General features: G+C 46.1%; 4 protein-coding genes and 1 long non-coding RNA gene across 36 annotated transcripts; 3 read left to right on the top strand and 2 right to left on the bottom strand.

The window, feature by feature from the left end:
* The first annotated feature begins 965 nt into the window (after positions 1 to 965).
* RAP1A (RAP1A, member of RAS oncogene family) lies at positions 966 to 78,449 on the top strand. 29 transcript variants are annotated; one of them, XM_069600245.1, is made up of 11 exons: positions 1,040 to 1,179; positions 7,192 to 7,330; positions 8,348 to 8,439; positions 41,861 to 41,928; positions 60,622 to 60,705; positions 62,318 to 62,386; positions 64,386 to 64,442; positions 67,118 to 67,258; positions 69,149 to 69,292; positions 74,611 to 74,726; positions 77,759 to 78,449. In XM_069600245.1, exons 5-10 carry the CDS (start codon positions 60,649 to 60,651, stop codon positions 74,695 to 74,697), a joined length of 555 nt encoding a protein of 184 aa, XP_069456346.1. In that variant the 5' UTR covers positions 1,040 to 1,179; positions 7,192 to 7,330; positions 8,348 to 8,439; positions 41,861 to 41,928; positions 60,622 to 60,648; the 3' UTR covers positions 74,698 to 74,726; positions 77,759 to 78,449. The 29 variants fall into 29 exon arrangements, with proteins under 29 accessions (XP_069456315.1, XP_069456326.1, XP_069456335.1 ...); XM_069600325.1 differs by having other exon boundaries at positions 1,063 to 1,179; positions 8,348 to 8,435; XM_069600255.1 differs by having other exon boundaries at positions 1,174 to 1,269.
* A 13,523-nt stretch (positions 78,450 to 91,972) lies between these two features.
* On the bottom strand, positions 91,973 to 104,559 carry INKA2 (inka box actin regulator 2). Of its 2 annotated transcripts, XM_069600448.1 has the most exons (3): positions 104,324 to 104,542; positions 96,037 to 97,223; positions 91,973 to 93,342 (listed from the first exon to the last, which is right to left on the bottom strand). In XM_069600448.1, exon 3 carries the CDS (start codon positions 93,340 to 93,342, stop codon positions 92,494 to 92,496), a length of 849 nt encoding a protein of 282 aa, XP_069456549.1. In that variant the 5' UTR covers positions 96,037 to 97,223; positions 104,324 to 104,542; the 3' UTR covers positions 91,973 to 92,493. The 2 variants fall into 2 exon arrangements, with proteins under 2 accessions (XP_069456549.1, XP_069456538.1); XM_069600437.1 differs by lacking the exon at positions 96,037 to 97,223 and having other exon boundaries at positions 104,324 to 104,559.
* Positions 104,560 to 118,617: 14,058 nt separating this feature from the next.
* Positions 118,618 to 138,007, top strand: DDX20 (DEAD-box helicase 20). Of its 2 annotated transcripts, none has more exons than XM_069573787.1 (12): positions 118,618 to 118,705; positions 118,883 to 119,231; positions 119,877 to 119,971; positions 120,634 to 120,802; positions 121,405 to 121,519; positions 121,642 to 121,784; positions 121,925 to 122,063; positions 122,162 to 122,220; positions 123,606 to 123,688; positions 124,013 to 124,118; positions 124,240 to 124,341; positions 128,073 to 129,603. In XM_069573787.1, exons 2-12 carry the CDS (start codon positions 118,931 to 118,933, stop codon positions 129,236 to 129,238), a joined length of 2,478 nt encoding a protein of 825 aa, XP_069429888.1. In that variant the 5' UTR covers positions 118,618 to 118,705; positions 118,883 to 118,930; the 3' UTR covers positions 129,239 to 129,603. The 2 variants fall into 2 exon arrangements, with proteins under 2 accessions (XP_069429888.1, XP_069429892.1); XM_069573791.2 differs by lacking the exon at positions 128,073 to 129,603 and adding an exon at positions 136,946 to 138,007 and having other exon boundaries at positions 118,629 to 118,705.
* Positions 133,166 to 357,482, bottom strand: KCND3 (potassium voltage-gated channel subfamily D member 3). 2 transcript variants are annotated; one of them, XM_069573806.1, is made up of 9 exons: positions 357,070 to 357,482; positions 354,081 to 354,263; positions 348,998 to 350,175; positions 150,655 to 150,817; positions 143,175 to 143,276; positions 142,753 to 142,842; positions 141,199 to 141,255; positions 139,560 to 139,807; positions 133,166 to 138,634 (listed from the first exon to the last, which is right to left on the bottom strand). In XM_069573806.1, the coding sequence occupies exons 3-9, from the start codon at positions 350,101 to 350,103 to the stop codon at positions 138,433 to 138,435; spliced, it is 1,968 nt and encodes a 655-aa protein (XP_069429907.1). In that variant the 5' UTR covers positions 350,104 to 350,175; positions 354,081 to 354,263; positions 357,070 to 357,482; the 3' UTR covers positions 133,166 to 138,432. The 2 variants fall into 2 exon arrangements, with proteins under 2 accessions (XP_069429907.1, XP_069429902.1); XM_069573801.1 differs by lacking the exon at positions 354,081 to 354,263 and having other exon boundaries at positions 357,070 to 357,325.
* Positions 162,723 to 174,313, top strand: LOC138429467 (uncharacterized). The gene is made up of 4 exons (XR_011252811.1): positions 162,723 to 164,981; positions 172,264 to 172,477; positions 173,537 to 173,675; positions 174,214 to 174,313. It is a non-coding gene; the product is annotated as an uncharacterized lncRNA (long non-coding RNA).
* Positions 357,483 to 576,716: the final 219,234 nt, after the last annotated feature.

The raw sequence follows: 576,716 nt of genomic DNA on the forward strand, positions 1-576,716 counted from the left end.
GTGCTTATAGGGCTCCTCTGAGGGGCAACACTTGGCCATCTATGAAGTCATCCTATTCCTGGTTTTATTTTTCTTCACTTATCACTTTCTGAAATTTTTATCTGTTTGTTGTCTCTTCTCAACCATTAGAATGCAAGCTCCATAAAGGCCTTTCAGTTCAGTTCAGTTCAGTCGCTCAGTCGTGTCCAACTCTTTGCGACTCCATGAATCGCAGAACGCCCGGCCTCCCTGTCCATCACCAACTCCTCAAGTTCACTCAGACTCACGTTCATTGAGTCAGTGATGGCATCCAGCCATCTCATCCTCTGTCGTCCCCTTCTCCTCCTGCCCCCAATCCCTCCCAGCATCAGAGTCTTTTGTCAACTCTTGGCATGAGTTGGCCAAAGTACTGGAGTTTCAGCTTTAGCATCATTCCTTCCAAAGAAATCCCAGGGCTGATCTCCTTCAGAATGGACTGGTTGGATCTCCTTGCAGTCCAAGGGACTCTCAAGAGTCTTCTCCAACACCACAGTTCAAATGCATCAATTCTTCGGCGGTCAGCTTTCTTCACAGTCCAACTCTCATATCCATACATGACCACTGGAAAAACCATAGCCTTGACTAGACGGACCTTTGTTGGCAAAGTAATGTCTCTGCTTTTCAAGATGCTATCTAGGTTGGTCATAACTTTTCTTCCAAGATGTAAGCTTCTTTTAATTTACTTCCATTTTTCTCTGCGCCTAGGACACTGCCTGGCACCTACTAGATACTCAACTAGTACTTGTCAAATGGTCGTATTCCCTCCAAAATTCTTCTCCTCCTGAATCTTCGAACCATCTCTCATTTCATTTCCGGCCTCCCCACTCCGTCGCCCAGCCCAAGCTAAAAGCCGAATCTCCCCACTCCTCCCCCGCGGCGTTCTTAGCTCTTCCACCTCCTTCCTGCGCGGCCCCTTTAAGCGGACTCCGGAAAGCCGCGGGGAAGGCGGGGCCGAAATCTTGCCGACGCTGACTCGAAGGGGCGGGGCGGAACTTGGGGGCGGGGCCTGCGTGCTGCGTGCGTGCGCGCTCTGGAGGCTCCGCCGCCGCTGCTCTCGAGGCCGCTACCGCCGCCGTCGCCGCGTAGAGCCGGAGCAGGAGCCACGGCCGAGAGGAGGGAGGAGGAGGAGGAGGAGGTGGAGGAGGTGCCGGACCCGGGGGGGTGAGTGAGGGGCGGGGAGCCGGAGCCGGCCCCAGAGGGAGCGAGGGGCGCGGGTCGGACGAGTCCGGGCCGAGGCGGCTCCTGTCGCCGGTCAGTCCCCTGGCTCCCCCTTCCTCCTCCGTGTTCCCTCGGTGTCCGGGGCGGCGGCCCGGGGGCCTGGCCGGCGGGAGGGGCCAGGACTCGGGGAGGCCCGGCCGCCGCCACCGGGCCGGAGCCAACCACGCCCGCGGACCGAGCCGGTCGACTGTGGCTGGGCCTGCGGGAGAGGGACGGGAGGGGCCCGGGCCGGGTGTGGGAGAGAAAGAGGACATTGTGTCCCCCACCCTCCAACTCCCCGAGGTGTCATGGCACAAGCCCATTTCCCTCGCCATCTCCCCGGACACAGTGCCCTCTCCCCTAGCTGCCTGAGAGAGGTACTAGATTGGACATCGCTTCGTTTTTCTTCTTGCTTGTACCCTGCCTAGGGTCAGCTCTTCTTTCAAACCCAGTTCACCCTTTGAGGGGCACGCAAAGAAGAGAGTTGGAGGGTTGGGTGAATTTTCTGACCTCCCTTGACTGCTGGAGAAGTGTGGGTAGACGGGAGCGGTGCCCTTTCTGTGTTCACTTGTCAGGGTTCGGGATCTCGCATTTCTTCATTCCCCTAGTGCACAGAGCTGACATCTTTACACCCCACTCCACCTCTCAGCCCCTTTCCCGCCCTCTGTCCCCCACGTCTTCCGTAACATGCCATGTGTTCGCCTTTTCGGCGTTGCCTTTCTTGGGTCTCTGCTTCTTCCCTGAATTTTGTTAGGGAAGAGGTCACCGTGTGATTTTTGTCTTCTTCAGGCTGAGACTGGTAGGAGTGTCTTTTTGCCCCCTTGTTCAGGAAGTTAAGGACGGTGTCCTCAGCTGAATTGTGTAATTTACTGCTATGGGGAAAAGACGAGGGGAAGACATCAACTCACAGGGCTAAGAAGCAGAGTTTAGGGGACCTTTCGACCTCTTGGAAAAAGAACTAGCGTTCTGGAGTCATTCCGTTTGGGGGGAGAAGACCATTCTGTCACTGCTTTGAAGGAAGTGGGGTATAAAAAGAAAGGGAATAACAGGGCAGGAGGTTAACGGGTCACAGCCGTACAGGTGGCCACAGTTTTCTGTTTCCTGGGTTTGAGATGATTCTTTTTGTTTTTATCACAGTAAGAGTAAAGTATCAGCCCTAGGTTTTAACGTGAAGCTCCTACCTTCAAAAGAATGCTGAAGGGCAGTCTCAGAAGGGATGCTGCTGGAAACAGGATTTGGAAACTTTATTTTGGTTTCCTGTCACAGTGTGTGGGGGTGGGCACACGTGTGTGTAGTTTTTCTTCTCTTTTGATGTAACTGATATCTGTGGATATTTTGACATAATAAGCACTAAATCAGGCCCTGAGCTCCTTTCTGTCTGTATTATGATTTTCTGTACCACTTTCTGTTTGAAATTATATTTGTGTTCGCTGGATTTCTTTTTAGTCTGGTGTTTCAGTGAATCTTGTTTCCTATGTATTTTGAATTATGTACTACAAAATACAGTTAAGTGTAAGGTGTGCTCAAAATCACACCATGCCCGGCACATGGTAGGCACTTGGTATTTCTTGAATGAAATGTGTTATTGCAAAGATGTGTCTGGTTTTATATATTTTCTATCCTTTGAGAGGTAGCTCAAATTAGATTTCACTTCACTTCCAACATACAAAATACTGATTATTAACCTTTTCTGGGCCACTGACACCTTTGAGAATATAATGAAATGCACATATAGACTCTCTCCTCAGGAAAGAAGTAATAGACATTTAGGTACAGAATTTTACATCTTCAGGGACTCTCTGAAGCCAACCATGTGTGTTTGTCTTAAATGTAAACTCTGAGTATTATTCAGTTCTATATTAAAACTGTTCAGAAGGCTTTGTTCACCTTCTGTGTGACCTCAAGCATGTGTGTCTACCCTCACAGACTTATTTGGGTCTTTGGGAACAAAGATTTTAAGACTGATGTTATTAACAGTTTTATGGGAAAAGTTCTCATATTTCTAAACAGATGGCTTTGAGGGAGATAAGATTGTCATAGTCACTACTGACAGCTTAAAATCATAATCACAACTGACTTACATTTTTTGTTGTTTAACTCCTTAGCAATATGATCAGCACTTAAAAGTGTTCACAGATCATTTTTCCTATTCTCTTGCAAGTTTGTTTATATGCATGTTTTTTTGTGTAGTTAATAATTATTGTATCAGTATTCAGTATCTGTTTAACAAGTGCTTTTTAAATGCCTATTATGTGAATAAAACAAAGTCCTTGCTATCATGGAGTTCATACACTAAACAGGAGAGATGGGCCATAACCATATAAATACAGAATAAGTCAGATGGTAAGAAATACGCAGAGAGTAAAGTGGGGTTAGAGGATACAGAGAGTGGCAAGGAAGGGTAGCTAGGGAAGACATGATGCTGGAGTAGAGACCTGAAGAAAGTGAGGAATTCATGCTCTCTAGGGGAAGAAGATAACAGGCAGAGACCACTCAGTGTACTTGGCCTTTTGGAGAAGGCCAGTAAGCAGGAGGGAAAATGAGAGAACTTGAGATTAGAGAAGTGGCCGAGGCCACTGTAAAGCGTGTAGGCAATGGTCAGAACTTTGAATTTTACTTTGAATGAAATGGGAAACCACTGGAGGGTTTTGGGTAGAAGAGAGAACTCTTCTGACTAAAGTCTGTGGGAACTGTTCTGGCTGCTATGTGGAAGTTAACTTGGGGAAGGCAGCAGGGAGTGGCAGCAGGAAGACCAATTAGGAGGTTAATGTTCATTTTAAACCTTTTTGCATGGTTGCAAATTAGTCTGTCTACCTGCCCTTGGGCATATAGATACTTTCCTTTTCCCCTTATTGAAAATAACAATGAAATGAACACTTTTGTATGTTCAACAATTTTCTTTCTTTTTGAATATTTCCTTGGAATTTATTTCCAGAAGGACTACTAAATCAAAGTATATAAATATACTTGTCTTCTTGGTGTATCTATTAATTCCTTCAGAGAGTAGTTTGTGCTAAAGTGACAGCCACAGTTGTTGATCTGAAGTTTCATGCAGTGTCACTTGAGTGAATATTATTTAATACTTGAACAATTTGAATTATAAAAAGAGACCTTTTAGGTCATTAGGTTGAATTTTCCAGTAGCTAGCTCACATGAGTTCATAATGTTTGTTCAACTTTCTCTTTAACATTTTAATAACAGGGTGCTAATTGTTGGGGATAACAGTTGAATTAGACAGGGTCTCTGCCCTCAGGAAGTTTTATATTATGTAATAATTTGTGATCTCATAGTTAAATAACTTAAAATCTTGCCAGTGTTTACTGTTACTCAAGAACTTTGTTAGTATATGGTTGGTGATCTTTTATAAAGAATAGATATCCCAGTCAAGCACCTAATTTTTCATATTAATTCTTTTTTCTTATAAAAGGACTTTTCAATGGTATCAGCGATTAGTTTAATTTCTGTTTTGTATGTTTTTAGAATCTTAAATCTTTGATAGCCTCATGTTCGGAGAAGGAAATGGCAACCCACTCCAGTGTTCTTGCCTGGAGAATCCCAGGGACGGGGGAGCCTGGTGGGCTGCCGTCTCTGGGGTCGCACAGAGTCGGACACGACTGAAGCGACTTAGCAGCAGCAGCAGCCTCCTGTTTTGTTCTTTGCAGTAAATTATGCAACTAGCACTTAGTTGAGGACTCTCATAGTTGAATTTTTAAATTGTTGTAATTCTTTATAAGTTATTCAAAACACAGAGACTATTGTTTCTGTTAAGTCAATATTGCCTCTTTGAAATTTTATTTAGATTATGAGGAAGGATGATATCAGTCTGTTTTAATAGAATTATACCACTGTGATGGCATTGCTAAGCAATTCAGAAGTCTAAAAGGCTTGATTTGACATGAGCAGAAACTCCAGCATCTGTAAAGTGAGTGGGCTGAGCCAGTGGAGTTTACCTGCAAGCACCGAGCACTGTGTCTCACACATGCTAGGGACCTAGCAAATGTCCACGGAACCTCATATAACCTCTAAGCTCCCAGTTCTAAAATTCTCATTTTAGAAGGTCAATAAGAATATCTTGTATAAAGCATTTATATCTTAATGTTGTGGTGAGTTTAAAATTGTGAACATAAACTTACTTCCTCCTAATGTTCCTTCAAATTGAACTCATCAATTTTAAAAAGAGTTATGGCATATTGTCAAGTATTTTCTGCTCGTTCTGATGTCATATACTGCTATATGACTTAATGCCAAATTCGTATATTATGGAAATGATTACTGCTTAAAATAAAGATACTTAAACTTTCTTATGTTACTGAGACAGATGAAGGGTCCATTTTTTTCCCTTTTGTGTGTGTCTGAAATTTGGAGATTACAAATGGTAGTTTTTGTGCTTTTCACTTTCATACACAGAGAAAGTATTGGCCATTTTACATGTTGAATTTTTGTAATAGTGGCTATGAGTATGCAATGAAGGTTCACACATGCTCTCTCCAATCCCGTTTGCATTCAGTTTTGAGATGACTGATTAAGAGAGCAGTTTGTTTCAAAGTTAAAAGATCCAGATTAGTATTGAGCCTATAAACTTAGTTTGTCATAATGTCTGACCCATTAAGCAGTTCAGCAGAGAACTGTGCCTTGTTCTCATTTCCACTTGAAAATGGGCCTTGTAGAGGTAAAAGGTGCAGAGGAAATTGTGTATGATGGTTAAGGTGGAGTTGAGATAGTGTACTTTTGTTAAGCGGTCTAAAAACCATCCTTTTATTATAATTTTCAGAAGTACATGATATACACATGGAGGATTGAATATAGTCTATGAAATTATTTTCAATTGTTAGACTAATGGCTTTTTTTAAAGTTCTAATGACTTATTTAGGCTGTATAAATTTAGATTAGATAAATCTGGAAAAGAAGATTTCTTTGCATATCCAGTTTTTCCAGGGATAGAGATAGTTTCCTATCTCCACCCTATTTATTTAGTTCACATTGATAGAGAGTGGTTCAAAGTGTGGAATGGTAAAATTAACCAAATTTAGGATTAAATGCATAATTCTATGTCTGGTTTCAGAATATATTTAAATTAGGCTATACCTCATAAGGTTAGGAATGTACTAAACTACACATAACTGATAAAACACACTGTTGGATTAATTAAAACTTGAGATGACTTACTTTGAATTCACAAATACATACCTGTGCCTGTAACATGCATGGTTGTTTGCAGTGCTATGTTACACTCACTCAGAACTGTAGCTAGGTTATCAGTGACAAAAGTATATACTCACTCAGAACTGTAGCTTAGTTATCAGTGACAAAAGTATAAAGTTGAAGAGACACAAAGAACTGGGTACAACTGTTTCTTTGGACAAAGCCCAGATGCCACTTATATAGGATTCTAAGTTAGTAATAGTAGGAATTCTTATTGCAGACTGAACATTTCAGATCTGTCAAATGTGTGATCCAGAGAGTAAATTCATTCACTATTTTTCATGGTATTTTTAAATTCATAGGATCATTCTGTTCTAGACAAGTATTGTATAGAATATTAAGCAAGCAACCTTAACTTAATTATTTTAGCAGCTGACATTTAACACTAATCTTTGGGTTTTATGTAGTTTTCAGTGTCTATCCCAAATCATTGATGTCTTTTAAGCTACCTTTTAGATTTCATTGTGTAGTTGTGGAAATATTGCATAATTTCATTAATAGATTTCAGATTCAGTCATTGAACAGATGTTTCAGTGACCCAGTATTAAGCTGTTTGATGGAAACTGAGACATGGGGCTGTAGTTTCTACTCTAGTATTATAGTCTAGTAATGTATTTTGTTTGCCAGAACCTGACATATGTTTTATAAATAAATGTTGTGTTTTCATGATTGATTAAAAATAGAACAATACTCATTTTCTAAGTAAAATCTTTGTGATATTTTAATTCTCTTTCAGTTGTTAACAACTATTTCTGTGGTCTTATTTTCTAACAGCTTTTTAGTATTTGAGCAAACCAGTCTCCCATCGGTTAAACTATACAGTAAAATAAGAATTGCTTGTTCAACTGCCTATTTTACTTCTGTTGGTCTTTTTTTTCCCAAGTTGCTTTTCTGCATATATCCTACATTGTAGGTAAGTTTTTTCCTGGTTCAGCTAAGTTTTAATTCTAATGTTTAATGTGAGACGTTTGGGAGGTTTTTTTTTTTGTTTTTTGGAAGGACAGCTTAATATTTTTTCTACAATGATTAAAATCATCCTGTGCCACTGAAGTGAACTATCCACTAAAAGATAGTAGTCAAATGCATCAGTGTGCATTTTTAGTGATGTTGTTGGTAGTTTGCCAGATTTATTTTCAAGTTCCTCCCAGACCTAACTGTGATGTGCTTATAAGGCAACAACAGTATATTTAGTTAATTTGTGAAATGAGAATAGTTTTTCTGGTTTTTCCATTTTGCATGTTTTGAGTTAGGATTAATTGGACATTTATTATCCTCAATAGGCATACAATAAAACAGTTCATTTAACTGTGGTCTTTCTGCTGGAGTATTGGCTGACTTTTAGATAGCCTTGTGTGATTTCATGAGTACTACTGAGTTTTGGATGACATTCTTTACACAGTCTAAAAGTACAAGTAAGCCTAATAAAAGCTGGAAAGAAAACGAGTTTGATGCTTTCTTTGCAGTAGGAAGTGTAGTTTCTAGTCCAAGCAATATGCCCTTGTTTGTTTCAGGGGCATATTTCAGGGGTTATAACTGCTTAAACCTTTTTTTCTTGTTTAAGCTAATTCATGTTCATTGTGGTGGCAAATTTTGACAAGAGCGTAAATGTAAAGAAGAAATTGAAGATTACTCATTAACCTGTTGCCCAGAGATAATTTCTACAAACATTTCAATTTGGTTTTTTTGGTTCTTCTCCTTTCTTACTTCTTTTCAATTTTTAAAAAAAAAAAAAAAACCCTGAAATTATACTTCTGTAAATGTGGTTTTGATCCTGCTTTTATCTCTGAACAGGTTATTGTTCTCCTAGTGTGGGACTCTCAGGTTGATCCTTATAATACTACTATTTTAAATAACACTGAGATACACATTTTTGTACATTTATACTTGATTGCATCTCTCTCTCTCTCTTTTTTTTTTAATTTTCCTTTAGGGTAGATTCCCAGAAGTGGAATAACTGGATCAAAGGGTGGTTACCCTGTGTATGAATGTGTGTCTCACTGCACCTTCAATGGCATTGAGTAGGTCAGTTTTTACAACCTTTGCCAATTTGTTAGATACCAATTACAGTTCTTGGGGGGTGATCACAAAATCCTCATATTATTAATAATCTGTAAAAACATCAAAGGGTATGATTATTAATTTGCAGTCATCTTTGAAAAAGTTGCTTAGAATGAATTTCTTTGAAAATATTTTAGTAAAAGTAATCTTTGTGACAAAAAAGATGTTTCTTGACATTACAATTTCAGTATTGTTCTTCTCTTGAAAAGAAATAGTATTTAATCTTCTCCCTTTACTAAAATAACAAACATGAGAAGGCTTATTTTATAGTAAGTAGAAATATGTAAAACTAAATTATTTTAGATAGAGAGGGATAGTCACATGATTCAGACTTTAAAAAACCCTCAAACTACGCAACTTAGTGTTTAGAGCAATAGCTGTAGAGTTAAGCAGCCTGTATTGAAATCCTTGCTTTGCCACTTATTCAGTGTATGATTTGAGGCAACTTACTGAGTATACAGTTTGAGGATATCTACTAAATATATAGTTTGATGGTTTTGAGCTTTGGGTTTCTCATCTGTAAAAGGAGAATAATAATACCTACTTTATAGGATTGTTGAGAGGATTAGAAATACTGTTTAAGACTGCTGAGCGCATAGTAGGCATTTAATAAAAGCTGCCAGTTGTTGGGTTTGAAAATTTGGCAGGGTGGGCAGGAGGAGAAGGGGACGACAGAGAATGAGATGGCTGGATGGCATCACTGACTTGATGGACGTGAATCTGAGTGAACTCCGAGAGTTGGTGATGGACAGGGAGGCCTGGTGTGCTGCGATTCATGGGGTTGTAAAGAGTCGGACACGACTGAGCGACTGAACTGAACTGAACTTGCTGGATGGGGCAGAACATATCTTTTGTATGTCCTTATTTACATAAATGAATGCAGAGATGCGAAGGGGCCTTGAGCAGTGGCAGCTGAGAGGGAGTGCAGGGCATTCTTTGTGCGGTAGGAATGACATGAGCCAAGATAGAAGGTTCAGGGCAAGTTGGAGGACAGAAGATTGATTTGACAGAAGCCTGGGCCTGTGTAATTAGAAAATAATGGCAGTAAGGGCATAAAGATTGATCAGGACTATGGAAGTCATTGAGTGCTAGGTTGAGAAGTATAGGCTTTATGCGGGAGCACAGGAAGTTTTGATATGAGGAATAAGATCCTATCAGAGCATTCATCTTTTGAAAATGAATCTAGATGCAGAGTACAGAATGAATTGAGGAAGAAAGAGACTGAAGACAGGGAGACTGGTTTAAACACACAGGAGCATTTAATCTCCTTTTACTAAAATAAACATGAGAGGTAAGCCAAGATCTTGAGAGTTTAACAGAAAACAAGAGGAAAGGTTAGGGGGGCGTTGCTGGGAATCAACCATTGTGAAGATCTCTAGATCTTCAGAGATACCCAGTTTAGAGATGAAATTCAAAAGAAAGAATCTGAGTCTAATGAATAGGCTACATAGAGTTAGGTGTGTAACCTTTGAGAGAAAATAGGACTCTTTGGTTGTACACTGTGTTTGTTGCTGAGTTTTTAATTAGTTTGATTGGTTTGATTGGTAAAAGATTCCTGTTTTTTATCAGTAAAAAGCGTATGTTTATGCTATTTCTTTGACAAATATATAGTCTACAGAAATTTACTTATCTAGCATTTTGAGTTCGTAGCTAACAGAGAATCCTCACTTTTAGACATATTTCTGGAGAAGGCGATGGCACCCCACTCCAGTACTCTTACCTGGAAAATCCCATGGACGGAGGAGCCTGGTGGGCTGTAGTCCAGAGGGTCGCGAAGAGTCGGACATGACTGAGCGACTTCACTTTCACTTTTCACTTTCATGCATTGCAGAAGGAAATGGCAAGCCACTCCAGTGTTCTTGCCTGGAGAATCCCAGGGTCGGGGGAGCCTGGTGGGCTACCGTCTATGGGGTCGCACAGAGTCGGACACAGCTGATGCGACTTAGCAGCAGCAGCAGCAGCTGGAGGTATTATCTTAAAATAGGGCTTCCATGGTGGCTCAGATGATAAAGAGTCTGCCTGCAGTGTGGGAAATCCGGGTTTGATTCCTGGGTTGGGAAGATCCTCTGGAGAAGGAAATGGCAACCCACTCCAGTATTATTATTGCCTGGAGAATTCCATGGACAGAGGAGCCTGGCAGGTTACATACAGTCTGTAGGGTTGCAAAGAGTATGACACAATTAAGCAGCTTGACTTTCTTTCTATCTTAAAATACTTAACTGTAAGGTAAAATTCTCCTATATGTGGTTTTCCAGCTTTCATGAATGTAAATGGACTTTAGAAACATCAGTTTTGAGAGCAGAAGTGATGAAAAGTGAAGTATAGCTTCTTAAGCAGCTTATAATGTTGAAGACAGTGAAATATGGAACAGCAAAAAATAGGAAATTAAGTACATGATCTTTAGAAAAAATAACGCTTTCAGTACTTCTTAATTTCTTAATTAAAAAAAAAAAGAGCAAATGCTGTTCTTAGTCATTCTGGTACCTGCTTCTAGCTCTGTGCTAGCTGTGCTTTCCACTTGGTTGAATACTATGTAAGCAAGTTAGCCTAAAGATTGATATTAATATTTCTTTTTGACTGAGAGGTAAACTCACATGAGCTGTGAATTATCTGCTTATTGTCTCCTTTTATATTACCTTTTATATAAAAGAAGCAACCTCCAATTTTAAAAAAGTAAATACAGGCTTGTGTTACATTCAGGGTGTTTGCATTTTTTAAACCATTGAATTTTATACCTTTTCATAATGTTTCTTTTAGTTTCCAAATATTTTCTAAACTCAGAAATAAAGTCGTTATTATTTTTATTCACATCTCTCCACTTTACAAGTATCCTTGAAAATATTTTTAAATTAATAAGCAAATGTAGCATATAGTATTGGGGATTTTATGTTTGCTTGTTTGTTTGTTTTCCACAAACACTTTTTTTTCTCATATAAGCCCAGATCTGGTGAACTGTGTGATTATTTCTTTTACTAGAGACCTCAGATAGTCAAAGCAGGGATTTAATGTCTCAAGCTATAAGATTCCAGTTGATTCTGTTTTGAGTTGATTTGAAGATATTCATGTTTGTCAACCAAAATCAGAACTACAGTGATTTTCCTCGGACTGATCACTCCTTTCCTTCCTTCCTTCTCTCCTGTCATAGCTAAGAACAGGATCTTCCCTGATTTGGGCCATGCTGACGCTGTCACTGTGATGTCAGCTATGGCTTCCCAGTCTGTACTTCTTACATTCTTAGAAGCATTCTTGTTTCTTGGCAGGAAAAATGTTATTATATTGAGTGGCTAGCAGCTCATGGTATATTATTATAAGAAAAGTCAGTTTTAAATGTCAGACTGCAATAAAGCTAAAATTAAAAAAAGAAAATTTACTCAGTTTTTGCATGAGGTGACCTATGAGGTTTGTGAAACATGAATAGATTTGCATATTTTTCTATCCCAAAGGATTGTCATAAAAGAAAATAAAGCCCACTGGTTGAATAGCTTATTGCGTATATTTCTTAACTCTTTTTTTAAATCAAAAGAACATTATTTCTTATTCCTTTTGAATAAGTTTTAAATGCTAAATAAGTTCTTAACAAAGAAATCATAGACCTTCCCCAGAATAATCTTAAACACTTTGGCTGGTTAGCCAACAAATATTTATTGAGTGATTATTGGTTACCTGGTACTGTTTTAGGAACTGGAGATAGGGCAATGAGTAGACTGCTTTTGTGGAATTCTTTATACCAGTGGCGTTTGGTGGTTTTGGAGAGAAACAGTAAATAAATAAGTGAACAGATAATTTAAGAGGTCACAGATGCTATGAAGAAGCCATAACAAGAAGAAATGATAGTGATGGAAGGGTTTAGATTGAGTGCTGAGGAAAAAATTCCCTGATGATATTTATTCTGACACCTCAGTCGCAAAAAGCCAGACATGTTATGATCTGCAAGAAAAGTTAACCAGACAAGAGGGCCAGTTGGTATAAAAGCCCTAAAGTAGGAAGCAGCTAGTCATGGCTGAGAAGTGGTAAGCTGAGGGGAGACGGCTAGCTGAAGTTGGCAAGGGGCAGATCACATAAGGCTTTGGTGAAGCGTTTGGATTTTGCTTTTATGAAAGCAACGGAAGTACACAGGATAGCACTACCTACCTTTATAGATAAATATGTACAACTTTTGATGTTGAAGATAGTGTTACTAATGAATCTGGCTTGAAACAAATCTGCAGGGTAACCAGTATTTTTCCAGATGTAGAAAATCACTAACTTATACATAAATTGTGTTTTCCCCAGGGGTCTGCAGAAATAGGAATGGATTCTTTTTAATGCTGCAAAAAGCCTAGTATTTGCTCTCAATAGACTTACACAGGTGCAATACTATGTATCTTTGGCCAGTAATTATATTAACTCAAATCTTTGGGACTAATTGCCACACTATCCTTACCATGCATTGTGGTGATTTGCAGGCTGTTAATGAAATGAAACATTGTGCTTATGCCTCAGGAACCCAGCACTGAGTTTCATTACTTTTTATGTCTTTGACAGTTTGAGAGTTCTTGTTAGCCATTATATATCTGGTTAATAAAATATCAGTGCATTTGATAGACAAAACTCTTTGAAGACCTGGAATCTGTGGAGAATAAAAGATTTTTCATAGTTAGTTAGGTTGAGAGCTACTGTTAAATGTCCCAATTTCTAGAGAGACTTAGAAGGAAAAGGGAACTTTTTTTTTTGAAGGTAAAGCCCTTAATCCCATTTCATCTGTATATCAAATCTGTGAAATAAATATTGTTCATTTTTTGAGGATGATGAAACCCAAAGTAATTATATATATGAAAATGTACAAACTCTGTTTAAAATTTTTATTTATTTGTCTTTGGCTGCACTGGGTCTTCATTGCTGCATGCTGGCTTTCTCCAGTTGCGGCAAGTGGGAGCTACTCTCCTTTGGGGTGCTCAGGCTTCTCGTTGGGGTGGCTTCTCTTGTTGCAGAGCACGGGCTCTAGGTGTTCAGGCTTCAGTTGTGGCATGCAGGCTCAGTATCTGTGGCTTGTCGGCTCTAGAGTGTGGGCTCAGTAGTTGTGCATGGGCTTAGTTGCTCCACAGCACGTGGAATCTTCCCAGACCAGAGATCGCACCCATGTCCCATGCACTTGAAGGTGGATTCTTATCCACTGTGCCACCACAGAAGTCCCACAGACTCTTAATTGTAGAGGTTAATGTTGACAGCAAACTTTGAGAAGAAAGGATTACAGCAGTACAAAGCACAAAATGAGAGGCCAGTAAATATTTGTGTCTTTCATGCACATGTGAATCAATGAGTAGGCGAACGACAGAAGACTGCCTCTCCCTCTAATCTTCAGCGCAGCACACTCTTTCTTCTAGATGAGTCTAGAAAACTCTTCAAAAATAACTGAATTCACCTATGTTTTTCCTCTGCAAAACTCACTTCCCCATGAGGCTTAAATTACTTAAAATAAATCACACATTAAAAATTCTGAGAGAAATAAAGACCAGAAACCCAGAAAGTGTAATTTTCACTAAGATTCTTACTACTTGAGTAGTCCCTAATGTTTTCAGCTTAAAGGAAATTTGCTCAAATTTTTCCATTCGTATTCAGGATATCATCTTCTTTTGGTTCTGTTTGCATCACTTAAATTTTAACTGTTTAAAAGTTTAGCTTTTTGAAATGAACAACAGTAATCAAACTGTTTATGCAGCCAACATGTGTTGTCCATCTAATCTCTGTTTCATTGTGGGGGAAGTATGTGTGTATTTCTGTCTTCTACTAGTATATCATTGGAGAAGGAAATGGCAACCCACTCTAGTGTTCTTGCCTGGAAAATCCCATGGACAGAGGAGCCTGGTGGGCTACAGTCCATGGGGTCTGAAAGAGTCGGACACGACTGAGCGACTAAACCACCACCACCACTAGTATATCATAGTGTGTGATTTGTTCAAAAATATGATCCAGTATTTTGGGGGCATTTATGGTTAGTAGGGTTAAAAAAATTACATAATGGGACTTTTTTCTCCAACTGATATTAATACTCAGGCAGAACAGCAGTATGAGATCTAACCTTTCAAATAAATTAATATCGTATTAATTAAGTGTAGAGTACCTTTAAATGATCTCACACGCTAGTAAAGTAATGCTCAAAATTCTCGAAGCCAGGCTTCAACAGTACGTGAACCATGAACTTCCAGATGTTCCAGCTAGATTTAGAAAAGGCAGAAGAACCAGAGTTCAAATTGCCAAAATGCATTGGATCATTGAAAAAGCAAGAGAGTTCCAGAAAGACATCTACGTCTGCTTTATTGACTATGCCAAAGCCTTTGACTGTGTGGATCACAACAAACTGGAAAATTCTCGAGAGATGGGAATACCAGACCACCTGACCTGCCTCTTGAGAAAGCTGTATGCAGGGCAGGAAACAACAGTTAGAACTGGACATGGAACCACAGAGTTCCAAATCAAAAAAGGAGTACATCAAGGCTGTATATTGTCACCCTGCTTATTTAACTTCTATGCAGAGTACATCATGAGAAACACTGGGATGGGTGAAGCACAAGCTGGAATCAAGATTGCTGGGAGAAATATCAATAACCTCAGATATGCAGATGACACCACCCTTGTGGCAGAAAGCGAAGAAGAACTAAAGAGCCTCTTAATGAAAGTAAAAGAGGAGAGTGAAAAAGTTGGCGTAAAACTCAACATTCAGAACACTAAGATCATGGCACCTGGTCCCATCACTTCATGGCAAATAGATGGGGAAACAATGAAAACAGTGAGAGACTTTATTTTCTTGGGCTCCAAATCACTGCAGATGGTGACTATAACCATGAAATTCAAAGACACTTGCTTCTTGGAAGAAAAGTTATCTCGACAGCATATTAAAAAGCAGAGACATTACTTTGCTAGCAGAGGTCCATCTAATCAAAGCTATGGTTTTTCCTGTGGTCATGTATGGATGTGAGAGTTGGACTAGAAAGAAAGCTGAGCACCAAAGAATTGATGCTTTTGAACTGTGGTGTTGGAGAAGACTCTTGAGAGTCCCTTGGACAGCAAGGAGATCCAACCAGTCCATCCTATCCTAAAGGAAATCAGTCCTGAATATTCATTGGAAGGACTGATGCAGAGGCTGAAGCTCCAATACTTTGGCCACCTGATGTGAAGAACTGACTCATTGGCAAAGACCCTGATGCTGGGAAGGATTGAAGGCGGGAGGAGAAGGGGATGACAGAGGATGAGATGGTTGGATGGCATCACCGACTCAATGGACATGAGTTTGAGTAAACACCGGGAGTTGGTGATGGACAGGGACGCCTGGCGTGCTGCAGTCCGTAGGGTCACAAAGAGTCAGACACACCTGAGCGACTAAACTGAGCTAAAGTGAACATTTAAATGAGTTCTTAATTGGAATGGATACTTAAGAGATGAAAATAGTTGCTGCTAATTGAGAGTTTGAAAGAAACTATTTTAGTGGAGGGTTGCGAAAGGGAAAGAATTCTAATACAGGATTTTCTGTAAGGGAATGGATAACACATGGAAGTTGTTTTGCTGGACTGTGGAAAAGAAATTTATTTTCACCTAAAGAGAAAAGAAAGGAAATTGATGAAATGAGGGCTGTTCGGAGATAAATTAACATTGAAGGGTAGAAAGAACACTTCAGGTTAGATATGGTGGCCTAGAGGGACCTTCTGAGAGGTTATGACGAATCTCACCATTTGTGGCAGTATCACTACTTTGTGCAGGATGGGATCTGTCTTGTTGGTTTGGGTCTGAAGTACAATAAACCTGGACAGAGTGAAGAGCCTTGTTTTTGTGAAGAATGGGACATATTTTTAAATTTGTTTCTAGTAGTTTGAGACTAAGGTTATAATATGACAGGTCTATAAAAGATAACTTTATGTGATATTTTGGTTCTTGGTGTCCTCAGAGTGCTCTTTTTGTTTTTTAGGGGTTTGGGGGCTAGATTTCTGTATAAGTTTTCAGCTGCTCTACTGTTACATTCTGCTGCTCTTTATTTTAATCATATAATCAAGTTTAGTAATGACATGGGTAACCCCTTGGCCTGAAATTTTCACGCTTCAGAAAATTGTTTTGCATATAAAGTACAAGCAACAATTTGCCCTGTTGATGTGTATATCTAAAAGTTGGTATACTTGAAACTTTTATATATTGCTTAAGAATATTAGATTATTTAAGAAAAACCATGGACAAGTGAGCTTGAGGGTGAATCTTATGTCTCAGACTCCCCTTTATTTGTTAAGATCTTCAGATACTAGGTTATTTCGATGATGTTTCTTTTATATCCATATGACAGATCTGGAACTTAAGTAACTCGTAACTGGAGAAATACTTCAGTTCAGTTCAGTCGCTCAGTCATGCCCGACTCTTTACGATCCCATGAATCACAGCACGCCAGGCCTCCCTGTCTATCACCAACTCCCGGAGTTCACTCAGACTCACGTCCATCGAGTCAGTGATGCCATCCAGCCATCTCATCCTCTGTCGTCCCCTTCTCCTCCTGCCCCCAGTCCCTCCCAGCATCAGAGTCTTTTCCAAGGAGTCAACTCTTCACATGAGGTGGCCAAAGTATTGGACATCAGTATCTTCAACATCAGTCTTTCCAATATATACTCTTTAAAAGAAAAGTTCCCGTGCCTTTTGAATATGGAGTTTCACACCTGGGATGAACTTTGTGAAACATTCTTTTGAATTTTAAATAAATGGTAACTTCTTACTGCTATTTAAATATCATGGTTTTTACGTGGAAAAAGTGACAGCCTTATAGTTTAAGTACCAACCAAAATCTGCAGTTGAAGCCATTGCTAGGAGGGTGTTAGGTGATGAAGTCATCTGTCATTCCTGCTTTGCTTTAGACTTGCACTGCTGTCATCGGGAGGACAAGCTTGCGAGTGTGCCACCAGTAGTGCCGTCTGCTTGTGTTGCCTGTAAGCAGTAGGCCGTAAGCATCGGATGTAAAGAATCATTGCTTTGTGGTGTTCCAGGCTGGCTCTGTTTAGGTTCAGCTGGACTGGGCTGAGCTTGTGCCTACATGGGTTGTCACATTTTTGATCTTTGGCAACCATAACATTTCCATAACTATGTGTGGAATACATAATATATGTATGTATTAATGCCTTCTGTGTGTTGGTGTGCTGAAGATGGACAAGTGAGGTTTTTTAGTAATGCAGAGGGTGCCTATTTAATGAGTAAAAATTTTTAAATGATTGTTTTTTTGAAGTATTCAAGTACTTGAAAAAGAGAGATGACTCTATATGAAGGACCAACTGTCCCCCCTCCACCTTGTGGTTAATTTTCACAATATAAGAAACTTTTTTTTTTTCAATCCTATAAGCCAGTGTTTTATAGAAAGTCAGTCATATAATGTGCTTCCCAGGTGGTCTGGTGGTAAAGAATCTGCCGATGCAGGAGACGTGGGTTCAGTCTCTCAGTCAGGAAGATCCCCTGGAGTAGGAAATGGCAACCCATTCCAGTATTCTTGCCTGGAAAATTCCATAGACAGAGGAGCCTGGCAGGCTACAGTCCATGGGCTGGGAGAGTCAGATGCTCCTGAACGCCCATGTACATGCACACACACAGAGTCACATAGCATTTGTCCACACCATTTAAAAAAAGACACTTTTGTTAAGAGAGAAAAAGTTGATTAACAGTGTTTATATAGTACGATTTCAGTTCTTATGTTTACAGGTTCCTATTGATATGTAGAATGTAGGTGAAAAGGAAACCTCAAAAGGACCAAAGTTATGAAGTTGGAATTATAGGTGATTTTTATTTTTCTTTTTAATTTTTAATTTTATTTCCTGAATTTTATACACTGTTCATATATTTTATAATTGGGTTCTAAGGTGAGTTCATTATAGAATATGAAATTGAATTTAATAAAGCTTTTAAAAATGAAGGTTCTTTGGGGATAAAATGAGTTAAAGGCTTTACAAATGAATTAAACAAATGTATTCCTGAGATGGAATTATGCGTAATGATAAAGTTTGTACTTTAAGGCAAATTTAAGTTCATTTTCTTGGTGTAGTGAGTGAGAAAAGAGGGAAAAGTACTGTACTATTGTATAACTTGGGAAAACTTTTGATGCTTCTCACTCAGGTTTACCTTAGTTACATTCATTTGTATACCGTTTTATAGATGATTGTTAATCACAAGGTATAAGCTTATTTATATAAATGATATGCCACCTCTCACTTTGAATATTTGGTCATTTGATACTGCATTTGTGGTTAGGAGGCAAACAGTCCATGGAAGTTTATATGTTAGTATCTACTAGCTGTTACTTCATTTCTTTATTTCTCGGTTGTTTTCATCTGTAGAATGGAAAAAGAGCAGTACCTATTTCTTAGACATGTTTAAAGGTTAAATAAGTATGCCTGGCATACAGAAAGCTCTTAAATATTGCTGCCGTCATTATTACTACCACCAAAAGTTGGCATTGATGTCTGTAAGAAATTGGAGACAGTTGCTAGGGAATGAAGTAGTATCTTAATCCTTTTGTGCCTATTTTGACTAACCAGTATATTCTTCTTTAGTTAAGTGGGACTATTGCCTGTACAGTTAGGTGAAGTGAAGTGAAGTCGCTCAGTTGTGTCCAACTCTTTGCGACCCCATAGACTGTAGCCTATCAGGCTCCACCGTCCATGGGATTTTCCAGGTAAGAGTGCTGGAGTGAGTTGCCATTTCCTTCTCCAGGGAATCTTCCCAACCCAGGAATCGAACCCGAGTCTCCCGCATTGTGGGCAGATGCTTTACCGTCTGAGCCACCAGGGAATACATTATTTATATACACAGTAAATCTTGGCATATGTGGTTTCACATTTTAAACCCAGAGTATCTAGCGGGAGATTTTTAATTTGGGGTAGGCAAAATTTTGAATTCTGTATATTTCAAGGCTGACATGCCAAACACAATATTAACTAAAGAGAATTGAGTGTAGCTGACAGCATCCTAGTTATTATTACCCAGCAGTGATTTTTCTTTTCTACCTGTTTACTAAACTTGTGTTTCTTTGTGAATGATACTGCCCTGCCTGAGAAGGCCAGTAGTTAATGCTGGGTTTTGCAGATTTTGCAGTCCACAGGTTGCAAAGAGTTGGGCACGACTGAGTGACTTCACTTTGCAGATTTAACTGAAATGACTATTTCAGTAGCAAAATTTATGAATTTTGCTTATTTTTTTTTAATATTCCTCACAATGCCTTGTACCCAGTGGAGATAATGGATAATAGGATATATGTCTGTCTGGATTTCATATTTCCATAGAGTGGTATGATGATAGAATTGTGCTTCATTTAATAAAAGCTACTAGCCTCATCCCTAGAAATGTTGATTTTATTATCATATCTGCAGTATGGTCAAGGAACCTTGTGATCCCAGATGATTCTGATGCAATACTCTTTCAATTTCTTTTTCTCTTATAATTTCTTTTTTTAGGTCTAGCTTTTAAAAGAGTTAATTATCCTTGATTTCACTGATTTTTCATTGCTGCGCGTGGGTTTTCTCTAGTAGTTACAGCAAGCAGAAGCTACTCTCTGCTGTTGTGGCTCAGGCGTCTCGTTCCAGTGGCTTCTCTTGTTGCTGAGCACCGGCTCTCGGGTGCTCAGGCTTCAGGGGTTGCGGCTCCCAGGCTCTCGAGCACAGGCTCAATAGTTGTGGCCTAAGGGCTTAGTCGGTGGCTCGGATGGTAAAGAATCTGCCTGCGATACAGAAGACTGGTTCAGTCCCTGGGTGGAGAAGATCCTCTGGAGAAGGGCATTGGCTACCCACTTCAGTATTCTTCCCTGGAGAATTCCATAGACAGAGGAACCTGGCAGGTACAGTCCATGGGATTGCAAAGTGGAAAAAAGTGAAAGTTGCTCAGTCCTGTTCGACTCTTTACCACCATGTGGACTGTAGGTCCATGGAATTCTCCAGGCCAGAATACTGGACTGGGTAGCCTTTCCCTTCTCCAGGGGATCTTCCCCACCTAGGAATTGAACTGGGGTCTCCTGTGTTACAGGCGGATTCTTTACCAGCAGAGTTTTCATGGGGTTGCAGAGAGTCCCACACAGCTGAGCAGCTAACACTTCCACTTCCACTTTCTTTCACGGGCTTTAGTTGCTCTGCCACATGTGGCACCTTCCCAGAGCAGGAATCAAACCCATGTCTCCTGCACTGGCAGGCGGATTCTTAACCACTGGACCACTAAGGAAGTCCCTCTGTGTTTTTATTTTAACATTGTGTGTTTAGAACTCTGTACTGTATTTTTGAAACTTTAAGACTATAGGAATAAACTTTATATTTACTAACAAAACTTAATGTTAACTTTTCATAGTATGTTCCTTTTCAGTAGTTCAGTCAGTGTACATATATTACTTATTCAGACTCAAGTAATACCTAGTTCATTGTAGAAAAAAGTGAGCGTACCGATGAGATAGTTTCTTAGCCTTTCTTATCATTATCACTTGCTTCCCTCAGTCTAGTCTTTATATGTTTTTTCCTAATTGTTCCCCTCATGAAATTTTAATACCATGGGTATTCTGTATATTTGTTTATTTACTGTATGTTAATCTTTTTCTTTATACACTAAAAGGTAAAGATTTTTTTACTCCCTTTAGGAGTGATATTGCCCTTGTTGGAATGAGTGCAATAAGCTAAAAGGAAAATCACCCTTCATTTACCTCCCACCCTGTTAATGTTTACTAACATCTTGCCCAGTGGTTTTCAGTACATAACCTTTTTTCCTTCAGAAAATGAAATCAGATGCATAATAGTTCATGCTCCTTTTAAAAAGTATATTGTGACATTTTTGTCAAGATGAATATATTTTAGTATTTATTGGATAAATAATAACAATAGATAGTAAATACTCTGTTATGTGAATTTGCCATCATTTAAAAATCTTATTCCCTATAGCTTTCAATATTTTATAATAAAAACTTTTTTGAATATCATTGTAGTTGAATTTCTCCAGGCATTCTTACTTATTTCCCTAGGATGAATTCCAAGAAATAGAATTATTTTATTCTGTATATCTTAATATTTTTGATATGTATAACTTAATGAAAGTTCCTTTCTCTAAGGACAACCACTAGTAATATGAATATTTATCCAGCTTTTTCCTGTATATATTCTAACATAAATAGTTTATAAACTTGTATCTATGTATCTTTTGAAAAAGATTAATAGGCTGAACTTTAACTGTGGCAAGTTGCTTTTTCTTTTTTGTCCAAGGCATTTTGGTCATCTTTTCAGATGACTCTTGTAATTTATCTCATTTCTTTTTGGAGTATTTACTGAATTACTGTACACATTTATCCATTCTTCTGTTGAAGGGCCTTTTGTTTCCTGTTTTTTGTGTGTGTGATTGTTTCTGGCATACGTATTTGTTTGCTTGTGTTTTTCTGTTTCATAAATTCCCATTTATGGTGGAATTGCTGGGTCATTTAAGAATTGAAATGGCATTATATGCTTGAGTCTCTCTAGGCTTTCTCTTTTTCATCTTTTATTTACCTACTCTGATGTTGGCACTAGATTTTCAGTACTACACTTTATAGTGTTGTGCTCTCATGTCTGGAAATCCTAAAGGTTTCTTTAATAGGCAGATGTGCTTTTGTATATTTTTCAGATTCTGAGTTACTGTTTTAAGTTTGGCTAAGTTTTCCTTTTTTTTTTTTTTTTAAGAAGACAAGTAAATGTATTTTAACTAGAATAATACAAATTTTTGAGGACTCACATATTTAGGCTTGAGAACTTTCAGTGCCTGGCAATAATTCAGAATTCTGAAAGCACCTCTGAGTTGCACAGTGGACGAACAGGTTGTCATGCTGTGAGCTCTGTGGAAATACTTGGAACCACAGCATTCCTGTCCAGCATTTATTTTAATCTTTGGTTTATTGATTGAAATATCTTGGATATGTACTCTCTTTGTTATCTAACTTTTATTCCTTTTAAAAGGACATATAATATCTCTCTTTCTACATTTTTGGTAATGCCCTTATTTTAAGTATCTCATAATATATGCTGTTTCTGCTTACATTTTTTCAGAAGTTTAGTTTCCTAAAGTTCAAAATACATGAGAATAGATCCATTAAACATTGTGAAAGAATTACACTTTGGTTTTCAAAGTAGAAATGTTTTTAGGCTTTTAAGACATTTTTTTCTGAGATAGTTTCTCATTTAAATTTAACTGCTCACACCATTACCCAAATCTTTAAATGTTGTTTCTGACCCTACTTACTGACTGTAACCTAACTTTTTTCTTAAGACGTACTTTTGTTTTTTTCTTTTTTTTCCCCGCTCTGGGCGTACCACATGGCTTGTGAACTCCATGCCCAGGGAACTCATGCCCTCAGCAGTGAAAGTGTGGGGTTCTAACCACTGGACTGCCAGGGAACTCCCTAAGACATTTTTGAGCGAGGCTTTAAAACACTCTTAATGTTCTGGAAGACTTAGTTTACCTCTGTCAAGAAGAATCTCTTCTGAGAGTACCATGTTCACCACTAGATTAAAAGTGAATGATAATGAATAGAATACATGATATTCAGTATTGGCCCCCTGATGTGAAGAGTTGGCTTTTTGGAAAAGACCCTGATGCTGGGAAAGATTGAGGACAGGAGGAGAAGGGGACGGCAGAGGATGAGATGGTTGGATGGCATCACTGACTCGATGGACATGAGTTTGAGCAAACTCTGGGAGATAATGAAGGACAGGGAAGCCTGACGTACTGCAGCCGATGGGATCACGAAGAGTCGGACATGACTGAGCAACTGAACAACAAATGATATTCGGTACCTAGGCGATTCAGAGAGGACTGTTTTCTAAGAGTTGGAGTTAAGTTCTTACCACAGCTAGCTTAAGCTCATTACAAAGGCCTTGCTTTGGGTCATGGTTCTAGCCAAATGAAAACCAACCATGTTCTTTCATGGTCTGGTTTTTCTTGCCAGTTATGTTTCAGTGGTTCTAGCCAAATGAAAACCAACCATGTTCCTTCATGGTCTGGTTTTTCTTGCCAGTTATGTTTCAGTGTGTGTGCGTGCTGAGTCGCTTCAGTTGTGTCCAACTCTTTGCTACCCCGTGGACTGTAGTCCACCAGGCTCCTCTGTCCATGAGATTCTCCAGGCAAGAATGCTGGAGTAAGTTGCTGTGCCTTCCTCCAGGGGATCTTCCCGACCCAGGGATGGAACCCACGTCACTTACGTCTACCTGCATTGGCAAGCAGATTCTTTACCAATAGACATCTCAGATGTGGTTTTATCTGTTGAGGCTTACTTAGCATTTAACCAGGTTTGAGGTTTTATTCTTTAGTGTAAACTTAAACACTGTGTGAATGTACATGAAGCTGGGTCTTTTACTGAGAATCACAGTAGCAAACAAATGACAAGATGTGCTTGAACATTAACTCACTATGACTTTAGACCTTTGGCCAAGCCTGTGTGATTGCTTGGATGTTGTCTTACTACCCGTATTGCCTACTTTGTTTCTGAAGCCATATTACAAACTTGAGATTCATTTAAATGAATAGTGCATTTAAAGGGGAGATTTGATTTTAACTGTAATGTGAGATCATTATAAATGATTATAAAAATTAGAATGTGTAATAGATATTTGTGTTTGTAAAACGCTGAAGCATTTCCATTTTACTGTTGCTTTTTGCAGTTCTGTTTCTGTGTTGCCTTTTGCTGTGCTGGGTCTCTGTTGCGCATGGGCTTTTCTCCAGTGTGGTGAGCAGGGGCTGCTCCCTAGTTGCGGAGCGCAGGCTTCTCACTGTGGTGGCTTCTCCAGGTGCGGAGCAACGGGCTTCAGTAGCTGCGGCACGTGGGCTCTGTATTTGCAGCCACCAGGCTCTAGAGCACAGGCTCAGTAGTTTTGGTGCACAGGCTGGTTGCTCCAAGACACGTAGGGTCTGTGGGAGCAGAGATTGAACCTTTGTCTCCTGCATTGGCAGGCAGATTCTTTACCACTGAGTCACCAGGGAAGCCCTTATTATTTTTTATTATTTAAAATATTTTCCCCTCACTAGGTACTGTGATAAATTAGTACCAGTAAGACTTTAGTTAGTTAATAGTCATCTGGTGGAAAAGATTCTTTAATAGATTTGTTAGAATATACATCTCTGCTGCACATAGAAGTTGGGGAGACCACTGACAAGAAGTAGACTGCTTTCCAGGAGGGTACCAAGTAACTTTTACTGGCTCTTTATGTAGTTATTTTCATATTCAAAGTATAATTAAAGTAATCCTTGAACATCCTTTTTTTAGTTACACTTTAAAAATTATTTTTAATTAATCAAGTAAAACATTATAAAAAGAAATACAAGTTGACAAAAAACACAGATCAAGTAAAAAATATAGATAAGGCAAAAATAATGGTTATCTGTTTGCTGTGTATCTTATAGAAATTTCTGTATATACATGCATATATAAAAACATTTAGTTTTATTTTCATACCTACTTATTTTTGGCTTATTTTAAGTTTTTAGATGTAGTTGATACACGAAGACTTAGAAATGCACTTTGCTGGGATGCTATGGTACTGAATGAAAGCTCCATTCTGGGAAGATAAGTTTTGTCCGTTTTCCCCATCTCTGCTTTTGCCCCTCCCCTCACTGGTACTCTTTTCTTTCGATCACCGCTCTTCTCCTTGAAAGGAGAGAAATGTAGTGTGGCAGGTCTCAACCCTGTGAGACTGTGTATTAGAATTAACTAAGAAGTTTTAAGAAATATCAGCATCACGGCTCCACCGTCCAGATTCTTATTTAATTGGTCCTGATGAGGCAAGACGTGTGGGAGGAGAACATGCTTTATCTTGGCCTCCATATAGAAGCTTGCCTGAGCTTTTGACTTCAAGTATAGTTTGGGGAAGGCAGTGATTAAATCCAGGGGGGCATCTTCCTGAGTTTCCTGTCTTCAAGAAAGAAGACAGGCACAGGTGGCGGTCGTCCCTCAAGTTCTCTAATAAATATACAGCCACAAACATTTTCATTTATTCCAGTGTTGGTTCAGTTACATAGTTTGTAGTACTTTAGTTTTAAGGAAAATCAGCATCATTAGTACTGTGCAGATTAGACAGACAGGAAGATGAGTGATAAAGCAGTATGATGTGGTTAACCGCGTGGATGCTAACGCCAAGCAGCCTGGGTTGTAGTCCTTGTTCTGTAATTTATGTCTGTTGAGCTAGGCAGGTTTGTTTTAGCCTCTCTGCCTCATCTATAAAATCAGGGTCATGGTCTCCACCTCAGAAGACTGTTGTAAGTATTAAAAATATTAATATATGTAAAGTGCTGCAAACAGTATTTTGTGCATGATAAGGTTTCAAAACAATATACCTACAATTAATTTATTCCTTTTCTTATATCCTCTTTTCTAACATTTCCTGCCCTTTTCTTGCCCATTCCTCCTAAAGATAGGCTGTGGTTTTTCTGAGAAACTAGATTGGGGATCAGCAGAGATTTTTCAGTAAAGAGACAGAATATTTTAGGCTTTTAGGATCACACTGACTCTGTTGGCAGTACTCAGTTCTGCTGTTACAGGCAAAGCAGCCATAGACCATACATAAACAGACGTGCATAGCCATGTCCACTTTATTTATGAACACTGAAATTTGAATTTCATGTAGTTTCCACTTGTCACAAAATACTGTTTTTCTTTTTATTAAAACAAAAAAATTTTTTTAATGTGGAAACTATTCTTAGTTTATAGGCCACACAAAAACAGGTAGTAGACTGAACTAGTGTAAAGGAGCCTGAACATTCTAACAGCTGTTTTAGACACCCTTTTTTTCTTAAGTATGCCTTCATTTTTTAGTTTCTCTGTACTTTGGAGGAGTCTAGAAAATGAGTTTTATTGCCATTAGGTTTAGAATTTAACACATGTATACCTGTGGCGGATACATGTTGATGTATGGCAAAACCAATACAATATTGTACAGTCATTAACCTCCAATTAAAATAAATAAATTTATATTTTAAAAAAATAAAATAAAATTTCTGCCTACAACTTTGATCTTAAACTATTAGCATGTGGTTGAACAGTGAGATCTTTGTGGACTCTCCTTCTCAAGTGGTGACATATATAACTGTACTTGGAGTTCTTTGGTTGCAAGCAACAGAAACAGACTTTATCTTGTTCTCAGCATCAGTAAACAGCAGATATTTATATTAGTCAGGGTTCTCCAGAGAAACAGACCAGTAGGATACATGTGCACACACACATTAGACATATACACATACGCATTTTGTCTCTCTGTGTGTATAAAAATTAAAAAATTATTTCAAGGAATTGGCTTATATGATTTTGGGGATAGGCAAGTCCAAAATCTATAGGGCATACCAGCTGGAAACTTAGGCATAAATTCTTGGCAACAGAATTTCTTTAGTGAAACATCATTTTTGTCCCTTGAGGGCTTTCAGTTGATTAGGTGAGGCCTCCTCACATTATTAATAATCTCCTTTACGTGATGGTTAGCAACATTCACATAACACCTTCACAGCAACACCTAGATTAGTATTTATTTGAATAACTGATTGCTGTAGCCTAACTGGGCTTTCCTGGTGGCACTAGCGGTAAAGAACCCGCCTGCCAATGCGGAAGACACAAGAGACACAAGTTTGATCCCTGGGTCAAGAAGATTCCCCTGGAGGGGGAAATGAAAGCCCACTCCAGTATTCTTGCCTGGGGAATCCCATGGACAGAGGAGCCTGGTGGGCTACAGTCCATGGGGTCGCAAAGAGTCAGACATGACTGAAGTGACTTAGCGTGTGCACACACACACAACCTAACCTAGACACATACATCTAACCATCAGTTCAGTTCAGTCACTCAGTCATGTCTGACTCTCTGCGACCCCATGGACTGTAGCACTCCAGGCTTCCCTGTCCATCACCAACTCCTGGAGTCCACCCAAACTCATGTCCATCAAGTCAGTGATGACACCCAACCATCTCATCCTCTGTCGTCCCTTTCTCCCACCGTCAGTCTTTCCCAGCATCAGGGTCTTTTCCAGTGAGTCAGTTCTTCACATCAGGTGGCCAAACTGTGGAGTTTCAGCTTCAGCATCAGTCCTTGAGATGAATATTCAGGATATTCAAGGCAAAGAATAACTCAGACAAAAATGGTGATGATGATAAAGAACAAACACTTCTAGAGCCCTTCCTCTATAGTAGGCATATTTATAAGTTTGCTTTAAAGATACTAACACATTTACTCAAAATAACCCTGTGATGTAGGTACTGTTTGCCCCATGATGATACTAAGGCACAGACAGGTCAAGACATTGCTGAGGTTACAGAGCAAGTGTCAGAGCTGGACTTCACAACGCAGGAAGTTAGGTCCAATGTCTGTGCTTAGCTACTATTAAGCTGCACTGATGATCACTCTTGGAGTCCAGGTTTAGGAGGGAAGGAAAGGAGATGATTGTGAGATGACGAAGGGATGACAGTATCAGAAGTTTCAGTGAGGTGGAAAATCTGTGCTGTGGAGCTTTTTACAGAACACACCCACACACAGGTATGTTTATACCAGGCCAAGTATTGAAAAAAGATACTAATTTAGACGGTCACCAGTAATTCTTAGTGTTGTGCAGTCGCTTAGTCGTATCCAACTCTACAACCCCGTGGACTGCAGCATGCCAGGCTTCCCTGTCCTTCACCATCTCCTGGACTTTGCTCAAACTCATATCCATCGAGTCAGTGATGTCATCCAACCATCTCTTCCTCTGTTGTCCCCTTCTCCTTCTGCCTTCAATCTTTCCCAGCATCAGGGTCTTTTCTGATGAGTTGGCTTTTTGCGTCTGTGGCCAGAGTATTGGAGCTGCAGCTTCAGCATCAGTCCTTCCAGTGAATATTTGAGTCATATCTGGACTGCACAATACTTTTTATTCCATTTTTGTGTGCTAATAGTAAGCGTCTGTTTCCTTTTTTATGCTCCACCACTGACCAGATCCTTTCCTATTCTTCCTCTTTCCTCTCATAACGTAACATTAATTTGGCAGATTTTTTCATTTTTACCTGTTTGTATCCACTAGTATACTTCTGTCAATTTAGTAGGGGAGCTCTGCGAGTTAGAGCTGGAGATGTTTTTTTTTTTTCTGATTTGTAAAGACAGCATGTGTCTGTCTGTCTTTTAAGTTCTCCATCTGATTTCCTTTTCTATTATTTTTTTCACTTGGCGCCCAATTTGTAAATAAATGTCAGCAAATGCAAACTAAGAGAATTAAAAAATGGTTGCATCCCTCAAAGTGGAGCACCTTCTCAACACAGAACCAGTTTGCTTTTCTGAAAAGTATTTGGCTTTTTCTAGCAATTTTTGTTATCTACAGTCTATATAATTGGTAAGTTGATCAAACCAACACTTTGAAAAATGGGATTATAGTATATTTTTGTTGTTAAATTTGGGTAACTGGTTTTATCTTCCTTTGTCTCTCAGTGTCTCATTTATAATAGATAAACATAATAGATATTTGTGGCACTGGGGACCATTGTTTTATTGTGTTTTTTTTTTTTCTGTATTAATCTAGATAGCAAGGTATGGTTGATGTTTGCTTTGTTTGGTATGCCTTACAGATTGATTCAGGCTAATGTTTCAATTATTCGCTTCTAGCCAGTGAAAAGGCATTGTTAGAAACGGCTTGTATGGCAAAACCACTACAATATTGTAAAGTAATTAGCCTCCAATTAAAATAAATAAATTTATATTAAAAAAGAAAGAAACAAGGCTTTAGATCTAAGATTGTAACTTCTAGAAAATTTAATTGTAGATGTCTAATTGTAGGTGTAGTGTCTCTCTTTGAACCCTATGCCCCAAGACTTTAATAATACTTAAGGTGGGCTTCCCTGGTGGCTCAGTGGAAAAGAATCTGCCTGCCAATGTAGGAGACCTTGGTTTGATCCCTGGGTTGGGAAGATCCCACAGAGAATGAAATGGCAAACCACTCCAGTATTCTTGGCTTGGGAAATCCCATGGACATCACCCTATTTTGTTACATGGTCTTCTGGTCATTAACTACTTTTTTTTTTTTAATCAGCTTTGTAGTACTCAGATATGGAGAGAAAAAGAATTGAAGCACACTTTTGGAAATGTTGCCTTTTTCTTAGATTTTGGTTTTGGTTAGCTTGCTAACCAAATGTTAGCTTTGGTTGCTAACCAGATGAAATGTGATAAACACAGTTTATCTGAATTCTAATCCCTGCTATGCAGATTACTGTGAGCTTTGGTAAGATATTTTTCTTAGCCTCACTTTTTAGCTGTAATATGAATAATAATAGTACCCCTTCCTTATGTTCATAAAAATCAAATGGTATGGTCTGTATAAAGGTACTTAGCATAGAATATTAGATATTTATATTATTCCTTCTTTTCTGTTGATCAAAACTTTACTGCTGATTCTGGCTTTGTCTTTGAAGTTACTGTTTGGTTCCCATGAATTTTTAGCAGACAGTTTAGTGTTCAAAGGAATATTTAGTATATTATTCCTTTTAGCTAGAGTAAAGTAAAGATGCCATAGAATGAATGTTGTCTTAGATTTCTAAGACCCGGGGAACTGGTCTGAATGTTTTTATGCACTTGGTTAACCTTTTTGAGACTCAGAATGTAACACCAGTTTGTTCTGATTTCCATTCCTCTTTTAGAAAGATTAAAAAAAAAAAAGAATCACCATAGAGTATGTTGATGTCATGCAGACCGTTAGGAAAAATACTTGTTATAACTCTAAAGACCCAGAGAACTCTTGTTTATACTTATTTTAATAGTGAAATCTTGGTTTTGGCTTAGAATTCTTCTAACAATAAATGAATCATATTATTTGTAGCACTTTTTATAAAATTTTATAAACTTTGTGTCATTTTATCTTCACAGTTTTGTGGGAAAGGTAGGACGGATGAAATCACTTCTGCTATTAAAGATGAGAAATCTGGACTTGGAAGAAGTTCAGTGACTTCCAGAGATAAATAACTAGCTGTCTGCTCCCTGATACATTAGTTTTCATTCTTTGTCCAGGAGTTTCTATGTAGAATTAATTCCTTCTTTGTGATCAACCTATAATTTCCAGAATGTAAAACTCAAACTGTTGAAATTATTGGGTTTTCACATTTGCCAAAGTATGTATATATATATATGTATATATATATATATGTATATATATATATATACCTTTTTTTATGGCTAGTAAGTTAGAGGAACAAATAACAAGTTCTGCCATAGTATATTACTATAATTCTAATCTTATTTGTAGTTTTAGGATAACTAGTATGCTTTATTTATATTGTGTAAATACCTGTGGGAAGATATTTTTTTAATTGGGGATATTCTTTGTGCAAAAAGGTCAGTTCAAGTATTTTTAAAACCTCTGGTTTTGTACTTGCAGACTCTGCAGATCAGAGTCAGGTAGTCAGGTATGGATGTGAGAGCTGGACCATGGAGAAGGCTGAGCACCGAAGAATCGATGCTGTTGAACTGTGGTGTTGGAGAAGACTCTTGAGAGTCTCTTGGACAGTAAGGAGATCAACCAGTCAATCCTAAAGGAAATCCGTCCTCCAAATTCTTTGGAGGGACTGATGCTAAAGCTGAAGCTCCAATACTTTGGCCACCTGATGAGGAGAACTGACTCATTTGCAAAGACCCTGATACTGGGAAAGATTGAGGGCAGGAGGAAAAGGGGACGACAGAAGATGAGATGGTTGGATGGCATCACCAACTTGATACACATGAGTTTGAGCAAGCTCTGGGAGTTAGTGGACAGGGAAGCCTGGCGCGCTGCAGTCCATGGGGTCGCAAAGAGTCGGACGCCACTGAGTGACTGAACTGTGCAGATCACTGTGAAGGAATATAAAATAGTCTGGTCTTTGCTTTCAACAAAATTGACATTGATAGGAAAGGCCAGGCTAATTATGAAACAGTCTGAGTAAAGGTTGCCAGACTATAGTCCGAGGCTCATCTTTGTATGGTCCTCAAGCTAAGCATGGCTTTTGCTTTTGTTGTTTGAAAAACAAACAAAAAAACCAAGGAGAATATGGAGCATAGACCATATGTAGCCCTCAAAGCATGAAACATTTACTGTCTGGCCCTTTATAGGAAAAGCTTGCTGACTATAAATTAGAGGAAATATATCACATAAAGAATAACCAGAGACGTTAGGAAATGCAAATCAAAACCACAATAAGATACCATTTCACACTCACTAGGATATCTGTAATCAAAAAAATGAGCAGTAACAACTGTTGACAAGGATGTGGTGAGAATATAAAATGATATAGCCACTGTGGGAAACACTTTGGCAGTTCCTCAATAAGTTAAACTTAGAGTTACCATATGATCCAGCAATTCTCTTCTAGGTATATACCCAAGAGAATTGTAAGCAGGTTCACATAAAAACTTGTACATTGTGTTCATGACATTATTGGTCATAATAGCCAAAAAGTGGAAGCAACTCACCATTGAATGTATAAACAAAATGTGGTGTAGCCATACAGTGGAAAATTCAGCCGTAGAAAGAAATGGGGTACTGATGCATGCTACAACAGGGATGAACTGCGAAAAACATTAAGAAGCCAGACACAAAAGGTCACATACTTCTGTTGTTTCATGACTCCAAGAATAGTCAAATCCATAGAGACAGAAAGTAGATTGATGGTTCCAGAAGCTAGGGGAAGGGGATGGGGTAGAAAGTAAATAATGGACATGGGGTTTTTTTTTTTTAGAGTGGTGAAAATGTTCTGAAATTAGATAGTGGTGAATCATTGTACAACCTTGTGAATGTAATTTAAACTATTTTACGGTATGAGAGTTCCATCTCAACGATAGAAAACATAACTGAAGACTTAAGTAGTTTTTGTAAAAGAAGTAATAAGAGGTTAGATAAAGAAGACTATAGGCATGAGTTACTGGATATAACTTTGAAGTTGGGACTTGAAATGCACCCCACAGGGCTTGGAGGATTTGGATAGAAAAAAGGAAGTGGGTAGGTATGGTATAACACCACGAGGGATATAAGCTATGTCTGTTGCACAGAAGAGGAAGCAGTGGCAAGACTAAGGGAGAAAGACAAACTGAGTCTCTTGTTTTCATGGAGCTTCTAAACGTGCATATTTAACTGATTTGGGATCATGCTTTATGTTGTCATACACTGAGAATTAAAATCCTTATGGTAACCTGTTAAAAGTACCATTGAGATAGCCCTTAGGCTCCAGCTATCTGGCTGGAAAAAGTCTGTCTCAGGCTAGAAGAATATACCTTTTATATTTGGAAAGCATTTTAACCTCACTAGTTAATCGAAGAAATTTAAACTGAAAGCAGCATAATACATCTTTGATGATGCAGCTGACAAATAAGAACATTTAAATTGTAATGAGCAAATTTAAGTTGAAACTTTTAGGGAAGATTATTAGGGGGAAATAGGACTTTTTTTCCTTTTTCTGGCCATGTAGAGGCCTAGGGGATCTCAGTTCCCTGACCAGGAATCAACACCATACCCCCTGCAGTGGAAGCTCAGAGTCCAAACCGCTGGACCACCAGGGAATTCCCAAGACCCACGTATTCTTGATATGGGAATATAAGTTGATAAAACTATTAATCTCCATGAAGAACCTTCAGAAAGCTCCTAACCTTAAAACTAATAATGATCCATCTGAAAATGTTACCCCAAGAAAAAATGGTAACTCTGGATAAAAATGTATGCACAGATTCATTGCAGTGTTATCTATTGTAACAGAATGTTTGGACATACAGAACAAAAAAGATCGTTAAATTTTTGTACATTTATTGCAGTATTATTTGATAAAGAGTTTTACTAAAAAAAAGTTAATGACCTTGGAAAAATAAGATAGCATACTTTTGGGAGGTGGAGGGAAGCAAGATTCAGAATTGCAGCCCTGTACCCTCTAGTGTCAAGCAAAAACCTGGTCTTGAGAATGGTTCATTCTGGACAAACATTACTAAGTAGTTCTTAAGTGTGTGACGTACTGAACTTCTACGTACTGTAAAAATAGAACAAATAAAACCCCTTCTGAACCCAAATCCTCTTTCCATCGTCATAGTGGCCACCCCATTTCTCTGTTCTTTAAGCAAACGCCTCAGAAAAAGTCATCTAATGTTTCCAGTTTGCCATCTCCCAGTCTTGAATCTAGTCCGGCCTTGGGCCCTAGGTTATTTCACTGAAATGGTTCATCAAGTCTCCAGTGACCTCCAGTGGTCAGTTCTCAATCCTTGTCTTACTTGACTTGTCAACAGCATTTAACAGCCGATCAGTTCCTTTTCTTTCAAATAGTTTCTTCTCTTTGTTCCAAGAAACCACATGTTTGGCTTTCCCCTTACTTTAATGGCTGTTGCATCTGGTCTTTCTTTACTGGCACCTCTACCTTTGATTTATTTTAACTTAGTATGGTGAATAACATTATTTTTAAATTGTGATAGAATACACATAACGTAAAATTTACCACTGTAACCATTTTTAAGTGTATAGTTTAGTGGCACTAAGTATATCTACATCTTTGTGAAATTATTCGTCCATCTCCAGAACTTATTTTCATCTTCCCAAACTGAAACTCCATATCTGTTATCTTCCTACCTCTGGCAACCACCATTCTACTTTTTGTCTTTAAATTTGATTATTAACTATTATAGATACTTCATACATGTGGAGTCATGCAGTATTTGTCCTTTTGTGACTGGCTTATTTCACTTACTGTAGCCTCAAAATTGATCCATGTTGTAGCAGGTATCACAGTTTCCTTTTAAAGCTGAATAATAGCCCATTGTATGTACATACAATTGTTTGTTGTTGTTTAGTTGCTAAGCCGTGTTCGACTTTTGTGACTCCATGGACTGTAGCCCACTAGGCTCCTCTGTCCATGGAATTTCCCAAGCAAGAGTGGGTTGCTTGGGAGTGGGTTGCCATTTCTTTCTCCAGGGGAGGGGATCTTCCTGAACCAGGGATCCAACCGGGGTCTCCTGCATACGCAGGCAGATTCTTTACCTCTGAGCCACCAGGGAATCCCCATGAACATACTACATTTTGTTTATCCATTCATCTATTGATGGACACTTGGGTAGTTTGCACTTTTGTCCTATTGTGAATAGTACTGCTGTAAACATGAGTATACTACGAATATGTGGTTGAATCCCTGCTTTCAGGTCTCTTAGGTATATACCCAGAAGTGGAATTGCTGGATTATATGGTAATTGTATTTTTAACTTTTTTGAGGAATTACCGTACCTTTTTCCACATTCCCACCAGCAGTGCACAAAGATTGTGATTTCTCCACATCCTCACGAAGACTTGTTTTCTGGTTTCTTCATTTGTTTTGTTTTCGTAATAGCCATCCTAGTGAATATAAAGCAGTATTTCATTATGGTTTTGATTTACCTTTCCATGAACTAAAGAGCCTCTTGATGAAAGTGAAAGAGGAGAGTGAAAAAGTTGACTTAAAACTCAACATTCAGAAAACTAAGATCATGGCATCTAGTCCCATCACTTCATGGCAAATTGGCGGGGAAACAGTGACAGACTTTATTTTCTTGGGCTCCAAAATCACTGCAGATAGTGACTGCAGCCATGAAATGAAAAGATGCTAATTTTGGAAGAAAAGTTATGACCAACCTACACAGCTTATTAAAAAGCAGAGATATCACTTTGCCAACAGAGGTCAATCTAGTCAGAGTTATGGTTTTTCCATTAGTCATGTATGGATGTGAGAGTTGGACTATAAAGAAGGCTGAGCACTGAAGAATTGATGCTTTTGAACTGTGGTGTTGGAGAAGACTCTTGAGAGTCCCTTGGACTGCAAGGAGATTCACCTAGTCCATCCTAAAGGAGCTCAGTCCTGGGTGTTCATTGGAAGGACTGATGCTGAAGCTCCAATAGTTCGGCCACCTCATGTGAAGAGTTGACTCATTGGAAAAGACCTTGATGCTGGGAGGGATTGGGGGCAGGAGGAGAAGGGGATGACAGAGGAGGAGATGGCTGGATGGCATCACCAACTTGATGGACGTGAGTCTGAGGAGTGAACTCTGGGAGTTGGTGATGGACAGGGAGGCCTGGCGTGCTGCAGTCCATGGGGTCGCAGAGAGTCAGACATGACTGAGCAACTGAACTGAATTAGTGATGTTGAGTATCTTTACATGTATATATTATCCATCCGTGTATCATCTTTGGAGGAGTGTCTATTCAAATCCTTTCCCCATTTTGTTTGGGCTTTTTTTGTTGTTGTTCAGTTTTAGCAGTTTTTATTCTGAATATTAACCCCTTATCAGATATATGATTTGCAAGTACTTTCTTCCGTGTAGCCATTTTACAGTGTTGGTTGTGTCTCTTGTGCACAGAAGTTTTAAATTTTGATGTAGTCCAATTCATCAGTTTTTGCTTTTGTTGCCTGTACTTTTAATGTCATATCCAAAAAATCATTGCCAAATCCAGTGTCATGAAACTTCCCCTTTATTTTCTTCTAAGAGTTTTATAGTTTAGCTTTTACCTCTAGGTCTTTGATCTGTTTTGATTTAATTTTCATATTTAGTGTAAGGCCAGAGTCCAATTAACTATTTTGCATGTGAATATCTAGTTTTCCCAATACATATGTTGAAAAGACTGCCTTTTCCTCATTCAGTTCAGTTCAGTCGCTCAGTCGTGTCCGACTCTTTGCGACCCCATGAATCGCAGCACGCCAGGCCTCCCTGTCCATCACCATCTCCCGGAGTTCACTCAGACTCACATCCATCGAGTCTGTGATGCCATCCAGCCATCTCATCCTCGGTCGTCCCCTTCTCCTCCTGCCCCCAATCCCTCCCAGCATCAGAGTCTTTTCCAATGAGTCAACTCTTTGCATGAGGTGGCCAAAGTACTGGAGCTTCAGCTTTAGCATCATTCCTTCCAAAGAAATCCCAGGGTTGATCTCCTTCAGAATGGATTGGTTGGATCTCCTTGCAGTCCAGGGGACTCTCAAGAGTCTTCTCCAACACCACAGTTCAAAAGCATCAGTTCTTCGGCGCTCAGCCTTCTTCACCGTCCAACTCTTGGATGGTATTAATACCTTTGTCAAAATTCATTTGATCATTTATATAAGGGTTTATTTCTGGGCTATAAATTTTGATATATTTATTTTCATTTGTTTAGTGTTTTCATTCTGTTCTAATTTCCCTTTTGATTTTCTTGAATCAAGAATTATTTAGAGGTATGTTATAATTTTCAGATATTTGGGGGTTTTCTTAATGTCTTTCTATTATTGATTCCACTCTGGTCAGAAAAAATACTTTGTGTGATTTAAATTTCTTTTAATTTATTGAGACTTACTTATAGTTTAGATTATGGGGTCTATCTTTCCCCCGCCCCCCTACTAGCACATGAGATCCTGGTTCCTCTGACCAGGGATCAAACCCACGCTGACCCTCTGCGTTGCAAGTGCCGAGTCTTAACCACTAGATCACCAGGGAAGTCCCACATGGTCTATTTAAATGTTCTGTATGCCCTTATAAATAATATATGTTTTGTTGTTCATGAGGTGTTGTAATGTTATCAATCAGGTCCAGCTGATGGGCAGTGTTGGTCAGCTCAGCAGTGTTGGTCAGCTCAGCCGTGTCCTCACTGTTTTCTGCTGCTGTATCTGCCAATTACTAATAAAGGGGTGTTAGCCTCTCTGGCTATAATGGTAGATTCATCTGTTTTCCTTGTTCTTTGGTCCGTTTTTGCTTCATGTATTTTGACACTGTTGTTGGGCACATACACATTCATTCATGAAAGCCGCTCAGTTGTGTCTGACTCTTTATGACCCCCATGGGCTATACAGTCCTTGTAATTCTCCAGGCTGGAATACTGGAGTGGGTAGCCTTTCCCTTCTCCAGGGGATCTTCCCAACCCAGTGATCAAACCCAGGTCTCCCACATTGCACGCGGGTTCTTTACCAGCTGAGCCACAAGGGAAGCCCTTAAGGACTGTTATGTCTTCTTGTAGAAGTGACCCCTTTATCATTATGCATACTTATATACATTATACATTCCTCTCTCTATCCCTGATAATTTTCCTTGCTCGTGAGTCAGCTTTCTCTGAACTTAATATGGCTATTCCAGCTTTCTTTTGATTACTATTAGCATAGTATATCTTCCTCCACCCCTTTATTTTTAATCTGTGTCTTTACATTCAAAGTGGATTTCTTGATCTACTCTGACACCTCTTTCTTTTAATTGGTGTATTTAGACTTTTGATTTGACTAATGATTTTAATGTAGCTGGATTAATAGCTACCATAGGTATGACGGTTTTCTGTTCATTGCCCTTGTTTCTTTTTTGTCTTCTACTCTTTCTCTGCTACCTTCTGGTTTTAATTGAGCACTTTTTATTTCTCTTCTTTTACCATATCAGTTACACATTTTTTTAGTGATTGCCCATGAATTTGAAATATACATTTATAACTAATCCAAGTCCAGTTTCCTGTAACACTATACTACCTCACAGATAATACAGGAACTTTATAACAGAGTTATTTCCAGTTCCTAAAATCCCTTATAACATTGCTGTCATTCACTTATCCATCAGCGGGAATCATCTAATTCATTACTGCTGTTATTTCAAGTTGTTGTCTGTTAGATCACTTAAGAACAAGAAAAATAAAAGATTTTATTTTACCTTCATATATTCTTATTTGGTTTCAAGTTTCTGGCTTAAATTATTTCTCTTCAAGAACTTCTTTTCAAGAACTTTCAAGAACAGAGCAGATATATAAAACAACAGATTCCCCTGAAATTTTGTTTGAGAAAGTCTGTATTTCTGTGTCGTTTGAAGGATAATTTTGCTGGATTTGCAGAATTGTAGCTTTGTGGCGATTTTCTTTTTCAATGCTTAAACATTTCACTTCATTCTTTTATTTTTGTGTAATTTCTGAAGAGACATCTCATGTAATTCTCATCCTTGCTCCTCTAGAAGTTGTGTTTTCCCCCCTCTGGCTTCTTCAACATTTTCTTTGTCTTTGATTTTCTGCAGTTTGAATATATTCCTAGGTGTAGATTTTTTGGTGTTTATCCTGCTTGATGTTCTCTGTTTGGTGTCTGTCTTCTGTTAATTGTTTAGTAGCCTTTTTTCTCCTTCACTCTTCACTCCTTTTAGGTCCTCTGTTCAAATGTATCTGGAAGATAACTGATTCTTGCCACTTCCGCTGGTCCATGTTGCCATCTTCTGGGTTTCGTTGCCTTCAGATAGTTCTCCTTGCTTCTGCGCTTGGTCTCCTCCTTCCTTTCACCACACAACAGAGCAGAGAAGTCTGCCTAAAATTTCAGCGGGAACTTGTCGTCCTTTGATCAGAACTGTCCTGTGACTTCCCTTGTTGTACCAGGTAAAAGCCACTGTCCTTACTATAGCCTGAAAGCCCATATTTAGCTGTTCCATCTCTTACCTTACCTCCTACGAATCCTCTCATCATTGCCCTCCAATTACGGTGCCCTCCTTTCCCTAGAAGTCACCAGGCATCTCAAGACTTCCCGTTTGCATTTCGTTCAGATGTCCACATGACTCTGTTCTTCACCATTGCGTTTAGGTCTTTACTCCAATATCACTTTTTTCATATTACAAATCTTCATGCCCTATGAACTCCCTGTACCCCCTTTCATGCTTTATTTTTCTCCAGAACAGTTTACCAGCTGACCAATGTCTGTCAGGAGAGAGCATGGCACAGTGGAGAAAAAGGTATAAAGCCAGTTAGGCTGGAGCGTGTAGAGCAAAGAGGGAGCACGTTGTGAGAATGCTAGTGTGGGAATTAGTGACCAAACTGCAGACTCTTGCAGGCCGTGCCAACATATTTTGGCTTTATCCTTAAGCGTGGTGGCAGATCACTAAAGTATCTTAACTGGAGGGATTTGGGAGAAGGGTCGCTAACATGATGAAATATGTCTTTTTAATAGAGATCATTCTATCTTCACTGTGGGAGAAAGATTGGAGAGGGGAAAATTGGATGTGAAGGGATCACTGTTGCAGTGATCTAGGTATAAACCTATGGTAGCTTAATCTATTAGAGTTTTCATGGCCATAAGAAAAAGAATGTTTGGAACTGATTCTTATCATGAATTCCATTTATAAACCTAAGTGGTTCAGCAGTTCATAACTCTAAATTGCTAAATTAGGATCTCCCATTTATAGAATCCCCATTTGGTTCCATTACAAGAAAATGAAATCTCTCACCCAGTGTTACTCTTCAATATAAAAATCCTAGAAACTAAAAATCAATAGTTATCTATTTTTTGTGTATTTCTTAGCATTAGTCACAAAACACAATATCCCCTGATTAAGTTTAGTTCTTATTTATTGGTCCGTTTTTAGACCTGATCAAATTGATTTGTCTCATGAAAGCAAGCTTTAAATAATTTCCTTATTATATTCTTCTGAACTCCTCTTATCTCAAATATAAAGAAGTTGGTTAGGACTAAGACTGTACAGGAAATTTTAAAGACAAAGGTGTCTATGCCTATGTTATTTCTTGTCACAGAGCCAATGCTCTGGCCACAGGAACCTTCAGAGTTTCTGCGAATCAGAAATTCATGACAACCTGGCCATGCTAAGATAGATTTGAAGTTCTTAAAGCAAACAGACTAGTAAACTAGAATCCAAGCAATGGTTTTCTAATGTGGCAGTGTTTTCATCAAACCAAAATGCTGATCCTGTGTTTTTACTTTAGGAGGGGAAAGCATTTAACTTCTCCCATGTTTTAAGCATTTTGTACCTACTTAAAATACGTTATTTTGTTTAATTATCAGGAACCAGTATCTTAATCCAGCTATGCTTCCCTGATAAGGAAATCGTATATTAACAAAGAACTTTACCAGGCTCACACAGGGATCCAGATATGCCAGGGGTTTCTTTTGATCAGGGGTTCTTAGTTTGGGTTCCTTTGTCTCCACTTCTCTCTGTGTGCTAACAGTTTTCAGAGCACTGATGACCCTTCAATTCAGTAAAGTTCAGAATCAATAAATTTTATTATGCTGCCTCCTGATTTGGGGTTCCTAATCTGACAGTGCTGTATACTCTTGTGTTACATTACCTTTCCACAATTCTTTTCCAAATACCAGTAACTCTAATTACAGTGGTAAAGCAGTAATAGTAGTAGTAGTAGTTGTTGTTTTTTAGCCAGGCACTGTGCTAAGTGCTATATATGATTTATCTGACTTGGTGTTCACAACAGTGTTGCTGAACTGTGTCCCCTCACTTGAAGGCTAACCCTCTCTGTGTCTCAAATTCCAGCGCCATTCTTTGTTTTCCTGACTAGACTCCCTGCTCCAATTTCTCAGTCCTTTGTTCCTACCTACACTCTTCTCAGAGAAGTTAGGAGCTTTTTTTTTATAATCTAGTTTTTCCCTCGAATTATCTGTTGAAAAACCTTAAGTGACTTTCTTCCTCTGATAGGGAAATTTCAGGTCTTTTATCTCACAGGGTCTTTGGTAGCTTGCTAGCCTAATCACTATTTAAATCACATGTTACTATCATGTGAATTGAATCGCCAGTCTATGTCTGACGCAGGATGCAGCATGCTTAGGGCTGGTGCAAGGGGATGACCCAGAAAGTTGTTATGGGGAGGGAGGTGGGAGGGGGGTTCATGTTTGGGAATGTGTGTAAGAATTAAAGATTTTAAAATTTAAAAAATAAAAAACTAAAATTAAAAAAATAAATAAATAAATAAATCACATCTGTACTCATTCTTTCCCCCTAGCTTTCTCACAACTGTTCATTGTAAATGCTCAAACCACCTGGACTCATTTAAAATAATTTTTTTATTAGGCTTTTCATTATCTTGAATCAACACCTTTTTAACCATGAAATTCCATGTCTGTAGTGAATTCCTACCCCAACCCCTTCCTCTTTGTTGCCTTCAGAAAGGTATGTAAGGCATATAGTAAAAATCTTTCCTTGTCCCCTAATTGCTCAGTTTCCTTTCAGAGGTATTCTGTGTGTTTACAAGTTTCTATGCACATATAAGAATAGAGGTGATTTAGCGTTTTAGAGTGTGAACTCGGGATCCAGGCTGCCAAAGTTTGAAGTGTGGATTCTCTTACTAGATGTGTGGTTTGGGCAAATTATAGTACCTACCTCATTAAGACTTTTGTGAGGATTTTTCATGGTAGTGCCTGGCATGTGGTAAGTTCTCAGTAAATATATGCTGTTTATATTGTTTTGTTGTTGTTATGTGACAAAGCAGAATACATTGAAAAGAGAATGGCATTTACTATCAGGATAGGTTTGAATAGAGCTTCCTGGTTACTTTGCACGTAAGTCATTAACTCAAGTTAAACCTTAGATGGTTTCCTTATCTTTATAACGGGGGAAATCATATACAGTTTTGATATGGTAAACTAAAACGTATAAAGGAAAGAGCTTTGTACATGATAAAATGCTCTATAGAGATTATTGGTCACATCATTTTACTTTCCCTTCTAGGAAAGATCACAACATTTCCGTTGGTTATAAGAAGTGAAGTCTCTAAAGATTTCAGAAATTTGTGACAGGTATGCCGTTTTGCTCTAGAAATTATTTTAAATTCATGTGCATGCATGCTAAGTCACTTTAGTCATGTCCAATTCTTTGCAGCCCTATGGACTGTAGCTCACCAGGCTCCTCTGTCCATGGGATTCTCCAGACAAGATACTGGAATGGGTTGCCATGCCCTGCTCCAGGGGATCTTCCTGACCCATGAATCAAACCCAGGTTTCTTATGTCTCCTGCATTGACAGGCAGATTCTTTACCACTAGCACCACCTGGGAAGCCCCTTTAAATTCATGCTTTTTTAAAAAAATTTTGCTATGACTTGCTTTAGTGTTAGTCTTAAATTTTCAGATTATGTTTATGTTATTTATATGGAAATACCCTTAAGGGAATAACATTAGGGTAAATATCTCTATTTATGGAAATGTCAAGATTCTGACATCAGGATTCTATAATTGATATACTTAGCATAGATTCAGTTCAGTTCAGTCGCTCAGTCATGTCCCACTCTTTGCGACCCCATGAATCACAGCACACCAGGCCTCCGTGTCCATCACCAACTCCTGGAGTTCGCTCAGACTCACGTCCATCGAGTCCGTGATGCCATCCAGCCATCTCATCCTCTGTCGTCCTCTTCTCCTCCTGCCCCCAATCCCTCCCAGCATCAAAGTCTTTTCCAATGAGTCAACTCCTCGCATGAGGTGGCCAAAGTACTGGAGTTTCAGCTTTAGCATCATTCCTTCCAAAGAAATCCCAAATAGCATAGATTAGTAAAGTTAATTTAGTAAGACTTAACTTTTAAGGAAAAAACTTTTGGGGGCAACATAGAAAGTATTAGTCACTGCCTATAAAATTTTCTTCATGGTTTACAAATGTTTTATTTGTCTGTAATGATAACAGTTGCTGAAGAATATTCATCTAAGTAGATTATACTACATATAAAAAGCAGTCCACTCTGATGTACTTTATGATGATTTACTCTGTTGTTAGAAGATAGGCATTCACTCTTTTTTTGAGGGGAATATTTTTGGATAGAGTGATAGTCTCCCATATTCTATTTAATAGTGTCATTCCCAGATTCTTAGTAGTCAGTGTTCTAGTCAGAGTTTAGTAAATAGTAGAGCAGGATTCTAGTCAGGCAGTATGGATCCTAAGTTCAGACTTCTGAACATTTCACCATAATGCTGTGAGAAGGAGAATGACTATGAACAATTACCAATGGCCTTGACAAAAAAATGAATAAAAGAACTTTTGGAAATGAAAAATACAAATACAAAATTTAAATTCAATAGATAGGTTTAACAATAGATTAGGGAATGTGTGAGCTGGAAGATGACCTGAAAAATAAACAAAATGCAGAGACACAGATGGACCATATGTAAGAGAAGAAAAGAGAATTTGAAAATTGGGGCAGAGATTGCTAAATTCCCTTGATTTCTTTTTCCATCTGAGTAATCACTATTAGTCGGAAGCTTTGCTCTCCAGCTATAGCTTCCATCTCAATGTCTTTCTGGTAGGAGACTCCCAGGGATGGGGGAGCCTGGTGGGCTGCTGTCCCTGGGGTCGCACAGGGTCGGGCACGACTGAAGCGACGCAGCAGCAGCGGCTGATAGTGAGGCTTGACTGTGTGTTGGGTTCAGCAGTTTGGATACAAGTGGAAGTTATTTGTGCATAGGTTTTAGCTTTATGGTTTATGCCTACAAGAAGAAAGATACGCCATCTCCTTCCTTCTTCCTTCCCATAGACTGGAATGTGGGCATGGTGGGGGACTATTTTTAGCTGTGTGGCACAGGGCAGTACTCTAAGGATGACAGAGCAACAAGATACAAGAGCTTAGCTGAGCTGCCAAACCAGTCCTGAACTATCCCTTTCTACCATCGTGTGAGAGAGGAAAAAACCTTGAATTTTGTTTAAGCCATAGTAGAATCTCTTACTGTATCAGCCCAGTCTCGTATTAACCTTAACCAATACAAGAAAAGCATAAGAAGATCTAACAGTTATCAAAGCAGAATGCAGATGTGAAGAAAAGTCAAGTAGAAATAATATTTGAAGAGTTTATAATTGAGAATTTCTAAAATTGCAAAAAGGCATAAATTCAAGAACTGTATCCTAAACAGGAGAGGAAAAAACAATACCTAAACATGTCATGGTTAAATTTGCACATAATGAGGAATCTTAAAAATAGTCTGAAGAAGACAGATTACCTTCAAAAGATCTACTATTAGACTAATTTATTAAAAGGAAAAATTGAAACTGAAACCAAAAGAAAAGAATAACTATGGTGTGCTGAGAATAAATAACTATTAAAGCTAAAATATCTTTTAAGAGTGTAGGTACATAAAGTTTTCAGAAAAATTAAAACGTTTTACCACCAGTAGAATATCATTAAGAGAAATTCTAAAAGATACACTTTAGGTAGAAGAAACAGATCCCTGATGGAGGCTCTGAGACACTCATTGGAAAAGAAGAAAGGCTGAAAATGAAAGAGCCAGGCATTCAATCTAAATTAGAAAAAGGACAGAATAAAGAAAAGAAGGAAATAATAGACATAAAAGTAAATATTAAAGAAATGTAAAAGAAGCCAACAGTGAAGGGTCAGCAGAGCCAAAGTTGATTTTTAGAAAAAGACTAATAGAATTAACAGATCTACTAGGATGGATCAGAAAAGAGACCATAATAAAAGAGATGAAACTACAGGTGCTACAAAGTTTATTATAAATGAAACATGTATACTTACTAACACATTTTTTAAGGAATAACTTCAAATGGTAGATTATCGAATTTGTTGCATACTAGTATTAAACCTTTCAAGACCACTGGTCAAATTTGCCAGAAATTTTGCTCCTGAAAAAGTAATATGGTTGGATTAAACATTTTAATCCTTTACCTGAATTTGTAGAGAATATCAAGGGTACAACGAATGGAATAATTGTCTCAGTCATAATTTATTAAAAGTTATAGTAAAAACTTGTTTGGGGATAATTGATGGATGAGTTTCTTTTAGAATGGTAGTATTTGTGATCCTTTTTAATATATGAAAAAGGAAGTGTCATTTAGTAAAGAAATGTACTGTGCCAAGTCGCTTCAGTCATGTCCGACTCTTTGTGACCCTGTGAGCTGTAGCCACCAGACCCCTCTGTCCATGGACTCTTCAGGCAAGAATACTGGAGTGGATTGGCATGCCCTCCTCCAGGGGGTCTTCCTGACCCAGGGATTGAACCCATGTCTCTTATGTCTCCTGTATTGGCAGGCAAATTCTTTACCACTAGCACCACCTGGGAAGCCCTCAAAGAAATGTAAGAACCTGAGAAGCAGTGGAGACATTGTGCTTTTAAAAGTTTTTCTACTTTTAAGTTCTCGATGCTGGTTCGAAAAAGTGATGGCACAGTACTGAAAATGGTCTATAATTTAGTGTTTTCTTTCTTTCTCTTTAAAAAAACATTGTCACCAGCCCTGTAGTTCATATTCACACTGTTCGGTTGATTTAGATAGTGTACTTAAAGAAGATGCTGACTTACAGGGACAAATTCCTTATTTTCTGGCGGAGCAGTAGAAATAGCAGTGGTCAGGGAGCTCACCTTAGTGCTCTGTGATGACCTAGAAGGGGTAGGAGACTCAGGAGGGAGGGAATATATGTTAGCATATAGCTGATTCTCATTGTTCTACAGCAGAAACCAACATAGCATTGTAAGGCAAGTATACTCCAATTTAAAAAATATATACATATATATATATATTTATATATATACATGTAAACACACACAGATAATTTGAGTTTAATTCCCAGCTTAAAGCAAACTGGAAGCTTTCCCAAATGTTAGAATTCTAGCTTCTCTTGAAAATTTGTGAGATATGGTAATATTGGGACTGCATTCCTTTGTGGTGTTGGGGAAAATAAAATCATAGACAAAAGAAAAGAATTAGTAGTGGTAACCTCTGTAGATAGGCACTTTGAAGCACACCAACACATAAAGTCCTAGATTGCTAGACATCTGCAGGCCTAGAGAGCAGCTGGTACAGATTACAGCAAGCTCCAGGAAGGATTTTGATGGGAGCAGGGGAGAGAAGGGTATGATATTGATAGATTATCTGGCAAGTTTGAGTAGAAAATGTTGGTAGACAATTCCAGAATAAACACACATTATATGAAAAAGGAAATGTAATCTTAGTATATTATTTTGCTGTGTGTTAAGAGAGCTAGAATTCTCACCTACCATAGTAGCAATATCTAAAACTAAAGATCAAGAGATAGGAGTATAAATATCTTATTCACAAGTATGGAGAACACTCAGAGAAAGAACTAGAAGTTGGAAGTAGGTTAAGGGTTAGGGCTTTCCTGATGGCTCAGATGGTAAAGAGTCTGCCTGCAATGTGAGAGACCCAGGTTCAATCCCTGGGTCAGGAAGATCTCCTGGAGAAGGAAATGGCAACCCACTCCAGTATTCTTGCCTGGAAAATTACATGGACAAAGGAGCCTGGCAGGCTCTAGTCTGTGGGATCACAAAGAGTTCGACATGACTAAATGACTAACACACACACACACACACACTCTCTCTCTCTCAAGGAGATACAGTGACTGCTGTTTTTATTATAAGCCTTTTCATAATGCCTGCTAATAGTACTAATTAGCATATATTACCTTTAAGAGAGTGTAAGACCTAAAACCAGGAGAAATATCAATAACCTCAGATATGCAGATGACACCACCCTTATGGCAGAAAGTGAAGAGGAACTATAAAAGCCTATTGATAAAAGTGAAAGAGGAGAGTGAAAAAGCTGGCTTGAAGCTCAACATTCAGAAAACTAACATGGCATCTGGTCCCATCACTTCGTGGGAAATAGATGGGGGAAACAGTGGAAACAGTGTCAGACTTTATTTTTTGGGGCTCCAAAATCACTGCAGATGGTGATTGCAGCCATGAAATTAAAAGACGCTTACTCCTTGGAAGGAAAGTTATGACCAACCTAGACAGCATATTGAAAAGCAGAGACATTACTTTGCCAACAAAGGTCCGTCTAGTCAAGGCTGTGGTTTTTCCAGTGGTCACGTATGGATGTGAGAGTTGGACTGTGAAGAAAGCTGAGCGCCGCAGACTTGATGCTTTTGAACTGTGGTGTTGGAGAAGACTCTTGCGAGTCCCTTGGACTGCAAGGAGATTCAACCAGTCCATCCTAAAGGATGTTCATTGGAAGGACTGATGCTGAAGCTGAAGCTCCAGTAGTTCGGCCACCTCATGTGAAGAGTTGACTCATTGGAAAAGACCTTGATGCTGGGAGGGATTGGGGCAGGAGGAGAAGGGGATGACAGAGGATGAGATGGCTGGATGGCATCACCAACTTGATGGACGTGAGTCTGAGGAGTGAACTCCCGGAGTTGGTGATGGACAGGGAGGCCTGGCGTGCTGCGATTCATGGGGTCTCAAAGAGTCCGACACAACTGAGCAACTGAACTGAACTGAAGAACCTAAAATTTTTGCAGAGGAAACAGAATGAATACAGAATTTGAAACTTATCATTTGAAAAAGGAAATAGAACTGCTTATTGCAAAAGAGCTTATTGTTGGGGAAATAGCTGTCCTCAAATATTTGAAGGAGTAGCCTGGGAGAGGAGTTCTCTTTATTCTGTTTAGCATCAGAGGCAGGGACCCAACAAGTAGCCACTACAGAGAAACAGCAATGTAAAATTATCCAGAAATGGAATGTACTCTATTTAGTGAGTATAGAGTTCAAAGGAGTAGATGACCATATCTAGGGATGTTTTTAGAGTGAATTGCCACAAAAGAAACGCTTACTGTAGTTCAGGCATTCTGTTGTTAAATACTGAATTCAGTATTTAAAACAAGAAAAGACAAAGCCAGCTAGTAATATAGCATGTTAGAAGATTTGCTACATGCAAGATAAGTGTATTGTTTTCTAAGTTTGTCATCGTAATCTTCATAGAATAAACTTCTGTCGTTTGTGATTTGCAGAATTAGGATTTAGGAGGATTTCTTTTTATTGGGATTACTGATCTATTTTGTCTTATTCCTATACTCTTTTCTTTACCTTTCTTTTGTGTTCAGTTTTCATTTTGTGACTCTGGCACTGGTCAAGCTTTCTGTGCTTGTTTTTCCTCTAGTGATTTTTAAGTTATATGTGATTTAGTTGTTGACATTATATTTTTCATGCTTTGATTTATATTTTTTCAGTATATGGAAAAAGAGAGGTTCAGTATCTTTATGCTCTTCCCAAGAAGAGAAAGACTTTTAACATACCTTCCTTTCTATCTTCTCCCAAACTAAAAGGTTGAGATAATCACAGTTTTATTTTCAGATTTTTGTACTTACTTTACAGTGATAATCAAATACTTAGTTATAATTTTTGCTGATATATATTTTTATTATCATTCAGCTCTGATCCTTTACTTTCCATCTTCATTTCTTCTTTGACCCATATATTATTTAGGATTGTGTTAACTTAAAAACATTTTGAGATTATATAATTATATTTTTGTATTGGTTCCTAATTTAATTGCATTATAGTCAGAATGTACACTTTGTATGATTTCAGTCCTTTGAAATTTGTTTAAACCTGACTTATGGCCCAGCATTGTCTGTTCTAATAAATGACCCATATGCAATTTAGAAAAATGTGTAATTTGCAGTTGCTGGGTGTGGGGTGTGGTGTTTTATATATGTCATCTGAGTTAAGTTGATTCATTATTTGGTCAAATCCTTAATACATCCTTACTGACTTTGTCTTCCTTTTCTCTCAGTTACTGAGTTTGTTAAAATCTAATCCTGATTTTGTGTTTGACTAGTTTTCCCTTTGGTTCTGTCAACTTTCACTATATGTATGTTTTGTCTTGCATTTTAATTTTCATTTTTCCTATTGAATATGTACTCATGTAATTAGGGATATTTAGGTTATCCATTATTTTCAGTTTGTCCATCTGTTCTTTGTTCTTTTGTTTTTTCCTTTCTACCTTCTGTTTTTAGTAGTCAAACCATTCACATTGTTGTGGCTTAAGACAGTAACCAGGCTTCCTGGATAGCTCAGTTGGTCACGAATGCGCCTGCAGTGTAGGAGACCCTGGTTTGATTCCTTTATCGGGAAGACCCGCTGGAGAAGGGACAGACTGCCCACTCCAGTATGCAATGGCCTTCCCTGTGGCTCAGCCAATAAAGAATCTCCCTGCAATGCGGGACACCTGGGTTTGATTCCTGGCTTGGGAGGATCCCCTGGAGAAGGGAAAGGCTCCCCACTCCAATATTCAGGCCTAGAGAATTCTAGTCCACGGGATCACAAAGAGACATGATGGAGCAGCTTTCACTTCAAGACAATAACCATGTATTATTGTCCATAGTTTCTTGAGTATGGAATTAGGGAATGACTCATCTAGGAAGATCTGGCCCCAGGTCTCTCCTCTGAGTGTTGCAGTCAAATGGTGGCTGTCTGGAATTATCTTCTTTATTGATAGGTCTCGCAGCTGGGGCTCCTCTGGCAGCTCTGTCAATCTCTGTGGTTATTCCAAAGTGGCCACTTCAGGGCAGCCTTTTAGCTCTGGGCCCAAAGGCATGACTTCAAATAGAGATCCAGGAGGAATTTCTGGCACCCTTTCTAGCTTCAGAAGTCATACAACACCACTAATGCATTATTTAATTTTTAATTTTTTTTTTTACAATTTATTTATTTACTTTTTGGCTACACTGGGTCTTCATTGCTTTGCATGGGCTTTCTCTGTTTGCGGCAAGCAGGGGTGCTTCTCATTGTTACGGAGCACGTGCTGTAGGAGTGTGAGCTTCAGTGGTTTTGGCCTGAGGGCTGTGGAGCGCACATTCAGTAGTTTTGTCTGGGCTTAGTTGCTCAAGGCACGTGGGATCATCCCAGACCTGGGATCAAACACTTGTGCCCTGCATTGGTGGGCGGATTCTGAACCACTGGACTGCCAGGCAAGTCTCTCCAGGGTCTTTTATGTAGATTTAATAGCTTCACAGTTTTTCAAGGACATTACATTTATTTTACAGTGTTTTATAGATCCTCTTAATTCTGTTTTCTTTGGCTTTTGTTCTGCTGCTTGTTGGATTTATTGCCTTTTGTCAGATTTTACTCAAATCAGTGACTAATTGTCTGCTCTTTTTGAGAGTCCCGGCTTGGCTCTTCTGTTTCCAGGAGCTTATCTTCTTTCATTTGGTAAGGGATAGGAAAGTACTGTTGAGCTGAGTTACCTGGTTTTAGAATGTAAAGACTAATTTATAAACTTCATTTGTAAGTGTATTATGTCTGATTATTTTATCCCCATATATATCCTCCCCCCAAAGTACTAGTCTTGAGAAAAACAAGAGGAGAAAGTATCAAGGAAGATACTCTCTCAGTGGGATAGTACTGTGACTTCACGTTACAGAAACGATTGACTTTCCATTATGATGTACTATGAGGAACGTTGTTCTTTATTTTAGAAAGTTAAGTCTTACCATCATTTCCATATTACTTACCACCATCCCCACCCATACCCAGTATTTTGTGGTCAGTTGTCAGATTTAAAATATTCACAGCTTCTGTAAATATTTAAATATAACCAACAGTATAACTGCTTGTTAAGAAGTTTCAGTGTTCCCTAATGTAAAACATTTTTTATCCAAAATTTCTTGTCACAACTAAATTTCCTTTAATGAATTTTGTTTCATAGGTTCAGTTGTACAGGAGAAATCATTTCATCTTGTAATTAGTTTAAATATTTAAAAACAGAAAGCAGGTCTATTTGTATCACAGGGAAAATTGTTATGTTATTTTGTGAAATTTAGAAGTAGTTTTACTGAAGTTTGAAGCATGAAAAAGTTGTTATATTATAACTTGGGCCATAGTGTTAGGGATTCAAGATTGACTTAAAATGTAAACATAGTGTAATGTTTATTCTTCTCCTCCTTATTTGTCAGGGAATCTTAACCAGAGTGAGAAATTTTCTGGTGCTGTGTTGGGAGTGCAGGGCACAGGAGATTTCCATAAAAAGGCATGGGATTTGCTTGGAAGAACGTAGTGGTTTTCTAACTTGGCAGTAATAAGTTAGAACTAACCCCCTCTAAAAAGAAAATATTCATCTACATTATTCCTCATTGGTATTTGTATGTGATTCCTTATCTAAGCTATATTATTATTGTATTTGCATGTGTGCATATGTGTATACATTTATAATCCATGGTACTTGTTTGGTGTAAAAAAATGATTTTCTGTGCTTACAAAACATGTGAAAAATAACTCTGTAAGTTGACTGTCTTGCTCCTCAAGTTGAGGAACAGGGGCCAAATATTTTGTTGTTATAGAATACCCAAAATAATTTGGCCATGTCTGAGTGTGTTTCCCCAAATGCTGTTGCCCTAGGAGGCAATTTGGGAAGCATAAATGAGCCTTGCTATATTAGGATTCCCTCTCAAAAGATACATATTTTTGGATAAGAGAGATGATGAATTTACCTCTTATTAAAATGACAGTAATCCCCAGACTGAGAATCACTGGGAGCCTGGAAAAGGGGGTTAGGGATATGGGGATCTGTCTCTTGTGTTTAATAGTCAGCTTTTTTGCACCCCATAGAAATGAAAGGATTACTTGGTACAGATAAGAGTTAATAGGATTACTAGTATCCAGCACAGACATCTCCCACCTCATTTATTCCTCAGGTTCCTGTTCATCTAGATAGTAAAATGTGGTTGTTTCTCAGAGTTCAGTTCTTAGCTTTCTTCTGTTTTCACTGAATTAATAAATTCTCCTTGTTTGATCTCATCTGCTGTGGTTTCAACTACTACCATCTTCTTGTAACACCCACTCCTAAGTCCTTATTGGTTTCTGCTGAGCTTCCAGACTTGGTCTATCAGTTGTTTACCTACTTTTCCTGTAGGCATCTCAAACTTAATTTTTGGCAGAAAGATTTAACTTTCTTTTTAAATCTTCTTTCATATTTCCTATGTTAATTGGAGGAGGTGTGCCACCAGCCCCCTAAATTGCCCAAGATAGATACCTGAGAATTATCCTGACTGTTCTTCAATCCTCTTAATAAAAGCCTCAGTAATAACCTTTAATCAGCTATGGAGGCATGTCAGTTTTACCTTCAGAAAACCACTGCCCGCCTTCAGCTGTAGAGCTACTATACAGGCCTGTGTCATTTCCCACCTGAGCTATTACAGTAGCTTCCTGCGATTCTGTCTCTGATCTCTCTTTTCCTTTGATCTCCCTTATATACTGTATCAGTTTTCTATATTATAATTATATATTTGTGTATACATTACTTTAAAAAAAAAATCATTGTTTTTTCCTCATTGCTTACTAGATAAAAAGTACTCTTTAACGTGGCAAATGCTTTTGTAAGCATAACCCAGTCTCCATACCTGGCTTCAATTTCCATACCTGATTTTTAAACCCTGTGTTTTACTCATGCTGAGCTATGCCGTATTCCCTGAATCTTCTGTATCTAACAGTTTGTAGTATTTGTTCATGCTGTTTCTTCTGCTTAGAATGCCTTTCACTACATACCTATAACATTCCTCTTCAGCTTTTCACTTAGCTTTTATGTAACCTCTATTTAAAAACTATCCTGGGCTCTTTGTTCCTCCATCCTTCCCCAACCCTTTAATCTTGTCTCTATAATAACTTTGTTTGCAACTATATTGTAGTTTTTTTTTCCTCTGTGAGCTCCTTGAGGAAGGAAACAGATACTTTTTTTTTTTTTTTGTCCCTGGTATCTAGTATATATTAACAGACCTGTTACCTGGGAGATATTTTAAAAATATTTGATTCAGAACAACAGCTATTCTTGCTGTCATGTCTGTTGCATAGTCTACTAATTTATCCTTACTGTGTTACTTAGTTCTGGCCACTATAACAAGTTATCATAACCTGGGTGGCTTAAACAACAGATTTATTTCTCACTGTTCTAGAGGCTGAGAAGTCCAAGATCAATGCCCTAGCAGATTAGGTGTTTGGTGAGGACCCACTTCCTGGCTTGTATTTGGTTGTCTTGTATCCTCACATGGCAGAGGGCAGAGAAAAGCAAGCTCTCAGCCTCCTACAAAGGCATAATCCCATACATGAGGGCTCTCTGCCCTTATGACCTCATATAATCCTAATTATCTCCCAAAGGTCCCACCTCTTAATACCATCATATTGTGGGGAGAGCTTCACCGTAAGAATTTTCAGGGGGCATATTCGGTTTCTAACAGTATGTATATATATAACTGTTTTGGGGCTTCCTTGGTGACTCAGTAAAGAATCTGCCTGCAGTCCAGGAGACCCAGGTTTAATACATGGGTTGGGATTATTCCCTGGAGAAGAGAATGGCAACCCACTCCAGTATTCTTGCATGGAGAATTCCATGGACAGAGGAGCCTGGTGGGCTACAGTCCATGGGGTTGCAAAGAGTCAGACACAACTAGTGCTTTGACTTTCACATATACCTGTTAGTCTGAGAAATTTCCTCCCTCTTTCCCGTTGAATTTCCTAAATTAATTCTATTGAGCTATAATTTATATGTAATAAAATGCACCTATTTTAAATGTACAGTTCAGTAAGTTTCGATAAATCTGTATACCCATGTAACTACCATCATGATCAAGATAGAGCTCACTTCCTTCATGGTGAAAAGTTCCCTTTTGCTCCTTTGTAGTCTTCCCTCCTGCCCTGTCAGCACTGGCCCCACGTGGCTTTCTGGCACTGTAACTGAGATTTGTATTTGGAATTTTATGTGAGTGGAATCATACAATATTCAGTGTCTCGTGTTTGGCTGATTTTACTGAGCGTGTTTTTCAGATTCCTCTGTGTTACTGCATCTGTCAGAAGTTTCTTTATATTAATAGTGTTCCATTGACTGGATATACCACCATTTGCCCATTCACCTCTTGAGGTATACTTGTATTGTTTCTGGATTTTGGCTAGTTTGAGCACCAAGAGCTGAAGTTCTTTTTTTTTTTTTCCCCCAGCTTGACTTGTTGAAAATACTTTTACATACTGAATTTCTTTAGCCCCTGTATTAATGATCTATTCTTGTGTAACAGATGAACCCAAACCTTACTGTCTTAGAACAACAGTAATTATTTGTTGTCCCTCACTTTCTAAGGATTAGAGATTTGGGAGTGGCTTGACTGGAAGAGTCTGTCTCATGGTCTCTTGAGGCTACAATTATCTGAATTAAAGCTTGACTATAAGACAGGCTTCAAAGGTGGCTGGCTCACATAATTGACAAATGGGTCAGAGGCCTCTTAGAATGGTTGATTGTCCTCATGACATGGTGGTGGTTTCCCTCAAAGGGAGTGATCCCAGAGACCATGGTCCAAGCAGTGCCTTTTAGATGATAATCTTGGAAGTCAGATATTGTCTGCCATTTTCTGTTGGTCACATAACCAATCTTGAGTAAGCATGGGAAGAAACTACACAAGGATATGAATACGAGATGGAACAACACAAGTTAGGACTACCAAGAGGCCAGGATCCTTGGGGGGCATCTGAGAGGATGGGTACCACAGTCCCTTTTGTCAAAAATGAATGGAACATATATCTATGGTTTTAATTCTGGACTTCATTTGATTCTACTGATCTGTGTTTGTCCTTAGTCTAATACAACACTGTCTTTGTTATTGTAGTTTTATAGTATGTCTTGAAATCAGGTAGTATAAGATGTTTTCTTTTTTTCCCAAAACTATGGTGGCTATTCTTTTTTGTATTTTCATATAAATGAAGTCGTCTTATCAGTTTCTACACAAAGATTGTGATTGTGATCACATTGAATCTGTATATCAATTTGAGGAGTCTTGATATCTTAACAATGATATGGACATATCTTATGGCATATCTCTATAATCATTAAGCCCTTAACCAGACACATTTTGTAGTTTTAATACAGAAGTCTTGCACACATTTTGTTACACTTATCTAAGTATTTCTTATTGGATACTATTATAAATGGTATTTTTAAAATTTCATTTCCGGTTCTTTTCCAGTATGTGAAAATATAATTGCCTTTTTTTGTATCAACCTTTTATCCTGAAGCCTTGCTAAATTCACTTCTTAGTCTGGTACCTTTTTTTTTTTTTTTGGCTTATTCCTTTTAGGATATTCTACATATAGAATCGTGTCGGTCTGTGAAAAAAGTTTCATTGCTTCCTTTTGCATAGGCTTTTAGGCTTAAAACCTACCATGGACTTCACAGGTAGCACAGTGGTAAAGAATCCACCTGCCAGTCAGGAGACTCAAGAGATGCAGTTTGATCCCTGGATCAGGAAGATCCCGTGGAGGAGGGCATGGTAACCTGCTCCAGAATTCTTGCCTTGAAAAATGCCACGGACAGAGGAGCTTGGCAGGCAGCAGTCCATGAGGATGCAGAGTCAGACACAGCTGAGCACACACACAGACCCTACTATATATAGCCTAGTAGTGTTGAACGGAAGTGGTGAGTGTGAACATATTGGTAGAAGAAGAAGAAAACACAATACCAATAGATGCAGGAAAAGATTAGGAAAAAATCTAGCATCCATTCCTGAGAACCCATATAAAAAAGAGTATAGCAAATAGTATAAAGAAATCTGAAACCAAAATGTTTGAGAACACTGACTAGAGTAACCTAAAATGCTAACTGGTTAGAACAGGTAGGGAGTCATAATCTAGAGTCCCTAGCACTTGTACAGAAAAAAAGATACATCTTTATTTTTTACTAACCTCTAAATGTTAGTCAGGTTAGTAAATCAACCCTGAATAATCGTTGGAAGGACTGATGCTGAAGCTCCAGTACTTTGGCCACCTGATGTGAAGAGCCAACTCATTGGAAAAGACCCTGATGCTGGGAAAGATCGAGGACAGGAGGAAAAGGGGGCAACAGAAGATGAGGTGATTGGATGGCGTCATTGACTCAGTGGACATGAGTTTGAGCAAACTCCAGGAGATGGCGAAGGATGGGGAATTGTGGCGTGCTGGAGAAGGCCATGGCACCCCACTCCAGTACTCTTGCTTGGCAAATCCCATGGACGGAGGAGCCTGGTAGGCTGCAGTCCATGGGGTCGCAAAGAGTCGGACATGACTGAGCGATTTCACTTTCACTTTTCACTTTCATGCATTAGAGAAGGAAATGGCAACCCACTCCAGTGTTCTTGCCTGGAGAATCCCAGGGATGGGCGAGCCTGGTGGGCTGCCATCTGTGGGGTCGCTAAGAGTCGGACACGATTGAAGTGACTCAGCAGCAGCAGCAGCAGCAGTCTGTGCAGTTGCAAAGAGTCAGAGGGCTTAACAGTAACAATAACAGCAACCTCTAAATGAAATTTAGTGCTTGTTTCTATTTTGGATGCAGGCAACAAACCACAGTGGTAATGTTAGCATCAACTGTGACTTTGTCACTAGTAAATGTTACTTTCAACTTTTCTTATATTTGTTTGTTTCTTGAGGATAACATATAACTAGGTCTTGCTTTCTTTTTTTATCTTGCCTTTGAATTTGAATGTTGGAATATTAGAATAGATGATTTACATTTAATATAATGATGTGGTTGCCTTTTAATTCTATCCTGTTTTGTATTTCTCCCATCTCCTCTGTACTTTTTTGTTTGCTTGTATTTTTCCCGCTGTTTCGTGGGTGAATTGTGTTGTTCAGTATTGCATTTTATCTCAGCTCTCAGCTTATTAACCAACCCCTTTCTCCCCTGCCCTTCTACCCCTGTTGCTCTAGTATGTACAGTATGCATCGTTAATATATAACTGAAAGCAAAAGTGAAAGTTACTCAGCCATATCCGACCCCATGGAGATTCTCCATACAGTCCATGAAATTCTCCAGGCCAGAATACTCGCGTGGGTAGCCGTTCCCTTCTCCAGGGGATCGTCCCAACCCAGGGATTGAACACAGGTCTCCTGCATTGCAGGCAGATTCTTTTGCCAGCTGACCACCAGGAAGGCCTGATACATAATTATCTACCTTCAGATAATACAGACATAACGTAAGAACCTTGAGCATTATTCTTCCTGTTCCCTTCCTTTCCTATGGTATATTAAGTACATGCTAGTGAACATTTTTCCTCTCCTCAGTTTTTCTTTTCTTTTTTGGGGATCTGAGGATTTTTTATTTCACTTTCGTTTTTGAGGGCTATATTCATTGTATTTAGCATTCTAGGTTGACCATATTTTTCTTGAAGCATTTTTGAAAGATGTATTTTCTTTTGTCTTGCCTAGCTTCTTGAGAAAATCTATATATTTTCCTAACTTAGTTCTTCTATATCTAAACTTTTTCCTTGGGCTTCTTATGATTTTCTCTTTTTGACAACTTTCAGGAATTTTATTATTGTGCATTGTTCTTTTCTTTGTATTTATACTAGGGAGAGGACTCATTGAATTTCTTGGATCTGTGGATTTATAATTTATCAAATTTTGAAAGTATTTTATTATCTATTTTATTTTTCAAATCCCTCCCCGCGCCCCATTCCAGTTACAAACATATTAGCCTACCTAATAGCTGGATATTGTCCTGTGGTTTTCTTCTTCTTTCTTCTTTTATTTCCCTTCTTCCTTTTCTTTTCTCCCTCCTTCCCCCTCTGTCTCTCCAGCTTTACCCTCCTTAAGGTGTCATCACTCAGTCGTGTCTTTGTGACCCCATGGACTGTAGCCTACCAGGCTCCTCCGTCCATGGGGTTTTCTAAGCAAGAGTACCGGAGTGGGGTGCCATTTCCTTCTCCAGGGGATTCTTATTGCAAGCAGATGCTTTACCCTCTAAGCCACCAGGAAAGCCCTTATCATCAACTTTTTTCTATCTTTATCTCAGTTCCTTTGAAATTTCCTTCTGCAGTGTTTAAGATAAGCGCATCTGGTTATAATTCCATTTCAGATGTTATTTTTGAACATTAAAAGTTCATTTTGGTTGTTTTTTATGTCAACCATTTCTCTCCTCATTATATTTTCCTTTAAATCCTTGAACATATTTATCATATCAGTTTTAGAGTTCTTACTGATTAATTCCATTTTCTCAGTTCTGGGACTGTTTCAGTTGACTCATACCACCCTAATTTCAGGTCATATTTTCTTTGTCATCTATATTAATTTCTTTGGATGCTGTGGACATTGTAAATTTTATATTATTGAATGGTGGAATTTTTTTTCTTCTTTAAAAATATTTTGGACTTGTCCTGACAGGCAGTTTTTTCTATGGATTGACTCAGTCCTTTGAGGCTTGTTTTTAAGCTTTTTTTGGAAGCATGTAGAGTATTTTTTTCTTGAAGAGATCTCTAGTCTTTCCCATTCTATTGTTTTCCTCTATTTCTTTGCATTGATTGCTGAGGAAGGCTTTCTTATCTCCTTGCTGTTCTTTGGAACTCTGCATTCAGATGGGTATATCTTTCCTTTTCTCCTTTGCTTTTTGCTTCTCTTCTTTTCACAGCTATTTGTAAGGCCTCTTCAGACAGCCATTTTGCTTTTTTGCATTTGCTTTTTCTTGGGGATGGTCTTGATTCCTGTCTCCTGTACAAACATTTCATGCAAAGATGGGCTCAATAAAGGACAGAAATGGTAGGGACCTAACAGAAGCAGAAGATATTAAGAAGAAAATACACAGAAGAACTGTACAGAAAAGATCCTCATGACCCAGATAATCATGATGGTGTGATCACTCACCTAGAGCCAGACATCCTGAAATGTGAAGTCAAGTGGGCCTTAGAAAGCATCACTATGAACAAAGCTAGTGGAGGTGATGGAATTCCAGTTGAGCTATTTCAAATTCTGAAAGATGATGCTGTGAAAGTGCTGCACTCTATATATCAGCAAATTTGGAAAACTCATCAGTGGCCACAGGACTGGAATAGGTCAGTTTTCATTCCAGTTCCAAAGAAAGGCAACGCCAGAGAATGCGCAAACTACCGCAGAATTGTACTCATCCCACATGCTAGTATAGTAATGCTCAAAATTCTTCAAGCCAGGCTTCAGCAATACATGAACTGTGAACTTTCAGATGTTCAAGCTGGTTTTAGAAAAGGCAAAGCAACCAGAGATCAAATTGCCAGCATCTGCTGGATCATTGAAAAAGCAACAGGGTTCCAGAAAAACATCTATTTCTGCTTTATTGACTATGCTAAAGCCTTTGACTGTGTGGATCACAATAAACTGTGGAAAATTCTGAAAGAGATGGGAATACCAGACCACTTGACCTGCCTCTTGAGAAACCTGTATGCAGGTCAGGAAGCAACAGTTAGAACTGGACATGGAACAACAGACTGGTTCCAAATAGGAGAAGGAGTACTTCAAGGCTGTATATTGTCACCCTGCTTATTTAACTTCTATGCAGAGTACATCATGAGAAACGCTGGGCTGGAAGAAGCACAAGCTGGAATCAAGATTGCCAGGAGAAATATCAGTAACCTTAGATATGCAGATGACACCACCCTTATGGCAGAAAGTGAAGAAGAACTAAAGAGCCTCTTGATGAAAGTGAAAGAGAAGAGTGAAAAAGTTGGCTTAAAGCTCAACATTCAGAAAACGAAGATCATGGCATCTAGTCCCATCGCTTCATGGGAAATAGATGGGGAAACAGTGGAAACAGTGGCTGACTTTAATTTTCTGGGCTCCAAAATCACTGCAGATGGTGATTACAGCTGTGAAATTAAAAGACACTTACTCCTTGGAAAGAAAGTTATGACCAACCTAGACAGCATATTAAAAAGCATAGACATCACTTTGTCAACAAAGCTCTGTCTAGTCAAGGCTATGGTTTTTCCAGTAGTCATGTGTGGATGTGAGAGTTGGACTATAAAGAAAGCTGAGCAGCGGAAAATTGATGCTTTTGAACTGTGGTGTTGGAGAAGACTCTTGAGAGGTCCTTGGACTGCAAGGAGATCCAGCCAGTCCATCCTAAAGGAGATCAGTCCTGGGTGTTCATTGGAAGAACTAATGTTGAAGCTGAAATTCCAGTACTTCGGCCGCCTCACTGGCAAAGACCCTGATGCTGGGAGGGATTGAGGGCAGGAGGAGAAGGGGACCACAGAGGGTGAGATGGTTGGATGGCATCACCAACTCAATGGACATGGGTTTGGGTGCATTCCGGGAGTTGGTGATGGACAGGGAGGCCTGGCGTGCTGCAGTTCATGGGGTTGCAAAGAGTCGTACACGACTGAGCGACTGAACAGAACTGAGAGGATTTTTTTTTTACTCTAGGGTTTGTTTAGTGAAGTGAAAGTTGTGTCCAACTCTGTGCAACCCCATGGACTAAGCAGTCCATGGAATTATCCAGGCTAGAATACTGGAGTGGGTAGCCTTTCCCTTCTTCAGGGGACCTTCCCAACCCAGGAATCAGCCCAGGTCTCCCTCATTGTAGGTGGATTCTTTACCAGCTGAGTCACCAGGGAAGCCCTGGTTTGCTTACTTCTGTACCAAAGTATGAACGGGAGAGCCCTGGTGGCTCAGCGGTAAAGAATCTACCTGCCAGCGCAGGAGGCATGGGTTCAGTCTCTGGGAAATCACATGGATAAAGGAACCTGGCAGGCTAGATCCATGGGGCCACAAAAGAGTCAGACACAACTTAGCGACTAAACAACAAAACAAAAAGATAGGAGGATTCTGGAATTTCAAATGAATTACCTTTTTCCAACAAAGAAGACCGCTGGTCAGAACTTTGGATAGTTTTCAGGAAAAACAAACCAACAAAAATGAAAAATCTCATTTTATGTAATAGTTGTATGTTCTTAGGCTATTCTTAGCATGTTTATTAATCTTTGATTTTTTTTGTCTTTCAGATTGTCAGTATTTAAACAGACCACATCATGCGTGAGTACAAGCTAGTGGTCCTTGGTTCAGGAGGCGTGGGGAAGTCTGCTCTGGTAAGTTAGCCAGCTAACTATAATGAATTAATATAATACAAAAAAGATGTTCATATTTTCTTGCCGTACAATTTTTAGTCACTAAAGAGAAAAAGTGGCAGTGTTTTTATATGCCTAGTATCTGGCTCACCAGGGGACCCAGACTCATTGAATAACCATGAATGTGTATTTTTATAATGGTGGCTCTTCCTTTTTCATTTACCAAATATTTGTTAACTATCTATAATATGTCAAACATTAGTATTTGTGGTTTAAAAGAAAGAAATTATTCTCATTTCTAAGGAATTTACATTCTAATGGGGACGACTGATCATTAAAGGTACCAGTGGAATAATTCCTATCCTATCCCACCCCAGGCTTATATAGCATAAAGGTCATTTTTTGTACACATGCTGTATTTATTTATTATTTATTGAGCTTCTACAACATCAGACTCTAAAGTTACAACTGTGAACAAAATAGTGACAGTCTTCTTCATAGAGATAAGAAGGGAAGTTGGAGATACTGCAAAAGAACAGACTATTTCTGCAAGGTTCAGTAAGTTACAAATAAGCATATCAGTCACTTCCTTGGGAATAGAATTGGAAAAAGTGGTAAGAAATAGGTTTTGTTATCATTACATATGCTTTTGTGTCTTTTTCATTTTTTCCTATGTCCATGAATTACCATTTTAAAATAAATTAATTAATTAAAAATAGAAATCCATAGGAATTAATGAGGTTGTCTAGGGAGGGACTAGAGAGAAAAAAGTCAGGACAGTGCTCTGAGTACCTCTCAACCTTGAAAGAGTGGGTAGGATTGAAGGATCCAGGATGGAACAATGTGTCTTTGTACTTGGATATAAAGAGTACCTTTACATGACTGCAGAAGTCATAACACAGAGGTAGCTGGTTGTGATCAAAGCAGCTTCAGTAAGGTGATGAAGTCATAACCATCCTGGCTGGATTGAAGAGTAAATGAGAGCTGAGGAGATGGAACCACTATTATAGATAGTTGAAGCTGACCATATTCAAGTTGACCTATTTAGTTCAAGCTAAAATAGTGTATAATACATTTCTCTGGCTAATTGAAGTGTGAATGACTTTTGAATCTCAACTGGCAGATAAGAAAAATATCTACTACTGGGGTGAATATGAAATGTGACTGTGCTTATAAATTTAATACACTCAATAAATTTTAATTCCCTCTTTTTTTCCCCTCCACAATTAGAAAGCCTGTTTCAGAACTTTTTAAAATTTATAACTTTTGCCTCTATCCTTTGAGGGCATGAGATAAAAATTGCTATAGATATATAAAGGTGGGTAATAGGAAACACTGATAAATTTTCACGTTTTAGTGAATGAGAATCCATGTCCTTATGTGTATCCTGGTTGTATTTTAAAACTTAATATAGTAATATTTAACAGTGTAATGTCATCTGACCATTTTTAACATGACGACCTCCTTTCATAAATATACTCTTAATTATGAATGTGTCCTTACATGGAAAAACAATGATACTTTATATTTACATGTTCACCCGGAGTTTTCACATAATTTCACTTAAATGACCTATAAGAGGGGCAGGTTTTTCTTCTAAGTCCTTAACTTTTATCTGCTTTTTTTTCCCCAGACAGTTCAATTTGTTCAGGGAATTTTCGTTGAAAAATATGACCCAACGATAGAAGATTCCTACAGAAAGGTAAACGTGAAACTTGTATACACATGCTTACAAGTATCCATGGAATAGCTTTTTTGAAAATAGTTTTGAGAAATGATACAGATACTCTATCTATTTTAAAAAGTTTCACCAAGACAGACTATTGCTTAACTATAGAGAGCTCTGTGTTCATACTGATTGTTAATCTTTCTTTAATGTATGCATTTAATGATGGGAATTTTCTTAATGAAAAAAAGTTGCATATAAATAAGTATATTTTTTAGGTATATTTTAAATTCTTTTTATGGACTAAAATTAAGATCACTTTATGCTTAAGGTTATACTGTGACTGAAAGTTATGTTTATTTAGTTAAATAACTTCAAAAATATTTCATCTTTAGACTTAAAAAATTCTATGTTTGGATTCTGTGTAATTCTATAAGGGTGGATGCATGGCACTGTACATTTTTATCCCAGCCTATAGAGAGCACAACGCCAAGAGTAAAACTGCTAACCATGGACTCTGCATGATGCTGTGTTGATGTAGATAGGTTCATTGGCCCTCCCACATGTGCCACTCCGATGTGAGTCGGGTGCTGATACGGAGGGAGGCTAGCAAGGAGCAGGGAAGGGATATATGGGAGCTCTGTACTTTCTGCTCAGTTTTGCTGTGAACCAAAAACTACTTTTTGAAAAATAACACTTATTTAAAAGGAAAATAAATGTTAATAGTTGGTCTTGACAAAAAGTACTGTTTTACTTAATTATAAGACTAGCTAGAATTGTGGAGAACTTTCATGATTTTATTTCCCGAGTATGTTATGGGGTAGAAAAGACAATGCCATAAGAAAGCCTGGTAGGCGCCCCCATCCAAAAGATTAAACCTGCCTTTCAACAAATAAGAAAGGGCTGTGTTGTCAGATGTTCTAGAATTTACCTTAAATAGTACTGTAACTCTTGCTGAATTAAGTTCATTAAGCCTACCAGCAGAGCAGTTTCATTATCTGCAAATTGGAAACAAAATTGTGATATATTGAGAAACCACAGACCTAATTCGTTATTCATTGAACATGCCCCCTCACAGATTGTGCAGATTATTATCACATGAGTCCCATAAGTGGTGGAGTATGAGTTTGTAGAATGGCCCATGGTCCTCTTCATCAATCCTTTATTTGACACAGAAGCAGTTTTAAATAGTCCTTAGGTTAACAGGTTTATTTTTAGAAGGCAGTGTTGCATTACTGAAATTTCCCCCAAATAAGTTGCTGGTTAAAGCTTCAACTATAAACAGAGATCTGTACCTTGAGTGCTGAAGCACTTTTCTTAATCTCATATTTATTAAAAATTTTCCAAACCATTAATAGTTGGTACTTCTTTTGGCCAGCCTTCTCTTCTTCTGTAAAGCCCTGGGAAAACAGAATTTAGTACATGAAATTTCACCTTATGCACACAGCTTTTCCAAAGAAGTACCTTTTTGTTAAGGTCTTGAGAACTGTATGAGTTCCGTGTTATTGTGTTCCCTTTATCTCTTCAATTTAAATTTTACTCTGTATTAAATTTGGGGCACATTTTAGTAAAACTTTGACAACTTGAATGTGAAAAGTGGTCAGTTTTCTTTACTCCCAAATCTTGGCTATATTTTGAGCTACTTGGTACTTTTGTGCCTTGTTTTGAAGACAATATAAATATACACACTTTATGCTGGTTTTTTTTTCCTTTTAGAACTATACCTGTTTATTGCTGTTTTTCTTAAATTGCAGAATATAACCACTGCCTTCTAATAATAACAGAAATCAATGCTCATATTTCAGGGTGGTCAGAAAAATATCTAAACTGAGCATTAACAGTCCTGGTAGAATGTGTTTGAGACCTCCTATTCTTTATTATACTACCAAGTTAGGTCTCCACCAATATAGCAAACTGCTGGAGAAAGGCTTCCAGTTGTTAATAGGAACTTTGAGTGAAGAGGTGAGAGGAAAACAGACTGACATTTTGATGTTACTTTTTTATTCTCCTCCACCCCCAACCCTGACCCCAACAGCAAGTTGAAGTAGACTGCCAACAGTGTATGCTCGAAATCCTGGATACAGCAGGAACAGTAAGGATGTTTCTTTCTCTCTCTCTTCCTTTTTCTTGTTAGATTTTAATTTGTAAACAGGTTTTTGTCACCTGATTGATTCCTCTGAGTAAAAACTATTGTTCTGATTAAGAACTTAAGTCTCTAAATGTAAAACTTCTTAAATTTTCTTACGTGCATTAAATGTACTTAATGCCCACATATCACTATTAAATTGTATGTTGAGTTCACCTACAGAATCTGTGTGTTGAGTTTCTTTTTTCCTGTATTGAGGTGAGGGTTATGCTATTACTGCTCTTTAAAAAAAAAAAAAGATATTTAAGGTATTTTAAATCCAGAATTTTAGTTAAAATAGATATTTCTCTGGGCTTAAATAATACTGTCTCTTGATACCATGGTAATTCATTTATTTTAAAAATTGTTTTTGCTTTTTATTAACATTATAACATCTCAAGGGACTAGTGATATAGAAGTGTTTTCTGACAAAAATCTTTAGGATTATTTCGAGCCTCATTTTTCATATCTTTAAATGAGTATAATGATGATAGTACATTATAGGGTGCTTGTAATGATCAAATGGGGCTTCCCTGGTGACTCAGTGGTATAGAATGCACCTGCCAGTGCAGGAGACTCGGGTTTAGTTCCTGGGTCAGGAAGATCCCCTGAAGAACTAAACGGCAACCCACTCCAGTATTCTTGGCTGGGAAATCCTATGGACAGAGGAGCCTGGTGGGCTGCAGTCCGTGGGGTTGCAGAAGAGTTGGACGTGACTTAGCAGCTAAACAACAACATTGATCAAATGAGATGGTGACTATAAATCATTTGGCACAAAATACCTATAATATAGTTAATGAACTCTATGTATTTGCTTTTATTTTCATTATCTTCACTTGTCATTACCTTTTTAAGTTTTTTTATTGATTAATGATGTTTTATTCTGCCGCAAAAAAATGCACACATTAAATGATTTTCTTTTTTTTTCTCCATATGTATAGACTTTTCCTATTAGGCAGTGCTCTAAAATGAATGGCATTCTTAAATGTTTTAAGTTGTTTTAAAATTCACAAATATCCCCCATTATAATTTTATAAATGGTGAGAAAGTTTCAGATCAAAAAACATGAGAAGACTGGAGCAATTAGAGTACAAATTATACCATATTTTTGTATCCTTTTGTGGGAAAATGGATCTTAATTCCAACAGTAGCCTTGTATCAGCTGAATTGAGGTCGCTCCCTCTTTCCACTTTCCCCAGCCCCCAATTTTCCTAGCTTCTGAATCAGCAATAATTCTCCTTTGTTTCCAAAGACCCCAACAGTTAAAAAACTTAAAAAAAAAAAAAAACAAAAAACTTTTTACTTCTTCCTTTCATACTTCCACAACTGTGAGGACATTCTTCTTCCTCATGTCCAAATTAAAGAAGTTTTCCTCCACTGCAGAGATCCTCCCTTATTTTCTCAAATATCTTGTATTTCTCCCATCCTAGCAGTCAGCATGCTGTTATAATTTTCTGTATATTTGTCTATCCCCAGTGCCTTGCATAAAGGTTGGAAAGTAGTTGATGCTCATTAGTCTTATTCTAGATCAATTCTTTCTCCTTTAGGGTTGCTCACTTTCTCCAACACTGCTTTAGTCCAAAGTGTTGGTGATTTTGGTATCCAAATAGAATCTTTATGGGTAATATAGATGATTTAGTAGCTTGGCTTGTCAGTTTCTTGACCTCCACTCTGCTTCATTCATTCATTCCCATGTCTTTACTCTAGACTGTATGATAACCAATAACGTAATACCATCCTAAATTTCATTTTCAAGTGTCTTACTCTTCACTCACCATCTTGTTTCTCCAGCTCACTTCCTTTCAAACCCTTCAACTTCTCTGGGACCTGCAGTCTGTTTATTCTAACATCTTTGATTATCCCTCATATCTTCAAGCCCCTCTTTTCGTAGCTCCAAGCACATGATCTGTCATTCAGGATACATCCCTCACATGTATCCTCAGTTCCCTTGACTTTTTCAGCAAGCTTTGATTCAGTAGTCCATTATCCTCCTCTGTGAAAATTTTATTCATGTGACTTCCAGGAAACAATGCTTGCCTGGTTTTCTCCTTGTATCATTCATTGTTTCTAAGTCCTGTCCTGATTTGGCTTCATCTCCCCAACCTGTTAATGTTGGAGGGCATCAGGGTTTACTCCTTGAACTTTTCTGAAAACACTACCTTGGAGATCATCTTTTGTAGCACCAAAATAATTTAATTAAAATCTAGATATATAAAAGAATTATATACAGTTTTTCTAAATCACACAAAGCCAAATTAAAGTGAGGACTTCCCTGGTGGTCCAGTGGCTAAGACTCCACCCTCCTGCTGCAGGGAGCATGGGTTTAATCCCTGGTCAGGGAACTAAGACCTGCATGCTACAGTAGCCCAGCCAAAAAAAAAAAGAAAAGTGGTTAATATTTCCCTTGTAATTCTTACAGTTTGTTGTTTTTAGTCAGGTAAATAGGAGACAGGAACATGCATCTCAGATTTTCCAGAAGCTGTGTATCATGTCTTTAGGTTTCCTGTCACTATAACATGTAATAAAGAATTCAGTAGCTAACTTGTTATTATTCTGTTTTAAATTTTTTCCATTTTAATGTTTCAATTCAGTACATTTAAGGAGGAGTCATATTTATAATTTATTGCATGTTTTGATTATAGGAGCAATTTACAGCAATGAGGGATTTGTATATGAAGAATGGCCAAGGGTTTGCACTAGTATATTCTATTACCGCTCAGTCCACGTTTAATGACTTACAAGACCTGAGGGAACAGATTTTGCGAGTTAAGGACACAGAAGATGTAAGTATTTCTCTCTATATATAGCGTATTGCCATGTCTCTGTGGCCAAATATAAAATATCCATTTTCTCTATCAATAGGAACTCGGAGGGTATCTACCTTGTGCCTAAAAGAGGCCTGGTAACCAAAAACAATTTTAAGCTTTCTAAATTTACCCACAGATAATATACTGAGAGGACATCCCAGGTGGCTCAGTGGTAAAGAGTCCACTTGCCAAGCAGGAGACACGGGCTCAGTCCCTGGGTCAGGAAGAGCCCCTGGAGAAGGAAATGGCAAACCACTCCAGTATTCTTGCCTAGAAAATTGCATGGACAGAGGAGCCTGGCAGGCAACAGTCCATGGAGTTGTAAAAGAGTGAGACACGACGTAGCAACTAAACAACAGATATGCCAATGAGATGGTTAGAAATGAAGCCCATGACATGAAGGACATGTATGTAAAGTTCTTCTTTCTCTGCTGCACTTAGGACCCACCATGTGCTACATGGGTCACAAGTGTAGTGAAAAAAGAGTCAAAGAATATTTGGTAGCAGAAGGGGGACTCAGGTTTTGCTTGGAAAGGTGGTAGTTAGTTAGTGTCAAAAACAGTGTTCAAAGAACATTATCAAGAACCATAATGCTATGTTCCCATTTCTAAAATTCTCTCTGTACAGTTTTTACTTAGCTATTTCCTTTGAATTATGTTAAATATTTTACTTAACTGAGTTTTTATAATTATTTTTGTTTTAGATTTTTTTAATGTTAATTTTTTATTGTGGTAAAATATACTGTTTTAGAATTCTTATTTGATGAATAACATTGTGCCTTTTTGCAAAGATGAAATCTGTGTTTTACATGTTTGTCTCAGTTTTGAGTTACAAAGTTCCTTTTCAAAAGTTGTATAAGTTAGGGTATCAAATTTCATGTGTACCTTCTCTTCTGTTTCTGTGTGTTCTCACTCATTATTAATGGGACACAGGCACCTGCTCAGCACCATAACTGGGTAATGTTGTAGGCAGGAGGGATTTGCACCGTATGACTCATGACCAGCCATAACCTAATGAATAGTTCTCTTTCTTCCCATGACTGATTCATCTACGAGAGTTCTTTTTTCGTAGGCAGTTACATGCAAATCACTGAACTCTGATAATGTTAATCTCTTTATCCCATGTAATAAACTGAAGATCGAATCATAGATGAAGACGTAGCTGCTCAGTGGCTTTATGTTTAGTCTTATTCTCCCTTCATGTCTCACCTAAGCTAGTGTTCAGACCTAGAAGTAAAACTTACTGCTGTGTTGGTTGGGCCGTGTTTTTGACGTTTGTTGGTCCTGTGAGTTGAGGCACTTAAGACACACCCAGACCATTGAGTATGTTCTTCTCTGTATTGCAGGCGTTTCCTTTTCCTTCATATTTTTCTACTTGGAATTCAGCCATTAGCATGAGTCCACATGAGAATTTGGGGATTATATTCTTAAAGTGATTTTAGCAGATCAGTGTGGTAGAATCTTGTCCATTTTTTCCTGTCTCTTCCACTTTCGTCTTTTCCCCAACACACATACATACACCTTTTTTAAGGCACTTGGTGAAGCTTATGGGCTTCCCTGGTGGCTCAGACGATAAGGAATCTGCCCGAAATGTGGAAGACCTGGGTCGTGAAGATCCCCTAGAGAAGGGAATGGCTCCCACTCCAGTATTCTGGCCTGGAAAATCCCATGGACAGAGGAGCCTGGCAGGCTACAGTCATGGAGTCGCAAAGAGTCTGACATGACTGAGTGACTTTCACTTTTCACTTTTCTTTGGTGAAACTAATAATCCTAACACATTTTAGTTGGTGGAGGGTAGTTGCTTGCTTATAAGAAGCTGAGTAATAAGTATGTTAGTTGCTTATTATATATTTTTTCCTTTCCACAGGTTCCAATGATTTTGGTTGGCAATAAATGTGACCTGGAAGACGAGCGAGTAGTTGGCAAAGAACAGGGTCAGAATTTAGCAAGACAGTGGTGTAACTGTGCCTTTTTAGAATCTTCTGCAAAGTCAAAGATCAACGTTAATGAGGTAACCAGCAGCTGTGAGGCAGCACAAATAAATGCCTTTTTAGCTTCCCTTCTTTCAAGCTAACAGTCAAAAACAACTTTTTAAAAAGAAAAAGCAGTGCCCTTTTAAGCAATCTTCATTAGTTTATGGAAAACACTAAGTAATTCCTAGAAACTATATTCCTTCTCTGTATAAAGTCACTTTGATGGCTATAATGAGAACACATATACTTACCTTGTTGGCAAAGGGGAAGTTTAAGTTAAAGAAAGTGTCTTTTAAAGTCCTGCTAAGCCTCTCAACGATATACCAGAAAGTGGTATGTGAAAATTGGCACATCACCCTTGTCTTACAACAATTAACTATGCAGATGTGTGTAAATAGGTTGTAAAATTCAGTAGAAAAATACAGAAATCAAGGTAGTTACTATAATGAACTTATGTTGTACAGAAAGACGTCATGTAATTTGAGTTCTGCTTCCCTTTGGTGTATGACTCAAAAGGAAGAATCTGTGTGAGTGGATGGATACAGAGCTATAATTCACCCTGTCTCTTAGGCCTGTTCGAGCAGGTGTACAAGGCTTTTTCTGTCCATGACTTAAGCATTCCGCTATCCTGAGAACACAGCTGGGGACAGGAATGCGTAACAAGTGAGCTTGTCTGCCTGAGTGTAAAGGGCCAATAGTTTACTGGATCCCTAAAAGATGAGTGCAGTTCCCCATTGCCACCACCACATCCAAGCAAAATATTAAGAGATTCTCTTGCTTTTGTTAATTTTAACATCAGACTTTAAAACAAACAAAAAAATGAAATAGACTTCTTTCCTTTCCTAGTAGAGCAAATGTTCTCATTTGCCAGTGTGCTTGCCATTTATTTTTAGGACTTCCCCGGTGGCTCAGATGGTAAAGCATCTGCCTACAAGGCGGCAGACCTGGGTTTGATCCCTGGGTCGGGAAGATCCCCTGGAGAAGGAAATGGCACCCCACTCCAGTACTCTTGCCTGGAAAATCCCACGGGCGGAGGAGCCTGGTAGGCTACAGTCCGTGGGGGTCACAAAGAGTTGGCCATGACTGAGCCACTTCACTTTCACTTTCTTTCTTTTGCCATTTATAGGATCACAGGCAGTCAGTCAGAATTCAGCACACCACACAGGTGAAAGTTAAGACTGGGTTAGGTTGTCAGAGTCTTCTGTGTGTTTTTGCTTGCCACTCCTCTCCAGCCTTTGGTCCTTTCGGTCTCTTTTTCTTGACTGAGATTATGGTTATAGACAATGACCATATTATTTTAAACATGTGGCGTGAACAAAATTTAAGCTTGATACACATCCTCTGTTTTACAAAAATAAAGAATGTCAAAGCTTACCTCTTAGGTAAAACCAGCTAAAATAAATACATATAAATAAGAAATTCACAGATTTTATTTATTCAGTGAGTATTCATCATGTCCCTGTGTGCCTGGCCCTGTGTTAGGCATCAGTAACACTCTTCTGGACAGACACTGGTCGTGCCCTAAAGAAGTTTACATACCAATGGGGGAAAAGTTCTGCTGTGATCTTCAGCAACACTCACTTCTAATTCACTGCCAAGTAATGAAAGGAAGTGTGAAATGCTTCCTGTTTCAGCTTTCCCTGCTGTAGAATTACAATTTCATAGATGTTATCTTGAAAAAATGGCTAATCATAATTTTAATTTTTGGTTTAGTCTTACTTTTTGAGAATTATCTCAAAGAGATAACTGAGATAATACACATTAAGATTGATAGATGAGCTTGGCTAAGGAAATAGTAGTGCCAGGTCACCATCTGCAGCATGACTGGATCTGGTTCCCTAGAGATCTAGTTCCTGCATCCTTGTGGTCTCCCTCACTGGTACCCACCCACAGATTCGATAGGGCCTGGCTAGAGCTGAGTTGGGCCTGGGTCCAGGGACCAGAGGGGGCAGGAGGCATTTCTTGCCTTTCAAGCATTACCTGTTTGTGGGAACTTGCGTGCTGCTAAGCCTTCCTCTGGGATGGCCTCCCTCCCTCAGAGGCCTGCTGCATTGGAAACCAGTAGCCTCACTGAAGTCGACTGTTGACATGAATGTTTTTTAAAGAAAAATAGGAAAATGATACAACAAAATGAAATACATTCGGTGTTTAAGGCTCTTTATTCTTTTGGAAAACATACAAATGTCATGCTAAAAATTCTTGAGAGTATAATAACTTGTTTCTTTTAATATTTCTGTCTTGATAGCCTGATAATGCAACTGTAGTTTTATGGGTGGTTAATAGTTTCTCAGACAGCTAATACCTTATGTGATTTCTGAGTGCCTGAAGATAGAGGGATCCTACTTTAACACAATTCAGCTCTTGGGCTCAAGTTTGAGATCATACAGGGACATCCTGCTTAACTAAATTGCCCTCTTTAATTCTCTACTGTCTATATCGTAGAATATATAATATATAATTTTTTAAAACTTGTTCACATTTTGTGAACAAGTTGTGTTCTGAAAGTAGTACATAGCTGTATCAGAATTACATCAGTCTTAATCAGGAGTTAATTGTTCTTTGCTGATGCTAGAATAATAATTGGAATCAAGACATCCCAATTGAGGAGTGACAGAGGGATTAAGAAATTATTCTGTGTTCCTTTTAGATTTTTCTGTAGTTCAGAAAGATGAGGAAGAATCTAGGCTGAGGACTTTCAGCATATCTAACCAAATAACCATAGTTTGAACTTGCCCTCATCACTGAACCAGCTGCTACTGTGAGGTAGGCCCCATTTGCCAAAGAAATCCTTGAGGATAATACAACAAAACCAGTTATCATTTTGTTTAGTACCAGAAACCCAGACTGGCTAGCATGAAGAAATGTGCTGTTTTGATCAATTTACTATTTTAGTTTATCCTTTTGTTATTTTTCACTTTATAGCTTATGTATTAAAGCTGAGGAACTAATGAGATTTTGTTGGTGGCTCTGCATATTAAGCATAATAATAAGTATGGTCTTCCCTTGTGGCTCAGCTGATAAAGAATCTGCCTGTGATGCGGGAGACCTGGCTTCTATTCCTGGGTTGGGAAGATCCCCTGGAGAAGGGAAAGGCTACCCACTCCAGTATTCTGGCCTGGAGAATTCCATGGGCTGTATAGTCCATGGAGTCTCAAAGAGTGGGACACGACTGAGCGACTTTCACTATACATATTAAGTTCTTGGAGGGTTTTGGAGTTGTGAAACAGAAACTACCCTTTTGTTAATAAATTCTTATGTTTTCAGCTTTCTTAGAAATAAGATAATAGAATTAAATGGTTTGAAGAAAATAGAACTGAGTAGGATGGACCAGAAGGAAAAGAATATAAATGAAGTACTTTTATAGCTTTGAATAAATTGTTTGGTAGTGGTATCCCCCTTAACAAATAATTTAGGCTTGTGATCTTGGGACCATCCATTTTTTTTAAATTTATAGTATAGTTGTTGTATGGCCTTCTTTGGTGGCTCAGACAGTAAAATATCTGCCTGCAGTGCAGGAGACATGGAGGGAATGGCAGTCCACTCCAGTACTCTTGCCTGGAGAATTCCATGGACAGAGGAGCCTGGTGAGCGACAGTCCATGAGGTTGCAGAGTTGGACACGACTGAGCAACTAACACTTTAACTTCCACCTAGTTGCTATACAATATTGGGCTTCCCAGATAGAGGCGTACTAAAGAATCCACCTGCCAGTGCAGGGGACACAAGAATGTGGGTTCAATCTCTAGGTCAGGAAGATCCCTGGAATAGGAAATAGCAACCCAGTCCAGTGTTCTTGCCTGGAAAATCCCATGGAGAGAGAAGCCTGGTGAGCTGGTTCATGGAATCACAAAGAGTCAGACATGACAGCGACTGAGCATGCTCGCTGTACAATCTTATATTTTATAGGTATACAGTGTAGTGATTCATAATTTTTAAAGGTTATACTCCATTATAGTTATAAAATATTGGCTATATTCTCTGTATTGTATAATAAATCCTTATAGCTTATACCTAATAGTTTGTGCCTCTTAATCCCCTACCCTTATATTGCCCCTCCCAGCTTCTTTTCTTCATAGATAACAACTAGTTTGTTCTCTGCATCTGAGTCTGCTGTTTTTTTGTTATATTCACTAGCTGTATTTTTTAAATTCCTCATATAAGTGATATTACACAATATTTGTCTTCTCTGTCTGACTTACTTCATTTAGCCTAATACCCTCTAAATCCATACATATTGTTGTAAATGGCAAAATTTAATTATTCTTTATGATGACTAGTGGGCTTCCCTGGTGGCTCAGAAGGTAAAAGAATCTGCCTGCAGTGTGGGAGACCCAGGTTTGATCCCTGGGTTGGGAAGATCCCCTGGAGGAGGGCATGACAACCCACTCCAGTACTGTTGCCTGGAGAATCCCCATGGACAAAGGAGCCTGGCGGGCTGCAGTCTATGGGCTCACAAAGAGTCGGACACGACTGAGCACATAAGCCCATGATGAGTAGTATTCCATTGTGTATGTACACTACATCTTCTTTATCCATCCATCTGTTGGCAGACACTTCCATATCTTGCCCTTGTAAATAGTGCTGCTATGAACATTGGTGAGCATGTATCGTTTCAAATTAGTGTTTTTCATTTTGGATATGTGCCCAGGAATGGAATTCCTGGGTCATATGATAATTCTGTTTTTAGTTTTTTATGAAACCTCTATACTGTTTTCCAGAGTGCTGCACCAATTTACATTCCAACCAACAATATATGAGAGTTCCCTTTTCTTTACATCCTCACCAACATTTGTTACTTGTATTCCTTTTGATGCTTGCCATTCTGACAGATGTGAGGTGGTGTCTTGTTGCCATTTTGATTTGCATTTCCCTGTGTTTAGCAATGTTGCGCATCTTTTTATGTGCCTGTTGGCCATCTGCATTTCCTCTTTGGAAAAATAAACACTTGCAGAATGTTACTAATTGGTGGATATGGGTGAAGAAATTACTTAAGTTCTTGGTACTAGTCTTCTACCTTTTCTATAAGTTTGAAATTTTTAAAAAATAAAGCAAGTATAATTAGGTTTTTGAAGCATAGAAGATTCTGTGAAGAATGTGATTTCTCTTATTTCTTCACTACTAATTATTTTTATTAACTTGTTATTGAGTATCTAAGAGCAAATGTATTTCTCTCATTGTAAATAGATAAGTCCTGCTTTACCCTGACTGAAAATCAGCTGGAGTGTCTGAGACCTGCTGATAAAGCAGCAAAATACAGACCCAAGAGCAGAATAATATTTAACAGAATCAATTGTTTTGTGGAAAAAGGTCTCAAATACTGGATGAATAAGTACTACTTTTTTCTTGCTTTTATTTAGATATTTTATGACCTGGTCAGACAGATAAATAGAAAAACACCAGTGGAAAAGAAGAAGCCTAAAAAGAAATCGTGTCTGCTGCTTTAGACCCACAGTAAGCAGCAGCTCTGAGCCAGGTAAGGTGCTAAACGCAGAACAAATGCCTTTCTCAGCCTCTTAGGTTGGGCTTTCCCCAACGTTAACCACTTCCCACTTCACCTATTGGGGTATTTCCAGGCTTCTGTAATTTGTAAATGTGAATGTGTTATATAATTTGTAGATATGTTCATCTGTTGGAAAATATGTCTTTTTCTTAGTGAGGGTCTAGGCTGTCTGAGGGAGGGTAAGAATCATATCTGTTTTGCTCCAAAGCATCCCCAGTACCTAGTATAGAATGGGTATTCAAAAAATAGTGGTTGAATAGATAGAAAGCCTTCCAGAGTCACACCCAAATTCATACTGAATTGAAGTGGAACAGTGGTTCATCTGGGAGAAGTCAGTTTTGCCTGTCTTTGAATTAAGCAGGAACAAAAGCATGTAATGCGCTGTTTTATGTCTGGCTTGTTCCACTCAAAAATGTTTCTAAGACTAATCCTTGTTGCATATAGCAGTAGTTTATTTTTGTTGTGTGACTACACTGGCAATATATTTATGTATTCTGCTGTTGATGGACGTTTGAGTTCTTTTCAGGAACGAGTATGATTCCTGTGCACTTGTCTTGTACAAGTCTTTATGTACATATATGTATATGCGCATGCATTTCTGTATGTAGGAATTGAGTGACCAGACAGTACACTGTGTATGTGGTTAGCTTTAGTGGAAACTGTTAAGACGTCTTTCAAAGTAGTTGTACCAGGTTACACACATACTAGCGGTTTACGAATTCCACATCCTTCCCAAATTTAGTATTGCCAGTTTTTGTAACTTGAGCAGTTCTGCTGGGTGTGCTGGCATGTCAGTGTAGTTTTAGTAGTCATTTCCTCTCAGGTATGGGTTGACTTCTTTCACATGTTTCTTCTGTAGGTCTCTTAAGTAGTAGTTGACTTCAAGTAACACTTAAGTTTTCATTAAGTGAACCCATTGGAGAGAAATTAGTGGCAACATTGAAGCTGCCTTTCAAGTGAGAAACCAGGCTGTGTGGGGCCATTTGTTTGTTTTTCTTTAATTATATACTTAAATCCCCTGAACAGTTTCTGCTTATGTTCATCAACTCTGTAAACATTCAGTTCAGTTCAGTCACTCAGTCGTATCTGACTCTTTGCAACCCCATGGACTGCAGCACACCAGGCCTCCCTGTCTATCACCAACTCCTGGAGTTTACTCAAACTCATGTCCATACCATGAAACAATATGTTCATGAAGTGGGGTTATGGTGTAATTTGATGCTAATTATGGGACTGTTACTAAGCTTGGTCCACTTAGTGGAAAGTCAGTTGTTCCCCACTTGAGACTTGGTTGTGCTAACTCTTGTAAGTCCCTTGGGTCCATTTAGTAGATTACCTCTTCCAGAGCACCAGATTAACTAATATGTGCTTCCTTAGAGATATGAACAAATCTCTCTTAGGGAAAACAACTGAGTAATTATGCCCCCTTTTGAAATAAAGTAGAGGGAAAGCAGAAAAATTCATAGGTTGCCTCTGGTAGTCAGACTTTGGAAAAACAGCTTCTGGCCACATGGTTGCTTTAGGCTTTTAGTGAAATCTTAAGTCTATAACTATGAATCATCAGCTCTCTGAAGAAGATTATTGATAAAATTGCTGCTATTTGCATTTCTTTAGGGAAGGGTACAAAGGTAAAAAGAAAAGAGAACTCCAGTTCCTGTTCTGAAATGTATTTAACTCTTTTATAATTAGTTGACTGACTCATTTTTATCATTATCTGAGCCGACTCACTGAATTTCCAGGTCTCTGAAAACGTCCTTTTAGCTTATGTTTAAAGGAAGAGGTGCCATCTTCTGGCCTATTGTGAACATTCATTCATACACACACTGCAGTGTGTTACTCTGAGTTTTACCTTAGAGGAAAGAAATCTGGACTTCAGTCTAGAAATAAGACTTTCATCCTGGTTGCATAAATTCTTAAGACTCTGATAGATAATTCAGCCTTCAATATATTTAATGTTACCCAGGACCTCTGTGCCTATTTGATAATACCAAATAGTAGGTCACTTAGTAATCAGAATACTTTGCAGAGCTATTTGCTGTGATTATAGGCTTGAAGTGCCATGTTGATCCCATTTAAAAGGTACTGAGATACAGAATAAATTTAAATAGCAACTCTTAAGTGTTTTTAGAAAGAGTATGTGAACCTTAAGGGCAGCTTATCTAGCCTTAGCCGTTAGGCAAAATCATATTGAAACATGTTAGTCTCTTTCTAATATGTCCTACTTTTGAAAACGGAGGAAAGAAATTCATCTTCAGGAAATTACTCCTTTAACCTGATTCTTTTCTGCTGAATAGTAATCCTTACTTTGAATTTTCTGCCCTTGAAAATAGGCATCAGCTATTTCTGTATCTATTTTTGACCTAGCCTAAATTGGAAGAGGTAACCCTAATATGGAGTTCCCTGGTACCTCAGATGGTAAAGAATCTGCCTGCAACGCAGGATACCTAGGTTCAATCCTTGGATTGGGAAGATTCCCTGGAGAAGAGAATAGCTATACACTCCATACCCACTCCAGTATTCTTGCCTAGAGAATTCCATGGACAGAGGAACCTGACGGGCTACTGTCCATGGGGTCTCAAAGAGATGGACATGACTGAATGGCTAACACTTAGTAATACTTACAGCCCTAATATAATAACCATAAAATGGTTGAATTAAAGAATTTTCCAAGGAAAGTTGATGCAGCCATGAATTGTTTTCTTAGTAGAAAAGGAACTTTTAAAAATAAGGTGATAATGAGGTAGAAATCATCACTGTTTTCCTCTGTACAGACAGGACTGCCGGATATATTGTGAAACACTGAATACAATAAAACTATTTTTAAAAAACATTTTTAGAGAGAGTTTAAAATAACCTTGTTACTATATCTGTTTAATATATTTAGTTATCTAATGATCAGCTAAAATCATTTCTTTCTATAATATTACTATCATGTCTGACATTAAGAGGTTAAACATACATACAAATACATATATATATATATCTGTATCTATTCAATGTTCTAGATTACAGGAATGAAGAACTGTTGCCTAATTGGAAAGTGCCAGCATTCCAGACTTCAAAAAATAAATCTGAAGAGGCTTCTCCTGTTTTATATATTATGTGAAGAATTTAGATCTTATATTGGTTTGCACAAGTTCCCTGGAGAAAAGAATTGCTCTGTGTATATCTCTTGGAAAATAAGACAATAGTATTTCTCCTTTGCAATAGCAGTTATAACAGATGTGAAAATAAATATACTTGACTCTAATATGATTATACAAAAGAGCATGGATGCATTTCAAATGTTAGATATTGCTACTATAATCAAATGATTTCATATTGACCTTTTTATCATGTTTCCTCCCTGTCAAGCACTAAAAGTTGAACCATTATACTTTATCTGTAATGGTATAGATTATGAAAAAATTTCCCCTCAAACTCATTGCAGCAGATAACTTTTTTGAGTCATTGACTTCATTTTATATTTAAAAAATTATGAAATATCATTCTGTCATTATATTCTAATTAAAATTGTTTGTGCATAATGCTTTGGAAAAATGGATCTTTTATAGGGAAAAAACTGGGATACTGATTTCTATGGCTTTCAAAGCTAAAATATATAATATACTAAACCAACTCTAATATTGCTTCTTGTGTTTTACTGTCAGATTAAATTACAGCTTTTATGGATGATTAAATTTTAGTACATTTTCATTTGGTTTGTGTGTTTTTGTTATTGTTTATAGATTTAAGGCCTTTATTTTATAATGATCACATTGTTTTAAACGCAGCAGTAGCTCCTTTCTGACTGGTACCTGCAGAGCACTTGGCTTTAAACCCCTAAGTAAATGGTGATTTCTCTATGAGCAGACCTCGCACTTTCTGTTCTATATATATTTATTCCTATTATACAGTAAAATACAGCATACTACATACAATAGTTTTGTATATTCTCTCTTGATCTTAAAGATTGTATCTTATTGAATAAAATATCCCACTGTGTATTATTTTTATATGTAAAAAGATAAGTTTAACACTGTATCAGGGTTTAACTTTTACTATTTCCAGTCTTCCCTAGCTTGTAATTTCATCAAGGAAATCCTTTTGCCATTGTTAATTTGTTGAGTATAAGTCCACCATGAAATGTTATGTAAAATTTTTCAGATTTGCTTTATAGTATTGTAGATTGAAGTATCTAAGAGAAGTGGGTGAAAGTGAAAAAGCATATAAAGGGTGTGTCAGTTGCTTTTTCTTCAACTGTATAAGAAGTAGTATAGTGGTGGTCATATGGAAAAGGTTGCTAAGTTAAAAATTTTAGCTGGCTATATAGTGGTGCTTTTCTTTTCCTTCCCAGTTTTTTTCCATTTTTTTACAGAAGTTGGGGCTTAAGTAGATCATGGACCTAGAGGGATATGACTTATGTATGCCATGAAGTCGAGCCAAACAGCTCATTAGCCACTTAAGTACTGGAGAAGGAAAGAAGCTTGGGAAACCCTGTGCCTTGTTACTGAATATCAAGGAGACCAGTCCTAGAAAGTCTAAATCATTGCTCAGGGATCTAGACGCTGTCTCATTGCAACTGGGCGTGAAGTAGTGTTCACGCCTTGCAGAGACTTTCCAGGAGTGTGGTCAGCCCCATCAGTTACTAAATTGACATTTAAAGATCAGATTTCAAATGTAAGTTCTGACCAACCTGAGAAAATGTTAAAATATTGTAAAAAAATTTTTTGGAAATTGTATTCTTTTAAGTTTCTAATAAACTTAGTTACCTAATACTTACCTTCTGCTGATCCAGTTATACATGTCTGGGAGTGAGGGGCCAAAATCTCCTTAATGCAATAAATTTGAAAAATAAGCATTAGGGCCAGTCTGTCCAGGTCAGTGTAGCATATTTTAAGGTCCTCTAAAGTCATTCTGTTTTAAAACACACCTCTCAAACATTCCTTTGGACTTAAAATCATAGACAAACATCTCATAAGCGAGCAAACATTTCTAGATACTACCTGTTACACAGATGGTGTAGTTATTTGCCAGTTTAAGAATTAAGAATAACTCCCAAGTTCCAGTCTGCTTAAGGAGTAGCGTGAACTCCATGTCCTCTGTTTTAGAACATGACAGGTACTGGATTTGTTACATCTTAAACAGTCCACTTGGGATAAAGGTAGAATTGTGAAGAAGAATGCCCTTCTGGCACACAGTAGTGTGCAGAGCAGGACCAGCTAAAATCAGAGATATGCATCGCTATCTGAAAGAAATCTGCCACTGCTGAGCAAGAGGGAAAGCTATCCCGTCAGAAAGTGAGATGGGTGTGCTTTTATAATGTCTCTATGTGAAGTCCTTAGTCTTGGTTCCATAGGAAGGGTACCTGAAAATAGTGGTGTATTTTTATAGCATAAAAATTTAGAAGTCCTCAAGGAGATTATATGAGTCTCATATGGTAAATATTCAAGAACTGATACCATGTTAGTATTTATGACTATTTAAAGTATAATAACTTTGGTTATATGAGTAATATTATGATTTAAAGGAGACTTGATATCATAGGTGATTGTTTACTCTTTCCCACTTTTGAATACAGACAACGTGAATGGCTTAGTAGTGCCCCCAAACAATCTTAGTTTTAAAAACTTAACAGTAAATGTGTAATCTGTAATTTTACCCTCCACCAGGGGGAGCTTCAGTATCAGTTAACGCTTCTGCCAGCATTGAATTAAAAGTATATATTAAAGCCATCTATTCTATAAACACTGTGTGCCTCACCAAGAGGCAATAAAAGGCCTTCCCTCATGAGTTTTTAATTGGACAGAGAAGATATAAGAAATTCATCTGAGATATGAATAGTAATTCACCAGTGTGGCCACAGGGTAAATTCTTTTAGAAATGTTTCGAGATGGATATTGGTGTTACTCTCTTCCCCTGCAACTTTGAACGGATCTCTGGCACCTTGATTTGCCATCATAACTGATGCCTTTTATTCCTTGGTGAAACAGTATGCTTCTTAGAAGTTAGAATATACTCGGAAAAAGTTAACTCCTTGGGAATATGCTAATCTTTATTACCAACTTTATTAGAATGAGATACTTGGCCTGGGACTGTTTTTCTCCACATATGAACATTCTTCATTTTCTGGACCTCCCAATTGCAAATATTTTGCCTCATTATCCTCATAGGTACATATGTCTTGGCCTGGGACTGTTTTTCTCCACATATGAACATGCTTCATTTTCTGGACCTCCCAATTTCAAATTTTGCCTCATTATCCTCATAGGTACATATGTCTTTGTTAGCTCATGATCCAATTTTTGTTTTCAGGACTGAGGGACAGAAAGATATAAAGATTACCTTAGTATTTTCCTTTGTAAGCAATCAGTAGAATGTTAGAGGGTGTAAAATACACTCATAAATATGTGTGTTGTGAAACCAAAGTGTGAAGAATTGGTCAGGTATTTGGAGGAAGGAAACAAAACCTTTGTTTTATTTGGGTCTTGTACTTAAGGTGCTACTTAAATGTGTGTGAAAATATAATAGCCCCTCTTGACTCAGCTCCAAACTTGAAAGGGAAGAGTGGTTTGGTTGCTTGTTCAGGGTCTGGAAAGAGCCCATCTTGCCAGGAAGGAAATGAATGTGAGCTTTGAGGCAGTCTGGCCACCCAATTTTTAGCATTTCTATTCTCCAAAAATGTAAAAAATGCAAATTATTTTTGAAAATGTAGTATCGACATTGCCTTCAAAGTGGATTTTTCTTACTACAGCTTCGTCTTGGGTTTGTTGAATATATAGTCCATTCATCTAATGCCATATCTTGCTTAAATATTCTTGTTGAGAACAGCTGGAGACTTCGAACTGGGTGCCTAGTTCTGTTTTCTGGGAGGCAGCATGAATTCTATTTTGCAGACATCAACAAGAGCTTGTTAAGTTTCCTGTGATTCTGGGCCCAAGATGTGATACACATTTCCTGCTGATCGCTTCTCTTAAGAAGCATGGGCTTGGCTGTTCCTATTGAGGAAAAATCTTAATAAAACTTCCCATTTTAAGCAGTGATGTGACTCTTATTTTGAGGTGTTGTTTTCAGTGCACTTTTAAAAGCTTAACCAAATGCAAGTTCCTGTGCCTACTTTCAACCATGTAAAAATTCTTGCAGGGTTTACAAAGCAGAACAAGGTATGACCCTTACAGGCTTATCAGCAAATATTCACTATGCCTCTTCGGTTTGCCAGCTGCTGACCTGCTTGTTGGGAGTGCATCAGAGAATAATACAAACCAAAATCCCTTCCCTTGTGGAGTTTCTGGCAGGTGGCAAAAGGGTGTGTGTGTGTGTGTGTGTGTGTGTGTGTAGCACTATGGAGAAGAGAAGCAGAGTAAAGGGGCAGCAGTTTGGGGCAGAGGGAATGTGGTAGTGGTCACAGGTTTAGGTTTAACTGAAGTTACTCTTGCATAAATATTTGAAATGTGCAACCCATATACCTGCCTGGGGGAAAATGGTCTTCCATGCAGTGGGAAGTATCTGCAGATGCCTGATGTGTTGGAGGACCAGCAAGGAGCCCAGTGTGGCTGGAGCAGAGGGAGCAAGGGGGAGAGTAATAGGAAATAACAGAGGTGGTGGGATTGGGTGGGGGCAGATTTCCTCCAGCTTTTACTGAGCAGAATCCATGGAAGGGATTTTGGCAGAGGATATAAGATGCTCTGAGTCAGCCTGCCTTCAGGATGACTCTGGCAATTGATTTGAGAATAACCTATAGAGGGCCCAGGATGGAAGCAGAGAGGCCAATTAGGAGACTGAGTAATCAAGTCTGGAAGTGGAGCCAGCGGAAGTGCTGACACACGTAGAATGTGTGTGAGAGAGACAGGAGTCAAAGATGGCTCCAAGATTTTTGGCTGATAAGGTTGTGAAGGTTATGACAGGAACAGGTGTGGGAGGGGAACAGGAGCTCCATTTTGAACATATCACGTGTTTAAGACTGCGTCAGATTCTAGAGTTGTACAATAGGTGGTTAGATACAAGTCTGGCATTCAGAGAAGGAGGTCTGGACAGGACATTTACATTAATATTTAAGAACATGAAGCTGAGTAGGATCACTAAGATAGCTTACTGTCAGAAGAGACCCACAGACCCCATCATGAGGTTGGGAGATGAAAAATGAGCAAAGAAGAACACAGAGGTCACTGGTGACCTTGATGGGCCATCAGTAGAGTGGTGGGGGACAGTATCTGGAACGTATATAAGAGAAAATGGAAGGAAAGACAGTGGAGATGTCAAGCATGGATTACTCCTAAGCTGGGTGAATCTGCACGCGTGTGTGCTAATAGTAGCATGGGCAGCTATAGTGGCAGAAGGGAAACAGCATGTGGTGTGGAAACTGGTAGGTCACAAAGAACTAATAAAAGTACCATAAAGCAGAGTAGCATGAGAGAGCTGCTTTCTGTTCTGGGAGATGTGAAATGCTTCAAGAGAAGGCTTTAAAGGGTGGAATCTTCAACAGGTGAGATGGGGTGGGAATGTTACATACAGGCTGATTTCAGGAAAAAGCAAATGCAGAAAAGGAACCAGGAGTGATACAGTTTCAGCTGGTGTTAATGTAAGAGAGGCTGGAGCCACATGGTGACAGTCATTGAAACAAGAAGTCAGCAGCTAGTAGGTTGAGCTAGGCAGATAGCAAGCACATAGCATCATATGGGTGAGTCCTGCAGAGGGCAGGCATATGGAGATTTCCAGAATGGAGAGGATGGCAGTTGCAGGGTGGTACGGCTTACTCTCTAGGGATTCTAGTCATCTTCCCAGCCTTCATTTCTCCCTTCATTTTCCCTCTTTCTCTAATGACGATGATCTCAGGCATATGGTTATGATCGTTCCCAAACAAAACTCTGTTTAGAAGGGAACCAGCATTAACACTTTAAGACTTAAAGACTTTAGAGAGGACTGAAGAGTAAAGTCTCTTGTTTTGCTTTGTATTCCTCTGTTTCACCTGACATAAGTCTGCTCCCCTCAAAACCTTTGGTACCTGGTGGGCATGAAGTGAATATTAGTTCACACCGTCACACGCTCCCAAGCTCTCCTTCTTTACTGTTATTTCACAGCAGGAAACAGCAACCCCTCTGGCCCTTCCTTTCTCTGGGGATCTACCATTCGAGTGAGAAGGCTCTTTTCCCCGATCCCATCATCCAGACCTTCCCTTGTGGGTAAAAAGCAAAGCCACAAGCCACAGCTTTGTAGCCCCTGTTTACCTTGCCTTTTGCATCACTAGTGTCTTTCCAGTTGGATGGGTTGGGAAATTTGAAGGAGCCACCAGGATTAAGGGGGTCATAAGTATGCAGTACATCATGAGAAACACTGGGCTGGAAGAAACACAAGCTGGAATCAAGATTGCCAGGAGAAATATCAATCACCTCAGATATGCAGATGACACCACCCTTACGGCAGAAAGTGAAGAGGAACTAAAAAGCCTCTTGATGAAAGTGAAAGTGGAGAGTGAAAAAGTTGGCTTAAAGCTCAACATTCAGAAAACGAAGATCATGGCATCTGGTCCCATCACTTCATGGGAAATAGATGGGGAAACAGTGGAAACAGTGTCAGACTTTATTTTTGGGGGCTCCAAAATCACTGCAGATGGTGACTGCAGCCATGAAATTAAAGGACACTTACTCCTTGGAAGAAAAGTTATGACCAACCTAGATAGCATATTCAAAAGCAGAGACATTACTTTGCCGACTAAGGTCCGTCTAGTCATGGCTATGGTTTTTCCTGTGGTCACGTATAGATGTGAGAGTTGGACTATGAAGAAGGCTGAGCGCCAAAGAATTGATGCTTTTGAACTATGGTATTGGAGAAGACTCTTGAGAGTCCCTTGGACTGCAAGGAGATCCAGCCAGTCCATTCTGAAGGAGATCAGCCCTGGGATTTCTTTGAAAGGAATCATGCTAAAGCTGAAACTCCAGTAGTTTGGCCACCGCATGTGAAGAGTTGACTCATTGGAAAAGACTGATGCTGGGAAGGATTGGGGGCAGGAGGAGAAGGGGACGACAGAGGATGAGATGGCTGGATGGCATCACTGACTCGATGGACGTGAGTCTGAGTGAACTCCGGGAGTTGGTGATGGACAGGGAGGCCTGGCATGCTGCGATTCATGGGGTCACAAAGAGTCGGACACGACTTAACAACTGAACTGAACAGTCCTCCTATTCTGGAGAGTGGGACTTGGAATTGTGGAACTAGGTTGGCAAATTGTGGGACTCGGTAGGCACTGGGCCCTGCCTGCCTTCCTGGAAGAGGATGCATTTAATGGAGAAGTTTAAAGAAGATATTTGATCCCTGTATTCCTGGTAGGGTCCTGAAACCAAGACCAGGAGCTTTGGAATTCTTTGGCCCCTTGAAATCATGGATGCAGTTGTACCTGACCCCTTGTTTTCTGGAAGATAAATTGATATACTTGGACTGCAAATCAGGGGTTCTGACAGGAGCAGGATTCCCTAGGTCAGTCCTGGCGCAGTGCACATGGAAGGCTTCAAGTGACTAGTTGGGGGCATCAGGGACGGAATTACCAGCTTTGGCACGTCTGCTCAGGGAGCAGAGTCTATGCAGGGATTTCGTTACTGTCCTCACACCATTTGGAGGAATCTGTTGCTTCTTGCTTTTAAAAAAAAGTCTGTGCCTGATACCCTCCCCTTTCCCACCACATCTCCACAAACAGTTTGCATGCTGCCTTGCTGGCAGCTCAGCCCCTGGGAGACAATGTCTGGAGGGTGGCCAGTAGTAGGACTGGAGGTAGGGAAGGCGCTCAACACCCACCTCTCAGCTTCCTTCCCCCTTGCCCCACCCTGACCCTCCACAGTCACAATGGGGGAAGGAGAATCAGGCAGACTTGATGTCCCCAGGAGGGGTGGGGACCCCTGGCAAAGCAGATTAAGAGAAATTCCCAGGGTACACAAGACTGGGGTCAGATGTTGCCAAAAGGGACAAGGAGATGAGCCAGGTCAGGAAGACCTGTGGAGACAGAGCAAGTAGAAAAGGAGAGAACTTGGAGGCTGGGATGACATCCTCCATGTCATCCAGGATGGAGCAGGCGTGGGAGAGAAGTGACTGCGCTCACCTGCAGGGCCTGAGCCCTGGGTCCCCGTGACAGCAAGCTAGGGGCAGGGCGCTGGCAGGGAGGGGGGCCAGGGCTCCCCAGACGGTCAGTGTTACAATAGAACTGGCCTGAGAAGCCAGTATGGAGATGCCAAAGGAACAGGCCAGGGACCCAGGGCACCGCACAGCAGCTTGGGAGGGGGTTTGTGATGAGGAGTGTGCTCTCATGGAGGTGACATGGGCCCAGCTCCCCTCTCCTGGGGAGTGAACTGAGGAGTGAGATTTGGGCCTGGGTAAGCAACTGAGAGGCTGTGATTGCTGATCTTTTCTAAAGCAAGAGATGCGGGAGCTGGGCTCAGCCCACTCCGGGGGCTCCCTCTGAGGGGTGGAGGTCATGTGGAGAGGAATGGGGAAGAGGAGTTGCTGCCCTGGAGGTATTCACAGTCTGGGCTGACTTACAAAATAAGTCCCATGTTTGGGTGCAGGCACAGATACGGCCTCCAGGGAGGGGTTCGCACAGGAGATGCCCTTGAAACTGTAGCTTGAAAGACAGTAACAAGTCAGCCGGTCTGAGGCAGTGGGCAAGGTAACAACAGGTCAAAGACCTAAGGCATAAGAAAGCCCAAGCTTGGAACAAAGTGCTCACCTCCCTAGAGCGTTAAGTGGGGGGATGAGAAGTGCCCAGAAACAAGGCTAAGCAAGTCCGTTGGGGCCTGTTGGGCAGGGCTGGGCCTGTGGACGACCACGGGAGACAGGACAAGTGAGGATGAAGTCACAGGATCCTGAAGATGCTTCCTTCAGATCCCAGGCAGCGTTTCCTCCCAGCTGCGTGCTCCAGCACCCCCGCCCCGCCCCACCCCACCCCCAACACACACACCCCCGCCCCCGGCCGCCTTCAGCAGCAGGAGGTAAGGAAGGGGGCTGAGGGAGGCACAGGAGGAAGGGGAGAGCAGTAGGGGAGTGACATGTGCAAAGCGGAGGAAGCAAGAAAACAAAACCTGATTCTTCCCTTGGATGGGGACACCCGCCCCCACAAACCAGGTGCCATCTGCTGTGCCCAAACGCCCTCTCCCTGGCCAGAGGGAGGAACTCGAGGGCAGGACCAAGGGCCTGGGTGGTGGTTGGGAGAAAGGCAGAGGTGCACAGCATGCAGGAGGTCGTTGTGGGCAATGATTTCTGTGTCCCTGGAACAGGGTGGTTGTCTTGATTGGCGGGCCAAAGAACGGGCAGATGGGGAATGGAGTCTGTGGAGAGGAAGCCAGGGAGTGTGGCCACTGAGGCCTGAGACCTGTGGTTAGAGATCCTGCCCCCTCCTCGGCCCCGGGCCCAGTCTGGCCGACAGGAAGGCCAAGTGGGAGGTGCAGTCATGGCCCCTTGTCTGATTATTCTGGCCCCAAGCACTGTGTGGAGGAATAGGTGCCCAGGAGAGGCTCCCTCCCCCTTTGTTCCTTGGAGACCTCTCTCTGACCAGTAACAAAGATGCTTTCAGAGAGTGATGGGGGCAGAGTGTAGGGTAGGGACACTTAGAGGGCCAGGAAGAAAGAGGAGGGCTCCAGTGGGGGACAAGAATGTGGACTCTGTTTTAGGGACATTGGAGAGACTGACTGAATTGGGATGCCCTTGTGTGCATGTATGTGTGCGTGCCCTGGGCTTTGGGGGTGTATTGAATACATCTGGGGCTTGGTGGTGGTGGGTGGAGGGAAGTGCCAGAACTGATTGAAGGGCACAGGGAGAGGGGCTTGGAAATAGGTCTTCTGTCAACCTCAGAGGGAATCTGGGAACGAGGTTTCACCATCCTGTTTGTTAAGTGTTGGGAAGGGGAGTCAGGGCTTCCCTGGTGGCTCAGGGGTAAAGGATCTACCTGCCAATGTAGGAGACTCAGGTTTGATCCGTGGATCAGGAAGATCCATCCCCTGGAGAAGGAAATTGCAACCCACTTCAGTATTCTTGCCTGGGAAATCCCATGGACAGAGGAGGCTGGAGGGCTACAGTCCTTGGGGTCACAAAAGAGTCAGACATGACTTAGCAGCTAACAACAACGAGGGGAGTCGGGCATCCTGATAATAGTAGGAAGAGGGGACTGCAGTCTGGGGTCCTGGGCCCCTGCTTTGTACTCTAGAAGGGTCTGCCAGGCCCTTCTAGGCCAGCACCCTTCCCCTGGCGGCACCAGCCTGAGCTTCTCATGAGGGGTAGGACTCTCGGAAGCCTCCCTCTCACCCTGTCAGAGGTAGTGGAGTCTCGGAAGGCAGCCACAGCCAGGACTGTGAAACCCTCAGGACTGCTGCGGCGTGGGGGTCGGGGGGAAGGAGAGCTGTGGGGCCAGGCAGGGACTCCGGCAACTAAGGCCTTAAAGAGCACACAGATGGGGGCCTGACTTCTTCAAACCATCAGAACTTGGCGCATTCACCTCTCTAGTCCTTGCCAGGAATGCGAGGGCCCTGAGGGCTTACTGTGAGGGAGAGCTGGGGTGTGGAGGGGAGGAGAGTGTGCCCTCCAGCACATCCTCAGGCAGTGGGGGGTTTTCAAGCACCATTTCTGAGCTCAGCCTGTGCTGGGTACCCCTCCATGCCCAGCCTCCCCACCCCATCCCAACACACACACACACACACACACACACACATACACACACACACATATCCTTCCATGGACAAGTGTAAATTGTTTGCCGTTTGGCCAACAGCCCAACTGGGTAACATTTTTACAATGTACAACATGTTTGCACTTACTGTCTTCTCTAATCCTTGCTATAATCCCGTGGGGTAATAGCTGGGGATCAGACAAGGCTGTTTCCTACCTTTCAGCTTTTTTGCCCTGGATCACACAGTCAGTGCGTGAAGTGAAGGTCGGTCATCCGATATGTACTGAGCTGCTCTGCTCAGGGTTCTAGACCTGGAGGTCCCTCAAGCCGTCACATCTCCCAGCAGCCCTGCATGATCTCTGTTTCACACTGAGGACAACGAGGCTCAGGGAGGTCAGGCAACCCCGTCGAGCTTACCCAGTGATGGGCAGACGGTCTCCTAGCCCTGCTCCCCAGAGAGACAGGCTGTGCTTCTGTCTCATGGAGACGCTGTAGGAAATGTTGCTGTGACTTGGCAAAGATGGAGGGTCCCCCTTTCTCAGGGATGTGTGGTGGGGACAGAGCTGAACCAGGCCTCTAGTCCTCAGGGCAAGTTTGAGTTCAGATCTCACCCTGAGGGGTGGTGCAGGGCAAGTGCTGGAGGGAGACGGACCTTCTGGGAAAGAAGGGTCCCAGGCCTAAAGAGATGGGAAGACGAAGGAGACCAGTCAGCCCTCCGGCCATACCAGCAGGGCCTCTTTTAGCTCCTACTTGTGCTCAGGGATAACCTATAGACACACTCTGGTCCCAGGGCCACAGAGTGGCCCTGTGGGGCCCCGAGCAGATGCCTGAGTCAGTCAGGGGACCCCTACACCTGCCCAGGGAAGTGGGCCAGGGGTGAGGTAGGCCCCATGCCAGGGAGGGTATTAAATGAGTGTCCAGCTAATTTGCATGTCCTAATCTGCCATAAAATGAGCCCCAGGGGCAGCATTAAGCTGTCAGCTTCTCTCTACTTCCTCCCGCTACGTCCCCTTGCGCACACGGCCCCCCACATTCCTGTATCGCTTAGGCTCCACGCGTTCCCGTTTACCTGTCCCCTCAGTGTCAGTAAAATACAGTCTCCATCATTTCCCCAGCAGGAGCCCAGAAGGGGAGAGAGAAAGAAAAATAATGGAGCAGCAGGGGGACACAAATTAATTGACCCTAGTCTTTCAGCAGCCAAGCACGGGATGGGGTGCTAGCTACATGAGCCCTGTCAAGACCCAGGCAAAATTCCGCCACCGCCACAGGCAGCCAGCATTCCATCTATTCTCCATGCGTGGATAATGCGGGGAGGACGGGTTTTGTTGTTGTTCCTCTTGACTTGGCTTTGGAGTAAATATGGGCAGTTTGTGGGGTTGTGTGAAAGCTCTAGCCTGCAAGTGAGTTGGAACTGTTTCAATCCCAGCTCTGGCACCTGGGCCCTGGGCAAGTTGCTCACCTTCTCTGAGCCTTCTCCATGTAGTCAAGAGTGACAGCAGCCACTTCCTGAATGTGGTCAGAAGGAAATAAGAGCATGAAGATGACAATGCCCAGCACCTGTGAATTTGTGGCAGCAAATGTCACTAGTTGCTTTGTCCTGGTCCAAGTTACAGTGAGTTTTCATTCCCTCGGATCCTTTCTGGCTCACTGATGGGTTACGAGTTGCTTCTTCCTGCTGGATCCCTTGAGTCAGGAATACTGGGTCCTTGTCATTGGTCTGTTGTTAGTTCCGACCGCAGTACCTGGCATGGGGAGCTGTTGAGAAGGTTTTGTTCAGTTGGTCTGCACTGCAGTGACTGGTCTACAAAGCAGATGAATGGCCAAGAGGTGACTTGGTTTCCTGTAGGATCATAGCTGAATCAGAGCTGGTGCCTTCTTGAGTAACTGCTGGGTAGCTTCCGCCCCAGGCTTTCCTGATAGCTCAGACGGTAAAGATAGCTCTGCCTTTAGTGTGGGAGACCTGGGTTCGATACCTGGGGTGGGAAGATCCTCTGGAGAAAGGAAATGGCTCCCCACTCCAGTATTCTTGCCTGGAGAATTTCAAGGACAGAGGAGCCTGGTGAACTATACAGTCTATGGACACGAGTTGGACACGACTGAGCAACTAAGCACACAGCAGTTTCTCCTTCACCTAGCAGCCCATGTCTCCCTATCTCAGGACTTAACAAATCAGTAGGTGGAATCTCTACACACACACCACCCTCCACTGCCCAAAGCAGCCACGGCCAATGAGCCTTCACCTAGGTTGGATTTTGGATCTCTGTGGAGACAGAAAGGATGGGTGGGGGCTTGCTCCTTCAGAAGGGGCTAGCTTGGCTGGCAAACTCCAAGGATAAAAGAGGAGAGGACAGGGGTTTTGGATCCAGTCAGCCCTGGATCAAATCCTGGTTCTTTCATTTGCTAATAATCTGATACGGGCAGCTTACATGACTCCTGAGAGCCTCCATTGAATGACCAGGTATTAACAATACCTTCTAGGTATTGTTTGAAGTTTGAAGACACGTGTATCACTGCCTGGCAAATAGCCAGCTCTAAAAAAAAGGGGAGGAAGGAGAGGGAGAAGCACCTTTCCTCTTGTAGCTTCCACCAGCCAGAACTATACATCTACCATGTGATTGCATGGGAATTTGAGGATGACCCTAACCACCTCCCAACTAGAGCTGTGGGGCTGCTCACGCTAAGCCCCCTCCCTCCATCTCTCCCCTGGGGGTCCAGGATTCAGGAAGAGCCTTTTTTTCCTCCACAGTTTGCTATTAAATGCTCTGAGGGCAGGAAGGCAGCTTGCCTCTAATTGCAGCTGTCACCCCCCACCCGCATCAGGCAGAGTTCAGCCAGGAGAAGGCGAAGGAGGAGGAAGGGAGTGCCCTCCTGGGCAGGCTCGGCCCAAACAGGGACCCACATTGTCTTTGCCCAGCCCGTGGGTGTTCCCCACCCAAGTGGGCGGGCCCTGGATCTGGCAGCAGGCTCTCCGGGCCACATGCCCAGCAAGGCTATAGGTGCAGCCTTGGTGCCGGAGCGGAGCCACTGTCCCCCCACCGCAGATTGTTCTGGATGAGGGGAAGATGAAGCCTGAGTGTGCATTTCTTCTTGGCTCACCCTCACCTTGCTGGTGAATTTACAGGTTCTGGTGCCCAGGGTGGGGGTTGTGCCCCAGGAACAGGGTGCTGCGGAAGGAGTATGTGGAGCTCTAGAGCCCAGCATCTGCTCTTTAGTCAGCCACTGCCTGCAGCCCTTCCTTGGATGGGACAGCATATCCAGGCTTGCTTCCTCATCTGGAAATTGGGAATATTACCTGCCTTTCTTGCCCATTTACAAGGGAAATCATGGATATGAAAAGGATTCCAAACATTTAGCATGCTATACAAATACTGGCTTTCTTTCCTGTGCTTGTGGAAAGGCGTGGGCTTCCCCATGCACTCCTTACACACACACTCCTTATTCAGCTGTGGCCCAGGGTCTGGGGATGGGCTGAAATCTCAAAGGCAACAGAAGGCAGTGGGGTGGGAATTTGCTGCTCTGCTCCCACTCCCAGGAGGGCTGGGCTTTAATACCTGTGCCTGGAGCAGTGCTTTGCCAAGGAAGCACACGAGCCTGGGGACACGAGAAACAAGGTCTTTATTGGCGGCACCTCTGGGGAACCTGAGGCCCCAATGCCAGATTCATGCAGAATGTTCAAGTGAGGTCTTTGGGGGCAGTGAAGGAATGTCAGATGGATTTCCTGGTCTCCTCCCTCAGGCCCTCCCCCTGCTGTTACCTCCAGCCCGGTAGAAACACACACACACACACACACACACACTACACACCACACACACACACACACACACACACACACACACCACACACACACACACACAGACACACAGACACACACCACACACACACACACACACAGTGTCTCTCTCCCTCCCTCCCTCTCTCTCTCTGTCCAGGAGCTCTGCCCTCCCCCGCCAGCCAGCGCCTGCCGCCTCTCCCAACTACAGGCCTGTCAACCCAGCTCCAGACCCTCTTGCTTCCTCTTCGTCCTGTCTTGGGGGAAGGGACCCCGCCTGGCCTCTTTCCCAGGGGCCCAGCACTGGGACCTGGCCCTTTGGGGTTCAGTCACATTTCTGTCTCTGGGATTCAGACCCAAACAGCTGTGTTAATATCAAAGCCAGAGGGTGAGGATTCCAGGGCCTTGGGGCACCCGGTGGAAGCATTCTCCCCTCTTCTGGGCTCCGAGGCACCTGGGAAGGGGCAATGTCCAGAGCCCTTGGAATGGCTCCGCTTCTTGACCTTCTGGGAGCGTCCAGCTCGGGGCTCAGAGGCCGTGGGTGTCACCCAGCCTGGTTTCTCCTTCAGCAGCCGGTCGCGGTCAGGCCTCACGCTACGCAAGAACTTCCTGAAGATGTTTGCTGTCAGGGCGAATCTGCGGCCCAGCTCCCGAGGCTGGCCCCTCCCTCCTTTGGGCTCTCCCGCCTCCTCTGTCTCACCCTTCTCGCCACCCTTCTCCAGTTCTGGCAAGTCCAGCCAGTTGCCCACCAAGTCCGCAAAAACGTTGTCCCCTAACACCAGAGGCTGTCGATTCCGGCCCCGGGACATCAATGTGGAGGTCCAGTCATCAGGTTCTGCCACCTCTGGCCCCTGCTGGGCACAGGTCTGGGGCTCTGGCAGCGGTGTCCTGGGCGGGGTGGCCAGCTCCCTCCCACACACACTCCTATGTGACGGAAACTTGGCGCTGCTGGTGCTGCCAAGAGAAGCTTGGTTGGAGGGGGAGCAGGCCCCAGGTCTGACAGGACCTCTGCCGCCCTCCCACTGAGGGGGCTTGAGCTGTGTCCGGGGGCTTTCGGGAGAACCTGGGGCAGGACCCCCTCCAGAGATCTCCAGCTGCTCCAGGGCCGTCTGCACCTGCAGGAGCTTCAGTTCTTGCAGCGCCCCCATCATACAGTTCATCTGATCCTGCAAGCCATCACCCACTTCCTTCATGGACATCTGCAGGGGAGAGAGCACAGGGCCCGTGAGCCAGAGGAAGGGTTGCTCCCCAAATATACACCTCCAGGGTCACTCCAGCCTGCCGCTGACCTCGCCTCTGTATGGCCTAGATAGTGCAGATCAGGACCGGGAGAGGAGGAGTTTTAACACAGATATGGCTGGATTAAGGAAATAATATTAATGGCAGCTGACTTGCTAAGGCAGGCACTGTCCTAAGCTACATATAGGTATACACATATGCATATGTATAAATTAATCGAAATTTAATCTCTCCAACTACTCCATGAAAAGTGTTTGTTGCTCAGTCATGTCCGACTCTTTGCGACCCCATGGACTGTAGTCTGCCAGGATCCTCTGTCCATGTGATTCTCTGGGCAAGAATACTGGAGTGGGTTGCCATTTCCTTCTCCAGGGGATCTTCCCAACCCAGGGATCAAACCCAGGTCTCCTGCACTGCAGGCAGATTCTTTATTGTCTGAGCCACCAGGAAGCCCACTCTATGTGAAAGTGAAATCGTTCAGTCGTGTCCGACTCTTTGCGACCCCATGGACTGTAGCCCACCAGGCTCCTCCGTCCATGGGATTTTTCCAAGCAAGAATACTGGAGTGGGTTGACATTTCCTTCTCCAGGGGATTTTCCCAACCCAGGGATCAAACTTGGGTCTCCTGCATTGCAGGCAGACACTTTACCGTCTGAGCCAGTAGTGACTAATACTGTTCCTATTTTACAGATGAGGAAACTGAGGCACATAAGTAACTTGCTCAAGATGACATAGATAGTAAGAGGTGGGGCCGAGATCAGTGTGAGGGTACAAAACCTTCTGTGTCCATCTGTGTCCTCTGTGTCTCTGCCTACTTCTCTTTAGCCTCCACGAGACAAGGATGACGATGACAATAACAGTTTGTGAGCAGTTACTGTGAACAGGACTTGAGCTAAGTATTTTGTGCACACCATCTTGTTTCATCTTTATATAAGCCCTAGGAAGTTGGTATTATAATTCTCATGTTAACAGATGCATTAACCACAACGCAGTCTGAAGTAACTTGCCTAAGGTCATCCAGCTCATGTTGCTGGGATTCAAACCCAGGACATCTTACTCCCAATGCTAGCACCACCTCGGGAGGGCTGGGCAGTGGAAGAGGGTTGAGAGGAACGTTAGGGGAAGCGGAGGAGCTCAGAGAGTAGGCCTGGGGTTTCATTTCACTGCTGTTCACATTTGGCTGGTCAGGAGAGAGCCCTCTGCCCAGCTCTGGGGCTTCCCAAGTGGCACAGTGGTAAAGAAACTGCCTGCTAATGCAGGAGACAAGGGTTCAATCCCTGGGTCGGGAAGATCCCTGGAGAAGGGATGGCACCCCACTCCCTTGCTTGGAAAATTCCATGGGCAGAGGAGCCTGGTAGGCTGCAGGACATGGGGTCACAAAGGGCTGGACACGACCGAGCAACTGAGCACGCACGCACTCTGCTCAGCTCTGCCCAGCCCTTCTCGCCCTCCAAACACCTGTCCTCTCTCAGCTGCTCTGACTTGGCTCCAGCGCTCTTCCTGTCTTCTTGGCCCAATTGGTTACACTGCCCTCGCCAAGAGTGGGGACAGGGTCCCCAGCCCGGTTGTGAGTGTCTAAGGCCCGAGCCCCAGGTGCCAGCTGGAAGGGGCTGAGAGACTGACTTGGGTGAGGGCCCAGTTTGGAGGCTGGGCAGGGGATGTTGCGTCTGATAACATTCACAAGGTTCCCGTCCCCAGGGCCCAAGCTGCCTTGGTCCTGCCTGCTCCCTCTCCAGATCTGCTCAAGTTACAACAGCAAACCTCATGTGAGGGGACCATCTGTTTCTTAAGCCCCCTGGAGACCTGCAGGGATCATTTTACCTCCCAGCTTTGTCCTAAGGCACAGAGCTCAGCCCATGGGGTGCAGGGCTGGAGGGGCTCAGAGGGGAGCACAGAGGCTCTGCAGCACTGTGCTGGCAGCTGACCCTCTGGTGCTTTGGGGTCAGACCCGCCCCTGCCAACTTTGGCTTTGGTAGGGGTTAGGGGCCCTGGCCAGGCTTCCCTGGTGGCCAGGCTCTCCAGAGCCAGCGGTGCTAACCGACCGTGCAGGACTGACCATCCCTGAAGCCAAGGAGGCCTTGGCTGAGTAAAGAACTGCCCACACTCAGCACCTCGCCCAAGAAAGAGCAAGAAGTGGTGGTCAGGCCTGAGAGCCCGGGGTCTGCCAGGCTGCTGGGAAGCATGCTCCGTCTGAGCGGTGGCTCAGCAGCTGGAGACACAGGCTGTGGTGTGGCCTGCATGTGCAGGCAGCCTCGTGCTGTCTCCTGTGCCTGCCACCTTCCTGACTCCTTCCTTTGGGGGGCAGCTTGGCCACAGCTGGAGACCCAGAGCAGAGTCAGGAGACTCTACGCCCTGAACCAAACTCCTTAGGGTCCCTTCCCAGCAGACCGCTGCTCTGACTCTCCTATTTTTGCCCCCTCCCTTGTACACTCACCCCAGCCTGGAGCCTTGGGGTCAAGTTTGGCTTCTCCTCCCCGGCTCCTGGCCCCGGACGCCGCACATCTGTCCTTCTACTCCCTGCAGTGCAGCAGGGGCCTCCTCGCCGGCCTTCTGGCCACCAAACCCCAGACCGCCAACCCTCAGAAGCATAATCTGCTCCCTTATACGCCCCAAGCTCTCATCAGAACCTCTTCCGTGACACTTGAAATGCTCACCCCTCTCAGAACCGCCCCGGCTCTTCTCTGCGTATGAGTGCTGCGTTGTTCATGAAACACTCATTGAGCATCTACTTTTTGGGGGCAGAGACTGAGGTCTGCACACCAGTGTGTTACCCCAGAACCCAGCCAGCACCTCTGAACCATGGAGTACCCCCGAGTCACCCCTCCTGGATTGCTTGCTGTCCTCAGACATCAGTCACTACCCAGGGAGAAAGAGTCAGGGATGTTTCTCAAGGTTTCATTTCACCAAGAGGCACGGAGTCGGAGCTCGCAGGCTTCCTTCCAGAAGGCTGAACACAGTCCAGATCAGAGGCGGTGGGAGGAATGAAATGACCCCATTCAATTTCTTCCAGTATGGAAAAATCCTTAAGAAATAACTCTGACATTTTGTACCTTTTTTTCCAGTGAGAATGAATGTGTGGGTAAAGTATGAACTCAGGGCTGCCCATTAAAAAGAGGCCCCATTTAAGTAAGAGCTGAAGTTACAGCCCTATGGAAAATGATAGTGTTCTGGTTAAGATCTTGGGTACTGGAGACAGACGGAACAGGGTTCAAATCCCAGCTCTGCCATGTAATCTGGTCAGGCTATTTAAAGTCTGTCTTTTAATTTCTGAGCTCCTTCCTGGTCCAGCTTTGAACAGATGGCATGATGTAATGTGTGTTTATGTGTGGCTGTTTTCTTAGTTTAAGACTTCCTAAGAACTTCCGCCCTTTTCTTCCTCAGTGAACCTTAACACAGAGTAGTAACAGTGGCCCGATCTAACTGGCCCGATCAAGGAGAAACGTCTTGTCCAGTCCCTTCTCCCACCCTGGCCCCACACAGAGGAAGGAGGGGGGAAGGAAAGGGAAGCCTCAGCAGCCCCCTGCCCACTCTCCAGCCGGACTCAGTCAGCTGGCCATGGAGCGCTGACATTGGAGGGCAAGAGGCAGCTGTCGGGGCTGAGAATGGAAGAAGGAAGGCAGAGTCTGGGAAACAAGGAGGCCAGGGGGCGTCGGGGAGGTCAGAGCATCCGCTGGGGCCTGACTGGGAGGCGAGCTGCTGTTCCCAGCAGCCCCAGGGGAGTGATGTCACCCAAGGAGAAAGAGCCAGAGGGCAGGCTGCTGTCTTCCTCAGAGCGTGGGACGTGATCGGATCCCAGGGTGTCTCTTGCCGAAGGGCGGCAAGAGAGAGCGGTGCTGGGTGGCTGTAAAAGAAAGGGGCCGAGTCTGAGAGAATCCTGAGCTAGCAATGAACAGCCAGTCCCCATCTCCAGGCTGCAGGTGCTGAGCTCCTCTCTGGCCTCCCGCTGCCGAATCACACCCGACTTCCCCCAGGGCTCAGGCAGAGAAGTCACATGCGTGTGTGTAGCCAGTCGTGTCCGACTCTTTGTGAACCCTTGAACTGTAGCCCGCCAGGCTCCTCTGTCCATGGGATTCTCCAGGCAACAGTACTGGAGTGGGTTGCCATTTCCTCCTCTAAGGGATGTTCCTGACCCAGGGATCAAACCTGGGTCGCTTGCATTTCTGGCATTGGCAGGCGGATTCTTTACCACTGAGCCACCCTGGGAAGCCCTGGAAAAGTTGCAAGACGGTCAGCTCACACACACTCATACATGCCTGTACACACGGGTATGCACACATGCACAGAGGGAGCCTGCTCCCCCACTCAGCACAGTACCCACGACAAGTGTATCCTGTGTGAATCCTTTTGGAGAAAGGTCTCACCGCCTCCTCGCATCCACACCACCCCCACAGTCCATCTCCCACCCCCAGCACTTCCCCTAAAAATTTCTTTCTTGTCAAACTTTAGTCTGTCCCGCTGCAGTCTAAACCGGCCCTGGCTTCCTCCCTGGGTCAGAGCTGGATGCCTGCAGGGCACCCCAGTGTGTGCAAGGAGCCCCATGCAGTCCTGTGGGGACCTGGGTGCTCCAGCTGACTGACTCGGCCACTCAACATGACACGGACTCACCAACCTTTTGTACTTTGGTCTGAGTGTAAAAGGATAACCCCTTGCGTGCGTGCAGCACTTGCTCTGTCTTCTACGTGACCGTGACCACAATTACTAGGAGGCTGTCAAGGCAGGTGGAGTTATCCCCACCTAACGGATTAGGAAACTTGGGATCTGGGAGGTTTGTTTTCTCCCTCAGTGTTTGCCCGAACACAATCCCCTAGACTTTCCATCATGATTTCATCATATCTATAAATGACCTAGGCTCCTATTTAATACTTTCATCTGTTCATGTGAATAAATGTTTTTATATGGAAATTTATATGAAACGTATATCACTTTCCATAAATAGATGGTAACACTTTCTTTCTCTATTTAAAACTAAGTTTTCAGCTGAGCATCTCCTGATATCTTGAGCACCTCCAGTGGAAACACTGATCCATAGAATGAGGTTCCAAGGTGGATTAGGGGGAGGACTGGATGCCACGCCTGGCCGGAGCTTTCCATGTCATCATAATCCCTGAGTTCGCAGCCTCGTGGGATTGTTGGGAGAAGAAACCAGCACTATCAGTGCAATGTGTAAGGGCAATTTTATCATCACACAGGGAGGAAGAGGACGGAGTCTTGGAGGAACTCCAAGACCCAATTCAGTTCATTTTCACGGAAGGCATCTCTTTACTGACTCATCTAAAAGAGGAAAAGAGGAACTGCTTGCCTGGGGCTGAAGGGGAAGATGCTGCTGGGAGGCCAAACCCCACCATCCCAGCCCTCCAGCCCTGAGCGCTCAATGTGTAGTGTGGTGTCAGCTGTCCGTGGACAGCTCCCCCCACTCCTTGGCACTTGCTGGGCCTTTTGTGGTGTGGGAGGAGTCAGGATGGGAAAATGTAACACCAGCATCCTCGGCAACCTTCCCAAGCCCTCTCCTAGGCCCCTGACTGATCCCACAGCTGTGCCCTGCATCTATCCATCTCACGCCCTCTCCCAGCTCAGCCAGAATCCTTTGACACAGGCTCCAGCTTTGCCCATAGACCTGGCACTGTGCCCTGCTTCGCTCCCCCCACCGCCATTACTCACAAGATCCCCACACAGTTCCTTTCAACCCCTCTGGAAGCTAGAAGGGGGTTCAGGGCCGGAAACGGGAAAAGCCCCACTTTTGCCAAGTGGCCCATTCTGCAGCTCAGTGAATAGGGACCTTCACAACCCGCTGATCTTGGCTGGAACTCTCAACAGGAAGGTAAAGCAGAAACTGTGCCAAGAGCTGGAGGAGGGACGGGTGTGAAATGCATGAGCCCACTTTCCAAATGAACAATCTACTGGGGGGCCATGTGCCTGGGCAAGAGGCAGACAGACTGAGAGAGGAGCCCAGTCTTGCCCCTGTAGGGAGCTCAGCTCCCAGCCTTACTTTCCCTGTCCAGCTTTAGCCCCTCTCCACTGCAGCCAATCAACCCAATTCCTTAGGCATCCAAGGAAACCCAAAAAGCTATCTTCCTTTTCTCCTTTCTGGTTTGGGTCTTCATACTCCACTGCATGGACTCTTGTAGTAACCTTCTAACTCATCTTCCTGCCTCAATTTCCTCCCTCTCCTGCCATTTCCACCCCCTACCACCTGCTAGATCCCAAGGTACATCTCTAATTACTCTAATCATGCTGCTCTGATCTTTTCACATAGGGAAAAGATCAGACTCTTTAGCATGGCATTCAACCCCCTGACCCCCACCACCACTACAGTAGTCTGCTCTCAACAGCTCTTTCAGCCCTGTTGCCATTATTTCTCTACATATACCCTATTTTCTAGCCAAACTCACGTGAGTCTTCAAACCTCCCCTCTAGACAGTCTTCAAACACCCCTATGCTTTCCATCTCTGCATCTTTTGGTCACATCACTTCATCCTCTGCCTGAAATGCTGTTTTTCTCCTGTTCCTGTCCCTATTTATCCCTCAAGGTCTGATTCAAATGTCACCTCTTGCATGAAGCCTTCCCTGATCTGCTAGCTGGAGGGACTCTCTCTCTCTCTCAGAGCACTGAATGCATGCCTCTCATCAAGCACGTATCCTCTATTTCTGTGCAAGAGACCTGCGTGCATATGCTAGCTCTGAGTGTGAGATCTGCAGTTAGACTGGCTGGGTTTGAATCCTAGCTCTGCCACCTATCAGCCCTATACTGCGGCCAAGTCACTTCACCTCTCCATGTCTCATTTATCAAATGGGAACAACAGAACTACAACTTCTCAGGGCTGCTCTGGCAACTGACATAATACATGAGCTATCTGGCATATCATATCAAAACTTGTGAACTGATATTAACAGTTAATAATTATATTAACACTAATATGTTATTATTATCACTCCTATTAAACTGTAAGTTCTCAGAAGGCAAGATCAGTGTCTGTTTATATTTGTAGCCACAGTACTAGTGCCTGGCAAAGTGCTTTAAACATAGTAGGAACTCAGTAAGTGTGTTCTGAGAATGAAAGACACACGCATACCAGTCTGATTAGTTCATCACGGTGAGGGTACCAAGTGCCTACAGCACATCAGGTACTGTGTCATATGCTAGGGACACACAGCGGGGGAGGCATGTGACATAATCTTCACAGTAGCTCTATACAGTAAGTATACTGTTTTTATTTTTATTATTATCTTCATTTCTTGGGATCTTAATTCCCTGACCAGAGATTGACTACACACCCACTGCAGTGGAAGCACACAGTCTTAACCCCTGGACCACAGAGAAGTCCCTAAAGTAGGTCTTTTTTAAAAAAAGACATTTTACAGATGAGAAAGCCAAGGCACAGAGATGCCAAGTAATCTTCTAGGGTCACACAGAGCCAGGATTTGAGTTCAGTTGGACCTGGAGACCCCAAACCCTGTGCTCCACGCTCTTCCCACTGAGTACACCACCCCACATAGTCTAGTCCAAAGTCATCTCACCCTAGATCTAACCATCAAGGGCGATCACACTATGAGATCCTTTGCAGAAGCGGTTTTCTGCCTCAGGAAGTTTGCTCTTTTGCCCCAAGGGCTGGAGGCTGTTCTTAAATGTATCTGCTCTATCACCTTCTTATCTCCTCCTTATTCTGCCTTTATGCTCCGGTCCTCCTCCATGTACCAGAACCTCCTAAACTTGTGGCCACTAGTGGCCAGACAACTGCCTTCTAGGAATAAGTTTTCCTAGAAGGACCTTCCTGGCCTGAGAGAAGTCTCCCTGCTGCTTCACCATGCCTTAGCTAGGACTGACATTCCAGAAGCTGACTTTATCAACTTCCTCCTCCTCCAGGAAGCCTTCCCGGCCTGACTATACTTGACTCACCCATTATGCACTCTATTTACTCTTCTACACTGATCTGAACTCATGAGCGACACCCTGTGAGCATCTTGTATCTGCTTCCTCTGTGTGCCTGTGTCTACCCCATTTGTTGGGTGCCCTCAAGGGAGCAGCATATAAGGAACAGCTGGTTCCAAGGCCCGTGTTCAGGCAGGGCCCCTCTTTGGCTGCTGGAGTGAGGAGAGATATATTCCCTACTGAATAGCTACAGCCTGACCCTCTCACCCTAATGAAGACGTGTGTCAGCTGCTGCTACTCTCCTGCTGCATTTCAGCCCTGAAACCAGATCCCCATCCTCTTCTGAACAGGGGAAAAGGGCTAGTCCTATAGACATCAACCTAACTAAGCCAGAATCCCCCAGTCCTCAGCCTCCCTCCAGAGCTCACTTGTTACAATGCAAATTTTCTGCCTCAGAAAATTGGGAAATTCTGCTACTTTGGTTTTGCAGGAACACACTCTTCTTGTCTAGATCTTCTGGGCCAAGGGCAGGTCCAGGATGCAAGAGAGGAGCTCAGAACACCCTCGACAAAGATAATTTCACAATTTATTCTTCATGTTTCCTTTTCCAGCAGCTTTAACCCAGAGTCTTCAGGACATATGTTTCTTAAAGGGGATTTAATGGCATAAATGAACGTAGAACTTGACTAGTATTAGGTGAGTGCCATTCTTGGGCACACACTAAGTTAAGGCAAAGCCAAGCAACACACAGTCCCTCCTGGGTGGGAGAGGAAGATTCTGCCTGAGATGAACACACTCACTCACACACACACACACACACAATTTAAGCTCATCACACATACTAAATATAAGCCTTTCCCGCGCCATCACAGACCTTCCTAACCTAGCCACGACCAAGCTGCATTGAATTCGAACCCCAAAATCCTTAGAGGAGCCAAAAGGCTGAGCCTGAGCTAATAGCTCCACTTTCTCCTTCACTCCCATTGGGAAAACAGAGGAACTGCGATTTGGCTCTGTTACCTAAGCCCTGGGCTGAGGCGTCAGGGAGTGAACAAGACTCTGATAGCTCTGCCTGTCACTCTACTTGGTCTCCTTTCTGGGCAAACTGGCACTGGGGAGGGGGCGGAACACCACGGGTGGAGGAGGGTGCAGAGCTCTCCCATCTGAGTGTCATTCTGGGCCCCAGGCCAGGCATTTGGCTCCCTTTCCAAGAGAGGCAAAGGCTGAAGCTGCTCAGACAAAGGGCCAAATGAAAGCTAATGGGGAGTTGGGTGACTTCAGCCTCTCCCCTTCCTCCTCCCGGAGACTGGGGCTCAAGTCCTTGGCAGGAGAGGGTGCAAATCAAGACCTGGAGCTCAGCTCTGTTCAGATTCCTGTTGCCTCTTTTATTCTCCTGGCATCCACAAGCTGTCTTCCTCCCCTCACCACCTCCCACCTAGGGTGCTCTAAAAAATGCAAATCAGTGGGATTTTAAAATTCAAGCCCATGCCAGGAACACCCACAAACCCTCTATTAAGGCAGATCCTGAGGTGGGTGGTGTGGTCCCAGATTCCAAGCAAAAAAAAGAGGATTCTGTTAGATTCTTTTCTTGACTTGAGTCTTGGACTTCAGACATCCTCTTGGTGACCTTGACTTTTCTCTCCGGTATTGGACAAATGAATGGGAAAAGTCAGAATTGTGTATGTGTGGGCTGGGACCAGCCATCCCAAACTGACATGGAAAGCATGAGAAAATGAATATGGGAAGGGACATGATGGAGACTCTTCTGTCCCTCATCTAAGAAGCAGTTCCTCTGCGTAAGGTTCCCATCTGAGTGTGTCACCACAAAAAGGGCTTCAGGAGGAAGTCCCAGAGAAATGGAGTGGGACAGACAGGAAGAGTGCCTGGGCCACTTGACCAAGAAGAATCAAAAGGGACACTGCTGCTGTAAGCTCCCCCTCCTCCCCAAGCTGGCCCCTGACACAACTGCCAAGCTCCCTCCTCAGTGTGGAGAGCGGGAGAGGCTGTCCGGGACTCTGGAGAGCACGGGCTGACACTTTCTGGATCCAGGTCTGTTGTCGTGAGCCTGGATGCCCCTGGCTCTGAAGAGTAAGAAGAAAAGGGACGGGAGAAAAGTGAGACCGAAAAAAGGTCGACTCCAAGAGAAACAGACTAAAGGGGACAGAAAGAGACGAAGGCAAAGCCCCAGGAGAGCCTGCTTGACAGGGATGGGCCTGGGGGCCCAGGTGCGGGGACGTCCGTAATACCTATCTGAATTCTGGTGGTGGAAAGAACGAGAGAGGTGGCAGGTGTGAGGGGGTGGGATAGAAAGTCGGTGAGAAGCAACGTACCGCCCCACAACGGAGTTTCAGCGGGGCGCCCCTCTCCCCGCTTGCGCGATTTCCATCCTCGCTCCCCACTCCCCCAGATGGTGCCACTTCTAGCCCCCGCAGCCAGTCCTCCGCACGCTCGCTCCGCACTCCCCAAGCCCAGACCTGACATCTGGCTGGGCCTCCGCTCTCCCGCTCGCGAGCTGCCAGGCGGCGCCCCTCCTCCCGCGCCGGGCCCTCCCCCGCGGGTCCAGCTGCCAGCCCCCTCCCCGCTGGCAGGCAAGCCCAGGCAGACAGCCGGCCGGGCCTGCCCCCGCAGCCGCGCCAGCCCTGCCAAGCCCGGCCGCCAGGGCTGGGGGGTGGGGGTGGGGGCGGCGGTGCCAGCTCCCCTCGAGCAAGCAGTCCCCGGCAGACCTCCTGCCCCGGACAGGGTTGGGGCCGCGCACCCTCCTCCCGGCTCCCCGCGGCCCCGTGCGGCTCCCGCGGCCCGGCATCCGCGTCCCGGGTGCGCCCTCTTTGCTTCCTCGGGATCTCAGGACGCACTTCGGTCGGGACTGGCTTGGCTCTCGGTCCCTCTCACTGGCTCCTGACTGCCTCCCTCTCACACAAGTTTGCTCGCGTCCCTTTTCCCTCAGGACAGGTCCCGTGCTCCGCCTGCTAGCAGCGTCCCCTCCTCTCCTCTCCGGACCTCCTCCGCCCCGGCCAGGTAGGTACCCGTCGGGGCGGAGCAGCCTTCCCGCAACCCGGCGCCTGCTCCGCTCTTACCAGCTCCTGTTTGAGGCGGCGTAAATAGCAGTCCATTTCCCTGCTCTTCTACCTTACGCGCCCATTGGCCGGGCTCGGCTCCACGAGAAAGTCCCGAGGTGGGATCACTGATCCCACTGAACCCGCGCTCCAAACACCCTGCGCTCCGCGCCTCTCGCAGCGCTGAGCGGAGGCTCTGCTCCCAGGTCTGGACTTGGAGCCGCTTCCCCTCCGCTAGCTGCGCGCGGTCCGTGCTGGGGGCGGAGGGAAAAGTGGGACAGCCTATGAGAACTCAGGGGGACGCCTTCAGCCAATGAGGAGAGCGCACAGGGGGCGCGGGCTGGGCGACCGTGGGTGGACCCTGGGGCGGGTGTGTGTGCACTAGGCGGAGACCTCCGCTCCTGGGGGCCTAAGCTAGCACAGGCGACGCCTACCTGGCCCCTGGCCTGCGCAGCGGAGGGGGGTATCTTCACGCCAGACTGTACCGACGTCCCCCAACGAATTACGTGACCCCCCCCCCCCCACAGAGAGCGTCCAGTCTTAGGGATGGGCATTGGGTACCAGTCTCGGAAGAAGCTGAGTGCCTCAGTGTCAACCCAGTTTCCCAAACTCTGATCAGAAAAGGAACACCCTCCACCCCAAATGACACTCGGCAGCTCTTTTGAATTCTGAACTGTTCAAAAAAATGGACTTGGGAAGTGTGGGCTTACCTGACCTCCTAGTGTAGGGTCCTCCCGGTCCACTCCTCACCCCGGGAGCTGAGGAGCCGATGCTCGGTCCATTCACGTATTTAACCCGAAGCAAAGTAGGCTCTACTTAGTACTCCGGAGAGGGTTGGAGGTGTCCGTGCGGATACTGAATAAGACGCGCAAGCTCTCTAGCCTTAAGAACAAACATGGGGCGGCGGGACGGAATGGAATAAGACAAACAGGTTTAAAAAAAAAGGCACTGTGATTTCAGGTAATGATTCTTTATGAAAACATAAAATAGGGTCATGAAATAGGGGCTGTTTTCAATAGTGTGGGCGGGGGTGGAGGTCCGTGTGCTCTCTCCCAGTTATCCTAATTCTTGCTCTGGCCACTTGCGAAGCTCTCTGTTAAGTCGGAAAAGGCAGAGGAAACTCAAAGATGCCACGATTCTATTCAACAGACGCGGCCCAAGCACCGGAGCTGTGCGAGCTCCAGCCAGGCCCTGGGCGGTGGAGGTGCCGCAGATGAATCTGAGAAGGGCCCGTAGGCCGACCCGGGCGCTCCTCCCAGCCGAACCCTGTACCCCCAACACCAGGCTCCGTGCGTGTTGGGGCTGCAGTTCCTACCTTGTGCCCAGGCACCGTGCCACCCGGCCTGGCCCGGGTTGCGGGGGTGAGGGGTGGGGGGGCTTGTTGTAGGGCACGAGAGTAATTAGCTCTATTAGACTTGTTGTTTCAAGGTAATTAACGCTGAAAGTTTGCCCCAGGCAGAATTTAGGAGGGTCCGAGTGAGACAACCGTGTAAAGACGCGAGAAACGGAGCAAAGAGAGAAGGCACAAGCTTCGGCCATTCCGATCCTTGCCAACAAAGAGCGCCACCTCTGCTTACTATGGAGAGGTGAGAGAGAAAGAGGAGGGAGGTTAGCCAGGAACATCCTTAGAAGTGAAGACTGCGGAGTCCAATGGGATGGCCTCCACCTAACCCCGGGTTCTCAGCTACAGTGGACCTTATCTAGGTTTTTCGGCCTAACCCCAAGTGCCCTCTTTGGATGAAGCTGGGCAGCGGTAGCTGCTGGCTAGAGAAAAGGAAGAAGAGGCACAGGCGGGTGAAAACCCGGTCCGAACCCTGTGTTTCGGTGACATTTCCAAGCTCAGATGCCCGCGCTCCCTTCACGGTCGCTCCCCAGGATCCCGCGTGGGTCTGAGAAGCCGACCGCCGCGGGATGGAGCTGAGAGTCTGCTGCCACGTTTCCAACGCCGACCAGCAGAGTCCCGACAATACATACATTTCCTTCCGCTCTCCCACGTCGGCCACAGCCAGCGGCCAGAATGGCCCCGCTGGTCCACTCAGCTTCTCAGCGCCCGCTCCGGCTTCCCTGCAGTTGTGAGTCGAGATACCCCAAGGGCCCCTTTGGAAAAGACCCGAGGAGAATTCAGAGTGGGAGCCACCTCCAAGGACAGAGCTGAGTACTCCAGCCCAGCTGAACTAGTTCTGAAGTTGAATCCTCTGGGACTGCCCATTAACATTTAGTCTAAGGGGGAAGCTTTATGCGGGGGAGGGTGGAAAGGGGGGAGAAAACACCACAAAATGGTTCTCCAACCCAGAGGGGTGTGCTTTGCTTTGCAGCACCCAGCACAGCGGCAACTATAGGAAGCATGGAGTTTGTGCTAGTGGTTGAAATAGTCTTGGGAATCAAGTTTCAGGTCTGATTTTTTTCCATGCCTGTGACCTCATGGATTGAAATCCTCTTGGAAGTTAGTAGGAGTATGGCTATGGTTAAAACTCCAAGAGATGCAGGCTGATCTTTTGGCAAGAATTCAGGACTGGGTAATCAGGCCTTCTAGACTATGGACATGAACTTGGGCAGACTTCTGGAGTTGGTGAGGGACAGGGAGGCCTGGCGCTACAGTCCATGGGGTTGCAAAGAATCAGAGGCGACTGGGCGGACTGAACAACAACAACAAACTGTTGACAACACAGTATGATCTCGAACAAATGCTTTCCTTTGACTGGCCTTAGTTTCCCTTCTGCTGCTGCTGCTAAGTCACTGCAGTCTTGTCCGAATCTGTGCGACCCCAGAGACGGCAGCCCACCAGGCTCCGCCATCCCTGGGATTCTCCAGACAAGAACACTGGAGTGGGTTGCCATTTCTTCTCCATAGTTTCCCTTACTTATAGTTTAAACGTGTGAATTTACATTCATTACAAAACTCTATTTTGATAATCTGTGAAGTGGTCATGGCAAGAGGAATCCATCCTTGAGATGAAGAATATATTGTTAGCAAAGCCAAAGATTGCACACCACCCACTTTTAAGGTCGAAGCTATGGCAAGACAAAAAAAAAAAAAAGACCATAATCTCACTGCAGTGCTCAGAAGAGGATTTGCAGACAAGTCAGAAATGCTAGTACTGTGGTTCCCACAGGATTCTGGAGGACAATCACTGTCAAGCTCTGGAGTGCTTTTATGATCCTGGTACATTGCAGCTTTCTTGCTCTCCTGTCCCTGAGAAGAACAGCGTTACACCAGAGTGCAGGGCTATCTCTGTCTTACCTGATTTCTAAAATGATAGATCTGTCACCTGAGCAGAGCAGGAGACAGGAGTAGGAAAATGCACTGCCCTCCACTTTTTCTTTTTCCTCCTGAGTAGTAGAGAATAAAGCCTGTTGCCATGGTTGTGTAAACAGAGATAAATATTCCTGGGCTGAGGCTGGGGGGTGGGTGATAGGGGACATGATTCATTTTTGTTGAAGAGGAATCAAATGGTTCAGCCTCCTCCCTCCTGCCCCCTAAAACTCAGCCTGGGGGGAAGGTGAGATTACCTCATTTGAAAATAAATAATAAATCAAAGGTGTTGAGATTGGATGTGAAGGTACTTTCTCAAAGCCTCCAGAGGTGGGGTGGAACCCTCAGAAGGTATCTCAGCTTTGCCCCCTGCTGGTGGGGATAAGTACTTTTCTTGAGGGAGCCAGTTGCAGCTCCTGGAGACAGTTCCTAACGGTGTAAAAACTGTGGTTTGCCCAGCCTCTCAGGGAAGGGGGTCCCCTCTGCCCCACTGCCAGAGCCTGAAGGTCCTGGCACTGATGACTGAACTCAAAGGGTTAGGCAGAACCTGTTGTGTCCCAACAGAGCTCAGATCCTAAACTAAACAATGGAAACAGTGCCATTCTTCTGGCTCCAGATCCTATGGTCCCCACCTGGACGTCTCCATCCACCAAGTCCTAGCCTGCTCTGGATGAGGCACTGCTGAGTGAGGCTGTGCCTATCTCATCTTCACTGCCAACAGAAGAGCTAGGGAGCTCATCCTTATGTGAGGAAAGAGATATGTGGCCACACGCAGTCTAGAAACCTCATTATGACATCACCCTCCCAAGGGTGGGGTCCGTGTCCCCACTGCGTTCATGCCTCCACCCCTTGCGGCTGCCAACACCAGTATCCCAATCCCTCTCCCCGCTCCCCCCATGCCTCCTGAGCATCAACAGGAAAGGCTGACCCTAGAGATAAACATGTGCTGTTGGAATGTGTTCAGATATCGCTGCGGAACTGTTTCTGTCCACGCAGAGGACCTCTCCTGGCAGGCAGGCCCAGAGGTGCTGAGCAGAGACTGTGTGTCTGGTGTGAATGCTCAGATGGTGGGGGAGGAACTGGACAGAAGCCTAACTCTTCTTAAAATGAACCTCTCAGTTTTCATGACATCTTCCTCTGTCCACCTTAGACAGAAGCCTCTTCAATTCCAACACCAGGGGAAACAGCAGAGAGACGAAGTGGCCTGTATGTTGGGAGCTCTCTAGGTTCCAAAAGAAAGATTCACTTTGGGATTTAAGTAAAAACTCTTTTGACTAGGTGGCAGAATCAAAGACTCTAGTCATAAGGAGCTCCTGAGCGTTTAGTGTCTTCAAATATAGAGCATCATTCTCCCTGCCTACAGAGCAACTGAGGCCCAAAGAGATTCATCTTTATGGTGATATAATAAAGTCTCCCTGTTTCCAAGGTAACCTTTTCCTACTGCCCTCCTCTGCAGAAAGCAGGAGACAAGGGGATTACTGGGATGATGAGCCACTGAAGGAGTGAGTCCTAGTACTTCCCCTTCTGCAGAAAAGCCATCACTCTTACACAGAGTGCTAACTTAGATGCCACTCCCACGATCATCACTTCTTTACAAATTCCCTGGGCTCTGAGACCAGGCTCTCAGTTTTACAGGCACTGAAATTTTGAGGGAGGAACACAGGAAGGTGTTGGAGGAAGCAGTAGTGGGATAGTAGTTTGAGAAAACTCCCATGAATGAATGGACTATGTCACCTGAACAATTCAGAAGGAATCATAAGTGCCAAATTAGACTAGTCTGAATACTGAGCAGTTAGTCAATGGACTGCTCCCCACCTCTATTCGGAACTATTTGCAGTTATGGGCCTGTGCTTATGGTGCCTAAGTGATGGTCTCATTTCTGCAGGGAAGTAAACATTTCCATTTTGCAAACATTGGCTGGAAAAGCAAATATTTTTCAACTGCAAAGAACACCTGAAGAATGTCAGGGCAGAGCGAAGGGAAGTACTTATGGAATTTGTGCAAACTAATGCTGGTTGATGCAAACTGGGAAGGAAAGTGGCCAGCTCCCTGCACTCTCTGGGGAATATGCTGACATGTCTGACTCCCTAGAGGCCCAGCGCTGACTTCCCTATAATTTCATATGACCTGCAACTCAGGGCGAAAGCTAGTTTTATTACACACGACTTGGCCCTCTCCACCAGTTTCTGGAAGCTGTAAGCAAGGACAGGGCATTGGCCCCTTGCCAGGGGGAGATTTGTCAGCAAGAGAGGAAGAAGTCTACCGGCTTCTCCCCCTGAGGCCATGGGGTGAGGAGAAGAAGAGGTCACGTTTCAGGTTTGGTTTACTGCGCATCTGCTTCCATCAGGCTGGCTCCTAAGCCTCTCCTTGGTCTTTTGCAGGCGCTGGAGAACTGTCTTCACCCTGACCAGACATCAGCCTGGGGGTCCAGTTGAAATTTCAGCCTTGAGATCCTGAGGGGAACCAGTGCCAAAGGTTACAGTTACTTCTGTGAGGGGTTCTGCTTGGCCAGAAAGGCTGGGCCATCTCCTAGGGGGTTCATGGGGAAGCGGGTGGGGTGGGCAGGGACTCAATCTGTACCGAGACAGCCTCTAGTTCCCTGAGCGGAAAGGCAACGAGGCCAAGAAACACTGCCATCACTTAAATGAAGACGCAAATGGAAGAATAGGAGCTGAACATGCAAAGGAGTTTGGGTTTTTTTTTTATTGCCCTCCCTCCTTCCTGCATTTGGACAGGTTTTCTTTGCTGTGATTATTCCTCGTGAATCATCATCCATAGAAAGTGACTGAGGCAATGGAGAATGAATAATGAATCCCCTAAATGGTCTTTTGTGTCCGCCTGGAGGGTTTTGGAAATAACTTGCATGTTAATCTCTCTGACTTAGAATCATAGAATTGGGAAGCTGAAAAGGATCTTATAGATAATCAGAGAATTGTGACCTTGTGCAAAGACCCGAAATCAAGCTCTATGGGTCCGAACCTCCAGTCTATCACTAAAAATAGAGCCAGCTACCATTTGTTAGAGGCTTTCCTTGTGTCAGGCACTCATCTGTTCTTCCCAAGCCCTCTGAAGCAGGACTCCTATTGCTCCATTCTGCAAGTGAGGAAGGGGATGGGGAGCCAGAACTCCCCTCAGGTCATGCAGAGGCTCTGGCTTCAGTTCAGAACGCATGCTCTCTTGTCACTCCACTGCCTCACTGTGCAGCCTCAGACAAGTAATTTAACCTCTTTGGGTCTCAGTTTTCTCCTCTGTGACCTCTAAAGTTTGAGAGTCTGCATTTCCCACACAAGCATATGGTTTTACACACAGGGGAGCGCAGCACAGAAATGTTGAGTAATTTGCCCTAGGTCACCCAGCTTGCTGATAGCAAAAATCAGCATAGGAACCCAGGTCCTGTGATCTTCCCTCTTCTTCCCCTCCTCTTCCCACCTCACCCAAGACCTCTTTTCCTTCCATCACACTTTGGCAGGTATTTCTAGAGGAATCCAACTCCTTGCCTTGGAGATCTATGATTTCCGATGGATAGGCTGGAGGTGTTGGATTTGGATGTGGCCAGTTACAATACCAGTGATGAACTCAGGAGGCTGGTGATAATTTGTTGGAGTACCATTGACCTATCTGCCCACCTGCTCTTTGCTATCTTTTTCAGGTCAAGAGTAGTGATGAAAATCATGTGAAAACCATGAGGGAAGAGCACAGTGAGGCCATATCTGGTGTGGCCCATACACACTCTCCCCTAGTGGGTACTATTTCCTGTTGTCTATCCTCATCAAGTAAATGGTACGATCCTGTGCCCTCTCTCTCCTCCAGTTTCCTTTATGGTGGCAGTGGTTGAAAGTCTGCTCCCCTCTCCCCTTCCCTCTGTTCTTTGTTCTCCCTGTCCCAGGTTCTAATCATTAACTGGTGTGTGATGAGCCTGCTTTGGAGGAGGTAGGGATCCACGGCATCTATGGTAATCACTATGCACCATCTTTGCCAGCATCCCCATCCCAGTGTCTTCCCCACCAAAAATAGATTGGAGAGGGGCGCAGGTGTCAATAAACAAATCATTAGGGTGCATCGGAAGTGAGAACAGGGACATCCTGGCTGAGGCATTACTTGGTTCGCAATGGCACTGGGTACCCATGCGTGTATGTGAGTGTGTGTGTGGCTCACACACTCTGAAATGAGCTCTCACCCACTGGTGAGTGGAAAATTAGCTTTGGCAGGTGAGGAACTGGGTGACAGTTGAGGAAGCCAGCAGGGTATCAGTGTTATCCATCTCCTATTGCTGTGTGCTAGTGTTGCTAACATTATACTTCCCACTCCCCACCCCACAACTTGTAATTAAGGTGGAATGGAAATGACTCAGAAGGGCTTGGGCTGGTGGGAGAGTGATATGAGCACCTTAGGATGGCCTGGTGACCTTTGAAAGCCAGCTGTGTGCTTTGCATGTGGGCTGCACCAAGCCAGATGGGGACTGGCCTTTTCCTGACGGCCCATGAAGCAAGCTGTGTGGTTTACGTTTCTCTGGTGGGTGGGGAAAGAGCTGGTGGTCCAGGGACTGAGTCCTGGGAAATTCTGCCATATGGCATATGTTGGGGCCGCGAGGGCTGGGATGGGCAGGTGGGAGACCTGGGGTCCCTGGACTGGCTCTGCTGCCTGTCTCTGCCTACTAGTTGGCTCTGTAATCCCTCTCAACCACAGTTTCTCTGGCTACAAAGTGAGGAAAATAATCTCACTCTGTCTGCTTGTTGTGCAGATAAAGTGGGTAGAGGCCCTTTGAAATGTCAAGAACACTGTTCCAAATGTGAGGCCTGACTGCCAAGGGAATTCGCGGAGCCTCCTGGGAGGCAGCAGTCTGCCGGTGCGTCACTTTCGCAGCTTGTGCTCAGACAGGTACTTCAGCCTCTCACATCCATAAATCTCGTCTCCTATCTATAGTCAGCAAATAAGGGAAAGGACAGGCCTTGCTCTGCCACCATCTGATGTTCTTCCCGGCCCGGCCTCCCCTGCCCCCACCCGAGGCGATGATTCCCCTGCCCTCCCTCATCTGCTCCCGACCTGTCAGTTTAATTTAATGACGTTGCAGGAGAGGTTTGATTTAATCAAACCAGTTGCTGAATCCATTCTGCTCAGAGGTCCCTCAGTGTCACCACTGAGGCTCAGATTAGACGGTGACAATTACTCCTTCTTCCCTGCTTATGGCCTCCCCCTCCCTTTCTCTCCCTGGGGAGAACAAGGAGGCAGATCAGTCTCCTGGGACCTAAGAATAGATGCGGGAAGATCAAAGGAGGGAAGCGGACTGGCCTCAGAGAGCCCCTCTCGTGCCTTACATGGCCTTGTTTAAGGCTGAGCAACAGCCCGAGGGATGGGGGGAGCAGAGAATGTTAGCAGAGCTGCTTAGAAAGGCTCAGGGCTGCCTGAGGACAGAGCTGAGCCATCCTCGGTGCCATCAAGGGTGGCCTCGGAGATAAAAAGCAAGCTCCCTTGTTGTCAGGGAACTGGATGGAGGGTGGGCCAAAGAGGTAAGGTACGCCCTGCACACTCCAGACCACGAGAATTTCTTTCCAGTTTCTCAGCTGGGATTCTGGGGTCTCCAGAGCTGGGAAACAACAATAAAAAAGGTGAGGCGCCATCCATCTGAGTTTTTGTGACTCTGTCCTTGGCACGAAAGCAGCAGTGACGGGAGGAGGCTGTGTGGACGTGGGGTACCTCTGGTGTGTGGGAGTGTGTTGTGTACCTGAGTGTCTGTGGCTGCGGAGTCAGGCAGGGGGCCCTGGTGCAAATAGTTCAGGTTTAGGGAGTTTAGAATTCCGGAACAAATCTCTCTTGCCACCTAACTCTTGCCTTTCCCTCCTTCTTCAGCAAGTGGGTGCTCGGCACCTCTTGCTCTCTTGAGCAGCTCATTGAAGAGAAACAAAGGCGTCTCGAAGGGGACCTCTCTTGGGGGTGATGAAAATCTTTTTTCCTTCTGCTCATTTGTGTCACATTCTTCCATCGGGCCGGGCGACTGACAGGTGCACCCTTCCCTAGGCCCCTTTCGGAGTCCCCTCCCTGCCGTTTGTGTCTCACCCAGATATCCAGCAGACGCCACCTTTACAGGAGCTAAATATGATTAGTAGAAACCCTTCCTGACAGCTCCAAAGAGAAGCCCTCAAATGCATATTCTATTGAGTGCATCTCATTGCTGCTGACAGTTGCTTTATCAATTAAATTCCACCTTCCTAGTCTTCAGAGACGCCACCAACCTCCCTACCTAATAAATCACAGACCCCAGTTATTGCTAAATGTCCCATCAGTCTCTAATAAACCCCTTGCCAACAGGGGCAGGTTATTTATTATGCTGCCTGGACAAGAATGAATTGGGCCCCGTTCTCAGAAGAGCAAACGTGACGCCTTTCTCCCTAAAGACTGAGGCTGTGGTATTAAATGGGGCAATTCATCAATGTGGGCCCTGAGCAGAGGGGAGTCTGGTCGAGAGAGAGAGAGAGAGAGAGAGAGAGAGAGAGAGAGAGAGAGAGAGAGAGAGGACGGCCTGGGGTCCTTTACTGAAAGCCAGGGAGGCAGGCCCCCATGGTGGGAGGTGGCCGTGAATGAGAGTGGGAACCTGGGCCTTTGCTGCTTCTCCCCTGCTCCTCATACCTGTCTGAAAACACTAAGGATTTGGTCACCCCACAGACCAAGGGGCACATGTGAAAATAGTTATCCTTCACGTCAAAAGTTCACTACATAGGCTCCAACAGGGTCATGAAACAAAAATTCTGTCCAGAAGGCCAGATACTGTTACTTAATAAACTTGACATAACTAAAGTTATGGATGGTACTAGTCCACTGAGAAGATGAACTGAAGAACACAGGAGGAAGTGTTCCCTTGGCCCGGAAGAGAGAACCGGAAAACACGTGCTCAGCCACTGTTTGTGGGCTAAGCAGCACATAGGTAAGCGCTGACACTCAGAAAGGGGCGTTTGACACCTAAAAGACCCTGTCAGATGTGAGAAACAGCGCGTAAAGTGGGCCTTGTAGTTACTGCCTCATATTAGATCCCAAACTGAGAGGATGCTCGATGGTCTGCAAGTAACAATCCAAACTCCTCAGCTTTGTCATCTATCAAGCCCTAGCCTTTATTTCCAATTGCATTTCTCTCAGTTGTGACCTAACACTATCCCACTTTGGGCAAGCATAACACAGTAATTTGATATTCCTTGTGGTGGCAGGCAAGGCCCTCCACACTACGGGACCAATACATCTCTGCAACCTTATTTCCTGGTAATTGCTGCCATACTTGCCTCTGTTCACGCTGAAGCTCATACCTTCCCTAACTGCTGTGGTTTCTCATGCTTCCACGCCTTTGCACAAACTGTTCCTTCTGCCCAGAATATCTTTCTACGTTGTCTGCCCGGTGAGTTTCTTTCCACCCCCACTGCCTGATTGAATTCCTTACCTATCTTCCAGGATCAGCTCAGAAAGTCAGCCCCCAGAGCTTCAAGGGACTAGGACTTTGTCTCCTGGTGCTGCTGTCATGGCAGAAGGGCTCGACTCCAGGGAGTAGGAAAAGTGATCTGGGCATGGAGGTTTTCTTCTAGTTCTATGCACGCTTTAAACCACTTTGATTTGAGGTGGGGAAAGAAGGGCATAGAGAAAAAAGCTGTTGGTCTCTGAATACCAAAAGCTGTTTTTCTCCATTTCTCAGAAGTTCTCACTGTCTCCCACATGACAGCCACACTTTGAGCAGCTAAGGCTCTGAAAAATGTCAGTGCTGCATATAATTGTACAGCACCTTGTGCTCCTTGTGTATTTCCTCCTTGGTCACTGCTGTCTGTTTGCACGTATCTTTCTGCTTGAGGGCAAGTGCTCTGTTTATTTTGTCCCATCTTTGTATCTCCAGCATTTGGCTGATTTACAAATCAGCCTTTAGATTTAGGCCTTTAGATTTCTGTTGCAAGAATGAATAGAGATGTTTGCAGATTGAATGCAAATAATAAGGTTGCCTTCCCTTTGTTGCTCTGAGGATCAAATGAGAAAAAGTGGCTATAAAAATCTCAGTTCTTGAAATATATACATTACTGTGTGTAAAATAGTTAGTGGGAAGTTGCTGTGTAACAAGGGAGCTCAGCCCAGTGCTCTGTGATGGCCTAGAGGGATGGAATGGGGTAGAGGGGTGGGAGGGAGGTTCAAGAGGGAGGGGATATCTGTATGCTTCTGGCTGATTCACACTGTTGTATGGCAGAAGCCAACACAACATTGTAAAGCAATTATCCTCCAATTAAAAATAAATCTAAGGACTTCCCTGGTGGTACAGTAAAGAGGACTCTGCCTACCAATGCAGGTGACGTGGATTCAATCTTGAACATTCCACATGCTGTGGAGCAACTAAGCCCTTGTGCCACAACTATTGAGCCTGTGCCCTACAGTTGCTACTACTGATCCCCTGTGCTGCCAGTACTGTGCGCCCTAGAGCCCGTGCTCTGCAACGAGAGAAGCCACGGCAGCGAGAAACCTGTGCACTGCAACTAGAGAGACCCCCTCGCGCAAAGAACCAATGGAATAAAAAATAATAAATGCTATTAAAAAAAAACTTAGTTCATTCCTTTTTCCCCCACATATTCCCATGGATCCTCACACCCAGGTGGGCCACCTTACGCTCCTGTCTTTTTTTACATTATTTACCTTTCCTCTGGGTGCAGAAACTCCCACTGTGAAATGATTGTCTGGGACTGTTTGAACCTGAAAATCCATTCTGAGTCGGTATCTTACTCTCACTTCTTCAGTTCACAGGAATCTATCCCGCCCCTAGCTTCCAGGTATATAACATAAGGAAAGACTTTCCAGGTAGACAAAACAGCATAAAAGGAGGCTGGGGTCCCACTGTGATTTTATCCTGGGAGAGGCCAGGAGGTAGACAACAGTCCAAATTTTTCTGTGTATGTTACTCTCATACCTCCTGATTATTAAATGGTCTCTTATCTTTGTGTTTTATTTTTATGGTACTAAACATTATGAACAACAGCATTATTCCATTTTTTTTAACTATTGAAGAAAAAAATGTATTGATTTGTTTTTAGCTATAGCAATATAATTTATGTCTAATAACATAACTGCAATATTTGTGTCCATAAGACTTTGTAAACAACAAATGTAGACAGAATGCCTTTAAAACTATGAATGTTCTTTTCTGGAAAAATAGTCTTTGTATTTCTTTTGGGATGAGAGCTAAGTTCTTCATTGGTGATTGGTGTGAGTTCTACACAGCTGCTGCTGAGCATGAAAATTCAGCTTAGATTTTTGAGCAGGAAAATGTCTGTCATTCAATGTTTATTAGGTCCACTAAGGGCCTGGTGCTGGACTGGACAGCCTAGGGTAAGAAAATCTCCATCCTTGAGAAACTCATAGTTTATTTAGTGTGAAGGACAGATATGTAAACAAGTAAACAGAACAAGGTAAGAGCTAGACTGGAATCACTTATAGTGAGAAGTGGGACCCTGGGATGGGAAATAAAAAAAGGTGGTCAAAAGGAATCAGAAGCTGGACCCAAACAACCTAAGATATCTACTTAAGAAAGGTCACTCCAGTGCCTGTGGGGTAGGTGGCTAGGAGAGAGAAGAAACTCTGAGCAAGGGCACCATTCAGGAGGCTGTTGAAGTAGTTAGGATGATAAAGGAACCTAAAATAGGACAGATGCTATGGAGACTGGAGAAGAGATATGGATGAGATATTCAGGGGCAAAATTACCTGCCCTTGTAACTGTTAGAAAGGAGAGGGACTTCCCTGGCAGTCCAGGGGTTAGGATTCGCCACTTTCTCTGCTGGCCTAGTATTCAAGGGGTTCACTCCCTGGTTGATCCCGCATGTTGCACCATGAGGTCAAGAAAAAAAATAGGGGAGGTACAGTGCAGGCTGGAGTCAAGAATCATTCTGAGGTTTGGGATTCAAGGATTAGGTGAATGAAAGAGGTAGGGTACTAGGAGGAAGTCTGAAATCTTTACTGCTCACTCCCAACAGGCCCCCTTCTTTCACAGGAACATTTGATAATTAGCGTTTTATAAATTTCTAAGAAAAATGCATCTGAGGACCCCTTCCCAATGAGATTACCAAGCCAAACTCCTCCTACCTCTTTTGGAATCTGAATCATCATTGTGTGTGTGTGAGAGGGAAAGAGAGACAGAGAAAGAGAGAGGGGAAGTGTAAACTGGTGAGAGATAATGACCAGAATTATGATATCAGGATAAAGGCAAAAGTTGGGGTTAGATGCAGAATTATCTTTAGATTTGGAATTGTAAGATTAGGTTCCAGAAACATTAACATTGGGAGTTATGATTCAGACTTTGTTATAGGAACTCATTTGTTCAATAAATATTGAGCACTTACTCTGGGTCAGATTGCTTTTTTCCAACAAGGGATATTGAAGAGAACAAGAGAGAATAGATCTCTGTCCTCAGAGAGTGGGGAGGACAGACAATAAACACGATTTCAGCTAGTGATAAGTACCATGAAAAAAAATAAACCAGACCATGGGAATAGAGTGATGAGAAAAGCTGGGGAGCTGCAGGATGAGGGAGCTATCTCGGGGTGTTCAGGAAAGTCTTCTTTGAAAAGGTGATGTTTGAGCTGAGACCTAAAGTTGTTCTTGAGATGGTGGTGGGGAGGGACAGGAGCAACACACAGAAAACGTTAAATTTGACGTTAGACATCGAAGTGGAGGTGTTGAGACAGGAGATGGAGGTACAAGTGTGGAGCTCAGAGGTCGGAGGTGGAGATACGAATGTGGGAGCTGTCAGTGCAGTTGCTGGTTCTTATCCGATTTCTTTTATCAGGGCTAACCGTGTGCCAGGCACGGTGCTAGGGGTTGGGGACACAAAGAGGAAACCACACAGACATATATACTATGCAACGCGCTCAACCGTCTCGCTGTATTCCGGGCGCTCTCTGAGAGCGCAGAACAAGGCAGCGAGTTGGGGCGAGACAGGGTGGGGACAGGGAGGGGGCCACCGCGGAGCCCTGGCCCGGAGGCGAGGAGCTTGACGCACAGAACGCGTCACAAAGACAGCGTTGTGAGGCAGCCAACTCTGGGCGCTGGGCGGGGCGGACCCGCCCACAGAGGGCCTTGGGGCGGGGCGGTGCTCCCGTTGCTAGCGCGCGGCGCCCTCTACAGGTCGCAGGCGGAGATACGCCGGTAGCCTTTGCTTTCCTCTCCTCCCTTTTCCCGCCAGCCTCTGGTCACATTTTTGTTGTTGTTGTAGCTGTTTCCGAGTGTTTCTAAGCCTTCAACTTCCCCTCCATTTCGAGGCCTGGCGTGTCAGTGTCTTCGCGGGAAGACTGCCAATAAAGTTTTTCCTCTTCTCGCTCTCAGGCTCCCAGCCTCGCCCCAAGTACCGCGAGATCCGGCGGCGCGGCTACCATGGCGGCTGCGTTTGAAGCTCCGGCCGCCGTAGCGACCGTGGAGACCGCTATGCCGGCGGAGCGTGTGGCCACGCAGTTCTCGTCCCCGGAGCCAGCCACCCGGCCGGTGCGGAGCCTGCGGACGGCTCACGACATCAGCGGCCCGCGGACCCGCACTGGGGACGTGCTGCTGGCGGAGCCGGCAGACTTCGAGTCGCTGCTGCTGTCGCGCCCGGTGCTGGAGGGCCTGCGGGCGGTTGGCTTCGAGCGGCCGTCGCCCGTGCAGCTGAAGGCCATCCCGCTGGGGCGATGTGGACTCGGTGAGGGAGGGGACACTGAAGGGCCAGGAGGGCCGAAAGTGGGGGACGCGGGGGCTGGGGGTGTCGAGCCATGGCGAGGGCCGGAAAGGGCCCAGGGCGGCTGCCTGCAGGGGCACGACACCGCATTCCGCGAGCCTCTATTTCCTACACTGTCAAACCGAGGCGCAATACTGAATTTGGAGATACTTAAGGTCCATTCCACTCTGACAAGTAGGTCTATGTTTGAGAAAAGTAAACAGTAGTAAGGATCTCGGATGAGATCATCCTGGATTAGGGTAGGCCCTAAATCCAGTGATTAAAGCCAGAGATTGGAGTTACACAGCTTCGCGCCAAAAAATGTCTGAGCCATCAGAAGCTGGAAGAGACAGGGAAGAATTGTATTGATAACCATAGAGCCTTTGGAGGGAATGTGACCCTACTGATACTTTGATTTCATACTTCCAACTTCTGGTTCTTAAGCATAAAGAAGAAAAGAAACGGTAGGGGTTCAGGGAGGAGGCCTGTTTCTGGACATGGCTTCATGCTTTTTTAAGAGTTAAGGGTAAAAACCAAAGTGCCAACGATGTGATCTCTCTGGAGACCCTTCTAGTTCTGGGATTGGTACCTAAGTTTCTTCAGTCCTAGCTAACTTTTTTTTCTTCTCAGATTTAATTGTTCAGGCTAAGTCTGGAACTGGGAAAACCTGTGTCTTCTCCACCATTGCTTTGGACTCTCTTGTTCTTGAGAACCTAAGTACCCAGGTGAGTTTAGCTCAGATGACCCAAAGGAAGGTGTGTTATGTGCATTTTACTACACGTCAGATGAAATACCAGTGGCTCCTCAGAGATAGAAGTGAATATACTTGTCATATGCCTCAGTGATCCCCTTGAGGCATATGACAAGTATACGGGGAAAGTAGACACTGAGGCTATTGAGTGGTGGTGGTATGGATGGGATAGTGACCAAATAGAAGTTTAGAGATTTCTGTTATTACTACATGTTAAATTAAACAAGTCTGCCATGTGTGTCAGTTTTGTCATTTCTTGAGAATACAGATAGGGATTTTTTAATGCTTTTATTTGCTTACCAGATTATGGTGAGAGTTAGCATTTTGCCTGATTTGTGGTAATGAGGTGCTTGGCTGTTGTTGGTAACTAGGTGGTTCTTACAGTGAATGTATTATACTGATCTCCCATTTTCTAGATTCCCTCAGAGTATGTCTAAGATGGCTTTACCCAAATTAACAGGAGATTTGGGTTTGGGGATCATTTCTTCGACAAAGATTTGTTAAAGATAACATGATTTGCCCATGTTATCTATAAACAGTTATGCCAGGCATTGGGGCTATCTTTTTGAGTCCTACCTTCTGTATTTATTCTGCTGACTTGTTAAAGTTATATTTTATGTTTTGTTTTGTTTTTAGATTTTGATCTTGGCTCCTACAAGAGAAATTGCCGTACAGATACATTCTGTTATCACAGCTATTGGAATAAAAATGGAAGGGTTAGAGTGTCATGTGTTTATTGGAGGGACTCCATTATCACAAGACAAAACCAGACTTAAAAAGTGTCATATTGCTGTTGGTTCTCCTGGTAAGATATCAGTACCTGTTAATTACTGGGCTTTTAAGTAACTGAGCACTTTTATATAACAGTAAGAATATGGCAGTCTTTGATAACTATGGTAATTATTTTGAGTATTAAAGATGAAGAACATTAGATTAGTGAGATATAAACACATGACTGGATTACCAACAGAATTTATAAAATCTCCATTCCTAAGGATGTTTAAGAATAAGTATGGGATAGGCTTTTGAAAAGAAGAGTATTGAGATGACTTTCAGGAAGCCCTTCTAAGCCATGGATTGGGATTATTTTTTGCTTCCATATTGTCTTTCAGTAATGAATCACTCAGAATCACAATCTAGCATTCAGTGCCTTACAGCTCTTAACAGGAATAGTGTTTATTTTCCATACATATTGGTGATGAAATGTGAGGGAAAAATAACGGATTTAGGTAAGATCAGAACTCAAGGTTTGTAATTTGTGGTTTAGTGTGTAAATAGAGAATAGTGAGGGTTGGCTCAGATCAGCAGTTCCACTTGTTAAGTAGAGTAACAGAATTGGCTGAAATTTCCACAAATTGGTGCATTATGAATATTTGAATATGTTTTGTTTTGTTTTCTGGAATTTAGGCAGAATTAAACAACTGATAGAACTTGACTACTTGAATCCAGGCAGTATACGTCTCTTTATTCTTGATGAAGCAGATAAGCTTTTAGAAGAAGGCAGCTTCCAGGAGCAAATAAAGTAAGGAAAATAAGTAACTTAACTATTAAAATAGTGCTCCAAAGTATCTGTCTCTGGCTTTTCTAAGTGGTGATTACCATCTGAATAGTGTTCAGAGTGTGTGTTTTTCTTTTATTTTGCAGTTGGATTTATTCTTCCTTGCCTGCAAGTAAACAGATGTTGGCAGTGTCAGCTACTTACCCTGAATTTTTGGCTAATGCTTTGACAAAGTACATGAGGGAGCCCACTTTTGTAAGACTAAATTCCAGTGATCCAAGTCTAATAGGTGTGTATAGATTTTGGATTTGTTACTTACTGGGTTTGTTCATGATATTCTGGAGCTTTCTTTCGTTTAGTTGTCTATTGCTTTCATATTTGCTCTATTTAGCAAATAGGTTTGTTTTAACAGAAGACTCTTCTTTATAGGTTTGAAGCAGTATTATAAGATTGTCAATTCATACCCTTTGGCCCATAAGATTTTTGAGGAAAAGACTCAACATTTACAGGAACTGTTCAGCAAAATTCCATTTAATCAAGCCTTAGTCTTTTCTAACTTACACAGCAGGTACTGTACCTTAAAAGTTATCTGGGGAACTTAAAAAATACAAAGATAGGTGTGGGCAATATTTGTAAAATTATAACCCTCTGTGTTATTTTTCATAGAGCACAACACTTGGCTGATATCCTTTCTTCTAAAGGCTTTCCTGCCGAGTACATTTCAGGTAACTTCACCTCTTAACTTTAATCTTTGTTGAGTATCCTGACTTGAAGCTTCTCCAAAATCAGGAGAGATACCACTTCATGAGTTGACTTGTTAATGTGGGATTATACTGAGTCTTTAGAGTGAAAGGAATTTCAGGGGTTTTTTTTCTTTTTTTTTTTTAATTTTTATTTTTACTTTATTTTACTTTATTTTCAGGTTTATTTTTCACTGAGATTTGGTTATACCAATATCCTTGTTTTTTAAAGAAGTAACATGGTTTATAATATAATATTAGAAAACTTGAGTTATATCCACAAGTAACTAATTTTATAAAAACAAAGTCTTTTTTTTGTCTTAAGATAATCATTTTAAAATTGCTAAGAATTGCTGACTAAATTGACTTTTATGGTCTCTTGGAAGGCAAATCCGATTGATTTTCATTTATTTATTTATGACTGGTGGGTCTTCATTGCTGTGAAGGCTTTTTCTCTGGTTTCAGTGATTGGGCTTTCCATTGCAGTGGCTTCTCTCGTTGTGGAGCGTGGGCTCTAGGCTCGCAGGCTGCAGTAGTCACAGCTCCTGGGCTCACGGGTTCAGTAGCTGGTGCTGCGTGGGCTTAGTTGCTCCGAACGAAGCGTGAGGGATCTTTCCAAACCAGGGACTGAATCCATATCTCCTACATTGGCAGGCAGATTCTTTTTCACTGAGCTGCTACCAAGGAAGGCTCAGAACTGATTGATTTTTGACACAAAACTGAATTATTACTGCTGACCTAGGAATGGAAGGAATGGAAGATTGAAAGGAATTTTTGATCAACGAGTGCCTTTTTAGAGTTTTGGTTGCTATCTCAGCTTAGTTTTTAACCTGTTAGCATAGGCTTTTTTGGTGATGATATATCCCATGGACCAATTTTGGACTGTAGATCACATTTCAATACCAAATTGATAAGCAGCTGATTAAAGCAATCTTATTTTGCTAAGAATTGCTAAACCTTATATGTAACTTTTAGATATAATGTTAAATCTGCAGGCATAGTCTAATTCATCATTTAAAACTGAGTTTTTTGGGACTTCCCTGGTGGTCCGGTGGTCAAGACTCTGTTCCCACTGCGGGGAGGCATGAGTTTAATCTCTGGTTGGAGAACTAAGATCCCCACATACTGCAGCTTGGCCAAAAAATAAAAATAAGAAAAAAATTAAAATTGAATTTTGACTTGATTGCCTAACTATATTTTAAAAGATTCTGACTTTAGGTCTTTACCCAGATTTCTATATAATGACAGAATTAACTTTGGTTGTTATATTTTTAAACTGTTAAGACTGAATATTACTATTTCTGCTTTTTGTGGATTTGATAAATGTATATTAGCTTGTTTTATGTGACTTTATTTCTGGATCTTTTTAGGCAACATGAATCAGAATCAGCGTCTTGATGCTATGGCTAAACTGAAGCAGTTTCATTGCAGAGTCCTCATTTCCACAGATTTGGTAAATTTCCTGTTCAGTTTGGGTGACTAATCCATCTGGACATATGTTCTGTTATCAAATGTACAGATTTCAACTATTATTTTAGGTGGGTGTATCTGACAGGAATACCAGAAGATAATCATATTTCCAGTGCTGGAGAATATGTTTTCCTAAAAATGTCTTTTGTGTTTTTAATCTTTATTCTTGAAGTCAGTTATTCATTAGAAACAAATTTTCCTTTGCTCCTAAATATCCTCCTGGTCTTAATTTGGCTCTTGGTTACACTAGAATAATAGTGTGTCCATGCACATGTGAACAAGCAATTGTTCTTTTCTTCAATTCAAGACTTCCCGTGGAATTGATGCTGAGAAGGTGAACCTAGTTGTAAACCTGGATGTACCATTGGATTGGGAGACATATATGCATCGGATTGGCAGAGCTGGCCGTTTTGGTAAAAAGAACAAAGTTGGGATGCTTTCTTTAAGGGGAGGAAGCTGTACTGTGGCAAGTGGACTTGGAGCGTCATTTATATGAAAACTGACTTACTGCTTAACATTGCTTCGGTGCTTTAGGTACTTTGGGACTGACAGTGACCTACTGCTGCAGGGGAGAAGAAGAAAACATGATGATGAAAATTGCCCAGAAATGTACTATCAATCTTCTGCCTTTACCAGGTATATTTTATCTGTTTCATTTGCTGTTGAAATAATAATGGCAATGATCATAGGCCTAATGAAAATAATAGCAAACACAGAGTATTTATGATGTGTAATGTTCTAAGTATTTATAAGTATGTATGTTAACTCATTTAATGCTCACCACAATCCTTTGAGTTACGTGCTGTTATCTACCTTTTGTAGAAGAGGATATTGAGACAGAGAGAGGTTAACTGTTTGCCTAAGGTCTTACAGTTAATAAGTAGCAGGGAGAAAATTGTAAGCTAACAATATATTTTTCACATGAAAAGTGAAAAATATATTTCTGTTGTATTAACTTAACTCCATATTTTATTTATAGCCTTCAAATTTGATTTTATTCTTTTATATCAAGGATGTATCTTACCTTTTATGTTGTGGTGAAGATAATTCTTGTCATGTTCTCCTTTGTTATTATGAGGAAGTATCTTTAATTTGAATACTGTTCTGAAAATGTTTAAGTATTTTCTTTTGATTTTAATGAATCATTTATCGAGCTGCTTTTTAAAAGTGCCATCTTGAAAACAATGCATGTTTTGAAACTATTAATGATTTCTTGAAAACTTTTTTAAAAACCCTAAACTCTTGTGTCGAAATATGATTTATATGCTGTATAAATAACATGACCCTTGAATAACATGGGAGTTAAATGTGCCGAGTCTCCACGCAGCATAAGTCCCTGTATAACTCAGAGTCAGCCCTCCATATCTGTGTTTCCACATTCACTGATTCGTCCAACAACAGACTGTGCAGTGCTGTCATACATACTGGAAGAAGTGTGTATGACTGGACCTTCAGACCCTCAGTTCAAACCTGTGTTATTCAGAGGTCAGCTGTATATGTTAATGTATGCATGTTAGTGTGTTCAGTTCAGTTCAGTCACTCAGTCATGTCCAACTCTTTGTGACCCCATGGACTGCAGCACGCCAGGCCTCCCTGTCCATCACCAGCTCCTGGAGTTTACACAAACTCATGTCCATCGAGTCGGTGAAGTCATCCAGCCAGCTCATCCTGTCATCCCCTTCTCCTCCCAACTTCAATCCTTCCCAGCATCAGGGTCTTCAAATGAATCAGTTCTTTGCATCAGGTAGCCAAAGTATTGGAGTTTCAGCTTCAAGATCAATCCTTCAAATGAATATTCAGGACTGATTTCCTTTAGGATGGACTGGTTGAATCTTCTTGCAGTCCAAGGGACTGTCAAAAGTCTTCTCCAACATCACAGTTCAAAAGCCTCAATTCTTTGGCTCTCAGCCTTCTTTATAGTCCCAACTCTCACATCCATACATGACCACTGGAAAAACCATAGCCTTGACTAGACGGACCTTTCGTGGCAAAGTAATGCCACTTCTTTTTAATATGCTGTCTAGGTTGGTTATAGCTTTTCTTCCAAGGAGCAAGCATCTTTTCATTTCATGGCTGTAGTCACCATCTGCAGTGATTTTGGAGCCCCAAAAAATAAAGTCAGCCACTGTTGCCACTGTTTCCCCCATCTATTTCCCATGAAGTGATGGGACCAGATGCCATGATCTTCGTTTTCTGAATGTTGAGCTTTAAGCCAACTATTTCGCTCTCCTCTTTCACTTTCATCAGAGACTCTTCAGTTCCTCTTCACTTTCTGCCATAAGGGTGGTGTCATCTGCATATCTGAGGTTATTGATATTTCTCCTGGCAGTCTTGATTCCAGCTTGTGCTTCATCCAGCCCAGTGTTTCTCATGATGTACTCTGCATAGAAGTTAAATAAGCAGGGTGACAATATACAGCCTTGACGTACTCCTTTTCCTATTTGGAAACAGTCTGTTGTTCCATGTCCAGTTCTAACTGTTGCTTCCTGACCTGCATACAGATTTCCCACGAGACAGGTCAATGTAAAGGCAGGTGTGTGTAAATATATGCTGCTGCTAAAAGTCGCTTCAGTCGTGTCTGACTCTGTGCAACCTCATAGACAGCAGCCCACCAGGCTCCCCCGTCCCTGGGATTCTCTAGGCAAGAACACTGGAGTGGGTTGCCATTTCCTTCTCCAACGCATGAAAGTGAAAAGTGAAAGTGAAGTCGCTCAGTCTTGTCCGACTCTTAGTGACCCCATGGATTGCAGCATGCCAGGCTTCCCTGTCCATCACCAAATCTGGGAGCCTACTCAAACTCATGTCCAGTGCGTCAGTGATGCCATCCAACCATCTCATCCTCTATCGTCCCCTTCTCCTCCATACGTTATATAGATACATATCTATATACATATATAGATATTGTATAGTTATATAAACATACATGATCTTCTAGAAAATGGGATATGTTATTGAATAAATATGGCAGTGAATATTTACCAATATATTTCACTCCTTTAGTGATTTTTACAAAGCTAGATTAAGCACAGGTCTAGGAGTACTGTGAATTTTAGTAATTCTGGCTTTGTGATAACTCATTTTATGATCTTTTTACAGATTTTTTAAATTACTCTAAGTTTATGTCCTGGTTTACAAAGTATTTGTTTTTAGAGTAGATGTTCTTTAGGTTCTCTGAGACTGTATTTTGTGAATTCTCTCTATGTGTAAGTGTTGATAATCTTTATAAATACAGAAAAAAAATTAAAGTTGACATATGAGGGCTAGGCCTTGTGGTAGGATTTAGTATCATAACATCTAGTGATAAAAAAAAGTTGTCTTTGGTTATTGGAAAATGACATGTATTTGGATCTTTATGAAGTGTTAACAAAGCCCTGAAATTGTGAGAAAATGATACTCATGGTGTTAGATCTGTATTGGACTAAGCACTTGTGTGACCACAGACTGTTCAGGTGAGTATCCTGGAGCAAGATTAGGTCGGAAATTGACCTGAATGATAGATCTCTGCAAGCAAGGGATATCATCTTAGTAGGAATCTGAGTTTAGTTAGAGTTTCTGTTCAGTGAAGAATCAGGAGCCTCAGCTGAAGAATCCAGATCTGCGGGAATGAGTAGTGGGTATAGTTGAAACAGCACCAGCAGTGACAGGTGAGAGCTTTGCAAAGCTGAGGCTCTGTGTACTTGGTCTAAGATGAAAATTGGTCACACTCTGGAAAGACCTGAGTGCAGGTAGAAGCAAATTGTCATACCTGGCTGGAAGAGGAAATTCAGAGGGTTGGAGCCAGTAAATTTTTTTAGATTTACAAGTGCCATTGATATCACAGATCTTTCCACAGTCATCGATCTGACTTTTCTCCCCTGTGGAGGCTTTTCCCCTCCACCATTGAAGGCATTGATTTTTCCCTGGTAGAATATAATATAGGGTGGCAGATTTACTTGGGTGCAGAGTTGTGGTTGTAATATTTCCCAGTTGGTAAGCTTTAGGGAGCATGATCCGTTTTCTCATACCTTTGTTTTGCCGCTGTGAGTAGTGAGATCACAGGGAGGAGCTGGTGAGAGGGGGATGATGAGGGGTAGGAGAGCTGCTACAGAGGCACACCTTACTCCTAGAATCAGCTCTTTTCACTGAGAGGTTAGAGGGTGATATTGCTAATGGGTATGGGATGGGTCTTGTATATTTATCAGCAAAATTCTTTCCTGTGAGGATTACTCAAGTCTTTTAAAATACTAATATATTAAGCTTCTTAGTATATTGTTAGTGTATTTTGTTTCTTAACCCTTTTGACCATGGAAAGCTTAATTAAACCGTTCAGAAAATGCTGGTCTAAAGCAACTTGAGAATTTAATACTTTTTAAATTCCTTTTATGTAGATCCTATTCCTCCTGGTCTGATGGAAGAATGTTTGGATTGGGATGTGGAGGTTGAAGCTGCCGTGCATACATATGGTTTAGCAAGTGTACCTCCCCAGCCTCTAAAAAAGCACGTTCAAAAAATAGAGAGAACCTTTCAAACTCAGAAAGCTCATGGTAAACACATGGCTTCATCTAGAAATACTTCTACATCTGCAGTATCAGTGAAATCAAAAAATAATACCAAACAAAAACTTCCTGTGAAAAGCCATTCAGAGTGTGGAATCATAGAAAAAGCCGTATCACCAAAAGAACTGGGCTGTGCAGTACAACTGGAAGAGCAAATGAAGAATTCTGTCCAGACCTCTGTTGAAAACCCTACTAACAGTCAGCACCAAGTCAAAGAAGCTTCTGTGTCACTCCCCAAAATTCCTTGTCTGTCTTCCTTTAAATCCCATTTGCCGTGTATTTTGACTTTTGCAGAATTGGTGGAGGATTATGAACACTATATTAAAGAGGGTTTAGAGAAACCTGTGGAAATCATCAGACACTACACAGGTCCTGGGGATCAGTCTGTGAATCCTCAAAATGGTTTTGTGAAAAATAGAATTACTGAAGAGAGAGTGCAGATATTGGCAAGTAGCAGCCAATCTGGAGATTCCGAGAGTGACAGTGATTCTTATAGCTCAAGGACTTCTTCCCAGAGCAAAGGAAATAAGTCATACTTGGAAGTTTCTTCTGATACTCAGCTGAAAGACTCAGAATCTATTCCTGTGGATGGCCATATCTCTTTGGAACAGCCTCTGAATGGAAATGACACCCCTAGCCTAGTAGAGTATCAAGAACCAACTGAAATCCAAGTAAAGACAAGGCATAAGGAGGGAGCTAACCATAACCAGAGAGCTAAGCAGAGCCGGAGAAACCTTCCCAGGCGATCTTCCTATCGATTGCAGACAGAACCCCAGGAAGATGGTTGGTATGACTGCCAGAGGGAAACACATCCAAGTTTTTCTGATACGTATCAGGACTATGAGGAGTACTGGAGAGCTTACTACAGGGCATGGCAGGAATATTACGCTGCTGCTTCTCAGTCGTATTATTGGAATGCTCAGAGGCATCCAAGTTGGATGGCAGCCTATCAGATGAATACCGTTTATCTACAAGAAATGATGCACAGCAACCAGTGACAGTAGGCTGTCCCTCATACCATCTGGGCATATCAAGTGATTGCCATCCTCCTTGACCTATAGTGGAGTGGCGTATAGTGGCATTTTTTGAGGAACTGGAGAAGTCTTGAGGCTTTCTGCTGGGGCATATCTTTTTCACATTGTTTTGACCTAAATCAACCTGATGTAGGTCAAGTGTATTATCTTTTTAAAGATCTTTTTAAATAAGCTCCCTGGATTAGATTCTTGAAAGAAAATTTGGGGGACGTAAAGCTAAAGGTCCCAGGGTGCCATTTTCTATAAGCCGTTATGAAAAAAAACGCTGAAAAAGACTAATACCGCTGCTTACTTTAAAAGAAATAAAAACCTTGAGATTTGAAAGGTAATGCTAGTTTATGTTGTGGAGTTCTTTCCAAAAGTCTTGGGCTGCATTTCCATAGAGGTGTGTTCTTAAAGAAATTTGTAGCATGGTAGATCAGAAAACTGCTTCTCCTTTTGGGAATAAACATTGATTCAGACTTTCCCAAGGTCCTTGATTTGATGCTATTTGCTTCCAGTAAAAAAAGAAACTCAGCCAAGTGTGGTGACATGTTTATTGTTCATCTTTTGATGATGATGTCTTGTTTTTAAGATTATGGAAGCTGTGTGTTTGATATGCATTAAATAGCTAAGGATCAGTGGCTGTCTTTTGTTTCTCAGGAATAGGAGCAGGTCTTCATCTTTGTTGATTTTTGGATCCTTTTATGAATCTGATGAAAGCTATAGATTTGTCCCAGAAAATTTCTCATTGTATAAACAAGAATTTGTTTTCAAAGGGTTCATAGACCCTTTGAAGCCCATTTCTGAGACCCAAATTAATAGCTGCCCTACTCTGCTAGTTAGTAGGCTAAGCGAAGTTTCTAGCATTTTTCTGAAATTCTGTGTCTATAAATTATGATTTGGAAAAATGTTATTGGAAGTTACATTTAATTTCTTTATAGCATCCCTTTTATGAATTCATGTTTGGTTCCACATCCTTTCTGTGAAAGGGATTTGTAGTGAGAGAACCACCTATGAATAGAGATACGTATTTACTTTTTAAAAGGGAAGCTCTCCTTTCCTATGTACATACTTGTCTAGGCAGTATAAACATTTTCCCCCAGGGCAGTCAGCAAATATCTGCAGCCATTGTCATTAACTGTCCAGTACTCACATAACACAGCCCTAATGGTTTAACTTAGATTCCTGTCATTTGGATTGGGCAGTGATAGGCTTTACATATACATACCAGTACTGTACATGCATTACCAAGTTTGAGTGAATTAACACTGTAAATAGCAAATCCATAATGAGGTCCAGCATGTCATTAAGATGACTTTAATTACACGTTTAAGATCCTGTCATTGTTACATAATTGAGCTTAGCTCTTTTTTTTTTTTTCCCCCTACCCTTTTTCCCCACAGTACAGCCAAGTTCACAGTTTATCATTGCTAGGGGATTTTAATTAGGATACTTCTGTATCTTAATTAGAAATTAGGATACCCATTAGTCTTGAAATTAATTGGGTTCTCTTTTAGGGTTGCCTTTTTTTTTTTTTAATAGGAAAATAAGCTGGAGGTAAGCATATACCATAACACATGAAGATACTAATTTCATTTTTTCATAAGCATTTTCCTTGGAACATTTCAGCAGTTACCTTCCCAAATAAGGGGTGTAATTATTGTGCTGGCTGTGGAAGGAATCTGCTGAAATTGTCATCCTCCTAATCTGTTAGGAACTGTAGGTAGGTTTTAGGCAGATTTACTTGAGAATGTTTTGTGGTATAGTGGAAGAAGTGTTTGTCTTAGTTGACTCTCTGCTACCTACTTTTTTACCTTGTACTAGTCATTTAACCTCTCAAAGTCCAATAGTCTCACCAGTAAAAGGAGGCAGTTAGACCAAAAGATTTTTAGGGTCCCTTCCAGCTCTAAGATTTAACTGATGCATGGCTAATAAGAGTTTCTAGAGAAAAGGAAAATCTTTTTATGAGTATAGAGAGCCTTTATACATTTACATAAATGACTACTATGAATTGGTTTAATGTCTGACTTCTAGAATATTAATACATCTATATAGCTGTTCAAGTTAGACAAGTTAGGATAGCAGCATTAACATGTAGAGAAATGTTTGGGAAACCTGTTGCTTTGGATGATTCTGACTTAAAGAATATAAGTAACTTTGGGTAATTAAAAGTAATCTTTAAAAGTAGTGTAAATATTGCAATAATAATTGCTAACCTTTTAAACCTAAAGCCGTCTATAGGGTCGCACAGAGTCGGACACGACTGAAGCGACTTAGCCGCAGTAGCAGCAGCAACCTTAAAAAGGGCCTTCTTGGTGGCTCAGGCCATAAAGACTCCCTGCACTGTGGGAGACCTGGGTTCGATCCATGGGTCGGGAAGATCCCTTGGAGAAGGGAATGGCAACCCATTCTAGTATTCTTGTCTTGAGAATTCCATGGACATAGGAGGCTAGTGGGCTGCAGTTCGTGGGGTCACGAAGAGTTGGACATGACTAAGCTACTAACACGATCACTAACCTTAAAAAAATGGTTTAAAGGTAAGAAGAGCCCTTGAACACTAGAAATAATTGAACAGAGATTATGATACTTAATGAGTCAAGGGAGTAGTTTAAAGCCTTAGGTTTCTTTCCCCTCCCTCAAATATAAATAACCCTATCTTAATCTTAAAAAATAAAATTTATTTTTGATAGTTATAACTGACATTGTAACTGCATTACCAGGTTGTTCTCTCATTTTGACAGAATGTTTATTGTTTTGTGTCTCTGTGAACAAGCATGTATACCCCAGTTAACATTTAGTGCTTTTTTCATGAAAAAGCACATATTGCTCACCATGCATTTGATTTCATTACTCTGCTCCAGATTATTTGAACTGTGGATCTGAAAAAGCACATATTGCTCACCATGCATTTGATTTCATTACTTTGCTCCAGATTATTTGAACTGTGGATCTGTAGTGACACCTAGTGGATGATAAAGCTATGAACATTAGTGATAGAAATGAATTTCACAGCCAACTCAGGGCCTTCTGGCATCACACATTTGGTTTAACCTTGCATTTCTTACATTTGCTTTACATTTATACACAGCAAACCTTATATTTGCTTTAACTTTACAATTTTCATTGATGGCTGTTGTGGGGAAATCAAAAGAACTCCCATTGTTCTTGCCACATTATGGTGAAATGTGAAAATGCCAGTTGTTTTCACTACCTAGGAACAGATCTTCAAGATATCTAACCCAATCCCCTCATTTTTAAGATGAGGAAACAAAGTGAAGCCAAGATAGAAGAGACTGGGAGCTTCCCTGGAAGTCTAGTGGTTAAAGCCACCTGTGCTTCCACTGCGAGGACCAAGGGTGCAGTCCCTGGTCAGGGAACTAAGAAATCCCGCAAGTTGCGGGGTGTGACCACATGCACACACACAAAAACTGATGTGAAGTCATATAAATAATAGAACCTGAACATGTGCTCTGTCCTCTCAAATCCGAGCTTTTTGCTATACTCAATATAGCATTTAATTTTGAGTTTTCCTTTTAGTTTGAGACGTTGGTTTAGATGGTAGATGTTCAGTGTATTCTCAGCAGAACCAATACGGATACATAAAAGCCTATTTTTCTTTCAGTAATGCAGGGCTGAGTCTCAAAATAGAGCTGTTGACAAACGCAATCAAATGCTTTCCCTGTTAGTGAACACCCATGACTAAAGTATACAAGCAGGCAAGAACCATCTCAGATGTCATAAAGGAGTTGCTCCCATTGAGGGAGGATGGGAAAGGGAAGATGAGACTAGAGCTTAAGCACCCTTCTGAGATTCTGTGACTTTTTCTGGCGAGGGAAAAAGTCTCTGTTCAAATTACCCTTATTTTCTAATGTATAGCGGGAGAATACAGGTATTAAACAATCGTAGTCATTTTGTGGCACATTGTTTAATCCGGATTGGATACATCGGGTACAGCAGTGGCACATGACTCAATACTGTAAATGATATACATTTTAACATATGCACTACAGTTTCAAAAGAAGACAACAGGAAACTCAAGAGTTGGTTTTTTTGTTTGTTTCCATAGAAAGATTTCACATGTTTATCTTTCTGCAGTTTTGTACAGTATTTCTTCTTTGCCATTGTGATGTTGGTAAGCAAAGCCCATTTATTATATGAAAATAGAAAAGAACACACATGATTTTCACGATAACATTAATGGGGGAGGGTGACCTCTAAGGAAAACATTACATTGGAATGTCTGATTATCAAAAATATACCATCCCTCCCACTACCCAGGTTTGTAAAATAGTCTATTGGTCCAAGGAGCCCCCCCAGGACTTGGGTCAGTGCCCTACACTGGTTAGTGTGACATCATCCAGTGTAGTTGAGAAACCTGCTAAGAGAAATTCATTCCCACACTTGATGAGAAAAACATAGAACATTCTGAATTGAAAACAAGACTCAAAAGGAACCCCTTTAAAGCTGTTTCTTTTTCTGATCCATTTTCTCTTAGTTCTAATGATGCTCATCATGATGCTGTTTGGGCTCCAAGGGTGACAGGTCATAACACTTTTCCTTCACTCATTTTAAAGCTTTGCAAAGATTTCATAAGGGAATCAGAAAGGGAAAGTAGTCTTTTGGGTTCCTGTTATGGTTACCATGCCAACTAGATGAGAAGGGAAACTAATATTGCCTTAGATTAACAGCGTTAGGATGTTTATGCCTTGTAGTTCTCTGGTAATTGAAGTGAGGGAGCCTGGATCACTAGAATTCATTAATGGACTGAACATCTAGGTTTAGATCCATTCTAAAAAGTGACATGATCCTGAACTGCAGGAATCATCGTTTGAAAATTGGGTCAAGTCCTCAAGCATATCCATAAATTGATGCTTGTTAATTGTGAATCAGCATTAACTGGCCATTTTAATTTCTGTTCACATTTTTTATTTTTCTTTCACTTTTCTACTTGCTGACTTTTTATCCTCCTGTATGATTGTAGACTCACATGTTCAGCTATCACTGAGAATATCTATTCTTTTGAACAGGATTCTATGCAATTAGTCTTGAGCTTGACACTGGTAATGGAAAGAGGGGATGAAGGAGGAATAGTGCAGTGTGTGCTTCTGGAGGTCCTGGCTCAGGATGGTTCTGAAAATCCAAGTATTAAACATATAAGCAAGCCTCAGAGTAATACAACATAATGTCAAGGGGAAAATCCCAGGGCAAGATGTCTAAGCTCTGGATTGCAGTCTTAGTTCTGCCACTAACTTGCCATGTGAATTTGAATGTCCCTCAGCTTCTTTCTGTTTTCCCCTCTGTGAATTAAAGAGTTGGTTCTTGACGTACTACCACCAGAGGTTGTGGAAAGGATTAAAGACTACATAAAGTATGCTTTAAAATGTCCTAGCCCTCTCCTCATTAAGGGCTTTGGAAAGACAGCATTGGACTGAAAAAATCTGACTGTACACTTACTCACCTGCTTTTGACAGAATTGATAGTCCTTAGCTGATTCTATCTAGTGGATGGTGGTTTCCAAGGTATGGTTTATACTGGTACAGTCAGGTGGTTTCAAAGGGGTTGTGTCCAAGTAATAACTGGCATTCACACATGACTATGTCTCTAGTTATAGCAAGTAATCTCTGATGAGTCTTCTCTGAGCACTGTTGCTGAAAGGCAATGTGTGTAATGGAAAAAGCATTAGACTAATATTCAAGGGATTTGGGTTCTGATCCCAGCCCTGTCATTAAATGACCTCATGACCTTGAGCAGGTCACTTAATTTGTCTGGGCATCAGCCTATACTGTAAAATGACTTAGATAGATAGTCTCTAATCTCTTCTAGTTTGATATACTCTTAATTCCGTGTTTTCTAAGTTTCCATTCATTTGAATGTAGCCTATTGGTTTGTTTTTAACCCTCCCTAATGTTGAGTAGGATTGAATGGGTAGTTTTGTGAATCTTCAATTATGCTGAAGTGGTTCATGAAAGAACTATGAAAGCTCAAGGCATTTCCCCAGAAAGCCACTGTCCCCTGGAAACCCTGATAATATCCCATTTCTTCTGTCACCGGCCATTGAGTTAGACGTTAAACTGATGTGGCACGTTTGGCCTTTTTGTTTACTTACAAATACCCTTTAGCGGTACTGGCCCTTCTGGCTGTATTCCGTTGTGTAGAAAAGCCATTTTCTTGAGTGAAGTGGATTTCTCATCTTTGGCTAAGGCTACATTGAAGGATGGAGCTGAAGGGGTTAGTCTAATGGCCATTTGAAATCCAGGTGAAATCCTTCCAGGAGCAAATCCACCCCACCGAGACAACCCAAGCTTTCTATCAGCTGTGAAGTGAAGTGAAGTTGCTCAGTCGTGTCCACATCTTTGCGACCCCATGGACTGTAGCCTACCAGGCTCCTCCGTCCATGGAATTTTCCAGACAAGAGTACTGGAGTGGGTTGCCGTTTCCTTCTCCAGGGGATCTTCCTGACCCAGGGATTGAACCCGGGTCTCCCGCACTGCAGGCAGATGCCTTACCGTCTGAGCCACCAGGGAAGCCCCAGTGGTCGTTTAGGACCTGGTATAATGTGAGATTTGAAAATGAAGTCTAAGGAATACAAAACATTTAGTTCATTAGGGTCAAAAAACAACAGGAAATTATTTGGGACATGGTTTTTAAAATTTCTTCATTAATTTTTATGGGAACCACTAAACGCTCCCTCAATACACTACCAAACAGGTCCTAGGTTGGAGCAGTCATTATTCTAACCCTGTGATGATCTGTTCTTAAACACAGTTCATTCGTATGTATATGTAACCATGCTCCTATTTACCTCTTTATCCTTTACCCCATTCAGTTCTCATGATACATACTTAGAAACTTTAGACCTTCCTAACTTTGCTCCATTATCCATTCTTTCAAGAGAAAAGTTCCTTTTCTAGTCCTTGGCTTTCCATTTAAATAGAGTCCAGCCCAGTCCTCTGCCTTCCCTAATGAGACATATGTATGACACAAATGGGTTGAAGAACTTATTCCCGAGCGTGTTTAGGTTGTTGTGTGTTTGTGTATACACACGAATTCCTCTGTAGTTGTAAAGCCTTTCTGCCTACTTCTGCCATGAGCTCAGAGGGCCAGAACCACCCCATTCTCAGGTTAGGGGGAAATCCTTGAGGTCAGACCCAGAGAAAGGACCCAGTCAGTGACCAGTGAGGACAGCGTGAAGTAGAAGGCTCCCTCTCCTCTGCCCTTCTGCTCACCTTCTGGCTAGGTGCCACCTCACAACCCTTTGACTTTCTCCTTCTGCAGGGTCAATAGAGCTGGGGTCATAGGGAAGCCAGTGAAGGTAAGTTTTAGGTTCCGGGCTAGTGAAACTCATCTGGATGCCTCTGGTGGGCAGAAAAATTCTTGGCCCATGATTAAACAGCTAATCACTAAGTTGCTGAATGGATAAAGAGTTCTTGAGGAACTCCTGTATCTCAGAATCCAGGCTAGAGAGACTGTAATAGGCTAGCTAGGGTTTGGGAAGGGTGGTAAGGGCTTTGTCACTAACCCCAAGGCCCACCTTCTCTACTAAAAGCAGTGAAAACTGACTGGATTCCAGAAATAGTGTTCCTAGCCCCACATGGCTACCAACCACTTGCACAGAAATGTGTCTGGGTTCTCTGGAAATAATTACTTCCTCACTTCCAGAGAGGTGATCAGGCTTCTCCCCCATTTCAGTTATCTTCAGGGACAGCTGGCCTAAAGACTCTTCAGACCCCAAGGCATCATTCAGACCTGGTAAGTATCATCTATGATCTCTTACTTGGTTTCACTCTGGAGAATCCTTCATGAGGCACACAGGCTTAACTTTCTGCAGCCTCTGTGGGAGTTGCCTCAGGTATGAGATAAGTCAGAGCTTGGTCCCCATAGCACTGCCTTCTCGGCGGTTAACTGCTCATGAAGCCTTTTGGCAGAGCTCTGGATGGGCTTTATGGTGGGTCCTGAGAGAAGCGTGCAAAGCAAGGTGCCACAGGGGCCGGCTGCCGCTGGGAGCCCTGGGTTCTTCTGTTCTCTCTCCACTGGCACACGCCGAAATTTCCTGTGCCTCTCCAGTGCTGGCTGTTTCCTTTTTCAAGATCCCAATGTGATAAATCTGGTCATTCCCTTTCTTCCCCAGAATTGCAAACTTCAAACACCAGTGGTTCCAACCACAAGGGAAGCACTCTGCTCTTTAAGGTAGATGTCCCTCATCCCTAAATGCCCATTTTTGCTCTGTTCTGTTCTCTTCCACCACTGCGTTCGCATAAATAGAACTCCCGGGCATGAGTCTGTAGGTTCTTGGCAGTGGAGAAGGCCTTCTTTAACATGTCTCAGGATCACCGGGGTCCACGTCGAGACAGATGGCTAGACACAGAGAAAAACACCCAGGGTGGGAAGCAGAGAGGCACAGAGACAAAGCAGACGGGGACAGACAGAGGGTGAGTGTTGCTGTGTGGCCACTTGGCAGCTCTGTGCAGGTCAGCTGGGCAGTGGGGCCCAGACTCATTTGACCTCATCTACCTGGGGGAACGAAGAGAGAACTCAGCAGTAACTGACCTCTTAGCCTAAAAGCTTTTGCTATAAAAGGAGAGAGAGAAAAAAAACAAAAACAATAACCCTCACAAAATGCATTGTTTTGGTTCAAAGGTATTGGGTCCATGGAGAAAAACATTTCACAAAACTCCGTTGGTGTTTTTGTTTTCCACCTTTTCCCATGAATAAATATTATCCATTAAGAGCCTTGAAAAAGGTGCTTAAATACACAGTGTTATATTTTCTTCCTGTTTTGCATGTGACAACTCGGCCTCTGTGCTGCTCTTGGTCGTGTATTTTCCTCACTGGGGTCTCCAGAATCATCTGTTATTTGGTCTGAGGCTCCCCCTCTCCGGGCCCTGTCCTGGCTCCCAGCCTGTACCCCCCACATCCCACCCCTACCCCCACCCGTTCTCCCTTCCTCTGGCCCCAGCGAGATGCAGTGGCTCAGGGCTGCGTCCACGCCAGCAGCAGTGAACCTCACGTGCCCCTTCGCTGCCTCCTTCTCTTCCAGGCACAAGTTTCAGCGCTAGGGGTGCAACGGGGTGGGCAGGAATAGTGGGGAAGGGGGAGGGAGTGGTCCCAGTGGCCACCCACCAACATGCCAGCCCCCTTCACTCCCACTACCTGCACTGGCCCTCTGTCCAGTGGTTTTACAAGGCAGAGACCTTGACAACATTGCTGGCTATGGAAGGAATGTTCGTGTTGGGGCCCGGGCTGGCAGGGGGTGGCCGACTTTCGCCTTCTGGGGTTAGTGCTGGGGGAGTGGGGATGCTGATGATGGCTGTGGTGATCTGGGATGTTTTGCAGTTTGGTCTCAGTCCGTCATCTGCTTTCAAATTAAGGCTGGAACGACTGGGATAAAAAAAAGAGTGAGTTGATGATGGTTCATCTTGCTAGTGTCCCAAAGCTTCTGTGACCCTCTACATGTCTAGCTTATAGTAACTAGGAGGTGGTTTGGGTGTCCCTCCACCTCTGCTTTTGGTATTTGGCCTGTAATTATACATTCTGATGATTATTCCTCAACTACCCCAAATTGCAAAAGTCATGCATATTGGGCTTTGGAATTCAGCGTATACATTTTCCCCTCCAGTGTACTATTTTCCTATCATTTGTGTCACTTGATTTTACTTCCCCTGACTTCCTTGCAGTTCATTGGAGGTAGTGGGAAATGGCCTAAATATAAGCAGAGTCACTTTGTGATGCAAAATCAGCCTGGGATAAGCCATGTCTAATACCATTGTGAAAATTGCTTTCTTGAGAAAACAGCCCATTCTCTGCAGCAGGGAGGTCATTTTTGGATTTCTGTTGTTACTTGTTTCTCATAACTAACCCCGCCCCCCGCCCCCCGCCCCCCACCCCCCACCCCTGTCCACTGGGCCTAAACATGCCATAGTATCCTAAGCATAGGAGGGGCTTTTGGGCTAACTTGCAAGTATGAGAAGGAAGGTGGGGGAGGCCCTTGCATTAGATATGGGGGAGGGAGGGCCAAAGACCCCAGGGTTCTCCTAACGTGGAGATGGCATCACTCTCTGAGAGTGAAAGTGAAAGTCACTCAGTCGTGTCCGACTCCTTGTGACCCCACGGACTATACAGTTCATGGATTTCTCCAGGCCAGAATACTGGAGTGTGTAGCCTTTTCCTTCTCCAGGGGATCTTCCCAACCCAGGGATCAAACCCAGGTCTCCCGCATTGCAGGCAGATTCTTTATCAGCTGAGCCACAGGGAAGCCCAGGGAGTGCCTAAAAGCTTCAGGGAGCGATGGATGGGAGCCACCCACCTGGTAGTGAGGGAGGGCTGCTCACTGCCCTGGATGTGGATCGTGCTGAGCTCTTGCATGCTGCGCAGGCGGGTGGCCGGCAAGTTGGAATTGGGCAGGTGTGTGGTTTTCTTACTACGACGGGAGCAGCAGGTGGTCGTGAGGCCTGGGTGGCTGGACAACGAAGGACTCCGTGTGGACGGGTAGTTCTGCATTGAACTCTCCATGCAGTTCTGCTCAAACATCTGCTCGTCTATGAACTCGTGGTTCTGTGGGAAGCAGAGGGAGAACAGGTAAGAGACAGAGATAGGAAGTGGGGGCGGGAGCGGGATGAGCTCCAGCACTCTGCCTGGCTCTGTTCTGGGCCTTGAGAGGAGGGTGCCCAGCTGCCTGGAGCACCAAGAAGCATTCCGGACCTGGGGGTGTCCCATAGGCATCGAAGGAAGGAAGAGATTCCCATGGGCAGCCCTGGTCATCAGACTGAAGGGCGGAGACTGCAGTCATGAAATCACAATGTTTCCTGTACTTCATCTACGGCTTTGGCTGAAGGGATATAGAGAGATGTGGAGGGATTTTGTGGCATCCTCAGAGCTGAAGCAAAGACTTGCTGGACTTTGTAGGCTTTGACAGGATTCCCCCCAAGTGGCAGCAGGCAAGGAGTCCCTGACTATGAGTAGTGGGTGTGCTAGGTTGTCTTTTTCTGGCTTTACTGGGTGAGATCCTTATGAATCCCGGGTAAGCATGAGACACAAGATTTTAAAGGCATTGAATTATTCACAGAATTGGGAGAGCTTTGCTCTTGAAGGCCAATGGGGTCACAATGTCAGAGTTATCGTTTCTTTTGATGATTGATTTTTTCCCACCTGGTTATGGGTTGAAGTGAAAGTTGCTTAGTCGTGTCCGACTCTTTGTGACCCCATGGACTGTAGCCTGCCACGTCCATGGGATTCTCCAGGCAAGAATACTGAAGTGGGTTGCCATTCCCTTCTCCAGAGGATCTTTCCAACCCAGGGTTCGAACCTGGATCTCCTACGTTGAAGGCAGACTCTTTACTGACTGAGCTGCCCGGGAAGCTGGTTATGGAGTATGGCTCTTTAATACACCTAAAGGCACAGGATTCCCTAGGTCAAGTGTCAGCACGGGGAGGGGATGCTAACAGACTCCCAACGGAGGCCATCCCAGGATAGGGTGGAGCGCAACCCAGGATGACTATAATATGGTTGTTTGGCCAAGGTGACTAAACATCTATGGCATGAACAGTCTGGACAAAGCTGCCAGAGTGAGGAGAAAGTCTAAAGAGAAACAGCATGAGAACAGAGTTCAGAGAGAGACCAGCCCCAACATTCGATACCAGGAGTTCCCGTGGAGTTGGGGGGTGGGGGCATAGACAGACGTGGCACATGGACACTCACCGGATACCAACACTGGTTCCATGTCCCACCACCCCTCCAACCCCTGGGGAGGTCCAAAAAGGGAATCAGAAAGGCACAAGAAAACTGGAAGCCTGAGCTGGTACTGGGTGTGTCAGCAGAGGTGGGATAAGCCCCAGAAGAATCAACAGCGCATGCAGAGAACCAGACCAGGGGGTAAAAAGAGGAGACTCCACAGACCCAGAGGAATCAGAGAGAGAAACATCAATCAAAGTTTTAAAAAGTTATACCTTGATGGTGGAGGTTCGTACAGATAACAGGGGATCATCCACAAGATAGGACAACCCCTACAGGACAACATGCCAACAGAAGATAAAAACACCATTGATTGTACATTCCAGCATTCCCAAGCTCAGTTCTGACATTCAGTCTCTCAATCCCAGCATTCCACCCTTGCTCCCCGCATTCTTCCTCCTTGTCCCAGCATTCCACCCCTGGAGTCCAACATTCCTCCCCTAAAACCCAGCATTCCATCTTTTAATCCCAATATCCCCCACCCCCAATCCGACATTCTTTCCCCCAAATTTGGCATTCCACCCCTTCAATGCCAGCATTCCATCCCTCAATTCCAAGATCTCATTTCTTCAATGCCAACATTCCATCCCCTCAAACCCAATATTAAATTTCACCCATATCCTTTCAACTTACACATTCCACCCAGCACATGCAACTTGGAAAGGGCAGTTGGGTCCAGGCCTATTTCTTTGGCAAGCTCTGAATCTTTGAGAAAAATTCTAGATATGCATATACAGTTCTTGACTCTATGAAATATCTGATAAATCCTGGAAACTAGGGTTTTCAGAGTCCCTTCCCACCTTGGAAGTCCTCACTGGGTTCAACTGCCATCCAGTGTCTCCCTTTGTCTCATCTAAGAGTCATCTAATATCTGTTCCCCCCACATCTGGGAGGCCAGGATATGGAATATTGAGAGTTAGAAAGTTCCCTCCTTAGTATGCTGAGCCCTGACTTTGGGCTTTTGGGGGAGGGAGATCCTAGAAAGAAACAGCAAAGTTTCCCTTTGTCCCTCTTTGGTTGTCCAGCCTGACTTCTCCTCCCTCCCTATTTCTAACACTTTTTGCCAAGGGTCCAGGGTTGGCCCCACTGCCCTTCCTTTCAGCCTGTTGGTGAGGCACAAGCATCATTCCACATTCCAGCTGGGGCACTCTAAGCCATAACTCTATTTTAACAATAAGCCTTTCAGAATTTGAATTCCCTGAGAATCGCAGGGTGGTACTGCGATGGGGTGGTACTGGTAAAATCCCTGGCTAGAGCAATATAGGCACTGCCTCTTTCATTCACTGTCTCCTGTTTCAAGTGGAGTGGAGGGAGCAGAGGGACCCACAAATTCCATCCATCTAGCCCCAGGGTTGGGACAGAAGTTGACGTTCTTCTCTGCTGTCCTGTAGCAATCTATTATAAATTCAGCCCTACTTTTGAAGAGTGATGCCCATCAGAACTGAGAAACTGATAGACATAGGCCTTCGGCCTCAGTAACTAAGAAATGGGCCATGGGGATGGAGATAGAGGGGTTGTGTGGAAAGTCCAGGGGAATGGCCTCCTCTGTGCCACTGCAGGGCAGAGCTTCTGAGTCAGAAGGGTCTTCCTTCTGAGGGTTGATAGAGACCTCATTGCTACTCTTTTGATCTAAGGGGACAGACTTTGACTTCTGAAGCTTGACCCAGGGTGAGGATGTGGGCACAGAGTTCACACTCAGTAAGTTCTGACCGTAGAGAAGGGTCAGGGGTCGGGGATGAGAAAGGAGGTGGCACTGGGCTGGGACTCACAGTGGTTTTTTCCAGGCAGTGCAGCAGGTGATGGTGCTGGCTCTCGATGAGTGAGGTTGTCTTGCCCATGTGCTCCTCTTCTGGGGTGCCCTAGGAAGAAAAGAAGAGAGACTGAATGTAAAGCGGGTGGCTCTCCTTCTCTCCATCTCCTTCATTTGTCCACAGAAGGGAGTACGGACCAGAAAAATCTGGAGGAACCAAATTTTAGGGTCACCCTAGAACAAGTTAGCCTTTGGCTAGGAGCACCTAAGCTAAAAGCTGGCTTAGGGATATAATGATAACCCTATGGAAGAGGTATGTGGAGAGGGCTGCTACCGGGGGAAAGTTTGGGGCTTTGGGGCAGAAGTGCTGGTGCCCCCAGGAGAGAAACCAAGTTCATCCTCCCTATCCACCTCCCGGCCCCAGGTCCTCTGGGCACCTACCATCAGCTCCAGCGCTTCGTTGAGAAGTCCGTTGCGCTTGCTGTGCAGGTAAGCGTTGGAGCTGCCAGTTTTGGCCACACGGATCCTGGCAAGGCGGGCCTTCTGTGATTGACAGAAATGATGAAAGAGTGAGAGGGACTATTACTCATCAAAGTCCTCCCTCCTTCCCCCAAATTTCATGACCTTTATCCACTCAGTATTGCATCAGGGTATTTCTCATCTCCAGACTGCAGGCTCTTGCAAGGAGCAGAGCTCCCTGATTCTCTCCTAGGGTCCAGTGCTTCTGCTTGTATTCAGCAGGTGCCCAAATACCAGTTAATTGGGAGAAAATCAGGAAGTGTGTACATGTGGCCCTCAACTCCTCCCCGTCTTTCATTTTTCCCTTAGCATCATCACTAAGGTAGTATATGTTGTATATAGCTTGTTACTGTCTCTCTCCCCGACCAGAATGTAAAGCTCCTCAAGGTCTGGCGATACATGTGGAATCTAGAAAAATGGTACAGATAAACCTATTTGCAAAGCAGAAATAAAGACACAGACGTAGAGAACAAACGTATGGACCTCACGCAGAGAAACAGGGGGTGGGATGAATTGGGAGATTTAGGAGTGACATGTGCACACTGCTGTGCCTGGAATGGATAACTAGTAAGAGCCTGTGGGGGCTTCCCAGATGGTGCTAGTAGGAAAGAACCCGCCTTCCAATAGAGGCAACATAGAGGGTTCTATCCCTGGGTCAGGGAGAGCCCCTGGAGGAGGGTATGGCAACCCATTCTGATAGTCTCGCCTGGAGAATCCCATGGACAGAGGAGCCTGGTGGGCTACAGTCCATAGGGTCGCAAAGAGTCAGACATGACCGAAGCGACTTAGCATGCATGGACACAAGATCCTATGGTATAGAGCGGGGAACTCTACTCAATGCAATGTGGTGACCTAGATGGGAGGGGCGTTCAGAAGGGAGAGGAAATGTGTATACAATTGGGTGATTCACTTCACTCTACAGCAGAAACTAGTTACAATGCTGTAAAGCAAATATACCCCAATAAATAAAAAAACAAAGTCCTCGAAGGTAGCAGTTTTTGTTTTGTTCTCTGATATCTCTCCAGTGCCTTCTGTGGCTGCTGCTGATAAGTCGCTTCAGGTGTCCGACTCTGTGCGACCCCAGAGACAGCAGCCCACCAGGCTCCCCCATCCCTGGGATTCTCCAGGCAAGAATACTGGAGTGGGTTTCCATTTCCTTCTCCAGTGCCTAGCAAGTTGTAAATCAATAGATAAATTTACAATTTCATGTCTGTCTCTATAGGCCTGTTTTGTTGTGCATGTCTATGGGAACAAATGTAGATGCGTGTATGTGTGACCAGGGGCCCAAAGTGGGTGAGAGAGGGGAAGATGGAACATATTTCCATACACTGCCCTGGCTTGAGCTATGTTAGTTGCTCAGTCGTGTATGACTCTTTGCGACCCCATGGACTATAGCCTGCTGGGCTCCTCTGTCCCCAGAATTCTCCAGGCAAGAATACTGTAGTGGGTAGCCATTCCCTTCTCCAAAAGATCTTCCTGACCCAGGAATCAAACCTGGGTCTCCCCCACTGCAGACAGATTCTTTCCTGTCTGAGCCGCCAGGGAAACCCCGGCCTTAGCTATGGCACCAGAAGTCTCCCCAGCTCCATCCTGGGAGGCCTGTAGCAGTATCCCACAGGAAGACTGCATGGGACCTCAGCCATGCATGCTCCTCTCTCCTGCTCGCAGAGGCCGTGGGAGAGGCGGGACATGCCGCATAGGCTGGCTTCTCTTCTCCTCCCCAATAAACATAATCGGTGTCACCATGACAGCAGCACAGTCGCAGAGTGAGGCCTAAAAGGAAAGAGGCTTCAGGAGGGAGAAGGGACGGGTAGAGGGCTTCCTGCTGGTTTAAAAACATGCAGCTTCACGTTTGGGCTCTTGTGGATCTAGACCCAGCTCCAGGAAGCCGAGGAGCTCACGTGGACTAACAGCCCTCTTCTAGGCTGGAGGGGTCCTTCTCCTGCCTCGGGGAAAATCCACACTTAACTTCAGCATAGACTCTGAACTGAGGCGCCCTTGAAAGATTGTGGTGATTTTCATTTCTTGTCACCTTCTCCCCAGGGTGGGCAAGTGTCCTCTCAAGTGTCCTGCTGGCCTGGCTCATCCACTAAAAGGAGGCCAGGGACTTGGCTTCTGGCTCTCAACAGAAGTGCAGAGAACACATGATACCTATCGTGTTCTGGGAAGCCCCCTTGTGGCCAGTATGTCCTTGCAGGGACAAGTCAACGACCTTCCCTGGTTTCTAAATATGGGGAAGAGGTCAGCACTTGAGCCTGGAAGATCTGCCTGCAAATCTAAGAAAGAACTCTCCTCTAGATCGAGAATGAAAAGAGGAAGCTGGGAGAGAAAGGGCAGTAAGCAAGCCCCTCATTCCTCTTTTCTCTGAGCAAAGAACATACATTCAAGCTGCAGGACAGTTCTCCCAGGGATGCAGCTCCACCTCTCCCCTCGGTTCCATGTCTGCATTCTCGCAAGTCCTCCATCATTTGAGGATGTGCTGTTATTGTTTTGGGTGAGTGCTGGGTGTTGAGAGCCGCGTATGGAAATCCAATTGTGTCAAGCTCATTATAGCCTTATATAATTTGATTGCACCACTTAGAGCCAGACCTTTCTTGTATCTGGGCTCTGTCTTCATTACTTTCTTGAGATGAAAGATTCTCCTGCTCTCCTCTGTGGCACTTCTTTTAATCTTATCTTACCCTGGGCTCTATTAAAGCAACAGATTGTCATATCAAATGCACTATATCGTTTAATCATTTCCCACACAGGATAAAGAGGTCTGCAATGTATTTACAGAACCCTACCCAGCACATGTAATTTGGTGAGGACTTTTGGCTTGACTTTGAGCTCCTGAGGGCCAGAGTCTGTGATTTATGCATATTTTTATCTTAAGCACCTAGCACAGAGCTTTGCACTGAGTATTTGCTCAAGTGAGGCTTGTGATGGCCCAGGAAGATGATCCTACACAGTTGGCCAGAAATCCACGCTGAAAAAGCCGCTGTGATGGACTCAGTCCTTGTGTGGGCTGGTCAGCTTCCCTCTCTTGTATGGCCAGAAGTACAGTGTGAGAGTTAAAAGAATGTGGAGATCATCTAGGCTGTTTTAAAGACAAAGAAATGGGGGGGGGGCTGGTGGCGGGGAAAAGGCAAGGAAATGGAGGATGTGAAGGGAAGGGACTTTTTCAGGGCAAGACTTCAGCTCAGATCTTCCAACCTTCAGGCCATTGCTGTTTCCATAACATCCCTCTTCTTCCCTACATTTCAGCTCCATTCAGGTAGATTTTAACCTGATGAACAAAGCCCCAGACTTGCATTTTCCACAGCTGTAGAGATTCCAGGTTTGGAGGAAAGGTCAAGATGGAGGATCCTGCCACCCTGGGGATAGTTCCTGGTACAGGCTAATAAGCTCAAGAATTCTGTGGGCCCCTAGAAGCCTTTCACAATGAAACACTTCCTAGCTGTCTGGCTGCCAGGTGTCCTTGGAGCATGAGTATCGACATCTCTGCCCTGGGAGAGGCAGAAGAAGGAAAAAGAGAGAGGACTGGAAAAGCCGAAAGAGACCATGGGCAATTGCACTCTTAAACATTTATCTCAGAGAAAAGTTTTATTCCCACACAAACCTGCAAGTGGCTGTTAACAGCAGCTTTACTTATAATAACTCAATGTCCCTCAGCATGCAAATTGTTAATCATAACTGGGATGAACCCGTACCAGGGAATACTACTCAGCAAGGAAAAGGAACAGACTACTGATTCACCTGACTTGGGTGAATCTTGAGGAAATTACAACAAAATGGGGAAAGCCAGTCTCCAAAGGTTACCTACTATATAAGCCCATTGATATACCATTTAAAAAATGAAAACATTTTATAAAGGGAGGACAGATAAATGGCTGCCAGGGTTAAGAGACAGGGTGGAGGGGTGTTGGGGGGAGTGGTTGTAAGAGATACAATGGAAGGGATCCTTATGGTGTTGAAACTGTGTGGTATCTTGACTGAGGTGGGGGATGTGTGATCTTGCACAGGTGATAAAACCATATAAAACGTCACACAGAGGCACACATGGGTGTAAGCAAAACTGGGAAAGTCTGAATAGGCTTGGTGGGTTGTAGCTATGTCAATGCCCATGCATTGGATAAGACAATTTTATAGCTACATGTGTATCTATAATTATTTCAATAAAAATCCCCACTCAGATGTTCCCTTCTCTGTCCACTGCCTCCTCACTTGATCTCCGGCTCACCTGGCTTAGAGGAGCCAGTCTCTGTAGCAAAGAGTCATGGAGTCATTTCAGCAATAAGTAAGTGTTAATCACTCAGTCGTGCCTGACTCTTTGTGACCCCATGAACTGCAGCCCACCAGGCTCCGCTGTACATGAGATTTTCCAGGCCAAGGATACTGGAGTGGGTTGCCATCTCCTTCTCCAGGGGATCTTCCCAACCCAAGGATTGAACCTGGGTCTTCTGCACTGCAGGCAGATTCTTTACCAACTGAGCTACAAGGGAAGCCCTGCTGCTGCTGCTGCTGCTAAGTCACTTCAGTGTGTCCAACTCTGCGCGACCCCATAGACAGCAGCCCAACAGGCTCCCCCGTCCCTGGGATTCTGCAGGCAAGAACTCTGGAGTGGGTTGCCATTTCCTTCTCCAATGCATGAAAGTGAAAAGTGAAAGTGAAGTCGCTCAGTTGTGTCCGACTCTTTGCAACCCCATGGACTGCAGCCTATCAGGCTCCTCCGTCCATGGGATTTGCCAGGCAAGAGTACTGGAGTGGGGTGCCATCGCCTTCTCCGAGGGAAGCCCTAATCCCAAGCAAATCAGTCATGATGGGAAAGGATGACAACTTTTTGGTCCTTTCTTTTCCATCTGAGGCACACGGGCTAGTGCTTACCCTCATGACTCCTGAGTATGTGGTCTGAGCTGAGACCTGTTATCAGCAATCCTGACCTCCTTCCTGACCCATCTCTCCACTCCCCACTGAGTCCCCTGACCTGCCTGCCTTGCCTCACTACTGTGATAGACCTGGGGCTGGAAGCAAGCAGTATTCTTGTGTTGTCTTTTTCCCCTTCTCACAAGAAGCCCAAGGTGAAAGAGACAGAGCTGAGTGGACCATGAGGAGGGACAGTATCCAGGCAACATGAAAATACTATGAATATTTACTTTGATTTACTCCCTCTTGGAGGGAGAGCAAAGAGGGAGCAGGAGGAAGGAAGAAGAGGGAGGGACTCTCGTCCTGAGGGGCTAGAAGGAAGAAGACGCCCAAGCTGATTCCTCGTGTATCTTAATCACATGGGATGAACTCTGTAAAGTCGTGTGGAGAAATGGCCCCCACAGCATTCTTTGCGGAGGGCAAAATGACAGCGGACATGATACTCTAAGAAGCAGGTAAGGGCATGAGTACAGAAGGGAAGGGAGTGCAGAGGCGGCTGAAGCCCTGCGTGAGTGGGGCTGCTGTGGGCTGGTGTGAGAGCTGAGGATTCCAGGAACCTTTACTGCTCTTCAAAAACCCTGTGTCAGCCCTGGTGGGTGCGGTGGGCAGTGAGGGATGGGGTTGCCATTGCTATAGGACCCCTGGCCCTTCAGGGCTTTAGGCTCCCTGATTTGGAAAGGAGATCCCAGTTTCTTCCTGCCCCCTTTTTAAGGACAGCATAATAAATGTAGATATTGTTCACACTTGCCAGCTGACTTCAATGGGGAAAGAGATAAGACTTCTATTTTGGGGCTGGCTCGCAGGGGATGGGGGTGGGGAAGACCTGACCTTGGGTGAAGAGGTAGAAACTGGTGCTGGAGGGGATAGAGAGGACTGCAGATCAACCCAAGGCAGGCTGACAACATCACAGACCCCAGTCAGGATAATTCAAAGTATGTCACTGCACAGGCAGAGTGAGACCGTAGGGCAAGGAGGTGACCACAGGGGCACACAAAAGGGGAGATGTTGGAAGTGGGGACCAGCTGGATTTATTATATAACTATGTGATATATGTTATTAAGTATGGTGGTGGTTTAGTTTCTAAGTTGTGTCTAACACTTGCTATCTCATGGACTATAGCCTGCCAGACCCCTCTGCCCATGGGATTTCCCAGGCAAGAATACTGGAGTGGGTTGCCTGGATTGTCATCTCCTTCTCCAGTGGATCTTCCTGACCCAGAGGTCAAACCTGGGTCTCCTGCATTACATGTAGATTCTTGACCAGTGAGACACCAGGGAAACCCCCATTAAGTATTGTTACATGCAAATCATTACACATTTCAGAGCTAACTTTCATGAACTTTGAGACTTTGTTTCAGTCAGCATACACAGATGTGTTCTGAAATTCTGGATCCCTCTGATATGTCAAGGAAGCCCTGCCACTGGGGGGTTATCTCTGCAAAAGCAAGGCCAGGAGAGAGGCTCACATGGTGAGGAAGTAACCCAGCTGCACACACAGGGCCTGGCACAGAGTAGGTGCTCAGTAAACATGTGTGGAATGAATAAATGAAGAAAGAATACAATAAGGACATGACGTTTCAGGCCTCCCTAAGCGACAATTTCAGGTCCCCCCACTCCACTGTACCCAGAAAGGCTTTGATGGTACCCACCCCCCACCCCCCCACCCCACCTCCCCCACCCCTCGCCCCCGGAGGTTGAGACACTGCTGAAGGGGGAGTATTTCAGCCTAGATCAGAAGAGAAAGGAAAAACTGCTCCCTGGGTCCAAGAACCTTCACCAGCCAGATGTGCAAAAAATGCAGGTGAACTGGCTCAGAGGGTGAGGTGGAGGCCGGTCAGGAAAGGAGGCTTCTCTCTGGGCACCAAAACCTTCAGGCATCTTTCCTCATCCTGTTGATCCTGCCCAGCCTCTCTAAGGTGTACTCACTGGACATCACTGGAAACCTTTCCAGGACCCACGCTTAGTCTCCCAACTGTCAAGGGCAGTTCTATGCCCTATCCTATGATACCCTGAGGTGACTAAAGCCCGCCGTGCAATTTGTCCGTGAACTCAATGGCCTCAGAATGTTCTCCTTTCAGAGTATTCATTTTTCTTTTTAGCAAATTTATTTTTGTCACTCTGTTTGGTATAGGCTATCACAGGGTACTGAAAAGCGATTATGCTCCCCAGCAAGCTCTTGGCTGTGGAAGGGAGGAGTCCAGGCACTGCCCAGTGTTAGTAGCTATGGTCTAGGAGGGGTGGCCAGGGCCCAAGGAAACTGCACAGAATATCCACAAGGAGAACATTGGCTTGTGGGTAATTGAGAGTTTGTGGCCTTGCGCAGCTGACTGTGGTTGGCGTGCAGGACACTGGTAGGTGGGAAGGCACCTACTGCTGCTTACCTTCCAAAGCCAGAGGCCGTTTGTGCAGGGATTCTCCCAGGAGCTCTGTGTGGCAAAGGGAAAAGGCCAAGGGCACCCTCTCGGTGTGGCCTACCCGCTTCCGGGTCTGAGGCTTACCTTCTGTGCCCTGCGTTTATCCGCTCTCTGATTCTGGTGGTAAATCCGGCTGAAGTTGGAAACGATCACAGGGACCGGCAGGGCAATGACGAGGACACCGCTCAGTGAGCAGATGGAACCGAAGATCTTTCCTGCAATCGTCTTGGGCACCATGTCTCCATATCTGAAAGATGAAGACAAGCAGGTATAAGGAAGAGGGGTCATTTGGGAAACAATCAGGCTCCCCTGCTAATCATTCACCCAGTCATTCATTCATTCATCTGACAGTTCTTTAGGTGCCTGCTATGTGTCACGTACTATGATATGCTCCGCGAGTGAACAAAACAGACAAGGTAGGTCCTTACGTTCACAGAGCCAGCATCCTTCCAGGGGAAGACTGTAACACTTAAGTGAATATATAAAAATATTGCAACTTCTGGCTCTTTCCAGGGAGAGAATAGAGATAGTGCAGTTCAGGGTTGAGGGAGAGTGGTCAGAAAGGCCTCCCTGAGGAGGTAACATTTAAGCTAAGACCTGAAGGTAAAGAATCCAGCCATGCCACACACGTGGGGCAGAGCGTACCAGGCAGAGGGAACAGACAGGATGGAGGCCCTGAGGTAGGAAGGGGCTTGGCCTGTCTAGGAGCAGTGAAAGGGCCATCAGGACTGGCACACAGGGCAGGTGGGGAGTTCTACAAAAGGAGACTGAGGCAGCAGGTGGGGGCCAGGCAGGGCCAACCACGCAGGGTCCAGGGGCCCCCGACGAGGAGCACGGGTTCCATCCCAAGTGCAAAGAGGAGCCATGGACAAGTTTCAAGCAGAACAACACGATTTCTCTTATGGTAATAAAAATAACGAAGAATAAACCACCTTCTATTTATGTGAAAGCTTATAATTTACAAAGCACGTTTACACATTTGACTCACAGAAGCTCCACAAACCCTGTGAACTTGGAACCTTGATCATCACTGGACAGACGCAGGAATCGAGGCTCAGAGGCATGAAGTAGATTGCTCATGTTTGGGTACAGCTGGGAGCAAAACCCACACCTCCTGCTTTCTCCTCTTTTCACCTCATCCCACTGTCTTAAAGGGGTCTATGAGTTCCAAAACTCAGCCCCTTAAGCTGTGAAGCCACTTTGGGACAGTGCCAGCCCGTCTCAGAGCTCAGAGAAACTCTCCTAAGTACTTCACACCCTGGCAGCCACCCCCTGGGACCGGCTTGGCCTGGCTCCTGCTCAGCCCCAGGCAAACAGGCCAGAGCCTTCTCCTCTAATCAATAAGATATGCTCAGCTGCAGTTAAGTGTTTAGCCTCTTCTTTACCGAGATCATTTAAAGGCCACGTTAAGTAAAGACCTGTGATGACTCCTTTGGCCAAAGCCAGAACCCCCACCTCTCCCCACCTCTGTGCCCTCTGGGTGTCCTGAGCAGAAACAGCCTTAGGGTGACCTGGAATTGTTGCTGCTGAAATTGTGAGGCTCCAAGTCACTTGTCCTGAAGGACCCAGGTGTCCTGGGGTCCAGAAAGACTGTGGAAGGTGATGCAGCCATTGCAGAACTGTGAAGTCCTCACCCCTAACCCTAAGGGCTTGGTCAGAGGTGTGCCATGGTTGACACATACTTGGACGAATGGCCCCATTTAAGCTTCTCCACACCCTTCTTCCTTCTTCTTCAGTGTCGAGGCCCTTTGTTCTGCCTCAAGCTGTCTCGGTCACACTACTGACAGCTCCTTTGGGAGCACTGATACTAGGTTTGCCTTCTCTGCCATGATGCTCAGGAGTGGCTTCCAGTGAAGTGGTCCAGATCCTGGCTCTGATAAGACTCCCCTAGCTCCACCTGACGGAGAAGGCAATGGCACCCCGCTCCAGTACTCCTGCCTGGAAAATCCCATGGACGGAGGAGCCTGGTGGGCTGCAGCCCATGGGGTCGCTAAAAGTTTGACACGACTGAGCGACTTCATTTTCACTTTTCACTTTCATGCATTGGAGAAGGAAATGGCAACCCACTCCAGTGTTCTTGCCTGGAGAGTCCCATTGACAGTGGAGCCTGGTGGGCTGCCGTCTATGGGGTCGCACAGAGTGGGACACGACTGAAGCGACTTAGCAGCAGCAGCAGCAGCAGCTCCACCTGAAATTACAGTGTGACCTTAGGAGAATGTGACTACGGGCCTCAGTTTCCTTGTCTCAAAAATGAAGATAATGAGTAACCTAGGTCATAATTCTATTGTGACATAACTCTATTGTATTTGTATTGTTGTTTAGTTGCTGAGTCATGCCTGACTCTTTTGTGACCCCATGGACTCTAGCCTGGCAGGCTCCTCTGTCCATAGCATTTCCCAAGCCAGAATATTGGAGTAGGTTGCCAGTTCCTTCTCCAGGAGGTTTTCCTGACTCAGAGACAGAACACGTCTCCTGTGTGGTAGGCAGATTCCTAACCACTGAGCCACCTGGGAAGCCACGCTGTGACGTGTACAGCTCTACAAACAATAAATACATTTACTTTCACTTAGGCATTCTGAAGGAGAAGGCGATGGCACCCCACTCCAGTACTCTTGCCTGGCAAATCCCATGGACAGAGGAGCTGGTGGGCTGCAGTCCATGGGGTCGCGAAGAGTCGGACACGACTGACCGACTTCACTTTCACTTTTCACTTTCATGCATTGGAGAAGGAAATGGCAACCCACTCCAGTGCTCTTGCCTGGAGAGTCCCATTGACAGTGGAGCCTGGTGGGCTGCCGTCTATGGGGTCGCACAGAGTCGGACATGACTGAAGTGTCTTAGCAGCAGCAGCAGCAGACATTCTGAAAACCATGGTCTCTGTTGCTGATGAGCTGATTCTAACCATCTGAGTGATGAAGAAATTTTTAGATAACTTGATTGAAAGGTGGACATTGGGTACATGACCATGGGTGAAAATGAGGCATGGTGGGAGTTTGTAACAACCGTGTCAGGAAGGCTACATTTCAGTGACTGAGGTTGTGAAAAGTGCTAAGAACAACAGGGAGGTTGTTTTCGCCACTGGAAGGAAAGTTACTCATCTGCTGGGCAGATGGTCTGCTGGAAACAGACGATAGAGAAAGCTGACCAATGCAACTCCCATGCACTTTCTGCCTTCTCCACAAAGAAGAACCTGCTTTATCTTGGGAAGGCAGGGACAAATGTGGAAAAAAGTATCCAGAGCTTGAAGCAGGGGAGTGGAGAGCAGGCAAGTGGCCAGCTGTCTTCAGTGGATTCCCATCACAGGCCCACCTAGATCCTACCCTAGGAGACGGGAGGAATGTGCAGATGGTGTTATAGAACCACTGCTCACGATGGCTGAGAAATCATGATGTCGCAGAGAAATACCAGGAGGCTAAAGTATCAGTATCTTTAAAGAAGGGGAAAGGAGATCTAAGGAGCCACAGACCAGCAGGCTTGGTATCCGCTGATTCTGTCCGCCAATTGCTGGCAGAATTTGAGAGTGGATTATTAAGCGGACAGCTTGCGAGCACTTGGAAAATAGGCTGCATTGGTTCACTAAGCACACATCTTGCCAGATGACCCTTATTTCCTGTTTTGAGAGGGTTAACCGGCTACAGACGTACTGCATCGTGACTGCAGCAAGGTGTGTTCCTGCCCAGTTCCCTATATGCTGGGCGAGCTGGAGGAATGGGGAGGGGACAGCAGCGTGGCTAGCAGGCACTGAGCAACCATCTCGAGTCTTCCGACCCTTTTCAAAGATGCCCAGCAATGGTCCCAGGACAGCAAAGGAAGTTCCTGGTTTTCATGTTAGAAGGGTGTCCTTCAGTGAGAGAGTAATAAGCAAATGAAATGAAGATGGGATCTAAATTCAGGTCTCCTCTGGTGCATTCCAGAATTTTTTACCAACTCATTTCAGGCCAGAAGGAGGCAGTGTGGCCTAATGATTGAGAGAGGAGACTGGCTTCAGATCTGGGGTTGAACTAGAGCCAAATGTTACTTACCAAATAGTTAAATGTCCTTGGGGAAGTTACGTAACATGAGCCTCTACCAATATAAATGGGTTTTATAAACCTAACTTACAAGGTTGTTGTGATAATTAATGAGATAATTCAGAAGAAGCCCTCGATGCTTTATTTGGGTAAACGTAAATTCTCTATGAGTAGCCAGTGCGGAGGGCATCCAATATTTTGCCTGCTAATATCTTACTCATTCCTAGGAACTGAAGCCCTCCTCTCCCCATTATGACATAAACTCTGTCCAGAAGAGCAGGGTTTCAGAGGAGCTGCTATATTATTACAAGCCTTCCCCAATATCCCTGCTCCCACTGGGGAGCATTTTAGAGCATTTTCAATACCCCTAATAGAAACTTAGTACTCATCCTGCAGTGATCATTCCACACTCCACCCTTCAGCCCTGGGCAACCACTAATCTACTTTTTGCCTCCATGGATTTCCTTATTTTGGACATGTGGTTACTATGTTTAGCAGTTGGAGGAATTGTACCATTTTACATGCCCACTACCAATAAATCAGTGTTCCAATTTCTCCATATCTTCACCAATACTTGTTACCCTTTGTCTTTTGATTCTAGCTGCCCTAGTAGGTGTGATGTGGTATCTCATGGTTTTTTCCTTTTTTTACCCATTTTTAAAAATGGTAAAGTTAATTTACAGTGAGGTATATTTAAGGTTGGGCTTCCCTAGTGGCTCAGACAGTAAAGCATCTGTCTGCAATGCAGGAGGCCCGAGTTTGATCCCTGGGCTGGGAAGATCCCCTGGAGAAGGAAATGGCAGCCCACTCCAGTATTCTTGCCTGGAAAATCCCATGGACCATAGAGCCTGGTAGGCTACCGTCCATGGGGTCACAAAGAGTCAGACACGACTAAGTGACTTCACTTCACTCACACAGTTGCTGCTGCTAAGTCGCTTCAGTCGTGTCCGACTCTGTGCGACCCCATAGATAACAGCCCACTAGGCACTGCTGTCCCTGGGATTCTCCAGGCAAGAACACTAGAGTAGGTTGCCATTTCCTTCTCCAATGCATGAAAGTGAAAAGTGAAAGCAAAGTCATTCAGTCATGCCCGACTCTTAGCGACCAAATGGACTGCAGCCTACCAGGCTCCTTCGTCCATGGGATTGTCCAGGCAAGAGTACTGGAGTGGGTTGCATTGCCTTCTCCTCACTCACATAGTTAAGGTATAGTTAATTTACAATGTTGTATTAGTTTCAGATGTATAGCAAAGTGATTCAATTATATGTGTGTGTGTGTGTATATATATATATATATAATGTACATATTTCTTTTCATTCTCTTATAGGATATTACAAGGTATTGAATGTAGTTCCCTGTGTTATGCAGTAGGTCCTTGTTTTTTAGTCTATTTTATGCGTAGTAGTATGTATATGTTAATCCCAAACTCCTAATTTGTCTTTTCATCTTCACCCTCCACTATCTCCTCTATTAAACATAAGTTTGCTTTCCATGTCTGTGAGTCTATTTCTGTTTTATTAATAAATTCTTTTGTATCATTTTTTAGATTCCACATATAGGTGGTATTATATGATATTTGTCTTTCTCTGTTTGACTTACTTCACTTACTATGTTAATCTCTAGGTCCCTCTGTGTTGCTGCCGGTGACATTATTTAGTCATTTTTATGACTGAGTAATATTCACTGAGCGACTTCACCTTCACCTTCAATATTCCATTTTATATATATATATATATATATATATATGTACACCACATCTTCTTTACCCATTCGTCTATCAATGGACATTTAGGTTGCTTCTGTACCTTGGCTATTGTGAATAGTTCTGCTGTGAACACTGGAGTGTGGTCATCTTTTTGAATTAGCGTTTTCTCCAGATATCTGCCCAGGAGTGAAACTGTAGGATTACACAGTCGCCCTCATTTTAGTCTCTCACCGTGAGTCTGATTTGCCTTTATACTGTTGGCTGATGGTGTTGGTCAACTTTTTCCCTCCCCTGGATTTTTACCCTTGAGACCAGATCAATCTCTTTCAAAGAAGTTGAAACTCAGCTTAAAAAGCTCCGGAGTTCCTGGCTGCCGTGCTTTCTGCCAGGCGGAAAAGCCAGACTGTAGTTAGAAATGAAGCAGGCTGGCAGTTGAAAGAGATGCGAGATGACAAGGGAGACCTGGTGGAGGTCTGAGTTCCTGTTCTACTCTTTGGAGAGGATCAGCTGTACTTTTGCCTTTCCTGTGGTTAAGTTGTGCAGGCCTTCTTTTGACTCTGCACATCAGCAAATTATTGCTTTTGCTTAACCTTCTTCCATTTGGATCCTGAGACCATGACAATGATGATGATGCTGGTGATGATGTGGCTGTGAAAGTGAAAGTGAAAAGTCACCCAGTCGGGTTCGACTCTTTGTGACCTCATGGACTGTACAGTCCACGGGATTCTCCAGGCCAGAAAATTGGAGTGGGTGAGCTGGTCCCTTCTCCAGGGGATTTTCCCAACCCAGGGATCTAACCCAGGTCTCCTGCATTGCAGGAGAATTCTTTACCAGCTGAGCCACTAGGGAAGCCCAAGAACACTGGAGTGGGTAGCTGATCTCTTCTCCAGCGAATCTTCCTGACCCAGGAATTGAACCAGGGTCTCCTGCATTGCAGGTGGACTCTTTACCAGCTGAGCTACCAGGGTTGATTATTTTTAATCAAGCTCTTCGAATTTCTAAATGACAGCACTACTATGAATTGAGGTCCTTAGGAGTCAAAAGGATTTTTAGCAGATTGTAATCATGGGTGAAATCAACCAGATTAATTTCAACAAAGATAAATGACAACACCAGACTTTTGGTTCAAATAATCAATGACTTGTATAGCTGATGAGAGAGAGTAGCTTAAAAGCCATCCAAGTTAAAAATCACTGAGGGAATTGACTTTAACACAGCCACCAGTGTAACCACAGCAGCTAAAGACCTAATGCTGCCTTGAGTTGGACTGAAGGGAATACATTGGCCAGAAAACAGGAGTGGGTGCTCAGATTCTGCTCCTTGGTGCAGACTGCTTCTCGGCTGCTGTGTGGAGTTCTGGGCAGTACGTATTCTATAGGGCAATGATTAACTGGGTCATGTCCAGAAAGGAGAGGGAGAGATGATGAATTTTCTGGAATTCATAGAGGAAACAATCAAAGGAACGGGCTCATTTGGCTTAAAGAAGTAGGGATGGAGAATGGAAAGATGAGAGGGAACAGTGTACTGGGGCATATGTTAGGAACTTTGGCATCACTGGATCACATGAAAGCCCCACCAAGTAAGTTTAACCCTCCTTAGAGATGAGAGGACAGTGAATTGTTCAAGGTCCTCAGGTAGTCAGAGGCAAGACTGCCTGGGTTAAAACCCAGGTTGGTCTGTTTACATTGTCCTGCTCTGTCCGTCAGATCCTGCTTCTCCAGAGGAGTGGATGAGGCTGTTGCGAGGGATAGGGTGGTGGCGGGAGAAGCTCTGAGGAGGCAGCTGGAGCCTGCCCCCTTTTCAGCTATCTCTGCTCCTTCAGAGGTAGCGGCATAGCATGGTGGTTAAAAGTGTGGACTCTGAGCAGCAGCCTATCTGGGGCAAGTCCTGGTTCTATCACTTGTGAGCTGGGTGAATTTTGTGCAAATTACTTTATCTTGTTTCCTGGGACTGGTAATATAATAGTACCTACTTCACAGGGCTGTTGCGAGGGATTAGATGAGTTACCATTTGTAAAAGGCTCGATTCTGGCACATATTAAGAACTTTATAAACGTTTATTAAATAAGCCCTGGGTCCAGGCCACTGTGGTTTCTAGACTGAACTTCTGTGAAAGCCCCTTAACCAGACACCTCACTTAAGCTTTGTTCTCCTTTAATTCACAAAGAACCATGGTCTTAAAATGCAGATCTAACTGTGTCCTTTCCTTGCTCAAATCACTTCAATAAATGTTGATCGAATGTGTGAGTTAATGAAGAAAACATTCCTTGCAATATGGTTGCAAAGATGAAATTCCTGTTACATAGTAAACACTCATTAGGTAATAGCTATTAGGACTGTAATAATCGTGATGGGCAGCACCCTTTGTCCTGCCTGCAGACCCTACTGGGGCCCCCTGGGCAGGAACACTGAGGTGCTGGAGCTGATAGTGATTCTCTAAGTCCTTATGGCCATGATGGCCTATTTTCTCTGTGGAATTTCGAGGAAGGAAAGGGTGAAGACAGAAAAAAACAAAATGTCATGGCCTAGAAAAAATTTTTCTAAGCCATAGCCTTATTTTCTTTCTGTCTTTCAGGCAAATAAGGACTCCCCTCCTCCACCCCCCACCCTGGCTCTGAGGGTGGAGAAAAATAAGGGACAAGAAAAGCCTCTCCTGGAGGGGACACACCAGATACAGGGGGGCTGTGGTGCTCACCCCAGACTTAGGACCCTCACACAGCCCTCAGCTGGGGCCAAGGTGGAGCCAGCAGTCTGCCACTGACCTGGTGGGGCTATGGGCTTGCTGCTTCCCCACCAGCACATCCTCGGTAATCTGCAGTGATGTCTGGGCTGTGGCAAGAGCAGGGAAGCTTACCCTCCTAATATGGAAGGCTAATTAATTTGTATTAGGGCTTAGGGATAATTAAACTTTTTATCTGAACTTAAGCTGCGCAAACCACCCGCCTTGTACAATTAATTGCTGCCTTCATTTCCTCCTCCAGGAGCCGAGAGATAAGTGCAAGCCAAGCTCCCCTGTCTGATTTTGCCTTCCTCCCAGGTAGGGGCAAGGCTGCCCATCTTGTGGGGAGTCTGCTCTTTCCTTGAGGCCAGGCCCCTGCCCATCCCGGCCACTGGGAGCTCAGTCAAGGAGGCACATCCTTGATGAGCTTCTGTCGGGAGGAATTCTCTACCTCACAGCGAAACCCACTGATACACCTACCTTCTCCACTGGGATGACCCTGAACTTGGCTTCTGCCTCTGTTCACCTGTGCTGGGTGCAGATGGGGGATGACAGCTGTCCTGGGGGCTGGAGTCGGGCTGAGGACAGGGGATAGAGCAGGGTGGGCTCCAGTGTGAGTTCCAGGCACTCATACCCCTGGGGCTGCCTCCCTGTCCGGAGGGGAAGGACACTGGCAGGCCACGCTGGAAGACACTGATGACACAGCCTGGCTGATAAGCTCTCCCGGTGACAAACATCTGGTCAGCCTCTTTTCAAGTCCAAATCCCTGCCTGTGGAGCAGCACAGCTGTAACTTTTTTATTTGGCTCTTAAATCATGTCAGGTCCTGCAAATCCATGATCTCATTTGTTCCTCCCAGCAGCCCTAAGCAATAGATGCAACGATCACTCTCATTTTATAGATGAGGAAACCGAGGCACAGAGTGATGAAGTAATATGCTGGTAGTCATTTAGCCAGGGGCTTCCCAGGTGGTGCTAGTGATAAAGAATCTGCCTGCCAGTGCAGAAGACCTAAGAGGTGCGGGTTGATCCCTAGGTTGGGAAGATTGTTATGAAGATTGAATGGCACATATTGATGCTAAGTAAAATTACTGAATTCCGCTGCTCCAAGCCTGAGCTCTCCTCTCTGCATCCACACCCCCACCCCACCCCACTTCCCCTTCCTTCCTCTGGAGGAAGACACAGCAACCCACTCCAGTATTCTTTTTTTTTTCCAGTATTCTTGCCTAGAGAATCCCCTGGACAGAGGAGCCTTGTGGGCTAGTCCTTAGGGTTGCAGAGTCAGACACGACTGAAGCAACATAAAACACACAGTGGTAAAGAGCCTGCCTGCCAATGCAAGAGACTTAAGACGCCTGGGTACCAGCCCTGGGTTGGGAGGATCCCCTGGAGGAGGGCATGGAAACCCCACTCCAGTATTCTTGCCTGGAGAGTCCCATGGACTGAGGAGCCTGGGGGGATACAGTCCATGGGGTCGAGGAGTTGGACATGACTGAAGCAACTTAGCATGCGCCTACGCATTTAGCTAGCCGGTTGCAGAACCGGGACATGGATCAAGTCTCTAAGATTTCAAAGTCCCCCTCCCATCATTCCCCCACCCCACCACTACAAGTTACTACAGCCCAAAGTCGCAGTCCCTGAGGAGTTAACATGGCAGGCAGCAGTCCAGCTGGGGAGTAAGGGCGGGACTTTAGAGGTGACCAGATCCAGGGCAGCTGCCTAACCATTCCATGCCCTGTGCCACCAATTCTCAAGAAGGGGGACTTGGGAAATAAAATGAAAGCCCCCTATTACTCCTTCCTACCCCATGTCCCTCCTCCCCCAGAATAAAACCACCACCTCTTTGATTATGACCCTACAGCTCAGCACTCTCCTGGGCTCACCTGCCAAGTGAGCCCCAGTAGCAAGCCCAGAGCCAAAAGGATGGGCTGGCATTTTGGAACTTTGAGGTTCCTCTGAAGACCTCGGGGAAGTGGGGTGGGGGTGTGGATGCAGAGAGGAGAGCTCAGGCTTGGAGCAGCGGAATTCAGTAATTTTACTTAGCATCAATATGTGCCATTCAATCTTCATAACAACCTTATGAGGTATAATTAGACTCCTTTTTGCGATGAGGAAACCGGAGCTCAGAGAGATTAAGTTAACATGCTGAGAGGATCTTCAGCCAATCCAAGCCAGTATTCCAAAAGGATGCAGAGCACCCTTTTCCTTGCTATGCCTATTGCAGGAGAGGAGAGAGAAGTCAAAGGACTTGGCTAGTCCACATGAGAAAATAACTTCAAGAAAATGGAGACACTTCCAAGGTGATGTGAGCCTAAAACCCTGCTGGAACACTCTCAGGTGCTGAGGGAGGTGTTTCTGGGTTCTGCCAGCAAAGAATCCCAGGGAAGGGGGCTGTGTGACCTCTCTAGGCCTTGCTGTGTTTGGTCTGCCCTGCAGGCTCCTGACCACTGGGGAGGCTGTGCTGATAACCTCCTTGTCTTACCACGTTAACAGCAATTTCGCTGGGGTGACAAAGTTGTTCTTCTAAGTCAGCCTTCTCAAACTTCAGTGTGCATTGGAATTGCCTACAAGGCTTGTTAAAACATAGACCGCTAGGCCCCAACCTCACACTTCTGATTCTGTAGATGTAGAATAAGACCTGAGAATCTATATTCTAAGCAAGCTCCTAAGTGTCACTCATGCTGGTGATCCAGGACCAAGCTTAGAGAACCGCTGCTCTAAACCAGCCTCTCTCCAGAGATCACAGACCTGTCAGAACTAGAAAGTGGTGGCAGAACCAGACTCAGACCAGTCACTGCACCTTTACGCCTTCCTTAATAAACCTCTCAAGATGGCTGCTTTTGCCATTGGCATAAGTGTCCTCTGAGCACATCTCTCTCTGCATCCCTGGTGCCTGGCATGTTGTGTGATGCACAGTAGGGACTCAACACATAAGAGTGAATAAGAGATAAAACAACCCCTCTGGTGTGTATTCCACGGACTGTCGGGGACTCCCGGACTTACTCCTTCTGGAATCAGATTGCAAGCTCCAGGAAGGTGCAGGCTGCTCCCTCAGTACCTGTAAGTATGCCCAGCACATGGTGAGCACTCAGATATTTATTGAATGGGTGGATGGGCTATGAACAGATTAGTAATGGAACCACTGACCTTGTCAGACCAGACCAAAATCTCTAAATCCTGGGTAAAATACACTTCTGATGCATTGCTGAGTCCATCTGAAGCAGGGGAAATGTATTTCACCCCCAGTAGAAAGGACCAAAACGAAAGGGAAAATCACAGCTGGGAGGAGGGCGCAGTAGCAGAGGGAGGAGCTCTGATGCTCTGAGGACGTGTGCCAATAAGACCCGGTGATCAGTGACCCGCCACGGGGAACCTGAACCTTGGGCCAGTGACAGAAAGGAACTCAGAGCGTTCGGGTGGACCCAGCCCTGCACGTGGGCTGAAGTGCTTCCAAAATGGTAGTACGAGCTGGCTTATGGGCAAACCAGATTTAAATCCTGTCCTGAGGAAAGCTTCTTTAATCCAGGCCTTTAGGATTACTGCAGATTAAGATCATGTAAATATGAGTTTGCTTTAAAAAAATAATAAGGAAGCAAACAACCATGAGTGAGAGTCAAAGGAGGAAAAAACTCCCATAGATTTAGCCCGCTCTCTCCCACCCCCAAAACTTCAGATACTGGAATTGATAAATGCAGAAGTTACGCATGGAAATGACTTTTTTTTTTTTTTCAAAATAAAGGATGGAATCACAAAGATGAACTACAATAGAACACTATCAGAAATGACAGATACAAAAAAGAACCAAATGGAGCTTCGAGAAGTGAAAAAGTGAAATGCTAAAATTAACTATGTCTGAACACAGTGCCTTAATCCAGCTGGTTGTCCCCGACGGGCTCAGCTTCCGGAGCAGACCTCCTCTCCTCAAGCTTACCCTTGAAGACCTTCATGCTGTCACTTGGTCAAAAGGCCCTCGTACCGGGTCTATTCCTGTCATGACTGGTAGGAGGACAGTAAAGACCAAGGAGAGGCTGGCAGCAGCCTCGTCACCAAAAGAGGCGATCGCTGTGGTCCAGCATGGTGCTGAGTGAGGCTTGGTTCCTGTAGAGACACAATCCCTTTTGCTCACACAGCTCCCAGGAAAGACGCACTAACTCAGATGAGAATACACAGATGAGCAGATAGCAAACCAGTATTATCGCCAGATGGGAATGGTGCCAGCCACCTTTGCATGAAAACCAGGGAAGGAGACATAATCACAATCACTCCAGGTCTCCTGTCAATGGGAAAATATTCAGATGAAAATTGGAATTTGGTCATTTCTTGTGGCATTTCCTAAATCCCCAGTCAGCGGTTCCCGGAGCTGTGAGTGGGCTTGCTCTGAGCATGCGCTGCAAGGGCATTTATTCTTTGGAAGGAAGGAGCTGAGGGCTGAGGCCCCACGCCACCCTGCCTGGACCCAGGCCGGGGACGAGCCTTGTCAGACTTAGACGGGGCCCATGCCCTGACTCGGGGTGCCTGTGGGCCAGGAATCATGTTGGCATGGCCAAAGTTCCAGTCCCAATCTTGACAGGCACGTTCTCCTGGAAATGAGGCCTTGCTCATCCATCCTCCCTGGTCTCAGCGCCCCAGAGACTTGTCCCCGTTTACCCCCTCTGCACCCTTGGGAGCAGAGGTTGATAAGAAAGAGCAGCACGTGCATCTGGTCAAACCCCGGTGCTCCCACAGAGACCCTGTCCCGCAGGCTCATGCCATCTGCTTCTCTTCCTCCACATGGCCATCCAACAGCCTTTCTCCCTGGGGCAGTTTCTCAGCCTTCTGCCACCCTGGATTGGCAAGCGGTTCTCCCCAACAAAGGGGAGCCCTAGCACAATAAACCTTTGGTTGGCACCAGGGTGGGCTAGTATGGCAGAAAGTTGGGCTGACCTTGGGAGAAAGCGGGGTAACAAAGAGCACAGGAGAGGTGGGGGTGTGCCTAAGTCAGACTCCAGCTGGCCCTCCTAAAGAGGGTAAGCGCTCAGGTCAAAGTCCACAGAGGTGACGACACGCCAGGATACAGAAGCTGTGGTGGGTACGTGGTGAAGCAGATAAATTCTTTTTTGGGGGATGCACCAGGCAGTAGGTGGGAATCTGAGTTCCCCGACCACTGTGCGTCCTGCAGTGGAAGCGTGGAGTCCTAACCACCGAACCGCCGGGGAAGTCCCAAAGCAGACAAATGCTCGAGCATAGAGTATCTACGGTTGTGCAGAACTTCTCTGAAGGTCCAGTCTTTTTTGGTTTGTTTTTTGTTTTATTGGCCATACGGGACAGCATATGGGATCTTGTTTTCCCCGACCAGGGATGGAACCTGCGTCCCCTGCAGTGGAAACACAAACTTAACTACTGGACTAGGGAAGTCCCTGAAGGCCCAGTCTCGTCTCTGCCAGCACACCTCTGATTCTTCCCCCTATAGCTCCATCTGGCATGGTGGCAGGGGTAGTGACCAGGGAGGAGTGGGGGCTGCAGGACTGAGGGAAATTTAAGCCCCAGGCCAGGTCAGATGGAGTGAGGTGCTGAGTCATTTAGCCACTTGCCCCTGTATAACCAGCACCTGGCTTCCCTATGCATCACAGCACTCTACCCTCCGTGACCCACTGGGTAAACCCATTCTATTTCGACTGCCCTTCCCAAGTCTTTTCTGGCCCTCCTCCCCACTACCCTGTACGGTCTAATGGCAGCTTCTTTCATCTTGGGTGTTCTTCCTTCACCTTTTCACCCATTCCCACCCTCTGAAGACCAGGGGACATTCTCTCCCATTAAGCCTCATCTGAACCACACGTCTTTCTGCTCGTTAGGTGGGAAACTCCATGAGAGTGGCCTGGCAGCATCTGGATGCACACAGCTGGTGTCTCACCAACCTGACATCACCATCTCCAAGATTGGGCTGTCCTTCTGTGTTAGCACGGTACTTCTGCCTAGTGGACACATGGCGGACTGTTCAAAGGTACTTGTGGGGGTCGTGGACTAAATTCAGTCATCATTTCTAGGGCAACTTACCTTGAACCTGTGTGTGTGTGTGTGTGTGTGTGTGTGTGTGTGTGTGTGTGTTAGTCGCTCAGTCATGTCCGACTTTTTGCGACCCCATGGACAGTAGCCCTCCAGGCTCCCCTGTCCACCACGGGATTCTCCAGACAAGAATACTGGAGTGGGTAGCCATTTCCTCCTCCAGGGGATCTTCGTGACCCAGAGACTGAATGCAGGTCTCCTTCATTGCAGGCAGATTCTCTACCATCTGAGTCAAATTCAGTCATCATTTCTAAGGCAACTTTCCCCTTGAGCCTGTACCAGGACTAAATTCTTGGGTCCTCAAGACACCTCATCTGAGGTGCTTGAAATCCTGCTCCATGGCTTGAGGCTAATTTACATTTCCACTGAGCTATAGAAAACCCAGAAACATTCTTCCTCATCTTACATACTGCCAGCTCCAGGCTCAGAGGTTCTGGGTTTGGTTCACTTCAGTGCATTCTCTGAGCCTTGATCACCCACCTTGAAGTATATGTTTTGCTTTGGAAGGTGGAAATGAGCCACAGGCTGGACTCGCCTCATCTGATGGCATCCGCTCAGCCCCCTGCCACCCCAGAAACCTGACTGGGGAAGGGAATGGTGAGGAGGCGGCCCGCACGGCCCTCAGCAAGTGCTTGGCCTGTGACACCTGCCTGGAGGGGATCCTGGCCCCTCTGGACTCAATCTCTGGTCTCTGGGTCTCTGAGCCTTTGCCTCTCTCTCTGTCTGTCTTACCCTCATGTCTATAAGAGGCTTCTGGCGGGTGACACCCTTAAACAGCATCCCCACGGTGCACCCTGGCCCATTTGCTCTCTGCTCCTAACCCCAATATCCCCATAAAAGCCGGTGACAGCAGAGGCTTCACGGGCCTGGGTCATCTCTGCTCCTTCAGTGTAGAGTGAGCACAGTGGCTGCCAGGGAGTAGGGTTCCTGACACATTTCATGAAGAAATGGCTGTTTAGCTGATTCTCTTTCAGTCTCTGCCTCTTTTGGATCCTCGTGTCCAAGCAGTTCCAAACCAGCCTTTTCCGGGCTGAGATCTGCTAGCATCAGTCACGATAGTTTTGAAATGATTAGAGGTGGTACTCAGGGCAGCTGGTGGGGTGTGTGTGTGAAACAGCATTTCCCACATACAACCAGACCCCAAATAGACATATCACTTCCACCTCGCCCCTTCAGAGAACTATTCTGACATTCGCCAGCGCACATACACTCACACCAGGTCAGAGATGGAGGAAACCTTAAAAACCATCTGTTTCATGCATACTGAAATATTTATGGGTGAAATGACACATATCTGGAAAGTGCTTTAAAATACTCCAGGAAAAAAGACCGAGTGAGGAGAAGCAAGATAGAGCCAGGTAGGTAGTGGCATGAAGTTTCATTTAGCATGCTCTCCTTTGTGTAAATGCTTCAAATTATCCATAATAAAAAGCTGGGGAGGGGGACAAATAATTTAAAAGAAGAACCGTCTACTCCAAACCCCTCATTTTCAGAGTTATCGGAAGCCACTGCTTATTTTTCACCTATGACAACCAGTCCTGCAAAATCCCTTGTTGTTTATTTAATTTTGTTTCTTTCGTGTGAGGCTCCTGCTGCCAACCAGATTCTTGTTCCTTGAGGGCAGGGCTATTTTGCTATTTTATATCCTCCTATGGAGCTTCCCTGATGACTCAGTTGGTAAGGAATCTGCCTGCAATGCAGGAGACCAGGGTTTGATCCCTAGGATGGGAAGATGCCCTGGAGAAGGAAATGGCAACCCACTCCAGTAATCTTGCCTGGAGAATCCCATGGACAGAGGAGGCTGGTGAGCTACAGTCCATGGGATTGCAAAGAGTCAGACACGACTAAGCAACTAAATCACCACCCCCATGGAACTTAGGGGCTGGAGCATATGGGAAAGCATTCAATAAATACTCTTTGGAGGGAGCTTCCTGGCCCTTGACTGTGGACCAAGACCTTCTTTCCCATCCCCATGTCCATGGCATTTCACTCCTTCTCCACTCTCGCCCATCCCAGCTACCCTCTCATTTTTGACAAGGTTATAGGTGATGCTCTGGTCAAGGGCGCCCCCATTTCCTAGTTAATCAGAGCCTTCCTTCAGCACTGGCAGCCCTATCTTCTTGTCACTATCTAATTCAGTTAAATCTGAACAGAGGAAGCCCCCAAGGTGGGCTTGGGGTTGCTACAGGACCTGTCTCCCAGGCTCCTCCCAAATTCCCACATGACCACACGCATTACACTGTAATGGCGCCCTTGTACTCTGGACCTTTCTTTATAACATTTATAGCATTTCTGCCCTCTCTCCTTCAATTAACCTCCAGAGCTGTGAGCTCCCTGTTGCTGCAGCATGCTGGGAAGGGAACACGTCAGGTCAGGCCCACAGCCCCATATGGCCTCCACGACACTGTCAGCCCCCAAGGGAGACACAACGGCTGCTCCAAGGGAAGGTGATGTAATGCAACTCGCTCTAATGTGTGGACGCTTAGCGTGTGCCAGGCACTGGTCCAAGTAATTTTCAAGTCTTTGTTTATTTAATTCTCCCAACGACCTCAGGAGACAGGGTCTATGGTTATCCCCATTTTGCAGATTAGGAAACTAAGGCTCAGAGAGGTTGAGAAATAATCCCCAAATCACACAGGTAATAATCAGTAGAGCTAGTGTTTGAGCCCAGGCCGTCTGCCTCCAGAGCGTGTACTCTTGACCACGACCTCTCAGCGAGGGGGGAAGGCTGGGCCCAGAAGTTCAGGCTCAGGTGTTCAGGCTTCTCGGCTACCTCCCTGTGCTCCTTCCCCAGCCTTGGTCCCTCCAGGGCCCTGTGCACTGCTGCTGGCGGGTAAGCTTGCTGCAGAGGACGGTGTATCCAACTGAGGGCAGAGGGCTTCTTGGTTACAAAGCAGAACCGGTGGCATGAGGAGAGGGTGGCCTAAGCTGTCAGGCAGGGCTTATTGATGTGCTTTTTCTTCATCAAAGGGTTCCTTTAAAAATGACTCAATCGACTATTAATCTTGGTGAAACATCAACCCCAACAGGGAGAAAAACAGTTAGAAAATCTGCCAGAGGAGAAAGCTTGCATTTCAGCTTCAGTCCCTGGTGAGGTGGGGACACTGCAGGAGCATGTCTTCCAGAGCCATGACCTGGGCGTGCACCCAGCACCAGCTCGGTTCCCCCCACCCCTTCCCAGCCCACCCTCACTGGCTCCCAGCTGGTGGGACCCCACTGAGCCCCGTCACAGCCCGAGGACACACACCTGTGTGTGTTCATGAGCCTCCTGTGTGGATGGCATGAAAATAAAATTTAGAAATATTGCCAAGTGCAAAAAGAAAGTCCTGGAGGGGCATAAATCTCTCCCCTCTCACCCCCAGCCTGGTTTGGCAGAGACCCTAAACTTTAGGGAAGAAGCAGACTTGACTTGAAAGCAAGGTCAGAGTTAGGAGGGCAGGGATGTGGAGGGCTCGAGCCTGCTCTTGGCTTGGCTTGGGGAAAGTGACTGCAGAAAATTCCCTTGTGCTGCAGAGAGGCAGCAACTGGCTTGTGGGGGAGGGAAAATAATTACAGAATGTGTTTATGTTCTCATAAACTCAGAGATCCCGAACCAAGGTGTTCTAAAGAGGCTGCTGGGTGACTTCCTGGTGGCAGGAAGAGGACAAGGAGGGCAGGACAAGAAGAGAGAGGAATGGGAGTTAGCAAGTGCTGTGTAGGTCCCATCAGGTCAGGTGGAGTCTGAGAGCCCTGGGCTGGCTAGCTCCCAGGTCCTTCCACGAGCGGCAGTCTCGGGGATCATCTGCTTCAACGAGGGCCCAGCTGCCAGGACACTCACCTGCTCTCGGTACATTCCAGCTCCAGTGGGGAGCATCTGTGTCCCCTGGACCAGGGCCACTCGAGGGAGCACATCTGTCTCAACAGGGACTCCCGCTCCAGCAGAGGGCACCTGCTCAGCCCGGCTCGCCCTTTCCATCTGAGGACTTTAAAACATTTTTTTATTTATGTATTTTTTTGGCTGTGCTGGGTCTTTGTTGCTGTGCACAGGCTTTCTCTAGTTGTGGCGAGTGGGGGATACTCATTGCGGTGGCTCATTGCAGTGCGTGGACTCTAGAGCGCAGAGTCAGTAGTTGCGGTACATGGGCTTAATTGCCTCAAGGCAAGTGGGATCTTCCCTGACCTGGTGTGTCCCCTGCACTAACAGGCAGATTCTTAACCTCTGGACCACCAGGGAAGTCCTGAGAGTTTTTCTTTTGACACTGAAGGCCTGCTTTGCAGATCCCTCTGCTTATGATACTCACTGCACAGCTCTCCCGGTTTCCTCTGACTTCTTGCATGTGCCTTTCGTGGACACTTCAAATAGCTTTCCTGCTCCTCTTCCCATTCCTAAGCATGGTAGGGTGGGAAAACTATGGGCTCTGGACTTGGGACAGTCTTGATTCAACCCTCGCATCCTCCACTTGGGGACCATTGGTTTGGGCAAAGTTTCTAACCCTCATTTTCTCATCTATAAAATGGGAATATTCATATCTACTCACCTCACTGAATCATTGTAAGGACAAATGAGATAAGGATATCTACTTGCAGTAATGGAAAGCTAATTGATTTGAATAAACCCTTCTGCTGAGGACAAATAAAAAGCTGGATGAAATGCAACAAACAATGTCTTAGGATCAACAAAGAGGTAACAATGTGATGAGGAATCACCGGGCCACAGTCTCTGATGAAGTGAGAGTTCAGACAGGTATAGTCCAGCACACCCTTGCTTTTGAAAAATAAATTAATCTAGAAGCAACAGTGACACAAAGGAGCTCCAGTTTTTGCAGTCCCCACCCCATCCCCAATGTGGGAGGCATGAATAAATACTCTCTACCTCTCTCAGAGGTGGGGTCCTGAGGGGGCTTCACTCTTAAGGTAAAAATGAATTGGAAGTAAACATTCTTTCTCATGGATGTGCAGCCTTGAGTTTGGGCTAAAGAATTCAGAGGAAGGTGGTCCTGGACTGGTAGCATTCCCGGGTCTCTGGCAGAAGCCTGAGATAACCCCTGCATGTCTGCCTTTCATGGGAGCAACAGGGAGAGAGATGCCTTGAATAAACCCACCCTCATCTGACCTACCTCAGACTCCTGGCCTCAAGGATATAAGCTCACCGGGGCCGGTGGCCTGTCTCCTCCTCAACAGGTTTTGGCATAAGGAAGCAGGACTGGAAAGGCTCTGGGAGAGGAAGAGAAGACAGAGCTTTGGGGACTTGGCTGTGTTGGGTCTGAGGGAGGCTGGTGCAGGAGCCACGCAGGGGCCTGGTGTGGGAGGCCTGGGAAGTGCCTTGGGTAGGTGCTGAGGAGAAATGTGCTTTGATTAGTAAAGAGCCCAAGGGGAGTGCAGCATCCAATGCCCTGGCCTCACTCTTCTGTTTCAACATTAGAAAATTATTTTCCTAGAGTTGGAAAACACTGTGTTGCACTTCCCCTGGTGTGTGTGTGGTTTGCATCTGCATGCACTGACCTACTCATTTGCTCAAGGGTTCTCCACAAATAAGGGCCCATGTCAGTTAAAGCAATATTGCTACAGTAATCCAGACAGAATGGTACCGGCACAAAAACAGAAATATAGATCAATGGGATGGGGTGGAAAGCCCAGAGACAAATCCATGCACGTGGCCCCCTAAAAACATACCATGGAGAAAAGACAGGCTCTTCAATAGGTGGTGCTGGGAAAACTGCTACGAGTCAAAGAATGAAATTAGAATACTCCCTAACACCATACACAAAAATAAACTCAAAATAAAGACCTAAATGTAAGACTGGACACTATAAAACTTATAGAGGAAAACATAATCAGAACACTCTTTGACATAAATCACAGCAAGATCTTTTTTGATCCACCTCCCAGAGTGATGAAAATAAAAACAAAAATAAACAAATGGGACCTAATTAAATTTAAAAGCTTTTGCACAGCAAAGGAAACCGTAAACAAGATGAAAAGACAACCCTCAGAATAGGAGAAAATATTTGCAAAGGAGGCAACTGACAAGGGATTAATCTCCAAAATATACAAACAGCTCAATATCAAAAAAACAAACAACCCAATCAAAAAATGGGCAGAAGACCTAAACGGATATTTCTCCAAGGAAGACATACAGATGACCAAGAGGGACATGAAAGATGTTCAACATCATTAATTATTATTGAGAAATGCAAATCAAAACTATAATGAGGGAGGGATCACTTCACACTGGTCAGATGGCTATGATCAAAAAATCCACAAACAATAAATGCTGAAGAGAGTGTGGAGAAAGGGAACCTTCCTAAACTGTTGATCAGAATATGAATTGGTCCAGCCACTATGGAGAATAGTATGGAGGTTCTTTAAAAAACTAAAAATAGAACTACCATATGACCCAGCAATCCCACTAGAAAATCATATTCTCCCAAAAAAGACACTAGACCCCAGTGTTTATTGCAACACTATTTACAATAGCCAGGACACAGAAGAAAACTCAATGTCCATCAATGAATGGATAAAGAAGATATGATACATACCACACAATGGAGTATTACTCAGCCACTAAAAGGAATGAAATTGGGTCATTTGTAGAGATGTAATGGACTTAGAGATGTAATTGACTTACTTCTCTGAAGTAAGTCAGAGAAAAACAAATATCATATATTAACATATATATGTGGAATTAGAAAAAAATGATACAGATGAACCTACTTGCAAAGCAGAAATAGAAACGCAGACATAGAGATCAAACGTATGGACACCAAAACAGGAAAGGGGAAGTGGGATGAATTGGGAGATTGGGATTACATGCATACACTGCTGTGCATGGAACAGATAACTAGTGAGAGCCTGCTGTATAGTGCGGGGAACTCCACTCGGTGCTCCATGGTGACCTAGATGCAAAATTCCATCTAGGGAGAGGTTATATGTATACATATGGCTGATTTGCTTCATTGTACAGCAGAAACTAGCACAATGTTGTGAAGCAACTATCCCCCAATAAACAAAAACCCCCCAAAACAATGATGATCAATGGTCTTTGTGTATCAGGCACTGGGCTGAGTGCTGGGAATACAAAGATGATCATGACAAAGCCCCCACCCTGCACTTGGGTTGTTCATGGGCTCTAGGGAGATGCAGGCTCTCGGTGCGCTGCTGTGTGCGGCCTGCTTTCAGGGTCTCTGTATTCACTGATTGGTATCTGGTCTAGCCAAAATGCTCTCCCGAGCCCCTCCTAGGTTCCAAAGGCAGCACCGGAAATTTCAAGCAAGAAGCCACTTCCTGGTCCAGCATTACCCAGTGTGGACAGGATATTACTGAAGTCGAGGATGGATGAGCTGCTCTGGTTCTTGTCTGCCTTTCTGCCCCTGATGTTGGAGCAGAAGATAACTGGGAGGTCAGCACGGGAGGGGCCTCCTGAATTGATCTGTGGCTCTGTCTTGAATAAACCGGGTGAGTGGTATGTCTTTTGTTTCCCCCTCTAGCTTTTATTTCCCTTCTCTGATTCAGGGCTGGGTTGGGTGCCTGGACTCAGTGACTGTCTCTTCCTGTTCTCCGTCCAGAATGGACTTCACCTTGCTGGGGGAGAGCAGGCCCCTCATGTTGAGACCAAACACCTTGAAAGGAAGCAGTTCCCGTTGCCCTGAGACCCGTGGGGCAGAGAAAGGAACTGTGCTCTGGGGCTCCATCCACCCACTTTGCCCGAAGGCTGTATCCAACCATCCATACCAGGCACAGGCTGACACACCCTGAATTTCTCTCGCAGCATCTTTCCTGGCTGGAGAGAAGGCAGGTGTCTGAGAACTGTCCCTTCTCTTCTCCGTAATGATCTATAGCCAATTAGCTGTACCCTGAAGGTGGAGAATGCCTCTTTCCATCCCCAGAGCTAACAGCAAATCCAATGTTTCCTGCAGACATTTCTGTGAAGGGCGAGGGTGGGGAAACCCCCCAGGACCCCGTGAGCTGGTTTGCAGCTGTCAGCCCAAGGCTTTAATAACAGAAAAGACAAAGGAACACTCCACTGAGTAACTTAAAATAAGAGTAAAACTTGGCCATATCTTTTCCAGACAGTGTCTGGGTTGTGTGTGTGTGTGTGTGTGTGTGTGTGTGTGTGTGTGTGTGTGAGTGTATGTGTATGTGTACAAAGAACAGGGGCTCTCCCTGGGGTATAACAAATTGGGGACTTTACTGCGAAGGGCTGTGGCAGCTGTAAGAGCAGGCAAGCTAATGACGGGGCTAAAATAATTGGTCTCAGTCTGTGCTCTCCCTTCAGCCTGCACCTACGTGGGCCTCAGGCAGGCTGATGCACACCTTCCCAACACCACAATCAATAGTCAATTTAAACAGATTTTATCTGTATAAACTGTCGAGTAAGGGGAGAGGGCATCTGGACAGCACGATTCATGAGGGAGGGGTCCTGGCTTTCACTGCTCTGTGAATTTCAGCAATCTGTGCTTTACGTTTCCCCCTTTGCTCAGTAAGTTTGGTGACCCGTGTGCTATTCATACACAGGAGAAAAAGAGGATTCCTGCTCGTGGAGTGGGACAACAGTGTGCTGCATTCCAGCCCGTGCGTTTTATATACATTGTTCCATTGGCAGCGTTATGGTGAGGGTCAAAAGGAGATGTCAAGGAACTTGGACAAAACCCAGGTAACACTATACAAATACAGAAGCCAATGTATTTTTGGCTGCCTTGACCCAGACAGCTCTGACTATACCTGGGATATAGAAGGTGCTCAGGAAACAGGCTAAAGAACCCTGGGTTATCTGGGTGGTGTCTGTCTGTCCTTATCTGGGTACTGGGCTCAGCCAAGGCAGAATGGATGAGTGATGAGAGATGGAAGGGTGAGCAGATCCACAGGGTTTGGGCATGTATTTCTGGGTTCCTGGGTAAAGACCATCATGGAACTCCCAAGTCAAATGCACTCTTAGGACCATCCCCTTTGGGGATGGGTGTTCTGTGCCTCTGTCCACTCCATTAGCTCCAAGCAGTCAGTTTTGGCTGCAAAGGACTAAGGCTTGATTGTTTTCAGAAATCATTCGGCTCCATTAAGGTATGACTAAAGTTTCTATTTGAGATGTTAATCACCGGGAAGAGGTGAGTAACTGACATTTTTCCTTGAGTCTGGGGTCTAGAGAATTTAGACTTGGACATCTCTTTACCTTTTTCCCACCTACCTGTTCCCAGGCCCAGCACAGAGTGATTCCAAGGGACCAAGAGGCAGCTGGTGCAGTGTGGGGATTAAGAACAGGCAGGAACCGCTCTGGCTGCTACCTGCGGCGTCACGTGGGCCAGTCTCTCTGAGGTTTGGTCTTCTCATCTGACAACTGGGGACAATGTTAATTCCTGGGCAGGGTGATACTCCTGCAGTGCTGACGCCCACTACATGCTCCCTGAGCAGTAGCTGTCCTGGCCAAGGGAGGGCAGGGTGGGAAGAGGATGTCGGGACTGGCTCCCTGGCTCTGCTGGTATTACTAGGGGAGCCGGTTTTCACGCCGCAGGGTCAGCTACTAAGTTGGTTTTGTCCCTATGCCACACTCTGCAATAGGCATTCTGGAAAATACAGACATGCCAGTGGGGTCCCTGGGCACCCACAACTGTCCACATGGAGCAGTCAGGGCTTAAGTGCTGAGGGTCCGGGTTAAGGAGCTTTCCGCCAGGGTGAGCTGGGATAGGATCCCTGCGTGAAATAGGCAAGCTATTAAAAATAAGGGCAGTACTTGCTAGTACTTGAGTGCTTACTGTAAGCTAGCACTGTGGCAGCACTTTCTTCTCTTGGACCTTTTACATTTTAATCTGCCCGAGGGCTCAGTGAAGTAGGTTCTCTTATTCCCACTTCACAGGTGGTGACACCAGGACTCATTTGTTTAACAGCTTCACTGAAGTCACCCAGTTCATAAGCAGTAGACCTGGGCCCCACACCCAGTTCTGCTTCACACCAGTATCTGAACCAAAGCCCCACACACCAGCTGCTGGGTGCAGGCTGGCAGGAGGCGAGCCTCATACCCTGCGGAACACACACCTGCACTCCCACCCTTTGGATTTCTTTTGCTCGGCCCCTGGGGCATTCAGACAGGTATTCTCCCAGTATCCTCTGCCCTCAGCCCCCACCAGGAGACGGCCTGCTGCTTAGAACCAGGGAAGCAGGAACAGCTGGTTCAGCTTCCCAGGTGAAGAAGCAGGGAGGAGGGGGCACCTCCAGGTGGGTGAATAACCTCAGGCTCCTGGGAATCTGGCTAGAGAAGAGCAGGGGGTGCAGCGGAAGACCCACCATGTGGGAGTGCCCTCTGCATGGAGTAGGTATGGGGGAGAGGTCACGCAGGGCCCCAGGGTGCCCCCAGATCACTCTCTGAACCCTAGCGAGGATGAGAAGCCAGCAGTTTCAGTGCCAGCATTATCAGACCACAGTTCCTCAAATTAATGCACAATCCAATTTATTTTCCCTCTAGGAAATTACGTATTTTTAAAAAATACATGAAGAGTCAGAAAGGAGCCATGGCAACGAGGAGGCTGAGCATCAGAGATGAGGCCATGCCTTTTCTCCTGCAGCTGAGGCACCTGATCTTCCAGGTCAGTACCTCTGCCTATGCCGTCTTCACATCATGGCATAATGCACAGCGCGAATATTTGTCCAGGTCCCTGGGGTTAGCAGGGGCTCTTGCCTGTAGCCAGGGTGAGCATCCCGAGGCTCCAGTGAGGGCAGAGGGGCCCATGTCTTGCACACCTGTGCCAGGTGAGGGGGCTCTGCTCTGGGCATCTCCCCTAGCCAAGTGTTACTCTGTAGCTGAGTCAAAGGGTGCAGATGGGTTCAGCAGACACAGACGAGTACTTGCTAGGATTCACCCACAAGAATCCTGTGGCAACTGGGATTTCTCTCCCATTTTACAGATGAGGAAACTGAGGCCTAGAAGCATTTGGTGACTTGCTCAAGGTAACAATAACCATATTGAGTGAGTGCATATGCTTCTGTCACGCTCCGTGCTGAATGCGTCGCACATATCATCTCCCTCTGTTGAGGGCCCCTACTCTACCTGCATGCTGTGAGCTGTCTGAGTGTTTACAGAATTTGCTGAATACACCAGTCTCTCATCAGATGAGGAGCACTGATGATGTACTGGGCCCAGGGGTAGATCTCCAGTAGAGAGGTAAACAAAGAAGTGGGCCTGCCCTTGGGGAGCCCACTATCTGAGATAGATCTGTAGCACCTGACGTGAATAGGCTTCATTCACATATGTCTCATGCCAGGCATTGTCTGGACACTGGGCAGAGAAAGATGTAGCAGTGTCATTGTGCCAATCCTAGGGATGTGCCAACTAGTGGACGAGCCCAAATATCACCTGATCGATTACACTGCAGCAGGGTAAGCTTCATAATAGAGGCCCCACAGACCAAACTGGGGCCTGGAGGAGATGACCCCTACATTTTCTGGGGAAACCTGCGAGATCATTGCAGATTCCACAGTGATAAGAGAAAACAACATTTATTGGGCCTCCACTATGTGAACATCCATGGGAGTAAGACATGGGTGTGTCTTAAGGACAAGAACAGGGTCTGCCAATGGAGCCTGAGTTCTGCATGCCGTGGGTGCTGCGTGAGGGATTAGCGAATGATGAGCAATTGAGGTGCTTCTGTCATCTTCTTATTTTCTTATCTCTCACTAATCTGGCTTTACCAAATGCTCAGAGAAGAGAACTTATTACTAGAGAAACCCCTATTGCTGGGATAAAGATCTGCTTTGGGAGCTGGGGAGAACGGATGCTAACATTCAGGTCCTGTTTCTTCCAATGTTCTGCTGGTGGAGGGGACCCAGGCCCAGCTGCCAAGATGCTGGCTGAATTTCACCTCATAGTTATCTACCTCTGTAGCTCTTGGCTTTGCTGTCTAAGCCATGTACATATTTATCTTCTCTGCATAAGTCCCTAGGATGTGTCTGCTTAGGCATACGAGGAAGGCCCAATGCCCTAGTATTTGATCAAATAGTGGAAGACCTGACTATATTTGTACCCTGACTCATGTGGTGGTGCCTTTATTCCCAAGAACACAAAGCAGTGGACAGGCTTTTGGTCAGTTTAGCTTCCTCCTGCTTCTGAGAGGAGCCGTCAATTCTCTCTCTGGCAGAAGGGACAGCTTAGGCCCAAGGATGCATCTGGACCCTTAAGGCCTCGGTGGCAGAACAGGGCCACAGTCTGAGGGGATCGGGGGTGGGGTTCCAGACTGCATTCGGGGAAATGATCCTGCCTATGGCTCCAGCTCTCTGTGCGCCAAGCTGCCCTTCAGACCAGCCCCTTGGCCCCTTGGCCAATTTCAGGAATCTGATAGCACAGTGATGCTCCCTCTCTTTCCTCCTTTGCCCTCTTCTTCCCTCCCTTTCCTTTCTCTTCTCTTTGGTCTGTCATTTTGACCAGTTCATAAGCCCCACTCTTCAGAGATGTCAGGCAGAAGGTGAGAAGAAATTTCTGGGCTCTCCTGGATATTCACACACAGAAAAGTCTTCCTCCTTGGAATCCTACCCAGCCCCTCATCTACTGCCAGCAGCCCCTCCCAGGACCCAGGGAGAAAATGAGGGAAAACAAGGCAGGCTGGGATTACAATGGGAATAAAAGCAGCTCACCTTTCTGAGCTTTTCATGAATGATCTCCCTTAATCCTCATGACAGTCTAGGAGGCAGGTGTTATCAGACTCCCATTCTACAGATGAGGAAGTTGAGGCAGAGAGAGTTTAAATGACTTGCCTCAGCCCCATAGCTCAATACAATGAGGCCAAGATGTGAACCCCAGAGCCTGTACTTGGCCATTACCGCCTCCTTGGGAAGGGGGCAAGTCCTGAGAATACCTTCTGATGACATCTCCAGCTGTCGGCTGGCCATGCTGACTCTGGGGAGGGTTTCCCACATGCCCTCCTGCTAGCGGCCTCTCCCCTCTCTCGTGGGCATACGTGTCTCATTCATGAAACACGTCAGGTTGAAAAGGGCCACCCCAAGACCTGCCCTGCCCTCAAGAACTTGAGGGAGGTAAGGATGATTAGCGTGGAATTAACTCAGATCCTATTGTTTCTTCCAACAAAGCCCTGTGTGTGCTTATATAGGGGTTCATCCATTCATTCCACACAGACATTTTCAGAGCTTGAAGAGTGGCTTGGCTTTTTGCTAGGGACTGCAGGACAGAGAAGAGGCTGCCCTGATTCTATGGGATGTTGTCACCTCATGGGTCTCCACCAGCATCCAAACATACCCACCTTTACACCCAAACCTGAGATAAACAAGGGGAACTCCGGGTAGGAGGGCCTCTGCTGTACCTTCGTTGGTTCATGTACTAGTCTCCATAGTTCTATGTCATAAGTATTATTAGCCCCATGTTACAGGTGAGAAAACAAAGACTTAAAGCAAAAGGCCAAGTAACTGGTCCCAACTCATACAATTGCCCACTTGGTGACACTGAACTGCAGCCTGAAAGATTCCAAAGCTTACAAAAGCTCTTCCAGAGCTTTTCACCTCCCTGTCGCCCACAGAAGGTGAAAATAACCACACATCACAACCACATGCAGTCACACCTACAAACATACAAATGGAAGCATCTGGTCTCAGAGATGCTTGTACAGCCTGCAAATTCACACACACACACACACACACACACACACACACACATAGCAGGTTCCTCATGTCCACACACACAGTTCATGCACAAGTAAACATTTTCCCCCCTAACTTTTGAACTGTGAACGCTCCAACTAGTCAATAAGCACATGGATAAGAATCCAGCTGCATTATACACTAAAAAATGTGAATTAAGGCAGCAAGGAAATACTATTACTTTAGCTCATCGAATCAGCAAAAATTAGGAAAAAAATGAGAAAATAGTCCCAATGAAGATGCATTGACATGGGCACTTTCATATACTGCCCATTGGTACATCTCTTTTGGAAAGTGACTTGGCAGTATCCATCAAGAGGTGTGAAAGTGACCAGGACCATTGGTCCAGTAATTTCATCTGAGTGCCATTCAGAAGTAAATGCAGAAAAATGTTCAACTCTGCTTTGTTCATAATAGCACAAACTTGATACTGGCTTACGCTAAGGGATTGGCCTTGAGCTAGGCAAAGGGAACAATGGAAGCTATACATAAAAATACAGAAATGTTAAGCGTGGTTGGGGTTGAGCGACCAGAAGTCACAGTCACTTTTTTCCTCCTACCTTATCACCTTCTTTCTTCTAAGGCAGAGAGAGGTGGAGGGTCTCCAGCAGCTGAAAGGCTGAGGGAGAAACAACCCAGTGTTTGAGCAGGGAGGGGTTTTCACCCTTTTGGGGCCTCTTCTGTTTTTCTACTAATTTATCAAATATGCAACGGCCAGGCTTGCATGTCCCTTAGAGACTGGGCTAAAACCCAAGGGGAATAAGACTGCCAATCTCCAAATTTTCTGGATGCAGGTGAGAATGTGCATTGTCCCCCTAAGCTTGCCTTCTGGCTCCAGGCCCCAGGCTGGTTGTTCTGAGCAGCCTCCTTTACCCTCCCCTGGGTCTGCAGGGCAGATCTGGGCCTCGTTCAGCCTTCCAGGCTCACATGGGCAGGTGCACAGGCCTCGGGCTCTGTCCCATTTTGAGGAGATCCCAGGGCAGGGCCCTGGATGCTGGGCCCAGGGGAGGCCCAGGCCCACACCTCAGCTACCTCTAAGAAGACCCTCGGAAAGATAGAAGGCCCTGCCTCACTTTTCCTCTCATCTCTGAGAGGCCCAGCTCAAGAGGAGAAGCAATTTGGGGTTCTCATTTGAACGTGGACAGGCCTTCTTTGATTGCAGGGGAGCTCACGCATCCCCATGTGGGGCCACACATAAGCACACACCGTCTTTCACTGGCACACACACACGTGCACGCACGGGCACACACACATTGCCCCTCCGCCTTCGTGTGCTTAGATTCTGCCTGGATGGTGGCTGTGAAAAGGGTCTCACACGTCTCACCTCTGAGGAGCCAGGAGGAAAAAAGGTAAAGCACAGCTAGAATTCAGCTTAGAGATAGGAAACAAACAAAAAAATCCCCCAAGCCCAACAGGGATAAAAAGCTCATTAATGTCTCTGTTCCCCTACTCATTAAGCAAGAGCGCACTCATAAATATTCACAGAATTCTAAAGTAAGACCGAGGTGAAAGTTAAGTTAATGTGCAGCAATTAAGCCTGCTCACAGCTCTTGAGCAGCCTGACTGGGCTCTGGCCTCCCTCAAACTGCCAGTCTCCCAGCGGGGAGGAGAAAAGCAGGGCAGGGGGCAGCTGCTGAGTGATGAGCCCTCCCCACTCCCACCTCCATGTACCCTCTTGCTAAGACAGTAAAACTCAAATGTTCTCGCTAAACAAGAAAAGATGAAGGCCCTGCTGGTGTCTACTTGTTAATAGATGAGAGCACTCCTGTGGTGGGAGGGTCTCAAAGATCACCAAGTGTCCATCACTGGTCACCCTGTTTTGTCTTGTTTTGTTTTTTAATTTCAGTGTTATTGAGGTATAATTGACAAGTAAAACATTTATCTTTTCTTTTTGTGAGAACATTTGAGTTTTACTCTCTCAGCAGGGCCTTTTCATGAGCTGCTTCCACAAATGAATTTTACAAATAAAATTGCAAGATATTTTAAGTGTAGATCATGATGACTTGATACACGTATATACTTCTGAAAAGATGCCCCTCATCTAGTTAATTAGCATATCCATCACCTCATATATTTACCTCTTCTTTTTCAGTGGGCATATTTGAGTTCTACTTTCTTAGAGAATTTCAGTTATACAATACAGCATTATGAACTACAGTCACCATGTTTTATATTAGCTCCTCTGAAAGTCTGTACCCTTTTATTAACCTCTCCCTATTTCCCCTACCCTGCAACCTGGCAACCTCCATTCAACTCTCTGTTTCTTGGTTGTTTCATTTATTTTATTTTATTTTTTTTAGGTTCCACATATAAGTGGTGCCGTGCATGACTTATCTTTCTCTGGCTTATTTAACTGGGCCACCACTAGCAATGGGGTAACCAGTGTGTGAGCTGTCCAAGCGGCCACACCAAGTGACTGAGCGCCAGAGCACATCCTCCAGTCACCTTCAGCCTTCAGCCAGGACCAGGAACGCTGTCTCCTCCTGCAGGGATCTCCTCCAGGTTCGGCCCTGATCACCGCCTGCTCCAGGGCTTTCTGATTCTGCTCACTGCAGCCAGATTAATTTCCTTAAATGCAGGTTTAATTGCCTTCCTCCTTCCAAAAAACGTTCATGGGCTCCCCATTGACTATGAATTAAGCGCAAACTCCTCCTGTTCTGTGGTCCAAATGCTCCTTTACAATCTTAATTACCATTACTCGTCACTCATTTCCCAAGTTCCAGCCAAATGGAACTCGAAGCTCTTCTTCAAACACGCTTTACACTTTCCTGCTTCCAAGCCTTGTTTGTGGAGCTCCTACATCTTGGGTTTCCTTCCCCTGCAGCTTTGACCTGGCAAAATCCTAGCCATCTTTCCCAGGCTTACTTCATATCATGTCTTCTATTAAACTACTCCTATTTCCCACACTCTGATCTAGTCTCCCTCCTGGGTATTTTGCTATGTTCCAGTTGTGTGTATGTGTGAAGTTGCCTCAGTCGTATCCGACTCTTTTGTGACCCTTTGGACTGTAGCCTGCCAAGCTCCTCTGTCCACGGGATTCTCCAGGCAAGAATAATGGAGACTCTGTATTGGACTGGATTCTATACTGGATTGTCATGCCTTCCTCCAGGGGATCTTCCTGACCCAGGAATCCAACCTGCATCTCCTTGTCTCCTACATTGGCAGGTGGGTTCTTCACCACTAGCGCCACCTGGGGAGCTCTATGCTCCAGTTATGTCTGTGCAGTTCGGCTAAAAATAATAATGATAATAATAGTTATAACAGTATTAGTTCTGAGTGCCTACTGTGTGCTAGTTGCCTTGCACATATTATACCCTGCAAAGTAAACACTGTTACCCCATTTCACAGGTGGGAACACTGAGGCTCTGAAAGGGTAAGAAGACCAACTCTGACTGGCTCTATAAAGTTTTTTCTGTTTCTTTTTTGCTCCATTATTTCATTCTTACTGTTGGAAGCTCCTTGGGTTGAACTGTGTCTTGTTACAAACATATATATAGAAGTCCTAACCCCTGGAACCTGTGGATGTGCCCTGATCAGGAAGAGGGTCTTTGTGGATGTAATCAAGTTAAGATGGGGCCATACTGCATTAGAGCGGCCTTTAACCCAACGACTGGTGTCCTTATAAGAGGGAGATGTGAACACGCACAGAGGGCAGATGGCCATGTAAGGACGGAGGCAGAGACTGCAGTAATGCACGTACAAGTCAAGAACGGTGGGCAGCCAGACAAGCCAGCAGAGAGGCAGAGGGCATGTTCTTCCTCAGAGCTGCTGAAAAGGAACCAGCCCACCGGCATCTTGGTTTCTGACTTCCAGCTTCCAGAACTGCAAGGGAATACATCTTTTTCACCCTAAGCTGGGAGCTGGTGATACTTTGTTACAGCAGCCCTAGGAAACAGATTTCTTCCTGTTGCTGTTCAGTCGCTAAGTTGTGTCCGACTCTGCGACCTCATGGACTGCAGTGCGCCAGGCTTCCCTCTCCTTCACTATCTTCCGGGGTTTGCTCAAATTCATGTCCACTGAGGTGCGGTACTATAAATATAATACCTCCCTCCAAGGGCAGGATCTGTTTATCCCCATTGTCCTTTCAGGTGCCTAGGGAGGCCTGCGGAGAGGAACGGAGATCTCCCTTCCCTGTCTGCAGAGGTTCCAGGGCTGGGAACAGATCCAGCTTTAGAGGTCTGGAGAGGCCAGTTACCTTACAGCTAGTTGGTAGTGGAGTTGTCCAGGACGGGAGCCCATGGCCTTGGCATCTGGGCAACGGGGCGCCTGGTGTGGACCTGTCTATACGTGTGAGTTCAGCCCTGCTCGGAGCCTGAAAGTACATTTGGGTTTCTTTGGAGCCCTCATCTGTGCCTTTTAAAATGTCCTGAGTCTCTGGTGGTGCTGGAAAGAGGACTTGGGGAGGTCTGCTACCTGTCTGCTCAGGAAGCTGAGGGTAGCCCGCTCCAGGGTCCACCTGGGCCTTAGGATCACTCTGGGATTCTGGGTTTCCAGGGGGCAGCCTGAAGGCTGTGGGACCTGGATGCAGCCAGTGATGAGCTGCAAGTCCCTTCCATTCCTCCACACGAGCTGGAGGTCCAGCCAGCATCCTCTCCTCCTGTAGCACTAGCAGCCGGGTACCCCAGGTGCCCCCTCACCCTGGGCTCCTATGCCCTCTGTCAGCAGACAGTGGGCTCCTGGATGGGGGGCCAGGAGCAGTCACTGGGCCAAGGAGCATGGTACAGCCCCACTGCTGTGGGACATGGTGAGCACAGCTGACTCTGAGGGGTGTGTGTGTGCTGATGTCCTGGAATCAGGAAGAAGGGTTCATCTCCTCGTTTATCCCACCTTCTGGGACTGTGAGTGGTGGGGCTTCAGATTCTTTTCAGGAATTATAAGCTACACTCTGAGATTTTCCCTACTAAGACCTGGTTTATGTCCTTGACAGTGTGCCCTGGTGAATTGTATTTCTGCTCTCTGTGTGTCTTCTTTCATTTTTTTGATGTTAAAAATTATATTCTCTTTATTCTAAGATGTACATGACTTTTACATGTTAATATTTCTGAAATAGTGTCATGATCTAAAATTAAGGTATACCTTTTTGTTGTTAGCTTTCCTTGTGGCTCAACTGGTAAAGAATCCGCCAGCAATGTGGAGCCCTGGGTTCGATCCCTGTGTTGGGAAGATCCCCTGGTGAAGGGAAAGGCTACCCTCACCAGTATTCTGGCCCTGAGAATTCCATGGACTGTATAGTCCATGGGGTCACAAAGAGTCGGACACAACTGAGCAACTTTCACTTTCTTTTTGTTGTTATGTAAGCAATTGATTACTGGGGTTAAATGTAACTAACATAAAATTCACCATTTTGACCATTTTTAGGTGTGTCTAGTTCAGTGGCATTAAATGCATTAACACTTTATAACTATCACACCAATTACCTCCAGAACTTTCTAGTCTTCCCAAACTTAAACTGTGCCTATTAAACACTAATTCCCCATTCCCCCCTCCCCATAGTCCCTGGCAGCCACCATTCAGCTTTCTGTCGCTATGAATCCGATTACTCTAAGTACCTCATATGAGTGGACTCATACAATATCTGTCTTTTTTTGTGTCTGGCTTAATCACTTGGCATAGCATCCTCAAGGTCCATTTCACTGTAGCATGGGACAACATTTCCTTCCTTTTTAAGGCTGAATAATATTCCATTGTGTGCACCACACTTTGTCTACCCGTTCACCTGTGGGTGGATATTTGGGTTGCTTCTACCTTTTGGCTGTTGTGAATAATGCTACCATGAGTGCTGCTCCTGCTAAGTCGCTTTAGTTGTGTCCAACTCTGCATGACCCCATAGACGGCACCCCACCAGGCTCCTCCGTCCCCCTGGATTCTCCAGGCAAGAACACTGGAGTGGGTTGCTACTATAAGTATGGATGTACAAACATCTGTTTGAGTCTCTGCTTCTAATTCTTTTGAGTATATACCCAGAAGTGGAATTGCTGGATCATTTGGGAGTTTATGTTAATTTTTTTTGTAGGAGCAATTTCCTCTGTATAATCAGAAATAGGGATATGAGAAGTGGAGAAGGGGAAAAGAACTAATATCTTGTGAACGCACTTTGTGCTGAGAATTTCATGTCATCTTTTCTAAACTTCACAACAAGCCTTTGCATGAGATACCATTTCTACTTTATAGATGGGAAAGCCAAGACACAGGCCCCTGCAGCAGGTCGTATGGTTTACAAGTGTGGAGCAGCCGTCTGCACTCAGACAGATGGTGGTGGGGCCCAGCCTGGGGGCTGAGCTGTGTGGGTGGAATCACAGGAGTCGGGGGTCTTACTACTCCATGGTCTCTCTCCTTCTTTCCCAGTACCACCAAGTAGGCTGCTGGGGAGATGGGAACTTTCTTCAGAGGTCCCAAAGAGCGTCCTGGGGGCTGGGCAGGGTAGTCTGTGAGGTTGTCGGGAGAATCCCTATCCTAAGCAAGCAGTGGCACGTGTGCCACCCTTCCATCTTCTTATCCAAATCTCCCCGCTCCTTTAAATGGGGTCTCACATTTCACAGTGGCCAAAGTCTCCACTGTCCCACTGTTCCTCCTCCGTTGAAGCTACTCTGGTCCCCTGCACAGCATGGCCTTCGCGTCACAGCCCAGCCCGCAGATCAGGCCTGATGCTTCTAAGGCATCCAGAGATTGAGCTCATTTAAAGACTGATCCACTCTTTCTCTTTGTTCCCATTTTGAGCTTTGGTTCTTTTTAATGGTGCTGGTTTTACGCTTTCCAATCTGAAGAACATTTTCCTTGATGGGAAAAGCAAAAGAAAAATAGGAGCTGCATAACGCATTTCATTGTGGGGCGCTTTTGCCCTGCAAAGCACTTCGTGACTAGCAGCTCATCTGGTCCTCCTGTGCGACCCTCACAGTGAAGCAGGGCGGGGTTATGAGCCAGTCAGTGAGGCTGACTGACTCACGCAAGGTCCCTCAGCTAGTTAGCAGCCCAGGCAAGACCAGGAGGTACCAACCCACGGCCCGAGATCTTAGGGGAAATTGATTATACAAGCACAAATAATCCCAATCAGGAGGCATCTAAAGCCACTAATGTAGCCACGCTGGGGACTCTCTGTACAAATTCACATTTGAAAACTGAAAACAAAAGGAAAAAGGCTGCTTTAGTTGTGAATAGACAAAGCCCAGCACTGGGGAGCAGCATGGCCCCCAGAGAAGGATGTGGAAGATGCTGGCTTCCTATGAAAAGTGCAGAGGCGCACTAAAATCATTTTCAGTTGTGCTGCTAGCATGATCCCATGCCCTACCCAACTCAAAGGAAAAGTAGAGTCCAACAACAAACATAACCAAACCAAACGAGAGATGACGATCACAGCAAAGAACGAGACAGGGTACATCTGCTGCTTAGAGGAAAGTGAAGAGACATGCTGACCTAGAGGAGACAGCTCTGCAGAAGGCAGGGGAGCGCTGGGCGGGGGCTCCTAGCTGATGGGGGGTTGGGGGGAGGTGTCCAGTCTTCGGCAGCCGTCGGCCAGCTGGGTGACTCACAGCCAGCCACCCCGCTTTCCTGCCCCCTCATGTTCCAGATGCCCAAGTGTTTACCACACTCCACTCCTCCTTCTCCGGCCCTGGCTGTTCTGCTCTGTCCACACACCACCTGCATTATTAAATGCCAGCCAGATGCTGTTGCCTGCTGAAGGTACAGAACTTGCAGCTTGCACATGCTTTGTTAGGAAGAGAGATTCATAGCAACGCTCATCTAACAAGATTAATCTAAGTCATCAAACAAAGGCTTTCTCCTTGGTATGATTGGAAAGATGGACAGAAAATTGAAAAAAAAAAAAAGAGGTTAAAAAAATAATTCTGTATCCATGTACCACCAAAATGGCCTCAAGCTTCATTTAGAGTCATTTTGAGGGGAGCCAGTGGTCCAGGCACCACACAATGGGAAACAGTAGACTACACTGGGGGTCACTAATGCCCCAAAACTCATGGTTTTTTGACCTATGAGTCTGTAGTCCAGGATCCTCCTCCTTTTCTAGAAAACAGCCTGCTGTGGGAACTAGATCCCACATGTTGCAATTAAGGGTTTGAATGTTGTAACTGAAGATCCTACGGGTTGCAGTGCAGTCAAATAAATAAATATTTTTGAAAACATCATTCTATATGGTTGCATTTCAATTACTTCTAAGTTTTGCTTGTACAAATAACACTATTAATAACTATTAATACCACTATTAATAACTTCTGAATTAGCACTATTTCCACAGGATAGATCTAAGAAGTGACTATCCCACCTGCAATGTTTGAATGGGACTATTTGCTGCACACTTACCAGATTTGGATACTCATTTAAAAAACTAGAAACGTTTGCAAATTTGCAAGGCAAAAGTAGCTATCTTGTTTGAATTTTCATTTTGATTACAAGTAAGATTAAAGAATTTTCATCTTTTGGAAAGCTGGCTTTATTTCTTCTTTAGTGAATTGTTTATCTCATCCTTGGCTCATTTTCCCATTGTGCTTTAGGGATTTTATTATTGATATGTGTGAACTCTTTATATTAAGATATTAACCATTTATCCAATATTTGCTGCAACTGTATTTTTCCCAGTTGGACTTTTAAAACTCCAGGTTCATTAGAGGTTTCTCATGTAGCCACACTGATTTTTTTTAGATGCCTTATTTTCTTCCTAGTTAGAATTACATGTGATTTTTATTGTTATAATTCTATTCTTAGAATCTCTCATTCCTTGTGAGATATGTTTTCTTCTAGCGGCTATGGGACCATAATAACGTTCGTCCTGACTTTCCAGGTCTAGGATATGTGTTTGCTGTGAGCCGGCATGCTTGCCCATTGCGTGCACTGCCCCCAACTTGATCCCTCGTTAGGGACACAGAGATGTTTGGGTCTCAGGCCCTCAGGTGTGATGTAGTGTTTTTACTCTTTCTGTTGTTAATGTTTGTTTGAATCAGAAGGTTGCTCACAGGTGGGTTATTTTGTTCATGAATCCGTAGTTTCTGAAAGGTTCCTAAAGCTGAATAATTCATTCAGGGTTTTCATAGGACGTGGCAAAGTCCTTACTCATGGGAGATATGGATTTCCTATAATAGTAAGAATGACAGCTCACACTGAAGATGTTTTAGTTGCTCAGTCATGTCTGACTCTTAGGGACCCCATGGAATGTAGCCCGCCAGGCTCGTTTGTCCATGGAAATCTCCAGGCAAGAATACTGGAGTGGGTTGCCATTCCCTTCTCCAGGGGACCTTCCCGACCCAGGGATGGAATCCAGGTCTCCCATATTGCAGGCAGATTCTTTACCGTCTGAGCCACCAGGGAAGCCCATCACTGAATGATCACTTCAAATAGGTCACTCGTTCTAAGCACTTCACATGAATTATCTGGTTTAATCTCCAACAAGCCTACGAGGCTGGCACTATTATTATTGCCAGATTTCAGATGAGAAAACTAAGGCACAGATTGAGTAACTTGCCCGAATGCGGAGCAGAATGGGGAGACGCGCGCACATAGTGTGAGCTCCTAGGAGAGCAGATGTGCATGGCGATAGCAGCGGGAATTTCCCTGAGTGGAGTGGGTGAGATGTGAGGAAACAGGAAGTGCCCAGCGGGGAGAGAAGGCAACAGGGGCTGAGAGGACCAAGTGAGCATCCCGTGTATCCTGCGACCCCTGCTGCGCTCCTTGCCGCTCTTGTGGTCACAGTGCAGGAATCCTATTTGAATAGGAATCTCAGCACTCCCCAGGGGCCCCAGGACACTGAGCAGGCAGAATTTCATACCTGCTGACTTTGCAAGTCAAGTACTGGGGTTCCTAAGCCCAGTGAGGGCCCAGAAGCGCTAACTGCAGCGATTACAATGGCTAGCTCACTTGAAGTGAGCACTTGGTGCATGCCGAGCACTGAGCTAACAGCGACCTGTGCATCAGCTCACGCACTCCTGACACCAATCCTACGAGGCGGGTGCTATTAATATTACTGTGCCCATTGTTTATGTGTTTATTTTGGCCGTGCTGGGTCTTTGTGGCTGTGCAGGCTGCTCTCTAGCTGGAGTGCACGGGCTTCCCCCTGCAGCGGCTTCTCTTGTTGCGGAGCATGGGCTCCAGGCCCGCAGCTTTCAGTACTTGCAGCAGGCAGGCTTAGTAGTTGCGGTGCAAGGACTTAAGGTGCTCTGCGCCATGGCACGTGGAATTCTTCCCGGACCAGGGATCACACTCATGTCCCCTGCATTGGCAGGTGGGTTCTTATCTAACTGTACCACCAGGGAAGTCCATTATACCCACTTTGTATTTGAGGAAACAGACTCAGAGAGATTACAAAGCTTTAGTTAGAAGAGCCTGCATGACTCCAAAGTCTAGATATTGTCCCACTCCCCTCTGACACCCCTTGCCCCAGGTGGGTGGTGTTGGTCTCATCTAGCTCCTTCCTCCCTCCTGCTCCAGACACGCTGATGATCAGCCAGGGCTGAGGAGAGGAAGAAGAAATGGAGCGTCACTGGTCCAGCAGGAGACCCTGCCATTCTTTCTCTAGAGCCCTGGGATAGAGAGCGAGTAAGAAAGGTTTGCAGCTTCCGGGTTGCTTATTCCATCTCCTTCCTCTTCTGCTCAGGGGCTTCTCCAAAGGGGCGATGTGGAGCCTGAGGCTCGTCCCTCTGCTCCTCCACTGCGAGAAGCGTGGCCTGATGGGGCACACCTGGGCATGGGAAGCCCAGTGACCTGGGTGCCAGCCACTTTTGCTGGGTTCAGGGCTGTGTTCAGTGCTGGCATCAAGATCAGACAAAGGCTTTTTCCTTCCCTCACAGAGCCTGACGTTCACACAATGCTCCGGGACTCTGTGAACAAAGCTGGGACCCAGCCTTTCCTTCCATCTACCTGTGGCTGTCTCGTGATAACTGTCTCACTTTACGGGCTTCCATTTTGGCTTTTAGCTTGTTACTGGTCTTATTCGAAGAGACAAAGAAGAGTGTGTGTATACTCTTCAGCTCCATCTCCTGTTGGTCACAAGGTGAACCCTCTCTCCTGGTTAAGCCTGCTCTCTCCCTGTCTCCTCAAGCAACATGCCCTCTGTGGGCCTCAGGTGCTGCCAGCTGCTGCCTTGACAAGCCCTCTGGTTGGAAGGCGCGGAGGTATTTATTTAGGTCCCCGAGAAGGCTCGGTAGTCCCTAGTTCGCAGGCCTGTTTAGGGAGGATGGATTTTCACTGTTACTTCTCGGGGAGCCCTGGGATCTGTTAGGTGCCGCAAGCCTGGTAGGCTGGGGTTTGGAGGGAGCCCACCCGGAAACTCCGCTCAGCTTTCTATCCTCTTATTTGGACACTCGGCTTTGCCCTTTGCTGTTCCCTCTTCGCCTCTGCTTCCCCCACCCCTCAACCCGCCTTCGCCACACCAGTCACTGCCGGGGTCTTTCTCTGAACAAATGAGGTGCCCAGAACCAAGGGACCACCTCCCAGCTGCCTTTCAGCTTTGTGATGCTCACAGCCCTCTGCAGCCTTGCTCACACCCCAAGCAGCGCTCCCTTTGGCCCTGATGCTGGGTCTGCGGGCCTCTTCCCCAGCCCTGGTGCTTGGCAGTCTTTCTTCCCCAGTAAACTCATTAGGTTGAGGTCTCAGCACTCATTCAGGAATCACCCTAGACACCAAGGTGAAAAAGACAAATCAACATATTTCCCACTTCCACTTTAGTCAGGGGAAAGTCACGGGAACCAATAGGTGCACCACTGAGTGACGAGTGCTGGAACGCAGTCGGCGAGGAAACTAAGGGCGAAGACGACCAACCATGTCTGATGGTGTGTTTTTGTGTGTGGTCAGAGATGGAGTGGGTGGGAAGACCTAAAATGAAAGTGGGTGCTTGAGCAGTTCTCTAGGTGGACAAGCTTCTGCTGAGTGTAGCAGGGGGCAATGAAACTGGGCTTTCCAGACAGAGCAGAGCGGACGAGTAAGGCAGCAGTTTGGGAATGCCGTGGGTAATGGGGTGTACAGAGTAAGAGAGGGTGAGTTGGACAAACCATGAAGCCATGGTAGGTGAGGGCTGAGCAAGGGGGAGCTCCCAAGGTCAGCAGCATCATTAACAAGACAGAGAACAGTCTTCAGGAGTGGGGAGACGACATGTCTGCCTTAAGATGTGAAATTCAAGACAGGTGCGAGAACAGGTAGACATGAAGTGTCCCTCGGCTGTCGTCTCTCCTGACTTTGAGCACTGTCCCTGTGTGACATTATCCGCTCACCACCAGAATAAGTGACAGCTCTTACATCTCAGTCCTTGCCGAGTCCTCCATTCTGAGATCAGACTCATATAATCCAACAGCTCACTCGACATCTGCACCTGAATGAACCCCCTCTTTGGCACTCCAGTCTCAGCATGCTGTGAACTGAGCTGCTGACCCAAAGCCAAATGCTACTCCTCACGGATGTGCCATCTCAGGGGCAGTGCCCCCTGACTGCCTGAGTTAGCATGCAGGCCAGCATCCTAGACTCCCCACCATAGGAACATGGCTTAGCATGTCTTTAATGCAAGCCTGCTCATTTACGCTCCCTCCCCTAATCTCTACCGCTGTTCCCCTGGTCCCCATCATCTCTTCCCTGGACTATTATTACAACTGTCTGCACTCTCCTCCCCTTAGTCCAATTCTCTACCAGTCCATCCTCTATTGCCAGCAGGGTGGATCTCAGTCTATATTATTTTCTGCTTCCCCACTAGAATATAAGTTTCATGAAGGCAGAAACCTTCTCTGTTCATGGTTCCCAGTGCCTGGCATATAATAGGAGCTCAATAAATATCAGTTGAACAAATGACTAAATGAATCTTAACATTCAAGTCTGATCCCTTCACTCACTCTTGTGTGGCTCCGTAGAGGGCTAAAGACACAAGCCCATTTCTTAGTGTATCATGTATTATTTCTCAGGTCTGGCCCCAGTTTAGTTCTTAAGCCTCTTGGACTTACTCATGACTCTGTATCTGCTCACATTCCAACTATGATCACTTCCTTGCAGTTCCTGGAGCATCTCTGAAGCCAGCAGTTTTCAAATTACAATCTGCAGAGTCCTGTGGGTTGGGTCTTGAGACTCAGAGAGTCAGTGACTATATGGGTAAAGGTCCATTCGGAGTGCAAGAATGAACAACAGATCTTAGTTGTAAACATGGTATGAAAAGTACATTGTATGGTTCAGATTCCACAATGCAACTAACCCGCTACCTTTCAGGTGGTGTAATGGTAAAGAATCTGCTAATGCAGGAGACGCACGTGACGCGGGTTTGATTCCTGGGTGGGGGAGATCCCCTGGAGGAGGAAATGGCAGCCCACTCCAGTGTTCGTGCCTGGGAAATTTCTTGGGCAGAGGCGCCTAGCGGGCTGCAGTCAGTGGGGCTGCAAAGAGTCAGATACGACTTGGTGACTGAGCGCGACCACATGCACAAGAAGTAACGTCCGTTGCCTGACAGGGCTGCAGAAGCACCTCCTGCCTCCCCGACTCCCTGCCTGTGCGGCAGGGCTGGGACTCGCGTGAGGTTCCTGAAGCTCCCAGAACGCCAAGTTTAAGGAGGCCCACACTCTACGGGCCGACCCTGTGCTGGCATGACCTTGGATGAGGGGACCTACTTAAATCTTCTGTCCTAGCTGCCTTGCTTGTCCCGACCCCAGTCCTGGCATTGCTGTGTGGGTCTGGGTTTTCTTCAGATACCTCAGCTAAAACCACGTAGGACAACAGATTGAAAGCAGAGATAGATGCGAGAATCCAGCTATTTTCTATTAAGGCAGGCCTTAAAGAGATTTGCAGCAATGTAAAATAATGCCACTCTTCTCACTGGTTTTATTTTGCAAAATACAGCTATTTTCATAAGATCATGTTAACATGCAATGGAATTATTATTTTTAAATAAATTAATGAATGGATATTTTAAATACTCAAAAAATTCCAGTTTTAATTTCCAACACCATAAACATCCCACAAAAATAAAGCGCTTTGGGATCCTCAATAATTTTTCTGAGATCAGAAAGGTTGAGAACTGCTCTATTAAACTAGAAGATGTGGGGAATCACTCTTTTTATGTAAAGGTAAACATGGTTTGCATGAATTTTATAATTAAACAGAACTTCAGACAAATTGAGGTAGCTCAATTCAGGCAGCACTCCTCCTGGCCTCAAGATCTGTAATCCCTTTTTCTTTTAATGTGAAAAAAAAAAAAAAAGTGAAAGCGTTAGTTGCTCAGTTGTGTCCAACTCTCTGTGGCCCCATGGACTGTAGCCATGAGGCTTTGAACTCTGAGACTAGCCTGGGATGCTGAGTGACAGAACAGATCTGATTTGGCAATTCTTTTTCTGGGTTTGTTTTTTTCCTTTCTGGAGACTTTCTAATTTCCTGAAAAATTTCTAGGGAGGGTTTGGCCAATCAAAGGTATCTTTAATAAACATTAATGCAATTCTCCAATTATCTCTTCTATAATTTTATATCTCTTCCTTCTCTAAACCATTTTCATCTTTTCTGAAAATATCTCCTAAAGGTTAGGGCAGCTTGAATTATTTTCAAGACCAGTGCAGGGAAAGGTGAACTTGGAGGGGGTCCCCAGGTCCTGCTTGACTTAGACTCACAACGCCTTCATCTGGAAGTTCAATTTTCAGTTCAGATCGAGTTTCTCTCTGTGTGTCTCCCCCAGATCCCCTTCTCCTGCCCCATCAATGTTGTGGCAGAGTGACAGATGTGATACTGGAGATAACTAGGGAAGAGTAGTTCTAATGAATAAATACATCTTTGGTAAACCTTCCCACCAACATGCCTTCATAACTAAAAACAGCCACTCTGTTCCCCATGGTTGCTGTGAAAGTCGACAGGCTTTTATATGTCTATGGGAGCCATCTCTCTTCCCTCACCAGCAAACAGACATTATACCAGGTCCAGGAAATAATTAAAGTTTCAGGGGCAGGTGGGAGGCAAGAGGGGAGAGAGCCAGGAAAGCAGTAGGATCAAACATTGGCAGTGTTACCAAGCTGGCCTTGGTCCCTGGTTCCTGGTGACAGCCGAGCTTCCGCATTCACTCATTTTCATGGAGATAGGGAAGAAATGGAGGCTTTGCTTTTTGCCAGTTTTGAACCTCTCTGCTTTGCACATTAGCAGGCTCACCATTTGACACCATGTCTGATCCATCCACTGCTCTGCAGAGGTGTCAAGCAAACTTGCTGGAGACACTAAAGCCCAATTATGGCACCCAGTTTACACTTGGATCTTGACAGATGCTGGAAACCTTTTAGACTCTGGGATGATTAGTGCAGACCTTTCTCTTGCTTGCAAGCAGCCTGCAACACTTGCACCTGGTTTGTCGGCACCCAGCGCATCCTTAATGAGTGGCCTTCCCCAGCATGGCCCATAGGGGCAGTCAAAGGCTCAGTGACAAGGAGCCCGAGGCCCAGAGAGGAAAGGTGACTTGCCTGAAATTATACACCAAGCCTGTAACAAGTCCTCAGCTCCTTAGGAATCACGCTCTAAATGAGAAATTCAGACAGGTCGAAGCAAGAGCATCAAGCCAGCCAGAATTTGTTGGATGAGGAAGAGAATGAATTAAGGGTACTGCTGTCCAAATATTGATGGTGTTGATTTCTGGAATAATTACTCTGCCTTCTGCTGCCCATACACAAAGGCCAGGAGTCTCAGACGGAGTCTCTCAATGTCACTTTCTTTATCAATTTCTTAATCCAGGGGGACATCTCCCTAAATATAGAACTGATAAATGGTACATACACAGATGTTCAGGGAAGGTGGTTGTGGGCAGTTGTAGCTAAAAACCTTTAAGAACAAACTAATCTGACTAAAGCTGAAAAAGAAAGAGTGAAGAAAACCCAATAAGAAGTGGGACTGCCCAGGGTTTATTTCAGGAGGAAAATGGACTGTCCAGGGTATGGGTGAAGGGCCCAAACACACAGGCTAAGAGTGGGAAGAAGGCTGGTTTCCCACAGTTGAGAATACATCCTTGACAACATGGGAAGTATGGCTCTGAGTTATCTGAGATGGCCACTTGAGTGAGCCTCGCTCCAGTCATGCCATTTCACATGGGACCAGACCCAGGAGTTAAGCCACGGAGAGGCTTAAGTATGCTCAGCCAGCTCTCTTCCTGATTCTGGGACCACCTGAGATTCAGAGGAGGAAAATGCCTGGGAACAGAAGTAGCCTCTGATGCCCACTAGAACTGGCAGACACTCCTATGAGGGGCAGGTGTCTCTAAACACTGCAACAGAAATGAGTTCTAATCCTCTTGCCCAGACTCAGATTTACTGCTCCTTCTATTAAACAGAGCTTGAAACACAAAACCCAAGAGCTTAAAACCGGAACTTGAGTCTCACCAACCTTAAAAGGTATTTTTCCCAGCTTAACATACTCGTCTCAGTCCTCTCTGGCTTGCTTTGACTTGCAGGTTGTTATGATCCTCAGTTTCTACTCTCCCCACTGACTGAGAATGTGATCTGAAGCTTGGAAAGGAATTTAGATCACCTCATCTGATCTTTTATCCAAAATAGAACCTCTCAACAGCAAGCTTGATGGGAGGCCATCCAGGCTTTGAACTCTGGTCACAGTGAAGAACTTGATTACTTTTCCATGCAATTGGATTACCAGAGACACCAACCATGAGAGAGTCTTCCTCAAGATGAAGCCAAAATATGCTTCCCTTTAACTTGTATGAAAAAGTGAAAGTGATAGTTGCTCAGTCGTGTCTGACTCTTGATGACTCCATTGACTGTAGCCCGCCAGGCTCCTCTGTCCATGGAATTCTCCAGGGAAGAATACTGGAGTGGGTTGCCATTCCCTTCTCCAGGGGATCTTCCCAACCCAGGGATGGAACCTGGGTCTCCTGCATTGCAGGCAGATTCTTTTACTGTCTGAGCCACCAGGGATGCCCCTAACTAGCGTGTGTGCAGGCTCTGTCGCTTCAGTCATGTATGACTCTTTGCGACTCTATGGACTACAGCCTAGCAGGCTCTTCTGTCCATGGAATTCTCTAGGCAAGAATACCAGAGTGGGTTGCCACGCCCTCCTCCAGGGCATCTTCCCGACCCTGGGACTGAATCCACGTCTCCTGCATCTCCCACATTGCCAGTGGATTCTTTACCGCTGAGCCACTGGGGAAGCTCCTAACTAGGATACCTGGGTCCTAATTCTGCTTTCTGAGGATGCATGAAGCAAGTTTCTTATTTTTTTTTTTTATATGACAGCTCTGCAGGTATTTGAAGACAACCAGCAGATCCCTCTGCATCTTCCTTCAATTTTCCTAGCAGGTCATGGCTCAGGCCCCCACTGGCCAGATTGCTCGACTGTGGACATGCTTTAGTCTGTCAATATCTTTCTTCAAATGTGGGGACTTGTTCTGAGTACAGATAATTCAACTCATCTGCATCCAGTGAGTTTGAACCACCCTGGAGAGACAGACAGCAACCTGGCTCCCAGTGACTTGGAGGGCTCTCCGTCATCTAAGAGTTAAGCTAGCTCTGTTTTTTGGAGAAACTCCAGGCTGATTATCCTCCAAAGCAACCTGCAGAGGTGGAGGCAGTCCTGGCAGGAGGTCTGGAAGGGAAGCAGCCAAGCCTAATGCAGGGGGGTGGGGGGGGGGGTGTTTAACTCTTGACCTTTGGACACTCTGCATTGGCATCTTCTGCTTGGCCCCTGCTGGGAGCTGTGCTTCTTGGCAGTGGTTGGGTGGGGAACTGTGTGTCTGGGTGATCCATTTTAGTTGTTGATTTTATAAAAAATATTCAGAAAATCAGTGTCTGTGTCATTTTATGTAAATCCAGATCCATCTGTCATTGTCTATTGTACCTCCAGGCACTGTAGAAAAATTTTTTAATACATTGTTGTTTTTCTCCAAAGGCATGTGGTAATATCTTTAGAAATCTCTCGTGTAAGGAGATTTTTTTGGTATAATGCATGGCTTCATACCCTGAAAGGTGTTGAAATTCACATGGGTGGATTCAGGACAAGCCTCCTGGTCATCTGAGATATGTGGCAAGTCGACAGGAATCCCAAGGGACCAAATCACTTGCATTCCTTTTGCTGTGTCCTTGTCTGGGCACTGCCAGCTTGGGCCTCTTGCTTTCTCTCTCTCTTTTTCTCCTAAAGCATAATTACTGCTGGGTAGTTCTGCAGAGACTTCATGTCTCTCTCATCCATCCAATTCTCTTTCCCAGTAATCTGACACCCTTTGGGCTCCAGCTTTACCCAGAACCTTCTTGACAATTAAGAGCTCCACAAAAAGTGGTTCTAATCGATGAGCATTCTCAGTCTGCCCTCCAGTGATGTGGATTCCATTGTCATTCTCTCTCCAGTTTTCCCCCATGAGAATGGCTCTTCCCCCTCTGAACCCCTAGAGCCACCAAGGGCAGCCACCATTTCACCTGAGAGGCCCTATGGATGGGGTGCTCAGAATACCAGCACTTCCCCAGCCCTGCTAGAGGGGCAGAAGAGCAGTCACTGCTGGCTAAATGCGGACTGTGTGTTGGCCCAGTCATGCACGTGATCCCACAGAAACCCTGTGAGGTTCATACGATGATCTCTATTTTATACAAGAGGACACTGAGGTTCACAGAAATTGGGTAAATTTCCAAAGCTTGTGTATTCTCTCCGAGCTAACCAGGCTCCTCTCTCTATGGGGATTCTCCAGGCAAGAACACTGGAGTGGGTTGCCATTCCCTACTCCAGGGGATCTTCCCAACCCAGGGATCGAATCCTGCATTGCAGGCAGGTGGATTCTTTACTGTCTGAGCCACCAGGGGAGCCCAAGAATCCTGGAGTGGGTAGCCTAACCCTTCTCCAGGGGATCTGCCTGCCTAGAAATCGAACTGGGGTCTCCTACATTGCAGGAGGATTCTTTACCAGCTGAGCTACCAGGGAAGCCTGAACAAGCACAAGAGGAAATATACAAATGTCTAGGTATCAATGTAGCTTAATAAAAAACACATGCTTATCAACAACTGGAGAAGGAAATGGCAACCCACTCCAGTATTTCTGCCTGGAGAATCCCATGGATGGAGGAGCTTGATGGGCTACAGTCCACGGATCGCAAAGAGTCGGACACGACTGAGCGACTTCACTTTCACTTTCACTTAACAACAGTTGCTTTTTTTCCAGTGCACTTCCATATTTATTAATTGATTTATCCTCTCAGTCTCCTTGCAAAATTGACCAAAAGATGCCCTTATCAATATCCTGAGGATAAGGAAGCAAAAATCCAGACAGGCTTAAGGACATACTTAGGGCTTCAATAAATGAATGACAAAGATTGTCACTTCTTCCTGGTGGCCTTTTCTCTGAATTGAAGCAATAACTCTCAGGCCCAGTCTTTTCTCCAAGGTAAATCTTGAGTTCCCTGTGACTCCCCTAGCTGTTCTCTGAGATGCTGTAGACCCCTTTGAAATAAGGATCTGAAATAGGTAAGGCGCTCACAGTGCTCACAGCAGACCCTTTGCCCACAAAGATCCACTTCCTGAGCAGTTATCATGGACCAGGGGTTAGCGCCACCCAATGGCTCTATCAGGTTATTACCATTAATTGCTCATTTTGCAGATGAGGAAACAAATGGAGAGGTTAAATGACTTTACGAGGTTCCTACAGCTAGTATGTGGCAGAGCCTGGGCTTGAACCCAGGAAATCTGGGCTCCAAGCTGAGACTCCTCTTGTGGTCTGAGCAGAGGAGTCCTGCCAGGCTGCCTGATCTGGACTCTGAGATGATAGAGCAGCGCAGGATCACTCTTCCTTTCACAATCACATTGCCCAGAGCCATGTATTGAGATCCGGTCCTTCAAAAGCCAGAGATGTCTTTCCCCAAAGCTGTATTTAATTTGGATGCCCCCCAAGACACACACTTACATAATAAGTCACTTTTATGCTAAATGTAGGAGTTTATACTCTTACCCATTATATTTTTTAATCTTACTCATTATATTTTTTAAATAAACAAATTTTTGGAATAATTGTAGATTTGCAGAAAAATGGTGAAATTAGTACACACAGAGACCCAGTTTCCTCTGTTATTAGCATCTTACATGTTAATATGGTAGATTTTCCCACAATGAATGAATATTATTGATATATTATTATCTGAAGACCACACCGTATTCAGATTTCCATACTTTTTACTTAGGATCCCATCTAGAATATCACATTACGTTTAGTTGTTAGGTCTCGCTAGGCTCCTCTGGACCATGAAAGCGTCTCACAATGTCTTTGTTTTTGACAATCTTGACCATTCTGAAGTGTACTGGCCAGGTAGTTCATAGCAGGTCCCTCAACTGGGATTCACCTAGTATTTTTCTCACAATGAGACTGGAGCTATAGGCTTTTGGGAGAAAGACCACAGAGGGAAAGTGTCATTCTCATCACACCACATCACATCAGGGAGTCCTCTTACCCTAGTAGCGTGATTTATCAGTGTTGCTGCTGACCCCGGCCACCGGGCTGAGGTCGCTTGCCAGGTTTCTCTGCTGTCAGGGTTCGTCTCCTGGCTCCTTTCCTGCTGTATTTTGGAAAGAGGTGACTATGCACAGCCTACACGGAAGGCGTGGAGGGTCATGTACCACCTCCTCGAGGGTGGAGTATCTACAGAAACCGCTCACCGTTCTTCTGCATGTCTCCACTACATTTTTGCACCTTTATTTTTATTGAAGCATAGATGATTCATGATGTTATGTTAGTTTCAGGTGTATAGCAAGATGATTCAGTTGTATGTGTACATACATATATACATCTATCTGTATGTATACATATGTATTCTTTTACAAATTCTTTTCCATTATAGGCTATTACAAGATACTGAATATAGTTCCCTGTGCTATACAGGAGATCCTTGTTGCCTGTTTTGTATATAGTGGGGTATATCTATTAACCCTAAACTCCCAATTTACTCCTTCTCCCCTCCCTTTGGTAACCATAAGTTTATTTGTCCATGAGTCTATTGCTGATTTGTAAATAAGCTTATTTTTATCATTTTTTTAGATTCCACATATAAGTGATGTCATATTCTATTTGTCTTTGTCTGACTTGCTTCCCTTTTATGATAATCTCTAGGTCCACAAGTTGTTGTAAAAGGGCATTTTTTACTTAACTGGCTGAGTAATATTCCGTTAGGTGTATACACCACGTTTTCTTTATCCATTTCTCTGTGGATGGACATTTAGCTGCTTCCATGTCTTGACTACTGTAAATAGTGCTGCTATTAACATCGTGGTGCATGTATCTTTTCAAATTAGAGTTTTCATCTTTTCTGGATATGCCCAAGAGTAGGACTGCTGGATCATATGGTAACTCTATTTTCAGTTTTCTGTTACATTTTAGTCAGTGTAAGCCTATCATTTCGTTGGTGGAGATCTCTCTGGATCCTGATACCATATCCATCTGATAATTTAACTTCCCCTGGTAGGTAGTATCTATGTATCTATCTAGCATGACTCCTGAGTAACTTGTACAAACATTGGGCAGACCACCTTTTAAGAGATTCTCTTGACACCTGGGGAGAAAGATCGGCATTTTCAGGGGAGGTTTTTGAAGTCATATCATTACATTATTGCTCAGATCTACATTTAATCCACAATGCGGTAAGGAATGGCTTTATTAAATGTTTTTCTGAAATCAAACTGCACAACAGTTATCTTCCTCTAATAGTCTAGAGAAAAATACCTATTAAAAAATTTTAATTTTATGATTTACTTACAGTGATCCCATGCTGGCTCCTGGGTCACTATTTCTTTTCTAAGTGCACCCACACAATCTACTTTTCACTCTATTCTTGTACAGTGTGATCAGTTTGATATCAGGCCAATTGATCCAGAACTTCTAGAACCTTGTTTTGAGAAAAGTGAGTTGCCTCCAGTCTTTGCGCATCTCCTCTGTTCTATGTGGTTCTTTAACAATTACCAGCAATGCTTCTGTCACTGTATCTGCAAATTCTCTCAGTCCCAGGACATCCAGCATCTGGGTCTGGAGTCTTGGCCTCATTTAATGATGAGAGATGCTCTTCCTGACAGATCAGATCAAAAATTGCTCCCGTTAGTAACAAAGATGGGAGAAATACAAGAGGCAGGCATTTCTTTTTTCTCTCTTTTCCAGGGGCCACATAGGCATATGTGTGGTATTCCTCTCCCACTCTCCTGTGCCAGCCCTATTCCCTTCTGTTAGATATTTCTTTCCAACAAAGCTAATGTGACATCATCTCCCCCAAAGAGCAGTCCTTTACCTTGTTCATTTTCCTGCTTCAGGCATTACTTAAAATTAACAAAAACTGCTAAAAGCCAATCTTTATTGAAGGGTTTGATAGTCAGGAAAGGAGAGCCAGGGCATTACAAGCAGAGAATAACCATAATAATAATGATGGTGAAGATGTATTGAACCAATTCTGCCTGGCACCAGGCCAAGCACTTGACAGGTTTTATTGAATTTATTAGTTACAATAACCCTTTGGGACTAGATATCATTCCCCACTTTACATATAAGGAAACTGAGGCTTGGTGAGGTTAAAGAGCTTGTCTAAGGTCACAAAGCTGAGATTCAAGCAAGGTGGGTCTGATTCCTGAACACTTGCTCTTAGCACAATAACTACAGAAATATTCGAAGTGTCTTATTGTCTGGATTTTTTTTAAAGGTCTATTCTGGGCGTAGACTTCTAGACACCCCGCTTTCAGGGTGCAGGGCCCTCTGGTGCCCTCCCTTGTGCAGTGCTCCCATCTTCCCTACATCCTTTCCAATCCGTAGCTTCTCAGAAGCACTCCCTGCACTGTCTTTGTTCCCTTGACGTTAGAGCTTCTTAACATGATGGTTAGGTCTCCGATGTCCCCTAAATTTACACACGAAATGATGGCTAGACGTGCTTTTAAAGAATATCCTTTATTATTTATTGTGGTTGTACTGGGTCTCCACTGCTTCAGAGGCATTCCTCTAGTCGTGGGGAGTGGCAACTGCTCTCTAAGTGTGATGCTCGGGCTTCTCATCGCAGCGACGTATCTTGTTGTGGAGCATGGGCTCTGGGGAGCTCGGCTCAGTAGCTGTGGCGCATGGTTTTAGTCGCTCTGCGCTAGGTGGGATCTTCCCGGATCAGGGATCAAACCCATGTCTCTTGCCTTGGTAGGTGGATCCTTTAACCACTGAGCCACCAGGGATGTGCTTTTTGTAGATTCTCAGAGTGGCTTATTATCCACCCCTTCATTCAAAAATGTATGTCTTTGCTTTTAATGTTTCTTTTTTATTCTTAGAGTTGGTTTGTGTTGTAATACAGACATTTTATTTTTGTAATCTCCCTTTGGCATTCCTGGCCACGGAACTGAACTGACGGTTCCACTGCACTCCCTAGACGCGCCCTTTATAAAACCTCAGGCTTATGTCTGAAATTGCTAGTGCTCCCTTCCCTGGTGATCAGTCATGCTGAGATGACATGGCCATCTCCTCCAGCTTTCCATCCCTGTTCCTTTTGTTCACCAAACAAATAATTCCACCTCTACAATGTGCCAGGCATGGCTCTAGGCAGAGGGGACAAAACAAAGTCCTTGTCTGTGGGGAACTAGCACTCTTCACAGCAACAAGTAACTCTGTGGATCACAGCTCTGTCTAGACTCAGTTCCCCTATTTGCCTGTTCTACCTTTTAAGGGATAAAATTATTAGCGGTCAAGTAAAAAATTAATCAGTTCTTCTGCTTTTAGCAGAATGATATTTGCAGTCGTCTAATTAGTCAGAAGGTCCATCATTATTTTTTTTATGTCCTGTGCTTTGGGGAGTTGTGGCTGGGTCGCCTCTGGCAGGCAGTTCATAGCCTGTTCTCACTGAAATCATCTCACCTGGGTCACCCCTCTGGCTTACAGGCTTCAGACACACAGGTACCACCTTTTTGGCACACAGTATTTCCCTCTCCCTGTTGGAACTTAACCTTGCTCTACGTTCCAGGCATTCATTCCATCCAACGGGCTGGAGGACCACTAGACTGCAAGTTAATGTGACTTCCCCTCTGTGTGTTGCTGTATAGGTATCAGAGGACTTCAGGGCCTCGCAGGTGGTGCTGTGGCGAAGAATATGTCTGCCAGTGCAGGAGACACAAGAGCCATGGCTTCGATCCCTGGGTCGGGAAGATCCCCTGGAGCAGGAAATGGCGACCCACTCCAGGATTCTTGCCTGGAAAATTCATGGACAGGGGAACCTGGAAGGCTCCAGTCCATGGGGACGCAAAGAGCTGGACACGACGAAGCACGCACACACACACACCAGAGGGCCTCATTGCCCCTGACTCTTCAGCAGCCACTTTCTGAGGCTTCCTGGGCCCCTCTTTCTCTAGAATCAGTGTGCTCAATTTCCTCTTCATGCAACTGTGGGCAGGTTAAATTCTCAGGGATTTCTTCATTTCTACAGCAAGATTAAGACTATTTATCTTGCGAGGCTGATGTGGAGTGTGAATTAGACAGTGGTAAGGAACTATGCTGCCAGATGCAAAATGAGGCCCCCATGTAGGGTGCAACCCATGTCGGCCGCCTGGCTGTTCTAGATGCCGCCTGCCTGACTTCCTTCAGGGTACTTTTTCTGGGCATTTTACTCCCTCTGCTTTCAATTTGAAGCAGTGTTTCAGTGTCTGCTTGTCTGGGGGCTCTTTAGGAGAGAAGAAAGAACTGAGAAGTATGCCCTAAAGTGGGCAGGGTGGCAGCAGGCTATGCCCAAGATGCCCTGAGAACCAGGGCTTAACTCCTGTCTCAGATATGTCCCTTTCCAGCAGCTCCTGATTTCCAGCCCCCTGCATCTAGGCCAGTGCACTTTGGGGCTTTCCACCGTGAAAACACATCCTGGAGAGAGGGAGGGCAGCTGGGAGGCAAAGCACCCAAAAGGCCACAGGGGCATCAGTCTGGGCCCCAAATGCCAGCCAGAAAGGGGCCCTGGCATCCTGGGTTAGAGATTGCTCCTGCTAAGCTGGGCACCCTCAGGGGACTCAGGGCTCTGCAGAAGTGGTGAGGGTGAGCCAATGCTGAGCTCCAACTAGCCCTCAGCTATCCAGACTTCCCACCCACCCCCAGGGGCCCTTCCCTGGCCAGAGGACTACCTGACCTTCAGTTCAGTTGCCCCATTTTAGTGTCCCTCCAAGGAATAGGCTTTGGGGCAGGGGAGAAGCCCTGCAGAAGCTAGGGACCAAGAAGGGGAAACTAGGTACCATTATCCATGCGGAGGTCCAGCAAAGCTCTGATCAGGGAGTCAATGCCATTGAGACGTGTCCAGGCTGCAAAAGACCCAGATCAGTCTGGGAAAAAAAAAAACTCAGAGTAGCTCAGATAACCGTACAGCAGGGGCAGAAAATGATTCAAAGAAGGATCTTCACTCTGGACAGTAACCATCAGGGGCTCCACGCAGCAGCCAGTTAAAGCCACGGATCTCTGACAGCCACCTCCATCTATAGGGCTAGGTCTGTCTGGCCCTCCCAATGCAGATGTGTGCAGGGGTTGAGAACATGTGGCAGACACTATGAACCAAGGGCACTGTCAGAGGAGAGAAAAGGTGGGGAGAAATAATACAAGCCCCAGAATTCTGCTCAGGAATAAGAAATGCCAGGCCTCTCAGCACCATGTCCCACCCCCTCTGCTTTTGGTCCTTGGATCCTGGCAGTCCCCGTGATCAGTTAGGGGACAGAGAACAGCAGTATCGCGTCTTGAGGGCAAAGATTATGTTATGTTCATTTCTGGCATCCTTAGCATCTTTATAGGCATGCAGTCCACCTGTGGCTAAGTGAATGAATAAAGGACGCTATTTATTACATTGTCTGGGTTGAGCTCAACTGGGAGCCTCTTTATTGCTTTCATTGTCCTTTACCCTCTGAGTTACAGATTTGTTCCCAGTTCCTACAGGAAACTCAAGCTGAGCTCAGAAAAATGCTAGCTGGGGTTTGGGGAGCATTCTGTTCTGCAGTGTCCAAACAGCTCCTGGAATTTGGGGTTCCCATAGCAAAGCCTTTGGAGGCCTTGCCAGAGCCCTGGACACAGGACCTGTGGTTCCAGGAGACCCCAGTCCCATTGGAGACCCCACTGCGTGGATTTCCTGGCCTGGAAAATGTGGACAAAGAGAGGGCTGCTGCTCGTGAGTGGCAGGAGAAGTCACCGTCCCCACTACTAAGTCCAGATGGTGTTGGGCCCCAAGCCCTCTGCTTTCAGAAAGTGGGGCAGGGCTCAGGGGCCCACAAGGGAGCTAAAAATACAGCCAGTCTGTTTCTGTGCCCTCGGTGGGGTTCTGGGCGGCCACTGGGGTTGGATGAGCTGCGGTCTTCCTTGCCCGGGGGAAATCTCGCTTTGTTTGGCCCTGGGGAGTCAGTAAGGCACCTTCTGCCGAGCTTTTGAGGGTTTTCTGACCAAGCCATTGGTGCCAGGCTGGGAGGCAGGGAAGAAGGTAGTGATGGGGACAAAGCGAATCCTAGTGAGAAACTAGGCCTGTGGTTGCAAAAGGCCGAGGCCCCTTGAATCTGACACTGCCTTTCCCCCCACACCGTGCCACCACTGCTCTTTTGGCTCCACACTGCAGTATTAGTTACTGAAAAGCCAAGAGTTACTTGGCAGAGCAGATAGCGATCATTCTACGCGGGCATATAATGGACTGTGGGCATGGAGCTGGGTGGGTGGGTGGCTCTCACGCTCTCAGGGTCTACAGTGGACTCAGAATGACAGCAAACACCCCCTCCTCCCCTTTCTCTACCTTCTAGCCCTCCATATGGCCCCCAAGAGGCACACACAGGCTGCGCAGGCGCTTCTCAGGGACAGGAAGCAGCAATGTCTAAAGGAAGAAACGGGTACAGGTGGAAGCATCTCTCAGGATGGGAGCAAGGTATTCAGGTGTTCATTTAGTCACTCTCAACCAGCCCACGTTTCAAAGAAAAGAAAAGAAAGTGAAGTCACTCAGTCATGTCCGATTCTTTGCGACCCCACAGACTCTAGCCTACCAGGCTTCTCTGTCCATGGGATTTTCCAGGCAAGAGTACTGGAATGGGGTGCCATCTCCTTCTCCACAATTTAAGATGACCTAGTGGGTTAGGAAAATGGGACAAAGGCAAGCCAGCCCAGGCTCTGCCTTCATGGGTACCATTTCCCTGCAGACTGCTCTAGGAGGAGGGGCTCTTTTTTCTAGGAGATGGGGAGCCCCTCCCTTGTGACTGGGGCCACTTCAGAATTATTCCTCTTTTAATTGTAAAAAACAATCCTTCTTCATTGATACTAGACACACACACTTCTCTCCTTTAATTGTTACTTTTGTTTAGTCACTCAGTCGTGTCCGACTCTTTTGTGACCCCCTTGGACTGCAGTCTGCCAGGCTCCTCCGTCCATGGGATTCTCCAGGCAAGAATACTGGAGTGAGTTGCCATTTCCTTCTTCAGGGGATCTTCCCAACCCAGAGCTCAAACTTGCCTCTCCTGCATCGGTAGGCAGGCTCTTTACCACTGAGCCACCTGGGAAGCGTCATCCTTTCACTGGTCTCTGTCATTTATCACCTTTCCGCTCCCTGAAAACCATGCCATAAGCTTTCACTCCAGTCCAAGCCCTGCCATCATCCCAGGTGAACACAGCAGCCATGGGGATGCCCCAACAACAGTGTTCCTCCCAGTTCCTGACTGTGACCTATGTGCCCTCAGGAAACACAGTTCTCATTCCCCACACAGCTTTTTCACAAGGTCACCCTTTCCTCAAGCCTCCTTAACCCATCCTTTCATTGAAGATCCTGCCTCCAACAGTCCAGAGAAAACGGTGCCAGCTGCCCACTTGGCACACCCACCCTCAAGTGATCTGTGTCCCCACACAGCCTCATCTCTCTCCTCCGTCTCATGCTAGAAGGCAGCCTTCCCTGTGTCAGGGTGACTCCCGCCAATAAACCCAGCACCTCATCCCCTCCTGCCTCCTCAATTACGCCTTTATCTGACATCTTCAACCTCTCCATCTCTACCCTGCTCTCTCGAGCTCGAGGCTCTGCCCTTTAAAGATGGACACACCTCTCCTGACTTGGCACGGCACTGTGGCCACCGCCCCTTTCCTCTGCAGCCCAGCTTCTCACAAGCTGTCTACACATGTTCCTTCTATATCTTCCTTTTATACTATGATCCTTGCCATTTACGGTGGAAGACAACCACCAAGGCCACCCATGGCCTCCAGAGCTAAATCCAACAAGGTTTCTCCCTCTCTGAGCCTTCCAACCTCACAGCAGCATCTACTGCTGTTGGAGGCTCCATCCTTGTTGAAATTCAATTCTCCCTCAGCTTCTGAGATGCAGGAGACCCCAGTTTAATTCTCGGGTTGGTGAGATATGCTGGAGAAGAGATAGGCTACCCATGGCAGTATTCTTGGGCTTACCTGGTGGCTCAGCTGGTAAAGAATCCGCTTGCAATGTAGGAAACCTGGGTTCAATCCCTGGGTTGGGAAGATCCCCTGAAGAAGGGAACAGCTATCCACTCCAGTATTCTGGCCTGGAGAATTCCATGGACTGTATAGTTCATGGGGTCACAAAGAGTTGGACATGACTGAGAGACTTTTACTTCTTTCCAGCTTCTGGGAAATAAATTTCTCCTGGTTTTCCACCTGACTTTCTAATCATGTCTCAGATGACTTCCTGGGTTCCTCCCCTCCACCAGCAACTTAAAGGCTGGTGCTCCCAGGCTTTTCTGGATGCTTCTCTCCTACTCCATCCCCTCCTGGCAAGGTGGAGATGATGCTAAGGTTGGAATCTTTAGCCCAGATCTTCCTTGCAGGCTAGATGTGGCATGCCCAGCTTCCTACATGGTATCTCCTCTCACCTTGTTGTTCAGTTGTAAGTCGTGTTTGACTCTTTGTGACCCCATGGACTTCAGCACAACAGGCTTCCTCCCTTTCCTTCACTATCTTTGGAGTTTGCTCAAGTTCATGTCCATTGAGTCGGTAATGCTATCTAACCATCTCAACCTCTGTTGCCCCCTTCTGCTTTTGCCTTCAATCTTTCCCATCATCAGGGTCTTTTCCAATGAGTTGGCTCTTCACATTAGGTGGCCGGAGCTTCAGCTTCAGCATCGGTTCTTCCAATGAACATTCAGGGTTGATTTCCTCTAAGATTGACTAGTTTTACCTCCTTGCTGTCCAAGGGTCTGTCAAGAGTCTCCTCCAGCATCACAGTTTGAAAGCATCATCTCCTCTCATTTCTGACACCTCAAATCCAGCATATCCCAAACGGACTTCACCATCTCTGTGTCCTCCCTGCACACCCACCCCCCCCACCCCACATCTCCTCTTGCTCTCAAGCTTAAGGAACGATTCTATTCCAGGGACCCAAGCTAGAGACCAGGTCATCCCTGGCTTGTTACTGCTTATGACTGCCTTACATATTAACGCTATGTAATGCTCACAACCACCCTGGGAGGTGATGCTATTATGATACCTCATTCAGAGGCAAAGAAAGTGAGATACAGAGAGATTAAGTAATTTACCCAAGGTCATATAGCTAATAAGTGGCTGAGCTTGGATTTGAACCCAGAGATCCTGGTGCCAGAATCCTCACCTTCACACTAACTCCACGGCCTCTCTGTAACCAAAGTCTATAGATTCTGCTTCCTTAATAACTCAATTAGCTGTCTGGACCTCTGCATTCCAAATGTCTGCCTCAGGCTTGTTCCTTATAGTTCATGCCTCAGTGGGTCTCCCCGTCCTTCTGGATAAAATCTGAATCCTTGAGTAGGCTAGCAAAGCCCCGTTTTCACGTCTCCAGGACCCGCACACTAGAATTATGGTGACTATGTAATTTATCACCCCAACTGGGATTGTCTGAGAAGGAACAGGGACTATTTATAACTAAGTTGAGCCCATAGGTGTAAACCAGGACAGTCCCAGGCAGACTAGGATACACGGTCACCCTAACTATCATCCATTCCGATGGAAATATTGGCTGTTCTCCGAACACACTGGGTTCTTTCACCTCTGAGCCTCTGAACACACAGTTCCCTTCACCAGACAAAGACCATTTATCCTCTTCCAGGAGCCGTTCCCTGATGTCACATCCCCAGGTTACATAAGACACCTTTCCGTCATGCGTCCATCACATGCTCTGCTGCTGCTGATAAGAGAATGGGAGCCAGTGTCACCTGGCCTGAGGGGTAGGGTGAGGGACGCATTGTTGTTTGGTCGTTAAGTCGTGTCTGACTCTCTGTGACCCCATGGATTATAGCATGCCAGGTTCCTCTGTCCATGGGATTTTTCAGGCAAGAATACTGCAGTGGGTTGCCATTTCCTTCTCCAGGGGGACATATTAGCAGAGTGGTTAAATATATGGGCAAGGGAGTCAAATGGCTGGGGGTCAGGTCTCAGCTCACTGTGTGGTCCCTTTTAAGTTATCTAACCTCTCCACGGTTCCATCTTGTTGGAAGCTTTCATGAGGCTTGTATGAGACAGTGCACATGAAATTTGCCTGAAAGTGAAGGTGATGGTCGCTCAGTCGTGTCTGACTCTTTGCAGCCCCATGGACTGTAGCCCACCAGTCACCTCTGTTCATGGAATTCTCCAGGCTAGAATACTGGAGAGGATAGCCGTTCCCTTATCTTGCCCATCTTCCCAACCCAGGGATCGAACCTAGGTCTCCCGCATTGCAAGCGGATTCCTTACAATCTGAGCCACCAGGGAAGCCCAAGAATACTGGAGTGGGTAGCCTATCCCTTCTCCAGCAGATCTTCCCAACCCAGGAATCGAACCAGGGTCTCCTGCATTGCAGGTGGATTCTTTACCAGCTGAGCTACCAGGGAAGCCATATCACAGAGCAAATGCTCATTGTGCATGGCTACAATTGTTTACTGAGCATTTGCTGTGTGCCAGGCGTGGGCAATCACTTCATATGCAACACAGCTCATGTGCTGTCTGCCACAATGGTTCTGCAGAGTGGGGCTTGTTATCACCTTAATCTTAACAACTGGGGAGATGAGTCTCAATGAAGTTCCTGGCCTGAGGTGATAAGGCAGCTCTGGCGAGTGCTGGCCTCCAGTCCGTGCCCAGGTCCCCTGGACCCACAGTACAGGAAGCACCTGTGCTGCCGCAGTTGGTCTCTCTCGCTAGGCTGAGGGCAGAGATGGAATCTGTGGCCTGTATTCTCAGCCACCCCATCCTACAAGTGTCTCCTGAGGAAAGGGAGGAAGGCATTTACAGGTGACCAGGAGAAGGCATGCTCGTGCTGAAATGAAACACCGAGGGGGAGGTGTGTCATCAGGGAGGAGGGGTCCGGGGACCAGAAGAGCTGAGGTGGGACGGATGCCTTCCACCAGGTGATGGGACAGTCTGGGGCCATCTTCTCATGGGACCTGGGGGTTTTTCCCCCTAAAATTAGGTTTTAAAAATAAATCTACTGGGAGGAGGAAGGAAAAGAGTGTGTGAGTATGTTTGTGTGTATATTCGTGTTTTGCTGCAGTTCGGGCTCTACTGTGTCTTATCCAAGGTAAAAGTTGCCAAAAGAAAATAAAACTCCTTCAGCCATTTCCGTGTTCTTGTCTGGAATTAAGCTGCGGGAAGGACAGCTCAGAACACCATGTGTCTTGGATGCCCATTTACAGTGATTCAGCAGCAGTGAAGTTGTGTGTGTGTTTATAGACAATGATTCAGGTGGAAGCTGGCATATCAGCGCCCATTCCTGAGGCCACGCAGCAGCAAATTAGCAAAAGAATATTCCTACCAGGCCTCACACTGCTAAAGAGTAAATATAATTATCCTTAATCAATACAGGCCCTTCAGCACTAGCTAATGGCTGTCCTGAGCTTAATTGTTCGCAGCAGTTGGGGAGGGGGAACAGAGTCCTCCCGCTTCCCTCGAGCAGGACAGAGTGTCTGGGAGCTGCGGACAGGACCCCAGGGCGTGAGGAGGGGAAGTGGAGGTAGAGAGAGGCCAGGGGAAGCTCACGTTGTTCGCCCCGGATGGACTGAGCGGCTCCCCTGGCGTGGCATCCACAAGGCCCCCTGTGCCTTGAGAGCCCTTGCCCTGCCCTCCTCCCGCCTGTGAAGCCCTCCTCAGGCCCACAGCTCCCCTGCTGCCATCTTAACACCCTTAGTGTGCTGCGTGAGGGCGCAGGTTACAGACCGGGGCACGCCTGGCCTCACGCACAGTCTCGTCCTCTGTGCAGAGTGGGCTCCACCAGGGGGTCCTGGCCTGTGGGTCCTGGTTAGGGAGAGGCTGTCTGTCTCAGCACTGAGGCCTCAGCTTGTGCCAGTGCAGACTGCCCTGTAGATTTCTGGGCTTCCTGGCCCAGGGCTGTTGGAGGAGTGAGGCAGTGGGTGGGAGGGGTGGTGGTGATGGTGGGGCTAAGTCAAACGGAAACTCCGCAGAATAAGGGCTTTGCAGGTTGCCTGCCTCCCCCCTGTGCTGAGTCCCTTCCAGCCCCGACTCCCTGGATGTGGATCTTGGCCCTGAGGTGATTCCCTGCTGCCTGTCAGCAGAACTGCAGGAAACAGGCTCACACACCCTCAAACCCAACTCAGAGGCCTCACAAACCCTAGATTTCCATCCCCTGGGTGCTGCACAAGCCCAGGAGACTGGTGCCCAAACTGCCACATACCCTTGCTCACAGGTGTGGCCCTGGGGCTGGCCTGGCATTCCCTTCTTAGTTCTGAGAACGTGGCAGAGTTACTGGGCCTTTGATGCCTCAGCTTCTGTCTCTAAGACGTGGATCGTAAGACTGGTGGGGTGAGGGTGGGGCTGAGGGTGAGGATGAGATGAGGGGAGCGCACGCACGTGTGGGATGGTGCTAGGAACCCAGGAAGTACTTCCTCCTGGAGGCGCTGGCTGCCCGTGGCTCTCCTCCGTGCTCCCTTCTGACCCCTGAGTCCATCTCCAGTTCTGGCCTCCAACCCCTCCCTCCGTCTCCTCCCCTCCTCTCCCCTACCCGCCACGCCTCTCCATGGCTCCTGCTCCTCAAGCAGAGGCCACAGGAAGGACAGATGCACACTCCCCTCCTGCCTGTGTCTATTCCTGGCCAGGCGCAGGCGGTCCTCGGAGACTGATGTCCTATTGATCGGGCCAGAACACTGTCTAGACGAGGCAGACCTCCCGAAGTGGACACTGGCCGCAATATCACCCAAACTCCTCGATGACTCTTGGCACGTACATCCCCCTCCCCAGGCAGGCCGAGCAGAAGACCGAAGCTGTGAGCTGGCGAGTCGCCCAGAGCCCAGCCTCCAGCCCCTAGTGTGAGTGTTGGGGGGGCCGAGCGGTGAGCACGGGGCTCAGGGTCCCCATCCCAGCTCACTTCCTCTCATCACCCCTGACAGGGGTGGGGGCACTCTTGCTCCCTGAGGACTCACGGAACCTCTCTTCTTAGCAAAGAACTCCCGACTTTAGGCCTGGTCACGGGGACCCGAGCACCTCTCCTCTTGCGGGTGGTACAATCTGCTGAGGCAGTCCAGGCCAATCTCTGGGAATGACTCTATTTCTAGGTGGGAGGTAGAGGAATCCCAGGTCAACTGCTGAGGAGCTTGGCCTCAAGGGCGTGTCTTCTACTGTGCGGGTCCTGTCTGAGAGGCCGCCCTCTGTGTGCTGCATCTGCGGGGGTGGGGAGCAGGAGGAGGGGCTTTTTCTAATTCACAAGATGATGCCACTTGGCCTGGCTGGGCACTGCTCAACCCAGAGGCTCTCAGAGCATGGTGACTGCTTCCTTGCTTGGACTTACTTCCTCTGTGACTGAGCGCTGTTTTTGGTCCCTCTGTCCAGTCTTTTGGGGACCAGGTTCCCTGTCGGGTGCTCCAGCCTCCACGCTGCCTGTGTGCATGCTCGGTCCCTTCAGTCATGCCCAACTCTGTGACCCCATGGACTGTAGCCCACCAGGCTCCTCTGTCTGGGATTCTCCAGGCAAGAATACTGGAGTGGGTTGCCATGCCCTCCTCCAGGGGATCTTCCCGACCCAGGGACTGAACCCACATCTGTTAGGTTTCCTGCATTGGCAGGTGGGTTCTTCACCATGAGCGCCACACGGGAAGCCCCCAGGCTCCTCGTTACAGGATGCCTGACCCTGCCGCAGTCTCCTCATCCTGAGCCTTTCTATCTCTCATGAGACCTGCCTCACGGTTGCCATCAGAACTTCCTGGATGACTGCACTTGCCTTTTTGAAAGCAAACGAGAGTCAGCTTTCCTAGGGAACCCACCAGAGAGCCTGGAACCTCACTCGTCATCCCACCATGTTCCTTCCTGCCCAATCTCAGCACCTTTTCCTCTCATCTTTTTCTTTGTGGGGCTAGAAAATATCTGATTCTTCTCCAGCCAATCCCTGTCCAAGAATGTCATCTTTTCTGGTCTAGTCCTAACAGGCTCAGTCTGGAATTCTAAATCTGCTGGCCCCTCAGTAGGCCTATTCCCTGCTCCCTGATTAGAGAAGCCCAAATTGCCTGGGTGCCAGAAATAGCACCTTCATCAGTGACTAAATAACCTGACAAGCAGCAGCCCCCATTCTCCCTTGCCCGGTCTGCTTGGGGACATGCGTTCTGAGCTTCCGCTCTCTCAGGAATCCCTGGGGACTGCAGGACTATCTGGGGACACCTCATAGCCACCCCACAGGCATCACTTCCCCTTGGAACATACCCCTCATATGAAAGGAAGGAGAGTGGAGGGAGGAAGACTTGATCAGTGAGTCTCATCCCAATCGCTCTGGGCACTTTAAACGCACCAGCCCTGGGTCGTGGCCAGGGCACACTGAACTGAGCCCGCAAGGAGCCATGTGCCAACAGGCCCTCAGAAGACTCTGCCGTGACTGCTTCAGTCACTGGTCACCGGGAGCCACAGCACTAGGTGGCTTTTCCATGTTTATTTTCAAAGACTAGGAAGTCCAGAGACGGGGGAAATGACCAGCGACGATGTCACTGGGGGCAGAAGAAGACTGGCTCCATGTTCCAACGCCCCCATGACACATACACACAAGGTTCAAGCCGCAGTAACTAAGACGAAACTGGAAGCCCGCATAGTAGGGTTTATTCTCCCTGATGGTCATCTGGCACATAGGAGGCTAGTCTTCAACGTTGGGAGGCCTGTGTATCTCTCATTTGTATTACTACTGACTTTATATATATATATATATATATATATATATATATATATATATATATATATATATATTTCAGTTTTTTTGGTCACACCATATGTGGCACGTGGGATCTTAGTTCTCTCACCAGGGCTTGAACACTTACCCCTGCAGCGGAAGTGCAGAGTCCTGAGCACTGGCCTGCCGGGGAAGCCCTGAGCACCTCTGTCGTCGAACTGCTTGCTTCCTTATAATCATCCCCTTTGACTTTATAACCCACTGCTTTTAACCTGGAAACTCCTAATCACCCTTCAAAACCCAACTTGGACATAACCATCCCTAGAAAGTCTTCCCTGAGCTGCTATCCCATCCACTCCACGTAAAAAAATTGTTCCTCTGTCTCTATGCCTTGAAAAGGCTCTCCTTGTGATAGATCTATTCCACTGACTTACAACGTATTTTGTTTGTCTGTCTCCTGTCTGAAACAGAGCAGCGATGATGCCTAATCATCTATGTATCTTTTGAGTCTAGCACAGGCTCTGTTATAGAGTAGGTGCTCAGTAAATGCTTGTTGAATAAATGAATGCAGTGAATCTTTCCACTTGGAATGCAGGCACCTTGAATCTAGGAACCATACATTTTCTACAAGTCAGCATAATGCTTAGTGCAGAAGTATACACATACCTCTGTGGAACAAAGGAAACGTTATTGCTCTGATTCTGCCCCCAAACTCATCTGTACTCAATGAAAATCTCAACAATCTCACCACTGACTCCTGGCAAATTTAGTCGCTCCCTTCCCTGTGTTCAAACCTCTGTAAACATGCCTGCATTATGGTATTTATCCCACTGTATTGAAACCGTTTGTTTACATATTTGTCTTCCCCACTAGACATGAGCTCCTTGGGGACCGAGTGTATTTCTCATTTTTCTTTATATTCCCATCCCAGCTCAGTGTCTGCGTATGGAGTGAGTCACCACCGGGAGCGGGGCTGTGGCTATGGGGGACCAAGAGTGGTTCCCAGCGTGATGGAGACCCTGGAATGAGACTGATATGGCTCTGGCTCCTCACAGGACAGCCTTGAAAAGAGCCACTGTCCCTAGCTGAGGGCAGTAAAGTGCTAGGCAAGTTTAGAAAGATGGCCAGTTCCTTGGCTTGCCTCTTGTCCCTGCCCCTAAGTCCCCCAAAACGCATGAGCCATCAATCTTTATAGCTGTCACGTCTGGATAAGTGACTGGGGAGGTCACAGAACAGGTGGGCCCCAAGTTCAAGTTTCTCTCTTGGAGGATTAATGGAGCATCCCTTTGTCCTCTTGCCATCGGAAGTATCTCACCTCAATAGTAATCAGATGCCCACTTTGTCTGAGTCCCTGTTCCAAGTGCTGAAAGCAATTCTGGAAAGACAGCCTGAGTGGTCAGCGGCTGTCACAGCTGGAGGAAGGCTGGCAGGGAGAAGATGAGGGTGAAGGCTAGACCATCAAGGAAAGTTCCAGAAACAATAAATTTCAGATGTCAGAAGAACAGCTTCAACACCTGCAGGGCAGCCCAAAGCTCTCAGGCCGGGCTGCTGGCAGCCCTTCCTGCAAGCTGGCAAGGTGCTCACTCTGCACTGGGCCTCCGGCCTCTGCTTCTAGCCCAAGGCTGGGCTCTGTCCTCAGCATCTCGCTTTAGGGTAATCATTTTAATAGATATGAACTGGGGGCCTCTTGCCTGCGAGTGAAACTGAAATCGAATCCATAATCCAGACAGAGGGGAGCGCAGCTGCAGTGGGTTAATTACGCGCACGCGGAGCATATGGCGCGCGGCGCACCTCCAGACCAGCAGGCGGAGAGCGCTCTCTGGGATGCAATTAGCTCCTGCGCATGCATAAAATATGAGCCGGGGCCTCCAAGAGAAAACTAAAATTGCTGAAGTCATAACCTCAAACCAGTGTGATTACAATCACTGAGTTGCGCCACTTAGGTGTAAGCAAAGTTTGCTCAACAGCTCACACGCAGGTGGGCTGGCAGTGTGGTGGTTGTCCATCTTCTTCCTGCCTGGCACTTCCTCCGTATCTGCATCCTTTGTTTTCCCACAGCATCCTTTCCTTCCCCAGGTCCTAGGAACCACGCCACTTAACTCGGGTCCTTCAGGGGGATTATTACACGGGTAGGGCATGACTCAGGACAATAGTAATAGTGTGAATGTGCCGAATCTGACACTTCACATGTGTTACCTACTAATCCTCCCAGCGATGCTATGAGGTAGATATTATTAGCCCCACTTTTCAGATGCAGAAATTGAGGCTAAGGGAGTGAAATAAGTTGTCAAACCCATCTCCCCAGCCTGGCCCGAGGACTTCCCATTCTGCTCCGTGGAGGATTCAGAAGAACCAGGCTTGAGTCCCGGCATTCCAGCACTTTAGGCAAGTCATTTCATCTTTCCTCTCTGGAAGAGTTTGATAATAAAATTTACCTTCAGGGTTGTTCTGATGTGGGGATTAAATGAAATCATGTATGTGAAGGGGACAGGCAAGAAGCCTCAATCAAGGTCTGGTAGGTAGGAACGCATAGTGATTAGGAACCAGGCTGTGAGAATCAGTGCTATGGGGTGGGGGATAGGGGCGATGAATTTCCACTTCTTCCTCAGTGAGCCTCACTTCCTTTACAGCTTTGCTCTAATGGCTCCTTGTCCAGGGCCTTCCCTGACCACCTGGATTTGAATTACCGCTCCCACCAGGGACATTCCATACCCTCATTGTCTGCTGTATTTTTTTCATAACATTTGCCACCTTTTTACATACTATATTCTATACTGTGTTAATTCCCATTTCCCCCATCCCTGCTCCCCACCAGAATGCAAGCTTCATGAGGGCAGGGGGGTGTTTATCTGTTTTGTTCATTGTTATATTTCCACCACCAGGAACACTGCCTGACACCTAGTAGGGTCTCTATAAATATTTGGTGAATGAATAAACAAATGATTAACTTCAGTAATCCTGTTTCCTCATCTGTAAACTACCACCCTCTCAGATGGTTGTGAAGATTCTTTCACATCAATTTCATTTTATTTATTTAATTGAAGTATTGTTTTATATATATATACATACATACACATATAAACTTCCACATCTTCAAGCTGGAGTTAGAAAAGGCAGAGGAACCAGAGATCAAATTGCCAACATCTGCTGGATCATCAAAAAAGCAAGAGAGTTCCAGAAAAACATCTACTTCTGCTTTATTGATTATGCCAAAGCCTTTGACTGTGTGGATCACAACAAACTGTGGAAAATTCTTCAAGAGATGAGAATAACAGACCACCTTACCTGCCTCCTGAGAAATCTGTATGCGGGTCAAGAAGCAACAGTTAGAACTGGACATGGAACAACAGACTGGTTCCAAATTGGGAAAGGAGTACGTCAAGGTGTATACTGTCACCCTGCTTATTTAACTTATATGCAGAATACATCATGTGAAATTCTGGACTGGATGAAGCACAAGTTGGAATCAAGATTGCAGGGAGAAATATCAATAACCTCAGATATGCAGATGACACCACCCTTATCGCAGAAAGCAAAGAACTAAAGAGCCTCTTGATGAAAGCGAAAGGGGAGAGTGAAAAAGTTGGCTTAAAACTCAACATTTAGAAAACTAAAATCATGGCATCTGGTCCCATCACTTCATGGCAAATAGATGGGGAAACAATGGAAACAGTGAGAGACTTTATTTTGGGGGCTCCAAAATCACTGCAGATGGTGACTGCAGCCATGAAATTAAAAGACGTTTGCCCCTTGGAAGAAAAGTTATGACCAACCTAGACAGCATATTAGAAAGCAGAGATATTACTTTGCCAACAAAGGCCTGTCTAGTCAAAGCTATGGTTTTTCCAGTCATCATGTATGGATGTGAGAGTTGGACTATAAAGAAGGCTGAGTGCTGAAGAACTGAAGCTTTTGAACTGTGGTATTGGAGAAGACTCTCGAGAGTTCCTTGGACTGCAAGGAGATTCAACCAGTCCATCCTGAAGGAAATCAGTCCTGAATATTCATTGGAAGGACTGATGCTGAAGCTGAAACTCCAATATTCTGGCCACCTGATGAGAAGAACTGACTCATTGGAAAAGACCCCAATGCTAGGAAAGACTGAAGGCAGGAGGAGAAGGGGATGACAGAAGATGAGATGGCTGGATGGCATCACCGACTCCACGGACATGAGTTTAAGTAAGCTCCAGGAGTTGGTGATGGAGAGGGAAGCCTGGTGTGCTGCAGTCTATGGGGCTGCAAAGAGTCAGACATGACATATGTGTGCGTGTGTGCTTAGTCGCTCAGTGTGTCCAACTCTTCGAAACCCCATGGACTGTAGCCAGGTTCCTCTGTCCATGGGGATTTTCCAAGCAAGAATACTGGAGTGGGTTGCCATGCCCTCCTCCAGGAGATCTTCTCGATCCAGGGTTCGAACCCAGCTCTCCTGCATTGCAGGGGGATTCTTTACCATCTGAGCCACCAGGGAAGCCCACCTATACATATACGCACATATGTATTTTTCACATTCTTTTCCATCTGGTTTACTACAGGACGTTGACTATAGTTCCCTTTACTATACAGTAAGACCTTGTTCGTTATCTCTTTTATATACAGTAGTTTGTATCTGCTAATCTCAAACTTCTACTTTATCCCTCCCCACCTCCTTTCCCCTTTGGTGATGGCTGTGAGGATTACCCGACATAGCTTCTAGGTGCTTAACACAGAGCATGACATTTGGCACCTTCTCTAGACATGATGGTTATGAGATGAAACTGTTTACTTTCTGTCTCCATTGTCACTTCAGTGCTCAAGAGAGTGATTGGTACAAGATAGATGTTCACTAAACATCTGTTGAATGGATTCTTACTCTTTGAAGGTCTTTGAATCTGAAAAGGTGTAGGAGGCCTCTTAGAGCCTGAGGCCCCCGATGTTCCCTATTCTAAAGGACAGCTCGTGGTTCCCAGAGGCTTAGGGCTGAGGATGGGGTATTGCTCAGAGCGTGGCCACACGTCAGAGCTGGCACCTGGCAGCTGACTCTATTTGGGAGCCTTGTTGGCTGGAGTTGCGTTGCCAGATAAAATACAGGATGCCCAGTTAAATGTAAATGTCAGATAAACAGAGATAATTTATTAGTATGGGTATGTCACAGTATTTTGGTCATCTGATGTGAACAGACAACTCATTGGAAAAGTCCCTGATGCTGGGAAAGATCGAGGGCAGAAGGAGAAGAGGGCATCAGAGAATGAGATGGCTGGGCGGTATCACTGATGCAATAGACATGGTGGTGGTGGTTTAGTTGCCAAGTCGTGTCTGACTCTCGCCCATGGACTGTAGCCTGCCAGGCTCCTCTGTCCCTGGGATTCTCCAGGCAAGAATACTGGAGTGGGTGGCCATTTCCTTCTCCATGCAATGAATATGAACTTGGGCAAACTCCGGAGATGGGGAGGGACAGGGAGGCCTGGCGTGCTGCAGTCCGTGGGGTCACATGGGGTCGCAAAGATTCGGACACGACTAGGAGACTGGACTACAACAATGACAATGTCTCATGCAATATTTGGGACACACTTGAACTGAAAAATTATGCTTTATCCTTAGTTTTCACTTGCTCATCCTTAGCGGAGGATGTGTTTTCATGGCCCTCTGAGAAAATGGAGGTATCAGGAAGATTCCCCTTGGAGACAATCGTATCTCCTCCTCGGCTATGGCTGGTGTGCTTAGGTGGGGGCTTCATGAGCTCAGAGGTAGAGAGAGAGGCAGGAGAAGGGGTCAGAGGGACTCAGAAAGGGTGACGCTGACCTCTGTCATTGGGAAGACCATACCTCACCTTAGACCTTTTCTTTGAGGAATGGATGTGAAAGGGTGAGAATTCAGGTCTCTCCCTGGATCCCTGCTCTTAGGTGCTATTGGCTACGCCTTCTCCATCTGCAAATGCTTCCATCCATTCATCTCAGAGTAGGTATCCCCTCCACCTCAGAGATGAGGCAAGTAAGGCCTCAAGCCACCGGAAGCACTGCCTGTGTTACCCAGCTAGTTAGCTGCTGAACTGGGCTTGGACCCTGGCCTCCTGTTGGAGAAGAGGTGAAACCACAGCACACTGTCTGGTCTGCGCCGTGACTGAGCTCTGGAGCACCTGGAGAATCCCACCAACATTTCTCAGACGCCTGTTATGTACCTGACACCATGTCACAGGCAGAGGTGCGTGCTTGCAACTCTGTGGTGTGGGCAGTCCTGCAGCCTAGGTTCCCACCCGGCTGTGCCTAGACTCCATGCTGGCCTGGTGGGCTGCCCTCATCACCTCTGGGGGCCACTGTGTGAAGCTGAGGTCCTTAGGCCCATGGGGGAAGGCAGGCTGAGGTCAAACCCAGACTGAAATCTCAGACCAGAGATACCGCCCCTCTCTGCCTCTCCCTTGCCTACCGCTATACTCTGGGTTTCCAAGGCCCGGACTGCTCCCCATCCTTGCCCTAGTATGTCCTTTTGGCAGCCTCAAGACCTCTCCCATCCACTCCGTCCCTCTCATCAGGCAGGTCCACCTGTCTCCCTCCTGAGGATTAGAGTTCCTGGTGCCCGTTATCCAAAAGCTAACTAATCTCACCCACCCTCCCAGGGTCAGGGAGGCATGTCCTAGCAAGTGAGACCCAGGGCGACTCTAATCACCAGTCTATAATTACTTTTCACACCCCAGCTGCATCTTGACGGTCCTCTTTGAGCAAAGAGTCTGTGCCTTAGGCTAATGATCACACACCAGGCGGATGTGGGAGGGCCCTGGAGGGAATATACAAGATCAAGGAGGCTGTTGGTACCTTCTTCCAGACTGCTGGAATTTGGGGGAGCTTTGAGGTATGTATCCCTGTGGTTGAGGCAGCATCAGCATCCTTCTCTCCAGCTGGGTCCAAAAGGATCATCCATCTCACCTTGGACCTTTTCTGACCTTCTTCCACATCCCCACTGCTGATAGATGGCAGCTCAAATGAGGGGAGGCAGGAAGGTCACTAAAGGGTCTCCCTACACAGGCCTGGGCCAGGTCTGATGAAACCACGGCAATAGCAGAGTACAGCTGGAGCCAGAAAGCAGGGCTGTCACCAACTGAAATGATGAAGGGAGGAAGCAGCACCAAAACTGGGGGATGGGGGCCTGCAGAAAGGGCCCCCTTGAGAGGAGCTCTGGCCTGCGGTTGTGGCCAGCAGGGGACATCTTCACTTTACCCTCCTCCTTCCCTTCAAGCTGTTGCCAGGACTCCCCGTCGGCAACCCCAGCTGGAAGCAGAAGGCAAGGAGGGGAGGATGGGAGCAGACCTGGAGGGAGACCACTGTCCCACCCTTTCAGGATGAATAACTAAGGGGATGTTTCTTCTCTTTCCATCCCACGCAGGAGAAGAAACAGGAGGGAACAGAGCAGAGGGTGTCTGTTCCCCTAGAGTCTGTGAGGGCACTGATGTGGTGTGGGTAGATGGGTTTACAAGTTTCAGGAAAAGAAACACATATGTTGGTCTCAGAAGCCTCAGGACCTTGAACTGTGTGTGTGACCTTGGTCACTTACCCACTTTGAGCCTGTGTCTTATCTGTAAAGTGTGATGCTGACTACCCTGGCCCACTGTGAGGTTTACCGAGGATAACGTGAGCAAAATCTTTTCCTCAGCACAGTGTGGGCCTGTAGTAGATGTGCAGTAAACATAACTGGAGCTACATGTCTGCAGAAGGTTGCCTGATGACCCGTGCTTGCCCTCCTGTCCTGGGCCTCCTCCCTGCCATCTCACCCAGCCTCCTTCCATGCAGTGCCCCCCTCACACATGTGGATCTGAGTCTCTCCCAGCCTGGGGTCAGCTCCAGGAAGCTGGCTGCCAGCCCTACCTGCCAATTTCCACAGCAACACTCGCCAGCACGGAGCCCATCCCTGCTTCCATCTCTGTTTGCTCATGAGTATTGGCTCCATGCCCCCGAGGGACTGCTGTGCATGGAGGCAAGCATGAAGGGGCAGGGGGCCAGGCTGTGGCAGAGGAGGGAGGGGAGATCTCCCCCCTCCCCTCCGCAGGGTCTGGTTCCCAGTACTCTGGGTGGGCAGCTAGGCAAGGCAGGAATGAGGTGGCCCTCCCCGCCTGGGAGAAACCAGCAGCTGCCTGTCTGCCGTGTTAACTGGAACACAATTAGGCAGTTAGGAGTCAGAGGATGTCTCATGTTTATTCATATACCTTTCACACACTGTCCTTCTGTGTCCTTCACAGTTCTTGGGGTACTTTATGGCCACTCCCCATTCTTTAACTTCCTCTGCCTCCAAGTAGTTCCTGGGCAAGCATCCTGTGCCTTCTCTCATCAGCTCACTTACAAATTGTAAATGAACATCTGTATAATGTCTTACAGTTTACCAAGCACTTTCCACATCCATTACTCTGTGTAAGTCTTACAGCCACCCTGCGCAGTTTCTATTATTATCAGTATCCCCATTTTACAGATGTTCCACTCCGCCCAGGGCTCCACGCCCCCAGCAGAGAGGGGAGGCCGTCTGCTGGTGCAGCCCTGGGCCTCCATGGGGTCTCTGCAGGCACCCAGGAGAACAGAGCTGACGGCACTATGCTTCACCTCACTGGGTGCCTGGGCTGGTTTTGCTGACCCAGGTGGTGCGGATGCGAGACAAAGTGTTCCTGCGGGCTGATGCGGGACCATCATCCTCGCCTCTCCTGGCTGAGCTCTGGGGGTTCCTTTGCCAACAGTGCTGTAGGGAAAAGTAAATACCCATCCCTTACGGCAAGGGCCCAGGGACATGTGGCGATCCTCTACCGATGAACAGTGTGGCAATTGTCTCCTCAGCAAACCTCTACCTCTGACAGCTGCTTGGACCCCCTGAGCTCCAGGGCACTCCAACTGCCTTCTCTGCTCTGCTCCATTCAGGGTACCCAGAGCATGCCCCCCTTTTCAGGGGAAGGGCCGCCCCGGCTCCAGGGGAACTCACTTATCCACACATGCCTTTTCCTGGAGGCTTTCTCTGAGCACCCTATCTATAGAGCCCCCTCCCTGACTCTCCATCTTCTTGCAAAATTTTTCTCACTAGCACATATTCACCCTGACAATCTAAGACTTTTCATTTCTTTTCTCTCTGTTGCATCCACTAGAATGTAAGTAAGTTTCTTAAGGAAAAAGAGTACTAAATATTGGGAATCTGAATATATAAATGAAAGAATTATATTGAACCTTTGGGAAAAGTAAAAGTGGTAGTCGCTTAGTCATGTCTCACTCACTGCGACCCCATGGATTGCAGCACGCCAAGCTCCTCTGCCCATGGAATTCTCCAAGCCAGAATACTGGAGTGGGCTGTCAATTCCTTTCTCCAGGGGATCTTCCTGATCCAGGGATCGAACCTGGGTCTCTCGCCCTGCAGGCAGATTCTTTACTGTCTGAGCCACCAGGGAAGCCCCAACCTTTGGGAAGATTCAGTTCATATTTACGAGCACCTACTATGCACCAGGCACTTTTTTTTTTTTAACTCTTTTGATTCTTACAATGATGTCAGGAGATAACTTTTGGTATCCCCATTTTAGTGATAAGGAAACTGATGCTCAGAAGGCTCCAAGACTTGCCTGGAGTCACATCCTGGCTGCCCTGGTCCTCATCACAATGAGAGGCACCATCAAACGTGTGGCTGCCCAAGCTTGTGAATCAGAGTCCTCCTTCCTTCACCTTCTCACCCTTTCCCATCCCCTAGCACACACACATCATCAAGTCATGCCAACCCCACCACTGGAGTATTTCTTGACTCCATCTAATCCCTTTTCTCTTTCCAGGTTCCAAAGCCAACCCACAATCATCTCTCAGAGCTGCCTTACCTTGACCCTTCAAGGCCTCAATTTTTTCTCTGCAAAATGGGGGTAAGTTCAACCAACTCTAAGCCAAAGTCCTTCCAAAGGCCTCCCAAGTAGGTTGGCTAACAGTCCTGGTTTATGTCTGGCATTATGCTATTTGCAGGCCCTTTGCCTTCATAGTTTTCTCCCTCCATAAAAAGAACCTAAAAATTAACCTTTACATTGGTATAAAAATACAAACATAATTCAGGCTGGATTTATTGTTATATATTTATTATCATCATATTCTTTTTTCTCATGATTAAAAAAAATAAAATTAATAAAAAATTCATGGGCCCCTGAAAGTATGGTGTGCTCTAGGTCCTATGCTTGTGCCTGATGGATGGATTGGTTCTTTTGACTTTGGCGCCAAAAATTCCACATCCCTGGAAACCTCTCAGTCCTGAGCAGGCTGGGACAGTTTGTGACTCTGCTGTGAGACCCTCCCACCCCCACCCCCACATGCTCCGGCTCCCCATTGCCTCTCTGACCTCAGTGTCCACTTCTTTGGCTAGTTCTGCTCCAGACACACTGGCTGCTCTGTTGGTGCTTGATCAGCCTGGGCACACTCCTGCCTCAGAGAATTTCCACTTACCCCTCCCTCCGCCTGACATAGACATTTGGCTGATTTCATCAAGATCTACGCCCAAGGGCCACCTTGTCAGTGTAACCCTCTGTGACCACCAGGGCACAGCCCTCTCATGGACTCCCGTCCTCCCTCCTTTTCGTGCCCATATGTTCCCCCACACAGCAGTCAAAGTGACCTCTCAATAAAGAAAACTGATCATGTCTGTCTCCTAACAACAACAAAGAAATGTTTCTTGGTTCTCATTGCATTCAGAAAACGCAGGTTCCCGCGCCTGACCTACAGGGCCCTGATGAGCTGAGGCTTCCGTGGGGAGACATTCTGGTCAGGAGCTATAGTGCTAGCCCTTCTGCAGTTTTTCTCCCAAGGACTTCCCAGGGCACAGCTGCACTGACCACCTTGTGAGAAGCTCTTTGGGGCACCTGAGCCTCAGTTTTACCTCATCTGAGAAGAGAGGGGACCTCAGCATGCCAAAGGAAGGCTTGGGATTGGTGCAAATGGGAAGGACATAGATGGATGGATGGAATGACTCTGAGAGACCCAGAAGGTCTGGGCTTTTACTCTCTCCCAGACCCAGCTGGAAGCTCTGGGGAGACCTTGAAGGATACTGGGCCCCACTTGGCCAGGGCAGTAGTGACAGGACTTTACTTGGAAATTTTCACCTTCTTTTACCTCTGGGCATTGCCTTTGGCTGGGCGGTACTTTCCAGAAGCCACAGAACAGAGAACTGACAGGCTACAGTGAGGAAGCCTCGTGCCTTCCTGCAGGTAGCATGCTACGCCTTCCCTCCATGATGGAAACGAAGGGTTAGGAGGTCCTCCAACCATAAAGCCCTTTGTTCTTGTGAGTGCTGAGCCCTACTTCAACAATAAAAATGAATATTTTAATATTGAACCTTTATCCTGTGCCAACCATCCTCAGCTCTTTAATGCCTAAGGTGATTTATTCCTCACAATTGCCCTTGGAAGGAGTATTATTTGGTGAGATGAAGGTTTGGAGCTCCTATCTGTCTGACCCTAAGATGCCAGAGTGGTAGGAGGTGTGGGAAGGCCTTTCCCCTCCCCAACTCTTTTTGGAGCAGAAGTCCCTGCATTATCTGGGAAAGCACCCTAAGGCCGATCAGGGCCAATCCTGTGGAGACCACCTCATTGGTGCTATTCTGCTATAGATACAGCTGGAGTTGACACAAGTTCTGCCATCTTAGGTACCATCAACAGCAGTGGTGCCTGGAGTATGGTGGTCATTTAAAAATATGTGGTGAATAAATGAATTTATTAAGCATCTACTTAGTATCAGTGCTCGAGAAGGTAATTTGCACGCCTTGTCTCCTGTAAACCACACCAAAACCCCAAGTAGTATTGTGAATTCTATTTAACAGATGAGGAAATAGCAGCTCAGAGAGAATAAGTAGCTTAACTGAGGCCAAACAACTAATAAATGTTGAAGCTGGGATTTTTCCCCGGGACTGTTTGACTTGCCTCTAACAGCTTAGGTGCTTGATTAATACTGTTAGGTTGCAAATGAAAATTGGGCTGCTGACAGCTCTGCCTGGAATAAAAACACCAACATCGTGCACTGTGCTCTGGGAAGAGCTGTTCTTATGGTGGAAGAGGATCTGGAGCGTGCTACTGCTTGGCTTCTCAGCCCTCCCCGCCCCCCAGCCCTCTGGCTTGGGATTAGCCCTATCCATGCTGCTAATGGATGGCCCATGCTCCTGAGTTCCCTCCCAGCCCTGCCCACCCTTGAGCCGCCACTGTGGAATCATAGTGGCAGATCCAGTTCAGTTCCCTGGATGTGCCTGTGATTATGCCTGCCTCGGCGGGGAAGCCACCTGTTCTCTGTCCTTGCCCTGTGACAAACAAGCTCTCCTGTCTCATGCAGGTTGCTCTGAGACACCACCTCCTCCATCAAGGCTTCCTGGATTGACTAGAAGTCGAATGGCAGCTGACAGAAGTCCTTCCATCCACTCATTGAAAGCTCTGGACCCAGATCTCAGCCAGCAACTGCCCCTGTCTTCTTGGATTATTGATGGGACATTTCTGTGAAGGTTTAGGTCCCAGCAAGGAAGTCTCCTTATTGATCTTGATGGAGGCCCTCATTCAAGCAGGAGCTGTCTGGCAGAGTCAATTTCACCAGCTCCTGTTTCTGAAGGGCTCATGGAGTAAACCCAGTAATCAAGGGTGCTTTGAACAAAGTGAAGGGGCAGAAGGGAGTGGGGAGGAGTGAGAGAGACAAAGAGAAAGAGAGAGAAGGAGGCTGATGGCACAGAGGCACAGATAACTATTGGTGGTGGGGGGGAGGGGTGTGGTGTAAAAGTTTCCTTTAAAGAGAGAGAAGGAACGTTCCTAGGGGAGGTTCTGCTGAGGGTCCCTGGAAAACCCCAGAACACCAGAATCTGCACCCTGGCTTCCAGTGAAGATGTGCCCTAACACTAGGCTCACATGGAGATTTGGGGATGCTTCTGTTTAGACTTGGGGGGTGGGGTCTTCCAGACTTTGGTTATGCAAATTACTTTCCCAGCCTCGGTGCAGTCTCAGAAACTTGGAATAATAAAGTTTTGAAGATCATGTTAAAAACCTTCTCATTTTACAGATTAGAAAACCGAGGCCTGGAGTCTTGCGGCAGGCGCGCGGCGGGCCCCTCCTTGCAGGCAGCTCCTGCCTCCCCGTGTTCATGGAGGGAGGCCAGCGGCGGAAGCGGGCCGCGGGGACAGGACAGAACGTGTCGCTCCTCTCATTCCTCCCCGCCTCTCCTTCCTGGCTTCCCGAGGCAGTATTTCCAGGCTGGCAGAGCAGGGTGGGGTGCAGGGAAGGCTCGGCGGGAAGGGGGGCCTGCAGGGCCGGCGCAGACACCAGTGACAAGAGCAATTTATTTCCTGGGCGCAGATTAGACGGCAACTGAGAAATTCTCCCTCCGTCATCCATCAGCGGGCCGCCTCCGGCAGCCTCCGTGGGGTCAGGACATTTGTCTTGACTGCACGGCTCTGCTGCTTTATTTGGGCTCCTGTGGCTCAAGCCATGCCAAAGACCCCCAAACCAGCACAAGGAATCAAACTTAAAGATTGTCCACAGAGCTGGACCTTACAAACTGCACCTGTCTGCTCCCACCCTGGGCTGCACAGACTCCCGGAAGGACGTGATGTATTTCCTCGTGGCCTGCGGGGGAAAAAAGGGGGCTTCTCTTAGCGCACTGCACTGTCTGGGAAGGGAGCAGCCCTCAGAGACTCTGCCCAGGTGTGTGGGATCGTTGGGGCTTTTCCAGCCTTCTTTCACAGGAGGATGTTGGCTAAAAGAAGGCCTCCATCATAACCACTCAGCTCTGCCACAGTTGGGCAGAGGCAACCGTGGACAATATATAAATGAATAGAGCAGCCACATTCCAACAAATCTTTATTTATAAAACACAGGTGACTGGCCATATGCTAATGGCTCAAACCCTCAGGAATTTGGGGAACCTTCCCCTTCTTAATAGGATATGTATGCTAAGTCACTTCAACCATATCCAACTCTTTGCAGCCCTATGAACTGAGCTCACTAGTCTCCTCTGTCTGTGGGATTCTCCAGGCAAGAATACTGGAGTGGGTTGCCATTTCCTACTTCAGGGGATCTTCCCAACCCAGGATCAAACTCATGACTCTTACATCTCCTGAGATGGTAGGCAAGTTCTTTGCCGCTAGCACCACCTAGGATAAGATATATCAACTAATAATTATCATGATAAATTTTACAATGAAAAGCTGTAAATCAAGCAATGAGGCCATGGTGTTTACCCTAAATTCCAATACAGGGAGCCTGTACATTGTCTCACCGTCTCAGAAGCCAAAGGGGTCTGCTTTTTCATGATTTGGGGCTATTATCTCTTACAACTTCCCTAATCTGTGTTGGACAGGAGTGTGTAGGAGTTAAGACAACAGGCTCTGGAATCATCGATCCTAATTCTACTATTAACTATATGATCTTAAGCTCACTTGTCTCAGTTTTCTCATCTGTACAATGGGGATAATAAGAATTCACACTTGTAGGGTCATTGTGGGACTGAATGAATTATTATAGGTAAAGCACAATGCCTGGCTGGTGGTGAGTCCTCAGATGTTGCCAGATCCTAGAAGTGATCCAGATCCTTCACTAAACACTGCCCAGGGCTGGCTGATCTTGGGTGACGTGAGAGGTTGAGGTCTGAGGACAATGTTCTTGTTAGATGGGTAATAAGTGACCATCCCCGTCCAGGTACCTTGGCATCAGGCATTTGAGACTTCTCTTTTGCCTTTGCCTATTTGTATTAGAATAGAATTATATCAAGGAGAAGAAGAAAAAGGACATGGAAATTGCATCTATTGAGTTGCTACAGTGGGTTGTCCAAGATTAAGTACCTCACACTTTTATATCATAAAATCCATACAATGCTCCTGTAAGGTAGACCTTAGTGTTCTCATTTTACAGACAAAGAAAATTAAGTTCCAGAAAGGTATGTGACATGCTCAAGGTCAGCAATTTCAAGAATTACAAGTTCATTCTTTCATCAAATATTGCTTTTTCACCAACTGTGTGTTGGACAGACATAACTTGTGAAACAGAGATAGATAAAACCAGCTCATGGTCTAGATGGGGGAGATGAGAATTTAAATCAATCATTTTAAGGTGGGATTGATTACAGAGGAAAGTTTGGGGGAGCAGGAAGTCTTCACCAAGGAGGAGGCACTCAAACTGAGTCCTGAGGAATGAATGGGAGTCTACCAAGAGAACAGGCGAAATAACATCATATGCAAGCACACAGGCATTAAATAACATGGTGCTTTCCAGACCATTCATTGCCCTGCAGGGTTGCACGGACAAGCAGGTGGCAAAGTGATCGGAGAGTCAAGTTGCAAGGGGTTAGGAGAGGCCCTTATGAATCATGATGAAGAGCTTGAACTTGGTTCTGTATGCAATGGGGAGACATCTATTAAAAAGAGTCTTCAGTGAGGCATCAATAGAACCAAATTCTGTTTTGGAAATAAAAAAATGAAGGTTGGTCTGGAAGGTGAATGAGGCAGGAAATCGGAAGGTCATCTGAAAGACAACCAAAATAATCCAGGGGAAAAATGATGAAAGGGTTAACTAAAAAATGGCAGTGGGTCTAGGGAGGAGAAGGGTGGTTTGAGAGATATCAGGGCGATAAGGTTGGCTGGGTTTGATTGACATTAAAGGTGAAGTGGGGAAGAAAGAATGGAGTCTAGGACGGTTTGGAGCTTTGGGTGATGATAGGAATGGGTACAACCTTGACTGATATGCGAAAAAGAAGGGCAAAAGGATTTTACAGAAAGAGTTCCACTTTAGACAGGCCAAGACTGGCTAGTGCGGGAGTTAGTTGTGGTGGAGGGTGTGGGAGTCAGATGCCTGCGCTGAGGAGAAGAGGACATGCATTCTTCTCTCAATCCCACGTGAGAATCACTGATAAGAGCTGAGAAACAATGCCTTCATCGGGCCCAGAGAGCCGGTTTTGGGAGAACAGTAGAGGGTGTCTAGAGGCTTCTGTGGTGCACAGACTCTCTAGTTGTGGTGGGAGGGCTTATTTGCTCTGCAGCATATGGGATCTTAGTTCTCCAACCAGGGATCAAACCCGCATCCCCTGCATCACAAGACAGAGTCTCAACCATACTTAACCACTGGATCACCAGAGAAGTCTCTTATTTGTATGCTTTCAATTATAAAAATCCTTCATTTTCTAGGAGCAAATTAGTTTTTTGACAAAATAATTTTGACCATTTTATTTTAAACATTTCAAAATAGGTTTTCCTTTTTAGAGCAGTTTTAGGCTCACAGCAAAATTGAGAAGATACCATTTTATTTTCCTTTGTTGGTCCTCTAATTTTATTTGTGTCTTCAAACACACACACACACACACACACACACACACACACACACTGTAATTGAGAAGCTGAGCAATGCTATTTCAGGTCAAACACAAGGTGTGATTCTAATGTAGTAAGGTTGACTTTCCTATTTAATTCCTAAATTGGTTCTAATGGTTATTTCCAAAGAGGTACCCTACAACCAGTCAGCAATGCCAGCACCATTGAATTAAGCATGCAGCCTCCCAAGGCAACCCTTAAGCCCTTTGAAGGGCACAGCAATCTTTTAAATGCACATTGTGGAAAGATTCCTACGTGTGCTTATTTTTTAAAAACTGTATGAAAGTCCTGGCTCTGCCACTTAGTCATCTGTGTGACCTTGGATAAGTTACCTAGCTTCTCTGTGCCTGGCTCCTTCACCTGTAGAAAGGGGATAGTAATGAGCCAACACAAGTAAACTCTGCTTGGATGAGTGCCTGGCCCATTGGAAGCAGGCAGTAGATGGTCACTTTCAACTGTCCTTCAATACACCCTCTTGCCCTTCATCTTCTGGGAACATCCCCAGGAAGAAAACCCAGTGAGTTCAGGCATGTTAGGTAGTTTGGTCCAAAGTCTGGGGTAAGGTAGGTGTTCAGAGCATGTCTTTTGATCTAACTAGATTCCCTGATGGCTCAGAGGTTAAAGCGTCTGCCTGCAATGCGGGAGGCAGGGATTAGGAGGAGACCGGAAAGCAGGCAGCAGGGAGGAGGGCACTTCTCTCCAGTTTCTTTCCTGCCCTTGTTGGTGGAGCCCAGCAGTGGCTCCTGACTCCAGCCACCAAGTCTCCGGGGCACCTCAGAACCAGCCTCTGGGGGACCGGCAACAGCCAGGGGGCACTCTCAACTCAGAGGTTTGGGCACCAGATCTTCTGAACTCCAGGTTCTGGTAACTCTTCCCTCTTGCCCTCTCAATCCTAGAGATGACAGCTGTTTCCTGCCTTTATCACCTCTGGGTCACTTGAGTGTTCCCTGCATTCTCTTCCAGTTCTCCTACCAATTCCCTGTATTTAATCTCTATTTGAAATACCTAAGGTGGCTTCTCTTTTCCCTTCCGGGTCTGACTGCTATAGTACTTGGATCTGGGAGCTTGTTTCCAGAGCAGGTTCTCTTAATTGCTAGTGCCTTACCTGCCTCTTGGTAGCTGTGGGAATTTCAAACTCTAGCTGGTAGGATCACAAAAGTCACTTTTATGATTTCATTTTTTTAACCAGATGCTAAATTCACTTCTCAGAAAACAAACATTTAAAATCTATCAGACCCTGGTCACAGGGTTCTCTGTTAAGAGTCTCAGCTATGGGAATTTTGGTTGAGGGGCCCGGGACATGGTGGACTTTGAGAGTTGCCAGCCTGATTTTGACTCCCCTCATTCTGGGGCTGGACACTAATGTCACTCTGCCACAGACTCAGACTGAATCGGAATTAAGGGGAGAGATGGTCACTTTGACACTGAAGGAAATTACTGGGGCTTGAATTAGACGGCCAGCTGGTGTCAGAAGCATTTTTGAAGACATGGGTATGAGGCATTCAAAGAGGCACTACTTAGAGAGCCCTCAGCTATGACGCCTTGTTAAGAGGGCTTTGACTGGGGGACAGGGTGGGGCTATACCACATCCAGCATTTGGAATGGCAGCCATGTACAAGTCAATGAGTATAATGCTACGGGGTCTCTTGCATAAGATGGTGCATGGGATTGCATTTAGTGAAAGAAAAGAAAAACACAAAAAGGGGAAAGAGGTGGTCTCCATCCAACCACTTAACCATTTTTCCAATCATCAATACACCAATTTATTCATTCATTTAACAAACAGCTATTGGGCTACTATCCTACGCAAAGTGTATATGGACTGGGAGATAGAGATGAATCAGACATGGATCCTGTCCTGAAGGAACACAGTCCCATACAGACAAATGAGTTCTGTTCCGAGAGTGTGTTCACGAGTCCAATTTGTTTGTAAGGACAAAGTTAGTCTATGTACTCAGCTAACACAATTGCTATATTAGTAGTGTACTATAATAGGTTTATGATACTTTTCACACAAATAAATAAAAACAAAAAAAATTTAAATCTTACAGTACAGTACCTTGAAAAGTATAGTAGCACAGTATAATAGACAAGGCCTACAGAGGCTGGCAAGGTGAACAGACAAGAAGAGTTACTGGCTGGAGGAGGGAGAAGAGGTGGGAGATGGTAGAGCTGAACGATCGTCAGCAGTAGGAGATGGAGTAAGCGAGGTGTAATTGCACTCATGCCTGACGTTGATGGCACAGGTTTTGGTTCCTTCTTGGAACCAGATGCATGTTCACATCATTTGAAAGTTTGCAACTTGAAGGTTCACATGGAGGGGACTTACTGTATAATCTCCAATATCAGAAGATCAGAAGAAGAAAAGGTACCATCTAGCAGGGGCAACTGTGGCTTCATGAAGGAAGCAGCAACTGAGATGGGGAGGAAAGTGTGGGGGCGTACATGAGCATGTTGAGAGATCCAGTGAGTTTAGAGAAGGTTTTGTGAAGAGATGTCACAGCAGCAAGATCAGAAAGAGAGCTGAGACTGTATCATGAAAGGTCTTGGGTCTCAGTTTTGTTCTGTTGGTAGTAAGGAGGAACTGCACGTCTTCAAGCAGGATATGAGATGATGAAAGTTGGCTCATAGAGGAGTATTCTAGAAGCACAGTGTAAAATGGACTGTGACTGAGACACTAGCTAAGAAGCTGCCATGATGGCCGAGGCCATGAAGGCACAAGGAAGAAGTGAATGGTGGGAGAAGCAGAGAAAATGCAAGCAAGTGGAGTTCAGAGCAAGATGGTAATCCACTTGGTAGGACCTGGCAAGAGACGGGGAGGAATCGAGCTTGAGGGCTGAAGGGGACAGCTGTGTCACTAACAGAAATAGGGAGCATGGAAAAAAGGACCAAGTTAAAGGGGTCAGGCTATGAGTTCATCTCTGGACACACTGGAATTTGGGGGTTGGAGGGAAGTAAGGCTGAAATGTTCAGTGAAAGTGAAAGTTGCTCAGTCGTGTCTGACTCTTTGTGACCTCATGGACTATACAGTCCATGGACTTCTCTAAGCCAGAATACTGGAGTGGATAGCCTTTCCCTTCTCCAGGGGATCTTCCCAACCCAGGGACTGAACCCAGGTCTCCCGAATTTCAGGCAGATTCTTTACCATCTGAGCCACAAGGGAAGCCCGAGAATGCTGGAGTGGGTAGCCTACTCCTTCTCCAATGGATCCTTCCAACTTAGGAATCGAACTGGTGTCTCCTACATTACAAGCAGATTCTTTACCAACCAACCTCCCTGAGCTATCAGGGAAGCCCGAAATGTTTAGTACATAGTTGGAAAAGATGGACAGTATGGAGTTCAGGAGAGAAGTTAGGGATGGATAGGAAATTAACTGGAATACCATATGCCTTCACCAAGGTTAGCAGATGAAGCTCTGAAATTGGATATGATCTTCTAAGGACAGACTATGAGAAGGAGCAAAAAAGAGCCATTTTTGAGTAAAACCCAAGTTTGTAAAGCAGAAGAAAGGAGGAACCAAGGAAGCAATGGCCAGAAGAGGAGAAGGACAATGGGAGGAGTGGCTGGAGAGAAGACAGGGAGAGGGGTGAAGCAACAGGGAAAGGAGAGCAGAAGCCCAAATGCTCCCAAAGGCCAGGAGAGGAGGAACAGGAAAAGGCCCCTGGACGCAGGGGGCTGAGAAGCGATCACGACTATCGGGGTGGAGCTGGGTGGAGTTAAGGAAAGACCTAGATTAAAAAGAGCCAGAAAGAGTCATTATAAAGATACTGGTTAAAGAAAAATGAAAACTTGCATTTGATGCCTACTAAGGGCCAAACACTTTCTAAACACTTTGAAAAGTGAAGTGAAAGTGAAGCTCACTCAGTCGTGTATGACTCTTTGCGACCTCATGGACTATATAGTCTATGGAATTCTCCAGGCCAGAATACTGGAGTGGGTAGCCTTTTCCTTCTCCAGGGGATCTCCCCAACCCAGGGATCAAACCCAGGTCTCCCACACTGCAGGCAGATTCTTTATCAGCTGAGCGATAAGGGAAGCCCTCTAAACACTTTACCTGAATGAATTCATTTAATCTTCACAGCTACTCTATGAGGTGAGTAATATTATTAACTCCCACTTTACAGATAAGGGAACCAGGGCACTGAAGAAAATAAGAAAAAAGGAAAAGACTGTAGATTTCCAAAGTGCAGAACCCCAGTCCTGCAGGAAGCACTAAGTAAAAGGGCTCTGCGGTTAAGTAAATTTGGCATTTCCTCTTTAGGAATGCAGATGAGTTTATTAAACTCTGAGAAGCCCTTCACTGAAGAGACTTCTTTGGCTTTGTGAAATCCAATGTTTTCTAGATTCATTTGATCTACAAACCTTTTGGAGAAGGAAATGGCAACCCACTCCTGTATTCTTGACTGGAGAATTCCGTGGACAGAGCAGCCCGGTGGTCTGCAGTCTATATGGTCGCAAAGAGTCAGACATGACTGAAGCGACTTAGCAAGCATGCACAATCCTTTTACCATCACCATTCTATGGAATAATGTTCTACACTTTGGGGAATGTTGAAGTGAAGACTCTTTTATTACACAATGGCATGGACAGAAACTCGAGGAGGATGGGGCATCCCTGTTTTTCTTTATTGAGAGGGATGGGTGTTCGTTTTTTATGCTAGGGGAGCAAAATTTTAGGGTGAGCTAAAGGAGCTGAGGGTGAGAGATGATGGGAAACAAGGAATTGTAGTGCTGGACAATAAATCAACAACACATTTATAGAGCTTTGAGCTGGGATTCTTGGAAAAGAGACCACAAAAAGAGCATATTATGACTAACTGCACTTCAGAAAATTGGCCTGTCCACTCGTGAACCCACTGAGCACACTCACAGCTTCATTAGGGGAGATGCTCCCATAGTTTTAGGGAGCATCCTATTCTGAATCCTCCTCTTCATTCATTGTTTCACTAATTCATTCAGAAAACACAGATAGAACTTCCTCTGGACCAGGAGCGAGTCAGGCATTGCTCTTCCTCTGATGTTCTCTCTTCCCGACTCTCAACTCTTGGTTCTGCAGTCTGGATTTTGGTCCTGCCTCTAAGCATTTGGCAGAGAAGGCAATGGCACCCCACTCCAGTACTCTTGCCTGGAAAATCCCACGGATGGAGGAGCCTGGTAGGCTGCAGTCCATAGGGTCGCTAAGAGTTGGACACGACTGAGTGACTTCACTTTCACTTTTCACTTTCATGCGTTGGAGAAGGAAATGGCAACCCACTCCAGTATTCTTGCCTGGAGAATCCCAGGGATGGGCGAGCCTCGTGGGCTGCTGTCTATGGGGTTGCACAGAGTCGGACATGACTTAGCAGCAGCAGCAGCAGCAGCTGAGCATTTGGAATTGAAGCTGTGCTTGGTTTTCCTGGAGTTTGAAGGTCATTTCCCCCACTGTGTGTTGTGCGCTGTGCTGAGTTGCTTCAGTTGTGTCCGACTCTTTGAGACCCCATGGACTGTAGCCTGCCAGGCTCCTCTGTCCAGTGGGATTCTCCAGCCAAGAATAGTGGAGTGGGTTGCCATTTCCTACTCCACGAGATCTTCCCAACCTAGGGGTTGAGCGTGCCTCTCTTATATCTCCCGCATTGGCAGGCGGGTTCTTCACCACTCGCACCGCCTGGGAAGCCCAGCTTCTGCACTAGCCTCTGGTTTATCCCTCTTTGGCTCCCAGAGTCTCGTGAAGCTTCATGTAAGAAAGCTGCTCTAGTCCTGGGCCATCCACCCTGACACCGTCCCTTTGTACAGTGTCCCAGTGAGTCCTGCCCTGATATGTTCTTGCCCTCTGCCAGGAGCTGTGTGTGTTAGGAGGTAAGGCTCTCAAAGGAGGAGAGTACTCAGATGAGAATAGAGCCTGTCATCAAAAAGACACAAGCCCAGCAGGCAGAGGTAGCAACACTCTCCTAAGGAGGGCCTGCCTCGTAGCAAGGGCTTCCCTGGTGGCCCAGACAGTAAAGAACCTGCATGCAGTGAAGGAGACCCAGGTTTGATCCCTGGGTCCAGAAGATCCCCTGGAGAAGGGAATGGCTGCTCACTCCAGTATTCTGGCCTAGAGAATCCCATGGATAGAGAAGCCTGGTGGACAACAGTCCATGGGGTCTCAAAGCGTTGGCTATGACCGAGCCTAGTGGCATAGAGAGCAGTCATATGGATATGACAGGTGGCAGGAATTACTAGGTAAAGACTTCTGAAGGAAAGAGTCTTAATCAGTAGCCCTACTCAGGGACAGGGGATTGTGGGCAGAAGGCAGTCTAGCTTAGAAATCCTGCTTTATGAATAAGAAACTGCCTGTTTGTCCTAGATCCATTTCACAGGGACGGAAATGCTGCTCCCTCCACCTGGGAAGACAAACTCAATGTATTTTAATGTGCAGCTGCCGCCCCAGCCCAGGGTCCCCATTAGGCCAGGGCATCTGGCTGGAGAGGTCTCTTTTAAACAGATGCTTATTATAGACTTGTTCTGAGCACTTACCAAGCCTTCTCTTTCCCAGCTGCCAAATGCCCATTTCCAAGTTATTGAAATTCACTGGGAAGTATGGTTAATATGAGAATATAGATTAGCCCCCTTGCCACTGACGCAAAGCTGCCTGCTTGGCAGCCTCCAGTATTCAAGATTCATGAACTATCTGGCAGGAGCAGGGGAAAAACGGAGACTGGACGGGGATAGGGTTGGGAGAGTAGGTTTAATTCTTGAGCTACTAATGAATCTGATTGCAGCCAACACTCCATTATACTCAGGTGGATTACATACCGGGCCAGTTGTCTGTAGAAAATGTTAAATCCCCTGAGATTTTCGCCATTGCTCCACACACCCAAAAAGCTTCCCAGCAGGCTGACCCAGCCATTAACTGGCTTGTACTCTCAGCTGGTTAGCTCATTCTCTTACTGGCTGAAGCAAAACATAATTAAGAAGGCAAACACACAGTAAGATACATACGCTTTCCATATATTATACCACACATCTGAAGTCAAACATCCTGAGTTTTCGGTTATCCGTTGCTTGGCATTAATCACCCCACTGCTCTCCCCACTCCATCAGCAAGAACCAGTGAGGAGGAGACGCAGCCCACGAGGCTTTTTTTTTCTTAGATATTTGAACAAACATCTGAGAACACACACGTTCTAGTGTGTTGTTCTTTCAAAATCATCACCTGGAGACTGAACCACTGCCTGGTTTAAGACACTTATGGAAGCTCTTTTGTGGGAGGGGAATCGCCTTTGCAGCTTCTTGCCCATTCTTTAACATGCTATCTTCTCCCAAGGGGGCAGATCTCCATCTTGGGAGGGCAGGATGGAGTCAAGTACAATCTTCTAGTTCTTACTCATAAAGATTTGTTTTCCCATTTCCTTTTTTTTTTTTTTTCCAGGAAAGTAGTTTAAGGTAAACTCTGCATTCGTGAGCATTACCTAAGCAAGGGGTGAGTGCAACAGTGCTCCCTGAAGAAAGTGAGCACGAGAAACCCTACGCCCCAGCGATGACACAGGGGCCTTTCTTTCCTTCTCCTGAGCACAGCGCTCAGTCAGCCACTCGCTGACAGCCACATGGCACACCACCACCGTTTAAATAGCCCCCGGGGCCTCTCCTTCATGAGCTGCTGAAACATCAGCTTCAAACAGCTTGCTGCAGGCCAGCTTCCCTCGCCAGGCAACCACCATCTTGCCCACCTCCAAGGGCCACTCATCAACCTGTGCCAGGAAAGGCAAATTTGTGTGAATGTCAATGTCCAAGGTAATCAGGAGGATGAAACCATGGCAACAGCCTTTAGAGAAAGAGCCAAAGGTCCCGGAGACATTCTGGTTCCCAAGGGGCAATGAGGGCTTGCAGTGACCCAAGTCTGGACACTTTTCAAAGGAAGGTGTCAAAACCATCCCAAGAGATGTGGCTATAGTGTGTGGGTCCCCAAAAGGATCTCTCAGGGCAGGTCAAGCCTCCTACTTGGATTTAGGACTTCTGATATTTTGGTTAAAAAGTAAACTCAGGGGTTCCCCTGGTGGCTCAGTGGTGAAGAATGGCTGCAAATGCAGGAGACAGGGGTTTGATCCCTGATCTGGGAAGCCCCCACGTATCATGAAGGAACTAAGCCTGTGCACCACAACTATTGACCCTGTGCTCTAGAATTCAGGAGCCACAACTACTGAGCTCATGTGCTGCAACAGCTGGAGCCTGTGAGCCCCAGAGCCCATGATCTGCAACAGGGAAGCCACCACAGGGAAATGCCTGTGCATTGTAACTGGAGAGAAGGCCGTGCAGCAATGAAGACCCGGATCAGCCAAAAAGAAAATAAATAAATAAAAATTAAAGAATTCAAACATTTATGTTTGTAGTCAGAGGGAGTGCTGGGCCAGGTGAGAGGAGCTGGGCAGTCTTGGGGTGGCTGTATGCTTGTAAGTCTGCTTTTAATATATCAAGAGAGAGACACTCTAGATCCACCGTGAAGTCTCTAGCAAGACAGGTAGGCTGTTCCTAAGACCTTGCTCCATATCCCTAAACCCACCTTTTTACCTTTAAAATGTCCAGGCTCGAGGTACGACTTTGGGAACTGGCCACTCTGTGCCAATCAAAGAGAGAGGTTCAGAAAGTCAGACCCTAAGGGGAGGGGAGCCCACAGATCAGGGATAATTCTCCGTGGAAGCCACAGTCTGCTGTATTCCTTCCGAGATCCACAATCTTTGCTGGCACCAGTCCCTGGAGATTCTCCCTGACACCAGGGAGCAGTGAATTCTCCGGCTGTCCCTAGCTTCTCCTCCCCCAGGGATGCTCTACAACCAACTCTGACAATTTCCACAACTTCATTCCCTGGATGTGGAGCCTCCAGATTCAGAGAAACTAGAATCCCATTCTTTCCTCTAAGGAAAACCATTAGACCTGCACTTAGCAACCACCAGGAGGGTATTTTTAGCTCTCTGGCAGAAGGGTAATGTACAAAATGTAATCATCTCGGCCTTGAAGTTCCTCACAGCCCCATTCAACATAAAATTGTGGCTGATGGATGCTCATAGAGGAAGCAGAGAAACAGGGCCGACGGGCTTGCCTGCTGTTTGCCTTCTCTTCAGGATGTTGTAGGTACCGGGGGTGGCAGGAAGGCTCAGGAACACACAGATTCAGGCAGTTCTCTATTCAACTGGCAGGGAAACCAGAGCTCAACCCCCCACCCCCCGCCTGGTGTCCCGTTCTTCCTTAGGTCGAGTTGATAGCCCATGGATTAAAGTCACTAAGCTGACATTTCCAAGTGCACCAGTCGTCCTTCTCCCGACTTGTTCTGTGCCCTTAGGCAAGTCCCTTTACCAGTCTGAGCCTCAGTTTCCATACCTGCAAAATGGTCCTTTTTGGCTAGGGCATTCCATACTTAAAGGAGCCACTATACGGAATTGATTCAGATAAGCCACTGACTGGGGAGAAGCCCAGAGCGATCACACTGTGTATTTGCTGAGAGCATATGAGGTATTCCACGCTGCTTCTCTGGCCCTGACCTAGTAAGTGGCTAACCCACTTCCTAGGCTCTCTCTAGACAAATTTTAATCCCATGATGCAGCCCCACTCTATCTGGCACTTCTGCTTATAGCTCCCTGCCCTGACTTCAGCTGGAGGAACCCCAGGAACTGTGAGTGGATTTGAACTCCAGCTCAAGCAAAACAAAACCAGGCAGGTTCAGTCTGCTCCAAAATACTCACTGGACTTATTCTGAGGTCAAAGAAAGGTGGTTTCAGGAATGAGACAGGGTAGGGACAGAGACAGAGTTGGTTCTCCCTCTTCTGACCGTGCTTTTCCCAGGGCAGGAGAGGCAAGAAGAGGGAAGAGGGAAGAAGATTTGGAGCTGTGTTTCCTGCCTGGAAGTGGGGGAGGAAATAAAGATGAGGCGAGTCATCCGCTAGTCCTGACTCCCCAGCAAGCCTGGCTCCCGGGGCTCCTCACCATCCTTCTGTCTCCAGGCAGGATGGCTCCATGCCTACATGGACTGACTGGGATCCTATCTCAGAGCTCCGTCATTCAATCATTCACTCATTCATTCAAATGCATTTAGAAAAGAACCTTCTATGTGCCAGGCAGTGTGCTCACCTGCCAAGTTGTCTTTGTTTAGAGTATCACTGATGTCTGGTGGAGTTGGGAAGAGGTTGCCCTAAGTCTCCATTTGCCTATATCCAAAAAATGCTTGAAACTGCATCAAACTAGTGTCCCCAACACTTTAGCTCTGGGCACTTATGTACACACACTGGAGAAGTCAGAGCTCTGTGCACTTACGTGCACACAGTGGAGAAGTCGGGGTGGAACCTGGGGATAGGGAACCAGGGAGAAGATGCTTTGAGTTGCCTGTAACGAGGAAATATATCATGCACTTCTGACATGGTCATAATCAGTGAGGAAGGCCCAGGAAGACTATGTAGGACTTCAGGGCTGGAAGCGGCATGGAGGGAGTGGGAGATCATGAGCAAGACACAGATACTGCTCATCTTGTGTTTTAGACATCCACAACCACTCTTTAATTAGCCACACCAGGAGAGAGGCGTGATAACGGAGGATCTTGTGGACGGTCCCCAAACTCACTCAACCCAGGGCTGTTGACCCTCAACCTCAGGACATGCACAGGGGCAGTGGGAAAGAGTTATTGACTTTTTTCTTAGAGTAAGTTCATTCCCCCAGGGCACACGTTTGTGCAGGGAGCCAGCCTAGAACTTGAAATTTGCTGTAGATATTCCACTAGGAGAATTTGATTTTCCAAATCTCAGGAAGCAAAAGGAGGCTGGTGTATATTAATGATAAGTAACATGTATTGGGGCCCTACCAAGAAGTTTTTCTTTCTTTTATTGAAGTATAGTTGATTGACTGTTGTGTTTCTGGCGAACAGCAAAGTCGTTCAGTTATATTTAGATGCATATATGTGTACACATGGGGCTTCCCAGGGGTGCTAGTGGTAAAGTGGTGAAGAACCTGCCGGCCAACGCAGGAGACATAAGAGACGCTGCTTCAATCCCTGGGTCAGGGGATCCCCTGGAGAAGGGCATGGCAACCCACTCCAGTATTCTTGGCTGGAGAATCCCATGGACAGAGGAGCCTGGAGGGCTACGGTCCATGGGGTCACAAAGAGCCGGACATGATTGAGCACACACAGTACATTACATACGTACATAGATTCTTTTTTCCATTATTGTTTATTATAAGATATTGATATACTTTCCTATGCTATACAGTAGGACCTTGTTGTTTATTTTATATACATAGCTTACATCTCAGAGAAGGCAAAGGCAACCCACTCCAGTACTCTTGCCTGGAAAATTCCATGGACGGAGGAACCTGGTAGGCTGCAGTCCATGGGGTCGCTGAGGGTCGGACACGACTGAGCGACTTCACTTTCACTTTTCACTTTCATGCATTGGAGAAGGAAATGGCAACCCACTCCAGTGTTCTTGCCTGGAGAATCCCATGGACAGGGGAGCCTGGTGGGCTACAGTCTATGGGGTCGCACAGAGTTGGACACAACTGAAGCGACTTAGCAGCAGTAGCAGCAGCAGCTTACATCTGCTAATCCCAAATTCCTAATTTATCCCTCATACCCTTTTCCCCTCTGTTAACATTTGGTAAGTTTGTTTACTATGTCTGTGAGTCTGTTGTTCATTTATATAATTTTTTAGATTCCACATATAAGTGATATCATATGGTATTCGTCTTTCTCTGTCTGACTTCACTTGGTAGGATCATCTCTAGGTCCATCCATGTGGCTACTGAAAGAGCCAGACATTTTTTAAGCCATATGTATATTCATCTATAAATAGAAGAATTCATCTAATTCTCACAAGAACAGTCTTATGGCGTGGGTGTTATTATTCTCTCTCTCTCTCTGTTTTTTTTTTTTTCAAATAAGTAAGCTGTCCCAAGGAAAGGCCAAGTGACTTGCCCAAGGTCACACAGCTGGTAGATGGAAGGCAAGGTGTTCCTGGGACAAAAGGCCCCATATGAACCTCAGTGCTATATCGCCTCTGGTGACTGGAAAGGGAAGTTTGTACTCATGTCCTCTGGCTGGTCGCCACTGCCAACTCTCAGACGAGCAGGCAGAGAAGCACGGACGTGAAACCTCTTCCTGCCTCTTTGTCGAATTCCATTTCCCAGAGTGTGAAATGAGCTTCCCTCCTGCCAGCCACAATATGGCCTTATTTTGCCTAATAAGATACAAGGTTTGCTCGTCAGCATGAGCTCAGATGCTGAGCAAAGGGGAGAGACAGGGACACCGCTTCCACTCTACCACCTGCCCATTCAGGGTGCCCAGGACTGAGGCCCGAGGTCACAGACAAGACAGGACTCATGGCGGGCCCTTCTTCCATCCCTGGCTTCTCTGGTTTTATGGGGTCCTGGGAGGAAAAGAAGAAGCTAAGGGGTGAAGAGAGGCACTCCCACTGTCTTATACTGGTGCTTGGACCTGCACAGCTGGCTGCTGAGGGCGACAGATGTAGGAGACCAGCAGAAAGGGCAGCCTCATTAGTGGAGTTACCAGGATGCTCTAGGCACTCTCCCCACATCCCTGCAGCCTAGAATATCAGTTGGAGGGCAAGGGGTGGAGAAGGCAGGGGTGCCCCAGTGGTTAATTTTGTGTGTCTATTTGACTGGGCCACAGGGTGCCCAGATATTTGGTCAAACATTATTCTGGGTAAGTCTGTGGGGATGTTCTTGGATGAGATTAATATGTGGTTGGCAGAATGAGTAGAGCAGATTGGCCTCCCTAGTGTGGGTAGGCCTGATCCAATCAGCGGAATACCTGAATAGGTACAAAAAGGTTGACCTTTCCACAAAGTATGGGAAAACTCCTGCCTGATGGCTTGAACTGGGACGTGGGTCTTTTGTTTTAGCCTTTGGACTCCAACTGAAACATCAGTTCTACTACTTGAACTTGTACCTTTGGCTGTGCTGGTCCTTGAGCCTTCAGACTCAGATTGGAACTACACATCGACACTCCTGGGTCTCCAGCTCGCCAGGTGCAGATTTCAGCCTCTATAATCGTGTACATGTGTGCAAAGTCACTTTAGTCATGTCTGATTCTGTGACCCCATAGACTGTAGCCCGCCAGGCTCCTCTGTCCATGGGATTCTCCAGGCAAGAACACTGGGGTGGGATGCCATGCCTTTCTCCAGGGGATCTTCCTGACCAGGGATTGAACCCACGTCTCTTATGTCTCCTGCATTGGCAGGCAGATTCTTTACCACTAGTGAAACCTGCTGCTGCTGCTGCTAAGTTGCTTCAGTCGTGTCCGACTCTGTGCAACCCCATAGGCGGCAGCCCACCAGGCTCCCCCGTCCCTGGGATTCTCCAGGCAAGAACACTGGAGTGGGTTGCCATTTCCTTCTCCAATGCATGCAAGTGAAAAGTGAAAGTGAAGTCACTCAGTTGTGTCTGACTCTTAGCGACCCCATGGACTACAGCCTACCAGGCTCCTCCGTCCATGACATTTTCCAGGCAAGAGTATTGGAGTGGACCTGGGAAACCCATAACTATGTGAGCCAATTTCTTATATGAAACATGTACCTCCTATTGGTTCTGTTTCTCCGGAGAGCTCTGACTAATACAGGCACCATAAATATTCATTGATGGGGATCTGGCTTGGAGTGCGGTGGGTTGGGTTTCTACCTATGAGGGAAGGTTCTGGGTCAATGTATTTGTTTGCTGGCCTCTCAGCTTCTAGGAGTTACTCTTATGACCACTCTTAGATGCTGCCTTGAGCAGGAAACTCAGCATGAAGGCACTTCTCTGGCCAAATATTCCTAGATATGGCCTGTTTTTCAAAAATTGAAATGAAAGTCCATGAGCAGAGCTTTTCATTCTTCCCCAGCTCTATGTGTTATAGGGCTGAGAAGAACCATATGGTGTGAAAGTTTGAACATGATTTATCTCAGCCTTGCAAAGAGAAGCTTGCTTGGGTGTCCAGATGCAAGTACAGTGTTGGGAAGACAATGGTTGAGTTCAAGGGGCTGTCCTTATTAGTTTCCTGCCTCCAAGAGGAAGGGCTCTCATCTGGGTGTGTGGTCTCTGCAGTGCTTCAAGGTCTCTGAGGAAAGTACCTCTACAAGCTTCACCACTCATTTATTCCACTGTTGGCTCCTCCAGAAGATTCCAAATACTTTAATTCTAAGGGAGGCCAATGTTTCTGCAATGCAGACTTGAGGAGGGGAATCTGGGGGCAGGCTGGTGAGGTAGGGTGGCAGTGAAGGGTCAGCATTTACACTAGAGCTAAGCTGTCTGGGTTAGTCCCAGCTCTGACATTACCGCTTGTGAGATCTTGGGCAAGTTACTTAAGCTCCTTGTACCTCAGCTGGCTTCCCTGGTGGCTCAGAGGTAAAGAATCTGCCTACAATGTGGGAGACCAGGGTTCAATCCCTGGGTTAGGAAGATTCCCCTGGAGAAGGGAATGGTACCTCAGTTTCCTGACCTGAAACCTGAGATGATGATAGTGGAGACCATTCTTACAGTTGCTGTAAGGATTAAATGATTAAATGTACGTGTATGTGTATGTGTGTGTGTGTATATATACATACATACATATATGTATATGTATATGTATATATATGGGCTTCCCTGGTGGCTCAGACGGTAAAGCATCTGCCTGCAATGCGGGAGGCCCGGGTTCGATTCCTGGGTTGGGAAGATCCCCTGGAGAAGGAAACGGCAATCCACTCCAACACTCTTGCCTGGAAAATCCCATGGACGGAGGAGCCTGATAGGCTACAGTCCGTGGGGTCGCAAAGAGTCGGACACGGCTGAGCGACTTCACTTTCATCTCACTTTCGCTTTCATATGTATATAATACATCTTAATAAATTAGCTGCCTGTAATAGCACTATTATTAGATGCTTATGGTGGCGGTGGTAATTTAGTAGTGTCCAGCACTTGCAACCCCATGGAGCTCACCAGGCTCCTCTGTCCATGGAATTCTCCAGGCGAGAATACTGGAGTGGGTAAAGATTTCCTTCTCCAGGGGATCTTCCCAACCCAAGGATTGAACCCAGGTCTCCTGCATTTCAGGTGGATTCTTCTCTGACAGAGCCACCAGGGGAGCGTTAGACATTTATAGGTTGATAGAATAAAATATTTACCCTTCTTTGTATCCCCCTCTAAGACCAGAACTTGCCTAGTATTCAAAGAATTATCTGTGTGACAGCAACACAGGGAGATATTAAACATTCTGCTTTCAGATATTAGCTACTGCCAGGACCCCAGCCCAATCTGGACTCAGCAGAGGGACACTTGAGACATGGTCTTGATCAAGCTTATCTACTTTCACCAGGTTAAAAGTTGGCAACCACTACTGTCAGAGGGGCAACTGAGGATGTGGGGACTGAGGAGCGTTTGCCAGCCTGAGTGCAGTCTACACAGGGCACCTGTGGGATCTGAGGTGAGAACTCAGTGGTCCTAGGCTCACCCAGCCAAGGTCTCGGGTAGATGGAGGGCACCTAACTCCTCTGGGAAATGGACTGAGTGAGAGGTGCTCAGAATGGTAACAAAGTTTTGAAGTTTCCTGCTAGGACTTCTTTGCTAGTGCCATAGAAATGCAGTGTAGGAGCACAATGTCTTAAATAATAAAGGAGGAGGAGAAAAAATAATCCGGACAGAAATCAGCTTGTGGTTCATTTAAACCTTATTGAAATTTCTACTGTGGAAACATTTAAATATCATAGTTACTGCCGTGTGTCTTCGCTCCTGCTATTCCCGGGTGGATGTTTCGTTGCACATTTGGTTGGTGAGCAGAACAATAAAGCTGCTTGGAAATTGCTTTCCCACTGCTAGGTAATTACAACAGGTTTTTATTCCAAATGTAAAGAATGAACTGTTATTTTTTTTTAATAAAGGGAGTGCTCGGTTGGTCCCGGCCCCCTCCGCCCTCCTGCCTCCAGCTGTACTGGCCCTTTGCTCCCACATCCTCCACTGCATCCTTCTCTCTCTTCCCGCCTCGCCCCTAAGAGGCAGCTGGAACCAGCTCCCCAGCTGCTGGCTCCTCTGTCTCCCCGCCCAGGAGCCTTGCGTGTCACTGTTTAGAGAAAGAAACGGCCCCCTCCAGGTCTCTGTCAAGAACATTAAATATTTAGCCTGACTCCATCCAGACCAGCAAACATACTCCCGTCTCCCTTTCCTACCCGACGTGGCACACCTCCCCACCTCCATCCCATCTCTCTCTTTTTAATCCCAAGCAAGTGATCCGGGATTAACTCGGCATTTGTCAGTTCTGTCTGAGCACAGGCGTGAGCTCATCGACTCTCCCACCAGACCGAGCAGAAAAAGTGTCTTTTTTGCTCTCAGAGGCACCGTGTGGCCTGGCAGCCAAGTGTGCACCCGGCCAAGGCTGCGGCGTCTCCAGTTCCTACCACCTGCCCACACATAGCTTCTCTCCTTCGCTCTCTCTAGCACACTGTGGTCGGCCTCCCCCGTCACTTGACACGTTTCTTCTTTCCTAGCCCCCTCTGACTCTGGCTACTTGTCCAGGGAAAACAAATTCTTTCTGCGCTGTCACCTCTGATGTCACCAGGAGGGAGGAACCGTGGGGCCAGCCTCTATACCTCACGCGACACAGTGGCGGTCCAGGGTGGCCTGAGCAGCTGGCAGCGGAGGTCAGCCTTCCACTCTGCAGCTTTGCGGCTCCACGTTCCCCTTGCCCTTTCTGGGCCTCAGTTACCCTCTCTGGAAGATGAGAGACATGGGGGAGATATCTTTGCATCCCTTTGAACTATGACACTTTGACTTGACACTTTGATCATACGCATTTCGATCCACTGTCTGCTGTTTTGCCTTGTCCATGCCCATGTGTCCTCCCCTGAGCCTGAACCTCTTTGGCTGGAACCAGACAGAAGCCCTGCACTAGCCTCAGGCTGCCTGGCTCCAAGGGGCAAATGTCTGTTAGACACAGGTTCATTCTAGTGAGTGGAAGGTGGTGAGGCTGTCACGGGTGCCCTGGTGGACTGATGGGCTAGGACCGGAGACCCAGTAGCTTCAGAGGGAGGCAGGCTGGTGGGTGGGTGTATCAGGATGGACAAGCTACTGCTTTGGAGTTGACTCTGACCTTTGGGGAAGCCACTTACTCCCCAAGCTTTGGTTTCTACATTGTTTTAATGGGATGACATAATCCATACCCCCAGCTTAGGAGCATCAGCGTTTTGTTGTTATTCAGCCACTCAGTCGTGTCTGGCTGTTTGTGACCCCATGGCCTGCAGCACACCAGGCTTCCCTGTCCTTCACCATCTCCCGGAGTTCGCTCAAACTCAAATGCATTGACTCGGTACCTCTGCCACCCCCTTCTCCTCCTGCCTTCAATCTTTCCCAGCATCAGGGTCTTCTCCAGGGACTTGGCTCTTTGCAATCAGGTGGCCAAAGTGTCAGAGTTTCAACGAGGAAATGAAAACAAAAGCTCTTTGGAAAGGAAAAGAAGCCAGATGACCAACGGGGAAATTGAGAAATGGGGAGCTCCACATATGTCTTAGAAGTGACCAGCTCTCCACACTGGAGGGAGGCAGGGCCTCCAGAATTCAGTTCACAGTCCATGAGGCCAGATCCCTTCCCTGCTGGAGGTCAGGGTGAGTGAGGAGGGAGACGTCTCCTGCCAGCCTCCCTCTGCCCCTGCCCAGAACTGTGGGGAAGAAAGCACTGCTGGGTCCAGAGCCAAGGAGGAGCCTGGGAGGAAAGGTGTGTTGTCTCTCTGAGTCTGGAGTGTACATAGTGTGACAGTGCCAGAAGGAGCCGGCAGGGCCCCCGGTACCCCCCCCAGCTGCCCGGAGGCTGGTTTCTGAGGTGTGGCCAGGGAAGGGGTGGGGGGATGGGAGGAGAGCAGCGGCTGTGCTGGGGGCGGACAAAGGGAGAAGACAAAGATTATTTTAAACCTGTATTAATCACTGCTCCAAACAGGGACTGGGGGTGGGAGCGCAGCTGTCACAGGGAGGCTGGTGAGGGTGGTGGAAGAGAGTCCGGTGGGGAGGGGCCAGAAATCCCCACTCTCCCCAGGACCTCAGCCCAGCCCAGCTGTGAGCCTGGGGCCTTGCTGGGTCTCTGGGACTTGCTCAGAGTCCAGAGTAAAAACATGGCAAAAACTAAACTACACCCCAGCTTTCTGGGCCAACTGGTCTCGCTGCCTCTAGCCACCCTCCTCACCAGCCTACCCTCCACATTGTAGCTCAGGGTTAACCTAAAACTCTGTCCTGTCACTCTCGAAAGCTGGAAATGGTTTCCTCTTGCCCCCAAAACTGGCTTCTTCTTTGACCTGGCATGCAAGGCCCTTGGGGACTGGCCCACGTGGACCTCCCAGCCCCAAGACCAAGCTCTGAGCCACAGGTCCAACACTGATGGTCCATTAAGCACTTACTATGTGCCTGGCACTGAGCTAAGTGCTTTCACATGTTACTCACTAAAGATTCACATCCACCTTGCAGGTAGCTTCTTACAGATGAAGAATCTGAGGCTTAGGGAGCTTAGATGACTTGGTCAAGGTCTGTCTGCTACCCCAAGTTTATGTTCTTAACTTCCTGGAGAGTTCCACAAATATTCATGATTCCTTTCTTAGCTCAGCTCTTATCTCACCCTTGGAGGTCTCACTCAAGAGAAGTCTTCTTGATCCTTTTGCCCTAGTGAACGGCCTCCTCATTCCTCAGGGCTCGACTCAAATGCTGCCTATTTTAAGAAGTCTCCCTGGTTAAAACTCAAGCATGGATTCAGCAAGCATCTGAACAGTTTAGGTAGGCCCTATTTTCTCTAAATACAGAAGCTTAGAGAAAGGAAGTGAAGCATCCATGTTTGCAGAGCTACTGAGTGACAGAGGAGGAATTCAAAATCAGGTCTTCCACTGGCCCCAAGTTCAGTGTTCTTTACAATAGTTTCAATGACTTCAGGGGCTCCTCTTTATGCGTCCACAGTCCTTTGTGCTTTTTTTAGTGCTTATCAGATTCTACATGCCACATATCTGTACTAGGATATTAGTGTATTCAATAATAACTACAATATTGGCTTCTTCTTATGTGCACGAGGCATTTCAGATGCTTATTCTCATTTTGTTTTCATGACCACAAGATAGCTATTGCTGCCCCATTCTTCTAGAGGGGACACAGACACTTCGAGGCATTAAGAATTAGGTCTAATTAACACAATCTCACCATCTCCATGGGGGTCACATGCAGATCTGTTCCACGTTCATGCTTTTGCACTACGCAGGCAGCTTCTTGTCAGTTCCCCAGGAGCCGAGTTCACGCTTTCTTGATCCCTGAATGAATAGTGCCCTAACAGCATTTTGGTTATGGCAGGAGCTCAGTGAATATGTAGATGGGGCACTGCTGACTGACAGCTCTGCTGGACACCAACAACTCCTTTAATACCTTAGCTCAATCCTCTTTAGACTTGGTCTTCTAAAGAGGTATGAGAAATGTTTTATTTATTTTTCCATTTGTCAAGGTTTTTGATATTCATCTAGGGACATGTTACCTCCCTAAGTGGGAAATGGGCACCTTTAAAGAGAAAAAGACATTTCCATATGACTTCCTAACTTGCCACAGATTCCGTGTCATTTCAGTCTGGGACGGGAGGCATGGGAGGGACAGAAGGCAGAAGTCATCACCAGGAACATGAGCAGTCCTGGGAAACTGGACAGAAATCACTAGAGAGGAAACTCCTACACAGACATATCGCCATGGAGCAGGGCATCCCAGGAGGAACTTGCTCCCTAAGAGAGAAGCAGCTCCTCAAATCTGGGGACTCTTAATGGGAGACTGGAGAGTCTAGATGAGTTTTCATTCAACCAGGGAATTCTGTCTTGCCAAAAATAAATTTATGTTAATATAACTTTTAGAAAGTGGTGATCATGAAGAATCAGCAAGAATTTGTCAAAACCAGAAGGAGTCAAATCAATCTTTAGAAAAAAATTTTTTTTTTAATTTTGATAAAGATTTAGATCTAGATTCATTAGAAAAGAACTTGATGCTGGGAAAGATTGAAGGTTACAAGAGAAGGGGGTAGCAGAGGATGAGATGGTTAGAGAGCGTCATCGACTCAACAGACATGATTTTGAGCAAACTCTGGGAGATAGTGCAGGACAGAGGAGCCTGGCGTGCTACAGTCCATGGGGTCACAAAGAATCAGATACAACTTAGCGATTGAACAATAACAACGAAAGGATATAAGTGTGCATCTAGTATTGAAGAAGCAGGATGCTGCTTTAAAACTTGACAACAGAGAGGAATAATTTTGAAGTGGCATCGGTTACAAGGTTCTAGATCAAGATTTCTCAACGTTGGCACGGTTGACATTTAGAGCTGCTAATTCATTACTGTGTGTGTGTGAGTGGGGGAAAAAGGGGCTACTCTGCACGCTGTTGAAGGTTCAGCTTCACCCTGGCCGCCACCCACTGGATGCCAGTAGAAGGCCCGTCTCCCCCAGTTCATACACTCAGTTGCGACAACCAAGAATATCTCCAGACATTGCTAAGTGTTTTCTAGGGAAAAACCTTTCCTAGTGAAGGACCACTGTTCTAGACTAATAAATCAGGAAGCTTCTATATGCCCAGTTCTTTAGTGAGGCATTCAATATATTTGTGCATTATCCTTGAGAAGAAGAATGAGAAATAGGCTGAGGATCCGTCTAATTAGCTGTACCACTAGAAGACTGCATGGCAGGGTTGATTTATGGATGGGCATCAACTTGGTACAGACTTCCAGGTTCCACACATTTGTGTCAACAACCTGGATGAAGACATTGATGACGTGCTTACTTTATATACACATATCACAAGTCTGGTAGATGTGAAACTATGTCAGATAAGGGACTGAGGATTCAAAAGGATCCCAGACATTGTTAGGTGAAAAAAGCAAGCTTCAGAGCAGAGTGTTCCATATGCTACTGTTTGTGCAAAAAGCGGGTGAAATACAAGAGCCAGTATTGGTACTGGCTTGTAACTGCATAAGGAAACGCTGGAAGGGTACATAAGAAACTAACAACATGCTTACTCTCTATGTAGGGAGAGAGAAGGTTAAACAGATGGGATGGCCTAGGAACTTTTCAGTTTACCCTGTTATATTTTTTAATTTCTAAATACTGAAGTGTACTATCTATTCAAACAGTGATATTAAAAATAGATCTTCAATATAAGGTAGGGGTCAAATAAATACAATGCAAATGAATAGACACAACATCCACCCTGCATTAGTTCAAAAATTAATTTGGCAAGTATGATGAGGGTGGGCTTAAGAAGTTCATGTGAAAATCAGGAGCTTTTTGTTGGTCACAGGTTGCCAAGTCAATCAATCAACAAAGAGACACTAATGAAACTTTGACTGTTTATGACATCCAGGTCAAGGGCATTATAGTCCCATTTGCCACCTGGGCAGGTCAGGGCAAATTTGTAGTCGCACCTTCACTTCATATGGTGTATTTTGGGGAAAGCATTGATGAGTGTGTACAAAGGACAGTGGCCTAGATGGCAAGGGGCCTGGAGAGCATGAAAAGTATGAGGACTAGGTGATGAAGCTAGGGATGTTTAAATTGGAGAAAAGATTTAGAACGTACATGAAAGCTGTCCTCAAACACGGAAAGGGTTATCCCATGAAAGAGGGATTCAGAGTCTTTTGTGTAGCTCTAGACTGCACAACCAGGCCCTCTTCAATTTGCTGGGAGGCCAATTTCAGTTCAGAACTGTGCAAAGGACGCCCTGTGAGTTAATAATAAAATAGCTAACACTTACTGAGCATGCACAAAGCATCAGGCCCTGTGATAAGCACTTTTCTTGTGTTACCTCCCTGACTTTCCACAACATTCTGACAAAGGTTTTTTTTTTTTTTTTTGTCATCCTTTCAATGAAGAGGGAAATGGAGACTCAGAGAAGTTAAGTAAGTGTGCCTGATGTGACTCAACCAGCAGATGGTGTCACTGTGTGGCCCCCAACACACACACCCTTGACCACTAAGCCTACTGCCTAAAGGCAGTGAGCTGTCTACCACAACCAGCATTCAACAGAGATGTGAACACTACCTCAGCATGGTGTGGTGGAGAATTCCTGCAGCATTTAGCAGAGGCCTGTTCCCTGCCTAACACACTGTAGTCCTTGAAGGAAGTTCTGTGCATGTGAGAATGCCAGGGATGGGGGCGGGGTGGGGGGGTGGACATGTGGAAAGAGAGACCAGCAGGCTCCTGGGGGCAAAACTGAGGTTTCGGGCTGGGGTGGTGTCAGTTAGAAGTCAGGGGTAAGAGCCAAGGAGAAACTGTGTGTGTCTGTGCGTGTGAGCCCAGTCATGTTCGACCCTTTGTAACCCCACGATTGTGGCCTGCGAGGCTCCTCTCCATTCATGGGATTCTCCAGGCAAGAACACTGGAGTGGGTTACCATTTCCTACTCCAGCGGATCTTCCTGACCCAGGTCTCGAACCTGCATCTACTGCACCGGCAGAAGGATTCTTTACCACTGGCACCACCTGGGAAGCACAAGGAGAAACACTGCCCAGGCAGTAAAGAGTTGGTTCTTCTGTCCAAGGAGCCTGAGAAGCACTTATAAACCGTGAGCTTATGCTTTCTATTATGCTTTCCATTTTACAAAGCCCCCTCATGCACATGAGGTCATCTGAATGTTCAATGACCTTCTAACCTTCTACTGAAATACCCTTCTGGCAGGCGGGGGTGAGGAGAGATGGGAAGGCTGTCTGCAGAGACAGAGGAGAGAATGATAAACATAGAGAACAATATAACGGTGGTCATGCTAGAGGAAGAGTTAGAGAGGAAGGGGAGAGAGGAGCGGAAATGCACATCTTCCCAAGATCATTTGGGCCCAGTCAGACCTGCTTGCTGCCTTCAAGTACCTGACATTTCCAACTGAAACAAAACCCCCTAAGATAAAGGACTGCTCATGTGTTCCATCATCTCTCTACCCTAGAGAAGCAGGAGTGAACACTCACTGGTTGGGAAAGGAAGAGCCAGCAAGGAAGCCAGATTTAAAACTGGCCAAATCGAAGCAAATAAACCAGAGGCTGGCCCTAAGTTTTATAAAGTTATCTGACGTGCTGGCTGTAAAAGAGAGAGATGGGCAGGACTTAAATCTGACAAGGAATTGCTTTGGAGTGCCCTGGGAAGGAAAATTCATGGTCAGTGGGGAGGAGCTGAAGAGAAGGGTTTGTAATTTGGAGGGAGCTCTCCCAGGGAACCAACCTCATACTTTAGATTGAATGGCAGGGACAGCTCTGGTGAAAGGGGGAAAATCCCAGATACTGGCAAAGGCCATGGGCCACCAGACAAGTCTGCCCCAGGCAGGTGGACCAGAGCTTTAGCAAAGAGGGCAAGCAGCTAGGAGGGCGGGGACTGACAGTAGGCTCTGTTCAGGCTACATACCAAGGTCAGGACAGAAATCCTATCTGTGGGGTGAGAGGGAAGATATGCAGGAATTCTCAGTGGACCTGATGAGGGGAGGCAGAGAACTGCCCCCTACCCCCACCAAAGGCCAGAGACCAAGAGAAGAAGCCAGAATAGCAGGAGGGTGGTGATGACAGGAGAGGAAGGGGAGGGTTCAGAGGGAGAATAAAACAGAGAGGCTGTGAAGAAGAGCTGGGATGGCAATGAAATGCAATGTGTGTGCCCGACCACGTCCAACTCTTTGCAACCGCATGGACTGTAGCCCATCAGGCTCCTCTGTCCATGGGATTCTCCAAGCAAGAGTACTGGAGCGGGGTGCCATTTCCTCCAGGGGACCTTTCTGACCCAGGGATTGAACCCGCATCTCCTGCATTGGCAGATGGATTCTTTACCACTGCGTCACCTGGGAAAACCATGAGGTGGCATGAGGTGAGGTGCAGGAGGAGGGCAAAGATTAGAGAGAGAGACAGAGGCAAGAGACACACAGAGAGAAAAACGCGGAAAATGAGGCAGATAGACAGAAACTCAGCGACACAGAAAACTGTGCAGAGGGCTGGAGAGAGAAGGGGCGAGGGAGAAGCAGAATGGAGAGAGGCAAACACACATAGAGAAAGAAGTGAAGAAACCAGCAGAGAGGCTGAGGAACCCGGGGGGCTGGAGGCTGGAGGACGGAAGGCCATCCGCTGACTCGCATCCCCTGGAAACCCAGTTCCTATCACTGGCGGGCAGCAAGCTTGCTGGCACAGGTCTTGTCTCTGGTTATGGCTCTCAGGGAAGTGGGAGGCATACAGAGGGGAGCCCTTCAGACCCGGGCTGTGTGCTTATCTTCATGTAACGGGTCTGTCTGGGTAAATGGTGACATGGCTGCTGGACTGGGGTTTGCTGGGCTCTGAGTCCCGCTGTGCCACCTGGGCCAGAACACAGGTGTCACCCCGCCCATAGGAATGGGGGTCTTCTAGGAGAAGGCAATGGCACCCCACTCTAGTACTCTTGCCTGAAAAATCCCATGGGCGGAGGAGCCTGGTAGGCTGCAGTCCATGGGGTCGCAAAGAGTCGGACACGACTGAGCGACTTCACTTTCACTTTTCACTTGCATGCATTGGAGAAGGAAATGGCAACCCACTCCAGTGTTCTTGCGTGGAGAATCCCAGGGATGGGGGAGCCTGGTGGTCCTGCCGTCTATGGGGTCGCACAGAGTCGGACGCGACTGAAGCGACTTAGCAGCAGCAGCAGGAGATGTGGGGCAGACAGCACGGCCTTGCCAGTGGGTCTGCCCTCCTGTGGACAGACTGCTGGCCCTTGACCCTGCTCTACGAGCAAAGGAGGACCCGACGCGACCCTGGTAACCATCTGTCCCCGGCCTGGAAGCCTTCGCCCAGACAATCACCGAATAGGGGTCCACAGAGTGTGGTTCTGGCAGGTTCTGACCTAGTTGCTCAGAATATCCCTGAACAAGACAAAGATTCCCATTCCCGTGGAGCTCACCTTCCAGTGAGGGTTGGTTTACCTCAATAAGTAAAGTTTGCCATATGTTACAAGGTGAAAAGTGCTATGAGGAAAAACAGCAGAGAAAGAGGAAGTGGGAAGCCTGGGCAGGTGACTCTGAGGGAGTAGGTTGTGAGGGCAGCTGGGAGAGTAAGCCTTTCAGCCGTGGAAACGTCCAAAGGCAAAGTCCTAAGGTGGGAGTGTTCCTGAGGAGCTGAGGGACAGGAAAAGCATGATAGGCAGGAAGAGTCCCAGAAGAGGAGCTGTATGAACTCTGAGAGGTGACAGGGGAAGGTCTTGGAGAACACCATAAAAGCTTTGCCTCTAGATGAAATGGGGAGCCCTCAGAAGATTGTGAGAGGAGGAAAACATGCTCTGACTTAAGTCTTAACAGGGTGGCACTGGCCACTGTGATAAGAGTCGATAAGAGGTCAGGGGTACAAGTAGGGGACCAGCTAGGAGGACCCATATAATCCATGGAGGAGGGCGGCATGTATTAGCATGGCAGGAGGGGAGATGGAGAGAAGAGGTCAGGTCCTGTGTGGGCTCTGAAGGAAGACGAGTCAGCAAGACTTCTTGACAGACGGAAAGTGGGGTGTGAGACAAACAGAACAGTCAAAGAAGACGCTAAGGCTCTTGGCTTGAGCACCTGCAAGGATGGAGCTCTCCGTCAATAAAGATACATGGGTGAAGCAGGTATAGGGAGGGAGGGGGCAGGTAATCAGTTCAGTTGGACAGGTTGAATTTGAGGCATCTTTTATATACCCATGTGGAGATGTGAAGAACCCAGATGGATAAATAAGCCTGGCGTTAGAGAAAAGGGCTGCACAGGAATTACAAACATAGGAGTCTGAGCATGTACAGTATTTAAAGCCAGGAGATTAGATGAGATGATCAGGGAGTGAGTGTAGATGGAGAAAAGGATTAAAGACCCAGCCGTGGCTCTCCCACATGCACAGGTTAGAGAGAAGAGAAGCAGGTAAAGGAGACTGGAGGGAGTGAAACCGAGGTGAGAGAACCGGGCTAGTGTGCTGTCCAGGAAGCCTGGGGAAGAAAGCATGGCAAGGAGCAGAGTGATCCACTGTGCTAAATGCTGCTGTCTCATAACATCAGGGAAGATGAAGGGTGAGAAATGACCACGGGATCTAGCAATGCGGAGGCCATAAGTGCCTGGACAGGAAGAGTTTCAGGACAGTGGGGCTTGAGAAGTCCTGAGTGCGGTTGTTTTCAAGGGACGTGACCAGAGGGTATGGAGCAGAGTGATTAAGAGCACATATCTGGGCCCCAGGCCACCAGGGTTGAGTCCCAGCTCTATCTCTTTCTGGCTGTGTGACGTTAGGCAAATTATTTAACCTCTCTTTGTTTCCATTTCCCAGTCTGAGGCCACCTACCTCAGAGGGCTAATAGGAGGATTAAATCAGTTAGTATTAGTAAGGTACCAGGCACAAGGGCAGCACAATGAATGTTTATCAAGTTAAAAAGAAAAGAAGAAAGAGAATGGGAGGAGATGAATCAGAACATTCCTTCAGGGAGTTTTGCTGAAAAGAGAAGCAAAGAAATGGAGAGGGTTTGTTAGCAGGGAGGTGGGGGGGAAAGGAAGGTATTTTAAGAAGGAAGAAATAACAGGATGTCTGAATACCGATGAGAAATGTCCATTAGAGAGGAGCATTCAGTGATTCAGAAGAAAGGGGGAGACTTGCTGGAGGAATGTTCTGCAGAAGGGATGGGACTGAGCTTCAAATGCATGAGCTCCACACAGCACCCTCATCTCCCTCAAGGCATCCCCACCAACACCTCCTTGGGGAACCATTCCTGACACTCCTGCTCACATCGCATGCATCCCCGACACTCCTGGCCCCATCCTCTGCTTTACTGTCCCCCACGGCATTGTCACCATCGAACTTATTACTTCAGTTACTTCTCCTGTTTTACCTGTCCGTCAGCTAGTGTGTAAACTCCCTGAATGGGAGTCTTTTCTGTCTTATTGACAATTATATCTCCAGAGTCTAGAACAGGGCCTGATGCAGAGTGAGCACTCCATAAATATTTACCGAAGGAACGGATGATGTACTTTGGGAGCTCTTTGCCCATCAGGAAAGAATACAAACCCCTTCTTCATTTGTGCATTGCTCCGACCCGTGAGCCTACCATCTAAAGTGTGAGTCTCAGGACTTCGGGCAGGTGGTTTGCCTTTGGCTGAAGGGCCATGGTGCCTATAGGAACACTGGACACACAGGAAGAGCTCAGGAGTCATCACAAAAGAACCCCCAAGGGCCTTCCACAGGCTGGGTGTGGTTCTGGGCACTCGGGAGGCAGCTGTGAGCAGGATAGACCAGGCCTCGCTTCCTGGAACTTCCATTGTATTTGCGGAGATTATACAATAAATAAATAAACAAGCGCATAAGTAGAAGATAATAGAGTATCACAAAGAGAATGACAGTGGGTAGGTGTGCAGGGGCTCCTCTACACCATCATCAGGGAAAGTGTCTCTGACGTTTAAGCCAAGACTGAATGATAATTATCTACTGAATCAACTACCGAAGAAAAACAGAACAGGCAGGAAGACCTCTTGAAAACCACATTTTAGGGAAGTATGGATTTGAACCAGGGAGTCCACAGGCTGAGAGAATGTGGCAAAGTATCCTCTAAAATCAAAGAGGACTTCCTGGAGGAGGTGAGTTTTTCTCAGGACTTAGTGTGAATGGTGATTCTTAAATTCATAAACATGATTAGACAGGTTGACTTTTTGCTTAAATGATGATGGAAAAGGTGGGCTCTGTGTCAATTGATGCTTGTTGAGTAGCCACTCTGGGCCAAGCTGGATGAAGACAGGAAGATGGCTAAAGAAGACAATCCCAGCCCTCTGAAGCTACCATCCTGCACAGAGACAGACAGGCAAACAAATAAATACAGCGCTGTGATGAGGGCTGTGGTAGACCTGCAAGCACAGGGAGGGTCTGGACACCCGAGGCTGGAGGAGCCTGGGACTCAGCAAGGGGGCAGGGCACACAAACCGAGTCTAGGCGCCCCCACTGGCCTCTGCCAGCAGCCTTCTCGTTTGGCACCTTGCCCCTCTCACTCCCCATAACCCAGCCTTCACATGCCCCTCAGAGTTAACTTTTAAAGCATAGACCAGATCACTTAGCCCTCTGCTTAGAACCCTGCAGAGGCTTTCCGTAGCCCTTCCCTTGGCCTTCTGGTGAGTGAGGGCCCTGTGGTCTGTGGCTGGCTTCCTCCTCAAGTCAGGGCTTGCTCACTGCTCCCCACACCCCTCTGCTGCACAATGGGCCTGTGTCCTGCCTTTCAGACATGCCAAGACCATTCCCAATTTTGGCCTTTGCTGGGCTGTGTGTTGTTCTCTTTCTGCCTGGAAGGTTCTTCCCTGGATCTTTGCCGAGTGGAGTTCTTTGCCTCAGGACCCCACCCCTCAGCTACTAGGGGTGGCACCTGGATACTAAAACTGTCTCTCCCCACCTCCTTCACAGCACTCTGTTTGAGGTTATCTTAGTCATTTGTGCTTATCTGTTTACATATTTGTGTGTCCCCCTCCACCCATCACCAGGACTCAGGGGCAGGAAATGGGCCTTATTTATGGTTCTGCTCCCAGATCCCCACACAGAGCCCGGCACGTAGTAAACACATGGATGGACTCCCTCCTCAGGAGCTAAGGATGGCAGGAATCGGCATGTCACCAGACTGGGCTGCACGGTGGCAACATGGGAAGCTCCTGGCTGGGGTTCGTGGAGGCTGCCCAGGCAAAGGGCTGGCCATGGGGTCGCCAGGCCAGGAGCCACCTGGGTGCTGAGTGAGTGGGGAGGGACATGCCCTCTGGCTGAGGCTGGGCGCTCATGGCATGGCCTGGACTAGCCCGACCTTTCTGAGGATTTCTTTCTCCTAAACAATTTCCAGAAACTCCTCCTCCACAGCACAACAGAGCAGCCGGGCCTGATAGGCCATGGTGAGGGCGGAGGTGGGGGCCTTGGAGACCTCAGCTCAAGATGTGTTCCTTGACTAAGAGACACAGCAGCCAGCAGCCCTGTGGTGTGGTGGGGGGTGGGGGGAAGAGGAAGGGGAGGGAGAGAAGAGAGAGGAAGCGGGAGCTGGGAGGGGAAGAGGGGAATGAGGAGGAAGAGGAAGAAAGGGGCAGAGAAGAGGAGGGCAGACAAGGAGGGGGAGGGAAGGACGGGCATTCTGTCTCAGCTGTAGACCAGGCCTGGGGGCTTCACCTCCACAGCGGGAGGACACACCCCTGACCTTCCCTTGGCCTCACAGAGCAAAGGGCACACCTACTGGGGAGGTGGAGGAAGGGGTAATCAAAATTAAATTAAAAAAAATTTTTTTAAGTTGGAAGAACAAATTATTTGGAGATGAAGCAAAAAATATCTGTGACACACCGAGCACTGTTTTAATGACAGCCCGTGTAGGAGGACAGTTTAGTCATATTTTTTCATTTTCTCTTCCCCGGGGAGCCGCGTTCCAGTGATCAAGTCCTGATATCAAACTGGCATGCTCCCTGAATCAGCCGCCTTCCCTCTCGCGCTATTCAGCGGCTCCGCGAGTCAGGGGGCTGCCGAGTAACCCCTTCCCCAGATGTTCAGGACGTGGCTAGTGCCCTCCTTGCTTGGGGGAGGGGAGAGGCTGAATGGGGAGCAGGCCGCCTGGCGGGTGGGCAGGAAGCTGGGGGGACGGGCGGAGAAACGCCAGAGAACTCCCGGGGTGAGGATGAGCCGGGTCCCCCACCTGGGGTCACAGCCAGGGTGGAAAAGGGTTTCTTCGAAGACAGCTTGGTGAGACGCCAGGAGGAAGGAGTTCAGGAAGCAGGGCTACCAGCCCCTCAAGCACGAGCACTTCCAGGACGAAAGATAAAAATAAGAAGGATAATTTTAAGGGACTGCCACGGGGATGCGAGTGCTGACGGCGGGCAACACGCCTCCCGCCACGCCATTCGTCTTCCTCACGACAGCCCTGGAGGCAGGCGCTTCCACCCCCTGGACTCTGGGCGAGACAGGAGCTGGAGGGACTCCGCCAAGCGTATAGCTGCTCTGGGTCAGGGCCGAACTGGAACCCAGGTCTGCGGGATTCCAGAGCCCAGCCACTTTCCTGCACAGTGAGGTGGTCAAGCCCTTGGTCCTCTGTGTGGGGTGTGGGGAAAAATCCAAGACAGGGACTCTGGGAGGGGACCTATTCATGGTGCTTTACCCAGAAGATTTCCACTCTCTTTAGCTACTGGTGGCTCAGACGGTAAAGAATCCGCCTGCAATGTGGGAACCTGGGTTCGATCCCTGGGTTAGGAAGATCCCCTGCAGGAGGGCATGGCAACCCACTCCAGTATTCTTGCCTGGAGAATCCCCATGAACAGAGGAGCCTGGCGGGCTAAGTGCATAGGGTCGCGAAGAGTTGGATATGACTGAGCAACTAAGCACACACATGAAGGTATGCTCACAGCATTGATCCTTCTTCGGTATTTGCCCTCCAACTCAGGGAGACTTTATTAAGTCCTTGCCAGCATCTGGTACTTGTGGGCTTTCTTTGTTTTTGTTTTTGTTTTTTTTCTGTTTTTTTTTTTTTTTTCTTTTCTCTTGAACGGCATGTGGGATCTTAGTCCCTGGTAGGGTGCCTGGACCTCAGTCCCAAATGTCCTGTTAGACTTTGCCCTGGTTTTGCGACTTCCTCCCCTGTAGCAGTGGGAGTCCCTGGTGCTGCACGTGGGGTAGTCGGCACTCAGGCCTCATCTGTGTGTGTACAGGTGGGTGGGTGCATGGTGGGGGCTTGTGTATCTGCCCATGTGAATGTGGGGGCCCATCTGGAAGCAGAGGGGTGGGATCATGTGGGCCTGGACATGCAGGTCCAGGAGGTGAGCAATGGGATGGAACAAAGATAGATGGGCGCATGTGTAGGTGTCTGGGTCCATCATCTGTGTGGGGGTGAGGGAGGTCGGGTGTAGGTTCAGGCTTGTAGGTTTAGGTGCATACATGGAGAGGAGGGGACAGGAGTGAAAGGGCATTGGGTTCTGGTTCCCAGAATCAGGTCTCAAGACAGAGAAATGCACCTAGTATTTTATTTCCATAGGAATCTGAAGGATGGATACATCCAAGTCAGCTGTAAAGGAGAAAATACATTTTATCTCCAAATATGCCTGAGACTGCCAAATACTCTGGGGCATCCATCGGAGGTCCTCTGTCTCCAGATGCAGCTCTCCTTCCATAAAACATATTCTTTCTCCCGACCCAGCCTCATCAGTCCTTGGGCATTGCAAAAGATGAGCTGTGAGACCAGACTGCCTGGGTTTGTATCTCAGCCCCGCGCTTTACCCGTGGCCCTCGGTGTCTTATTTACCCTCCCTGGCTCTGTTTCCTCATCTGTTAAATAGAGTTCACAATAGCACTCCTCAGGGGGTGGTGAGGATGAATAAATTAATCCACTTGGAGTGCTTAGACAGTGAAGGACAATAGCCATTTTAACTCTTAACATCTGAGTCTTTACCTTGATTATACCCTTGGAGTGGAAAATAAAAACTAATTTTAAAAAGCTCAGCCACCTGCTCCGAGAAGACTTCCTTGATCCACTGAGCTTTGCCTACCCCATCTTTAGAAGAAAGGTACTTGTTCTTGTGAGAATGAAATAAAGCATGAGGATAAAGGCCAAAATCTAGTCCACAGGTTGCCTTCTGCAAATGTTAGACTGTCTCCCTTCCATCCTTTGCCTTCTTTCCTTACTTTCTGATAAGCATTCATTTGAAAAGGCCTTTATATTTTGTTTCATAGCCTGAGGCTAGGACTGGGCTGGGGGAGGAGAGGGAAGCCATGGCCCTCTCCCTCTGGCTCCAAGTGACAGGAGTGACCTGTCTGCAGAAAGGCCTACCAGATTCCACACCAACTGCATGCCTAGCCCTAATGCCTGCAGCTTCTGGCTCCCTCTCCAACCACAGTGGGTCCACCATGGCAGGAGACTGAATTCCATAGCTCTACTGACCTGGGATCAAAACCAATCCCAAGAAGAAGAAATGCAAAAAGGCAAAATGGTTGTCTGAGGAGACCTTACAACTAACTGAGAAAAGAAAAGAAGTGAAAGGCAAAGCAGAAAAGGAAAGCTATACCCATTTGAATGCAGAGTTTCCCAAAATAGCAAGGAGAGATAAGAAAGCCTTTTTAAATGATCAATGCAAAGTGACAGAGGAAAACAATAGAATCAATAGAGAGCTCTTCAAGAAAATTAGACATTAAGGAAACATTTCATGCAAAGATGGGCACAATAAAGGACAGAAACGGTATGAACCTAACAGAAGCATAAGATTTTAAGAAGAGGTGGCAAGAATACACAGAAGAACTGTACAAAAAAGATCTTCATGACCCAGATAACCATGATGCTGCGATCACTCACCTAGAGCCAGACATCCTGGAGTGCGAAGTCAAGTGGGCCTTAGGAAGCATCACTACAAACAAAGCTAGTGGAGGTGGTGGAATTCCAGCTGAGCTGTTTCAGATCCTGAAAGATGCTGCTGCTAAAGTGCTGCACTCCCTATGCAGCAAATTTGGAAAACTCAGCAGTGGCCACGGGTCTGGAAAAGGACAGTTTTTGTTCTAATCCCAAAGAAAGGCAATGCCAAAGAATGTTCAAACTACCACACAATTGCATTCATTTCACACGCTAGCAAAGTAATGGTCAAAATGCTCCAAGCTAGGTTTCAACAGTACATGAACCAAGAACTTCTGGATGTTCAAGCTGGATTTAGAAAAGGAATCAGAGATTAAATCGCCAACATCTCTAGGATCATAGAAAAAGCAAGAGAATTCCAGAAAAACACCTACTTCTGCTTTATTGACTATGCAAAAGCCTTTAACTGTGTGGATCACAACAAACTGTGGAAAATTCTGAAAGAGATGGGAATACCAGACCACCTTACCTGCCTATTGAGAAATCTGTATGCAGGTCAAGAAGTAACAGTTAGATCTGCACATGGAACAATGGACTTTTTCCAAATTAGGAAAGGAGTACGGCAAGGTTGTATATTGTCACCCTGCTTATTTAACCTATATGCAGAATACCTCATATGAAATGCTGGGCTGGATGAAGCACAAGCTGGAATCAAGATTGCCAGTTCAGTTCAGTTCAGTCACTCAGTCGTGTCCGACTCTTCTCGACACCATGAATCGCAGCACGCCAGGCCTCCCTGTCCATCACCAACTCCTGGAGTTCACTCAAACTCACGGCCATTGAGTCGGTGATGCCATTCAGCCATCTCATCCTCTGTCATCCCCTTTTCCTCCTGCCCCCAATCCCTCCCAGCATCAGAGTCTTTTCCAATGAGTCAACTCTTCGCATGAGGTGGCCAAAGTACTGGAGTTTCAGCTTTAGCATCAGTCCTTCCAATGAACATCCAGGGCTGAACTCCTTTAGAATGGACTGGTTGGATCTCCTTGCAGTCCAAGGGACTCTCAAGAGTCTTCTCCAACACCACTGTTGAAAAGCATCAATTCTTCGGTGCTCAGCTTTCTTCACAGTCCAAGTCTCATATCCATACATGACCACTGGAAAAACCATAGCCTTGATTAGACAGACCTTTGTTGGCAAAGTAATGTCTCTGCTTTTGAATATGCTATCTAGGTTGGTCATAACTTTCCTTCCGAGGAGTAAGTGTCTTTTAATTTCATGGCTGCAGTCACCATCTGCAGTGATTTTAGAGCCCCCCAAAATAAAGTCTGACACTGTTTCCACTGTTTCCCCATCTATTTCCCATGAAGTGATGGGACTAGATGCCATGATCTTTGTTTTCTGAATGTTGAGCTTTAAGCCAACCTTTTCACTCTCCTCTTTCACTTTTATCAAGAGGCTTTTTAATTCCTCTTCGCTTTCTGCCATAAGGGTGGTATCATCTGCATATCTGAGGTTATTGATATTTCTCCCAGCAATCTTGATTCCAGCTTGTGCTTCTTCCAGCCCAGTGTTTCTCATGAGGTACTCTGCATATAAGTTAAATAAGTAGGGTGACATGACATTATACAGCCTTGACGTACTCCTTTTCCTATTTGGAACCAGTCTATTGTTCCATGTCCAGTTCTAACTGTTGCTTCCTGACCTGCATATAGGTTTCTCAAGAGGCAGGTCAGGTGGTCTGGGATTCCCATCTCTTTCAGAATTTTCCACAGTTTATTGTGATCCACACAGTCAAAGGCTTTGGCATAGTCAATAAAGCAGAAATAGATGTTTTTCTGGAACTCTCTTGCTTTTTCAATGATCCAGCGGATGTTGGCAATTTGATCTCTGGTTCCTCTGCCTTTTCTAAAACAAGCTTGAACATCTGGAAGTTCACGGTCCACGTATTGCTGAAGCCTGGCTTGGAGAATTTTGAGCATTACTTTACTAGTGTGTGAGATGAGTGCAATTGGGGGGTAGTTTGAGCATTCTTTGGGATTGGAATGAAAACGGACCTTTTCCAGTCCTGTGGCCACTGCTGAGGTTTCCAAATTTGCTGGCATATGGGGTGCAGCACTTTCACAGCATCATCTTTCAGGATTTGAAATAGCTCAATTGGAATTCCATCAGCTCCACTAGCTTTGTTCGTAGTGATGCTTTCTAAGACCCACTTGACTTCACATTCCAGGATGTCTGGCTCTAGGTGAGTGATCATACCATTGTGATTATCTTGATTGTGAAGATCTTTTTTGTACAGTTCTTCTGTGTATTCTTGCCACCTCTCCTTAATAACTTCTGCTTCTGTTAGGTGCATACCATTTCTGTCCTTTATCAAGCCCATCTTTGCATGAAATGTTCCCTTGGTATTCTAATTTTCTTGATGAGATCTCTAGTCTTTCCCATTCTGTTGTTTTCCTCTATTTCTTTGCACTGATCGCTGAGGAAGGCTTTCTTATCTCTTGTTGGTATTCTTTGGAACTCTGCATTCAGAGGCTTATATCTTTCCTTTTCTCCTTTGCTTTTCACTTCTCTTCTTTTCACAGCTATTGTAAGGCCTCCCCAGACAGCCATTTTGCTTTTTTGCATTTTTTTCCATGGGGATGGTCTTGGTCCCTGTCTCCTGTATAGTGTCACGAACCTCATTCCATAGTTCATCAGGCACTCTATCAGATCTAGTCCATTAAATCTATTTTTCACTTCTACTGTATAATCATAAGGGATTCGATTTAGGTCATACCTGTATGGTCTAGTGGTTTTCCCTACTTTTTTCAATTAAGTCTGAATTTGGCAATAAGGAGCTCATGATCTGAGCCACAGTCAGCTCCCGGTCTTGTTTTTGCTGACTGTATAGAGCTTCTCCATCTTTGGCTGCAAAGAATATAATTAATCTGATTTCGGTGTTGACCATCTGGTGATGTCCATGTGTAGAGTCTTCTCTTGTGTTGTTGCAAGATTGCCAGGAGAAATATCAATAACCTCAGATATGCAGATTACACCACCCTAATGGCAAAAAGTGAAGAGGAACTGAAGAGCCTCTTGATGAAAGTGAAAGAGAATAGTGAAAAAGCTGGCTTAAAACTCAACATTCAGAAAATGAAGACTATGGCATCTGGTCCCATCACTTCATGGCAAATAGATGGTGAAACAATGGAAGCAGTGAGAGACTTTACTTTGGGGGGCTCTAAGAACACTGCAGATAGATGGTGACTGCAGCCATGAAATTAAAAGCTGCTTGCTCCTTGGAAGAAGAGCTATGACCAACCTAGACAGCATATTAAAAAGCAGAGACATTACTTTGTCAACAAAGGTCCGTCTAGTCAAAGCTATGGTTTTTCCAGTGGTCATGTATGAATGTGAGAGTTGGACTATAAAGAAGGCTGAGTGCTGAAGAATTGATGCTTTTGAACTGTGGTGTTGGAGAAGACTCTTGAGAGTCCATTGGACAGCAAAGAGATCAAACCAGTCAATCCTAAAGGAAATCAGTCCTTAATATTCATTGGAAGGACTGATACTGTAGCTGAAGCTCCAATATTTTGGCAACCTGATGTGAAGAGCTGACCCATTAGAAAAAACCTTGATGCTGGGAAAGGTTGAAGGCAGGACGAGAAGGGGACGACAGAGTACGAGATGGTTGGATGGCATCACCGACCAATGGACATGAGTTTGGGCAAACTCCGGGAGATGGTGAAGGACAGGGAAGCCTGGCGTGCTGTAGTCCATGGGGCCGCAAAGAGTCAGACACGACTAAGCGACTGAGCAGCAACAACTGACCTGGGAAGAATGTGGGCACACTTGTGCACGCATGAGTACACAAAACAGAACAGAGAAACTGAGAGAGCCTGACATCCCGTGGGAGCCACCCGCCTATGTGAGTGAGCACTTAGGTGTGGGCGTGCCCTGGGATGAGGTGGGGCAGGAGTGTTTATGAAGGGGAGTCTGGGACTACCTCACAGCTTTCATAGGATCCCTGGGGAGACGTCCCATCCATGCAGTGCCTCCCAGGGACACTGTCCAGTTGGCCTGGAGCAGGGCATGGTCAGGCCACCAGCAATGCTGCTGGGCATCTCCCCCATGACTCCTGAGTCTCTCCCCAGAGACCTCCCCACCCATGCCTTCTCTTCCCGCCCACAGGCATTCTTTCCTTTGTCTGTGTCACCTCTGGCAGGAAAGCGAGCCTCTTTATGTCCCCTTGAGAGCCCAATGCTGCTATTTCTGGAGGAGGGTGTTGGGACAGTTCCCCAACACAGTCCCCCCTCCCCATCCGAGAGTGCATTGCAAGGACTGCAGGCAAGTACTTTTACTAGCCAAACACTCATTTTCATAAGGCACCTTCCATTCCTAAAGGAACCAGACAGCAACCCCTACCCTGCAAAGAGCTACACACTTGAGTTTTGATCAGGGGCACCATTTCCCTGGTGGCTCAGATGGTAAAGAATCCACTGCGGTGCAGGAGACCTGGGTTTGATCCCTGGGTTGGGAATATCCCCTGGAGGAGGGAATGGCTACCGACTCCAGTATTCTTGCCTGGTGAATTCCATGGACAGAGGAGCCTGGCAGGCTACAGTCCATGGGGTCACAGAGTCAGATACAACTGAGCAACTAACAGTAACTAATTAACCATTTCTCTGACTCAGTGACGAAAAAAGATGATTCAGATGCAGTTTTGCCACTTATTAGCCTGGTGATCACAGGCAAGTCATTGAGAGCCCCTGAATCCATTTCTTCATCTGTAAAGCAGGGAAAATAACACCACGTTTATCTTGTACACCACTGGATGCCTAAGCTAAGCTAAGTCGCTTCAGTCGTGTCCGACTCTGTGCGACCCCATAGACAGCAGCCCACCAGGCTCCCCCATCCCTGGGATTCTCCAGGCAAGAACACTGGAGTGCGTTGCCATTTCCTTCTCCAATGCATGAAAGTGGAAAGTGAAAGTGAAGTCGCCTTGCAAACAGTGAATGCTCAAAAAGTACTGGCCGACTAGATGAATAAATGAATATAAAACGATTGTTATTGGGGTTAAATGAGAAGAGGGAAGTATAGCATTTATCACAGTGATGCCATATATTAAGCATGTGATATTAAGTAGTTATTATTGTTAGCTATTATCTGGGAGCCAAATCTTATCATTCAGTCAGATTGGTTCCCAGAGCTAATATAAAACCAGGTAATTAAGGCTAACTAGTGACATGCCCCAAAGAATTTTGGCAGCTGCCCCTGGAGTCCAAAGGGTGATACACTGTATTCCAACCCATTTACTTTACAAGTTTGTACCGCGCCCAGAATGGGTGAGATTCTTTGCAAGATATATAATTAAGTCAAGCTCCCCTTTTCCAGGAGTTGGAGAGGCAAGATCAATACTTATTAGCACAAATGTCTTCCTGCCTTAGCCAAAGACCTAGACTGCATTCTAAGGCCAGTGCCAAACTGTCATTTATTTCTACAACAAATATTCATAGCTCACTTGCTGTGCAGTGGCAGGACCCTAGCTAGGCACTGGGGAACCTGAGATAAATACGACAAATTAGAGGAGCAGTTCCCAGACTAGGGAAGGAGATCTCATAGAAATAGGTCAGAACAATAAACGCTAAACCAGAGCATGGAAACTCTGTGTGTGTGTGTGTGTGTGTGTGTGTGTGTCGGAGAGTGGGATGGGGGAGGAGGATGCTCTTTCCCAATACTTCTGGGGAAGGGGTTAGAAACAATGCTTTCTCTTCACTGGGAGACGTGCTTATACAGACCCAGGTCAAAATTTCTGACTGTGGCTCCCGAACCCCAGCCTGAGCTCACCTTGATCAGAGGCTGGAGAACCAGGCTCTCCATTCAGGTACCCCATTTGGACCCAGAAAGCAGCATCTCCCACTGTGGGCCCTTACTCCTCAGGTTGCCAGGGGTCCTGTGCCCTATGAGAATCCCTGAGTATCAGCACTGTCAGTGAACTTAGAGACCATCCAAATGAAGGTGGAACCCCAAAGAAACTGAGGACCCCAAACCACTCAGTTGTTGTTGTTTAGTCAATAAGTCGTGTCTGACTCTTTGCAACCCCATAGACTGTAGCCCTCCAAGCTCCTCTATCCATGGGATTCTCCAGGAAAGAATACTGGAGTGGGTTGTCATTTCCTCCACCAGGGGATCTTCCCAGTCCAGGGATCAAACCCGGGTCTCCCACCTTGCCCGCAGACTCTTTACCATCTGAACCACAAGGGAAGCTCAAGACGAAGCCACAAGGGAAGCCACAAGGTGCTTGAATATTCAGAATCTCCCAGAGCCCCCACCTGGCCCTACCCAGGAGCCTAAGATGTCCAATGGCACCTGTCCGGTGCAGCAGGCATTGAGGAGTGGTGGATCCCTGCTCCCAGCGTCTGGCCAGTGCACCCGAATCAGGCTCAGGGTGCAGACTAGTGGTGAGGGGGAAGATGGTCCCAGAGCGGATCCAGGACTCTGGGTCTTATATGCGTGCACCTTGCACTGTAAGTCAATGAATCTAGGGTGCAGGGAATAAAGGGTTGGAAGAAAGAGCAGATGAGGAGTGAGTGACTTAAGAAAACACCTGTTTCCAATAGCAACTGCCCTGCGCTTAGACAAGGCCCTGCAGCAATTGAGGACAATTTGGTGGGAGAAAAGTCACCACAGCACAAAGATTGAGTGCAGACAGCAGATGATGAAGTGTGGCTGAAATTCACAGACCTTAGCAGGAGCCTGGACTGAGCGTTGCACTCCTGTTCAGACGCAAGCTGACAGCACGCCGCCCGCCTCCTCCCCCTCTGCCATTGCAGCAGGTGTGGATGTGCCTGTTTGTGCTCACTGAGCACCTGCATAATGCTCCCGAAGGCAGGACCATGTGAAATTCACGGCTAGTGGTTCAGAGCCCAGGGGCCAGGAGATCCTCTGGATTCGAGCCTAAGGTTTGCCAGCTGCTTTCCTGTGTTATGACCCTGGGGGAGTTTAACCTCTCTGATGCTTAGTTTTCTCATCTACAAAATGGGGTTAACACTGTGAGGCGTGAATGGAAGGCACTGGTGTCAAGCACCTAATACACTGCCTGGACTCTACTACTGCTGCTGCTAAGTCGCTTCAGTTGTGTCCGCCTCTGTGCAACCCCATAGACGGCAGCCCACCAGGCTCCCCCGTCCCTGGGATTCTCCAGGCAAGAACACTGCAGTGGGTTGCCATTTCCTTCTCCAATGCATGAAAGTGAAATGTGAAAGTGAAGTCGCTCAGTCGTGTCCAACTCTTAGCGACCTCATGGACTACAGCCCACCAGGCTCCTCCATCCATGGGATTCTTCAGGCAAGAGTACTGGAGTGGGGTGCCACTGCCTTCTCCACCTGGACTCTACTAGTGCTCAGCAAATAACATAATTATCTTCATATAAGCTTCACATATGTCCCGGCCCATTTTCAATGCACTTTGGACAGTAACATACATAGTGCTTCCCCAATAGTGTTCAATAAATTTGTTAAAGATACATAATTTCTTATACACGGAAATATGGATTCATAATAAACATATTCACATATATGTTTAGATGCTTATACACATATATTGGGCTTCTCTGGTGGCTCAGACTGTAAAGAACCTGCCAGCAATGCAGGAGACCCAGGTTTGATCCCTGGGTTGGAAAGATCCCCTGCAGGAGGGCATGGCAACCCACTCCAATATTCTTTCTTGGAGAATCCCCATGGACAGAGAAGCCTGGCGAGCTAGACATACTTAAGTACAGATTGCAGAAGCTCGGAAACAGATCCCTGAAGGTCAGAAGGAATTCCTGTACGTGATATGCCTTGGGGCTGGGCAGGGCTGTCTGTAGAGGGAGGTAGGACCCTTTCTCTTTGGCTTCAGGCTGTGACATACACTCAGACTTGTTCACTGTCTCTGAGTGTCTGGTGACCATCAGACCAGGGCTACATCCTTGAATGTAGCGGGGGGAGGAAGATGTTCCACACATCCCAGTTCACTTAAAGCCCAGCTGCCTGGAGACGGCACGCATTCAGTACATCCCCAGCCAATTGTGATTCAGGCCTCTGAAGGCCCTTCTCTTCAAGGCTCAGAGTGACAGAGTGAAGGCTCCAGGGGAGAAGCCATTGATTTCTGATATGTCTTTTAAGTTGATCGTTAAGCAACAGGGTCATTTGTAATTGATATCATATTCAAGCAAAACTTGAACAATGATGACTAGAACATGAACTTGGGTGAACTCAGGGAGCTGGTGAGGGACAGAAAGGCCTGGCATGATGCAGTCCATGGGATAGTAAAGACTCGGACACGACTGAGAGACTGGAGAGCAACAAGAATGAACTTGGCGTGGAACACCTCACCTGGCATCACTGACATTCCTAAAGATGCCAGGTCGGCTAGATGCTGCCCACACAAGCCTGGCTGAGGAAGGGAAGGTGCAAGGCACGAACCAGGTGGGTTTCCTGCTGTAGTCCCGGTTCCCCAGGCCCCCTGACTGATCCTCCCACAGGCCCTGCACTAGTTCACACAACACTCATTTGCACCAGCATCTGATCTCCAGGCCTGTCCTCTGGTCCTTTTCCCTGTGTTCCTGGGAGCTCAGGAACCTCAAGAGATCAGAGCCTCAATCTCTCCTGTGCTCATCTCCCTACAAGGCTCCAGGCAGAGGGAGCTTACTTCAGGCCGCTGAATGGGCCACAGCCTGAGCAGCTGAAGCAAAGCAAAGCGAAGGACATGCAATTACCTGGTGAGTTCAGGCAAATAAACAGTGTGTCAGCGCTCTGGCTCCCCTACTGTGCTGAATCCCTTTCATGAGTCTTGGAGAGCTTTGGAGGAGAGAGGGGGAGCTTAGGCAAACCCCCAGGCCACCAGGCCATGAGCTGGAATTTCCAGTGACCCAATTTCCTCCTGTACCCCTTCCCAAACAAAAGCCCCTCCAAAGGGCCATGATCTGGCTCAGTCAAGTCTGACTCTGACTCTGTGCAACCCCATGGACTGTAGCCCTCCAGGCTCCTCTGTCCGAGGGATTCTCCAGGCAAGAATACTGGAGTGGGTTGCCATTTCTTACTCCAGGGGATCTTCCCAACCCACGGATCAAACCTGCGTCTCCTGCATTGGCAGGCAGGTTCTTTACCCCCAGCGCCACATGGAAGCATGATCTAGGGCCCTGGGCAAATACTTAGGTGCTCTGCCTTTGCTTCGAGCAGCACCTCAGGGGCCAAACTGCTCAGCAATCTAGAGAATCCCTTTCTCCGATGCTCTTGTTTCAATGCCTGCCCCGGCCACCCCTCCTCTAATATCCAGTGGGTCCAGGGATGGGCGTGTAGATCGCTGGATGGAGATGTTTAGGGCCAGTTTCCCCTGTTGCTCTAAATCAACTTTGCTTTGTTGTTTTCTTCCCTCTTGCTTTCCTTTTTATCTATATTTTAAAACACCCTCTCAAAACACAACCCCACGTAGAGTGTGCCTAATTGAGGAATGTTAAACCTTCCCATGCTGGGCTGGAAGTCAGCCTCTTTCAAAGCTGTCCTCCCAGGATGTACCAGAGTGGGAGCTAAATATAGAAAGGGCTCCCTCCTCCCCCAGCCTCCCTCGTCCTCTGTGGGCCCCAGCATAGGAGAGAATCGATGCTGTGCTTGGTGGCCACAGGTCATCTGACAGCCACCCCTGCTTAGAAGCCCTTATCTGCACCTGCCGCCAATTGGCTCTGATGGAGCCCTGACATACCGGAAGTCACACAGCGCAGGGGGAGCGGCTGGGGCTCGGCTGAGGGAGGCAGACCTGGGACACACACTCAGCCCACCCTTGTGGGCTTGTCCCTCCGCTCAGGCCGGCACCTGAAGAGAGGGCTGCCCTGGTGGCGACAGAGGGGAGGCGGGCAGCCTTATTCATGCCGGAAGTTCAGGGCATTCTCAGGGACCTCTGCCGTGTGCCTCCCCAGCACACCGAGAATGGATGAGTCAGTCCCGGCTCATCAGAGCCTTTCATGCTAAACTAGCCCAAATGACTGATTTAGAAACTGCGCGGTCTCCTTCTTCCAGTGTATTTCTGAAACAGGCACACTCCAGAGCGGCCCGGGGCCTTCATTCTCCCCTTCCACGTCCCTTGATTAAGCATCTGTGGCCACTTGGTGCGGGGGGCTGGGGGCTTTACCCGAAGAGACGCGGAGCAGGATACACCGCTGCAGAAACCTGTACCCAGAACACTCAGGCAGCAGGAAAATCACAGAAACAGCAATACCACTCCATCTCTGTTGATCATCACAACCCAGTGGTGAATTGCTGTAATTCTATTTGATGTGAAGATGGAGGGAACCAGCGCCTTTCACAAGGACTCCTAGCAATGACAGAATGGACACATTCAAGTTTCCTTGTTCCAGAACTGGGTAAGGACACCCTGTGTTTCCCAAACTTTTGTGCACTTGAAGCATCAGAGATGCCCAAGGAGACTGTTAAATGCAGAGCCCTGGGCCTCATCTTGACCAGGAGATCCTGCCTCAGGAGGCAGAGAGGGTGTGCGCCGGTCCCCAGGTGACTGTGCTGTGCAGCCCTCTGGCAGTGACACAGGAAACTGGCAGTGCTTCAAGAGCCCCGGCCTCAAGTCAGATGCCAGATCTGCTGAAAGGAACGGAGATGCCCTGGCCTCGGCCCAGGCCCTTAAAGCTGACTCCATCACAGGGAGGCTGGCGTGTCACCCACTTCAGAAACTCCCTGGCCAATGCTCATAAACAGCCAGAGTGGAGGAGCACTTTTCGAGGGGACCCTCGCTTTACGGATGAGGACCCCGAAGCTCCGTCACGAGTTGTCTGCAGTTGTTACTGTGCATATGTGCTAAGTCGCTTCAGTCGTGTCCCACTCTTTGCAACCGTGTGGACCGTAGCCCGCCAGGCTCCCCTGTCCATGGGATTCTCCAGGCAAGAATACTGGAGTGGATTGCCATTCGCATCTCCAGGGGATCTTCCAGACCCAGGGATCAAACCTGCATCTCTTATGTCTCCAACACTGGCAGGTGGGTTCTTTTCCATTCACACAACCTGGGAAGCCCAGGGAACCACGGGAAACCCAGGTTTCTCTCCACTCCAAGTTCTGTGTTCTCAGGGCTGTGAGCCCAGAAGCAGCCACGGGAGCCCTGTACTCAAGTGGCTGTGCCTGGGGCGGATGTTACTTCTCCTTTCCTACACTCATTAGTTTAAGAGACAGCTGTCAAGCTAGGTGAGCGGGTGGTGACAAGACATGGAAGTCCCTGCTCTGAAGTGCATGTGCGGTCTGGAGCCCACCCGATCAGTTCCTCTGAGCTGGCACCTCTGGTGGTGAGCACACCTGAACGCCTGTACTGCTCAGGACACAGCCCACCCTGCCTTGCAATAAGGCCCACAGGCAGTACCATCCTGTCCAGACCACTCTGGAAGGGAGAGCCTCAGCCTCTCTGACCTTACCTGACTTAGTGTCAGCATCCCTTATTTGGCAGTTGGTCATTTACTGGTGGCTTGTGACACTTGGCATATCACTCTAACCCGAACAAACATCCATCTTTTCCAGTCTTATCAAACCAAGCTCATGATTTGGTTTGTGAAAGTTGTCCCAGCCTTGACCTGGTTCTCTCTCAGGATGCTGTTCCCTGCACCTTGCTTCTCAGCCCTGCCGCGGACTCAGAAACAGTCCCTCATCTGAGCTGCTGGGCTTGGGGCATGTGAGATCCTGCTGACCACTCATTTCTTCCTTATTCCATATCTACCTGTGCTCAGGGCGTCCAGCTCCTTCATCCAGTCTGACCAAGGCCATCAAGATGGATCCAAAGGGAACTAGAGAGTCAGCTGCCTACCTGACTGCCAGGCACCTGTGCTTCTAAAGCCCTGAGTCCTGCCATTCTCCCGACCAACCCCAGAGCTTGTCAACCCCCAACCGTGATGCTTTTCTTCCCTCTGAACTTCTGCTTCCTCTGACCTGTGTGTGTTAGTTGCTCAGTCATACCCAACTCTTTGCAATCCCATGAACTGTAGCCCACCAGGCTCCTCTGTCCATGGAATTCTCCAGACAAGAATACTGAAGTTGGTGGCCATTCCCTTCTCCAGGGTATCTGCCCAACCCAGGGATCAAACCTGGGTCTCCTGCATTGCAGGAGACAGATTCTTTACTGTCTGAGCCAGCAGGGAAGCCACTGAGCTACCACCTGAAATGCTCACTCCCAGCTCCTGGCTAACACCTCCCTGTCCTTCAGGGCAGTTCAGTTCATCTGCGGGTTGGCATCCTCGACTCGTTCCCGCTCTGCTCCCCCCTCCCCAATGCTGGCTCCTCGTCCCTTGTACACAGCCACCTGTCATGGTGCCCGCCACACTTCACAGTGGTCAGTAAAGACTGATGAACGGAGTCTTTCTCTGCAAGGGAACAAACTCGTCACTGGGGTATGCTCAGGAAGTTCCAGATGTTGTTCTCAGACTCAGAAGACCTAGAAGGTGGCATTTCCTTTCTGTACGTGCAAAATAACAAACAAAACACACGTGAAAAGGCCCTTTGGTCCAGCATGCTGGGATTCTCCTTTCTGGTTGTTGGGCTTGGAAGAAAAGCACCCCACATCCTATGTTTGGCCGCCTCTAAGATGACCCCCAGTGGCCCCTGCCTCCTTTCATTCACACTTCATGTGCCTCCTTTGTGCATGGGTTAGACCTGATGAGTCTCGCTTCTAACTAAGAGAACGTAACAGAAGTGACAAGCTCTCACTTCCAAGCTTATAAACAGACTCTGCTATCCATCTGGGGTTTTCTCTCTCTCTCTCAGATCATTTGTCTTGGGGGAACCAGTTGCCATGTCCAGAGGCAGGACACATGGTAAGGGACTGAGATGGGCCAGTAACTGCCTGAGTCAAATTTCAGATGCCTGCATCTCTGGCTGTCACCCCGTGAGTCCTGTGGCCAGAGGCACTCAGCTAAGCTGTATCTGCATCCTCGACCCACAGAGAACGTGAGATAGTAAATGTTTACTGTTTTAAGTAGCTAAGTTTTGGGGTCCTTGATGTGCAGCAACAGATAACCAATACATGTCCTTGGTATTCCTCTCATGTGCACATACGCTGTGGGCTTGGCAAGGGTCAGGATGCCTAACTGGGTTCGGGGTGGGGGAAGCTCAGATCCCTGACCTCTAGGGACCTGGTGCTCATTCACAGAGACCTGATGAAGACAAGTAGGTGTGGGTGTTCTGCCCACCCTGCTTACATCCCAGTTCCTCCACCTGCCTCTCTAACCACTCTAGCACTCACTGGATGCTGCCCCTCCGTGATGCCTCCGGCACACACTGCCTGTCTTACTTCATTGTCATTCTACTTGAAGTCCACTCATTCATTTATTCCACACGTAGACTATCTACCATGGGCTGTGCACTGTTCGCAGCACAGGGGACTCCACAGTGCACAGGGAACATGACGGTGTCTTACCTACACTGCTCCTTCCCCCTCGGCTGCCCTGAAAGCACCGTAAGACAGGACACTCTCTCTGCATTTTTAAACTCTCCACAGCACCCAGCCCAGTTCAGCACTCAGCAAATACCTGATGATTCAGGAGGGGAAAATGAAGAACTGCCTGCCAGAGGCATTTGAAGGGTGTATGTTTGTGTCAGATGGGACAGAAGAATGGATAGCTGAGAGTTTTAGGTCTCCTCTACTCCATTCTTCCTTTAGCATAATAGATCAAGGTTTGACTGACATTTATTTAGCACCTATTGCATGTACAGCATCAGCAGATGGATGCTCTCTGACACAAGAGCTTATTTAATCCTCAAAAATATTTGCCTATGAGGCAAATATAATTCCCATGTTACTAATGAATAAATCAAGGCTCAGAGAGGTAAGATAACTTGTTCAAACTGCAGAGTAAAAATAACAACAAACACTCATTGGCATATCTGTAGTTAGCTCATCTAATCCTCTTTCAGCCCAGACTGATGCAAATAAATATTAGGTTAACTTGCCCAAGTTTATACTGGTAAGCTGGTGTCAGAGCCAGGGATGGAACCCAGGAGTCAGACTCTAGAATACTTACTCTTAACCACACTCACAGCCCCAGCAGAACTGAAGCGCAAAGTTAGGTCTCCTGGCTCTGAGCCCAGCTCCCCTGGTCCCCACTGTCCCCTTGCCAACTGACTCTTTCCTACTTCCTACCCAGGCTCCTGGCGCCCACCCAACTTCAGCTCACACCTGTGTTCCAATGACTCTCTGATTTGACAATGATTTCGTTTGAGCCTTTGACGTAATTCAACACTTTTGTTTTGGTCTCAAAATTAAAGAAATCAAAACTCTTCTCTTATGTTATAGAAATACCATTCATTGCTTTCCCAACTTTTTGCAGGTTGTGCTTTTGTGAGCACAGAAAAGAAGAAGGAGGAGGGAAGACAAGCAAGGAATTAAAAACTGGAGCAACAAGGAGTTTCTCATCCTTGAGGCAAAGTTTTGGTTCAAAAGGAATCTAAAGCACTGGTCCTATGCCTTTTTTGGGTAAGACTCTGTCAGTAGGCAAATAATGTGACCTGGCAAGTAATAAAGTTTCCACAGGCATCAGTCAGGGGATTGAACATTCAAAAGTCGGGCTCCTCAATCCTGAATTAACTTCCTCTCTTCATGGGCACAAACAGGTCCTCTCTCCAGCACCACAAATACTCTTTCATGCAAGTCAACTTTCCTGTCCCACAATAGGTGTGATTGCTTCCCATCATATTGTCATGGCAACATCCACTGCCATCTGGGGGATGGGGAGGTGGCAGAGGAAGCAAGTAACTGGCCAATCAGGCTTTCCAGGAAAGTCTCATAATGGCACACTGTCATCCCCAACTGTAGGAGCCTGAGGGAGGAGCCTGTCAAAGGGACACAGTGCTGGCCCCCACTATTGACTAAGGCATGTTGAGTTCAGGTAATGTGTGTCTGCCATTTGATGGATTATTGATCAGCAGGAGAAAGGAGATAGAACTAACAAACAGTACCAAGAAAAGCAAAAGGCTCTTCAGTGTAACTGTCACGTGATCTGTAGGGAAACTACACGGGAGCAAATTCTTTTCTGTGCCCAGATGCGTGGAAGACTACAGAACCTTAGCGACACCATGGTCACAGACACCCACCGCCCCCAGCCCCAGAAAGAAAAGGGAAAGTTGTGCTGTCGAGACCTTCAAAGATGAGAGTACGTGAAGCGCTGGCTCTGCTAACAGACAACTGCCTTAAGGACTTGCCAGTGAGCAGCTGTGCAGCCCCTGCTGTTAACATCCTGCAGCCCAGTTTTCCCCTTTGGGAGATGGGGATCAAAACATCACATCCCTCACAGGGTTGTTGTGAGGATTAAATGAGGTTATGCAGGGCTAAGTACTCAACCCGTGTTATTACGAGTACTCACGGACGCTCAGTGCCGTCAAGGATGTGGCCACTGCAGCGCCTGCTGTCTCTCCATCTTAGGCTCTAGCTTCTGGTGAATAAGCACAGCAGGATGGGTTTTCAGTGATCCACGAGTCACAGGCACAGACTTTCACCACAAAAAGTTCCCAAACCCTCCCTAAGAATCATTTTCTCCAGAAGAGAGGAGGTCGACAGCGCGGCATTCCTCTTGAGAACGACTGTTGACTCCACACCATGAACTGAAAGGTGTGTGTGCTCGGTCATGTCCGATTCTTTGCGACCCCACGGACTGTAGCCCGCCAGGCTCCTCTGTCCATGGAATTTCCCAGGCAGGACTACTGGAGTGAGCTGCCATTTCCTACTCCAGAGGATCTTCTCCACCCAGGGATGCCAACTTGGGAAGGTCTATGATGAGGAACAAACCTTGCTTTAAGAGCGAAGCACAGCATCCTCTCCGGATGCCTCTGCCAGGGCTTGTGGGACAGCTCTCAAGGCTCAGATCAAGAAGTCTCCGGCTCATACTCCTGTCCCAATGCCCAGTGCCCAACTCTGAGCCTCTGGGGCTTTGTGATCAAGACTGGGGAAGACAGCCAGCCAGAGAAGGCAGCTGAGGTCGACTGGAGCAATTAATCCTAAAGGTCACTGGAGTCCGTCCTGTCGGGAAGCAGGAATCCAATTACCCACAGTGACAGCAGCTTGGTCCCCGGGGAGACACTTGTCTGCAGGGTTGGCCTGACAACCTGTCCACTTGAAAACTTCCTGACAAGCAGTCTCCCACCCCCTCCACATCTTCCATGAGCCCCAGCTGGGCACAGACCTCAGCTGACCAGAACATCACCCAGGTCACAGTGCTGAAGTTATGAAGCAAAGGAGTGAATTCTAGGAGGCTGGGTCAGGACCAGCCTGGAGGTCTTCTGAGAAGAACCCATTTCCCTGCAGAAACAAAGACCAGAAGAACTGGTCATCCTTCCAGGCTGAGCCAGACCTTTATAAAACAACAAAAGCAAAAGTAGGAGGGAAAGAGAGGGAGAGAGAGAATCCAAATGAGTTTATCTGGCCATAAAATAAAAATGCAAAATTATGCAGATGTGGAAATGGCAGATAATTTTCAATCACTTGCTCTGTCATCATCTGAAAGTTCTGGATAAGGTGACCACTGAGAGAGAATTCTGATTCTCTTTGAATTCTCTGGCTCCACTTTCCCCCAAAATGTAGGGTATTTGGAGGAAGGTGTGGTACGCCAGATGACCTTTTCTTTTCTGTTTATGTGGCCTAACTCAGATCAAGTTGGGGTCTTACTTGTCCAGGATTTACACACTGGACAAAAGCAAAGAAGAAGTCAAATCTTTTGCATGGACACCGCTGGAGAAAGGAATTTGATTTTTTTAAAGTGCAGATTGGCTTCCTGGCTTGAAAGTGCATGATTAAGATGATATGTTTCAATTCAGGAGCCAGACAGCAGATCTGAGCAACAGCTGCTGCTTACACACAGGAGTATATGCAAGGTGCATGCAGAGGCAGGTGAAGAAGCATTTACTGGGGCTTGGAAATCCCAGGACCTGATAGTCATCCTGGGCCATTCAGGTGGTATTACATAAACACCGCCTGGGTATAAGAGAAGCTAACTTCTCTCTCCCTCCTGGGGAGTGCTTCGTTCAGCCCCCAATTGGTCAATCAATTGTTAATTTTATTTAACAACATCTACTGAGTACAAACTCTGTGTATCAGGGGCTGTTCTAGGTGCCTAGGACACAGCAGTGAACAAGACAGGCAAGGTACTAGACCCCCTTGGAGCTGATAGTTTAGTGGAGACTGCTGTTGTTCACTCACTAAGTTGTGTCCAGCTCTTTGCGACCCTATGAACTGCAGCACACCAGGCTCCTCTGTCTTCCACTGTCTCCAGAAGTCTGCTCAAATTCATGTCCATTGAGTCCACGGTGCTATCTAACAATCTCATTCTCTTCTTGCCCTCTTCTCCTTTTGCCTTCAATCTTTCCCAGCATCATGGTCTTTTCTGACCTGGACTCAAATCTAGGATCTGTCACCTAAGCATAATGTGATCTTGGGAAAGTTGTTAAACTTCTCTGTGTCTCAGATTCCTTACCTTTTTTTTTTTTTTAGTTTAATTTTATTTTATATTGGAGTATATACAATGTTGTGTTAGTTTCAGGTATACAGCAAAAGTGATTAGTTATACAATTACAATATCCCTTCTTTTTCAGATTCTTTCCCCCTCTAGGTTATTACAGAATATTGAGTAGAGTTCTCTGTGCTATACAAAAGGTCCTTGTTGGTTATCTATTTTATAAATAGCAATGTGTGTATGTTAATCCCAAACTCCTAATTCATCCCTCCTCTCTTTCTCCTTTGGTAACGATAAGTCCTTATCTTTAAAACAAGCGTAATGAAGGTCCATACTGCCCCTTGTGCTTTCAGCCATAATAGAGTGACAGCGACTGGATTTACCTTCCTCTCTTAAACAACTAGAAAATCATTTAAAATCTACAAATCAAATAATTCCAGACATGGGGCAACAGACAGTACAGGATTCTCTGAGAGAAAGGAACCAAACAGGGGTGGGGTTAGGGCTATAATTTCCCCACCTTACTGCCTGAATGCAATTCTTAGGCTGCAGTCCAGGGAATGGGAACCCAAACAGAGGCCAGTCTCTCAGAGTCTAAGGAAAGTGAGGCAGCTAGAGTTTTCAGAGCAGAAAGAGTTCTAGAAATATGAAAAGGATCCTCTTAAATCTTTGGCTAAATACTGACTTGCACATGCAGGGACTCAAACTCCATGAGGCTAGGAAAAGAATCATCACAAAAAACCAGGCCAAACAATTTCCAGCTGAATGGGGCTGGATAGTGTTTGTGTTCCCACGAGTCAGAGTGATCAGACCATTTAATAAATGCACAAGGTGTTGGATAGGTTCCTCAGAAAGTGGTGCGCTCTGGACTCATCCTAAGTGAAGTACAAGTACAAGGGAAAGTCACTCATTTGTGTCTGACTCTTTGTGACCCCATGGGCTATATATACAGTCCATGGAATTCTCCAGACCAGAATACTGGAGTGGGTAGCTGTTCCCTTCTCCAGGGGATCTTCCCAATTCAGGGGTTGAAACCAGGTCTCCTGCATTGCAAGTGGATTTTTTACCAGCTGAGCCACAAGGGAAGTTCAAGAATACTGGAGTGGGTAGCCTAGCCCTTCACCAGCAGATCTTCCCAACCCAGGAATCAAACCAGGGTCTCCTGCATTGCAGGCTGATTCTTTCCCAACTGAACTCCTAAGAGAGTTTAGAAACAAGCCTTGGAAGGATAAAACTGATCACAAGTAACTAAACTGCATGCCAGAATAAAGTCCAACACCATTTAAAGAACACAAAAAGAAAAGAGAATAATCACCCAAAGAAGTAAAACCCACAATGTCTGGAAACTAATAAACAAGCCATTAAAATCCCAGGCAACCAAAAAAGCAGAAAAAATGATCAATAACCAGGAGAAAAACTGATCAGCAGAAAATGACTCAGAAATGACAGAGATGATGAAATAGCACACAAGAATATTAAAACTGCTCTAACAAATATACTGCATATGCTTGGGAATGTTTAAGAAAATGTGAACATGTTGAGGATAAAACTGGAAGATGACACAATGAGATTCCTAAAAATGAAAAAATACAATACTAAAATGAAAAATATAACTAATGAGATTAACAGCCAAACAGACACATCAGAAAGTCAGTGAGTTTGAAGACATAGCAACAGAAATTATCCAAAATAAAGCAAAGAGAGAAAAATGACTAAAAAAAAATGAACATAACATCAGTGACCCATAAGACAACATCAAGTGATCTAACATATGCGTAAATAGAATCCCTCCAGAAAGAAAGGGAGCACAGAAAAAAACATTTGAAGAACTGGTCAAAAAATTTTTGAATGTCATGAAACCTGTAAGTTCACTGATCCAAGAGGCTCATTGATCTCACAGCAGAGTACATGTAAAAAACAACAAACAGAAAGACTACACCAAGGCACAGCATAACTACACTGCTGAAAACCAACGATAAAGAGAATAACCAAGGCAAAGTAGCAGACCGCTTGTCATGGAGATGCAAACAAGAAGTCAGTGGCAACTGCAAGCACTGAAAAGAAAAACTGTCAACCTGGAATTTTATGTTCAGCAAAAATATCCTTCAAAATGAAAGCGGAATAAATACTCTTCAGATTAAAGCCGAGCCAATTCATTGCCAGCAATCCTGCCCGTAAGAAATGTTAAAGGAAGTTCCTCAGGATAAACGAAAATGATACCGGATGGAAATCTGGATCTGCACAAGGGAGTGAAAAGCACTGAGGATAGTAGTTATGTGGGTAAGCTGAAATACATTTCTACTCATCTTGAAATCTCTCTAAAAATTTTGCCTGTTTAGAGCAAAAATTTTTCACTGTATTATGGAGTTTATAAAGTGTAGAAGTTAAATGTATGGCAATGACATCACAAACAGTCAGAAAATCAAATACATAGCCATAAGATTCTTCACACTATATGTGAAGTGGTACATTATTTTAAGATAGACTTTGATATGTTAAAATCAATAAAACGTATTTATATTTACAATAAAATACATTATAAACCATAAAGCAATCACTAAAAATAAAACAGAGACATGGCTAGTAAACCAGCACTGGAGATGAAATGGAATCATAAAAATATTCAATTAATACATAGTAAGGCAGAGAAAGAAGAAAACAGAAATGAAGTACAGATGGACAATTAGAAAATAAATAGCAAGATACCGTATTGAAATTCAACCAAATCAATAATTACATTAAATAAAAATGGTCTACAAACTTTCATTAAAAAAACAGAGACTGTCATATTGGATTAAAAAAATCAAGACAACTGTGTGCTATCTATAAGAAACACAGTTTAAACATGAAGACACAGGTTGGTTAAAGGTAAAAGGATAGAAAAAATATACCAAGCAAACACTGATCAAAACAAAACTGGGGTGATGATAAGGCACAAAGTAGACTTTAGAACAAGGACTATTACCACAGATAAAGAGGGATACTTTATAATGATAAAAGAGTAAATTCATCAAAACGATAGAACAACCCTTCAAAATAGATGATAAAAGCAAAAATGGATACCTAAAAGGTGAACTTGATAAATCCTCTACTGTAATTGGAAATTAAAACATTCTTCTCTCAGTAACTGATAGAAAAAGTAAAGAAAGTCAGTAGGGCTGTAAGAGACTAAATCCCATTTACCTTAATTTAGACATAATTTAGAACACTCCACCCAATGACAACACAATACACACTGCCTTCAGATACATGCACATAACTTACCAAGACAGACCATATTCTGGGCCACAAAACAAGTCTCAATATACTGTAAAGGACTGAAGCCACACAAAGTCTTTTCTTTGGCATAATAGAATTAAACTAGAAACTTAAAAAAAGATATCTGGAAAATCTTCAAATATTAGGAGATTAAGCAATACACTTCTAAATACCCCAGAGGCCAAAGAAAAAAATCATAAGGGAAATTAGAAAATTCTGAACTGAATAAAAATGAACACAACACACCAAACTTTGTGGTATGCAGTAGCTAAAGCAGTGCTTAGAGGGAAATTTATGGCATTAAATGTTTATGCTAAAAAAAAAAGAGAGAAAATTCTCAAATTAATGATCTAAGCTTCCACATAAGAATCTAGAGGGAAAAAAGACAGTTAAAACCAGAGTAAACAGAAAAAAGAAAACAGTAAAGAAAAGAACACAAATCAATGAAATAGAAAACAATAGCAAAAATAGTTTGAATGAAACTAAAAGCTCTGTCTTTACAAAGATGAATATAATTGAAAAACCATCATACTGATGAGGACTAAAAGAAATCATCAATATTAGGCACAAAAGACTGAACTTTACTATAGCTTCTGCATACTGGAAAAGATAAGAGAATATTATAAATAACTTCCTGCCCCAAAATTCAAAACTTTAGATGAAACAGAGAAATTCCTTGAAAGACATCAACTAACAGATTCTCAAAACTCAGTTAAGAAGAAAAAGTTAACCTGAATAAACTTTTATATCTATTAAATAAATCGAATTCTTAATTTAAAATATTTACACAAATAAAATTTCAGGTACAGATGGCTTCACTGATAAATTCTACCAAACATTTAGGAAAGAAATAATATCAATTCTATACAAACTCTTCAGTGTAATTCATCATATCAATAGACTAAAAAAGGAAGCCCATATGATCATCTCAATAGATACATAAAGAACTTTTAACATAATACCCATTTATGATTTTTTTAAAACTCAGCAAACACCCTCAACTGGGGAAGAAAAAAAAAGCACCTATAAGAAACCTACAGTAACATCATAGTTAACTGTCAAAGACTGGATCCTGGTCTTAATGCGGAAGACTGGATGTCCTTAAACTGGTAACAAGGCAAGGATATCTGCTTTTACCATTTCTATTCAACGCTTCATTCAACACTGTATTGAAAGTCCAAGCTAGTACCATAAGGCAAGAACAAGAAATACAAAAGCAACTAAACTGGAAATGAAATAACACTGTCTTTATTCACAGACTGCAGGCTCATCTACATAAAAGTACCCACCTCCTAGGGAAGTTGTCATGATTGAGTTAATCTATGCAGAGTGCTTAGAATAGCTCCTGGCACCTAAGAAATGCTCAGTAAATGTTCACTGTTATTAATTCAAATGATGACAGAGCAGAACTGAGGCCAGATGATGGGGTCTAACCTGTTTGAAGGAGAGGTTGTGAGAAAATGCCTGGTTGCCTCGAAGGCAGCAGACACTCACACACGTGGGGGGCTGGGGAGGTCCCTGCAGGAGAGGGAAGAGAGGAGCCCTCATACTAGTGTTTCTCTTCACAAAGGCCTCTGGGACGCAAAATTGTTAGTTGCTCGGACATGTACAACTCTTTGCCACCCCATGGACCAGCCCACTAGGCTCTGTCTATGGAATTCTCCAGGCAAGAATACTGGAGTGTGTTGCCATTTCCTTCTCCAGGGATCTTCCTGACCCAGGGTTCAAACTGGGGTCTCCTGCATTATAAGCAGATTCTTTACTGTCTGAGCCACCAGGGAAGTTGCGGGACGCAAAGTCTTATCTAATCCTTTAATGACCTTGGGAAGGGACAAGGCAGGTGAATTCTCTTCCTCTTAAGGATGAGGGAGCTGAAAACCCGAGGTGAAGAAAACAGAGCCAGACCACTGAACCTCCTTCCTTCCTTTCTGCCTGACAAGTCACATCACAGGGTGCTTTCTGCTGCTGCAGAGGGTGTCTGAATGTTGATAAACCCAGGTGGCACGTTTATGAGAAGGCTGGTCTGGGACACAACAGGTTTACTGGAGTCCTGAGATTATTTTTCTGTGGATGGGTTATACCCTCGAGATTTTGCCACCTCATGTTAAAATGGTTTTTGCATTTTAAGTGGCTGTGTGTGCAGAGGGCACTACAGGGGAGAGGCAGCTGAAGGGTGAAAAGGGAAACTGTCTAAGGTAGGAGAGATGATCAACCAAATGGGAGCATCTAATGTTGAGCAGCACTAGCCCCCGAGCTGGAGCTCAAAGAATCACTGGACCATAAGGCCCCATTCATTCATTCATCAAAAATTTCCTGAACAGCCCCTAAGTGTGGGCACTGTTTCAGATAGATGCAGGGAAGGGAACAGGAAACAAAAAGCTCCTTTGCTCTCAGGATGCTTACATTCTAGATGGGGGAGACAGAGAGTAGATGAATGTACAGATAATGAATAAGATAAGTGTAGGGAATGACAGGGGAGAAGGACATAGCAACCCACTCCAGTATTCTTGCCTGGAGAATCCCATGGACAGAGGAGCTTGGTGAGCTACAATTCATGGAGTCACAGAGTCAGACACGACTAAAGTGACTTAGCACAGCACAACACTGGGAGTAATAGGTGCTGCTGCTAAGTCACTTCAGTCGTGTCCAACTCTGTGCAACCCCATAGATGGCAGCCCACCAGGCTCCCCCGTCCCTGGGATTCTAGGTGCTACGAATGAATTAACAGAGGGCAATGGGCCAAATACAGGCTGATGGTGGGCTCACTGGGGGGGTGGTGCTCAGGGATGACTTCTCCGAGGACGTGATATTTGCCTGAATGATGGACAAGACCTGAATGAGGAGAAGGGGCAGCCCTGTACAGATCTGGGGAAAACAGAAGCAACTGCCAGAGCAAAGGTCCTGAGGCAAGAATGAGACTGGCATGTACAAGGACAAGAGAGAGGCCAGAGGGGCTAAAGCCTGGAGAACAAGGGGACATAGGAGGGGATGGGTTAGCAGAGGAGGCAGGGGTCTCATCAGACGAGGTCTGGAAGGCCTCAGTAAAGGTTTAGATTTTATTCCAAGTGTCTCAATTTGTCACTCACCACAGTGGCTCTAATCCTGATTAGACAATGTCCCTGGAGCGGGCTGGGCAAATTGACACATTATCAGATACAGTCTCACAGCTTAAAGTTCTTCTAGTCAAACCTATGCTGGAGTCCCCTTCATCGCAGTCTTGTGCAAGGATTAACCCAGTCAGAGCTGGTACCCTCTGCCTCCTGAGATGGCATCTTTGAACTGTTAGGACACAAACTGATTTGAAACAAGAGCCACTCTTTTCCCTGGAATGTAGGCAGTGTCTGGTTGAATGACACTGTCCTTGAAGGAGCCACCCTGAATGGAAGGTCATGGAGAGAATATTTCAAGGTTCAAAGGAGGTGCTCAGGGTGGGTCTATACCACCACCCCCTCTCTCTGCTTCCTACTCCTTGGGAGCAGGGAGCCAAGAGGACAGCTCTGCCCCCAGGCCACTGGACCAATGCCGACATGACGCTCCGGGGAGCGTGAGGGAGCAGAGGGCCCTGCCGCCCCTGCCAACTGGGAACTAAAACAGAGGCCTTTGCTCCCCTTCGGTGCTCCATCTGGGAAAGGTCACCTGGACCTGGACTCATAACCGTGGGCAATAACAGACCCTGGGAAAGGGCAGCATGTGCAGCCGCGTGGGCACTATCTGCACTTGCGTCCTGGCTCGGGGTAGAGGTGCGGGGTGGGGAGGGAGACAGGGGCTGGTGAGGGGAGGAGAGGTCGTCTTCCCACTGCCCGACCTCACACATTCCTTCAGCATCTCTGGGAAATAATCACACTCCCCACACCGAAGAAACACAGTCAACAGATTCTGGTTTCCTAGATACGCCAGTGGCTTCTAAAAATAGCCAGGCAATGACAAAGCAAATTGGCATATGGACTGCAAATAATTCCAGTACCAGCTTGCTTGGCAGCACTTGAGCCTACCCGTGCTGGGCGCTCCCTCCTCTTCCCTCTCCTGTTTCTGAAACAGTCTCTGGTTGCTGAACACCCCAGTCCAAGTGTGAGCTGGAGGGGCCGCCGGAGCCCCCCAAGTGGGTCCTGCTTAGGGCTGGTGTATTCTGCTCGGCAACTCCTACTTGACTCCCATGCACCAGTGCCCTCTGCCACTCCATCCTCACACGGAAGATCCACCCCATTCCCACCTGCAGCTGTGTGTGTGCCCCGACCCCCTCCCAGGCAGCAGACCGTTCTGTCTTTGTGACCACATGTGGCTGCCCTGGCACTTCTATCCCAAGGCTCCTCTTCTAGTGGAGAGATCACAGTCTAGACACCCCTGATTCTGACCCCATCCTTCTTCTGGCCCCACGAGGGAGACTGGAAAGCATCTTCTTATCTAAGCACCTTTATTCCCCAAACCCTGCATGTTGGTGATGCCGACTCATTGCCAGGCCCCACGTTCGCATACCCAGCAGCCAGAATTCCAGGAGGGAAAAGACAGGATCCACGTCCCCAGGAACAAGGGAAAACTAACACGCCTAAGCTCCTGCTCTATGCCACTCTGCTGAGTGCTCTTCACAAGCTGTCTCATTTATTTCTTGTTCAGCCTTTATCATGACTCCACGATGTGAGGAGTCTTATCATCTTCTTATCTCTATTCTTATTCTTAATGCTGTGAACCAGTTGAGGGAAGAGGCTCAGATGGATTGAATAAGTTGCCCAAGGCTACAGCTAAAAAAAATTTCCCTGGTATTTGCTTTAATTTTTTTTAAGACTTCCTTTGTATTACAGCCCTATGGCACAAAGACCTCCACGCGTGCTAAGGCGCTTCAGTCATGTCTGACTCTTTGCAACCCCGTGGACCATAGCCTCCCAGCCTCCTCTGTCCATGGGATTCTCCGGGCAAGAATACTGGAGTGGGTTGCCATTCCCTTCTCCAGGGGATCTTCCCAACCCAGGGATTGAACCCACATCTCTTACATCTCCTGCATTGGCAGGTGGGTTCTTTACCACTAGTACCACTTGGGAAGCCCAAAGGCCCTTCATCCCTACCATTAAAACACAATATCTCCTCAAGATCATTCAAAGGAGCTCAGTGAGGACGAGGCAGCTACCAGGCCCCATCTCACCTGGTTCCAGAGACTCTGATTAAAAAACCATTTACAGAGTTAAGGGCAGGATTACTTGGACCAACAAGGGATGCTGAGGTACCTGGGTACTAGCAATGGCCAGAGGCTGTCACTGTTCCCAGGGCCAAAGGACAGGGGAGCGAGCATGCAGAGCTGAGCCAGGGAGCAGGGGCTGCCTGGCGCATGCACTAATCGTGCAGTGGTGCCCAGAGCAGTGAGGAAGCAAAGGGAATACCCCGGCCTCTCTGTGCTCCCACCTGCAGGCCTCCTGGTCCGGGTAGTAACTTAACTGGATGCCACATGTCAAGAAAGCGTGGGGAGTGGGGAGGTGCAGCCCAGGGCACAGAGCAGGCCGAGAAGGGTGTGGAATCAATCTTTGGGGAACAAACAGAACCTGCACATGAAAGAACTACTCAGGCCCAACTCAGGCTTGATGCTCAGAGCTCATCAAGCCAGAGAGCAGACAAGGTGGGGAAGCTAGGAGCTGTGTGGACTACAAGGAGAAGAACAAAGAAAAGGATCAGCAGGAGAGCTGGGAAACATGAACTCTGGTCTGGGTCTCTTTGGATAAACTCCTTCATCTTGCTAATAATTTTAAAATTAATCATAAAAATCATTTGACTGCAAAAAACTACCATTTAACCCACAGTTTATACCTGGTTCATATTTAATTTATTCATCTCTGTCTCCCTTGGGCCTAGCACAGGCTCTGTTACTTAGTTTATTGAATGAATGAAAGATCTTTCCCGAGGTCGCCCCTATTCATTTGATTCTGAAAATATAACCTCTGCCATGGGACGCGCAGCACTCAGCGCACACACACCACACACCCCTAGTCAATTACAAAGGTGGTGGTTTAGTCATTCAGTTGTGTCCAACTCTTGTGACCCCATGGACTGCAACCCACCAGGTTCCTCTGTCCATGGGATTTTTCAGGCAAGAATATTGGAGTAGGTTGCTATTTCCTTCTCCAAGGAGTCAATTACGAAGGAATGAACTCTTAATAATAGAGTTCTCATCAACTGATTGTTAGCATAAATCATCCAGGACTTGACATGCATTATCTCATGTAATCCTCCCAACAATGCAGTGAGGTAGGTCATTTTACAGGTGAAGAAACTCAGGCAAGGAAAGCGTGCCAATCCTGTACCTTTTGGCCCTCAGATCCATGCCTTGCATCCTGTATCAACTGGTTTCCAGCTGGATTCAGCCGATGGGAGGCCCTGGCAGAAGACTAGAGGGTGAGAGGAAGCCAGGAGTCAGGGTATTTCTCTCCTCCTCCTCTGCTGTGTGCTCCTCAGACAGGGCACCACAACCTCCCTGCCGCTGAAGCCAAGGGCAGGCCTCCCGTACAGCCTCCCTCTAAGAGTGGTGGCTTCCTGATAATCTCCGGTTACCTCTGGCCCAGTCTGGCTCCTCCCTCTCCATCACCTGGTCACCAGGTCCCTCCATTAAACCCCCCCCTGTTTCCCTGGTTTGAACTTGGGTTCTGATAAGCCAGGTATGGAACACTGTTCAAGGTCACACAGGTAGGAGATGGCACAGTTAGAATTCAAGCCCCAGTTTCTGATTAAAATGCTCCTCACCACTCATATCTGCCACATATTAATGAAGAAATCACTTTAGCCTTAACTTCTCACTATACTGAAGTCCAGAGAGGGTGAGTGACTTGCCCAAGGTAACACAGCTGGTTAATGGCAAGGTAAAGATTCAGAGGAGTACATGTCTCCCACATGCTCCCAATGATGTTTTGTGTCTATGGCACCATCAACTCCCTGAAGTGTCCGAGGCCTTGGATAGGAGGAGTTACTGTTTACTTTCAGAGCTGGCGTTTCCTTCTTGCATTAGACCTAAAAGAGCATCCTGGTTTTGCCTCTTTCAGAGCTGTTAGGATGATCAACAGGATAAACCAGGGCTCTGAGGTCCTGGAGAGATAATGCAGATACCTGAATATAAGGTTTTATGGCGGTGATGATAGTGGGAAAGTGCTGTGGGTAAGTAATGATTTAAAAAATTTTTAAGTTACCGCAACAGCCGTGGGTGTTCTGGTCTCAAGGCAGCTGAAAAACTCATTCTGCAGACATTTCTGTCTCCAACTATTTGTTGCCCTGAAGCCCCAGAGTGCTTCTAGGCAGCCCTAATTTGCCGGAGATGAACACAGAGGAGGTGATGCCATTACGAAGCCAGGGCCACAGGCGGCATCTTTAATTCATGAGCAGGGTGGCACTGGCAGGAGGAAGGAAGAGCAGCCTTGAGTCTCTGCCTTGAGGTCAAGTAAAATTGAGATTCCAGCCAGGTCCAGCACAGCTAAGTGGTTTTCAATTTGTGTTTTGAGGAGAGGTGATGTGGTGGTTGGGAGAGGAGAGATTATGCTGACCAGCCAGCCCCTCCACCCACCCACTGTGCTAAGAGCTCAGCTGAAGATTCCGCAGCAGTCACTTCGGTACTTCTTTTCATTCATCCAACAAATGTTTACTGAGCGTATGTCGAACACCACTAACAGTGAGTTCTTCTGAGTCAGAAAGTCTAAGTTACTGGCTGCATGATTTTGGCAAAGATACTTAACTTTGTATCTTTGTAACAAAGATACTGAAGTATCTCTGTGACTTTGTGCTATGCTTAGTCGCTCAGTTGTATCCCACTCTTTGCCACCGACCCCATGAAATGTAGCCCACCAGGCTCCTCTGTCTCTGGGGATTCTCCAGAATACTGGAGTGGGTTGCCATGCCCTCCTCCAGGGGATCTCCCAAACCCAGGGATTGAACCCAGAAAGCTCCTACATTGCAGGCGGATTCTTTACCATCTGAGCCACCAGGGGGATAATAACAGCATTTATCTTATGGACGGTTAGGAGCATTAGTCAAGCTGGAACATACAAGGATTCAAAACAGTATCCAGCAGGCATATAGGAAGAATTTGTAGATACATTTTGGCTCTGAAGTCAGATCTGGCTGTAAGTTCTGTTTTTAGCTCTTAGAAGCTATGTGGCTTCAGGCAAATTACTTGACCTCTCAGAGCTACAATTTTCTCATCTATAGAAGCACAATCCTTGTTTTATATGGAAATTGTGAGGATTCAATGAGATAGTGATGTATTCAATCAATGTTTATTCAGTGTCTCGTCTGTAAGAAACAGAAACAGAGGTAGCGGCCTTGCCTTTAAGGCTGATATCTTAGATAGGCACACACTCAGGTCTGACCATCCCCGGAGGAAATATGGACCAGAAGTCAACGGGCCTGGTTCCAATCAGGCCCTGCCCACATTAACTAGGTGACCACAAAGAGACTGCCTGACCTCCCAGCCTCAGTTTCCCCACCGGCAGGATAAGGGGTTAGAATGTATGGCCTCTAGGGCCCCTCACAGCTCAGCCATCCCAAGAATCAAGGCTCCAGGACTCCCCAGACCTCCGGCCCAGAGCCCGTCTTGAGAACCGAAACGGCAGCCGGCAGAGTGGTCTCACGGGGACAGACGTGGGTGCATGAAGCCAAACCTGACGTCAGACACTCAGTGTATGTTCCAAGGTGGCTTTCTGTCTGCGTCCTGGCCCAGCCCAGGCACCACCATCTGATTCCACACCACAGGGCTGAGTCCTTTCAAGTTAGAATGCGCCAGCCCTGATCACTCCTCCAGATCGTTCCATATTCCTCCCTCTTTCTGCACCCTGCCCTCCCAGGCTGCCTTCCTCTGATTCTCCAACAAACTCCAGGCGGCCATCCAACTGAAGCTTCCAGGCCAGGACCTTGATGTGTCATCAGCCCTCAGCTGGCATCCGATCTGGGTGGCCAGGTTGGTTGGAGTGTGTGTGTGTGTGTGTGGGGGGGGGGGTGGAGGCGGGGGGTGTGTGTGAGAGAGAAAGAGAGTATGTGTGTTTGTGTGACCTTTCCACTTTCATCTCCAGGATTCTAATCTCCTGCAACATAACACCTGGGTCAACATTTTGGAAATGTATTTCTGTACTTCCAGTGAAAGAAGCTGTGGGTGTTTTCTGTGTCAGTGAAAAACCACTGGGGGCCTTAATACCTCCTCGGAAGCTCCGAACTCCTCAGTGGGGATGCAGGGCTTGTTGCGCAGGTGGGTACCTGCCTCCTCCTTACTCTGCTCCTCCTCCTGAAGGCAGTGGGGGGCGGAGGTGCTGCTACGAGGACCACTGGGTGGTGCTCGTACCTTCACTGATCTTGTCTCCACATCCTGGGCCACCTCACATGTCCGGAGTCAGCATGAAAGGCTCAGGTGATGCTTCAGACCTCACAGATGCTTCAGAGCTCTGGGGCTGCGAGGCAGAGGCCCAGAGTTCAGGATTTCAAACCACGGAGGGATTCATGAGCTGTTGCTGGGACATGTCCATAGGCAAGGACCACCAGCATAGCCTTAACCAAGCTTCAAGTGGCAGGTGGGAAGTCACTGGAAGTGGTTCCCTGACCACGGAGGTCTGTGCATCCCACCTCCCTCCTTCATCCTTCCCTGCTCCCACACCTGTTCCACAAACAGTCACCAAGCCCCAAGTGCCTGGCAGTGAGCCTGGGGCTGCAGAAACAGAGGTGAATAACACAAGCACCTCCCTCTGTGGAGCTGGCTGCCTAGAAGAGAGGATTAGGGACACATAAACAAATAATTACAATAGTGCATGCTAAGTGCTATCATGAAGCAATAAATGTGATGTTCAGGGAGCGTGGAAGATTCCGGGAAACATTAGGCCCTGTGGATCAGTCAGTTAGGATAGGTGGAGACCAGAGTTCAATCAGGCTGTATCGATTGTCCAAAAGCATTGCCAGTTCACACTTCAGCACCAGAGATTTTCCTTTCTGCCTGTTAACATGTGTGTAGGGAACCAAGCCTCTGGCTGGAAGCTCAGCCCTGGGGCTGCTGCCCAGTGGCCCAGTCATCCCAGGAGAGCAGCCAAGGGCCCCCTGTGCTTAGAAAATGTCACCCCATGAGGACTCTGCCAGCCCAGAGAGCCAGGGCAAGGGTGCCCTCAGACCATCTCAGTTTAGAAGGAAAAGCTGCGATGCCATGGCTCTGAGCTATTTCAGGACATGATGCACTTGAGAAATAACAGCCTGACCTGTCTTGCCCCTGACACAGGCTCCCTTGCACCTGACTCTTCAATTTCCCTGGAGGGGAAGACATATTGTTTCTAGCCATGACCCTGAGAGGGATGACAGTATCTTCTTTCCTGATCATTGTCTCCTACTGGGAGAGGAGCCAGGCCCGGCACACACTTGGCACCTGAACACTTCCGAGGCAGAGGTACACGGAGGCAGGTCAAGTTTCTTGAAACCGAGATCTTCACCGATCTTGCCTCCACATCCTGGGCCACCCCACATGTCCAGAGTCAGCATGAAAGGTTCGGGTGATGCTTCAGACCTCACATCAAACCCCCCCTTGATTCTGTAGCTGGCTGACTGTTGGGGAATTGGGCAGAGCAAGGAGGGCACTGACCCGCCTCACTCCCCACTTCCAGGGCTGCCCATGCCCCTTGCTACTTAGGTTGTACAAGCCCTTCCCTTGCTGCACTGGCATTTGGCACCCGCAGAACGTGTGCCCACACCATGCCGGATACTGAGATGTGGGGAACAAGAGCAGCTGCACACAGCGTCTCAGCCCTGGCAGTGTTGGCTGGTCGCTCTGCAGGATGAAGCTGTCTCACCCTTCACAGTGGCAGGCTTCAAACTGGGGGTCTCAGTGATGTTCTGGTGCTGAGAAGGGGAGGCTGGAGGGCCCACCTGCTCAAGAAGGGGTACTTCAACCACAGTCCGGAGACCAAATTGCAGGCCCAGGTCCAGCTGGTATAAGGGGCCCCCAGCAGAGAAATCCCCGGCCAGGCCACACCTCCTCTGTCTGGGCTCACCCCACACTCCTCTGACAAGTCAGCGGGCTATGTCACCGGAAGGAGGGGCTAGGCACCGAGTCTTGACTACGTGTCTTGATAATAACAGCTGACACAAGCCAGGCTTACTCTGCGCAGGGCATGGTGCCGAAAGCTTTTACAGGGGTTAGCTCACTCAAAGCTCACACAGCAGCATGATGAGCTGCTATTACTACCCCTACAGCACAGGGGAGGCACCGAGAGGCTCTGAAGCTCGCTCAGGGTCACTGAGTCAGTAAGTGGGTGGGCCAGGATTTAAGTCCTGGGAATATGAATTCAGACCCTGTGCTCTTAGCCATTACATACATTACTCACTCAGATTCCTCATTTTACACTGGAGACATCACAGTGGCTTTCTTTCTTTTTTTTTTTTTAACCAGCAGTTTTAGTGGTAAATAGGGGAGACTCTGGAGTCAGACACAAGCAGACATAGGTGCTTACTGTGTGACCTTTGGAAGGTCAGTTAACCTCGCTGGGTCTCTGTTTCGTCATCTGCAAAAGGGATAGGAACACCTGCCTTAAAGGAAGTAAAAATGGAGCAATGCACTCATTAGTGTACCAGGTCTGTGACCAGTAAGCACTCCCAAAACGCCAACAATTATCATTTCACAAATGTGTTTCCTTAGCTTTACACAGGTGATCTGCCCAGTACTTGCTCAGCCACAAGCCACGTGACCTTGCGCTGGTGGCTTGGCACTGGTTTTCCATCTGTAAGTCCCTGGAGCAGTACGACCCATTCCCCAGCAAACTCAGGCTGGGCCATGGGGAGAAAGCGGCTTCCAGCGGGCCTGGGATTGGCAACATTCTCCTGGAGAATCCACACAGTAAACATGTACACACGCACACACATACATGCAGATGCATAAAGACTGTGACACTTCCTGTCTTCTTGTCTAGTTTGGTACCCCTAATGCTCACACCCAGCCCTTCTTAATCCCTCTCCCTGTTTAATTTTTCTCCATGGTACTTAGCACTGATACACTGTATATTTTATTCACGTTTATTAACTATCTCCCCCTCCTGTACTGTAAGCTGTAAGAGGGCAGGGACCTTGCCCATCTTGCTCTCTGCTGGATTGCTAGCTCCTCGGATATGGCCTGGCATGTGAGGTGCTCAGTAATGTAAACGTGTGCCCATTGAAAGAAAGGATGAGTGGGAGACATCCAACTCCTGGTCCCTTCTCTCCACCAAGGGCCCCATGGGTCCACTGCTAAGTTGCAGGGAAGACACCCATGTTTATAGAAAAGGCCATAAAAATCGCTAATAAATGGCATTATTTAGTGCTGACATGTACCCTGCCCTGGGCTGAGCACTTCATGTATTAACTGCATTAAGTCATTTAACCCATATCACAGTCTGTCTCCAGTTTATAGGGCAGAAAAGTGAGGCACAGCTAATTAGGGAATTAAGCTCAAGAGGTCGTTTCAGAACCCATACTCCTCATCTCTGTGCTCCCAAGCCTCCCGAAGTTTCACTGCTAGCTCCTTCTCTCACAGCTCCAACTTCCCTTTCTTTCCATTACTTCGCCGTTGCAAATATCTCACTCAAGCATGCCTTCATTTATTCAAGAGACCTGCTGAAAGTTCTAGGCACTGTTTCAGGCACTGACTCTCCTAATAGAGAAAGGAGTCCCTTCCCACCTGGGCACCCAGAGACTCTCAGGGTCAATGAGATGTGTTCTTTCTTCTCTCGTCATAAAGTCCAGGGTTTGAAGAGTGTCAGAGCCTCATATTAGAACCTGGGACAGGCAGGGGTGGCTAATGGGGTTTGGCCTGGATATGATCTGAAAAAAAGGAAGTATTTTCCTCATTTGGGATGAAAAGGACAGGGCCTGGACGTCCTTCTGCCTGTCTTATCCTTGTCTCCAATTCTAATATCTTCCCTCCTCCCAGCTGATCACAAAAATGCCTTCTTTGCCTAATTATTACATGTACTAATTATTTTCCTTTACACGGTTAGCTTACCATTAATGTCTAATTATTGTGCATCTCTGAAACAATTATGCATACCATTAAGAGTGTATTAGGGTAACTCTGCAGTGAATTTTATTTAATGTCAATACCGAATGGTTCTTGCGTGACCCGTCTCCAGTTTGTGGTTCCCATAGCAGAAAGTTCCCTAAGATGAGCTGGGGCAGGGGGACATTAGGGTGGGTCCCGCTGCTCTGTGATGGTGCATGAACAATCACGAGAGTCACAGGAGTAGGGGTAGTTGTAAAAGCTACAATCTGCGGAGCAGTTATAAGCCAGACAACAGACACTATTTAGCACTTGATACTAAAGAATCTGTCTGCAATGCAGGAGACTGGGCTCAATCCCTGGGTCAGGAAGATCCCCTGGAGAAGGGAATGGCAACCCACTGCAGTATTCTTGCCTGGAGAATCCCACAGACAGAGAAGCCTGGGGAGCTATAGTCTGTGGGGTCGCAAAGAGTTGGCCACGACTGAGTGACTAACACTTTCACTTCTCACTTTTTCACACATTATATTATTTAAACTTCAAGACCTTTCTGTTTTTAAAGATGAGGCAAGTAACACATTCAAGGTCAGACAGCTGGGAAGTGGCAGGTCTGGGTTCAAAACCAGATGTGTGTGGTCCAGAGCCTGACCTTTTGTTACCTGCACAGGTGGTAGGCCCAGGGAGAGCCCTGGGGGACCTGGGAAGCCAGCCAGTCTACTCACCTCATTCTCCCAAAGAGAAACCTGAGTGGGGCAGGGGCTTGGCCAGCCAGGCCAGCCCTGGACAAGGCCCCAGTCCTCCTGATGCTCGGCTTTCCCTCTGCTGCTCTAGGAGGAAGGTGCCCTGGAGACAGAAGCGGCCTCTCTGAATCCCGTTCATCACTGGGGGCAGATGCAGGCTCACCACTGGATCATCACCCTGGCCAAGAACAGTGTTCGCTCTAATTCTTGAGAGCTGACCTGCTTTAGGAAGTGTTCCGTCTGGAAGGTGCCTGCTCTCCTCCCCTTCCATCTCCTCTCTTCTAAAAATGCATCTCTCTTCACTCCATTTATATTTCCTCAAAAGCAACAAATAGCATTTAGTGAGTACTTACTGCAGGCTGGTTATTACACTAAGTGCTTTATGTCTATTTTCCTATTTAATTGTCACAATACCTCTTTGGGATGGAAACTATCATTATCTCCCCATTTTCCTCTAAGGGCCCTGAGGCCCAGAGAGGTTAGGTGGTGCACTCAGTCACACAGCTAGTGATGCTGGTGCACAGACCCAGGGCTAGGTGTACCCGATTCCAAAGCCCGCTCTCTTAGGTCAGCTCACAGCGTAATCTCTTAATATCAACCTGCTGGCTGCCAGACTGGCCTTACACTCTTCTTTGCTAGGCAGCCAAAGCAAACAGCCAAGTATTTTGAGCCCAAAGATTCAAAGTGGCTCCAAAGCTGACTTCCTTCCTCTTCCACAGTTTTGGTCTCTGCCAAGAGTATGGACACTTCAGGAACCAGACTAGATTCTAAGAAGTGTTTTTAGAAGACACCTGCAGGTCTCTGCTTCTGGGAACCAGGAGACGGAGCTCCAAAGACCATGAAATGTCTTCTTATTTTTGCCTATTGTTAGAATTATCAACAGGCAGGGAAGAAGATCAAGGAAACAGCATTCCAATTAGAGCTGGAAGCATTCACAGTTCTAAATAGCACTCCTCAGCTCTCAGGCCTTCTGACCCCTGACCTCAGACCTCAGGCCAGCCACCAGGACTTTTCCCATTCCTGCAGTCAGTTCCAACACTTCCGAGGACTCTCTCCTCCTCAGGAGTCATGGAGGACCAACAGGACGGGCAGTCCTCTACAGTGGGGCTGCACGGGAGCCCACAGGCTGTAGAGGCTGGGTTGAGCGCCTCTTCACTCTGTCTCCACTGGAGAAGGCTGCTGATTCTGCTCTCCCTCTGGGTCTTGCCTCTAGACCTTGGCATTTCCACCCACAGGCTGGGAAGGGCACAACACTTGATCACCTGCTCTCAGAAACCCAACCCTGAATGGGCATGCTTCCCTCTTTAGGCGAGAGGTCACAGAAGTACTGAGAGCAGGGCTGGAGTGGGATTGACAGCCAGTGTTGTGCAGTGTGGCTGATTCAGTGACAGGTAGGGTCACTTCTTCCCAGTGAGCAGAGGGAGAGAACACTGGGGTAGACTTGCCAGGATGAAACGTGGACAGCAGTGCCTTTGTTCATTTCTGCCTCTTTCTCTTTCCTCCCTGCCCTCCCCTCATCCACCTATCCATCCATCTATCCAACAAACATACACTGAACGCTTACCAAATGCCAGGCACTGTGCTGGGTACCAGAGATGCAGATATAAATGATACCTCTGCCCTAGGGGAGCAAAAGCTCATCAGAAAAGAGACACAGTGAGCCAGAAATTATAATAGTGCTCTAAGCACTACAGCAGGAATGTTGAGGCCAGACCATGGCGACATATGGTGGCTTCCAAGGGCCTATGTGACCCAGTCCCTCCTACCCTCCTGACTTCCCTTCCTCCCTCTCTCTAAGCACACTGGCCTCACTGATGGTGCTCAGACAGCCCAGGCCGGGTCCTGATTGCACTTCTGCCCCCTCTGCCTGGAATGTTCCTCCCCCCAGACACCTGCATGGCTCACTCCCCTACTTCTTACTAATCACTGCTTCCTCTCAAGGGGACTTTCCTGCCTGCCACGTGGAAGACTGCCAGACCCCTACCTCTCTCTGCCATCGAATCCAACTTCAGTTTCCTCCATCCAGCTCTGACCACCACTTGAATGGATTTTTTTTTTTTTTTGCTTGTGTATCTCTAGGTTTTCAACTCTTACTAGAATATAAGCTCCATGAGGGCAGGAATTGTATTCTACTCTTTTTTGGTGACTAGAATAGTGCCCATCACATGGAAGCTCAACAGGTAACAGGTAATTGAATGAATGGCCCAGTGGGAGGGGGTTATGACGCCCAGGTGATGGAGCCCAGGATGCCTGTCTCCTCCCCCTGAGGCTCAGCTGGCTGGGATCCCCCTGCCCTTAAAGATCTCCAGGACAGCCTCTCCCCAAGTACCTTCTCTATTGCACAGACACACGGAATAGTCGGTGCTTAAAGCTCAGCCTTCCTAGAGAGCAGCAGCAGTGAAACCGCCCCCCAAGCCGGGGAACAGGCTGAGGGGGTCCACTCCCCTATGGCTAGAAAAAGGCATGCCACGATTGGCCCAGGGACAAATTCACCACCCTGACTGAGGTTGAGCTGAGTTCTCACTGTCTGGATGGCATGTACAGACATGGAGCAAGAAGCCCCCATGCAGAGCAGGCAGCAGGCAGGGGCCAGCTGGGAATACCATTGCTGTAAGGGCAAACTTCTCACAAGAGGGGCTGAATCTTGCTCACAGGCCCCTAGGCTCAGGGCCGCCCCCCCTAAACCTCATGACACTCCCTACACAGCTCTTCCTGGGAGCAACGTCACAGTGGGCTGTAGCAGCTTTCTCTCTCTGGCTTCCAGTGCTGGGGGGGTCGGGGGGAGAAGCACACAGCCTGGGGCCAGGGGAGGAAAGCTCCGCTCACAGACCAGACTGATTCAGAGGAGAGATAACAAGCCTGTGATGGCATCAGGGTTAACAGAGCCTTCTGCGATCTTGGAATCCAACAGGCTCCCGGCAGCTGCATTAAAATCTAAACAGTCTTTCCTGTGGATTTTTCCGATTAATGCAAATTTGTTTTGCTTTGCAAATTGAAAATCAGTTGCAAGCACCTGGTGTAAGAATTCCAGCGGGGAGTGGAGAACCCTGAGAGGAAGCCAAACCATTCCCCAGCCTTGCCCACCCCTGGTCTCTAGGCAGCCAGGCTTCCTCTCAGTTCTCACTGGGTTCCAACCCCCCAGCTCCTCAGTACAGGGCTCTCGTGGAGCAAGACTGAGTACACCCCAGTGGCTTCCAGCTGCTGGGACTCCCAGGCCTCTTTCTTTCCTCAACAATGGAGAGTGATAGGTACAATCAGGGAAGTCATTCTAGCCCATTGTAAGCAGCCCGCCTCGGCATCTCCTGGTTGGGGGCGTGGGGGGAGGGGTGGCACCATCATTATGATTACCACCGCGGCATTATTTCATCTTTCAGCAAAGGAACTGGCAGGGTGCCTTGGAGATGCACATCGTGGTTGAAATGGCTCATGTCTAGTGCCTGTCCCAATCGGATGGCTACCTAGCTCAGAGCAAGTGCCTTCTCCCATCGGCACCAGAAAGCAAGGGGAACTATTGGGGTCTCCCAGGGAGAGCAGGGTGACAAGGAAGATGCTGCTGGCATCCCAGAGCTGCCTCTCCCTGCAGAGCCTGGCCCATTGGCTTGCGCCTGGCTACCTGTCATAGCCGAGCTCTGGAGCTGAGCAGACAGGAACAGCCCTCTCCCGCCGGTCCCCTCCTCCCGCAGCCGCACATTGTTCATTCAGCTCTGAGATAAGTCGGGAGGGAGGGCAGTCATGAACGGGCCCCATTATGCTCCCCCTTCCTCTGCTACGCAATTTAAAGGCAGGAGACAGAGAGAAACGCTCTGGAAATCCAAATTAAAATGTATTCCTGCAGCAATCCCGCACCCAATTAAAGTAACCCAGAGCCTATTGTCCTTCGCTAAATTTAGAAAACGCTCAGGTGTGTCTGATCCTACTCTGCACAGATATTTTTAATACAGATTTAATCATATTTTGGGTTAGGAGAAGAAGCTAATTAGGTAGGCAGATTTAGAAAGGCTGCCGGAATGCGGGACAAAGAGAGGTGATTTGATGCAATTCACTGTTTTGTTTTTTTTTTAAACAGTGAGTTGTGTTAGGCTTGGGTTTTGGATTCACAGCAGATAAGCTTGAAAGCCGAGGTGACAACAAACAGGAATGCTCTCCGCGTTAGTAGTCAATGGATGCTGGGGCAGGAGGGTGTCGTGAAAAAGGGTCTCTCCTCTCTCTGCCTCCACTGACAGCTGAACCCAAACACATCGGGGCAGAGGGCCTCCACTGTTTAACGGGGCACCTAAACTGGCATTTTCCATCCGTAGGTAGGAAGCACCACTCAGGTTTCTCTGCAGGAAGGCACACGCCAGCAGCTGGGTGAGTGCTAGTGGCAGAGATAACTGAATCAGTGACCAAGCAGATGAGCCTTGAAATCTACCAGCCACAGACCTGGGCGAAGGGCTTTGGGCTCCTGCCCACTTTGTTCTGGGGGCCCTCGCCTACCTGCTCTGGTCCTCAGCTGTGGGCTGAGGCACCATCCCCCACCCAGTAAACCGATCTCCACAAAGCATCACAGACTGCACCCAAGTGTAACAAAGAAACAAGAGTCTCGGCTTGACTCCATGCTGACTCATCATGTGAGCGAGTAAATGATGCAAAAACGCCTCTGAGCCTCAATTTCTCCTCCAGTACCATGGGGTCTGGGGGCTTCTCAGGTGGTGCTAGTGTTAAAGAAACCCCCCTGCCAATGCAGGAGAGGTAAAAGAGGAAGGTTTGATCCCTAGGTTGGGAAGATCCCCTGGAGGAGGGAATGGCAACCCACTCCAGTATTCTTGCCTGGAGAAGCCCCATGGACGGAGGAGCCTGGTGGGCTACAGTCCATAGGGCCACAAAGAGTCAGACACAACTGAAGCAACTTAACACGCACACACACCCAACATGGGGTCTTGGGTCTCTTCCTTCACTTAATAGGATGACAAAGATCCGATGAGACCCAGGAGGGGCATGCTGGATGTGACGGGAGATGGCCATAGCAGGGCACGTGCCCAGTCAAGGAAGGTCATGATACTAGGGGTTCATTTGGTTTTAACCAAAGTGTGAGTGTGTTGTGGGGTTTGGGCTCTGTCTCCAGGGCCCACCCCAGCCCTCATCCTGAAGATGGAAGCTGAGCCCAACACACTGTTGCTGAGCTTTCCGACTTCCTCTTGAATATACTGTCAAGCTAGAAGGCAAAAACAACACTATCCACAGTATGCTAGCCCTCATGTAGGAAAGAAATGGATGGAAGAAGGTATACGGGGATCCAGTTCATTGGTGCAGGGAGTACAGACACTTTAGACTGTTCACCTACAAGAGGTGGATGAGACAAAGGGGGAAAGGCGAGGGGATGGGAACAGAAGCAGAGATGAGGAGGGGGGACACCCCTCTGAGAATAACTTTCCGTTTGGCTCTGACTCCTTAGTGGTGCTTCATGGAGCCTTCACACACCCGCAAATGAACAAGTAGCCTAACAGGATGTGGAGGGAACTCCTCCCACCAAAACCCACTAACACAGCCCCTCTTCCTCAAGGAATGGGTCCCACAGCAAGGAGAGCCTATTATTTTCACCTTTGCTTAACTGAAAGCAAAGATCAGTCTAGAGGTTAGGTTCAAAGTTCACTATAACACTTACAGGCTGTGTGACCTGATGGCTTAATCAGTAAAGAATCTGGCTGCAATACAGGAGACCCGGGTGCGATCCCTGGGTCGGGCAGATCCCCTGGAAAAGGAAATGGCAACCCACTCCAGTATTCCTGCCTGGAGAATTCCATGGACAGAGGAGTCTGGTAGGCTACATAGTCCATGGGGTCGTAAAAAGAGTCGGACATGACTGCATGACTAACGCTAGGTTCAAATTTCACTATACCACTTAAAGGCTGTGTGACTCTAAATAAGTCATTTAACCTCTCTGGACTTTGGTTTCCTCAGCTGTAAAATGGAGTAAAATGGTAACTACCTCACATAGTTATTATGACTGTATGTGTCAGCATAAGAGACGGGCTGAGGACAGGGCCTTGCATGGGGATTTGCCACTGTGAGTACCACAGTTTCAAGGCCTGATGGTTAGAGGCAGTCCCACCTTCTGCTTATGGGATAAGGGCTCCCTGCCTTCCCCTAGGACATCTCTCCAGCACCGTGAATGGGTGAGCCTGGCACGGATCTTCCAGTGGAGGGCTCACCGGAGTAGCGGGACCGCTGAGCTCTGCTGCTCTGGGACTACAGCCCTTTCCGACTGCTGTTGGCACTAATCAGCACAGACTTAGTGGCTTGAACAACACAGCTGTCTCCCCTTACAGTTCTGGAATGGGTCTCACTGGGTGAAAGCCCTTGGCTTACGGTCCCCTCCTCCTCCTCAAAGGCGGCAACAGAGAGGAGGTCCTCATGTGACATCACTGTGACTTCTTTTGCCCCCCTCTTCCATTTTTAAGGACCCTTGGACCTAACCAGGATAAGCCTGGACACTCTCCCTTTCTTACGGTCAGCTGATTAACCACCTGCTGTAAATCCCATCTGCTGCCTTAATCCCCTTTGTAACATATTCACAGGTTCTGGGGATCAGGATACGGACATCACTGGGCCGTTATTCTGTCTACGGCAGGGACCAGCTCCTGGTCTGCTCCACCCTCTACGCTTGTGCTCAGGCCTGGTCTCTCGGGTTTGTTTGTTTTTTTCACCATTTTAACTGACAGCTCAGTGACATTCACATGGTTGTACAACCATCACCAACACCCATTATCCAGAACTTTTTTCGTCTTGCAAAACTGAAACTCTGTACCCATTAAACAATAACTACCCATGATTCTGCTCCCCCCCCCCCCCTATGAATTTGACAACTTTAGGTACTTATTGCACTTAGCACAGTGCCCTCAAAGTTCATCTTTGTTGTCACACGTTGGCCTCTTGCTTTTGTAACAGCTCCGTACTCCTGGTTCCACTCGTCCACCCCAAAGCTGTCTCCTCCAGGAGTGGCATTTCTGGCTTAAAGTTTGCAAGCTGTAGAGATTTAAGGAGAGCACAGTGCAGTGTGGTGTGATGGTGCTGACTGTGGTTCAGAGTGCTGCTCTGGGATCGCTGGGCACTGGGTTCCAATCCATGCCCAGCTCTTCATTAGCTACGTGACCTCCAATCACCAGCCAGCACTCCTGGAGCTCCAACGATGTGCCAGTCACTGTGGAGGCACATGGGGCATAGAAGCTGCTCAGCACAGTGCCCATAAGTGTTCAGTGAACACTAGTTCAAAAAAGGGAGTCAAGATAGGGGCAGAGTCAAGTGGCAAACCCCTAGGGTTCCACATGAACTTCCCATTAGGAGCCTAGGGGGCTGTGGTCAGGAGTTCTGACTCCTGGCAGAAGAGCATACACAAAATTATAGCAGTGTTTCCTAAGATGTCAGGAGAGGCTGTGCTGGGGACAAACTTCAAAAGGTATGCCAGAGAGCAGAATCAAGTCAAGAGAGACATGCATGTGGGAAAACCGTCCTGAAAACCACAGTCAACAGTGACAGTTACGTCATCAGAGAGGTGTGGATCCTTCAAGTCTCTTTCCTTTTGGCTCTGATGGATGGTGGTGATGGTTGTACAACCATGTGAATGTCACTGAGCTGTCAGTTAAAATGGTGAACAAACAAACAAACCCGAGAGACCAGGCCTGAGCACAAGCGTAGGCAGGGAGGCCAAGGTTCACCTTTCAAAGCTGATAGATTTCCTGAGCCTGATTTTTTCTTTTAAATCTCCTCCTCCAGGAAGCCTTCCAGGATTAAATCCAAAAAAACTCTATTGACTTTCATAGACTCCTCTCCATACAGCAAGAGGGAGCTGCTCTGACCACCCAAGACTAGGGAGCCCCCGTCCTGAAAACCACAGTCAACAGTGACAGTTACGTCATCAGAGAGGTGTGGATCCTTCAAGTCTCTTTCCTTTTGGCTCTGATGTTTATGACACATGTATGATTTCTTTACAGGGAAGTTTACCCTTTTGATTATATACTGAAGGCAGCTACTAAGATGAATTTTTATTCTGGACCACATTCTCCTGGACATGTGGGGAGCTGGCTGGGGCCAAATGGGCTACAGAGAATCCCCCCCATGGCAGTAGAGAGTGGGTAACACCAGTGAAAAAAGGCTGAGTGAGGAGGGAGAGCAGATTCTGAGGTCAGGGCTGCCCTAGCTGGTCCTGAAAGCTGGCTGTGTGGACCTGCCAGGGGGACTGGGTGGGACAAGAGGAGGCAGAAGATATCTTGATCTCTGCTCACTATACTCCCTGCCACTCAGAGAGGCGGGCAAGGCTGGGCAACGGTGAGAACAGCCTGGCGGTGCCCTGGACCACTTTCTCTAGGTGGGAGCAGCTTTTGTCCTAGTGAGAACATCCCATAATCACAGCTATCTTCCCAAGTAACCAGTGCTTTTTATCCCTGTAATTGGGCCACTGCTGGGAGAGAGGACGGTTTAGAAGTGACTCGAGGAACACAGGAGGGAGGGCTATTTTCCTGGCATTGCAAGGTGGACTCCCACCCATCCCCATGACTCCCCAGCTCCCATACCCATTCCATCCATCGCTGGCCTGGTGAGGGGCATCTGAGTCAAAGGCCTTGCCCAGGCACATGTTTTATGTTCCTTAGAAGCCAGGATCTGCCAAGGGATCAGGGCAGCTGATGACCAACCACATCAGGGAAACCAGATCTCGGGAGATGCTGCCCACAACAGAGCCACTGCCTCAGGCAAAGGATGACTGGACAAACCAGGTGGACGAAACTGTCTAACCCACAGGGCATAATCCCAAACTGCTACCCTACCAGACAGACTTGTATGTGTTCTGGAAACGCCAATATCATTCTTAGAAAGAAAGAGGGATATGAATCTGCCCCAAAATGTGCACATGAGTGTGTGTATGCACGAATGTGTGTGTGTCTTCCCTGGGCCTGCGTGTGGACACTGCAGGCAGAGGTGCAGCTGGACACATGGGCTCTGGACTCAGGGTCTGTGTCCTTGTTTGGTCAATTTTGATGAACTTGGCTCACCAAACATTGCTCAACTTGGACAAGTGCCTCAACCTGCTATGCAGATACGTTAATAGTATCAGACTCATGCAACCACTGTATTTATTAAATGAGCTAATATATAGAGAACACTTAATGCTTGGTATACGAGTCTCACTCAAGAACTGTTACTCTTTTTATTTTTGTTTATTTATCCAGGTCAGTTGGCTGAAAAGGGTCACTTCTTCCTGACTGCAAACTGAGGCAAGCAGGCAGCCTTGGAGGTCTCCAGACTTAAGCCAAATCCAACCATACATCTGGCATATATACAAGACCTATGCTTTTAAGTTGATTCTCCAGTGTATAAGAAGGACCTTCAGTCAAACACCATCCCTAGAATCCATGTCACTGGGACCCTTTTACATATTCAACCACCCTATAACAAGATCTTTCAGATACATCATCAGCCAGAACCTTTAAAAACTGGTCCAACCCATTCATCTTACCATGGCTTGACTGCAGGGAGAGGGCTGAGTTGACTGTAGAGCCCACAGCTTTAGCTTTTGGATTATTTGTGCAACCACCTGTTTCCCTTACTCCCAGATAACTGAATTGCCTGTTTTCACTCATTTATGTAGCAAGATACCTACATAAATGAAATCATTTTAATATCATCTCTTTATTTGGTTGTAATTGCTCAGAGAGAGAAAAAACACGTCCTTTCCTGGGAGATGTGAATTTTTAGTATGATGAATACAACGAGTGGAGGATTTTGGAGATACAATTGGTGATAATAATAATGAAATACTAAATAATAATTATATTGGCAACAATACTAATGATGATAATGATGAAGCTGGGAGGATCGCTGTCTTTTGCTGGACCCTTACATGTGCCAGGCACTGGGCTCTGACCTTCGTTGGCACTAGCTCATCTGATTAGGGCACAGGAGCAGAACTGCCTCTTTGCTGCAAACTGATGGGCAAACTTTGTCCGTCCAGGTGTGCAGAAGAGGTGTGTCCAGAAGGCCTGGCTGAAGAACCAGAGAGCACGTGCATGTCCCCCTGGAACCCCAACCTCATCCCAATCCACAGGGAGAACAGCAAGCCTGCCCTTGGCACAGAACACCCCCAATCCACTTTTCAAATTACCCAGACACACACATGCCCCCTATGTAATTATCCCAACAAATGTGCTAAAGGAAAATAAACTCTGCAAGACTGCCTTACAAAAATAGCAAAATGCACAGCACAGGCCTGCTCTGTATAATTCATGCAGGAAACATGGAAACATCTTATCCTGATAAATTGTGCTTTCTGTGAATTTGCTGATTATACACACACACACACACACACACACACACACACACGCTCGCATGCAAGCACAGACTGCCTCTGCAAAGTTTGTATTTTGATAAGAAGATGAGGAGAGCCCAAGCCTGAAGATTGGCTGTGCCCTGGGGAAGCTGTCAGTTGAGGGCCCGGAACCTGAGTGGCTAGACGGGTGACCACTTTCTGGCAGCCTGGGCATGTCTTCCAGTTCAGGCTGTTCAGGTCCATGACTGAACAAGCAAGTCCTTGTTACATGCCCATACCGGGGGAGCAAAGGGATCACAGAGAGCAGTAGGAGTCCGATGGAGGAAGCAGGCCCCTGAACAGATGAAAACAGGACCGGATATGGATCGTGGTGCTGAACTGGAGGATGAGGTGGGCTTCTTGAAGGACGGGTAAGAGTCTTGAAGGATGAGGGTGGCGCCCAGGGGAGGAGAATGGGGTGGCATTCTAGGTAGAGGGACCAGCTGGAACAAAGGCCCTGGACACCAGGAAGTGGAGGGTGGACCATGAGTCTGGCATCATGCAGTCACGCAATGGGACAGACAGGAGCTGGGGCTGGAGTGCTAAGGGGCAGGCAGAAAGGAAGAGAAGGCCCCAGCCATCACGCCAGGTGACCTCTCCACTTGGCCACTGCGTAAGGCATGCTCGGATGCCCCCTACTCAAGGAGATCCTCCCTACGCCACACCTCGACTAGATTAGAGCCCTCGCCAACACTCGGCCCTCCTTCCCTTTCCATCATGGTGCTTCTAGTTCCACCTGGAACCACAGAAATGATCCTGTGATATTTGGGGTGACTGTCTCCCCAACTAGACACTGTGGGCTTTCTCTTCACCCAGTGCCTTGTGCAGTTCCTGGTACCTATGAGTCACTCAGTAAATGCTTGTTAAATGAATGAATGGTTAATGAATGGTTATTGCAACCCACCGTGGGATGGCTGGGTAGGGGTGAGATTGGGGACCAGCTGGGAGACTAGTGGAATAACTTTGCCTGAAAGATGATAAGGGTCTGAAGCAGAGAGCAGGGAGTGAACGTGTCAACCTGGTGAAAAGACAAGACCAGTAGGCAGGCATTGCTGGATCTGGGTGTTGGGGGAGAAGCTATCTGCATAAGTCCTAGGTTGGGCTCACTTCCTGGATAGGGCAGGTGCTGGGCCATTGGCCCAGATGAGGGACAGGGAGAAGGAGCAGGACTAAGGAGGGATGGAGTGGGTTGATTACATCATAGCCACGGGGAGTCTGAGTTCCCAGATGCTCAGGGCATCCTTTTCCTGGAAATAGGTCCTGTGATCCCTCTGGCCATCCCTGGCACCCCCTCCTCAGGCAGCATTAGCATCCATGCTGACCCTGCTGAAGCCAGAGCAGTCCCTGCGCTTTTCCATTCCATCAGCCCCACCCGGGGTCACCAGACTCCCTAGGGAAGGCGGGTGCAGGCCTGGCCGACAAAGACTGCTGGTCTTAACAGGAGGATGAAAAGGATGTCTGCTGTATAAATGGAATTCAAGCAGACTCCCTGGACAGGCTGGCTGGCTGGCTGTTCCACACCAGTGCTCATCACTCTCAGAAACTTTCTCCTTTGTTATAATCAGTCTGTGCCTGGAGGCGGAGATGGGACTAAGGGTGCAACCATCTGCGGGACACAAGAGGCAACAGCGGGGTGGAGCTGTTTCTAGCCCCTCTCCAGCTAGATTCTCAGGAAAGTTCAAGGAGAAGGGGGTGTGTGTGCTCAGTTATTGACTCTTTGCGACCCCGTAGACTGTAACTCAACAGGCTCCTCTGTCCATGGGATTCTCCAGGCAAAATACTGGAATGGGTTGCCATTCCCTTCTCCAGGGGATCTTCTCCACCCAGGGAGCAAACCAGTATCTCCTGCATTACAGGCAGATTCTTTACTCCTGAGCCACTGGGGAAGCCCTGTGGCTTTCAGAACCTGGGGTGTGACTCCCAGCCTGGGAATGAGTCGGCAGCCTCACTCTCCATGCCCTGGGCCTGCCTGAATACACACACACACACACACACACACACACACACACACACGCAGCGGAGATGCTGAGATGGAGGGCTGAGATAGGGGTCTAGAGCAATCGCCCCCACCCCACTCAGCCTCCTCACCCCATCGAGTCACTCTTCCTGAAGTTCCACATTAATCATGCTGCCCTCCTACTCAATAACCTTCAGTGGCTCCTCATTGCCTTTGGGATGAAGCTGAAGTCCAAAGCCCAGGGTTCAAAGCACCCTTTAGGCTGACCTCAACCCACCTTCCCACCATTTCAATTTACTCCCTGCCTCCCTGCATGAGGGGACTTCACAGCAGCCCAGGTGGTCTCCTCACTGCCTTGAGGTCTCAGAAAAAGAATCATAAATGGTTAGGTTAGGGTTGCAAAGAACCCTTCATTTGACAGACAAGGACCCAAGAAGGTAAATGATTTGCCTCCAACTAGGGTGTGCGCTGAGTCTAAAGAGGCTTGTTCATTCATTCATTCAACATGTACGATACGCCCATTCCCTGACAGCCACTATCCTGGTTCACATAAAATCTGGAACCCACCCTTAGCCATTTATTTAGTAAATGTTTTCTAGGCATCTTCTATGTGCCAGGATGCAACAGCAAACAGTACAGCGAAGTCGTGCATCCTTGGAGAGCTGAGGAACTACACAATCAATAAAGATGTATGACAGGCGGTGATGAGTGCTGTGAAAAAGGACAGCTAAGGGACGGGGACAGAGAGTGATGGCAGAGAGGCACATTTTACCAAGGATGCTCGCAGAAGTGGGCGTTTGAGCAGAAACCTGAAACTAGTGAGAATTCCCTGAGGGAAGAGTGGTCCGGGGAGAGGAAGCAGCAATCAGAGAGGCCCTGAAGCAGAAGAACCTCTGCGAACTGGGAGCTAAGCAGGGAGTGAAGAGTAACACTGACGAGGAGAAGTGGGAACATTCCAGTTGGGGTAAGGACTTTGGTGCTTACTCTAAGTGGGATGAGATTCTGAGCAGCGGAGAGGTGTGAGCTGACTTGGATGGAGGAAGGAAGAGTCAGACAGATGAAACGCAGCGTGATAAGAGCACAGTGGCAGTGGGGCAGGGCCAGGCAAGTTTCCCCACCCAGCTTCCCCCAGTAGGACGGGCCGGTGCTTAGGCAAGAGAAGTGTGTGTGTGTGTGTGTGTGTGTGTGTGCGTGCACGTACACGTGTGTGATTAGCAGGGGAGAGAGAAAAGGAGAAGAGAATAATGACTAAAAATAACAGCCAAGAATTATTAAGGACTCAGTATACACCAGGAGAAGGCAATGGCACCCCACTCCAATACTCTTGCCTGGAAAACCCCATGGACGGAGGAGCCTGGTGGGCTGCAGTCCATGGGGTCGCTAAGAGTTGGACACGACTGAGCGACTTCACTTTCACTTTTCACTTCATGCATTGGAGAGGGAAATGGCAACCCACTCCAGTGTTCTTGCCTGGAGAATCCCAGGGACAGGGGAGCCTGGTGGGCTGCTGTCTATGGGGTCGCACAGAGTCGGATACTACTGAAGTGACTTAGCAGCAGCATACACCAGGAACTGTGTTAAGCATCAGTTCATCTAAAACTCCATTCTCCCATTTTACAGATGACAAAATCGAGGCACAGAGAAATGAACCTGTTCAAGACCACGCTACTAGTAATGATCAAACGGCACAGACACGCAGGCAGTCTGGCTGCAGAGGCTGTGTTGCTAACCCCCACCTGATATCACAGAGTGGGAAGTGTTCCAGGTGGAAATGAGAGGGGCAAGGCAGGGGTGGGGGGAGGCATCTGGAGCAAGCAGGGCTCTGGCATGTTCCCTCTGTTTGAACAACGTCCCAGAGTTGTGGAAGCTCGGGCCAGGGCATGGGCAGACGGGCTGTGTGTGGGTGGAACTGGTCATAGCTCAGTCCCGGGTAGGGGGACCTAGAGCCTGAAGGGGCTCCCAACTGCAAGCCTTTAGGTCTTGGCTACTCAAAGTGGCCTCCAGACTATCAGAAGTGGCATCTTCAGGGAACTTACTAGAAATGCAGAACCTAAGCCCCTCACCCAGACCTCGGATTCAGAATCTGTGTTTCAGCAAGATCCTCAGGAGATTTATTGCAGACCCCGTAACATCAGTGAAGCCCTGCTCTGATCTCAGGAGAAACATGATTTCAAGAAATCTTTCTCTGATAGCCCCCTGGCCCACATGATCTCAACCTACAATCTTTTTCTCTCAAACCAGTCTCAAATCCTCCTTCACTGCACTTGACCACACTGTCATTCAGTTGTTCTCAAAGTCAACATCGTAAATCACCTGGAGAGAGTGAAATATGCGCAGGGTAAGTTGCTCCCCTTCCTTGGACAATGACATCAGAACCTAGGTTTGCAGCACTTTTTTGTTGTTGTTTGTTTTAAAAATATTTACTTCTTTGGTTGTAGCAGGTGTTAGTGGCAGCACTCAGGATTTCCCATCTTCATTGCTACCGGCAGAATCTTTCACTGTGGCGTGGGGAATCTTAGCTGTGACACGTGAGATCTAGCTCTCCTGACCAGGGTTTGAACCTGCACCCCTTGCGTTGGAAGCGCAGAGTCTTAACTGCTGGATCACCAGGGAATCCCCGGTATTTGTTGTTTTAATGTCCCCTCAGCCCCAGCTCCACAGTGTCTCCATCTTACCACCCAGTCTTTGAACCCTTGATGTAACCAAACACTCCATGTCTCTCTCCTTCAATAAAAGTCCCAGGAGAGCAGGACTACGTCGGTCTAAGTTACTGCTGTTCTCAGCTTCTAGAACTCCACCTGGCGCAGGAAAGCAGGAAGGAGGAGGGGACGGAGTGGGGAAGGGCAACCCCACCTGACAAACTTACCTACGAAGAGCAGCGCCTGCTGCTATTTCCGATATAAAAGGAAAGCGGAGTCGCTGCCAAGTTGCTGACCAACTTCACTCGTAAAACCCGACCCATGTGTCTCCCACCTTACTCACTATGGAGGCCACCCAGGGAAGGAAACAGCCCAGCTGGGTGTCGGCTCAGCCTGTCACCAGAGAGCATGGTTAAAGATGAAGAGTGCCGTGGAAACGGGGAGAGGAGGCCTGGTGCTGCTGTCTGTGGGGTTCCCTCTGAGGCCCCTTCTTCTAACCACCCTCCCATGCAGTGGAGAGACAGAGGTCCTCTTTGTAAGATGACTTGGGAGCCCCTGGGTCCAAACCCTGGCCCAGCTCCCAAGGGCTGGGGTCCTGGCTCCAGATCCAAGGTTTCTATATGGAAACAAATCGGGACCTTGTTTGACCCCAGAGTACACATTATTTTCCTCTCTCGCTAGAGCAAACTTCTCTCCCGTCCCTTCTGGAGAGGTTCATTTAATAGCGTGTGAAATGAAACGTCAACAAGAATTAGAACAAACGGCATCGTAATCCCCAGCAGATGACAGGCAGCCAGGGGCAGGCTAGCTCCAATGGCCTCGAGCCGCAGGGACCAGCCTGGGGGACCCAGCCCCAGCTCCGGGAACGGGGACCTCTAGGCACACCATCTCCCTGCTTGCGGCTTGGAATACAGTCTTTGAGTTCTGACAGCAGATTAAAAACTGCCTTTGACATAGGAAACAGATTTCCTCTGACACACAATTAGCAAGGACAAGTGTTCCCTGGGGCGGGACCCGAGAGCCCCATTAGTCAGCCCATCAGGGTTCATGTGGATGGGGGGCTATCCGGACCAGAGCCTAGACCTGCTGCCAGGAATCATCAGCTCACTTTGCCTGGCATCGGCCCGCTGCTCTTCACGACCCCAGGATCTGTCAGCTCACCTGCCCTGGGGGCTCAAAGATGTGAGAGAAAAATGCCTCTGCCCTCTGCTCACCTGGACCACAAAGGGCACAAGTCAGGCTCATTTAATTTGACCATGGAAACAATGACTGCTGATTGGATGCTTACCACAAGCTGGGTCCTAGGCTTAGAATGTTGCATATGTTATTCTTTTTAATCGGTTCATTCATTCACATGTATTTACTGTCTACTATGTGAAAGGCACTGTTCTAGGCACAGCAGTGAACAGACACAAATCCCTGCACCTGGGGAGCTTACATCTGTGTGGGCTCAGGGGAGGAAGACGAATAAGGGTAAGATAAATCAGGGGCTTTCTCTGAAATCTGGGGAAGGCTCTCTACTCACAGAGGCAGAGTCATCAGGGAGACAGGTTCCAGCGCTCCAGGCTCTGTGCATGTCCTTGCCGGACAGCTCTGGATGTGCCTAAATAGTCCCTCCCAGGTCCCCGTGGGACTGAGCCCAAACTGACCCAGGAAAACCAGCTCACCGACCTCCCTCACCGTCCCTTCCCCTTTCCTTTCTCGCTCACATCTGCCCTCTGCAGTTGCTGACCACATGCTGTGGTATCCAGGGCCTAGGCCGTGGTTTCAGGGGAACCCAAGTTTAGACAAGATAATATATAGTAGGGAGGAAATGAAGCAGGGAAGGGAGGGGAGATTCCATTTTAAGTCAGAAAAGACCAACAGCATCTCCATCTTTCTAGATGTGGAAACAAGGCTCTGGCCTCAACTTTCTTAAGTAGGCTGCAAGGTGGTAGAGCTGGGCCTTCCTGCCTTCTTTCTTGGGTGGAGGTGTGTGCTCTTAAGACCAACTCTGCCAGCTGGAGAAGAGACGGGAGGCACCTCTTAGGAGACTAGGGCAGGAAAACTTTGAGCAGGGATGGGATGCCGGCAGTTGGGAAGAAGGAAGAGCTGGGCAGGGTGCCCTGGGATGGGGAATGAGTGTTGAATGTGGGGGAGTGGGGGTCATATTTCAGACCAGCTGGAGGGGAGGCTATTCCACCAGAGAAGGGAGTGGTGAGAAAGCTGTGCCCCAAAGTGGGCTCAGACGCAGCAAAGGATCCTGGCTGAATTCCAGTCCATAAGAGTGATGGCAAACAGGGCAGAGGCACCCTGACTCCTGTTTCCACTCAGCTCTTTCTCCATGGAGGCACCACCATGCCCACTTAACCCACAAGTATGGCCCCAGCACCTCTCCAGCACACAGCACTGGAAGGGAGGCTATAAAGCTGGAGGAAACCTAGATACTGGTTCGTGGAGTACTCTCATTTTTCAGGGGAGGCAGCTGAGGCCCAGGGAGAGAAAGTGATTTGTCTGAAGTCACACTGTCAGACAGGAGCAGAGCGAGAACCCAAGGGCCCCAACATTTACTCCAGGGCTGCGATGTCCTTTCTTTCTTCAGAGAGGGATTATATTTGCATGGCATGGTGCCTGTTCGAGGCTCCTATGGGCTAGAACCTGGAGGAAGGAGGCTGGTGAGAGCAAGGGGCCTTCCAGATGCCTCCACGGCACTTAGAGATGCAGCAGAATTAACAAAGTGCTATCACCCTGCCCATGAAGCGGGCCAGGCAGGCATCACTCACACCACTTCACAGGGGAAGAGTTAGAGACTCTGGAAGTCTACCCAGGCTGGGAAAGGCATGGCCAGGGTCCAAATCTGGGAACTCTTGATTCCAAGTTGCAAGCTCTTTCCAATTACTCTGAGCTAAGCCCAACCGGGGCCTCACAGTGATTACCTTTCATTAGCTTCAGAAAAGCCTCTGCTTTGGCGAGTTTCATAAAGGACTAAATCTGTCAGGAAAACATAAAGACAGGGCCCTCATCCATCTTCTCGACAACTATTTATTAGACTTATTATTATGTAAATACAAAAGAGGAGGGGAAAACTACATTAAAAATCCAATCTGGCTGCCTCTGCAGGCAGGGGGGAGATGGCAAGGGAGGTGGAAGGAGGACTGGGTCCGTCTGTTCCCTGCGGAGGCCCTCCGGGAGGCCTGGCCCAATGGGTGCCTGGGGGATGGGACGGTGGGACGCAGGGGAAGTAATTGCTGCACCACTCGACAAAGGCATTGTCATTCCACTCATGGAAATTAAAGTGTGGGACACAATGAGAAAGCCGAACGTGGTCCTTGATGACAGCAGCAGGACAGCAGCTTAGCTGGGCCCCCAGAGGCCCTTCCCCAGGGGCCCAAGGCACAGGGTGAGCCCAGTCACTCCTCCTTGGCACCCTTGCCTGACCCCTGGGGCCACTCAGTAGCATCTGTGAGGGCACGTGCGTGGCAGCCCCGTCATGAGTTGTCCCTGACACCCTTTGTCGCCATGGTGTCAGTTCACTGGTCTTTGTGTATCCCCCCCAGAGTCTGGCATATATAAGGAATCCAGTCAGTGTTCCTTCTTGAACATGTGAATACATTCCCTGGAGGCAACTGTGCTCCAAGGAGAGGGAAGGGAAATCAAATATGGGCATTTCAGCTTTTACCACTGCAGGAGGCCTGGGGTGAGCCCCACAGCGTAGGGAATAGCAGTTCCAGGCTTCACAGTGCCCCGCAGCCTGCCTCTGCCACTCGACCTGAGTGCTGTGACAACAAGGCTGAGTGTACATCCCAGTGCCAGCATCGCACCAACACACAGTAGGTCTTCAACAGGAAAAGGAAGGCAGGAAGGAGCAGAGGTGGGCTGAGTCCTGAATCACAGCCCCCTAAAACACACACTGGGTACCTCTGATGGCAGCAGGTGTTGGCCTGTAGGGCACAGCCAATGGCACATGATACACAGCAGGGTCACCGCTGGCCTTTCTGCACCAATCAGAATGAGGCACCTGCCGCCAGGGTGGGCACCTGTCCCTATATGCACCCCGGGGCACAGGGGTTCAACCATTTGTAGTAGCAGTCCTGTGTGGTTCAAGTGACACAGGAGGCATTCCTTGGGGAACTCACAGAAGACAGGTCCACACTAGATTATGGAGCAGTCTAGAAAACACGGTTCAGCCTTCAAGGTCAGGGGCATAACCCATGGGTCCTCAGTTATCTCCCACTAATGAAACCCTGCCAGTTCTGATTGTCATGTTGAGAAATTGACATTCATAACCCTTTCATCTTCACAGCTATCTCATGAAGCAGGCACTGTTAATACTCCTTAACAGATGAGCCAACGGAGGCTCAGGGAAGGTTGAAAGCATGCCAAAGTCACGACTGGTAAATCCTAAGCTGGAACTTGAGCCCAGGTGGTCTGAGGGCCCTGGCAGCTGTGCTGGTTGACCCAGGGAGACTGTTTGTACAAAAACGGCTCAGGCCTCAGCCATATCTTAACCTCATCCCTTCTTCAATTCCTCATAATTCTGAGGTTCCAGAGTCCTTGCCTGGACTGGCTTTTGCATTCAAGTAGCTCGGCAGCTGTTTGTCTTGACGGGTAAGAACCTTGAATGAGGTCCCGGGTCCTGACCAGTGGTAGGGGTTTAAAACAACATCTTCTAAGAAGTCACCTTTCTGCACTGCCTGATGCCTGCACCAAAAGGCCTTAGAGTCCTGGCTCCACGGCCTCCCACCATATGGTCAAGTAGCCCAAAGAGCATGAATTCTAGTGTCAGCTGGGCTGGGCTTGAGTCCTGGCTCCACCACTTTACGCACTGACCCTGTAATCTTGGGCAAGCCTCAGTTTCCTCATGTGAGTAAAGTAATATTACCCACCTCACTCGGTATTGTGAGGATTAAATGAGCTAATGTGTATACAGCCCCAGGCCAGTGCTTGGCACATAGTAGGTACTCAGTATACAGTAGCTTTTTTATTTTTTTTTTGGTAATTTTATTTCTTTTTGACTGTGCTGGACCTTCACTGCTGTGCAGGCTTGTCTCTAGTTGCAGCAAGCAGAGACTACTCTCTAGTTGTGATGTGCAGGCTTCTCATGGAGATGATTTCTCTTGATGCAAAGCACCAGCTCTAGGCGGTGCGGGCGTCAGTAGTTGCAGCATGCGGACTCAGTAGTGGCCCTTGGGCTCTAGCGCACAGGTTCAATAGTTGTGCTACATGGGCTTAATGGCTGGGCATGTCAACTTCTCAGAGCAGGGACTGAACCCCTGTCTCCTACATTAGCAGGTGAATTCTTTACCACTGAGCCACCACGGGAGTCCAGTAGCCATTGTTCTTAAAAAATTATCAGCTCAGCTGCCCCATGGAGTCTTGTAAGTGTGGCAAAGTGTTATGGGGGCAATAGCAGACACATGCCCAGTGCAGTGGGGACACCAAAGATGAAGGGATGTATGTGTGAGAGAGAAGTGGGAGGGGAGAGTCTTGGAGAAGGTCAAGAAGGCCTCCCAAATCCCCTGTGTGAGCTGGTGTTCAGGTGGCAGACAAGGAGGAAGGTGTTCCAGACAGAAAGTGAACAGGGCAGAGACCCACATATCCCAGGTGCTGAGCGCAGACAGGGCTGGGAGCTGGTTGGCGCTCTCCATGGTACTTGCTGAGTAAACAAGATGGAAGACATGCTGTCTGCATCCTTCTCCCCTCCAGTGGAAGAAGGCAGCCAGGCTCTTGTTGACGACAGGTTGAGGCCACCAGCCTAGGCCTGCTGGGGCTCCCCATCCAGGCCCTAGGACCATCTGGTTTAACGCATACCTGTTTCCTCCTTCTCTAACTTCCTTCCCCCAGAGACTTGTAGGTCATTATTAAATACCAAGAAGTGAGAATTCAGAAGGTTGCGCTGCTCTTCATATTTGCAAAGGACTTATCCACATCCCGTCAGAGCTGTTCTTTGTCCCTACACCCCACCCTGCATGGGAAACGAGTCATGGGGGACCCAGTGGATGGGCAAGGCCAAGCAGACAGCTGTTTACTGGCAGATTCATGATTCAGTTAACCAGTCAATAACAAATACATAAGGTAGGACTGTATGAATCTGGAACTCTGTCAGGCTCCATAGATATAATGTCAGATTGAGGACGAGACCCAGCAGGACTGAGGCTGAGTTGCAGGTAAGTGACGTGCCTTGCCCAGTTTCTGTGTTCTGGATAACCAGTTAGCCATTTGTTAATCTGTTCAACATGTGAGTGATTACCATGTGTCATGAACTGTTCTAGGTGCTGGGGATTCGGCAGTGAAAAAAACAAGGTTCCTGCCCTCGTGGAGCTCATGTTCCAGCAGGGGAGAGACACGATGCATAAATAAAACATTTGTCCAGCATTTTGAAGTTGATAATACACTTTTTCCAACATGATGCCAATCCTCCCCTCAGTCCTGTAATGATTGTATTTTTGTTATTTTCATTTAATAGATAAAGAAATGAAGACTCAGAGAGGTTAAGTGACTTGTCTTAAATCACACAGCTAGTAATCAGTGAGACTAGGATTCAAACCCCAGTTTTCAGACACATGAGCTCATGCGTTCTTTAGGCAATACTGTGTCAGGACAGTGGTATTATCAGAGGAGCTAAAGGGAGAAAGGGTATTTCTAGTGAGGGCTTTCCTTCATCTGTCTGGAACTTCCAAGGGGGATGCTGAGGTTCGGAGGAACTCTGCATATTCCCATAATGGTTGACAAATAACCTACAGTAGACCAGATGTCTAAGAATTCACAGGGACTGTGAATTCGTGACTTGGAATCATGCTTGTTATTTGGTTAGTTTTTTGTTTATTTACTTGTATTATTTTGTTATGCTTTGTATTCCTTGTCTTGTCTACTGTGACATTTCTCCAGTGGGGGCTGTGTATGTATGTATGGGAGGGGCAAATAAGCTGACAGGGAGAAGTGAGGAATGCTAGGCCTGAACTCACTGGAACCTTGTTCCGCCACCCCTCACTCCTTCCACTGACATCGAGCAGGTTCCCAGGGTGCCCCAGTGTCAAGATCGCACAATGTAAGGCCCATCCTCGTGCTCTGGGGAGGCTGCCCACCAGGCTCACTGGATATACATATTTGCCTGTGGCCCTGCCACGTGTCTGGCCTGTGCCCTCCCTCGCCTGCTCAGCCTCTACATAAAGATCTATTTCCAGGCACTGGGCTGGTGCTGGGCATGGGGCTCCCCTGCCAGAGAGATACTGTTCCCATCTGTAAATGGCTCCAGCGCCTGGAAAAGCGGCCACAGACGAGTGCTTAGCAGCAAACAGATCACTCCCCACTGAGTCGGTGATTCACCAGGGCAGAGAACCAGCCTCCCAGGCACAGGGAGGCAGTAGCCGTGGGAGGTGCTGGGAAGGGGCACGGGACTCTGGCCCGCACTTAGGACAGAATTCATTTCTCCTCCTGTCCGTAGCCTGTTGGGCTATTCTGCGAGTTCTTCGGCTTATTTTTTCCCCCGAAGGCTGGAGAGAGTTTCCAGCTCAACTGTGCAGGGCATTTCCCCAGAGATGCTTAGAAACCCTCGGACCAATTAGTTGGCAGCCTGTGACCAGGGTCTTTTTTACTCTCCCTTCTCAGCAAGCAGACCTCTCCTCTCTGGGAATGGGCCTCCCTATGACAGGTGCGGAGAAGAGGGAGGGTGGGGTGAGAGGAAGGGAAAGGGGGGAGCAAGGAGGGAAAGAGTTTCTGGACCGGGAGAGCAGGAGGAGGGGAGCAGACAGAGACGAAAGGCAAGCACACACAGAGAAGAAAACAGAAAGGAGGGGGGTTCGTGCTGTTCCAGTGATCTGTGCCTCGGGGCCTTAACGTCACATTGCGATGCAAGCAGAAAATCAGCAACAAGCGCTTCTGGGCCTCATCCGGGTCAGCCAGCACTATGGGGGAGGCAGAAGTGTGAAATGCTGCCTTCACCCCAGAGGGGCTTACGATTATGCGGAAGGGTCGGTCTGATCATCACACGTTCAAGGTCCAACCTGATACAAATAAAAACACTTTCATCTGGGAGTGGAAAATCTGGCGACCGTTCTGACTCCATCGCGCACAGTGGGGTGAGTCTGGGCGTGTGCTGGGCCTCGCTCTGCTATGGTTTCCCGTCTGTGGACTGGAGATGATACTACATGTCTCGATGACTCTACGTGGCCATGTTGCTGCTGTTGTTTAGTCGCTATGTCCGACTTTCTGTGACCCGTGGACTGTAGCCCGCCAGGTTCCCCTGCCCGTAGGATTCTCCAGGCAAGAATACTGGATTGGGGTGCCATCTCCTTCTCCAGGGGGTAGTCCCAACTCAGGGACTGAACCCATGTCTCCTGCTTGCAGGCATATTCTTTATCACTTGAGTCACCAGGGAAGCCCCTACATGGCCGTGGGATCCCTCAGAGAAAACACTCTGAGTGAAAATAAACGGTAAATTCTAAAGCTGGTCAGAAATGCAGGAAACAGAGCAATCAAGGGCTGGATACTGAGTCACTGAGGCCACTCAGAGGACAGTCCTGGAGGCCAGAGCATTAGGCTGGGCTGGGAAGCAGAAAGTCTTGGAAGAGAACATGGAGACCGGTGAGAGGCGGGCAGAGGACACCAGCAGACGGGTGCGAGGGGGGGATATGCTTGCATCTGTGGGGCAATTAACACAGTTCTCTGCTTGGTCCTTCGCTTGTTCTCTCTGCCCTGCTTCTCCTACTCCTGGCATTAAGTGAGTCCTTCTCCCTAAAACAGGCTATCTTCCTACCCTTCTATTTGATGAACTTTTATTAATATTTCAGGTCTTTTTTAGATGTCATTCCCTCCAAAAAAGTCTTCCTGATTGCCAAGAATAAGTGCTCCCATATACCTCGTTATTGTCGTTAGTCACTATATCCGACTCTTTGCAACCCCATGGACTGTATGTAGCCTGTTAGGCTCCTCTGTCCATGGGATTCTCCAGGCAAGAATACTGAATGGGTTGCTATTTCCTTCTCCAGGGGGTCTTCCTGAGCCAAGGATCAAACACAAGTCTTCTGTGTTGGCAGGCAGGTTCTTTACCACTGAGCCACCAGGGAAGCATTCCAGCATACCTTAGGTTAGTGTTTTCTAAACAGTTTTACTAGGACCCAAAATAAGAAACATATTCTGTATCACCAGACACACAAGCAGGTCAACATACAAAATGGAAACAAAAGTTTTAAAGAAATAACACTTTCCCTTCATTATGGCTGTGATCCCATAATATCGTTCTGTGATATTTTTCTTCTACTCTATTTAATTTTTTTAAAACTGCTGGTCGTGACCCACTGAGTTAATTTCATAACCCACTAATAGACTGGTCACCCGCTATTGACAACACTGTCTGCCTGCTGCTCCCCCGTCACCACATTCACGCCTCAGAGCACCATGAACATCTGCAGCCCCCAGCTGACTGCAAACCCCCCGAAGACAGGCATTCCTCATGCTCTGTGCTCTCTCTTAGACCCAGCCCCCAGCTCCGTGCCTAGGGCCCAGGAGGTGCTTTAAAAACACCGAATGGATTAGTTATTGGATGGAAAGTGTCTGGCTGGAGCAGAAGAAAATAAAGTAAGAGTGGAACAGAATGAGGGCCTTGAAAAGCAGGTGGATAAAGGCGACATTTAAGAGAACACGTGAAGGCAGAAGTCCCAGGCTGCAGAGGAGGAGGTATTCGCTGCAGGGGCTCACCCTTGAGGGTGTTTGAAGGCAGAGGGAACAAGGCTTTATTAAGGCAGAGAGCTCTAGGGGTGGCAGAGAAGTGGCAAACAGGAGTCCAGGTCTCTGGCCTGGGGACAAGATGCCTTCTGATGGCTGTCCTACCCGATCACTACAGCTTAGTAAAGACCCACAGTCACAGCCAGTGCAGGAGACACAAGAGATAGGTTTGATCCTTGGGTCAGCAAGATTCCCTGGAGTAGGGAATGGCAACCCACTCCAGTGTTCTTGTCAGGAAAATTCAATGGACCGAGGAGCCTGGTGGGCTGCAGTTCATGGGGTCGAAGAGTCAGACACAACTGAGCACGCACACATGCACACAGGGTCACAGCTTGCATTTCTTGGCCACCTACTATGCCCAGGTGCTGCACAGGACGCTCTGCATACTTTCACTGTTTACAACCACAGACCCCAGTAACCCACCCAAGGTCTCACAGCTGGTAAGCAGCCTAGCCAGGATTCAAGCGGGATCAGTCCAAGTCCACAGTCCATACACTTTCCTGCATACCACCCTATCCGCACCTCTGTCCTCACCTCTGCCTCCTATCCAACAGTGTCTGTGGCCGACACAGTCCATGAGATCCCAATTTGTTTAGAACGGGGAATCACATTTAACTATGTGAGTAGAGAGAAGTAGATAATGTGTGTGGCAGAGGGTTGGATGGGTGTTGTGGAGATGGTATGTGTTGACCACCTGAAATGTGGGAATGTCCAAGGGATAAGGAGAACGACATTCATTCATTCATTCAGCAAACATTTGTCACGTGCCTTCTATGTGCCAGGCACTGGCCAAGGTGCTAAAGGTACAATGGAAAACGAAGTTCCCTGCCTTTGTGGAGCTCACATTCTAGAGGAAAGGGGTCGGGGGGGCTTCCCTGGTAGCCCAGTGGTTAAGACTCCACGCTTCCAGTGCAGGGGCCGGTGTAACGTTATGGTGGACTTCTCTCATCTCAGCTTCAGACAAGGCTCTGCAGCTCCAGGGACGTGCAAGACCAGCATGCAGGATCCAAGCCGTCCACTCGCCCCAGCCGTGGCTCAGGCAGACAGAGCAAGAACAAGAACGGGGCTGCTGGAGGCAGAAGCGGGGCACTGAAGAGAGGGCCCGGTGTACTCAGCCTGCTCCCCGTACAGGCTAAGTCAGGAGTGAGGGGCTTGAAGGGGTTCTCTCAGGGAGTTTTACCTGGGTCCTTTGCACTTGGGAGACACAGAAAATTGACATGTACTTCATGCCTGAATAATCCACAGGCAAAGTGATGGCCGTGCTCACTGGCAGTTTGGATGGTGGAGCAAAGGAAGGTGGCCTCATTGTTATCCTGGGTTTCCAGGCAAAGGAGCACTTCCTGTGGATGGGAGTGGAACCCAGCGGGGACAGAGTCAGCCTGAAGGGCAGCGGGCCCCACAGGGAAGTGGAGGGCCCCCCAACAAGCCTGCATCAGTGAGAGGGCATCACACACAAGAGGGGAACTGAGGGTGCTTCCCTGTGACTGTGGGGCAAGGGTCTCTAAAGAACCCCAAAAGTGCTCCCCAAGGGAGAAGTCAGTATTACAGATCTGCAGGGCCCAGAGAACTTGAGTAAGAACCTCCAGGCCCAGCTATCTAGTCCTCCCTTTCCAACTGCTTCAACCTGGGAGGAGAGAAGGAGAGGCCCCAGGAGGGTTTTCCTCTGCCCTCCAGACCCACTGGCCACTGTTCCCCAGCTCCAATAGGAGGCCCACCTCCGTGGACTTAATCAGCAGGCACCCCACTGCCCAGCAGGAGGAACTGTGCGCTAACAAGCCTGGGGGGTGCCAGCCCCTCTGCTTCTGCTCACTGGGGCCCCCTCCCCTCAGGCGGCCCCATCCACACGGCTCCTTCTCTCACTCCCGGTAACTTCTTGCCCTGTCACCTGCAGGTCCCGCCAACGCCTTTGGGAAGAGTCCTTTTACAAAACTCCCCTCAACTTTCCAGCTTTTGAGAGTCATTTGCTTCCTGTTGGACCAGGACTGACAGAGAAGGGAAAGAGCAAAAAGCCAGCCACACCACCCACGCTGTTTCTACCAGCAGCAGGCAGAGCCAGGACGGGAGGCGACTTCACTGGGTGGGCTTCTAAGTTGTGACGATTGGACCGAGCTGGACACAGTGATGATGGAAGTGAGGCTGTTTGTGTTACCCAGAAATGACCTGGAAAGTCATGGCACCTGGCCCAGATTTCCCCCAGGGTGGCAGAAGAATCAGCTCCACTGAAGAGATTCACAGGGACAGCAGAGACAGAGTAAGTATGCTTTCTCAACACACAGGGGCCTGCCCTTGGTCAAGGCCCAACTATTCTCCCAAGCACCGGGGCTGGAATTCCAACCCAGGTGGTGCGGCTCCAGGGCCTGTGCTCTAACCACTCTCCTGTACACTTTCCTGGAAGGCTGGTCCTCATCCACGTGAGATTCTCTTTAATTTTCATTATGACAAACCCAGACAGTGTATTAAAAACCAGAGATATCCCTTTGCCGACAAAGGTTCGTATAGTCAAAGCTGCGGTTTTTCCAGTAGGCATGTATGGATGTGAACTGGACCATAAAGAAGGTTGGGCACCAAAGAATTGATGCTTTCAAACTATGGTGCTAGAGAAGACTCTTTAGAGTCCCTTGGACAGCAAAGAGATAAACCAGTCAATCCTAAAGGAAATCAGTCCTGAATATTCATTGGAAGGACTGATGCTGAAGCTTAAGCTCCAATACTTTGGCCATCTGATGTGAAGAGCCGATTAGGAGAGACTCTGAGGCTGGGAAGGATTGAAGGCTTGAGGAGAAGGGGATGACAGACGACAAGACAGCTGGATGGCATCACTGACTCAGTGGACGTGAGTTTGAACAAACTGGGAGATGGTGAAGGACAGGAAGCCTGGTGTGCTGCAGTCCATGGGGTCACAGAGTCAGACACGACGGAGTGACTGAACAACAAGCCAGGCAGGAAAACTTAGGCATCTCCAGCTCCTTCTTTTAGAATTCTATCCCTAGCTTCTGGGTTTCTAATCTAAGTCCATCATCCGGTATATTTCCTTCGATTTCTCTGGAGAGGAAACTGACCTTTGGGCCAAAGACTCTGAGCCAGAGTACATGTATAGACTGTCTGTGGGCTGGATCCCCTCCTCCCCACCAACTGCTGAATATCTGCCATTCTGCCTTTGATGTCAACCTGGACAGCAGAGTCTGGGGGTGGCCCTGGGATTGTCCTCAGCTTCTGGTCAGGATGCTCCTGAAGGATTTGAACACTAACTTTCTCAAGTCCAGGCTTTCTCCCTTCTACCTAGACTCCCTATACCCCCTTCACGTCCCATGTTGTGACCCTCCAAGGCCTTCCCTAAATACCATCCACTCTGAGAATCCTCCCCAGTGGCTCAGTGGTAAAGAATCCACCTGCAATGTAGGAGATGCAAGAGACGTGGATTCGACCCCAGGGTTAGGAAAATACCCTGGAGCAGGAGATGGAAACCCACGCCAGTGTTCTTGCCTGGGAAATTCATGGACAGAAAAGCCTGGTGGGCCATAGTTCACGGGGTTGCAAAAGAGTCGGGCACAACTATGCCACTAAACCACCACCAAGAATCCTCCACAGCAACCCTGGAAGGGGAAGTCACCTCCTCCTCGGTGATCTCCTCCGCAGGAACTGGCCACACTTCTGTTACCCCTGCCACACTGCATCATAATGGTCTGTCTACAGGGCATCTCCCTCAACAGAAAGTTCATCTGTGTCTAAGGGTTTTCACATCTTCAGTGTCTGGTATGAGGCCTGACATGTGAAGGCTCAACAAAGGTTTTGAGAATCAATGAATCAATGAGAGAATGAATTCTTTTAGCTTTTGAATCAAATGGACTAAAAAGCCAACACTTACTAAACACCCTAGAGGTGGCCAGCACTGTGCTAGGCACCACAGGAGGTTACTTCAAGGATAAAGGAACCATTCCCACCCTTGAGAAACCATCTGGCTGGGGAGACAAAGGTAATTAACACACAAGGAGCACCAGCATGGTGGTGGGGACTAGCGCTTATGGAGTGCTTGCCAAGTGCCAGGCTCTTCCAAGAGAGTTATTGTCATTATTCAGTCACTCAGTCGTGTCTGACATTTTTGTGACCTCATGAACTGGAACCTGCCAGGCTCCTCTGTCCATGGGATTCTCCAGGCAAGAATACTGGAGTGGGTAGCCGTTTCCTCCTCCGGGGATCTTCTCCACCCAGGGAATGAACCTGCATCTCCTGCATTGCAGGCAGATTCTTTACCACTGAACCACCTGGGAAGCCCTCCAAGTGAGTTACTAGGTGGTAACTCAACTTAACCCTCATAACTACCCTATGAAGAAACTGCTGTTACTATCTCTAATTTACAAATGAGGCAGGAACTACAGCTGTAGCCCCTCAGCTAGGAGGGGTACACTGAGTCTTGACCAGAGCACTCAACACACTGCAAAGACTGCAGCAGTAAAGAGAAGAGGGAGATGCTTGTAGGCTGGAGCAGTCAAGGAACATTTTGAAAGAGTGGCAGGATCTGAGCTGAGTCATGAGTCCCTGTCTCCTGAACGTTTTCTCCTGCTCTGCTGGGGTCCAGGACCCTCACCCCCATGCATCTGGAGCCCTGGGGAAGACCGCTGCTCATTAGATGACTCTGTGAGGGCACTGATGGCATCAGCACTCCTGGGGCAGCCGATGCCCCAGCTCCCGCCAGACGGCTCCCCAGTTCTGGAGCCAAGGGGGCAGGAACCCACAGCAGCCGCTGATTAATTTCCACTGACAAGAGGTTGCGTCTTCAGCAAGCACGGTATTAAATAGCTCCTTTTGATCATAATTAAGTTTCTCTCAGGCTGATGCTATAAATAGCCATGCCCTATTGATTGGAGGGTCTGGGCTGTGAGCTCAGCATCCTCCGGGAGCCTTTCCAGGCTTGGCCTGGGCTCTCGAGTCCCACTTTTCTCTTCCTGACATGCAGCATTCCTAATTTCAAGGGCAGGTGCAGCCAAACACTAGGCTTGGGTTCGGCTCATTTTTCCAACTCTCCTCCCCCCTCCCACTGCCATTCCAGCTGAAGCCAGGGTTGACTCAGTGGGTTATGTGGCTTCCCAGGTAGAGGCCTCCATGAGCAGGACACCTGGTGTCTCCTCCTGGCCTCTCAGGACCTGGGCTTTCCCCTCTGCCTGCAATGAGGACAATTTCTCTGACACCACTCTGCCCTGCCTGGAGACCTCCCTACTACACCAACAGGGAAACTGAGACCCACTCAGTAAAGATCCCACTCGGAGTCTCTAGAGGAAAAAACAAAGTCACAGCTAGAGCTGTCTCTCTCTCTTCTTAAAATAAAACCAATCTTGTTTGTGAACAGGGAAACCTGGAGCTGTGTGTCCTGTGTGCCTGCATGCTAAGTTGCTTCAGTTGTGTTGGACTCTTTGCAACCCCATGGACTATAGCCCTCCAGGCTGTCTATGAGACTCTGGCAAGAAAACTCAGGTGGGTTGCCCTTCCCTTTTCCAGGGGATCTTTCCGACCCAAGGATCGAACTCACGTCTCTTATGTCTCCTGCACTGGCAGGTGAGCTCTTTATCATTAATGCCACTTGTACTCAATGCTATGTCTAAGAGAGGATGAGAGGAGGGGCTTAGGGCCTTCAAATCCCAGGGTGGCAATAGTGAGGAAGGGTGGCAATCAGCACAGAGCAGACTGATTGCAATGCTGACCAAGACATACCGGTGAAAAAGTGCCAGAAGAACTCTCTTTTCCCCAACTAGATGCCCACCAGAGGCCCCTCCCAGAAAGCAACAAAGTTCTTTCTCCAGGACTCCTCCAATGCCCTAGAGCCTCCACAGCCACTAACACACACAGTGTTGCTGCTCAGCTGAGTCTATAATTCCATGGTGCTTGGTGCAGTTTTGTTCTGCCCACTCTAGGAACATAATGCACTGGGAATGAGACTATGCTGCTGCTGCTGCTGCTAAGTTGCTTCAGTCGTATCTGACTCTGTGCAACCCCATAGATGGCAGCCCACCAGGCTCCCCTGTCCCTGGGATTCTCCAGGCAAGAACACCAGAGTGGGTTGCCATTTCCTTCTTCAATGCATGAAAGTGAAAAATGAAAGTGAAGTCGCTCAGTCGTGTCCAACTCTTCGCAACCCCATGGACTGTAGCCCACCAGGCTCCTCCATCCACGGGATTTTCCAGGCAAGAGTACTAGAGTGGGCTGCCATTGTCTTCTCTGGAATGAGACTATGGTAGAGAGGAAAAGTCTGGTTGAAATTGCCAGGCTTTGCATGATCCCACTTCTGCCACCAACTAGTGCTGAAGTCCTGGGCAAGTAGCTTCACTATGCCTTAGTTTTTCTCACCTATAAAATAAGTGGGTGGAATGAAATGACCTTTCAGCTCCCAGTGCTACAATATTGCTAGTATAATTCTAAGTACAAAAAGGATATGTACACACGTGAACTGGGAAAGGAGCGTGGAGGAGCTTATGCTGTTTTCATTTTAAAGCAAGATGTTGCTCAAGTCCCCAAAGAAAGAGGGCATCTGCAGAGGGCAAGTGCTGGTGTTGGGCCCCTGTCCTCCATAACTATGGGACAAATCTGTTCCATCTTCTGTTTTTATAAATAAGACTGGAACACAGCCATGCTCATTCAATAACCTATTGTCTATAACTGCTTTTGTGCTACGACAGCAGAGTTGAGTAGCTGGAACAGAGGCCGTATGGCCTACAAGGTCTAAAATATTTATTTATTTTCTGGTTCCTTACAAAATAAGTTTGTTGGTTTCTGCTAAGGCAAGTCAGTGAGTGGGGAAGAGGGGAAAAAGGACTCTCTCAGTGGGACTCAGGAATATAAACCTGGGGAGACCATGGGAAGACCCTGCCTGCTTCCTACTGTCCTGCAAATCAGCTTATAGCAAGCAGGTCACTTTTATTTTTCCAGGGCACATGGATAAGGACCCTTGAATCCTTGGGAGCTCGGCCCAGTGACCTGGCAGTCTGGTGATAGGCTGTCCCCAAACCACCCAACACACATAAACACAGAGACACCCATATGTGTGGGCATGTGTGCATGCGTGCGCGCACACACACACACACACACACACACACACATCTGGGGTGGGTAGGTTAGGGCAGGAAGATACTTTCATCCCAAGCATGTGACAAGGACAGAGTCCTAATCCACCTTGTACAGAGGCATCCAAGCTGACCAGGCTATTCTCATCCCTGCCAGGGTCCCACATCAATCTGCTCCAGAAACCTCTCCAGTCCCCCGCAGAGCCCTGAGCAGAGACCAGGATAGGAGAGAGCCTGGGGCACAATCTGTGGTGCCCAAGAGCAGAGTCAATCCCAGGAAAGAGTGGGGAAAGTTGGTCACCGGCAAATAGAGCAGACTGGATGCCCCAAGAGCTCCACTTAGCAATGTGATGTATGAACAGAGCAATGAGCTGCCAGATAACGGGGAGCAGGGAGCGGCTGGAGCTGGAGCGGGGGCACAGAGGTATGTAGTAGAATCGGCACTGATGAAAGGAAAACACATTGCCTTTCGGCCTGCACTCTCTGTGCTCCCCCCAGATTGTCCAGGCTAGGGCTGCTCAGCTTGGGATCTGGGGGCATTCCCCATTCTTCTATACCCTCTGGAGCTGGCAGGCCCCTTCTGTCTAGCCGTGCCCTAGCAGCCAGCACTGCAAGGCAAGCCTTGATCTCCACCCCAGAGCTTCCAGCATCCATCTGGCAGGCTGTGGGGGGCTTTGATGGTCTCTTCCTCACCATGAAGCTGATCTGGTTTTTGAGGGTGATGAGGGGGAAACAAAATCTCCCGATTAATTCTCACATGGCGGCCGCCCGAGGCCATATGCCGTGTTCTCCAGCTCTGCCATTATGCGTCTTGCTTGTAATTGCTTTAGAATGACACTCATCATGTTCTATTTTATCACCCAATGACAGACCAATAGAGGAGAAGGGAAACACACTCACACACTCGCACTCACAGAGGAAGCCAGACTACATAACAGACAGAGCAATTGTTCCGAAATTTAAAAGCTGGACTCTGTCCACTTGTCTAAATAGACTACGTTGCATTCACTGTGATTGCTTCCGAGTATCAAAGGTAGGTGAGGCTGCCAGTGGTGGACGGGCTGACCCAAGCTTCTAGAAGCACTTTGCCATGCTTGCCCCACTCCCTCTAAACTTTCCACAAAACCCTCAGCCTTCTTGGCTATAATTACTCAAGGAATGAAGATGTCTTTCCTGGAGCAAAAAACTATAAACAGAGAGGGAGAGAGAGTCGTTTCTCTGTATTTAAACACCCCACCGTGAGCACCCTAAGGTGAACAGCCCTCCGTTTCTGCCATCCTGGGTCCTCCTGTGACTCTCTTTGTTCCAGGAGGCTCACCCCATCCCCCATGTTCCCCCCTCAGCAGTCAGGGCCTCCTTCTTTCCTAAAGGTCACAAGGCAGGGAAGCTCCCAGGGGCTTCCATGAGTGAGCTGCAGACTCGCTAACTTCACTCACTGCTGCCTGCTTCCCGGGACCACTGGAGCGGGAATACGGATGGTCTCTCCCTGCCCTCCGCTGGGAAGCTGGGTTAGCCCAAGAGACCAGCAACTGTGACAAATGACCTGGACCATCTTCAGTGGCAACACTGTCCCTGACAGGTGTTCTGTGGCAGGCACGGCACAGAGCACTGAGCGCCCTGAAGGGGCAGAAGTGGTTGGGTGTGAGGGTCCCACAGTCCTAGCAGCATCCCCCTTATCCACGCATGCGTGCGTGCTGAGTCGTTTCAGTTGTGTCCAACTCTTGGTGACCCCATGAACTGCAGCCCGCCAGGCTCCTCTCTCCATGAGATTCTCCAGGCGAGAATACTGGAGTGGGTTGCCATTTCCTCCTTCAGGAAGTCTTTCCAAACTAGGGATCGAATCCTCATCTCCTACGTCTCCTGTATTGGCAGGCTCCCTCATCTGCCTTGGACCAACCCTTCCATTCTCACTGCTGGGACCAGCAGCCTCTTCCCAAGCTGGCTTCTCAGCCGATCCTAAACAAATTCTCTAGCATCCTGCAGTCCCTAGCTGTTTAGGGCTTGAAATCTGGGCCCAGAGAATAGAGAAAACATCCCCAAGCTGAAGATCCATTTTGCTGAAGATGCTGATCCTCAGGGCACTTGAGAAAGCCCCACTCAGGAAGCCAGAGGGGGATAGTTCATGGTCCTAGGTTACCTTCCAAACAGAGAAACAGGAACCTCGATGAGGTGGGGACACGATAGGAGCCAAAGACCAGCTCAGGCGAGGCACCCCTCCCTCCCCTCCCTCACCCTTCCTGCCCCTTCAGAGCATGGACCTCAGTCCCCTCCCCAGCCTAGAGAGCTGCCAGGTAAAAACACTGGAAGATCCTTGGGTAAACCTGGGCACAGAGGCGGAGTCGGGGAGAAATCCCATGTTGACACCCCAGGCTGAGCCAGTGGGAGAGGCATCAAGCACCAGTGCTACAGTCCCATGTGCGAAACCCCTCAGCTCCAGGGCAGACGCGGGCTCTCAAACCCCTTCTCATAGGAAGATGGGAATGAGCTTACATCCCTGGGGACGGGGAGAGATCAGAACACACTGTTTCCAGAGCACTCTCCCATCAGCGCTCACCTCTCTATTTCTTAATGAGGAGCCTGAGGGGAGTCTGGGCCTCGGCTGCGGAGCAGGTTAGTGAGTAATTGGGGGAAACTCCATTCAAGCTCATGCTTCCCACTCTAGGGAAGCCCCCAGCTTGTGCCTTGCCTCCCCTCTTCCCACCAGAGCAGGGGCATCAGCCTGGGAGTCTGAGGAGGGGGCCAGGATAAGGCAGCCTGGACCCTGTGCCCTTATCCTGGGGAGGAGGGAGGTGCCATGGAGGGTGATGCTCGCTCAGCCCTGGGGACCTGGACCTGGACCTGGACCTACAGCCCGACCTACTTTGCAGCTTGCTGGCCCACCTGCCAGGGGCCAGCAGCCAGGATTTTGGCTGGCCACAGGAGGCCTGTCCACCTGCACTCATCACACGTGCAGTGGGTGTTCTCAGTCAGCCCTCCGACAGCAAACACTGACACAAGGAGGCCACTGTACTCCGAGCCGCCCAGTCACCCCCGGCAGACTCAGCTGGCACAATGTTTCCTGGTCTTTGTTGAATGTGTCCAATTTCCTGACCAGCTCCCTGATAAATAATCATTTCCTCGTTCACTCCAGGCAGCTCCAAGCGAGAGAAGGGCGGAGGCTGCCTTGCTGGGGATGCCCTTTCTTTGGTTTCGTTGGTGTCTGAGAGCCAGGGTTGACCTCTGCTCAGAGCAGGGGGCACGGGCTGCTTGGTAAAGACCCATCTTGTCCTCAGCAGCGGCCAGCGGTCACTGAGCTCCCTCCTTGCTTGGACGCTGTCTGTGCGTCTTCTCTCTCCAACACTTCAGGCTGAAACTCTGCACTGAGGCATGGAGATGGGATGAGAATCCAGTGGGATGCTGATCTAGGGAGGTGGGTATTTTAAGGGAAGTCAGAGGGAGACATTAAAGACCTCTCGGCATGAAGGGAAGGGCATAGGCCAGGAAAGAAAGTGATGGGGTTCCAGGCTGCCTTTGGTTGGTGCTTGGCTGACACTGGGGCTGTGATCTCACCTCTATGGTGTCTAAGGCACAGGGGTCCATAGAGCCCTCCTTGCCTGTGTGGGTGGTGTCCACAGAGCCTAGTCCTTAGGCAGCTCCAGTACCACTTCTGTTCTCCCTGAAGCTCCCGCCCTGAGTTTTCCTGGCCCGTGTTGCTGGCACACCATCTGGTACTCCTGGGCAAGCCAAGCGTTATTTACCAGCAACAGCTCTGTTCATCTGGCCGTCCCTGCCCAGGAGCAAGGGCAGAAAGAGACCCTCCAAGTGCCGGTGGTGGTTCACGCTGGCCACTCACATGTGCTAGGCACTGGCCCAGGCACTGCATAAACATCATTAGTTTTCAACCTCACAGGAATCTTCGTTTGCCTAAAGGAGAAACTGAGGCTCACAGGGGGACTTCTGTTTGGTCGTGCCCTAAGAAAGTGGCTGAGCATTCAACAAAGACCGGGAAACATTGTGTCAACCGAGTCTGAGGAGGGTGACAGGACTGCTCAGAGCCTAAAGGGCTTGCTGGCATTAGGACCAGCTGGCATTAGGCTGGCATTAGGACCCCAACAGCCCCAGGTGGGTAGAGGTGAGACTAAGGATGCTAGAGGTTCCTAGCCAGGGGGCCACGGCACACAGCTGGGCAAGAATGGATTACAGGTATGCAGGCAGGTGCAGACCTCCCCAGCCTCCAGGGCAGCCAGGTGAGGCTGGGAGAGCAGAGCCACTGGTGAGCAGCTCCGCCTGCCTCCAGCAGCCTGGCCAGCTCCAGAGGAGCAAGATCAAAGGCATGGCCAGGTGACCCCACTGGGAGGCATAGATCTAAAGGAAAAGACTCTAAAATCTGGAGTGAGTAAAGGGGCACAAATTCAGAGAGGCTTTTCTGAGACAGAATTGATGTTCATATTGTCAAAATTCTTGCTCTGACTAGGAGGTAGGCACAAAGGTCAGGTAGAGAATGGGACGGATTCTTGCTCTTGCAAAGTCAGGAAAAGGAGGGGCTCTGATACTCCGGGATGGACCAGGTGGGCCTACACTGCTGAGAGGAGCCCCTCGTGCTGGGTCCTAGAGAGGGCCACTTGCTTCACCTTTCTCCCCATCACCCAGAGAGCATGGGCCTGAACTCTGCCAAGGAGCATAATTATAGGTGTCATGGCAATTTATCTGATTCATTTCATGTGCCTGGTGACTACATGTGGTGAGCTTTTCATCACCTCAAGAACAGGCACACACAGTCAGCACAACAGGAATATTTGTTGAATGAATAAAGGAAATGGGCAATAGTGGATTCAAATTAGCATCTGCAGTGGAAAGCCTCTGCTCCCCACAAATCCCACCCCAACACCTTTTTTTGTGTCAACAGGACTACAAATCCAAGGACTGCTGACTTGCTCTGGTTCAGGTTTAATTTTAAACAAGCTGGTTTCTGGTTTAATTTTAAACAATTAACAGAAAGAAAAAAGATATTTAACTCATTTTTTACAATGTAGTCATAACCCTCCAACCCATTAAAATAAAGGTACCCTTATAAGTTCCGTTAAATAACGCTGCCATACTAATGAGAGGCATAAGGGAGTTTTATGGACGCTGCCTGAAAGATGACAAGATGTTTTTTCTTTGCATGTTTGATGTATTTTATGATTTCTTAAAGTAATAATCTAACATCTTCACTTATATGAGGTTCCCGGAGTACACAAATTCAGAGAGACAAGAGCCCCATCAATTCTCTGTGGATTCTCCAGGTACAGAGTTGCTTTTCAGGGGAAATCTGTAGGTGTGTGGGGACCTCATCTAAGAACCAGAAGACCCAGCCCTGGTCCAGGATGATGCTTCTGATGTGAGAGGAAGGGTCACGTTTCAGCAGGCCAACCTGAGAACAAAGACCTAGAGGTTTTCTCCTGCCCACAATGGCCCAGGGTTACACTGGGAACCCCTCCTCCCTCCCCACCCCTCACTTCCAGCAGTCTTTCACAGAAACACACACATACACACAATGAGCATAGAGCCTGTTTCTCCTCTGACTTTCACTGTTTCCCTGAAACACTTTCCCTTTCCGGCCCTCCAAACCCCCCAACTTTCTCACGTCATTTGCACACTCCTGGGAGTTCTATCTCTTCCGTGACATCTCCAGGTCAAACAGATCTGACGATCCTCTTGGCTCAGCCCTATCTGGACAGGAAGTGTCCCAGAGCTAGATTCCACTCCAAGTTGGGGCACATCCTCTGGGCTTCCCTGGTGGCTCAGATGGTAAAGATTCTGCCCACAATGCAGGAGACTCGGCTTTGATCCCTGGGTCAGGAAGATCCCCTGAAACAGGGAATAGCAACCCACTCCAGCATTCTTGCCTGGAGAATCCAATGGACAGAGGAGCCTGGTGGGCTAGTCCATAGGCTTGCAAAGCATCAGCCATGACTGACAACTACCATACTTGTGAAACACACAAACCTTGCACCTGATTCAGTGTCTGGTCCTGCTTGGTTTAAAGTGACTTAAACAACACACACAGGTTGTTTGAGTCACTCGTGTGCAGGTGCTTCTCACTCTGAGTAAACTGGCAGGGCCTGACAGGGCAGCGACATGCCAGACTCAGCACTGAGCCCCTTCTTTATCCAGGCACTCTGCTGGAAGCTGGGGCGGGGACCATGGTGCCTGACCCCGAGGAGCAAGGACTGCCTGTGCTTTCAGAAGGTGCTGACGGGAGGGAGAGAGCCTCCTGAGATGACTCACTAACCTGGCCCATTTCCACTGAACTTCCTTTCCGTGCCCATACCCTGCTACTGGCCCTTCAGCCCTCGTCCTCTCTGCACTTTGGAAAGCCAGTGGTGAGATGCCTAGAGCCGGAGAAAGCCCACACGCTCACTCTCTCCCCAGTCCTCTGTGATCATTTAATGGTTGGTTTCATTCAAATAACTCAAAGTAATGTAAGCCACGCTGCCCACACGGATGTTAATAGCAATGTTGAGATTCCCCTGCATTCCTCTGGGGAGCTCATGTTCTTAAATAATGGGAGTGGAGAAGGGAAGGGCCATTTAATGACCAAAGGGATAAAAGCGGGAAAGAAAATGGGGATGGGGTGGGGCAGGGAGAAACCCTGGGTAGGGTGTCAGTAGGGATGGGGAGTGGGGGACCAGGGACAGGATGGGGACTCCATGCACCCCAGAACTTGCCCATTCATGCTGTGCAGGCTCCCCAAGGGTCTAAAGAGCAACTGGTTCATCTGGGAACCTCCACTCTTCCCCAGGGCTTGGATCTGCCAGAGCCGCACCTGAGCCATCCCAAGTCCATGCCAGGACACATGTCCCAGGGTCTTCTTGCCACCAAGTCCCCTAATGACTTCCCTGATCATAATTATACTTGTCTTCCACAACTGTTTCCTAACAGGACCTTTTGGGTTCTCAAAAGTCCTCATCCTTCCAAGGTGTAGAGGAAATAGGCTTGAATTGAATACATGAGAGGAAGGTTGTGATCACTGACCCTCTCCAAAATGGAATCACTGCAGCCCAAAGGGTAAATTCCCATCCCTGAATGTTCAGGCAGATTCGTTGCCATCTGCTGGGGAGGTTGCTGAAGGGAGTCCAGCTCTGAAGGGTGATAGCAAAGTAGGATTCATGGGGCTTACGTAGCTCTCTGCAGATCCCACTGTTAACATCTATCTTCCCCTCATCCAGCTAATCTGGCCTATCCAAGGAGCTGAGTTCACAATTCCCTGGTCTCTCCAAACATGGTGCTGTGTGGCTGAGAGCTGCTGACCCGAATCTGAGCCATGCCAGCTTACCATCAGGAACCCTGGAGCCCTCTGGGGGAGTCTCTGAGCAGAACCTCCCAGGTCCCTCTGCAGACCATTTCTGATGGTCACTTTGGCCAAGGACTCTTTTCACTTGGACCTCTTTAGAGATGAAGAAATGGAAATGGGATGGTTCCCAGTGCCCCACCATCTAGAGGCTAGTTCCCCAGGCTGTGATCATCCAGGCTACTGGGCTAATGATCAGATTTCCTCTGAAGAGGGAGAGACTGGCAGCTTGTGAAACTGATAAGTGAAGTGAAGTCGCTCAATCGTGTCCAACTCTTTGCGGCCCCATGGACTATAGCCTACCAGGCTCCTCTGTCCATGGAACTCACTAAATCCAACCCTTCATCATTGAGAAGAGGATTCTGAGGACCGGAAGTGACTTGTCCAAGATCACACAGTCTGCTGAAGCTGACCCTACAACTCACATCTGACTCCTCGTTCGGTGGTCTTCCCATTGTCCTATGGAGCCCAAACCCAGCAGAACGGTGTGGTTAACCCACATGAGCCAGCATAAAACACCTAAATCAGAGTGTGGACACAGCAGCCTCTGCTCTTCAGATGAGAAGCTGACCTTACATGGAAATATTAAAAAAGTCAAACACCGTGTGTGGAAGTCGGGGGTGGGCATAGTGCTTCATCGTCTCTCTCTAAGCCCTGCCCAAACTGGGAGTGTGCCCGCCAGGCTGCAGGAAAATGTTTTATTAATCAACACAACAGACTTTTGCTGCCAGCAGAGACCTTTCTGCTGAAGAGGGGAGGGTGAGGAGGGGAGGGGGCTTTGGCTTAGAAGACAGGGATGCAAACCCTCAGGTACCGAAGTCTTAGGAGAACTCCTAGCAGCTTCTGGAAGCAGAAGACAAACAGGCTAGGGAAGAAGGGAAAAAAGAAAAAACAAAACAAAACAAATGTAGAGTCGCATGCAGCAAACTGCTCTTCTCCATCTCTGGGGCAGAAATGGCATGAAAAAGGCTGAATGAGTCTAACACCCTAATGTCAGGAGAGCCAGCAGAGGGGAGTGGGAGGGTCAGAGCTCGTGGAGGAAGAGCCACACCTGGCACTGTGAATCCTCCAGGTGGGCAGAAGCAAGGCGGCACCTATGACCTCTAGGGAGGATGTGCCCAAGAGACTCCTTATCCCACCCCTGACCTGCTTCATCTTCCAGCCACAGATCACCATGAGGGCCTATAGCTGAGGAGGCCAGAGGACTGGGCAGCCTGTGATCAGTCAGCGGGTTCAGATAGGACCCCCTCATCAGAGCTGCTTCCTCCTATTCTAAAAATGTGAGGACTGGCCTCCAGCCCTGCTGAGCTGAGCTGTGGTCTCTCTGGTGGGCTGGGCTGGGGCCAGTAAAAGGCTGAGCTATGCCTCATGGCCTGGCACGGATGTGGGGCTGGGGGAGGCTGCCAATTTCTAGACATAGGACATGGGTGACAGATCCACCAGGGACCAGGATCTCCACAGAGCGGGAGAGGGCATAAGACTTTCAGGCTTTTATTCTGAAAGATATTTACATAGGATATTTACACATTATGCATATTTACAACTTTACTTCTCCCTTCAATTTTTCTTCTTTTGTACAAACTCTACTGTAGCACTAAAATCTCCCACTTCCTTCTTTTTTTGTCTTCTCTCCTTTTCACCAATAAATTCACTGCCTGCTGGTGAATTCTTCCCCTATGCATGTTGCTGTCCCTTCTCTGTTGGCGCAGACCAACTTGGGTCCCTTAGATCCTGCTGGCCCCTTTTCCGTGACTCTGATCCTTCCTTCATCGCCATCCTCCATCCACTCTTCACCCCCATGACCTTTGCCAACAAGCACAAGAGCCTTTGGTGCCAGCACATTAGGAGGCTGGGGGGCGCTGTTTCTTCCTCCCGGCCCCCAAAGCCTCTGGTGAAAATCTGGGTGGTTAGAGACGGGTTAAGAGCAGACACTGGTTATACTGCACACAGAGCTCCAGCTTCTCCAGACATCAGCCATAGGCTCTGAGCGGGCCTCGGTTTTCTCAGTAACCTCACTCTCCTTTGGTTAAGGAGGGTTACATGAGGAAATCAATGTAAACGATTTATAATCAGCACCAAACCTGGAATATCATAAAAGTTCGATAATATCAATTTTAGCTATTATTACTGTTGTTGATGGTGATGAAGGACAGTGGTCCCTCACATGTCAGGGTGAATCTGCTGCTACCTATTCGGTCTCCTCACCTTCCAGATAACAGTCCTAAAGAGACTCGGACACAGCTCTTGAATCATCATTTCTGTCCCGGGCCAGCCTCTCCCCGACTCCTAACTGCGGATGGAGCTTTCACTTTGGCAGACACTAGAGACACTGCCCCTTTACTCTCAAGGTGGGGTTCCTCATCTCTTCCTGGGTCAGGCTGATGGCCTCATTCTATCTCTCCTTGTGAGCTTTATCTCTTTTTTCCTACCTTTTACTTCAACTTTTCATTCTCATTTTATACATTCATTTGTCTATCATCTTCTGCTCCTACTAGAATTCCAGTCCCTCAGAATTTGCCTGTTCTGTTCATAAATACATCCTTAGCCCCAGCACACTGCCTGGCACACAGAGACCCACAATATTTACTGAATAAATGATCGAGTGAAGGAATGCATTTAACATTTCCAACACAATCTTCCAAGGACCAGCTAAAACATCACCTCTTCCAAGAAGTCTTCCCTGATCCCTGCCTCCTCCACCTTTCCCTACGCTTTTCTGACCTTTACTCAGAACTCTCACCTTATTAAATCCAGAAACATAGGTCTATGTGCACAAAGGATCCATGTTACTATACTAGGCTGAGGCTTCTTATGAAGCAGAGACTCTAAAGGAATCAGAAGACCTTGTTTTGAATCTAGTAATGCTGCTACAGCGTGGGAGCTCAGGCAAGTTGCCTACACTCTCATCTCCTGCATGCACGCTAAGTCACTCAGTCATGCCCGATATCTGCAGCCCCATGGACTGTAGCTCTGTCCATGGGATTGTCCAAGCAAGAATCCTGGAGTGGGCTGTCATGCTCTCCTCCAGGGGATCTTCCCGATGCAGGGATCAAACCCCCATCTCCTATGTCTCCTGCCTTGGCAGGTGGGTTCTTTACTGCTAGTGCCACCTGGGCAGTCCATATATAGGAAGCATATTGAACATCCTCCTCCTAGGACTTAGTCCTCATCCCCTTTCTTTGGAGCCCCTCATAGCAACTAGGACTGTGCTTTGCTCACAAAGATAGCTCAATGCAAATTTGCTGAATTACTGAACCATCGCTTTCCCCAGGTGCTTACCAAGAGCCCAAGAGAGATGTCTCCAAGAGAGGGCAGGCCTCAGGCCGTGCCCAGTGATGTCAGGAGTAAGTCTGATCTTTCGCTCTAAGAAGGAGGGAATGAGTGGGACAAGCAGTGTCTCTAGTACTTGGAAACTCTGCCCAGGGGTTTGACGCTGCAAGGCCTGACAGTGTCACCCATGGAGGCTGTGCCATGCAGAGTCAGCACCCTCCCTGGCTGGGCAAGGGATGTTTGCTGGTCTGTGACTATTTAGACCCCAATCTCCCATCCACAAGCCAATGTAAGGATTCTGTTCTTATTATATTTTAGCAAAGCTCATAAACCAATCTTGATTTCCTGGGTCAGCGCTGTTTATTTAATTATCATGGTAGGAGACTAAAAAGAAAACCTTGTTTCACTCAGAAAACCAATATGACCTTTTAGCTCCAGCAGAAACCTGATATGAAAGGGAACTTCTGCAGACCAAGGAGAGAGGCATGGACCAAGCGGCACACAGTGGGCATCCGTACTCCTACAGGGCAGGTGCAGAGAAACAGGGCCCGGGACAGGAAGGGGTTCCCAGGTCCTCTCCTCATCCTTCCCTTCGTGTTTTCCTGGGCCATCCCGCCTATTTTCCCTGCTTCAGATGACGATTTCAGAACCTGCTGCTTTAGCCTCCTTCTCCCCGTTCAGTTGCAGATCCACCTTTCCACCCGCCTGCAGCTACTTCAAAGACACTCAGGGTTACCAGCAAACACTGCTGACCCACAGCCAAGCTCATGGTCTCTACCTTGCCCTTGACCTCCAACCAACCTGTTCCACCTGAATGTTTGTCTACTTGTCCAGTCATATGGTTCCAGAGTTACTTTGGACTTCACCTCCTCCTGGACGTTTATCTCTCCTTTTCCACTGTGCCTGCCCTAGGTCAAGCCTTCTTTACTTCTTCCCTGGATCTGTCTCCTGGCTAATGTCACCGTGTCCAAGGGCTCTCTAACGTTCATCCAGAAGTCACCTTCCTAGTCCGTGTGTCACAGAGACACATTTGGTGACTCTCTAATGTCTACCAAATAAATCCCTTAGCCTAATATTTTAGACCCTCATGTCTCTAGCAAACGTTTTGTTCCTGCTCACCTCCAGCCACACTCCTCATATATCCTAAACTCTAGCAAACTAGCACATTAGCTAAACTCTCCAAGTACCATACTTGTTTGCAGTTGACTTGGAATTTCTGTTTCCACATATCAAAATCCTGCCTACTATTGTAGATTCAGCTGAAATGCCACCTTTCCATGAAGCTAATCACTCGTTCATTGGCAAATACTTATTAAGCTTTTCTTCTGTGTCAAACACTTTTTAATCATTTCAGGCCATGCTTCATCCTCTCTTGTACACTCAGAAACATATTCCAAGCCTCAGCTGTAAACTTCTTGGGGACAGTACCGAGGTGTCATTTCCATACCCCCAATACTGCCTAATAGGGTGCTTCACAGACACTAGGTGCTCAGTAATGTTTGTTGAACTGAATCGAGGTTTATGCTGTCCATGGTTTTGATATCATTTAGTTTACTTGAATTCTCCTAAGGTTTTTTTTTTTCTGTTTAAGTATGCGTGACCAGGAAGAAGTAAAAATAAACTAATGATACTTCTCAGCAGCTCCAAGCCTGTAATTATGGTTAACTCTCAGTTATCCATGCCATTGGAAAAGCATCATTGGAGAGAATCCCACACCAGAAGCACAAAAACATGATTTCCATCAGTCTTTGACATGTATTGTATGATTTTCAAGGAGCTGATTTGCCTTGTTAATTCTGTTTGGCTGATCGGGGTGCTATTTGCATTTATAGTCTCTCAATAATTGGCTGGGTAGCAGGGATGGAAGGGGAGGTGGAGGGCTGTGTTGGGGGTAGGCAGTCGGTCCAGAAGGAAATGTCAGCTCTATACAACTTCGGAGGCAAGACTGGACAAAGTGAACATCACAGGCACTTGGGGTTTGTCAGCACGGCCCAGGGTTTGGCCAGTTTCTCTCAGATGACTGCGAATGTAGAGATGTCCCTGCCCACTCCCTGGGTCCAGAGTTGGATTTTGTTTAAAGATGATGTAAAGTAAGTAAGTAAAGGCTGTGGGATGGAGGAAGGGCTGTGCTTTCAGTCTTGCTGGTAACAGGAGGGTGCCTCGCTGAGCTCCCGGGAGCCACTGGATGCAAATCAAAGAAAATGAGATTTGCAATTTTGCATCGATAGCTAGCTAATGCAAGGGGGAAAGCTCCCCTCTTCTCCTTCTGAAGCAAACAAATATCACATGTGGTGATTCAGCAGCTGCATTAGTTGGGGAAAATTGATGCACATTTCATGTGTCAGGGAGCTGAATCCCAGAGAATGGAGCCAGCCTCCCAGAAAATGGTTTCTTTATATAGTTCCATCCATTTATTGTTTGATTGGACTTTCTGTATATTAAATTCAAGCTGTTCTGCTGCTCTTGGGTATTATGATGTGTTGGCTCGGTGGGAAATAATGAAGGTGATGGGATTTTACAGCATCGCATTACAAAGGAGGCGTCCCCAGCCCCATCCATCTCTCCATCAACTAGCTTGTGTGTGAGGTGGCACTTATATTAAAACGATTTTTCTGATTCAGTTTAATGACACTCATTCGAGTCCTGACACCCGGAATATGATTACATGAGCTAGATGCAATCTCCCTCCATCTAGCCGTGGTCAGCAAAGGCTGAGTTCTCCTCCTTCCCCAGCCCCTCCCTTCCCACTTAGCCATCATTTGCATTGAGCTGGGTGGAGGGAAGTGGGGCTAAGGGGGAAGAAGGAAAAGGCTTACATTCTGGTCTGAGAAAAGCAGGCTGGGCAGAGGCAGGAGCACTGGCCTTGCCCTAGGGGTCACGATACATGTAAGCCTTTTGGCTGAGAACTTCAGATGCTTGAAGCGATTGTGGTAACTCCTTCATCTTCATCACAAACAAGTCCCCTTTCAAAGCTGGCTTGAATTCACTACTATAGACTCCAAAAGAGATTGCTAAGGGCCAGGTTCTCACTTCCCAGAAAAGAAAAACTGACTTGGTCATCACAAAGGATGGACACTTAAAATGTGAGTAGAGTGTCAGTTTCCTGAAGGACAGTGGGAGAGGGACTCACAGAGAAGTCTCTGTTCCTCTTCCTGCCCAGGAGAAGCTTCCAGCCACAAAGGTGTGTGGCCAAGAGCCCTGCGGGGACTGGGACAGGCGCTCCCTCCTGGGTGAGAAAAACAAAAATCCCCCTGTAGTTACCAAAGGGTTTTGCCCCTCCCCTGGGGAGAGGGAGGGCCAGGCTGCCTTTTATTTACACTATTTTCAGGCAGAATAATTGCTGCTCCTCAGGAAGAATCATGTTTTTGTTTACGGGTGTGTTTAAAGAGGGAAACCCAAACAAAACCAAACACAGGGAGAGGGAGAGATTGATTTTAAGAGATTCCGGAAGAGAGCTGTGAAATGGGCATCAGCATGGAAATCCCCTCCAAAAATTGCTGCGATTTGAACAGCTGGATCAGAAGACGAATCTAATGTGGTGACCCTGGGGTGAAGAACCCCAAAGGCTGACATTCCACCCGCGGGAATTCATTTCTTCTTCCCCTGCAGCCCCAAAGTGCTCCCCCTGCCTGTGTCAGCAGCTACTAGAGCTGCTGCCTTAGAGACTGGCTGCTCCCTTTCAGTTTCCGAGCCAAGACTGCCCACACAGTGGTGAGCACCTTGGCAGGTGCTGGGGAAATTCTGCCTGGGTTGAAGGCAACCTCAGTCAAGTGCAGATGCTCCTGCTAATTGTCAGTCCAGCCCTGTTCTCAGATGGCCATGCTCTAGTTCAGCCTCAGAGGTCTGCCATCCGGTGCCAGAGTCTGGGAGCCACCCTGCAGGCCCTTTACGTATGCCTCTTCTTGTGACATGCTTCTCCCAGCAGTGGAAGTCTTTAGGTCTCTGTCTTTCAGGCCAGTCCTCGGCCATGGGAGCTGGTGAAGCTTTCAGCTGGCAGGCTGGCTGCAGGACCAGCAAGTGTGTCCTGTGGCCTTGACTTTCAAACGTATACAGAATCTCTCACTTCTCCCCTTTCCAATGCCACCACTAGATCCCAGCCACCCTCATCTCTTGCTCAGATTGCTGTGGTAGCTTCTCTTCTTCAATGTATTCACTACCCATTGCCCAGATCCTTTCAAGTGAGTCAGGTCTTCTCAAAACTCTCCAACGACTTCCCATTCCAAGCATATTCGTAAAAGGCAAAGGGCCAAGTCCCTTTGGTGACCACAGTGATTACACAGGCCCTGCATGGGCTGCTTTGTGCTACCTGTCCCTGCTCTTGGGGCTGGACCATCAGCGCCTTCTAGCCCTTCCAAGAATAGTGCACCAAGCCCCCTCCTGCCTGATGGCCTTTGTGTTTGCTGTTCCCTCTGCCTGGAATGTTCTTCCCCAAGAAACCCACATTCCAGGTTCTGCTCAAATTCAGCCTTATCTGAGAGGCCTATCTTGACCTCCCCACATAAAATAGCAGCTCTCCCTCGCTGCATCCCCTCTCACACTTGGCACCCCCAGTTTATCACATCATGCTTTATTCTTCTCTGCAGCATGCATTACTTCCTGCTTGCCTGTATGTAGGTATGTATCCATCTATCTCTTTATTGTCTGGTTTTCTCCACTAGAATGTAAGCCCCACAAGACCAGGGGCTGTGTCCTTTGCTGCCGTATCCCCAGGGCCTAATAGCTACTCAAGTATCTGTGGAATAAATAACTGAATGGAGGGAAATGTCATGGGTAGGGGGGCTTATCTATGGCACCCTTTCTGCTCCTCCCTGGCCATGGAGTCTGAGCCAGGAGCCTGGCCAAGCAGCCAATAGTGAAATACATGGGTTGAAACTTCACTTGCAAGAAAGCCCCAACCCTGCTAGGCTGACATCAGAACTAGAGAATTCCCTGCTTAGCCTCCTCATTTCCCCCCACTCACAAACATCCTGTTAGACAGCACCATATCACTAACAGTGAGATAGCACTTTCACTGGTTCTTACAATAGGTAGGGGATGGTTAACAAGTGAGAAAATTGAGGATGGGTAAGCCAGAGTACACACCTGTTTGGTTGAACAAATATATACTGAAGCTAGTATATGTCAGGTCCTGTGCTAGGTATAGATCATAAAGTGATCTTTGAAGCAGATACCTGCCCTTGAGAAACTCATATTCTGGGGAAAAGACATATAAACAAAGTTAATGAAATGTGGCAATTGGCAAGAAAGATGCATGGCAGTGCACGTGGGAAGCCTTCCTGGAGACAATGTGGGCTGTTTTGTAGGATGACAGGAGTTAGCCAGACATAGCAGAGTGAGGGGTGGTCTCTGGAGGGACGGGAAGAATGTGAATAAAAGCCTCTTTTCTGACCCTGCTCTTCCCACTCTCTCTTATTTTGGTTCAAAAAAAGAGAAATGAGTTTCATTCATTCTGTCTGTGTTTTACATAGGGCTGACGAGCAATCATGGTGCCTGTGCATTCTCAGAGCCTATGGTGCTGGCTGATACGCAGTAGACACTCAATAAATGTTGAATGAATGAATGATACCTTGTTGGGATGCAGGTCTCCACTCTCTCTTAGGAATTTCAGCACCAGAGAACTATTGGTTACGAAATTCAAACCAAGAGAAGATCGTGAGGCCATTTATTCCCAGTAATTGCACTATAATCAGATCCCCTAGGCAGGGACCCACCACCATCTAGATGGGCACTGTTTGGCCAACACCTCACTCCAAGGCCCTTGGAAGGTGGGAGGAGGGTTGGTGGACCCCCCAGAGGCAGTGGATGATGGTACAGCCAGAATTTCAGGAACTGAAGGGTTAACAAAACCCACCTCTGGTTGGTTCCACTGGGGGTGCCTGATCAAGCACCCCATTCTGTGGAGTGCCCATATTGATCTCCCAGGCCCGGCTCCCAGTCTCTGAAACCTCAGGCAGGCCCCTTCCAGGATTAGACTTTAAAGGGAAATGCAAATTACCTGGAGGCTGCTTCGTGCTTGGAAGAAGTAAAAATCGATTCTGTTTTCGTTAAAGTGATTTTTGGACACTGTCAAAAGCTCTCTCATCTCAGAGCACGGGGTGACAGATAGGCTGCCGGTCTCAATTACATAACCAAGCCAACCAGGCGGCATCAGGCCATCTCATTAGAGCGACGCTGCTCCATGCCCTTCCCAAGCCCAATTCCCCCTCCCTAAGATGTCCAAGAGCACTTTATCCCTTCCAGGCCTGGAGCTGGCCCTCGATGGCCCTTGTGGATGCTTGTTCACAAAGCTTCCTTCCCCTCTACCCCAAGCCACACGTGAGCTTCACCCATGGACTGGCTCAGGCAGTCTGCCCAGTGGTGATGTCAAGCAAAGTCAAACAAAATGAAGAGGGGAAATCTGCTTTGAAAAAGTCTATGACATATAATGCATTCCCAAACTAGAGGTGCTGGTCTTATTTAATATTGGGAGCTCTGTGTTATCCCTTCCCTCTGTTAACTGTGATAATTGAGGATTTATTTTATTTATAGCATCAATTATGAGCACAGAAATTAATCCTTTAATGGTGAACTTGGAAGCTCAACTGTCAAGGGGGCACCAGGGAACCCTGGGCTGGGCAAAGGTGTCTTCCCCACCAGCATGGGAGGTGGCCAAGGAAAGCCATCCTCCAGCATTGGTGGCAGCCGGGTTGTTATTGTTCTGTGTGCTCAAGATATTCTGAGAAATTAAATAAATGGGAATAATTGGCTCCAGGAGATCCCTCCCTGGAGGACACCTGAGTAACTCATCAGCGGGTCCTGGGAAAGCAGGCAGAGCCAGGAAGAGCAAATTCCTTCACTCGACACATCGGCCCTCGACTAGTCAGTCAGCAAAGGCACACAGGACCGTCCTTCCAGACTGGAAATAGGAAGCCTGGGAAGGTTTGGGTGGGAAGGGTCTGGAAACAGGAAGAAGTAGGAGTCTGCCAGGGATTGTTGGAAGCAACCAGAGAGAATGTGGAATGTGGCAGATCACTGGCCCTTGGCATTGCATGCCCCCTTGGGGTTCAAACACCAGCAAAGAGTAAGCAAAGACAGGCTTTCCGGAATGATCCAACAAGCTTACAAGTAGCCAATGAATGTGCTCAGGACAGGGAGCAACCAGAGGAGAGGAACGGTTTCCAGGATCTGGTGGGTAAGACCTCCGATAAGAGCAAGAAGACCCTCCACAGCATCGCAGATCATCCCAGTGAGGGGGGACCACACACCAGATAAATGCTGCCCTGCTCCCTCCCTGGAGCCAGGGCTGGGGGAGATACAAATCTTGGGTCCACCCTAGAGAAAGGACAGGTGGGTCTGGAAGGGACTGAGGACATTATCAGATCAAGCACATGGAAAAGGAGCCCCATTCTCATTGACTCACCCATTTAAGAGTTTTGCCAAATACGTGTTGTTTAGAGTCAAGCAGCGAGCCAGGTGATGGTTCCCACAACCAACTCTGGTCAAAGTTAAGCAGCGCGATCCAGCCAACACTGGTCAGGGTGGATGGGAAGAAAAAGCCTGCTTTCCCATTACTTAACGGAGGTTAAGCAAGACATGACTAAAGGCTTCATTTTTGCTTGTGAGTGTTTCCCTCCCTAAGGCTAGACATCTTGTTGCTTGAGGAAGGGAAGGGTGAGGAGCTCGCAGGGCCCGAAGTCAGGGGTCGGGGGGGAGTCTGGGTCTTCCTAAGTAGGAGTCCTCACTCTCTGGCAGTCCTCTTGCTCTGCCCCTCCCTCACCTCCCAAAAGAAAATGTGAGGCCATGACTGTCCACCCCCTGACGCTAGACTTGACCTTGAACTACACAGCGAAGGCTAAAGGAAATCACCGGTCTCCCCAGTGACAGTAAATAGATTTTGCAGTGAAAGCAGCCATTAATTTCCCAGGCAGAACTTAAACCGGCCAGAAGAAAATGTTTTATATATTCATAAATTCCCCGTGTGCCTAGTGAGGTGCCTGTAGTCCTCACCACGCTGACACTTTCTTAAATAGAGATAGGACTAGAATAGATTATGACACCCTGAGGCCATTAAACAAAATAAGGAAAAGCTCTGAAGGGCTGATTTCCACCTACAGGCCCTGATGGTACGAACAAGCAGAGTGGGAAATGAAAAGAGAAAGGGCCCTGGAGACAGCCAGACTGGAATTTGAAAAGCAGCGCTGCCCCTCAGCAGCTATGTGACTACAGATATTTACTTAACCTCTCTGAGCCTCGCCGGCTGCATCTTCAAAGCTGTATGGAATTTTTCCTACCTTGCAAGGCTGTTGTGAAGACTTAAAGAGATAACATATGCAAAGTGCTCAGCACACTGCTGACACATAGTAGACACACATATGCTGTTATGCTAATAATAAAAAGTAACAGGCAGGTGGCCATTGAAGTTTCCATTGATCTCCTCTGAAATGGCCCCATTTTAACTCTGACACTCATCCGTCTGCCCTGTTTTCTCCCCATGGCAGTCCTGAGGCATCACTGGTGTCATGAGTTCCATCAAGGGGCACTTAAGGGTATTGGACAGTCAGAGTGTAGCCGTGGAGGTCCTGGCCATGGAAAAGTCCCCTTCAGAAAAGCAAAGGGATGGCCAGGTTAGCAGAGAAGCAGCAAACGTGCCTCCTTCTCCTAACACAGGGCCAGCTCTCCAGCCCATCTTATTCCTAAATATCCCACCATGCCAGGAAGCCACATCTACTCCCTGAGTCAAGAGAGACAAGGTCAAATGACCAGACATCCTTGCCCATTTTGGGTGCGAGCAGTTAATGGGAGACTGCATGTGTGTTGAAAAGGAAGGAAAGGGCAAGGTGGCCTCTGCCCGATGAATGGAATGCCCCCGTCAAATGTGGCCTTCACAAATGGACAACAATACCCCTTGCTCTCCCCCTTGCTTCTCCCTTCCGTGTGGCAGAATGACAAATGTCATCATTTTAAAAGGTCCTGTCACCTGCTCAGTCATTCCCAATAAGCACTATGGAAAAACCGATACCAGCGCCACAGGGTTGCAGCCAGGAAAAAAAAAAAAAAAATCAAATCACCAGGACGCCACCAACTGAATTGTCAAACACCAAATAAAAAGCTTCATGAATTCTCCATCAGCAATATAACGCTTCCTGGCCTAAGCAAATACAGCCCCAGTGTATGAATTGTGAAGGGATTTTGCTTGAGCCTCAATGACTTCCCATGGCTGAAGCAGCAGCCCCTAAGAAATACACATCTCCTTGAAGCTGCCTTCACTGGCTCTAATCCTGTTAGGGTGAAGACTGTAATCTGCTTCCTGAGCGCTCCCCCCTACCCAGTCCTCTGATGGAAAGCTTCATATCCCAGCACCATAAATATATTTTGGTGATCTCAACTGGAGAAGGGACCCTGGGGAGATGGAAAAGACAGTCACCCGTGACCTCACTGAGCACCTTTCCCGCCCACAGATGATACTGTTGCTACTGTGTCTGACCACATGATCCATCAGACCATCTCACCATCACCCAGGTAGGCTGAAGGATCATTCCATCGCAGAGTCAGACTAAGAAAGCAAAACTACCGCTTCTTCAGTGAGAAAAAAAAAACAAATCAGGTGCCCCACTTTGCAGAAAACCCAAGTTCAGAGTCACTTAGAGAAAGTCTGCTCAGAGCTCCTGAGCCCTTGAGCATCTGTGGCAGCAAAAAAGAAAACTTAGGCAGAAGAGAAAACAGCCTGCATATATACAAAGGAGAGATGCAGGGAGGCTCCAAAAAGAGAGTTCTAGGGTCTCCTGTTAATGGAAATCTGTACCCTCCTGACCACTGCTCACTGAACTTCTCGAAGCATTCCTCCTTCCTGCTGCCCTCTTTTCCTCCTCAAGGCAGCCCTTGCAAGCTCAGGTGCGTGTAAGAATGCAGCAGTCTCCACTCACTCCTCCCCCACCACACGCACATACCCAGAACGCATGGCTGAAAAAAGACACGGTGACAATTTCCCGTGTTTTGTAAAATACATACCCTACTCCTAAAAGAAAAAGTTCAGAGCACTCATCATCCCTGAACAAATCACTTAGGTGCCTTCCTCTTCTGATTAGCAACTTCCCTTGCTCCCACAACTTGGGGAAGTGACTCCAACCTTCTGCGTCCACCTCGGACACCATCCACAGTGTCCCCGCCAATCCGACCCCCGCCCCTTCTCCAGTCCAACAGCTCCGACTTACCCTAGTGTGGTCATGGTGACGATGGTGTACCAAAACGAGGCGGGGATGCTTGTGAACTTGCTGGCGGAGGAGCCCTTCTCGGCGTAAAACATCACAGTGGCGAAGATGATGATGGCCATGGTGAGGGAGAAGAGGAGGAAGCCGAGCTCCGAGGCGCAGCTCTTCAGGGTGTAGCCCAGGATCCGCAGGCCCTGGGAGTGCCGCGAGAACTTGAAGATCCTGAAGACGCGGAAGACCCGGAGCGTGACGAAGGCGCCCGACACGTCCTCGTTGTTGGTCATGACCAGGCCGATGTAATAGGGCATGATGGCCACGACGTCGATGATACTCATCACGCTGCGGATGAAGCGGTAGCGGCTGGGCGCCGCGAAAAGCCGCAGCAGGTACTCCACCGTGAAGATCATGACGCACGCTGTGTCCAGGCAGAAGAAGGCCACGGAGTAGCGCTCGCCACACGGCAGCTCCTTGCTCCCGGGCGCGGTGCCGCACGGCACGGTCTCCACCACGTTGGTGATGACCGAGACGGCGATGAAGAAGCCAGTCACGTAGTAGAAGACCAAGGCCAGCGTGCTGGTGTGCGGGTTCTCGAAGGCCCGCCACATGGTCTGGCGGAAGCTGAGCGAGGGCATGGACTCCTGGTTGTTCTCCGAGTCGTTGTCGTCCATGAGCCGCTCGGCGTTCTCCCGCTTGCGGTCCTTGTACTCCTCGTAGCAGCAGTCGCCGATGATCTCGGGCAGAATGCCGTAGAAAGCCAGCTCGTCGTCGTAGGCGGAGATGCACTCGTAGCGCGGGTAGTGCAGTTTGCCGGTGCGGTAGAAGTTGAGCACGCAGCGGAACACTTCCGGGTCCCGGTCGAAGAAGTACTCCTTGGTGTCCTCGTTGAAGAAGAACTCCTTCTCCGTGCTGCCCAGCAGTGTGTCCGGGTAGCGCTCCAGCGTGGTCCGCCACGTCTGGAACCTCCGCCCGCTCACGTTGAGGACGATCAGTTCATCCTGCCGCTTGTTCTTGTCGGCCGGGGCGAGGGGCATGGGACAGTTGGCCACCGGCATCCACCCGATGGCCGCAGCCCGCGCGAAGGGCAGCCAGGCTGCGACTCCGGCCGCCATGGTGACTCCAGCTCCTGGGCGGCCACTGCTCCGCCACCCCGCACACCAGCTTGGAAGTTAGCTCAGCAACCCCTGGAGACAGGAGGAGAGAGCAGAGAACCCGTGAGTCCCCTATCTGCACCCGAGTGGGAGATGGCACACAGGGAAGGGTCATCAGGAAGTGAAACGGCAAACATCTGGAAGGGGAATGAATGGAACTGAAGTCGCCCCCAAAGAGAGGGGACTTGATCGCACCTGGTCTTGCAGTAATGTGGGATCACCAGATGTTGTTGACTGCCTGACAAATTGTCAAGTTCCAAGAGGGCTCAGGAGCATTTGGAGGGAAAACCTCTTTAGCAGAAAGATCTGGGAAGACGTGGGTAATAATCAGCTCCAAAAGGTTATGGTGTTATTACAGATTTAAATTGGGAGAGGGTAAATGAGTTCTCATTAAATGAATTTAAAAGTGGGATAAACATGCTAATTTTTATTTCTCTCTTCACCCACTACGGCAATCAGGAATGGGGTGTGGAGCGGGGAGATCAGGGAAACACATTCTTTCTACTCCTCACTGGTGAGGAGGCTGGGGCTGCCCAGGACTCGGGAAAATTCTCTGAGATGCCAGAACTTGGTGGAGTTCTGTCCCCAAGTTCCATGGAGAAGGCTGACCCTGGTGGCGTGCTACCCTCTGCGACATTCAGCTGGGACATTTGGCAACCTCATGGCCAGTCATGCTCTCAGAGCCATAATAGAAAGATGTGGGAGAGGCTGGGAGGCTAGGGTTCCTCCCCCACCTTGTAAAGGACTGTTGGATTCTTGGTTCACCTGCCTTCCAAGCATTGTCCTTCTCCCTCCCAGAGGAAGCTGATCCACACTTACTGCCATCTCCAGACTCCTCGCCTCCCGTCTCCATCTGCCCACCATCCCTAACTCCCTCAGGTTATATAACAATACCCTTTCCCGTGCCAGCCTCTTTCACCTGGCCCCACTCCACCCTCAGAGATTCCTCCGGAGCTGGTCCACCTCGGCCCTTCACTCACCGCTCTCTGAACCGGGCTGTGTACATACTTTCCCATCACCTGCATGGATGGAGGGAACAATGGCATGGAGAATTATATTTGGCTTTGGGAAACAGATTTACCTTCCCGAGTCTGGCTTTTTAAAGACGGTAGTGAAATGAGTCTGCAATCCCCAAATGTATACCATCTGTGGGGAGACACGTGGTGACACAGAAACACACGGAACAGCAACGGGGAATTGTTTGGGGCTGACACGCTCATTTTCCCAGATCCTAAACTGATCTCACAGAGCCAATCCTGACTCAGAATTCTTTGGACCCTCTGGAATTCAGCTGGTTTAAATAAATGAGACAGAGGATGAATCTCGTAAGGAGATTTGATCTCATCTTTCCTTGTAAACCTGTTTGCTTCTCCTGACTGACTCCCAACTCTGCTAAGTTTTCCAGATTTCTCCCTCCTCTCATTCCTGAGCCACCCCTGGACTCTGCCACCTGGAGATTTCTGAAACTGGACAGGTGGAAGCTGGGTCTACCTCCTTGCAAAAAGCTGCTCTTCACCTTTTGCTCACAGCATCCTTAACCCCTGGCCCGTCACATTGGCCATCTTCCTCACTGCTGCACCCAAAGATGCAAATAATTGCCAAATAATGATACAGTAGGTCTCTGCCCTAATAAGGCCTCGCTGCCCTGAGTCCTCTTTCTCATTGGTCTGTTTGTCTCTCATTCCCCCGACCTCCATTTCTCCTGTTCCCAGTAAATCCATCCTGCTCAGGTTAATCTCCCTAAAGCAAGATCTTCCCACGGCCTACCAAATCAAGTCTGAACTCTTTGGACTTGCATTCTGGCATTTTCACAAATGGATCCTGGTTTATCATTCTAGCCCCATGTCCCAGGCACCTATCCTAGATCCTAGATGGGCTTATGCATAGTCCTTGGGGGTCTGTCTGTGGGCACTCTTCCTTCTGTTGGGACTATCCTTTCCCTTCACCCAGCTCTCCTATTAGAATCTCCCCTGTGCCTTGCTCTCTCTGCGATGCGTCTTCCTCTCCCCACTCTGAAAGTCTCTCCTCCTTTGGGAGGAGGCTCTGTTTGCTCCTCTTTCCTAGCACCTATCATCCTCTTGCCTGGGTTACAGACACTCTCCACGAGTCTTATCATCATGGCCAACAGTAATTGAGCACTGACTTTATGCCAGGCACTGCACTGTCTCCAATGGATCAGCTCATGTATTCCTCCCAGCAACCCTAGGAAAAAGAGGTCTGAAATTCAGCAGTCGGCCAGCTGGAAGGGGGAAGGACAGGGACTACAGTCCTGGACAGGCAGTCTGACCCCACACCACATGCCCTGAGATCCTGTGCTACACTGCTTCTCCAGGTCTTCCTGTAAGAAGAATATTAGGTGATGTTTACTGAGGGCTGACTGCCAGCCAGCACAGTGTGGCACACTTACATGGCATGGACCACTTCAATCCACCCCACCAACACCCATATGGGGCAGACACCACCGTCGTCCCCATTTTGCAGATGAGGAAGATGAAGCATGAGGAGGTATAACTGGCTAAACGATGTAATGATTAGGCAGGGAGATTTAAACCTGGGCCATCTCAATGTGGAGTTCGAGGAGGTAGCCAGGCCTCTTCCCTGCTTTCCCCATCCCACATGAAGCTCCTTAAGGGTAAAGGCCATGACACTTCTATCTTTACATGACAAGTCAGGAGGTAGTGTAGTAGGTGCCCAACCTACCGATGATCCCCAAAGGTGGGCACAATAAAGGACAGGTAGGAATCCAGATTATATAGATGCCAATTGCAATCCATCGATTTTATTCCACACCATCCGGGTTTTCAAGGCTGGGCATTCTCTCTCCACTCAGTAAACTCTGAAGACAGATCTAAATAAAATGAACCCAATTTAAGTGCCTCCGACTCACTGTGGCTCTCAGTGGAGTTTTCCCAAGGAGCTGACCTCTACCTCAGTTTCCCCTCTGCTTGCTAAGGAGCATGTTCACAGGACTTTCTGCTTCCTCATAAAGGGAGGTTGATTCAGGTGCCACAGAAGACATCGGGAATGACAGTGACATTCCCTCTAAATGTCACCAGTCAGAGAACAGAAAAACAGCACAGGCCTGATGAGCTCTTGATTACGGGAACTGAGGAAAGAACAGGGGGATCGTTTACCCACGGCAATGAGTAATCCACATGCCGCTGATAGAAGATTGGGGAACACATCCCATGCATTTTATATCTTTCTTCAAGAAATGTACCCTTTTAACTCCCTGTATCTCCTTTAGGCTACTAGGAGAATCTGTAGTCTCTAAGCACACACTTAGCTAGGTTTTCTGAGGAGCAAGAGAAGTTTGGGAAGAAAGCCTGCAGTTTAAAGATTGGTCACAAGATAATTCCAATTCAGATTTAGCTAACATTTATTGATCACTGACTATGCAGTGGGCACTGGTTTAAGCACTTTTTGCAGCAACAGTTAATTAATCCCACAAAAATCCTATGACATAGGCATTTATGCTGACAGGCTTCAGGCAAGGAGCTGAGACTCCTTCAAAGTGGCTATGTTCTGTGTATATAGGAGGTGACGATTTTCCAATAGGCTACTGATCTGTTGGTGCTAGTAGTAAAGAACCTGCCTGCTGGTGCAGGAGCCAAGAGAGACACAGGTTCGATCCCTGGGTGGGGAAGATTCCCTGGAGGAGGAAATGGCAACCCACTCCACTATTCCTGCCTGGAGAATCCCATGGACAGAGGAGCCTGGCGGGCTGCAATCCATAGGGTTGCAAAGAGACACAACTGAAGTGACATGGCATGGCAGCATGGCATGGCAGCTCACTGTCAAATGACTTCCTTGACCTAGGTGTAGCCAAATACTGAAGGTCCTTTGGGAGAGAGCAGGATGCAGGCTCTACCCACCCCGTCCCCAGGCAGCAGGAAGCATGGATCTGGAAGGCCCAGTACTCCCATTCTAATTCTCACCTGAACTTGTGAAAGCAAGCCACCATTATCCTCTGGGCCTCACAAGCCTCGTCTGTCAAATGAGATAACTGGACAAGAAAGTGACAAGGAGATCTCTAGCTCAAGCAATCCTTGATTCTACTGGATCCAGGACATCAAGCCTGTAGCTCAGGTCTCACCAAGGTCTCTTCCTCACGGTGTCCCCTGCAAAGCAAGCAGTAGAGCCTCTGGGTTTGTTGCTGTGGGGACAGAGTTAATCTGAGCCTCCTTTTAACAGAGGCGCTTCTGGGAATTTCTGATGAGGCTGGTGCCCAGAAAGGGGCACACAACCTGCATTGCTTAGAACTCATGGCAATCAAAGGCCCAGTTCATTCACAGAACCCCTGGCCACACCCCTGGAGGGAAAAGGGGCCCGGGCTCCAGATTCTGGCCCCTGGACCTCTGAGTCTTAACATCCTTGCTTTATCCCAGGATGAAGCTAAGAAAGGCAGGAACTTGGGGGGTTCCCATGGCAAAGAGTAAGAGCCCACAGAACCAGCAGGTACCCCCCTAATACTCTGCTTGGGCCAGGTATGCAGTGGTATACCCTGGGAGAGTGGAGCCCTCCCACTACCATTCTGCCCGTGCTGTTTCACCCTGACTCCCAGGCCTCACTCCCTGGTACCTGCTGCGGCCATGCTGAACCCCATCACTTTACCCTCCCCTCCTCATACCGATCTCCTCTTCTCCAAAGTCTCTGGGTATTTTACAAACTACTCTCAGATGAATAATTGAGAACTGGGGAAGGAAGAACAGTCCCTTTCTATCTATCATAAAAGCCTCTGGTCCCATAGTCGAACTTTCATCCCATGTATTAAACCAGGACAATCTTCCCAAAGAAGGCCAGGCTGTCTCCAAAGCTTCAAGCCCTGTCCCCTTGGTAAAAGGTACCAAAATGGGAGGAATCACCCTATTGTTACTTCTGTGTGTGAGAGAGTTTGTTTGGAAGTGGAGGAAAAGTGTCCCATGCCTGTGGCCATGCCCGCCATCCCCTCCATACAAGCCTGCAGGCTTTACCCAGCTCAAGCAGGGCTTCTCCAAGACTCTCACCACAACACTCGCACCCTGACAGGCACCAACGCCTCCTGGAGCCGACCTGGGTATGAATTCTTGCAACAGGCACCACAGTGCGGCCCCATTTCCAGCCAATAGCACTGCACAGGCCTCAAATGCCAAGGTTTTACTAGGACGTGGACGCCTTACAAATGAAAAATCTGAAGCTATTTTTGTTTTTGGCAGAAGAGTTTGACAGTGGGAAAGATGGGGGTGGGGGGAGGATGGGGAAGAGACATTTGAAACAGGTGAGCGCTGAAATGACACAGGCGGGAAAAAAAAAATCCTAGAAAAGGGAAACACATTCCCCCTGCTGTAAACAGGCGGCCCTGTTAGCCAGCTTCTGTGGCGGAGATAGAGGGCCCAATGTGGGCAAAGTGAGCAGGCCACCTGTCCTGGGGACTGACACTTAACCTGAGCACAGGCACAAGGCAATGGAAACAGCATGTCACCAAGATCTACCCTTCAGTGACCTCGACAGACTACTCGGTATGGAGAGTCTCATGAAACTTTTACTTTCCACAATGTTTCACTCAGCCCGGAATGGAGCCAGTCTGGGAGCGGAGGGTCCTGACAACCCAGAGGGCATTCTCCTGTGCCCACAGGGTTTGGGTAAGCAGCCATGAAATTGGTAGGGTGTCGAGATGGGGATCCTTGGGATGCAGGCCTGGGACACACACAGAGATCCTCTTCTCCTGCAGTGCCTCTCCTAGGCTGGCCAGGGCACTTTTCTGAACTCTCGGGTTTTTTCCTCCAGCCTCTTCAACAACAAAAGGAAGCAAGCCGCTAATCTTTCTTCCTCTGGGGGTCCCTTGTGTACTTGCATTTTGTTGCATTCCAGTAGAGACAGGGGAAAATAAACACATCTATTCCAGCCCCTGTGCCAACATGTCCACATGGGAAAAAGGTACACATGCTTTGCATTGCATTCTTGCTGGCCCAGGCCCCCTTTCTACAGACATTAAATATCTCGGTTCCCTTGAAGTGATGGTAAATAAGGCGTAAATTTAACCATCTCTGTTACATTCATGCAAAATACCATCACGAACCACATAGAACCAGGTCTTGAAAAGATTGCCTTGTACCTAGGATCGGGAGAAAGTTCAGGCACCCTCTCCCAAGAAATATAACCGAGCCTTCTCTTTGCTATAAGATTCCAGGTTCAGAACCCCAGCCTGTTGCTGACATATCACCGCTGCCCGGGATAAAAGCAGAACATCTTGGACTCGATTCAAATGTCAACACTAAGCAAGTGCAGGAATTTAGTTGATTCTAGGTAACTTCTCTTCCCAGTCCCTTCCGCACCTCATTCCTAGTGTAAACATCTCGCAAAGTGAGTCTTTCCAACGGCCTCCCCCGGGGCACTCTGGCCCCTGGTGTTGCTCAGAGACCCTTCCCAGAGCTCGCCGAGGGCAAGCGGCGTCGGGCAGGACCAGATGTGCGGGCCCCCGGCCTATGGGAGGCACACCGCCCGATCGCCCGGCTGAAGAACTTTGTAAAGCGCCCCAAACTGCTCCCCGCTTCCACCCTCAGCCATTGCTCTCCTTCTCCCCTCAGAAGGAGCGGGGGACCGAGCGAGCCGTCGCCACCTGCCGCCGGATCCCGGGGCGCTGCCTCTGGCACCCCGGAGGGAAGGCAGGCCAGTGGAAGGAGGGCAGAGGTTCACACCCCCACCTCCAAACCTCACAGCGCCTAGCTGCCCGGGGGCGGCTCCGCGGCCCGCGGGAACCGACGCCTCCGGGCCGGCTGCCTGCTCCCCCGCGGCGCCAGCCCCACCCCCAATCCTTCCGGCGCCCCAGCGCCCACCCACCCGGGTGCGGGAGTGGGAGGGTGCCGCGTGGGCAGCCGGAGCAACAGGCGTGGGAGCAGCGCTGAGCGCGCTTCCTGGCTCCGAAAGGCTCGGTCGCGTCCCTCTTACCTTCAGCGAAGCAAGCCCCGGGCCCCGCACCCCGCGCCCCGCGCGCGCTAGGAAGCTGCCGCCGGGAGCCGGGGGCCGCGGAGGCGCAGAGCACCCAGCAGCGCGGGGAAGCGCCCAGCGGCCGCCGCTCGCACCGCTCCTCCTCGCGAGCCAAGTCTCTCCTTCCCTTCTTCGCTCCGTCCGTTCGTGCGTCCGTCTGTCCGTGGGGCCCTCCCTCCCCCGTCGCCGCCGCCGCGGCCGCCGTCGCTCCAGCCCCGGCTCGGCAGCGCGTCCCCTCCCCGCCTCGCCGCTCCGCTCGCGGGCTCGCGGGCTCGCGGGCTCCCTCGCTCGCGCCCTGCCCCCGCCGCTGCCGGCGCCGCGCGGAGCGGAGCCCGGCGGGCCACCGGCTGCCTGGCGAGGTCCCTCTCCAGAAGGGGGAGGCGATGGGGGCGCGGCGCGGGCGGGGCGGAGAGAAGAGTCCGGGGGAGGCGGCGAGGCTGCGCCCTTGCCTCCCGACAGATCCCCGGCGACCGAGCGGCTCCAGGCCGGGCCCGAGAGCGCGGAGGGAAAGACGAGGAGGACCCGGAGGCTCGCCGCGGGAGGGTGCCCAGGGCGAGGGCGTTCTAGGGGGAGTGACTCCCCGCGCGAGGGTGTGTGTGTGTGCGTGTGTGTGTGTGTATGTGTGTGTAGAGGGGCGCGCGCGTGAGCCAGGGTGGGGGGCAGGGAGACGAGGCAGAGCCTGGTGCGTCTCCCCGGGCCAGTGGAGGAATCTTAGGGTGTGCCTAGAGGTGGCGGAGTGTGCCGACGCGGGTGTGGGCGCGTGTGCCAGCGAGGGTGGGCACGGGGGTGAGCGTGGCAAGGTGAGCTCGGCCTGGGCGTGGAGGCGGAGCGGGGAGTAGGCGTGAGTGTGAGCTCGGAGGCGTGTGTGCTGGGGACTCGGGGAGAGGTGACAGGGAGCGTCAGTGTGTGCGCGCGTGGGGTGTGTGTGGACCAGCTGGGTGTCTGTTTCTCGCCGACTGTCCACGCGGCATCAGCACTTGCCTGCGGCCGAACCCTGCCACCTGGGGAGGTGGAGCCCGGCACCGCGCAAGCTTCGTAGCTCGCCGCGGCCGTGAGCTTGGTGTGCTGGGGCTGGAGAGGTCCCGGGGGACACACAATGCCCTTGCCCCACGTAAGAGCCGCTCTTCTTCCGGAGCGCAAGGGGCACGACCCGAAGGTAGGGATTCGCCCTCCTTTCCTTCCACGTGGACTCAGGACCTAGACCCCAAAGTCTGGACTTGGGAGCGTGAACTCTCAACCCGAGTCCGCCCGGTCCCTCGATCCCTCTCCGGAGCCTAAGGATCCCCACTGCCCGGTGGCTCGGCCCAGGATGGGGAGCGGGCAGTCGGCAAGTGCCCAATAGGTCAGGCGGATGGAGCCCCGCAGCATCCCAAGAGAGTGGTATATGGCCCAGACTCCCACACTCTCGGTCTCGGTTCGCAGAGGGTTCAGTCCGCGCGAACGGTGTCGACCCGAGCGGCTCCAGCTGTCCCCGCGTCCAGAATTCCGAGATCTCGGCCTGGATGCCCGGAATCGCCTGGCGCTCCGGAGGCGAGGCAGCTCCGTGCCTCAGCAGGGACCGAGACGTAGAGCTTGAGCGACCACAGTTCTCGGTGTGAAACAGAGACCGAGGGTGCAGAGTGCGGTGAAGGGTGGGCGTGCTTGAAGGGGGCTGGGAAAGAACCTCTCTGAGTCCGAACGAGGCTTCTGGCTTTTATGAGAACCCTTAGCCCTGCTGTAGATTAAGAAGTGGGGTGAGTCATGGTGGCCTGAGCCCGAGCGGGCTCCTGGCTGGCTCGGAAGCCCTCATTCACCCATTCGTCCCACTCCCCGCAAAGCCCCCTTCAGCTTGTCTGTCTGAAAGATGTACAGTTGGCCCTTGAAGAGCTGGGCGTAGGCTCTATTAGCATTTGCCAGGAGCCCCAGGAGCGGTGTGGGATTTGCATAGTGATTTGCATACAGTAATAATGATTAACAACAGTGCCACTCCCTGGCAGATGGGGGGAAGAATTCGGGGAAGGCCCTGGCTCTGCTCCCACCTCCCTCCTCCCATCCCTGGGGAAGAGCTAATTTTCTCACAACTGCTGTGACCCCTGAGAGTTCTCAAACTCTGGGTGAGCAGGTCTGGGGAGGGGCAGTTTCCTTCAGCCTTGTCCAATTTGGGGAAGTTAAAACTCGGTGCTTTTTTTCTTGGGGCTTCCCAGGTGGTGCTAGTGGTAAAGACCCCTCCTGCCAATGTGAGAGTCATAAGAGATTGGGGTTCAATTCCTGGGTCAGAAAGATCCCCTGGAGGAGGACATGGCAACCCAGTCCACTATTCAGTCCTGGAGAATCCCATAGACAGAGGAGCCCGGTGGGCTACAGTCCAGGGTCTCGAAGAGTCAGACAGGATTGAAGCAGCTTAGCATGCACACATTTTATTTCTGCCCAGGTTTGAACTCTTGCGCATTCCCATCTTTGTTTTGCATCTTGCAGGTAGCTCAGGGGCTGGGTCTGCCCCATAGCTTGAAGGTTTCCAGGAACAGTTAGCTGGGAGCATCTTCCTCCTCCAGAAAGATATACTTGTGGGACAAGTGTGCTCTCCTGTGCCTGGTCAGCCCTGTTTGAGGACAGGACATTGATTCAGGACATCCCCTGCCCCCGCCCCACCTTGCCCTGCAACACACACACACCTCTGGACCCATTCCTCCCAGGTTCACATCTCATCATTTAAGTGAAGTAGCTGTGGACTGTATTCCCCTTTCTGTTGAGAAGATCTAGAGAAAATATAAAAGACAGATTTCTAGTCTAGGCCAGTGTGGTTGTTACTTACCAGCTCTTCTCACAACCAGGTGACCTGGAAAATGAGAGAGCAAGTAATGGGCAGAAGGGAGGCCCCTTGACTGGCAGCTTGAAGGAGCCACTGCCTGGAGATGCTTCCCTTGCCTGGGCTCCATGCCCTCCATTGCATCTTTCCAGCACTGCCTGGCCTCGCCTTTCCCCTATCTCCCTCTGGTCTGGCCTGGCCAGGATTCTCACTTGCATTTCCCCCATGACACGGCCGCTTTTCCTTTAACTCTCAGCTTCTATTTAAAAAGCTAATTTGGGAGCTTGTCGATGCTCCCAATTCAGATATTCTAAATAGGAACTGAAAGTTAGGAGCTGCCAGGGCACTAGAATTCTTTCCTTTGCCACCGGCACAGCTAAGGCATTTGTTCAGTCAATCCGCTGGCCGTGGCCGTGTGTGTGTGTGTGTGTGTGTGTGTGTGTGTGTGTGTGTGTGAGAGAGAGAGAGAGAGAGAGAGAGAGAGAGAGAGAGAGAGAGAGAGAGAGAGAGCGCGCACATATGAGTTCAGGGCTTATTTCAAGCTATCTTTTCTATTTAAGGATGGTGCTCCTATGGACCACTGTGCTCTGTGTGTCCTTTCCAAGCTGTGCACACATGAGGATTCTTCTTTAGTCCCTTCACTCTGGCCGCTATTTGCAGAGCTTGTCACTGTGTGGACTATGGGGGTAAGAGGCTGCCCCATCAACTCTGCAGCCTCCAAGTCTGCTGACTTGCTGGAGCTGGTGTCTGCTTGGGGATTTCCCAGGGCTTCTCTGCTCAGGTTTGCTCTTAGAAGCTGTGCCTTTGAGTGTCCATAAGGGTTGCTTCTACCTTCATTGCTTGTGGTTGGACTACTTCACCAATCTTCCCCTTGATGAGGCAGGGGTTTGGAGGGTGGAACTGTACCTCTTAGGGTTGCTGGCTTTTTATATTCAGGGTGCTGTGTATCTTGGAGGTAAATAAACAGACTTTGAAGTCAGACTGCCTGAGTTTGACCCTGCCTCTGCTGTTTACCTGCTGTGTGATCTTGGGGAAGCTACTGAACCTCTGTGCCTTGATTTCCTCATCTCTAAAATAGGAATGTGCCCACATGCTAAGTCATTTCAGGAGATGCAAGAGGTGTAAGAGACGCGGGTTCGATCCCTGGGTCAGGAAGATTCTATGGAGTAGGGCATTGGCAGTAGGGTTCTTTACCACTAGCGCCGCCTGGAAAGCACAAAATAGAAATACATAGAACTATCTACCTTACAGGGTCTGGTGAAGATGAACAGTTCTCACAGGTAAAGCACTTAGAGGGTGCCTGGAACATAGAAGGGTAATATAACTGGTGCTTATCTTTGCTGTTCAGGGCAGGAGTGGTGCCGGCAGGAAGTGTGAGGAAATTTGCCTGGAGAGGAAGGTAGAGGGACAAGGCATACACAAGACAGACAGATACACACCTCTGTGCATATAATGATAACAATGCCAGGCCACAGCTGGGGATGGGTCACGCTCACCTGGATGAAGTGTTTGTTTTTCAGCCCCAGAGAGGGAGACCTCTGATGAGGAAAAGAGGAAGTGCCACAGGAATAGGGATAAGGCAGGGGCTGGATCATGTCAGAAGCCCGTGGAGCATGTCCCAGGGGAATTTTATGCTGGAGGAGTAAGTAAGGATGCTAGATGCTCATGTGGATGCAGCTTTATGAAGGCAAAGTTGCAGTGAGGGACCGCAGTAGGGGTCCCTTCGTAGGGGCCCTTCATTTTCACTGAGTCTCCTTTGGGCTCGGGAGTCCTCTGGCTCTGAACCTGCCATTGCCTCCTATCCCTTATTCCCACAGCTGGGCATAGGAGCATTTACTCAGGGCCATCAGAATGTATTTACTCCAGTCCCTGAGCAGCTAGTCAATGTACAGAGAGGTTAAGTGGCTTCTTCCAGGGTCCCACAGCTGGGGATTCAGGAAGCCACTGACAGGAGTATATGTGTGCTAAGTCGCTTCAGTCATGTCTGACTCTTTGCAACCCCATGGACTATAGCCCACCAGGCTCCTCTGTCCATGGGATTCTCCAGGCATGAATACTGGGGTGGGTTGCAATGCCCTCTTCCAGGGGATCCTCCTGCTCCAGGGATCGAACGCACGTTTTCGGTATCTCCCGCATTGGCAAGCGGGTTCTTTACCACTTGTGCCACCTGGGAAGCCCCGCTAACAGGAGGGGGAGCTGTAAATGCCCAGGCCTGGGAAGGCCATCCAAGGGTCCAAAGCAGCACTGCAAGTCCTTGGATTGTATCAGGCTTAACATATCAGCCTTAAGTTCAGGAGCCAACATGTTCTGGACTCCTTGCAAGGTCTGTACCATAGATATTATTGCCTGTGTCCCCTTCTTATGAGGAGGCTACAGGGACTGGATGGAAAAAAAAATACTACTCATCTGTTCAGTTTTTGCTGGTGACCGTTTGAAGGAGGGTGGGTAGAGGCTGAAGGTACAGATCGTAGGTGCAGGGACTGTTCTCTTCTTCCCTGGTGATTCCTTTTGCCTGTGTGCTGATGTTTCCCAAGGCTCTGTCCTTTGTCTTCTCTGCTTCTTCATTTGCCCTTTTCCCTGGAGAGTTGATGGGAGTCCCTGATTTCAAGCTCATTCAGGTGCTGACTGTTCTTTCCTGAACTCTCCCTGACCACTGATTATGTACCACGGATCTCTGTCCTTGCACACAGGCACTCCTCTGCATCATCTCGCCACTCCCCTTCAATCTTCTCCAATAGATCGTTGCCTCTAAAGCACCCTGTTCCAATTGTGTCATATCCTGCGCTTCATTTCTGGCCTTACCTTCTTCCACTCACACATGTTTTTCTTTCCATCGTAAAGCCCTGCTCTCTACTGCTTGACCAAATCACATCTTTTCACACTCTCCTGCCTTTGTACATGCTGTACTGTCTTCCAGACATGCCGTATTTCCTATTTCCTACTGTTTTCCTAGCAAACTTCCACTCAGTCCCAGACCTTCAATACCCAGCCCAAAGGTCACATAAGGCATATTGATTCATTTCAGATCCGCACCTCAGGAGGAACTAACCATTCCCCTCTTAAGCTCCCACAGTCCTTCCTGAATACCTCAGATATAGTTATTACCTTGGTTGTTTGCATAGCAGCCTCCTTTTCTGACTTTAAGCTGTTTAAGGAAGGACCACATCTTAGCCATCTCTAAACATGCTAGCTCAATGTTCAGCACATTACAAATGCTCAAGAACTTTGCATTAGGAATTTATTTTAACTTTCTTTCTCATAGCTCCCTTGATTTTACATAACTGAGAATATGCAATAAATTTTTCAACTGGTCAGCCTCCAGGTTCCATCTGATTGAGCTTAAGCACTGTCATGAAGACAGAGATAAAGGATGAGGGTGTTCGATATTTGGCTGATCCTAGATGAAAAGAGCCCCAAAACCCCCCTCCTCTAGCCTTTTCAGATCTACAAAGAGAACCTCAGTCGATGCTGCCTGCAGAGATCTGGCCAGTGTTCTGCTCTTGAACAAGATTGGTTTTTAGGGAAGTCTTTTCTTTCCTTTCTGGCAGAATGTCAATCACATCTCCAGAATATCACCTCCTTGGGAACAGCCAGGATGCGGTCAGTTGGAAATGTACCTGGTTGCCTGCAGCTGTGACTGTGCTCACCATAAAACCCTGCAAGAGAGCTCGTCAAAAACCCATTAGCCAAAACCTAGGCTTGACACAAAGAGATGCCAAGAACAAAGCTTGTTGAACTTTAAGTATAAAATTGTATGTAAACCACATAGGAAACCCAGGACAGTGGAAGGGAGGACATGGGCTCAGGATAAACCTGGCTTCAAATCTTGACTAATTTACAAGCTGTGTGGCCTTGGGCAAGCTGCTTTACTTCTCTGATCCTCAGTTACCTCACCTGTGAAATGGATTATGGTGATCATCTTGACTCATAGGGTTCAGGAAGATTGAGTTAGATAATGCATATAACATGTTTCATCAGTTCAGTTCAGTTCAGTCGCTCAGTCGTGTCTGACTCTTTGCGACCCCAGGGACTGCAGCACACCAGGCTTCCCTGACCATTACCAACTCCTGGAGCTTACTCAAACTCATGTCCATTGAGTCGGTGATGCCATCCAACCATCTCATCCTCTGGCATCCCCTTCTCCTCCTGCCTTCAATCCTTCCCAGTATCAGGGTCTTTTCCAATGAGTCGGTTCTTTGCATCAGGTGGCCAAAGTATTGGAATTTCAACTTCAGCATCAGTCCTTCCAATGAATATTCAGGACTGATTTCCTTTAGGATTGACTGGTTGGATCTCCTTGCAGTCCAAGGGAATCTCAAGAGTCTTCTCCAACACCACAGTTCAAAAGCTTCAATTCTTCTGCACTTAGCCTTCTTTCTAATCCAACTCACATCCATACATGACTACGGGAAAAACCACAGCTTTGACTAGACGTACCTTTGTTGGTAAAGTAATGTGTCTGCTTTTTAATATGCTGTCTAGGTTGGTCATAGCTTTTTTCCTAAGGAGCAAGCAGCTTTTAATTTCATGGCTGCAGTCGTCATCTGCAGGGATTTTGTTTCATATGCATTTATAAATAAAATATTGGATGGTATTACAATTGACTTTACCCTAGCATTTTTTCTTAATTCATTTATTTTTAATTGAAGGATAATTACAATATTGTGTTAGTTTCTGCCATGTATCAACATGGATCAGCCACAGGTATACATCTGTCCCCTCCCTCTTGCCTCTCTCCCATCTTCCACGCCATTTCACACTTCTAGGTTGTCACAGAGCCCTGGTTTGAGTTTCCAAGTCATACATCAAATTCCCACTATTTATTTTACACATGTTAATGAAGCGAAGGAATCAACCTTTCTGACTTCAGACTATACTACAAAGCTACAGTCATCAAGATAGTATGGTACTGGCACAAAAATAGAAATATAGACCATTGGAACAAGATAGAAAGCCCATAGATTAAACCCATGAACCTATGGGCACCTTATCTTTGATAAAGGAGGCAAGAATATGCAATGGGGCAAAGATAGTCTCTTCAATAAGTGCTGCTGGGAAAACTGGACAGCTACATATAAAAGAATGAAATTAGAATACTTCCTAACACCATACACAAAGGTAAACTCAAAATGAATTAAAGACTTAATATAAGGTCAGAAACTATAAAACTCTTAGAGGAAAACATAGGCAGAACACTCTATTACCTAAAATCACAGCAAGATCCTGCATGACTTTACCGTAGCATTTTTAAGTCTAAAGGCACAGCTCTCTATAGTGCTTGTTTGTGAAGAAGTTCAGACAGGTCACTCAAGTTCTTTCCTTGTTATTCTTCATATCAAGACCTAGGAAATGTGTGAAATCAGAGAAATTTGTCTCTAGATGCTTTTCTGTTTTGCCCCTCCCTCCATTCTGTGTCACCTTATTTCTGTAAGTGCCTACTTCTCTCCGATTCCTTCCTTGTGAGCAAGAACTGATAAATCATTTAAACTGATGTGTAAGTATCTATCCTGTCCAGAAATACAGTATTTACATTTTAACAGGATAATGAAAATCCAGGTCATGAAACAAGAGTGGATCTGATGCTCCATCTGAGTAACAGGGTATGTTTTAGGGGGACAGAAGTCTTCCTAACTCCACAGAGTCACTGTCCACTCAAAAAACTGGCCCCATTGATATAACCATTAACATAAGCAACAAGGTGGGCTGTTTCTGAATTTTGAAGCTAGAAATCCAAGCCTTCAGATCTTGCACAAGTGTTCTGATGAAGGGATCTGTACACTGGTTTTTATACCAAGTTGTTCTTGGTAAGCAGGCAGAGCCCATGAGTACCAGCCAAGGCCCTCACAGCACTGCACCTCTATGATACTCACACTCAAGCTCATTTTTTCTTTAGAGCTCAAGGCTGGGATTGGATGTTTCTGCCTCACTGGGTTTGTGGGAGATTCAGCTGCAAAACTGTTAATTGCTTTGATGAGTCAACAAGTAAATAAACACAGTCAAGCTACTGTCTCCATACTGCAAGGTCATAAGAGGCTTCTGGGTTTCTCAGCAAAGCCTGTTAAGAAGGATCCTCAGGGCCCTTAAGAAGTTCTTTGTTATGGAAAATTTCAGACACACACAAAAGAACAGAGAATTGTATAAAAGACCCCCCATGAACCCACCATTTAGCTTTGATAAATACCAACTCAAGGCCAGTCATGTCTTATCTATACCCATGGTCATCACCACTCCCTGATAATTTTGAAGCAAATTCCAGATGACACGCAGTTTCATCTGTAAATATTTCAGTAATTGCACCCTCCTATGGCGTCAAAATCCATCTCTCCAAGGAATGAGATGTCTTCCTCCCTAACCTCAGGACACTAAGACCATTTGGGCAGTATTTGCATCTGTGCCTATGGGCTAGTCCTTGGGTTTAGCAAGCTCAAGGGCTTCCTGAATTCTCTCCAAAATCTGACCTGCTCCTTGGAGAGAAAGAAAGATGAATTAAATGCCATGCAGTGGTGTCTCCGTGGGCAAGCTTTTTGGTGTCAGCAGGACTGCTCCCTAATAACTGAAATGAGACCCAAACGGAGTGGCAAAAATCATAGTCATGAATCACAACTTGGCATTTTTCACATGTGTTATTTCATTTCACCTTTATCAGTTCTTAGTCTACCTCCATCTCACAGATAAGCAAGCTGAGCCTAAGGTCACAGAGCTAGCCGATACCTGCGGCAGAGACTGGCTTCATGCTCAGTTGCCCAGTCATGTCTGACTCTGCGACCCTATGGACTATAGCCTCTCAGGCTCCTGGCAGGGTCTGACTAGATGTTAACCAAACTCAGTTCATCTTTTTCATGGGTGCAGCTACCGTACATTTCCCAGGATCCCTTGTGATTAGGTTTGGCTTCTGTGACTAAATTCTGACAAAGGTAGTATAAACCGGACCCATAAAAAATATCCAGAGCAATCCTACGTGTGCTTTTCTTCCCCTCTATCCACTAGCTGAATAGAGAGAATTTCAAGGACCTGGAAGAGGGTGGAGCCACAATAAGGAAGAATCTTGGGTCTCCGGATGACAATGTGGAGTAGTTCAGTTCAGTTCGTTTCAGCTCTCAGTTCAGTTCAGGCGCTCAGTCATGTCCAATTCTGCGACCCCATGGGCTGCAGCACGCCAGGTTTCCTTGTCCATCACCAGCTCCTGCAGCATGCTCAAATTCATGTCCATCGAGTTGGTAATGCCATGTAGCCATCTCATCCTCTGTCCTTCCTAACCTTAGTTGGTCTATGAAATGAGTGGGGGAAAAAAAAAAACAAATTTCTATTATGTTAAGCCACTGAACTCTGGGTATATATGTTCAAGTAGGAAGCCTATCCTGACCCATATGGTGGCACAGTTAGGATTTAAACCTTGCATCTATCTGACTATGTGAATGTTCAAGGCCCTGCGCTCTACCATGCCACCTCCAGGCACAAGAAATAAGACTGTCTGACAAGAATGTCCTACACGCTCAGGATTTGGTAGAACTGTCTATGAGGATCTCATATCTTAGATTTGTGCTAATATGGTAGCCCCTAACTATGTGGGCCTATTTGTTTATTTTCAATTTATTTTTTAATTGGAATACAATTGCTTTACAATGTTGTGTGAGTTTCTGTTGTATAGCAAAGTGAATTAGCTATATGTATACATATTTCCCTCCTTCTTGAGTGTCCCTCCTGCCCCATCCCCCATCCCATCCCTCTAGGTCATCAGAGAGCACCCAGCTGAGCTCCTGTGCTATATGGCAGCTTCCTACTAGCTACTAGCTACTTCATATACATATGTGATATGTATATCTGTCAGTGCTACTCTTTAAATTTGTCCCACTCTCTCCTTACCACCACCACCCCAGTCCACAAAGGCTATTTAAATTAAGGCTAAAATTAATTACATTTTTAAAATCTTCTTTTTAATTGTACTGGTCACATTTCAAGGGCTCAGTAGCCACGTGTAACTCAAGGCTACCACACTGGACAGTATAGATGGAGAAGATTTCCATCATCACAGAAAGTTCTGGTCTTAGACTGACCCAGTTTTCACAATACATCTCTCCCGGGACCCCCACAGAAAAGTTAGGGGTGCTAATCAGAAGAGCACAGAGAGTCATCTAGCCAGCACTCAGCTTTCTTCAGGCACAACAAGCCTTTCCATCCACCCAGACCTTGGGCTTTTGCTCTTGCCTCCCCCAGTTAACCCTCCAGCTATAATCTGGGACCCTCCTGTACTCACCGGTAACATGCTTTTCTCTGACTGCCTCAAACAGAGTGAGCCCTGCCTATCATATAGGACTGCGTCTTCTGAGAGCAGGGACAGCCTCTCGTTCTCACCCAGCACCCATGCAGGTGCTGAGCATCGGACACCAGGAGACTGGCAGGTGACCGGGAATGTGCTTCTTGGCCAAAGCTAAGGATAGGCAGGCAGTTTTCCAGAAACGGACACCCAACCAAGGAGGCCAGTACATCGATCCATTTTCCGCAGAGCAGTCAGAGCGATCTTTTCAAAACACACGTCCACACAGCCCTTTGGCTGAAATCCTTTTAGGAATCCCCACTGCCCTCTGAATTAAGCAGACATACCTTCACGTGTCTCATGCTGTTGTCCAGTCTTCACGCCTTCTGCTGCTCCTCTTTCTGCTCCTGCTGGTCTGGTGGTGTGGCCGCTCTCTAAACTCTCGAGTGTTTGCTCACACTATTCCTTCCATGGAAAAACTGTTCTGCTTCCCCACCGCTGCTTAGCTGAGCCTATACGGAGAGCTAAGCTTGGAAACACTTCTTCCTGGAAACCTTAGCTGCCCCTCAGCCGGGGACAGTCTTTCCCCATCTCTCTCCCTCCCCACCCCCCACCAGCTATAAACTCCCTCAACCTTTCCAAGTCTTCCCTGGGGAATAGGAAGAAGATACTTTGAGTTGCTTTAGAGATCAAAATCAGAGACTCTCTTGCAGAGGTGTTTCCCAACAGACTGGCCCTTCTGGATCTCTCTGAATTATGAGTCTTGGTCTTTCCTTCCCTTCAACACACACACACACACACACACACACACATGCACGCATACACACACACAGGTTTTCCATCCATTTAATTCCTCTGCAAAGTCACTAGGGAGGAAAGTGAAGCCCTACAAATCTCTCACAAGTTTCAGTGCCCAGATACCTCTGCTCCTTGACCCCAACCAGTGGCTCAAAACAAATCCCACTAAATTCATGGGGCACTCCCCACCCCTCCCCACCTGCCATGGTCTCATCTTCAGGGAGGGGGCCCTGATATACTGACTGGGGTATGGCATTTACAGTCCAAGCTAGTGCCAAGATGCACTGTGGGTCTTCCCTTCATTAGATTATTTTTATGGGGATTAGAGCACAAAGAGGCAGTGGACTCCAGCTCCTGAGACATCACAATAAATCGCCATAGCAGCTCTTCCATGGCTCATAACTAGTAAATCAAATCTATTGAACAATACATTTACTGCAAATTTAAGAAGTTGTTCTTCCATTTTTTAAGTGTATGTGTTAAATCATGCCCAGCATCATAAAGAATGGAGACAGCTGGGTTTAGTGTGAAAAACAGAATGTACACATGCTTTAAAAAGTTAGAAAATTCCTTGTCTTTTGTTGACCAGAAAGTGAATACTCTCTCATCCTGGGACACTCCTCCCATCCACACCAACTGGAATCCCCAGCCGACGGCACTGTCAGTTTTGCCATCTAGGTTCAGGAATGGCTGGCTCTCTTTGCTACAAATTCTGGAAATGGACAAAAAGGGAAACACAGGACAGGATGGTGATGAGGGAAGTGAGGGGGTGTGAGTTATGGACTGGTTTTCCCTAGAAAATCCTTTTATTTCCCATTTCACCCAAGTCAAATATTAATGACTAGAAGTCCCAACTCAAGGTGCCATTTTGCCTTGCGTGTTTTATCTGCATCCCACCCAAGTGTTAAGACTGGAGCCCTAGCCCAGAGTCTGCCATTCAAATAGGCATTTTAATTGAACTGATATGTCTTCATCTGCTAACATTAGTTCAACAATCACTTCACTTAACACATAGTAATTACTGTCTGGGCATATGGTGGTAAACAAAATAGGCACAGCCCTGCCTTCTCAGAGCTCATGGTTTAAAGAAAAAGGTGAAGAGTGGTATGAGCCCTGCACTCATGTTTAGGCTTATTAAACCTCATTTGCAGGTCACTGAAGCCTGAGGGATATAGAGAAGCTAAATTTACAAACTCTCAAAGCAATCTCAGGAGTGCTTCCCTGGTGGCTCAGTGGTAAAGAATCAGCCTGCCAATGCAAGAGACACAGGTTTAATCCGTGGTCAAGGAAGATCCCACATGCTTTGGAGCAACTAAGCCCAAGTGCCACAATTACTGAGCCCACAGTCTAGAGCCCAGGAGCTGCCACTACTGAGCTCACGTGCTGCAACTGCCAAAGCCCTCGCTCCCCAGAGACCATGGACCTCAGGGAAGAGTAGCTCCCACTCACCACAACTAGAGAAAAGCCCACACAGCAACAAAGACCCGGCACAGTCAAAACAATCTCATGAGACAGATCTATTATAATTCTCATTTCTCAGATGAGCTGGAGGTGAGCTGCTTGGTGACAGAGCCGGTACATTGGGTGACAGGGGTGTGCATGGAGAGTCGGGGAAGCATGGGGAGGGGACACTTGGCCCAGCCTGAGGGGGCAGGGAAGATGCTTTGGAGCAGATGACATCTAAGCTAAGTCTGGAAAGAGGAGAAGAAATCAACCAAATGACAGAGAAAAAGAAGCAAACAGCAGGGAGCAAAGACACTAGGGTGAGAATGAGCTCAGCTGTACCTAGAACATGAGGCCAGAGGCAGGACAAAGCAGGGCCTGCGGCTAGGAGTCGAAGCCAAGGAGCTAAACTCTATCCTGCAGGCCACAGGGAGCCAGGGAAGGGCTCCAGGCAGAAGCATGGTGCAGTCAGATCTATGTTAGAAAAATCAAGTCTAGCCCAGCAGTGTGGAGGATAGATTTGAGGAGGACCAGATGGGAAGCAGGGGGACCAATTAGCTGGCTATTGCAGTCAGTATTCCAGGAGAGAAATGATGATGAGGGCTTCGGCTAGGGCAGTGGTGGATGGATAGAGAAGAGGGGGCACAAGAGAAATAGGTTGGAGGTAAAAATGATCAGGACTCTGATTGGTGGAGGTAAAAATGATCAGGACTCTGATTGGTTAGGAGTGGAGCTGCAAAAGAGGTCCCAGAACAGGCTGTGCTGCCTGGCACGATGATTGTGCCAGTCATCCAGGGCAGCAGAGCCAGCTGAGGGCGTAGGTGCAGTCCTTCCTGGAGGGGGAGGGAGTTCTCTCCCAGGGTCCTTTCCATACAGAGATGTCCATGCTGGACTGGAGGAAATGAATAGCTGGGCCTTCCAAGAACTTCGGGCAATGCAGACCCTAAGAAACAGGCTGCGTACTCAGTTGCTCACCTGTATCTGCCTGTCTGCGACCTCATGGACTATAGCCCGCCAGGTTCCCCTGTCCATGGGATTTCCCAGGCAAGAATACTGGAGTGGGCAGCCATTTCCTCCTCTGGGGATCTTCCCAACAGAGGGATCGAAGCCACATCTCCTGCATTGGAAGGCAGATTCTATGACCACTGAGCCATCTGGGAAGCCCTAAGAAACAGGCTGGGGTTTTCCTAAAACAAGTTCAGTAATTCCTTTGATTGTAGGGGAATCAATAGTAGGGGATTTTCAAAATAATGCTGGGCTGAACAGAGCCCACCACAGTAGCCCACAGTATCCAGAGGCTAATAGAACTGCGGATCTCTGGAGAGAGAAGACGAAGGTGAACTTTCCAGTCTCATCTCCTGACATACTTATTTCTACTCCCTTATTGTTCCCCAATACGCGTGCATGCACAACAGACACACGCGCGTGCATACGCTTTATCACCCCTAAACTTCTCACCTCCCCCAGACACAACAGGCCCTTTCACACTCCCTCTTTGCACCTGCTGTTCTCTCTGCCTGCAGAGGCCTTCCTCCTCTCCACTGGGCAAAATGTATTCCTCCTTCCAGCCCAGTCCAGATGCCAGTCCTTCCTGATGCCCGTGCCCTGAGCATCCTCACCACACTTCCTGTGTCCAGTAGCACCTCCTGGTGGATTGCTCTGAGATCTTTCTTCACCAACAACCTGACCTCCTAAGTCTTACTTCCCTTGGCTTTTCTGACAACTGTATGAGGTTTGACAATCACTAATGCTCAAAAATGCCCGTGGAATGAACAGGCACATCCCTGGAGGTGGACCAGATGCACCTTCCCCAGCCCAGTCCCAAGTCCCTCCCATCACTGAAAAGGATCCTCTCCACCCTCTGAACACATGGGAAATAAAGCCCCTGCCCACATGTGGTTAGGGCCATAAAGGCAGTGCCTACGTCTGCCCTTGGCTTTATGTGAACAGGTCTACTAGTTCTCTGAAGTCGGCCTTTACTTTTAAAATAATTTTACTTATTTATTTATTTGCTTTTGGCTGTGCTGGGTCTTTGTTGCTGCACTGACTTTTCTCCAGGTGCAATGCTTGGGCTTCTCATTGCGGTGACCTCTCTCACTGCGGAGCGCGGGCTCTAGGGTGAGCACTGCGGTGACTTCTCTCACTGCGGAGCGCGGGCTCTAGGGTGAGCACTGCGGTGACTTCTCTCACTGCGGAGCGCGGGCTCTAGGGTGAGCACTGCGGTGACCTCTCTTACTGCGGAGCACGGGCTCTAGGGTGAGTAGGCTTCAGCTGCTACGGCAGTCGGGTTCTGTAGTTGCAGCTCTCGGGCAGTAGTTGTGGCATCTGGGCTTAGCTGCTCCGTGGTCTGTGGGATTCTTCTGGACCAGGGATCAAACCCGTGTCTCCTGCATTGGCAGGCCGATTCTCTACCACTGAGCCACCAGGGAAGTCCTTGGCGTTTATTTTTATTCCTATCTTACAGACAAGGGTTCCACGTTCAGGGAAGGCAACACTTCTTCTGAGCTGAAGATCATAGACTTGTTTAACATCTTTGGGGCAAAATGAGTAGATGAATGAGACCATCTGGGGTTCTGCTCTCTACTGAAGTTCTCCAGGGTGACCACAGCTAATGGCCCCAGATAAGGCCACCAGGGAGCAAGGCCTTTGCCAGGCAACACATCCAATCCCTCTGGGTTTCCGATGGCTTCTGGAACAAGAGGGAACTGACCAGTATGACCAGGTTGTCAACCTCCTGGGAATCTTCTCTCCCTGGCTCGGGCTGGTGCCTCGACCTGGCAAAGCGCTCATAGCAAGAAAACCGACAAATAGACAAAGGCCAGCAGGGACTGGAGTTGTCATCTTCAACATCATCATGAAATTGATAACAGCGACAAGAAACTCTTACCTGGTGTTTAATATGTGCTTCACACTGTGCTAACACCTTATAAGCTTTCTTAGTTTTTAGTCCTTGTAGCACTCCTGTGAGCAGCTGCTGTCATCCCCATTTATCAGATGAAAAAAAAACAAGACACAGAAAAAGTTCAGCAATTTGCTCAAGATCATCAGCTGAGCTGGGATTTAAAACCAAATAGTCTGACTCCAGAGCTCCTAATCTCAAATCTTATTCTGCAGAGAGGTACAGAAGGCCGACTGGTACCCTGCCCATCTGTGGAAGGACACAGTAGAAAGTGAAAGGCCAGCCGAAGACCAGCACCTGGTCATTCCTCTAACTCTACATGCCTTCCAGGTCTCTTCAGCTCCCAGTAGGGATGAATGCCTGCTCTTTGGCAGGTTAGAACTCTGAGGAGTTCCAGGAAGTGCAGGTGAATGGGGGGTGCTGGGTAGCGGAGCTTGGGTGCCCCTTTCTCCCAAACCTGGCCTCTGGTCTCACAAGCGGTAGCCTTTGGATTGCTGCCTGGTTTGGAGGCCTGGATCACTGTTGTCTGGAGCCTAATCTCCATTCTGCTGCTTTTGGTTGCTATGGTAATTGAATTCACTTAAAGTTGTCTCCAAGCTAGTCTGTCTACCTCTTTCTGCCTGTAGCCTGGAAGGGCACGAGACCAGGGCTGAGGCCAAGAATGAGGAGGACTTGGTGGCCTGGGAAGCCTGTGTATTTTTTCTCCTCAGAGGCAAACAGAGGAGTCATGAGAAAATGTTCCTTTCAAGTCTCTCTCCATCTTTCTCTTTGCTACCTCACTTGTTTCTGCATAAAGACTCTGGAATTAGACAGGCTGCAAAGGTAGGGGCTGGCAACTCTGGGAGTTGGGGAGGAAGGACTCTGAGTATGTTTTATTCCTCAGCTTTTTATTACTCATTCAACAAACACTGAGTGCTGACTGTATTCTAGGCACTGCTGCTTGGCTCTGGGCACAGGGGTCTTTCTGGGTGTAATTCAGAATCCAGGGCCTCAGGAAATGCCCCCTCAGGGCACATGTCCACGTGGCTACCACCCTGAGGTTTGGAGAGAGGGAGAATGGCCGTCCAGATCAGGACTGTGGGAAGTACTCCTTTCTTCCTTTCTCTGCTGGAGGGAGTTCATCAGACTGAGCTAAAAGCAGAGTAGCATCATCCCTGGGTGGAACCTGAGGGGTAAATCCTGCTCATTTTCTCCACCATCCTCATGCAGAGAAATTTTGACATACAAGATAAATGACAAGGGCAGGAGCCAGTGTCACAGAGCTGCCTGGGGAGTGTGTGGGCATGATAGACCTCGCTCACAATCACTGCCACTCTACTTGGATGATAAGGGAGAGGGGCAAAGAAGGTGACACTGGATGGTGTGTGATCATGTGTTTGCAGGTATTAGTCTTTTATAAGCAATAGCTGGATCAGCAAGCTGAAGAAATATTCATGGAGCTCCAACTATGTGCTGGGAATTGTGCTCTAAACTGGAAAGACAGGATGACTGAGGCAGAGGCTTTTGAGGAAAGGATCACCGTCCAAGGAGGATGACAAATGATTCATGCAAAGGGTGCAGCTATGAGAAGGTCAAGAGAAATGTGCTGCGGAATCTGGAGCAGGGGGATGAGGAAAGGTGCACACAAGGTGGGTGCATTGAGTTGCATGTTTAAGAGTAAGAAGCAGCTCTGGAGACAGAAAGTCGTTCTGTGCAAAGAAGAGCATGAGCAAATGCACAGAGGTGTGAAAATGAGCAGCGTCTGGTGGCGGGAGTGCAGGCGGAGGGGGGGAGCAGCAGGGAGCCCAGCAGGAGGAGCCGGAATGATGGAAAGCCCATTCAAGCGGCATCCTGTTGGTCGGGAGGGACCATCATGGTGAGACTTGTGTTTTAGCGAAACAGCTCTGGCAGCAGTGAGAAGGGAGTGGGAGCTGGAAGGGGGTGGGGAGCCTGAACTGGGCTCTTGAACTAGGTGGAGACAGACCCAGCCAAGAAGGAGGAGCAGCAGCCAGGGTCTGCAGTCCCCGATGACTGACTGGTTGTGGGAGTGTGTGTGCAGGAGGGAGGGGCAAGTGTTGAAGGAAGTGGAAGAGTCAGAGAAGTGTGTGTACAGTCTGGCGGGGAATAGACTGAAATAGGGAACCCAAGACATCAGTTTGGGGGAGCTCTGTTTGGGATGAGTGGGTAAGGTGTTTGGTATAGTCAAGGTCAAGCCCTGGTAGGCAGGAGGAAGTATATTTCTAGCACTTAAGAGAGAGTTGCTCATTAAGAATGTGCATGTGGGAACCCTAGCGTGGAGCTGACAGCTAAGGTTGTGAGGGAAGATGACATTGCCCAGGGAGAAGGCAAAGAGCAGGATGGGAGAGGAGGCAAGCGTAACTCCAGGGAAGCGCGCTCAGAGGCAGGGCAGTGGGATCCGGGAAAGTCAGGGGAGTGACCTGGAGTCCACAGCTGGTCGAAGGCAAGTACACAGGTGACGTGGGTGTCAGAGAAAATGCTGCTGAGAAAGAGGTGTGACAAATTGGTCTAGAGCCGTGGCCTTCAAGCTTGAGGTTGGTGCAGGAGGGCTGGTGAGACCTTGGATTGCTGGGTTCCCCCAAGGGTTTCTAAGTCTCTGAGGTCTGAGCCCAGGGGAATTTGTGTTTCTAACAGTATCTGAAAAGCAAGTTGCTCCCGCTGGTCTGCTGACCACACGTTGAGAACCATGGAATCTCTGGTCTAAACTGATAAACCTGCGCTTGAGAAGGTTCAAATGCAAATTCATCCACTCTTGATTGTGGCCCAAGTTAGGAAGAGAAGCAGAGCTTTGGTTAGAGAGCAGAGGTAGAGGAAAAAGTGGGGAATGTTGGGCAACTCAACGTTGGAAATAGGATGGGCGCTTCCGAGGCCACAGGGATGGGGATGAGGGAGGGCTGGCAAAGAATGGGAGGCCAAGGAAGGCTCGGGGTATGATGACACCGAGGAGGGTGGCTCAAGAAACCACTGCCTGCAGCCAAGACTACAGGTCACATGAAGGGAATGAGCTAGGCAAAGAGGAGTGTGGGGGTTAGAATCAGCCTCCGGGTTCTGTGTGGAGTCCTGGTTAAAAGTCTAGTCTACTTTCTAGAGAGCTTCATCCCTCCCCACTTTTCCTCCCTTCTAACCTTCCAGGGTCATCACCAGCCTCAGGCCTCCTGAAGCAGTGCACCGGCAGCTGCCTTTATCCCGAGTCATCTCCCAGGGGAGCTTCCCGAGGACAAAAGGACCCAGCGCTTTTCTCCGTTTCCTTCCGAGATCTCAGACCAAGACCGCTACAAAGAGGTTCCTGACCTCAGTGATAGGCATGCCTCGGGGGTGACTTATCCCATCAGCGGATGCACAGAACCTGAGTCTTATTTTCTATCAGTGGAGCAAGTCTATAAAAAAAAATCCATTCATCGGTGTCCAGGAGAACATTACCAAGATAGACGAGACACCATGGGCAGTATTTAATTATGAGCAGGCAGAGCAAATAGGAGGGACGCAATAAAAATGCTAATCAGGGACAGAAAAAACAGGCTTCATTTTCATGGAGAATAGACTGTAGCCGTCTTCCCCCTCTGCTCCCAGATACCAGATGAGTGCTGCAGGCCCGGTTCTGATGGCAAGGCTTGGTGACAGGCCTGTCTGTTTTAGCCCCCATCCACCTTCTTTCCGCTCTCACGGTTCCGGCCTCCCAGTTCCTAGAGGATCCAGTCCAAAAGGAAGGAGGCTGGCTTTCCTTGGAAGCACACAGCTTCTCCTTCAGCAGGGAAGGGGGAGAGCTGGCAGGGAACTTGGGCAGTGAATAGAGTTACTTTTCAGGGCTCAATTCCTGGTCCCAGGAGCACTTCAGGAAGGGACCGTCTCCTGTTTTGGGAGCACAACTTGAATCTGAACCAGGAGGGAGCACAGCTGAAGGGAGTGTGCTGTGCTGAGTCTCTGGCCCGAAAGTCAGTCCAGTTCAGAGTGTTTTAGGAAGAGACTGGGGACACTCAGCTAGGCCCCAAGGCCTCTGGCTCCCAATGTTGCTCCACTTGGCTGAGATCAACTTAGGAAGGCAGTTCAGGAGTTTGCAGGCCCATCGTGTCATGCCTTTACAGGTCATGCTGGCTGACTCCTCGTGTAGCTAGATCCCTTGGATCAGATGTCCTTCCTTGCTAGATCACTCAACTTCCACACTGCTGCCAAAGACAGATTTGTATCTCTCCTTTTCCTTGGTTCCAAGGATGCTTGGGCCCCAGGCCTCATGCTGATTTTAGGTAAAAGTTGTGCAAAAATGCATCCTGGAAGATCTTGATTCAGCCCAGGTCCTTTCCCTAGGCTGGCTTCTTCTGCTCACAGTGCTCACCTGTCACCCTGGCTGGTGTCCATGCCCCTTATTGCTCTTTTTTTATTTTTGGTTGCCTGTGGGATCTTAACCCCCGGCCAGGGATTGAACCTCCATACCCTGCATTAGAAGCAGGCAGTCTTAACTACTGGACCGCTAGGGAAGTCCCGACAACTCTTTCAATAAGTCTCTCCTTAAATCTTGCACAGCCATGAGTTCTTCCCAACATCGTGCTCAGCCGTGCAGTCATGTCCGACATGTGTCCGACTCACAGTCATGCAACCCCATGGACTGTAGCCCACCAGGCTCCTCTGTCCGTGGGATTTCCCAGACAAGAATACTGCAGTGGGTTGCCGTTTCCTTCTCCGGGGAATCTTCCCAACCCAGGGATGGAACCCACATCTCCTGTGTCTCCTGCATTGGAAGGCAGATTCTTTACCACTGAGCCACCTGGGAAGCCCCCTTCCCAACATCACCAGGGAGGAATTAGCCTGAGGACTCTCAGGTATCTTCTCTGTATTATCTCCCTTCACCATCCACCCCTCAGGGAGGCAGCAACTAGGGCCGCAATTCCTAGCTTTTGACTCTCCCCAGAAACATATCTGTTAGGTAAAAAGATTATATGCCAGCTCACTCACCTGCTCCAGGATCCTGGACAAGTTACTTAACTCTGCGCTTCCATTTCAGTGGACATAACAGCACTACCTTCCTCTAATTTGTTATGAGAATTCAATGCAAATGCATGCAAAGAGCTTAGAAGAGTACCTGCCACATAATAAGCACTCAGGGTTATCATCATCATCACCATTGCTGTGATTTTTATTATTAAGATCAATGATTATCTTATTCACCTAAATATCCAGACACCTGATAGAGGATCAGACATGAATAAACATTCAATAATCATTGAATTGGTGAATGAATGTTCTTCTAAGTGAATTCTTCCCAAGATATTATCCTCCCCAGGAAAATTTCAGTTTAAAGAGAGGATCAGCAGGTTGATGACCACGATTAACATATAAATGGCTAATGGTGTGATTCTAGGCATCCCTGGGGAAGGGATTTAGAGTTGATGGTTCTTTTCACTGTCCTTCATTATGTCTGATCATAGAAAGCTACCAGAAATATAGCTGGTTCTGGTCAGTAGCTCATAGTTATCTTGCCTCAGATGGAATCTCCCTCCTAACTCTAAAAGCAATAAAACCTTACAAAGGGAACCAGCAAGGGGATAAAGGAGACAAAGGAAACCCTTCTAGCCACAGAGATATTATGTCCTGGGTCCTCCCCGAGTTCCAAGTTGCCATACCTGTATATGTGTTGAAGCTGTAAAGCCCAGGTAGGTTTGTTCACTAGGAGAGGGGAAAGAGAGAGCTCGGGCCAGCTGACCTCAGACTCTGGCATGTGGGGCCCCTAGACTCCAGTCTTAGATACCCCTGGAAGAGCCTTGCCCTTCTACAGCTCGTTAGAGTTCTGGTAACGGAGAGTGGAGATATTTTTCCTAAACATTACTGGGAGGCTGTGCTGTAAGTGTAAGTGATCAGGACAGGATCTTGGTTGGAAAAACTTCCATTTCAAATTCAGCAGTGAAGAGGCTTGGGAGCAAAAGTCCCACCATATGCTTCTTTCAGCAGTTGTATGAGTGGGTTGGGACCTTTATTCCTTTTTTGTTCCTTTGATAATCTTTAAAAATATATTATTTGTTTTCACATGTTTCAAAATTCAAAAGGTCCTAAAGTCATCCACAGCCATCCACATTCCTCCCTTGGTGCAACCAGTGACCACCAGTTCTTCAGAGAAGCTTCAGAGAAAAATTTCTCTGAAAAAACAGAGATAGATTACACACAGACAAGCAAACACACATGTATACTCTCCCTCCTTCACACAAATGGAAAGCTTGCTTTATACATGGTAGGAGCCTGGTGGGCTGCAGTCCTTGGGGTCACAAAAGTCAGACACGACTTAGTGACTAAAACAGCAACAGATAACATGCACCTGGTACGGTTTTTTGCTTAATAATATATTTTGGAGATTACTTGATAACAGCATGTATTAGACTTAAATCATCATTTTTGCGGCTCTATAGTATTCTAGTATATAAATTATTTCACAATATATAAATTATTTCTTTCCAATCTTTAATTTAAAAGATACTGCTATATTTTTGATTCAGTGGTTAAGACTTCATCTTCCAATGCAGGGGGTACAGGTCTGATCCCTGGCTGGGGAGCTAAGATCTTACATGCCTTGGGGCCGAAAAGCCAAAACAATATTGTAACAAATTCAATAAAGACTAAAAATAATGGTCCACAGCAAAAAAAAGAATCTTAAAAATTTTTTTAAAATAATGTGTAATGAATAACTTATAAGAAAGTATATCTGTAAAATATATGTGAGTGTTATCTGAAGATAAATTTCTAGAAGGAGAATTGTTTGGTCAAAGGCTTTATCCATTTGTAAATTTGATAGTTATTGACAAATTGCTTTTCATATATAGCCTTTTAATTTTTTTTTAGAGGTGACAAAACTAGTGCTTAAAGAGGATATATGACTTAACTAAATAATAAAGCAACTGGGATAAGAGCATTGGATTTTTTGGTTCTTGGTCTAAGACTCTCTGGGCCCACGAACCCAGAGGAATCAGGAACTTCTAAAAAACATCAGACCGATTCCTGAAGATGGATTCAGCTTTGAGAAAGCCACCATTTCTACCTTCAAGGAACCGGCGGTCTAGAAGGAGAGAGAGAGAGACAAGTAAAGAAGCACTTTTGGTTTAAGCATATGAAATAAGGACAAGGTATAAGGAGACACCATGAGGACATGGGAAAAGCCCCTGATCAGCTTTGGCTTCCTGGAAGAGGAAGAATTCAAGGTGACCTTAGATTATAAAAAATTTTCCTCAGTAATATTAATTATCCCTCTTCTTCTTCACTATTTCCCTTTCCAAATCTTTCCTCAAAGTGATTGAAAGTAGCAAATGAATTCCTTAGTGAAAGCATGATATAGTTGCAATAATAATAAAGGCTATGGGTGCTGAGTTCCCACTGTGTGCTCAGCACTGCTTTCTGCCCACCAGGTCTCATGTGCCATGATTCTAAGATCGATGAAACCTCTGCTGGGGAATGATGGATGGGGAAGCATCCCAGGAGTTGGGGGCTAGGGCAGAGGAGCAAAAGACCTGGCTAGCTGTCAATCTGGCCATTCAGTCTTAGGAAATTCCACTGTGAGAAAAATGACACGTCAGATTAATAATAATACTGATGACATCTTACTCTCCTATTTTTCCAAGGTGACTTTATATGCTGTTTCGTGTTCTTCTCATCACAGTGATGTGAAGGAAGGCATCAGGAGCCACTAGTCTCTGCTAGAGGAGGGGGAACTGAAGCTGAGTGGGCGGGAGGGAGTCTCAGCTCACATCTCAGGGTGGGACAGTGTGCAGCCTGGTCCAGAACTCTCCCAGTCTCATGTCCTGACACTTAACTGGTCCTATCCTGTGAGTCCACGTGGAAGGTAAAATTCTGGTCGGAATTGGTCCAAAGTCCCTGTGGCCCCCAGAACCCTGAACTTGGATGGCCTTTCCAGGTGCTGCCCCCTCCCCCGCCTCCCAGTGGCCCAACTCTTCCCCTGGGCACTGGAGCCAGACCTTTATTTCCAGAGAAGGAGCCTAACGAGTGGTTCTGGTGACTCGGCACCAGTCAAGCTGGCTGCTCGGCCTTTGACTCAGCTGTGGTGGGACTTGTGCTCAGTTTGCGCTCCAGGCTCAACTCCCATGATGCCCTGCTCTGCCCCTGTGTCTCCTGGGCCTGAGACCTGCCTTGTTCTTCTGGATTCTTCCTCTCTGGGAGTGCAGCCCAGTCCTAGAGCCCTGCCCAAGGCGGAGATTCCAGTGCTTCCAGCCTGAACCATCACACTTTGCCTGTTTCTGGGTCCTCTCTGCTGTACTCTGTTCAGCTAGAAAACATCCTCTGCACCTCCCCGATGCCCCTGGTTGGGATGGTTGTCTAGATCCCATGACATCTCTTCCAAACCATTCTCTCCCTTCTGGACTGCCCCTCCCATAGCTGACAGCTGGGTTGTCCCCTACGCTGCTCACCCATGACGGATGTGTCCCAACTTCATGCCCAGTCTGGGTGATCCAGTGATGTGATTCTCCACAGGTTTTTAACTCTGTTTTGACAGACACTAACCCCTACCCCTTACATCAAAGCTGGAAGCTGATGAGCTGGGTAACCTGAGGCAATGTGCTATCTGACCCTTTCTGAGTGCCCATCACCCCATCTATGAAAGTGCCCCCTGGCTTCCCCTTCCCTGTTGGTATGAATAAGAACAGTCATTTGGGGCCCCTCAGGGGAAGGTTTTATCTGAAAACAGACATGATTACTATTTCCATCACCTCTATAATCCTTTAATCACACATTTTACAGCAGAGAGCCTGGGCAGGGTAAGTCCATTTATATAAACAGTGGGAAAAATGAGGCTCTGTGCTATATGCCAGCCATGCTTAGTGGAAACATAAGAATCGCTGGCCTTTCATGAGCAGAAAAATAAATAATCCAGGTAGTTATCCCCAAACAGCTCACATCCAAGCCACTGGCACCTGTGCTTACCTTGTGATGGCCTTGAAAGAGGTACATCTCCTTTCCAGGACCTGGGTGGATGCTGGCCTGAGCTCTCAGTATTGCCTGTGGCTTGGATGGTGTAGAAGGAAGATTCCCAGGCAGGTGACTGCTCCTAAACAAGGAATCTCCCATGCCTCTGGCCTTTGGGTACCGGGAATATTAATCTGGAAGCCTTGCCCTATCATGAATGTCGTAAGGAGTCTAAGAGAGGTTCTGAAACCATTGTTTATAATGGGTCCCTAATAGAGGGCTGTTCATTTCTTTTAAGATAGAGGGAGGATGGGACAAATGGTCCCAGGACTTTAGGATGGGGTGGGGAATATCCAGGGCTTCTACATCGAAGCTGAGGCTTTGGACTAATGGTTGTCCAGAGACCAAGAGAGACCTTGGGGATGGTGCAATGGCCCTCCACTCGGAAAAAGTTATCAGCCTGGGAAACATACCCTGACTCTTTCAATGTTATAATATCTCAAGTAAAGTCAGTTGTTCATTCCAGGGAATTAGTCTACTCACATGTGAGAATTCCCTTTCCGGTTTAATAGGCCATTATCATTTGCTGTTGCTATGTGGATGTGTGCTTAGCCGTGTCTGACTCTTTGTGACCCCAAGGACTGTAGCCCGCCAGTCTCCTCTATCCATGGAACTTTTCAGACAAGGATACTGGTGTGGGTTGCCATTTCCTCCTCCAGGGGATCCTCCAGACCCAGAGATCAAGCCTGTGTCTCCTGCATCTCCTACATTGCGGTAGGTGAATTCATTACTGCTGAGCCACCAGACTAATTAAAAACTCATTGGCGTACAATAGTAAGCACTTGTTTAGCTCAGAGATGTGTGAGGCACCTGTAGTCAGCTGATCTTGGCCAGGCTTGCCTGGGCAGTTGGAATAGCAACATGTATCTTTCATCCTCCTTCTTGGGCCAATGGAGATGGCAGAGATGCCTGAAGGTGAGTAGAACCATGCAATGCCTCTGAGAACCTAGGCTCAGAACTGTTTAGTGGGGAAACATATTCCACTCCTTTGTGACTGCAAGATCACAAAGCGAAGGGCATGAATAGACAGGGACTAGTGCTCTGGTGGCTCAGACAGTAAAGCGTCTGTCTACCATGCAGGAGACCTGGGTTCAATCCCTGGGTTGGGAAGATCCCCTGGAGAAGGAAACGGCAATCCACTCCAGTACTATTGCCTGGAAAATCCCATGGACAGAGGAGCCTGGTAGGCTACAGTCCATCGGGCACAATGAGTCAGACACGACTGAGCAACTTCACTTTCACTTTCACTTTCAGTGACCAGCCTGCATAAACCCAGCCAGATGGCAGAATCATGCCCTGGACCTTGAACTTCTTGCAAATGTCTCCCTCTCCCCAACTCAGGCTTGGTTCAGAGCTTCTGCCTGGTAGGTAGTTGGGTGATGAATGAGATGCTAGGGGACCCTCTGAAGGAGGACCTAGTCAGCCCAGAGTAACGAAGCTCCCTGACACCCTGTCCATCTTCCCCTGGGTGGAATATAGGCACATAAAAATTCAAAAGACAAAGTTTGCCCTGAACCAAATGATTACCTCAATCTTGTTAGTGCCTATGTCCTCATGAGTTGTAGTTTTCATGTCTGATATCTTTTCCTTGGAAAATAAAGGGCCCAAAGGAGCATACAGCAAGGAGGAGAAAATGGAAAGCACTATGTTTTCAGGTCATGCTCCCACCTGTTTTGCTAAATGGGAAGCGGGACCAGAGTGGTGACTAATTCTGGGCCCATCCTCAACCAGACACCAGCGCAAGGAGCAGTGATCTTGTAAATGATCTGAACACTGATTTCACTGAATCTTTATAAAAGAGCTTAGCCTTGCCAAGACCCTGGACTCTCAGGCCGACAGATCCAAAACAGAAACTGTTAACTTTCACCAGTGCAGAGTGACTGTGAAGTTGGCGCCAGCAACAGCAGCTCTCACGGTTTTCCAAAAACCTGTGCATGAAACTTTCCCTTCCCAGCTCTGCAACCCTTCCCATCCCCCAAACTGAATAGGCCCCGTTGTTTTCTTTCCTGCCATAAAGCATATTATTTCATGGTGTCTCATTTACGACAGGTTACCAAAAGAAAGCTAAATTGGGATTTCGTTCAGCTGCTGATGACTCGTTCCTGTTACCCTAGCTCATTTTCAGTGGCATTTCGACACTTTGAAAATGAATTACCTCTACCATTTCTGGCACAAAGAAAAGAAGGTTTAAATTAATTTTCAGCCAGGGATACTATTGGTCCAGGCAACTTCCCTCCCACTGTGTTAACATCAATGTCTTGTCTTGTTAAATGCCGATAAACGAGTGTAACATTCTAACAAGCCACAAATTGGGTTATTGACGCCTCCGTCAGCTGTTCTCTGCTTCCCAAATCCCCTGCTTTATAGACACACAGTGGTTATACAGAATGGGGGCTCTAAATGGAACCTCCGAATGAGGAGTCCTTGTTAGCATTCTGCTCTTTTTTGCTGCGTCTGACTTTCATCTAATAATAAATTGTGTTGATTCAGTTTCTCCACACTCTGGGGTTCATCTGGAGCACATGTTCGTAGCTTGTCCTTAAGGGGTAGGCAGTCCTCTTCCCCGTCCTTCCCAGCTTGTCAAGGAATGGCCCCACTGGCTGTTGCCTTGGGTAATCCTCACCATATCAGCAGATTGGACCACAGGGGACGAAACTACCAGTAACCCTTTAACCTACCCTCTGCGTGTGCAGCTGGAGCCCTGAGCACTCCAGGACACAGGAGAGTGGGTGATGTCCTGTATGACGTCCCACCATGGATGGCTAGCCTGCCAGATGGGAAAGTAACTGAATGGCCAGTTACCATTCAACAAGTCCTTTTTACTAGAGGACAAGGCAAGAGAAACCGTCCTTGCGCGCATGCTGGCTAAGTCGCTTCAGTCATGTCCGACTCTTTGTGACCCTATGGGCTGTAGCCCTCCAGGCTCCTCTGTCTGGGATTCTCCAGGCAAGAATACTGGAGTGGGTTACCATGCCCTCCTCCAGGGGATCCTCCCAACGCAGGGATTGAACCTCCATCTCTTATGTCTCCTGCATTAGCATACAGGTTCTTTACCACTAATGCTATCTGGGAAGCCCCAGAATTGTCCTTAACCCACAACAAAAGAACCTTCGCTGGAAATCAGGAAGAACCGCGTGAAAGCGAAGATGGCTACGACAATGGCAAACGGCTGGGAGGTGGCACACGGTCAAGGCCACTGGGGATCTCCTGCTTACCTCCTCCTTGAGATCCCAGGAACACAGTAGACAGCAACCTAGTCAACTGGGATGGGCTCAGACGTCCCCAGAGGCAGGAGCATGGATCAGATAACTCATCCTTTTGATGTGTAGGTTCCATAGTTCTTCTGGTTTTCAAAATCGAACACTGTATTTCAAGTTCAAATTTCTGAGCTTACATAGGAAATGTCTTCTCTTTGTAATTTTCCCATGGGCGTGGCAGTGTTATTAGTGATCAGTAGAATCAACAATAGAAAAGGAATTTGAAAATAACAATGCAAAAAAAAAAAAGAAAAGAAAAGAAAATAACAATGCAGGGTTTTGTTAACAATGGGAGACAACTTTCCTGCCTGTGTGCAAGCCTGTCCCTTTTGCCACGCAGCTGGGGAAGGTGGTCCATACTCTTCCAGCTCTTCTCAAAGGCAGGGAATGCAATGAGACAGGAAGTGGTGTTTAGTGCATATGAAGGGGTGTGTGTGTGTGTGTGTGTGTGTGTGTGTGTGTCCATATTGGATGTAGAGGAGGCTGGGGTTGAGGGGACTGGGGGAAGAGCTGAGTAAATAACAAATCGAGGTATCTTTAAGAGTTTTCCTTTGCAGGGTCTTTCTTCAGCATTGGAGGGCTCCAGGGACCCCTCTCTTCTCCAATCTACCCCTACTCTGTAGATGATCTATCCCTCTGATTTTTAAATCTCTGACAATTTCACATCATTTTTCTCTCCTTTCAGACTTCTTCCCTGGGGGTTCTGACTGACATCTAATAGAGATCGCAAAGTTCACCTGTCCCCAAACTCCTGATTTCTCCTTTTAAGTCTGCCCTCTTGCCGTGGACAGAGGAGTCTGGCAGACTACAGTCCATGGGATTGCAAGAGTCGGACACAACTTAGCGACTGAACCACCACCACCGCCACTCTTGCGTCTCCTGCATCTGATAAGGGGAACTCCATTTTGCCGCATACTCTGGCCAAAAACCTTGATGTCTGCTTCTCTCCCTCTTTCTTTCCTATCCCACATCCAATCCATCATCAGTGACTTTATGTTACCAGTTCTAACCTGTGACCAGAATCCAACCTTCTCAGGACCTCAGCCACTCTATCCTGGCCCTAGTCACCAGTCTTTCAGTGGGTCCCCATTGTACCAGCCCCTCAAGTATACTCTCAATAGTAGTCAGAGTGATCCTTCAGATCATGTCCCTCCCCTGCCCAAGTCCTCACTCAGGGAAGAGCCCAGTCCTTCACATACGAAGCCTGGCCCATGGACTCTCTGGCCTCATCCCCTTGCTAGCGTGCATCATTCCAGCTGTTCTGGCCTCCTGGCTGTTCCTCAGATCTGGAGGCCCAGTCTTACCTCCAAGGCCTTTGCAATTGCTGTCCTCTCTGCAAGGAGTGCTTTTCCCCTGAGTATAAGTCTCGCCCCTCGATTTCCTCAGGCCTTTTCACTAAGCCTTCCCAGACTACCTCCGGTAGAGCACTGTACCCTCTCACCCAGAACTGATGCTCCCTACGCTGTCTTTTTTCTTTTCTTTTCCATGCTTATCAACATTACATTTTGCTTATACTTTGTCTGTCTTCTCCGCTAAATGAGAAGACAGACTCAAGCTCCATGAGAGAATGTTTCCAGTTTTTCTGGCGCAGTTCTGCTTGGTCGTTGCTGCTTCCTGGCATATGATAGAATCGTCATAGCAAAGAATGAATGAACCCATGTCAGAGCCCTCTGAATCCCAGCCGGAACCTCAGGTAAACATAGTGGTAGCATGGAGAGAAAGTCCAAGAGCGGGGATGTGTTCCCTTCCATCACAGCTGTCCCCTCAGTCCAGAACACTCCTCTCTCTCATCACCTAACTCCAACTCATCCTTGAGGGGGTCAACTTAAATATCACTCCTTCAGCCTAGGAAACTAAATTAGGCTCCTTGCTAAATGCTTCTAGAGTTCCATCATTTCTTTTTGCAGCACTCTGCATGCTCAGAATCTTGTCATAAATTATTCATAGCTGTTGTTTAATGTCTGCTCTCCCCCACGAGACTGTGAGGATCACCAGGCAGGGACTGCACTCGTCTTTGCTCACAGCTGGGTCCTGGCACGCAGCACATGGCTTGGCACACGTGTGTGCTCTGCTGGTGACAGTCAGCCTCGAGAGACATGGAATTTAAAATGTGAAGTTAAAGCTTGAAGACACAGTAAGGCCTCCCCATGGTGTCACAGGTAGGATCTCACAAATAGTTATTGAATATTTTAATGCTAGGTGGATACCTTCCCAGGAAGGGGCCAGGGCCAGGGCCAGGCTTGCCTGAGTTGTGAGAAGTAGCCAGGGTGTCTGTTTGACTCCTTGTCCCTCTGATGGGGCCACTCATTGGTTCAGTTTGCAAATCCTGCTCTCAAGAGACCCTCTGCTTGCCCGCAGTCAGGATCTACAACTGTAGATGAGAACTGCATTGCTTAAGATGTTGACCTTGGCTTTCACATTGTCAGGCAGCCGATTAGGGGTGTTAACTGAATGGGGAATGATGCATTTTCCAGTCAATTGAAAATACATACAATTTTAGAACCAGAGGAGACTGTTTAATTCTGTGCTCTCGTTTCACAGAAGAGAAAACTGAGGTCAGAGCATTGAAATGACATGTCTGAGGTCACACAAATAATTAATGACAGAAAGCAGCCAAAAACCCAGATATCTGATTCAGGTGCTCTTCTACTATGCCACAGTTGTGCTTTCTCCTCCTCCCTTGAAATAAAACTTGTTTTTTAAAAAAGTTTAATAATAATATTTAAAAAATGAGAGTGTCCTAAAAAGTAAACTTTTAAACTTTAAGCAAGGACTTCAAAACCATGCTAGCAAACTAAGTACAATGTATCACCTTTACTAATGCTTAACTGTGCATTTTCATCTAACCTGATTTCTTTCCTTTTCCTCTTTTTTTCTTTATTATTAGTGTCTGACTCTTTGCGACCCCATGGACTGTAGCCCACCAGGCTCCTCTGTCCGTGGAATTCTCCAGGCAAGAATACTGGAGTAGGTTGCCATTCCCTTCTCTAGGGGATCTTCCCGACCCAGGATCGAACACTGATCTCCTGCATTACAGGCAGGTTCTTTACCATTTGAGCCCCTTTCCCCTTAGACTTGAGTAAAAGCTTTCTGCTTACATTGACTTCTTATTTCTCAGCTTCACTGTTCCAGATCAGCTCCAAGACTGCCATGTCCATGCACAGCTTCGACTTGAGCTGTTTCTCAGGCATGAGCAGCTTCTTCCGCTACTGGGCTGATGAAGCACTTGCGTGGATCTTGTTCTCTAGTCTGTCTCTTCCTGCTTCCTCCTGATGCATCTCTCGTCCCATCCCCTCTTCCCTCCCACCCTTCCCCCCCCCCGCCCCTCCTCCTTCTTTCCCCCCTCTCTTAATGCTATTGTTCTGCTGAAAACCTTTGATTCCCCTTTTCTCCAAAGTTTCCACTTGCACCAGTAACATTTCCACTGCAGATATATTTGCGTGAAGTTTGCTGGCAATTCGAATATAACCAATACGCTTATTGATGACTTTCTTAAAGTTACACTTCAAATTTGCGTTAGAGGCCAATGACTAATAGTTATTTCTCAGGGGGGTACAAACAATGGGAAACATCCTGTGTGCCTGTTGGGCAGTTACAGTCAGAGTCAGGACACACAGACTTGGGAGATGATGACCAGTCTGTATGTGATACCATATGTGGCCGTTCCACCACTAGCCCCTGCTGTAACCACCAGCATCTCTTGCCTGGATTACTGCAGTAGCCTCCTCACTGGTCCTCCTCCTCTCACCCTTGCCTCCATTCTCTATAGTCTGTTCTCAAAAAGGCAGACAAAGTAATCTATTTAGATGGAAATGTAGTCCTATCACTCCGCAGCCCAAGCACTGGAATGACTTCCATTCCTCAGCCTGATGGACCCCCTTCTCCCTTTGTTAATTCTGATTTCCTTTTCTATTTCTCCTTACCTCTTTTTTCATCCTCTGTGCTCCACCCACACCAGCCTACTTGCTCTCCCTCAAACACACCAGACACCCCAGTTTTAAGGCCTTTCTATTGGCTGTTCCACATGATAAGTTTTGGTTTAGATTACTCCTTCTTAATGGGGACTGATTATCATGGACCCCTGTAATAAGCCAGCTGTCTCTGCCCTGTTCTCCCCATTCCCTTTTTCTGCCCTACTTGCTCTGTTTATTCAAAGCAAATGCCACCTTCTAATGTTCTATGCGTATGTGAGTGCTTAGTCGCTCAGTCGTGTGTGACTTTTTGTGACCCCATTGTTGTGACCCCTATAGCCTGCCAGGCTCCTCTATTCATGGGGTTCTCCAGGGAAGAATACTGGAGTGGGTAGCCATTCCCTTCTGTAGGAGATCTCCCCAGCCCAGGGACTGAACCTGTGTCTCCTGCATTGCAGGTAGATTCTTTACCCTCTGGGCCACCAAGGGAACCCTCTTAACATTCTATGCTGCTGCTAAGCCGCTTCAGTCGTGTCCGACTCTGTGAGACCCCATAGACGGCAGCCCACCAGGCTCCCCCTTCCCTGGGATTCTCCAGGCAAGAACACTGGAGTGGGTGCCATACTATCTATTTGTGGTGCTTATTGTTCACTATCTTCCCAGCCAGGAGGTCAGCTCTCTGAGGGTGAAAAGTGAAAGTGAAAGTCACTCAATTGTGTCAGACTGTTTGCAATCCCATGGACTATACTGTCCATGGAATTCTCCAGACCAGAATACTGGAGTCCTTGGTATTCTGTTCCAGGTAGCTGTTCCTTTCTCCAGGAGATCTTCCTAACCCAGGGATTGAACCCAGGTTTCCCGCATTGCAGGTGGATTCTTTACCAGCTGAGCTACCAGGGAAGCCCAAGAATATTGGAGTGGGTAGCCTATCCCTTCTCTAGCAAATCTTCCTGACCCAGGAATCGAACCAGGGTCTCCTGCATTGCAGGCCAATTCTTTACTAGCTGAGCTACTAGGGAAGCCTGTTCTCTGAGGGTAGTGATCTATTTTGTTCCCTTTTGTCCCCAGGCACCTAGAACAGTGCCTGGCCCAGGTACCCAAGAAACACCTGTTGAACAGAATTGCTCATTTGCTGAGATACTACTAGTAGTTAGTAGCCACCACCTTCTGAGAGCTTACTCTATGCTAGACAGTGTTCTGCAGCTTTGTGAATGTAACTCGTTTAACAGTAAGTGCTAAGCTGCGACTGTTTTGATCCCCTCTAAGCTGGGAAATGCTGCTTTCTGGTTTTGCAAGTGCTTCTCAAGCAGGTACAACTTGGTCCTTGTCCAGGTGAGACGGGTCCTTGGACAGGTGAGAAGGGGAGGGACAAAATGGAGATAGGCGGGTACATGCAGTTGGAAACCATGATTGAGTACACCATTTTCAAAAATAGCATGAATTACAGAGATAAGCTTTAAAATAGTCTTTTCTGCTAGCTGGGTTAGAAGGGCAGGAATAAACAAACAGAACAAGAAAAAATGGCAGGTGGCTTAAATGAAAAAGAGGTTTCCAGATGCAGCATTCAAACCACAGGTAAACAGAAGCCCAAAGGTCAAGAGGACTGAGAAGATGAAACTGATTTTTTTTGTGAGTGTGATGCTCAGAGCTAGGAAAATTGAAGCTTATACTAGAATATGACTTTTAAAGATATATATGGAATCTGAACTCACTGAGCCTCTCAAGTCCATGGGTCCACGTGGGCTCTCCTTCAAGCAATACTCAGGTCTCTCAGGATCACTGGGGGACCACGGCCCCCTTTGTGTCCTACTGCCTGGTATTGCTGGAGACTCTGAGAGTTTCTGGCTTTTCCCTTGAGTGGAGCAGGGAGGGGAGAGACCTCACACACTTGCTATTAATTTGGTCACCCAGGCACTGCTGTTCCCGCAGACCAGGGCCTTACAGAGGTGGCTATTGAGCAATGGGAACGTAATCGATTCCAACTGAGGTGCACTGAGCACAAAACACACACTAAATTTCAAAGACTAAGTATCCAAAATGTAAACCATTTCAGTAACAGCTTTCTCATACCGATTACACGTTGAAATGGTCATAGTTTGGAGATACTGAGTTAACTATGACTAACGTATATTAATTATAAATTAATTTCACCTAGATTGGTTTTTCATTATTGTTTGTTTCATTTTTTAAAATGTGGCTTCTAGAAAATGGGAAGTTATCTCTTTGCTTCACACTCACAGCTGGCATTGCACTTCTACCGGACAGTGTTGCCAGGGATGCGGCCATTCCTTCTGGAGTCTGCTGGGCCAGTGCACACATTTGCCACTGTGCCCATCTCCATACTGCTGAACGTCACTGTCACTTGTGCTGGGCAGGATCTCAACTCCTCTGGTAGATCCTATAAACATTTACCAGGTGGGACCACCAACACTCTGCGGTGCTCCCAATCCCCACCCTGCTACCCACCACCAACTGGAGTCCTCAAGGTCTTACAGTGGCCCAGTGCCCTGTGACAAGATGGGAGAGTGTCTCCTCTCTCCTTGTGTGTTTCTGTCCAAAGGCCCCACTGCAAAGAAAGCTGTTTGTACTCTAATATTGCAGAGAGCACTGAAAGCTTTTTCCTTTTTTATTTCTGCCATCTCGGCAGGAAAACATGGAGGAGTGCCAGGATCAGATTTTCACTTTGTTTTGTTTTCTATACAATATTTCCTTTTTGTTTTATTTTTTACCTTTAAAATCTGCTTATTGAGGTATAATTTTCACACAATAAAATGTAATCATTTTAAGTATAGAGTTCAGTGAGTTATAGAGTTCTTGACAAATGACAAACCTATGTGATACTGCCCTAATTATGATATAGAATTTCTCCATCACTCCAAAAAGTTCTCTTATGCCAGGAGCAGATTAGAGGGCTAGCTGAAAAGCTGGATTCAGAAATGTAGTTTCTTATAATGCTGTCAGGTGTCACTTGTCAGGCCTAGATCTCCCTTCCTGCGGGGAGGATTCTCCCAAGAGACTCATTTCATCCTCATTTGTTTAGGGCAGGAGATTTCACCAGTTCCCCAGACTCAAATCTGGGCCCAGCACAAGCCCCCATAGCATTCAGACTGAGATCACTGCAACAGTCTTGTGTTTTTGTTTGTTTGTTTGTTTTGTTTAGTGAAATATAAAGTGAGATGTGAGAGTTGGACCATAAGGAGGGCTGCATGCTGAAGAATTGATGCTTTCGAACAATGGTGTTGAAGACTCTTGAGAGTCCCTTGGACAGCAAGGAGATCAAACCAGTCAATCCTAAAGGAAATCAACCCTGAATACTCATTGGTAGGACTGATGCTGAAGCTAAAGCTCCAGTACTTTGGCTGCCTGATGTAAAGAGCCAACTCATTGGGAAAGACCCTGATGCTGGGAAAGATTGAGGGCAGGAGGAGAAGGGGTGGTAGAGGATGAGATGGTTGGATGGTATCACTGACTCAGTGGACATGAGTTCTGGCAAAATCCGGGAGATAGTGAAGGACAGGAAAACCTGGTATGCTGCAGTCCATGAGGTCACAAAGAGTCAAGTACAACTGAGTGGCTTAACAACAACAACAAAGTGGCTTCACCACATTGGTCAACCTAAGGAGGCTGCAAAGAGAAGTCGTTGCTGTTTTCTTGGTGCTTGCATGCTCAGTCATGTCTGACTCTTTGGGACCCCAAGGACTGTAGCCTACCAGGCTCCTCTGTCAATGGAATTCTCCAGGCAAGAATACTGGAGAGGGTTGCCATGCCCTGCTCCAGGGGATCTTCCCAACTCAGGGATGGAAACTGAGTCTCCTGCACTGGCAGGCGGATTCTTTACCACTGTGCCACCTGGAAAGCCCTCTTGGAAAGCACAGAGCCATAAACCAGAGGTGGAAATCTAATCCAGCTAAGGACAATTTGCCTACAGTCACCTGTTAGGGCCAAGAAAGAACACGACTTTCCACATCTTTTTTCTGTCCTGGTGCCCTTTGGACTACTTTATGTTGAGTCTAATGAAGTTTGATGAGGGTAAAGAGGAAGGGGCCTGCGTGCAATGACATGTCAGTTCAAAGGAATCTCAGTATTGAGGATGATCACCTTGTTTCACTCCCAACAGTGTCTCCAGAGGAGAGGGCTGTGGGGTCTGTGTTAAGGACTGGAGAAGGGTCTCCTGTGGCTTGAATCTGAATCACCTCTTTGAAACAATGCAAGTTACTGAGGTTCCTCCAAAGACTCCGTTGCATTGACTTAAACCCAAACATAAGATTTTTAGGAAAGTAAGTCTCTAGCCCGTGCCATCTCAGCCTGCCCTCCCCACCCTCGCTTCCCACATAGCCTTCAGGCTGGGTTCAGGGAGTTTCATCAGTGCACCCAGGGACAGTCATCTCTTTCCAGAGGCAGATCTTCCCCTCTGTACGCAGTGCGGCTCCAGACAGGAATGTGGGGAGGGCCGTGCTTCCTCTGTAAGAGAAGGTACCTCCATCAGCTGCTCTGCTCCGCTCCTCAGCACCTTGCCAGCCTGTCTGACTGAGCACTGGATATGCTTGTTCACCAGCAACCTTGTCAGATGTTCCCAGGAAAAGCCGTGGCTGAAGCAAGTGGAAAACATAAATATTTTGTCACTTTGTTCTGCTTTGCAGAGCCTAGGATCCCAAGGGACCCACTGGTGGCTTCAAGTTAAGCCCTTCCGTCTTCCATTCTCTCCCTGTTAACTCCTCCCCCTCCTCCTCCCACCCCCCACTGTGTGCCGTTCATCAGCAGCCAGGAGGGAGAATGCACTGATGGTCAGTATCAGGGGTCCTGCAACCATTGCAGCAGGTTTTTACCCAACTTTCAGGCATTTTTCTCCAGAGAGAGCTCTCTTGTCCAGACTCCATCCAGTGTGAGAGGCCAAGATGGTGTCCAGGTCACGCTGTGAGCCGTCCATCGTTATATTTTGGCTTCTGGCCTTGTAACTGCCAATAGGAGTGTGTGGAATGAGTTGAAGTCTAGAATCAGATCCACCCACTGAATGGGGAAGACCTGGAAGGAACGAAATCAGAGCCTCAGGGTTCCCTCAAGTAGGTTGAATGTTGATGTCCACAGGGAGGTAAAGTTAGCTTAAGCAAACTGGGTCTGATGTGTCTCGCCTCCTACTCGCCTCCTATCACATCTGCACATCTTGTCCTGGGTGGAGTTTCAGGCTCAAAGCATAACGCCCTGGGAGACAGAACTAAGTTTCCGCGAACGAGGCTGAGTGGACTCAGCCAATGGAACCTGAGGTAAAGTCTAGGCATCAGTGTCTACACCTGCCCATGCCTGGCCCCTGCGCAGTGCTTGGAAGGAATGTGTTCACTGCATGCTTCACGGTCCACTGATGGGGCCAGTGATGGGAGCAAGATGGCAAGCGACCTGCTCTTTTCTGTGGTGACAGTAGGGCCTGGGGAAGGAGGCACAGAAAGGTTAGGCTGAGAAGTGAGAAGTGGTGATCTGAGTGTCTGGGCACTCTGCTTACTTTCTGGTCACTTTCCTGGGCGGCCCTGTGAATGTTGTCACATGTTGCCAAGGAGGCAATGAGCATCTCCTAAACCTGGGTAGACGATGAACCTCCTCTCTCACTCATGATTTCTGGGTTTCCTGCTGCACACAGGAGGGAGATGCTCTTTACAGAGTATAGTCTCACTGCCTTCTGGCTGTAGGTCGAATTCTTGGTGGGGCTTCAGTTTTAGGTACCCAAGAAACTGCAACAGAGCAGGCTGGAGGTGGAAAAACACCACAGCTGAATACATTCTGAAGGACAGTGAAAAAAGACCTTGGCCCCAAATCAGATTGTTCCTGATCTAAAATTAAAAGCGACTTAAGCCTTAACATTCGAGAAGAACGGCAGATAATGGTTGCCAGGGTGGGGAGAGAGATTGCTTTTCTTTTCACTTCGTGGCTGGGAGCAGACCTTTCCAAGATTTCTCTGGACAGGATTTATTTACTGTCTTTAAAAAAAACTTTGCACTTTGCATGAAGATTTGCAAATGCCAGGCACACGGCATGCCGGGTGCCCAGCCAAACCTCTTGTGGTTAGCCTTGAAATGAGATCATTTCACAGTAAGAAGGAGGTCAGGTTGCAAAGAGGGGAACTCATTTGGCTGCATCAATATGTAGGCTGCAGCAAAACCACAGAACAAAATTTTGTTGCCCTGCCACAGCTGCAAACCCTAGACACAAACCCAAACTCCTAAAGTACCTACTCCCATCTCTTGCAAGACCCTCCTATAGGCTTCTTGCACCTTGCCAGCCTCTTTCTAGAATGATATGATTAGAATTCCATTTTTGCAAGGCGAGTGAATCATAGAAACTTCCCAATATATCTAATATATTTTTCTGAATTCAGAATATATGCATAAGAGAGGGTCACACCTACCTCTCCTAAATTATCCTTTATTTGTCCAACCCATGTAAAAAAGTGAGGGATTTTCCTTTGCCAACCAAACTATCAGAAGAGCCTTGTCCACCCCTACTTTCTAATTTGATTCAATCAGGAGTTATTGAGTACCTACCCTGTGTCCAGGGCAGAGCCAAGTGACCCAGGAGGTGCAAAAGCACATTTGGACAGTTCTCTGACCTAAATGCATTTGGATCCTTGTTGGAGAGACAAACAGATATGACACAATTTCAGAGCAATGTAAGATTGCTCATGAAAATGAGTGAGACTCTGACTGAGCAAGTGCCCCTGTGGGGCGTGAGGTGGCTGAGGGTGGGAAAGGGCTCTGTGGGCCCGGGTTGTTGAGGAGACTCAATGAAGAGGTAGGACTTAGGGAGGGATCATTTCCTTTCCATCTCCAGTTACACTGATTTCTATTTTGTCTCTGATGAAATTCTACCAAGCATCATGCCCGTGGAATAACACCATCAAACTTCGGGCTTCCCAAGTATCCCAGAAGGCTCTGCAGGTGCAGATTATAATGCTTAAGCTCTTGGTCCCTCATAAAGCAAAGTCACTGAGGTCTACTCTTGCAGAGGCCAGAGAACTAACCCTAGAACCACACTGGGTAAAGGGGCTTAATTGGGCATCTGACAGCTCAGGGATTAGGTGGCAGATGATGCTTAACTTGGAGTAATACACTAAGTTCTCTGAACCTGACTTTCTCAATTGTCATGTGGTGATAACAATAACACCTATTTTCTAGGGTTGTTGTGAAGATTAAACATAGTATTCTACATGCATGAGTAAAATGTGTATCTGATACACAGAAGGTGCTCAGTAGCTACACTCTTGTTGTTCCTTTTTCCTTTGAGATTCCAAAACATTAATCCTTTTAGGAACAGAGTGTCCTAGAGTTCAATATATAACTAATAATAAATAAAAAGGATATCAGGGCTTATAGACAGTACATACCCATTGATGGTCATCTCAGACCAGTTGGCTTCCTTATTCATGTGAATTTTGCCTAGGGGATCAATTTCTGGCTCTTTCTCTAGAAAGGCTAGAGGTACACTACCCCCTTTGCTCATTCACCCCTATTTGTCAATTCTAGCCTTCTAATGGAAAGGGCACTTGAAATAACCACAAAGTATATTCCCCTTCCTTTTGTTTTGTTTGTTTGTTTGTTTAGAAGCAAAAGAGAAGACACAAGCTTGCAGCACATTTCATATCCATAAAAGACAAATTAATTATCCTCAAGCAAAAGCTGACCTTTAGCTGGCCCCAGCGCCAATGCCTCAGCCACAGCTGCACCTGCTTTGAAATGACAATATCCACTTGCTAAATACTAATAATTAGTCACCAAAGCAGGATGAAGAATGCAGAGCAAAGTGAACCTGCAATTACTGTACTCGTGTGCATCCCTTGAGCCCTCGGAGGGCCAATTACCCCAGCACATTACCATAATTGGACTGACATGTTAACAGCATCCTCCATTCTTTGAAAGTGTCACTGTGTCCCTTTCCTGCCCCTCACACCCGCTAGCCTATGGACCATCTGCACCGTGCCCTATGGCTAAGGCTGGCTTAAGATGTCTAAGCTGTACATCCTCAGAGGGTGCACAGGGTTCACCAGACGGCCTGTGTGCAGGCCAGGCATATACACAGAGGATACGGGGATGAGGTTCACGGTGGCCTCCACCCCCAACTCATCCCATCCCTCAGCTCCACTTTGACGTCTTATGGAAAGAAAAGAAGATGCCAGTGGCTCCATGGACCGACAGAGAAACGGTCCATTTCTCCCCCTTGCAGTTCCGTATCTTCCTGGGGTCACCTATACCTCTTACACTCTACCCAGCCTTGACCTGTACCTCAGGAAACTGAGGTGGGTGGCCTGACTCCAGGGGCCCAGTTTGCTCAAGGCAGGATGCTCCTAAGCTCACAGCAAAAAGCAAGGACAGCTATCCACAGGGCCAAAAGTGAGGAGCGGGTGGCCTTTGGCTCCGAAGGGGCAGGTGGAGAGCTTGGACAAGGGCTGGTCGGGGCAACAGGGGCTCAGCCTGCAGGCTGCCCTGAGGGAAGTTGGAGCTGGTGGCAGGCGCTCCCCCTCCAGCGGCCTCCATCCTGGCTCCTACTGCCTCGACACCATTTTATGAGGTGATCAGTGTCGTATTGATCGGGAGAAGGCTGCTGAGCACTGGCACCGCTTTGTGTTGGCAAGAAAGCAAGTTTTCACCGCTGACCTTTCCAAAGCAAAAATCAGTTTTTAAATATTTTTTATTGGTGCCTTCTTATCCCTTCTTTCCATCTGATTTCTTTCCCAATTGGGCTGTAAGAGACTTTTTCTCACAAGTCACTGCAAACTTCCAAGGGAAGAAGATTCGATTTCTGGCTGTGCTCCCGTTCTCCCGGGAGCTTAGCCACTGGGACTGTGTCTGGAGCTCTCCTGCCCAAGAGGGAGAGCTCTAGCAAGGAAGGGGCTGAGCTTCCCAGGTGGTGCTAGTGGTAAATAACCTGCTTGCCAAAGCAAGAGATGAGGGTTCGATCCCCAGGTTGGGAAGATCCCCTGGAGGAGAGCATGGCAACCCACTCCAGTATTCTAGCCTGGAGAATCCCATGGACAGAGGAGCCTGGCGGGCTACAGTCCATAGCATCACAAAGAGTCAGACATGTTTGAAAAGACTCAGCACACAGGCACAGCACACACAAGGAAGGGGCTAGGTATGGAGGCGGAGTACAATATTAGCTTAGGGAGGGAGCTGAACTGAGAAGAGAAGTGTGCCTGGACTGGGAAGAGAAGTGTGATGGGAAGGAATCCTGCATCTACCACCCTGCCCAGGGCCTCTGTGCTGCACAGACTCAGGGGGGCATCATTTGCACTGCTTTGGGTATGAATGGTGCCTTCTGGAAGTCCATAGAACACATAGCAAATGGTGTCCCAGAGTTGAACAATGTGGTGGCCCTAATTACCATCACACACAAACACACACACACACACACACACACACCATGCCTAGCTTTCTCCTGGAACTGCTCTGGACCTTACGGGCCCCAGGCTCTCTGCAGTTCATGCATGAAATGGTCCACAGGGACAACTTCCGCTCTAATAAGCACCACGACATACCCTTTCCAACCCCATCGAAAGCACACACGCAGTGTGCTTCCTGGTCACCTCTGCCATCACCACACTGCTCCCGGGATAGGCCAGGGTCCTAGAGTGAGGGTGTCGGGGGTATTGGTGGATACTCTACAGTGGATGTTGCTTTGTTATATTAGTGGGTATTGCTACGTCACTATCCTCTCTAGGGGGTAATACTTCTTTGGTGGATGAGTTGGATCAGTGTTCAATCTCCTGAACTCTAAAATGCCATGAAAGAAAAAAGGGGAATTTATTCTTGACTCCTCAGATGTCTCATCTTCGCTGTTTGCAGTAGTCACACGTGGGGACTCAAACAGAAAGCCACACATGTAGACTCAAAATAAGACAAAAATAGCCACCAACACAGAAAGCCATGCAATACCCTTTGGTGCACACACATTTCCAAGGACATGCAGCTCCTGTGCACAGACGCACCCGTGGCACAGACTCGTGCGGTACCAGAAAGCACACATTTAATCACCCAAAACACATTCCTATGTACTGCAACATATACACTCCAAAAGGTAGCTACAGAGGCCCATCCGTATGGACAGTGTTTGGTGCTGTAGATGTGACCTGGAATGTGCCAAAATTAAGTCTATTCCCTAATTTTAGGACCGCAGCCTTGGGACCAAGCTCTGTGGTAGGCATTTCTGCCTGGGTGGCCGACCCGTTTACTGCTTGAAATAACACAGGGCCAGTTGACTGCTTTGGTGGGTGATTTACAGACTTTGCCTGCCTCCCAACAGGGCCCCTGCTCCTATCTGCCCATCACGTTCCCTGGAAGAGGTCAAGAGTTTCAATATCTCCCTGTGAACAGCTGCACGCAGCTGTGAGCTCCAGAGGCAAGGCACTGCAGACAGTATTTTCTGGGTTTCTCGGAAAGGAGTTAGGCCCAGGTGCTCTGACTCTGCTCTCAGATAAGGAAAGTAGAGTCCAGATTCTGGCTGCAGAAGGCAATTTTTTACAGCCCAGAGGGAGAGGTGCTTAGGACTGAGGCATTAAGACTGGAGGGGAAAAGATGGCCCAGGTGTCTCCACGTGGGATCTGATGTCACTGAGCCCAGCTGCTTTGCCTCCCGTTTCTCCCCGTGTCAGTCTCAGGAGCATTAGACCCTTAAGGTGGCTCCCAGCGAGCCCCCAGAGGGTGATCCGGATGTAAGCAGCTCAGGCTGAAGCTGGGGTCAGTGTGGCCTCAGTCACATGTGAGTGAGGGAGAAAAGGAGACTGAGGGGAGAGAGAGAGGTCCCACAGCTGTTAATATTTACACCTCCCAGAGTATTTGTGGTTAGATATCAATTGTTTAGTCTGAAGTGAAGCGAAACTCGGCTCCAGAATGGTGGTAACACCTCTGGGCAGGAGAGAGGAAAGGGACAAGACTCCCAGAAAGCAGCAGACCCCATTGGAGCCTCAGGAATCCTTCCCCAGGTCAGAGAATTTGAGCACTCCCCCCATCTCCTGACTGCCTCCACCATACTGAAGGGCTGCTTTACAGAGACAAATGGTCCCCATTAATTCCATCAGGTAATAAGCCAGTTGTTGCCATCATTAATTATACTAATTAAAACACACTGGCCTTTGAGGCCGGTGCACGCTTTCAAGCCACTCCCTCTTTTGAGTCACTTCACACTTTCTCTGCCTGGAATGACTGCTGGTCTACATAGATCCTCGAGATGCTGTGGGAAGAAACCACAGGATCAGGCCAGGCAACTAACTCGAGGCATTCACTTTCTCCCTCATTCATTCGCTAACTCCTTCAATGGACAAGCAGTGAGCATCTAAGTGCCCTGGGTGCTGGGGACATAGAAATAAGACCTAGCATTTGTCATCCAATCAAAGAGACAGACAAGGAAACAACCAACACAAACTGCTGAGTAGACTCTTAATGCTGACGTAGTTTACAATTCAGGAAGCATTTTCACAAAGCTCATCTCATTCAGTCTTCAAACCATGGGAGGAAGGTGCCAACATCTTGCCCTTGTTGCAGGTAAGAAAACCAAGGTTGAGGACCATCACGTGGTTTGATGCCAAGGAAAGCAGGGCTGGGACTTGAACTGATGTTTTCAATTCCAGATTCTCCTCCTTTACACACCAGAAGCATCTGTAGCTAATCCCAGCTGGTAGTTTCAAAGAAGGCCTCTGCAAGGGGTGTGGGTGTGGGTGGGTTACACTTGAATTAAGCTTTAGTGGATGAGTGGGTTGAACTGGTGGACAAGTAAAAAGGGCATTTCAGGATGAAGGGATGGTGTTAACCAGTGCTGGATGGAAGATGCACGGAATAGTGCACAGCAGGCCTTGTCTGGCGAGCTATGTTGCAGGAACACAGAGCAACTCGTTGGTGAGGCAGAATGGAGGTACGTGCACCCTAACATTTTAAAAGCCAAAAGAAATGATTCCGGGCTACCTCTTTGAGGCCGAATGGAAAGTCAGGTTGGGTTTAGAAAAGGCCAGAGGAGAGTTTATCTCTGCATCTGTCACGCTGTCAGGACTGCCAGCAACAGGGGAGGTTTCATTGTTCAGATCTTTTTCCATCATCCACTTCATCATTCTGCACTCTGTTTTCCCATAAGCTAAACATGCCTGCCTCTGTCTAAACACTTGGTTCCAGACCTAGGCTCTCTGCTGAGTGATCTGTCTTCTCCACCTCCCCTGTGCTGGGTTTTGGCCCAGCTCTGACTCTGTCTGTTCTGGCCTCTTCGGCTCCCGGCCAGCATGGCCCTCGTAGCCCCTTGGTACAGAAGGACCGCTGGCCTTGCTCAACTGAGGGGGGCGGAGGGAAGGAAGACAGAGAGACAGAGACAGAGAGGGAGTGTGTGTGCGCAGCATAACGTTCACTGTTTCAAGAAGCAGCTCTTCTACACGATTGCTCCCCAGACTTCTCTCCTTATCCCTCAGCACCTTCATTGCCTCCTGGCTGTTTGGGAGAGCTGGACACTGAGCTGTCTGCCGCTCTGCAGCATCACCCACACTGCGTCTCACTCAGAGACCAGAGCACATAGAAGGCTCAGGACATGGTTACCGAGTAAATCAGGATTTCAGACCCCAGTCTGTTTCACAGGGCAGGGCAGGTGAACTGGGTCCCGACGATCCCGAGCCAGGGTACTCATATTAAACGGTGCCTCAGAGCCTCCAGGAGTCACTTCTTCTCACCCTCAGCCACCACCCCTACCAGATGCCCATCTGCTTAATTACAATTCATGAGGTTCTTGCCTATTAATAAAGCCTAATTAATCCAGTCATGCCACCCTGCGATGCCACAGGGAGGCAGAGCCCGTCAGCCACCTCCGCGGCAGCCCTGAGCAGAAAGAGGTTAAGAGAGACCAAGCCCCAGATCTGGGCTTCCTCCACCAGAGGGATGTGGAAGCAGCTTCCCTTTGGAGCCTCACAGAGCGTGGAACGCCAGACTGGTGCTTGGGGCTGAGCCCCCCCCCCCCCCCCCCCGCCCTCCCTGCCTCCTGTTATCCTGCCCTATTCCTTCTGCAGGGAACTGGAAGCTTCTTTGAGAACAGGGTTGTGCTTATTGAGCTTTGTAACCATCTAGCTCTCCCTCTCCCTCCTTCCCCTCCCCCATCCCTGCCCTCCAGTTCAGCTTTAGGATTGGTTTTGTGTGCCTGCACATGTGCAGGTGTGGCTGGGGGCTGCTGGGGGTAAGGAGGCCTGAGGAAGCCCGCTTCTGCACATGTGCTTAGGGTAGGAGCAGGGTGGGGTGGTGGAGAGAGAACCCGCCTTGAAGCCGGTGGATCTCTACAGCAGGACCAGCCTCCCCAGTCCCTACAGTGTGACGTTGGACAAGTTCCTTAACTGTTCTGTGCCTGCCTGTATGTCGTCCTTTGTAAAGTAAGGACAGCAGCATCTGTATTGTATGTCACTGTGAGGATTAAATAAAGTAACATTTTTTAAAAAATCTTGTTGAATATATATGTAGAGAAAAGTCTCCTGTCTTAAGTATTCAGTTGAATAAAATTTCTACATTGAACCCACTTCCGCAAACAGCATCCAAAGTAAGAAACAAAAAATGCCAGAATCCCAAGGATCTTTCCTGGGCTCTCTATAAGAAAAGAACTGTCGATGAAGGGTTTTTAGAAAGTGTTGTCACACGTGCCATAGATATTTCATGGTTACTGCCATTATTATCCTTCACTCGTTTCTACGCACCTTGACTCACCACCATCTCAACCCCCATCCACAAAGCCCCAGCATCCCAGCAACACTATCTACCTCCATTACATGTACCTGCCCCTCCAGCAAAGTTGGCACTGTGGGATTGAGTGCTGCAGACGAGTGGAGTGAAACCCAGCTCTCTGCCCAGGGACCAGGCCTTCTGGTAGTTTTTCAGTGCTCTAGGGGAGTGACTTACAGAATTCTGGAACTGAAAGAAGCCAGGAGGTTACCACATCTGAGCTTCTCCTGATGTGTGAGTGGTATCCTGGTTTTGCAACACAGGCCCGGAGCTTCAGCCTGATCTATGCATCGTCTTGGGATGCACCTTGAATCATCAAATGTTAGAGCTTGGAAAGCATCCTGGGATCATTTAATGATCCAGACCCTCGTTTGAAAGATGAAAGACCTGAGGCATGGAGAGGGAAGAGACTTGCCCCAAATCTCACAGCCAGGAGGTGAGAGAGAAAAAAAGAGAAGCCAGATCTCTGGACCCTATTCTTGTGCTCCTCCCCCTTCACTCTGAGTGCACGGCCCTGGAGGGGGTCACGTGAGGGACACAGCAGATGCCCCAAGGTTGCGTGTGGCCCATTTCCCTTGTTGGACAGAGGGATTTACAGCAGGAGCAGATTTAGCAGTGCAGCTGGGGTAAGAGTTGGAGGGGGTATTTATCACTCTCCAGCACCACACATAGTGAAAGGGGGAAGCCCTTCCGTCAGTCACTTGCTAATTACCCAGAGGCTGGTGATGAATGGGCTGTGATCCGAAGGGTCTTCCAGACAGAATGGTGAATCCTAGCAGCCAGCTCACGTGGTGGCAACAGGAACAGGTTCTGTGGGGACCCAGACTACCGGGCCAGTTCTTCCTGCTGGGCCTGGCTGGTTCACTGGGCTCTGAAGAGAAGGGACAGCTCCTGATCACATTCAGCAGAATAGTGGGTAATGTGAGGGGTTCTCCAGTTTCTCCATCTTTGAAGAGTAGTAAGCCAGAAAGGGACTTCTTAGGCCTGAAATTGCACCAGGAAAGTCCCATCATTCTTTTGGAGTTAGAGAGGGTTTTGTTTTTTTGGTTTTTTTGCTTTTGAAGGGCTTTGGAAAGGGGGACACTCTTTGGAAGAGTCCCAGCATGATGAGTGTGTTCTAAGGCGAGAGAGAGTTGGTTCTAATATAAGAAAGGACTTCCTCCTGTGAGAGCTACCCAGGGATGGGTGGCTCCTGTAGAGCGAGTGAACCCCATCACTGGAGGTACTCATACACAGGCCCCTCAAAGGCATTGAAGAGGGATAAGCAATCAATCTTTGCATAAACGATCAATCTTCTGTACCTTCAAGTTCTCCTGTGGTTGGGATCCCAAGTCCATGAGCCATTGAGCTAGCCTAGGTGTGCACATACACACACATTCACACAGGCACATGCAGGATCTTGGGGCCGATGGAACTTCAGCGGCCAGGTGGGTTGAACACCACCCAGCAGGGGTATGTCCTTCACCACCCTGCACCATCTCCATCTACTTCCATCTGCCAAACTGGGCCCCACTCTGGGTGGAGTCCCTTACACAGCAGGTGTTCAGGTGTGTGCTGACCTCATGACCTTGGATAACCTGCTGAACCTTGGTTTCTTTATCTATAAAAATGGAGGAAAGTATCACCTACCTTCAGATCCCAAGGGTAGACTGAGATGTCTGAACTCACCTGGCACTTAGTGAACACTCGATATCAAAGTCTCTCCTTCCAGCACTTAGTGAACACTCAATATCAAAGTCTTTCCTTCCGTCTTCCCTTCCTTTCCGTGGTCGCCCTTTTCCTTCCTTCTGGAGCCCGTTTCACAACTTGCCACTGTGCTTTTTGTTGTTGCTTGCTTGTTTATCATCTGACATCCCCGCTTGACCGTGAGCTCCCAGAAGGCTGTGTTGTCCTTACTGGCTTCGCATATAAGTACGAGTTGAATAAACTAATGAACCAGCCTCCCAAACTTCAGAAAGTTCATCACTACTGAGGCTGCCCTGTTGGCTCCTGGACTAGTCCCCCCACCAAAAAGCTGTATCTTGAAGCAAAAAAAAAGAAAATCTTCCCCCCAGTCTCTTCCTTTTAGATCCCTGCTCTGGCCACTCCGGTCCTTCTTCCTGAACCCAGAGAATGAATCCATTTCTACCCACACAAAAGAGCCCTTCTGATGTTTGATAGTTATCTCAATTCTCCTATGTCTTCTTTCCTCTGAGTAAATGTTAGGCTCCTCACTACCATCCCCTCCACCACCCAGCTCTACCTCTGCCCCCCCTTGCCACTCATTTCTAGAGCTTTAACCAGCAGGTGCCCACAGGCTTCTCTTGACTGCATGTGGTCATTGCCAAGGGCTTATTCATTTCTTAAAAATAGCCTGGGCTTTGGCATTACATCAATCTGTCCTTTCCCTCTCGCGGAAAAAAAAAAAAAAAAGCCACTAAGGGCAGTCTATTGATGACCCTGATGCCCATATGTCTCTATATTCAAAAGAATTTTCTGTTTGACCTTTCAAGCAGAAAGGTCATATCTGTGATCATGTTTGGAAAACTGTAAAGCCCTGTGCAAATGGAAAAGGTTTATCTCAACTTTCAGGCTGACATTTGCAGCCTTTGAGACATGCTAGGGGGGTGTGAGTTTTAGCTCAGCTGAAGGAAGTTCTAAATACAACCTCTGAATGAGGGCAGACTGCCTGGAGGAAGAGACAGTAATTGAGGGCAGACTGCCTGGTCTCATGTGAAATGTGCTATTTGCATTTCACAATAGCTAACAGAGTCCTATGTTTAGAAAAACTTTTGCTTCATGCAAAGTGATTGTAATTCACTTATTGCACAATAAATCCCACTGGAATCCCTCACGAATTAAAACAGGGATGATATTTCTGCTTTTTCTATGTATGTGAATTCAGTAATAACTGTAATTATTATAAAGTTATAATAAAACATGACGTGTTATGCTGTTAATTCAATTGCAATAAGGATGAAGTATGAGGATGCCCTCATCATTTTTTCCCCTTAATTATGGAACAATTCCCCAGGCTGAAAGGCAGGAGAAAGAGGCTTCATTTTGCCTTGGTGGGGCATCCTTCTCAGTGTCTTTACCTGGTGTAGATGGTCCTAGCCTTCTACTCTGATGCGTCAGGGAGAGCGAGCAGATCTGAGCAAAGTCACTCCCACCACTCTCATGGATTAAATTAGAGGTCTAGTGGGGAGATGAATCCCCCTCCTTTATTCATACTTCCCCCATCTGCCCTTTGGAACCACCAGTCCTTTGCCTCCCTGGCCACCGTTGATTGGGCTAGAGGTGGATATATGAACCCAAGGGGCCAAATATTAGGACTGAAACAGAAGGGATTAGTTTTGGGTTCTGAAAACGGAGGATCCTGTAAGGGCAGAACTGCAGCAACCACTTTCTGCTATGGCAGTACTAAAGCAGAGTGTGCCTGGCTGCAGAGAGAAGAGACCTCAGCCATCCCCAAAGTCTCCAGAACAACCCTGAGGGTTGATTCTACAGGTCCCAGCACCCTTCCTGAGTCTCGGTTGTACATCTTGTCTTTAACTGGCATGCTGCCGCTGCTGCTGCTAAGTCGCTTCAGTCGTGTCCGACTCTGTGCGACCCCATAGACGGCAGCCCACCATGCTCCCCCTTCCCTGGGATTCTCCAGGCAAGAACACTGGAGTGGGTTGCCATTTCCTTCTCCAATGCATGAAAGTGAAAAGTGAAGCGAAGTCGCTCAGTCGTGTCCAACCCTCAGAGACCCCGTGGACTGCAGGCTTCCAGGCTCCTCCGTCCATGGGATTTTCCAGGCAAGAGTACTGGAGTGGGGTGCCATTGCCTTCTCCCCCTAAATCATTCCAACAAATTCCACTTTTATCATTTTATCTAGTTTTGAGTGAGTTTCTGGTTTTGCATCCAAGCAATTCTCAAGACTTTATTGAAAGCTCCTTGAAGAGAGGAGGGCCCTTTGTGTCTTATTCATCATTGTTTTCCTGATGCACTGAAAAGTGCTTGGCACATAGGAGGTGCTCAGTAAAATTTTTGAATGAATGTTGAATGAATAAATAGCAAACACTAAAACCTTGACCTAGTCAGGGACAACCTTCTCAAAATAGGCTCAGTTTGGCCCCAGTTGGACTTAGGCTATTGTTTCTCACTTAACCCTAAGAAAAGACAATATCCCTGTAGATACTCCTTCCAAGAGGGTGTCCTTTGGGTTGAGTACTCTGGACCAGTGACAGGGTCTTTTGCTTGGGAGCCCTAGGAGCACAGCCCTAGCCTACAGAACAGACCCTTTTCCTCTAAAGCAAGTCTCCAGCACAGGATGAGAGTCATCAGCCTGAAAGCAGAAGATGGAGAGAGAACTTAGAGGGTCCTCCTCTTCCAGGGCAGATCTGCTACTAAGAGCATCATTGCCCAAGAGGCTGTGCTTTCTTCCTTTGCTCCCTGTGAGCAGTAAGCATGCGTGGGCAGTTGCCGATTTGCTGCCAAGGTATAGAGGTGTACATGTCAGACCCTGGGCTCAGGAAGCTTAGGATCTATTAGAAGAGAGTCTAGACCTTCCTCCTCCTCCAGAATCTTTGGAGAATGAGCGTCCAGAGCTAGCTGTACTTGCCCTTCCCGTCAGTTCTAAAGTCCTGCTGTGGCTTGGTCTGCTTCCAACAGGAGCCAAGAGGATGAGGCGGGAGCCCAGAGCAGGCCTCTCCCTCAGGGAGCCACTCTGAGCTGCCCCTCCTCCATGCTCTCGACTTTCCCTCAACAGGGGAATGTTCTATTCATCAGCCTCCCATGCTCTGAGGGACACAGTCAGGTGGTTGGTGTCAGCCAGATGGAGAAAGTGAGGGTCCTGGAGCTGGTCTTCTGTGGGTGCATAAGGACATCAAACAGGAAGCCGTATCAACTGCCCTTGATGGGAGGAGGGCAGGGGAGATGCTGTTTCTCTGGGTGATGGATTGTCTCTGGGCCACTCAGGGCATTGCAAAGTAATAATGATCTTGTTCCTCTCTCCTTGCGCTACATAGCTCCCAGGGCCTGAAGCAATCCTTTATTGGGTCCAAGTTGTATATCAGTAATGCTTCTCAAAGGGAGGGAGGAGAGTCCAACACATCAGCTTGGTCTAGAGTGGAGAACAAACACGGAGAGTGAAGACTGGGGGAAAGGCCCCTGGGGGTCCTGATGGTAAGCAGAACCCACAGCTGACTTCTCTCCCACCTCCTGTGCTCCGGGACATGATTTTGACCCTCTCCCTGATGTTGCCATCTCCCACCATAGCAAGCCCCTTGCCAGCCCTGGTAAGGCCGTCCCTGTGTCACCAGCCCCACGTTCCTGGCCATCTTACCCTTCCTGTCCATCCCCTCCCTCATCCTCTCCCACTGTGAGACAATGAAACATCAAGATTGTCCTGATTCTGCTCCCAATCTTCTGAAAGTTACTAGCAAAAAACCTCATGCCTCTGCTGACAAGCTCTGTTATGAGTTATGGTTTCTACCCTCAGTTGGCTCCGAGGGCTCACTCGGCAGAACTTTGATGGGAGCATGCAGCATGATGAGGAGCTTCAGACCTTCAACACCCTTTTCTCCTTTGACAATCCTTCTTTCTAGTTCAGGACCCTTTATTACTGTGTGCATCCTCCACCACTTTGAGTCCAGCCTCTTTCCTAAATTCAGGAGACTCTAAACCCTGTCTGCCTCTGATAGGCCTGAGGATACCTGTCCCAAGTTGAGAACCAATTAGATTCCACCTCCTGAAAATTAGAAGCTAGGACACAGAGGCTCTGATGAGTCCACATTTGACTCCAGGGCTAAACCATTGTGGAGCAGCAGAGAGAGCCCGAGAGAGGCAGGTGCACAGAGAGAAGCAGAGACAGGACTCCAGGCGGCCCTGGAGAGATGGTGAGAGCCTCCCCATGAGGCCCAGCTGTCTTCCCTGGCCTGTTTGCCTGGGAGACACTAACTTGCCTCCCAATAAATCCCCCCTTGTACTTAAGCTACTCTGAAGAGGTGTCTGTCCCGAGCAAGTGCATTTGTTAACCGGGACTCAGCAAGAGACCTCACCTCCTACCTCTCAAAGGAAGTTGAGATTATCCAAGTCAAACTTCTCCTGACTTCAGCCCTTGGCCTTCCATGCACATCTGTCTATCATGTACACATTCCCGCTGCTCTCCAGTCCAGATAAGGATGGGCCTGACTCTTTTTCAGGCTTATTGCCACACACTGGATTCCTTTCCTTCCTGCCTCTGTAATAGTAATAATAAAAGCAATAGTAGTAACACTAGCAATAGTAGTAGTAATAATAATAGTAATAGTAATAATAGCAGTTTCTTGCTCTTTCATTGGGGCTTCCCAAGTGGTAAAGAATCCACTTGCCAATGCAGGAGATATTCAGAGACATGGGTTCAATCCCTGGGTCAGGAAGATCCCCTAGAAAAGGAAATGGCAACCCAGCCCAGTACTCTTACCTGGAGAATCCCATGCACAGAGGAGCCTTGTGGGCTACAAAGCCCACAGGGTCAGAGTCAGGCACAAATGAGCATGTGTGAGGCTTTTTTGTCACTATACCTCTGGGCTCCTCCCTCCAAAGCCTATTTGCTTATTAAATAGCTTCCACCCTGAAAATCAAAACACCATTTTTTGACCCTGCTTTCCTTCCAAGCCACAAACTCATCTCCGTCCTTTCCTTTTGTTTTAAAGGAAAGGTGGTCTGGTATAGGGACAAGAGCACAGGACTCAGAGTCGGGAAACAGGCTTCAGTCATGAAGAGCTGGTGACATTTAGCAAGTTTCTTAACCTCTCTGAGCTTGTCTCCTCAAGTTGGGAAAAGAGTGATCATGAACATCTTACTCACTTTGAAGGCTTATTGTGAGGATGGGTTAATTTACGTGTGCAAAAATGACCTAACACATTCTCTGGCACTTTGCAATTGCTCAATAAATGTTCAATCAGAAGAGTGATTTATCTTATTATGTCTGCTTTTTACCTTCCATCCAACTCTCAGTCTTTTGCAATCTGCCTCCCCCTGCCCCGGCCGGCTGCCTTGTCACTGCTGGCATTGAAGTCACCACTGGCCTCTTATTTGCTGTGTCCAGCACCGCTTCTTTCCTATTTGGATGCTACTTGCCTCTCTGCAGCGGTTGTGTCTGACTGTTCCTGCCTCTTCTCCAGGCTTTCCCTTGGCTTCCCCCGTGGAACTGCTGAGCACCCTGCATCAGGCTTTCTTGGCTGGTTCCTCTGCTTTCTGCCCTAGGTCTGTGTGCTCTTTTCTCAGCTCCCCTGAGGACCGCGCCTCCCTTCATGGCCTCATGCGTCACTGAGATGAAGGCGCACTGGTCTCATCTCTAGCCCTCCCTTCTGCTCGGTGTGCTGAGCTCAGTCACTCAGTTATGTCTGACTCTTTGCAACCCCACAAATTGTAGCCCACTGTGCTCCTCTGTCCATGGGATTTTCCAGACAGGGACGCTGGAGTGGGTTGCCATTTCCTTCTCCACAACCTCTTCTGCTCAGAGTTGCCCCCTAAGCATCGCTTCCTCCCCTCCATCATGCAATGACCTCCAGCCTTGGCAACCATCAGGTAACCCACCACCCAAACCAGAAATTGGATGAACCTTTTCTGCTTCTCCCCTCAGCCCCAGTTGTCCACCTTCTAGCTGAGTCCTGCAGAATAGTGTTAAATCTATTTCCTTTTCCACACGCCACTGTCCCAGTCGAGCTGTCACTAGATCTTACCAAAACTCCTGCTGGGCCCTCCAACTGGTATCCCAGGCTCCAGTCTCTCCTCACTCCATCCCAGCTCAACAGGGTTCTCTGTTTCCTTCTCAGAACACGTCCCCAGACACACACATACACACACGCTGGTAGCAGAACTCTGGCTCCCAGTCTTTCCAGCCCCATTTTCCTGTGCTCCTGATGAGCCATCTCACCTGCCAGTCACAGACGATTCTTTTTTTCACCTCCACATCTTTGTCCATGTTGTCTCAGACTAGGATGTTCCCCTCCTTTTATGCCCCAAATAGCCTATTCACCTCAAGCCTCTGCTCACGGGTCCCCTGTGCTGGGGAGCCTCTACGACCACCATCTCCACCTCCAACTCCATCTCCCATGGGGGAGCACTGGTTGTGCACCTGATACCCTAGAGTCTCTGTCTCTGCCTGGAAGCTTGTGCTCCTGCTTTTCACAAAGGCAGTTCCATCCCTGTGTCAGCCCACATGCCCCAGCCATCTTACTCACAGAAGACCGCCAGCCCTACTCTCTTCTGCCTGCAGTCACTCTGTTACACAGCCTTGCTTATTTCCTTTCTTGCACTTATTACCAGTTCCGATGATCTTATGTGGCTGTGTAGACTCTCTGCAGGCTTCCCAGGTTGTGCAGTGGTAAAGAACCCCCCTTCCAATGCAGGAGACACAAGAGATGTGGGTTCGCTCCCTGGGTGGGGAAGATCCCCTGGAGGAGGAAATGGCAACCCACTCTAGTATTCTTCCCTGGAGAATTCCATAGACAGAGGAGCCTGGCAGGCTACAGTCCATGGGGTCACAAAAGAGCTGGACACAACTGAGAGACTGAACACACACACGTACAGAAGTTCTCTGGAGTTCAGCATGCAGATTGTGTGATGAAGGGCGCCCTTGGAATTGACATCAGTGGGGCAGGTGGGGGAGCATGCAAGAGTGGGTGGCGGAGGGAGGTCAATCCTCACAGCCTCACTGATGCTCGCCTTGCTTGACCCCACAGCAAGCCATGGAGGTGAGACCTCCTGCAGCTGGGCTGAAAAGCCTGGACTTTTCTGCCTGGCCTCCATCAGTCACTGGCTGGGGCCATGCTCAGAAGAAGATGACCCTGGGCAAGGCAGCTTTCTGCACGTTGTCATGTTAGAGGTCCACCAGTTTCTACAGAGCCTTAACTCATTTCTACATCTTGTCCAAAATTTTAAATAATTTCCTGGAGCTAAGAATAGACATTAAAGTACAAAGAAACCCCCTAATTTGGGGAATAATTAAAACTGTGTTTTCCCTTTGCAGACGTTGTTTGACACTCAGCTCTGGGGTTTTCTTTCAAGTGCCCCGTTCCCACTAGTCCCCTCTCTGGTCTCCGGCCAAGGCAGAAATGAGACAAACAGGACCTGGGCATCCCTCCAACTTGCTGCCCCTAGGGCCTGACCCTGGAGCCTGACCCCACTCCTATCTCTACCTCAGGCAGAGGGAGTCCAGGTTTAGGAAGAGGGCAGCAGGGAGAGGGGTGCGGGCCAGGGCCTCCGAGAGGGTGGAGAGCTAAGGCCCTGGCCAGGGCAATGCTCCTTTCTCTCCCCCCGCTGCTGGCAGATGGAGTCAATAATGATTACACTCAAACTCTGAGTGGTTCCAGTGCTTATTGGAGAAAGGAGGGTGGAGAAAATCCTCTTTCCTCCCTCCCCACCTTCAAAGCTGATGAGAAATCAGCAAAGCCAAGTCCAGGAGCTCCCGTCTGTCTTCCTCCTCTCTCGTCTCTGCGGCACGCAACTGCCTCTCTTCTAAAATCTGTACCCGTAGGTGCCTCAACACCTCTTTCTGGGTTATTCTCAGGTCTCGTCTCACCTTGAAATCTCCAGAGGGGTGTGTAAGATGCTGTTCCAAGGGGTGAGGTCACAGGGAGGTGACTTCTCAAGTCCTGGGCAGAAGGAGAGTGGAAGCTGAGCATGGGACAGGGCTATGGCAGGGGACAGGACAAGATGACAGCCTCATGGGGAAACTTCCGTGACCCTAGCTGACCTGCTCTGACCACCCTACTCACCTGTGGCCCCTACATGAGGCTAACAGACACACCCTGCCCCCCACACACACCATAAGTACTTCCCAAAACAGTGATGAGCAGTGTAATTTTCCTCAAAGATTTGATGGGGAGACAGAGGGGGATACATTGCATTTCCTAGGCCAACATTTTATGGACATTTTCCTCTACCATCCCTGTGCTCATTCCCCAGGTTTCCTCTCCCAACAGTAGCTCCTTCGCCTTTCTCTTGCTCAATTTTATCTACCTTCAGATCTCTCTTCTCACAGCTACCTTCATCCACACAGACCCCAAGTCTCCCTCCCAAACAAACCTCTCAAAATCAGCTCAGCTGCCCCACTCAGTGAGGCCAAAGGGAGCCCAAAAGAAAACAATACCCACAGCCTGGAATGTGACCTCAAGGCCTGTAGGAGGCAGTGTCTAGGCATTCATGGACCCCCCAAACCCTGGATCAGGGTACCCCCTCATTCCTGACTGCTCACCAGACCCCCAGCTTCTTCATCCAAGAAAGATCCTTGGACTTAGAGTCAGAAATGGAGATTTGCTCTATGACAACCTAGAGGGGTGGGATGGGGTGGGAGGTGGGAGGGAGGCACGAGAGGGAAGGGATATGTATACCTCTGGCAGATCCAGGTTGATGTATGGCAGAAACCAACACAATATTGTAATTATCCTTCAATTAAAATTAAATTAAAAAGAAGAAATGGAGATTTGAGTCTCAGCTCCACCTTGTCCTCGCCATGGGATGCAGGCTAGCTAAAGTTACTGTGGGTGTTTCACCTTCTACTCCCACTGAGTTAGTCTCAGGGGCCAGTGAGGGACAGTGATGACCCGGCAGGTGCCTGCAGAAGTTGGGGGTCGCAGTGTAGGCATGGCTGAGTAGACAAAGCTTTTACCGAGGATTCTGCTGAGCAGGAAGAGCCTGCAGGTAAAGGAGGAGTGGGACAGGGACAGGGGGGTCACTGGAGAGATGGGCGAGTGGGTCACACCTGATCTCATCTCAGCTGCCACTCAGGGACCACATGGGGCATTTCTCTGGCAGCCCTGGCTGTGAGCGGGAGATAGCTGGATTAGCCTCGGCTTGTCAGCCCAGTCCCTGGCTCGAATACTGATGAGGGCGCCATAAAATTTCTCCGTTGTGCCTTCCTACTCCGCGGCCCCAGCACACTTCTGGGCACAAGGGAGCTAACTGACCCAAGGACTGGGGGCTCTGCTGCTCTGTGCTGTGTGCACTTATTCCGACACCACCCAAGGCTGCTCACTCTTGGCGGAGAGTTCTCACTCCCACAAGGATGCCCTTTGGTGGCAAATCATCTTCCCCATCAGACCAGGAGATCCCAGTCGACAGAGGGGAGGAGAGAGTGCTGGGTGGAGGGCAGCTTTGTATGGGGTGCCTGGTCCCAGACCCCGAACCCCGCTCTCATTAAGCATTACCGGGTCTGCAGGTCTCTAGGACAGCAATGCTTATCTCTTTCTGCAGGAAACTGTGGCAAAGGGTCTGCTCTGAGAGCTGTCTGTGGACTCTGCCTGTCCTCTGTCCATTTTCATGATGCTAGCCCGGGGCCATCTGGCTTGTCCCACCCCTCCTGTTCAGATTCCCTCCAAGATTTCATGTTGACAACTAGTAGGCATTTTACATCTCTTTTGGGGGGAAGAAAAGTGAATGAAAAGTCATCATCAGCAAATATTGCAAAGTGACTGTGTTTTACCTCCCAGGAAAGTTTGAGCCTGGTCTCTAACCGTAGGCAAAGGGCATGGTCCTAAGGAAAGGAATTCCAAGTTTAAGCGATAGGAAGGTGTCAGTATGAAGAAATTTTCCTCTACCCTTCAGGAGAAGGGGATGACAGAGGTTGAGATAACTGGATGGCATCATCAACTCCATGGACCTGAGTTTGAGCAAACTCCAGGAGACAGTAATGGAGAGGGAAGCCTGGCAGGCTGCAGTCCATGGGGTTCCAAAGAGTTGGACATGACTTATTGATTGAACAACAACACAACAACAAATCCTTCTGGGTCCTTCTTACTGGGCTAATACCATCTTCAGCTAAAAGACAAAAAAGATGTTGGGGTTAGTGATTTGGGACTTCAAGACTGGAAAAGCAAGTGGGGATGGAAAACCAAATGTTTGTTAAATAAATGTTTGCTGGGCTATGCAGGCACAATAGGACACGGAGAGGAATTCTAACAAACAGACATTGCTTGGTTCCTCCCTGTCTATGTGCCTAGTTCATGCTACTGTAGACCCTTGAACAATGAGGGGTTAGAGGTTCTGACCCTCCTCGTGGTGGAGAGTCCTCCCACTCTGAGTTTCCTCCATGTCTGGGGTTCCTGCACGTCCACGGTTCTGTGAATTCAGGGATTATGTCATACTGCAATATTTACTATTGAAAAAAGTATGCATGCAAGTGAGCCCACACAGCTCAAACCTGTGTTTTTCAAGGGTCGACTGCACAGTTATCTGTGAGGATAGCTCCCTTTCTGGAACCTTAGGCAGTTCGTCACCTAGATGTTTGGCAGTTTTGTTAAGTCCTCTCTCAGGCAGTTAGGGGAAGGTCAAAGGTTCTTCCAAAGCCTTTTAAGCCTTGATTATTTTCAGCTCAAAATAATCCAGTGCTGAAGAGCCACATTTTGGGGTGGTAAATTTGACTCCTTACAAAGGCAAAGTGAATTTTGGGGAATGGGCATATATTGTTCCTGTGCCCTGCCTCAGAATGGGTGTAGCTATATACCTGTAAACCTACAGCAGCTGAGCTGGCCATGGTGGGCAGTCATATGGGAAGTGCCAGGGGAGGAAGAAGAGGCTTAACAGAACTGCCGAACATCTAGGTGAAGAAGCTGGGACGTAACATGTTGTGGGAGAAGAACAGAATGGACTAGAGAGTGCTAGTCCCAGCTGAGCCCCTCTGGGGGTCTTAATTTTTTATTAAAAAAATAGACTGTAAGGTCTTCCTCTTTTTCAGAAATACTTATTTATTTTTGGCTGTGCTGGGTCTTCGTTGCTGTGGGCAAGTTTCCTCACTTCCAGTGAGCTGCTCATTGCAGTGTGCAGCTTTATCATTGCAACGGCTTCTCTTGTCCCAGAGCACAGTACGTAGCAAAGTACGCAGGCTTCTGTAGTTGCTTCAGTGGGCTCAGTAGTTGCAGCTCACAGGCTCTAGAGTACAAGCTCAATAGCTGTGGTGGGGCACAGGCTTAGTTGCCCCATGTCATGTAGGATCTTCTATGACCAGAGATCATACCGGTGTCCCCTGCGTTGCAAGGTGTATTCTTAACCACCGGACCACCAGCGAAGCCCCAGTAAGATCTTTTAGATTGCTTTCCATACCTAACACTCTACAGTGGCACATAAGGTAAGCTGAGGCTGTCTGGGATGGGCAGGGATCTGTGGGGCATAGTTAAGGATATAACAAAACCTTTGCTGGGGCAGGACCCAGCCCCACAGAGGACCAGGGATGAATGTCTACAGGGTCAGGAGCCCAGCTTCTCTTCCTGGCTCACCACGAGCCAGGCCAGTGTGGGTAGGGAAACTCCACACACAGGTCCCTCCCGAGGGCCTTTAAGAGGAGAGACGAGACAGCATGAGTCAGATTCCCACCTGGGTCAACACCTGTCCGTTTCCTCCTTTCAGCGGTGCCATTGCTAAGGAGCTAGAAACGACAACCAGTATGATTCCATTTAGAGGAAATGCAAGAAAGGTGATAGGAATCAGAATAGTGGTCACCTATCAGTGAGGCAGGAGGCCCCAGGAAGTCTGCTGTGATGCTGGAGATAGTCTATATCTTGATCTGGGTGGTGGCGTAAAACTGGGGTGTCTACATCTATCAGAATGAATGTGCTGTTCATTAAGATCTGTGTACTTTATGTAAATTATACCTTAATTTTTAAAAATACATTAATTTTAAAAATCAATGAGTTTGAGGAAACTCTAGGAGATAGTGAAGGACAGGGAAACCTGGCATGCTGCAGTCCAGGGGGTTGCAAAGAGTCAGACAGGACTTAGTAACTCAACAACAACAACAAAAGTCAATAGCAGAAGAGATCAGAACTAGTTCCAGGCCAGGGAGAGCAATGCCAGAAACAGAGCAAAGCTGGGGCAGAGTGGCAAGTGTGCAGCCATGAGGAAGAGCTGGAAAGTTGAGAGGGATGGACCAGAGGCAGCAGGCACTGGCAGGTCAGAGAGAGGACGACAGGGAAGGAGCAGCAAAAGAGGGCATGATGGAAAAGGCAACCAGCATTGGCGGCAGGGCCGGAAGTGGCAGCCTGCCTAGAGATGTCAACCGACCTCAGGATCCTCAAAACCAACTCTTTTCCTTTTAAGCACTGCGAGTCTAGGAAGCACTGGCACATCCAGGGATGAGCTGAGACATGAGAGATGCAACAGGTTTTGCCAGACTAATGTTTGCAGGGCTAATGTTTGTGGCCACACAAGGCACCATCTTCACAACTAGACAATCCTGAGACACACACTCTTGCAAAAATCCTGAGCTGAAAACGGAAGTGCTTCTCATGGACTTTTCTGGCTTCTACTGCTGAGAAGAATCAAGCTCATCTAACATTTAAAGTCTGCAGACGGCTGAACGTTGACGTGCGCCACTTAGAGCAGGGCCGACATTGATGTACAGTGTTAATATTAAGCTCTAAGTGGCTTCTGTATGTTATCCAAGAATGAGGAGTAAAGCTGAGCAAATTCATTTCTTCTTTAAAAAACACGGGCGGTTTAAAAAAAATGATGATTGTTAGCTCAAAGTCATAGAATGGATTTGAGAAGATGAAACTCCTTGAGGGGAATCCCTGGGGGCCCTGGGGGCCCTGTGTAACACCTCTGCTCTCCAGCCCCATCTGTCACCACCCTCCCCCCAGCCCTACAGAGTGCAGTCAAACTTGGGCCACCTCCAATTTTTGCTTTACCCACCGGCTAAGACCAAGGGCTGTAAAGTCAGTTTGCCTAGATTAGAGATACCTCTGCATTAGTTGCTTCCCAGGTGGCACAGTGGTAAAGAATCTGCCTGCCAGTGCAGGAGACATGAGAGATGGGTTCAATCCCTGGGTCAGGAAGATCCCCTAGAGAAGGAAATGGCAATCCACTCCAGTATTCTTGCCTGGAATATTGCCATAGACAGAGGAGCCTGGTGGGTTACAGTCCATGGGGTCACAAAGGATCAGACACAGCTGAGTGTGTGTACACACACACACACACACACACACACACACACACATACACTCCATTACTTAATAGGACTGTAATACTTCAGTTTTCTCATCTGTAAAATGGGGATGATAATCGTATCTACCTTTTAAAGTTATTCTAAGGATTAAATGGTTTAATACACATAATGTAATCAGACAAATGTATGCCTGGGGCATTTTTTTTCTGGGGTGTTTTTAACACTCAGTAAATGCTGTTGTTATGATTAGTAGCATTATCCCTGAGAGCGCATATTTTCCAGAGCCCTGATCTTCTCCTATAGACCCACAGCCTGGAATCTCTTTCTTCACCTCTCTAGCAAAACGCTTCCCATTCCTGGGGGCTCAGTTTGAGTCCAGTTTGAGTCACAGTCTCTCTCCCTGCTCACCCTCTAATAGTGTAAAAAATTAAGGGTAGTTTCACGACCCAATCAAAAAATGGGCCAAAGAACTAAATAGACATTTCTCCAAAGAAGACATACGGATGGCTAACAAACACATGAAAAGATGCTCAACATCACTCATTATTAGAGAAATGCAAATCAAAACCACAATGAGGTACCACTTCACACCAGTCAGAATGTCTGCGATCCAAAAATCTGCAAGCGATAAATGCTGGAGAGGGTGTGGAGAAAAGGGAACCCTCCTACACTGTTGGTGGGAATGCAAACTAGTACAGCCACTATGGAGAACAGTGTGGAGATTCCTTAAAAAAATTGCAAATAGAACTACCTTATGACCCAGCAATCCCACTGCTGGGCATACACACCAAGGAAACCAGAACTGAAAGAGACACATGTACCCCAATGTTCATCACAGCACTGTTTATAATAGCCAGGACATGGAAACAACCTAGATGTCCATCAGCAGATGAATGGATAAGAAAGCTGTGGTACATATACACAATGGAGTATTACTCAGCCATTAAAAAGAATACATTTGAATCAGTTCTGATGAGATGGATGAAACTGGAGCAGATTATACAGAGTGAAGTAAGCCAGAAAGAAAAACACCAATATAGTATACTAACACATATATATGGAATTAAGGAAGATGGCAATGACAACCCTGTATGCAAGACAGGAAAAAAGACACAGATGTGTATAACAGACTTTTGGACTCAGAGGGAGAGGGAGAGGGTGGGATGATGTGGGAGAATGGCATTCTAACATGTATACTATCATGTAAGAATTGAATCGCCAGTCTATGTCTGACGCAGGATACAGCATGCTTGGGGCTGGTGCATGGGGATGACCCAGAGAGATGTTATGGGGAGGGAGGCGGGAGGGGGGTTCATGTTTGGGAACGCATGTAAGAATTAAAGATTTTAAAATTCAAAAAAAATAATAATAAAAAAATAAAAACAAAACAAACAAACAAAAAAAATTAAGGGTAGTTTCAGCACAGCCTACACTTCTCATAGAATATCTTGTATCCTGCTCTTATCTACCACCTGGAATACACACTAAACTTCATGAGGGTGGAGGATGGGTGTCCTTTGCATAGCATCTAGCTCCTTGCTGAGCACTCCCTGAACCAAGACATTTGCTTCTCTTTCTGCCTTCTCTCCCACGTGATCCCCTGACAGCACCCCCAGCCATAGATGGAAACTCCAAACCAAAGCTGCCAGTGGTTGCCTGGTGCAGGCATATGCTGTGGACAGGCATCCACTTTGCAGAATCCAGGCACAGGGAGCCCTTTCAAGAAAGAGTATATATTTCCATTCACATGCTGCCCAGACTTCTTCCCTGGACTGAGCCAGGTATACATATCTATTTGGATGACATCTGAACATAACATATCCAAAACGGATCTCCTGATATCCCTACTTTAACCTGACCATCCTGTATTCTCCAGAGCTTCATAATGCTCCATAAAGCTCCAGCTCTATCCCGATGGTTGTTCAGGCCAAAAATTATAGAGCCACTCTGGATCCCTCCCTTTTTTCACAACCCATACTTAATCCATCAGCCATCCCATTATATCCACCCTTGAAGTATCCAACCACTTCCCACAGTGATGTGTCTAGAGCTGATTGCTAAATATTCATGCAATTTTTGAACTGGTTGTTAAGTCATAAGTAACCTGAAGCCAGTCATGGTGGAAATGTTTATACTAGGGAAACTGGCCACTTCTAAAAATCAGAGCTTGTATTTTTTTTCTGAAGTGCTGATTTCTAAAACTTCACTGACTTCTCACCCCTTCACCACTCCCCCATGTTCCAAGCCTTCTTCATCTCTCATCTGAATCTTTGTAGTAGCCTCCTATCTGGTATTCCTGCTTTCACTCTTGTTTCCCTTCAATGTACCCTCAAATAGCAATCCTTTTACAATCAAAATTATGTTATGTCTAGACTGTGCTTGGATTCACCAATGGCTTCCCATCTCACTCGGTTTACAAGCCTAAGCTCTAATGAAGGCTCACAAGACTCTCTGTATCTGATCTCCACCACCTCTGCTCTCACATCTACTGCTCTCTCTCTCTCACTCACTCCATTCCAGACACATAGAGCTCTTCAACACTGCTTAGACATGCCCAGCATTACTCTGCCTCAGGGTGTTTGCATTTGCTGTTCCTTCTGCCTAGAAAGATCTTACCTTGGATTAGCTCGTGGCTTTCTTGCTCTTTTTCTTGGTTCCTGTCTTTATGAAAGATCAGCACGATTACCCTGTGAAAATCAGCTTCCTTTCACTCTGCCATTGTTCTCTATCCTCCTTATACTTACTCCAGTTTTTTTTTTTTTTTCCTGTGTCTATCACCACTGGAAACATTACATGTTTATCTGTCTATGGCTGTTGTTACCTTCTCACCACCACCCCAACTAGAATGCAAGCTTCACAAGGACAGAGACCTTGGTGTTTTTTTTTTTTTTCACTTAAGCACCCTAGTGCTTAGAACAATGTTTGGCACATAGTAGGTGCTCAATAAATACATGTTGAATGAATGATACTGCCCACATCCCAATCCCTGGGCAGAGGGATCATGACAGTAAGGTGGAGCAACCTCCACTGCTGGACAGAGATAGTCCCACTTGGTCTTCCAAGTCCCCGCACATCTCCCTGCTATCAGGAAAAAGGACACTTAGCTGAGCAAATACCACTCAAAGTGCTAAGATTCCTGATGAGAATGAATTCCTTGATGAAGCAAAATTTAAGGTATACATTTAAAACCAGTCTGAACACAAGCTGTTCTATCAGCATTTGTAAGACAAACTAGAATTTCAGGCTGAATTGACAAGAAGTTGATTGTATCTTCCACTGCTATGGGTCATGTGAAAATAAAGTATAAATAGGAATATATACATACATATGGGCTTCCCTGATGTCTCAGATGATAAAGAATCCACCTGCAGTGCAAGAGACCTGGGTTAAATCCCTGGATGGAGAAGATCCCCTGAAGGAGAAAATGGCATCTCACTCTGCCTGGAGAATCCCCATGGACAGAGGAGCCTGGTGGGCTACAATCCATGGGGTCGCAAAGAGTCAGATATGACTGAGCAGCACAGCACATATATATATATATATATATATATATATGTGTGTGTGTGTGTGTGTGATGGTTAATTTTAGGTATTAATTTAATTTTACTGGGCCACGAGATGATTAAGATACTTAGTTAAACATTATTCTGGGTGTGATTGTGAGAGTGTTTTGGGATGAGATCAACATGTTATTGGTAGAGCAGATTGCATTCCTAATATGGGTGGGCCTCACCCAATCAGTTGAAGGCCTAAATAGACCAAAAGGGCTGACCTTCCCTCAAGTAAGATGAAACTTTTCCTGCCTGAATACTTAACCTGGGACATCAGTCTTTTCCTGCCTTCAGAATCCAACTCAAACTTTGGCTTTCCTCGGATCTCAAGTCTGCCAGCCTTCAAACTGGAATTATGCCATTGGTTCTTCTAGATCTCATTTGCTGACTGCAGATCTGAGGACTTGTCAGCCTCCATAATTGAGTGAGCCAATTTCTCACATTAAATAAATCAATAAATAAGCACACACACACACATCCTATGTATCCTGCTTCTCTGGAGAATTCTGACTAATGTAATGTGTGTGGGTGTGTGTTTGTGTTTGTGTGTATACTTTATAAATACAGTTGACCCTTGAACAACATCAAAAATCCACAAATAACTTTTGACTCTCTAAAAACTTTATAGCCTACTGTTGACTGGAAGCCTTACTGATAACATAAACAGTTGATTAATACATATTTTGTGTATTATATGTACTATATACCTCATTCTTACAATAAAGTAAGCTAGAGAAAAGAAAATGTTATTAAGAAAGGAAGAGAAAATACATTTAGAGTACTGTACTCTATTTATCAATACCATAAGTGTATGTCAACTCTTTGAAAGCTGCATTATCTCTCTGTACCTAATTAATATATCTCCTATGATAGAAAATGCTGTAGATGTTATACATATCATGAATAGACATCAAAAATGAAAAGAGAATGTGAAAAAGAATTTCATCTTTATTTACAGGTAAGATGATTCATGCATTGATAATGAAGGAACAGCAATATAACTGCTTTAGTGTAATCAGTAAAATTGCTTCATGGAGCCTAGCATCTATACTAATGAATGAATAGTTATAAAATTTTTATGGCATGCAGTATTACAGTCATATTCATAATACAGTATTGGAAACATTGTTACATTATTATTTTTTAAAAGCGGCTTACTTGTGATGATAGGCTGATACGCAGTCTCTCCAGTTATGAGAGACACTGCATGGTAATGTGACTCTTTGAAAGCAAAGTTTTAAAACAGTAAGAAAACTAATGCATTATTAATTTATGTTAAATATCATTCACCTATGTCTGTGTAAGCAGAGGTTATCCATTTCAATACAGGTCTTGCATACGATGTTTTACATGTCTATTGATTGAACAAAAATAATGTATAAGTGGACCCACACAGTTCAAATCCACATTGTTCAAGGGCCAATTGTATATATTTGTGGGGTCATGGCTGGTAGCTAGGAGATGTTTGTGGGTGGTAGAGGTTATGACTTCCTTAATATAAGAAGTCTTCTTTAGAGTAAGAGAAGGAAGGCATAGTCATTCACTTTCTTGAGGTCCTTTCATCTACCAATGGAAAGGACTAGAGCTCTCTTCAAGAAAACTGGAGATGCCAAGGGAACATTTCATGCAAGGATGGACATGATAAAGGACAGAAATGGTAAGGACCTAAAGGAAGCAGAAGAGGTTAAGAAGAGGTGGCAAGAATACACAGAAGAACTGTACAAGAAAGGTCTTAATGATCCAGAGAACAGTGATTATGTGGTCCCTCACCTAGAGCCAGACATCCTGGAGTGTGAAGTCAAGTGGGCCTTAGGCAACATTACCATGAACAAAGCTAGTGGAGGTGAAAGAATTCCAGCAGAGCTATTTCAAATCCTAAAAGATGATGCCTTTAAAGTGCTGCACTCAGTATGTCAGCAAATTTGTAAAACACAGCGGTGACCACAGGACTGGAAAAGGTCAGTTTTCATTCCAATCCCAAAGAAGGGCAATGCCAAAGAAAGTTTAAACTATTGTACTATTGCATTCATTTCACATGCCAGCAAGGTTATGCTCAAAAACCCTTCAAGCTAGACTTTAGCAGTACATGAACAGAGAACTTCCAGATGTACAAGCTGGATTTAGAAAAGGCAGGGGAGCCAGAGATCAGATTGCCAACATTCACTGAATCATGGAGAAAGCAAGGGACTTACAGAAAAAAAATATCTACTTCTGCCTTATTGACTACACTAAAGACTTTGACTGTGTGGGTCATGATATACTGTGGAAAATTCTTAAACAAATGGGAATACCAGACCACCTTACATGTCTCCTGAGAAACCTGTGTGCAGAAACCTGTGTGCAACAGTTAGAACTGGACTTGGAATAACAGATGGCTCAAAATTGGGGAAGGAGTATGTCAAGGCTGTATATTGTCATCCTGCTTATTTAACTTTTATGCAGAGTACATCATGTGAAATGTTAGGCTGGATGAATCACAAGCTGACATCAAGATTTCAGGGAGAAATATCAACAACCTCAGAAATGCAGATGATACCAGTCTAATGACAGAAAGCGAAGAGGAACTAAAGAGCCTCTTGATGAGGGTAAAAGAGGAAAGTGAGAAAGCTGTCTTGAAACTCAACATTAAAAAAACTAAGGTCATGACATCTAGTCCCATCATTCCATGCAAATAGAAGGAGAAAAAGTAGAAGCAGTGACAGATTTTATTTTCCTGGGCTCCAAAATCACTGCAGATGGTGACTGCAGCCATGAAATTAAACGATGCTTGCTCCTTGGAAAGAAAGCTATGACAAACCTAGACAGCATGTTAAAAAGCAGAGACATCACTTTGCTGACAAAGGTCCATATAGTCAAAGCTATGGTTTTTCCAGTCATGTAAGGATGTGAGATTTGGACCATAAAGAGGGCTGAGCATAGAAAAATCGATGGCTTCTAATTGTGCTCAAGAAGACTCTTGAAACTCCCTTGGACTGCGAGGAGATCCAACCAGTAAATCCTAAAGGAAATCAACCCTGAATATTCATTGTAAGGACTGATGCTGAAGCTGAAGCTCCAATCCTCCGGGCACCTCATGCGAAGAGCCAACCCATTAGAAAAGACCCTGATGCTGGGAAAGACCGAGGACAAGAGGAGAAGGGGGCAACAGAGAGTGAAATGGTTGGATGGCATCACCGACTCAATGGACATGCATTTGAGCAAACTCAGGGAGGTAGTGGAGGACACAGGAGCCTGGAGTGCTACAGTCCATGGGGTCGCAAACAGTCAGACATGACTTAGCGCCTGAGCAAGAGTGACAGCCTTCCTGCTGCCACAGGACAGGGATGCAGGAAGCAGGAGAGTTGGGCGTGGTCTGTAGAGTGGCACAGGCTGCCTGGAGACCTTGGTCCCTTCTCTATATTCTGAGCCATCTTGATTCAGCAGACACAGAGTGTCGGGGCAGGGCATACAAGGAGGGTGAAATGGACCTTTTCCTGGTCATGACAGCTTCACAGGGTGAGAGTCCATGGGCCAAATGGAAGAAGAGTGAGTGGGCAGAATTCAGGTAGAATGCATTCCTTCACTGACTCCCACACACAGCGAGCAGCCCTACCCCTGGGTTGTCTAGCTCAGATAATGGCGCGGCCATCTCCAAGTCATGATGGAAGCCTCAGAAGCATCTTTCACTCCCCTTCAGCATGCCCCTGTCTCTGATACCATGTCCCAGCAACATCATCATTTCCTTCTCATCCCAGAGTAGTGGAAAAGTGATAACTGTGGTTAGGTTGGGAAGAGGAACTGGCAGGAGGGGCCAAGGGGAAAAAATGCTTTTATTTCAGAGCTTTCTATACTGCTTGAATTTTCTAAACTATGTTGTTAAATTACACATCTTGGATGTCAATGGACATCAAAAAGATAATGAAAATAAAAGTGCACACACACGATGTCTTTATATCATCAGTTATATTAACTACCTCCTTTGCAATGTCCCCTGGCTGGGCCCTCATCACTTTTGGCCTCCTGGCTGGTCTCCTTTCTACAAGCCTTTCTCTACCAACTAATCCTGCACATTGCTGCTACTGTTACCTCTCACAGACACTACTTTATGTGATTCTGGGTCATTTTCTTAATATAATACAAGAGATGACTGTCAAATGTGAAATTGCCTAGCTTGGTACCTGCAGCTTAAGAAGCAGTCAATGAATGCTGGTTTCCTCTTTTCATCTATAGTTCTTCAGAGGGTCCCCACTGATCAAAGAGCAGAGCTTTTAAGCTGATGCCCCAGGACAGCTTTTTGGCCTGGTTTCCTCTGGGCACACTGCATTCAAGCCATACAAAAAGCCTCTGGGAATCCTCCACACTTATCAGTATCTTACCTGTCCTTTTATGGCTATAGAAATCCTGCCTGGCCCTTTAGGGACCATCTCAAATGCCACTTCTGCCCTGAAGCTTCCCAAGAGCACCCTCCTCTGTATTGCCACAGGACTTACTGGTTCTACTTTTTCCTAGTTAAAAATGTGTCACTTTTGGAAATCATCTATTGATAGTTTTAAAAATGTTTCTTCCGTCTCCAGATTCCTGTGTCCTTCACCCATTTGCAATTTATTAATTCATTAATCATTTATTAAATGTCCACCATGTTCCAGGCATGGTACTGGATGCCAAGAAGAGAGTGATGAACAAGACAGAGGCAAGCCTCCTCCCACTGTAGTCAAAGAGGCTACTGAAGCTCAGAGGGGTCTCTCTGGGAGCTGAGAACTCAGCAGAGACTTGAATGAAGTCAGTGATTAGCCAGGGCAGTGTCTGGGGGGAGAGTGTCCCAAGAAGGACAGGTCTGCAGAGGGAAGGAGTTGGCATGTTCAACAATGGTGGGAAGCCAGTGTGATGAGACTCAAGTGGGTGAGAGGAAGCCAGTAGAAGAGGGGACCAGAGACATGGTCAGGACCACATCATTGGAGAGGAGTGTGATGGCCTGGGTTTCATTTCTAAACATTACCTGGGGTTCTGAGTGTAGGACAGATGATAAGAATTGGAGGACAGTAAGTGGAATAAGAATCAACAGGGAGACAGGGAAGAAATGACGGGGCTTTGTACCAGGATGGAACTGGCAATGGCAGACTAGAGGAAGCCTTTGTCAAAAGCCCGACAAGACTTACTTGTGAATTGGCTGTGAGGAAAAGAGAGAAATTAAGGCATAAGGTATACCTTTCTCTCTATATATATGTACTTTTTACCAGAATGGTTGATGTCATTTGCTGAGATTCAGAAGAAAGAAAGGAATGCCGGGGCAGCAGGATGGGCTCTGGGATAAGACCTTCACTTTGGGCGTGTCAACCTTGAGATGCCTATTAGACACCCCAGAGCAAATGTTGAGAAGGGAATTGGATATTTAAGTCTGGTTTTCAGAGACATCTTGTCTAGAATTGGCTAATTCAACTGACCAAGTGAAAATTTTAAACAGATATTAAGTCCTTATTCATTCCATAAACATTTATCAAGCACATATTATTAGGTTGAGCCATATCAAATACCATCTTTGTATATCAAAATGATCAAACAGCCATTTTAATATAATTCAAATTATCCAAAGTGGCATGACAAGCAAGGGATGTGAGCTATTTCAAATCCTAAAAGATGATGCTATGAAAGTGCTGTACTCAATATGCCAGCAGATTTGGAAAATTCAGCAGTGGCCACAGGACTGGAAAAGGTCAGTTTTCATTTCGATCCCAAAGAAAGGCAATGCCAAAGAATGCTCAAACTACTGCACGATTACTCATCTCACACGCTAGTCAAGTAATGCTCAAAATTCTTCAAGCTAGGCTTCAACAGTACATGAACCATGAACTCCCAGATGTTCAAGCTGGTTTTAGAAAAGGCAGAGGAACCAGAGATCAAATTGCCAACATCCGTTGGATCATTGAAAAAGCAAGAGAGTTCCAGAAAAACATCTACTTCTGCTTTATTGACTATGCCAAAGCCTTTGACTGTGTGGATCACAACAAACTGGAAAATTCTGAAAGAGATGGGAATACCAGACCACCTGACCTGCCTCCTGAGAAATCTGTATGGAGGTCAAGAAGCAACAGTTAGAACTGGACATGGAACAACAGACTGGTTCCAAATAGGAAAAGGAGTACATCAAGGCTATATATTGTCACCCTGCTTATTTAACTTATATGCAGAGTACACTATGAGAAATGCTGGGCTGGATGAAGCACAAGCTGGAATCAGGTTTGCCGGGAGAAATATCAATAATCTCAGATATGCAGATGATGCCACCCTTATGGCAGAAAGGGAAGAAGAACTAAAGAGCCTCTTAATGAAGGTGAAAGAGGAGAGGGAAAAAGTTGGCTTAAAACTCAACATTCAGAAAACTAAGGTCATGGTCTCTGGGCCCATCGCGTCGTGGGAAACAGATGGGGAAACAGTGAGAGACTTTATTTTGGGGGCTCTAAAATCACTGCAGGTGGTGACTGCAAGCATGAAATTGAAAGATGCTTGCTCCTTGGAAGAAAAGTTATGACCAACATACACAGCATTTTTTTTTTTTCCTACACAGCATTTAAAAAGCAGAGACATTATTTTGCCAACAAAGGTCCATCTAGTCAAGGCTATGGTTTTTCCTGTGGTCATGTATGGATGTGAGAGTTGGACTGTGAAGAAAGCTGAGCGCCAAAGAATTGATGCTTTTGAACTGTGGTATTGGAGAAGACTCTTAAGAGTCCCTTGGACAGCAAGGAGATCCAACCAGTCCATCCTAAAGGAAATCAGTCCTGAATATTCATTGGAAGGACTGATGCTGAAGCTAAAACTCCAATACTATGGCCACCTGAAGTGAAGAGCTGACTGATTTGAAAAGACCCTGATGCTGGGAAAGACTGAAGGCAGGAGGAGAAGGGGACAATAGAGGATGAGATGGTTGGATGGCATCACCGACTCAATGGACATGGGTTTGAGTAAACTCGGGGAATTGGTGATGGACAGAGAGGCCTGGCATGCTACAGTCCATGGGGTTGCAAAGAGTCTGACATTACTGAGCGACTGAACCTACTGAACACTAAACACTTATTTAGCAGTTATTATGTCCAGGTGCTATAATAAGCACCTTGCATACATTAAGTCATTTAATTATCACAATAACTTTATGAGGTAAATACTCATTATTTCTGTAAAAGGGCAAAATAATTTGCTCAATCAAATTGTACTGGGTTAAAGACAGCTACAAATTTATTACTAGTAACTCTATGGAAAGGTGGTGGAGAAGGAAAATTGGAACTCACTCCAGTATTCTTGCCTGGAAGATTTCATGGACAGAGGAGCCTGGTGGGCTACAGTCCACGGGGTGGCAAAGAGTCGGACACGACTGAACAACTGAGCATGTGGACAGGTGGAGCCTATTCCCCACCACCACCCCACCAGAAGCTGTGAATGGCTTTGACCAATACAGTGAGCTGCCATGGCAATCTCTGAGGCCAGGCCTTAAGAGAGCCAAGGCTTTCACTTTTGACCTTTTGAAGCATTCCCTCATGGAAGCCAACTGCCATAGTACGTATCCAACCACTCTGAGATCACCAGGCTGGGAGGGAAGCCCAAGCTCACCACCTGTAGAAAGAGATACCAGAATCACTACGGGATCACTGAGGTGCCAGATAGACGACTAAACAGTTCAGGGACCTTCTGACTCAGTCCAGCCACTGGAACAACCCAAGCCCATACCTTCCAGAAGAAAATAACCACCAAGCTGAACACTACACCCAAATTCTAATGCATAATCTAGTTGCTATTTGAAGCTGCTGAGTTTCAGGGCAGTTTTCTGGGTAGTAATAGGTAAGTAGGACACAACTGGATATGTATATATGTGTATACACACACACACACATATATATAGTTTGTTATAATTTGTTACGTAGTCAGGGTATAAGCTGGACTGTGGGGTTTTATTTTCTTTGAAGGTTGGGAGCCTCTGCCAAGCTCATGTGGCAGACATATTTCAGTGCCTTGCAGATGTAACATCGAAGTCGCCGTCTACTTGCTGGCTATCATCTGAGGCCGGTTCTCAGCGCCTAGAGGCTGCCCGCAGCTCCTTGCCAAGTGAGCTTCTCACTCATGGCGGTTTCCACATAGGAGGGCAGCAGCGTGCTATGATGGCGTCGTCGGTCCACAGTGATGTAATCACAGGAGTGACAGCCATCACCTTTGCCATATTAAGTTGGTTACAAGCAGCTGCATGTCTTGCTTGCACTCAAGAGGAGGGGATTATGCAAGTACACAACTCACTGGGGATCACCTTAGTGCTTTACTGCCACGGTTAGCTTTCTTTTTTTCCTTTCATGATTTTCACGCTTACATCCATTACCTGCCCTCGGTATTCTGCACAGCCTTCAGATGCCAAGACTGTGTGATGAAGAAATAAAACCAAACAAAGGAAACAGACAACAGTGGAACATATGAAAAAACGGAAGATATGAAAAAGACAAACCAATGTCACATTCTCTAGGGCTTGACAGTTAGCATGCTGTGTGTGATGGTCTCTTCTGTTCTGTGGCGGAGTGAACCAGGAGTCCTGGTTTTAGTTTGGGTTCAGCCATTTACAAACTGCACAACATAGTCTTTTAAATTTTGATATGATTTTTTTGTTTGTTCCTTTATCAGCTCTTTGCATTTTCCTTTCCTTTATCCTTGCCCCTTCTCTCCCCGGCTCAGAACAGTTAGAGGTGGGCCTCTCACATGCTGGTAAGGGCGGAGACAGATAGGGCTGCCATGAAGAGGCACCTTGGACCATGTTCTCCTCAGTATGCCAGGATGTGAAGTCATAGGAGTGGGTTGGATGTGAGTAGCAGGCACAGTGGAGAAGGCGATGGCACCCCACTCCAGTACTCTTGCCTGGAAAGTCCCATGGACGGAGGAGCCTGGTGGGCTGCAGTCCACGGGGTCGCTAAGAGTCGGACACGACTGAGCGACTTCACTTTCACTTTTCACTTTCACGCATTGGAGAAGGAAATGGCAACCCACTCCAGTGTTCTTGCCTAGAGAATCCCAGGGACAGTGGGCCCCCGTCTATGGGGTCGCACAGAGTCAGACACGACTGAAGCGACTTAGCAGCAGCAGCAGCAGCAGGCACAGTAGATGATCAGCATGTTTGGGAGATGGGATCCATTTAGCAAATAAATAATTGATTGAGCACATAAGCGCATACATTAAGAATAAGGAGAACCAGGTTTCTCACACTTGGAGATGGCACTAAAAAACATGGAAACAGAAGAGGCTAGAATAAACTGTAGGTCTGGATTGGAATTAGAGAAATGAGTATGAATTCATGTTTTTAATATAAAAATATGGAAGCTGCTGTATAACACAGAGAGCCCAGCCGGGCACTCTGTGATGACCTAGAGGGGTGGGATAGAGGGAAGGGAGGGAGGCTCAACAGGGAAGGAGTATATATATATATACAATTATGACTGATTTGTGTTGCTGTATGGCAGAAACCAATACAACAACATAAAGCAATTTTCTTCAAATTAAAAAAAAAATTGTTTAAACTATTTTCTAGCCTCGTCTAAAAGGCCTAGAAGCAATGACACCACAGTAGCAATGAGGTCAATTCTTGGTATCTAAATATCATCCACCACTAAAAGGAACCAGTACTCCTTAGAGGAACAATTGATTCTGGACTGGGGCAGGAGAAGTACAAGAAGATCCTCAGTGTATTTTGTGCCAAGAAGTAAGGAGGTACTTAAAAAGTGATTAGAATATATAAAAAGGACACAAAAATTACCCTACTGGTTAAATCTGGGACAATTTCAGAATCAAAATAATTAATAATAGGAAGAAATACCACCCAATGAACAAGATAGGAGTCTGTAAGTCCATATTGACGTAAATAAATAATAAACAAACACATAGAAGAGAAGGAGAAGCTATTTTTTCAAGTAGAACAACAAACAAGTGAGGATGGGGTCATGGACATAGAAAATTGCCATTTGGCAACCACCATGGGAGTGTTTGATTCAGATGGAGTCATCAAAGGAGGCTGTGGCTGATGGGTAGAGGTCAAATGAGGGACAGGATATTGTCATCATAAACAAGATTTTGACATTATATACTGCTGCTGGTGCTAAGTCGCTTCAGTCATGTCCAACTCTGTGCGACCCCATAGACGGCAGTCCACCAGGCTCCGCCGTCCCTGGGATTCTCCAGGCAAGAACACTGAAGTGGGTTGCCATTGCCTTCTCTGATGCATGAAAATGAAAAGTGAAAGTGAAGTCGCTCAGTCATGTCTGACTCCTAGCTACCTCATGGACTGCAGCCTATCAGGCTCCTCCATCCATGGAATTTTCCAGGCAAGAGTACTAGAGTGGGTTGCCATTGCCTTCTCTGCATTATATACTACTGAACTGCAAAGAGAAAATGATGACTCTAAAACTTGGCAACATGATCAAGAAGTCAACCAATATCGAGATAGATGGGTTTCGTGTGACACTCCAGTGTGAGGTGCTGAAAAGAGCATAGTGTCATTTCTGCAATATTCCTGCGAGAAAAGCCTGACCTGACGCTGCCAGAAAGAAATATCAGATCATGCAGGTCGAGGAGCATCCTAGAAAATGTAAAGCCCGAGGAACTGCCCCAGATAGAGGAGTCTGAAGAGACATGACAACCAAATGCTGTCTGCCCTTTATGGCAACCTGGGCCTGGAGGGAAAGAGCCCTTGTTGGGACAGTCAGGGAAATCTGAATGGAGCTTGAGATTTGGATGGTGATGTTGTGTCAATGTTGATTTTCTGATTTGTAGGTCCATATGGCAATGTGGAGAATATCCTGAGTTTTGGAAATACACACTGAGTTATTTAAGAGCAATAGGAAATCATGTCTGCAGCTTGGCTTCCAGTAATTTAGAGAAACGCTAGTGATAATGGGGATGTTGCTATTGTTTAGTCACTGTCACATCTGACTCTGTAACCCCATGAACTGTAGCCCACCAGGCTCCTCTGTCCATGGGATTTCCCAGGTGAGAGTACTGGAGCGGGTTGCCATTTCCTCCTCCAGGAGATCTTCCCAACCCAGGGATCAAACTTGAGTCTCCTGCATTGGCAGGCAGTTTCTTTACCACTGAGCCATGTGGGAAGCCTATAATAATGAGTAGAAAGAAAGAAAGCGAAATCCCTCAGTCCTATCTGACTCTGAGACCCCATGGACTGTAGCCTACCAGTCTCCTCCATCCATGGAATTTTCCAGGCAAGAGTATTGGAGTGGGTTGCCATTTCCTTCTCCAGGGGATCTTCCCAATCCAGGGATTGAACCCGGGTCTACCACATTACAGGCAGATACTTCATCATCTGAGCCACCAGGGAAGCCCAAATAACGAGTATGCTGCTGCTGCTGCTGCTAAGTCGCTTCAGTCGTGTCTGACTCTGTGCGACCCCATAGACAGCAGCCCACCAGGCTCCCCACCCCTGGGATTCTCCAGGCAAGAACACTGGAGTGGGTTGCCATTTCCTTCTCCAATGCATGAAAGTGAAAAGTGAAAGTGAAGTCACTCAGTCGTGTCCGATTCTTCACGACCCCATGGACTGCAGCCTACCAGGCTCCTCCATCCATGGAATTTTCCAGGCAAGAGTACTGGAGTGGGGTGCCATTGCCTTCTCCGAATAATGAGTATAGATAAACATAAATAAGGGCTTCCCTGGTGGTTCAGTGGTAAAGAAGCCACCTGCCAATACAGGAGACACAGGTTAGATCTTCGGTGTGGGAAGATCCCCTGAAAAAAAAGAAATGATATCCCACTCTAGTATTCCTGTGTGGGAAATTCCATGAACAGAGGAGCCTGGCAGGCTACAGTCCATGGGGTCAAAAAGAGTAGGACAGACTCGACTTAGTGACTGAACAAAAACAAACATAAATGAATCAGCATACACAAGAAGGGGGGCAGAAACAAATGCAGTGAAATATTAATGATGGAATCTGGGTGAAGGTGTTTGATATAGAAATTCATTCTGTTTTGCATTAAGTTTGAAATTATTTCAAAACAAATCATCTCTTAACTCAAGGAAAAAGAGTTGCCTAATCATCCTTATGCGGCTTCCCATCGGTTCAGTTCAGTTCAGTTCAGTTCATGAACCACAGCACGCCAGGCCTCCCTGTCCATCACCAACTCCCAGAGTCCACTCAAACCCATGTTTATCGAGTCAGTGATGCCATCCAACCATCTCATCCTCTGTCGTCCCCTTCTCCTGCCCTCAATCTTCCCCAGCATCACGGTCTTTTCAAATGAGTCAGCTCTTCGCATCAGGTGGCCAAAGTATCACCCCATAAGGAAGCCCATATAAAGAGTCTGCCTGCAATGCAGGAGTCACAGGAGACACGGGTTCAATCCCTGGGTCGGGAAGATCCCCTGGAGGAGGGCCTGGCAACCCACTCCAGTATTCTTGCCTGGAGAATCCCACGGACAGAGGAGCCTGGCGGGCTACAGTCCATGGGGTCACACAATTGAAGCGACTTAGCACACATGCTTGCAGTCATCCTTATTCCCCCAAGCAATTCCAGCTCCTTGAGAAGCCTCTGTCTTCCAAGTCTGTTGTTTCCTTTGGCATGGTTCCAGGCTCACGGGGAATCCATGACATAGACCCGTGCGCAGGTAGGCTGTGGCATAAACGCACAGCCTTTGCAGGGTTCATGCTTTCCCACTTTACACGCTTTCATGGAATGAATTGAATGCAACATGATGATCAATTAAGAATTGCAATTGCCTTCACAAACCACTATCGGTTTTACCTTGATTGCCATCAGGAGCAATCATCCTGAGTGAGGGAAGGAATCAAAGGTGAGCAGTGCAGAATCACAGAACTGTTCTGTCTGTTCTGTGTCAGAGGCTGGCTAGTTCACCAGGCCTCATAGGCATTTTTGGACCCTCTGTGGTTGAGAACCAGGCTGCCATTCACTTTGATGGTTCAGATAGAATCTTGCTGATTTGGGTCGGATTGTGTGTGTTGTTCGGGATTCAGAGACGTTTAAGTTCGGTGCTGTCAGTTTTGATCAGCCAGAGTATTATTTTTGGTTTTCAGTTAACAAAATACACACTTAGAGCTATAAAAGCACCTTTCTTATTGAAACTCCTGCAGAAACAATTCTGTTATGCAAGTCTGAATTTCTCTGGCTTCGCATCCCTTTGTCCCTTTGAAATAATTGTTTATGCGACAAAATCTTTGGCTGTTTCTTTTCCAAAGACTGTAGTGCTGGGCTGGAACATTCCAGAATTGCAAGCTCAGAGTTGGAAGGGGACATTAGAGGTTGTCTAGTGCACAGTGTCTGACCCAGACTTTAGACTTGACTTCTACACCGTCAAACCCAAGAGGTACAGCTAAAGGAGGAAAGGGGGGGCAGAAAGGGGACTCAAGCCAAAGGTGTCTCCCCGCAGAAGGAATGGAGAATGAAGCAGCAAAAATGTGTCTTTCTCAGCTATAGTCAGAGTTAAAAAGCACTGACCCCCTCATATCTCCAAACCTCATGCATGGATTCTACTAACACCATCAGAATGGGGTCCTAGCCTCTGCATTAAATCCTTCCAGGGAGAGGGATGTCAGCACCTCCCCAAAAGTTCCGGCTGACACCCTCTAACACTTCACTGAGGTCGCAGCATCTTCTCCTTCCCTCCCTTTCTCCCCCAGTACCTCTCCCTGTCTTCCACTTCTCTGCAGACCCACCAGACTAGGCCAGATCTAGAGGCACATTCCAAGGTACCCCCATAGGGTGGGAGAGGCACCCAGTTGCTCCTCAAAGGAAGCTGTGGCTGTCACTTGCCTCTAGTCTCTTTGACAACTTCGTTCTCCATGCTATAAATAAGTGATTTTGAATGCTTATCTGCTTCCCTCTGTGTGCTTTTCAAGTTATTTTTGGGTGACAGGCCTCTTCTGTGTTTGGTGGGGGCCTGCATTATTGAAGACCATGACTACCTAATCAAAGGCAAATAAGGCCAGCGAGTGGGTGGTAGAGACTGAGGTGGGTAGAGGTGGGGTGCAGGCTTGTCTTGAAATTCAGAGCAGTGCTCGTGTCCCCTCCCGAAGTGTGCTGGGCAGACAAGCCCCTAGAGAGTCCAAGCTACTCCCTACCCAGAGGCCTGAGCTCAGGTGCTCTTTCTTCTCTCATCTAACTGCATCCACAGGCATGTGTGCATGCTAAGATGACTCAGTCCTGTCCGACTCTTTTCAACCCTGTAGACTGTAGCCATCAGGCTCCTCTGTCCGTGGAATTCTCTAGGCAAGAATACTGGCATGGGTTGCCATGTCCTCCTCCAAGGGATCTTAACCCAGGGACTGAACCTGTGTCTCCTGTGGCTCCTTTATTGCAGGTGGATTCTTTACCACTGAGCCACCAGGAAAGCCCACACCTGTAGGCACTATTGTATTGAAATGAGCAACGTGGAACATGCAAAGGAGTCTAGAGCGGGAAGGAGTCCAGACCCTCGGGCTCCTTTCCACACCTGAATTCCTGATTGGGTGGCTTTGCATGACTCACACTTCCAGCACCTCAGGTTTTTTTAATTCATAAAATGGGATTGTTGGCCATTGCCCTGGACAACGAGGCTGGATGTGGGTTTTCGCTTCCTGCTTCTAAGGGCAGCTTTGGCTGCTGAGGTCCTAGAAACTTGGCCAGGGCTCAGACGGCCCCCTTCTCCCTGGGAGGCTCTTGGTGGCCTGCAGCCAAAACTTCAGAGATGTTTCCAGCCTGGCAAATAAGCTGTACTCTTTTGACCTCAAGTGTCCATGACAGAAAGTCAAAAGAAGAAACCCTGAATTGCTAAGGCCTCACGTAAGACCAAAACTCAGAGGGGCTTGAGACACAGTGCGTCCTAAGAGAAATGCCTCCTCCAACTCTGCTCCTCCATCCAGACCCCCAGGTGCACTCCTCTGACTGAAGGTTTCCCTTAGCCCTTGCCTTTTTCTCCAGAAGACCCTTCTCAGCCCCTTCCTCCTTCTCAAAGTCACTCCTGCCACTGCCTCCAGGTCTGCCCCCTCCGCACCCGCTCACTTCCATTAGCGCACCATCATCTCTCCCTCAAAGGCTTGCATCTCCTTCCCCATGTTTAGGCTTCCAGTTCCCATGTGCCCACATGCACATGTGCTTAGTTGTCTCAGCTGTGTCCTACTCTTTGCGACCATATGGACTGCTGCCTACAGGCTCCTCTGTCCATGGGACTCTCTAGGCAAGAATGCTGGAGTGGGTTGCCATGCCCTCTTCCAGGGGATCATCAGAACCCAGGGATCGAGCCCGAATTCCAGTGTCTCCTGCGTGGCAGGTGGATTCTTTACCGCTGAACCAGCAGGGAAGCCCTCCAATTCCTATAGCCAGAGCTTAATCCCGATGAGACTGAGTCCCTTAGCCACTGGTCTGAGGGATCACCTACATTTATCATGGTTTTCTGAGTTTAAGGAGAGAGAATTGGCACACCAACTCCAGTGGTTTTAATAAAGCACAGCCCCAGGGTGATTGGATACTTTAAGAAAGTGCTGTTGGCCTCAGGAACCATCAGTCCCTATTTTCAGGGGCTTGTTTTACCTGCCTCTGTCCCCGGTGGAGCATGTTCCCTGTGGAACTTGGTGGCCTCCAGCCCCAGGCCTTTGAAGCCTGAACACTGGTTTCCCTTCAGGGTCCCATGTTGAGGCCACAGCTGCCGCTGCTCCCACAGCGTGGCTGCAGGATTCCCTGGCAGGACTCCCTGCTCCCGGCCAGTCATGGTTCCTTATCCATCTGTCATCAGCTGTTGCCCCACATCCCCTGCCCCTCTGCCCCACCGCTCTGGCCCAGTTTATCATTCGGACCTTTTCTACTCGTCACCCTCCACTGATTCACAGCGGGGTTCCAATTAATTTTAAATGGTCACCAATTTTCCTCCAGCCTCAGGCAATAATGGAGATTTAGGTCTAAATTAAAATTTGCTAATTTAGAAACATTTGCCCACTAATCGTGACTGAAGCACTATCACTTGACAGGCCTGCCTCACAGTGCCATCCTCTGTCCATCTCTGGGGGGGTTAACCCAGTGACTTGAGACTCAGGTGATTTTGCCCCTCGGGACAAAAGTCTGGACGCAGTTTTGGGTGTTACTACTCGGTAAGGGAAGCGAGACCGACACTAGTGGGTGGAGGCCAGGAATGCCGCTGGGCATCCTAAAATGCACAGGACAGCTCCCAGCCAAAAAGAACTATTGGGCCTCAGATACCCAAACACGGAGGCTGAGAAGCCCTGGCTGTCGAGCACGTCCTGGCCTCTCCTCCAGAAACCTTTCCTTGCATGGCCCTGTGCTCTCTAGAGCACAACTTGAAGCTTTCATTTCTCCAGATATAGAAACCCAGAAGTGCAAAATGATCTCCTTAGATGTCCCCTATCTGTTTCCTTTGGATCTGTCGTTTGTTTTAATGCATACTATATTTTAACCTGGGAGACTTTGAAAGAAAAGTTGAATTTAAAGCATGTCCTGAACACTGGAAGGTATGTAAACAGTGCCCCTGGCCCCCATTACTCAGTGACAGCCTTCAGTGGGAGCTGGCCCTTCACGTGGGCCACAACTTGGCCAGTTCACCTCAGTCTTCACTACTCCTCATTGTTTCTGGCCTTGAGTGCCAGTGGCCCTTCATTATCATCACTGGCTCTGCTGTTTTCTGATCCCCCAACTCAACCAGAATGGGAAAGCAGAAGACAGACTGGGTGGCACCCTGAGCAGCAACCCCAAGCCTCCACTCATGTTTATTACCAGCCTCACCTGTAGGCATTTGACTGTGCAACCCTGCTCCAGATGGACTGCTGCCTGGACAAGTAACCAAACCCAGAGTCTTGCCCGCAGACTCTCGAGACAAGGGGAGGTGGATGGAAGGCAACTCGTGCTCTTTTCCCAGTTCCAAGTTTCCTGCTGAGGGATGTAGCTCCTGAGGATTGGGGCTCCCAGTGGATCTAGACCAAATGCTCCACATTGAGCTACCAAAAAAGGGGGCAAGGAGTGGGCCTCAGTCACATAACCCAAGGGGGGCCTGATCCTCACCCTATCTTCTAACACTCAGTTGGTGAACTATGGCCCACCAGCTAACTCAGGCTTGCTCTATGGTCTTTCAAATAAAGTTTTATTGGTACATTTACCTATTGTCTGTGGCTGCTCTCCTGATACACTTGGCAGAGATGAATAGTTGCAATAGAGACTATAGGACCCACAAAGTCTAAAATATTTCCTTTCTGCCTCTTCCCCACAAAATAAGTTTGCAAGCCCTGTCTTGACAGGACAGCATCTCCCACTGTATACACTTTGCAATTTACAAAGCACTTTTAAATCCTCCTAACAATCCCCTGATGTGGGCAGGGCAAGGACTAAAAGGATTAAAAAATAAATATTTCTGAGTGATGCCTAGGAGCCCAGGACTGAGCTCGGCTCTTTCACATGCATTTCCTCACAGCAGCTTTGTAAAGTTACTATTTTAACTTTACAGGTGAGGCCACAGAAACTCAGAGACGTTAGGTAACAGATCCAAAGTCCATCCCAGGGACGGGTCCTCAGGTCCGTCCGGATCTATGATAGGCATCTGTGTTCTCCAGCTTGTTCTGACCCTCGAGGTGCTGTGCTGATGGCTTCCTGCCACAGCGCTCCCAGGGAACATCCACACAACTGCTGGGGCTGCAGGCTTCATGCTCCCACGGCTCACACTGGCAAGTCACCCTAGAGCAGAGAACTGTTGCATTAAGGGCCACTTCACTGTAGTTGAGTCTTTTCTCTCTCCCCAAACTGCCGAAGATCAGACTGCTTCATGGACTACTATGCAAATTCCCCTTGAGCCTAACAGCTCCCCATTTTGAATGAGTGCTGCCAGGTGGACACAGATGCCGTGAACACCAAGCCAAGTTCCCTCTTAACCCTGACTGCTGGTGATGCCAGCATAAAAGTGGCAGAGACCTGGGTGTGGTCAAAAAGGAGGACAAAGGGAGGGGCCTGAGTTGAGAGGAGCACAGTCCAATGGCCATGGAGGGGAAAAGGGCCAAGGAATCAGGGCAAACAAAAAGTGACAGTGTGTTGCAGGCTATCCGGCAGCCTGCGAAGGGTAATAGATGCAAAGCTTCAAGAAGGTGTAATCCAGCCAGATGAGATAGGCCACACGGAACGTGCACACCTTGGTGGAGTAATTTATGCCACATTAATCCTGTGCACTTGGACCTCAGTGTGCAACCACGTGTGTCTTGGCATCTGTGTTTTGTGCGAGCAAGCAAGGGTGGACAAACCCATGGGATCAGTAGCTGGTTTCATGCGTGGGAAACGATGTCAGGTAATCAGGAGGAAATGCTGACCCCAAAACATCTCAACCTGCCACGGAGCCTGAGGTCCTTCATTTTCACTTTCATATTCTGCCTGGTACAGTAACGGGTACCTGGAAGATGCTCAGCAAATGTTAACCTGAACTTACCGTTTCAACTGGGTGTGAAATTGTATGTAGTTATATATATAGTTATGGGCTTCCCTGGTGGCTCAGATGCTATAGAATCTGCTTGCAATGCAGGAGACCCAGGTTCAATCCCTGAGTCAGGAAGATCCCCTGAAGAAGGGGATGGCTATCCACTCCAGTATTCTTGTCTGGAGAATTCCATGCACAGAGGAGCCTGGCAGGCTATAGTCTATGGGGTCACAAAAGAGTTGGACATGACTTAGCAACTAAAACAACAGCAAAGATAGGTATATATGCAGACACTATGTACAGGTGTGAGAGTTGGGTCGTAAAGAAGGCTGAGTGCTGAAGAACTGATGTTTTCAAATTATGGTGCTGGAGAAGATTCTTGAGAGTCCCTTGGGCTGCAAGGATATCTAACTAGTCAGTTCTAAAGGAAATCAACCCTGAATATTCACTGGAAGGACTGATGCTGAAGCTGAAACTCCATTACTTAGGCCACCTGATGCAAAAAGCTGACTCACTGGAAAAGACTCATGTTGGGAAAGATTGAAAGCAGGAGAAGAGGGCAGTAGAGAAGATGATTAGATAGCATCACCGACTCAACAGACGTGAATTTGAGCAAACTTGGGGATATAGTGAAGGACAGAGGAGCCTGGCAAGCTACAGTCCCTGGGGTCACAAAGAGTTGGACACAGCTTAGCGACTGAACAACAACAAAGATATTCTTTTAAATGTAAAGTCAAATACAAATATTATGTTTTTCTACTATCGTTATCAATGTACTCAATAAAACTTAAGAGCCAACTACATTAATTGCTTTCTTCTCAAACTGCAAAATAGGTTGGCCTGAAAGGAGAACAGTAAATTGATCAGGCTAAATGCAACAGCCTCAACCACAGCCTCTGTGGTTGTGAGAGAGGAGTCTGGCCAGGTGAGGTGGGGACAATGGATGAGGGTGTTGGTCGCCCGGCTGGGGAATTTGAACTTGATCTCACAGACATTTGGTAGGGGCTGTGGCTAATTAAGAACAAGTGAGAAAAGTGGGGGTTTGGGAAGGTCAGTCAGGCATTGGCGTTTGGTTGGGAGGCAGACGTCACGACCATGGTCATTACCTAAAAGCCCATCCTATCCTGGATGGGGTCCTTAAAAAGCTGTCATAGCCAGTGGGCACTTTATCTCACAGAATCCTCCCAGCAACCTATGAGATAGGTTTTACTGTCCCCGTTTATTGGGTAAGAAAACTGAGTCTTCAAGCTCTGAGGCTGCAGAGGTGCTATGAAGGGACAGCAGGTCAGGAGGGTCAGGGATGCCTGGCAGGGCTCCGTGGCAAGGTGTATAACAGACAGCAGAGGGGCACTGGGGTCATCCAGATGAAGGGTCAGGAGACTGAGAAGATGGCGGGCCAGTCCCCACCTCTGGGCCCTGGGGCCCTTCTGGAGGACAGACAGGGCCACTTGCCCTACCTAGCAGGAGGCTGAAACCTCCCAGAGTTCACCTCCTAGAGTTCACTGCTATTGCGGCGGTTGCGTCAAGCTACCTGAGGAGACACTGTGCCCAGTGAGGTTGTGGTCCAATGACTCAGCAAATCATCTCCTCTCTCTGACTGGTACCAAGCCATGGGCTACCCTTCAGCCTGAGCTTCTCTTTGCCTTTTGACGACTCTGTAAACGCACTCCCACCCCCTCTCCTACAATACTTTTCTCACCACAGACTTTATACTGTGATGACCGAAGTGTGGTGAGAAGCCTCCTTTCTTCTAGGGACCAGTCCCCCACCCCCACCCCACATACACCCCCACTCTGGCAAGATGACAGCCCTTTACTCACTGGGCCTGGAGAGCCCAACATGATATAAACCAAAATAAAATGAAACAACTTCATTATCTGACAGAGAAAGATGATTAAACTGGTTTATTTTGTGTCCTGATGGGATGTCTCTAAACTGTGCGTCCAGTATTGTGTGTATCCAATATTTGGTTTAGAACAATATGAACTATCTGTGGGTTAATTAGTTTCTTGGAAAGTTGATTCATTTCTCTTTCTCCCCTTCTAAAGCCACAGAACATTTCATACTGAGTCAAAATGCTCAGGTTCTGGTCCACGTGGCCAAAACATAAATCATCAACTTGCTATCTCATCACAGCCAGTGAGCAGTGAGGTGGGGCCGCTTCCTCCCCTTCTGCAGCCTACTCATGAACACTCTCAGTGAAGCCTCTACCAGAAATGGACAATCCCCTCCTCTGTGAGCCTGGTCTCCCGCTGCTACCCCTGGGCTCCTTGAGAGGTTGGAAGGAGACGACAGTGAGCTCACTCATTCCTTTCCTATGCCCATCCATATCCATCAGTGTCTTCAGGGCTTGACAAGACACCACACCCCGGAAGCCACCCTGGATTAGCTACCCAACACTTCTGATCAAACCCCTTCCCCAGCCACAGTCCAACCACAGGTTTTTTACACCTGCTGGGTAAGGCTGGCCTGGAAAAGAGCCTTTCTGGTTTCTGAGATCAGAGGTGCTCAGATATGTGTATAGTTTCTTTTTCTTTTTTTGGTTTGTTTGCTTGACAATAAGATTATCATTTTGATTGTTTTTGATCCACTTCACAGATGTGTTTTATCGCCCCAACTCTATCACCAACCCTTTGCAGAGAAGTACATGTAATCATCTTCAGTTTCCAATACCCTGTAACACACTCAGCACACAGTTGAGTAGGTGGGTATTCAAAAGCACTTACCACCCACAAACGCTCAGCAGTATCCAGTGCAGGTCTAGGCCTGGCTAAGAAGCAGTCTGCTGGGGTCAGAGGCTGGCTCTGCCCCCACTCAACTGTGTGAATTGGTCAACTCATTTCCTCCTTTTGATGCTTCCCTGTGCATATCCACAAAGTGGAGATGATGATGCCAACCTCATTGGGTCCTTTTGAGGATTACAGAGGTTACAACTCATTAAGTCCTGGGAAGAGGGCCTGCTGCATAATAACACTGCATGCTCACAGAGGTCTGGAAAGCCTGTAAGCACATGCTCCCTGCTCGCCCATCCTGGGCCTCTGGCTTCCTTCTGAACATCCCACATCTGGCTTGGCTGGTGAAGGGAAGAGGTTGGAGAGGGCACAGAGTGAGCAGAGTGGGGCCCCACCATTGCTCACAGATTCCTCCCTACCCCTTCCCAGCACAGAGAAGGGACTTCACTCACAGATCCAGGAATAAGGTGGGAGAGTTCAAGGGACCTCTGGCTTGTTCCCAGACTCCCAGCTGGAAACCTCCCACCTGACGGCTGCTGTTTGCGGCTCTATTCTTCCCTCCTCTCTGCGCTACTGAAACCTATCAGATCTTCTCCCCAAGTCCACCCCTGCCAGGGCTGATGGAAACCTCATTAACTGAGAAGAAAAGAACCGTGACTCAGCAACAGTGGCCTGGGAACCTGATTGAAATTCCCAACAGATATTTATTGCAAAAACATTTCTCTTTATATAACAATTTAATCAGGCTGAGGTGTGATAAGCGGGAAGGCAGCCATTAAGCAAGGCTGTTAATGCGGCAGGCAGGGCTCCCGCTGATGGATGTGGTGAAGACTTGGCCGTTCGTTAGAAATTAAAGCGGAACCGAAATCCATTTGCTGCCTGGTGGCGTGGAGCGCTGTTGTTACAGCTTAACACAGCCATCTCACGTGTGCTCTGAGGCCGACATATGTCAAGCAGCCTCCAGCTGTAATTCCGAGAAGGATTGCTTTCATATGCTTTCTCCATGGCCCTGGATGGTTGACCTCAGAGACGCTTGATTTTCCTGAAGCTGCAGGTTGGAGGAGGCAGGAAGAAGTGGAGAGGACCTGGAAAGAGGGAGCAGTGAGGAAGGGGGAGACAAATCTTTTCAGAGGATGGAAGAAAAGACTGTGCTTTTGCAAAGAAAGCGAGCTCTTCCTGCCTGCTGTGCTTGGGATAACTTTCCACTCAGTGATGCCACAGTGGTCTCCTCTCTTCCATCAGAGCCTCCCCAGTACTCCCTTTCCGTGCATTTTTCATGGCATTGTTAGCATAAAGGCAAGGCCATGATGTCAGACCTCAGGAGCAGGAAATGTCAGTTCAGGGGCTTTTCAGTGGGCCCTTACCAAGCAGGGGTCCCGCTGGTTGAGCTTGAGGGCAGGACCTTGGCCTGTTCTGATGGATGCCCATGCATGGTATAAACATAGGTGTTCTGGGATGCAGGCTTCACTATGTCTTGAACACATTCCTTGACTTAAAAAATACAGCAGGTGGCTTATTAGCCTTTGTGTCACTAGCCACTGGAATACAGCCAAGCACAGAGTTGGTGCCCTACAAACAGTTCATTTTGTGATGAAATGAATGAGCAAATGAGCCAAGTAGAATTTTCAGGTTGTTGTTTTCTCTCCCTAAGATTCCTCTCTCTTTTTCCTTTAATTTTTTTTTTTTTTTTACTTTGGCTGAATGGGGTCTTAGTGGCAGCACTCAGGATCCTCGTTGCATCATGCAGGACCTTTTGTTGCAATGCCCTGACTCTCTAGTTATGGTGCATGGGCTCCGGAGCGTGTGGGCTCAGTAGTTGCCATGTGGGTGCAGTAGTTGTGGCCCGCAAGCTTAGTTGCCCTGCAGCATGTGGGATTTTAATTCCCCAACCAGAGATTGAACCTGCACCCACTGCATTGCAAGGTGGATTCTTAACCACTGGACCACCAGGGAAGTCCCAGGTTCCTCTCTCTTCCAAGCATCACCCTAGGGTGTTCTCAAATACCCAAAGCCTCTGATACATTTAAAATCCAATTTCACTGAATCTGTCCAACTCTACCCCTGAACACAATCAGATTTATATGTAACTTTTTAGAGCAGCCATATTTCATAAAGTAATAGGTTCTTATACTGAAGTTCTAGATGGAACCTCAACACTTTGAAGCATAGGCAGCTTATCACACACCTGTGTCTCCATGTTGTTGCAGGAGAGAGAGGAGAGAGAGTGGGTACATTTTCTGAGGATCCCCTCCAGCCCCCAGTGCAGGGGTGCTAACTGGAAGGCAGACTTTTCCAACAATTGCCCAATGCCAGACTTCATTGCTGAGTTTCTTAAGGTTGGTACAGGGCCAAGAAACCTCCAGGAGCAAAAGCAAGAGACAGAAAGGAAGGATGTCAGTACCACTCTCCCTATTGAAGAATCAAATGTGCATCTTAAGAGTCTATTAGGATAGGATCCACCCACTAAATCAGATGCAGCTGTATCATTTGCAAACAATTCATTAGTCTAAATGGGTCTGAATGTCATCCACGTCCAAGGATTCACCGGACAATTTATTATAGTACAAAGCTAGAAGAAAAAAAAAAAAGACAGCTCATAAGACCAAATAAGATTCTCATTCGTGATATTCAAGTTTCCTCCGGGTTTCTGAAATGTGAGCCAGTGGCAGCAGGTGCAAATCTAGAGAGACCTTCCAGGAAAACTACGTTGGGCAGTGGGTTTGGGCTTGCCCGTGTGTTGTGCACAGCTTCCCAGGAGCCATGGTACTGAGCCCTGACTGATGTGCCAGTCATAGTCCTGGTTTTTGAGGAGTTAGGACTTGAGCACTGGAGAAAAGCCAGATCTGAAGAGCCGAAGTACAGAGAGAGTGGCCCTTGGCATGTGAGGCCCAGGTCGAGAGCAAGGAGCAGCTTGGAGCACACAGAGCTCGAAGACCAGAGTGCGCTGAGGAAGAAATGGCCTTTGGTCCAGGTCTTTACTGCATGGCCTCTGGATGTATCTGTACACCCGTAGGCTGCTCCACAGAGCACAGGAGCCAGAGAATCAGGGGCTGGGGCTTCAGTTCTGGACCTAGGGGCTACTCTGGGCTCAGTTACACTCCCAGTGCCCTGCTCACTCCAAGATCACTTCTGGTTTCCATCCTAGAAGCTTACCCCTCACCCATGTCAACTTTCTGACTAGGCCTCTGGTTCCCTTGGAAGAAACCATAACAGGAAGCCTCTTGGGGGCTCACAACTGGGAGTATGGAATATCTACTTATACTATATGCTTATATTGTATAATAGGTTTAACAAAGCACATAAACACATTGTATTAATTTTATTCCCTGTCATTCTTTATGGAAGAAATACAATAGAATGGGAAAGACTAGAGATCTCTTCAAGAAAGTTAGAGATACCAAGGGAACATTTCATGCAAAGATGGGCTCAATAAAGGACAGAAATGGTATGGACCTAACAGAAGCAGAAGATATTAAGAAGAAGTGGCAAGAATACACAGAACTGTACAAAAAAAATCTTCATGACCCAGATAATCATGATGCTTTGATCACTCACCTAGAGCCAGACATCCTGGAAAGTAAAGTCAAGTGGGCCTGAGGAAACATCACTACGAACAAAGCTAGTGGAGGTGATGGAATTCCAGTTGAGCTATTTCAAATCCTGAAAGATGATGCTGCGAAAGTGCTGCACTCCATATGCCAGCAAATTTGGAAAACTCAGCAGTGGCTACAAGATTTGAAAAGGTCAGTTTTCATTCCAATCCCAAAGAAAGGCAATGCCAAAGAATGCTCAAACTACTGCACAATTGCACTCATCTCACATGCTAGCAAAGTAATGCTCAAAATACTCCAAGCCAGACTTCAACAGTACGTGAACCATGAACTTCCAGATGTTCAAGCTGGTTTTAGAAAAGGCAGAGGAACCAGAGATCAAATTGCCAACATCCGCTGGATCATGGAAAAAGCAAGAGAGTTCCAGAAAAACATCTATTTCTCCTTTATTAACTATGCCAAAGCCTTTGACTGTGTGGATCACAATCAACTGTGGAAAATTCTTCAAGAGATCGGAATACCAGACCACCTGACCTGCCTCTTGAGAAACCTGTATGCAGGTCAGGAAGCAACAGTTAGAACTGCACATGGAACAACAGACTGGTTCCAAATAGGAAAAGGAGCACATCAAGGCTGTATATTGTCATCCTGCTTATTTAACTTGTATGCAGGATATATCATAAGAAACACTGGGCTGGATGAAGCACAAGCTGGAATCAAGATTGCTGGGAGAAATATCAGTAACCTCAGATATGCAGATGACACCACCCTTATGGCAGAAAGGGAAGAACTAAAGAGCCTCTGGATGAAAGTGAAAGAGGAGAGTGAAAAAGTTGGCTTAAAACTCAACATTTAGAAAACGAAGATCATGGCATCCTGTCCCATCACTTCATGGGAAATAGATGGGGAAACAGTGGAAACAGTGAGAAACTTTATTTTGGGGGGCTCCAAAATCACTGCAGATGGTGACTGCAGACAAAAAATTAAAAGACGCTCCTTGGAAGGAAAGTTATGACCAACCTAGACAGCTTATTAAAAAGGAGACACATTCAGTTCAGTTCAGTCACTCAGTCATGTCCAACTCTTTGCGACCCCATGAATTGCAGCACGCCAGGCGTCCCTGTCCATCACCAACTCCCAGAGTTCACTCAGACTCACTTCCATCGAGTTAGTGATGCCATCCAGCCATCTCATCCTCTGTCATCCCCTTCTCCTCCTGCCCACAATCCCTCCCAGCATCAAAGTCTTTTCCAATGAGTCAACACTTCACATGAGGTGGCCAAAGTACTGGAGCCTCAGCTTTAGCATCATTCCTTCCAAAGAAATCCCAGGGCTGATCTCCTTCAGAATGGACGGGTTGGGTCTCCTTGCAGTCCAAGGGACTCTCAAGAGTCTTCTCCAACACCACAGTTCAAAAGCATCAATTCTTCGGCACTCAGCCTTCTTCACAGTCCAACTCTCACATCCATACATGACTACTGGAAAAACCATAGCCTTGACTAGATGGACCTTAGTTGGCAAAGTAATGTCTCTGCTTTTGAATATGCCATCTAGGTTGGTCATAACTTTTCTTCCAAGGAGTAAGTGTCTTTTAATTTCATGGTTGCAATCACCATCTGCAGTGATTTTGGAGCCCCAAAATAAAATTTGACACTGTTTCCACTGTTTCCCCATCTATTTCCCATGGAGTGATGGGACCAGATGCCATGATCTTTGTTTTCTGAATGTTGAGCTTTAAGGCAACTTTTTCACTCTCCTCTTTCACTTTCATCAAGAGGCTTTTTAGTTCCTCTTCACTTTCTGACATAAGGGTGGTGTCATCTGCATATCTGAGGTTATTGATATTTCTCCCAGCAATCTTGATTCTAGCTTGTGTTTCTTCCAGTCCAGCGTTTCTCATGATGTACTCTGCATATAAGTTAAATAAGCAGGATGACAATATACAGCCTTGACGTACTCCTTTTCCTATTCCTTTGCCAACAAAGGTCTGTCTAGTCAAAGATATGGTTTTCCTAGTAGTCATGTATGGATGTGAGAGTTGGACTGTGAAGAAAGCTGAGTGCCAAAGAATTTATGCTTTTGAACTGTGGTGTTGGAGAAGACTCCTGAGAGTCCCTTGGACTGCAAGGAGATCCAACAAGTCCATCATAAAGGAAATCAGTCCTGAGTGTTCATTGGAAGGACTGATGCTGAAGCTGAAACTCTAATACTTTGGCCACCTGATACAAAGAGCTGACCCATTTGAAAAGACCTCGATGCTGGGAAAGATTGAAGGCGGGAAAAGAAGGGGATGACAGAGGATGAGATGGCTGGATGGCATCACCAACTCGATGGACACGAGTTTGGGTAAATTCTGGGAGTTGGTGATGGACAGGGAAGCCTAGTGTGCTGCAGTCCATGGGGTTGCAAAGAGTCAGGCATGACTGAGCAACTGAACTGAACTGAATCATTCTTTATATTACATCTTAAATGATACACGATAGGCCAAAATATGTTTGGCTTTATTTTTCTTTGAGTTTTTAGAGCATTATGTGCTGTAGAAATAAACATTTCTAAACTACTGAAATGTTATTAATATTTATCAAAGGTAGGTGAGGTCTGGGCATGCTGGATAAACACTCTTCTACTGTATTTTTTTTTCTTGGTTGAGACCTTTGCAAATACTCTAGGAGGTGTTACCTCTTAGTTATACCTTGTCAGAGCCCTTCATCAGGCCTGGCTCCTGGAGAATGTGGTCCAGGTGTGTTTAAAGATGGGTGAGTTTAGATACACAGCATTAACAGGACATTGCTGGAAAAGAAACGAGGGCAGGGTGTTACTCTGGGACCCTCTAGATGAAAGATGCAAGGATTTGATTAGGGAAACAGCTTATATGAAAGAAAGCCACAGGGATAGTGGAGCGAGTTGGGGAAATGGGGGAGCTCTCAGATGGTGATGTAATCTGACCTCAAGTAAAGGAGAGAGGGAGAGAGTCCACCTGGTCAGCTGGACTGCCAAGCAGTCTAAGGACGGTTTGGCAAAGCCATCCCCGGGAGGGATGAGGGGGCGGGGGTGCCAGGCAGTGAGCCAAAGCCATTGATGAAGTCACTTGTCTCCAGGGAATGGGCCTGTCTCAATATCTCCGCTGGGCTTGGCCACTAGGCAGGAGCAGCCTGTGGGCAACGTGCCTGGATGCTAATTTTGTTGTAGATCTTAGTGTGGCTGCTTGCCTCCCGGTAGCTACCTCTCTGTGATGGGAGGTCTGGGAGGTCCTCAAGGCAGGAAGTATGCCTGGAGGAGAGAGGGCTGGGTGTTAGAGGGCAGGACCCTCAGACCCCGTTCCAGGTGCAGAAAGTCCTCAACCCAAGAACTCACAGGAGACCCACACAGCCCTCTGTGCCCTCCTGATCCCAAATGCCCTTCCACAAGAAGTCCTTCAGACACTACATGGGCATTTACTTCTCCTTAGGATGGTTTGCTCTAGCGAATAAAAATGCCCTTGGGTTGGGTGGCAGATTAAACTTTCCAATCAGTTAATTGGGGCAAGAAGGCTGAGCACTGAAGAACTGATGCTTTTGAACTGTGGTGCTGGAGAAGACTCTTGAGAATCCCTTGGAGTGCAAGGAGATCAAACCAGTCAATCCTAAAGGGAATCAACCCTGCATATTCCCTGGAAGGACTGATGCTGAAGCTGAAGCTCCAATACTTTGGCCACCTGGTGTGAAGAGCCGACTCACTGGAAAAGACCCTGATGCTGGGAAAGACTGAGGCCACGAGGAGAAGGGGGCGACAGAGGATAAGATAATTGGATGGCATCACCAACTCAATGGACATAAGCTTGAGCAAACTCTGGGAGATAGCGAAGGAAAGGGAAGCCTGGTGTGCTGCAGTCCAAGGGGTTGCAAAGAGGCAGACACAACTTAGCGGCTGCAAACAACAAATCAGTTAATCCTCAGGGTTAAATAACCATCTAAATCACTTCTGGTCCCAAGGAAGAGCAGAACAAGAACAACAACAACAAAAACCTGGACTGGGGCACTAGAGGCAAGGGGCAGGGGCGCAGTGTTCCTCCCTTGGCCATTTCACCCCAGGGAGATCTTACCTTGACACACCTCATGTAGCCTCCCCAGCAGGCTGCCAGGAAGAAGAGGGACAGGTGATGTAATGACTGGCTATTTTCTTTCTCTTCTGAGAGCCCACACTCCCTTGTCCCCTATTGACATCCAGGTCTGAAAGTGAAGTGCGACTGAGCTAGCAGGTGTAGAGAGGAGCGCAGAGGAAGGGAAAGAAAGCGGCGTGGACTGAGCACCCATTCAGCAGCATGTTCTCCATATGTGTTTATTCTCTTGACATTCAGAGCTGGCCTGTGCGATGCTATTATTATCTCTGTTTTCTATGGAGGCAGATGAAGCTCCAAGAGGCTTGCTTAAGACAGAGCACAGTAAAACCAGGGCACCTCCACAGGCCAATCTGAGCCGAGTCGGCTGACATCCTAAACATGGGCCAGAGCAGAGAGGCAAGCCTTTAGAGGTCTAGGAATCCAGGCCCTCTCCTGCTGGATGGGGCAGCTGCCAGTTCATGCAGAGAGGAGGGACTTCCTGCCTCAGGCAGCCCACAGGATAGGAGTGCCGGGGGTGGGGAGGTGCTTGGGGGACGCTGAGTCTCCTTCTTTCTTGGGCTTAGCAGGGAGGGATGTGGGGGGGTCAGCCACTTTCAAACTGATGCTTGCTGGCTTGAAAGAAAGCCCTACCCCTCTTCTTCCAGATGAAACACTGGCTCTTTGACTACATCACTTCTTGTGTCTCTGCGGAGGGGAAAGGGCCTAGGGAAGGGGCAGACTTGGGCCATGGAGTAAGCGCCTCACACCGTGGGCTGTTACTGCGTGATTCTTTGACATGACTTCAGGCACCACTCTCTACACACTTACTTCCTCCTTTCTACCACCGGGTATTTGCTCTGGCTTGAAACCCAACGCAACTCCATCGTACAGCTCCAGAGCCTGCTCAGTTCAAAGCTAGATTCTCTGTGAAGCCCTTCCCTGATTCCCAGTTTTCTCTCCTTCCTTTGCTCAGTCTGGAAGCGTGAGATCATGGACCTCACCTCCCTAATCACTGTGTTCCTGGCTGCACCCCTAGTGCCTGGCGCACCACCGGCATCACGGCTGTCATCATCGTAGCTCACATCAGGCTCTGAGGGTGACTGTGTGCCAGGAAACATTCCAAGTGCCTGACATGTGTTAACTCATTTAATCCTCACATTAATCCCATGGGATCAATACTACTATTATCTTCAATTTCCAAATGAGAAGACTGAGACACGGGGACATTAAGTAGGTTACTTGTTGTCACTCAACTAGACATGTGGGGAGGAGGAGATAGGAGAAAATCCTAGGCAGTCTGGCCTGAGCCCATGCTTTTGTTCACCAACTATCTGTGCCCAGTTGAAGCCAGAGAAATACTTGTTGGGCAGAGAAGGAAGGGAGGGAGAGACGATCCGAAGCTTTCCTAAACCTCTTTGGAGTGCCTCTGTATTCCTTTCTTTAAAATATTTATTTACTTATTTTTGGGTATGCTGGGTCTTCATTGCTACACACGGGCTACTCTCCAGCTGCAGTGCCTGGGCTCAGTAGTTGTGGCTCATGGGCTTAGTTGTTCCACCGAAGATTCTGTGGAACCTTCCTGGACCAGGGATTGAACTCGAGTCCCCTGCATTGGCAGGTATATTTTTAACCATTCAACCAGAGAAGTCCCTCTGTATCGCTTTTTTGCTGCCTCTCATGTACTTCTCTGTGACCTCCACTTGGGTTCTTGTCTTGGCCCTTCTTCTAGTTGCCCAGAGGGAAAGGTTCGTGTTGGAATCATCTGTGTATCCCACTGTGCCTGGCATATAACAGCTGCTCACCAAGTATCTCTTGAGTGAATGATGAGTCTGGGCTTTGAGGGGACTCAGAATGTTGGGTCCCATGAGGATGGGAGGAGAGGGTGGAGGCGAGCATTTGTCCTGTGTCGGCAGAGCTCACTTCTTGCCCAGTCTCTCCTGTGAGCTGCAAGGGGACCACCCAGGGAAAACAGGCCCACTTCCCACAATTGCTCAAAAGGCCTTTTGTCAGTTTTTAGATACCCGAATGCTTAAGTTGGTCATATGATTCCGTCAGACTGGAATTCAGAGTGGAAAACACGTCCAGAGGTGCATTCGGCCTTGATTGAAGGTTTTGAGAGTCCACCCCACCAAGTCAAGGCTGCTCTCCAGGTCCTTAGACCAGTCTCACGGCACAGGTACCTTCTGACCTGGTACACCCTGTCCACAAAAAAGGATCACTGAGACAAATCTTGTCTTTGGAGACCCCTGACTGTCTGTCCTGTATCACCCCACCCCTCCTCTACCCCTACTCCCCACCACCTCCCCCACTATATACTCAAAAAGTATATAGTGCTCTTCGTACCCAGGTCCAGCCCACAGCCTCCTTCCACCCCTCCTACCTTGTTCAGAATTTGGCGATGCCAGAGGCCCCACTCCACCCTCCTCCAACCCCCACAACTGTTGTCAAACTCCCTGAAGGAACCAATTGTCTAAATTCAGCAGCTGATCAGCTCACATTGCTAAAGGGAAGAAGACTCCAGGGTGCTCCCAGGTATAATAGAAAGGCCAGAAGGTTTGGTATTACATGCAGACAGGTTACATGGTTCTGCCTGAGGAATGCTTTTAATATCTCGTGGCCTTAGTTTCCTAAGGCACAGGTCCTGAGGCAAGAAGGTTTATGGTGCACTGAACTAAAAGGAGAAATACTATAACTGTAGCAGAGAAAGCCAGGTCAAGGGTAGTGCCAACAGGAGGAAGAAAGACCAGCTTCCAATAAGATCACATCCCAGAAAGAGCTTTGTAAGTCATATGATGAACTATACATTTGAGACCAAATGCACCCTCTTTCAGCATCTGTAGAGACCATGAGGAAGAGTCTTACGAGCCCCTGTCCCCTGCGCCCCCTTCCTGGGTGTGCTCCCTCCCCTGTCCTTCACTCTGACTCATCACTCTCTACTCTTCCCATTCCCTTGGCCCCAGGACCTCCAGTCAATTCACACATTTCTGTCCCTGGCTCAGACCTTGGCTCTGCATTCTGGACCTCCACCTGTATGATGCCTCCTTCTAGTCGCCTCAAAGGCACCCTAGAGTAAATGTGTTACAAACTGAACATCCTGGTTCCCCAACAGACCTGCACCCCTGCCCCCAGTGTTCTCTTCTCAAGTAATGATGCCACCGTCCTTCCAGTTGCTCTATTGAGAGGCCTGGGCAACGTCCTTGATCCTCTCTCTTCCTTATTCCCCACGTTCAAACCATCATCAAGTTCCATATATGCTGCTTCCTAAATAATTCTCAAGTCCACTTCTTCCATTTTCTACTCTGTCCTCTGGGCTGCCAAAGTTTTAGGCAGTATCAGACTTCCCTCAAACTTCACTTCCAGCTCCATCACTAGTCTTTCAGCCCGAAGTCCAATATATCCTCTCCAGAATCTGGAGAGATCTTCTGAAAAGCCCCTTGGATCATTGTCACACTTTGGGATCAAAACAGCTTTAGTGACTTCCCAGTGCTCTTAAGAGCAAATCTAACATTTCTAGCGTGGTCTACAAGGCTCTCCTGGCCCGATCCCTCCCAACTGCTTGTGTTTCTGTCTCTGGTCTCTGTCTCTCTTTCTCTCGGCATCCTCCTCCTTGCTCTCTGTGAGCCACTGTCTCAACGGCTTCTCCACTGAGCTGCTCCAGAACATGCTGCTTCCCTGCTAGACTGTCAGCTGCATAAAGGCAGAGGCTACACATCAATTGTCTTCTGGTGCCTAACAGAATGCAGGCCCTAATAGATGTTCAATACAAATTCATTAATAAATGGAAAGAGAGATTGGTGAGAGATGAGACTGAAGCTTCATGTAGTATCAGACTTTTCTCAAATTTCACTTCCAGCAGTACGAGCTCCTGTATAACTCTCCCAGTGAAAACAACATCAAAAGTTGGATAAATTATATAAGAATACTTTCCTATGGAAATTGCTGAACTCGTTTTTTTTTTTTTTTTAAATGAGGATTCTATGGGCCACTTTGGCCAAAACCGAAGCAAAAGTCACTATCCTGGGAGGGAAGCAAGAGTCTGAGCCTGAATATCTGCCGTATCTTGGGGACTCTAAGCTTCTGTCTTGGTGGCTGCTGAGGACTCAATAATCAGGAGATACAGCCTAGGGCTCACCCACAATGGGCAATCCACCTAGAAAGACAGCATGAAAGTGAGACCACAAAGGGCTATAACCTAAGTGAAAGAGTAAATGAAAAATAAGAGCATTCCAGGGTCTTCCTCTTCCAAAGCCATAGTTCCAGTCTAATCATGAAAAAAATCAGACAAAATCCAGTAGAGGAACATGCTGCAACATAACTGACTAGTACTTTGCAAAAGGTTTTGCTGGTGGCTCAGACGGTGAAGAATCTGCCTACAATGCAGGAGATCCAAGTTCGATCCCTGGGTCGGCAAGATCCCCTGGAGAAGTGAATGGCAACCCACTCCAGTATTCTCGCCTAGAAAATCCCATGGACAGAGGAGCCTGGCAGGCTACAGTCCATAGGGTCACAAAGAGTCAGACACGACTGAGCCACTTTCACTTTCACTTTCTTTCATGCTTCCGAAAGGGTAAGGTCACCAAAAACAAGGAAAGTCTGAGAAACCATCACAGCCAAAGGATCCTAAAGAGACTTGATGGCTAAATGTAACATGGTACGGGATCCCGGAATAGAAAAAGGGCATTAGGTAAAAATTGAGATAATATTAATATAAATAAAATGTGGACCTAGTTAATATAACCTATCAATATTGGTTCACTAATGTTGACAAATGTCCCTACCATACACATACATTAACAATAAGGGGAAATGGGTACAGAGCATATGAGAATTCTCTATATTGTTTTGAAACTTTCCTATAAATATAAAACAATTTTAAAATAAAAAAATTTGAAAATGAAATAAACCCACAATGCAGAAGATAAAAGTAAGGAGACTTATAAGTCTTAACTTGATGTTGAGAAGAGGTAATAAACTCTCTCCTGTGATTCATAACCATTCGTTTGAGTCTGTGGTCCAAATATGTAGACAGAAATTTTAATTTCAAATGGCATTGTCTGGGTATAGCTCCAAAGTACCTGGCAGATACCAAAACAAATTTTCTCTGGAAGAATGTAATTTCACCCGAGACTTCATAATTTCCTCGAATGAAATTCCAAGGAACATGAAGCTATCACCCAAAATTGTAAGACATACAAGGAAACAGAGTACTGTGAGTAAAAGCCAGCAAAAACGATAGATAGAATCACTACTTGAAATATTTGACATTAGCATTCCCTGACATGGAATGTAAAATGTGGGTTTAAAAGATATTTTTTAAAAAGAAGGTTGAAAATTGTGAATGAGGAAAGAGAGACTTTAACAAATGATCAAGCATATTTGGAAAAAGAACAAATAGAACTTCAGTGACATAAACATAAGCTAAAACTCAATGAACAATTAAACAGTAGATTCAACACTGCTGGAGAAGGAATCAGTGAACTGAAAGGTAGATTAAAAATGTAACCCAGAGAGACAAAGATAAACAGTATGGAATAAAGGTTGAGACATGAAATATAGGGTAAAATGTTGTAATACTCACCGAATTGACAGGACTGAAGAAATGCGGAAGAGGCAGCAGTGGAAAAGTTAATGACTGAGAGTTTTCCAAAATTGTTAAAGGACACCAGACTTCAGCTCCAGGAACTTCAACAAATGCTGAGCAGAATATATAAGACAAAACCCTCATCTAGATAAAGCAGAGTGAATCTGCAAAACACCAAAGACAAAGAGGAAAAAAAATGTCAGATCAGAAACAGATAAAACTGATATATGAAGACAGATGTGAAAGCAGAACTTAGCCTTGGGGAGATGGGGAGATGATCAAGGGAGGCTTCTACAGTGAGGTTAAGGTTTTATTTTCATTTTTAACTGCAAGTAATGATTACATGAATTTATTCACTTTACAATCTCAGGAAGCAATACATTTGTGCTCATTCACTCTAAAGTAAAAAAAATATGTTATACTTTAATTTTTAAAAACTCATCAAGAAAAGAGAGATTACATTTAAAAGAATGATTATTAGACTAGCAGCCAGCTTTTCAGCAGTAACAATGAAAGTCAGAAAATAGCTGAATAATATCTTCAGCGTCCTGACAGCATCACTTGAATTCCTATATTTAGTGAAGTCATCTTTTGAGGATGAGTGTGGCACAACTACATTTTCAAGCAAATGCCTCTCACCAACAGAAATTCTAAAAGAATGCACATTAGGCAGATGGAACACGGTCTCAGACGGAATGTCTCAGACGAGGAAGGAAAGATGAAATACTGTATTGCAAATGTGTGAGTAAATCTAAATAAACATCCATTAACTAAAGCAACAGCAATAATAATGTCTGAATTGTGAGATTACCGACTGCAAAAATTCAAAATATTAGACAAAAATAGTATATTAGGTAGAAAAGAGATGAGAACATTAAAGTTCTAGGAGATAAAGATACTGATTAATTTTAAACACTGTTAACTTGTTTGCACATTAAAATATCTAGGGCAACCACGAAAAGAATAAACATGTAAGACATTATTTTCAAACTGGTGGAGGGAAAAATGAAAGAATAAATATATTAAAAGTATTTCAGTCTAATGATTGATGCATGTCTTTGTCCAAACCCATAGAACATACAGTACCAAGGCGGAAACTTAGTGTGGATTATGAACTTTGAGTGATAATACTATGTCGATGTAGGTTCATCAGCTGTAATAACTGTACTGCTCTGGTGAGGAACATTGACAACGGGGGAGGCTAAGCATGTGTGAGGACAGGGGGCTATGTAGGCTATCTCTGTACTCTTTCTCAGTTTTGCTGTGAATTGTAAACTGTTTTTTTTCTTTTTTTTTAAGTAAAGTTTTAATCTAAGCAAACAAATCAAGGATAAAAGTCCAAAAGGATAGCATATGCACCTAAATAATCAGTGTGAAACACAAAAAGTAAAAGCACCAGATAAAATGGTAGAAATAAATCTAAGTACATCAACAATTGTAATAAAGATAAAGCTTGAAGGAATTGCTAGAAGATTTTGACAAATCCATCAACAAGTGTGAGAATTTTGGCATACTTCTCTAGGTAATTGATATATCCAGCAGATAAAATGATTGGTACACCTGAACAACACAATTAAAAGATTGATCTAATGGATATATGCAGAATATTACATCCACTAAATGGGAATGCACTGTTTTCAAGCACCCATGGACTATTCACAAAATATTGACTAGTTTCTGGGCCATAGAGCAAGTCTCAGGAGATACTAGCTTTATGCCATCACATGATCTGACAATTATATGCAGAAAGTTAGAAATTAGTAACAAAAAGGGTACTAGTAAAAGATCACACATTTAGAAAATGAAAAGACATTTTTAAATGACAAAAATCATAATGAAAATAAAAATTTAGAAATGACTGATGAAAATATTACTTATCAAAACTGTGGGAGGCAGCTAACACAGTAATTAGAGTGAGGCTTTGAGGCTTCCCTGGTGATTCATATGGTAAAGAATCTGCCTGCAATGCAGGAGATCCAAGTTCAGTCCCTGGGTCTGGAAGATCCCCTGGAGAAGGGAATGGCAACCCACTCCAGTATTCTTGCCTGGAGAATTCCATGGACAGAGGAGCCTGGGTGGGGCAGTGGAGGGGGTGATTATAGCCCATGGGGTCACAAAGAGTCAACTTACATCAGAAAAGAAAAAAGTTTAAAAATGAACTAGCTATGCCTCAAATTAAGAATGAGAAAAGAAAATTACATGGTACACATAACGTAGAAAGAAACTATGATTTCCAGGGAGACCCTATAATAGACCCATCTGATGAATCATCTTCAAGTCACTGAATTCCTCTCCTGGAAGAGGCTTGTCTTGGGGGTTCACTATTCCACACCAATGCACTGAGGCTTGTGTGGCCCTTACCAGATGCAGAGCAGACATCAGAACTATTGACCTTGTAGTGGTTGGACTAAAGCGCTTAGAAAGCTTCTTGAGAAGGGTGCCTGGTGCACCCCTAGCTCTCCCTGACCCTGGCTGGTGCAGGAGTGGCAGGCGTGACAGCTGACCGCTGGGTCATTTTCTGTTCCTGCACGAGCTGATCGATCCTCTGGAGCACAGAAGTATTTAATGCACCCTTCGGCAGTTGAGCCAAAGCAAGAAAACAGCATCTCTTGAATCTCTTCACTCTCAATATTTTTTGCTTTTATTTATTTATTTTTAAAACCCTGTACCAAGAAAGGCAATGAGGATGAGGAAGAAGTCACATCCAAAGAGGATGAGCGTGAACGTTAAACAGAGACCCTCTTTGGAGGTCCAACGTGAAGGCCCTCAGTCAGTCTGACTCTTTGCGACCCCCCTGCCAGGCTCCTCTGTCCATGGGATTTTCCAGGCAAGAATACTAGAGTAGGTTGCCATTTCCTTCTCCAGGGAATCTTCCAGACCCAGGGATCAAACCCTCATCTCCTGCATTAGCAGGCAGATTCTTTACTGCTAAGAGGATTCTTTACCACTAGGAGGCCCAAGGTTAATAACAACTCATTTGAACTATCTGAAGAGATCATTTGTCTGGAAGAGGAAGTAATTCCCCCAAACAAAAAGAAACTGGAAACCAAAGTCTCAAAGCCGAGAGTGTTGCCATGCATATTGACTGGAGAAAGAATTGTTCTCACAGGTGTTTGGGGGTGGGGGGTGGGGAGGGGGAGGGGGAGGGGCAGGCACAGGCCCAGCAGGTGGCATCCTGGGCAAAGCTAGCAGGTCTCCCCTCCCCCCCTCAGCATTCCAGTTACAAGCCTCTGCAGAATTCATTAAAGTATTTTAAAACCAGTGATGAAAATCTCATCCATGTGTTTAGATTAGCCATGTACATGCACCAATAAATAAATAAATTAAATGAAAGTAGGGGGGAGTAGAGAACAAAACAACAAAATTAACTGAGCTCTGAGTGAGTGTCTAATAAACTTGACATTTTTAACAAGCACGTTGAAACGTCCCCCATGTGCTGGTGACAATGATAATAACGGAATGCATGCGAGATAAAAATCTATTAAAAATAGTGACAGGAACTAAAGCCGGAAAATTCAGATCTTGATTCTAAACTCAGGGTCTGTGGCCCCTCCTGATTTTGTAACTGCAGCCTGGTCTCTGGTAAGCCTGTGGTGGGAGCTCTGGGCCCATGCTGGGAAGAGTCTCAGGGCCCACAGGTGTCAGGATCCTATAGGGCAGGCCTTTTAATTGCAGGGTGCCCTTTCTATAGGAAAATCAATCATCCTGTTTGTGAGGTACGGAAGCGATCACAGAGCACCTCCTTGTTGTACCCTGGGGATGCTCTCCCTTCTCATGCCCCCCACCCCACCCCAGCCCAGAACCTGGGAATATAGAGTCTTTTTAAAAAATTACAGGTGAAATTCACATAAGATGAACCATTTTAAAGTGCCCATGTCAGTGGAATTCAGTGCATTCACGGTGTTGTGCAACCACCTGCTATATCAAGCCCCAGAGTGCGTTTTATCACCCCGAAAGAAAATCTTACTCCTATTAAACAGTCTCTCCTCATTCTCTCCTCCCCCCAGCTCCTGGCAACCACCAACGTGCATTCTATATCTACGGATTTACCTATTCTGGATATTTTATATAAAAGGGATCATATAAGATAGAATCTTTTCATATTTGGCTTCTTTCACTTAGAATGTTTTCAAGGTTCACTCACACTGTAGCACAGATCAGAGCTTCATTCCTTTTTATGCCCGAGTTTTGTTTTCATTGTTTGGATACACCACATTTTATGTATTCATTCATCCTTTGATGGGTAGGAGATCCTTTTGGGAGGTGCCCTGGGCTCAAGTTGAATAAGGGATCGGGAGAATATAAACATAATCTAGTGATGACTATAAAATAACAACAATCTAATTATAAACCTTGGTTCAGAGTACATTAGAACTCTAGCTCTTTAATGTTAGGAAAAGACTATTGGGTTGTTTGATGCATGGATAGTTAGATGGATGGATGGGTGGACAGAAGGATGGATGGATGGAAGGATGGATCGATATGTATGCAGATGGGTGGATGGAATGAAGGATGGATGGAAAGATGGGTAGATGGATGGGTAGTGGATGATTATGTGAATATGTGGATGGACTGATAGATGGATTTATGGATAAGTGGATGGATGCATTTATTAAATGTACCTTAATTTAAAGTTCAAAAACCCAGACTCCAGCTCTATCTTTGCCACAGGATAGTTCCATGACATACAAATCACTTCATCGCTATGGGCCTTCATTTTCTCTCAAGCGGAACTAAGCCATTAGACCAGATAGTTTCTTGTGAATCCAGTAGATCCCTCTCAATACTTTCTCTGAATAGAGGGGCATCCTGGCTGATTGTGCTGAATTAGAGGTAATGTTACACAGAGCTAGAAAAATAGACAAGCTGATTTACAGATGAATTAACCCCACCTGGGTATGCTGTTATCGCTTTTCAATCTGAGTTGAGTTCATCAAGGACTTTCTTTATGATCATTGAGTCCCTCATGTTCTCATCCCTGCTTCCTACTACACCCCAGACCTTCCTTACTCACTGCCATACAATGTCTTCTAGTCATCCTTCCCTGGTGTTCTCTACTATAAACTGTATTTTTCCAAATTTATTATTTTCTTCCTTTGGCAGAACAATTGAACTCACAAGGCTATACTCCTGAGCAGAAAGGCCTGGCTTTCTAACAGCCTGCATTTCCCAGCAGGCTAGCACAGGTCCCAAAGCTAGCTGTTAGCGGAGGCCATTTCCCCCACCCAATTACCACCTACATCATACGCTTGTGGGTTATTTTATCAACAAATTTGTGTTCTGCAAGTTGCCATGGAAATAAAAAAGTGATTTGTTGGTATTGGTATCCTGAAAATAAAGTGTGAGCCAAGCTGAAAAATACAAGAGGGAGAGGGAGAGAGAGGGCTATCAAGAGAAATAGAAAAGATTTTTTCATGAAAAGTGAGGAGGAAGAGACTCGCACTCTCCTAGGAGAAAAGTCTGGGTGATGCTGGAACAAGGGGACAAGTCTACTAGGTAACGAACTTGGCCCCAGTGAGGCTGATGCTCACTAATCTCCTGGAGTGTGGAAAAGAAACACTGAGGGTCTACTCACTACTTTCTCCTCAATAATGAAGATTAAAAGCAGCAATTAAGTTAGGCCTGGTGATCTGATCCATTAGTATGTATCTTCTCCAGATCAGAGGGTGGTTTTGTAGGGCCCTGAGCAAGCCTCATGCATCACCATGACAGTAACAAGCTGGGGATGGTCATTGCTTTTGCTTCAAAGAATTCTCTTGACCATGCTCCTCCCTGTGGCCTGCAAATCAGCTCCTGGAAGGATGCTCATTGGGGAGGCTCCCTGGGAGACTGCCAAGGATGGAGTGGCTCTGCTGGGCCACCACACCACCCAGTCACTGTGGTCAGTTTGGTAGAGAGGCGATCCCTTTGTTCAAGAACTAGAGCTGCCTGGATTGGCCAGGTCTGAGGCCACCAGCTCAAATTTATGTACTGTTCTGAGCCTAGGGTTTCTCATCTTTGGTTCACGTAATCTCATTGGTCTTCTGTGGTTGAAGAACTGTATGAAAGCAGTCAACATGAAGTTGCACGCTGCTCAGTCACTTCAGTCAATTCCGACTCTCTGGGCCCCATGGACTGTAGCCCACCAGGCTCCTCTGTCCATGGGATTCTACAGGCAAGAATACTGGAGTGGGTTGCTGTGCCCTCCTCCAGCGGATCTTCCTGACCCAGGGATCGAACCCACATCTCTTGAGTCTCCTGCATTGGCAGATGTATTCTTTACTACTAGCGTCACCTGGGAAGCCCAGGGATTTCTCATCTTTTCATTCAAATAATCTCATTTGTCTTCCGTTGGTGAAAAACTATATGAAAGCAGCCAACATAGTGTTGGACACATGTGAATGCTTAAAAGATGTGTTTCTTCCTCATAGATAATTGCAAGTCCAGAAATTTCTTTCCAGGGTAGTGGCTCCTCTGGGTCAGCCAGATGTCACTGGGGTCACCACCCTGTCGCGGGTGCCTACGGTGGGGAAGGGAGGCAGAGCCGCAGACTGGCTGGGAGGCAGGGAATGAAGTACTGGGGACCCAGGCTGAGCAGCAGGCTTGCAGTGGGAGAGAAGTGTCTTCCTGCCCCTGCATTGTGAACACGCTTACCTGTCTGTTCTTAGGGAATCACCCTGTGACCTTCTAATCACTGAATGACTCTGAGTCAGCGCGTTCCTCCTTCTCGCAGGAGAATGAAGATGCCTCGCTCTCATCATGGTTGTAGCAGGATTTGTACTGTATAGAATGATCATCAGCCTTTGTGGAAAAACAGATCTGGAATAAAGGGTCTTTCCCAGAGCCTCAAAAATCATACCAAGAAGACAACTTTCCACTGTACCTGTGGTCACAGTCAGCCAGGCATGTGGGCTGTTAGATAGTGTTAGCAAACAGACATGGAGAAAACACATGCAGCCGCAACACCTGGATATCTCTGCCTGGTTCAGCAAGAGTCTCGGCCCTTTACCCCTCCTAACCTGACCACCTATCTCAACTGAGAACTGACCAAGACTTCCCATAAATACTGGAGGATGTGCAGATCTTTGAAAATGCCTCAGATGCCATCAAAGATTAGGGTCCTAACCCCAGAGGCAGCTTGCTTGGTGTGTAGAGAGAGAATCTGGGCAGGAGAAGACCCGGTTGACAAGCTGTGTGACTTTAGGCTCATCACTTTGCCTCTCTGGCTGCTTCCTTCTTTCTAGGATGAGAGGGTTGACTTGCCTCATCCTTGAGGCATCTCATGAATACAGATTACTATGAATACTTTGAAGGAGTTTGTCCTTGAAATATCAACTTCTTGTACAATCTTCTCAAGCTGGTATAGATCAGTTACTGTTACACACGAACTGCCACCAGTTATTGTAGTGAGAGAGATGGTTCCAAGAGTTAGGAATTTCATTTACTCATTTAGCTGTTATTTATTGAGCACTTACTACACTTCCCTGGTGGCTCAGATGATAAAGCATGCTACAAGGTGGGAGACCTGGGTTCGATCCCTAGGTCAGGAAGATTCCCTGGAGAAGGAAATGGCAACCCACTCCAGCACTCTTGCCTAGAAAATCACATGGACGGAGGAGCCTGGTGTCCATGGGGTCACAAAGAGTCTGACATGATTGATCGACTTCACTTTCTACTACATGCCAGAGTGCCTAATGAACTATGGATGGAGGTTCGTGGCATTGTACAGGAGAGAGGAATCAAGACCATCCCCAAGAAAAAGAAATGCAAAAAAGCAAAATGGCTCTCTGAGGAGGCCTTACAAATAGCTATGAAAAGAAGAGAGGTGAAAGGCAAAGGAGAAAAGGAAAGATATAAGCATCTAAATACAGAGTTCCAAAGAATAGCAAGGAGAGATAAGAAAGCTTTCCTCAGCAATCAATGCAAAGAAATAGAGGAAACAATAGAATGGGAAAGACTAGAGATCTCTTCAAGAAAATTAGAGATACCAAGGGAACATTTCATGCAAATATGGGCTCAATAAAGGACAGAAATGATATGGACCTAACAGAAGCAGAAGATATTAAAAAGAGGTGGCAAGAATACACAGAACTATACAAAAAATATCTTCACAACCCAGACAATCATGAAGGTGTGATCGCTCACACTCACCTAGAGCCGGACATCCTGGAATGTGAAGTCAGGTGGGCCTTAGGAAGCATCACTACGAACAAAGCTGGTGGAGGTGATGCAATTCCAGTTGAGCTATTTCAAATCCTAAAAGATGATCTGTGAAACTGCTGCACTCAAATATGTCAGAAAATTTGGAAAACTCAGCAGTGGCTACAAGATTTGAAAAGTTCAGTTTTCATTCCAATCCCCAAAAAAAGGCAATACCAAAGAATGCTCAAACTACTGCACAATTGCACTCATCTCACACGCTAGTAAAGTGATGCTCAAAATCCTCCAAGCCAGGCTTCAGCAATACATGAACTGTGAACTTCCAGATGTTCACAGAAAAGTTTAGAGGTTTTAGAAAAGGCAGAGGAACCAGAGATCAAATTGCCAACATCTGCTAGATCACTGAAAAAGCGAGAGAGTTCCAGAAAAACACCTATTTCTGCTTTTTTGACTATGCCAAAACCTTTGACTGTGTGGATCACAATAAACTGTGGAAAATTCTGAAGGAGATGGGAATACCAGACCACCTGACCTGCCTCTTGAGAAACCTGTATGCAGGTCAGGAAGCAACAGTTAGAACTGGACATGGAACAACAGACTGGTTCCAACTTGGGAAAGGAGTACCTCAAGGCTGTATATTGTCGCCCTGCTTATTTAACTTATATGCAGAGTACATCATGAGAAATGCTGGGCTGGATGAAGCACAAGCTGGAATCAAGATTGCTGGGAGAAATATCAATAACCTCAGATATGCAGATGACACCACCCTTATGGCAGAAAGGGAAGAAGAACTAAAGAGCCTCTGGATGAAAGTGAAAGAGGAGAGTGAAAAAGTTGGCTTAAACCTCATCATTCAGAAAATGAAGATCATGGCATCTGGTCCCATCATTTCATGGCAACCGGTCCCATCACTTCATGGCAAATAGATGGAGAAACAGTGGGAACAGTGGCTGACTTTATTTTTCTGGGCTCCAAAATCGCTGCAGATGCATGATTGCAGCCATGAAATTAAAAGACACTTACCCCTTGGAAGGAAAGTTATGACCAACCTAGACAGCATATTGACAAGCAGAGATATTACTCTGTCAACAAAGGTCCGTCTAGTCAAGGCTATGGTTTTTCCAGTGGTCATGTATGGATGTGAGAGTTGGACTATAAAGAAAGCTGAGTGCTGAAGAATTGATTCTTTTGAATTGTGGTGTTGGAGAAGACTCTTGAGAGTCCCTTGGACTGCAAGGAGATCCAACCAGTCCATCCTAAAGGAAATCAGTCCTGAGTGTTCATTGGAAGGACTGATGCTGAAGCTGAAACTCTAATACTTTGGCCACCTGATGCAAAGTGCTGACTCATTTGAAAAGACCCTGATAATGGGAAAGATTGGAGGAGCAGGGGATGACAGAGGATGAGATGGTTGGATGGCATCATCAACACAACGGACATGGGTTTGGGTGGACTCTGGGAATTGGTGATGGACAGGGAGGCCTGGTGTGCTGCGGTTCATGGGGTCGCAAAGAGTCGGACACGTGAGTGAGGAACTGAACTGAACTGAACTACATGCCAGACACTCTCCTAGACATAACAAAAAAGATGAAATCTTTGCTCACACAGAGCTTACAGTCTAATTGAGGACACTGAAAATAAACAAATAAGCAAGTAAAGACAGGAATTCTGCAGAGAAACCAGGAAAAAGGGACCCAGGGTGGTGGTAGTAGGCCTTTTCGTGTGAATGATCAGGGAAGACCTCTCTGACAAGGACACATTTGAGAAAATTTGAAAGAAAGAAGGACCGGATTTATAGGAAGAAACTAGGGTAGGGAGAAGGATAAAAAGAGAAGTCCAAATTGTCTTGGTCAGCTGTATTACAGGCAAGTAGTTTTCCTGTCTTCTTTAGGAGGTAAAGCAAGGTTTAGCTCTCAGTTCAAAATTTACTATGTTCAGTGAAAAGGGTTCTTATATATGTTCTCCCATCTGACTAATAAGGAGATGAATGCCTACTTCCTAGAGCTGTTGAGATGACTAGAGGAGCTAATGCATTTCAGGTTTCTGGAGTCTGTGCCCCCCTTTCTTTCTTCTTAGGCAGGGAGCTCTCCTGGGTTGCCAAAGTTCTCAGAGAAGGTGGATACCTGCATTAGAGGTCCGTCAACCCAGGGTTTCCCTTTCTCCTTCTACTCACAGATTTTCAAATGGACTAAGCCACAGTGCTCTGCCTTCAGCCTGAAACCCAATCCTCCCCTTTCCAGCAGCACCCCCAGCTGTGTGTGGATGATTTTCTCAGCAAGGAGAAGCTGGGCTGAGCTCCTGCAAAGAGCTGAGCTGGGCAGATCTCCCTGGAAGCCCAGGGCAGGAGGGCACAGGGACTTCAACTCAGCGGTGACCACCCCACAGCTCACCAGAGCTCCATAGCTGGGGACGGGCTCTGGAGATGCCTACAAATTTGATAGTACAAGGAGCAGTTTAAAGTTTTATTTTACAAAACAGAATAAATTAAAAATGCATTAGGAATGAGGCCCTTACTTAACTACAGGGTGTGCTAATGGGCTTGGAGCCTGTGCTCCCTCCTCCTTTAAGCTCTTAATGACTGAACTTTAATGTATTTTATTTCTTGAAAAACAATCCCACAAGCACTCAGTACAGTTGGAAAAACATTTCTAAAATCATTAGACCGCTACCCGGTAAATATTCATCACCACCGCAGCTCCCACCTGCTTGCAAGGAGGCATTGATTTTTCCCCTTGCCTTGTTTTGCTCTCTCTTGCTTTTCATTTCTCTTCCATTCCCCTTTCTCTCCACCTCCTCCCACCCCAGACCCTCAGTGAAACCTGAAGCAAGCCTAGGTAGGACTCTCTCTAAAGAGATATATTTAAAAGGGAGCAAAAGAATTTCTGCCAGTATGTTTTTGGTGGGGAAGTGGCCCAGGTGCCCTGAGGCTTCCTTCTGATTCCTCAACTGATGTCAGCACTGCATGATCACACAGTAGGAAAATTATTAGCTTGGCCATTCCGACATCTGGAATCCAGTTCTAGCCTTGTTACATCATTGTGTGACCTTGGGCAAGTCACCTCAGTGCTTCAGCCTTTAGAATCAGTATTTCTAAAATGACAACACTGGGCAAATAGCCCCCCAGTTTATGCTCTCTGATCTCTTTAGCTGAAGAGTTAGATTTCAATCTCACTCAGTAACTTATTAGTTTTGTAACCATGGGCAAGTTGCTTAACCTCTTTTAAAAAGACCTTTATTTTTCTCATTTAAAATGTTATGGGCACTTCCCTGGTGGTCCAGTGGTTAAGAATCTGCCTGCCAGTCCATGGGACTCGGGTTCAACCCCTGGTCAGGGAATCAAGATCCCACATGTGGTAGAGCAATTAAGCCCTTGAGCCACAATTACTGAAGGCCACGTGTGCTCTAGAGCCCACACTCCGCAACAAGAGAAACAATGCAATGAGAAGCCCTTGAATTGCAACTAGAGAGTAGCTCCTGCTTACTGCAACTAGGGAAAAGCCTGAATGCAGCAACAAAGAGGCCGTGCCCTGCAACAAAGACACGGTGCAGCCAGAAAAAACAACTTTATTTAGAAAATTACATATGTCTGAAAAGAGGGTATTGAAGCTTAAGATATATAAAACACCCAGCAGAGAGCCCAGCGCATGGTACGGCTCAACATCAGTCTTCTCTTGCCTGCTCCTGTAGCTGTGCTTGACCTCTTGCCACACACACAGGAGCTGAGTTTGGTGTGCTGGCAAGAGCTGGAGAGTACTGATGTCCTGGAGCTGCAGAAGGGTGATCACCAAATGGGAGGAAGGGGATGAAGACAAACTACCCACTTGGCTTTTTTGCCTGGTTGGGACCCTTGTGCCTGGAGTCTGGAGGTGATGGGTGTGTTTGGGCCCTTCTGGTGAATGTACCAACAGGAGAAATGGTATCCTCACATATGAGCGTCACCAAGTCCCCCTTCTTCCATGCACACTGTAGGTGCATCTCTGTGTTTTAAAGATTGTTTTTTGTTTGTATTTTATTTGTATTATTTATTTGTATTGTTTTTTATTTGATTTTCCTTGGTGGCTCAGATGAATCTGAGCCTGCAATGTGGGAGACCTGGGTTCAATCTCTGGGTCGGGGAGATCCCCTGGAGGAGGGAATGGCTACCCACTCCAGTATGCTTGCCTGGAGAGTTCCATGGACTGAGGAGCCTAATGGGCTACAGAGGAGTCCATGGTGTCACACAGAGTCAGACATGACTGAGCAATAACATTTTTCTTTTATTTGCATACCTATATTTTACAAAGGGATTTAGCATATATTACTTCATTTGATTGCCAAAATCTCCTGTAAGAGTTGCTATGTCCTCAATTTACAGATGAGTAAACTGAAGTTCTTAGGTTCACCCCAGGGTCACAAGGGTGGTCAGTGGCGAAGCCAGATCACACTCCAGCTCCACCGGTTCCACATCCAAAGGTATTAACCAAATCTTTATTTACTCACATCTCTTCAGGACACGATTATGACAGTGAGGCAGAACAGCACAAGCATCATGCCAAATTAGGTGCATTCCTAAGTATCCTGTGTATAATAACTAGCGCTGTGGAAAGAATCAAGATTGCTGGTAGTCTCTTGATCCCTACCAGCTGCCATCAATAGAGATTATGAATAGAAGTTCTCAGAATTCAACTGAGTTCCCAGCCAAGTAAGAAGTCCTAGGGTGAGAGGCTGTGACCCTATTATGAATTGTATATTTCTTTCTCTCCATGGTCTATGAACATAGATACAGCATATTGTTACTTTTTAAAAAAAAGTTTATAGAGAGCTTATGACATTCAAGGCACTGTGATAAGAATTTATCATACGTTATCTCAATTCAACAAGGCAGGCAACATCAAAACAACTCCACAAGGCAGGCAACATCACCCTCATTTTATACAGGCATGAATAAAAGTGATTTTATAGGTCATAAAGATAATGAGGCACTTACAACCAGCTCCACCCTTGCCTTCCTCCGCTATAGAGATTAGAAAACAAAAATATCATCTTGCACCCTTCTTCTTGCAATAAGACAGTCTACTCAAAAGATGTAAGTCAAAGTTCCTGGGTGAATCTGTGACAACATTTTTTAAGAGACAGATTTGTATGCCCCTTACATATTCTTCCGGCCTGGAATACGGATATGAAGCCTGGAGCTGCAGCACCCATATTGCAACCCCAAGGATGAAAACCATATTCTAAGAAGTCATATCAGGAAGACAAAAGGAACCTGGGCCTTAGATGACATTCTTGAGCCCTGTATCATCAACCCTGCATTGCCTACCTCTAGACTTATATGAGGAAAAATTAACCCCCTATTAGCCCATGACCATCTTGTTTTCTCTTGCTTAGCACCACACCCAATCATAAGTGGTCCTTATCAGGGTTATGGAAATCAAACTAAAGTCTATAAGACTCTATACCCAAATGTTTAATTGCTGGGATATCTGTCTCTTGTCCAAATCCTACTGTTTTCTCAGTAAAAGAAGACAAAGCATCAATGCTAAGTAAACAGAAAGAAAGATTACCCAGAGTATCTAGTACTTATTTCATTCCTCCCACTCTCTTTCTCCCCTAAAACACCTATAACTAATGCAATACTAAGCAAGGACTCAGATGTCTTAAGGGCCCCTTCCTACTGCCCGCCTCCAGGAAGTATGGATCCCTCCACAGAAAACATCACTACTAATTCCACAGCTTCCTAGGGACAAGAGAAAGGATAGAAATTCAGTAACTCAGTTCCTTCCTTAAACTGTGATTGGAAGATAACACGTTTATCCTGTTGACTCTTCACAAAATCAAGTGATAATCAAATACAGGGTCACTAATCCTTTGTGTGGTCTTCCCTGGTGGCTCAGATGGTAGAGCATCTGCCTACAATGTGGGAAGACCCAGGTTCGATCCCTGGGTTGGGAAGATCTCCTGCAGAAGGAAACGGCAACCCACTCCAGTACTCTTGCCTGGAAAATTCCATGGACGGAGGAGCCGCCTGGTAGGCTACAGTCCATGGGGTCGCAAAGAGTCGGACACGACTGAGCGACTTCAATGTCAATGTCACTCCTTTGTGCATGCATAGTGACTGCTGCTGTTTTCAGAACCTTGGAGAGTACTTAAATTTTTCTAGCTCTTCAAGGACCATGACACATAATGCAAGGAGCTTCTGGATCTTGTCCCAGTAACTTTTGGCACAGCCTACGTTTTACTCTACTCCTGAAGAGAAGAGAGCACCCGGAACCTGAGTCTAGTGCACTGGTATCCTGGGGATTTGCCCAGCCTTCTAAAGAGAGGGGCAGATTGCTCTGTCCTGCTGCTGGCCAGCCATTACTGTAACAAGGCAAGTTTCAAGGCTGCTGCGGTGCACCACTGTCAGAGCAGGTAGAGATAAATGAGAACAGTGCCTAGCGTATATGGCAGTTCAATGTTATGGATGAATGAATAAACTCTGTATATCAATCTAGTAATAGTACTTACATTCTGTGAGGACTAAGTAAGATAATGCTTTTAAAATGCTAACAAATTGCGAACACATAAGATTCTTAATAACTATTAGCTATAATCTTTAAAATTACATAAAATGTGAACAAAGATGTTCATTACAGTATTGTTTATAATGTAAAAATACTGTATGATAAAAATACACCCTGTTCAAGATCTCTTCCCATGTATTTTAATATCAGTATCCCCTTTCTTTTTGTTGTTTTGGTACTATAAGTCCCTCACCAGGCCTCTCGTCCTTGCTGTGGTTGATCATATGTAACCAAGTAAAGTCAATCAGATTCTATTTCCTGGGAATCAGAATCTTGAGTTGAGTAATGCATGAATTGAAAGTAGTTGGGTCTAAGTACTGACTGCTGCTACTGCTACTGCTAAGTTGCTTCAGTCGTGTCCGACTCTGTGCGACCCCATAGACGGCAGCCTACCAGGCTCCCCGTCCCTGGGATTCTCCAGGCAAGAACACTGGAGTGGGTTGCCATTTCCTTCTCCAAGGCATGACAGTGAAAAGTGAAAGTGAAGTCGCTCAGTCGTGTCCGACTCTTCACTACCCCATGGACTGCAGCCTACCAGGCTCCTCTGCCCATGGGATTTTCCAGGCAAGAGTACTGGAGTGGGGTGCCATTGCCTTCTCCTGAGTACTGACAACACGCTAAAAATGACTAGCCATTCATTTCTGCTGTCCAGATCCCTGGAGCTTTCCAGCATCTAAACTGTGATCTAATTGTTCAACTCATTGATGCTGTATATTAGTATCCTTTTAAATTAGCCAGAGTTAGTTTCTATTGCATACAGCTAAGAATGCTCATAAGTTCTGTGGTCTACCAGTAAATTGCATGGCCAGGTCTATAACCTTAATCTCATTCCAAAAATGTGTGTGTGTGTGTGCATGTGTGTGTGATGGTCTGTACACACATGTTGATCATTGAACGCCACAGGGGTGAGAGGCAGGATGGTAAGGCATGCAGATCCTCCTTACAGTTAAAAATCCTTGCATGACTTATAGTCAGCCTGCCATATATGCAGTTCCTTGGAATCTGCATTTCCACACTGAAGATTAAATCAACCACAGATCTGTAGTATGATAATATTTTCTACTGAAAAAATATCCACATATAAGTGGCCTTGTGCAGTTCAGATTTGTGTTATTCAAGCATCAACTATACACACAAACACACTCATATATATAGACATACACACACATATACACACAACCTAAATATTTCAACAGTGTGGCAATCTATATAATGGAATAAAACATAACCATAAGAAGATGTTTACAAAGTGTTGTTGTAATGATGAGATGGTACTGACTGAACACTTTACTCTTGGAAATAGTACTGTTTATAGCAGAGACAGAGAACTATTGGAAACCAAATAATTAAATATTACAGGGGCTGAGTTTAAAGGAGACCTGATCCTTAATCTTGAGACTCACCATACTAAGAGAACTGACAAAATCTGAATTGATTTGGTGGCTTTTTATCGTGGAGAAACAAAATACAGTCACCTTTTCCAGGAAGTATAGTTTATCAAGGGAGTTTAATCTACTCTTTATCTCCCCATGGAAGAAGAGGTGGAGAAAATCATCACCTTTGCAGTTATCATCATCTTCAAGCTAAAAGAGAGGGTCCAAAGAGAATGGCTTATGACTCTTGGGGGCATAAAGAAGGAGGGCCTGATGTCTCATTCCCAGGTTCTGCCAGAGCTAGGACGAGAGCACTGAGGTTGAGCAGGAGTACTGTGGTACTGCCAAGTGATGAGAGGACAAGAACTACCATCTTGAGTGTCCCCCAAATATTTCCTGTGCTCACAGGCCACACAGTAGGGCCACGGAACATGTATGAAAATGGTAGGTATGCTGAACTTGGAGGCAAAAAGTGGTGCCATGGGGACAGCCCTTCATCAGTAGGACTGTTGGCTTCCCTGTCCATCTATATTGACCAGATGACAAACAGCTCGAATAGTGGTGATGACCAAAAGGAAAGGGCAGCAACTTGCCAAGGCAGTCACATAGGACAGGGGTCCCCAGCCCTCAGGCCGCAGACTGGAGCTGGAACCAGGCCCCACAGCGGGAGGTGAGCAGCAGGCAAACAAGTGAAGCTTCACCTGTATTTACAGCCACTCCCCATCATTCACAATACCACCTGAGCTCTATCCCCCTCAGATCAGCATTAGATTCTCTTAGAAGCGCAAACCCTACTGTGAACTGCTCATGTGAGAGATCTAGGTTGCATGCTCCTTATGAGAACCATCCCAAAATCATATCCCTCCAACCTAGTCCATGAAAAATTGTCTTCCAAAAAACTGGTGCCTGGTGCCAAAAAGGTTTGGGACTGCTGACATAGGAGGGGTTTTTTTCCCCTTTTTTCTCCCCTGAGTATATCCCTATACAGGAGGAGTAAGGGCAGAGAAGAGAGGGGACATAGGGATCAAACTCTGCCCTCTGCCCCCCGTACCATCCTTTCCAGCACACACTGCCCATCTAGTCAGTTCCTTGGGAATAGGAGTAGTTTTGAATCAATCAAATATGAGATTGAAATTTTTAATGTGAAATACTATGCTTAATAACAAAATGAGACAGTTGTAATAACTGAATGGGACTGAAAGTTGTAGAGTCAGATTGAGCTGTTGTCAAGGCTGTCTTTACCCCAGTGGGAGAAGAAAATTTGACGCAGCACGGTAGTAACAATTATTGGAAAAATTAAAATATTCCAGGTGTATATCTTGATGAGTTTGAGGCTTTATAATCAAACTGATTATAGTTGTGATATAATGTAAATTTCAAAAATCAGGATATAAAACTGTACAGGTGATATACTTCAATTTTATAAAATATCATTTCAGTTCAGTTCAGTTCAGTCACTCAGTCACATCTGACTATTTGCGACCTCATGAACCGCAGCATACCAGGCCTCCCTGTCCATCACCAAGTCCCAGAGTCCATTCAAACCCATGTCCATTGAGTCGGTGATGCCATCCAACCATCTCATCCTCTGTCATCCCCTTCTCCTCCTGCCCCCAATCTTTCCCAGCATCAGGGTCTTTTCAGATGAGTCAGCTCTTTGCATCACGTGGCCAAGATATTGGAGTTTCAGCTTCAGCATCAGTCCCTCCAATGAATATTCAGGACTGATTTCCTTTAGGGTGGACTGATTGGATCTCCTTTCAGTCCGAGGGACTCTCAAGAGTCTTCTCCAACACCACAGTTCAAAGGCATCAATTCTTTGGCGCTCAGCTTTCTTCACAGTCCAACTCTCACATCCATACATGACTACTGGAAAAACCATAGCCTTGACTAGATGGACCTTTGCTGACAAAGTAATGTCTCTGCTTTTCAATATGCTTTCTAGGTTGCTCATAACTTTCCTTCCAAGGAGTAAGCGTCTTTTAATTTCATGGCTGCAATTACCATCTGCAGTGATTTTGGAGTCCCAAAAATAAAGTCAGCCACTGTTTCCATTGTTTCCCTATCTATTTGCCATGAAGTGATGGGACCGGATGCCACGATCTTCGTTTTCTGAATGTTGAGCTTTAAGCCAACTTTTTCACTCTCCTCTTTCACTTTCATCAAGAAGCTCTTTAGTTCTTGAATTAAAGGAAATACACCAGAATGTTATGGGCAGATAGACTAAGGAGTAATTTTAATCTTCTTCTTTATGGCTGTCTTTATTTCCAAAATTTCCTCATTAGGCATATATCACTATGTTGCTTATATAATCAGGAAAAATATACAAAAACTTCACTGTGTGAATGTCCTTCTTTAAGATCCTCCCTGTTTGGTGTAGGTTTTCCCCATCTTGCTGCTCCAGTGCTAGAGTCACTTTCAATAACAGAGGCAAATAATATTTGAGGGTGAAGTAAAGATTCATTCTAACCAAGAGTCTATTTCATATGTTGATTTTAATGTTTGGTGAAACCTTTATCTGAAGAATGCTGAATCACAACATCCTAGGAACTGGACCCAGACCTCAAAGCTCCACAATCTTTCCCCTGGAGTCTCTGAAAGTTTTAAAGGAATCATGTTCTCAGGGGCAACTGATTCTTCTGTTAAGTGCAGTTGGTTTTCCTAGAGCCGAAGCAGCAGAATAGCAAGTGCTCGTAGTACATCATGAGCAGCCTGGTGGGGTTTTACCCACATAAATAATCCACATGGTGTCAACTCCGATTTTTCATCGTTTGGTGAAGTATACATGGAAGACGTTTAGAGATATAGGACTTTTCCAAGATACAGTTGTTTGCCTAAAGATGAAGCTTGAGTAAAACAGCCTATACAAATACGCTGCCCCAACACCTGAATTATAGGCATCCAGAGATGCTCAGGAACAATTACAAAGGCCAGGACCATCCAACAGCCACTGACTTCAATGAGGAGACAAAAGAAAAGGGTGCTCCTGACCTGACCCAGAGGGACTGTACAGGGAGGGAGGAGGGAGGGGGTTCAGGATGGGGAGCACGTGTATACCTGTGGCGGATTCATGTTGATGTATGGCAAAACCTATACAATATTGTAAAGTAATTAACCCCCAATTAAAATAAATAAATTTATATTTTAAAAAATCTATACACAAATGTTAATAACAACTTTATTTATGAGAACAAAATACTGGTAACAACTGGAAAGTTTTCTTTGAATAAATGATAGAGCAAACTCTCATATATCCATATCACTGGAAAGTACTTATTAATAGAAAGAAATTTGATACATTTAAAAAAAAGACAAGGGTGCTCATAAGAGTTTCAGAGAAAGCAATGAAATAAGACCCTGTTTCGACTAACAAAAAATTGTATTTGTTTCCATGTATTTATACTGTATTATGTTCACTTTCCATTAGCAAAGAACTATGAGGAAGGAAAAGTAGCAGGATGTCAGAGAGAGGAATCTTCAAAGGTTCTGATCGTTGCTGGGCTCTCACCCCAGAAAATTACCTGGGAGCTCTGCCCTAGTTCTGGAAGATTTGGGAGGGCAGAACAAGGGCAGGGTGAAGGAAGGGCAAATGGTCACAGAGACTGGTTTACACGTGGGATGTGAGTGACCCCAGTGGCCTCCATTTGTCCCATCACAAGTAGGAGCCACAGTTCCAGGCAAAATCAGCCATAAACATAGAGGAGATTCTCATTGCTAAGAAAAGTTTGGGCCCCCAAAATTATCTGTGTCCTGCTTCTGAATGTCCAACTCTTTAAACAGAGATCAAGGCCTACAATTTAAAAGGAAGTTGTTATGTAACCATGTCCCCTAGTGAGTAAACACAGTCCCCTAGATTTACATTAAGGTGCAAATGACTAATGTAATTTAAGATCCTATACTGAAAGTGAGTTTTCATGGAAAGTGGAAGGTAGAGATCAGGAGGTGGCATCCTAAATGAGAGAAGAGAATACAGCTGCCAAAAAGAAAAAGAGAAGAAAAAGCATGAAAGAAGGTAACAAAGCCAAAATAACTTTACCCTCTGGCTTGGAATTGGTGCCATTTCCAAGAGGATACAAACCCCCTAACTCTTTGGGAAAGGTATCAATATATATTGAGCTATCTTCTGGTTGTGCCAAATTCATTTCTTGGTGTTTGAAATGACTTTAACTCTAGAAAGAGCCTCCTTTGGAAATAGGATATCTGTGAAGGCCAAGGAATGGCTAAAATGTATGGAGGTGGGGGGCAGTGTAGGACTTTTGATTATCCATGGAATGTTAGACTGTGTCCAATTGGCTTTAGGGTTTAACCAGAGTTCATTTTAAACTGAGTTACACATGAGATTGGGGTAAAGTTGAGAGATGCAGTTGTCAAAGACAAATTGTCACTTTCTGAGTGTTTGCCATCTGCCTCTGCAGAGATTAAATTGGGTGCTACTGCTGCTGTTGACCTTCAACATGCTCTGAAGGGAATCCGGGGTGGAGAGTGAGGCACTTTAAGCTACAGGAAACCTGGTGAAACAGGTCCTTAGACAGTTATTTTCAAGAACTGATTTCATGATCCCAATCCTTGCATCTCCTCATGTATAGAAAAGCACTAATTCCCTTATGTGACATCTGCTCCTCAAGACTAGCAAAAAACCTTTTATAAGATGAGTGTTTGATTGTTTGAACTCCCCCTTCACCAAAATCACATATAGTGACCTTCCCCCACTACCTCCTTGGTGCAGTTTCTCAGAGCTATCTGAGGTGCTGTCTCCCAGGCTGCAGTCTTCATTTTGCCCCAGATAAACCTTAACTCAAAACTCTCATGTTGTGCATCTTTTTCCAGTCGACACAGTGTTAGGGTTGTCTGTGCTTGCACGCTTAGGCGCTCAGTTGTGTCCGATTCTTTGTGACCCCATGGACTCCTCTGCCTCCTCTGTCCATGGAATTCTCCAAGCAAGAATGCTAGAGGAGGTCCCCATTTTCTCCCCCAATGGAAATTCCTGATCCAGGGATCAAACCCATGTCTCCGGTGACTTCTACACTGCAGGAAGATTCTTCAGCCCCTGAGCCATCAGGGAAGCCCTAAGGTTGTCCACCTACATAATAATTACCAAACCAGTCTTTACTTTAAAATTATTTGTACTTTCTTTTGGAAGTACTTCCATTATTGGCAATATCTCCTTAATACTACCTCCAAGAATCATCCATATTCTTTGACCACAAGATTTGGCTTTGTCTTACTTGCTAGCTACTAGCCAGAATTTGGAAAGTTCTTATTGTATATACAGATATTTCCATCATAGTGATGCTGGGCCAAATAGTTGTAATGTGACTTCACCCAGTCAGCTCATGTTAGCTTCAAAACAATTGATCTCACTTCCTTTCCTCTTTCTTCCTCCACTTCCTTAGCGATTGTCTTGTCAATGACCTTCTGGCTTTCCCATCTCCCTTGGAGGAAGGGCTGCCCTTTCTCTGGCCCACCTCCTTCTGTGCTCTGCATCTTATCCCAACCCACACTCCCTAACCTCCTCAGGAAACAGGAACCTTGTTCCTTCAATTAGCTTCTCCCTCTCTTTTATCTTTATCTTCTCTTTTAAGACTGGCTCCTTCCTACAATCACACAAACAAGTCTCTCATATCAAGTCATATTCAAGTCTCACATACTTTAAAATAAATAAAAAACTCCCTTGATTCAACATTTCCCTCACCTCCACTTCTCTTTATAGTTCAGTTATTTTTCAAAGAGTAGACTCCTATTTCTATCTCCATTTTCTCACCTCCTATTTGGGCTTCCACCTACCAGCCTTCCACTGAGATTCCTACTGTTTCCATTGATAGATCCTTGTATTTGCTATATCCAGGGGGCTCTTTCCAGTCTATAATTTGCTTGCCCTCTCTACGTCAACTCTGATGACTGCACCACTTCTTGAAACATGCCTCGACTTTCCTGGCCCCACTTTAGCTTTGTCATCCACTAATGCTTGGAGCATTTCTTCTTGATCTTTCTCTCAGGCTTCTCTTTCTCTGCCTACTTTTTGCAGGCTGATGTTCAGGTGCTGTCCAGAGCTTTGCCTTTGACTCCATGTACTCTCCTGGAGGGAGCTCACCGTCTGCACTGGCTTCGGCTGCCATCTATGTGATGGTTCCCCTATTTCTTCCCCAGACCATCCCAAGTCCCAACTCCATATATCCTTTTGAATATTTTAACTTATATATATATATATATGTGTTAACATATACACATATCTATGTGTATATAAGTTCCTATCTAAATTAACTAAATTTATATAAATACAGATAGGAACTTTAATTTAATATGTCCCAAACCAAAGTCATATTTTCTTCCCAGAACCTACAAATGTAAAGTTGTTTTCTTCTCTCAGGATCTCTTATTGTCTTTCTTTTGACTTTCAGGATAAAGACCAAGCTCTGTAGCATGTCCTACCAGGTATTTCATGGAACTGTGTTCAGCTTCTGTTTACCTCTCCTGAAAACCACTTGACCCCCTACCCATCTTGAAGCACTTCCCCATATCTTTTTCCTTCAGCAAGATGACTCTTTATAATCCTATAAACACACCATGCTGTTACATGCCTTGGCACCCATGTATCCTCTGCCTGGAATTTCTTCTAATCTCTGTTTTCAAAATCTTACTAAGAAGCCCATCCTTTGTGGACTCTCTGCCTTATACCAGAGGGGTGAGTCTTCATTCTGGTTCCAAACCTTCTACATACTTGGACACTTTTGTGTCTCTCATGGGATCCTATTGTTTCTTATTACTTATCTGTCTTTCCTACTGGGACTATGGACTCTTTATGGGTCTTATTCTATGTCTTATATGTTTTTGTGTTTTCTGAGCTTTTAATTTTCTGACTTCTAAGAGTATATGGTCAGCAAATGTTTTGGGACTGAACTGATCATTTTTCCTCATGGGCTGTGGGTCAAATGAACTAATATCTAAGTGTGTCCTTCGTGGATGACAACTAACTCTGAAATGTTTCCTATATTGCTGGAAAGAAAATAAGTAGTTTTCCCCCTTCCCCCATCCTTCTTCTTTCATTCTCATCCTGGTTCTCCTCAACCCCTAGACAATTTAGTGGCACTCCTCAAAGTTGTCAGAAACACAAAAAGATTCTTCTAGAAAGGTAGAGGAGTGAGTAATGCTTAGCAAGGATGCACATTTATCAAAGATATATTCCCAACATGTTTAGGGACTCAGTATCATTTTTACCTTATTATGGGACAATAGCTTAAAGAGGAAGTTTCTCACTAATTTCAATGTGTCAAGATCAACAATGTCAATGGAGAGGCAAACAGATGTTCCCAATTCTATACTTTCTTGGTGAAGGGGCAGGAGTTCTGGATTTAGTTAATAAAAAAATAGAGAACAATTAAGAAGGGCTTTTTTCCCCCCTAATACACTGGGAAAAGTTGCTCTGTAACAGTACGAAAAATAGGGAGCTGGAGGAAAGGTTGGGTATCAGTATCTCTAGCCAGGACCATCTTCCCTGGTGGTCCAGGATCCTGAGAGAGAGACCAGGCTGACCTTGGGAAGAAATGATAAATTGTTAAATTGAGGCAGTTGTGCTTGTGGACCACATGGGCTCCCACCTGAATGAGAAGTAGATCAGGAAACATCTGTCCTCAGCTTGGGTAGGAGGTAGCAGCAGAGATCCAAGTCCTTAATGGCCCCAACTTAATGGATCCAAGTTCTTAATACCCATCTCTGGGACCACCAGATTACCTACACTGCCCCCAGATTCTGCTGTAATTCTGAATTGTGTGCCAACAACTTTCTTAGAGGTTCTTTTGGCACTTCAAACCCAGCAGGTCCCAACCGATTTCATTATCACTCTTTTCCATCCCACTCCCATGTACCTAAACCTCCCTTTCCTCCTGACTTGGTACATCTGTTATTGTCCTGGACTCACCTTTACTCCTTCACCCTTTACCCTTTCTCTGTCTGGTCAAACAGCAACTCTCATTTAATCTACCAGGGACCTGCCTCTCACATTCAGCCTTCCCTGTCCATTTCCACTGCCATTGCCTTTGCTTCAGCCATGACCCCTTTCCTAGATTTCTACAGAGGCATGTTGGCCTCTACAATAGCCGTGGAACACCTCAACTCTTCTACACAGCTAGGAGTTATTTCTGATTATTTCCCTCCCTACCTTGAAAACCTACAAAGGCTCCTGATTGCGTGCACTGTGAAATCCTGACTCTTTATTCTCTAATAGCTGTGATTGTTAAGTATGCTCTCTAATACATAATGTTCTTTCTATTTTGACCACAATTTACATTTCCAGTCTTATTTCTCATGTTAATTCACACAGATTCCTTTATCTAGTCCCAAATATTCCTTCCACACTGCCATTTTTATATTGTCCCTTCGCCTTGAAAATCTTGTCTGCATAATGAATACATCCCTCAAAGTCAAACTCAAATGCCACCTCAGTCATTCGGCCTTACTTCCCTGCTCCCACCTAGGTAATCTCTACCATCTCAAGACCCTCAAGCATTTGGTACCTCTGTTGAGACACTGACAACTTGCTTCTTGCATTGTAATTATTTTTGTATCTATACATCAGTCCAATGCTATTCTGCAAGTCTCTCTAAGGAAAAATATAAATTAGCAATCCGTCCCCCCACCCAGTCTTAGGGATCTGGCCACGTGCTAGCGGTAAAGAACACACCTGCCAATGCAGAAGACGTAAGAGACACGTCTTACATTTGAATCCCCAGGTGGAGAAGACCCCTGGAGAAGGAAATGGCAGCTCACTCCAGTATTCTTGCCTGGAGAATCCCATGGACAGAGGAGCCTCGTGGGCTACAGTCCATGGGGTTGCAAAGAGTCGGACATGCCTGAAGCAACTTAGCAGAGCACATACCCAGCCTTAACACAACTTATTTATAGAAGAATGGAGCTGTGGATGAAGTGGTAAAAGAATAGACTTCTAGGGCTTTAAGGAGGATGTTTTACTTTGGATCAAGATTCTTTCTGGTGAGATCTCCAGTGTCATTCTCCTAGAAGACACTCATTGGCTTTCCTCCCCAGCCCTCAAGGAGAGCAACAAATGAATCTGAATCAGGAAATGGAAATGACTGAGTAAAACAAAGATGTCTTCCTGGGGTAGATAGGATTTAGGAATAATCTCGGAAGGTAAGCAAGGTGGGGTTTCAATAGGGGTAGAGGAAGAAGGCATTCAAGGAAAGAGGTGGCAGATGGACAGATACAGAATGGCAGGGGGAGTGGGGTGCTTGTGATGCTGGACAGGGAGAAGAATCTCTTGGCTGGAGCAGACTCTGTACAATGGGAGTGAGAAGAAACGAGGATGTCGAGATGAGAGTGGAGACTCACGAATGAGCCCTGAAGGCCAGGCCAAGCAAATCAGAGATGTTCTTCTCCAGGGCCCATTGCTCAGCTTAACCTCAGGTACCACGGACTCAGGGAAGTTCAATGTCATGGTCAGAGCATGCCGGTGACCAGATCATAATCTTAGTTCCACCACTTCCGAGTTTATGTGGCATTGGGAGAGTAATTTAATCTCTCTGTGTCTCAGTTTCCTCATCTTTAAGATAGGGAGAACAATATTACCTACTTTATAGGGTTATTAATATTATAGGCTATGGTTTTTCCAGTGGTCATGTATGGATGTGAGAGCTGGACTGTGAAGAAGGCTGAGTGCCAAAGAATTGATGCTTTTGAACTGTGGTGTTGGAGAAGACTCTTGAGAGTCCCTTGGACTGCAAGGAGATCCAACCAGTCCATTCTGAAGGAGATCAGCCCTGGGTGCTCTTTAGAAGGAATGATGTTGAGGCTGAAGCTCCAGTACTTTGGCCACCTCATGCAAAGAGTTGACTCATTGGAAAAGACTCTGATGCTGGGAGGGATTGGGGGCAGGAGGAGAAGGGGATGACAGAGGATGAGATGGTTGGATGGCATCACCGACTCGATGGACATGAGTGTGAGTGAACTCCGGGAGTTGGTGATGGACAGGGAGGCCTGGCATGCTGCGATTCATGCGGTCGCACAGAGTCAGACATGACTGAGTGACTGAACTGAACTGAACTGAATTGAACATTATAGGATTAAATGAATCATGCAGGAACCACCAGAAGAGTACCTGAGCCACACAAGTGAATGATTTTATTATTTTTGGGGAGATCCCCAAACCAGGGTGCCATACTGAGCACCATATAATTCATCAAACAGATCAATCTCAGTACTTGGTAGACCTACCTCAGAAAAGAGCGCTTTACATTATTAACAAAGATGTACAAAACAGCACTGGGGTTGGGGGCTGGGGGGGGGGGGGGGTGGAATGGCAAGGCCGGAGAGGCCCAGAGGAGCGGACGAAGAGCTCATGAGATTCCAAGGTCAAGTGTGGAGACCCACACTGGGTCCCAATCTGGGGAGGAGACTCAGAGGAGGCATCTGAGTGGGTGGACTGGGTGGACACCACCAGCTCCAGTGGAGACCAGAGAGTGAGGGTCAGGCCAGGTAAATGAAGCAGGGCAGCGCTGAACGCCCCACTGCCCCCACCGCTGCCAGTGCTCCGGAAGGTGCTCAGCCTGAGCCTCATTAGCAAGAGGAAGCTGGCCTCTGAGCCGACACACCCTGGTGTGTCTCAGTAATGCTCAGAGAAAGTCGGTAAACAGGTATTTGGGGAGGCTTTTTTGAAATCCCTGTGAACATATTCTTAGCCAAGAATATAAGTTGAGAGAAAGAAGCTGCCAACTTGTGAGAGGGGCTGAGTATTATGAAGAGAGTCTTACATTCCCCTCTGGGAAAGACGACTGACACAGCAAAGAAACTTAATGAGACTCAATATCCTGCCTCCTCGGCTGCTCCTTTGCAGGGATTGGAACGCAAATCTCCAGAGTGGGGGAGGTTATTTAATGCGGGTAAAAAGCAAGGTGGTTTGCAGCAAAAGTGTTTGTTAACTTTTTCTTGGGCTTAAAAGGCCAGCAGGGGCCTTTCTTTGCAAAACAAGAAAGCAGGGAAAACAAAACCTTTGTATGGAGATCTTGCAAAGTCTCCCTTTGCATTAATTCTTCAGAAACTAGCAGAAAGAGCCTGGGTGCTGACCGGACACCTCAGCTCTACCAGGTGTCCCTGGAAGGGCCCAGCTATAGTATCTACAAGCCATTGCTCTCCAGGCAGAGGAATCTCCAGCCAAGCTGGGAGACAGGTCTCAACCCCTGCAGAGCTATAAAAGAGCTGTCCCTTTTCTACTCACAAGGTAGAACAGAGGAGATAGTGATAAAACTTGTAGCTTGGGGGTGGGGTGGAGTGAGAATTAACATTATTTTTGTGCCTGCCTGTGTCAAATACTGAGTTAAGCACACGGCATAAATTATCTCTTAGAAATGGTAAGATCGGAGAAGGCAATGGCACCCCACTCCAGTACTCTTGCCTGGAAAATTCCATAGATGGAGAAGAGCTCGTGGAGAAGAGTTCATGGGGTCACGAAGAGTCAGACATGACTGGGTGACTTCACTTTCACTTTTTCACTTTCATGCACTGGAGAAGGAAATGGCAACCCACTCCAGTATTCTTGCCTGAGAATCCCAGGGACAGGGGAGCCTAGTAGGCTGCCATCTATGGGGTCGCACAGAGTCGGACACGACTGAAGCGACTTAGCAGCAGCAGCAGCAATGGTAAGATAGGGCTTCCCAGGTGGCGCTAGTGGTAAAGAACTCGCCTGCAATGCAGGAGACATAACAGACAGCAGGTTCTATTCCTGGGTCGGGCAGATCCCCTGGAGGAGGCAACAGCAACACTCCAGTACTCTTGCCTGGAGAATCTCATGGATAGACCCTCATAGAATCTCATGGATAGAGGAGCCGGGTGGGTTACAGTCCATAGGGTTGCAAAGAGTTGGACACAAGTGAAGCGATTTAGCATGCACACATGCAATGATAAGGTTCTAACCCTAGCCAAATTGATGCATGATCAGTTGGGGAATGAGGGAGGGGGGAAGGTTGGAAGAGAAGAAGGAAGAGAGAGGGAGGGAGGGAAGGAAAAAAAAAACAAAAAAAAAACAAAGAAAAACAAGAAAGGAAAAGAAAAATCTTAGAATTAGGCAGGATTCAAATCTCAGTCCATTGCTAAAAAAAAAAACAGGACTTCACTTTCTTGCCCTGTAAAGCCAGGACTTCATTGCCCTCCCCTCTAAAACCAGCTTGACACCAGGTGGATGAGAATACTATGTGAAAATTCCTGGCTCAAAGCCTGGTACATGGTTGATGTTCGGTTAGTGTTTGTCCATTTATTCATTAGCCTAAAAGGTAGAGTTATGGTCATGGGAAGAGAATGGGATATAGAATTTGCAGACCTGAATCCAAGTTTGGTTTTGCCACTTTCTGACTGAATACCATCATGTAAATCACTCAGCTCTCTGGGCTTCAAACATCTCCTTCTTGTGACTGACAAAAACAATTTACCAAATAGGATTATTGTGAAGGTGAAATGAAATACTATCTATAAAATGCTTAGCACAGTGCTCTACCCTTGCAAAACTCTGAAAACAGCAGTTACTAGTATCAGCTTCTTGGTCTAAGAGCTTTTGAGGTTGAGGGTGGAAGGGCTTGGAGAGGGGTTATCCTCTTGAGGGTTAAATAGTTACAGGTATCAGGTTAATATTTTAATCTGATCTTGCATGCCATACCTGTATGCAAACATTTAACCTATAACCAGCTTGGTAGTACAAAAGTAAAAGCCCATCACCTTACTGAGCTTTCAGTATGAAAGGTGAGGTCCAATGAGGAGGCAGGATAGAATCTTCTGGACATCTGTGTAGTAGTATGTGGATCCTCCCAACTCAGGAAGGAAAAGTGTCTGGGGGCTTTGGGAAATCTGTTTCTATGCATGGTACTGTCACATCCAACTTGGAAAACACTTTTCACCTGCCACTTGCTGCAACAAGGAATGTGTTGCACCACAGACCACACACCAAATGGTTTTGCTGGGAAAGAAGTAAAAGACTTCTAAAGGTTTCACTCTACTGCAGACACAGTGATGTCACTGAGGGAACATTTAAGGGAAGGAGGAGGAGGAAGGAAAGAAGATTTGGCTGGCTCTCTGGCTGGGTCCACAGGAACCTGTCATGGAGGGTAATTCCCTCCTGATTCCTGCCCTCTTCCTTCCCTACACTTACCAAGCTGGGAAGTTGGGATGCTCCAAGCTTTTGCAGACTCATCTTTCATCTCTGGTGACACCTATTAAGAAGTAGATGCTGCCTGTCCCCTGCCAGGTCTTGGGAAATGTTGAAATCCATTTATGTTCATGAGGCCTTTGAAGAGAGAGAGAAGCCTGTGGTTTCACAAAGAGAGGAAAATGCTGTCAGCAGGGCATCTGAAGGGCAGCAAGGGGTGCAAAGTCAGCCCTGCAGGAAAAGCCTCTTGTTTGGAGGCCACATAAACACAGGCAGCCCAGGGCTTCTTACTTTGTAGGGTTTGAACTAAATTTCATTATCTTTACTCTCAGGCCCTATGATTGGGATGATCTTATGCTTTGGAAAACATCACATTAAATAATGACTGGTTGCCAACTTACCTTCCAATGCTTCTTTGAGTTCTGGAAGGAGCTGACTTGGGAAAGCCGAATGAAATTTTAACTCTCTCAAAGAATAGCCTTTGAGGAGCTGATTGAGAGTTGATTACTTTCAGCGTGGCTGTGAGGAAACCATGCCTCTGGTTCTCTATTTACCAAGTATGTTCGATTTGGAAAAGTCCGTGCACCCGTCTGAGCCTTATCTTCTGCATTTGTAAAATGGAGAAAATTCTCATCACAAAATGTTTTTTCTCCTTTTGCTTTCTCTTCTTACAGTATCATTGTAGTAATCATTTCACAATATGTATAAGTCAAACCATTATGCTGTGTACCTTAAAGTTACACAGTGATGTATGTCAGCTGTATCTCACACACAAAAACAGGAGAAGATAATGCCATTCACTTAATTGATGTTAACAGGTATTTATTGACCAGTGAAACTATGTGCCAGGAATAATTTTTAGGATTTTGAGATGAATCTTCTTGTTCAGTTGCTAAATCATGTCCGACTCTTTGCAACCCCATGAATTCAAGACATAATATCTGCCCTAAGGAGCTTACAATCCAGTCCACCTACTTGTATCAGACCCTCTTAGGCACCACTTCAGACCACCCTGGCCTCACCTCTCTCTTGTCTCATCTAACACTGAAGCTTCCAGATTAACATGACTCCACCTGACTTCACATAGGCACAACCTGATGGTATCCTGCTTTTTGTCCCTGCCACACAGCTCTTGCTTGTGTGTCCTGCTGACACTGCAGCGTGGAACATCTCAGGACCCTGCCCTGAACCTACACAGATGCAGCCCAGAAATATAGAAAAATTAGTGCCCCAAGGGGGTGAAACCTTGACCAGTAGGAGGTAGAGTTCATGGGTAAATTCTTCCCCAGCTCTCTCTGGATGAATGTTGCTAAGATGTCATTTACACAGCTTTTCAGAGGACTGTTCTGTGAAGTCAAGTAATTAGTCACACTTGGTAGAAGCCAGTTGATGACAGATCCATACCGTAACCCTCCTCTTCTCTGCTTTACCCCTGTTGATCTCTCTTGCTCCCTGGAGTCAAACTTTCTAACAAAGTAATAGCGCATAAATCCGTCCATCCATCTCTACTTCCTAGTTTCAGTTTCCATTCTCTTAACCCAGGCTGAGACAGCTGGTATCAGGGGTAGAAATTTGCCCCTAAAAAGTAGACCCTCAGGATAAGATTTTAGAGGTGAATTACTCAGGGTCTGATGCAAAATAAAGACCTCACTGCTAACAGTGAGGAGGATAGTGATAACCCATAAGATTCTGTGGTATAAAAGTGTTAAACTTATACTTCATGTTAATTGAGATTAAGTGCAGGATGAGATATTGAAATATGTGAGGGCTGTGGTACTGAAAAAGCATAGGAGCATTGATAATTGCATGAAGTGAGCTACTTTTGTTAACTGCGTTGGAAACCTTGAGCAAAGAAAATTACAGGGTGGGGAAGCTAACTGCCAGCTCCACGCATCATGTGGAAGTCAGAGGCCTCTGAGGCAGCTTTAAGGAGACTCTCATCTCCCAAAGCTTCAGGACACACAATGCTAAGAATCAAGCTCAGAATCAAGTCTAATTGTAAGGGTGTGTTAGCTGTCAATAATAAATGCCCAGCTTCAACTCTCCTACATTAGAGTCAGGGCTCAGCTAGGAAGAGAGAAGGACTGTGAAAACTGAATTGGGGATGTTTGAGTGGACAAGTCTGAGCATCTTGAACCCTCAGATTCTTCTGAACCCTGCAAGCTGGCAAAAGTCATTCCTTCTCCCTTGTCTGGGGATAAAAGCCTCTTCCTGCCTAGATATCTTATAATGACTTCACTTGAAGCAGGTGTTCTTTTTGCAAAATGAAGACTGTTCTCTTCAAAAATTCTGCTATTCTTCAGTGTCTCCAGGAAAATAACCAGGATCAGATCTCAGCCCAGCCTGAGCTGTGAAATAGTCTCTGATCTGGGAGGAAACAGTTTATATGCTGAAGGAATTATAGAAACTTGACAATATCTACTGGCAAAACCCAAAGTAGCATGTATAGAAATAAATCATTGTGGGAGGGGAATAAAAAGAAGACTATATAGGAAATGGTGATGGAATTCCAGTTGAGCTATTTCAAATCCTAAAAGATGATGCTGTGAAAGTGCTGCACTCCACATGCCAGCAAATTTGAAAAAATCAGCAGTGGCCACACGACTGGAAAAAGTCAGTTTTCATTCCAATCCCAAAGAAAGGCAATGCCAAGAATGTTCACACTACCGCACAAGTGTACTCATCTCACACGCTAGCAAAGTAATGCTCAAAATTCTCCAACCTAGGCTTCAACAGTACATGAACTATGAAATTCCAGATGTTCAAGCTGGATTTTAAAAAGGCAGAGGAACCAGAGATCAAATTGCCAACATCCGCTGGATCATTGAAAAAGCAAGAAATTTCCAGAAAAAACATCTGCTTTATTGTCTATGCCAAACCCTTTGACTGTGTGGATCACAACAAACTGTGGAAAATTCTTAAGGAGATGGGAATACCAAGGGGACCACCTGACCTCCTCCTGAGAAATCTGCATACAGGTCAAGAAGCAACAGTTAAAAGTGGACATGGAATAGACTGGTTCTAAATTGGGAAAGGAGTATGTCAAGGCTGTATATTGTCACCCTGCTTCTTTAACTTATATGCAGAGTACATCATGCAAAATGCTGGGCTGGGTGAAGCACAAGTTGAAATCAAGATTTCTGGAAGAAATATCGATAATTTCAGACATGCAGATGACGCCATCCTTATGGCAGAAAGTGAAGAAGAACTAAAGGGTCTCTTGATGAAAGTGAAAGAGGGGAGTGAAAAAGTTGGCTTAAAACTCAACATTCAGCAAACTAAGATCATGGCATCTGGTCCCATACCGTCATGGCAAATAGATGGATAAAACAATGGAAACAGTGATAGACTTTATTTTGGGGAGCTCCAAAATCATTGCAAATGGTGACTGCAGCCATGAAATTAAAAGACGCTTACTCCTTGAAATAAAAGCTATAAGAAACCTAGACAGCATATTAAAAAGCAGAGACATTACTTTGCCAACAAAGGTCTGTCTAGTCAAAGCTATGGTTTTTCCAGTAGTCCTGTATGGATGTGAGAGTTGGACTATAAAGAAAGCTGAGCAACGAAGAATTTATGCTTTTGAACTGTGGTGTTGGAGAAGACTCTTGAGAATCCTTTGGACTGCAAGGAGATCCAACCAATCAATCGTAAAGGAAATCAGTCCTGAATATTCACTGGAAGGACTGATGCTGAAGCTGAAACTCCAGTACTTTGGCCACCGATGCAAAGAACTGACTCTTGAAAAGACCCTGATGCTGGGAAAGGTTGAAGGCAGGAGGAGAAGGGGACGACAGAGGATGAGATGGTTGGATGGCTTCACTGATTCGATGGACATGAGTTTAAGCAAGCTCCAGGGGTTGGTGATGGACAGAGAAACCTGGCATGCTGCAGTCCATGGGGTCACAAAGAGTTGGACACAACTGAATGACTGAACTGAACTGATATAGGAAATATTTTCTGGCTCTATAAGCTGGGATCTCACCTGAAAAAGCCACCTGAATCCTATTCTCACAGTCTGTTGGGATGACTCCTATTTTGGACATGACCCTGGTCTACAGTAAATTAGGTGGAGATTTTAGAACTCTGTTGATGTGGTATTGAAGAAAGGACCACAAGGGATCAAGAAAGCAGGAATGTTGGAATCAATGTTCTGTATAAGACCTGAGGACCTACCACTCGACCAAGTCCTCCAGAATGGCCCAGAAGACAGCCCCTTCACTGAGGCACTAAGGACCTCTGGGATGAGGGAGGCATCAGCATCTTTAAGAAGCTTAGTAGTGGTTTTCCTCAATATGTAAACCAAAACTGCTGGTGGGAGATGCTGCCATAGAACTAGGATTTCTGGTATCGATGGATTTGATAGGATAAAGGAATGGTGAAAGGCAAGTGGCTGCACTTAGTCATCAGAGGCACGGTGGACATGATTACTGTATTGGGCAACAAGGTCAGAGTAGAAATCAAGGTGCTTTGAACACTAGGGATCTGTGGCAAAGGTGGTGATATGCTGGCAGATGTTTAACAACCCGTGCTCTGAAGAAAGACAAAGGCTTTACTTCTAGGCCTTCTCTGATGGCTCAGTAGTAAAGAATCCACCTGCCTGCACAGGAGACACAGGCTGCATTCCTGATCCAGGAAGATCCCACCTGCCGAGGAGTAACTAAGTCAGTATGCCACAACTACTGCTCCCATGCTCTAGGGCAGAGGAATTGCAACCACTGAGCCCATGAGCTGTAACTACTGAGGCCCATGTGCCCTAAAGACTGCATTCCACAACAAGAGAAACCACCGCAACGAGAAGCCCATGTACCACAACAAGAAAGTATCCCCTGGTTCGTGGCAGCTGGAGAAAAGCCTGTGTGGCAATGAAGATGCAATACAGCCAAAAATAAAATTTAAAAAGAAATTTACCAATTTTCATGGTAGAAATACTCCAATCATGGCCATTTGCAAGCTACTGATCTGATTTCATTGAACATGGAACTGAGAAGAGATATGCACAAATATTATGAACTGATATGAACTGGCTTCAGCACACTATCAGGCAGTGACTAATATATCAAGGTGAACCCAGAGTCTCCTAGACTGTTTCTCTCTCTCTCTCTCTTTCTTTTTTTTTTTTACTTTACAATATCGTATTGGTTTTGCCATACATTGACATGAATCTGCCACAGGTGTACATGTGTTCCCCACCCTGAACCCTCTTCCCACCTCCCTCCCTTCTAGTGTGTTTGTCAACTTGTATATAAAAAAGTTCAAGGAGTGGTGAGCAGAAGGCTAGCATTCAGCCCTCAAGATGGAAAATCATGGTCCCTATATACTTTCTTCATCTAAGGCAGGACACAAACACACAGCCCACTGATCAAAGATAAGACTGGGTCTCTTGAGTAAGAACCAAGCAATGCCACTGCAAGCAAATGTGGTAAATATTTTTCTGCTTCTTCCCCAGAGGGACTTGTGGCCCTTTGCTAAAGTATATATGCACTAGGGAAAGGCAAATACCCTGACTTTTCAAGAACTGTTCTCTATGGGTTCTGACACTGACCCATGGGACATGGAATGCTATTGTAGTCCTAAAGTCACAGAGTTCATGAAGGCCAGGTGATAAATAGAATCCTGGCCCTAGTCTGTCTCATGGTGGATCCATTGGGTCTACATTCCATGGTTATATCCCTGGTCTCCAAGAATATATTTGGGATAGATGTACTCAGCAGTTGGCTGAGTCCTCGCATTCCCTGTCCTGTGATGTAAGGGTCGTTATACTAGTATGGCCAACCAGAAGCCTCTGAAATTGACCAATTCCTTACCTTCTGCACTGACCAAAACAGTCATCAGAAGAAAGTTCAGAAGATATTGCAGAGGTTAGTGGCACTATCAAAAGATCAAAAAATGTAAGAGTGATAGTTTCATCACATCTTCATTTAGTTTACTTGGGTGATCCCAGCCAAAAAAAAAAAAAAAATGAGTATAGGCATTTGATGGTAGACTACTCTAAGTAAGTGGGAGTCCCAGTTACAGTTGCTGTGCTGGATGTGACGGATTTATTGAGGCAGACTTACACAGCCTTTGGTATTTAGTTTGCAGCTATTGTGGCTCAGAGGGTAAAGAATCTGGCTACAATGAAGGAGACCTGGATTCGATCCCTGAGTCAGGAAGATCCCCTGGAGAAGGGAATGGCAACCCACTCCAGTATTCTTGCCTGGAGAATCCCATGGACAGAGGAGCCTGGAGGGCTACAGTCTGTGGGGGAACAAAGAGTCAGCACAACTGAGTGACTAACACTTTCACTTTTTCACTTCACATGCAGCTATTGAACTGGCAAATACATAGTTCTCAGTCCCCATCAATAGGAGGATGAAAGTGGTTATCTGCATGTGAGAAAGACAGCAAGAAGTATTCATTGTCTTTCTCCAAGGCTATGTTAACTCTCCATCACAATATAGTCCAGAGAGATCTTGATCATCTTAAAATTCCACAGAATATTATTGTGGTTCACTATTAATGAAATCTTCCTAGCTCAGTGAGCAGGAAGAAGCAACTATTCTGATGCCCTAGCAAGACATGTGCATACTAACAAAAGATAAACCATAAGAAGAAGCAACAGACCTGATATACTGGTAAAGTTTTATGAGTTCAGGGGTTTGGGGCATACCATAACATGCTCTCTAAGGTGAAAGTCAAGTTGTTCACTTTACGCCTCTTACCATTGAAATAGACCAGTGCTGGTAGATTTCTTTGGATTTTAGGGTATAATATATCACACTGGCCAAAAAATCGGATAACTCAGATGGCTGCAATTCTCAAATAGGGCCAAGAGCAAAAGAGCTCTGTAGTCGCCTCAGTGGCAGAATAACCTACTTGTCATGGAGCATGTATGATTCTGCAGACTTGATGGTGTTCAAGACACCCATGGTGGACAGGGTTACTCCTGTTGGCAAACTTCAACAGGAGAATAGAAGTGCAAAGCATAAGGTTCTGGGGAAAACAAAGCCACAACCTCGGTATTAGAGAACTATCTTCCACTTGAAAAATAGCCTCTAGTATGTTATTGAATTCTAGCAGAAATGAAATGCCCAGCCCTGGATGATCAAGTGATTATGTGGCCTGAGATACCCATCATAAGCTGAAAATAATCATATTCACCAAGCCATAAGGTCAGGTGAATACCTCAACAACCAGTTGTCTAGTAGAAATTATATTTTTATAATCAATCAAACTCAAAAGACCTAAATAAGTTGCATGGATATATGGCCCAGAGTTCCATATCATTTACCTCCAGTGCATTGATGTTTCTTCCTCGGCACCATCCTATCGCCTCATGGGAGTTTCTCTATGACAACTGATGGAGGAGGGAAAACTCATTCAGGTTCACAGATGATTCAACACAGTATATTGGCACTAACAGAAAATGAACTGCTGTCACAATACAGCCTCATTCTAGGATGGCCCTAAGTGTGATGGAGAGAAATTGTCCCAGGGGACACACATGGGAGCAGTATACTTTTCTCCCTCTATCCAAATGGATGAACAAGCATACTGCTCCCAGGTGCGTCCTCTGGGACAAATTCTCTCCATCACACTTAGGGCCATTGTTGAATGAGGCCGTATTGAGACAGCAGTTCATTTTCTGTTAGTACCAATATAAAATATACTGTGTTGAGTCATCTGTAATAACCTCAGATATGCAGATAACACCACCCTTATGGCAGAAAGCGAAGAAGAACTAAAGAGCCTCTTGATGAAAGTGAAAGAGGAGAGTGAAAAAGTTGACTTAAAACTCAACATTCAGAAAATGAAGATCATGGTATCCAGTCCCATCCCTTCATGGCAAATAGATGGGGAAACAATGGAAACAGTGACAGACTTTATTTTGGGGGGCTCCAAAATCGCTGCAGATGGTGATTGCAGCCATGAAATTAAAAGATGCTTACTCCTTGGAAGAAAAGCTATGACCAACCTAGACTGCATATTAAAAAGCAGAGACATTTCTTTGCCAACAATGACCCATCTAGTCAAAGCTATGGTTTTTCCAGTAGTAATGTATGGATGTGAGAGTTGGACCATAAAGAAGACTAAACACTGAAGAATTGATGCTTTTGAACTCTTGAGAGTCTCTTGGCTTACAAGGAGATCCAACCAGTCCATTGTAAGGGAAATCAGTCCTGAATATTCATTGGAAGGACTGATGCTGAAGCTGAAACTCCAATACTTTGGCCAACTGATGGAAAGAACTGACTCATCTGAAAAGACCCTGATGCTGGGAAATATTGAAGGCAGGAGAAGGGGACGACAGAGGATGAGATGGATGGATGGCATCACTGACTTGATGGCCATGAGTTTGAGTAAGGTGTTGGTGATGGACAGGGAAGCCTGGCATGCTGTGGTCCATATGGTCACAAAGAGTCAGACATGACTGAGCAACTGAACTGAACTGATACTTCTTGGCATTGGTTAAAAAAACGAAAAAAGAAAAAACACTTGGCTTCTTCCATCAAACAAGAGGAAGATTGGAAAACTGGGAGAAGGCCTAAGAAATGAGAACAAGGCATGCAGATCTTTATGTCTGAGTTAATGCCCACCAGAGAATATTCACTGCAGAGCAGTCTCTGAACGATCAGGTGAATGGGTGCTTCATCTTGTGGTTGTCATCAGGTTTCTCTTCGGCCACTCCAGTGCTGGCACAATGACCCCACTAACAAAGTGAGCACAGTGGCAGGGATAAAGGTCATGCACGAGACGATATGGGCTGCCACTCACCAAGGCTGATCTGCGTACTGCCACTGTGCTCATCCCTAGATATGATACTATTTCTCAAAGAGATCAGTCAAGTGCCTGGTAGCAGATCCATTACACTGGACACTTCCCACCCTGGAGGGGACAGGAATCATTATTGGTCAATTCCTTCTGAATGCCAGCACTGAGAGCTTACACATGTCTAACTTACCAACATGTTGCCCCATGTGACACTGCATAGAGCAAAGGATTTATTTTCCAACAAACAAGACGTGACAAAGGGCATTGGAACACTAGATTCATTGTTCTTAACATGAGCCCCATCAACCAAAGCTGTTGGCCCAGTAGGTTGGGTGGAAAATCTTTTAAAGGCTTATCTGAAGCTCCTGTGTAGACATAATATTAATACTTATAAATTTGGAACATTCTCCTTCAGAATGCGGTATTATTGTTCAGTCGTCAAATTGTGTCTAACTCTTTGTGACCCCACGGATGGCAGCACACCAAGCTTCCCTGTCCGTCACTGTCTCCAGGTGTTTGCTTAAACTCATGTGGTATATGTTGAACCAAAGGTCATTCTATGTTACTGTCATCCAAAAGCTGTAATCCATGGACCCTTGATATGAGAGGTGGAGGTAAGATGTGCCCTCTCACCTTCACTCTCATTGACTCTACCCTGAAGCCTTAGCTTCTACTAGGTTGGAGGACTTGCTTATCCAGAGACAGTGGGGTGTGCTTCCACTCAAGGACACAGTCAGGACTATACTGAACTCAAAACTGTAACTGCCACCCACTCTTTGGGGACCTCATGCCAACAAGCCAGCAGTCAAAGATTAGAATTCCTGCATTTGTGAAGATAATCAAACTTGCAAGCCAGACTTACTCCTAAATAATGAGAATAGGGGATATACAGGGAGAACATAGAAGGGGGCAACAGAGGATGAGATGGTTGGATGGCATCATTCACTCAATGGACATGAATATGAGCAAACTCCAGGAGACAGTGAAGGACAGGGAAGCCTGGCATGCTGTAGTCCATGGGGTTGCAAAGAGTCAGACACGACTAAGTGACTTTCGCTTTTACTTTCTCAGCAAGCTATGCTATGAAATCAGTTAGTCACACGTAACAGCTGCCAGCCTAATATTGCATCCATATACTGATGCTCTTTCTTTCCCTGGGTAGCTCTCATCTTCCCTCATTCCTGCTCCCTGGGCTTGATGCCCTAATAAGTAGGTGCTGCTTGAGCATTCATCTCAGCTCTGCTTTCCGAGAAACACAGCTGAAGATACTATTAATACTTGATAAAATTTCTGTGAAGATTAAATTTTGAAAAATAACAAAAATCAAAGTGCTATGCAAGCACTTTATGTACTAGCACGTTGTATAAATATTAGCTTGTAGTTACTGATTCTATTTCAAGTTTATATTACAGTTGTAATGGCATAGAAAAATCCATAGGCTGTAGATTGAGTAAACATATACTGTCTTTCTTGTCCCCACTTCCAGTCCATTTCTTTGAATCCTACCCATCCTGAGTTAAAAAATATTTGTCACTCCACCTGCCCTCCTTACATCTCAAAGGCTCCCTCTTCCAGGAAGGCTCCTGGATTGATCCAGCTCCTTTTCCAATCCCATGGTGATCAGTGAAGTGAAGTGAAGTGAAGTCGCTCAGTCGTGTCCAACTCTTTGCGACCCCACGGACTATAGCCTACCAGGCTTCTCAGTCCGTGGGATTTTCCAGGCAAGAGTACTGGAGTGGGTTGCCATTTCCTTCTCCAGGGGATCTTCCCAACCCAGGGAGCGAACCTGGGTCTCCCACATTGCAGGCAGACACTTTACCCGCTGAGCCACCAGGTAAGCCCCTGTGGTGATCAGTACCAGCAACAAGAAACACAATCTGAGAACACAGTTTTATGGAGACAAATTCTGAGAGCAGAATCTACGTTCACATTTTAGTGTGAACTCACTTTGGGATGGGTAAAATATGAACTACTGGGCTCTGCAGCTGATCCTCCCTCAGAATGGCAGATTTTTCTAGCACAGTAGTGCTGATTTGCACAAACCCTTCTGCACTCTCACCCAAGTTCCTCTCTGATCTACAGTCTAAGTATGATCACAGGGAGTCAGTGTGAGGTGGGTAACAGAACTAGAAAGACTAGCATTTGTGGTAAGAAGACTTGCATTCAGGTCTTGAATCTGCCATTTAAATGTTACATGATTCTGAGCCCAGTGTCTTTCTTTATAAAATGGGCATGCATCCATACAAAAGCTTTGGCCTAGTATTGTTGTGGGGCACACATCAAAGGCACACAATTAGTTGCAAAAACTGATTTTTAAACTGTAAAACTTTCAAGCACCCCTCTTAATTGGAGTAGCCACTGCTCTGCATGAAGCTCTTAGAGACCAAAAGGAAAAAAAAAAAAAAAAGAATGGGCCTCTTTTATTTGAAAAATTTGTTTTGCAAGTCGCAGAGCACAACTGGGACCTTTTCTGACATTTGATTTTAGAACCAAGAGATTTGCTCTAAATAGCTGGGATCAGGAGAAGTAAGAGGAATGTAGCAAACAAAGCTTTGGTCTAATATTTTATTTTAACCAAAAATAACTTATATTTGTAAAGCCTGTTGGCATTGACAAAGTTCACTTCACAAAGTGCATCTCATTTTTTTCTCATCACTGTGTGAGGCAAGTGTAGTTTTCCCCATTTTACAGATAAAGAAGCTAAGGTTAAGAGAGTTAGACATCTGATCTGAGGCCTTCCAGTACTAGACTAGGGAGTCTGGAAGTCACTTTGTACTTTTGAGTCCTGAGTACTTTTACCCTTAAGTCACGCTAAGCTAAACTTGATCCATCCTGTGGATAGCTTCTTTTCTTTCTTTTTGTATCTTGCACCCAGCTGCAAATTTGATATATTTCTAACCATTTGGAGAAACCAGTCATGTTGAGAGGAAAAAGGGATACTCAAGGTTTTCCTAAGATCCTAGAGCATAGCTTGAGTGCTGCCCAATCTCTCTGAGGAAATAACAAACAAACCAAAAGCACGTTTAATGCCTGTCTCACTGCCTACTAAGCTAAAATTATGGTCCTGTCCTTTTGGAAGAACCACAAACCCAGGGCAATCAGCCAAAGTTCAGTGTCTCCAGGTACCTAAGAGACTGCTCACGGTCAGGGAGTGGGATGAATATACCTACCCTACTCCCTTCTGGCCACTGGGATACTTGTGCTGTGTGCTCAGTCCCTAGCATCTGACTAGCATCTGACTGTTTGTCATCCTATGGACTGCAACCCACTGGGACGCCCTGTCCATGAGATTCTCCAGGCAAGAATACTGGAGTCAATAGCTATTTCCTTTTCCAGGGGATCTTCCCAACCCAGGGACTAAACCCACACCTCCTGCATTGGCAGGTGGGTTCTTTATCACTGAGCTACCAGGGAAGCCACTCCTGATACTTGGATACTCAGATATGAAGATCTTCATCTATCAGCTTGAGTCTTTCTGCCAGGGCTTCCTTCTTTGGGCTCTGGTTGGATTCTCAAGGTTGCAGGAGAAATGAGCAGGTCCAATTCAGAAATCACTTATCAGCAAAAGGAAAAAAGAGGCAGCATATGGTAAATGGAATCAAATTCCTCTAGTGTGACTCTTTGGAGGGAGATGGGCAATTCACCAAATGACGGACAATCTTTGCAGCTGGCTGGTGTGGTGAGACGCCACGGAGTAATTGAGACTGAATTACAGAGACTTTGACTATGAGATTGGGTTTTCTGTAAGGCCACCCAGCTGACACAAACCACTTATATCTTCTCCACTGGGAGCCAGGGTAGCTCACATCAGCTCAGGTTTTTAAATGACACTTCCCCTTCATTAGCTCCCCCAGGATGGAATAGAATTGGTGGTGAGATTTTAATGAAGTTAAGTGTTTAGAATCCTTCAGTAAGGCCTTTGATAGTGCCAGAATACATTATTTTCCTCCCGCAGACCAAAAGAAGGGCAACCAGGTCCTTTAGCGGTCATTCATCTATCTCCCTGATTGTCCTTCTTGCAGATTTTTCTAAAGATTTGCAGCAACAGAGGAAATGCTGTTTTCAGAACTGTTTTCCTCCCCTCCTTCTACTGATGGTCAAAGCTATAAAGCATGGGGCAAGAAGAGAGTTATCTTGAAAGTGACTTTAGAGCCAGAGCCAAGGGCAAAGTGACAATGAAACAGTATCAAGAATGCTACCACTTGAAGGGTCAAAACAACCTCCACTGGCTGTTGGCCCCTCTCTCCTGTCTTGGTGCTCATCTGGGTAGTGCTGAAAATCTCGTGGCAGCAAGTAATTGAGTGAGTCACTGACCCTGAACCTCAAAAGCAGAAGTAGAGCCCTCATAGACATTGTGCTCCTGGTCACTGAGTTTCTTTTTCACCTATGGCTTGTGCTTTTCATTCTTTAATTGTCCTTTTTTCTTTTCTTTTTTTAAATAAACGATTACTTTTGTTTATTGAGAGGCTATAGTTATATGATTGCTAAAAACATGTATTTTGCAAAGAAGTGAAGTGAAAGTTGCTCAGCTGTGTCAGACTCTTTGCAACCCCGTAGACTGTAGCCCACCAGACTCCTCTGTCCTTGGGATTCCCCAGGCAAGAATACTGTGGAAGCCATTCCCTTCTTCAGGGGATCTTCCTAACTCAGGGATCAAACTTGGGTCTCCTGCATTGCAGGCAGATTCTTTATCATCTTTACCTCAATTAATCCTCAGCAAGCCACATGAATAAGTAGCATTCTTTCCATTTTACCAGAGGAATCTGAGAACATGGGGACTAAGAAACTTGCCCAAGTTCATACAGATAGTAAGTGTGATGGAGCCAGAGCTTAACCCTAGATCTGACCAAACTCCACAGACTGGACTTTACTCTTGGCTGCATTAACTTCTCTATGTGTGGGATACTCTGTAAATCCTGGTCCTGGTGGACACTCAGCTTCTGAAGGTCATTGCATGTTAAATTTTAATTCATGTGTTACCTGTACAATAGGGTTTCTGAGATTTCACAGATCTGTGATTATTCAGTGAGGACTTTGGAGTTAGACATTTCAGGTTTGAAAAGTATTTTTTCACTTATTAGCTACATGACCTTGGGCAAATCATTTTTCTTCCCTGTACCATATTTTTCTCTTCTATAGAGTAAGGATAATAATTTCTATCTCATAAGATTATTGCTAGGAATAAACATCTGACACATCAAAAGTATTTCATAAATGATCATGGTGATGACAAGGATGAGGAGGAGGAGGAGGAAGAGTATTTAAGAAAAAGTAGGTGGAGGAAACAGACAGAGGGGTTCTTGCTATGGTGCTTTGCCTCCATCTCTAGAGGAAAGGTGAAGGAGATTGCCTGCTATATTAGGATTCTCCAAGAGCCAGAACCAATAGGGAATGGAGGTGAGTGGGAGTTGAAAGAGAGAATGGAAGAGATTTTGAGGAATTAAGTATGTGATCATGAAGGCTGGCAAGCCCAAAGTCTGCAGGGTAGACCAGCAGGCTGGAGACCCAGGAGAGAGTCTGATGTTACAACTAGAGTCCAAAGGCCATCTGCTGACAGAAATCCCTCTTCCTTGGGGAAAGTCAGTCTTTTCCTCTTAAGACCTTCAACTAATTGGATGAGACTTATCCACATTATGGAGGATAATCTGGTTTGCTGTTGCTCTTCAGTTACTAAGTCAATCCCTGGATTGGGAAGATCTCCTGGAGAAGGAAACGGCACCCCACTCCAGTACTCTTGCCTGGAAAATCCCACAGATGGAGGAACCTGGTGGGCTACGTCCATGGGGTCGCAAAGAGTCGGACACGACTGAGCGATTCACTTTCACTTTCGTGGCCTAACCAAGCTGACACATGAAATTAACCATAACACCTAGCCTTGATTTTCCAACTTAAATGTATTTGTTAGGACTTCCCTGGCGGCCCAGTGGTTGAGAGTTCACCTTCCAGGGCAGGGAACACGGGTTCAATCCCTGCTCTGGGAAGATCCCACATGCCTGTGAGCAACCGGACCCATGTGCCACGACCACTGAGCGTGTGCTCTAGAGCCCAGGAGCTGCAAGTACTGAGACCTGCTTGTCTACAGCCTGTGCTCCGCAACAAGAGAAGCCACTGCAATGAGAAGCCCATACTAGAGGAAGCCTGTGCACAACAATGAAGACCCCGTGCAGCCAAACATTAATTAATTAATTAATTTAAAATGTTCTCATTGTCCAACCAGAGCCTTTGAGGCAAGGACCACAGTCTTCCCCACCTAAGCCTAAGTAAATAAATAATCCTGGAAATTTGACCTTAGTGCAGTCAAGGGTAGAAAGAAGGAAGAAGAAGGGGCATAGCCGGCCCTCAAGGCACAGTGACTGGTCTTTTCATGCCTCTTTTCCCTACTGAGGCTTCTTCCCTCTCTGCAGCCCTTTAACAACGTCACCAAGCAACAAGAGGAATTATGCAGGAGAGGGCAGTGGGCACTGCATTTTAGAATGAAGGAACTACACATACCTTGGTCAGCCAGCCACCAAGTCACGAAGAGAGACCAGTCCTCATTACCTCCTCACTCACCTCCCTCTGCCCTAAAAAGAATGATCTGGGTTATATGGGTTGCAGCCTCCTGAAGAAACTCCAACACCACCCCTGGGGATAGTATAAAGAAGTCTTGAGAAGTTGAAATGATGGTCTGACTTTAACAAAATGAACCTTGGTGGAAGTAAATGTACAATTTTTCATTTAGGTCCAAAACAAAATAGAACAGCTACCAGAGAGGATTCAAAGAGACCTTCCAGTTTAAAAGTGCACCTAACATTCCCCACTGAAGCCTTCATGAACTTCCTCACTAAAACATAGATAAGGGTAAAAATTCACAATGTTGAAAACAAAGATTGATGGATGGCTTAAAGACAGAATCTGGAGGGAATCTCTGCTTTCTATGAGGCAAACAGAATCAAAATGTAAAACTCATCCCAGGTTAAACCTCATGTCACATGGAAGGAGGTTTTGCCTCATTGTGGCAGAGCCTGTTGGCACTCACCCCTTTTTCCAGAGTCCACACATGGATTAAATTCTACAGCCTTCCTTGCAGTTGGATATAGCCATATGCCTGATCTGGTCAGTGCAAGATGAGCAGAGCAATGTGGGCCACCTCAGGACTGGCCCATAAGCACCTCTGAAGCACAGTCCTCCACATTCTTTTTCTCCATCCTCTCTCTGATTGGGTGAAGAGGGTCCCAAACAGGCAGACGTGGGTGGAGACCCAAGACAGAACAGGTACAGGTCCTTCTATGAGTAGGAGATCTAGACTCTCCCCTTCCTACACCAGTGCAAACTGAACTGGGATGTGACTGAAAAATGATCTTCAGTATATTAATAAATTGAGATTTTGGAGTGGTTTGTTATAGAATATAGTCTACCCTGATGTACTCACAAAATGGAGAAGACCTAAAGAGTTTAGAGAACATCATGTATTTGTCATTCTCTGCTTCCTAACTGATACTATTAGCAGACGTTAAAAAAAAAGAGTGAGAGAGAGTTGTAGCTGGAAGCAACAACAGGAAAAGTCTTGGCAGCTCTACATACTGCTAATTGCAATTTTCCTTCCAGTCATTCATTCAATAAATATTTGTTACGTATATACTATTGCCAAGCTCTGTGCTAAGTACTGTGTGCTCAGTGAAGTCTGTGTGCTCAGTCATGTCTGACTCTTTGCGACCTCATGGACTATAGCCCACCAGGCTCTTCTGTTCACTGGAGTCTCCAGGCAATACTGAAGTAGGTTGCCATGCCCTCCTCCAGGGGATCTTCCCAACCCAGGAATGGAACCCACGTCTCTACGGCGCCTGCATTGGCAGGTGGGTTCTTTACCACTAGCGCCACCTGGGAAGCCCTTGGGGTATAGCAGTTAATAAAATAGGCAAAGACCCTACACTTGTAGATCTGCCAGTCTCGGGGAACAAACCAAACACGAAGCAAATAATTACTAGAATGAATGCCTTTATGGAAGGAGACGTCCTGCCTCTCCGTGGGCAGGAAATGGGGGATGTCTCACCTAAACTGTAAAGAAGTGAGATCTAGTACGTCTGCTTTGTAGTCATAACCAGAAACAGGAGCCAGAGAAGCTGCATCACTGAGAATCAAACTGCAAAAGCAAAAAGATGGGGTTTTTTAAAAATTATAAACCATGAAAGACAGATTTGAGAAGTACTCATAGAATTTAGAGGCAAAGGACAAAGAGGTGAAAATGAGAGAGGACTAAAAAACACCACAGACAGGTGCGTTGAAATGGATTGGGGATGAAAATGAGAAAGAGAATGTTAGAATTTTAGTCTTAAGGAGAGAACACCTAAAGATAATGTTTCACTGTTGATGAAAAACACTCAATGAGACACAAAAGTAAAAGAACCAAAAGCATAAAAATAAACAGTACTTTTGAAAACTTAAGACTATTCAGTGAGATATCTATGCTTTTAAACACTTTAGGTGATTTTTTTTAAAGCAAATAAAATAAAAAGTATATATACCAAGAGATGGTAAAGGAAGTCATACACAACCGAAGTATACATGGTGAAGTTTTGTCTCTCTTGGCTGCTTAGCATCTGGCTGGGTTCTGGCTCCTGTGATGGAAGCTGAAGAAGTCAGGGCGTCCTTTCTCTGGCATCTGGCCAGGCTTGACTCTTGGGCATAGGCAGTCGATGCTCCAACTTTGCATGCTGAAAGTTGAGGCACAAAGTGCAGGTAATGTTGAGATTGTTTGGGGGTGGCAGCTGTGAAATCGAGAGTCCAGCAGTGGAGGCGACACAATTCAGTGCCATTCAGAGGTGGCAGTAACAGAGACCCAGCCACAGTGCCCTGGCACGCCTCTGGGTCTGATCTCATGATCTCCTCTCTTGCCTTATGCAGTTCCTACTTACTCACTAAGCCTGGTTCTCTATCTTCCCAGTCATCCCGCAATACATACTTTTCTGCCATGTTAAATAAATGAGGTTTCTTTTTTGTATAAGTAGGAATGCAACTGCTACAGCCTAAAACTCAGATAGATGTTATCAAAACAAAAATGGATTTTAAAATCCCTTTCAAAAGACAGAAAAACACAAGTTTAAGTTTTTAAACTCAAGAGAAATGCTTAAAACACATTAGCTCAGAAAAATAAAACATAAAAGGTTTAGTAAAGATAAGTGCAAATTTAAAAAAGCAAAGGTAGGATGTTAATATTAGTCAAAGTTGAATTTAAAAGAAGGATTTAAGAGGCCTCAGAGATTAGAAGTTTATATTTTTATTTATTTTTAGCCACACAAATTATTGCCATGAGAATAAATTATTATAAAAATTAAAGCAATGCAAAATTATAGGGAATAAAATGTGTAAATTCTTCTTTCAATTCTCCTACTCTTACTCCATGCCTGGGAGGTAACCTCTGCCAAGTACTTGGTATGTATATTTCTAGATCTCCATGCATATATACACTTACATATTCGCAAGCATCTGACTTGGGGATTCTGTTATGTCTTAGCGGTGTGAGGTGCATCTCTGAGAGTTGGCAACAGCCTCCAGGCACAGCAACTTCAGGGCCCTGCTTTGTTTGAGCCAAGGTCGTGTGACCAGCCCATCACTGAGAACAGAGGGACTCCTAAGGCTGGGCCATTTATGCCCAGTCCAGGACTCCTCTTGGAGCAATCCACACAAATCTCCCGTGGCCTTGGCAGGGACTTTGCAGCTGCTCCACAGCTTCAGACTCTTCCCATCCAGTCTCCCATCCTTCCTCTTCCTTCGTACGGTAACATCTGCACCATGATGTAAAGGCTTCTCCTGTCTACTCCAGATCTCCCCTCACTGTGTCTTTCAGCAGCATGCCTTCAACTCATCTGTGGCACTCCTAACCCACGTTGGAATCCAAATGACACAGTTGACTCCAGAAGTGGTCCAAGAAAACAGCAGCTGAGATGGGGCTTTGATACTGGCTCTCTCGCTGCTCAGAGGGAAGGGAGGATCCTGTTGGGTGGTATGTGGGACCGTGGATAGTTCCTGACACAAGGTAAGAGCTCCATTGTTAAAAATTTCACAGCTGACTTGGGAAAACATCTCAAGGGAGGGGACTCCTGGCATTTAAAGGGTGCAGAGGAGGAAGGCATACAAGATCAGTGGAATTGTCTGGCTATTACCAAGTTACATTGTTGTCCTGCAGAGGCACACTCCATACCTGAGGGTTTATAGCTAAAAACTCGGTTAGAACCAGGGGTTTCTTTGATAGAGGCTCTTATCTCTTGCAGTGGGAGAATGGATCCATCTCAGGAACTCACGGTTAGGGTCATGAGGTTTCAAAGACAATTTAATGGCTTAGTCAAGGCAGTTCTGTTATGCTAAGATTAGGGCCTTTCCGGGAAAATCTGGGAGCCTGAAAAATGGGGTGAGGCTTTTGGTGGATGCTTCAGAAGCCTGTGTCTCTGTGGCCTCTCTTGAACCCTCAGAGTCTGCAGAGGGGCCCACCTTCCCTCTTAAGAGGTGGGACCTCCTCCACATGGGAAGACACTGCAGAGGCCTCTCTCATTCAAGGCAACAGGGCCCCCCTCCCAGAGCTGTCCCCATTTCCTCCTGGCTGCCATTCTGATAACTAGGGGTAAATCTCAGAGTGACCAGCTAGGGAAATGCTGGGCTCAAGAAGGGAGGAAAGAGATTACGCTCTGAAGGAGCTGTGAGAATTAGGTAACGTGTTCTAGCAGGAGCTCAGGAAGCACCTACAGGGTTGAAATTTTAGGATGCATGCTCAACAGGACATAAGACCAGATAGCCAAAGATATATTGAGTTTGGGGCACTCTCTCAGGAAATGGGATTTAACACCCTGGTAAGGACTCCAGGGGACAGGACAAACTATCTACTAGGATGAGTCTTAGAAGCTTAGAAAAAGTGGAGGCCCACACTGAACAAAGTTGAAATGCATACACTGCTATGACAGACAGAGGCAGGGATAAAAGACTTAGGGATGTGAGGCCCGAAGACCCACTTCAGGATGATGTGACTTGGGAGGGCTCAGGCCATCAGGAGCATCTGGTGACAGGGTGTCTGCATTGCTTTGAAGTTCAGTTGTCACTCCCCTCTGCAGGCCAGTGCTAATGGTAGGAGAAGTCATCACAGAGCTCAGCGCTATTAGCTGAGCTAATTAGCGATAAAGATTAGCGGTAAGGGTGATGCCCTCCAAGTACCCTCACACCAAGCAATAGAATTAGGTGACAATGTTTAACCACCAGAAGCCAAAAAGTCGCAGTTACCATAATGACCCACAAAGTCAGGGTGGCAGCCAAGGTATCCTACGCTTTAGAGAGTTATGGAGATGGCAGGAGAACATGGGGTACTTCGGGGCAACAGGGATGGGCAGACAAAAGGGCTCTGCTTAATATACGCAGGCAAAAGAAGGTGAGAATGTACCACCAGGAGGAGGAGGTCAGCTGTTCCAGACAAATGCTATGATTCCCTGCAGAACTCATTTTCAGATCTCGAAATTCTCTGATGATGCGGGTGGAACCCCAGGATGAAGGAGGCTGAAACAACATGGTAAGTATATGCCACAAAGAGGCCCTGAGTCTTTCCCCCAAAGGGCCCCAAAGACATTTACATGACCATCTACACCCTGGAAAAATGTAAATACTCAGACATTTTGAGGCCCACTGGACACTAGGTCCAAGTTAACAATGACACCCAGACCTATACAGATGGTCTCTGACCATGGTTCGACTGATCATTTTTTTACTTTATAGTATTTGGTAGATTACAGACATACCTCAGTGATATTGTGGGTTTGGTTCTAGATATTGCAATAAAGCAATTATTACAATAAAGTGTGTCACAAACTTTTTTTTTCAGTTTTCCAGTACATATTAATTGATCTTTATACTATACTGTGGTCTTTTAAGTGTATAGTATTATGTCTTAAAAAATAATGTGCCTACCTTAATTTTAAAATATTTTGTTGCAAAATAATGCTAACCATCATGAGCCTTCAGCAAGCTACAAATTTTTTTAAGTGACATCAAGGATCTCTGTTCATAGACCATCATAACAAATACAATAATAAAAAGCTTTGAAATATTGCGTGAATTACCAAAATGTGACATGGATATACAACATGAGCAAATGCTGCCTGAAAAGTGGCACCGACTGAGGAAGAACTGATACGTGTATGTGTATGGATGAGTCATTTCACTGTTCACCTGAAACTATCACAACGTTGCTTGTTAATCGTTTATACCCCAGGACAAAATAAAAAATTAAAAAAAAAGAAAAACGACATCGATACTTGCCCAATTCAGGATCACCACATACCTTCAACTTATAAAAACACAGTATCTGCCAAGTGCAATAAAGTGAAGCACAATAAAATAAGATATGACTATATATGAGATATTCAACACTGTATTATAAAGCACTCTTTGTGTTATTGTGACTCAGCCCAATTGTAGGCTAATGTATGTATCCTGAGCACTTATAAGGTGGACTAGGCTAAGCTATGATACTCAGTAGGTTAAGTGTATTAAATGCATTTTCGACTTACTATTTGTTTATCAAGATCTGGGCTTCCCAGGTGGCTCAGTGGTAAAGAATCTACCTATCAATGCAGGAGATGCCTGTTTCATTCCTGGGTCAGGACGATCCTCTGGAGGAGGAAATGGCAACCCACTTCAGTATTCTTGCCTGGGAAATCCCATGGACAGAGGAGCCTGGTGAGCTGCAGTCCCTGGGGTCACAAAGAGTCAGGCACAACTGAGCAAACACACACATCAGCACACTAGTTTATGGGGATGTAACCCCACCCTAAGCCGAAGAGGATCCGTACCTTCATCCCCCCGTAAGAGTGGGAGCGCAGAGGGGCCGGGTAACAAGTGCAGTCTGATCAGCTGCTTCTAGTGGTCCACTGGGGCTGCCGGGGCCTGCTTGGTGGTCATTTCCCTGATCACTGAATGAATTACTGGGATTGATGTAACTGGTACTTGTAGTAAATTCCACGGTGGGCCCTTAGGCTGTGAGGTAAAAACTAATGTCAGAGGAAGACCAAGTGGAAGTCTCTGAAACTGTTCCCTTCAGCCAACATAGTAAATAAGACAGCATCCCTGGAGGGATGGCAAAGATTAATGGATGCAGGGGTGGCAGTCCCTTTCATATCTCTATTTAACTCTCCAGTCTGACCCCAGAAGAAACTGGATGCATCCTAGAGAATGACTGTGGACTCCCACAGGCTGAACCCCAGCTGCTGTGTCAAACGTCTTAGCTAGAGTACTAAGAGTACTAAGGTCTCAGGCATGGAGGAGGCTCTCACTGATTTGGCAAATGCATTTTTAAAAGTATAGTTGATTTACAATAGTATCTTAGTTCCAGGATACAATATTTTTTATAGATTATATTCCATTTAAAGTTATTATAAGCTTATGGCTATAATTCCCTGTGCTGTGTATTATATCCTTGTTGCTTATCTACTTTATACATAGTAGTTTGTATCTCTTAATCCCCTATCCCTGTCTGACCCCCACTTCCCGCTACCCACTGGTAACCAATAGTTTGTTCTCTGCATCTGAGAGTCTGACAAATACTATGTGATGTCACTTACATGTGGAATCTAAAAAATAATATAAATGAATGTATATGGCAAATATATTCTTTTCTGCCTCAACAAAGAAAGAGAATCAGAAACAGTTCACACTTCCATGGAATGGACCATATTAATTTTCAGTTTTGCCCTGGCCTATTTTACTCTGCTACCTTCTGTCATAATATAGTCCAAGGAGATCTGAAACATTCTGTTCATGCCACAGAACATCACATTGATCCCTTATGTTGATGATATCATGCTGATTAGACAGTGTGAGCAAGAGGCGGCTGGTGCACAGGGGGCTGTGGTTAGTCATATGTGTTCCAGAGGATGGAAGAGGCACCCTAAGAAGATTCAGAAAGCTTCTTTTTCCTTTCGGCCTCACACTAATAGTCAATGTCATACTTGATTATAACGTCTTAGATACAGTCTCATTAAGTTTCAGAAACAACATAAGGATTCCTGTTATCACCATTGCTGTATATCACTGTTTTGAAAGCACCCAGCTAATTAAATAAAATATGATATGCAAACAATAATAAAAAATAACTACATTTTTACTACATGCTTACTATATTTCAGGAACTGCTTCAAGGGCTTTTCAGGTTTTGCTTAATTCATACAATAACCCTTCGGTTATTGGTACCATTGGGGGTGTTACCATTGTTACACCCATTCTACAGATAAGGAAACAAGTCACAAAAAGGTTAAATAATTTACCAAGGTCGGTAAAAGCAGTAAATATTGATAAGCAAGAATATGACTATTTGCCATTAGATGCCATGATTGCCTTCCTAAAAAGCCTGAGAATTAGCCAGAAACCATTAGAAGTGCCCTACTAGTCACAAAACATCCTCTCACCACTCTTCTCGTTCTTCTCTAGGATGTACAAGAGTCATCAGGAAAGGCAGATGTTTAATTTAGTCCTGGCAAGAGAACAAGATGTCTGTCTTTTCCATTTACTCATCTTAATCTTTAATTGCCCCCCGTCCTCCCTAAGCAGGCTGTCTCATTTTTCCTTTGCTCCCACTTACAATCAAGGGTTGAGCCCCCAAGACATCTGGAGTCTTAAAACCCAGTAATGATAAACAGCAACAAACACGAAGCAATACAAATGTTTAGAAATCTCTGGACAGAGATGTGTACATCTGTAAGGCCCTGAAAGCTCCAGCCCCCAGGCTTAATTACAGTGGTGGAAGGCAGGCGGGGTTGGCAAAAGTACATGCCTCTTTAAGACCCAAACTCAGACTTCAGTATTGACTGTTTGCCAGTGGGTCAGGCCCTGGATCACAGCACTGACATCTGTGTGTTTTCAGAGAGCTGAGCCCAGGGCCCCATGGCCCGACTGAGAAGGATGCCTGCTGTGGCAGCTTATGAAGGGCTCAAGGCAAACTGGGGAGTCATGAGGGCCCTGGACATTTATGGAGGCAGTAGCAGTGGGCAAGGGGGAAAGGAATAAAGGGACACACACCATAACTGAAACCAGCCCTGGCAGGACAGAAGTCCCTCTCCTAAGGACATCTGGGCCTTAGCCAGTGTAAGGACCCCTGAGCATTCAAGAAACAGGGTGTCGGAATGGAAAAACGATTGCACCAGGACATTCCTGTCCTCCCCCAGCCACGAGTGGCTGTGCACCTTTTGGTGACCCCTTTTATCTGTCTGAGTCCGCGTGTCCTATTAAGTGTTTGTGGAAGTACTGCATAAAGCTGCAGTTGAGACTGCTGAGAGGAGTGCGAGGAGCCCATTTCCATGCCTTCATTTTATTTAACTTCAATTTTCCAGCCTATACTGGGATGTGAGGCCCCAGCAGCTGTCTGAAGTGTTGGATATTGTGTTCAATTGATCTTTGTTGTAGGATTTACCCTACCTACTCTGTGGAAAACAGCACCTAAATCACAGACTCTTGGAAGAGGAAACACTCTTCTGCATCCAACACATAGTGATTCAAGAAATCCATAATTAGATCTATAAAATGGGCATGGACACACTTTCCCTCAGTATTTTACAATGCTGTCATGACGATTAAAAAAAAAATGAAAATGCCCTGTAAACTACAAAGTCTGTATAAAGATGAGGGGTTTGCTGTCATTATTCTGGTGTTTATTAAAATTACCTCTCATTCCTCCCTACTGAGCCACAAGCAGGTGGGCATGACGGTGCCTTTCTCAACAGTCTTTGTGAGAGTCACGGAGAGGATGCATGTACAGAATTTGTAGAGTAGTCAGCCAATAAACACTGGGCAAACCCATGAATGGGATGCCAGGAGCTCAGATCCTCACTGCTCCCTGCCCTCCAACATCCCCTTTTCATTCTTCTGTGACCAGAAGTCATTGGCAGACAGACCAGTTCTGATCCTAGAAACCTGTTTTTCACTCCATCACTTTCCCTCCCCTCTCCTTAGCATCTTTTCTTCTCCACACATGTGTTCCCAGTAAGGAGGTGCTACACATGTTGCCTTTAGATTGTATAAACCCTGTTCTGCCCATAAGCAGGGTGGAGAGGCCTTTAAAATGAAAGCAGGGCCAATCACCCATTTGTCCCATCTCTGGGAAGTGTTTAATCATTTCAAACCAGTAGCTGCACTTTCCACCTCTTTCTACCCCTCCAAAATCATAAGTGCATTTTATACCCAGCCTATAATGTGAAGAATCTAGACCTGTGAGGGGCTGTTTCCCATACTTTTCAGGGAAACTGAGGCAGAATGAAGCAATAAAGAATAAACAGTAGGGGACGGGGAGTGAATAAACCAAATAAGGTGGAAGATTCGTTAATCATAAAATAACACTGCTTCCTGGGCCCTATGGACTATGTCCAAAGACAGGGCTTGGAAATGGAGGGCAAGGGAAATCCCAGTCCTGTACCTTTGGTAAGCAGGGGACACACTGGCAGAGGGGCACCTGAGGCACTGCCCAGGAGCCCCATCAAGCAGGAATACCACCCCCAGAAGTGGTTGCATTTCCAAGGATGCTGGATGGCTTTGGAGCTCTCCCAGGTCCTGACCAGGAAACCTCCATCCATTTCCAAGGTTTGGGGTGGAAGAAGGAGTGGGGGTTGGGTGGGGGTGGGAGTGGACAAAAGGAAGGTAGTCATGAGAGGCTGAGCTGAAATAGAAGGGAAAAAAGGTACAGAAGGTAAGGTCTCTGACAGCCAGCTGAGAGAGTGGGGAACAGGATTGAAGGCTGAATAGGGGTGAGCCCACCCAGTCCAGCTGCCTCCTTGTGCATTGCCAGCAGGACTTGTAAGCCCCAGAAACATTTCCTGCTGGGAGAAATTCGGCATACAAGATGTGGAGATTAGCACTTGAATTATGACATGAAGGTGACTCACGTCTCAGGAGACAAGGGAACTGGGCAACGATTGAGGTTTGTGGGTGTAGGGGAGGCAGAGATGTAGAGAGGGAAGCTATTCACCAACAATCTGTCTTCATCTTATAGCCAGTCCCTGAGGTGCCTTTGCCAGCCTGAAGATATGAGGGTAATGTCCCATATAATTCCCTTGGTTTTAAATGATCGACACAGGCTCTGCCCTGGGCTCTTTTCACCTCACTCTCTCTGCAGACTTCATTTCTGCCTGGCACCCTCCATATTAGGCTGAGCATTTGATCTTTCTTGGCTGGCAATCCATGGGCTCTGAACTCTGCTTCCTATGTGAAGATGATGGCCAACTGCCTCCAGGGAAGCCTTCTGTTTCTGGTTGACATCAGAACTAGGGGACAAGCAGGACTAAGCCCACCTTCAGTGACAAAGCTGGAAGCAGCCCCAGGCTGCAATCAAATGCTCTGCCATGGGAAAAAAATCCTGAGTTCAGAACCTGCCTTGAAGATGCAAGGGGCCACCTCATAAGTATTCTGTCTGCATGAGAGGTTGCTGGCACCATCACTCCAGAGAGGGCAGTTCATTTGTGCTTTGTATCCTTAAGAGATATACGGTGCAGTCTGGATTAAACAGCTGTGACGTTTCATCTGTAGCCCATTTTTTCTGTAAATCTTTGGCGGTATAGGTGGAACATTTAACCTTGACTCTCAAAAGCCATACAATAGGGCTTTCTCCTCCCCAGATCATCCTTCTCTTCCCCCTTGTCAGTCCAACATGATCTCCAAATTTTCCATGCTGCCAGTTCCACAGGACTGCCTAGAATGTCTCTACAGGGAGCTGGAGAAGACTGTTACCTATACTGTGTGATTTCAGTCACCAAAAGATCCATTTCTTGGTGGTATTTCCTGAGCCAGTTGCCAGTTGTCTAAAATATTACTAATGAGGCATACTCTAGGAGGGCTTCCCTGGTGCATCAGTGGTAAAGAATCTGTCGGCCACTGCAGAAACATGGGTTCGATCGCTGGTCCAGGAAGATCCCAAATGCCTCAGAGCAACTATGCGCATGTGCCAAGCTGTGGAGCCTGTGCTCTAGAGCTCTGGAGCCACAACTGCTGAGCGCGTGTGCATAAGTACTCAGCCTGAGCACCCGAGAGCCCATGCTCTGCACCAAGTGAGGTCACGGCAATGAGAAGCCCTGTGGCTCAGCTAGATAGTAGCCCCCCTCTAGGCATAACTAGAGGAAAGCCCAAGAAGCAGTGAAGACCCAGCACAGCCATAAATAAATAAAATTTCCTTTAAAAGACACATTGCAATGGCATAAGGCAAGTGTCTCCAGGAATACTCCATTAAGGCAAAAACAACCTTGCCAGAGGTAAACTAGTCACTTGTCATTTATATCCCAGTGTAAATTCATTTTTACTCTCCAAAATAGTGCCTGGGCATGCCCAGGTAAGCCAGGGCTATACATAGATGCAGGTCTGGATAAGTTCTGGATATTACAGAAGCATGAAGGCAGTACTGTTGTTAGTGGACATTACCTGTTAGGAGGTCGAGTTAGATTCTAATCCTCACTGGGAGAGCTTGGACAAGTCAATCCACCTCTTTAGGCCTCAGTTTTCACCTAAAAATTCACTCTATTCTAACTCTCAAGGAAATCATTAGAACTCAGTTAAATAAAAAAACAAAACCCCATACACACTGAGAACATACACACACTTCAACAATTATGTTTTGCACACTGACCATCTGCTGGGCCTGGAGATAGTAGATAGGGGCTCTCAGATAACTAAAATATGGTCCTTCAATGTAAGGTGCTTTGAGTCTAGTAAGACAAATGGTTATCATCAGGGTACTAAGTGCATCAATAATAGATTATGCTCAAGAGTATAGGAGATCCTAAAAGAACTATCTAACCCAGTCCCAGATGCAGGCAGTAGGCAAAGGAATTGTCCCCTGATTTGGAGGACTGAGTGTAACAGACAAGGTGAAGGGAGCAGGCCAAGGAAACAACAACTCATGGAGGAAGATGCATGAACAAAAGTATGGCAGTAGAATATTGAGATCTATGTGGATAAGTGTGACTAATTAAGGATTTCAGGAGCTTAATTATGAAGAATGGATGTCAGGAAATAACACAGAGAAATAAGCAAGAGCTAACCCATGGAGGGCCTTTTGTGCTGTTTAAGAAGCTTGGAGTTCATGTTTTAGGCAATCCACTCCAGAAGGGCTTTAAGTAAGTAAGTGATATAGTTTAACTACGGATCCCCCCAACAGCAGTGTGGCAAGTGAATCAGGAAAAAGGTGGAAAGTATATAGTTCTCTGCAAGTTGATAGCAACTGGAGGAAGCATGGAGGCATCTCCAGCCTTAGCTTATGATTTAACCAGGATGCTGACTGAGAGTTATTGTTTAGAAGTTATGGCTGCTTGGTCACACACTGGGCTGGGGTTCCTGAAAGTACTTCTAGCAGAATCTGCAGAGAGCTTTTCAAGCAGCTTTATCAATGCCCAGATATCCTAGGTACAAAGAGACATCCTGGAGGGAAGACTCTGGCGTGTTACTACATGTCTCTCTCCTGTGCCATCCTGCTCAACATGCTTGTGATAAATTGGATGAGATGTCAGACCTTTAGGGTACACAAAGTTGAATATAATAGATAATGTATTCTATGATAAAATATGACTCTAAAAATATTCTGACAGGCTGGAACATGGTTAAAACCAGTTGGATCAATTTAACTAGATAAATCTTAAGCCCTACTTTTAGATTTCAAAACTAATTGTAGAAGTCCAAGGTTTGGGATACCTAGACTGATGGCAGAGATATTTATTTGTTTAACCAGTAATTCTTTGCTTTCTAAGAATCTGATACAGGTCAAGCCCACAGCTCCCCGAGCTGAGCTTTATCACTATATCTAGAATGTTTTATTAAAATTAGGTCCACTTTCCTTCTAGGTGAGAAACTGAGCCTCATCTTTGCATCCCAGAGCCTAAGGCAAAGTATAGAGAATGGCAAGGTCTTCTCGAATGCCTCCATGTGCCAGAACTTCTCTATCCGCAACCTGTTTAATTCTTACAACAATCCCACCATAGTTATTTTATAGATGTCAAAGTTAAGGTTCAAAGATGTTAACGAAATTGCCTATGGTTTTGTGGCCTATATTTCAAAGCTGTGGGGTAGGAAATGGCAACCTACTCCAGCGCTCTTGCCTGGGAAATCCCACGGGCAGAGGAGCCTGGCAGGCTACAGTCCATGGGGTCGCAAAGAGGTGGACACAACTGAGCAACTGAGCACATGTCAAAGCTGGCGCTGAGCACAGATACAGCTGGTTCAATGGTTAGTTCACTCTCCACAACACCACACTGGCTCCATGTTACATTAAAGCCCAGGACTGTGCACTGGCATCGAGCCTGCAGCCAGACTGAACAAGACTGGGCCTCTCCCCAAAGCCTGGCAGCTTCATCGGTTAAATAAGCAAGACCTGGGGCTGGGGGTAGGGAGGTAAGGTGGATGAGAAAGTTAGAGTTGGTCAGAAACTTCATGTGTACCTCCATTCTGGTTTGTTTTTTTTTTTTTTTTTGGCTGCACCATGTGGCTTGTGGGATCTTAGTTCATTGATCAGGGATGGAACCTCAGCAGTGAAAGTGTGATGTCCTAACCACTGGACTGTGAGGGAATTCCCCTGTACCTCTATTTAGATGTATAAATACCTGCTGAGAAGGTAATAGAGGCCCTTCCCATATGGACCCCAGCACAAGGGCTGCGATGGCCCGGCTGAGCTCTCTTCTCCTCAAGCTACAACCAGACTCTGGTCTAGTTTCAGCCAAGACACCTATGGGGGAAACAACTACCAGCTAGAAATTATTCAGAAGATGTTCAGCATGGTAAGGGGCCTAGGAAGCATGTCATGTGAAGAACTACTGACCCAAGGCAACATTTCACCTGGAGAAGAGCAGGCTTAATAGGCAAACAATTGTTTCTGAATATCTGAAGATACAGTTGGTATAGCTTTCCTGCTATTTATGTAGACAATTATTGGTGTGTATGCCTTGTGATTTCTGAATGTTGGAAGGGTTGTGGAGAAGCAAACTAAAACCTACTGAGTTTATTGCCAGGGGTCAGGCACTTTTATACATCTAATCTAATTCACATAATAGCCCTGCCCACTATTCTATTTTCACAGAGAAGGAAGAGCTTGAGAAATCTGCCCAACGCCACCTTTGGTAAATAGCAGACTTTTTACCAAGACTTGTACTAAAGTGTGTGGTTGCTCTTACACAGCATGCTCTTGCCTTCTCCTATTTCCCACAGGTGTTATGTGTGGTCATTCAAGGCATATGCACTGGGTGGCATCTAAAAGACCATCTGTATGAAGAAGGGAGCTTACGGATTCAGGGAGAATTCCTCTACTGCTTGTGTTGACTTCTACAATCCTTTCAACCAACTATAATCTTCAGGCCAGAATCCAGAACTGAGTCAAAGGCCCTCTGATGAAGTGGCGCAAGCATGGGTCCAGCTCCTCGTGAGGACCCTTTAGGCTGCACCCCCACTTTTTTGGTATTTCTTTTATTTTTAATTTATTTATTTGTTGTAATTGGAGGCTAATTACAATATTGTAGTGGGTTTTGCCATACATTGACATGAGTCAGCCATGGGTGTACATGCGTCCCCCATCCTGAGCCCCCCTCCCACCTCCCTCCCCATCCCTTCCCTCAGGGTCATCCCAGTGCATGGCCCTGAGTGCCCTGTCTCATGCATCAAACCTGGACTGGCGATCTGTTTCACGTACGGTGATATACATGTTTCAGTGCTGTTCTCTCAGATCATCTCTTTAGAAAGATGGTAACGATGACCTTTAGGCCCTTCATAATCTTATCTCCATGTTCTCTTCGCTTCCCAGTGGTTCAGTGGTAAAGAATCTGCCTCCAAATTCAGGAGATGTAAGAGATGACCGTTCGATCCCTGGGTTGGGAAGATCTCCTAGAGTAAGAAATGGCAAGCCACTCCAGTATTCTTTCCAGTATTCCTGCCTGGAAAATTCCATGAACAGAGGAGGCTGGCAGGGTACAATCCAAGGGTTGCAAAGAGTCATACATAACTAAGCACACATGTTCTCTTCTCTTAATATCTGAGCCTCCCCCTGACTCCCACAATGCTCCAAACAGATCTCTTGCTCACTTTCCCTTCCAGGCTGTGGTAGAAGTTGTTTCCTTCACCTAGAATACATTTATCACACCCTTTTGCCTGCTAGATGCTTACTCATTGTTTAGATCTGAACTTACACATCTTACCATCCCTGGGTGACCTCCACACTTAACCGGTTTCTGTGTCCTTCTATGTCTATATATTGGCCATGTTTCTATCTCTACCAAGCACTTTTCTCACTGTTGGAGATATTCTATAACTACCTGAAGGTTGGGACAGGGCAATGGTCTTTTGTATCTTTGATTTTCAGCACAGTGTTTATTACATAGTATTGTCAAATGAATGAATGAATTCCATGGACAGAGGAGCCTGGCAGGCTGCACTCCACAGAGTTGCAAAGAGTCAGACATGACTTAGCAACTGAGGATGCACAAGGAAACTATCACATACAACTCATGCAGAGTTCAGAATGAAGAAACCAATGGAATATAATATTTTTAGAGTCCAAACTGATTAACTCACTAAAAAATTTTCTTATTATGGAAGGCTTTTTTTTTCAATGCCAAGGGTTACAAAAATATATTAACTAACGTCATGTACGGATGTGAGGGTTAGACTGTGAAGAAAGCTGAGTGCCGAAGAATTGATGCTTTTGAACTGTGGTGTTGGAGAAGACTCTTGAGAGTCCCTTGGACTGCAAGGAGATCCAACCAGTCCATTCTGAAGGAGATCAGCCCTGGGATTTCTTTGGAGGGAATGATGTTGAAGCTGAAACTCCAGTACTTTGGCCACCTCATGTGAAGAGTTGACTCACTGGAAAAGACTCTGATGCTGGGAGGGATTGGGGGCAGGAGGAGAAGGGGACGACAGAGGATGAGATGGCTGGATGGCATCACTAACTCGATGGACATGAGTCTTAGTGAACTCTGGGAGTTGGTGATGGACAGGGAGGCCTGCCGTGCTGCGATTCATGGGGTCGCAAAGAGTCGGACACGACTAAGTGACTGAACGGAACTGAACTGAACCAGCCCCGAGCTGCTCTTCTCCTGGGAGTGTGGCCCCAATAGCACTGGTGCCCTGGATGCGTCTGGGGGCGGGCCTTTGACCCACATTGGTTGTGGGTCCATTCTCTGGGTTTGCAGAATTAGAACAGAGAGCATTCCTGAACCATTTTGTCCTGGCAGCTTGGAGCTCAAAGATGCAAAACTTGGAGCTCAAGGTCCTGTTTCTCACGTAGGAAAAGTCAGTCTGGGATGAATGAGAACAGGATGAAGAGTCCTGGCGTCCTGAGAGACCCCTAGTTCAGAGTGTTCCTGCAACCGAGACATTCTTGGCCTCCCAGCAGCTGTGCCTTAGACATTTTAGTGACTGAATAAACAGATGCCCTCAAAGGATAGTCACATTAAATTTCCATGGCACAAGAGTAGTGGGTCAAATGGACAAAACCATCAGACAGAAACAGACAGACAGGATGGCAGTTTGCATAAAAAGAACTTTCCCACCCCTCAGGGGGATAACACTGCCTCTAACATATTTCATATGGTCTCTCTGAGGGTCCCATGGAGAACGAGCTTTGGTCGCTCTCAGCCCATGAAGGCATTTTTTTAATAGGCTCTGTCCCTTATCTGACTCATTCCCATTCCCACACAGTGCACCCTGAGATCACCTCTACATAAACTCCACACACTCTTTCTCTCTAAAAAAATTTCTCAAGAAGACTACAGTAAAAATTGATGCTGAGAAGAGGTGCTAAATTAAATACTAATGGACTTTCCTGATCTCTTTTTCCAAACCACCATGCAGACAACCACTCTTATTGCTGGCCGTCTGGTGATGTTAAGAATCTCTAAATATGTAAATACATTTTTGTTCAGTCATTAAGCTTGTAAGAAATAAGAAATTAATTAGCATTAGTATGTTGGATCACTTAGGTGTCAGTAGCTAATATGGCTAATTGGCATTTAATAAGTCTTGCTATCTAATTTGCTATGAATTTCATTAAATGTTAATTAATTGCTTAGTTATTCTTTACACAATTATTGTATGTTAACGTTCATTTAATAGCTTATTATTTGGGTGATTGTCCTGATGGCAAACTAGTTACCTGTTAATTCTGGTTTGAACAGATTTAGCACATTCCTAAAATCATTCTCTTAAATGTGATCAATTAATGGATTAATTAATATAATTTAAAACCATAAAAAATAATCATCAGTTTACTATGCCACAATCCCCTAGTTAAATAGGCAGAACTTTCTGGGGTTTGTTCATCTGCCATCAGCATTAGTAACATACAACTCTTTCCTTACCAAAGCCATTAAGCTATTTCTTGGCTCTGATAAAAAAGAACACCTTATAGTGTATTATTATTGGCTCATGTGTAAGTCTCAGAAGGCTCATTTACAGAACAGTGTGGCTGACACAAAACCAGTGTGACTATTAGAAGCATAATATCTGAAACAGGGGAGGGGATAGCCCGGCTGCTGGTTCAGCCACACTTGGAGCATTTTGTCAACTCTTGGAGTGATATATTTTAGGATATATGACTTACATCATGCGATGAATTATTAAAGATACTGAAGGATGCTTAGCCAGATTTAAAAGAAAACTCTCAAAACAACAGACCCTCTTCAAATATGAGGGTTGTGGAAGATAAATTAGTTTTTATCTTTTTTAACTTATCGAGCCAGTTGAGACTCTAGGACCATAAGGCTGAATTTAGAAAACAAATTTTGGACCCCAGTAAAAGTTGTCTGAGGATGGAATGAGCTGCCTCTAGAATGATGAGCTCCCTGTCACTGCAGGAGTTCAAGCGTAGTCTTGGCAATCACTTGAGCAGAAGGGATCCAGCTTCTCAGATGGATGGCTGGAGGAGGTGACCTTTCTGATCCTTTCCAGGGCTGAGAGTCCATGATTGTCATGATAGATTGCTAGCTCTACCATCTAGCCTGAATATTCATTGGAAGGACTGTCGCTGAAGCAGAAATTCCAGTACTTTGGCCACCTGATGTGAAAAGTCTACACACCGGAAAAGATGAGTTGATGCTGGGAAAGATTGAAGGCAAAAGGAGAAGGGAGCGGTGGAGGATGAGATGGTTAGATAGTGTCACCGACTCAGTGAACATGAGTTACAGCAAATTCCAGGAGATAGTGGAGAACAGAGGAGCCTGGTGTGCTACACTCCATGGGGTCCTGGCGTGCTACAGTCCATGGGGCTACAGTCCATGGGGTCGTAAACAGTCAGACATGCCTTAGCAGCTGAAAAACAACCACCATCTAGCCAGCCTGAGGCCACATTTTCTGGTTCACTTTCAACTCTAGGAAGAACCTCACAGGTGTGTGTGCATGCAGGCATATCAAGTTGCTTCAGTCTTGTCTGACTCTTTGTGACCATATGGACTGTAGCTCGCCAGGCTCCTCCGTTCATGGGGTTCTCCAGGCAAGAATACTGGAGTGGGTTGCCATGCCCTCCTCCAGGGGATCTTTCCAACCCAGGGAGCAAACCCACGTCTCTTAAGTCTCCTGCATTGGCAGGCAGGTTCTTTACCACCAGCGCCACCTGGGAAGCCCACAGGTGTGCATAAGCACTTTGAATGCAATTCTAATCAGTAGCCTGGCTTTGAATGCCTAGCACCATCTTGGTGGTAAAAGCCAGACTGGGGAGAAACTTTTGACTTGCTGGCTGGTTTCCCCTGGTTGGGCTAAACCCTGGCTTCCCTTCAGGTGTCCTCCACCAGCACCCAGTCTGCAGCAATGCCTAGAAGGGATCAGCTGAGCCACTGAAGTCATTTTTCTTAAACAAGATGGGACAGGAGAAAGGGCAGGCTCCTGGCAGGCAAATAAACTTAATGAAGTTTGTAATAGACTGCGGAAATATCAGCCTCATGATTAAAGCAGGAATAAGCCACAAGAAACTATTAATTAAGGCTCTCTCACTATCTCCTTCATCCCATTTCCTTCTTTATGGTGGCAGTAACCACTCTAATTGTTCCCCACCTTTCAAGGATTCAAATGAGGTTTTCCTTTGATTTCCGAGGGCCACTGGAGGTCACTTGCAGTTACCCGCAGGCTCCAAGGTCCCCACGTTCCAAGCTCTGCCCTCTAAGACTGGGAGTTGCCCCGTGCTAAGTGCCTGCTCCCTTGTCCCCATATACACAACGTTCCGCCCCGGAACGTTCTTGCTTATCTTGCAAATCTGACTCAAAACTCTTCTTTCCCAGGAAGCCTTCTCTGACTGTGATGGCCTGCTACCCTTTCTGAGGCCCTGCTTCCTGCATGCTGGCTGTTACAGCATTCACAGAGGCACTGGGTTTGCGTCGGCTGTTTTGACTTTCCTGGGCTTGGAGTGTGTATATCTGGGCAACGGTAATATTCAAACTATTTATCAATAATTATCAGTATAGTAATAAAAATCAAAACATGTGTCAATATATAAATAAAAAAACATTTTAGATCTATTCCCTGTTGCTCTCTAACTAAAACCATCTGCCAAGTGAAGCAAGTTGTACATCAGGCCACTCATCAAACCACATCCAGTCATTTTTTTATTTTTAAAAATTGCTGGTGTGATCTTTTATTTGATGCAGCTGTCATAGCTAAATGATGGCTCTGACTATGATCAGACCCAGGGACTGCATCAAACTTTTCCAGTGATTTTCCTACTCAGTTGCTAGTCAGGAGGTCCCCAGGGCTGGGAGCTCTTGTGCAGAAGTCCCAGTTGGGTGCTGGGCACAAACCTGATGCTGACGTTTCCCATGAGGCCCAGATCCGGGCACCTGTCCTAGGCCTCACTGCCCATGCCGCCGCCAGCCCTGCCTACCCCACATTTGTGCCCATGTCCCATCAACGCTGGCCCACTCTGAAGGAGGCGGAGAAGACTATGTAAAACCCCCAGTCTCGGTTTGCTCTTGCAGCTGCTGGGCATCCCCTGTATTTGCTCCCCACTGTTCCCAGACCTCATTACCCACCATTGTGGCCAACCCCAAATGCAGGTTTATGGTCTCAACTACCTATACTTTGTACCAACTAATATGTTGTTGTTGCTTAATCGCTAAGTTGTGTACGACTCATTGCAAACCCATGTACCGTAGCCCACTGTCCTCTGTCATGGGAGGACATGGGAGAACAAGGCTCCTCTGTCCATGGGATTCTCCAGCAAGGATACTGGAGTGGGTTGGCATGCCCTCCTTCAGGGAATCTTCCTGACCCATGGATGTATCAAACCGGCGTCTCCTACACTGACAGGTATATTCTTTACCACTGAGCCACCTGGGAAGCCCACCACCTAACGTAGAACTGGTTTGATTTTTCAACAACCAGTTCCCTGTGCCAATGTTTTCACATAACCTGCCTCCCCACGTATCCCCATCATGTCCCTAAGGGCAGGAGTTCTAGACTGCATCTGCCCCTGTTGGCAGGGACACCAAGTCTACCAAGGGCCTCACAAGAGCAACGTATAACATAGCTGTTTTGCCAGCACATCATGCCTCAGAAATGATCTCCACATTCTCCCTCTCCCAACACACCTCCAGATCAGTAAAGGGTCCGGTACCTATTCTCTGCCTCCTCCACTATAAACGCCAACCTGACCCTTCATATATTCTGATTTAGAAATATAATATGATGAAATACACTAGAACATCATATAACCACATGGATCTCTTCCTGAAGGTGTCAGAGGCAATCGGGGCCACACAGATAGGAGTAGGCACAGCTTCTGTATAAATCTCCACCTGCTCAGGAGATTTATGGAGACGGACGACTGTGCAGGGATGGGAGGGGAGGGAGCCAGGAACAGAAAGAATGACTTACGACTGCTGTCTACTCAGGCAGGCCCTTGTTGTTGGAAACAGCTTTCTTGTTGCCTCTGTTGGTTGAAGCCTCGACAAGTGTAGAAAGATGAACTGGGGGTCTCCCATCAGGGGCTGAGATTTTCTGTAGTAAAGATAATTAGCAAAAATAACTCCTCTCCATGCATAGTATTTATCATCCCCTCCCTTGGTGGGGGCTGGGCGGCTCTGGTGGTTCCAGAGAAGAGCAGTGGGCAGCTGTAGATCAGGATGTGAATGGCAATGAGCGAATACAAAGCTATTACCACTCCCTCCTCTCTGCCCCCACCTCTGTCCTCAGACAAGTTGACCCATTCAATTAGCTTAATGACATGGTGGGAGATGGTATTTCCAAACAGTGACACGGCTGAGCTGTGATCCTCTAGTGGTTGATGCGAAGCCTGTCAGGCAGGCTCAGCAGCAGCCCAGCGACCCAATCAGCCTGACACACACTTTTGGGGAAGTGCTTGTAATTCAGCCCTGACACTGGGATCAATGGCACCCATTTCAGAGAGCTGTCTTCCCAGGGAAACAGACAAGGTATTAACCTCCAAGGGCTCAGCAGACTGCAGCAGTGGGCTGTGTATCTCACCCCCCAGTCCTCTATCCTGAGTCTGTATGTGCCTGTCCCATGCAGTGAGCAGAGATCAGCCATGGGCTCCAGCCCGGCCTCCACCACTGGAGGAGGAAATCCTGGGCAAGAGTCCCTCGCCCCTCTGCAAAAACAGTAACAACAACCCAGGTATTAGGGTGTAAACATTTCAAGATATACGCAGTAAGGATTTCAGAGCCGTCCCCAGCACACTGGAAACATTCAATAAGCCTGGCCACTGGAGCTATGTTTTTGCTCTCTTCTCTCTCTTTTTGTTTTACGCTCTGTTTTTTCAATCTGTGCCTCTGTCCCCACAGATCCATCACTAAACCTTCCCCTACTTCAGTCTTTCTCAGTTGGTCTCTGCTTAATCTCTCTTGCTCTTTTCTCTGGCATCCCTGGTTCTCTCTGTCTAGGTCTCCATTTCTTTCTCTGTCTCCCTTCTCGGCAGTTCAATATCTCTCGCAAGCCTAGGCTCCTTTTCCATTCCTTAGATTTGAAGCATTATGGTATCAGAGGGTTTCAAATCCCATGTGTGGGAAAAATGAACTCTCCTGAACGGTGATCACCAACACCTTGGTGAAGCTCGAGCTGAGAAATCCAGAATTTACTACTGTAATTATCCCACGTGAAGTGGAGCCAACTTGGCTGGGCTGGCAGAGCAGAGTGCCAGTCAAGAGCCAATTGCCACCCTCCCACTGAGCAGAGCCAAGCTGCCCAGCCCTCTGCTTGGTGCTAAAAATAGGCATCGAGGCCAGGGCAGCTAAAAATATGCTCCTCACAATGCAATCTTCCTGTACCCCACAGGCTGAGACTGGCAGGGCCGGGGCTTTCAGAACCCTGGGGTCTGCAGCTGCACAGCTCCAGCTGGGCGGGGGAGGATGGGGGGAAGGAGCACAGACAGAGACCAGAAGCCTGCAGACCCATCAGCAACTTGGGAGCAAGCACACAGCAGACCACAGGGTCAGTCACAAGACACCGCAGGGCTGCAGAGCACACACGGACAGTGAGATGGTTCATGGCCACGACCCCCAGAACCACTGGGGCAGGAGGTCAACACTGGATGCCTGGGAGAACTGGCAGGCTTCTTCAGCTTTGGTCTCCCAGTCTGATGCCTGTTGGTTCCCCTAAGATTACAGCTGCCTTCAATCTGCTTAATAACACTTCTATTCCACAAGTTGATGCTTCTTTGTCCCTGAAAGGGAGAGGTTTACTGTCCCTCAACCCAGCCCCAAACATCCGGCCATCCAGAGCTACTATCCTCTCCAAAAGGAAAGATAGAAAGTTATCTTTGCTGAGTACTCATGGTAGCAGGCTTCCCTGGTGGTTTACATGGTAAAGAATATGCCTGCAACATAGGAGACCTGGGTTCGATCCCTGGGCCAGGAAGATGCCCTGGAGAAGGAAACAGCAACCCACTTCAGTATTCTTGACTGAAGAATTCCATGGACAGAGGAGCCTGGTGGGCTACAGTCCAGAGGGTTGCAGAGTCGGACACGACTGAGCAACTAAGCACACGTGCTAGTGAGTCCAGCCGTGCCGTGAGGCCTGTGTTATCATTCTCCTCTTCCAGATGAGGTCCCAGGCTCAGAGAAGCAAAGCAAGAGGCCCAAAGCTTCTCAGTCAGTGGAAGAGCCCAGATTCAAACTCTTTCAATCCAGCGGCAGGTTCTCTGCTCACTCCTCTACACCGGGGATTCTCAGCTGAGGGGGGTTCACCCTGTGGGGGACACTTGGTAATGGCAAGGAACAATTTTGGCGGTCATAACCACAGGAGAGGATACAACTGGCGTCTAGTGGGTAGAGGCCAAGGATGCTGCTCCATATTCTACAATGCACAGGATGCCCCCTGTAACAGAGTTATCCTCCCACAGAAGAGTGTCAAGAGTGCCAAGGCTGGCAGCCCCTGCTCTGCCCCATGCTGCAGCACTTTCTCAGTCCAAGTGGTTGTCAAACGTGGGTTGCATTAGAATTACCTGAGAAACTTGTTAAAATCAGGGACTTGAGCCCCACCCTAGACTCTCACATTGCGTGAGTCTGTGGGAGTGGAAACCTGTGAATCTGCCTTTTAGCAAGCCTGCCACCCATTCCCCAAACCACTGCCTTTCAGGAGATTCCAATTTAGGTGTTCTGGGCACACACTGAGAAACACTTTCTAAGGGAAAAGTTGCAAAAGGCAAGTGCCCGGACCCTGTCAGCTCTAAACAGCCTCCTGGTGCAAGGTGGGTGCATACTCAGTCGCTTATGTCGAGTCTGCCTCTGTGACCCTATAGCCTGTAGCCCACCAGGCTCCTCTGTCCGTGAGATTTCCCAGGTAAGAATCCTGGAGTGGGTCGCCATGCCCTCCTCCAGGGGATCCTCCCCACGCTGGGATGCAACGCACATTTCTTATGTCTCCTGCATCGGCAGGTGGGTTCTTTACCAATAGCGCCACCTGGGAAGCCCTCTGGTAAAACATAAGCACTTGTAAAACATTCCCAAATAAGAAAACACACACACACACACTTTAGAGGAACAAAGGGTCCAGGTAACCACAAAAGTTAAAGCTCTGATGGCCCATTGCACAAATCACGTGGCTTCCCTCAAATCAATTTACCTAACAAACTGTTTACCTTGACCAGTGGTCAATGGCAGTGTGCATCAGTGTGCCTTTCTCCCAACTCTTGTGATATAAACAAACCAATACATCGCACAGATGGGATCATTTGGATTAGCAGCTGAAGGAAGAATAAGTGAAACCACAGGTGCATTGTCAAGATTAATATGCAGGCAGGTTCAGAATTGGAATGGCACCAGGTAACATCACGCCTGGATAGGAAGACACAGTAATATGAATTGACTAAAGACAAAGGGAAAACAAATGGGAAGTGACAAGCAAAAAGGGGAACAGCAAGAGCTAATGGGCTGAGCAACTAAGAATCCTCCCAGCCCATCACCCAGCCTGCCCACTTGGCTCTTTCTTCCCCGTCCTCCAGGAAACATCCCCAGGACTGAGCTCCTAAGCATCTGGATGGATGATGCATCCTGCTCCGTGTCAATAACAGCTCCCCTATTGTTATCAATTTGGTTCAACAGATGTTCACCTCAGACAGGAAAGACAAATGAGATACCGCTATAGAGAAGAAAAGCCGCATGCTCTGAGCAACTTCGCGGCAAAGGAAGGTTCATTACAGGAATCACAATTACGAGAGTGAGCAGAGGTATGGGGACAGCTCAGCCTCCGTCCAGAATAAAGAAGCCTGCCTTCCTGCCTTCTTGCCTTCCTTCTCCTTCCTCCCTACATTCACGTCCCTCTCCTCTCTCCTTCCCTCCCTCCCTCCCTCCCCTCCTCTCCTTTCCTTTCTCTCTTTCTCTCTCTCTCTCTCTCTCTCTCTCTGTCACTTCCTTCCTTCCACAAACATGCAAATTTGGTGGCCCAGATGGAAAGCGCCCTCTCCCAGACTACTAGAGAATCCCTGAGTGAGGGCTTGCTGCGAATGGGTTTTCAGGCTGACATCCGAGTTGGTGGCAGTCTCACCCTTTGTCTCTGCTGCTCAGAATGTGGGGCCTGAAGGTGCATCAGGGTGCCACTTATAGGGTTTGAGGTGATGGAGAGAGAGATGGATATTTCTCAGAGTCAAGAAGGAAATGAGTTTATAGGAAGAATATATTCTTAACTGTTAGGCTGACACATCAGGAAATCTTGACAGATCCAGTATTGTGGAAACAAGACTATACCAAATAAAATCTAGGTGCATCCTGCTTCCTGCAGATTAACACTATATGCCAGACTATAGTAGATGCTCAATAAATATTTGTTGAATGAGTGAATGAAACTTTATTGTACAAATGAACTTAAAGAATGATGGGTCCTTTTCTTACAGTCTAATATCTGTCATAGTCTCTTGATTTTCAAATTGTATATTTGATGCATCTAGAGAGATACACAAACTCTAATAACTTTAAAATCCCCAACATGCATGGTGTCCAGTGATTTATAGGGTATCTTCCCAGCCTTTGTCAGTATCTATTGCCCAAGCAAAACTGATAGATTTGGGTTCCCTTAGATTCCAGTCTCTATGGCTCCAGTTGAAGAGACCAGGTGCAGACCCAACCCAAGCTGGGCCATTCAAGCACGCAACATTTTTTTATTAAATTCCTAATAATGCAAGACACAGAGCTCGACAGTGAGGACACATGGTGAGAGATAAACATGACCTCTTTTCATCCAAGCTACATTCCAGTAGAGAAAGATATTAATACAATGGTGTTGAAAGTATAAAATTCAACTGTGATAATTGAGTATTCTGGAAGACAGTCACAGGGTGGGATGCTGAGAGCGCTGGACAAAATTGGAGGGATTGAGAATGTCTTCCCTTAAAGAACAGCTGTTTTAGCTGAAAGCAGAGGACTGAGTAGGATTTAAACATAATGGAGTGGGAGGGAGGAATAAATTAGGAGTTTGGGATCAAAAGATACACACTTCTATATATAAAATAGATAAACAAGGACTTGCTGCATAGCACAGAGGACTGTATTCAATATTTTGTAAAAAAACTATAATGGAAAAGAATTGAATATATATGTGAATATATATATATATCACTTTCCTGTATGCTGAAACTAACACAACTAATCAACTATACTTCAATAAAATAAAATGCTACAATCAACAAATTTAATTAATTAATTAAAAAATAAATGTAATGGGTTGAGAAGAGACCCGGCATCAGAGGAAGCATGCCACTTTTAAGAAGAGGAAAACAAAGGCAAAGAAAGGCAAAGGAAGAGAAGAAACCAGTACAAGGCATGGGTGGCTGCCCAGAAACTTTTCCCACTAAATTTGCTCTCAGTGGCTTGGACTATAAGAAAGCTAGTGTGGCAGGAATGGAAAGAGAAAAGAGCAAAATGAGCCCCCAGAAGGTGAAGTTGCAGGGACAGGCAGGCCAGAAATGGCAGAAAGTCAAGGATTGAGGATTTCTGATTTGGGGATAGTTGATAAATTAAAGTTTTATTTAGGATAATTACAGCTATTCTAAACTCGTGAGGAATTTTTTAAATCTATTTTTGGCAGCACGGAGTCTTCATGGCTATGTATGGGCTTTCTCTAGTTGCGGCAAGCAGGGGCTACTCTTTCATTGCGGTGCGAGGGCTTCTCATTGCGGTGGCCTCTTGCTGCAAAGCACAGGTTCTAGGGTGCTAGTACTTCAGTAGCTGAAACTTGCAGGCTCTGGAGCACAAGCTCAGTAGTTGTGGCTCATGGGCTTAGTTGTCCTGCGGCATGTGGAATCTCCCCAAACCCGGGATCAAACCCATGTTCCCTGCATTGGCAGGTAGATTCTTAACCACTAGACCACCAGGGAAGCTCTCATGAGAAATTTATTAAGGGATTTTAAGGAAGGACCTGATCAGATTCTTTTTTTAAGTTCTTTCTGGCCCAATATAGAGAATGCCCAGACTATGAGTTATGAGATAAAGAGTGAGAATGGCTCTGGGGACACTAGTTAAGAAGCTGTAGTAGTAATCAAGTCAAGAGATAATGGTAGCTTGAACAAAGAGGGTGTCAAGAAAGATGGAGAGAGAAGGACTGAATCAAGAGATATTTGGGAAGTAAAATCTATAAACTTGATGGTGGGTTAGGCACAGGGAATGAAGGAAGGGAAGGTGACAAGGATAACAGAGCATGCAACCTGGGTGGATAATGACCTTTGGAATATTGGAAAAGCACCTAATTGGATGGGGTGGGATGGGGTGGGTGGCAAGGGCCCAAACTTTGTTTAGTGCATGAAATTATGAGTGTTTCTGAGACAGAAATATAAGTAAGAAATCAAGCTGGCCAGTGGATTTGTGGGTGTTGAGCTCAGATGAGGAGTCTGAGATTGTCTGTGTGATGATGAAGATATGGGAGTGACAATGCTCCTCCCAGGTCACCTGGGGGAGACAGCACAGGAGGAGAACAGACAAGGCTGAAGGGGGATAACCCTGCGAAGGATCAGGAGAGTGGCTGGAGGGACAGGAGGCCAACTGGGCACAGGGCATTGATCAGATTCCCTTTCCCGCAGGTTTGGAGCTGGGACTCAGGGATTAGTTGGTTTGGACACCAGGGCTGAGGGAGAAAGGGAAGCGACACTGGGGTGCCATTTCTGTCACTGTGCCAGGAAAGCCTGTCTGCAGCAGGTGGCAGAGTAGAATTGGAGAGAGGAGACAACAAAGCACAGAGCCAGGGCGCAGAGCTGGGACAGAGCTGCTCCAGGAATATGGAGGCTGTGTAGGAAATGGGGCCTAGAAAGAGGAACTGCAGGGGATGTGCTGGAATGGGAGCTCAGCCGGTGCAGCTGGAAAAGTAGTGGAGGCTGGAAGCCCACCGAGGACACAGTGCTTTTCTGGACTGACTTGGCAGGGGCACCCCTTTCCAAAAAGGTCTCTCTGGTGAGGAACAGACGAGCAGAGAGGGTCTGCACCAGCTGTGGCAGGTGATGAATGGGTGGCAATCAGGCCAATGGCTTCCAAACGTTTTCTGTCAGATAGAAAAACCCTGTCATCTCATTCCCAATCTTATTTCGTTCCATTTCACCTCATATTTCACATAATGGGAGCTGTCAAGGAGATTCTTTGATTTTCCCCCCTCTTTCTCCAGCAGCTTATGCAGCCTGACAACCTCAGAGACAAGGGTTTATGGGAAGATCCGCAATGAAAAATGTGTTGCAGACCCAGTCCTCGGGTCCAGGCACCTGTGTGCACTTCTGTGAGCATGGACTTGTGTGAGCTCCCCTGTGCATCCGCCGTGTGTGTGTCCACACGCGCGTGTCGGGAGTGTGTGTGACAACGCGGAAAGAGCTTGGATGAGAGGTTGCAAACATGAGTCTGAGTTCTCACTCTGATATTTATCACCCCCGTGGGACCTGAGTTCACTGACTCACCTGCCAAGTGGGCGTGATGATGCAGGTCCTCCATACCTCCGAGGGTGTCAGGAGGTTCATGAGACAAGGAACAGAAATACTCCCTTGTAACCAATAGACGCAATTGAGAATTATAGCTGTCATCTTTGTCTGTGAGGGGTACCTTTTGAAATAGACGGAGGCTGTCTTGATGCTGCCCTTCTGACATCTTAGACCCACAGTGCGTTGACCTCAGAGCCGCCACGCCAGCTCCAGAACTTGATCCGCTGACCGCTTCCCCTACTCTCACTCCAAGCTGCTGACTGTTGCCAGAGAAAGTTAGGAAGCACGTTTTAACAGGGCACTTTTACACTTGTTCACTCATCAACTCAACAAATATTTATTGACTACTATGGGCAAGACTGCGCTAATCTTGGGGGGCATGTAGTTGAATAAAACAGAGGCTCTGTGCACCAGGGGCTTGCAGACAAGTTCAACACCTACAGTATAACCTATTAATGAGAAGTGTTACGGTGGATCCAAGCCCAGTGGCCAAGGGAGTGCAGAGGAGTAGTCCCTGAGTCAACCTAGGGAGAGGAGGCAGAGAAGCCCTCCTGGAGGAGAGGACCTTTGAAATGACTCTTGGAAGACAAGAGGAGGTTGGCCATAGGAAGGGAGCGCGTGCAAGCTGACCCTCAGGGCGTGGAACTGCTCAGCACTACTTTAAGTCTTCTATTGGTTTCTTCCAGTTCTGTCCACCCATATCTCTTCAGAATCTTTACCGCATTCCTCAAGTTGTTCCCAGCCTCCACATCTTCCTCCTCGAGCTCCCGGCCCATGACTGCTGGGTTAATCCTCTCAAAGCACTGATAGGATTGAGTCACTTGCTGCTCTAAAACTCAGGTTGTATACAGAACAGTCTCAGCTCCTTTCCCTGGCATTCAAGTCCCTCCACCAGTGACCTCTCCAACTGCAATTCCCCAAAGCTACTTGCCCGTCTTTGAACATGTGGCGTCCTTTCCTACTTCTCTATCTTCACTCCTTGCTCTTTGTGCTGGAGAGTCCTACCAGCCTCCACAGCCCTTCCTCCTCTGCGGAAATCATATGGACTTCTTGAGTCATAGCTAGGGCTCCACTGTCTCAGAAAGCGTCCTTTGAATCCCCTATCGCACATTTGAAAGGGATCTTAGCTTCTCCAAAAGACCAAGTGACCAAGAAAGCTCAGTGTTGGACCCTACCACACATAGGCATAAAGGACTACTTTCATACCAGGGACAAAAAAGAAAAATATATGGACCTTTCAAAGTACCAGAATGAATGGAGAGTGTGCAGAGACCAAAATGCTCATAAATATCATTCCACGTAAGTGGCTATGGACCTTGATTCATGACAGAAAAAACGCCAGAGTATGTATGTTTCTTCTCAAATTTTCTATAATGATTAAAAATTATTGTTAAATAATAAACCCCCATGGACAAAAAACATGTCAGTAGCAAGCACAGCAAGTGAGAAAGAATGACATAATTTTATAAACTGGAAAGCAGATGGAAGAGAGAGAGCTGATTTAGCAGAGCAGAGAAACCTGAACTCCTGTCGTGAGGAGGTTAATGAGAGGCCAGCTGGTCCCCACCTGTATAAAATGCCTCTCCAGCATCTTGGTTCTGCCTTTCACCACTGCTCCTCACCATCCAATGCACCAGGACAAGCTGCGTATGGGATCCAAGCCAACAGCACCTGCTCTCAAGACTGCCCTATACTCCTCAAGCTGCCCCCTTGGAGCTTTCCTATCTGCACTATGAGACTGGCTTAGTGCCCGTCAGACGCAACCTCCTAACTGTGGGGAAGATAACTCACTATGGGATGAAACTCTGACCAGTAGGAGCAAAGACTAGTGGATACATTCTTTTCTCTTCCTGCTTTCAAAGAGATTGCCCCAAAGAGCACACGTTTGTATTTGAAAGTCAGTCTTGTGAAACTGAGGAATCAATTGCTCTTGAACCAAGTGGTGGCCAGCACAGTAACACATGTTTGCATTGACTCCCCCCTCCTTCCCGGCCTCCATCCCATTCTCCTTACTTCTGCATCTCCTGGATTGTATTGCCTGGTAAAATGCAGTACATAAAGGCTATGTTTATGAGGAAATCAAGCTGAGACATCAACACAAAACCACTAAGAGATTCAAGAATAGGCAGTTTCTAGGTGCCTCTCAAAGCAAGTGTGAGGGATGGTCATAAAGACAGGAGGATATTTATATTATTACATAAGAAGTCCAGAACCCCTGGTCTACCTACAGTCCAAGATGCCAAGAGACTATACCTCCCACACTGCCCATAAGCCCTGAGTAAAGTTTATTAATTGGAGAGGTTTAAATAAGAAGTTTAATATGTTTAAATAAGAATCTTGGGGACACCTGGCTTAGCTGAGGGCAGGACTGAATCATCTTACTGAAAACTTGAAGATTAATAACTGAGAGTCTGAATACTAGAAGACAGAATCCAAAGAAACAAATGGAAACAGTAAGCTCTAAGGAAATACATAATGTAGAAAACAACAACAAAAAATTTAACTGTAATTTCCTAAAAGAGAGGACATTGCATCCATGGAACTAGAGCAGAGTACTATTAAAAAAATTGAAAAACCATAAGAGAATTTTTGTAAATTAAAACTATAAGAACGGTAATAAAAGTTTTAATAAACTGGGGAGGAAATGTGAAGGCTATTACAGGTCCAATCAGTTCAGTCACTCAGTCGTGTCTGACTCTTTGCGACCCCATGGACTGCAGCATGCCAGGCTTCTCCGTCCGTCACCAACTCCCGGAGTTTATTCAAACTCATGTCCATTGAGTCGGTGACGCCATCCAACCATCTCATCCTCTGTTGTCCCCTTCTCCTCCCACCTTCAATCTTTCCCAGCATCATGGTCTTTTCAAATGAGTCAGTTCTTCACATCATTTGGCCAAATGAGTCAGTTCTTCACATCATTTGGCCAAAGTATTGGAGTTTTAGCTTCAGCATCAGTCCTCCCAGTGAATATTCAGGACTGATTTCCTTTAGGATGAACTGGTTGCATCTCCTTGCAGTCCAAGGGACTCTCAAGATCCAATAGCCAGCTAATAAAAATTCCAGAGGAAAAATGAGAAGACATGTAGCATGCTTAGTATAATGAATTGTAAAAGAACCATATCAAGACCCATAATTTCAGACTAACAAAGATAAAGGTACAAGACAAAGGTAAAGAAAAAGAAAAAATAGACATAAAAAATCAATATCAAAATGGCATTAGCCTTAGAAACTGAAACATTGGCAGCTAAGAGAGAATAAACCAACACCTTCAAAATTCTGATAGAAAAGAATTGCTTCTAACCTAGAATTCAACATCCAACCAAATTCTCTCTTCTTCTGTCTGATGGTCTTAACAAGGTCTGAAAAACTTTACTTATTATGAACTATCTCCCAATGGATTCACGCCATCAAAATGGAAAACAAACACAAGACCCGAGAAAGAGATCAAATCAGGGAAGAGAACCTTGAACACAATTGAAAGGCTGGACTTAATGAAAGGAACTCTCAAGAGAATAGCAGTGTCGTGGGCCCTAGAGAGCAGCCAGCCCAGAGGGAAGAGGATGGATGAAGTCTTTTGAGGTATTTTTCCCAGAAAAAAAAAAGGAACAGACAGATTATTTCATATGCTCAACTTTACCAAGAGGAGTTTGCTAGTTTTGCCAAAGAGTCTGAAGATGAATTATTTATATATTACATACTAAGCAAACAACAAAATGAATGAAGATTGATTCTAGGGGGAAAATTATTTAAGAACAGAGAGGCAGTTGGTGCATTATGTGGCTTGACTGTTAACATTTACATAGCAACAATAACAAATATACCATTTAATCCAAAAATGTAATATAACTACATTAGGAAGCCGGGGGAAAGGAAACATTTGTAGTAGGGGGGGCTGCAAGGAGGAAGCGCAGTAAATGATCTGAATTCTCCTCTCCTGCTTTAGGCAGACAACAATAACAGCTAACATTTAGAAATTGAGAAATAATCACACACATGTATATTGCTGAGAAATAAGGACATAATTATCAAAATAAATAGCAGAAAAAGTTGGAAGTGGTTGCTTTGGGAAAAGGGACACAGAGACAGGATGGATGGGAGTCAATTGCTCTTTTCTGTCATTACTCTTGGAATATAATTGGACTTTGAACACTATGTGTACTGTACATGGGACAGAGAGAATTCTAACTGTATGTTGAACTGAATTTTTTAAATTGTTTTGACATTTGCACTGAGCTCCCAAAGCTGAGAAAAATGATGATTAAGTCCCCATACATTCTAAAGAGGGTGCTTAGACACAAACTGCAGGGCTTACCAAGAAATAGGGAAATTCAATCTGTGACCTTCATCCCATCATCCACCTCAACCTCATATGTAAGAGAATGTGGGAGGTTAATCAAGGGCAGTCAGACAGGGGATTCACTGGAAGCTGGTGGCCTAGGGAGGGGTCCTGGTTGTTGCCCCCTCACCACAGCCTTAAAGAGAATCACTTCTAGAAAGCACTATAAGGGGGAGAAGGAAATCTTTGCTCCTTGAGACAGGAGCAAAACAGGGCAAGAGCTTCTGGGGAACCTGGGGAGCTTGAGGGTCACAGAGATGGGAGACTGGCATCAGAGGTTCACCTAGCAAAGTCAGAAGGCAACAGGTGGGCTGGAGCCACCAGCAAGAAAGTCTGAGTGTCCTGAGTCTGGTGGAGCCTTCTCTGGGGTAAATGAAGTCCAGCAGGAGCTGGACTTGAGCTGTCCAGAGGGGATTCTGCCCTAGAGGACCACTTGCTGGAGGGAAGTGACCCCAGTACAGAGGCTGGTGGAGAGTGGGGAGTGACACTGGATAAAGAGCTTAAGGGAAGTCTTTGGAGGTCATCCAGAGAGCCCAGTGTATGAGGACCATGAGGGAAACCTTTAAAGAACCCACAAAAACACCCCTCGAGGGGAAGAGCCATCATCTAGATTCCCAAAGAGCACATGGAGGACCCTGCTCCCAAATTATGGCAGCAACAGTGGAGTCAGATCTGCTGTCAAAAAATGATGATGAAGTCTCCATACATTCTAAAGAGGGTGCTTAGGCATATACTCTCTGCAGGGCTTACCAAGAAATAGGGAAAATCAATCTGTGACCTTCACCCCATCACACACCTCAATTCCTTCTCCAGCTCCAGCCCTAGATGAGCCCCAGGCAGTTGGCCAGTAGGTGGGATGTAAGGCAAGAGGAAGCTTAAAGAAACAAACAACCACCCCCTCACCTCCACTGAGCAGAGGCAGGGAAGAAAGAGAAAAGCTCAAATTAGATGTGAAATGAAAGTATTGATTTAGATCCACCTGGCCTTTTTAATACCTGAAAATAAAACTTCTAATATCTGAAAGTGACTGGAAAAGCTATAGAATCTGGCCTGAGGCAGGGAAGGGTGATCTAACAGGGCAGGTTCGAAGGACAAGCTCTTATTTGTTTGGTCCATTTTTCAAGTTACCCTATTTTTTAAAAGAAGAGAACTAACTTGCATTGATACCTACTATGCAACAGGTATGTATATACATCATCCCATTTAATCCTTACAACAATCCTATCTTTTGCAAACTGGGGATTGGAGTTCAGAGAGCAAGAGGTTCCTAAGATCACAGAGCCAGAAAGTGATGGGCCAAGAATAAAACACAGAACATGTCCCCGGGGCCCACATACATCACAGCCAAAGTGATTTAAAGTCCGGATATCGGTGTCAAACAGATGGGGCTCAAGCCCCAAGGCAGCCAGGAACTAGCACCATGTCTTTTGGACACACTGCTTACTCTCCTTCTGCCTCAGTTTCCTCATTGCTAAAAGAGAAGAATAATTCACTAGTTACAGGCTTGCAGGGGATTAAATGAGATCATTCAGACACAGGGTTTAGCATGTTGCCTGGCACAGAGCAACCCTCAATAAACAATAGCTACTATTATCATCAAGCTATTGTTGCACCCTGAATAAGACAATGATTGTCAAATTGAAATGAAGCTAGATTCAGAAGTGCCTGGAATGCAACTGGACAAATAGCAGATACTCAGTGATTGGTTGAATCTAAAGCTGAGTTTCTTCTCTCTTGTGATAACATATATGCGTGCGTGTGCTAAGTTGCTTCAGTCATGTCTGACTCCTTTACAACCCTAGATTGTAGCACACCAGGCTCCTCTATCCATAGGATTTTCCAGGCAAGAATACTGAAGTGGGATGCCATGCCCTCCTCCAAGGTATCTTCCCAATCTCTCATGTCTCCTGTATCGGCAGGCACGTTCTTTACCACTAGTGCCACTTGGAAAGCCTGATAACATATATACTCACATGGAACGTGTTCATTCTGCATTGTATTGTAGATATTTCAGAAGAAAGAATCACAAAATTGGAAGAGATCTTTGAAGTATTTTGTCCTTTAATAGACCGCAAACTTCTTAAAGATAGAAGTCATATCTTGCTTCATCCCTTAATTAACTTATTTCTTTGCTCAAGAAATGTGTATGCAAGATCTATGGGCAAAGTATCGCTCGAGAGACAATTTAGAGACAGACCTAGTCCTGTCCTTAGGAGCTCATAACCTGGGCGGCGTTGGGATAGGAATCAGGCAGGGAGGTGCAGATGTGGTCCTGGGGCTGTTCAGCAAATCCCCCCTCCCCCATGCAATATCCCTACCAGAGCCTGGCAGGGCTAAGCACATCCCAAAGGGTGGTTGAACCAATAGTGAACAAGTGTGCTTGTGACTAAGAAAGCATGTATACCGGAAGGACAAGAGACCGAGTGCCCTGAGAACATGTTTGTGGGCATTAAAATTTTGTGGTGTTTAAGAGAGTGAATGAATGGCACGCTTGCTCTCGGCCCTTGCTTATTTGTGCAGTCCTTTCCTCCAGCCTGCTCTGTGCCCATGTTGCCATCTCTACTGAGGAAACATATTAAGTCCATCCAGAAGCCTGATGGTGATCTGATTTAGGCATTCCTAAATTCCAGACAGGGAGGACTCACAAGGGTCCTCTCAAATGTTTCAGAAGAGATGAAAGATAGATAATAGAGAAGGTAACTGGCTCCAACTATAATAGGCCTCTTCCCTCTGGGACACTTTCTTTGTTGACTTTGTCTCTGGGGGAGAAATTGACTGTGTAATTCATCTTCTCTCTTTTTCCTTCTTGTTCTGAGAGCTCAAGGATACATGGAGACATATTCATACTCACACACACACACACACACACATACACCTCATATTCTGATAGATATATCCCACAGATATACATAGATGTGCTCTCCCGGATAAGAGACTGATGGTCTCAGAGACACACTTTCCCCTTTATCTGGACACTGCATTGCAGTGATATATCAGAGGAACAACATTTTCTCAGCAACACACCCTTACCATCACTACCGGCCAATAATGCCTACTGGTTTCCCACCCCTGGCTACCTTACAAAGATAGGGTCAATTGGTTTTTAAAAGGCAAATATTTCAAGGAAGGATCCTGGGCTCAGCTTCTCAGTCACTCAAAGGTCAGGATGAGTGGGAGCGTAAGATCTTTTCTTGAGAGCAGGAAGTAGGAGACATAAAAATGTCAAGAAGAAAAGAGAGGGATTAACTTCACGTAAGGACAAAGGACCTGGACAAGGGTATTCAGTTCAAATTGTGTTGCCTACCAACTATGTTTGAGGCATTGTTCTAAGCACCATAGAGAGACAATGAATAAGATCCAGATCCAGAACTGCTCACAGCTCAGCAGCTGAGACCAAGTAAACAAGCAAGTGAAAGTGAAGTCACTCAGTCGTGTCTGACTTTGGACCCCATAGACTGTAGCCTACCAGGCTCCTCCGGTCCATGGGGTTTTCCAGGCAACAGTACTGGAGTGGAAACAAACAAGTGATAAGCAAGCAAGTAACAAGTGATGTCATCAAGGTAAAGATTAGGTAAGATCCAGTGGAGGGGCACATAAACCCAGGTTGAGAGGTCAAGATCAAGGAGAACCTGGAAATAGCAACACCAGGGCTGGTTATTTAAGCTTAGAACTAAAGGTATGTATCCTGCCAATGTTTTTTAAAAAGAAATTGTCAGAAGGGGTTGAAATTGGACAAGAGCGTTCTGTGAGTCTGGAAGGTTTTCCACTCCCCCAGAAAGTAGGGTGGTATGGCAGAAAGCACTTTGGACCTGGTCTCAGGGGCTCTAAGTTCAGGAACTAGCCCGGACATTCTCCAGCCAGATGGCTTTGAGAAAAGCACTTTGCTTCTCTCAGCTTCCGTTTACTTAAGGTGCTGTCTTCTCTGCCTACTTCCTCAGGTTGTCCTGAAAACTTGATGAGATAACCCACTCGGGATTATCTGTCAACTCTTGAGTCTTCCCTGGTGGCTCAGATGGTAAAGCGTCTGCCTGCAATGCGGGAGACCTGGGTTCGATCCCTGGGTTGGGAAGATCTCCTGGAGAAGGAAACGGCAACCCACTCCAGTACTCTTGCCTGTACCCTTGCCTGGAAAATCGCATGGACGGAGAAGCCTGGTAGGCTACAGTCCATGGGGTCGCAAAGAGTCAGATACGACTGAGCGACTTCAGTTTCACTTTCATTTTATGAGTCATAGTTCTTCTCTGTTTTGGCAGATCCCTTCTTCTCTGCCTCCCTGAGAGCAAGACTGAGTTTAACAAAGGGCTTCTTTTCTGGCCACACCAACCCCCAGCTTTCAGACATCTCCCTTGGAGCTGCAGTGAGGTCCTCTTGCGTCTGTTCCTAGTGCCTGGCTCCTCAGGAAGCCAGGGTCTTTTGGGGGAGAAGAGTCAAATGAAGACTCAATAGGAAACGAGTTGCTGGGAGTTGGAGGGTAATAAGCACATCAGTCATGCAGTATTAATAACCATACAATAAGGACTCTAGCAATGGTTTGGCTCAGAGTTCTCTCCCTAAAAGTTCCAGCAACATGTCTAAGTATTAAACATTCTGCTTTTTTATAAAAATGATAATACTTTTTCAATCTCTGTAACTACTCATCCTTTCTCTCTACTCCATTTACTCTGAAAGTCCACTGACAAATAGAACATAAATAGAAGTTCAAAGACAGAAGGTCTCAAGACAAGGACCAGATGCGCTGCCTTGATATTATCAAGTTCAGATCTGCCACTGTTCATGGCTTCGAGGGTTGCATCCTCAGATACACGATAGCATTTAATAGAAAAACCAAAGGTTCAGCTCCCTGAAGGGTTGGGCTTTGGCAAGAAAGTGAAAGGTGAACTTTAGAGAGTAGTGAAAAGAATGCTTGGATTCTGGAGACCTGTTACTCTAGGCCATGAAGCTCTATGATGTTGTCTCCTCATTGATAAAAATAGCCACTGTCATCCCTCTTTTGGAGCTCTATGAGGATAAAACTAAATAATGGAAGTGAAGCTGCTCTGTGAATTGTAAATCAGTTATCATTGTTGATATATATTATTCCATGGCTGCCTCCTGTGTTATCATTTCTTGATCCTAGTCCGTTACCCCAAGTACCATACTGGAGAACGGTCTCAAAGTCTGCCCTCGAGGGACTGTGCCTCTTTTTACAAACATAGCCCAAATTGCCTGATTTTCATGAATTATTACAAGGAACATGGTCATTTTACTAGTTTACACTGAAGTGTGAATTAATGTTTATATTTAGGAGCTGTCCAACCCCCAGGGCCTATTACTCCAAATGCATTAATCTGTAGTAGAAACTCAAATTAAACTATATTAGGCTAAAAGGAGGAATATTACAGGTAGATGGAACTTTTTCCATGTTCCTCAAATTTAACACACTCAATCCAGTTATATCATTCTCTGTGAACTCAAGTTCATAATTCTTAGGATGACATTCAAAGACTTTACCTCCTAATTTGACCCCGACATTTCTTTCCAACTTTACCTTCTATTACTTCCATGAATCCTTCCCTTTAGTCAATGGAATCTCTTGTTCCATAATGTATACCCTGTGCTCTCTTCTTTAAAAAAAAAAAAACAAAAAAAAAACACTTTATTAAGGTATGACTGAGAGACGATAAAGCTGCATGTATTTAATATATAAATTTGATGAGTTTGGAGATAAGTATAGACCCATGAAGCCATCTATGCTATAAAAAATCCATCACCTTAAAAAGTTTTCTCCCAACCCCTTTATTTCTGTATGTATTTTGTGAAACACATACATTAAGACCTACATTAAGACATACATTATAAGACCTATCTTCTAAGCAAAACTTTAAGTATAACATACAGTGTTGTTAGTGCAGGCAATATGCTATTTACTGTATTTCTAGGACTTGTTCACCTTGCATAACTAAAGCCTTGTTCTGACTTATACCTCCCCATTTCCCCCTCCCTCCAGCCCCTGGAAACCACCATTCCAATCTCCGCATCTACGAGTTTGACTATTTTAGATTCTTCATAAAAGTGGCATCACATACTTCTTGTCCTTCTGTGTCTGGCTTATTTTATTTTGCATAATGCCCCCCAGGTTCATTCATGTTGCCACAAATGGCAGAGTTTCCTTCTCTTTTAAAGCTGAAAGACATTCCATTGTATATACTACCACATTTTCCTTATCCATTCATCTTTCAATGGATATAGGTCACTCCCTTGTCTTAGCTAGTATGTAAACACTAGGTATTTAGAGAGTGGAGCAGGACCTGGCCTAGGGTGAGGCAAGCAAGGTGTCCAGAGTTCAAAATTTAAGGAAGCAATCACTCTTAGGTTCATATAGCTATAGAATTGTCTCTTGAACCTGAGTGAGTGCTTCCTTAAAATTCTTACCATAGGGGCTGTGCTTGCCTCACCATAGTCTTGGCCCTGAGATAGAGGATACAGAAAGGGACTAACAGCAAGAAATAAGGACAAGGATGGGAAGGATAAAATTCTTTTTCACAGTAATGCTAAGAACCAGCCTTAGATATGAGCTATCCTATCCCATCACATTTTCCCTCCTTTGCGTTTTGTGGTAGGGCAGAGAAAATGGTTATATTGCCAGGCTAACTCTAAACTCACCCAGAGTGATCTAAAGCTTACAAGATTAAATGATCTGAAATCTCTTCCAATTTGAATGATGCCTGAAGAAGGAGGTCAACTTTCCTATTTAACTCAGACACAGCTTCCATGATAGGCTGATCCCAACCCTAACTCCCACCCTATGCCCTATATTTGCAGGCTAATGCTATTTTGGGTGCTCATCATGGTAAATCATGCGGGGGAATAGCATGGAGGATCCATAAGCAACTTTGGAAGGCAGCAGTTTTCAATGCCTCTCAAATAGCTTTGCGTCAGAATGAAGAAGTACCTTTTGGCATCTGTTTAAAGTGAAATAAAATAAATTTATCCAAAAAAATATTTTTGCGAACACCAGCCCTGCTATGAAATCTCAGCTTCTTTAAATGCCATCTAATTTCTAAACACTGATTAAAATATGTCTCTGATATGTAAGGAAAAAACAAGTGAGACAGATGAAAAGCATTTTAGCTATATTGGCCCCCAAATGGCCCAAATGTGTCCTCCTTCTTTCTAAAATACCAGTTTATGGTGCCCTTAAAAAGATGTAATCTGATAAATTTTATAGGACTTCAGATCTGAATCATTTTATAAAACCCAGAGAAAGGATAAATAGACAAAACATTTGTTGGTCTTGAAAATTAAACTTTCAACTGAGTTCACAGCTCCCAAGAACTCTAATCTAGCAGAAATACTGCAAAGATGCTGTGGTCAACATGCAGCATTCAGATTCCTTTAGAACCAGACTAATACTGCTAAAGGATCCCCACCTGCCTCATTATTCATTTTAGAAGAAAAACATTTTAGTACTGTCTTAGATTTCTAGAATACTTTGCAGTTTACAAAGCACAGTCATACATATTTTTTTCGGTTTTATCCTGTCTCACTGGAGATCTGACTATAAATCATTAATAGTGGAGAGGTGCTATATTGAGAGCTCCCAGTTTTCACTCCTCAGGATAGTTTAGGAAAGTTTCAACATCTTTTGTTTTCATGATTTCTACTCCATGTGTCTGTGTTTCCCCATCCACTCAGAATCGGAATTGAGGGAAATGGGGCGGGGTGGGTGGGTTGGGGCAGAAATAGAGAAGAACCAAATGTGGTGTCCACATCAGAGACCTGTAATATGATAGTGCCAATCTAAACAATGCCGCAAATGAGGCCTTATAATCTATGAGAGCAAAACTCCACTTATGCCAATTTAATGCAAATATTCTCAGTATCCTCCTATTTCATATCAGTGAGATGCCCTTGTGCAGCTATGTGGGTCTAATTAGTCTTCAAGGAACTCCAGAAAGGTTTCAGGGACCAGAAGGGCAAGGCTGATGAACTAGAGGTCACATTGCTGGGGACTGTACCTTACTATTACTCAATGGATATTTCTATGTGTTTTTTAAAATTTTAAGGGAGTAATTCAATACTTGTTGTATACTAGAACCACCTGTGGATGTTTTAAAAAAGAAAAAACTGAACATCATTCCCACAAACTCTGCTTTACTTTTTCTTTGGGAAGAGAGGAGCAGTGGGACCTAGCCTCAATATTTTACAAAGCTCCATGTTATTCTAATGTGCAGCCAGAAGTGATAACCATTGGTCTAGATGCAGAAGTTTTTTTAACTTCAGTTCAGTTCAGTCACTCAGTCATGTCCAACTCTTTGCGACCCCATGAATCGCAGCACGCCAGGCCTCCCTGTCCATCACCAACTCCCAGAGTTCACTCAGACTCACGTCCATCGAGTCAGTGATGCCATCCAGCCATCTCATCCTCTGTCATCCCCTTCTCCTCCTGCCCCCAATCCCTCCCAGCATCAGAGTCTTTTCCAATGAGTCAACTCTTCTCATGAGGTGGCCAAAGTACTGGAGTTTCAGCTTTAGCATCATTCCTTCCAAAGAAATCCCAGGGCTGATCTCCTTCAGAATGGACTGGTTGGATCTCCTTACAGTCCAAGGGACTCTCAAGAGTCTTCTCCAACACCACAGTTCAAAAGCATCAATTCTTCGGCACTCAGCCTTCTTCACAGTCCAACTCTCACATCCATACATGACCACTGGAAAAACCATAGCCTTGACTAGATGGACCTTAGTCAGCAAAGTAATATCTCTGCTGTTGAACAGACTATCTAGGTTGGTCATAACTTTTCTTCCAAGGAGTAAGCATCTTTTAATTTCATGGCTGCAGTCACCATCTGCAGTGATTTTGGAGCCCCCCAAAATAAAGTCTGACACTGTTTCCACTGTTTCCCCATCTATTCCCATGAAGTGATGGGACCGGATGCCATGATCTTCGTGTTTTGAATGTTGAGCTTCAGCAAGTCCCCAAATCACCTGGAGGATTTGCTAAAAACAGATATGGGAGCCCACTTCCAGAGTTTCTGATTCAGTTGGTATGGAGTGGGAGCTGAGATTTTGCATTTATAACTAGTTTTCAGATAATACTGATGCTGCTAATCCAAGGACCACACTTTAACAAAAATCACTGTCCTCAAGCGTCACAAAACCTTTCACATACACATCAAAATCAATTCAGCTAAACTCTGTAAGTTTACAGAGAATACCACTCAGTGACTCAGAGTATCCTGCTTATTTAGATCTAATTATTTGCCTGACCTGGTGTGAAGCAAAGTAGCACAATGAAACTCATTTCAGGCTCTCATTCTTTCCCTTTCTCTTTCCTTTTTTCCTCTTTGTATTGATGTAATCTGGAGAACAGTTTAAAAAAAAAAAAAAAGCTTGAGAAAGTCACTTCTGAAATTTTGCTTGGAGGTCCAAATGTTTACCCAACAGCAAGGGTTGCTTCGTGCTGGGTCCGTCCTTGGCAGAGACGGATGGGCTCTGACTTCAGCACCCTGGAGAGCAGACTCCATGCTATACACAGAGATTGAACAAGAACTATGTAATTGCAGTAATCATTCCCAGTGAAAAGAAGGAAGAATAAAAGACACACAGCAGTTCCTGAAATGCAACACATTCCTAAATCCCACTGGGCAAACATTTTGAAATCTCTTAATAGTACAAGTCCCTCAAAAACTTAATGGGCTTACGTTTGGTTTGCTTCTAGTCAGTTGCTGGTCAGTTGAATGTGAGGATAATCACATGTAAAGTTTTCAGCTCTGCATTAATTTTACATATGCTTCTCTCTCTTTCCCCTCCTTCCTCCCTCTCTCCTGTGTATCTCAACTTAATGATAGCTATCTAGAGTCTATCAGCTGTAAAAGAATGTGTCCCTAGCATTAAGAATAGTGCCTTGCACCTGGTAAGTGCTCAATAAACATTTATTGAATGAAATATTTAGGGGAAGTTCAACCAACATCTCCAATTTATCTTGAAATGCATCCAAAAATTTGAGCGGTTCTTAAATTGAGCAAGAATCGTAATCACCCAGTTTGTTAAAAACACATTGTTGAGCCCACCTCCAGAGTTTCTGATTCACTTGGTCTGTAGTCTGGGGTGGGAGCTGAGATGGTTTAATGAATTTCCAGGAGAATGGAAAAATCAATGATTATTCACTGAGGCAAGCATTGTGTAATGCTAAGGACAGAAATTGGGTTGTGGGTATACAGGTGTTCAACTTCAATGTACATTCAAAACTTTCCATTATAAAATGCTGGGGGGAAATTACTGTGTATGTCCCTGGTGTCTAGGGCTTCCCTGAAGGCTCAGATGGTAAAGAACCCACCTGCAATACCAGAGACCTGGGTTTGATCCCTGGGTTGGGAAGATCCCCTGGAGGAGGGTATGGCAACCCATAACCAGTATTCTTGCCTGGAGAATCCCCATGGAGAGAGAAGCCTGGAAGGCTACAGTCCATAGGGTCACAAAGACTTTGACACAACTGAGTGACTAAGCACAGCAGAGCTGTGACAGACTTCATTTTCTTGGGCTTCAAAATCGCTGAAGATAGTGACTGCAGCCACAAAATTAAAAGATGACTGCTCCTTGAAAGAAAAGCTATGAAAAACCTAGACAGCATATTAAAAAGCAGAAACATTACTTTGCCAACAAAAGTCTGTCTAGTCAAAGCTATGGTTTTTCCAGTAGTCATGTATGGATGTGAGAGTTGGACCATAAAGAAGGCTGAGCACCGAAGAATTAATGCTTTTGAGTTGTGGTGTAGGAGAAGACTCTTGAGAATTTCTTGAACTGCAAGGAGATCAAACCAGTCAATCCTAAAGGAAATCAACCCTGAATATTCATTGGAAGGACTGATGCTGAAGCTGAAGCTCCAGTACTTTGGCCAGCTGATGTGAAAAACTGACTCATTGGAAAACACCCTGATGTTGGGAAAGATTGAAGGAAGGAGGAGAAGGGGATGACAGAGGATGAGATGGTTGGATGGCATCACCAACTCAATGGACATGAGTTTGAGTAAACTCCAGGAGTTGTTGACGGACAGGGAGGCTTGGCATGCTACAGTCCATGAATTTACAGAGTTGGACATGACTGAGCAACTGAACAACAACAACCCTAGTGTCTGAGTCCTTTGCTTTAAAGAACATATAGTAATTTATAGGTTTGACCTGTGTGTTCATTCTCTCTCTCTCTCTCTCTCTCTCTCTCTCTCTCTTCCTCCTTAGAAAAGAGAGACGACTAAGGGAGGTTGAAAATGTTGACCATTGGATGTCCCAGACATTAACTAATTAATGTATCATGCTGGGAGCAGCTTTCTTCTGGTACCCTAGCTACCAGAGACCTGGAGTGGGTGTGGGCTCCTCCATGGTTGGAGAAAGAAGCCCTCCAGAAACTGCCTCCCTCAGGGATCAAACATCGGATAGTTGTTGCTCTAAGGGCAAGTAGAAGGGAGAGGTTGAAAGAGAGTAGTCACTCTTTCCTACGAGGAGTCTTAAGCCGGAGAGAAAGAAAATACATTGTGTGCTCAGCCATCAAAGAGCAGGATCCAACCCCATGTCAGCCCTGCGTCCACACTCTCCCTGCCTCCAGCTGTCCCAAGACAAGAACTGCATCCCTTTCCTCTGCATATCCCATAGGACCCGGGAGATGGGTTACATTACAAACTGTGAACCTCAGTAGGACACAGTCTATGTCATATTAGGAATGGAGCAAATTCTCAGGCTGAAGATGTCCTCCAGCCTGAGATGTTTCTACAGAAGATCAATGATCATGGTCCCAAATGTCTGTTTCATTCTTCCCCTCCAACAGAACTGTGGTTTTAGACAACAACATAAAAGACTTGGACTAGATTCAAGAAGGGTTTCCCTAGTAGCTCAGATGGTAAAGCATCCGCTTACAATGCAGGACCCAGTTTTGATCCCTGGGTCAGGAAGATCCTCTGGAGAAGGAAATGGCAATCCACTCCAGTATTCTTGCCTGGAGAATTCCATGGACAGAAGAGCCTGGTGGGCTATAGTCCACGGGGTCGCAAAAAGTCAGACACAACTAAGCAGCTAACACTCACACAGATATAAGGATGACCTGTCCCCATGCCTGGGTGAACCACATACTGGAAAAGAAATCTGTGGCATCCCCTTTTATAAAGGTCCTGAAGCAACAGCTTTATATGGGCATGCTTCTTCCAAAGCAAACCAGCAATTTTCAGACTGTAATTTTTGCCGTTTATTAGGAGATGGCTTGAGTGGAACAACGAGGGGGCTGTATAGGGATGTGGAGATGGCCTTAGGCCCTAGCAGCATGTGTTTTAGCTCAGCTACCTGGAAAGGGAATTTTCTTCCCCCTGCCATGTCCTGTTGCTGTGTCTCCTCCCACACCTCCCGCTCAGCCTACCCGGGCCACAGACCCCCAAGGCAGCTTGGACAGTGAGAAAGGAAAGCAAAGCCAAGGCTTGCCCTGCAGCACTCAGGAAAACCCAAGTGGTTCTCTGTCATCCTTTTTCTCTGGTGCGTTTTTAATTAGCTTAATGAAGCCCTCCTACTTGTGGGTTTAAAAAAAAAAAAGGAGATCAGGAGCAAGGAGATAGAAAAAAAAAATAATGTGAGACTATGCAACCATGATGACTCAGGCTTCAGGCTTGGGTGTTGTGTTGTATCCTGGGAGATGGGGGTGAGGGTAGGGGGCTGGTTTGGGAGGAGTAACCTGTCCCTTTCATCATCCTATAAAGCATCTCAGAGGCCGCTGGGAAAGAAGTCACACCCCTGCTCTGCCAGTGGCTCTGGAGCTGGTCTCCTTCAGAGCCAGCTCCACTGGCAAAGCAAACCCAAAGCTTGTTCCTAAGGATAGCCATGGTGTCTCATTAGTCTTAAAACCCTGGTATCTACATGCTTGGCACACCATAGGAGCTCAGTAAATGCTGAATACTTTCGTGTGTGAATGCATAATGGTTTCTCACTCATTCACTCTTCCCTCATGTCACTTGCCCTGCCTCACTGGTAGGGGCAGGCTCTGGCCAGGGAGATGGCAGAGACATCAGTGTCTGAGTGCTTAACACTCTCCTTACAGAGCTGTCACTCTGTCACCAACGTGATCTTCCTACAGAGTGAGCCCCACATGGATTTTTCTCCTCTGAATTCTCCAGGAAGATATATTGATCCAGTCCAGGTGACATCAATAGACCCAGGTAACTGAATAAAGCTTCCGGAGTTTGCCTTGAAATATGTATGATTTAGCTTCAAGACACCAACTGATAGCTTCACCACCCTTGCCTCCCTCACCCTCCATGCACTGTGCCATTAAACACCATCCTCATCTCAGCCCTGCTCTCCGCTTCCCACCCAGGCACGTCCTGTGCAGTCCCAGGATGACATGAAGAGGCTGTGGTGGAAATTAGAGGTGAGGGCAACAAGAAATGGATGTGACTCCATCCCATGTCCCAAAGCAAACCTTGTTAACTTCTTGATACCAATGGCCCAGGGTCACCAGTAATCCATTCCCTTCCCAGGCTGGTGGGTGCACCTTGCCTTCATCCTTGGAGAAGCCCCACTTCTCTGTGCCTCCTCGGGAAAGCTCATCACAGTTTCCACTGGGGGCAAGGAATGGTGCTGACATGAGCTCTGAGTGATGGTCTGGCTCTCCAGGGAGCTCACCCAGCCCCTGCTGGGTTTCCTGGAGCTTCTATATTTTCCCTCCTGGAGGACCCACAGGATGTAGGTTCACGTCGGCCACTCGGCCACCCATGAGCCCTATGATCTAAGGCAATGTTCTGTGCTACAGACTCCTGCCTGAAAAATGGAATTAGTAATACCTTTCTCATAGGGGCAGTGCAAGAATTAACTGAGCTAATATTCATGATGTGTTTTAGCCTATTTCCTGGAACACTGCATTAGTCATAAAAAATAACAGCTTCTGTCTATGGAGCACTTATTATGCATTAGGCAGTGCTTACATTAATCACCCCAATCCTCATGACCACCCTATGAGATAAGTACAGTTATCAGAGAAACTGATATCAGTGGAATCTGAGATACACTGAAGCTAAGTAACTTGCCCAAAACCCACAGATAGGAAGTGACAGAGCTGGGATTTGAACCCAAGTCTGTTTGATTCTAGGGCTTGTGGCTACACAGATGTCTCATTCAATGAGACATCTTCTCCCTTCCTAACCACCTCTCCCAGCTACCCCTCACTATGAATTCTTGGTTAGGATACAAAACTGGAGAGCAGAGATGGCAAACTTTTTCTTTAAAGGGAAAAACTGTAAGTATTTTCAAGCTCTGTGGGCCGTACAGTCTGTCACACTACTTGACTCAGCCTGTGCAGTGTGAAAGCAGATACAAACAATAGATAAATGAACTGGCGTGGCTGTGTTCCAATAAAACTTTATTGACAAAAACAGGTGGCTGTATTTTGCTCAAGGGTTGTATTTTGTCAGACCCTGCTCTAGAGGAATAGCACAGCTCTGGGGAAAAAAGACTTTAAATGAGAGTATTTGGCAAACAGTAAGTGCTCAATAAGTATGTGTGGGTTGATCTAGAGGTCATTTTGTCCTTTTCCTTGAATCTAGGCAGTAGCACTAATAAACAGTTCTCCAATTACAGTTTCATAGAAAACCTGATTCCACTCTTACCTGTATTGTCTGGTCTTGGGTTTAATTTATGTCAGGAAGGCTCCCACCTACTTTGGTTCATCTGTGAAATGAGTTTTCTTTTCTACTGAGAACTAACAATCTATGCATTAGGTCCAAATGTGCCCCCTCACCCTGTGCTGGATAACTACTCACCAAGAGACAAGGCCACTCTCCTCATGATGCCACTGCGTCTATGACAGAGGATTCTGTTTTACCCAGGATGGGAAAGGCCTACTTCTTCCTCCCTGGGCAACTGGGCCACATGCCACTGGAGGGGAAACTCCACCTAACACTGCTGAGAAAAACGCGAGTGCCTGATATGAGGCGAAGACTGCAGCTTTCCTGGCCTCCTTCCAGAGGTGAGAAGCCCACCTTGGGTGGAGTAGTTTCCTCATAGAAAGTGCCCATGTGATCAAAGAACTGCCACTGCAGGAGGAACTTGGGAGACAGCCAACTGGGCGACAGCGAGGGGCCACCTCACCTCTTCTGCATCTGTCACCACTGGGGCCCAGCCTGCAAGAGACAGAGAGGAAATATTTTGAGCTGATTTGTTTTCATTTGCATTTATTGGTTTGTGGGCATGGAGCCTTCCTGACATGAAGGGGTGGGGTTTTGAAACGCCCATATGGTCCCTAACACAGGTTTCAGCAAAAAATCCAATCTTGGAGTTGAAACAAAGCCAGAATTAAACAGCCGGACCCACGCAATCTGTCATCCACAATTCTGAGTGCTCTGGGGAAGGCAGGAGGCAGGAGAGAACTGGGATTCTGACCCCCAGGAGCCTAACCAAGTGAGTCTACTGTTCATTGGGGGCTGCTTCTTTGGCCCCCTCAAATCTTCACTTTCTCCTTCTTATTTCTTCCTGGACCAGCCTCTGCTCCTGATCCCTCATATGGGCTTTCCCCAAGGCCAGTGGCTTCAGAGGGACCCCAAACCATTGCAACATCATGGCCTTTGCCCTCCCGGGGCAGGGTTGGTAACAGAGGGTGGTTGTTGTTGTTCAGTCACTCAGTCGTGTCTGACCTTCTGACCCCATAAACAGCAGCTTACCAGGTTTCCCTGTCCTTCACTATCTCTGGGAGTTTGCTCAAACTCATGAGCAGCTCCATTGAGTTGATGATGCTATCCAACCATCTAATCTTCTGTTGCCCCCATTTCCTCCTGCCCTCAATCTTTCCCAGCATCAGGGTGTTTTCCAATGAGTCAGCTCTCTGCATCAGGTGGCTGAAGTATTGGAGTTTCAGCTTCAGCATCAGTCCTTCCAATGAATATTTAGGGTTGATTTCCTTTAGGATTGACTGGTTTGATCTCCTGCATTTCAAGGGACTCTCAAGAGTCTTCTCCAGCACCAGCATTTGAAAGCATCGACTCTTTGGTGCTCAACCTTCTTTATGGTGCAACTCTCACATCCGTACATGACCACTGGAAAAACCACAGCTTTGACTAGACGGACCTTTGTTGGCAAAGTAATGTCTCTGCTTTTGAATATGCTGTCTAGGTTGGTCATAGCTTTTCTTCCAAAGAGGAGAGTGGACATGCAGGTATTTGCGCAGTATTAGTGATTTCCACTGTACAAAAAAGATCTTCACAACCAAGATAATCACGATGGTGTGATCACTCACCTAGAGCCAGACATCCTGGAATGTGAAGTCAGGTGGGCCTTAGAAAGCATCACTACAAACAAAGCTAGTGGAGGTAATGGAATTCCAGTGAGCTATTTCAAATCCTGAAAAATGATATTGTGAAAGTGCTGCACTCAATATGCCAACAAATTTGGAAAACTCAGCAGCTGCCACAGGACTGGGAAAGGTCAGTTTTCATTCCAATCCCAAAGAAAGGCAATGCCAAAGAATGCTCAAACTACCGCACAATTGCACTCATCTCACATGTTAGTAAAGTAATGCTCAAAATTCTCCAAGCCAGGCTTCAGCAATACGTGAACTGTGAACTTCCAGATGTTCAAGCTGGTTTTAAAAAAGGCAGAGGAACCAGAGATCAAATTGCCAACATCCGCTGGATCGTGGAAAAAGCAAGAGAGTTCCAGAAAAAAACATCCAATTCTGCTTTATTGACTATGCCAAAGCCTTTGACTGTGTGGATCACAAAACACTGTAGAAAATTCTGAAAGAAATGGGAATACCAGACCACCTGACCTGCCTCTTGAGAAACCTATATGCAAGTCAGGAACCAACAGTTAGAACTGGACATGGAACAACAGACTGGTTCCAAATAGGAAAAAGAGTACGTCAAGGCTGTCTATTGTCACCCTGCTTATTTAACTTATACACAGAGTACATCATGAGAAACGCTGGGCTGGAAGAAGCACAAGCTGGAATCAGGATTGCTGGGAGAAATATCAATAACCTCAGATATGCAGATGACACCACTCTTATGGCAGAAATTGAAGAGGAACTAAAAAGCCTCTTGATGAAAGTGAAAGAGGAGAGTGAAAAAGTTGGCTTAAAGCTCAACATTCAGAAAACTAAGATCATGGCATCTGGTCCCATCACTTCATGGCAAATAGATGGGGAAACAGTGTCAAACTTTATTTTTGGGGGCTCCAAAATCACTGCAGATGGTGACTGCAGCCATGAAATTAAAAGACACCTACTCCTTGGAAAAGTTATGATCAACCTAGACAGTATATTCAAAAGCAGAGACATTACTTTGCTGACTAAGGTCTGTCTAGTCAAGGCTATGGTTTTTCCAGTGGTCATGTATGGATGTGAGAGTGGACTGTGAAGAAGCCTGAGTGCCGAAGAATTGATGCTTTTGAACTGTGGTGTTGGAGAAGACTCTTGAGAGTCCCCTGGACTGCAAGGAGATCCAACCAGTCCATTTTGAAGGAGATCAGCCCTGGGATTTCTTTGGAAAGAATGATGCTAAAGCTGAAACTCCAGTACTTTGGCCACCTCATGCAAAGAGTTGACTCATTGGAAAAGACTCTGATGCTGGGAGGGATTGGGGGCAGGAGGAGAAGGGGACGACAGAGGCTGAGATGGCTGGATGGCATCACTGACTCGATGGACGTGAGTCTGAGTGAACTCCGGGAGATGGTGATGGACAGGGAGGCCTGGCGTGCTGCGATTCATGGGGTCGCAAAGAGTTGGACACGACTGAGCAACTAAACTGAACTGAGTGATTTCCACTGCTTGGGGCATTTCTGACACAGACTACATTCACCATCGGTAGTGCTGAATCTCCATGACAAGAAGGTACCTATCCCTTCCCACACTGACCTCCCTCACAAAACTTGACCTTTGACACACATTCTCTCCAGTCCCACTGCTCAGCACTTTGTTATTTATCATCTTTAATTCTCCTCCAAAGACTCTGGAATTCCAGTGGAGCTATTTCAAATCCTAAAAGATGATGCTGTGAAAGTGCTTCACTCAATATGTCAGCAGATTTGGAAAACTCAGCAGTGGCCACAGGACTGGAAAAGGTCAGTTTTCATTCCAATTCCAAAGAAAGGCAATGCCAAAGACTGCTCAAACTACCACACAATTGCACTCATCTCACACGCTAGTAAAGTAATGTTCAAAATTCTCCAAGCCAGGCTTCAGCAATACGTGAACTGTGAAATTCCAGATGTCCAAACTGGTTTTAGAAAAGGCAGAGGAACCAGAGATCAAATTGCCAACATCTGCTGGATCATGGAAAAAGCAAGAGAGTTCCAGAAAAACATCTGCTTCTGCTTTATTGACTATGCCAAAGCCTTTGACTGTGTGGATCACAAAACACTGTAGAAAATTCTGAAAGAGATGGGAATACCAGACCACCTTGCCTGCCTCCTGAGAAATCTGCATGCAGGTCAAGAAGCAGCAGTTAGAACTGAACATGGAACAACAGACTGGTACCAAATCAGGAAAGGAGTACATCAAGGCTATATACTGTCATCTTGCTTATTTAAATTATATGCAGAGTACATAATGCAAAATGCTGGGCTGGAGGAAGCACAAGCTGGAATCAGGATTGCTGGGAGAAATATCAATAACCTCAGATATACAGATGACACCACTCTTATGGCAGAAAGTGAAGAGGAACTAAAGAGCTTATTGATGAAAATGAAAGAGGAGAGTGAAAAATTTGGCTTAAAGCTCAACAGTCAGAAAACTAAGATCATGGCATCCGGTCCCATAACTTCATTGCAAATAGATGGTGAAACAGTGGAAACAGTGACAGACTATTTTTTGGGCTCCAAAATCACTGCAGATGGTGACTGCACCCATGAAATTAAAAGACGCTTGCTTCTTGGAAGAAAAGCTATGACAAACCTAGACAGCTTATTAAAAAGCAGAGACATTACTTTGCCAACAAAGTTCCATCTAGCCTAAGCTATGGTTTTTCCAGTAGTCATGTACGAATGTGAGAGTTGAACCATAAAGAAAGCTGAGCACAGAATTGTGGTGTTGGAGAAGAATCTTGAGAGTCCCTTGGACTGCAAGGAGATTCAACCAGTCCATCCTAAAAGAAACCAGCCCTGAATATTCATTGGAAGGACCAATGCTGAAGCTGAAACTCCAATACTTTGGCCACCTGATTCGAAGAACTGACTCCTTAGAAAAGCCCCTGATGCTGGGAAAGATTTAAGGCTGGAGGAGAAGGGGATGACAGAGGATGAGATGGTTGGATGGCATCACCAACTCGATGGATGTGAGTTTGAGCAAGCTCTGGGAGATGGTGAAGTCCATGGGGTGACAGAGTCGGACAGGACTGAGTGACTGACTGCCTGCCTGAAAAACTCCAAATGTTCCCTCCTTAATTAGAAAGGAAGCTCCTCGAGGTTAGGGCTTGAGATTCTCAGAATAATCAGTTCAGTTCAGTTCAGTCACTCAGTCGTGCCTGACTCTCTGCGACCCCATGGACTTCAGCACACTAGGCTTCCTTTTCCATCACCAACTCTCTGAACTTGCTCAAACTCACATCCATCGAGTCAGTGATGCCATCCAACCATCTCATCCTCTGTCATCCCCATCTCCTCCAGCCTTCAATATTTCCCAGCATCAGGGTCTTTTCCAATGAGTCCTTTCTTCAAATGAGTCAGGTCTTTTCTAATGAGTCAGGCCAAAGTATTAGAGTTTCAGCTTCAGCATCAGTCCTTCCAATGGATATTCAGGACTGGTTTCCTTTAGGATGGACTGGTTAGATCTCCTTGCAGTCCAAGGGACTCTCAAGAGTCTTCAACAACACCACAGTTCAAAGCATCAGTTCTTTGGCGCTCAGCTTCTTTATGGTCCAACTCTCACATCCATACATGACTACTGGAAAAACCATAGCCCTGACTAGATGGACCTCAGAATAATAACCATATCTTGAAATGTTGAGGACTAAACAATAAGCCATTCTTAGCTTGACAGTTGACAGCATTCTGCCTCTGGGCTGTGGAGGACAATGTTGTGTTCATCCTCTTCTCAAAGCCCTGCAGGCACATTCCCTGCATCTAGAATACCTGCCCCCACCACCAAGCTCCACAGGATTCATGTCTTTATACCAGTCAAGTCTCAGCTCAAACACCATTTCCAGTGAAGCCTTCTTTGTCATTCAAGCCAAAGTAATCCCAACGCTGTTCAATAAACATTACATAATGAATGGTCTCCATTTTGCAGATAAGGACACTAAGGCTCACAGTGATTAAAAATTACTTACTCAAGGTCCAAGAGCTGGTCAGAGTTCCTCACAGGCACAAACTGAGGTCTTTTGATGACAGAATGCCAGAAATCTTCTATTTCTTCTGTACCACAGTGCACTTTGGCAATTGTAATTTTTTATTCAACATTCATCTACCCAGGTCTCTGTAAGTTTCAGGAGGACAGAGTCCGTATCTGCCAGGTTCGTTGTGCGTGCGTGCATGCTGAGTCACTACAGTTGTGTTGCAACTCTGCGACCTTCTGGATTGCAGCCCACCAGGCTCCTCTGGCCACAGGCTTCTCCAGGCAAGAATACTGGAGTGGGTTGCCATGCCCTCTTCCAGGGGATCTTCTGGACCCAGAGATCGAATCCATGTCTCTTACATCTCCTGCACTGGCAGGCAGGTTCTTTACCACTAGCACCACCTATAACTAAGCTATCTAGTACAGGGCATCAATATCAAGTGTACTAACAATCATACACTGAAGCAATATAGACTAATCAATTAATTGCCATCTAATTGGGTCTCAATAAATATTTTTTAATAGACTGAGAGCAGTGATGCAGATGCAGAAGTTTTGAGCCTTCATTTATTCTAGTCCTCTTTCTTTGAGTGGAAAAATGGCATTTTCCTGGAATGTGCTCTGGGTTTCAGGAGCTACTGCAATGCTAGAGGAGTTTCTTTGAAAACATGGAGCAAGAATGGGGAAATTGAATAGCTAACATGAATAGTTTTGTGCCAAGTTATAAATATCAGCTAATTACAGCACAACTCTGGTCCTTTGGGATCTTCCATCTAGCATGAATTTCCTTCACTCAGGAATCAACATTCAGACTGCTCTCCGCCCCAACTCCTCCATTCCCAGGGTGGATCAGGAGCATCGGGGACTGTTGGCTCATCTCAAGATAGAGAGTTTCATGGCTGGGAGCAGAAATGGCAATAAAGACAGAAGTTATGAGCCTATCACCAGCAGGGAAATAGAATGGGAGGCGGCTAACACACCGTATCCATCTGAAATTTTATAAGATTTGATCCACTCTCGTGTCATATACTAATCTACTTTTTTCCCTGCAGGTTAGATTCTCCTTCATTTTAGTCAACTACTGTTTTGCAAGATCAAATACATTTGTTCTCTTAGACGTTTTCTCCCTCCCTCTACCCCTGGCCTTCCATCTAGTTCTTCTCAGTTTGAAGAAGGCAGTGTAGTATAGTTAAGCATACAGGCTTGCAGTCACACTAATCTGGGTTTAATTCCTTGCTCTATCAGTTATTCGTGGATTGTCTGTAAGCAAGTTCCCCATACCTCCTTACATCTCAGTATTCTCATCTGTAAAATGGAGATAATCTTGAGAGGGGCGTTGTGAGGACTAAATGGCATATATTCCCATTATATGCCATTTAAGGGTTTAGCACAATATAAGCCAATCAGTAAGAAATCAGCAAATGGTAGCCACTATTATTCCCATTGCTAGTCTTATTTCTCCCCTCCCAGCTCCCTCTTTTTCCCTTCCCTTTGACTCTGTGTCTACACACATATGCAATCTGGCTTAATAAAAACACTGATCACCACATCTAGCCCAATATCACAAATTGGTCAAGATACTTGATCGGCAGTCGCTGGTATTTCAGACTTTGTCTTTCTCTCCCTATAGGCATATCATTTCCCCATACCTTTCTCTCCTTGAGATATTTTACTTTCTCCATTTTTCCTGAAAATAAGTGCTGAGACAATGGCCGTCAGCATTAGCTTGCAGTTATAAGCCCCACCAGGATTCTGCTCAGAACATTTGGCTAAGAGAGTTCGCCACTTAGAGTCTCTCTCAGTTTGCCCACCATGTTTAATTCATTTGTGTTGCAGACCATTTAAAGAGGTTCAGTGAGCTGTGAAGATCAAGATATGAGCCACACAGATTGTACATTATTGAATTAAGATGCTAAATATGGAGCCTAAGTGAGGCCAAGGAGGGAAAGTAAAAGCCTTAATGGTTTATAATGATAGAGAGCAGGGAGGGTCAAGTCAGTAGCAAATTGAAAAGATGCATGACTTCAAGGAAAGGGCCATTTGTCATACTAGAGTCATCTTCAATTTTTCTCTCTCTCTCACCCTCTGCATTCAATCCATCACTACCACCTGTCAGTTCTACCTCCAATAAATTTCAAGTGTCCACTTCTCTTCATCCCCACTGCCATCACCCAAGGTCAAGCCCTATCTCTTCTCTGACTATTGCAATAGACTCACCTGTCTCTTTGGTTCTATCTTGTCCTTCTCCAACCCAGTCTCCACCCAGCAACCTTTCTAAAACATAAACCGAATCATGTTACTCCTTCGTATAAAATCTTCCAATGGCTTCTTGTTGCTCTTACAATAAAATCCATGCTTATTATCATGGTTTGGGAGCTCTCTACGGTCATTCTCTTCCCCACCTGTGCTCCTCCTCGCTTACTCTACTCTGGCTGTTCTTATCTTCTATCTCTCCACCTTGCTAAACTCATTTCCATCTTCAGGCTCTTGCATTTGCTGTTTCCTCTGCCTATGTTTTATGTAGCTAGCACATGAGCACCCCTTTTTAAGGGTTTATCACAATACAAGCCAATCAGTAAGAAATCAGCAAATGATAGCCACTATTATTCCCATTCCTAGTCTTATTTCTCCTCTCCCAGCTCCCTCTTTTTCCCTTCCCTTTCACTCTGTGTCTACACTCATCAGTTTTTGTATAGAGCATCATTTTTCAGCCCCCTCCCCATGGAGCCTGTCCCCCCTCTAGCTCATCAGCCTATTTATACTCTCAATAGCTTTTTGATTTTGTTGACTTTTCTCTATCTGTTGCATAATAGAGAGAGACCATTTCTATTTTATTCATGCTATACCCTTGCACTTTTACAGTGCAAGTAATATAGTATTTGATCAATAAACATTTGCTGAGAGATTAAATGAGTGAATTTGTCACAAGAAGTTCATTCCAAGATTTGATTTTCATTGGCCAATTGCAGACTAAAATCATTTCTCACACTCCTTCACTTTCTTGGCCCTGAAAATCCATGTCTACTAAGATTATTGAATGTAACATAAAGACACTGGCAATTGATCCAAAAACAAGGAAAAACAAAATATCAAAACAAAGAGACCACTCATTCATTCAGTAAATACTCGCTGAGTGCCTATGATATGCCAGATACTGATCAGACATTCGTAATATACTGGTGTTTATCACAGCCCCTAAGTGGCGCTTATAGTCTGGGAGAAGCAAAGGTCAAACATAAAAATGCATAATTATATCCTGGGTTAAGTGCTCTAAGGAGGGAAAGAGTGTTGTGTTGAGAATAACAATTAGGGAGGCAGGGTGGTCATTTAAGTTGAGACCTGACACATGATGAGTGAGTAATGAAAGGGAGATGGTCCTGGCCATCTGGATGGCTAGACTCTTAAAGTGTCAGTGAACATCTTGGTGTCCCCATGGATGAGGGGAAGTAAAGGGGCCCATATTTCAGGGACCAGGGGTGGGGGGGCGCAAGCAGGAAGCTCCTTGCCACGCTCTCATACTCCCCCTTAGACAGAAGGGAAATGGAATTTTTAAAAAATAAAATTTTTTCCATAAAAATGACTATCCAAGTCTGAACTCAGAAGGAGCTCCAGACAGGTTCTTCCTTTGTCCCAACAGCTTTGCTCTTGGTCTTCATTTCATGTCTTCAGCTCCAAAGAATTAGAGCTGATCTGACTATTCTGAACACATCAACCTCTCGCTGTGTAGCAAGTGTTTATCTCTCCCCACTCGATTCCTCCTCTGACCCCTCTGGGTGGCTGACAGACAGCACATAGAGCAAAACAGGCATCTGTGGCACAATTTTCTGGGCACACTTGTTTAAGAAAAACACCTAAATTATGTAATAGTCTGTAACTCCTGTCAACTCATTAGACAAGTCTGGACATGCAGACCAAGTGGGGAAGGAAGAACAGATATAAGACCAGTGTCCTGTTGGAGTCCCATGCCACTTCTGGATGAGGTCATCAGTAAGCAACCACTCTATTCCCAGAGGACCCCCCATTCGCCATGCACACAATGGGGACATCCATGACTTCCTCTCTTGGACCTAGAGGAATCTAAGAGGAGTTCAGTTCAGTTCAGTTCAGTCGCTCAGTCGTGTCCAACTCTTTGCGACCCCATGAACTGCAACACACCAGGCCTCCCTGTCCATCACCAACTCCCAGAGTCCACCCAAACCCATGTCCATCGAGTCAGCAATGCCATCTAACCATCTCATCCTCTGTTGTCCCCTTTTCCTCCTGCCCTCAATCTTTCCCAGCATCAGGGTCTTTTCCAATGAGTCAGCTCTTCACAGCAGGTGGCCATCCAGCCATCCATCCATCTCATCCTCTGTCGTCCCCTTCTCCTTCTGCCCCCAATCCCTCCCAGCATCAGGGTCTTTTCCAATGAGTCAACTCTTTGCATCAGGTGGCCAAAGTATTGGAGTTTCAGCTTTAGCATCAGTCCTTCCAATGAACACCCAGGGCTGATCTCCTTTAGGATGGACTGGTTGGATCTCCTTGCAGTCCAAGGGACTCTCAAGAGTCTTCTCCAATACCACAGTTCAAAAGCATCAGTTCTTCGGCACTCAGCTTTCTTTATAGACCAACTCTCACATCCATACATGACCACTGGGAAAACCATAGCCTTGACTATATGGACCTTTGTGGACAAAGTAATGTCTCTGCTTTTGAATATGCTGTCTAGATTAGTCATAACTTTTCTTCCATGGAGCAAGCGTCTTTTAATTTCATGGCTGCAGTCACCATCTGCAGTGATTTTGGAGCTCAGAAAAATAAAGTCAGCCACTGTTTCCACTGTTTCCCCATCTATTTGCCATGAAGTGATGGGACCAGATGCCATGATCTTCGTTTTCTGAATGTTGAGCTTTAAGCCAAATTTTTCACTCTCAACTTTCACTTTCATCAAGAGGCTTTTTAGTTCTTTTCACTTTCTGCCATAAGACTGGTGTCATCTGCATATCTGAGGTTATTGATATCTCTCCCATCAATCTTGATACCAGCTTGTGCTTCCTCCAGCCCAGCATTTCTCATGATGTACTCTGTGTATAAGTTAAATAAGCAGGGTGACAATAGACAGCCTTGATGTACTCCTTTTCCTATTTGGAACCAGTCTGTTGTTCCATGTCCAGTTCTAACTGTTGCTTCCTGACCTGCATATAGGTTTCTCAAGAGGCAGGTCAGGTGGTCTGGTATTCCCATCTCTTGAAGAATTTTCCACAGTTTATTGTGATCCACATAGTCAAAGGCTTTGGCATAATCAATAAAGCAGAAGCAGATGTTTTTCTGGAACTCTCTTGCTTTTTTGATGATCCAGCAGATGCTGGCAATTTGATCTCTGGTTCGTCTGCCTTTTCTAAAACCAGCTTGAACATCTGGAAGTTCAGGGTTCATGTACTGCTGAAGCCTGGCTTGGAGAATTTTGAGCATTACTTTACTAGTATGTGAGATGAGTGCCTTGGACTGCAAGGAGATCCAACCAATCCATCTCAGTCCTGGGTGTTCATCGGAAGGACTGATGCTAAAGCTGAAACTCCAATACTTTGGCCACCTCATGCAAAGAGTTGACTCATTGGAAAAGACCCTGATGCTGGGAGGGGTTGGGGGCAGAAGGAGAAGGGGATGACAGAGGATGAGTTGGCTGGATGGCATCACCAACTCGATGGACATGAGTTTGAGTGAACTCTGGGAGTGAGTGATGGACAGGGAGGCCTGGCGTACTGTGATTCATGGGGTCACAAAGAGTCAGACACGCCTGAGCGACTGAACTGACCTGAGCTGAACTGAGATGAGTGCAATTGTGCGGTAGTTTGAGCATTCTTGGCAATGCCTTTCTTTGGGATTGGAATGAAAACTGACCTTTTCCAGTCCTGTGGCCACTGCTGTTTTCCAAATTTGTTGGCATATTGAGTGCAGCACTTTCATAGCATCATTTTTCAGGATTTAAAATAGCTCAACTGGAATTCCATCACCTCCACTAGCTTTGTTCGTGATGATGCTTCCTAAGGCCCACTTGGAGAACAAAGGACAAAATCTGGACTAGGAGTTCATGCAAGGATTCTGGCTCTGCTCGTTGGCTACTGGAACCTGTCCCTCCCTTGCTGTGTGACTGTGAGCAGGTCTCTCTATCTTTCTGAATCTCAGCACCTTCTCTTCCTCTAGTAAAATGAAGTCATCAAACTAAACCATGGGTTTCCTAGTATTTTTTTGAACAGTACAATCATTTCTTTGGAGGAAATCTTATGTGAAGGCCTAATAGAGAAAACAGGTAGAGTCCACCTGTAATTTGCTCCTTGAAGGAGGTTCCAAGAATGCTCTCCTTAGGATGCCTAATGCTCCTTGAAACAACTTAGAAACCACTGATTTAGAAACGTGTATAGACTTTGCTTCTAAAGGAATGGAGGCTGATTTGCCCCATATAGAGGCCATGTACCCCTGTATTCATAGGTGGAAACCATAATCCCCAAATATGACTATATTTACAGATAGTACTTTTAGAAGATAATTAATGTTAGATGAGGTCTTAAGAGCAGGGTCCTAATCTAATAGGATTGGTGTCCTTAAAGGAAAAGAAAGAGAAAGAGACCAAGGAACAGTCATGTTAGGACACAGCAAGAAGATGTTGTCAGGAAGCCAGGGAGATCACTAAGAACCAAATCAACTGACACCTTGATTTTGGACTTCCCAGCCTCCAGACTGGGAAGCTTAAGCCACCTGGTCTGTTATATTCCTTATGGCAGCCTTAGCAAACTAATAAAGTTAGTTGTAGAACTGGTGGCCTCTCAGTTCAAGGATGAGAGTAGTTGCATGTCCCTAAGTCAGTGTCCTACCTGAAGGCAAAGGTATGTAACACTTCCTCCATAAGAGTTTCCCCCTCCACTCCAACCACATTTTTTCCATTAGCTCTTTCTGCCCTTCTGTTTTGTTTATCTTATGATAAATAAGAAAAATCAACCTAAATTAAAATCAAACAGGCAGTTAGTTTTTTCCAGTGCTCCCTCTTAACTCTTATTTTATTCCTCTCTCCAACAACCTTTGCTGATTTCCCAGTCATATAAAATAAACAAAATGTCACCTGCTCCATCTTTGTCTTCCACAGCTGCTCTGCAGGTTACCTAGGTTGTGGGTCCCTCTTAGAGACCTCTACACCACTTGTGTTTTCTCCTTCTGCACATTGTTGACTCTATTTCTTCATCTACCATGCCTCCTATGCCACCTCTGGATGTCTGCATCCTGCCAACCCTTTAAGAACCAGCTCAGATGCCACCTTCTCCATGAAAGTTTTCCTAAAGTTTTCATAGAAATATTATCTACCTCTTCAGTACCTCCTGGAGAAGGCGCTGGCACCCCACTCTAGTACTCTTGCCTGGAAAATCCCATGGATGGAGGAGCCTGGTAGGCTGCAGTCCATGGGGTAGTGAAGAGTCGGACACGACTGAGTGACTTCACTTTCACTTTTCACTTTCATGCATTGGAGAAGGAGATGGCAACCCACTCCAGTGTTCTTCCCTGGAGAATCCCAGGGACGGGGGAGTCTGGTGCACTGCCATCTCTGGAGTCGCACAGAGTTGGACACAACTGAAGTGACTTAGCAGCAGCAGCAGCAGCAGCAGCTTCAGTACCTCCATCACCACTGACTGTGCTAATCATTGCACATAGCCCCCATCTTTCCCCACTATAACTATTGGATAACTTCTTAAATTCTCTTCTAAGTTGTAAATGTCTTCAGGACAAGGACCACGTCTTATTCATCTTTTAATCTTCTCTACTGCCTGGCATAGTGCCTTATAATTAGGAGGTGCTCAATAAATAATGGTTAAATGAATGAATAGATGAATGGATGGATGGATTTGAGAATAACTGTATCTGATTAGGTCAGGAATAATTTAAGTATAGGTAGAGCTTTTAATATGCCTTTGCATAAAAGAAGAAGCATTAATCTGACTATGTGATGAGTTTGGGGGCAGATGTCAGAGATGAAAGGTATAGTAACTCATGACTCATTCAACAGCTACACATTTGCTAAGCACTAACAACATGCCAGGAACTGTTACACCACTGATGAACAAAATAGACAAGATTCTGACTTCTTGGAACTTGCAATATAGTAGGAAAAACAGACATTAGACACCTGAATATTATATAAAATAATAATTTTACCTAGTAGCTTGTTACGTAAAGGAAAAGATGTTCCTCTAAGCAAAAGTAAGAGAGGGAACACAATTGAGGTTGAAGGATGAGGAAGGGGCTCTCCAAGGAGGTAGCATTTTAGGGAAAGTTGAGTGGCTCAGTGGGTAAATGATCCACCTGCAATGCAGGAGACGCAGGAGACTTGGGTTCAATCCCTGGCTTGGGAAGATCTCCTAGAGAAGGAAATGGCAACCCGCTCCAGGATTCTTGCCTGAAGAATCCCACAGATAGGGGAGACTGGTGGCCTACAGTGCACGGGGTCACAAAGATTCAGAAACAACCGAAGTGACTGAGCATGCACACATGTAAATGAGTTAGATCTGAAGGGTGATTGGAAGTCAGCCAGGCCTAGAGGCAAACAAAGGTAGGAAGGCAGGAAATTGAACCTGGAAGGAGTTGCACAGCCAGGTGTGTCCAAGAGTACGTAGAAGATTGGAAGAAAGAGGACAGTGCATCCAGTGCTCACACAGGGTCCTCAAGGTAAGGTGTCTGGGGCCAGCCCAAGTATGAGAATCATCAAAGGGTTTCAGCAGTGGAGGAACAGGACCCTCCCCTCACAATGGCTGCTGCCTGGGAAAAGGATCGGGGCAGAACAATCTTTGTCTACAGAGACTGGCTACAGAGACTGGAGTTGGGTGACTCTAGCAAGCAAGAGTCTGTCTAGACTGGTTTAGACTGAAGGAGCGGCAGTGGATATGGAAAGAAACAGCAAGACTGAAGAGATGCTTTAAAGGTATAATAATGCAGAACTACTTATTAACACACAATTTAGCATATATATTATATTTTCTTGTTGTCAATGTCAACAGCACTGTCTCATAAGTCTGTAAGAGCAAGGACTTGTCTTATATATTGCTGAATCTCCAAGGCCCATAATGCTGCTTGGCACATACTAAGTGCTGAGTAAATATTTGGTGAATAAACTTATGGTGAAATGATTTATAAATTCGAAGTAAAAGTGAAAAAGAAGTATAAAGAATGAATTTTAGGATGTGGGCTTCAGCACTAAGGAGAATTGAAGCGACATTTATTGAAAGGAACTGTTTGGGGGAATAAGATCAAAACTCCATTTTTTGACAGGTTGAGTTTCATAGATGCCTATGAGATATCCATATGGAAATCCTGGTCTGGAGTTTTAAATTTAGATAATACTTACCCTCATAAAGTGTTTCAAGTCATGGAATCATCTAGGATAAGATGTCCTGACCTGAAATCTACAATGGCCAAGGGACTTACTGCTAAGTTGCTTCAGTCGTGTCTGACTCTGTGCGACCCCATAGATGACAGCCCACCAGGCTCCACCGTCCCTGGGATTCTCCAGGCAAGAACACTGGAGTGGGTTGCCATTTCCTTCTCCAATGCATGAAAATGAAAAGTGAAAGTGAGGTCGCTCAGTCGTGTCCGACTCTTCGCAACCCCATGGACTGTAGCCTACCAGGCTTTTCCGTCCATGGGGTTTTCCAGGCAAGAGTACTGGAGTGGGGTGCCATCACCTTCTCCAAAGGGACTTATAGGTTTCCATGAATTTTGATGGGAAAAATATTCTGTTTTCATTTTCAGTAAATTCCAAGTGAAATGTAGTGGGTTTTTTTTTTTTCAGTTATGAACATAGACAATAAATTACAGCAATATACACAGTACCAGTGACACTTTGTCAGAAATAAAAATTACAGATATTTTCATATCACATCACAACTTTTACAGATACTTTGTAATATCACTTGTGCTCATCACTACCTGAACATTATAGAAGTCACTGGGCTCACCATTAGATCTTATTATGGAACACACAGAATTAAAAGCATGTATATTGCTATATTACAAATTTGGGCTTTTATGTTTAGATAAATGTTAATCAGAATAACTTATTTCCTTTATTGCTCTATTTTATTTAATATACTTGAAAGCATTATTGTGAGAAAGAATAGATTTGACCATCCAGACAGCCAGAGACTCCAAGGCACAAAACAAATTAAGAGACCATGGGAGAAACTAGAGATGGTGTCTGAGAAAGAAGGAGCTCCTGGGGACACAGAAACTGGCCAAGGAAAGAAGCTTGGAGGAAACACGGGCAAGGGGCGAGGGGAGCTGACCAAGCAATTTGATCAGACCACGGATGAACCAGTTAAGGTCAAGAGAAGCAAGAAGCTAAGGAAAGTTTATAACTGAGAACAGAGGAGATGAATGAAGAGCTCTGAGAGCTGACCCAAGGCTTCACAGCCCAGGAAGACCAGAGAGAGAAAAAAGTCAAGAAAAAGGAGTCCAGGGAATACTGTTGAACAGAGATCTATGAACAGCCTCACTTGAGCCGGGGACCGTGAGGCAAATCTTTCAGTAAGGACTCCCAGGCTGGGTGTAAGGATGCCTGGGACAGGGCATCAGTGAGGGAGTCACTGGGCTGAGAGGCCAGGGGGTTAGGCCCTGCCTCTGAGCGGCTCTGTGACTTCTGTCCTATCTACTTCCTTCCCTGGGTGGGTCTGTTTCCTCATCCTATGACCAGCGGTGGCAGGGGGGAGGGGGGGCGGTGAATTAAAGTTCCCCCCAATACAGGCACTGCAGGATCTGGTCACTGCTCTGTTCTGGGCCTGCTGTGACACCAGCTGGCTGGTCACACTGGACAAATGTCTTCCCCCGCTGGGCCTCTGACTCCTAAAATTCAGATTGGCCAAATGTCCTCTTGGGCTTTTCCAGCACTATGACCTGTATCTGGGGCTGATCATTTAAAATTAAGCCTGAGGAGCCCAGCCAAAAGGTCCTTGCTTTCTCTGACTGATAAAAAAGTCAAAGAACTTTACCTAAAGGCTGAAGGTAAACACAAAAAAGGGAATCAGAAAGTGGACCCAGCTGCTTGGAGCCTCCCTCCTTCATTTTCTCCTTGTATACTGTTCAGACTGTTCTCACAACACCTGTGACACTTGCTTGTTTCTAAATACTTGTTTCTCATCCCTTCCTCCATCTCATAGACTATGACCTCCTTAAACAGGAGAAATTGCCTTATGGATTCCCTTTTTATCTCCACTGACTGGTTCAATAAACATTTGCTGAGTGAATGAATAATGTAACAATTTTGTGAATGAATGACCTAACAATTATATAACAAATTACTTTGAGAATAATTATGTGATGGGGACGAGTAATTGAAGTACAAATAGAGGGTTAAATATATTAATATACATACTAAAAGTGGGCTATGGTCAATAGGTGATAAGTATTAAAATTTTGTTAAGGGATATGTTTCTCCATTTTAGCTACCTAAGTGAAGAAAAACTAAAGAGCCTCTTGATGAAAGTGAAAGAGGAGAGTGAAAAAGTTGGCTTAAAGCTCAACATTCAGAAAACGAACATCATGGCATCCAGTCCCATCACTTCATGGGAAGTAGATGGGGAAACAGTGGAAATAGTGGCTGACTTTATTTTTCTGGGCTCCAAAATCACTGTAGATGGTGATTGCAGCCATAAAATTAAAAGACGCGTACTCTTTGGAAGGAAAGTTATGACCAACCTAGGCAGCATATTAAAAAGCAGAGACATTACTTTGTCCACAAAGGTCCGTCTAGTCAAGGCTATGGTTTTTCCAGTGGTCATGTATGGATGTGAGAGTTGGACTGTGAAGAAAGCTGAGTGCCGAAGAATTGATGCTTTTGAACTGTGGTGTTGGAGAAGACTCTTGAGAGTCCCTTGGACTACAAGGAGATCCAACCAGTCCATCCTAAAGGAGATCAGTCCTGAATATTCATTGGAAGGACTGATGTTTAAGCTGAAACTCCAAACCCTGAGTCAGAATATACTAGTCCTTATGTAGAGGCCAGAAGGTGAACTGAGGAAATGAGAATGCCTCAGAAACTTTTTAGTTACAAGGAACCAAAAGTCACTTCAACTAACTTAACAAGAGAAGCATTTATTGTAAAGATACAAAAAATTCAGAGAACCAGATTGCATCAAGGGTAAAGCAGAAGATAGATGGCACAGAGATAAGGAGTTAGTGAAAGGTTAAGGAAGTAGAGACAGCGACTGTGGATAGCTCTTAAAGAAAGTTCAGCCATAAAACCGAGAAATGAGTTCGTAACCCAAGGGAATATTGGAGAAGAAAAGGTTCTTGGAATGTAAATTAAGGAATAGGAGTCAGAAGAGGAACAAATGAGGAAAAGAAAGAGGAGATCATTGGTGCACAGTAGATGCTCAATAAATATGTGCAAATTAATTGAAACCACCTGGGCTGAAGAGCATTAAAGTTAAATGTGGCTCAGGGGACACCGAGCATATTTTTTGCATTTCTGTCCTCATGGTAGGTGACTCCTCTCCGACTCCCGCACTGCAGTGTGAGACTCAGGCATTACCTTCTGAGAAAATCGACTGCCTTCTCAGGGCTCCAGCCAGGGAAAACAGGCAGACGCTGTGGCCGTTCTCAAAGCCACAGGCAGTCTCAGGGCCAGCTGCCTTTACTTTCTGCCTTTTGTGGGACCAAACAGATGTGAAGAGAGCAGAAAGCAGGCAGCACTAGCCAGGATCACATTTCCAAATTAATGCTGTGAATCATTCTCAGCCAAGTTCCAATCCCGACAGAAGTTGGTTTTTCTCCCAAAGGGGATTCTTGCTTCACAGCTAGAACAATAAGGGGCCTGGAAAATGGGTCAGTTCAACTTAATTATTCTAGTCATTATACAGAAATTTAAAAGGTAAACTAAGTAAATGAGATGCCTTCGGAACATTTTGGCTACGAGAAACAGACGTTCACTCAAGCCAACTTGAATAAAATGGAATTTATTGTGAGGGCCCCGGGGGGTATCACAGAACAGAATTGTTGAAGAAGAAAAATACGGTGGATTTTATAGGAAATGGGAAGCTGATGTGTTCTATCTTTGTCCCTCTATCCTCTTTCCCCCTAAACTGCATGTTTTCCAGCTGCTCTGTTATCTCCTTCATTCTCTCTCTCCTCAGGACAGTTTCTGTGCTGATTCACCCAGTTACATGGTCCAACATGAATGCCCTGAAATAGTGGCCTCGCTCCACCACCACCCCAGCCCTATTGATAGAACCTGGCAGCTTAGCTCCTCCGGGCTAGCGTCTCAGTCTTTAGTCTCATGCTATATTCTCCGCAAAGAACCATTCATTCAGTGAGGTCCAGGTGCCTATGCTAGCACAATCAGATATTATAAGGGTAGTGGCACATGATAATTAGAGTCACCCTTTATAGGCTGTGGGTGAGCAGGTTTTCTAAGAATGGGGTGACATGGGGAGAAAACAATTGCCACACTCAGTTCAGAGGATCTGGCTGAAAGCCACACTCTGGGCTAAATCTAATTTACTAAGTGCTGTGGCAAAGTCTTGCTCATACTGGGAGCTAGGAGAGGAAAATGCTGAGACTCATTTATTTGGTTACAACATCTGTCTCTTGCTTTATGCCCTTGCCGTGTTCCCATATCCATTCTTCACCATGCCAAAGAAATAGAACAGCCAACAAACTCTGTGCCTGGCAGGGGTCACTAAAGAACTCATTGCTGTATTTCAAGAAGCAAAACCTCCTAACAAAAGCGTGTTGGCCTCAGCCTATCTATCTATATATTGAACCAGGGCAAACTCATTCTCTTCCTTCAAAACATGGCTCTGAAGCCATCTCCTTTGCAACAATTTCTGCACTCCCCTCAGAAGAGTTGGTCCCACTGATCTCTTTTCAGACCTTAATTCATAGTCTGTTCTCCTAGACTATGAATCCCAGAGGAAGCATCTTAACATGTATTCCCATATCCCCAGTTCAAAACATGGTACACGCATTGAGCACTTGATTAAAGTTCATTCAATACATAATCCAGCAATGAACATTCTGGTCCCACCTAACAGTCTTCCCTTGACTGGGGCTCCAAGAGACCAGTTAAGGTGTAACTTGAAGTGGTTCTTAATGACCGAAGACATTACCAAATATTTTGAATTTAAAAAGAGGAGAGAATGAGAGATGTTTGGCTAGAAGGCAAATAGGCTAACTGTCTTCATACATCTGAAGGGCTTTCATATAGAATAAAGATAACATTTCCAATGAATGACCACAGGAGGAAAATAAGATCAAAAGCAAAAACTATAGAGAAATAGATTCCAGAATAATAAAAGAAAATTCCAAGAGGCAGTGATGTCCAAAGATGGTTTAGGCTACCTATGGAGAAGGCAAACAATTTGTCACAGAGATGTTAAAGAGCAATACAATTCTGAAATGGCTCATGGAACTAGATATTTGATTTACCTTTATTTAAAATAACACAAATTAATATATATTTACTGCTTTTTAAAAATTAAGCTGTAAGTTAAAAATTACTCTTAATTTTGCAATCAGGAGATCATAAACGTTAACATGTTGAAGAATACACTTAGTCTTTTTCAATATATATAAATATTTTAAATCTATATTTGTTTACAGATATTATTAGGGGATCTTCCCAACTCAAGGATCGAACTCTGGCATCTCCTGCATTGGCAGGCAGATTCTTTACCGTTAGCGCCACCTGGGAAGCCCCATAAAATATATTACTCACAATCTTTAAGTCTTCATCAAATCCTGTTACTGTAGACCTCTACACAATGCCATTTGTGTTTACAAAGAGTCTCTTTGGGCTATTTATTCACTAGAGGTATATTAGTAAATACTCAAAGATATTTACATATTAATTACTGATGACACATTATTATATAGGCTTCCCTAGTGGCTAAGAGGGTAAAGAGCCTGCCTGCAATGTGGGAGACCCAGGTTCGATCCCTGGGTTGGGAAGATCCCCTGGAGAAGGAAATGGCAACCCACTCCAGTATTCTTGCCTGAAGAATCCCATGGACAGCAGAGCCTGGCAGAATACAGTCCATGGGGTCACGAAGAGAAGGACATGACTGAGCAACTTCACTTTCATTATCATACACCCAGGAATGTGAAAAGAGTGCTGAATTATAAGTTGAGAGACCTTGGTTCTAATCTCAGCTCAGATAATTTTTGACTGTACAACCTCTCTCAGCCTCAATTTACCCAGTTATGAAGTGAAGAGTTTGGATGAGGTAACCCAAAAGTTTCCATGAGGGGCTAGTATTCCATTAGTAAATGAGCAAAATACACTTTAGGAGTTACGAGTAGTAGAGATGGCACCTGTTTTTTGTAAGCTCACAAGTATTTGAGGAGATAAGACATAACACGAAACAGTTGAGTAACAATCCAAGACCATCACTGATGAAAGCGCCAAACGGAGACACTAGAAATGACAAATATGAGAGTGAACGTAAATGTTTAATGTCTTAATATTTTAAAAATATAATTGTTTAAATACATTTACACATTTGGAGAGTGTATTTCATATGTAAAAGTAAAATGTGTAACAACAAAAACACAAAGGCCGAGAGGGGGGAATAAAAACGAAGTCATATACTATTATTGCATAGTTCTTATACAATCTATGTAAAGATGCAATATTATTTGAAGGTGGACTGGTGTTAAGTTAAAAGTATATACTACAAACCCTAGAGTAACCACTAAAACTAATAAAATCAATAAACAAAATTAAATGAAATCATTGAAAATATGCATTAATAAAAAGAAGCCAGTTAAGGTAAAAAATGATGGGAGGGAGAGGGCAAGAACAAACGGACCAAATAGGAAATAAATAGTATTGGGGAAAACTTTCACCATATCAAAAACCATATTGGGGAAAACTTTCACCATATCAAAAAACACATAAATATAAATTGTGTAAATATACCAGTATGAAAGGTAGAACTTTCAGATTAAGTTAAAATATTTTAAGCATTAAAAGAGGCAAAAACAAGCTACTAACCTAGAACTTTGTGTCCTACAAATAAAAGCTGAGGGAATTTGTCACCATCAAATCTGCCTTGATAGAAATATTAAAAGAAGTTCTTCAGGAGGAAAAGTTATACAGGTCAGAAACTTGACTCTACCTAAATAAAGGGAGAATATTAGAGAAGGAATAAATGAAGGTAAAATAAAAATCTGACTGTTAGTTTAAAATAGTGATAGAAACAATGTGTGTGATTATAGCGTATGAATAAGTGAAATGAATAACAGCAATAGTATAAGGGAAAGATGGGAGAGATTGAGAATTCCCTCATATAAGGTATGGACACTACTTATGAAGTAGTATAATATTGCTTAAAAGTGGATTTAGAATCATTGTAAATATATATTGCAAACTCTACTGCAACCACTAAAAAAAAATTTAAGAAGTATAATGATATGCTGAAAGAAAATAGAGTCACAGAAAATGCGCAATTAAAGCCAGAGAAGGCATAAAGGGCGGAAGAAAAGAAGAGCGCAACAAATAGAAAGCAGTTACAAGTTTTGTAGATACTAATGCAGTCCATTCTGAAGGAGATCAGCCCTGGGATTTCTTTGGAAGGAATGACGCTAAAGCTGAAACTCCAGTACTTTGGCCATCTGATGCGAAGAGTTGACTCACTGGAAAAGATTCTGATGCTGGGAAGGGGATTGGGGGCAGGAGGAGAAGGGGACGACAGAGGATGAGATGGCTGGATGGCATCACGGACTCGATGGACGTGAGTCTGAGTGAACTCCGGGAGATGGTGATGGACAGGGAGGCCTGGCGTGCTGCGATTCATGGGGTCGCAAAGAGTCGGACACAACTGAGCGACTGAACTGAACTGAACTGAATACAGCTGTATCAATAATCACTTCAAATGTGAATGGTCTAAATACACCAACTAACAGACAGAGATGTCAGAGTGAAATTTTTTTTTTTAAAGAAAACCCAGGTCTTAGTTGTCTACAAGAAACACTTTAAATATGAGGGCACAGATATATTAAAACTAAAGGAATGAAGAAAGATATACTATGCTAATACTAATCAAAAGAAAGTAGAAGTAGCTACATTAGAGACAAATCAGACTTCAAAACAAAACAAAAATATTATCAAGGATAAAGAAGTCAATTAATTGAAAGGATATAACAATACTAAATACCTAATAACAGAGCTCTAAAATATAAGAAGCGGAAAAAATATACAAATCCGCAATTCTAATAAAAACTTTCAACACTGCTTTCTAAATAATTCATACAACCAATAAATAAAAAGTAAGAAGGATATAGAAGACATGAACATCACTATCAACCAACTTGATCGAACTGACATTTATAGAATATTCTATCCAACAGCAACAGAAAACATTCTTTTCAAGTGCACACACAAAATATTTACCAAGATAGATCATGTTTTGGGACATGAAACAAGTCTCAATAAATTTAGGAGGATTAAAAGCACTTAGAGAATTTTCTCAGACCAAAATGGAATTAAAGTAGACATTAATAACAGAAAGATATATGCCCAAATATTTGGAAACTACATAACTCTCTTCTAAATAAACCATGAGACAAAGAATAAATCACAAGGGAAATTAGAAACCACTTTGAAAAAAATGGAAGTACAACACATCAGAATTTCTTTTTGGGGGAAGCTAAAGCTTTTCGGGAGTGGGAGGATAATTTATAGCATTGAAAACCTTATATTAGAGAAATAAAAAGATTTTAAATCAATGACTTAAACCTCTATCTTAAGAAACTAGAAAAATAAAAGCAAACCCAACATAAGTCGAAGGAAGTTAATCATAAAAATAAGAAGAGATAGTCTTCTAGGCAGGCTGATGGGGAGCAAGGGAGAGAGAACAAATTACCAATATCAGAAATAACTATAGATCTTAACGACCTTAAAAGGAGAATAAGGGGGATTCCCTGGCTGCCCAGTAGTTAAGACTCCAAACTCCCACTGCAGGGGGCCTGGGTTTGATCTCTGGTCAGGAGACAAAGTGCCAGACTCAACTGAGTGACTAATACACACACACACACACACACACACACACACACACACACACAAGAAGCTAAGACGCATGGCCCAGCCAAAAAATAATAAATAAATAATCAAAATAAAAGAATAAGCCAAAATTATTAAAACTTTATGCCAACAAATAAAACTTACAGTGGACTGTTTTTTTAAGAGGCAAGTTATCAAAACTCACACAAGAAGTAGCTTGAATAGTTGCGTATCTATGAAAGAAATTTGTTTATAAAAACTTTTCCATAAAGAAAACTATGGGCATAAGCAGCTTTACTGGTGAGTTCTACCAAAAACATAAGGATATAATGTCCATTTCACCTAAAACTCTTCTGCAAAATAAAACTTGAGGGTGGACTCCCAACTCATTCTGATTCCACCATTACCCCAGTGACAGAACCAAATGGTTATTTTAGGAAAACTACAAGCTAATTTCCAACATTAACATAAATAAAACAGTTCTCAACAAAATTTAAACAAATTGAATCCAGCAATGTAGAAAAAGGATTCCTGTTGTTTAGCTGCTCAGTTGTGTCTGACTCTTTGCAACTCCTTGGACTGTAGCCCACCAGGCTCCTCTGTCTGTGGGATTTCCCAGGCAAGAATACTGGAGTGGGTTGCCAGTCACTTCTCCAGGAGATCTTTCCCACCCAGGGATCAAACCCAGGTCTACTTCACTGGCAGGTAGACTCTTTACCACTAAGCCATCAGGGAAGCAAAATAAGATAATACATCATGATTAGCAGAGTTTATCTCCAGAATGCAAGGTCAATTTACCATTCAAAAATCAATCAGTGTAACAACCACATTAACAGTCTAAAAAGGAAAAATCTGATAAATAATCTCAATAGTTACAGAAAAATCTTTGGTCAAATTTCAAAAACTCTCAGCAAAGTAACGATAGAAGGGAACTCTCTCAACTTATTAAAGAACATTCAATATGTCAACAAATTTGGAAAACTCAGCAGTGGCCTCAGGACTGGAAAAGGTCCAGTTTTCATTCCAATCCCAAAAAAGGGCAATGCCAAAGAATGTTCAAACTGCCATACAATTGGACTAATTTCACATGCTAGCAAGGCTCAAAATCCTTCAAGCTAGGCTTCAGCAGTATGTGAACCAAAAACTTCTAGATGTACAAACTGGATTTAGAAAAGGTAGAAGAACCAGAGATCAAATTGCCAATATCCATTGGATCCTAGAGAAAACAAAGAAATTCCAGAAAAATAGCTACTTCTGCTTCATTGACTTTGCTAAAGCCTTGGACTGTGCGGATCACAAATTATGGAAAATTCTTAAAGAGATGGGACTGCCAAACCACTTTACCTATCTCCTGAGAAACTTGTGTGCAGGTCAAGAAGCAAGAGTTAGAACAGGACATGGAACAATTGACTGGTTCAAAATTGAGAAAGGAGTACATCAAGGCTGTATAGTGTCAGCCTGCTTATTTAACTTCTATGCAGAGTGCATTATGTGAAATGCCAGGCTGATGAATCACAAGCTGGAATCAAGATTGCCAGGAGAAATAGCAACAACTTCAGATATGCCTTAGGGTCTTCCCTGTAGCTTGAAGGGTAAAAATCTGCCTACAACACAGGAGACCTGGGTTCAATCCCTGAGTCAGGAAGATCCTCTAGAGAAGGGAATGGCAGTCCACTCCAGTATTCTTGCCTGGAGAATCCCATGGACAGAGGAGCCTGGCAAGCTATAGTCCATGAGATCACGAAGAGCTGGACACGACTGAGCAGCTAACACTACTACTACATTCAGATATGCATGTGATACCACTCTAATGGTGGAACTAAAGAGAAACTAAAGAGCCTCTTGACGAAGGTGAAAGAGGAGAGTGAAAAAGCTGGCTTAAAACTCAACATTTAAAAAACTAAGATCCAGGCATCTTAACCCATCACTTCATGGCAAAAAGAAGGGGGAAAAGTGGAAAGAGTGATAGATTTTATTTGGGAGGCTCCAGAATGACTGTGGACAGTGACTGCAGCCATGAAATTAAACGACACTTGCTCCTTAGAAGGAAAGCTATGACAAACCCAGACAGCATTTTAAAAAGCAGGACATCATTTTACTAATGAAGATCAAATAATCAAAGTTATGGTTTCCCAGTAGCTGCGTACGGATGTGAGAGTTGGACCATAAAGAAGGCTGAACACCAAAGAATTGATGCTTTCAAACTGTTGTGCTGGAGAAGACTCTTGAGAGTTTCTTGGACAGCAAGGAGATCAAACCAGTCAATCCTAAAGGAAATCAACCCTGAATATTCACTGGAAGGACTGATGCTGAGGCTGAAGTTCTAATACTTTGGCCACTTGATGCGAAGAGTCAATTCATTGAAAAAGACCCTGATGCTGGAAAAGATTGAGGGCAGAAGAAGAGGGGGGCAACAGAGGATGAGATGGTTGGATGACATCACTGACTCATGATGGACATGAATTCAAGAAAACTCTGGGAGATAGTGAAGGACAGGGAAGGCTGGCGTGTTGCAGTCCATGGGGTGGTAAAGACTCAGACATGACTTAGTGACTGACAACAGAAAAACTACAGCTATTGTAACACTAAATGGTAGAATGCTTTTTCTCCTAAGATTAGGAACAAGGAAAGGTTCTCTGTTCTCCCTATGTCTTTTCAACATTGTACTGAAGGTACTATTCAGATCCATTCAGCAAAAACAAGAAAAGAAATAGAAGGCATCCAGACTAGAAAGGAGAAATAAAACCTTTTATCCTGAAATTTACTTTCTCTAAGTGCATAAGCTCATTACCCTGGCATAATGGAATTTGGAAAAGTCCGCTTATCTGCTGGGTACTAGCTAACACATTCTACTGTTCCTCTTTTTAACATCTGGAGGATTTGCTTGGATTAGACACAGCCAGGAACTTCCATTCTGATATCAGGGGTAAGGTCTGATCAACCTTTCCCCTTTCTCCTCCTTCTTTCTTCTTCTCCTTCTTCTTCTTCCTCTTCCCCCTCTCCCTCTTTCTTCTTCCCCTTTCCTTCCTCTTCCTTCTCCTTTCTTCTTCTTCTCTCTGTCTCCTGGAATCAGAAGACTAAACAGATAAAGGAGGCAGTGCTGAGCTCATGCTTAAGGATGTTCATCCATGTCTCTTTCTTTTTAACACCCTCTCTCATTTCTAAGAATTCAGATAGGCAAAATTGTCTCAGAATGTGCTTATGCTTGAGAGTTTCCTCATCCTGAAAAGGCTGCTGCTGCTGCTGCTGCTGCTAAGTCGCTTCAGTCGTGTCCGACTCTGTGCGACCCCATAGACAGCAGCCCACTAGGCTCCTCCGTCCCTGGGATTCTCCAGGCAAGAACACTGGAGTGGGTTGCCATTTCCTTCTCCAAAGCATGAAAGTGGAAAGTGAAAGTGAAGTCGCTCAGTCGTGCCTGACTCTTAGCGACCCCATGGACTGCAGCCCACCAGGCTTCTCCATCCATGGGATTTTCCAGGCAAGAATACTGGAGTGGGTTGCCATTGCCTTCTCTGCATCCTGAAAAGGCAGGAAAGAGAAAATTTCTAGGCATTATATAGTTAACACATCAAACTACTCCTTGCTGGCTAATATTCTCTCAATGTCCTATGGGGGACAGATGATATTTGAGTGTGGATGAAGGGCGGAAGAGGCTCAGCAGCTCAACTTGCCTTGATTCTTGGTACTAAGCTGCCTCCAGCCCAGGGTTAAGGAGCTGCCCATGCTGGCACAAATGTAACCCGAGTAACACGTGGGGGTCTGGTGCAAAAGCCTCCTAGTAGTAAAGCTGGAGCGTTTGCTTGACCTTGCCTTCCGCATATGCTGCTTTCAGGAGCATTGCAGAGTTATCAGTGCTTGACATAGACAGCCAAGAACCCAGAAACCTAGGTTCCTATCACCTCTTCCTCAATTTTCCCCTTACAAACTGCTATGATCACCCCACAGAGGAAGAAGGGACCACCCCTAACTTAAAATTTGGTAGAAATTGATGATGACAGGCATTATGTATGAAAGGCTTTGTTAGTCACATAATGAGACTTTCTGGGAAGAGCAAGATAGGCTCCCAAGAGGCCAAAAATAAAAAGAGAAACAGGAAAGCTGGACTGAAAAACAGAAAAAAAGAACAACTGGACTGGGGTTTTACAGTGATTATGGAATGGGGTTGCAATAAGGACCTGAGCTTGGGAGGTTTGAACTTCCCACTGATGCCAAAGTAACAAGCACCTTGGCTTTCTTATAAATTTTCCCAGGAGAAAGGGAACTGGGCTTAAAAAGCTGTCAGCATTTGAACATCAAAAATGGAGTCAGGCTTTCTAGGACGGCGACTATCAGTAATTCCTTCAGAGATCTGCCTCCCTGGTCTCCACCCCCAGTGTGAGGAACATCTACCAGGTACCCAACCCAGCAACATCTGTCTTTGAGAAGAGCAGTTGTCTGGGATGGAATATCACTCCCACACAAGGAACAGCTGTATGTGTAGAGGTGACAGAACCTAATGAGCTTGCAGAGAATATTTAAATTGCCAAACAGGATAGCATATTTACTAGTGTGTTTATCCCTAAGCATTTGCAATAAAAATCAAAGTGATGCCATTATGTGATCCCCCAGCGGCATGTACTTGGAAGCTCTCCTTTTTTTAGCCAAAATTGATTTGAGGTTGCGTATAATTCTTCCTTTCAAACAGTAATTGAGAATCTGAATGGTGGGGAATTAAGCAGAGGAGCAGGAAGGAGCTTAAAGCAGCAGAGAATCTGCTCGAGCAGTCATACTGCTGCCAGTACTCCTGTGGCGGGACTACCAAGCGTGGTGCAGAGGAAAGCTCCTTGGCTTTGAAGCCAGTGGACTCAAGTTTTAACTCTGAGTCAGTGACTTAACATGTGACCTTA

The sequence above is a fragment of the Ovis canadensis genome, chromosome 1 (assembly GCF_042477335.2).
Source record: "Ovis canadensis isolate MfBH-ARS-UI-01 breed Bighorn chromosome 1, ARS-UI_OviCan_v2, whole genome shotgun sequence".
NCBI lineage: Eukaryota > Metazoa > Chordata > Mammalia > Artiodactyla > Bovidae > Ovis > Ovis canadensis.

Excerpts from the sequence above, each read along its gene's own strand:
- RAP1A (XM_069600214.1), top strand. The coding sequence starts at position 60,649 with ATGCGTGAGTACAAGCTAGTGGTCCTTGGTTCAGGAGGCGTGGGGAAG. Across the intron at positions 60,706-62,317 it reads GCGTGGGGAAGTCTGCTCTG|ACAGTTCAATTTGTTCAGGG; the intron begins GTAAGTTAGCCA and ends TTTTTTCCCCAG. Across the intron at positions 69,293-74,610 it reads CAAAGATCAACGTTAATGAG|ATATTTTATGACCTGGTCAG; the intron begins GTAACCAGCAGC and ends GCTTTTATTTAG.
- INKA2 (XM_069600437.1), bottom strand. The coding sequence starts at position 104,359 with ATGGACTGCTATTTACGCCGCCTCAAACAGGAGCTG. Across the intron at positions 93,343-104,323 it reads GCCGCCTCAAACAGGAGCTG|ATGTCCATGAAGGAAGTGGG; the intron begins GTAAGAGCGGAG and ends TCTCCCCTGCAG.
- DDX20 (XM_069573787.1), top strand. The coding sequence starts at position 118,931 with ATGGCGGCTGCGTTTGAAGCTCCGGCCGCCGTAGCGACCGTGGAGACC. Across the intron at positions 121,520-121,641 it reads AGCTTCCAGGAGCAAATAAA|TTGGATTTATTCTTCCTTGC; the intron begins GTAAGGAAAATA and ends TTTATTTTGCAG. Across the intron at positions 123,689-124,012 it reads TCCTCATTTCCACAGATTTG|ACTTCCCGTGGAATTGATGC; the intron begins GTAAATTTCCTG and ends CTTCAATTCAAG.
- KCND3 (XM_069573806.1), bottom strand. The coding sequence starts at position 350,103 with ATGGCGGCCGGAGTCGCAGCCTGGCTGCCCTTCGCGCGGGCTGCGGCC. Across the intron at positions 142,843-143,174 it reads ACGAAGCGCTGGAGCTGATG|GGCACCCCAGAAGAGGAGCA; the intron begins GTAGGTGCCCAG and ends TTTTCTTCCTAG. Across the intron at positions 141,256-142,752 it reads ACTGCCTGGAAAAAACCACT|GGGTTGTCCTATCTTGTGGA; the intron begins GTGAGTCCCAGC and ends GTTGTCCTGTAG.